Source organism: Microcebus murinus, chromosome X (genome assembly GCF_040939455.1).
Source record: "Microcebus murinus isolate Inina chromosome X, M.murinus_Inina_mat1.0, whole genome shotgun sequence".
Taxonomy (NCBI): Eukaryota; Metazoa; Chordata; class Mammalia; order Primates; family Cheirogaleidae; genus Microcebus; species Microcebus murinus.
Genome location: NC_134136.1, coordinates 90,965,938 through 91,542,653, shown reverse-complemented (window position 1 = coordinate 91,542,653; position 576,716 = coordinate 90,965,938). Strand labels below are relative to the sequence as shown.

General features: G+C 39.5%; 12 protein-coding genes, 1 non-coding gene and 2 pseudogenes across 29 annotated transcripts; 8 read left to right on the top strand and 7 right to left on the bottom strand.

Moving 5' to 3' along the window:
• Positions 1-32,949: 32,949 nt before the first annotated feature.
• On the top strand, positions 32,950-73,623 carry AP1S2 (adaptor related protein complex 1 subunit sigma 2). Of its 5 annotated transcripts, XR_012915984.1 has the most exons (6): positions 32,950-33,096; positions 35,210-35,388; positions 42,317-42,425; positions 43,080-43,217; positions 49,146-49,241; positions 61,638-62,978. XR_012915984.1 is itself a non-coding variant. In XM_075999386.1 (5 exons), the coding sequence occupies exons 2-5, from the start codon at positions 35,210-35,212 to the stop codon at positions 73,459-73,461; spliced, it is 441 nt and encodes a 146-aa protein (XP_075855501.1). In that variant the 5' UTR covers positions 32,950-33,096; the 3' UTR covers positions 73,462-73,623. The 5 variants fall into 5 exon arrangements, 4 of the variants coding, with proteins under 4 accessions (XP_075855501.1, XP_075855499.1, XP_075855500.1 ...); XM_075999386.1 differs by lacking the exons at positions 49,146-49,241; positions 61,638-62,978 and adding an exon at positions 73,447-73,623; XM_075999384.1 differs by lacking the exon at positions 49,146-49,241.
• On the bottom strand, positions 65,534-92,895 carry ZRSR2 (zinc finger CCCH-type, RNA binding motif and serine/arginine rich 2). Its single transcript, XM_012784746.2, has 11 exons — positions 92,463-92,895; positions 91,972-92,051; positions 86,989-87,070; positions 82,331-82,439; positions 81,988-82,074; positions 78,697-78,735; positions 77,678-77,796; positions 72,682-72,895; positions 69,788-69,843; positions 68,671-68,780; positions 65,534-66,048 (listed from the first exon to the last, which is right to left on the bottom strand). Exons 1-11 carry the CDS (start codon positions 92,501-92,503, stop codon positions 65,552-65,554), a joined length of 1,434 nt encoding a protein of 477 aa, XP_012640200.2. The 5' UTR covers positions 92,504-92,895; the 3' UTR covers positions 65,534-65,551.
• Positions 92,896-97,828: 4,933 nt separating this feature from the next.
• Positions 97,829-139,118, bottom strand: CA5B (carbonic anhydrase 5B). Of its 3 annotated transcripts, none has more exons than XM_012784756.3 (8): positions 139,013-139,118; positions 127,210-127,401; positions 118,984-119,181; positions 110,860-110,978; positions 109,225-109,320; positions 108,625-108,687; positions 107,299-107,454; positions 97,829-100,248 (listed from the first exon to the last, which is right to left on the bottom strand). In XM_012784756.3, the coding sequence occupies exons 2-8, from the start codon at positions 127,346-127,348 to the stop codon at positions 100,069-100,071; spliced, it is 951 nt and encodes a 316-aa protein (XP_012640210.1). In that variant the 5' UTR covers positions 127,349-127,401; positions 139,013-139,118; the 3' UTR covers positions 97,829-100,068. The 3 variants fall into 3 exon arrangements, with proteins under 3 accessions (XP_012640210.1, XP_012640211.1, XP_075855671.1); XM_012784757.3 differs by lacking the exon at positions 139,013-139,118 and adding an exon at positions 127,770-128,056; XM_075999556.1 differs by lacking the exon at positions 139,013-139,118 and adding an exon at positions 127,503-127,633.
• Positions 139,119-163,741: 24,623 nt separating this feature from the next.
• LOC142866117 (small nucleolar RNA SNORA7) lies at positions 163,742-163,881 on the bottom strand. Its single transcript, XR_012916177.1, has one exon. It is a non-coding gene; the product is annotated as a small nucleolar RNA SNORA7 (small nucleolar RNA).
• A 10,770-nt stretch (positions 163,882-174,651) lies between these two features.
• On the bottom strand, positions 174,652-200,070 carry LOC142860971 (POM121-like protein 12). Its single transcript, XM_012784758.2, has 4 exons — positions 199,982-200,070; positions 194,347-194,536; positions 181,575-181,730; positions 174,652-176,032 (listed from the first exon to the last, which is right to left on the bottom strand). Exon 4 carries the CDS (start codon positions 175,754-175,756, stop codon positions 174,923-174,925), a length of 834 nt encoding a protein of 277 aa, XP_012640212.2. The 5' UTR covers positions 175,757-176,032; positions 181,575-181,730; positions 194,347-194,536; positions 199,982-200,070; the 3' UTR covers positions 174,652-174,922.
• A 6,520-nt stretch (positions 200,071-206,590) lies between these two features.
• LOC105882409 (small ubiquitin-related modifier 2-like) lies at positions 206,591-206,878 on the bottom strand. Its single transcript, XM_075999444.1, has one exon. It carries the CDS (start codon positions 206,876-206,878, stop codon positions 206,591-206,593), a length of 288 nt encoding a protein of 95 aa, XP_075855559.1.
• A 5,355-nt stretch (positions 206,879-212,233) lies between these two features.
• Positions 212,234-246,960, top strand: CLTRN (collectrin, amino acid transport regulator). The gene is made up of 6 exons (XM_012784759.3): positions 212,234-212,369; positions 212,684-212,742; positions 218,065-218,150; positions 231,427-231,540; positions 235,975-236,169; positions 246,154-246,960. Exons 1-6 carry the CDS (start codon positions 212,312-212,314, stop codon positions 246,308-246,310), a joined length of 669 nt encoding a protein of 222 aa, XP_012640213.2. The 5' UTR covers positions 212,234-212,311; the 3' UTR covers positions 246,311-246,960.
• A 3,234-nt stretch (positions 246,961-250,194) lies between these two features.
• LOC105882316 (ORM1-like protein 1 pseudogene) lies at positions 250,195-250,885 on the bottom strand (annotated as a pseudogene).
• A 22,865-nt stretch (positions 250,886-273,750) lies between these two features.
• ACE2 (angiotensin converting enzyme 2) lies at positions 273,751-315,851 on the top strand. The gene is made up of 18 exons (XM_075999575.1): positions 273,751-274,012; positions 284,752-284,910; positions 288,058-288,151; positions 288,563-288,706; positions 290,940-291,052; positions 292,562-292,667; positions 294,639-294,736; positions 298,017-298,186; positions 299,999-300,225; positions 302,088-302,232; positions 304,384-304,482; positions 305,443-305,565; positions 305,967-306,139; positions 307,100-307,158; positions 309,927-310,027; positions 311,772-311,888; positions 313,827-314,021; positions 315,479-315,851. The coding sequence occupies exons 1-18, from the start codon at positions 273,764-273,766 to the stop codon at positions 315,585-315,587; spliced, it is 2,481 nt and encodes an 826-aa protein (XP_075855690.1). The 5' UTR covers positions 273,751-273,763; the 3' UTR covers positions 315,588-315,851.
• LOC105882411 (large ribosomal subunit protein eL39-like) lies at positions 278,959-279,512 on the top strand (annotated as a pseudogene).
• Positions 315,852-320,710: 4,859 nt separating the features above from the next.
• BMX (BMX non-receptor tyrosine kinase) lies at positions 320,711-370,686 on the bottom strand. 2 transcript variants are annotated; one of them, XM_012784760.2, is made up of 19 exons: positions 370,522-370,686; positions 361,730-361,876; positions 360,763-360,867; positions 358,779-358,860; positions 354,062-354,181; positions 352,427-352,491; positions 347,616-347,791; positions 344,679-344,750; positions 343,926-344,000; positions 340,528-340,582; positions 338,863-338,942; positions 336,993-337,120; positions 334,559-334,633; positions 333,683-333,854; positions 330,708-330,924; positions 329,723-329,787; positions 326,836-326,954; positions 323,195-323,352; positions 320,711-321,173 (listed from the first exon to the last, which is right to left on the bottom strand). In XM_012784760.2, the coding sequence occupies exons 1-19, from the start codon at positions 370,522-370,524 to the stop codon at positions 321,099-321,101; spliced, it is 1,989 nt and encodes a 662-aa protein (XP_012640214.2). In that variant the 5' UTR covers positions 370,525-370,686; the 3' UTR covers positions 320,711-321,098. The 2 variants fall into 2 exon arrangements, with proteins under 2 accessions (XP_012640214.2, XP_012640216.2); XM_012784762.3 differs by lacking the exon at positions 370,522-370,686 and adding an exon at positions 370,341-370,497.
• An 8,247-nt stretch (positions 370,687-378,933) lies between these two features.
• On the top strand, positions 378,934-474,293 carry PIR (pirin). Of its 2 annotated transcripts, XM_012784765.2 has the most exons (11): positions 378,934-379,142; positions 381,029-381,159; positions 390,756-390,848; positions 410,645-410,728; positions 414,286-414,492; positions 439,841-439,925; positions 451,109-451,153; positions 455,932-456,009; positions 459,495-459,577; positions 469,114-469,180; positions 473,975-474,293. In XM_012784765.2, exons 2-11 carry the CDS (start codon positions 381,064-381,066, stop codon positions 474,085-474,087), a joined length of 951 nt encoding a protein of 316 aa, XP_012640219.2. In that variant the 5' UTR covers positions 378,934-379,142; positions 381,029-381,063; the 3' UTR covers positions 474,088-474,293. The 2 variants fall into 2 exon arrangements, with proteins under 2 accessions (XP_012640219.2, XP_012640221.1); XM_012784767.3 differs by lacking the exon at positions 455,932-456,009 and having other exon boundaries at positions 378,940-379,142.
• A 110-nt stretch (positions 474,294-474,403) lies between these two features.
• VEGFD (vascular endothelial growth factor D) lies at positions 474,404-515,568 on the top strand. The gene is made up of 7 exons (XM_012784764.3): positions 474,404-475,219; positions 492,737-492,947; positions 502,777-502,967; positions 505,685-505,833; positions 507,778-507,878; positions 514,121-514,316; positions 514,924-515,568. The coding sequence occupies exons 1-7, from the start codon at positions 475,130-475,132 to the stop codon at positions 515,048-515,050; spliced, it is 1,065 nt and encodes a 354-aa protein (XP_012640218.2). The 5' UTR covers positions 474,404-475,129; the 3' UTR covers positions 515,051-515,568.
• Positions 515,569-524,194: 8,626 nt separating this feature from the next.
• PIGA (phosphatidylinositol glycan anchor biosynthesis class A) lies at positions 524,195-539,966 on the top strand. Of its 3 annotated transcripts, none has more exons than XM_012784770.2 (6): positions 524,195-524,317; positions 528,085-528,859; positions 533,083-533,215; positions 533,980-534,112; positions 534,265-534,471; positions 537,657-539,966. In XM_012784770.2, exons 2-6 carry the CDS (start codon positions 528,145-528,147, stop codon positions 537,921-537,923), a joined length of 1,455 nt encoding a protein of 484 aa, XP_012640224.1. In that variant the 5' UTR covers positions 524,195-524,317; positions 528,085-528,144; the 3' UTR covers positions 537,924-539,966. The 3 variants fall into 3 exon arrangements, with proteins under 3 accessions (XP_012640224.1, XP_012640226.1, XP_012640223.2); XM_012784772.3 differs by having other exon boundaries at positions 534,945-537,793; XM_012784769.2 differs by lacking the exon at positions 524,195-524,317 and adding an exon at positions 524,360-524,445.
• Positions 539,967-540,600: 634 nt separating this feature from the next.
• Positions 540,601-571,180, top strand: ASB11 (ankyrin repeat and SOCS box containing 11). Of its 7 annotated transcripts, none has more exons than XM_075999483.1 (8): positions 542,548-542,632; positions 543,443-543,678; positions 551,213-551,292; positions 556,050-556,157; positions 558,931-559,081; positions 562,937-563,071; positions 564,920-565,111; positions 570,610-571,180. In XM_075999483.1, exons 2-8 carry the CDS (start codon positions 543,561-543,563, stop codon positions 570,732-570,734), a joined length of 909 nt encoding a protein of 302 aa, XP_075855598.1. In that variant the 5' UTR covers positions 542,548-542,632; positions 543,443-543,560; the 3' UTR covers positions 570,735-571,180. The 7 variants fall into 7 exon arrangements, with proteins under 7 accessions (XP_075855604.1, XP_075855598.1, XP_075855599.1 ...); XM_075999487.1 differs by lacking the exon at positions 542,548-542,632 and adding an exon at positions 549,001-549,153 and having other exon boundaries at positions 543,579-543,678; XM_075999486.1 differs by lacking the exons at positions 542,548-542,632; positions 543,443-543,678 and adding exons at positions 547,814-547,906; positions 549,001-549,153.
• The last annotated feature ends 5,536 nt before the right edge of the window (positions 571,181-576,716 follow it).

Sequence of the window (576,716 nt, the reverse complement as noted above, 5' to 3'; positions counted from 1 at the left end):
TACTTTTCACTGAAATAAAAATCATTTGACATGGGTCACTGACTAGGGGTAACAGAAATTTTTTTTGTTTGTTTGTTTCTGTCCTGCTCCAATTTAAATAAAAATGACACACAAAGAGAGAATTATTGGGGTTGCACCATAAAAAGGAATATACTTTGCCATTTCTTTGCAACATACAAAAGACTCTGCTGGGTATTATAGCTTATAGCAGTCTTAGCTATAGAGAACTTTAAATAAAATTGACTGGTTCAAGGAAAGGATATTATTATTTTGAGAATAAGAATGAGCAAAAATGCACAGCTCTCTCACAAGTCCAAATCCCTAACGAAATGGATAATCCTGCAGTAGAAGAATTTGATTTAAGCTATTATTGTCCCATCTGTGCTGAGTCAGGGCTGGCCACCTCGCACTTTTCTTCCCAGAAAGTAAAGCTCCTTCTTAGTACAATTGCCATCTTTTCTCTACAATTTGGACCCTTTTACTGCTGGTTGCATTTCTATTATTCACAATTGAAAGAACGTTAAAGCATCTCCTTAAAAACAAGATTAGAAGTTGGAAGTTTATATAGGAGGGTATCATACTAACCATGTAGTAGTTAGGGTTCTTTTAGTTTTCTATTTACTTTCAAGAAAACCTACATGATTTCTTAAAATGTCTAACATCCACAAATGAAGCCTTGATCTTCCCGAATTCTTTCCTCTTAATCCGTTGGCCCCTGACCTTAATTAAAACACACAATTTCATTCAACTTTTGGGGTCAGGATTGGGTCACAGTGGTCATGACAAAGTAGGGTGATGGATGATTGTTGGATGATTGCTGATAGAGTATGACAGTGAAAAGGGACAAATTTGCTTCCGTGGGGAAAAAAAAAAACTAAAACCAAACTGGAAAAAGTGCTGATCCTAATTCATGAGGGAGGCAGGAGGCAGGCTAGACACAAAAGCAACAACTGAAACATTCTTTGTGGCCGCCCCTTCTAGACTCATGAAACGGAAGCGCGTGCAAACTGAAGCGGTAGGAATTTGGGAACACAAAGAAATATGAAGGGAAGGAAGCAGAGTCAGGTGCAGTGGCGTGCACCCGTAGTCCCAGCTACTCTATTGGGGAGGCTGAGGCAATAGGATGGCTTGAGGTTAAGAGTTCAAGGTTGCAGTGATCCATGATGATCAAGCCTGTGAATAGCCACTGTACTCCAGCCTGGGCAACATAGTGAGACCCCATCAAACCATCTCTTAAAAGAAAGAGAGAGAAGTAATTGTACAGGGTTCTTTTAGAAAAGAGAGAGAAAAGCAGGTAAGTAGAACTAGACACTGGGAATCTGTGGAGCCCCCAGAAAATGACTGGATTTCCTAGTGACTCCATATTTGACCTTCTCAGTATAGTCAACATTTTTAAATACACAAACTATTCGTGTTTTAGCCATCAGTCCACTTATACCAGAACATCCCACGTAGAAATGGGGAGACCGGTGGATTGGGCTTGGTCTGTAGTCTAACATTTCCATTCCTGATAATAATAATATGGAGATGTTCACATATTAGTTAAAACTGTAGTCATATTCCACATCGTGACACTAATTACTCTTGCAGGCTTAAGAACAGATTGCAAAAGGGTAGGATGTAAAAAAAAAAAAACATACATATTCACCTGTTTTCTGGTGCTAAATTAATATGACATTTTCTTGGGGAAATGAGAAGATATAATAATGATGTTTTCAACATTTTTCTTTGGGACGTTATATCTTTATAGTTGGTTTCCGGTTGTGGATGGAAATCAATTTGAGGGGGAAATGTTAAATATGTTCATTTCTTCTTGGAGGCAGATATTTAACTAAGAGAAGTGATTATTTATTATTCAGTGCTCCAAAAATGTTTCTTAGAATTATTGCCCTCATCTGTGCTTATGTAATTTAAGCTTTTGTAATTTATCAAATACCAACACTCTGGTCTGAAAGCAACTTCGAGAGAAAAATAACAGGTTTAAGGCTGGTGCGGTGGCTCACGCCTAATACCCTAGCACTCTGGAAGGCCGAGGCGGGGCAGATCCCTCAAGGTCAGGATTTCAAAACCAGCCTGAGCAACAGCAAGACCCCGTCTCTACTAAAAATAGAAAGAAATTAATTGGCCAACTAAAAATATATAGAAAAAATTAGCCGGGCATGGTGGCGCATGCCTGTAGTCTCAGCTACTCGGGAGGCTGAGGCAGGAGGATCGCTTGAGCCCAGGAGTTTGAGGTTGCTGTGAGGTAGGCTGATGCCACGGCACTCTAGCCCGGGCAACAGAGTGAAACTCTTTCTCAAAACAAACACACAAACAAAAAAACAGGTTTAAAATGAATAGTACTGAGGTAAATAGAGATGGCAACTTTGGCACTTCCTACCTGAGCACTGTTTGAGATTCAGCTTAGTTATTTTAGAATCATCCGATAGCCCCATGCTGGCTGAAATGCTGTGTGTGTTGTTCCTGTAGATGTTATCTTTCTCCGGATATAGCACTAGCACTTACATTTTATCCTGGACTTTAGAAGGATTCCTGTTTTCCTCTTTGCTAGGACATAAATTTGTTTTTAAAATAGGAATTTGGGCCGGGCGCAGTGGCTCACGCTTGTAATCCTATCACTCTGGGAGGCCGAGGCAGCAGATTGCTCGAGGTCAGGAGTTCAAAACCAGCCTGAGCAAGAGCGAGACCCCGTCTCTACTATAAATAGAAAGAAATTAATTGGCCAACTAAAATATATATATAAAAAATTAGCCGGGCATGGTGGCACATGCCTGTAGTCCCAGCTACTCAGGAGGCTGAGGCAGGAGGATCGCTTGAGCCCAGGAGTTTGAGGTTGCTGTGAGCTGGGCTGACGCCACGGCACTCACTCTAGCCTGGGCAACAAAGCGAGACTCTGTCTCAAAAAATAAATAAATAAATAAAATAGGAATTTGTATTTTTGAAAAGTTTTAAGTAATCAGTTAAACTTAAGTTCAAACACTGCCACATTACACATAATACTTGTTTGTGTTTTCAAACACCAAATATTACTTTAAAATTATGCCTGCTATAATGTTTAGATGAGTTTCCTTTCAACACTTGGAAATTATAATATTCTTGCATGTTTTATGTATCAGCTCCCTTTCTCCTACTGCTCTTTGCATGTCGAAGGAACAGGCTAAGCCAAAAGATTTAAGTTGAACTCATGCAAATGATATCAATGGGGGTATTGGACTTGAACAGGTTGGATAGATATTCCTGGGCAGATTTTTTCTATGTCTGCCTAAGAATTAGATCCTTCGCTATCAGCTAAAACTGTCAAAAGTAAAGTCAGTTGCGAAAATTGAAGCCTTAGGGGGCATTCTTTATCTGAAAATCTATAAATATGATGCTAACTATCCAAGTCCCCAGGAGAAAAATATGGTGAACAAGACTTTGCAAGAGCAGATTCAAATTTTCTAATGCATATTTCCCAGTTGAAAACAAATCATTTTTATTAGCTTTTTCATATTTTTCATTCGTAATTTGTGGACTCATAAATATTATACATAGTTAAAAATTGAGTGGAATTCTATGATTTACTTTTTCGTAAATATTTTAGGAAGTAATTGGCTTGTTCTTTGGTGCTTTCCAAATATTGAAGATGAAAAATGGTATATAAGCATTTTGATGGACTTTGAGGTTTTAAAAAAATTTGTGCTGGGGATGTTGACTCTAAAATAATATGGTTTCTGATTTGGTATTGTAGGGGCCAAGGGAAAATTTCCCCTTTGCCTTCTGAAAGTTCTCTGAAAAATCAACTCACAAGGCAGAATAATGTGATTACCCCAAATATCCAAAAGGGGTCCCAACATTTATATAGCCTTTATTCAGAGGGGAGGAAAGAGACAGGGAATATAGGTAATTCTGTTTAGGGGTAATAAATCATTATTAGGGAGGATGAATAGATGGGCAACAGAGATTAAATGGCTCTCTTTGGAAACTGAAAGAAGTCCTTTCAGGTGTGATTACCTTCTTCAGTCTCCTTCCCCCCACCCTTCCAAGGAGAGGAAGGAAAAACAGTTGTTCTCCTTAGTGGGTCTGTTCAGTCTTTGTGTAAACAAGGGACAAGACTTTTCCAGCATCTGTCTATCTTTAACGGCCTTCAGTTCAAAATACTCATTGTACCAGGGAGCCATATTTTGGGGTGAAATGTTTTGGCTTTGTTGGGCTCAAAAGCCAATACCCCAAAATCCAGTGTTTTGACATGTCCAGGCGTCCTCAAACTAAGGCCCTCGGGCCACATGCCGGTGTTTTTGCCCGTTTGTTTTTTTACTTCAAAATAAGACATGTGCAGTGTGCATAGGAATTTGTTCATAGTTTTTTTTTTTAAACTATAGTCCGGCCCTCCAACGGTCTGAGGGGCAGTGAACTGGCCCCCTGTTTAAACAGTTTGAGGACCCCTGTGCTAGACTGAAGAAGCCTCAAGGTCCCTCTGGTCTTCCCACCCCCCAACTGTCTCTTCCAATAAATAGGATAAAGTTGTTTTCTGAGGTTCCTTTATCAGCCTAGAGTGAACTAAAATAAAATCTTAAGGCTCCCCTCCCAGCTCCACCCCCAGCTGCCTAAATGGACCCCCTATTGGCCAAGGAGATATCCTAAAACTAAATTGCCTGCCACAAGGAGGGAGGTCAGACTTGCAGCTCATTAACGGGCCTAAGGGTATGCAAAACAAACGCAGTCCTCAGTTTATACAACAAATATATGTCTGGTCCCTTGTCTCTGATTTGCAGGCTTACTTATCTTAACATTCCAAGCCTTTACACAAAGCTTCACGTCTTTAACCAAGTACAAAGTCAAAGAATCTTTAAACTGACCTATAACCTGTAAGCCCCTGCTTCAAGATGGCCGATCTTTTTGGGCCAAACCAATGCATGCCTTCCATGTACTCATTTGTGACTTTACCTGTAACCCCTGTCTCCCTAACATGCATAAAACCAAGCTGTAACCCAACCACAGCAAGGCAACTTGCTCAAGGCTTCTTGGGCATGGGTCTGGGTCATGGTCCTCAAATTTGGTTCAGAATAAATCTCTTCAAAATTATTTTACAGGCTGGACCAGGTGGCTCACACCTGTAATCCTAGCACTCTGGGAGGCCGAGGCGGGAGGATCGCTCAAGGTCAGGGGTTCAAAACCAGCCTGAGCAAGAGCAAGACCCCCATGTCTACTAAAAATAAAAAGAAACTAATTGACCAACTAAAAATATATATACAAAAAATTAGCCGGGCATGGTGGCACATGCCTGTAGTCCCAGCTACTAGGGAGGCTGAGGCAGGAGGATCGCTTGAGCCCAGGAGTTTGAGGTTGCTGTGAGCTAGGCTGACACCACGGCACTCTAGCACGGGCAACACAGTACAGTACAACACTCTGTCTCAAAAAAAAAAAAAAATTATTTTACAGAGTTTGGCTTCTTTTCTATTGATAGTAGGAAGCACCAAGGAGAACTATTTGTTTTTGCTTCCCCTCCCAGTTATCTCATTATCTGCTGCATAAAAGGAGACCAAGAATGTAACCACACCTGAATAGATCCTTGTACAAGCCAGTGTCTGTCTCTCAGACTCATCCAAATTTCGAAGAGAACTATTTGCCAGTTAATTTCTGTTCGCCATCCATCCATTCATTCTCTCTAGTAATCATTTATTGCCCCTGAACAGAATTCTTTTTTTCCCTCCTCCCATAACATATTTGCCAGGATCCAAGCGCCCATTCTTTCTGTAACCTCAAGATGGTGTATTAGCTTCTGTACCTTGTTGTGGGGTTGAGTCTTCATTCTGAAGGCTTTGCTGTATAAATAAAATCTATATGCTTTTTCTCCTATTCATCTATCTGCCTCATGCAAGTGGTCACTCCAGGGGTCCAAGAACCTTGGCCCCCACAGTTTCTTTCAGTGTCTAATTTGCACTTTTTCTACTTCCACTCCCACGCTCACATATACACTCCATTCATTAGTTGCATTACTTATAGCACCTGAGGTGGAGGAGGATTCTTAGTGAAAGCTGCTCATAACAGTGGAGAGATAATAGTACATCGAGCAAAATGTTTGGGAATCAGTGGCTTTTGAGTTTGCTAATTTAGAAGGAGACATATTGCTAAAAATTTTAGCATTCATCTGTTATGGAATGTTGGAAATAAATCCAAGTCCTTTTAGTACATTCCTTGGTTTATTACTATTTGGGTAGCCTCTGGGCTCTTGTTAAGAGCACTAGTAGCTATAATACTTTCATGTTGATTTTTCTCAAGCAGGCATTTATTCTTTCTAGTTCTTTGTTATTCTCTGAAGGAAAAACCAAGTCCTTAAAATTAATTTCTGATTGGTACGTATATTAATGAATTAACTGGCCTAGAAAGCCTCTTTGTTTTTCCCACAGATGACCCATTTTACCCACTCTAAACTTAAACTTTAGGGTATTTTGACATATTTGTAAAAGCAAAGAAAAGAAATGAGGCCGGGCGCAGTGGCTCCTGCCTGTAATCCTAACACTCTGGGAGGCTGAGGCAGGTGGATTGCTCCAGGTCAGGAGTTCAAAACCAGCCTGAGCAAGAGTGAGACCCCGTCTCTACTATAAATAGAAAGAAATTAATTGGCCAACTAATATATATAGAAAAAATGAGCCGGGCATGGTGGCGCATGCCTGTAGTCCCAGCTACTCGGGAGGCTGAGGCAGGAGGATCGCTTGAGCCCAGGAGTTTGAGGTTGCTGTGAGCGAGGCTGACGCCATGGCACTCTAGCCTAGGCAACAAAGCGAGACTCTGTCTCAAAAAACAAAACAAAACAAAACAGTAAACAAAATCCCAATTCTGAATTTGGTATCCCTTCCATGGTGTCTTTGCCCCATCCCAACTTTTCTTTTCTTTTCTTTTCTTTTTTTTTTTGAGACAGGGTCTCCCTTTGTTGTCCAGACTAGAGTGAGTGCCATGGCGTCAGCCTTGCTCACAGCAACCTCAAATGCCTGGGCTCAAGCGATCCTGCTGCCTCAGCCTCCCGAGTAGCTGGGACTACAGGCATGCGCCACCATGCCCGGCTAATTTTTTCTATATATATTAGTTGGCCAATTAATTTCTTTCTATTTATAATAGAGACGGGGTCTCACTCTTGCTCAGGCTGGTTTCGAACTCCTGACCTCAAGTAATCCACCCACCTCGGCCTCCCAGAGTGCTAGGATTACAGGTGTGACCCACCGCCCTCGGCCCACAAGAGTTCTTAAAAGTGGAAAAGGGAGGAAGAAGAGTTAGAGTGTATTGGAAAACCACATAGCCAGGAGAGGTATGCAGAGGCTAATGCCCCCTGTTCCATCTGGTCATCGCCGCAGGCCAAGTTCAAACAGTTCCTGCAAGGCCTGGGAAAGCAGCCAAGTGGCTCCTGATCACCTCTTGGGATTTTGTCTGAGGACTCCTTGCCCAAGTGTACACTGAGAGAGCTCTTCAGAGCTGCATGATTGTCTCTGGATTACTTTTTGTAGTCTGTCTATTCACACAGTGTCCTCTCTGATCCCTGATTTAATTGTAGAAACCCTCTGTAAGGTCCAGTTAATTTCTACCTGGGAAAGGAAGCTTATGTTTAACCCTTTGCACTCGGATGTCGAGTGTGGAAAATGTCGAGTGGATAATGAGAAAAAAGCAAGCAAGTACAAAGGGTTAATGCCCCTGGAGGAAGGTCTGAAAAGTCTTCAGGCTGAATGGATGCTGGGAAGCCAACTCCCCTGGTGGGCTATCGACAGCAGAATGTTTGTCTGACCAGGAGGCCCTTCCTCTGACTGACTGCCCAAGGCCTCCACAGTTCTCACTGCTACATGATAGATGGGGTGCACCTGCCCCTTCTAGCTTTTCCACGAATATGTAGAGGAGGTGTCCTCAAACTATGGCCCTCAGGCCACATGTGGGTGTTTTTGCCCGTTTGTTTTTTTACTTCAAAATAAGATATGTGCAGTGTGCACAGGAATTTGTTCATAGTTTTTTTTGGTTTTTTTTTGAGACAGAGTCTCGCTTTGTTGCCCAGGCTAGAGTGAGTGCCGTGGCATCAGCCCAGCTCACAGCAACCTCAAACTCCTGGGCTCAAGCAATCCTTCTGCCTCGGCCTCCCAAGTAGCTGAGACTACAAGCGTGTGCCACCATGCCCGGCTAATTTTTTCTATATATATTAGTTGGCCACTTAATTTCTTTCTATTTATAGTAGAGACGGGGTCTGGTTCTTGCTCGGGCTGGTCTTGAACTCCTGACCTGGAGCAATCTGCTGCCTAGGCCTCCCAGAGTGCCAGGATTACAGGCGTGAGCCACCGCGCAGGTCTTTTCATAGTTTTTTTCAAACTATAGTCCGGCCCTCCAACGGTCTGAGGGACAGTGAACTGGCCCCTTGTTTAAAAAGTTTGAGGACCCCTGATGTACAGTAACAGTAGGAGGATTCTAAAACTCCAAAACTCATAAGAAAACATAGGGATAAATCGTCATGACTTTGAATTTGGCAATGGATTCTTGGACATGACACCAAAAGCACAAGCAATGAAAGAAAAAAGAATAGATATTTTGGACGCCATCAAAATTAACAACTTTTGTAAAGTGCAAAAACAACCTACAGAATGGGAAAAAATATTTTCAAATCATCTATCTGATAAAGGTCTAATAGCAAGAATATGAAAAGAGCTCTTACAACTTAACAATAAAAAGACAAACAATCCAATTAAAAATGCACAAAGGAATTGAAGAGACATTTCTCCGAAGAAGATATGGAAATGGCCAACGAGCTCAATGTCATTAGTTATTGGGGAAATGCCAATCTAAACCACTATGAGATACCATTTCACATCCAGAAGGATAGCTATTAAAAAAAAAAAAAAAAAAAAAAAAGCCAAAACCAGAAAATAACAAGTGTTGATGAAAATGTAGAGATATTGGAACCCTCATACATTGCTGATGGGAATGTAAAATGGTGTAGCTGCTGTGAAAAACAGTTTGGCAGTTCCTCAAAACGTTAAACATAGAATTACCATATGACCCAGTAGTTCTGCTCCTAGGTATATACCCGAAAGAATTAAAAACAGATGTTCAAACAAAAACTTGTACACAAATGTTCATAGCAGTACTATTCACAACAGACAAAAAGCTGGAAACAACTTAAATGCCCATCAAAAAGTGAATGGCTAAACAAACTGTGTTTTATCCATACAATGGAAAATTATTCAGCCATAAAAAGGAATGAAGTCCTGCTACATGGATAAATTTTGAAAACATTATGCTCTGTGAAAGAAGCCAGAAAAAAAGCTCATATAACGTATGATTCCATTTATATGAAATGTCCAGTACAGGCAAATCAGAGATAAAAGGCGGATGGGTGGTTGCCAGGGGCTTAAGGGAGGGAGGAATGAGGAGTAACTATTAGTGGGTACAAAGTTTTCTTTTGGGGTGATGAGAAAGTTCTGGAACTAGATAAGTGTGATAATTGCAGAACATTGTGAATGTACTAGATACCACTGAATTGTACACTTTGAAATCATTACAATGGTGAATTTTACATTATATGTATTTTACCACAATTAAAAGAAAGAATTTAAAAATAAAAAAGAACAAAGCCATCTAACAGAGTGACCAAGCAGAGCATGTCTGTCCATCTTGTACACAAGGAGACCAAGACCTTGCCAAATGCCTTGCGGAAATCTCTCTGCACACTATTTTGTACCACATTACTTTGATCAACCAGCCTAACATCATTAGTGAAGGTACAAGTAAAAGAGAATCTAATGACCTAACGTGATGTTCTTTGTGTTCCCCTCTGTCCTGGCCCCTACAGCTCACTAACTTCCTGCGTGGGTGCTTGCAAGTCATTCTCTGAATATTGTAATCCATTACCCGGGGATGACATCAAGTATCATAGACTGTTATTTTTGGTATTGTCTCCTTTTTCAGAATTAGAACCCCTCTCCTCCATTCCTCTGGAATTTCTCCTACTTTCCAACCATAGACACTCAGGGTCTCATTTGTAAGTTTTCTCTGGTTATTGTATTCACCTGGGCCCAAACCCACACTTACAGCCAATAGGTACTGCATCTTTGGTCTGTGTTTTTTCTTCTTTGTTTCTGATCTCACCTCCCACAACCTTGTTCTTTGTGCACTCTACTCCAGCCATATTAGCTTCCTTCCGATTCCTTACATCAAATATGCTATTCTTCCGCCCACTAAGCTCTAAGATTTAGCACTCTCTGTTCCCTTGGCCTGGAACGTGTATCCCTCCCCACCCCCATCCTACCCCCCATTTTACTAGGTTCATTCCTTCACTTTCTTCAGATCTGTGCTCAAATATCGTTTTGGCAGGGAGGCCTTCCCTGACCACTCTATCCAAAATGGCACCCCCCACGGCCCTTCTCTGGCGTTTCTCCTTTGCTGTTTATGCCCTCCTGACCTATTTATTTATCTGTTTATTGTGTGTCTCTTGCAAGTACTCCCTTCCTCTTACTTCTTAGCACTTCTCACTACCTGACATATTGATGTGCTTATTTTTGGGTTGTCTGACTCCCCTGGCATGTCACGGGTGCTGAGTAAATATTTAGGTAATAAATCAAGGTTGGGCATCCACTCGCACAACCAACCAAGAATTATTGAGCAATCTTTATTTTCCAGGCACTGCAAAGATGCAGAAAATGAAAAGACATGGTCCTTGCTTGTTAAAATCCCCCAGATTAGCGGGAGTGGATAGACGACAATTTGTCATAGGAGGGGCCAAGATGTGGGCAACATCGAAGAGGCTTCACCGAAGAGTTGAAAAGGACTGAGATTTTTTTTTTTTTGATAGATGCTCAATAAATAAACTTTTATTGGATGGATGGATAGAAGGATGGGTATGTGGCTGAATGAATGACCATATGAATCAATGGAAAGAGGGTGGATTGATGGATAAATGGTTAGAATCCACTTGTTCTGTGTAGCTGTCCCTCTATAATTTCTGCATAAGATCTGTGTTATGGGATGAATGTTTGTGTCCCCCTCAAAGGCTTATGTTGATCCCCTAACCCCCAATGCGATGGTACTTGGAGGTAGGGTTTTGCGAAGTGATTAGGTTTAGATTAGGTCATGAGGATGAGAGCCACATGATGGGATTAATGCCCTTGTAAGAAGAGGAGGAGGCACCACAGCTTTCTCTCCCTCCATTTGCCTGCACTGTGGACAGACTCTCTGAGCCCCCAGCAAGAAGGCAGCTGTCTACAAGCCAGGAAAGAGTCCTCATAAAGAACCAAATCTGCTGGCACCTTGATCTTGGACTTCCCAGCCTACAGAGCTGTGAGAAGTAAATGTCTGTTGTTAAGCCACCCAGTCTATGTTGTTACAGCAGCCCAAACTGACTGAGGCAACCTGCTTCTTCCTATATTTCTGCATCCAGCTGTAAATGCACGTGTGTTTGTTTCTGTTTGTTGTGCATGAGTATCTACTTGTATTGCTCCTTCTTCTGGATGTGGTCTCATTGAAAGATCCAGTAATGCCTTAGGCATTTCTATAAAGCAGAGATGATACTGGCACGTATGTTTTAAGATTATTATAAGTGTTTGGTATCATTATTATGATTTTACGTTTATCATTATCGACCCCTAGATTTGAATTAAAGAAGTTTAAATTTGTCTTGTTTTACATTATTATTCATAAAGGTGGTTAAGACTGGATATGGATCTCAGCTTTACCCACCATCCATCCATCCATTCATCCACCGATAGCCTCAGCTTCCTCATCTGCAAAATGGACACAGTGAGAATGAAGTCATCCGAGTAGTCAGCTTAGTACAATGTCTAGCACATAGTAACACACACTGCATGTCAGCTGATAGAAAGAGTATGGAGATCTGTTGGAAATTATAGTTCTTGTAGGGAGGAATCTATAGATGCAGGTCATGATGAGGCTGCAGTAGTGACACCTCTGCAGGTATCTTCACAAGGCTCCTTTCTGTGGGAAGAGGGAAGACAGACCCCACTAAGTCTGTAATGGAAGACGTCCCCACCCCCAACCCCTGATTCACGAGATCAATGGTCACGGATGACAAGTGTGGCTGTCTTTGTCGAGGAGCAACGTTGGCTTGTAGCTGGGTCTGGGCTGCGTCCCTGTGTTGAACATTTCCCTCCAGAACCGGTTTGAATGCTAATTCATTCTGTGATGACAGACCTCCGTGGATCCTTTTTGTGCTTTTCAACTGCGTTTCTTAATGCGTTCTTAACCGAACTGCCGGCAGGCGTCTGTGTTTCTAATGTAAGACAAACTCTCTTTTCAATGCTTGTTTCTGTCCTGCTTCTGGGGGTCCTGGTTTGCCACATTTGCCCCCAGGATCTGCTGCTCTGCTCCCTCTAGCATGCCACCTCTCACCTCTCTGCTCTTAGGGCCTGGCCCCTGCACAATCCCAGAAGGCACCACTCGCATTGCATTCTGTCAAGTTGTGGACGGTGCCCTTGGCGTTGTTGCAAGCCATGGCTTTGTCACAACAGTCTGTTCTTCACACTGCGGCTAGAATTCTGTCACGGCCTCTTTGAAACTTCCTCATTCTTGATTCTCCAGAAAAAGAATTCCTTAATGATGAAAAAAACGAACGAAAGAAAGAAAAAAGGAAGGGAGGGAAAGAAGGAAGGAAGGGAGGGAAGAAAGGAAGGAGGGAGGGAAGAAAGTAGGAAGGGAGGGAAAGAAGAAGGAAAGGGACTGAGATTTTTTTATGAAGGCCAAGGAAGGGTTCTACAGGTGTTCAAAGTCACCGCGGTGTAAGAGAACATACTTTGTTCAGGGAACTTCAATATTCTGAGGCTAGAGCCCCGGATGTGTAGGAGAGAAGAGTACCACTTCATCACCTGATTATTTGTTTATCTGTTGATCTGTCCCCTCTCTCTTTCCCCCTACCTCTTGAGCTTATCACCTTCTGAGCAAGCCCCCACAGCCTGACCCTGAAGGGTCTTCACTTTGAGCTTGATACTTGCAGGTGGCGGAGCACGTGGTTAAGAAGACAGAAAGGGGAAAATGAAGCAGGGAGCCCAGTAGCTATGCTGTTGGTACAAAGTCCTCATTATTTCTGCTTGCAGATGGCTATGGTACTTAAGAAAGCTGCCAAGTCAGATTAAAATCAATCAAGAATGTAGAATATGGGTCTTAAGTTCAACAGACAGAACTACTAGCAAGGGAGTCGTTGCTATACAAAAGCCTCCCTGTTTCAGTATAGGTTGAAGTAGGGCAATGTTAGGGAAACGCTGGTTAACCAACCCAGCATGTAATTGAGTCTGTTCTTTTCTCTGTTCTACTAATGATTCATTAAGCAGAGTGTACCGCTCACTGCGATCCAGACTCATGACTTCAAATGAAACAGAGGAGGCCAATTTCTGCAAAGTATAGGAAGGAAATCGTCAGTGCTCTCAGCTTGGTTAGGGCAGGCTACAGAGCCAGGAATCCTGCAATTGCTTTTCTCTGGGAAAGGTGTTGTTTGTAGGAAAACTACCGCTTCAGACCTAGACAGAGAACAGATAGTAGAAAAAGTCTAGGCTACTGATAAACACATACCTGGGACTTGGTTACCATTATGCCAATTTTTAAAACAAACCTAAAAGTAATTAAGAAGTTAGGGCCGGGAGCGGGTGGTTCACACCTGTAATCCTAGCACTCTGGGAGGCCGAGGCGGGAGGACTGCTCGAAGTCAGGAAGTTCGAAACCAGCCTGAGCAAGATCAAGACCCCGTCTCTACTATAAACAGAAAGAAATTAATTGGCCAACTAATATATATAGAAAAAATTAGCCGGGCATGGTGGCGCATGCCTGTAGTCCCAGCTACTCGGGAGGCTGAGGCAGGAGGATTGCTTGAGCCCAGGAGTTTGAGGTTGCTGTGAGCTAGGCTGACACCATGGCACTCACTCTAGCCTGGGCAACAAAGTGAGACTCTGTCTCAGGACATTTTAACTCTAGTTAAATTGTTAGGTTAGAGAAAGAAACAGACAATTGGCACTAAATATTTTAAATGTAAATATTATAGTATTAAGAAATTATATTTGATCTTCAATTCTTTAAGGAGAGCTGAGCATTATTAGAAAGCTACTGTGTAGGGAATTAATATTTATAAAAATATTCACATTCCATTGTATACCCACTATGTACTAAGCATTATGATGGGTCCTTGGCATACTTTATTTCATTTGCAAAATAACTTTCTGAAATATGTATGTTTGTGTGTATATACATACATATATATATACACACATATATATATATATATTTTTTTTTTTTTTTTTAAGATGAGGTCTTGCTCTGTTGCTCTTGCTCTATTGCCCAGGCTAGAGTACAGTGGCCTGATCACAGCTCACTGTAACCTCCAACCCCCCACTGAGGCGATCCTCTCGCCTGAGCCTTGAGAGTAGCTAGGACTATAGGAGTGTGGCAACACATCCAGCTAATTTTTAAAGTTTTTGTAGTGATGGGGTCTCACTATGTTGCCCAGGCTGGTCTCAAACTCCTAGGCTCAAGAGATTCTCCCCCTCAGCCTCCCAAAGTGCTGAGATTAAGGTGGATGAAATATATATATATATTCTGGATGAAATATATATATATTCTTAACATCATTTAACAGACGAGGAATCTGAGGTTCTGAGATATTAAGCAAGCTGACAAAGGCATAAGGAAAAGCCAAGATTTAAAGCCTAGGTCTGCCTGACTTGGAGGACATACTGTTTTGTGTGGGGCTCTGAAAAGTTCTTTCAGGCTTTTGTGGCAAACACCAAGCACCTTCCAAAACAAAGTCCTATCTGAGAAAGAACAAGTGAAAATTAGGAAAGTATTTTCACTTACTGTGAATTTGCAATAATGGGAATCACAGTGAGGAGTTACAGTTTCTCTAGTAAGTTGCAAAAAGTCCTGATTCCACACTCTTAAATTAGGAGATAGCCACAAGTGCAAAGAAAGCAGTTGAAGGAAAGACTGCCATTTGAGAAGAAGCAAACCACCTTCATTTAAGGTTAAGTCATGATTAGAAATGAAGCATAAAATAAGAAAGCATCTTCACAAGAAACACACAGAAGCCTTAAGAAAACAGCCTCTTCCTTGAGGCCTTGTGTGTTAGGTGTTATGGGGGCAATTCAAAGGAGATTCTAGACATTGGGCTTCTAGCGCATTGTACCTGAGTATTTCAAGACTTCTGACACATAACTCATGAAACACTTTATTTCTGTTTAGAGTGGGCATACACACACATCCCAAAACAACAGCAGATTTGAACTGGGCTTTGCAAGATCACTGAACAGAAAGGACCCTCGAGGTTCTGACTGTCCAGCCCTTCGTTGAACATCTCCAACATCTGGGAGCGCATCTACTTTGATTACAGATTCCTAATTATTACATAATACTTGTTTATATTTTATCTGAAGTCTACCATCCTGTAACTTTCATCCATCGATCCTTGTTTTCCTCTTGGAACTAAACAGAATTCTGGCTTACAACCCATCTCTTTAAATGCTGTCAGAGAGCCATCCTTTTGCCTGTAAATATTTTATTTCCTGAGCTAACTCTCCTCGCTCATTTTGGCTGTTGCTCATACGTCATGATTCATAGCACTGTATAATATGAGTCCTATGAAGGAGTTGAAGTTGGTCTATGTTACCTCATGAAATGTGTTTCCCGGAATTGAACATAATCAATCAAAGTATGGTAAGATTGATTATCAAGGTATGGAACAGCCAGAATATTATATTTCGTTTTTTTTGTTTGTTTGTTTGTTTTTGAGACAGAGTCTCACTTTGTTGCCCAGGCTAGAGTGAGTGCCATGGTGTCAGCCTAGCTCACAGCAACCTCACACTCCTGGGCTCAAGCGATCCTCCTGCCTCAGCCTCCCGAGTAGCTGGGACTACAGGCATGCGCCACCATGCCCGGCTAATTTTTTCTATATATATTAGTTGGCCAATTAATTACTTTCTATTTATAGTAGAGACGGGGTCTTGCTCTTGCTCAGGCTGGTTTCGAACTCCTGACCTCGAGCAATCCGCCCGCCTCGGCCTCACAGAGTGCTAGGATTACAGGTGTGAGCCACCGCGCCCGGCCTATATTTCTGTTTTAACAGCCCAGGAATCCTTTGGTTTCTTTCCCCCTTCTATTCTGCAGCCTCATCATGTCCTTGGCTCTGACTGGATTCAGGCCACTAAAATCCTCAAGTCTTCTTTCCACATGCTGCTATTTAGCAAGTTTTCCCTAGTTCCTTAACTTTGGTTCCAAGGATAGAACACTAAAACTCATCCTATTTAAATTTCATTTTAATAGACATGGCCATTTATGCATTTATTTATGCATTTATCCTGCTTTATTCCAAAAGATACTAGGTGGCTCATACATCATCCCTGGGCCCAATCCAGCTTGGATCCTGCTTTGTCATCTGATTTATTCACATTCCCTCCCAGCTTCTTGTTCTCCATACACTGATAACCAGGCCTGCTCAGCCCACACCTAGTTTGCTTTAAAAAGTGTTGAAAAAAACCATGTTAGGAAAACAGCCCTGTTCAATACAGCTCTTTGGCACAATTTGCCAGATTTGACAAAGATAGATCCAGATCCACACATCAGCAGTCTTACGATAGATTGGTTATGTTGCTAAATTATCTTATCATCCATCCACTTTTTCAACCTCTTCCACAAGGATGCCATGAAAGATTTAAAAATGCCTTGCAGATACACAGAAACTCTATGTCCACAGGATTCCTTTGATCTACTAGTCTAATAAACAAAAGAATCCAAGACTTATCTATCATGCTGTCTTTTCTTAGTAAATTCATGTTGTTTTCTTTAAAGATCACCTCTTCTCTCTCTTGAAGTTCACATACACTCATTTGATATTCTTAACAGAGAATTAACACTGCAATCCTTGGTTAACATCTGCATCATCTACCTTCTCCCCATTTTTGAAAAGCAGAACATTTACCCATCTCCTGTCTTTAGGAAGTGCTTCTATTTCCCACAGATTGCAGATGCTCTTTTACAGATCTCTTTTGAAAATTGTTTCACATTCTCAGATATGATTTGTGCAAAGCTAAAGACTTGCATTCCTCTACTTTGCATTGTTGGAATGGGAATGATGGTGGTAGGGGGAGAGAACAATTTCTCCAAAGAATAGGAGTACTGTTTTCAAAAGGAGTGAGGGATACTGGGCAAACAAAACAGATTCCATTGAAGTAGTGAACCTTCAAATTCAAATAGCCGTCAGCAAGACTCAGTTCTCTCTAGCTAGTCTTTCTTGCATTACCGTTACAGGTCTGTGCAGTTCTTGTGGCTTTGAGTCTTTGATTGCTATCTGCCCCCCTAGGGTTTTTATGTGCCTTTTATAATGTGAGCTCCTGGGAGAGCCTCAGCCTCTCTCACTAGCAAATTTAGTGTTTTGGATAACTTCCTCCATGCTGTGGACTTAATGTTTATGTCCCCCCTAAAAATTCATATGTTGAAGCCTTAATCTCCAATGTGATATTTGGAAGTAGAGCCCTCATGCTGGAATTTTAATAATTCCCTTAAAGGAAGAGACTCAAGAGAGCTTGCTTCCCCTCACTCTATCTCCCTACCTTGTGAAGATACAAGGAGAAGATGGCTGCCCACAATCCAAGAAGAGAGCCCTCGCCAGACACTGGATCTACCGAATCCTTGACCTTGAACTTCCCAGCCTCCAGAACTGTGAGAAATAAATATTTATTAAGTCACCTAACCTGTGGTATTCTGTTATAGCTGCCCAAACTAAGATACTCCACTGTTATTAATAAGGGGCTGTAGTCTCTTCATACAGACAACAGTCCCTTATGCTTGTTTGTAATTGACATCTCCTGGAGGTAAATGTATTCATTCAGTTTTATTGCTTTTAGTAGGCCCTGATCCCATTTCCATGGTTTCTGTTACCAACGTGATTGAAAATTAGCCAGAGACCAGAGAAGACGAAGCCATTGTGGGCTTCCAAGGTCAACAGGCTAGGAAATAAATTATTCCATTATCAGTATGAAAACTGAATCCTCACATTAACCTCCCTAATTGTGTGCTTACCTTGTTTTTATACTTTCTAAGTGAACAGGAACAAAGCTACTTGCTGCTATTCTCATTATCACTAATGATCAATAAGTAGAAAAAAATTTTTTTTGCTGATTCTTATATTTTGTTCAACATTATGTATGCTTAATTTAGAGCTTATTAGGGCATTGCCAGTTTTGCTCATTATCTCCTCTACAAGATGAATGTGTTTCTTAGGCAAGTAGTTAACATGAAGCAACAATGACTGACTCAGTTTTTGTAATTAAGCAAGGGTTTCAGTTATTTGCTGGGGGAAGGGAAAGAAGAAGCAAGCATTAGCATTTAATATTGACTTATTTGGGACACTCCCAAGAGAAAGAGGTATTGATAACAATTTCAGTGCTGAATATGAATGACCAGAGCTGATTTGGCATCCAAGGGAAATGTTTGGCCTTGCATCCTTCCCTAAGATCCTTTGAGGATCTTTCCATCCATTAAAATCATGCTCTGAAATGAAGTACTAATACATGCTACAACATGAATGAACCCTGAAAACATTATGCAAAGCGAGAAAGAAGCCAGATACAAAGGACCACATATTGTATGATTTCATTTATATAGAATGGCCAGAACAGACAAATCCATAGTGGATGCCAGGGATTGGAGGGAATAGGGATATTGTAGAATGATGGCTAAGGGGCATAGCTTTTATTTCTTTTTAGAGTGATTGTGATGATGGATACACAACTCTGTGCATATACTAAAGGCCACTGAATTGTACAGCATAAATGGGTGAATTGGGTGATGTGTAAATTTTATCTCAATAAAGCTGTTTTTCAAAAAATCCCACTCTACTCTTCCTATTGCCATCATACACTCCCCCTCTTTTCTTGGAATCTTCAGCAACTGGGTGATCCAGTTTTTCTATCAGGTCTCCATAATATCCTGAATGACTGTGACATCCATATGGATGACTCACCACTCAATACCCCAGCGAGTCTCCTTCTTTGATCTTTGCTTCTCCAATGACCTTCAGCTCCTTTCCTCTTGGACATCCACTCCACTCTTTTTATTTTTTTGAGACAGAGTCTCACTTTGTTGCCCAGGCTAGAGTGAGTGCCATGGCATCAGCCTAGCTCACAGCAACCTCAATCTCCTGGGCTCAAGCAATCCTACTGCCTCAGCCTCCCGAGTAGCTGGGACTACAAGCATGCACCACCATGCCCGGCTAATTTTTTCTATATATATTTTTAGTTGGTCAATTAATTTCTTTCTATTTTTAGTAGAGACAGGGTCTTGCTCAGGGTGGTCTCGAACTCCTGACCTCGAGCAATCTGCCCACCTCGGCTTTCCAGAGTGCTAGGATTACAGGCGTGAGCCAACACGCCCGGCCCCACTCCACTCTTGATTGCTACATGCTTCACCTGAACCGCTTGCCCTCCCTACCTCTGAAACAATGAACCTACATCTTTCAGACCACAACTTCCCATACTTCCAGAAGTCTCCCTCAGTTGCTCCAATTGTAACCTGGATTTTGAAGGCACCGGGCCTTCCTCTTCCTCTTCCTCTTCCTATTACTTTCTCTCTATCAGCATCCACAACCTCCCTGCCTGCCCTGCAACTCCCCGATTTCATTTTCACTGCTTTCCTTGTCTGGCTTCAATTCCATGCTTGTCACTTCAGTCTCTTGTCCTTCTGTCTCAATTATCTGGCAAATCTCAACCCTCCATCAGTGCAACTAATTACAGAGTGACCTTGTCACAGATCGCATCTCAACTGTACTCTCAGTGCCCTCATTTATCCTTCTATATTGCTCCAGAAGCTTCTGTCCAGTTCTCCAAGGTCTCTAGTAGAAACCCGCTCCACACTTTTCAACCCATCTTCACCTCCACCTCCGTCTTCATGCCCAGCAGATGATCTTATGAGCTCCTCTATGGCAGACAGGAAGAAACTCCTTCCTTACCAAGAAGTTTTAGTCAACATTTCCCCTTACCCAGCCAGGCAAGGCTGTCACCTAGACTCCAGAGACAGGACTGCCAGCATGGGAATGAAGGCTCAACATTTTAATACATTTGGGGGATATGTTTCCCTTTAAGTAAACTATATACTTACCGGAATCCTTTCCTCCTCCCCTACCAGTCGCTGTTCTGAGCAAAATGGCAGAAATGTCCCTTTGTTTATTTAACGTTTCTCCACCTGTATCCTGGCTTAGATCATGTTCTCACTACTCAGTGTCCCTACAGGATTATCTCCGCCTTTCCTGCATGACTTCAGCTTTTCTCCCTCTACCGACTCCTTCCCATCAGCATGCCTCTCCTTCCTTGGGCAACAAGAGCACCTCTAATTGGAGGCCATACCCCTCTCTCCAGCTACCTCTCTAATTTTTTCCTCCTCTTTATTTATTTATTTGGAGACAGTCTCACTCTGTTGCCTGGGCTAGAGTGTCATGGTGTCAGCCTAGCTCACAGCAACCTCAAACTCCTGGGCTCAAGCAATCCTTCTACCTCAGCCTCCCGAGTAGCTGGGACTACAGGCACGTGCCACCATGCCCAGCTAATTTTTTCTATTTTTAGTTGTTTGGCTAATTTCTTTCCATTTATAGTAGAGACGGGGTCTCGCTCTTGCTCAGGCTGGTCTCGAACTCCTGAGCTCAAGCAATCCTCCCGCCTTGGCCTCCCAAAGTGCTGGGATTACAGGCGTGAGCCACCGTGTCCGGCCTTTTCCTCCTCTTTAAATCGAAACCTACCCAAAGACCTGTCTCCACTTCTCCCTTTCCACGTTTTCCTTCATATGCTACAATCATTATTTCTACACATCACTTCACTCAAATGGCGTTTTTAAAAAAATCCAATGAGCCCTTTTGATTCCTACTTGAATTCTCACCAATATTTGGCACATTTGACAACTTTCTCCTGCTTATCAGGGTCTCTTCCTTTAGCTTCATGACTCTACATACTTCTGGATCTCCTCTCATATCTTCTCTTGAGGCTCTTATGCTGCCTGTCCCCCAAAAGTTAGTATTCCTGAGTTGCATCCTGGGTATTTTGTTGTTGTCGTTATTGTTTTAGAGACAGAGGCTTGCTCTGTTGCCCAGGCTGGAGAGCAGTGGCGTCATCATAACTCACTGCAGCCTCAAATTCTTGAGCTCAAGTGATCCTCTTGCCTCAGTCTCCCGAGTAGCTAGGACAACAGGTGCACACCACCATGCTCGGCTAATTTTTTTTTTAATTTCAGAATATTATGGGGGTACAAACATTTTGGTTACATGATTTGCTTTTGTGTAGTTTGAGTCAAAGTTATATGTGTGCTCCTCACCAAGATATGGTGCATTGTACCAATCAGGTATGAATTTACCCCTCCCACCTGCTTGGTTTCTATGTCCATGGGCACTACTGTATGTGCCCATGGACGTTGATCAATTAGTTCCAATTTAATAGTGAGTATGTGTGGCATTTGTTTTTCCATTCTTGTAATACTTTGCTTAGAAGAATGGTCACCAGTTCTATCCAGGTTGTTGCAAAAGGTATTATTGCATCATTTCTTATCTTTTTTTTTTTTTTTTTGAGACAGAGTCTCACCCTGTTGCCCAGGTTAGAGTGCCGTGGTGTCAGCCTAGCTCACAGCAACCTCAGACTCCTGAGCTCAAGCGATCCTCTTGCCTCATCCTCCTGAGTAGCTGGGACTACAGGCATGTGCCACCATGCCTGGCTAATTTTTCCTATATATTTTTAGTTGGCCAATTACTTTCTATTTTTAGTAGAGACAGGGTCTTGCTCTTGCTCAGGCTGGTTTCAAACTCCTGACCTTGAGTCATCTGCCCACCTCGGCCTCCCAGAGTGCTAGGATTACAGGTGTGAGCCACTGAGCCCAGCCTATTGCGTAATTTCTCTATGGCTGAGTAGTACTCCATGGTATACATATACATTTTATTCATCCACACATGTATTGATGGGCACATGGGTGGATTCCACATCTTTGGGATTATGAACTGTGCTGCAATAAACGTTCTAGTGCACGTGTCTTTTTGATAAAATGATTGGCTAATTTTTAAATTTTTTGTAGAGACAGAGTTTCACTGTGTTTCCCAGGCTAGACTCAAATTCCTGACCTCAGGCGATCCTCCACTTGAGCCTCCCAAAGTGCTGGGATTATAGCCGTGAACTATCATGCCTGGCCACATCGTGAATATTTGTATAAATGATCTATTAATGTGTAACAAGTTATCACAAACTTAGCAGTTTAAAACACCATTCATTTATTATCTCTCAGTTTCTGTGGGTAAAGAGTCCAGGCATGGGTTGACTGGGTCTTCTGCTCAGGTTTCACAAGGCTGAAATCAAGGTGTTCGCTGGCGCTGAGTTCTCATCGAGAGCTCAGGGTCCCCTTCCAAGCTCATTCAGGTTGTTGGCAGAATTCAGTTCCTTGTGGTTATAGGACTGAGGTCCCTGTTTTTTTGTTGGCTATTGGCTGGGCTGTTCTCACCCTCAGAGGCTACTCTCAGGTCCTTCCATGTGACCCCTCCATGCCAGCAATAAAGTAACTCCTTCCTGTTGAATCCCTCTTAGGTTTCAAATCTCTCTGACTTCTTTTTCTACCAGCCAGAGAAAATTCTCTTCTTTTCAAGAGCCCCGTATGATTAAGTTGGGCCCACTTGGATAATCTCTCTGTCTTAAGGTCAACTAGTTAGTAACCTTAAATTATATCTGCAAATTCCCTTTTGCCAGGTAACTTAACATAATCATGGAAGTAACACAAGGTCGGGAACCTCATGGGAACGATCTTATAATTCTGCCTTCCATAGTTTTGAAAACATGATTATTATTGTATCCATTCTCCTGGAGTGATCTCATCCTCCTACTCAGCTTTATTTACCAGCTCTATGCTGATGACTCACAAATCTCTAGCCAGCTCCAACCTCATGCCTGAGCCTTTAGACCTATATCAACAACTCCCACTGTTCGCTTGAAAGCCCCACAGATACCTGATTTGGGAGGTTGAAAAATGAATTCATCCTTTCACCACCAGTTTGCCTTCTTCCTGGGTTCCCTTTGTCAGGGAATCATCCCTCAGTGTCATCTTTGCCTTTATGCCCATTCCCCTTGCCACCGTATCAAAACAACCTGCACCAATCAATCCTGCCTCCTAAAGTCTCTCCAATCTACCTCCTTCTCTCCATTCCCTGTTCAGGCTACCTTCATCTCTCACATGAATTATTCAATAGTCTCCAAATTGGTCTCTTGGCCATCATTCTTGACCTTTGCAGTGAACACTGTAGATCTGCTTATTCAATATCCATTCCACCCTCCTTGTGCTCTTTTCAGAAAACTAAAAACTATTATATATTTCTTAGCTAGGTATCTGGTTGTGATATAGATTCCAACAATCAGGTGCAGCCATGCAAGATTTGGAAGGTGGAAATGATATATCATGAAGAGGGACTTTGCTTCTGTCATTTCTGCTAACAAGTAGGGTTATGGAGGCATTTGGCTTTCAGCAACAGTTGGCAGAGGGAGTCCAGTCCCCAGTCCCTAGCTACATGAGTGAAAAGAGGCAGGACCTAAAGTATCTACTTTGCTGGCAGCAGCTTTCTGATCTCCAGATCATGGCAGAGAAGTGACAGTCCTACAGCCAGCAGTCATATGGAAACAGTGTCTTAATATTCCATCTCACTGATCACAGCAGAGACAGCAACTCTCTGGCAGTCAAGTTCAGCAGTATTATTCTGGGGAAGTTCAGCCTAGATTTTGCTCCTCCAACAATTGCAATCATTTTTAGACTGCTTCTGTGGGTATCAGAATGGTAGACTTTATCTGCAACTAAACTCTGACTATAGTCTATCCTACAATTTATCACATTTCATCTAGGGCAAGCTTTCTGAAACTCTAGAACCCAAATCCAGTAATGGTACTGTCCTTGATTAAAATCTTTCAGTGTCCCCCAACATCCTTATATAAAGTCCAAATGCTTTCATCTTGTTTGAAAGGTCCTGCATCATCTGGTCCTCCTATCTGCTGCAGGCTCATCTTTACCCAGGCACCCTCTGGCCACACTGACCTTCCATCCAAGTGTCTAAGACAGTCATGCACCTATCTCTTTGTCTTTGCACATGCTGTTCTCCCTGTGTGGAATACTCTTGCCCTGTCTTCTCATGGCTAATTCCCATTTTGTTTCAATCTTGCATAAAAGCTGTGTCCTGCAAGAAATCTTCTCTAACCCTACCACCCATCATTACCACCCAAACTCTGGATTAGACATTTCCCATGTGCTCGCACAGCACCCTGGCCTTCCCCCTTTGAAACACTCCAATGTATGGGGATTGCCTATAGTAAACTGTGCTCCCCCACCATTATACCGTAAGAACCTGGTGGAAGTTTCTATGTCTAAGTTGTTTTCTATTTCATCCCCAGCCTTCAGTGTGTACTTGGCCCAGATTTAGGTGTGCAAATTGAATGTGATAATAAAGAAGTGGAAGCATTTTAAGCAGAGACTCTAATCTCCATTGGATTTAGTGGGTCTGACCTAGTGGACCATTCGTGGGGCTGGAAAGGATTGGAATACCTTAGAAAAACCGAAGTAATGAGACAGAGCCTTATTAAATGTTCTTTTGGCATTTTGATTCAATTTAATTAACATGTTCCTGAGTACTCACTCAATGCAAATAATTGTATTAGGTTATACCATAACGCAATTGTTAAGATATTATCCCAACTTTGGAGATTGCAATGGTTTCAGTGGGCCAGTGGAGACATAAATACTATAATAATAGAGAAGTAAGAGGAAGCAGAATTGAAAAATTTATGTTTTGAGGGTGAGCGAGTGTGGTTTTTCAGTTTATTTATTCATTTGTTTGCTTGTTTGTTTTTGTCTAAAGATGATGGGCACTAGACAGTGAACTGTCTTGCCAGTGATGGCAGGAAAATTGCCTAGAGACAGAACATAGGAGTCTTAGTTCCTCACCTTCTATTACCTGGTAGTATGATCTTGAACACTTGCCTAACTTCTCTGGGACTTAATTTCTTCATTTGTAAAATAGAGTTTTTGAATGAAATGACCTTTAAAATTCTATTATCTTATACATATGTTATATTTAAAATGTGTGCAGCATTTCTAAAACATTTTCAAATCATGTAATTAAAATGTTCATATATTCTCAATAGTGCTTTAGGATAAATGTTTTAACTTTTTCTATAGTATTTATAAGACAAAGACATAATATGGTCACAAATAAACCTGAAGCTTTGGTTTCTTGATTCTAAGACATTGATGATATAATAATATTGTATTCACATTTGCCAATTTGGGAGAGTTTACCCAAATGTGCTTTTTCTCCCCTTCCAGTTCTTTGGCCCTTTCAGCCTTATGATTTTTTTCTTTTTTTAATTTTGCCTTATCTATTTCCTAGTATAAATGCTAAGCTTTGTCGGAGGAATGTAAAGAGTCTCAAATCCGTCTTTTTTGCTTCTTTGATATATGAGTAGTTTTAAATTTTGGGCTCAGACTGTTTAACGGTTCTCTTCAAAATTTCAATGGAAAGGAGACATATGAAGGAGCATAGGAAGCAGGATTAGAATCAAGAAAAGGAGCTATCCGCTTGAAAATTCACCTGCTCTCCCCATCACCATGGCTCCTTCTCTTTGTAACTAAGTGTGCAACAGCTTTCAGGAATGGCCAGTAGTGCTAGCAGCTGTCACAGATGAACCTGGGAAAATCAATGGCTTAACAGGAAGTTATTTCTCATTCACTTAAAGTACCAGCGGTGGTAGTCGTGATGGTGGTAGTGGTCTGTGTATGTCTGTCCCGTGCAGTCTGATTCAGGAACTCGGGCTGACAGAGACGTGTGCTAAGGAAAAGAAAGGGCAGATTTGGGTTACTACGTACTGAGTGATCTCTGTCTGGTCTTGGCCTTACCCAGGGATATTGATCCTGTCTAGCTGTTTCCTCTCGACCTCTCCTTTCTTTTCTTTTCTTTTTTTTTTTTTTTTTGTTGAGACAGAGTCTCGTTTTGTTGCCCAGGCTAGAGTGAGTGCCGTGGTATCAGCCTGGCTCACAGCAACCTCAAACTCCTGGGCTCAAGTGATCCTCCTGCCTCAGCCTCCCCAGTAGCTGGGATTATAGGCGTGCGCCACCATGCCCGGCTAATTTTTTCTATATATATTAGTTGGCCTATTAATTTCTATTTACAATAGAGACGGGGTCTTGCTCTTGCTCAGGGTGGTTTCAAACTCCTGACCTCAAGCAATCCGCCCGCCTCAGCCTCCCAGAGTGCTAGGATTACAGGTGTGAGCCACTGCGCCCGGCCTCGACGTCTCCTTTCTACCTCATGTCTTTAGTTGCTGACAAAATATTTCACAAGTAATTCCAACTTGCCATGAGTAGTTGGAAAATACATACATATATATATATATATATTTTTTTTTTTTTTTGAGGCAGAGTCTCACTCTGCCGTGGCATCGGCCTAGCTCACAGCAACCTCAAACTCCTAGGCTTAAGCGATCCTCCTGCCTCAGCCTCCCAAGCAGCTAGGACTACAGGCACGCATCACCATGCCTGGCTAATTTTGGTTTTTTATATATATTTTTTAGTTGTCCAGCTAATTTCTTTCTATTTTTTTTAGTAGAGACAAGGTCTCAGTCTTGCTCAGGCTGGTCTTGAACTCCTGAGCTCAAATGATCCACCTGCCTTGGCCTCCTAGAGTGCTAGGATTATAGGTGTGAGCCACCATGCCTGGCCTAGAAAATATTTTTAAAGTAGTGATAGTCATCAAGTAAGCATTTGATTTTTATGGTGTAGCCTTCAGGTTTCTCTAATTTCTACCTTAGAATATTACAGTACATTAGTTTGTACAGGGCATACAATGATCATATGTCACTCTGGGTTGGGTATCTATAGATTTAGCTTCGGGTTCATAAAACTGGGAATATCACTCTCCTAATGTTATCAGCCTTAATGAGGTCAGCGATAAAAATGTTCAGATTTCAAGTTTCCTTTAATCATTTGTCTGGAAAAATTATATCGCAATTGCTGGCTTTAAGAACTTTCCAGTTGAATATCATAGCTTTTTTTGTGGTCTCCAAACCAGCAGTATAAGCATCACCTGGAAACTTGTTAGAAATGCAGATTCTCAGGCCTCACCTCAGACCTGCTGAATCAGAAACTCTGGGTACAAGGCCTAGCAATCTGTGTTTCACAAGTCCTCTAAGACAATATTCTAGGACTACTTGTCTAGTGATTTATTTTTTATTTTATTTTTTATTTTTGAGACAGAGTCTCGCTTTGTTGCCCAGGCTTGAGTGAGTGCCGTGGTGTCAGCCTAGCTCACAGCAACCTCAAACTCCTGGGCTCAAGCAATCCTTCTGCCTCAGTCTCCCGAGTAGCTGGGACTAAAGGCATGTGCCACCATGCCTGGCTAATTTTTTCTATATATATAGTCGGCCAATTAATTTCTTTCTATTTATAGTAGAGACGGGGTCTTGCTCTTGCTCAGGTTGGTTTCGAACTCCTGACCTCGAGCAATCCGCCCGCCTCGGCCTCCCAGAGTGCTAGGATTACAGGCGTGAGCCACCGCGCCCAGCCTTGTCTAGTGATTTAGAGTTGAGTTAGGTTATTACTGAAGCATCTCATTTCAAGGACCAGGTCAAGATACTATTTGGAATAGTCTGTCTTTGTTTGTTTATTTATTTATGGAGATAGAGTCTCGCTTTGTTGCCCAGGCTAGAGCGAGTACCATGGCATCAGCCTAGCTCACAGCAACCTCAAACTCCTGGGCTCAAGCAATCCTCCTGCCTCAGCCTCCTGAGTAGCTGGGACTACAGGCATGCGCTACCATGCCCAGCTAATTTTTTCTGTATTTATTAGTTTTTTGCTGTATTTATTAGTTCAGTGCTGCTTGCGCACTGAATTCCATTACTGGGCATTTTTATTTAATAGTTTCTCAATAATCTATAGACTGATGAAAGGAACTCTGCAGGAGTCCATAACATAGAGTTAGCAACTAACTGAATGGTTATTATCTACTAATAAATACAGAAAACTAATAAATACAAGTAATTTCTTTCTATTTATAGTAGAGACGAGGGTCTTGCTCTTGCTCAGGCTGGTTTCAAACTTCTGACCTCGAGCAATCCATTCGCCTCTTCCCCCAGAGTGCTAGGATTACAGACAGGCGTGAGCCACGGCGCCCGGCCTGGAATAGTCTGTTTAAAACACAGAATCCCTCTCATATTGCTGTGAATTAAGAGTGATGTAGAAAATGTAGAGAATGAGAAGATTGCTTAGAGCCCTGAGAGGTCACGAGGGCAAATAGTTTTCAACAGGTGTCAGTCATGGAAATCTAGGTTTTATGAAGCATCTCTAGGGATATCCTAAAAGAAAATGTTCATGTGTTTGATTAGTGACTGCTCCTTTGACCATCCAGGTTGGTCTCCAAAAGACCTGGAATTCTACATCAGGAGAAAAGGTTTTGGAGACTTAGGACCAAGTCACTATCTTCTTCATCTTTGTATCCTCATTATCTTCCGAAGTACCAAGCATAGAGTAGATACATGATAAATATTTATAATATATGAATCAATAGATAGAACAGTCATCTCATGGATTCAGGCTCTTACATAACTTCCACTAATATTCTGGGGTCACCTTTTTAAAAAATTTCATTTGGATAGTTTATTCCAGTTGCTATTAAAGAATACCGATTGCCTTACCTATGCAGTCAGTCTTTTCAGAAGTTTAGGATTTTTTTTCTTTTTTGGGCCAGAGTTTCGCTTTGTTGCCCAGGCTAGAGTGAGTGCCATGGTGTCAGCCTAGCTCACAGCAACCTCAAACTCCTGGGCTCAAGCTATCCTCCTGCCTCAGCCTCCCGAGTAGCTGGGACTACAGGCATTGCGCCACCATGCCCGGCTGATTTTTTCTATATATATTAGTTGGCCAATTAATTTCTTTCTATTTATAGTAGAGACGGGGTCTCGCTCTTGCTCAGGCTGGTTTCGAACTCCTGACCTCGAGCAATCCGCCCGCCTCGGCCTCCCAGAGTGCTAGGATTACAGGCGTGAGCCACCATGCCCGGCCAGAAGTTTAGGATTTTATCTACCAAATATTAAGAATAATGGCTCCTTCAGAAGAGAGAGAGAGAGAAAAAAAAAAAAAAAACTTATATAAAGATAGTGCTCGTTCCATTTCTCAAAATGTCTATAAAAGATCTGTTATTGCATGTTAATCTTTTCAGTGACTAATCCAAGGTTTCTCAACCTTGGCACCAGTGACATTTGGGGCTGCATCATTCTCTGTTGTGGGATGTGTACTGTACATCGTAGGGTTCTCAGGAGCATCCCTGACCTCTACCCACTAGATGTCAGTAGCATCACCAGTTGTGACAACCAAAATGTCTCCAGACACTGCCAAGTGTCCCCTGGGAGCAAAATTGCCCAGGTTGAGAATCACTGCTCTAACCTAATATTAATGGGAGAATAGTAATTTTCCTGCATTTTATTCAAAGCTATGGAAGCAGGCTTCATGAAAGAGCATATGTTCCACATTTCTCTTTAGTTCCTTGTTGAGGACTTTGGCAGTGACAGCTCTATCTATTTTGAAATGATTTGGTTCACAAATTCTCATTATTTTAGGCCATTTTTCTCCTTGGAACAACTTTATCTTTGGAGATGCAAATTCACAAACTCTAAGCATTTTTTTTTTTTTTTTTTTACACTTACTGTGATCTTCTACGCTGCTTCAGCACTGAATTCCATTACTGGGCATTTTTATTTAATAATTTCTCAATAATCTATAGACTGACGAAAGGAACTCTGCAGGAGTCCATAACATAGAGTTAGCAACTAACTGAATGGTTATTATCTACTTCATTACAATATTTAAAAAAATTATTTAAGTAAAAACCTAATAAAAATATAATAATATCCCTTGTTATATCCTACCTTAAGATTCTGTCTCTGGAAAGAAATTTGCCATTGCTTCTGGAATTTCCTGGTATCTCAAGAATACACTAATAATTCTATTTCTTGATTTATTTTAGATGTTATCTGCTTTCTTCCTGTTAGTGCATGAGGACTTAGCATTATTTCAACCTCCTCTTACTTCTGCTCCTCCATAATCTCAATATATTACAGTTTCTCTTTAAATCATCAGTGTTTAAATGATGAGCTGGCAGTGTATTCTGACATCCTTATTGACATCTTCACGTTAATGTCCCCTTTCTTATTGTCCATGTGGGTATATGTTTTAAACAGTCCCTACTGTTTAGGGAGGGAAAGGGGATAAAAGTATATAGCCCACACACATTTATCAGGAAACTAAAATTACTTTTGAAAATGTTTGAAGGATTACATAAAAAGTCTCAACATATTTCTGTTAGAAGGTAAAGTCCCTATTTTACCCTCATCTCTTGTGCTTTGCATAAATGACAGCAAGGCACTTTTTTCTAATTTAAAAAATAAGTATAAAATCTGATTTTTAATTGTTCATAAAAATTATTTTTGTATTATAATTTTTGTATCATTATTAACACCAAGAAATCAGGACCATCTAGAAAACAACAACAAAAAAAGAGGATAAAAAAGATACCCTATTGACATGATGAATGAAGAAGATACCAGGTGAAAAGAAACATGCATATAACAAAGCTCACAATTTGGAAATTGTAGGAATCAAAGTCAAGCAGTTAATTACTAACAAAAATGGCAACCTTGTTTCTTTTGTCTTTCACAGTGAATGCACAATTAGCACTTAATACTAAGACTGGGAAATAAACCATCTATAATCTACTGAAAAAGACCATCTGCTGCTATAAATTTTGTTCTTATACATTTGCCAGAAGAAGAGAACATATTAACAAAATAATGGGCCCTGCACTGTTAATTGCTAGGTTGTTTGCAGTTGTGCTGTTGCTATTAGAATATAATAAGCCATTCCTTCTGCTAAATTAATAAGCAGCCAAGATTATGTAATAGCTGCTTTCAGCTGCTAATTATTTTTCCCATAATTCCCTACCCTCCCTACCCCCACCCCACCTTTTTTTGGCTAGGAACACCCAGAGGAGATTGCCAATATGTCATCAGCAAGTCTCCCGTCCTCATTTTCAGAGCCACAGAGCAACATTCGGAGCATAACTAATGAGTTTAAACTTGGAGGTGGCTATCTCAGGAACCTTGAGGACGTATGTGTTTTGTACAGAAAAAGAGAAAAGCAGCATTTGGAATCAGAGAGCAAGTTTTCATTGCGTAGTATTAGAGCTATCTTTGAACTGGCTAATGGCATCTGTGTCATGTAGTAAGAGAGAAATGGGACATTGGCAAACGCCTTTGGGGCATGACTGGGCAGTGAGCAGGGAGAAATTTAGGCAGGGGGCCTAAAGAACTAGAGAGAGCCAGCTCTGTGCTCTGTGTCCGGGCCTTCTTTTAATATTCCAGTATGTATTAATCTACATGTTAGTAGGAAACTTTCCAATCAGCTTAGTAGTGCTGAAAAGAGGAGGTATTATACATTTTTTATTTTTCCAAACAAGGGCATTAAAAATGCCCCCCAAACTATCTTAGTTTTATAGACACTGTAATATACAAAAAGAATATAATCCCTAATAAAGGATTCCTTTAAATTGACTAAATTTAGCTTCATGAAAAATTTAGTATTTCTTTTTTACTTTGAGCCACTATAAAAAAAAAATTCCAGCTACTATGTGTAGGAACCTCTGCAAAAGAGGCATGGCTCAACAAAAGCAATTTTCTAGCTTCCTTTGTAAGAACCTAGGTGACTAGGGTAATGAATAGCATACAACGTGGGGAAACCCGTGGCTGTTCAAGGAAGGTCATGTAATCCCATGGGGCTCCCCTTTCCTTATCTGTAAAAGATGATTTGGACTAGATGATTCATTCATTCCAGCATTCAGAAAAAAATATGAACATCCATTATGTGACCAGCCTTATGCTCAGCATTACGGCTTTTAACAAATCGATCATTTTATATTCTTTATCAGTCGACTCACATTTATTAGTTGTGCTATAGCAGGCAGTGAACTAGGCTGGGATGCAAAACGAATAGAATCCAAGATGTGCTAAATAGAGACTAATGGGCACGTGGGTGAAAGAGGGAATCGTTCTTACAGGGTTTTAGGGTGAGGCTTCGTAGGAGATGTGACATTTGAGAAGACATGCCAGGCAGAGCAAGTCGTCCGCAAGCCTCAAGTGGAAACCAGGCGGCAGGTGGGGGCGACCCTGCGTGAAGGAAGCGGGATCTCTAGATGAGGTGCTGTCTGGGCTTTTCAGCCGAACGGACGGTAACTCAACTTGTTCAGTCCGCAGCACTGAGGATGTGGCAAGGCAAGCCCAAGGCAGAGACTCTTGCGAAGCTCGGGGCGAAAGGTGTCTGGGCTAGGGCTGCAGCAGTACAATGAAAGGAGGGGCCGGATTCCCGGCAATTTTGAGGCAGAATGATAGCAAAAAGCCCTGTGGATGCGTAACGAGCTCTACGAAAGAGCTGACTTGTTTTTCCCAGAGTTGCAGCACTCCCTCTCTCCATCATCATCAGAGTCGTCACACCTCCCCGTCCCACCCTCCTGGGGCACCGAGAGTCATCGGAGCTCGTACTTGGCTCTTCGCGGTCTGGACGCTCCCTGTCCTGCACCACGGGGTAGGCTAAGGGCGCCGCAGAACCCGGTCCTCCTGTCACTTAAGAGCCAGAGCAGCCGCCCGCGCGCGTCCCAGAGGCACGGGCATGAGTGCGCGGGCGCGCCGGCCCCCGCACGCGGCGCTTCCGGGTCACGTGGCCCGGCTTCCGGTTCGCACCACCCCTCGTGGAAAAACGGCCAATCGGCTTCCTTCGACTGCGCGGTCACCGGCGCTGCCTTTGGTGCCGTTGGTGACGGCTGAGCCTCTTCCCGCCCGTCGCCCAGCCCGCCTCTCCGCTCGCCGCAGCCTCAGCTCCTCCTTCGTCCGGCCCCCGGGGCGGGGTCTGTCGGATCGCCCTCCCCTAGCCGCCTAAGCCTGCCCTCCGCCAAGCCGGTCCCCTCCCCACAGCAACACGGCTTCTCTTCCTCAGCACGGCGACGGGGGCTTCCCCTCAGCCGCCGCCGCCGCCGGCCAAGCCCCGCCGCTCCCGCGGCCCGCGGCCGCCGTAAGTACCGGGGGCAAGCGGGGCCGTTGGGCATGGGGAGGGAAAGGGAGGGCTGGGCGCGCCCCCCGACACCCCGCGCGCGCCCCGACGACCCCACCCCGCGCCCGCCTGGCCCGCCACTGGGGCGCCGCGCCCCGCAACTCACTTCTCTCGGCGTCCGCGCCCAGCGCTCCACTCCGCGCCGCGCCTTGGGATGTGGGGTCCAGTCCCGGGTTCCGCGACAGCCCCGCGGCACCTGTGGTTCGGGAATCGCCTCAAGTTTTGCGGGGCGTTTTCGGGAGGGGCCGGCGGCCGGGGGCGGCGGCGGCCGAGGACTCTTGGCGCCCCCTGCGCGGCGGCGGATGCCATTGTCTGCTCCGCTCCTTGCCTGTCACCTCGCCCGGGCTTGGTCAGTGATGGAGTGTGGCATCGGGAGGGAGGGAGGCACTGGAGACGGCCGGACCCGAGGAACGCTGGCCCCGAGCCCGCTCCGCAGCTGAACCCATTGTTTTTAATACCGATCTCGAGGAATTGTGTCCTGTGATTTGCGGCAAAGTCAAAGCATTGGTTTTTAACGAGAGGGAAGGAATACTTGTGCCTTGCAACTGGGTTTCGTCCCATGTTAGCACATCCTTTATTTTAGGGAGAATACGTTGTGTTTTTGTCCTGCAAAGTGGTAGGGCCAATACAGGACTCTGCTACAGACAGCCTTGAGCCGATGGCAAACCTCCACCCCTTCTGTTCACCAAGATCTAGGAATACGGGGTCCATTCTTTTCCAAGTTCTGGTAGCGGGTTTGCATTAAACGTTGTCCAGTGGATGCTTCATTTGCTGCCCCCTTCGAATGCCGCTATCTTCAGGACTTACATGGGAGGCAGTTTGATAGCACCTAATAATGTCCGTAGATTTTTGCGTCCCTGAAGCATCTTAAGTGAGGTAATAAGCCAGTTTTAACTTTAATAAAGTTAAATTGCCACGTCATAAATTTCCAGAAATCTTGTTAATGCCTTTTGGGGTTATTACACAAATACGACAATAATTTCTTATCGAAATTTAGAGCCCGTTTTATTATTCTACAACGGTTGTGTAAATTTCTCCTCCCCATGTTCAAATTCAAGATGGTGTGGTGAATATTGAGAATCAGGCTTGAATCTTGCTTGCAGTAACACTGTTAAAGGAACTTAAAAGGGTTAAAAGAAAAAATACCTATCTGAATTCTACCTTTAAATTACCTTTGTAAGAACAATATTTGCCTGTTTGCAGTTGTGATGACCAATTAAATTACAAGAAGCCTGCTTTAAAAATTAAACATGCAGACTAATCACCAGCTTTCCAGATTCCAAATAAACACATACAAATTAGTTTAAGTATAAAATACACTAGATTCAGCATCCAGTCCATCTTAGATGCTATATTTCATTGTTTTAAATGAAGTATTTCGTATAACGCCTCTGAATGTTTGTAACTGTTATTTTGGCCTTTTAAACATTTGTATTGTCTTTCATAATATTACATTAACTCAGTTATTAATTGTGTGCATATTTATGTTGGAATTTTTTTTTTAATGAGATAAAACCAGTACTTTTTTTATTAAGCAACACGTTATTTATGGGATCCTTTTTTTAGTTAATATTGTAGATCATTCTGTTTTGCTTAAAATATGGTAGCATAAACCGAAGGGAGCATTCTAAGTGTTTAAGCAGTCTGTCTGTAAGTAATTCTGCCTGGAACTAGAATGGCCTCAGGGTGAAAAATAGTAGGTCTCCTGTTTCTTTTAAATGGACCTAAACCAATTGATGTCTGCAGTTCTCTTTTGATGCATATAGAGAGTGTAGAACGTGTAGTGAGAGTTATCTTTATTTTTCCTCGCTCCAAATTATTACCTGTTTTTCTCTTTTTCCCCCACACTCTCCTCCAAACTTATATGGAACAGGGTAGGGTGGGAAGGTTTGCATCTAGTAGGAAGATTTGTCTAAAAGAATTTCCTGGTATTTCAACTGGCATAGAAATATTGATGGCTATTAATCGTTTGTCAGTTAAACTCCCTCCCCCAAAGCTTCTCTATGAAACATGTAATCTTAACTTTATTGATTCGAAGTATTACATGTAATCTTGATTTTATTTATTTTAACAGATGCAGTTTATGTTGCTTTTTAGTCGTCAGGGAAAGCTTCGGCTGCAGAAATGGTATGTCCCGCTATCAGACAAAGAGAAGAAAAAGATTACAAGAGAACTTGTTCAAACTGTTTTAGCACGGAAACCGAAAATGTGCAGCTTCCTTGAGTGGCGCGATCTGAAGATTGTTTACAAAAGGTATAATTTTTATTTATCGAAAAGGTGAAATAGCAGAATCAAATGTTAGGTCATTTAGGAAATTGCCGACTTTTAAGTGATGACATTTACAAATCATGATTAGTAGAGATTTAGATGAAATAGCTTTAAGAGATAAAGCTTTGTATTTTTAAAGTAACTGCTATTTTGATTGATTACTCAGGCTGAAATGATAAAGGCAGAGAAATCATTTGAAAACTAATTATATAATTAAAGGCATAAATGATTATTCATGCTTAATCATCTTTTTAGAAGAGTTCAGTGAATTCATTTCATTGCAGAGGAAAATAGGGTCAGTATTTTAAATTGGGTGAGTAATTCTCTGAATTTAGACAAGCACAGATGCAGAGTCTAATAATCCCCTCTCCCTGAAAACCTGTAAAGTAATGACTAATATTTATGTGATTTTTAGAATCTTACTTTTACTCACTTATAAATACCTTGGGTACATAGACCATTTCAATCATATAGATGTTTAAAAACTTTGTGTATAGGTCGGGCATGGCAGCTCATGCCTGTCATCCCAGCACTTTGGGAGGCTGAGGCAGGAGGATCACTTGAGGTCAGGAATTCAAGATCAGCCTGAGCAAGAGGGAGACCCCGTCTCTCCAAAAAATAGAAAAATTAGCCAGGCATGGTGGTATGCACCTCTAGTCCCAGCTAATTGGAAGGCTGGGGCAGGAGGAAGGCTTGAGCCCAGGAGTTTGAGGTTGCTGTGAGCTAGGCTGACCTGGGCAACAGAGCAAGACCCTGTCTCAAAAACAAACAACTTTGTGTATATATAGGATCTGTTTGTAAGCAGTGTTTATTAATTTGAAGTACATGTTGCTGTGACAGAGGTATGATTAGATAGGATAAATAATTTTTGCCAAAGATTTTTAAAAATCTGATTTTACAAAGTGACTCATTTGAACACTTGAGTTTTTTTTTAATGCTATATATCTTTATTAATATCTGAAACTCTTTGAATACCTTAAAATTATCAAAATTGTTCTAAGTAGGTTAAAAGAATATACTTTCTTTGAGGGGACATTTAATTTGTTCCCCATTCCTGTTCCTTTTTGAATAAACTCTTGAATTTAAGATAAGAGCATTTTTACATATAAAAATCCTCTTGTATGAATAGTATGCATGGAAGTAACAGTATGGGTTGCAAAGGAATGGAAAAGAAGTCTGACTTTCTTCTTGGCTTTCCTTTATTGCACTCCAAGTATAGATAGTTTTTTTTGTGTGGGGGGGAAGAAATGGAGATTATAGTACAGAGAGAGTTTCTTAAATATTATGGACTCCTCCTTACTATAGAATGAGTTTAGTCATCTTTGGGTGATTTTACATCTAGTGTTTGGTTTAATACTTGTTAAAGATCGTAGAAAAATCATAACATTTGAGAGCTGGGAGAAACCTTACAATAATCTAGTCTTTTTTTGATTTTTAAAGCTTTTTACTCCAAGGGTAGAACCTTAAATAAAACAAGTGGAAGTGGAGTTGCTTTTGTGAAATTAGGCATGGGGATCCTATACCCTTGCTCATTAGGCCTCTACCTTTTGCACAGGAGACAGTTCAAAACCTCTGTTGTTGATAAAACTTCAATTTTATAAAAAGTGAGGATTTGGGAGAAGTGACTTGTCCTAGTTCATATGCTACTTAGTGATTGATAAAGGGCTGCAACTCAAATCTTAAGCTTGGAGGCAAAGGTTTTAAACAGGGCTGGAAAAAAGGCCAGATTTGCATTTCTTAAAAGATTGAAATAGGATAATGGGTGTGGGGAGGGGCTGAGGCTGACACCTGTGAAATCAGTAGGAGACTGCATAGTAATGAGTTGTTGAACCCAGATGCTGGAAAGGAGAGCTAATAAGAGGTAAGTTTGATAAGACTTGGTTACCTCTAGAAATGAGGAAGGTGGCAAAGGAAAGGGAGGAGTGGGAGTGATTCCACACTTCCGATTTGGATAATGGGGTGAATGGTGAGCTAGAGAACTCAGCTCATTTGGGGGCAGGTTGATTTGGGGATGTCTATGTGATTTCCATTAAAACATACCTGGTTTTCTTGATGGGGTGTGGTTGGCATAAGCCATAAAGCTAGCATTCGAGCAGCAGGCAAAAAGGATGAAGAAAGGACCTTCAGAGTAGAATGAGAACCAAAGAGAGAAAGTATTGGGTCTGCAAAGTCAGGGAAGCAGAGAATTTTGAAAATAAGATCACCAGTGCCAGATGCATTAAGTTCAATGAAAGTGAAGAAAGAATCTGTTAGATTTTACAGTGAGCATTTCATAAGATGCCTTTTGCCAGAACATTTTCAGTGGGATAGTAGAGACAGAACTCCCGATGTAATGGGGCGAAGTGTGAAGAGGTGGAGAAATTTAAACAGCACGTTTGTAGACTATTTTGGGGAGCTTTGCTGTGAAGGACAGGAGAAGAGGTGGTAACCACCTATAGCCAGAGGAGTGGGGAATGTGGTTTAAAAAAAAAAGGTGTGAGAGGCTTAAGCTTATTTCTAGATAGGGGAAGGAGTCCCCCGTGTGGAGGAGGAAAATACCAGCAAGAGAATCAATCCCAGGAAAGAGCTGTTAAGGGAAGAAAGGAAAGCACTGGTTGGTGTTCCTGTCCCATGTTGGGTCACCGCCTTTTCTTTTAAAAGCTATAAAAGGTAATCAACCCGACTCTGATACTGATTAATACATCAAACCCCTTTAAATAAAAGGTGGATTTTTTTAAAAAAAACAGCTTTATTGAGATATCATTTATATTCCAAAGGTGTTTCTCTATACATTCCCCCCAACATTTCATACTGAAAACATCATCTACTGTACCACTTAAGAACTTATTTTTTGTTGATATAAACAGATGATTTATTTTTCCTACTCTAGCCAGAAGACAAGACCTTTTAAGCAAGAGAATTGCTGCTTAGCTCCTGAGAAATTCTGAACTAGCACTTTTGCTGTTCATATCAGCAAATGCTTTTTGTTGTCTTTGTTCAATTGGCTCATCTACATTCTTCATCCTATTTGGCATATAAATGCCCCTTTTGGAGAGGGAGGGGTAGGGGGATAAGAACAATATTAGCTGAAAAGAGGACTGAAAATCTGGGGACTTGAATTATGTTCCCTTTGTGCCATTAGCTAGTTTTGTGACTTTGAATAAGTCACTTTGCCTTTATTTCCTCATCTCTAAAAAAATGCTGTTGACAATCCCTTGAAGACAGAACACTGTATGCTTTTTTGACTCCTGTGCAGCATTTTATGGAAGAAGCACTGGATTAAAGTCTTTCAAAATTAATTTAAAAGCACATATGTCTCAAAATTACTAGCTTGAGAATTTGTCAAAGAGTACTTATTGATTTTCTTTACTAACAAAAGAATTTTTAATGGCATACCAGTGGGTATTGAGAACGGTTTAGCTACATTCACCCATAGTCAGCTGATATTTAGCTGACTGCAGAAAAGTCATGTGTTTCGAATATAAGAATAGGCACTTTCAGATGTTCTCTGAGTGCCAGTAATTAGAGTAAGCCTTAATCCACTGTGCTAAAAATAGCCAAACATACCTTTCTTCTTACTAGTCTATTATTAATTTTACTTCAGATTTAGACTTACAAATATGCACTAAGAGAACAAAATGAGCTCATTATTGAATTTTTAAAAACCATTTGGTCCTAAATATAGGCAGTACACTTCAGGTTCTCTTGGTAATCTTTTACAAAATCAGTATGACATTTTTTTATTTCTCTTTTTCAAAGCTCATAAAATATTGTTTTCAGCATATTTAAATCTTTGCCAGGTGCAGGATTACTTTAATACAGTTGCTGGCTATAGTTTTTAATATAAAACTTGGGCTCTGGAATCAAATTGTTGTTCCTAGGCAGGTTATTCAAACCTGGGTCTCCTATAAATGCAAGTAATGATGGTATCTCTCTGGTAGGCTTGTTGTGAGGATTTGAATGGTAAAATATGCAAAAACCTTGGCTGACATTTAGTGCCTCATATAGGGTGAGGACTCAGTGAATGGTATTCATTATTATGCTTGTTTCTTCCCTAAGCTTTCTGTAAAGAGGTGCATTCTTATTGTGATAGCTATCTGTTCACCTACTAGGAAGAATTCATTAATTTGATGGCTCTTTTTCCATTCTGAGTGAAAGTAAACATTTAGAGAGTGTTGTGGACTTTTTTTAAAAAATATTACTGGTTGGTGCTTAGACACATTGATCCTGATGACTTTTAAATTAATACTTCCAATTGATTCATACAGTTTAGGACCTTCAATTAGTGTTACGTGGTGTTTATTTGGAAGTAAAGAGGCAGTACTGTGGAAAAGGAGCAAGTATGGAAGCATTAGATTGTTTAATAGTAGCACTGAGGAAATATTGAAAATAAGACTAAAAGGAATTCTACTTGAAATTGAGTATTAGTAAACTCTATAATGGAATTATTTAACATTCTGTTCATATCAGCTAGTTACATCTGGTTTTAATCTATCATTTTTATGTCAGTTCTTTTAATCTTTAGTTTTCTTAATTCAGAGAATCTTATGTATCATTTTTATCAATTTCCCCAAATTCAAAATAAGCTGGAATATCCCATTGCCTTTTTTTTTTTTTTTTTGGAGACATTGTCTCACTCTGTTGCCCCAGGTAGAGTACAGTGGCATCATCATAGCTCACTGCAACCTCCAACTCCTGGGCTTAAGCAGTCTTCCTGTCTTAGCCTCCTGAGTAGCTGGGACTACAGGCATGTGCCAGCCAACGACACCCGTCTAATTTTACTATTTTTTATAGAGACAGGATGTTGCTTTTGCTTAGGCTGGTCTCAGAACTCCTGAGCTCAAATGATCCTTGTACCTCAGCCTCCCAGAGTGCTAGAATTACAGGTGTGAGCCACCACACCTGGCCAGATATCTATCTCATTGCCTTTTAAACAGATAAGCAAAAACTGAGTAGTGATGGGAAAGAGAGGAAACACTTTGTTAAAGTTGCAGGCGATGGTCTGTTATATCCTCCATGATTTATTTATTCCCTTCACAATGGTAAATGCACACATTTGAATGCCTACTCTCGATAAGACTATAGGAGACTCACCATTTTAAATAACTTACCACCGAATGTGGAAGTTGGGTGGAGTGGACATAAAGTCATGATATGTATGACAAGGGAGTTGGTATGGTAGAGTGGAAAAAAGCCTGAAGTTAAGGTCAAAAGATTGGGTTTCGGCCGGGCGCTGTGGCTCACGCCTGTAATCCTAGCTCTTGGGAGGCCGAGGCGGGCGGATTGCTCAAGGTCAGGAGTTCAAAACCAGCCTGAGCAAGAGCGAGACCCCGTCTCTACTATAAACAGAAAGAAATTAATTGGCCAACTGATATATATATATAAAAAATTAGCCGGGCATAGTGGTACATGCCTGTAGTCCCAGCTACTCGGGAGGCTGAGGCAGAAGGATCACTCGAGCCCAGGAGTTTGAGGTTGCTGTGAGCTAGGCTGATGCCACGGCACTCACTCTAGCCTGGACAACAAAGTGAGACTCTGTCTCAAAAAAAAAAAAAAAAAAAAAAAAAAGATTGGGTTTCTTGTCCCCGTACTACCACTTATAGGGCCTGTACTCTCGGGCATCTTTTTTTTTCTTGTTACTATTTTTTTTTTAATATGTAATCAAGGATGACAGTACTTACTGTTGAAAAGATCAAATGAGATGAGATGATTTTAATAATATTGAAAGTAATAGTGTTGTATGAATGCTAGTTATTTTCATAAAGAGGAGCAGGAATTCATTGAATCCCAAAACTGAGGTTGTGTGTATTTTTCTGTATATAATATTATTTTACATTAATGCTATGAGCAGTAATTGCCCATTGTGTTTTCTAAAAATCATTTAAGTGCTCCTTTGTGAAAATTATAATCTCAACTGAGACTTGTTTAGAATGTCTTAGGTATTTATTTTCTTTTCAAAAGCCTTAAATACACTTAAACCATTTAAAAATGCTCTTTAATCTTCCTCAAAGGACTTGTTATACACTCAGGGTTGTTCATTAATAAGTTTGGCTTCCTTAGTTCAATCATAATCTGGTCCCATGTGCTAGGATCCTAATTTGGAGAAGAATATGAGTTTCCCAATTTAATTCCTTCCTCTTGGGTAAATAAACTACACTTCAGTTCAACAATTGTAGAACTTGAAAATTTTGAGGATAGGTCTCAGTTTCCCTTAAGTGGCAGGAACTTTCTGTTCACCTTCTCTAACTTATGTCATAACTTGGAGTATTGTTCTTTCCTTGGGGCTTCCACATTCCTAGAAACCTCCTTTTTAGAAACAATTCTATGCTGTTAGAAGTCACCCTTAGGGGTGGGAGGTTGTGACTAGGAGAGGATAGGAGAGGGGTTTCAGGGTTCAATCGTGTTCTGTTTCTTGATCTGGGTAACATAGATGGGTTGACTTTGAAAATTCATTGAGCTTGTGTGACTTGAGGTCTTCTCTGTATGTATATTACACATACTCCAATAAAATGTCCCCAAACATTGACCTCACCTTGACAATATCTGCAATAAGTCCTTCAGTTGGTAGGTTTATTTTCTTCCCTGTTTAAACAACTTGTTTGAATGAATCCATAGTATATTTTGCTTTAGTTAAGAAAAATCTGGATCAGCTATGTTTTAAAATGTTCATAGAAAGGAACCTGAAAAGAGGAAGAGCAAAATCAGGTACTCTTTCTAGGTGGTATGATTATTTTTTTTTTCAGTTTGCTTGCCTGTGCTTTACAAAATTCTCTTATGCATTTATTACTTTCGTAGTCTGAGAGAAAAATAATCTGCACTATTGTAAAAGAAGACAACTGTATAAGCATGGGGTCTTTCACAATAGGGTATGAAAATATATTTAGAAAACATGATTACACTGTAACATATTTTTCATGTTTGTATTTTGTTACAGATATGCTAGTCTGTATTTTTGCTGTGCTATTGAGGATCAGGACAATGAACTAATTACCCTGGAAATAATTCATCGTTATGTGGAATTACTTGACAAGTATTTTGGCAGTGTGAGTAGTATTTTATTTTAAAAAATTGGATGCCATAATATTTGTTTTAAATCTTTTCTCTAAGAAGTTTATTATTTGGTTGTCTTAAAGATTCTAACTGCAGGAGAGGACAGTAATGACTATTCTTGTCAGTGGGCCTAGACAGTTAACTTCTAGAATTGCTGGCCCTATAGACCTAACTCATTTAATTACGATGGTGACAATGAGGTTTAAAATAGTGAAGTGGAAAGGAGTCCAATGTAACCATTAATATTTTGGAAGTGCTTCGTATAGCATTTAGATTTGGTTAGCAGTTCTAATTACATTGCCCAGGAAATATGTGTTTAAAGATCAGTTTTTATGAGTAGAAATGGTTAAGTTGCCCACATTGGGAACATGCAAAGCCAGGTCTCATTTAGCTTGTAGGCATTATGGTTTCAAGTACTTGAGATATGAGATATGAAAATTAAGATTAGATAAACCAGTTAGCATGATTGCAGTTTTTAAAAGAATTAAGATTGATTCATTCTGGTCAAGTTTTATTCGCTGCCTGGGGGTGAATAAACATCTTTTGCTTCCTTAAGTTTTTTTATTTTTTTAATTTTTTTTTTTTTTACACCTAATCAATGAAGAGAGCTTTCTTAAGTTTTAATAGTATTTTCTTTTTCTTTTCAGGTGTGTGAACTTGATATCATCTTTAATTTTGAGAAGGCTTATTTTATTTTAGATGAGTTTCTTTTGGGAGGGGAAGTTCAGGAAACATCCAAGAAAAATGTCCTTAAAGCAATTGAGCAGGCCGACCTACTGCAGGAGGTAAGATACTTGTTCTCTTGACTAGGCAATATAGCATGTTTTGCTTTTGCTAGGGAAGTCTCAGTCATCACTCTTATAATTTCACAAATTACTCTGAAGCATGCTTGGCATGTAGTGTCCATCCATGTGCAGTTTATTGATTGGAATATGTGTCAGTCATGTCAACTCAGTTATCTATGGATGGATGGTTCCCTTTGGAGATAGTCTCTTGGTCTGGCCTCTTTTTGTTGGCTCATTTTTGGGCCCCAAAACACTGGAGTCAGAACCTTTAGAGGACAGACTACTTTAAGAAGGGAAAAGATTGGCTGAAAAGTAGCAGTAAATTGAGAACTCTCCATCCATTGCTTGGAGTTATTTAAAATAATCCCCTTTTTCATTAGGGTGGATAATCAGGAGTTGACTGAGATTATGTCATATTCATTCCAAATTGGTTCATATTTTCACCTCATGTCTGTTAAATGCACATGTAGCCAAGCATATGATAGTGTTTTCTAATTATACTTTCTGTAGAACTCTTGGGTTTTGTGTTAGCAAAACTAAATAAACAATATTTGTACTTCTCTTTGCTCTTAAATAACAAACCATGTTCTGTCAAATTCTGCATTTTTTTCTTACCTCCATATCCCCAGAACCATAACTCCCTTTCCTTTCTAATTACCACAGTCATCCTGGGTTAATCATACATTTGGTACTGATATACCTTCTATTTCTGACGTGTAAAATTTCATATATAAGGCTACCTTTTCCTAAAAACTTAATGATACCTTAGATACCAAATTGAATTATGCTTTAGAGCTAATTGTAATTTTTATCATATAGAAAAGCTATCATATTTTTTTCATTTACATCATGAGAAAGAGTTAGTAAATATAAAAACATGTACTGTGTTTTCATTAAGGTAGTTAAGTTTGTGTGTGTGCATATATATAAAAGGTCTTAAATATTTTTGGCCCACTGGTTTATTTTCCAGAGACACTGAAAGTATGATTTTATGTTTCCATTTTATTTTAATCCCTTCTTGTTTGTTATGTACTCGTTTATGAGTTTGTTCCTGTCTTTTTTTAATTATTAAGCAGACTTTAAATCCAGTTTCTTAGCATTCCTATTATAATAGAAATGTCAAGTTTTAAGAGAATGAAGTAAGGAAAGAAGAGTAACTTTCTCCTTTGTAACTTCTTAACTCTTGGTCTCTGGGGAGGGTAAAACTACTCAGGAGTCCCCCTGCATCGGTCATGGGTTGCGGGGATTGCTTGAAGTTGACATGACATCATTTGAATCTACATCTATTAAATGTGAGAAAGTGCATTGTGTATTTAACGATGTTGGCATTATCAAAAGAGTGGTTTAGGCGCCTGCAAAGGTGAGGCATTTGATTGGCAGTCCTGCTGCCACCTGCTAGTCAGTAGTGAAATGAGCACCAGCAGCCCTTTGCCTTGTGTGTCTACTTTGCTTTGGTGGTTTATTAATTGATTGGAAACGTCATTTTAGAGATTCTTTTTTAAATATCAGGTGTGCTGACTACAGGCTCATATTCTACTGTTATAAAACTGTTTTTTTTAAGTTAGCATCTTCTTATTTTGCTGTTCACTAATCAGACTTCTTAAAAAATTAGGTCAAAACCAGGATTAGGAATTGGGAATTTTTCACATTTGTTCCTTTGATCACTTTTATTTTTTGTTACTATGGATCTGTGTTCTATCAGAACCTGGTATTTCCTCCAAGTTTTTCACCATTTTCTGATTGATTACATTTGCTTTAAAATGTTTTAAAACTTACTGAAGTTCAGCTTTTAATTTTTTTTTTTTTTTTTTTTTTTTGAGACAGAGTCTCACTCTGTTGCCTGGGCTAGAGTGCTGAGGTGTCAGCCTAGCTCACAGCAACCTCAAACTCTTGGGCTCAAGTGATCCTCCTGCCTTAGCCTCCCAGGTAGCTGGGACTACAGGCACATGCCACCGCACCCAGCTAATTTATTCTATTTTTAGTTTGGCTAATTTCTTTCTATTTATAGTTGAGATGGGGTCTCGCTCTTGCTCAGGCTGGTCTTGAACTCCTGAGCTCAAGCAATCCTCCTGCCTTGGCCTCCCAAAGTACTAGGATTACAGGTGTTAGCCACCGCACCTGGCCTCAGCTTTTAATGTTTTTCCTGGAGAATAATGTTTAAGGTTCTGATATCTCTGTCACCCAAGCTAGAGCGCAGTGGCTGGATCATAGCTTACTGTAACCTTGAACTCCTGAGGTCAAGCAATCCTCTTTCCTCAGCCTCCCAAGTAGCTGGGACTATAGGTGCACACCACCACGTGGACCTGGCTAATATTCTTTTATTTTTTGCAGAGAGGAGCTCTCGCTATATTGTCCAGGCTGGTCTTGAACTCCTGGCCTAAAGCGATCCTCCCACGTCAACCTCACAAAGGGCTGTGATTACAGGCCTAAGCTATGCTACTGTGTGTCTAGCCTCTTGTCTCCCTTTTTTTTTTTTTTTTTTTTTTTTTTTTTTTTGAGACAGAGTCTTGCTTTGTTGCTGAGGCTAAAGTGAATGCTGTGGCATCAGCCTAGCTCCCAGCAACCTCAAACTCCTGGGCTCAAGCGATCCTCCTGTCTCAGCCTCCCGAGTAGCTGGGCCTACAGGCCTGTGCCACCATGCCCGGCTAATTTTTTCTATATTTATTAGTTGGCCAATTAATTTCTTTCTATTTATAGTGGAGACGGGGTCTTGCTCTTGCTCAGGCTGGTTTCGAACTCCTGTCCTCAAGCAATCCGCCCGCCTCGGCCTCCCAGAGTGCTAGGATTATAGGCGTGAGCCACCTCACCTGGCCTTGTCTCCCTTTTTAAAATACTATTTTTATGTCTTTAATTGAGGAAAGTAGGAATAGGGAGAAAGATATAGGATGGCTATGATGCTATGTAAAATTTTCCTTACCCCCTCTTCATCCTTTTTTTTAAAAAAAATTGACTACTGTTAATTACAGTTCCTTGTCTTTAGAAGAGAGCTATGTCCCTGTTTACCTTCTGTGACTCTGTGACTACTTTTACATTGTTTTGTACACAATCCAAACCGAAGAGTACATTAATACATTGTCAATTTAGGGTGTAGGTGAACCATTTTTCTTAGCCATTCAGGTCTTGAGGAAGCAGAAGGTGGTGGTCCATTCTGAACTTAGAGTAAATTTGGATATGTTGCAGGTTAAGGCCTTTATGAAGCCGAGCACAAGTCTATATGGGGCAGTAAGTCTTCAGGTTATTCTGTTTACTTCATAAACATACTTTCAAAAGAAATTCAGGGATGGCAAGATGTGTGTTTCCTGAAATAGATTCATTTATATGTTGTTACATGGTACAGGTTTACATCTGTGGGAGAGTATTTGTGTGTTGTTTTTTTTTCCAGCATATTATGAGGGTACAAATGTTAAGGTTACGTATATTGCCCATGCCCCCCTCAAGTGTGGGAAAGTATTTGAATATTATGTTCAAAAAATAGAAGGTGGAATAAAATGAGCAAAAGCATTCCATAAACTGCTAAAAAAGTTTTTGTTCTGGATACCATGACAACAAAAATAACTATGACAATAACCAATGCTTATGGAGTGCTTGTATGTGAGGCCCTGGGCTCAGCAGTTTTCTTTAAGCGTCCTGTGCTAATCCTGAGGACACCTTGTGAAAGGGTTAGAGGTAGTCCTTTTTGACAAATGAGAAAATAGAAGCTCAGTGAGGGTCCAGTGACTGGTCTGAGGCCACCTGGTTAGCAACTGGAAAAACCACGATTCCAAACCCAAATCTGCTAGACTCCATAGCTGTGTGAAATCTTAACCACTGTGCTCTGTCCCCCCATTCATGTATTGTCTTGGTATGTATATTTTAAACATTTTGGCTTAGATACCATCTTCCGTGTTTCTTAGTCATAAGAAACACAGAACAGTGAGTCATAAAGTTCTCTCAAAGGTTTTTCTGTATGGAACAGAGTATATTTCCTAAGACCAATGCCTTCTTTGACTTCTTAGGCTGGGAATTTCCAGTGTCCAAATTATTAGTAGTTGGAATTTTTTATTGGATACATAGATATAAATAATTTTCAATTTATTTCTCATTGGATTGATCAACATGCCTGTTATCTATAATAGCTTTTTTGGTCCTATAATTTGGGGTATGACAGTATCAGTGAAATGATGGGGTATAGTCAGTATCATGAAATGATTTTGCTTCCAAAATTATAAATATAGCTGTGAAGATACTTATCTAAATTCAGCCTTAAATTTGTAGAAGTCCTAATTAGTTGACTTTAATTTTTCATGTGTCATGATTTTTCTATTTAATGTCAGGTCTTTTATTTGAATTGATTATTTCTAAGCACCAAAGATGACTTTGAACTTATAATGAACGTATATCTGTTGGCTTAAAGGTATATGCAAATCTCAAAATGATTTTGATATTAGTTTTTTTTATTTTTTTATTTTTTATTTTTTTGAGACAGTCTCGCTTTGTTGCCCAGGCTAGAGTGAGTGCCGTGGCGTCAGCCTAGCTCACAGCAACCTCAAACTCCTGGGCTCAAGCGATCCTACTGCCTCAGCCTCCCAGGCAACTGGGACTACAGGCACTTGCCACCATGCCCAGCTAATTTTTTCTATATAATTAGTTGGCCAATTAATTTCTTTCTAATTTTTTAGTAGAGACAGGGTCTCGCTCTTGCTCAGGTTTCGAACTCCTGACCTTGAGCAATCCGCCCACCTCGGCCTCCCAGAGTGCTAGGATTACAGGCGTGAGCCACTGCGTCCGGCCTTTTTTAATTTTTGAAATATACATTCCTATCCTTAAGAATGCTTATTTTCTTCAGAAAACTTTCTTAAAATTTTCCCTTTTACCCAATTTGTATAAACATGTAGTGTAGGGTAGTCTTTCATTTTATAGGCAAACAGGGAAGGGGGTCAGTGGATAAAGATTTTCTATTAGCGTATTACAGTCAGTAAATAACATAACATAGATGTGTATTTGAATAATAATTGCTAAAATATCAACATTGTGCTTAAATAATAAAATGTCTTTTTTAATACTAGTCAAGTGCAATAGTGAGAAGGAAGGCAAGAGTAGAATGAGTTAGATCTGTAACTGTGAACAGTTAGTTGAGATAACTCACTAACTACCTTTGGACCAGTGAAGATATCTTTTATATTTGACTTGATTACTTGGTCAACAAGGGATCAATTTTTTTAGACTGAACTTTGTGTTAATCCCTTTTGGTGTTTGGTTATATGAATGCGTAGTTAGATTTGGGGGTAAAGCCCAGAAATTGGCCATTTATCCAAATTGTAATGTTTCACTATTGGAATTTAAAACATGTCTTCTTAACATGCCACTGGCACTAAAGTTGATTCTTAAATCAACATGGCGAGGCCTGGTGCCGTGGCTCAGGCCTGTAATCCTAGCACTCTGGGAGGCCGAGGAGGGTGGATTGCTTGAGGTCAGGAGTTCGAAACCAGCCTGAGCAAGAGCAAGACCCCGTCACTACTAAAAATAGAAAGAAATCAATTGGCCAACTAATATATATAGAAAAAATTAGCCGGGCATGGTGGCGCATGCCTGTAGGCCCAGCTACTTGGGAGGCTGAGGCAGGAGAATAGCTTGAGCCCAGGAGTTTGAGGTTGCTGTGAGCTAGGCTGACACCACGGCACTCACTCTAGCCTAGGCAACAAAGTGAGACTCTGTCTCAGAAAAAAAAAATCCATGATGAGATTATTATATTGCTATTCTTTGCAATACTTGGAATATTTTTCCCCACCACCTATTTTAAGCTAGATTTTTTTGGAGAGTAGAGTGGAGGGTGGTAATACAATTGGATTTACTTAAAAACACATATAATAACAAAGGAAATAATAGCATGGCATTTTTTTCTGTAAAGTCAGGCACTTACCAGTTTTTCTCTGCTCCTTAATTTTATAGAGCCAGAATGAAGAATGGGGAGGTTTGTCTGAGGATATCTTATGATAAAGAACAGTCTAAGGCTTTAGTCCCTTTGACCCCCCAACTTATTTATTGGTAACTACTAAATTTACCATTTTTGTGGCATGGATAAAATGGGGTGCTATGCAAAGACCATTGCACGTGACATGATTTCAAGTCCTTGCTTGATCCATGAAGATCAAATAGTTAAATACTGGGAGGTGGGTTTTAACCCTTAGCGGTAGATGCATGATGGTGTTGATCAGCGCTTTGAGATATGTCAGCCTGTCTTTTTTATACTAACAGCATCATTTTGAAATTTCTGGTGTTTTTTTTTTTCTTTTGAGCTTTGTTTGCTGTTGGTATTGTTTCTCACTAAAGTAGTCTGTGAAATGCAAAATAAGTGAGGTACCAAAAGCAAGCATTACACTCATGAATTTGCTTCTACTTTTGAGATGATCCACTTTATGAATAGATTTACTGGATTTACAGTTGTTTATCTGCCTTGTCTAGAAAGTGGTACTCTATGGAGAATTAGTGCTGCTAAAATTGATTTTAGTTCTGGGGGCTGCATGATATATCTTAGCACTATGCTTTGTGAAAGTAATAATTAATAAGTCCATGGGACGGCATAAAAATGGAACGGTAAGACTCTTGGGAGAAAATGTGATTTCTTTTAAAAAGAAGCTTTTATAACTTAAAATTATAAGTAAATAAGTACTTTTTGAAGTATTTAATAACATGCCTTTTAATATGTTTTGGGTTTTTTGAAAGTCAAGTCTTGCTATAATTAAGAATATTTGGGCATACTAGTCAAACTCAAGAATATCTTAAATCATTTTAAAAGAGTTAGATGCTTTCAAATATATATAATAATGTCATTCAAGAGAAAAAAGCATTTTGATATAAATCCTCTTAAAATTTGCTTTAATAAGACAAACTCCTGTAATTCCTTTGTGTAATTACCACAGTTTATGTAAAAACCTTTAAGCCTAAACCTCTTTCTTTTAAATTGGGTTAAAAGTTAACAAAGCTGTAATCTTTTATGCCAGCATACTTTAGTTTTTTATAGATAAATGTAATTGGAGTCTCCTAGACCAAATTCTGGATAAATGGCCTTTGGTTATATTAGTGCTTGAAATCAACGGTCCCCAACCTTTTTGGCACCAGGGATTGTTTTCATGGAAGATAATTTTTCCATGGACCAGGGCAGGGGAGGGGGATTGTTTCAGGATAATTCAAGAGCATTCCTTTTATTGTGTACTTTTTATTTCTATGATTATTATATTATAATATATAATTAAGTAATTATACAACTCACCATAGGTTGGGGACCCCTGCTTGAAATGGAAAATACAGAAGAGCAGATACAGAAAATTTAGAAAACAAACAAATCTTACCTTTTACTTAATATTTAATAAGAAACAATTTGGCCAATGTCTTTGGTCACTGGTTTTCAGGTTGTAATCATTTTGCTGTATGTTTGTGGTTTTGAGCTTTTTTTCTTTGTCTGCTTTTCAGAATTTTGAGGATTTTCTCCTTTTCTGTTTCATTTCTAACTCATTTTGAGTCATCTCTTGCTACTCTAATCATGAAGAGTCGGAATACCTTAAAATATCCAGTAACTATAAATCTGATCTTTAGGAGTTTTGGACTAGAACCCATAGTAATAAAGTACATTTTTATGTCAATATGATATACAAACAGAAACTGAAAAACAAATTTATTGAATACGACTCTGATTTCTTGTTTTGCAATCTCACATTTTCTATTCTATTCTATTTTTCTTTTTTTAAATGTCTGTCCTTACCAGCAATTGATTTCATGAGCTCTAGGATTGGAATCTGCACAGGGGCCTGCAAAGAGCGTATTCTAAGGTGTCAGTGGTGATTTTTTAAATTAAAAATACTTTCTGAAAAATTTCAGATTTGAGTTCTCCCCCCCCACTGACATTTTCTTTTGTTTTCTTCTGTTGCCTTTGTTTAAAATAAAAATTCCCATTACAGAAAAATTAGCAAATATAGGCAAGCACACTAGAATATAGTCTTACCCACCCGCCAAAGCCAATTAGATTAACTCCATGGTTCTCATTGGGTGGGGGTGGCATAATTGTGCCTCCCTCTACCCCAGGAATTTGGGCTATGTCTAGGGACATTTTTGGTTGTCACATTGGGGGTGCAGTGCTGCTGACATTCATAATAATAGGTAAAGACCAGGGTTGCTGCTGAATATCCTACAGTTCACAGGACAGCTCCCCTAGAATAAGGAATTATCTGGTCTCAAATGTCAGTTGTGCCCATGTTGAGGAACCCTGGTTTAACTTAACACCATGGAATAAAGATTCCATTTACATTCATAGACTACTACATCTTTTCAATATTATATGTAGTCCATAGTAAAATAACTGGCTAAAAATTAGCAATGCAAAAGGAGGAGGGGAAATAACCCCTAAAAATTGTGAAAGAAGGATTAAATGTGCTTAAGAACACATAAATAGTTATAGAAATCACCCCTGTGATTCACCAGAACTACCTTGATAACCAGTGACTGGGGAGATAATCTATGGTTGACTTTAGAACCTACAGCAAAGTGTGTAGGATGTCACTATATAATTTAATTTCTTCAACAACAGCCAGATCTTTTAACTTCTATCAAGGTAATTGAGTTTTTTTTATGTTGAAACCAAGTTGAGTATACCCTGTAGGCAGTCAGAACACTTGAATTTTCTGCCAATTTCCCTATCCACTTTAGGGATTTGTTAATTTCTTAAAGGAGGAATAGTTTAATTGAACCAGAATATACATATGTAGACTTTTGTTGTATATGGAGATTTTGTTGTTGTTGTTCTCTTGAATTGTCTTAGCCTTAAAGATTTTACTTAGTAAAGATATTTAGAGTTTGAGAATTTGGAATTCTATGATTCCAAAAAATTCTTTTTTTTTTTTTTTTTTTTTTAAGAAAACCCTGATTAAATTTAGGGTATTTCAAGGCAAATACAATGCAGTTACCCTAAAATACACATAAAATATTCTTTATAGTCTAAAGTTATATTTGCTAAGTTAATCATTCTGCTTTTTTATTTTAAAAGTACAATTATAACTGCCAGAGGAAGTAATTTGTTCTTAGTATTTGATAACTAATGGGTTTTAAAGCATGGTTCATAAGGTGTAGTAAATTTACTCCCATTATTATTTTTAAGATAAATTTATAAGACAAATCTAATAGAAGTAGACCAACAGCACAATAGAAAAAGACAGCAAAAGACATGAATTAGTAATTCACAGATGAAAGAAAAACAAATGGTCCTTTCATTAAGGGATTGCAAATTAAAATATCAACTATACTTTTCTGGGTTTGTTTTTTCTTGCATTGGCAAAGATGAGCGACACCCTTGCTGTATTTTGTTTTGGAGGATTAGTTGGGCAATATCTACTAATGATTAAATGAGTACACCTTTTGACTCATCAGTTATACTTCAAGGGATTTTATCCAACAGAAATATACAAATGTACCAAGACACATGCTCAGTATAATTAAACCATTAAAACTTACCCAAACTTCCATCAATGGGAAATAAGTTAAGAAAATTACAATACAACAATACATGAAACTGGTACATAGCTGTAAAAGAAATGAGATAGATTTCCATGTAATTATGTGGAAAGTTATTCAAGGTATATCAAGTGAGAAAACAGGATCAGGATATTAACTAAAATGTTACCTCTGGAAATGTTTGAAGTTCCCTACTCCGTTTTTTAGAAGTATAAAGCAAGCATGTATTTAGTATTATAAATTTTTTGATAATGGGAAAATGCTGCTGTGTGAATGAAAGAGTATACACTGTTGCTCCAGATGGCAAAACTAGAGTAGAATTTACTAAAATAAAGTTTCAGCACGTAAAATAAAGCACTTGTCTGCTCTTGGCCATTTTAGACACTAACCATCTGGAACCAACCATATATCTCTTGCCACTCATCGCTAACTTAATGCAAAAAAAAAAATCATTTGACTTTCTTAGTTACAAATGCTTGTGAAATAAGACTGACACCGTGAGCTGTGTCATCCGAAAGATGCCTTATAGAGTGCTTTTCTTTATTCGTTGCTCAAAATAGATCCTAATGAGATTAGATATTCTCAGACCCACTTGGTCTTTAACACAAGGAATAGAGTTCCAGAGTTGAGAGTAAGGACTTTGTATCCTTTGTCACAGAATTCAATTTGAGGCAATGAAAAGGACCATTGTGTTCTAGAACATGAAGAACAAAGCATACTACTTTATAGTGCAAAGAGTAAGTGAAGAAGCCCCTTTACAAGAAAAACTGCAGTAGAGTAGTAACTTGAAATTACACTTATTTATATTTACTTTTCATTAAATGAAAATTATCTTCTTTTACCACAATGTGTACTATTAATAGAGAATCAGGAGACAGGTGGCCAATCTTGGATATACAATACCATTTACTTAAGCACTTCTCATTTCAACAACACTTAAAGCCCAAAGATAATTGTTGTGTGTTATAACTCCCCAGTTGGTTTTACTCTTGTGAAACATAAGCGCAGTATGGTGAATATCTAGGAAATTTTATGGTAATGTGGTTTGTCTTTTCTTAGGAAGGTAGGTGGTTCTGAGAACAGGTGTAGCTTGACTTCTCTCTGCTGTGTGTTAATTGTCATCCTATGCTTCCCACTACATCTGGGCCTTTTTGTAGGAGATTGAGACCAAAATTATTCTTAATGCAGAGGAAAGGTAAAGATGCATGTTTTCTAAGGAGAAAGCTAATTAATGTAGAAAGTAATGACAAACAGGAATAGGATAAAAGGGAAAAGCATATTAGAAGGGAGAATGGAAATGGAATCAAAAGCATTGGCCTTGGCCGGGCGCAGTGGCCTGTAATCCCAGCACTTTGGGAGGCTCAGGTGGGAGGATCACTTGAGGCCAGGAGTTGGAGGCTGCAGTGAGCTATGATTGCACCACTGCACTCCTGCCCAGGTGATAGTCTCTGGGAAAAAAAAGCATTGGTCTTGGGTAAGAGTCTCTCTCTTTTGTTATGAGGCGATAATGGGGTAAAGCTGTAGATCTTTTTTTTCTTTTCTTCACGAGTCAAACATCAGCAAAATTGAGTTGTCATTTTCTTGGCCTTGAGAAATGACATCATCTAGAGAACCATTGGAGACTGGGGAGGAGGAGAGGGGTGTATAACTGAGGACAGTGTGGTGGAGATCTGGCAATAGACTTAGTGGGGAGCAAATTAATTATGAGCAGAAAGGATCGCCCAGGATTGAAGGTCTATTTCAGGTTGAAAATAATACGTTGTAATCTTTATTCAAAGAATAGGTCTCCAAAGAATCTGTACTGAGGGTACCACGTGGCTTATATTTGTGTAATACAACTAGATTAGAAAATGTTTTTTCTTACTATTTTCATTTTGGCCTTTATTCCCATTTAATTTAAATCACAGGCATTTCAGTGTATTAAGAAACTAATAGATTACTGAGTTCTATATATGATTGTTTCCAACAAGCGCCCAGGGGAAGAGCAAGATAGGAGGCCTAGCTTGCACAGGGTCCCTTGTATGCTGTGACAGACTTTATTCTTACCCTCCCTAATTCTTAATTAATATAATTTTCCTATAACTCTCAGAATGTACTGGTGTTAATGAGGGCTCAGAATTTTGGAGTTTATGTTGAATCACTATAATATTTTCTTTGTATATGAGAGAAAAATATCTTAGTTAATTATGGGTATATCTCTATCATTTAGCTAAAAATCAACCTTAAATGTTAAATGGTCCTTAAGGTATTTATTTATAGCAGAACTTTTTCAGACCCTAACAGTCTTAGCTGGGAAATTATTTAAAACATGTTATAGTAACTTAAAAGTGGTAAAAGAATACACTTATTTTTATGCATTTTAGGGTTTCTTTTCTTCTTGAAGGATGTTTTTCCAGTGAAAGGGGTTTTCTCCCTATGAGGAGTATTCTTCACAATTGATGGGTGCTAATTTCTTATTCAAGTACAGTAATATGGATCATTGCCTGTAAAGAATAGTTTGGCATATCATTAGCTCTTTCCTTTCCTAAAGGTCGGAAAAGGTCTGTCAGATAAAGAGTGGTGGTGGAAATACCTGGGGCGGTCACATTTGAGAATTGTTCCCGTAGAATTGTTTGTTCTAGTTCATAATAAGTCTTCTCTGGGAGGAATGGCTGCATACCCAGCTCTATTTGGGAAACCACCTTTCTCTTTTCTTTTAATGAGCACAAGCTTTCCATGGTTGCTTTTTACATGGTACTATATAAAATTAAGAGAGAAAACAAAAAGATTAGAAACTGTAATATAAAGGCTCAAAGAACTGGTGTTATTTAGGTGAAAGGTTATTTGACAGACTTAAACTTTTCTTGTTCTCTCTCCAGAAAACAGAGAATATGTATCACAGCAAGAGTTTCATTGGGTGTAAGAAAGCGTACTAGAATACGTGCTGGAGTACAGACATGCATCAAAATGTAGTAGGATATATGAATTCAGTTTGTAATTATTATTTTGTCAAGTTTGTTATTTATGTTTTAGCATTACCTGAAAAGTCTATAATTACATTAAATCCCAAGGGATCATCCCAGTTACTTCATTAAATTGATGTTTTCATAGGGAATTTTGCTCCGATAATGATCCATCATCGGGGCTTATAATTTGTTTTTTACATACAATATTGAAATATGTTCAGAGGTTCGTTGGACAAAAAAGTACTCATTAAATACTGTGAATTGCTAATACCATTGATAAAGAAGTAGAATTTTCCTATGAAAATGAGAGCATCTGTAAGAAAATGAAGCATTTGGGAGTTTAATTTATTATTAATAGCATTATTTTAACTTCTTCATTCCACTATAATTTATTCTGAGAAGGGAAGAAAAAGGGCAGCTGTCTCTTTTAAAATGTTTGGGAATTATTGAAAGGGTACTCACCCTAACAGTTATCTGAGGATTAAAATTTAACTGACTTTTCTCCTCAGATACTTTTGTATTTAATGGTTGTATAAGTTTAGCGATCTATTAGATTTGGGTTTTTTTTTTTTTTTGGAACAGTTTATATGATTTTTTAGCTCAAAATTTAAAAGTTGCAACTTGAATAAATATTAAAATGAGGATATTTTTAAAACTCTCAAATAAGCAGTTTTAAACTTTTGGAGTCACAAACCTTCTGGTTTGAGAGCTATAATTCCTTTGAGAGTCTCAAGGGTGACGAGCCCTCTCCGCAGGAAAATTTATACGTAATTTTGCCTCAGATTTCAGGGAATTCTTGGAGACCATAGAAGTCTATCTGTAGACACTCTAGGGTCACTTTACCAACCTCACCTCAGGTTACATTTTCTTCCTTGTTGATATGAGAAAGATCTTGTTAGATATATTTGTAGGCACAGACATTTAACAAATCTGTTTGGAGAGTTCTTTAAAATCTATGTTGAGGATTTTAAAAAAAGTAATATCCTTAGTCTCAAAGTCACACTCTTTGTATTTTTGGTTTTTGTAGCTCTAAGTGAACAGTTAAAAACTTTCATTGCTACTCAAAGTACCACATGGGTGACTACTTTTCCACTTTTTCTCTAGCATCTCTATTTCATGTAATAAAATCCTGATGAATGTAAACACTGGTGGAAGGGAATATTCTAATTGAATTTTCAGTTAACTCAATACTGACCAGATAACTTACATTGAAAATCTTTTTAGAATGTTTTTAGTAAATACAGTGTTTCAGGATTTTGTAGGATTTTTGGAGGACTTGGGTCATCATTTTGTTGACCCTCATATACAGGAAAGTTATAAAAGATGAATCTCAACTCCTGGGCATTGTCTAGAAGTTAAATATTCAGTTATAAACCAAAGAACAAAAGCAAACAAAACCTTAAGCTTTATGTAACTTTAGGTACTGTGAACTAAATGTTCTAGAAATTTGATTGTATCTGTGTCAGCCTGTACACTGTGTATAAGAATATATGTATTTCTTTTGTAGCCACGTCATGAATATTTTAATGTCCCTGTGTACTAAATGACTACTCATCGAGTATGCAGAATTTCACAGAGGAAATAGAGTGCTGATATGCATATGAAAGAAAATGTCCTCAGCTTGGTGACCAATTATCTTGTATGATAATAATAGAATATTTCAGAACCAGTACCTTTATGATTGTATTTTTTTCCTATTCTCATTCTTAATTCTTGTCCATTTTATTTTCATTCTATATGTGATCTTGATATAGCTTATTCCTGTCTGAAACTGATTTTATCTCATTTTGACAAAATATGGCCTGTGCGTGTTTTGAGTAATATTTCATTTTAAACACATACATGTTATCATTAATGAACCATCTGTGACTAATCTTATAAGAAGAAAATCTGGCAATCATTAACATGTTTACCAAAGAAAATATAGCTTAAGTGTTAGGTCAAAATAAGCAGTGCCATAATATATATATATAGTGTAGTTCAAATATTGGGAGGCAGGGGTGATTTATCTTACAATCTTTATGAGCTAATGTTTTCTAATGTATCATATAAAAGTGTATGTGGAAAAATACAAGAAAGTAAAATTGATCTGTACTATTGTATATTTAAAGTTAAAACTTTCAGTTTTTAGGAAACTTTGAGCACCACATTTATTGAATCACATTTGTGCTATATAATAATATCAAACAATCCCTTTAAGAATTTACAGAAAGCTATGTCTGAAAAGTCTCTTCTGCAATATCTGTTGCTTAATAGTAGCTTTTTCAAAATATTAATGCTGAGTTTATTTTATAGTCAAAAAGTCCTATTTTGAAAGGAATCTATTCTAAAAGAAAAAGAAAAAATCCTAATGTTAAGTTTTAATACCTAAAGACATATTTTACTAGTTATGGCTTTCTAATATATTAAGTCTGCATTTAAATACTTAATGCTTTATTAACTGTGGCTTTATATTTCTGAATATTAAAACTTTTAATATTGATCACTATTGTATATTTTAATAAAACATATAGCATGTTTTATTACAAAAGGAAAAGTACCAAATAATTCATTGTTTATATCTAGAGAACTTAAAGCCTGAGTTTTAGTAAGTTATTAAACTATAACTTCAGAACATGATCAAACAGGTTTACCACTGAAAGAAGACCTATGAAAATGTGTTTTGACCAAACTTAGTATTGGGCAGGTATACAGATGAGTTATTTCCATTCTAACCATCTTGCTGTAATGTACTACATTTGAAGCACCTGGATGTGCTATCAAATGAGAAATTTAGCATTATACATTTGAAGCATTGAGAAACATTGGTCTTTCATCTCCATTTGTTTCCTCCATCCCTTCCTCTGCCCCACAATATGTTATCCATCTGGTTTTAATGCTACATAAATATGCATTGTCTCATGCCTGTTTGCTTTGGATGCTGTGTGCTGAGCTGTAACCAAATGTTGCTTCTTTTGTTATCTGTATACAGCTGCTTGCTTTAAATTAGTAGATTCTGAAATAGCTTTCCTTGCATGTCTAAAATAAAAATATTGCATGTACTTCCTTTGTCTCATGTGAATGACTTTTTTCTTCTCCATCCCTCATAAAATAATGTTTTATATTTTCATTTTTCCAGGTAAATTTTTTAAATTGTGGTAAAAAAAAAAACAAAACACGTAACACAGAATTCACCATCTTAACTGGTTTTGAGTGGACAGTTCAGTAGTGTTAAGTAGGTTTACAAATGTTATAACAGATCTCCAGAAGTTTTTCATCTTGTAAAACTGAAACTCTATACTCATTAATCAACAACTCCCCTTTTCCTCCTCTCCCTCAGCCACTGGTAGCCACCATTCTAATTTCTGTATCTATGAATTTGACTACTTTAGATATATTTTTCTGGGTAATTTTGAGCTATGATTTCAGTACAAACATGAAAGGTACATTTTATTTTATCAATACAATCTAAAAAACTATTCGTACAAGTCTCAAGGAATAAAACATATAAATGAGTCTTTGAAACGAGGTCTTTTAGATAGGACAAATATTTTAAATAATGCCTATTTGATAAGCAACATGATTCTTTTCAGGAAATGATATATAAGATTGCAGGCAGTGAGCACACAGGGGACATCTGACAAGCTCCAGGGAGTAGTTGTGGGACATTTTTACATGGATAAGCTGAGAGTGTAAACTGTTAAGATGTGGGCATCCTTTAATACATTAAAGGTTGCACGAAGTTTTAAAAAACTAACATTAAATGGAAATAATTATTTTAAAATTGTTTTATTTAATATTTGTGATTCAGATGTCATCCTCTCAATGTATTTAATGTTTAAGGCTAAACATTATAAATGAAAGAGATTGGCTTACATCCCTCTTGGGAGTGATGTTGCATCATTTCCATTAGACTTTCTTAAAAATCTTTATCACGCAGATGGGCGTGGAGGCATGCTCCTGTAGTGCCAGCTACTTGGGAGGCTCCCTTGAGCCTAGGAGTTCATGTCCAGCCTAGGCAGCATAGTGTGACCCTATCTCAATTTTTAAAAATAAAAACAAATGATTTAAAATTTAATATAAAAACTTAGACACACATATATAGAGAATAGTATAAAAAAACCCTCATGTACACATCACTCAGCTTTAACAACCATCAACTTATCTACTTGTTTCCCCAACCACTCCACCCCCATTTTTGCCACATTATTTTAGAGCAAGCCCTAGATATCTTGTCATTTTATCTTTTAATACTTAAGCATGTATCTCTAATAGATAAACTATGCCCAACAAAATTAACACTAATTAATTCCTTATTAATATCTTGTGCCTTGTTCAGTTTTCCCTATTTATCTGAAAAATGCCCTTTTTCTACTTGGTTTGTTAGAATTGGTTTCCAAACAAGGCCCACATTGTATCTGGTTGATGTGTCTCTTAAGTCTCTCTTAATCTTTAACAAGTTGTCTGCTTTTTTCCCCCCTTGCCATTTTTTTAAACCAGGTTTTATGTTATAGAATATCCTATATTATGTATTTAGCTGATGGTATTCTTGTGGCAATGTTTAGCTTGCTCTTTTATCCTCCATCTGTATTTAGATCTGTAACCTAATTAGACTGAGGTCCAATTTGAGGGGAAAAAATTCATAGATTGTCTTTTCAAAAATATCTTTTTTCACTAAAGCTTATCTTTACCTATTTTCATTACTACACAAACAGTACTAAAAGGTCATCATATGAACTGAAGAGTGTTGGTTAGTAGTACTTCAATTTAGTACTAAATGCTAAATACCTTCATTTAGATTTCACTTGTGTAACGATTATATATCGATAAGCTAACATTTTTTGAGCACTTTCTATAAATCAGGCACTGAGTCTTAACTCACTTAATCTGAACCTATGAAGGTAAGTACTTTTATCCTTGTTTTCCAAATAGAAACATACCATAGAGTTTCAGCAGTTTAAGATTACACCATGAAGTGCTTTACATACAATTAAATCTAATGTTCATAGGAATTATGGTTTAATATGATTTTTCTTCTTGTTTTGTGCTGTACCACAATTAGGATGCAAAAGTAAGTTTATTATTGGATACCAAAAATTTACATTATTTCCCCCATTAAAATATAGTGTTGCCATTAATTACAAAATTGTTGCTAGTAATACCTGCAAGTTGACCTTTTTTTTAATTTTGTGATGTACAATATCAGCCACTTTAGAAAATTTTAAAACAATTTTTTTCTTGCTATGCTTGCTTTGTTTTGTCTTCCATTGACACTTAAAAACAAATATTGGCTGCTAGACAGGACAAAAATGCCTTTTGTCGGAGAGCATTCTTTCTTTTTTTTTTTTTTTTTTTTTTTTTAAATTATATTTTATTTTGGCATATTATGGGGGTACAGATTTTAAGGTTTCGGAGAGCATTCTTTCTATAATTTCACCTCTGCTGGCACCACTGGTTGCCCTGGGGAGGTCTGGGAAGGTGGCTGGCTGTTTCTGAAGGCTTGTTGCTGTGGACAGTGAAGTAGAAACTTCAAGAGGGAAGACATTTCTATAAATGCATGTGACAAGAGCATGGAAAACATTAGGTGGAGGATTGTGGGAACTTGGTAGGTGGTGGTGATAGTTTCCTGCTTTTTATCTGGAAGAGGTTTTGAATTTAACCACTAAGACACTAAGATAAGTTACCTTTCCTGTATATAACAGAGTAGCAGTGATTTCATAAACTGCCAGTGAAATTTGCATTGGGCCCGACTGCTTTTTGTGTTACAGCAAAGGTATCCAGCACATTGGTAGGTAATCAGTTTGTGTTTAATGAATGCTAAAAACGTCCTTCTGTGGTCTCCAATATTTTGGGCACAAAACCCTAAATAACCACTGGCTGTCACTAGTAGAATGTACCTAAGACACTAAATTGCTTTCTTTATTCTCTAAAACGAGCATGTCCTTCCATGTCAAGTTTTCACATTCTCAAGACTCCCTGGATCTGCTTACCAGAGTCTCACATTTTCCCTCCACAGGAAGCTGAAACCCCACGTAGTGTTCTTGAAGAAATTGGACTGACATAATTCTCCTCCCTTGTTGATGACTTCTTGTGGCATTTCACACACTGTAGATGGTCACTGCCTTCATGTCCATGTTAGCTAATGGTGTAAGATGATGTCTTGTCAGTATTACTGTTTTGCTAAGCCGCTTCATTCAGGCCTACACAATTTTTTTTTAAAGGGAACTTTGATTAATCAAGTGAAATTAAGGGACTTAAAATATTAATTAGTAATAGAATGATGCAGAAAGATAACTTTTCTGGATATTCTAAAGTTTATAGGTCAGTTTCTCTTAATCTGATTATGTGCATATATGAAAATGACACATCTATATACATGTAAAATCAAATAATCAAGCAACATACATTTATTAATTACTGTATTTGATAAAGGAAACTTAATTATAAGGTGAAACCTGGTTTTATGGAACCAAAGACTAATGCAACATTTCAGTATATATAAGAATAAAGGGAATTGACATGTCACATAACAAATGAATGGAAATTTAACTCTGTTGAAACTTAAAAAAAACAAAACAACCAAATTTATACCAAAGACTCCTATTGGAAACTACGTAGCTTAAAACAAAGGGAATACAGATTTTAAATGACTAAATTGAAATGATGCTGTTTTATACTAAAAATTATTTCTTAGGCATTCTGAACGTGGGATGAGGAACAGAGATTGTTTCATAATAGTGAGCACATAATTTTTAAGGCCAAGGCACATTTGACTCCTGAGAAGAATTCTTTGTGGTCATAATCATTTACTGAGTTGGATTGTTTTTGACGCCCCAAACTAAAGTGGGAATATTAATTTACCAGGAATTCTTCATAACAGTATCTTACAGGAAACATGTCATTCTCATCACAGTATTGTGTGTAAAGTCATTGGTTTAAAGCACGAATGTTCCTTCTGGGGTGCTTGTTAAAGCCAAATTTATTTTGCTTCCCTATTGCTTCCCTCCACTTAAAAGTGCTGCAAACTCTATAGCAGCTTCCTTTTTTTCCATGGCACTGCCTAGTTAATAGAAGTCTTATAAAAATATAAAAAGACACCTTTCATATAAAAAAGTGAGAGTTGAATGAGGTAAAATGGCATTAGTTGGCCCTATATTTTTTAAAGCTACAACAATTATTCAGTGTCACCTTTTCTAAGTCCTTATACATATCTAAACATGTCTTCATAGTTTATACTTTCACTTGTACATGCTGGGCTGGATTAAGCTTTGTTGTGATTGTGACCAATATTCAGGCCACGTGAGCACTGTCTTACCACATCGCTAATTAGTTGTAATAAACGTTCAACGTACAAACACTGGAGTGTGTTTTTATCTCTCTTTCCAAAAGTTTGTCAAACTGTGGAGAGCTGCTGAAGGAAGAATTTATTTTTTTCGGTAAAATGTTGAAAATTCCCCTCCATTTGAATATGGTGGTTGTTATAAGCACACACAAGATAAAAGGCGGAAGAATCTGAGGAGTCTTCATGTACTTCAAGTTCATTAAAAGATAACGTGGATCCCATGCTACTGAGAGCTTATCTACACATTTATTTTCACTCAATAAATGCCGCTTTTAAAACCTCAATGCAGTTGACTTTTCTACTCTTTCTGGATGAACAACTCAGATTATCCTAGGTAATCAAAAGTTATTCCAAATTAACTGGATTCCTCTCCCCTCTACCCACCATGAAGTAGAGGTGCTAACACACGCAACAGAAATGGATTAATATTTGCAGACAGTAACTGCCCAATGTACAACAAATCAACTCTTTGGTTATCATGTTAAGGGACCTCCTATTATAGGTTTAAAGAGCCTTCGACATGCAGCTATTCACTGAAAACAGCCTATGGGCTGTGGGCTTTTAATAGCAACATACAGTTGGAATTTTTGAATCATAAATAGTAATCAGGTGATATATATAAAAACACCTTAATAAATTTAAGTTCAAAATGGATATTTATCTAGATAATGAACCAGTCAGTGGTTCAAAAACTTCCTGCCCTCCCTCCCTACCCCTGCCTGTTAACATTCGAGGGAAGTCATCAATATCTCAGTTGTCCTGAGCTCAAGATGGTGGTTTTATTATCCCTGATCCATTAAGATTATTCAGCTTTGCATACCATACTTAATTGCATGTTTGACTATATTTAGAAAAGTACTGGAAAATACTTAATTTAGTGATAATTCAGCATTAGGGAACCCAGTAGATCGTTCCAGAAATTTTTAATCATTTTTAGGGTGAAGCAGGCATTTAGAGTCTGGAAATAAATGAGAATTTTTAAAGTAAAATTATTCTTTTACGATCCACCCGCCTTAGCCTCCCAGAGAGCTAGGATTACAGGCGTGAGCCACCGCGCCCGGCCAAAGTAAAATTATTCTGAATCACATACTTCATTTCTTTTATTGACTACAGATTAAACAACTCTTTAACTAGTGTCACACAAAAATCCCAATCTTTAAGAAATTTTTTTCCTATTTCAATTTTGTTAACTTTTCAGTATTTTGTGCATCTTTAAGTCCTATGTTCCCAAATCTCAATTGACAAATGTCATATACTCTGAAATTCAAGATCCCAAGTATGTCAATGGAAAGAAAATTATAAAAAAATGTATAAGCTGGGGAGCATCTTATGATCTGAAATCTGGGGATAATACTTTGTCTGAAACTTTTCCTATACTGCATTTTATTCTCTAACCACTCTTCTATGATTTTTATACCAGAATTGCTTTAACACTAGGCATATTCAGTGGCAATGACCCCAATCTTCTTGGAAATGACAAAAGTTATCTTTACCCCATATAAAAAACTTTCTACCAAACTAAAATGGTACACCATGACAGCTCCCAGCTGAAGGGGTACTGCAGACAGAGGGTAAGTGGAAAAAAAAAGGACTCTATTTTAAAACAGAAAATGAATTTTAAAGTGAAAACTGTTCAGCTATTGCATGTAGAAAAACCCAATATGTTATTAAGTACATACAAGCTGGGTGAAGTGGTGCACACCTGTAGTCCCACAGCTACTTGGGAGGCTGAGCCAGGAGGATTGCTTGAGCCCAGGGATTCAAGGCTATAGTGTGCTATGACTGCACCTGTGAATAGCCACTGGGATGTAGCCTGGATAACATAGTGAAAGCCTGTCTCCTAAATGAAAAGAAAAATAGGGCAAATAAGAATCAATGGCCATTAAATATATAAACACATAAAATTTACCAAATTGGCAAAGAGTAAAATAACTTGGTTTCATGGGAACAGCAAAGTTTATTATTGATACAGTAAATTTTCTATAGTCTTCCAGAGGGCAACTTGCAAATAGTATTTATCTCCCACGATGTAATTTATCATAAGGAAATGATCAGAAATATGTGGAAATACTTAAGGAAACCCATCAAAGGATTGTTTTCAGTACAGGATTCTTTAATAGTGCAAAATTTAAAATTCACCTATAAGGATATGGTTGAATAAATTGGTAGAGCCACACTATGCCATGAGTAAAAATAAGAATAGGGCTTGATGAAATATGACAATGTTTCTTGTGGAAGAAAGCATATTCAAACTGCAGTCATATGATCTTTGTGTAAGAAATGTGTATACAGCCACAAGATAAAAAGAAAAGATTAATTTAAAGCAGTGTTCTAGTGTTAAGTGGTTCTCTCTCAGGGCTACAATTACAAGTAATTTTAAGGTTGTTATTTATACATTTTATGTTTTCTAGGTTTTCTATTCTAACCATACTTTGTGATTATCAGGAAACGGAAGTATTTCTGAACAGGTTTCAAGGCTATATAGTGTTCAGCCAGACTTGAGAACTGATTTGAACTCAAAGCGCTCCATCGGAGTATGTAGCAGCCATAATAAATAAGACACACAGTCATTTAAGAACAAAACCGGTTTATTTGGATTTGGGACTCTGAGTAGTTCTGTCTCTACTGTCTGACCTCCTCCTACCACGACTCCTGGACCTAGAAGAGCTCTGGCTCCGGCTCCGGCTCCGGCGGCTCCTGCGGCTCTGACTCCGGCTGCCCCAGCCCCGGGTGCGGTCCCTTTTTCTTCCTCTACTTCGTGAGCGGCGCCTCTCACGACTCTTTGACGTGTGTTTGTGAGATTTCTTCCCCCTGTGACTACTTCTCCTTTTCCTCTCAGATTCCCCATTTCTCTTGTAGGAGTGGTCTGGACTAGGGCTTCTCCTCCTCCTCAGCCTGCTATAGTATTCGTCATGGTGGCCCATCCTCTCTCTCCTCTCCAAGTTCTTACCAAACAAGGAGACAGTTCGATCTGGAGACAGGTACAGGTCTCTGTTAGCCTCCCAAAATTCATTATTGGGATTTCTGAACACATGAAGAAAGTTGCAGTGTTTTCCTCTTGGACACTGTTGTATCTCAAATAAACCTGCAATGGCAGTGATGAAACAGCACTTATTACTGTGTATTCCGAAGATGGTACTTTATCCTTTTCGGAAGGTACATTTCTGATGTTTGGATATGCTAGAACGATTTCCCACTGTGTATTATTTAAAAGGGGCTTATATAAATTGATGTTGCAGTTTTGTTTCCAGAATTTCAAAAATGCTCTAACAAATGTTACTCTGAAAGGCAACAATTCAGAAGTTTTAATTAATCAGACTAAAATTCAGAAGTTTTAATTAATCAGACTATCCCGTGCCCCTACTGGATTATGGTGCAGAGTGAAACTGAACAAATGGTGGCCACATTATCTTTCTGAGGGTTGCACCATCCCACTCACTGCCAATTTAGGACCCCTAATTATCGCTGAAGAGCCAGCCTCTGGAGTCTCTGTGGTCGCGTGCTTTGAGGGCATGGTAGTGGCAGAACAGAACCATTGGTCAAAAGAGAAGGCCCATTATGGTTGGAGAAGCCTGTATTTTCTTTATACTTTGTGAATAAGATGATAAACATTGGCCTACTGCCTTAAATTTACCAAGTGCTTTTAATATGGAAGATTCTTGTCAAAGGTGAAATCTAATTCAACAACTCTGAGATCTTTTTGGGGTTTTCAAATTCTTTTCTTTTAAGCAATAAATTCCCCAAATATGTATAACAGTTAAAAGTAAAATACCTCCATACCACACACTATATACAAAAATTAACTCAAACTGTAATCAGAGACCTAAATGTACGAGATGAAACTGTAACTCTGAAGAAAACATGTAAGTAAACCTTCATGACACTGGGCTAAGCAATGGCATCCTAGATGTGATACCAAAAGCACAAGCAAAAAACCCCCAAAAAAGTAAATTGGACTTTATCAAAATTTAAAACTTGTGCTTCGAAGGACACACAGTGAAAAGACAACCCACAAAATGGGAGAAAATATTTGCAAGTCATGTTTGTGATCAGGTTCTTGCATGCAGCATATATCAAGAACTCTTTGCTCATCTATAGATCGAGAAAAAAAAAAAAGTAAAAAAATTATAAAAAAAGAACTCTTACAACTTAATAAAAAGACAAATATACAACTGTATTAACTCCCCTAAAAAAAAAAATAAAATAAAATAAAATAAAAAGACAAATAACTTAAGAAATGGGCAAAGGATCCGCATAGACATCTCTCCAAGGAAGATATACAAATAGCTAATAATAAGGATATGAAAGATGCTCATTAGTTGCTAAGGAAATTAACAAAGCTGTAATTTTTTTTAACACATGAAATAGTCTCCTGCTTTGGGGAAGTCGAAGCCATACTCAGAAGCACCTCATGGAAATCACGCTGAATTGCCAGGACCTGACAAAAGTAACTGCTTTTATGGAGAAAAAAATTTCCTCTCTCATCCTGTAAGCCTTTAAACTTAAGGTGCAATGGTTCTTCTGATTTTTCTAAGCAGGAATCCTAAAATCTTTTAAAATGTCAACATTCATGAGGACAAGGCTGCCAAAGATTTGGACTTTATAAATTATCTTTTTTAATGAATGGTTTTAAGCAGGTGAACATAGAGCAAAGAAACACAAGTAAAGGGCTAAGGTTAAGTGTTCCACTGAGGCATTTAGAGGTTCATCTCTTTACCTGGGGAACTTCCACAACAGTTTAGCTAAGCCCAGTGGTAGAAATCAGCAAATAACCAAGCCTTCAAAGCTGCTGGCTACTCTCCGCAGAGGACTGAATCATTTCCTGATGTGGTTGCCACCATCCGGTGAGTCAGTCTGACAGAAAGCACACTTAACTGATCCCATGCCTAGGGTCAGCCTCTAACGCAAAAAGCATGTATTTCAAGTAAGGCGGGAAATGCTATAGGTAAGGTAATGTAGGTGGCAATGATGACAGAAGATTCATTAGCAATAAAGGCAAAAAGAAACAAACAAATACAGCTCAAGTGAGGAGAACCAAGGAATAGAAAACACCATGAAACTGCGACAAGGAAAATGTGGCTTCCCACAGACATAACGTCTCAGGCTTCCTGAACTGTCAGACACAGAGCCCAGGACTGAGGACCAGAAGAGTGGAATTCTAGCCCAACTCTGTCACTGATATGTTGTGACCTCAGTCACCTCATCCATAAAGTGACCCACAAAGTCAGTTACAGATCTAGTGTGGTATTTTTTTTTTTTTGGAGACAGAGTCTCACTTTGTTGCCAGGGCTAGAGTGCCGTGGCGTCAGCCTAGCTCACAGCAACCTCAAACTCCTGGGCTCAAGCGATCCTCCTGCCTCAGCCTCCCGAGTAGCTGGGACTACAGGCATGTGCCACCATGCCCGGCTAATTTTTTCTATATATTTTTAGTTGGCCAATTAATTTCTTTCTATTTTTAGTAGTGCAGGTTTCACACTCCTGACCTTGAGCCATCCTCCCACCTCGGCCTCCCAGAGTGCTAGGATTACAGGCACGAGCCACCGCACCCGGCAGAAAAGTTTGGTGTTCTTCATATAAAAATTTCTGCTCGCCTACTGCGTGAGGCAAAAGCTATGCGTCACCCCCTTTAAAAGATTGTTTTTTCCTGAAGAATATCACTTTATATAAACAGTGGGACAACTGGGGGAAAATCATCACGTTGTCTTACCACAAATTGCCATTTTCCACCGGGTCACTGGGCAGAATTCGCACTGAAGCTGTCGTCCTGCATACCAACGCCCGTTAAACAGAGAAAGGGCTGCTTGGCATTCTTCTTCCCTTTAAACCAAAAATCAAAGGATGTGCTTTCCAGTTACTTCCTAGTATGTAGATTAACCTTATTATCAATTAATCATTTTATTACCTTATTTTAAGACCACCAAAAGTTCACTGTTTTTGTATTACCTAGGGAGTCCCCATTAGAATATTCCAGCTCCCAAAGCTCACAATTTATTTAGGAACCCTTTTTGCTAACTCTTTGAGGGGTTTTGATGCACAGAAATTGGCTTGAGTCAAAGCTTCTTAATCTAAAAGACTGGACCATTAAAAATGCAGAAGTGCCTTCCATTGCTTGAGCCTATTCTTTCCCAGCTAGGATTGCTGTTCTTCTTATTACAATGGTTAACTTAACCCATTAGCCACAGTGCAGTCTAGGCAAACTGTACAGCACGCAGAAATGACTCAGTAATTGCTCTCTTAGCTGCTGAAAGGCACACTAGGATGATTTTTGGGTGTCAATCTCTGGCTCTTTCAATTTATACTTTTATATTCTCTACTCTAGTTATCACTTTTCAGTTTGTATTTTATTTTATTTTAGCGTATTGTGGGGGTATAATAAGTGTTAAGGTTACTTATATTGCCCATGCCCCCCTCCCCCCTCGAGAGCTTGAAGCATGACCATCCCCCAAACGTTGCACATCTTACTCATTGTGGTTGTATACACCCATCCCCTCCTCCCCCCCACCCTCCCTCAGTTTGTATTTTAATTATTAAAATTATATAATAATATAACCATACTGTAAAAGATTCAAAACTATGTAAGTATAGAAAGAATGGAATATAAATATACTATTTCACATTCCTTCTGCATTTCTGCATCAGAAATGCATTTCTGCATCAGCTTTTTCCCCTCACCCCACCCTGCCCCATCAACTTTTAATATTTACGTTTTTAAAAATACCATGCATATGAAAGCTATATATCCAATGGAAAAATTCTAGATGTCAACAGAAACAAAACACCATGCTATGACAAGACAGGAAGACGTTCCTGTTCAGAATACTTACGACTGGTACTGAACATACACGTTGCCCCTCAGGTGAGGCTCCAAGTTGCAGCTGACCTAAGGAGCAGTGAAGAATGCTGTTATAAAAAACTCAGGAAAAGAAATCAGTCAGCTATCAAATCCACTCTGTCCAGACTAACACTCCCAAAAGTAGTTACCAAAGATTCCAAAAGAGGGATACTAGCCCACTCTTGGATCTATTTAAGGCATACTGCAGCACATAGCAGTGCTGCAGGCCCTAATCATCTGATCCCTGTTAACCCAGGTTTTTTTTTTTTTTTTTCACAAATATGAAATGTTTCGCACATGCATAAAAATACAGAGAATATCGATCAGCCTGTATATATACTATCCAGATTTAACACTAGCATTTTCTATTTTGGGCTAAGAATGTTTAAATAAGTAAACCATTAAAGACCCAGTTGAAGCCCTTCCATCCTATTCTTCTCCCATCTCCATCACACAGGTGAGCACTAACCAGATGCTGAGTGGAGCCGTCACATTCCAAACACAAACACATGTGCACATGTACGTACAGAGATCTACAGATGCAAATGTAGACACACAGGCATATATACATGTATCATATGCATGCCAAAAACATATATGTATCATACATATAAATGTATGTTATCATGTATAATGGGTATACATATTTATGTACACATATGCAAAGAAACACATATGTATTGATAAGCAACACACAGTATTGTTTTGTATGTTTTAAATTTTTATATAGTGTTTATTCCACATTTTTTTTCAAAATGTAATCACATAAACTTAATGATTCAACCTTTGTATACTAGATATATCAAATTATCAAATTTATTTTTCCTTCTCTAATGATGGCTGTCCAAGGTGCTTCCAATTTTTCATCCACAAATAGTGCTGTGGTCAGCATTCTTGAACAGGTCTCTGTGGGTATAAAGCTCTCTCTAGTGTACATAACCAGAAGGAACATGCTGATCCATAGGTTATGTGTGCCTTCTACTTTACTAGGTATTGACGAATTGGTCTCTGAAGTGGTGTTTCTAATGTATGCATCCTCACTTATTCTTGGTATTAATAGAATTTATAATTTTTTGCCTGATAGGTATGAATAACATCTTTCATATTCAATGTTCCTATTACTAGTTAGGTTGACTACTTGATCATTTGCTTACAAAAATGACAGACCTGATTTGTTTTCATATGATAGTATATAAAAAGGTCCTCAAATACTCATGCTAGTGTTTAGCTTTTATCTTTAAAATGAATCTATACTTTTACGAATTTGTTCCAGAGTATTTTTATTAGGGTAGTATCTAAAAAGGGGCAGGATCCATACTCAATGACAGTTTGTATCACCATCCTTAGAAGGAAGTATAAAAGGCCTTGGGAGTCCATGTCAGTGTGCAAGGGACCTTAGAGATCATTTAATCCAGTGGTTCCCAAAGACTCATTAATTTTCCATGATGAATTTGATGCTCTGAAAATTTTCCTACTAAAAATTTACTAAACAGCTTTCCATTTATAACTGCCAATGTGACTAGCATGAGCTTGGCTGATAGAATTCTACACAAATTAGTTTGTGGTTAGTGGGTGCAGCTTGTTGCATTTCCATTAACCAGTCTGAAGTTTTAAAAGCAGTTCCAATGCTACCCCTTCACAGAAGCGGTATAATCCAGGGACCCCGTAAGGGAAACCACTGATGTGATCTAGTCCCCTCATTTTGAGGATAAGGAAAAAGCTGGAAGAGATAAAGTGCCATGTTCGAGAGCACAGGACTAGTCAAACCACGCTGCCCCCTTGGCAAGCCAGCGCTGCCAATGTGGATTGTGTGGGTGTGACCAAGCATTTCCACTTTAGTGGTTATTGCTTGTGCTGAGTAGTACAAAGACAGGAAGGCACACACCACAGAAACAAAAGGTTAAGGGGGAAAGAAATTTAAAAAGCATTTTTAAAAATCTTGAAATCGGTTGCTAAAAGTATAGCCTCGAATTTCATGAATATCTCTGTTCCTTGGGTGTTCCAACTCTCCACTGTCATTTCCAACTAGCAGGAAAAAAATACAGATTTATTCCTGTCTTGTCTCAAATTATGGGACATTTTCCCTGCCCTAACGTAAGGTCATTCAGGTTCAGATCTGATGAAATCAGACAAGGTAGGAAGCTTCGCTATGCTAGGATTCAACTAATGGGTCCTGGCAGCAGCAGGGATTACATCTGGCCTTACCCTTCTTGCCTTAAGGAATATTTTAAAGTAATTATTTGTCATTTGAATGCTTTTTTAGCCCAGTATGGTGCATCACAAAGCATGGTTTTTGGCATACGATGTTCGGTACTGAAAGTATCCAATGAATAAAAACAAGGTAAAAAAAAAAAAAAAAAAGAATCTAGCTTTATGTTCTTGTGCAGCTCCAGAGGAAAGAACGTGCACCTTGGGTAAACACTGCAAGCAGGCATTGTCGACACAGTGCACCAACAGACTCAGTGCGTGGAGTTGTGTCATACTGTGTACACTGCAGCTGTAGGGGAGACGCCTGCAGAAGGAGGAAGGGAGTGCACCGTCCATCACATGCAGCTTTTAAGTGAAGGGTTGGATGGCTCTGTGCAGAGGACCTGCTACAGAGAATTCATTTGATGGAAAAGAGCTGGAACACAAAGGTATCAAATAAATGAAAGATCCTTTTCAGTCTAGACCGTAGCATTCAGGAAATAATGGGGTGGGGGTGGGGTGGAAAGGGAGAGAGAGAGGGAAGTCACATTTCCAAGTGCCTGAGTGCCCAACCCCGGGCCAGGCACGTACCATCGCACACGGCACCACCCAGGTGAACAGCCTAGGTCCTGGCTCTCTTGTGCCATCGAGTTCTGCAGGATGAAGCAAACCAGTCCCCTCCTCTACATGCATGCCCACCTTGAACTGAATCACTTTCCCCACATTCTTAAACTCAGGGAGCACATCATCATAGAAATCTAGGAACTGCTGGTAGGTCTCCTCTTCACTGTACTCCAGGCTTGCGTCAGGGTCATAGTCGTCTCTCCTGCACTGCTCCATTCCAAATGTGGTAAACATGCTTTTAATAAGAAGGGTGGGACTCGATGCTGGGAAATTATGTTTACGTGAACACCTGCATATGAGAGAAAAATTTGAAGTCACTAGTCCAATGTTAAAAATTACACATAAAAGGTCTGCTTTAAACTTTGAGATAAAGATTCAAGTAACTTAGTTGTTTTGACTTAACTGTAAGATAATAAATCCCACTCAGGTGCCAAGTTTCAGCGCTTAAGAAAACTGTTTTAAGACTGACCAATATATTGGCTCTCATTAGAATGTCAAGTTGGGAATGATTTCTAAGTTCATACGCCATTCAGTTGCCTTTGAATGAAGTTTAGGAAGCTTTATATATGTTAAACCATAGGGAAAAGGAAGGCCCATTGGCGTGACAGGGTGTGGTGACAACGCACGAAGATGCCACATATGGGACTCCTGAGAGGAAGGCAGGAAGTAACAATGCAATCCCAGTTCTGTACAATCTTTGATGAACTCAAATACTTAGAGAATAGGGTCATTCAAGAATTTCCAGTTAATGGAGTATTTCAGTCTCATCTATGTACAGCATTTTATAGTGTTCATGTCATTGTTACATTTTTTTTCCTTCTAATCCTTGTAGCCTCTTAGGATAGTTGGTGCTAGTATTTTTTACCCACTTTGCAAAGAAAGAAGCCGAGGCCTAGAGAAGCACGCTTGCCCAAGCCATGCGGCTGGGAAGAGATGGACCCAAGAGATCTGCATTAATCTACAATCTGGTGCCTGTTCATTATAGGGCATAATAAATATACTTCAGTTGTTATTTAATAAAGGTGGCTAACCATTATGAAGAACAATTTTCTTTTCATTGTTTAAACTGGACCGGGGCTAATCCGACCAGGCTGTGCCTGGGTAATGTTTCAAAAATCCTTTACATGAGTTTACTTTCTTATTTACTTCCTTCTCCTAAAATAAAATGAGAAAAAAAAATGTAGTTTGAGGTTCCAAATAAACAAATTTTCCTGGTTAGTTCCTAGTTAAAAATCGGTAAGACAAGATTTTTAAGGAAAAAGACGAATCCACAGAACTTAGGGAGAAAGAAAGTTGAAGAACAGGACATGTGTTGGAAAAAAACATGGCCCTGAAATGACTAAATGTTTAATCACACTCACGTTCTATGTCTGTAATATACACCCAGGCACATATTGAGATCATGCAAACAGAATGCCCAATATATACCGTGGCCAGCTCAAAAATGTTCAATCAATATTCATTTATGTAAAATTTTCTATTTTCCAAATGACCTCCTAGATTATTCAATTAGAGACCTTGTAATTAGCTCCATCTTCCCAACTACCAACAGAATAAAGAGTGAGGGGATTCAACCTGGCTGGCAACATTGGCAGCAAATCAAAACTTTACAAATAAGCAGCACATACAGAATTAAATGAGGAACTAATTTATTGAGGTTAAAATTCTGCTCACGGGAGTCTTAGATCTGAGTGAACTTAGCCCTAGTTGCCAGGGGTATCAAATGAGTATTTGTCAGTTTTGGAATAGAGCCCATGTCCCTGACTAGGGAAAAACCCTACTTTTGACCTAGAGACCATCCTTACAGTCTGAGTGTATACAAAAGGCCAGCCCTATAGCTCCTACTGAAAAGTTGGCCAAAAGAAGTAATACTTAGGAAGGCAGTCTCAAGCTGTATGGGCTTCAGAATTATCTGGGAAGAATGGAAATTTCCCGGTCCTGCCCCAAATCATCTGACCAGACCTCAAGGGACGGGAGACCCATATTCTCAAAGTGGCTCCCTACCTGGTCTTGAAGATCAGCTGTGTTTGGGAATCAATGATTTAGGGCATACCAGTTGCCCATTACTCTAACACTTGAATCAAGGGAGACTGCTACAAAAACACACAGGTAGACATTACCTTAGACAGAGGATGGCCAATAAATGGTATGAGTATCCAAATGCCACCTCAGGTATAGCTAACTGACTACTCCTCTTTGTCTTCTTCTCAAAGGAGCACTCCTGGCACCCACTGTCTTTGTTCTACACAGAATTCCTGCATTGCATGCTAAAGTTAGGCTGCATTTATCGAAGGTCACTGTAAGAAACATTTTCATGAAAATTACATATGTAACTGTTATAAAATACCTATCAAAGTGCCTGTCCACCTTCCTATTTAATGCTCTTTTTTTTTTTTTTTTTTTTTTAAATTTTTGCTCCGCCCCCCTATTTAATGCTCTTATATAACATTCCATAGGAGAAACCTTTAGAATCTAGTGCCAGGAAAATCTTTTGTCTTTCCAAAGATACCACTCATTCTTCCTTTTTGGTAAGAACTATAGCTTATTATCTACTTGGAATGCATTAAAATTCAGAGTCAAAAAGGTTGCACATTCACAATAACTCACTTTCTCTTCCTTGCTTGCTTTTAATTTCCTCTATTTTATTTAACATAATGCAGTAGATTGTGAGCATTCTTTAAATCACTTTTGGAAGTAGGTGAGGTATAAATAGATACTCAGACAAATAAGTTTTACCTTCCATCAGTACTTATGATCTTTAGGAGGAAAAAATAGAACTTTCCTCAAAGCTGTGATTCCAGGAAATACCAATTCCAAAAAGGCTCTAGAATTGAACTCTGTATTAATTACACAACCAAACAACCAAGGAAATGCTTAGGTTAGGGATGTGTTTCTTTAATAACCTGACAAACCTTAACAACAGAATAGCTGTACAATCTGGAGCAAGTCACCAAGGGTCTCCGTAAAAGGAGAACAGAATAGCACACTTATCTGAAGAGATGGTGCTGGATTTCCTAACTGCTAATTTCGCTATTTTATGTCACAACGTATCACTTGAATGATGAAACTACTCTCATAGTTCCATAGTTGTGATGGTGAAATTTCATATGCCTATGAAAACAGTAAGAAAGGTTCACAAACTGCTTTGACCACTGTCCATATTTCCTTGAAATGATTCTTGGAGATGGGGTCTGAGAGCCTTATGGGCCACTCCCCTTCCCAAAAGGAAGTGCCTGTCAACCAAATTCTTGAAACCATTTAGGACATCTCCCCTTCTCTCTCTTATGCCCAACAGAAGGAGAATCCAGAATCAGGCTACCACAAGTCTTAACTTTCAAGGAAATGTTAGCGACACAACATACTCAAGGGATCTCGCAGCTGGAAAACCTTAAATGCAATTTGTTTCAACTATCCGGGCAAATGAGAACTCATATTGAGTCTCAGTTGTCCCTGAAAGGTAGTTCCTGGTGCATTTTTCTTAGGTGGTGAGTGTTTTACAACAATCAATTAATTATTGCTTCTTTCTGAGACTGAGTGTACATCTGAAAAGCACTTCCAAAAGTACCAAAGGGAATGAGGTCTCCCTCCTTCCCTTAGTTCCCAGTTCCTCATGAGGAGGCTTTCTACTAGTTACCAGACCCTGCAAATCCTTTCACAGATACTCTGGGCATCTACAATCCCAGCTGGGAAATACAAAAGCAGATAAATACATTAGTGGCTCTCAATACTGCGGCATATTAGAAACACCTGAGGACATTTCAAAACTAAAACCGCCCAAGTCCCCATGATTCTGATTGATTTAATTTGAGATGGGACATAGTTGTTTTTAAGCTTTCTAGATGATTCTAATGTGCATCCAGGGTTAAGAACCACTATTCTTAAAAAATAAAAAATGGCGAGAAGGCTTAAATTAAAAAAGAAAAAGAAGAGAAAGAGAAAATAGGCTGTATTTTTAAATAAGGAAAAAACTCACAGCATGGATATTTTATGAATAAAATAAACCTGACAGACATATGGTTTCTCATTAAATACATATTAATTTTCCTAATCACATCCCTTCTTAGGATAAATAGCACATTAAGATTATGATTACATCTTCTCTTCTGCAGAATATACAGTGATAATTAGCTTTTGCCTCAGACGGATTCATTCACCATTAGGAATTATTTACCTACTTTAAGTTGTTCATTCATAAACAAGCCAAATTATAAAAATCACCATTACTTGGTATGTAGTAGGTGTTCAAATATTTGCTAAATGACTAAAGAGATCAACACAAGGTTTCCACATGAATATCCTGTTTCAAAAACATTGATCCAAAAGAGGCAGGGACAAGAGTGTCTCAGAGAATAACAGCGACAATAACGATAATGAAAACACCAGCAAACCAAATAGCATTCACTGTGCACCTGGCCCCGTTCTACAGGCTTCCCAGGCATTGGCTCATTTCAGCCTCATATCCCCCTCAGAGAGGTGAGACTGTGTTTAATCCCATTTCACACATGAGGGAATTAAGGCACACAGAGCTTAAGTCATTTTCCCAAAGTGAAAGCCACTGAAGGCAGATTTTGAACCCAGGGGTGTGTTCCTGAGTCTGCACACAATGACAATGGGAATTAAAATGCTTTTCCTCTACTCACTGGGATCCTGTCTTTCACAGATATCCCTTACACATGCCACATTTTAAAAGCCTGTTTGGGGCACAGTGTTTGTGATGCAAAAAATAAAGTCAGGCAGCTCCAATCTCTTCACATATATTACTTCCCCATCCCAGTTAGCCACTGTGGACTAATACAAGCACAGGACAAAGCCACAAGCAAAACGTCTTCCTAAAGCTGTGGAATGCACTTATTAGGGAACTAGGCTAAGCCTACCCAGGGGACAAGGATAGAGGAAATCAAGAACGGCAGAAACAGAGGAAGATCAGCTGGGGAAACAGAGAAACAGCAAGAACACAGCAGACGCCTGATGAGAAACATTCTACACTGAAACCCGGGCCTCTCCCAAAAGGAGAAAAGACCTCAACATTTTGAATCACTTCATTCTGACATGATAAAACGAAGTCAGTTACCTATCTCCAAATCTGCAAGCTCCTGTTTTACTGTAGAACGGACAATTAGCTCGATCCTTCTCCATTATTCTTAAATCCGTGGGTGGTTCTGGGTTTTGCCATGTAGCACCATTTTCCAACTGTTGAAAATAACCATACCTTTACTGGCAGTGTAAGAACCTATGAAAGACTAAATATTTCAAAATGTATTACAATCTTTTCCTCAAAATGAAAACTGTTTCATTTAAGAACACAAACATTTACATTTGCATTACAATAGCCAATAAAAACTTTACAAACAGCTATGCTGGGACGAGCTCTATTTCTCTCTTGGCTCCCACTTTCCTTTATTTGGCATCACTACTGCTACCAGGGCAGTCACCAAGGTCTCCAGCCATTCTGAAAAGGGTCCAAGGACTTATTAGAGAACCATCACAGACAGAAATAGAAGTTACTCTGAATCAAGGTAAACCGTCCATTGGGGGTTAACAGTATGTGGTGTTGCTTACACACACAGTAAGGACTCTAGACAAGTACAGTCCACGGGGGTGACTCCACCCATTTGTTTTTGTTCATCAACAAACTTTTGTTGTTGTTGTGTAAATAGAAGAGCCACGGACTGGGTGTGGTGGTTCACGCCTGTAATCCTAGCACTCTGGAAGGCGGAGGCAGGAGGATCACTTGAGGTCAGGAGTTCGAGACCAGCTTGAGCAAGAGCAAGACTCCATCTCTACTAAAAATAGAAAAATTAGCCGGGCATGGTGGTGCGCGCCTGTAGTCCCAGCTCCTGGGGAGGCTGAGACAGGAGGATTGTTTGAGCCCAGGAGCTGGACACTGCAGTGAGCTATGATGATGCCACTGCACTCTAGCCTGTGTGACAGATTGAGACTGTCTCAGAAAAAAAAAAAGAGCTACAAAGGTGATTCCAGATATCCAGATGTGATCTAAATAGCCTACCACAAAACTAACATTATTGGAACTATTGTTTCTAAAGAAACATTAATTGGTCTCAAATTCTTAATGAAAGGTTTTGAAAATACCTCATTTTCAGCCTGATCCAGCATCTTCTGCACAGCTTCCTACAAATGGTGTAAACATAGGACTAATGAAAACCTAGAAGTCAGGTAAGTCACGTCTGGTTTCTCTGGTTAAGAATCTCACGTGTAACAAAACACACACGCGTACGTACTTCAGGTTCTAATTTTCTTTCTAAGCATAGATCTTCTGAAAAGCTTTCAAAGGATATATAGCTGAGACTTTCTATTCAAACAGAAAATTTAATAAATCACATTGCAAAATACTTAAAAAGTCATAATAATTTCATTAATAGTAATATTTAGCATATTTAATATTAGCATATTTAATTAAATATTAGCATATTTAAGAGGAGGTATTCATGAATATAAAACACAATGCTAGCTGAAACATAAACATTTAACAGAAGCTAAATATGACATAACCAGTAGTAATTAGCACTTTGGAGAAATTTCAAACTTTTCAATAAGGCAAAGGAAATTCTACAATATCCCAGTAAATTTCTACTTTACTGGCATTTGAACAAGTTTTAGATTGTGTACCACAGACTTCTCTTCCCCAGCCCCTTAAAGCATCACATAAGACTCATATGTCTAGCTGTTCATTTGATAACTCCACCTTGTCACGTAGCGTCCTCAGTAACTTAATGTGCTCAAATCGCTTCCCCCACTCCCACCCATCTAAATACCCCTCTCAGTAAATAGTGCTGCCATTTATCTGCCTGTTGGAACTAAAAACCTGAAAGCATGACTTGAATTCCCCTCCCTTTCCTTCCCCTGCCTCCCATTCAATCTACTAGGTAGAGTCCCACTGACTCGGCTCAACATAACCCAAATCTGTGACTTATCTTTATTAAGCACTACCCTCATCCAAACCACCAGCATCTCCTGCCTGGAACAGCAGCCTTCTAACTGGTCACTGTATTTACACTCTGGCCTCCTTGGTCACTGCTCTCTCTCTGTCCCCCATTCTATATAGCAGCGATCCCCAAGCCCCAGGCCAGTCTGCTGGTACTGGTCCGCTCCCCATCACTCACCAGCCCCCCACCCCCTACCCCCATCCATGGAAAAATGGTCTTCCATGAAATCGGTCCCTGGTGCCAAAAGGCTGGGGACTGCTGCTATAGGAAAGTTAGAGTGATCTGTTACAGGTAAAGATATAGGGGGGTGTGGTGGCTCACAACTGTAATCCTAGCATTTTGGGAGGCCAAGGCAGGAGGATTGCTAAGGGCAGGAGACCAGCCTGAAAAATAATAGTGAGACCCTGTCTCTACAAAAAAATAGAAAAATTAGCCAGGCATAGTGGCATGTACCTATAGCCCCAGCTATTGGGGAGGCTGAGGCAGGAAGATTGCTTGAGCTCAGGAGTTTGAGGTTGCAGTGAGCTATGATGATGCCACTGTACTCTAACCTGGACAACACAGTGAGACCCTTTCTCAAAAAAAAAAAAAAAAGGTAAAATATAAATGAGGCCACTCCTTGCTTAAATTAAATACCCTTTGGTGGCTTTCCATTACATGAAACATAAAATGCAAACTCCTCCTTCAAATCCAGGAGGCCCTGTATGATCTGACACTGTCTATCCTCCCAACCTCCTCCTCTGTCCCTCTCCTTTGGTCTCTAGGTTTCAGGCACTTTGGCCTTCTTACAGCCTCCAGTCTTTAGGCCTCTTCTCCCTGAGATCTCTGTACTCAGGTGTCAGCTCAAATATCAACTTCTCAGAGATTTCCTTGACTAGGCAGTTGAAAGAAGTACTTCTCTATCCCCATTACTCTATTACATCATTATCTCCTTTATTTCTTTATAGCACTTAATATTATGTTATCACATTTTAAATGACCTGTTTTTGTTTATTGTCTGACACTCCTATCTAAAAAAATAACTCAACGAGAAACAGGGACTGTGTTTTTCACTGTTCTATTTCTGTCCACTATAGAAGTATCTGGCACACTGCAGAAACACATATTGCATATTCCTTTATATATGTTTAGACTCTATTTCATTTTACCTCCTTCTCCTTAATATCTCACCAGACGTCTTTTGAAGAAAAAGCATTTAAAAAGAAGCCTTACATTTTACCTGATTCCTAAAAGACCTCAGTTGGAGAATACTCTATTGTTAGAATGGGACTAGATTCCTCTCAATAAAAATGACAAGCTCCAAACAAGTTTTCTGTCCCCTAAAAAGCTAGTGTGATCTTGCCTCATTTTGAAAGCAGTGCTTAAATAAGGGTATCTAGAATCGGCATTGAAACTGACAGATGGCCTGAGACACAGAAAACAAAGGTTGTGGAGGCTGCTTCTACCCCATCATGACTAGGATGTAAACACATGCGTTATTCCCCATTGTAAGTAATTAACTACCCAATTTTGTGCTATTCAAATTTGTCAATATTATAGAAAAGATACATCCTGATGAAATCAGTCAAGGAAAGATGAGAGCTGATATCTTTGAAATAAATACACTGTTAAGGAATAGCAGCAAAATATATCAAAGTAATCTTTTCAAAAGAATCCCAGAAGATAGAGAAGATATAAACGTATACCTTATAAATTTGTTTCTTAGTGAGCAACTGTGTTAGCTACATTTGCCTTTACAGCTCAAGATGGAAAGGAAGTCAAGATTTAATAAAAACAACAAAAAGCATTTCCTAATTCCTCAATATTGAGTTCCTGATTTCTTTAAATCCACAAATTCTTGCTGACATACCACAAGCAGTCAGATCTCTTATGAACTAAATAAATGTAGAAACCAAACAAAATATTTTCTAAAGAAGCCAACCCACATACAGCAGCACCTCAGAAAAACATCACTTGCTACAGAGTAGTAGAGAGTGTAAAGCAAGGGCCAGCTGCCTGTTTTATAAATAAAGTTTTATTGGTACATGGCCACCCCCATTCATTTACACATCATCTATGGCTGCTTTCAGGTATACTGGCAGAGATAGATGTTTGCCACAGAGACCAGACAAACCACAAAGCATAAAAATATTATCTGGCACTTTCTAGACAAAATTTGCCAATTCCTGGTATAAAAGGTAAATTGGGTAAAGTTGAAGAAAACCTTAATATAAGGAATATGCTTCTGCACAGACCCAAAGAAGAACATCATAAAGCAACTCCAGTGTACATCTAGACTGAAAATATGACTGTTTTCAAACAAACAAATGAAGCAACAAAAAAGGGAAACAAACCCCAACCCAGACATGACTACAGCTTATTCTTCAATCGCATCACACAGCACATCTGCACACTCAGAGGATATGCCGTGTGTCTATCCTCCCACAGCAGGAATCACCTCTCTTTCTTTCTTCTCCTGGAGTTTCTGCTCCTCCTCCTGTTTCTCTTTTCTCTGCTGTTCTTCCCATTCTTCCTTTAACTTTCTCTTGAAAGCAAAAAAAAAAAAAAAAAAAAAAAAAGAGAGAGAGAGAGAGAGAGACAGAAAGGTCATTTTTTTCACATTCACTTTTTAAAAATATTTAATATGCAGGGCAAAGAAATAAAAAAAAAAAAAAAAACTTTAAAAACTTTGGTAAAATGAATAACAGGGTTTTTTTTTAGTTCCAGATAAGGAACTCTTAATGAGGGCTATTTTCGGTAACTAATTAATTGGTTCACTGGTTATGTGATTAATACTGTACCTCTTGCTCTTCCTGCCGTTTCCTACTTGCCTCTTCCTTTTCCTTCTTTATTCTGAATTCTTCTTGTGCCTTCTCCTCCCTCAGCAACCACTCCTCATGCAACTTTTGCCTATCAATATAATGATACAATCAAATAAAAGAAATGGGCATTAATTTACAAATACATCCATACACATATGGTAGCAAAACGACATGTTTTGGGACTGATTAAAATACCATGAAGGATAAAGTAGCCAAGTGTGGGTAAGAGAACAAGAAGAGTAGAGCTTCTAGAAAAGCACTAACTGTCAGCAACTATCTTCCCAAATGGTAATAACTTAAAATCCCTACTTTTACATTTCATAGGTGTATATGGCTGTGACATCTTTCACAAAAAAAAAAGGACGCTATGACATTCCTTTTAGGCCGATTACAGTGATTTTCGGTGCCAATAAAGGGGGTAGCAAGTTTCAAAGCAACATCTAACTTGTCACACTCAGAAAGCATTACCCTTCCTATTCTATGCATTTAAAAGTGGCAATTCTATGACAGTAGCACTCTGAAAACCCAGCATCTTCTGCTGTAAACCTTTGGAGTACTACTCCACACAGTTGCCTCTAAACACCTAACCTGCTGAATGAAGGAAAATAAAGCTACATTGTCATTATGTCTTTAAAATAAAGGAAGCTATATGGTTTTGTTTTGTTTTGTTTAAATTCTGAACACTCCAGAGGAATGAAGAAAGCTACAGGTTTTAAGAAAAGATAAAGTTATAAAAATAAATTAGCGGCCGGGCGCGGTGGCTCACGCCTGCAATCCTAGCACTCTGGGAGGCCGAGGTGGGCGGATTGCTCGAGGTCAGGAGTTCGAAACCAGCATGAGCAAGAGCCCGTCTCTACTATAAATAGAAAGAAATTAATTGGCCAACTAATATTTATAGAAAAAGTTAGCCAGGCATGGTGGCCCAGCATGCCTGTAGTCCCAGCTACTCGGGAGGCTGAGGCAGGAAGATAGCTTGAGCCCAGGAGTTTGAGGTTGCTGTGAGCTAGGCTGACGCCACGGCACTCACTCTAGCCTGGGCAACAAAGCGAGACTCTGTCTCAAAAATAAAAATAAAAATAAATAAATTAGCAAGCATCTAGTCTATTTTTTAAATTGACCAATTATAAAGAGTGATGTTACCTTAAAGTGGCAAGTGCCTCAGACAACCAACATAACAAGTTTCTAATTTAAAGGGGGGTCAGATTTCCCAAGTTTATTTGCCAATCAAGTACTTAGAACTTAGATTTCATTTTTTCCATTGAATTTGTAAAAGGAAAATGAAATATGAGAAATTATTCTATATTACTTCAGTAACATTAGGAGTTAAATAAGGTTTTATGTCTAGCCTGGGGACCTAACCATAATTTTAAATATTCTACAGAAAAATATATTACATTTCCAACTCCAAATTCCAGGAACACATCTTTTAGCCATGGTTGAGGCTGATATATTACATATGTCAATGTTCCTATGCATGTTTGAGGGTACTATATAGATGTTTCAGTGTTCAGAACTCTGATTTACAAATCATTTGAGGAACATGTTACTTGTATATAACTGAACCAAATGATATATAATTTAAGACCACAAAAAAGTAAAATGCTATGAACTTTAAAAGTTAGTAACTTGGCCAGGCGTGGTGGCTCACGCCTGTAATCCTAGCTCTTGGGAGGCCGACGCGGGCGGATTGCTCGAGGTCAGGAGTTCGAAACCAGCCTGAGCAAGAGCGAGACCCCGTCTCTACTATAAATAGAAAGAAATTAATTGGCCAACTGATATATATAGAAAAAATTAGCCGGGCATGGTGGCTCATGCCTGTAGTCCCAGCTACTCGGGAGGCTGAGGCAGCAGGATTGCTTGAGCCCAGGAGTTTGAGGTTGCTGTGAGCTAGGCTGACGCCACGGCACTCACTCTAGCCTGGACAACAAAGCGAGACTCTGTCTCAAAAAAAAAAAAAAAAAAAAAAAAGTTAGTAACTTGAATGTACTGTACATCTGTTTTAAAATAGGACATAAAGTCATACAGTATATTCACATAACTAATTTTCCTATTTTTTAATAAAGCAGTATGCAACTCATAGTAATATAAAATAAAGATAAAAATACACAAAGATACATGTATGTGATTCAAAACAAGCATTTCAAATAAACGGGAAAAGAAACATTACTCCCCTATTTCATACCATATATATCATCTGCATCCTAACAGAAATTTATAATAATTAGAGTTATTATAGCACCTCCTATCTGCTGACACTGTTTTAAGTACTATACATATATCACCTCATTTAATCTCCACAATTCTATGAGGTAGACACTATGATTGATATTACCTCCACTTTAAAGACAAGGAAATTGAAACTTAGAGAGATTAGGAAACTTGAACACAGCTAGTAAGTAGCAGAGCCAGGTCTGGATCTCAGGTCTAGCTGAATCCAATTATATATTCTCAATCACTACTGCTCTTTTAATTTTTTTGGCATTTTGATAATTCTACCTATTTATGTGCTTAAGTATATAACAAAAATCAATTACAAGAAAAGAAGCAACATTTCCAGTGAACATACTAAACAGCTAGAGAATGTCCATAAAGTTTTTTCTCCTTTTTAAAAAATTTTGTTTAATTATGGTAAAATAGACATAGCATAAAATTTACTAGTTTTACCATTTTTAAGTGTATAGTTGAGTGGCATTAAATATATTCACATTGGTATGCAGCACATAAAAAAGAGAAAGAAAGAAAGAAACAACCCCCTGAAAAAATATTAGCAGAAAAAACAGCAGAATATTTTCCTCATTTGGGGATAAGGGAGACCTTTTCAGTCAGACACCAAGGCCAGATATCATGAAAAAAGATATCACAAAAATCAAATCACAGTAAATAATGCTGTAAGCCAAGTTAGGATGAATGACAAATACGAAAAGTGTGCATCACATATATGACAGATAAAGAATTAACACCCTTAATCAAGTAATAAAATTGCTTACAAAACAAATTAAAAAACATGTATCCAGGCCGGGCGCGGTGGCTCACGCCTGTAATCCTAGCACTCTGGGAGGCCGAGGCGGGCGGATTGCTCGAGGTCAGGAGTTCAAAATCAGCCTGAGCAAGAGCGAGACCCCGTCTCTACTATAAATAGAAAGAAATTAATTGGCCAACTAATATATATACAAAAAATTAGCCAGGCATGGTGGCGCATGCCTGTAGTCCCAGCTACTCGGGAGGCTGAGGCAGGAGGATCGCTTGAGCCCAGGAGTTTGAGGTTGCTGTGAGCTAGGCTGACGCCACGGCACTCACTCTAGCCTGGGCAACAGAGTGAGACTCTGTCTCAAAAAAAAAAAAAAAAAACATGTATCCAAAAAGAGAAAGGTATAAGACTTAAGCAATCTATAAATAGGTAATAAAACACATCAAAAGACAGCCTTACTAGTTCAAAAACCTTACTAGCTCAGAAATGTATGCTTGAAACAATGAAATATAGCTTTTCACTATATGAGTTTCAAAACTTGATAATGCCTAGTGTGAGTGAAGGTACAGGGAGAGGCATCTTTATTCACTGCAATAAGGGCTACAAACTGTAAACTGGGATGCCCTTTCTATGTGGCCATCAACATTTTACATGGACTTATCCTTTGATCTCACCAATTTCACTTCTAGTCATTTTCCTAAGGAAATAATAGGACAATTATCAAGGATAGATAAGCATGGATGTTCACTGCAACTTCTTATATAAAAGTAAAAAACCATTATAACTCAAAGGTCCATCAGCAGAGAATAAATTATGAATGAATGATGAATAAAGAATTATGCTAGATCCATATACTGGATACTGTGCTGCCGTTAAAATGGTTGAATTAGATTTTAGCATCAACAGTGAGATATATGTACTATATATTTAGCAAGAAAGCCATTTATAGAAACATATGTATAAATATCATCCCATTATAGAAATACACATGTACATTTACACTTTCCTTCTTTATTAAGAGTGGCTATCTTAGCCGGGCGCGGTGGCTCACGCCTGTAATCCTAGCACTCTGGGAGGCCGAGGCGGGTGGATCGTTTGAATTCAGGAGTTCGAAATCAACCTGAGCAAGAGCGAGACCTGTCTCTACTATAAATAGAAAGAAATTAATTGGCCAACTAATACATATAGAAAAAACTAGCCGGGCATGGTGGCGCATGCCTGTAGTCCCAGCTACTTGGGAGGCTGAGGCAGCAGGATTGCTCGAGCCCAGGAATTTGAGGTTGCTGTGAGCTAGGCTGACGCCATGGCACTCACTCTAACCTTGGCAACAAAGTGAGACTCTGCCTCAAAAAAAAAAAAAAAAAAGAGTGGCTATCTTTGGGTATGTTGCATTTATTACAGCCCTTTTGCTTTTTATACTTGTTAATTATTTGGTTTTTTCTTTTCAAAAATGTTTACAAATTAGCAAGAACAGTGAAGAATATTTCCATTAAAAAAATGATAACACCTAGTTTTAGCCCATCAGCTAGTGATTTAAATAGTTTATACATGGTATTTTATAAGACTTATTTTGTACAAGATTTTATACAGAAAACCCATACTAGTTAATAAAGGTTGACAATATTCCAAAATAACTTTATTCACTTTAAGTGTCTCACTTAGCACTGACCTCTCTCTCTCCAACAATTTCTCTTCTTCCAGTTGTTGTTCTTCAATGAAAGCGTCCTCCTCCTCCTCCTTCTGTGAGAGTCCTGAGGAAATTAAGATGGCTATTAAACTATCTGAGTATTGCAAATCCTTGGTCAAAAATTCAGGAAAAAAATACATACAATCTCTAATCTTTACAATTATGGTTAAAAACCCATTTCTAAAACTTTCTAATATTAAGGGCTCTATCCACCCTTATTTGGTACAATGCAAGCATCAAAAAGAACAATAATGGTATGGACAACATATTAAACTAAAAAATTAATCCATGATTTCAAAGATACACAAAGAGGTGGTGGAGGTGTGGGAAGGAACATCTATCTTTACAGAAGCATGGTAACTTAAAAATGTAGAAAGACCTATTGTAGAAAAATCATCACTTTTGTAACCCCTCATTGTAAAAACTTAGACAAAGATGTTAAAAGTACTGGATAAAAGCTTGTTGGGAAGAGGACATTTACACTATTTCAAAATATCACTCCCCAGATGAGGACTAATCACAAATGGGGAAAAATGTACCTTTACAATGGAACAATCTAATGAGTAACACTTTAATCACACTTAGCATCATTAGGAGTGGAACAACCTGACAGGATAGGTCTTGTGATGTATGCAATTCTGTAATCTTTTCTCATAGAAAGTGTCATCTGAAACTAATCATGAGACGATAGACTAATCCAGAATGCAGGGCATTCCACATGATAACTGGCTTGAGCTTTTTAAATCCTGGTTTGGGGAAGTTTAAATACAACCTGTATATCATACCACTGAATTACTATTTGTTTACTCAGGTGCAAGTTTGGTATTGTGGTTCTGCGGGAGAACTTCCTTATTAGGAGTTACAGGCTGAAGGATTTAGGGGTGAGGTGCTGTGATATCTGCAACTGATATGCAAAGGGTTCAGAAAAAATTTTGTATGTATATATCTTTTTACATAAAGAGAGAAAGAAAGTAAGGTCAAACGTTGGCAACTGGCAAATCTATAAATCAAGCTGAAGGGTTCGTGGATATTTATTGTACTTTTTTTTAAATTTGGAGACAGGGTTTTGCTCTGTTGCCTGAGCTAGAGTACAGTGGCTCATCATAGCTCACTGTGACCTCAAACTCCTAGGTTCAAGCAATCCTCCCACCTCAGCCTCCCAAGTAACTGGGACTACAGGCACACACCACCATGCCTGGATGATTTTTCTTCTTCTTCTTCTTTTTTTTTTTTCTGTGATGGTGGGCTACACAGGATAATTGTTCAATTTTTTTGTAGAGATGGGGTCTTGCTATGTTGTCCAGGCTGCTCTCCAACTCCTGGCCTCAAGTGATCCTCCTGCCTCAGCCTCCCAAAATGCTAGGATAATAGGTGTGAGCCATCGTGCCTGGACTTATAGTACTATTTTTTCCAACTTTATGTAGATTGGAACATTTTCAAAATAAAAACATGGTAAAATAACTTTTAATAGACTAGAAATTTATATTATATCCTATTTAAAATTTAAATTTGAGGGGGAAAAAGTAGTGCAAGTGGAAGTGAAATAAATGGGGGACAACTGAAGCGATCCCAAGGAGATATAATAGAAGATCTCAGGCTTAAAGGAAAAAGATTTGTGTTTGTCACATATATTGAGTATAGCACTAACCAAAGGCTCATCTAGTCCTAGATAATTATAATAATTTACTTTTCTTAAGTAAGTAAACTTTATTATTTCAACACCTGAAGTTAAAATAGGCAAAAATTTAGGATAAGTTCAAAGTCATATAAAATAATATCTAATTATTCAGATAAATGATCTAATATACATAAAGGGCAATTAAACCTAGAACAGAGGATATGACTGACTTACAGTTATGCCATAGATTAGACATGGCACAGACACAGTGATATTTACAAATACAATACAGTTGACCCCTGTGCAACACAGGTTTGAACCACATGGGTCTATGTGGATTTTTTCCAATAAATATATTGGAAAAGTTTCGGAGATTTGTGACAATTTGAAAAAACTCACAGATGAACCTTGCAGCCTAGGAGTATTGAAAACATTAAGAAAAAGTTAGGTATGTCATGAATGTACAAAATATATGTAGATAATAGTCTATTTTATCATTTGCTACCATCAAATATATACAAATCTATTATAAGAAGTTAAAATGTTAATTACACTTTGTAGACTGGACATGGTGGCATTCACAGTCAAGGGAAATGTAAACAAATGTAAACATGCAGTATTAAATCAAAACTGCATAAAATTAACTATAGTACATACTGTACGTATTGCAATAGTCTCATAGCCACCTCTTGCTGCTACTGCGGTGAGTTCAAATGTTGTATCTGCTTAAAATGTCACCTGAACTGCATGGGAGCAGTTTGCCTTTCCAGTAAATTGTGTATTGCAGTAAAAAGTGATCTCTGGAGTATTTTGCACTGTATTTAGTGTGATACTGTAAACGCTGAACAACACCATGAGACCTATACGAACTGCCTCTAGTGATGTTGGAAGTGCTCGCAAGAAGCAAAGTCATGACACTACAAGAAAAAGTTGAATCGTTTGATATGTACCATAGATTGAGGTCTGCTGCTGCAGGTGCCTGCCATTTCAAGATAAACAAATCCAGTGTAAGGACCATTGTTTAAAAAAAAAAACAGGAAATTTATGAAGTTACTGCAGCTACTCCTGCAAGTGTGAAAACCTTGCACTATTTGCAAAGCACCTTTTTTATCTCGTATTGAAAATGCAGCTTTTATGTCGCTGCAAGATCGCTATAAGAAAGCACATCTATAGACTCTGCTGAGTCGAGAAAAAGTGAAATCATTATATGACAATGTAAAACAAAAGGGAGATGAAGGATCTAAAGCTGGAGAATTTAATGCCAGCAAAGAATGATTTGATACTTTTAGAAAGAGGTTTGGCTTAAAAAATGTCTATATAACAGGAGAAGCAGCTTCTGTTGACCAAGAGGCAGGAGATGAGTTCCCAGATGCTGCTAAGAAAATCACTGAGAAGAAAGGATATCTGCCTGACCAGGTCTCTGGACAAAATTGTCCTATTCTGGAAAATTCTGCCACAAAGGACATTCAGTAGTAAGAAAGAAAAGTGAGCACCAAGATTTAAGGCAGGAAGGGATAGGCTAACTCTATTGCTTTGTGCAAATGAAGTTGGGTTTATGATCAGGACTGCCCTTATCTATAAAGCTGCTAACCCCAAGCCTTAAAGGGAAAAGAAACACCAGCTGCCAGTCTTTTGGTTGTACAACAAGAAGGCCTGCACAATGAAAACTCTTTTTCTGGATTGGTTCCATTGATGCTTTGTCCCCGAAGTCAAGAAGTACTTTGCCAATAAGGGACTGCCTTTTAAAGTTCTTTTTTTTTTTTTTTTGAGACAGAGTCTCGCTTTGTTGCCTAGGCTAGAGTGAGTGCTGTGGTGTCAGCTGAGCTCACAGCAACCTCAAACTCCTGGGCTCAAGCAATCCTGCTGCCTCAGCCTCCCGAGTAGCTGGGACTACAGGCATGCGCCACCATGCCCAGCTAATTTTTTCTATATATATTAGTTGGCCAATTAATTTCTTTCTATTTATAGTAGGGACGGGGTCTCACTCTTGCCCAGGCTGGTTTCAAACTCCTGACCTCCAGCAATCCGCCTGCCTGCCTCGGCCTCCCAGAGTGCCAGGATTACAGGCAGCGTGAGCCACCCTGCTGGGCCTTTAAAGTTCTTTTGATATTGCACAATGCCCCTGGCCATCCAGAACCCCATGAGTTCAACACTAAAAGCATCAAAGTGGTCCACTTGCCCCCAAACACAACATCTCTAATTCAGCTTCTAGATCAAGGGGTCATAAGGACCTTTAAGGACCTTTTACACATGCATGATACTCTATAGAAAGGATTGTCTATGCTATAGAAGAGAACATTGATAGGGGATCATGAAAGTCTGGATGTCATCACTGTTACAGAAAAAGCCATGAAAGCCACCAAAATTCCTGCTGGAGAAAATTGCGTGCAGATGTTGTGCATAACTGCACAGAATTTACAACAGACCCAGTCAAGAAAATCATGAACGAGATTGTAGATATGGCAAAAAAGGTAGGGGGTGAGGGGTTTCAACATATGGATCTTGGAAAAATTCAAGAGCTAACTGACACCACATCAGAAGAATTAACAGAGGACAACTTGATGGAAATATGTGCTTTAGAACCAGTGCCAGACGATGAGAAGGAAGATGTAGAAGTAGTAGTGCCAGAAAAAAACTGACATTAGCTAATCTGGTAGAAGGGTTCCAATTATTCAGGACTGCATTTTACTCCTTTTACAACATGGACCCTTCTAAACAGAAAATTGAAACACTGAAACTAAAGCAAATGGTGGAATGATTGGTATTGTATAGAAACCTTTTTAGAGAAATGAAAAAGCAAAAAAGTCAGACAAATTACAACATATTTCCATAAAGTTATGCGAAATGTTCCTGCCTCTTCTGCCTCCCCTTCCACCTCCTTGGGCCTCTGCCACCTCCTAAGACAAGACCAACCCCTCCACTTCCTTCTCCACCTTAGCATGAAGAAGAGTCAACAAAGGGTCTCTTATATTACTCAAGTTTGAGAAAAACTGCCACAACATCTAATTAAAACCTGTGACTCCTGCTAGTTTTACAAAGAAAATATTCATGGAATACTTACTATGTTTGCAAAGACTGCGCTAGCTGCTGTAATGCATGATGCTTGCACCTGTAATAGCAGATACTTTCTTTATACATACTTACACATAATTCACCAGGACTTTTCCCTTCCTCAATTTTTAATATTGTTTCTGACATCGATCTGACATAACTTTATTCGGGAGGCAGCAGCCACAGCAATTCATCCCATACAGTACTTAACTTCCTCCAGGCAGTGGGGCCTCAAGTTAGCGCGGGAGTGGAGGGAGCAATTGCATACACAGAAAACAAGATGAGTAGTCCATTACCTGAGTCTCTCAATCGAGCGAGTTCCTGCCGACGCTTCTTTCGTTTCTCCTTCTTTAGGGCGGCCCGGAACTTTTTGTGGCTGGAAGATTAAGACATATACACACCGGCGTCAGCAGCTCCACCTGCAGCGCTGCCCGAGCTCCCCGCTCCTCAGCGCCCAGTGCAGGAAGTCGCTTACGTGCTCGGGAGAGATACCTTGCTTCCCTTGCCTTAAATACAAAGCATGCATCTACCATGGCCTCATCTTTCTACGCCCAGACTGCAGGTATTCCTCATCGGCCACCTGTTCCTCTCCTTGCCTCCCTTAGTCCACAGACGCCGGTGACAGTCTGGGAGCACGCACCGGGAAGGGCTCGAGCTGCCGCGGTGGCTCACTTGCTTGGCCCAGGTTTCCTTTTCCCTTCCCTTCCTGCCTGCACATGCTCCATGCTCAGGGTCGGCCTGCTCCGTCCCCTCTTCTCGCCTGCCCATCTCCTCCAGGGGAGCTTACCTCGGTTTCTCGCGAAACAGCGCTTTCTCGGGCGCCGCCATCTCGGCAGCGCTGCTCCACCCCCCGAGATCCGGCCGGAAAAGGCGGGCGCGCGCAGGCGCAAGTGTCCTGCGGGCCCCACCCGGGTCGGCCCAAAAATAGAAGGCGGGAGGTCTCCTTTGACAAACTAGTCTTCCAAAGCCACGCTCAAATAAATGTCTCCTTCCTGAAAAATCCTTTGGTGGCTCTTGCCCCGCTCTGAGAGTAAGAATTCTCGCCGCAGCGCTTCCCCAGTGCTTTATCACTATCTCTCCCCACGCCGTAGTGGGACGTCTTGTGGCTAGGAGGTTAAAGTCGCACCTCTCTCCCTTTTTCTCATCCACTCATGAAAGCTAATGACACACAGCTGCGCGTCTCGCTGCCCTACCAATTTCTCCAGGCTCCGCCTCCTTTCGCGGCTCCACCTATCAGCGCCCCAGACAAAGCTCTAGACTCCGCCCCCTGCCAGTCTCAGCTGTCTGGGCTCCCTAAGGGATCCTAACTCCTGGGACTGTAAAGGTGTGTCATCTGCCCCTGAGGACTTTACAATCGAGAGGCAGAGAAGGACCAATCCATAAATAAGATAATAATGGTGCAGGGAAAGATAAAGTTTCCTTAACATAGTCCAGCTCGGTATTCAGAGAGAGCTTTCTGTTGCTTGAGTTGAGTTTTGTGGGTTTTTTTTGAGACAGAGTCTCTGTTTGTCGCTCAGGTTAGAGTGAGTGCCGTGGGGTCAGCCTAGCTCACAGCAACCTCAAACTCCTGGCCTCAAGCAATCCTTTTCTGCCCCAGCCTCTCGAGTAGCTGGGACTACAGGCATGCGCCACCATGCCCGGCTAATTTTTTCTGTATATATTAGTTGGCCAATTAATTTCTTTCTATTTATAGTAGAGATGGGGTCTCGCTCTAGCTCAGGCTGGTGTCGAACTCCTGACCTTGAGCAATCCACCCGCCTCGGCCTCCCAGAGTGCTAGGATTACAGGCGTGAGCCACCGCGCCCGGCTTTGAGTTGAGTTTTGAAGGGGGATGACATTTCCCTGGAGGGAGAAAGGTGGGAATGGGATTACAGGCATATCAGCATAAGCAAAGGCACTAAGAGGTGAAATTGGAATGCGCCTGGAACAGCAAGAATTTTGGCGATCGAATTTAAAGTGTAACTCGAGTATCACGGAATACAGTGGTAGCAGCGGACTGCGGGGGTTATGTTATGGAGGAGGGCTTGGTACATTACACCATGCTAAGACGCTACAATTACGTTCTGTAGGCAATGGTGAACCATTGAAAGCTTTCAAATAGAGGCTTGTTGCAGTCATATTTTTGTTTTAGGTAAATTACTCTGGTTTGCAATATAAAGGATTAAAAGATAAAGCTGAAATATCACAATAATCTAGGTGAGAGGTGATGAGGATTAGGCTGGGGCAATGACAATAGGGATTGAGAAAGTAAAAATCATCCCTGCTAATAATCAGACTGTGATATACTCATACAAGGCCAGGAACAAGGCCAAGAAAAAAATGTTTCTTTTGAGGACACATTACAGCTGCAAAATGACTAACAGCCTCTATCTTTTGAGTGACTTAGTAACTTCCCTGGCCTCCCTTTGTTCCTTTCTTCTCCAAATTAAAATTGCTGAGATACCCAATTACTAAACTTCCCCTGCTTCCTCTAATCCCTCATCAGAATCATTCAGCTGAAGCCCAAACCCTGCCTAAATCCTCACCCTACTGCCTCTTACTGAGACACTTGCAGCAACACGTTTCCCTTCACCTCCATGTTGACCATTTCCAGTTCAGTGCATCAGTTGACTCTCTGATCTTGAGTAAATTCCTTCATGTCCTCAGTTTTCTCATTTGTAAAAATCAAGATAGTAGTAATAGTTTCTATCTTATTAGGTTTTTTGTTTTTTTTTGTTTTTTTTTTTTTTAGACAGAGTCTCACTTTGTTGCCCAGGCTAGAGTGAATGCCGTGGCGTCAGCCTGGCTCAGAGCAACCTCAATCTCCTGGGCTCAGCGATCCTACTGCCTCAGTCTCCCAAGTAGCTGGGACTACAGGCATGCACCACATGCATCACCATGCCTGGCTAATTTTTTGTATATATGTTTTTAGTTGGTCAATTAATTTCTTTCTATTTTTGGTAGAGACGGGGGGGGGGGTCTCACTCTGGCTGGTTTCGAACTCCTGACCTCAAACAATCCGCCTGCCTCGGCCTCCCAGAGTATTAGGATTACAGGCGTGAGCCACCACACCCGGCCCTTATTAGGCTTTTATTGTGAATTCTGAATAAGACAACGCATGCTATATGTTAGCACAGTGTCTGGCAATACTGAGTGTCCCCAAAACTTTAGCTGTTATATCATCATCACCATCATCATCATCATTGGTGAGAAAACTTCCTGACCCCCTCAACACTGGGTTAGGTACTGCATGTGCTCCCGGCACAAGTATTTTACCTTTTGTAACACCTATCACCGTATACTGCACTTTGTGCCTTCGCCTGTTTGCTTCTTGCACTAAATCTTAAACTCTTTGAAGACAGAGATTTGGCAGTTGTACCCCCAAAACCAGAGGATGTACTAGTGGCACAGAATGTGGTTGCTATGCAAGTCATCAATTTTGCTGGTCCCTATAATCAGAACTTATGCTAAGAATTGCTGCCATTCTGAAAGCATCAGTGTTTGGGTTGCTATAACATTTCTTATGAATCAGACCAGACTTTCACTTCAGAACAATGAGTAAGAATATCTTCTAGGAAGATACTGCTAATTATAAAAAAGATACAGATGTAGATTTTGTTTTATTATGAGTCAGAAGTGTATGTAAATTTTCTTTTATAGGAGTTAGACATTTATTTTCAACAATTAACCACTGAATTCATTTTCAGGAACAGGCTTGAATTGCTTAAGTTAATGTCATTACAGAAGTAACTCGAAAAGCCAATTCCACTTCCAAACTATAATTACCATCATTTTAATTTAATAGAGAAAGACATCTTCCTAGACTTTTTTGGGTGGATGCCTGGTTTTAAAGCAGCCAACTTTACCCTAACCCACGTGCAAGACAGTTCTCCAGGTGGCCTTGGACCAATCCAGTTCTCTCTCCCTTTCTTGCTTGTCATTCTTAACTGCTGACTCTATTGGGAATGCAATATCCTGCGATAGGAGGAACTACTTGAAAGCCCGGGCCTTGTTCCTGTCCCTTCTAGGTAATGTAAGATCTTTGAGTTAGGGAAGAACTGCCTAGCACAGCCCAGGCTTTGTTCCTCTCTCCCCTGGAAGCAGGATGTCCTTCAAAGCTTTGCCTAGTGAGTTATGTGTGGCCACTGAGGTATACAACTTCTGTGTTTCCTCAGCTGTAGTGCAAGTGGACCACGAGCAGTCGAGACTCCATCTACCCCCCCCCCCAGGCAGCTTTCTTGAGTGTTGGGCTTCCAGCACAATGAATCCTTCCCTTCTTTTTTCCCTTGCTGCCTGTCTGCAAGTAATAAACCTGCTTCGTGTAACTTTTTGGGTGTGGGTGTGTTCTGTCTTGCTAGACTCAGACAAGTGGGTAGCCAGTGCCCAGCGAACCTGCTTCATACCATGTAGCCCTGGGAAAGCAGAAAGGGGCTTGCGGCTTGCCCTACATGGTGATATCAGTGTGACCAGAGGTGAGCTGAAGAGGATTGGCTGCTTCTTCCACTACTGCATCTCTAGTAAATCCCTTAGTTTTCTAGATGCTTTATGATCTGAATGTTAAAGAATGTCTAATTTTACAGACATCCTATATAGCAAAACAAGAGGAAGGAAAGTCTTTCAGCAACCATTAATATTGCACATAAAGAGTTTCATTGGTCTACTATTATTTAATGAAGACGAGCATCAATTTTACTACAGACTTCTTCCCCAAGATCTTTGACAGACCGTAGGCCCATTTTCCACTTTCATGTCTAGGAAAATACAAGTAAAACACTTTTGAGGGCATAGAAAACAACAACAGAAAATTCTTGTTAAGGCATATCAGTATCGGGCCGGGCGCGGTGGCTCACGCCTGTAATCCTAGCACTCTGGGAGGCCGAGGTGGGCGGATTGCTCGAGCTCAGGAGTTCGAAACCAGCCCGAGCAAGAGTGAGACCCTGTCTCTACCATAAATAGAAAGAAATTAATTGGCCAACTGATATATATAGAAAAAATGAGCTGGGCATGGTGGCACATGCCTGTAGTCCCAGCTACTCGGGAGGCTGAGGCAGCAGGATTGCTTGAGCCCAGGAGTTTGAGGTTGCTGTGAGCGAGGCTGACGCCATGGCACTCACTCTAGCCTGGACAACAAAGCGAGACTCTGTCTCAAAAAAAAAAAAAAAAAAAAAAAGGCGTATCAGTAGCGAGGGAATCTACAGTGCCCTTTTTAGGGTCATATGACTAAGGCAGTTTCCAAAACCTTTGCAGGGAAGGTGACCAAGAATTTATCATGCAAACCAGGACAAGGCTAAGAGCAAAACAGAGTGCTCTTAATAATTACACCAGAACACCAGGTGTAAGTAAATCAGGAGTGGCAAACCAAGACACACAGTCACCCTATACTGTAAATACATCCTTGGTGTCTCTAAGGATGAGGGCAAGTCAGGCATTCTGTATATTATTACTCCCTTCAATTTGGAGGACTTACTGCAATAGAGTTTTGCCCTGAAAGTTTGCAAGGCTGGAAGTTTGCAAGCTTGCAAGGCTAGAAGGAAAGCCTGTGTACCCTAGAAAAGAAATAGCTCATGTGTTCACCCTTTTAAAGGTAACTGTAGTTTGGCCAGGCGCGGTGGCTCACACCTGTAATCCTAGCATTCTGGGAGGCCGAGGTGGGCGGATTGCTCGAGCTCAGGAGTTCGAAACCAGCCCTAGCAAGAGTGAGACCCCCATCTCTACTATAAATAGAAAGAGGTTAATTGGCCAACTAATATAAATAGAAAAAATTATCCGGGCATGGTGGCGCATGCCTGTAGTCCCAGCTACTCAGGAGGCTGAGGCAGCAGGATTGCTTGAGCCCAGGAGTTTGAGGTTGCTGTGAGCTAGGCTGACGCCACGGCACTCACTCTAGCCTGGGCAACAAAGCGAGACTCTGTCTCAAAAAAAAAAGGTAACTGTAGTTTGAAATGGGTGAATTGCAGAAGGTTAACAGACTTTTTTTTTTTTTTGCCATGTTTATCTTTTTAAGAATTTTATGCTTTTCCTAGGGCATATATGCAAAAGCCTCCCCTCCCCCCACCATCTTCAGAAAACAGATATTTCCTGAACTTATGCGTACAACTCCATCTTTTTTTTCCTACTGAATTAATTTTTTGCTCTCAACTGTGGTAAAATACACATATAAAATTTACCATCTCAACCATTTTAATTGTACTTTAATTGTTCAGTAATATTAAGTATATTCCCACTGTTGTGCAACAGATCTCTAGAATTTTTTCATCTTGCAACACATTGAAACCCTGTATCCACTAAACAAAACTTCCCCCCACCTCCCTCCAGTCATTGGCAACTACCTTTCTACTTTCTGTTCTATTATTTTTACTACTTTAGATACTTCACACGAGAGGAATCATACAGTATTTGTTCTTTTGTGACTGGCTTATTTTGCTTAGCATAATGTCAAGGTTCATCCACATTGTACATTTGACAGGATTTCCTTCTTTTTTAATGCTGTATATATTCCATCGTATGCATATACCACATTTTCTTTATCTATTCATCTGTTGATGGACATTTGGGTTGCTTCTACCTCCTGACTATTCCAAATAATGCTGCTATCAACATAGATGTGCAAATATCTCTTCAAGATCCTGCTTTGAATTCTTCTGGATATATACCCAGAAGTTAGATTGCTGGATCATATGGTAATTGTTTGCAGTTTTTCAAGGAAGCTCTGTACCATTTTCCATAACAACTCCATTATTTTACATTCTTACCAAGAGTACACAAGGGTTCTGACTCATCTACACCCTCCCCAAGTCTTGTTATTGTTTGTACTTCTGATAGTGGCCATCATGATGTGTGTGAGGTGATATCTCATTGTGGTTTTGATTTTCCTTTCCCTAATAATTAATGACGGTTGAGCATTATTTCATGTTCTTATTGGTCATTTGCATATCTTCTTTTGCGAAATGTCTATGCAAATCCTTGCTCATTTTTAAATCAGGTTATTTGTTTTTTGTTGTTGTTGAGTTATAAAATGTCCTTATATATTCTGGATATGAACCCATTATCAGATATGCAATTTATGAGTATTTTTTCCCATTCTATAGATTGCCTTTTTACTTTGTTAATTGCTTCCTTTGATATACAGAAGTTTTTAAGTTTGAAGTAGTCTCATTTCCATCTTAACCATCTTTAAATGCACATTCAGTAGTGTTAAGTATATTCATTCAACACTATCTTGAAGACCAGATGACTAGTATATTAATGAAAGAAATACTACCAGTTATTGATGCAACATTGAGTTTGAACATAGGCTTAGAGGCATTTGGATACGCTCCAAGATATTTAAAAGCAAGAGCAACAGTGGCACAGATTCTGCAGAATATGTAGAATTACCTAGAGTTTAGATTTTACCTTATCTGACAAGTTTATCTCCCTATTACCATAACAAATGTCTTCTATACCACTGAATAAATTGGGAGATTTAAGTTGACCACCTGTCTTGCAAAAAACCTTGACTAATGAGTAAATAAAGTTCAGACAGTTGTAAAGGTAAGCCAAAATAGCTCTATCAGTGTAGAAAATGTTATCATTTTATTATATATAATGGTATACAAATAATGCAAAATAATACTATACACTATAGACTATTAGATTACTAGTCCTTGGAAAAATATTTCTTAAAGAATATGAATGAATTCTAAGTTCTAGGCGGTTTAAACATTTTCCTTAAAATGTTCTGCATACGCTTTCTATATGATCAAACCATTAAGTAAAATATTTGATCTTCAGAAATGCAAAAGGATTTCCAGATATAGTAAAAATCTTTGTTTTCTTATGACTATAAAATATATTTTCTATATCACAAATTGATAGCAAGTAAGCATATCATATACTAGTAATGACAACTAAAGACTGGGGCAAACATACTCATTGAGAAGCCTTTATAAAAGAATACACAGTCATATTTTGAAATAAAATGTACTTATTTTATTTCAAAATATGCCTATGTTCAGTCAGGAAGTACCAGTCTGGACCCTGTGGCAGTTTCTGAAAGCCCTGAGTTCTGGATTGTCAGTGTTTGCTAAACATTTTGTTTATAATCCTTCCTTATAACCCTATAGAACTGCTAATTGATATAAACATAAAAAGATAGCTCAAAAATGTCAGACATGAAAAGACATTAAAATTACCAACAGGCTGCAATAAGAGAAACTTGTGTCTCTTGCTAGTACTTCAGTGATAAACATCATTATCAACCAAAGTAAGAATTTATTTGTCAAATAGCTCTCTGCAAAGACTGCTGAAGCACTCCCATACCAAGAAATGCACATCTATAAATATTACTGAATGCAGGCATTTAGAATAGTCTAGTTAAATTTTTAAAAAAGCTAATATGTATTAAAGCAAAATACTGCCTAGATATGAATGTTTTAGGGGATCGCTTGGCTGGTTGCAGGCTTGGGTTTCGTTTGTATATTCAGCACATAATCGTGACGGAAAGATGAGCGGACGGTGCGATTCATCAGGGGCTGAAGGGGGCGGAAGTTGTCCACCATTCTTTTCTCTTTCTCCCCCTCAGAAGTGAAAAGCAGGGTCCGAAATTGCTCAAGCTAGAAATAGAATCAGAAAGCATAAATTAGTTCAATAGAACACCAGCTTCCCTTGAGAATAAATGACTTTCATTTTTACAATTCTGAAACATTCGTCACGAGTTAGATATAGAAGGAGAACTTATTTCTGGGTCAAAATGCCTTCACCACTTGACAGGCAATAAAATGCCCCGTGGTCAGGCCGCATGTGGTGGCTCACGCCTGTAATCCTAGCACTCTGGGAGGCCGAGGCAGGCGGATTGCTCAAGGTCAGGAGTTCGAAACCAGCCTGAGCAAGAGTGAGACCCTGTCTCTACTAAAAATAGAAAGAAATTAATTGACCAACTAAAACTATATATACAAAAATTACCCAGGCATGGTGGCGCATGCCTGTAGTCCCAGCTACTCAGGAGGCTGAGGCAGCAGCAGGATGGCTTGAGCCCAGGAGACTGAAGTTGCTGTGAGCTAGGCTGATGCCATGGCTAAAAAAAAAAAAAAAAAAAAAAAAAAAAAAAATGCCTGGTGGTCACAGCAGGTGGTGAAACCAGCGGGGCACTTGGCATCCAAAGACTGGGAGCAAGGGCCCTGTTCCTTACATACTAGCCATTTAGCAAGGATAAGTTACTTCATCATTTTGGTTCTCAAGAACCTCATCTTTTTTTTTTTTTTTTGAGACAGAGTCTCACTTTCTTGCCTAGGCTAGAGTGAGTGCCGTGGCGTCAGCCTAGCTCACAGCAACCTCAAACTCCTGGGCTCAAGCGATCCTCCTGCCTCAGCCTCCCGAGTAGCTGGGACTACAGGCACAAGCCACCATGCCCGGCTGATTTTTATATATATATATATATTAGTTGGCCAATTAATTTCTTTCTATTTTTATGGTAGAGACGGGGTCTCGCTCAGGCTGGTTTTGAACTCCTGACCTTGAGCAATCCGCCTGCCTCGGCCTCCCAGAGTGCTAGGATTACAGGCGTGAGCCACCATGCCCGGCCAAGAACCTCATCTTTAAATGAGCAAAATAGCCAGCTTATAGGATAATCAAGGAAAGGCCTTATGCATAAAGTAATGGCACAAAAAAAAATGTGCATTTTTCTTTAACTAAATTATTAACATAAAAAGTATATTATTGATTGCTCACCGTGCCTGGGCATCGTGAGCAAAGCAATGCACATGCAGAGATCCTGAAACTTTTTATTTTTTTTTATTTTTATTTTTTATTTTTTGAGACAGAGTCTCACTTTGTTGCCCAGGCTAGAGTGAGTGCCGTGGCATCAGCCTAGCTCACAGCAACCTCAAACTTCTGGGCTCAAGCGATCCTCCTGCCTCAGCCTCCTGAGTAGCTGGGACTACAGGCATGTGCCACCATGCCCAGTTAATTTTTTCTACATATATCAGTTGGCCAATTAATTTCTTTCTATTTTTAGTAGAGACGAGGTCTCGCTCTTGCTCAGGCTGGTTTCAAACTCCTGAGCTTGAGCAATCCGCCCGCCTCGGCCTCCCAGAGTGCTAGGATTACAGGCGTGAGCCACCGCGCCCGGCTTCTTCAAACTTTTTAAACAGGGGGCCAGTTCACTGTCCCTCAGATCATTGGAGGGCCGTTGGAGAGTGCAGCCCTCATTCCACACATGCGCACTATGGGCCTGGGATGAGTCGGCTGCTAAGCAGGACAGGCAGTGGCGGCAAAAACACCCGGTGGGCCGGATAAATGTCCTCGGCAGGCCGCATGTGGTCCGCGGGTCGTAGTTTGAGGACCCCTGAACTGGTGGTGGGATGCTTCATGCTAGTGCTGTCCAAGAGAACTTCCTGCACTGATGGAAATGTCCTCTGCACAGTTCATTACGGTAGCCATAGGCCACATACGGCTACTGGGCACTTGAAATGTGGCAGTGAGACTGAGGAACTATATTTTTAATTTAATTAAACTTAAATTTACTTATATTTAATTTAATTAGTCAGGCCAGGTGTGGCGGCTCACGCCTGTAATCCTAGCACTCTGGGAGGCTGAGGCGGGCAGATTGCTCAAGGTCAGGAGTTCGAAACCCACCTGAGCAAGAGCAAGACCCCATCTCTACTATAAATAGAAAGAAATTAATTGGCCAACGAATATATAGAGAAAAAATGAGCCGGGCATGGTGGCGCATACCTGTAGTCCCAGCTACTCGGGAGGCTGAGACAGAAGGATTGCTTGAGCCCAGGAGTTTGAGGTTGCTGTGAGCTAGGCTGACGCCATGGCACTCACTCTAGCCTGGGCAACAAAGTGAGACTCTGTCTCAAAAATAATAATAATAATAATAATTTAAATGGTCACATATGGCTAGAGGCTAACGTATTGGACAGTGCAGCTCAATGCAAAAGGAGCAACCCAGAGCACCAAGGGCTTGTTCTCTGATGTGGCAAGAGCATCAGTCATAGCCCCTTGGCTTTCTGAGCAACCGTGTTATGCGACATTTCACTTCAAGCCAGCTGGAAAACTGTTCACGACATTTCCCCTGAGTCAATCCGGCTCACTGGAGCTCAGAAGACGACGACCTGGGGCACAGCAGACAAGCATGGGAAGAATTGTCTGGAACAAAGACATCAGACAGAGTGGCGCTGAAAAGGTAGGGCTAGGATGGGAGGCAAGCACGGGACACAGGGCTGTACTTGCAAATGACACATATGCCCTCCTCAATTAGGAAGCTGCACTAGTAGTTAATGTATATTTTTATTCAGCTAATGACAAAAGATTAGAAATAGCCCTAGACCAATAATAAATGACATTAGAGCTATGTCCTTAAAAATAATACTGAATATAACGTTTATTATCTACAGAACATTCCATGCATCACTGAGTGAAAAGAGCAACAAAATATACAGAATGATTCTACTTTGTTACAAAATTATGCATATTTATATAGATTAAAAAACAGAAGGATTTACCCACACAATGATTAATACCAAGTGGTAAGATTATAGGTGACTGGGATTTTAGATGACAGGTTGCGTTTTTGTTTTTTTTTTTACTAAATTTTCTGTGTTGAAATTTTATTTGCTAAGTCCTCCCACAGGCCACTGACCCTCTGATTGATTTATTTATTTATGTTTCATTGTTATGTCAATTTTTTAATATGAAGGACAGTGGCAGACTAAATGTATAGATCATAAAGCCCAGGCTTATGGGCAGTTAAGCTCTGTATTTTTGTCATTGTTTTTTGAGATAGAGTCTCGCTTTGTTGCCCAGGCTAGAGTGAGTGCCGTGGCATCAGCCTAGCTCACAGCAACATCAAACTCCTGGGCTCAAGCAATCCTTCTGCCTCAGCCTCCCGAGTAGCTGGGACTACAGGCATGTGCCACCATAAGCGGCTAATTTTTTCTATACATATTAGTTGGCCAATTAATTTCTTTCTATTTATAGTAGAGATGGGGTCTTGCTCTTGCTCAGGCTGGTTTTGAACTCCTGACCTCAAGCAATCCTCCCGCCTCGGCCTCCCAGAGTGCCAGGATTACAGGCGTGAGCCACCGCGCCTGGCCTGTCATTGTTTATAGTGGTTTGCATCATACTGATTTTTTAAAAAAAATATGTAATCTAATTTACTAGTTGCTTTCTTTAAGACTTCTGGTTTTGATTATAGTTAGAAAAGCTTCCTCCATTTGGGAGTATGAAAGGATTTTCCTTTGCTTATCCTAGTACTTTTATGGTGATAGTTTTTACATTTAATATATCTGGAATCTATTCTTGTGTAAGGTTTGAATGGTGGGTCCAATATGTTCCCCCAAATATCTGCTCAGTTGTTACCCCCAACTGCATGTACTAAATATTCTATCTTTTCCTCCCACTGAGCTGAGATGCTACCTTTATCATAAAATAAATTCTCATATGTATTTGGACATATTTCTGAACTTACTGTTTTCTTCCTGTGATGGTTAATTTTATGTGTCAACTTGATTGGGCCATGGGATGCCCACATAGATGGTTAAACACTATTTCTGAATGTGTCTGTCAGGGGGGTTTCTGGAAGAGATTAGCATTTGAATTGGTAGACTGAGTAAAACAAATGGCCCTCCCTAGCAAGTGGGCATTATCCAATCCATTGAGGGCCTGAATAGAACAGAAAGGCAGAGGAAGGGTGAATCTGCTCTCTGCCTGACTGCTTGAGTGGGGACATGGATCTTCCCTTGCCTTCAGAGCTCTTGGTTCTCAGGTGTTCAGACTAGCACTGGAACCTACACCACTGGTTCTCCAACTCTCGGGTCTTTGGACTACACAACTTGCTTTCCTGGATCTCCAGCTTGCAGATGGCAGATGGTGAACACTTCTCAGCCTCCATAATTGTGTGAGCCAATACCTTATAATAAATCTTTTTCTACATCTGAGCATTACCTATCCTATTGGCTGTTTCTCTGGAGAACCCTAACTAATGTATTTCCCTTGACTGATTTATTTATTCATGGGCCAGCACCATGCTACTTCATTATTGAGTCTAATCATATCCTCATTTTTCCATTTTAGAATTTTCCCTGGCTATTTGCATTTATTTTTTTTTTTTCTCATGAGTATAGAAGTAGCATATCTATTTAAACATCCTGTTGGTATATGTATTGGGACCACAATAAATATGTGGAGAATACACAATTCATGAAAAATAACAACTTAAGGAGAATTGACAATCAAAGGTGTCATTATGATGTGTTCCTATCAAATAATGTTATTAATTTTATTAATTCAAGTCTTCTTTTTTTGTTTTGAGACAGAGTCTCACTCTGTTGCCTGGGCTAGAGTGCCATGGTGTCAGCCCAGCTCACAGCAACCTCAAATTCCTGGGCTCAAGTGATCCTACTGCCTCAGCCTCCTGAGTAGCTGGGACTACAGGCATGCACCACCATGCCTGGCTAATTTTTTCTATATATTTTTAGTTGGCCAATAGATTTCTTTCTATTTATAGTAGAGACAGGGTCTCGCTTTTGCTCAGGCTGGTTTCGAACTCCTGACCTTGCGCAATCCGCCCGCCTCGGCCTCCAAGAGTGCTAGGATTACAGGCATGAGCCCTCGTGCCCAGTCTAATTCAAGTCTTCTTTTCTGTCCTTCAGGAACATTTTCAGTTTTCTTGGTATCTTTTCTTGTTAAATTTATACCACAGTATTTCATATTTTTGTTTCCCTTATTAATAGGGTTCTTTCTTCTATTATATCTTTGTATCATTATATCTTTAAACTAATTGTGATTTATATATGTCAAATATATTGATTTCTGTAAATTAATAATATACTCCACTGATTACCAAATTATCTTATTTTTGTAGCAGCTTTTTATTGTTTCTCTAATTTATTTTTTGTTTTCTAGTCTAATTGTATTGGCTACTTCCAGAATATAATTTAATATAAAATTAAAATGGTAATAATCCTTTCCATATTAAGCATACTATTTACTTTTTTTTTTTTTTTTTTGAGACAGAGTCTCACTTTGTTGCCCAGGCTAGAGTGAGTGCCGTGGCGTCAGCCTAGCTCACAGCAACCTCAAACTTCTGGGCTCAAGCGATCCTCCTGCCTCAGCCTCTCGAGTAGCTGGGACTACAGGCATGTGCCACCATGCCTGGCTAGTTTTTTTTCTATATATATTAGTTGGCCAATGAATTTCTTTCTATTTATAGTAGAGACAGGGTCTCGATCTTGCTCAGGCTGGTTTCGAACTCCTGACCTTGAACGATCTGCCTGCCTCAGCCTCCCAGAGAGCTAGGATTACAGGCGTGAGCCACCGCGCCAGGCTCATACTATTTACTTTTGAACTAAGATCAATCTTTTCTACCAAGTTAGGGTATTCATCTCTTTTTTATTAAAAATGTTTAGAAACTGAATGTTAAGTTTTGCAAATGTCTTTTAGGAATCTATGGAAATGATAATATGATTTTTCTATTTGGGCATGTTGATATAATGAATTATATTAATATCATTCTTAAAAATGAACCATCCTTGCATTACTGGATAAAGTATGTATTTCTTCTAAGGTATTGCTGGATTCTGTTTCTAAGATTTTCTTTTAACTTTATTTTTCTTTTATATTCTTCACAGCTATCAGTCTATAGTTTACTTTTTTGGGGGGTTTCACTCTTTGATGGGTGTTGGCATCAGTTATCCTGGTTTCATAAAAAGAATTTGGAAGTTCTGTTCTTGTGAAAATGCTTTGTGATCAATAAAAATCCCATAAAACAAGTACGAGCAAATATTATTGTAATTTAGTTAGATTATGAATTAAATAAGATTTTGCATATTGACATAGTAATCACCATTTAGACTTTGCTTCTAAGGGAAAAATAAACCTCAAGTTCAAAACAACTGAATTATATTAAAATTTCTGGACAGACATTGTTGGATTGTCTTTATCCTGAGATTCTATAATGAAACATCCTTTAGGATGTTAAAGGATTCTGAACACATCCATTTCCAGCCTTCATTCTTCCCTTTAAAACGGTCTTAATTTTTATAGAAAATCTACACAGTGCATGTATAATAAAACACATGCCATTGTCAAGTATGGAAGCAAAAAGCTTATGTCCTTTTGTGTTTTGAACTCTTCTCTCTAGTTTTTTGTTTGTTTGTTTTGAGACAGTCTCTCACTTCTGTTGCCCGGGCTAGAGTGCCATGGCATCAGCCTAGCTCACAGCAACCTCAAACTCCTAGGCTCAAGCGATCCTCCTGCCTCAGCCTCCCAAGTAGCTGGGACTACAGGCATGCGCTGCCATGCCCGGCTAATTTTTTTATATATATATTTTTAGTTGGCCAATTAATTTCTTTCTATTTATAGTAGAGATGGGGTCTCGCTCTTGCTCAGGCGTCTTGAACTCCTGATCTTGAGCAATCCACCCGCCTCGGCCTCCCAGAGTGCTAGGATTACAGGCGTGAGCCACTGCGCCCGGCCTCTTCTCTCTAGTTAATGTGAAACATCCCCAAATTCATGTCCAAACTGAGACAGACATTAGCACTCTTCAATAAAAAGGTATAGGCATTACAAGATGTTAAAACTGATGCCACAGTTGGAGCCCAGCCTTATTTTAAATGGGCAGACTAGATTTCCTCAGATGGAAAGTGGAAAGAACCTACCTGATCATGATCAACCTCTACTGGCTGCTTCTTAATGATCCAGGTGACGGACTCGGCGAGGGGCGGGGTAGTCAGAGAGCCCGAGTAGGTCCAGTAATCCGGGCAGGTGGGCATCAGACAGGAAGGATCAAACGACTCAAATTCCACAAGGGTGTCCTAGCCAAGAGAAGGGGTCACTGAATCATTATTTAGTGGTGAAAACCATTCTGGAATCTGATGACGAGGTGATGCTTCTCAGGGGGTATCCGGGGACAGCAGTGTCCCAGGGGAGCTTCAGGTACCTCTGGGCAGCTGCCTGAAGCATCACTGCTTGGGACAGAAGCCTGTGAGGCTTTGTTTCTGCAATTAACTGTGTATTTTTGATGCTCCTCAGTGGGCAAACAGCCAAAACTATTTTCTCCTTCAATTCTAGTGAGTTTATAGCAGGTGGTCGTCTCTGGCACTGTTGGGAGGTGTTAGATAGTAGCTGGCACACAAAGGAGGAGGCTTCCCTTTCTCAAGATAGACTGACAGACAACTGTTATTTGAAAATGAAACACAAATCAGGAGGAGCCAGAATCTTGGACTACAAGAGGAGAGAGGGAAACAGGAAGGCGAGGAATGGGAAAGAGGTGGGCACAGAGGTAAATAGAGTGGGGGTGAGGGGAGAATAAATACATGGATCTCCAGGGAGCAGCCCCTTGGAGATTCGAAATATTGAAGAATGACTCTTGGGGGCAGGACAAAGGTGTCCAAGGTGAAAGATATGGGTCATTGCTCTTTACTGTTGGACAAGTCAAGTTTCTGTAAATCTTTTTTTCTGCTCCTTGCAGAGGGTAGCTAGAGAAAAGAAGGCTGCTCTGAGTGTGTTCACAGGACCTAGAAGGAGCCAGTGTTGGGAAGAGAGGAGGGGACAGCAGGATGTTCCTGAGTCCTTGAGTCCTCGGCAGCATGGCAGCAAAACCAGAAAGCTCAGTGTCCACCAATGCAATCGTTTCTCTCCCCTGCAATGTGACCCAGAGTTTTTTGGTTTTTTTTTAAGAGACGAGGGTCTCACTCTGTTGCTCAGGCTGGACTCCAACTCCTGGGCTTATACAATCCTCCTGCCTCAGCCTCTAGAATAGCTGGGACTACAGGCATATGCCAGTGTACCCGGCTGTGGGGGTTCTCTTAACACAAGCATTGTAAATGACAACTTTCTTTCTTTCTAAGGCAACGTTTCAAAGAGAACCTGAATACATTTCACCTAATTACACCTCCTGATTCAAAGTGCCTTGGTAATGTCTCCATTCTGAGATTGAAGCATAAAATATATTTCAAGTGATTTAGGAAAAACAAATATATTACCTTGTGCTTAATTGATGGCAGAGTATTCACCAATTTCTGTAGCTCTTTATGATGTTTGCCTAGCTAAAGAGCAATCAATGAGAACATATTATAAACAGTGGACATCTCACTGTAGAAACTGTAACAGAATATGAATTGAAATTAACCACCTGGTGGTTACATAAAAACAAACCACGAGAGTGAAACTACACTTAAAGTGGTAATTTAGAATTTTATAAACATCACTGAATTAAATTAGAGAACAAATGAGTAGGCTATTGGCCGACAAGGTCAGCATGCCTGCAGGGAAAGGTGTTCCTGCTCCATTTAAGCATCAGTTCTTAAATTGAAATTAAAATTAATTAAAATTTAAATAAAATTAAAAATGGTTCCTCCATTGCAGTAGCCACATTTCAAATGCTCAATTGTCACATGCGGCTTGTGACTACAGTATTAGACTGTGCATTTTTATACCTTTTAAAATATATTCCTAATAATCTTGTATTTCAATCATTGTCCATCTTATCAATATACTGATCCTATTGATCCAAACATTCTTAAAGTAAATAATATTGTAACGTACACAACACATCATTTAAAGTTGGTGAGATTTGTTTGTACCTTTAAAAATACTCCTATCACAGCCAAACCATTTTCTTCCAGTGCTGCATCCTCAAAGGTTTCAAATTTGACTGCATTCCAATGCACCAAGTGCAGCTGAAACACCATTAACAGAGGGTTAACACATGACCATGTGGGATTGTGCCAAAACAGAATGACAGCTTTATTCATCCTATGATATTTAAACACATTTCCTCACTCAAAATAAAGCCACTGAGAAAAGCATAGGACAATCTGGTGCCAAATGAGATAGAAATAAAGAACAGGAAGAAATTTATGCAAGAGCAGCAATTAATATTTCTTTGGAATAGAGGGTTTTACTTGCGAGGAAAATAAAAGAAAATGCATATAACAAAGTGAGTAGCATTTCAGTGAGGGATCAATGTTTGTCCATTCCCTTCTTGATTTGCATAAAATACTAACATCCAAAATTATTTGCATCTGAAGGAGAGAATATATTTATACTGAGATAAATAGATTCTCCCTATGGAAATTATGCAGGAGTTAAAGATAAATTTCTTCTTTGAAGAATAATCACTTAAAATGTGCTTTTATTTTTAACATAACATTTAAAACCAGAGAAAATGTTGTAAGCAGAAATATATTTCCTTAAGATCTCCCTATATTTCCCCACAAATGATTCCTCATCCATCATTCATGAATGCGTTATCACCCAGCATTCCAAGTGAGACACTTAAAGGTCATGGTTAACTTTGCCTTCTCCTCTCCTGCAGGGGATCCTACCTAATATATCTTACTCTTTCTCTCTATTTCTATTGCCACAGCCTTTATTCAGGCTCCCACCATCTCGCACTTGGGTTAATCCGACCTGTGGCCCTGCATTATTACCTTAGGCTATCATTTGAGTCTACCTTAGAATTCTGGAAGAATCAGTTTCAGAATCTCAAGGTTCATTTCAGCTATATTATTTGAGATGACAGATGTTATCATTTTTACATGTTTAAGCTGAGAATGATCAAATACACCCCTGAGAGAGCTATTTTGCATTTATAAGAATCACTGGATTCTTCCTGGTAATTTCCTTCTTTTTTATATTATTTTTAAATTTTTTATAGAGATGAGGTCTTGCTATGTTGCCCAGGCTGGCCTTGAACTCCTGGCCTCAAGCAACCCTTTCGGCTTGGCATTCCAAAGTGCTGGGAATATAAGTGTAGCCACATGTCCAGCCTCTTCCTGGTAATTTCTTTCTTTCTTTTTTTTTTTTTTTTGAGACAGAGTCTCGCTTTGTTGCCCAGGCTAGAGTGAGTGCCGTGGCGTCAGCCTAGCTCACAGCATCCTCAATCTCCTGGGCTCCAGCAATCCTCCTGCCTCAGCCTCCTGAGTAGCTGGGACTACAGGCATGTGCCACGAAGCCCAGCTAATTTTTTCTATATATATTAGTTGGCCAATGAATTTCTTTCTATTTATAGTAGAGATGGGATCTCACTCTTGCTCAGGCTGGTTTCGAACTCCTGACCTCAAGCTATCCACCTGCCTCGGCCTCCCAGAGTGCTAGGATTACAGGTGTGAGCCACCGCGCCTGGCCCTCTTCCTGGTAATTTCTTACAACTAGAAAACCTTAGAATTATCTCCACTTCTGTACAGTTGTCGCTGTTCCTGACCTTCTCAACATACCTCTGCTGGGTAACATTTGCTGTCCACGGTGTGCTCGGAGCCCCAGGCATCGATGGCCCCCCAGTGAAAATGAAACTGCTTCAATCGGTAGTTGTGTTCCAGGGGTCCTCCCTCGATCACTAAAATGGCACATCCGAAAATTCAGGACATGGTTATTTATGCTGTGGGGGAATGCGGGTGAAAGGCCAAATCTGTATGGGAACTGTCTTAAATGGTATACCTGTATTACATACAAGTGTTCATAAATTTGATTTCCATGTGGTCAATGCATGTATAAGGGCAAGAGTGAATGACACCACAATTTGAACACATACCAACCTACGTACAATTGTTAAAGGCCGATTCTTGACTTATTTTTATATTTATTATGTCCAGTTTTCTTTTGTGTGCAAATGCAAATTTCTCTCAGCATATTTATCCAACCCAATTGCATAATACTAAAATATGGGGGCAAATGGTTCTTTCTTTTTTATACATGGATACTTTGCTTTTCAATTTTTAAAGATACTAGTGGTTTCTTTCCCTTTCATTGAAATGGAATAGGAAATTTGCAAGTCAAAAATTAGCACCTGGGAGATATTGGCCAAAGGGAACAAAGTTTCACTTAGACAAGGGAAATATCTTTTCCAGATTTATTGCACAACATGGTGAACATAGTTAATAATAATATTTTGCATATTTCAAAATGGCTAAGAGAGTAGATTTTTTATTGATTGATTGATTGAGACAGAGTCTGGCTCTGTTGCCTGGGCTAGAGTGCCATGGAGTCAGCCTAGCTCACAGCAACCTCAAACTCCTGGGCTCAAGCGATCCTACTGCCTCAGCCTCCCAAGTAGCTGGGACTACAGGCATGTGCCACTATGCCCGGCTACTTTTTATATATATATATATTTTTTTTTTTAGTTGTCCAGATAATTTCTTTCTATTTTTAGTAGAGACGGGGGTCTCACTCTTGTTCAGGCTGGTCTCGAACTCTTGACCTTGAGCAATTCACCTGCCTAAGCCTCCCAGAGTACTAGGATAATAGGCATGAGCTACCGCGCCTGGCCGAGAGATTTTAAATGTTCTCACTACAAAAGAATGGTACGTGAGGTGATGGATATGTTAATTGCTTGATATAATCATTCCAGAATGTGTGTGTGTGTGTGTATATATATATATTTTAAAACATCACATTATACCCCATAAATTTATGTAATTATTGCCAATTTAAAGAATGCAAAAATTATCACCCATCTTTTTTTGGGCAGAATGAACAATGTGAGCCATCCACACAATTTACCTCTGGTCTTGCCGTGTTGGATAATAAATACGTTTTGTTTAGACTAGACTTTTCTGGTACTAGTGAAATCAATCCATTATAGGCAAAATATTCAGATAAAGAAAGTTTTTACAGTCACCCTTTTTTCAGGCTTTGAGTTGTGTTGACTTTTTTTTCCTTGAATTTGCTGAGGCATATTAATTCGTCTTTTCTTCTATCTGGTCAGCCCCAGCGATGTCTATACATGGTCACACCAACATAGCAACACTAAAACCATCCATCTCATCCATCTTAATGATGTTTAGAGTTTATTGCATCATTAGTTGAATTTTATGTGTACAAATGATCGAGTACAGCAATCCTGCAAACCAAATATACTGGACACACATCATGCAATGGTCTGCTATGTATTTTAGCAGCTTTTGAGAAATTCTTACATAATTTCCTCCAAAAAAAGTTTTGTAAACGGTGAATGAAGAAATCAATGACCACTTCTCTTTGGGGGAGAGGGGAGGTGCAGAGAATAATACTATCTGATTTGCTAAGTTAATAGGAGGAAGGTACTAAAATGCACTGAAATAAAAATAAAATATCTTCCAAAAACTCTTATTTTTCTATGCCAGCTCTATATTGTAGCATGATTTTGGCAAATAGTTCTGGTCCCAAGTTAAGTGATCAGGACAGAGAAAAGGCAACTTTTCTCTCCTATCCCTAGAACAACACTGGCAACATTTCCTGGACCTTTACTGTATGTTTCCTCCAAAGATGATGAGCATGGCAGGAAGGATATGTCACCCATGGGTGGCTGTAAGGAAAGGGGATGTGTAGAATTGGTCTTCAGGTGTGTTTTGATTCACCCATACAGCACTGATTCACATAATATTAAACACATTTTTAAATTCGTTGCCAACATTTAAAGCTAGACAATTTCATATAAAAATCTCTATTTCCAACTTAACTTGTGAAAATGAGACAACCTGGCCACAATGAGTGCACAATCCTACTGGGTGACAACAGGTGGGAGAAACGGCTGTCCCCTTTAGAGGGGCATGCCAGTTCTTCACCATTGCCACTGCTGCCACTCCCCTCAAATACCCCTAGCCTCAGTCTCATTACCTACCTGGCCTATAGGTGCATCTGCACTGTGACCCCTGGGAGAGGAGAGGTTAGAGGACCAGGAAGCTAACGTGGACACTTGCTAGCTGCAAAATCATTAAGTCCCTACCATGTGCTGGGCACCATACCTATATAATAAGTCATACATGCTCCCGGGAGAGGTGGGACGGGGAGGTATTCTACTGTAAAATGTGGTTGAGAGCATGTATTATACTTTGTAGGAAAAGGCCCTCAGTTTGAATCAGTTGACTGTGTCATTAGCCATGTGTGCTGGCAGTTTCTAAATTGGTGCCCAATGATCGCCATCTCCTGGTATTCAAAAACTTGTGTAATCCCCTCCCCTGAGGCAAAAGTGATGGGATGTTACTTTCGGGATTAGGATACAAAGAGACACTGGCTTCTACCCTGCTTGCCCTCTCTGAGTTCACTCACTTGCTTGGTCTGCTGCAGCCAGCTGCCATGCGTGAGCTGCCCTATGGAGAGGCCCACAGCAAGGAAACAAGCGTGGGCTCTGGCCATCAGCTACCCAGGAATGAAGGCCCCCAGAGAAACTAAATCCTGCTAACAGCCACTTGAGTTTAGAAGAGTATCCTTTGCCAAAGGAGCCTTGAGATGAGACTGACATCTTGATCACAGTCTTTTGAGAGACACAGAGCCACAGAGCCCAGCTAAGCTGTACCCAAATTCCCAGTCCATGAAGCATGCTCTGCAAAATTCTCCACGAATCAGCTCTTGCTTACCTCTGGACTTAGTTTTCTGCCACCTTCTTACATTTTTTTAATTTTTTTGAGACAGAGTCTCGCTTTGTTGCCCAGGCTAGAAAGTGAGTGCCATGGCATCAGCCTAGCTCACAGCAATCTCAAACTCCTAGGCTCAAGCAATCCTCCTGCCTCAGCCTCCCAAGTAGCTGGGACTACAGGCATGCACCGCCATGCCCCGCTAATTTTTTCTCTATATATTAGTTGGCCAATGAATTTCTTTCTATTTATAGTAGAGAGGAGTAGAGACAAGTAGGCTGAGGAGTAGTACTTGGCCTCCCAGAGAGCTAGGATTATAGGCGTGAGCCACCACCCAGCCTCTAAGCTCCTTAAAGGCAGAGACCATCTCTTCCTCTTTGTATTCTGAGCACCTGGCACTTAGTAGATCCACAATGAAACCAGGAACTAAAGAAACAGACTGCCAAGTGGCAGTTGGATTAGTTAATAGAGATGTTATTGGCAACCTCAGCAAGATTAAAGGAAAAGGGTAGGGTCGGGTGGGGCAGATGAATAGAGGGGAGTAGGAAGTACAGTCCTCAAGAAATGGGATAGAGAAGGGAGACAGGAGATAGTAAATTAGATTGCAGAGCAGTAATAAGATACAGCAAATAAATAATACTCATGTATTTGAAGTTGTTGATATTTTGTTTCTTCTGTGTTCTAAGACAAGAAAGGATTAAACTTGTAGAAAATTAGACAACAAATATAAAACATCTAGCATAGAGTATGGCTTACAGTAAGCAATCTCTGTAATAGTCACTCCCTTCTTTTGCTTTTCAATGTAAAAATGAAGGAGCTAGCAGAGAAAGGGATGATGAAGAGAAAGGTAACACACAGAACCCACACCAGAAAAGTAAATGCAGGAAATGGGCATGAGCAATCTTTCTGGGGTGATGGAAACATTCTAAAATTGGATTGCACGGATGGTTGTGCAACTCTGTAAATTTCCTAAAAGTTCTTAAAAAAAATTTTTTTTTTAAGAAGTAAATGTAGGATTAAAAATAGGGAAGGAAAACTTCAAATGTTTGTGAAAGCATTCTTCCTAGGTTCACTGGTGCTGCCCCATGAAAGTGTGAAGTGAAGCAGGATGGGGCAGGAAGCACCCTGAAGAGGAGAACAAAGGACTCACCTCTCATTTTCTTTAATGCCTGTTGACACTGCCAAAAAGAGGAATTCCAGAGGTGATAATTTACAGGGACTATCCATGTCAGCCCAGGGATAATTTAGTGCCCTTCCCCACACTAGCTGTATCTCTCACATGCACTCATTAAACTCATAACTGTGCTACTCAGGGGAAGCCAGTAACAAAACAATATCCAGCAGAAGGTGGTGGGATGAGATGCTCACACATCTCTTTTAATTTCTATAAAGTGCATCGTGATGTCTCCTCTTTCATTCCAGATTTGTCATTTGAATCTTCTCTCTTATTTTTTTCTTGGTCTCCCTAATTCAAGGTTTGTTAACTTTGTTGATCTTCCCAAAGAATCAACCTTGATTTCATCGATTTCTTGTTCTGTGCTTTATTATGTCCTTCTTGTTGCTTGCTGTGGGTGTAGTTTGCTCTTCTCTTTCTAGTTTCTTAAGGTGGAAAGCTAGGTTATTGATTTGAGAAAGTTCTTCTTTATTATAGGCATTTTCATCTATCAATTTCCCTCTCAGCACTGCTTTAGCTATATCCCATAAGGTTTGTTATGATGTTTTTATCACATACCTTCCTCAGCTCCTGTGCCTTGCATTTTACTCCAGATCTCTATAAAGCACCATGTAGCAGCATTCCTTGGTTTTCTTTTCTTTTTTTTGTATTTTAAAATATCTAGACATTGATATTTATAAGATCATTACTTTTCTAGAATTGATTCTTGCCTTTCTTCATTTCTAGGATATCTTTGCTTTCTTTTACTTTTTCTGTTTTATGTTCACTTACTGTTTTTTTTTTCCTCTTTGAATGCTAGTGATTATTTTGCAACAGCATGGAGAAATAGCAGTGAAGAATAAGCAGGAAATAAGAGGCAGTCACTAAAATGTAGAGAGAGAGAGAAAGATAGAGAAAGTTAGGTACTTATTAAAGATTAATGGTATCTTAAAGAAAATAATTGTTAAAGCATAATGAAATGTAGCTATCAGTTTTAGTTATTCCTAATCATACAAGCATAAAATTGATAGCCTTTCTACAATTTTTCTTCTATATTTTGTAAAAACAGTATGAGACTGACTCACCTTGGGAAGATAGGATCAAGGGATGATTTAATCAGTGGGGTTTATGGATACCTAAAGAGCTATTATGATGAAAACATGGGTTGTTTATTTTCCATCTGAGATGACCCATGCAAATGGATAGATAAGAATTCTTGAATCTATTGTTCAAAAGAAAAATAGATGACTAAAAAATAAAACAAACAGCTATTTGCCCTGAAAAATCTTGGGCTTAACTTGCTTGGTCAAGAAACCTATTAAACAACTTTCTAAGACTTCCAGCTCAATGAAGCAATAATATTATATTGGCAACAAACAGTCCCTAGACGGTCAAGGGCTTAAGAAAGCTGACCACAACCCTAGAATCCTCAGAAGAAAGAAGGTTGCCAGGAACCTTGATGAGATCGAGACTTGAAAGAACTTCTATGTATCCAGAGTGAATGGATAAGAGTTGGTGCCCTATGGATTGGGTCTGTCCATTAGTTTAGTTCTGGCAGGGATAATGGTAGAGCTCTACGGGGGGCAAGCAGAGCTCACCAGAGTGCAAGAGTCATCTGGAACACAGGAATTTAGCTTGCTGTTTTGAAGATTTCTGAAATCCTTATATGCAACATAACATTATGGTAGTCCAGTTGAGATGGGGGCACACTCTAGAGTTTGGGGAAAATTAAGAAAGATGCCCATGGGCCGGGCACAGTGGCTTATGCCTGTAATCCTAGCAATCTAGGAGGCCAAGGCAGGTGGATTGCTCGAGGTCAGGAGTTCAAAACCAGCCTGAGCAAAAGCGAGACCTGTCTCTACTATAAATAGAAAGAAATTAATTGGCCAACTAACATATATAGAAAAAATTAGCCAGGCATGGTGGCACATGCCTGTAGTCCCAGCTACTTTGGAGGCTGAGGCAGGAGGATTGCTTGAGCCCAGGAGTTTGAGGTTGCTGTGAGCTAGGCTAACGCCATGGCACTCTAGCCTGGGCAACAAAGTGAGACTCTGTCTAAAAAAAAAAAAGAAAAAGAAAAATGCCCATGAATCTTGGAATCTTGGAGGAAAAGAGCTATTCCTTCTTGGTTTGAGATATGTAAGTAAGATGTTCAGGATTTGGGGGCTATGTCATATCATAGAGGAGAAAGAGGAAAATGAGGAGTGAGGAGACACTTAAGCACTTAAGGAAAGACTCAAATACTTATTGAATCACAGCAGAGAAGTATGTCAGAGGGAAGAGAACCAGCGACAGATTAAGACCATTGAAGGAGCAATCTGTTTGTAGCTGGGCCAGAGGGCCATGTCTAAGTATCTGAGCATCACTAGGAAAATGCAAAGAAAACAAAGACACAGTTAAGAATCCTAGAGCCAGGATAAATACAGGCATGGCCATTTCTATTTATGGTTTAAGTTACCCTTTTTACTCCATTCATTATCATTTTTGTGGACTCATTTCCTAATGTTCATGAGAGAAAACAAACTCCTTTTAGATCAAGATTGCTCAATCTCAGCTCTATTAATATTTCAGGCTAGATAACTCTTCCTTACAGCTGTTCTGTGCACTATAGGATCTTTAGCAGCAGCATCCTTGAGCCACTAGATGTCAGTTTCACTCCCCTAGCCCAGTTGTGACAATCAAAAACTACATCCAGATGCTGCTAAGTATCCCCAGTCCTGGGATGGGGTGGTGGCAGGAAGAAAGGTGGCAGAATTGCCACTGATTGGGAACTACTTTAGATATGCTATTTCAAATAATAATTATTTCAGACTAATTAGGACTATTTGATACCATGAAACTCAGTAAAGAAAGAAAAAGAAGAAACCTACATGGAATTAATCACATTCTGTCTTCTATAGACACCAAAAGTTTCAGGTGAACTTTGAAATCACTCCCATTAGTTTATATCCAGGTAGGTTAAAAAAAAGAAGAAGAAGAAGAAGATTCAAAAAGCAACATAATATTTGGCTTTAAGAAATTCTTCTAAAGTATGTTTCTTTTAAACTAGGTAACATTTTTTTTTTTTTTTTTTTTTTTGAGACAGAGTCTCACTTTGTTGCCCAGGCTAGAGTGAGTGCCATGGCGGCAGCCTAGCTCACAGCAACCTCAGACTCCTGGGCTCAAGCGATCCTACTGCCTCAGCCTCCCGAGTAGCTGGGACTACAGGCATGCGCCACCATGCCCGGCTAATTTTTTCTGTATGTATTAGTTGGCCAATTAATTTTCTTTCTATTTATAGTAGAGACGGGGTCTCGCTCTTGTTCAGGCTGGTTTTGAACTCCTGACCTTGAGCAATCCACCCGCCTCGGCCTCCCAGAGTGTTAGGATTACAGGCGTGAGCCACCGCGCCCGGCCTAGGTAACATTTTTTATTTAACAAAATTAGCAGAAGTTTCCATTTCTCACAATGTATCACAATCTGGTAAGTTAAATATGATTAAACAGTGTTATTATTTAATATAAAAGTTTTCGTAAAATCAGCAAGCAGAGGAAAAATTAGTACATATCCAATATACACATATGAAATGAATTTCTGGCAAAACTTCAGTTTCATACCCTATCTTCTATACCAATTATAGAATCTATACATAGAGACATGTATTTATTAATAAAATACTACCTCTATTGGTTGAACAAAATATAAATAAAAACTAGAAGGGACTTTTGTCATACATTGAAAAAGTAAGATCAATGAGTTCCATGCCATTGCTAACAGAGCTCGATACTCTCATGGAGGGAGTTTGATGTGGCCTGTGTTGTCACTGTACTGTTCCTTTAACTCCAGACAAGACCAACAACACAAGATCTTGCCCTCACCTGATTTATCTGTAGAATCTTCAAATTCCACAAGGAAAGAGTACCCGTTATTCCAGACATGGAGGCAGGTGGTCGGGTCATAAGAGATGGTGAGCGGTTTTAAGCCAGGATCATAAACACTGTCTCTCCACCGGATGTTGATGGGCGACTGTCGATCACCTGCCGGAGCCAGGTCCACGCTCTCCCAGAGTGGATGCACTAGGAGAAAGCAGGTCGGGGATATTATCAAGACCATCCACTATCTAGCATCACGCATGAGGCAACCCCACTTCTGGAGAACCTGTCGAGGCTAATGGAAACTTGAGTTCTTAGGACTTAGCCATTGTGATGGTTAATTTTACATCCTATTGCTCTGTCTCCCTGGAGAATCCTGAATAATATTAGCTGCTTAGGGCCTTAATCAAGTGACTAAAGCAGAGGATAAAGGCAGGTCAGAGAGCACCTTCCAGAGGAACAGCACTCTGCCATCCGTAAAAACCAACACATCTCAGTCTGCCTACCAAGTTCACCTAAATCAAGTGCAATCAATCCTATGATAACAGTAAAACACATAGAGATCAGTGCCATGTGGAAATACGGTATTCACAAATGAATCTCTTTTCTTCTCTGATAATTTCCTGAGTCTCAACCCCAAAAGCAGCTTTAAATACAAAGACAAAGTAATTTGGTTTTCAATGACAGACTTATTTTCAATAAAGAAAATAGGGAAGAATTTTTGGAAAGCAAACTTTCAGTCACATATTGTCCGTTTTTAATGGTTGGCTAGTAGATAAGAAAGGCTTGTGTAGCCTGCATCCTGTAAAATGCTCACCCCACACAAATGTGCATGCTGAGTTCACCTCTTATGTAAGCAAACTCTGAAGACCAGGCAGCCGTCCTGCAAAACCCGGGTAGAATATCAGCATTGCCAAGGTCCCTGCAGTTCACAGTGTGTCAGGTAAATGTGGACATTGTCTATTAATGTGTACACATATAGTCTGTCCCACACAGGCACTGATGACATTGCTGATGCTGATTTTCTTCTACAGAGTCAAGTGCTGGGTCTTTGTAGCAAGTCCCCGACAAATATCAGCAGACTTTCTGATAACACAGATGGGCCCGTTGAGACATCCATGTGTGATGAACAGAACCCCATATATCAGTTTGGGGTCATCCAGTTCTTTCTTTTTTTAAACATATATATATATACATATTTTTGAAACAGAGTCTCACTCGGTTGCCCTGGCTAGAGTGCCATGGCGTTAGCACAGCTCACAGCAATCTCAAATTCCTGGGCTCAAGCAACCTTCTGCCTCAGCCTCCCGAGTAGCTGGGACTACAGGCATGCATCACCATGCCCAGCTAATTTTTCTATATATTTTAGTTGGCCAATTAATTTCTTTCTATTTATAGTAGAGACGGGATCTCGCTCTTGCTCAGGCTGGTCTCGAACTCCTGAGCTCAAGTGATCCTCCCGCCTCGGCCTCCCAGAGTGCTAGGATTACAGGCATGAGCCACCTTGCCCAGCTGGTCCAGTTCTTGAGTACCACGGATGGGTAGAATCAAGATCAAAAACCAAAACTAGGAGAAACGTGAATCGAGAGAAATCAATACCAACAACCCTCTGCATCTTGGCCCCCAGCTAAAAATAAGTCTAAGGATTTGACTAAGGTGGCTGTCTCATTACCCAGTCAAATCTCCCACGTATGGCAGGGTCATCTTCCTATTTATATAAAAAAACAGAAACCTGCCTCTGTTTTACTCTGACAGAGGAGACATTACTCTTCCTTTGGTCGTTGCCCAAAGCTGGAAGTCAAAATCTTAGCCTTGGTGTTGTTTTGTTTTGTTTGCAAAAGTGCCCCAGCAATATAGACATAGATCCCTCCTGAGAGTGTCCAGATCACTGAGTCTCAACAGAAGGAGGGACTCAGCCCCCAAAAACGTTTGGCAACGTCTGGAGACATTTTTGGATGGCAAAACTTGGGGAGGATGCTGCTGACATCTAGTGGATAGAGGCTAGGAATGCTGCTAAACATCCTACCATGCAGAGGACAAGCCCCCAACCATAAAGAATTATCTGGCCCAAAATGCCAATAATGCCAAAGTTGAGAAATCTGGGTCTGGAGATAAAAGGTGTATGCAAAAATCACATATTTTTTTTCTAGTTTTTCATATGATGCAGTACTCTCATCTTGGGAGAGGTCTCAACCCCATGTTTGGGGTTTTTTTTTTTTTCCTTAAGTACTAAAGAACTTGTGACGGACAAGAACTTTAAGAACAAGAACTTTCTGTTTTAGAAATCTAAGATGGAAAATGCCTATGAAGTAGCACAATATTGTCATATTATAATCTGATTAGAATGCAACTTCCTTATGGGCAGGAGCCACGTCTTCCTCCTTTTTTGTTGCCCCGTGGTGTCTTATTAAATACATGCCCTTTGACTATTGATTATCCAACTGGCATTTTTGGGAGGGAAACTATATTTTATCCAAATTGCATTAATTTTTAAACTTCTATAAAACCCTAGAATGGCCGTCATTCAGTTTCAAAGATTCCTGACACAGACAGACACACACGTTCTCCTCTGAGATACTCAGACTATGGGTGATCATTTGAGAATTCACACTCTTCAAAGCCAATTAATGAGGGTCTCCTGTGAAGAGCAGGGAAGAGCTGGAATGATGGTCAGGTCCCGAAAGACTATGCCCTCATGCCCTCGGCCAGCCTTAATTGTCCCCCTCTTCATTCAGGAAATGGAAAGTCTCAACTCTCACATTCATGCAAACACCAGCCCAAGAAAAATGGGCCTATGTGGGCTGTCCGGAAAGTAGCCAGTCATGTAGCCATTCTCGTTATATTAACAATGGCTGCCTACTTTCCGGACAGCCCTGTATTCCTTCCATTACTCTTGAACTCCTGACCTCAAGTAATCCTCCCGCCTCAGCCTTCCAGAATGCTAGGATTACAGGCGTAAGCCACCATGCCCGGCCCCTTCCATTATTCTTTTATGACCATAATGCTACTTTCAATTTATGCCCTTCAATTTACAAGTTCAGCTTCCAGAAGGTTCCCCCCCCCCACTCCTTTATTAACGCAGACCATCCAACCTCCCATGGCGGGGGTAGGGGGTGATCAGTGTTGGTCACTGTTCTCTTAGAGAAGCCAGTTTTTTCCCAAAGACTTGTTTTGCTAAAGATAAACTCACACTTGTTTTGTTTTGCTCTCCCCTTTTCTTCCTCCATTTAATCAAAAAACAGATTAAAATAATTTCTCATAATTGCTCATATTTTCCCTCGAAAATAGGAAGCCGAGTAAGTGTTCTGCCTAACAGAGGCTTCATTTTGAGGTTTTTCTTGTACAGGGAAAATGAAATAAATGAAGATAGTGATGGTACCAACCATGGTTTAGGTGAGCGAAGTCACATTGCCATTAAGAAGCTGTCAGTAATCACTACTGATGAGCAACAAAAGTCCTTTAGGGAGATTCTCTGTTGAAAACAAGCTTGGTTTTAGTTCTTATTTATATGAGTAGTCTTAGGTTTGATTTCTTTTGTGTTTTAGCACTGTCTTACTCTGGTTAGGCTTTATCATAGATTAGGTGGCTTATACACAAAGAGAAATTCATTTCTGACAGTTCTGGAGTGAGTCTGGGAAGTCCAAGATTAAGGCAACATCAGATTTGGTGTCTGGCAAGGGCCAGCTTTCTGGTTCGCATTCAGGCTTGTTCTGTCTTCACATGGTGGGAAGTGCGAGGGAGCTCTCTGGGGTCTCTTTTATTAATATATTGGAAACTAATCCTATTCTTGAGGGCTCTGCCCTTATGACCTAATCACCTCTTAAAAGCCCCACCTCTTTAATACCACATCAACTTGGGGGTTAGGATTTCAACATGAATTTTAGGGGAACATAAAACATTCAGTCCATTGCCGCCACCTATTTCTCCAGCCTTGAGTGTCATTTCAGCTCTTGAAACGTGGAAAGCTCATTCCTACCTTAGCCCCTTTGTTCCTGTTCCTCCTACTCCACGAAAATCAGTTCCCCTCATTCAGCTCAGGGCTGGCTCCCATTATCTTTAGGTCTTGGGCTGAACTGCCACCTCCTCAGCAAAATTTTCTCTGGCTATTCTCTTATGATCCCCTTGTATTATAATTTTTTAATCACAGCACTCTGATTTTTTTCCTTCATAACATTTATTACATGAGTATAGCTCTAATTACATGCATATGTGCTTAATTATCGCCCCCCCCCCACAAGCCAGCTGGCTTTCAATCACTATTGTGAATGGAATGAGTATGATAAAAAGGGCCTCGCTGGGAAGGTTTGTGCTATGGTGTGAATGTATGTGTCTCCCCAAAATTCATATGTTGAAATCCTAACCCCCAAGGTGACGGTATTAAGAGGTAAGGCCTTTGGGGGATGAATTAGGTCATGAAGCTGGAGCCCTCATGAAGGGGATTAGTTCCCTTATAAAAGAGGCTTGAGAAGGCTCCCCAGCTCCTTTTGCCATGTGAGGATGCAGGAACAAGGCACCATCTTTGAAGCAAAAAGCTGAATCTCCCAGCACCTTGATTTTGAACTTCCCAGCCTCCAGAACTCCAAGCGATACATTTTTGTTGTTTATAAATTACCTATAGCAGCCTGAATGGATTAAGACAGTTTGCTTCTCCTTTTCCTTTATGTCCTATTATCCCACTGATCACAGGGTTTTTTTCTTTAAGAATCGTTCAGGTTTATCTCTTTCTCACCTTGCCCATGATTGCCAGCCTAGTTCAGGCCCCTACACCCCAGACTTCATACAAAGCCTCTTGTGGCTTTTCCTCCTCTCTCACTCCCCTCTACTGCTGAATTCTACCACCAAGCAGTTCTCCTAAATTATCACCTTCGTCTTGTTGCTCCTGTGCTAAAGATTGTACATCAAGTTGTAACTTCTGTGCCCAAGTGCCCAATTTTCCTATTAGAGCCCACCTCACTTATCTAATCCCACTTCTCATCCTTCTCAAATTTTGGTCTTCCCACGCTGCTTTTCTTGGCTTGCTACTTTTCTTACAATTGCCCACTCACACAGACTTATCCCCATTTTTGTTTGTGCTTGAATGCCATGGTTCTCCTATCACTTATGGACATCTTTTCCAGCTCAAGTCTTATCTGATGACATTTTCTCCACCCACTCTGATCTTTGCTTTCTCTGAACTCACACTGAATTCACTTTCACACCATTTAGCACTCTACCATTCCTCATGTAGTGTGTATTTGCTTCATCTGCTCAGAGGGCCTGTGTCAACTCCAAGTCCACACAGCCTGTGTCCTACATATTTTCTAAAGCTTCCAGGGCTAAATGTGGTACCAGGCACAGAGGGGACACTAAAAAACCAAACAGGTTGCCACCAAGGCTCTCTACCCTTACCTCACACTCACTGTCGGAGCAACATTAATATTAAAACAAAAATCATAAGACTGACCAGACTCTTTGTGACAATAAAATATTGAATTATTAACAAGACCTAAGGCCACAGAAAACAAAGGTTAAATCACGTCTACACGCTGCCAATTTGCTTAACAGATCACTTGAGTCTGTATAGTGTGACTTGTCTCTAATTAACAGACTTTCTTTTTTTTTTTTTTTTTTTTGAGACAGAGTCTCGGTTTGTTGTCCAGGCTAGAGTGAGTGCCGTGGCGTCAGCCTAGCTCACAGCAACCTCAAACTCCTGGGCTCGAGCGATCCTTCTGCCTCAGCCTCCCGAGTAGCTGGGACTACAGGCATGCGCCACCATGCCCGGCTAATTTTTTTTTTTTTATATATATATCAGTTGGCCAATTAATTTCTTTCTATTTATAGTAGAGACGGGGTCTCGCTCTTGCTCAGGCTGGTTTTGAACTCCTGACCTTGAGCAATCCGCCCGCCTCGGCCTCCCAAGAGCTAGGATTACAGGCGTGAGCCACCGCGCCCGGCCTAACAGACTTTCTTAACTTAAAACATTCTGAGCCTTTAGACAAAGCTTTACTTCTTTAACCAATTACAAATCAAAAAAATCTTTCAATCCTCCTATAGCATATAAGCCCTTGCTTTGAAATGTCCTGCCTTTTTGGGCCAAACCTTCCACATATTGATTTATGATTTTACCTATAATTCCTGTCTCCATAAATATATAAAACCAAACTATAATCTGGCCACCTCCCACATATTTTCTCAAGACCCGTTGAGACTATATCCCTGGGCCATGGTCACTCATGTTCGACTTAAAATAAACCTCTTTAAATTATTTTACAGAATTTAGATTTTTTTTCCATTATCACAGGCTTTATTTGTATTGGTCAAAATTAATTTGAAAAATAATAGAATAACTTTCTAACACAGTTCAGTTAGAACATAGATTGATGCTTTCAAATAGAAATTTCTCTGATGATGGACATTACTATATTGATGTCCAGTATAGTAAGTGGTAGGCACATGTGGCTATAAAATGTTAATGAATTTAAATTTACATGTAAATATCCACATGGAGCCAGTGGCTACATTTTATACATTGCCATTCTAGTACCAGTTATCCTAAAAGGTTTTTCTTCCTTCTAAAAGTAGGAAGATCATGAACATTAAGAATCATTGGAATAACAAATCTGTACCATTTCCATTCTAGATGATATTCCTTACATTTCATTAAATTAAGAATTAATAGGCCAGGTGTGGTGGCTCACGCCTGGAATCCTAGCACTCTGGGAGGCTGAGGCAGGTGGATTGCTCAAGCTCAGGAGTTCGAAACCAGCCTGAGCAAGAGCGAGACCCCATCACTACTAAAAATAGAAAGAAATTAATTGGCCAACTAAAAATATATAGAAAAAATTAGCCAGGCACTGAGCCTATAATGATGACAAAGATGATGATGATGATGATGATGAAAACAACCGTCTTGGTAGAAGTAGCTGGCAATACTGAGTCCACTGTGTGGCAGGCACTAGCTAAGGACTTTGCATATTAACTTTTCTTTTTTTGTTTTCTTTTTTGGTGGTCATGGGGTGGTGTTGAAACAAAGTCTTGCTCTGGTGCCCAGGCTAGAGTGCAGTGGTGTCATCATAGCTCACAGTAACCTCAAACTCCTGGGCTCAAGTGATCCTCCTGCCTCAGCCTCCTGAGTAGCTGGGACTATAGGCATGTGCCACCCTCAGCTAACAAGTTATCTTTTCTAACTCTTAAGAATCTCAGGTCATTCTTGGTCACAAGTGCACTGGGCCCTCTGCTGGGGTAATGAGCTGCCAGAAATGGTGAATATTGTCTTTATAATTGATCAGATGAGAGTCCAAGATATAGGAATAGGATATGTTCAATGGCCCAGGGCAGGAGAGACCATAATATTCTCCTCGATGAAAGCAGGTCAGGAGGACAGTGTAATATGCCAGAAGCAAAATCAAATGGTAACTGTCACCTGTTTTTCCTAGTAACTGAGGAACAAGAACATGTCTTATGATGAGGGAAATTCATTAACTGAAGCTTCAGCCTTCACAAGCCACTATTGTTTGTTTTATTGTCAGCACTACAATAAGCAGCAAAACTATCCTAATAACATAAGAATATTGGATGTTGAATTTCAACTTTCGGTTTAAAAAAGCAAAACTTTAGTAACTAGATAGATATGACTAATATTTTCCAGTTTAAATCTTAGACCGCAAAGTGCCAGTGTTCAGAACAAGCCAGTCCTGGTAGGATGTGGGCATGCGTGTAGGAAGTCACACCCAGCAACCAGAAATTTATTATGCCTCTGGCCAGTTTATTTTAATAACAACACAGTCAATGTTGAAGGAAACAAAATAAATTTACAATAAAAATATATTTATAGAGCAGTTTCAAGCCCTTGGATGTAGCTAGATTAGCATTACTAATTTATAAGCATTCCATTCTTACCCATTTTATTATGTGCATATGGGATCAAAGACAGTTAACACAAAAAGTGGAGAAACACAGACCTTAAATAGCCCCACATTTGAAAACTCTCTGTCAATGTCTTTTAAATAATAGAAAACATGAAAGATTCCTCTTTAATGATATACTTGGCCACTTCATCACTCCATAAACTCAAACTTATCTCTCCATAAATACACACATTATCCTCTCAGAGAAAGTTATTCTCACAGCTCATAAGGCATATATAATCCCAGGTTGGGGAGCCAATGACACCACAGCTATAAATCCTTAACACACATGATTGTTATAAAGCCAAGAAGCCTTTCGTTCTCTTTAAGGAAGTGGTATACTCACAGGTTCGGTTCCGGGTTTTGTAAGTGCAAGTATAAAGGCTGCAGGGCCTTACTGGCACGGACCTCGGAATCTGGAACTTTCTCCACAGCAGTTTGTATGGAGCTGCTTGAAGAATGACCCTCAGGCTGTTCATCACCATCTTTAGCTTGAAATCTTGATCAGTCCCCAAATAACTTGCAGGAACCTAATAACCTAGAGGGAAGAGGGCAGAGGAGGAAAAGCTGTGAACAATAGAAAGTTAAGATCTTGGGGAAACCTCTAAGTAGGACAACATTCAGACTCATAGTACACACCCTGAGGTGGGGGAGGGCGAACAGGAGTCAATAGTTTATTCACTCTTGTTCCCTAAACTCATTGGTCCCCTCGGTGGAGGGAAGGGAGGATCCTGCCCACTGACTCATGTGCTCTGCCTTTTTCTCAGGGTTGGCAAATACTACAGGTCCAGAGAAAAGATTCTCTTTAGCCACAGGAATGAAAAACCTGTTTACTGTACAGTTTCTTAAAATTACAAAGACATTTGCTCCCTGAATTCCCAACTAGTTATCCAGCATGGTACTCACATGTAGGAAGAAGCCCAAGATTAAAGCTGCCTCCAGGCGGCCCGAATAAAAACAATCATCTGTGTCTGGATTGCTTAAAAAGAACGCAAGATGCATCCTGCCAAAATAGTCCTGGGTGGTTTTGAAATCTAAGCTTAAATATAATCTGTGATTCTTTGCCAATAACACTAAAACCGGCAGAGGCCCTCGTTGAATATGGGCAAAATGGACAACATTAATTAATCCTGAACTCTCTTTCTACCTCTCACATATTCACAGTGAAAGTCTCTTCTGAGAGTGAGGCGATGATTTCAAGGTATTCACTACGGTGTTCTGAAATACTGTAATACTAACTTTGAACACTTCCCCCCACTTCCTCCTCCCCCTCAATTGCTTCATCCACTTTCCCTGAAAACTCCCATCCCTGTACCAAGTGAACAAACACATTCTGAAATGAAAAAAAAAAACCAAAACACTTTTTTTTCTTGATTACACATTCATTCCACTATAGATTTTGAAATGTGTAGTGTGAGTACTTTAGATGCATTCAGGCAGCTGTTGGGGACACTGTTTGAGCAATTGTGACTGAGGGGTGGGTGCCAGGCCATGTGCCCTGGCCCTGCTGAGGTCTCAGCCTCATGTCCATTTGCGCTCCTGCCTGCCCGCCGGCCACGTGAACTTTACTTCTTCCAACTGCTGCTTCCCTCTCGCCTGTGCAGATGTGCTTCCTTCCCAGGGCCCCTCTCCCTCCATCCATCTGGGTCTGGTGAATTCCCACCCTCTCTCCAGGTGACTGACTCCTGCCTCACTTCCTCAAAGCTCCCCTGACCATGTGCTCAATAGGTCAGCCCAGCACCCTCTTCCTGGCCACAGTGCTTATCACAGTGGAATTAAATACCTGGCAGGAATGTCCTTCCTGACACTATCCTCCCCAGCATCTAAGCCCCACGGAGGCAGGGACCATACCTGTCCCTATCAGAGCTGCATCTATAAGGGACACAGCACCTGGCTCACAATGGGTGTCTGGGGAGTACTAGTCGAATGACCTCAGTAGGCTCCCTGGGTGACAAAAAAGATATTGATCTAATTTCAAGAACCCAGAACTGTGCTGTGACTGCCAGAATGTTCTGGAAATGTACTAAGGGCCTTTCCTTTTCTTAAATGCCACCATCACCCATTTGTAGGGTTGTTTATACTTTCAAAACACTTTTCAATGCTTATCCTTTAAGAAGAGGGTCTCATATCCACACCTATAAGATCTGAAAAGACCATCAAAGTTCTGCCTGTTCTAAAAGAGGAACCTGCCCAAATACGAGCCTCCCATAGTCTCATAGGGCTGGGACTCTGCCAGGAAGCATTTTCATTTCAACATTTATTGTTATTTCCAGTACTCCAGGAACTGTATTGGGTGCTGTGGTGCAAAGGTGACCAAGAGCATAAAAGGGAGTGAAGTCCTGTTACATGTTATAATGTGAATGGGCCTTGAAAACATGATGCTTAGTGAAATGAAGCCAGACACAAAAGTCACATAGTATATGATTCCATTCACATGAAATACTCAGAATAGGGAAATCTACAGAGACAGAAGGCAGATTTGTGGTTGCTAGGTGTTAAGAGAAGGGGAAAATGGGAAGTGACTCCTTACTGGATGCAAGGTTTCTTTTTGGGTGATGAAAAAGTTTTGGAACTAGATGGAAGTGGTGGTTGCACAACATTGTAATGTTGTAAATGCCACTGAATTGTACACTTCACAAAGGTTAATTTTACATTATGTGAATTTTACTTCAGCAAACCAGTTCAAAGTAGGGCATTCCGGTATGACTCTGAGCAGTATGGCCATGCTCACAGAAAGGGGAGGGGAGCCAAAAGGCACACAAAAGAGAAATTGAGGGGCACAAAAGACACATTTGTGAAAGCTGATTATACAGATTGGGTTATTCTTGTCATACTCAAATAAATCAGAGTCAAGGGGTGGGGAAAAGTACTCGAGCACTCGGAACACATAGCACTTGCTCCAAGAACTTTTTCACAAGCCTGGTTGCTGAAACTGCCTGCTGTAACCTGAAACCAGTTTTTCTAATAGCTACTGAAACAACCTGCTGCGATTCTGAGACTAGTTTTACCCACCGCCATCACACACCATCAGAGCTTGCAAGCTCCCCAAAACTTTACTAGTGCCAGTGAACTTTCTTTCAAAGCAATGCATATCACTTCACCTTTATATAAAACCTCCAACCTTGTCTTTGTTCTTGGGGCATACCGAAGACCACCTAGTCTGTGTGTATGCCCTGAACTGCAATTCTTACTTCCCAAATAAAACGTTAAATTTAGATTCTTCTCTACATTTTCATTTTGACTTTGATACAGTTCACTTACAGACCTGAACTTTATTTCTTCATACCATCTTTCTGACAAGACTGTAAGATACAACACCCACATCATGATCCCAGTGATGCTGAGCCAAGAGGCAACATTGCACTTTCATCCTACCCTCTCTGTGCATATCCTGCTAGTAATTGGCCATGAACTAGCTCCTCTCCTCTGCTGCTGCTGTCCTTGGCCCTGCTCTGTCTGAGTTGGAGGGGAGAAGGCAGGTGAAAAGAGAGAAAAATCACACCTGACAAGCCATGTCCAATGAAAGCAGGAAGCAGAATTATTTCCTGTCACTACTCTTCAAGAAACCATGGAGGGCTCCAGGCAGAGTTATCAACAAACCATCTGCCCAGACAAGTATTGTGGCATGTAGCACTTTGCTAATGCGTCACTTTGCAAATATACACAATGAACTGAAATCACAATAAAGGGGACTGGCACGGCCGGGCGTGGTGGCTCATGCCTGTAATCCTAGCACTCTGGGAGGCCGAGGTGGGCGGATTGCTCAAGGTCAGGAGTTCGAAACCAGCCTGAGCAAGAGCGAGACCCCCATCTCTACTATAAATAGAAAGAAATTAATTGGCCAACTAATATATATAGAAAAAATTAGCTGGGCATGGCACATGCCTGTAGTCCTAGCTACTCGGGAGGCTGAGGCAGGAGGATTGCTTGAGCCCAGGAGATTGAGGTTGCTGTGAGCTAGGCTGACACCACGGCACTCACTCTAGCCTGGGCAACAAAGTGAGACTCTGTCTCAAAAAAAAAAAAAAAAAGGGGAACTGGCAGGAAGTTAGTGATTACCATGGAGGCTTCTCACCTGTAGGCCTGACTCCCTACCTGGGGTTTTTTAGGCTAGTGACACCTGAAGTCATCTGCATTGCCCAAAGGTGTTTGAAATTCTCAAACCAAAGTTAAAATCAGTTTTGTTTATAGTTTTGTGTGTTTGCGTATATACATTTTTAAAGGGAGCTTGTACTCAAAATGTATCTTATTTAAGATATGTAAGTTTGACTCAATTTCAAACATAGACTAGTAAACTTTCAAGGGATGATCTTGGTAGTGCCTTGAGCCAAATAATAGCACCTTGTTTTCCAATGTCTTTCTTAACTGAATTAACTGAGCAGGCTTATAGAATAATAGACCATCAACGACCTCAATTCAGAATCTGAATCTGCTTGGTTTTTCTTAACTTTTTATTATGAAAAAACTTTAAATTTCTACAAATACAGTGAGAAAACTATCATAAACCACCTATGTATCCAACATTTATTTTCAATAATTGTCTATTCATGGTCAATCATGTTTTATTTCTACTGTTCTCCCCCACCCCGCCACTTTTCCTCCCCTGATTTTTTTGAAGCAAACTCCAGACATCCTATCAATTTAATCATGATTCTATTTTTCATAGAAAAAATAGTCTACTAATTTATAGTTTTTTCTCCATAAAAATTATCTGTACTAAATAGCCTTTGGTGATAGTGCATTACAGAAAATGAAAACTATCAATTTTTCAAAATTAAGAAAATAGCAAAAAAGCCCAGTAACCCAATAAACTTTCTTAGTATTAACCAAACCTTTAACATAAACACTTAAATACTTCTCTCTTGATAGGTCCACCCTCATCTTAGATGAGAGCTCAGATTAGGAACTTTATGTTCTTTCTAATTTGGAAGACCACATTCAGCATAAAACTGCATAATTTATAATTGCAGTTCAACAGAATAAAAGGATCATGTGAACTGAAACGTTTAAGATTAAAGCTTAATGTACACCCTTAAATTTATGCAAGAATCTAGAACCTGAGGAGCAGGAAAAATAGTTGTTCAGGAACACCACAGAAGAAATTAACTCTGTGACTTCAAATGGTGCAGGCTACAACAAAACTCTCTAAAAAAGCTGATAAGTGTTATATACATGCAAGTTATTATCACTCAAATCGAGTTTGCTATAATGCTACCCATGATATAAATGCAAAAAAACCTAAGAAAACAGAAAATAGTTTTAGATGACTTTTAATATCATTTTTTCTTTTTTAAAAGCCAATAGCTTCAAACAATTGCAACTAATCAGCATTCCCTCTGATAAAACTGATTTGAGCTGAAATGAAATTTTAAAAACTGCTAAGTGATGTGGGGACACTTTGCCGTAACTGGTGTTTCCTTTCCACTGGCTTCCATTCCTGAATTGAAGCAATAGTGCATGATTATCTCATGTCAAGCACTTGCTTGTGTAAAGATGAAAAAGTCATGCTCTTTCCCCATTCCCACAAGCTCAAAATCTACAAGGAAAAACTATTTAAACAAATCCCTTTCTCTCTCTCTTCTTGTTACCTTTTTAAAATTGTGGTAAAATACACTTAATAGTTACCATTTTAACCAATTGTAAGCATACCAATTCGGTGGCATTAAATATAGTCATAGTGTTGTGTAACTGTCATCACTGTCTATACCTAAAACTTTCCATCCTCCCCAGTATAAACTCTGTACTCATTAAACAACTCCTCCATCCCCCAGGCCCTCGTAACCTCTCCTCTATTTTATGTCTCTGTGCATTTGCCTATTCTAGGTACCTCATGTAAATGGAATCATACAATATTTGTCCTTCTGTGGCTGGCTTATTTTACATAGCATAATTAAACAGATATTTCTTAATCAAAGCCGGATGCGAGGACAGCCTTGATTTAGTGATGAGAGTATATGGGGCAGAGGCTCTAAGTTTCAGGAAGGGGTGATATCTGACCCATGTGTCACAGGAGAGAGACAATTTCAACAGGGGGGCAGAGGCAGAGGGATGGATGGGGAAACTTCAGAGATGATGAGCATGTGGGGGGGCGATGATTAGGCCTTAAGCTCAGAGAGTACAATTGGGGTGGAAATGGGCAGAATCTTAGGTTTACTCAATTAACAGTTCCAGTGTCAGGGGGATGTGGGCAAACAAGTGGAAAAGGCCTCCTTTCTTGCTCACAATCTAGTTCAAAGAGAGACTTACTAATTTTCAGGAAGATGCTGCCAAGTACAATGTACACTCAACAGAAAGGATGTGCTGGCTTGGCCTTCAAAGGGAAGGTTGTGATAAGACAAGGCAAGGGTATACCCACCAGCCAGGAAAGTTGTACCAACAGATGAGTAGACATGCACACAGCCAGAGGACAGGGTCCTGCACAAAAGGCTATATGGGGTTCTGAGGCCTGTTAGCATGGCACCCAGAGAAGTCTGGGAAGTGACCCTAGGCTTTGCTCCACAGAGAGCCATCAGGAAAGCACTGAGGTTAGACACGTTGGGCCTGACTGTCAGGGCCATGGCCATGCCTTAGGGACTACCTACACTCTGCAGTCATACTGTGCATAACACAGAGAGAGGCTGGCGGCCAATAACACCTTGCCTGGAGGAAGTTTCTTCCGTATACAGCCGGATTGGCACTCTAGGCCTAAGGATCAGGAGGTCTCCAGAGGGCCTGACTTTACCCTCACCCTCTTGGTCACTGTCCTCCACAAAGCCCATCACTCAGTGGTGGACTGTCTGCAGTGGTCCAGAAGTCTGAACCTCTGTCTGTCCCCCAGAATGTTGCTGATCTCACTGGAGGGGACCCCGACTCTGAAGATTTGGTGGTCCTTAGACAAACAAACAAAAAAAATCCCAAACCTACTTTTTATAGAGATGGGGTCTTACTATGTAGCCCAGGATGGTTTTGAACTCCTGACCTCAAGCAATCCTCCCACCTCAGCATCCCGAATAGCTGGGACTACAAGGCATCAGCTGCAGTGCTGGCTCAAACCTATTTTTTGAAACAAAGCCAAGAGTATGTCTGAACTTCCAAGTCTGCTATTAATATTTGTCAGTGCACATGCCCAGTGGAAGGTGGCGCTGGATGAGGATTTTTTTTTTTTTTTGAGAGAGAGTCTCACTTTGTTGCCCAGGCTAGAGTGAGTGCTGTGGCATCAGCCTAGCTCACAGCAACCTCAAACCCCTGGGCTCAAGTGATCCTCCTGCCTCTGCCTCCCAAGTAGCTGGGACTACAGGCATGTGCCACCATGCCTGGCTAATTTTTTCTTTATATATTTTTAGTTGGTCAATTAATTTCTTTCTATTTTTTAGTAGAGACGGGGTCTCGCTCAGGGTGGTTTCGAACTCCTGACCTCGAGCAATCCTCCCGCCTCAGCCTCCCAGAGTGCTAGGATTACAGGCGTGAGCCACCACGCCCAGCTTGGATGAGGATTTGAGATTAATTTTGGGAATATGAATTTCCAAGAGACTAGAAGGCTTTCAGCTATTATTCCATGTGTGTAAGAAGCACTGATGGTTTCTGATGACTGACAGCAGAGCCCAGGATGGATGGGAATGGGCAAAGAATGAAGGCAGGGAAGTCAAGGAGAAGGTGATTCCTTCAACCACTCTTCATTCAATCCATCACTCTTTTATTCTTTCTTTCATTAGGATATTAATTGAAGGCCGGGCACTGTGGCTCACGCCTGTAATCCTAGCTCTTGGGAGGCCGAGGCGGGCGGATTGCTCAAGGTCAGGAGTTCAAAACCAGCCTGAGCGAGACCCCGTCTCTACTATAAATAGAAAGAAATTAATTGGCCAACTGATATATATATAAAAAATTAGCCGGGCATGGTGGCGCATGCCTGTAGTCCCAGCTACCCGGGAGGCTGAGGCAGAAGGATCACTCGAGCCCAGGAGTTTGAGGTTGCTGTGAGCTAGGCTGACGCCACGGCACTCACTCTAGCCTGGGCAACAAAGAGAGACTCTGTCTCAAAAAAAAAAAAAAAAAAAAAAAAAAGGATATTAATTGAACATCTGTTAAATACCAGATACTATTCTAGGCTCACTGGGGAACAGAACAAAGTCTCTACCCTTGTGGAGCTTACATTCTAGTAGTGGGATACAGATAATAAACAACAAATACAATAAATAAGTCAGGTGTAGAGATAATTAGAATATGTCCAGAGAAAATTAGAGGAGGATAAGGTGAATTTGGAGTGCCACTGGAGAGAGGGTATCGTATTTTGAAATATATTGCTCAGGGGATGCCTCATCGAGAAGGTGAAATTTGAGCAAAGGATTGAAGGAGGTAGGGAATTAGTTACATGGCTATCTAGAGGAAGGGCGTTCCAGGTGGGGGAACTGCCTGGCCAAAGACTCTGAAGTGGGAGCATGTCTGGTACATTCAAGGGATAATAAGGAAGCCAATATGTCAGAAGTGGAGTGAACCGGGTGGAAGGGAGTAGCAGATGAAGTCCAGGGGTAATGAGTACCAGATCAAGTAGACTTCTAGGCTATTATAAGAGTTCTTTCCCTAAGTCAGAGTTTCTCAAACTTGGCACTATTGACATTTTGGACCAGATGATTCTTGGCTGTTGGGGAGCTGTCCTGTGCACTGCAGGATGTTTAGCAGCACTCCTACTGGCTGGCATCTATAAGATGCCAGTTGCACCCTATATAAGAGCCGTGATAACAAAAAATGTCTCCAGACATTGCTAGTGGTCCTCTGAGGGAGAAGTGGGAGGGTTGCCCCAGGTTGAGAACCACTGCTTAAGGTGCAATGGGGAAACAATGGGGATTTTTGAGCAGAGGATAACAATCTGATTTATATATTTAAATGATCACTCAACTTGTCCTATTGAAAAATCACCTTGAGGAGTATAGAGGGGTTGGGACGGGAAAGAAGTAGGCAGATCCTTCAGGATAATCCAGGGACTTGAACTAAGGATGTCACAGAGAAGGTGGTAAGAAGTGGTTGGATTTGGATATCTTGGAGATACATCCAGTAAGAAGTAAAAGGAGTTAAGGATTACTGGAAGATTCTTAGCCTAAGAAATGAGATGACTAGAGTTACCATGAACTGAGATAGGGGTGGGTAAAACAGGTTTTTAGGTAGGAAATCAGTAGCTCAGTTTTGGCCATCTGGGATTTGAAATGAAATCCAATAATCTAAGTGAGAGAATATGAATCACTGACCTGGGCAGGGACAGTAGAGATGGACAGGGTATTTTGTCTTCAAGAAATAGCCATTTTTTAAAAGAGATTCGATTTTAAAAAAAGTAGGGTTTGGCACTCAACTAAAGGAGTAAAAAAGAAGAAGTAGAAGAAGGCCTCATGATTTTATGGTTGGAGTGATACTGGTGGTGGAATGAGGATGAATCCCTAAAGAGAAACAGAACCTGAAAGGGGAAAGATGGCGGTCTTACTGCTAATCATATTGGATGTGAGGTGCCAATGGGACAATCCAGAGAAACCATCTAGGAGAAAAAGGTGGAAATGTAGCTCCGGTGCTCACATACAGTCAGGAAGCTACAGACAGAAGGAAAATCCCCTCCCCCCAGGAGTTACAGGTATATGGAGGGAGGCTGACCAAAAGGAGCAATTAGGATGCCAAGAGACAGAGAAGGAACAGTGAAAGGCAATCAAGGAAGGAAGGAGCATGGAAGGTGAGGTGAGGAGGGTTCCAGGAAAAATTAGAATAAACGGAAACTCACTTTAGTTAATGTTAGGCTATGCTGTCTCTAACAATACATGAGGTTATTTATGCTCAGGCCTAAGGCCAATTCCCTCTGTTAAATTAAAAGTAATAATTTGTTAACAGTTGGTTATTTAAGCTTACTGAATTGACAAAATCCAAGTTTGTGAAACCAAAAATAATGTTTAACCATCAAACGCAGCACACAATGATGAACTACTACATTTACTGTATTTCCTGGGTAATCTGTCCATACTTAAGTTTTCCATAGAGATGGGTCCATGAGCTCCATGGGACAAAGCAGAGCTTTCTGTGCTATATGTCCCTTGCCCTCACTGATTATTTATGTATATCCTTGGATTTTACTAACATGCCCCTTATCTGCTCTTTTGTAGACTTAGAAATGTGTGGAAAAAGAAAAGATTCTGAGAAAACCCTTAATGAATCATTCATAAAGCACATATTTATTAAATGACAAGCAGTTTGAACCCTGCCTGATTAAGCCATTTATATTTATGTGAAATAGACAGAAAAAAAAATGTACTTAGACCAAAGGTTACAATTACATTGAAAAAAATTCTTTGATTCTCCACAGATTGACCCTTTGTTTTCTCTGATTTCAAAAGGAAACAAGACTTTTGCAATTCCCTGAAATCTAAATTAGAGGTTAGGTTGCCATATCTTGACTGAGAAAGCTTAGCTTCCTCCTCTCACCCAATTCTTCCCTGGGAGCATGATCCCAATCTGAGGTAGCCAAAGGTTTCAAAATTTATTTCAAATAACTGCTCTGTGTGCTGCAACTAATCGCCCAGTGTGGCCAATGAGTTGAAATGCATTTTCTTCTTTCCACCAGATTTCCAAAATATTCATATTCATTCATTCCCTCACAATTCACTCAACTTTTACTTCCTTCCAACTGTGAGTGGTTGCAGCCTTTTGCCTGGCTCCAAGGAGAACAGGGCAGGTATGTACAGGCACAAAGAATGGTGCCCTGGGTGTTTTAGGTCTTTCAGGTACTGAGGTAAGAAAAATAAATAACTGAGTAAAAGTGGAAAGTCCTGGAAAGCTGAAAGATTTTCCATTTCCAACATATCTGAGAATAGTGGTCACTTTAAGAGATGTGCAGGGACAGCTCAGCGGTAGGGTAGGCAGCTTCTCTAGCCAGAGAAAATGGGGCTTCTCCTCTCCATATTCCAGCAAGGATTTTTTTTTTTTTGGAGACAGAGCTCTTTCGGTTGCCCGGGCTAGAGTGCTGTGGTGTCAGTCTAGCTCACAACAACCTCAAACTCCTGGGCACTCCTTCTGCCTTAGCCTCCCAGAGTAGCTGGGACTACAGGCATGCACCACCATGCGCGGCTAATTTTTTCTATATATTTTTAGTTGTCAAGCTAATTTCTTTCTACTTTTAGTAGAGACGGGGTGGGGGGCGTGTCCTACATTCTTGGTTAGGTTGGTCTTGAACTCTTGACCTAGAGCGATCCTCCCGCCTCGGCCTCCCGGAGTGCTAGGTGTGAGCCACCCGCACCTGGCCTCCAGCAAGGCTTTTAAACAGCTGAGTGGAGATGGGCCAGATTACCAGTAAAGGAAGAGGGAAGCAGAAAGCAATGTAGTTTTCAGTGGCTGAGAGAACAAGTTCTAGCTAAGGGAAGGTGTAACATTAACTCCCCCTATTTCTCAAACTTTCCCAGTGAAAATACACGGGAGGGGAGGGCACTGACATTAACATTAACGAGTTGCCACCAGTCTCAGGGCTAGAAGCATTTAACAATAAATGCCACGAAGAATCACAGCCATCCACATTGGAGGCTCCTCCCCTCCAGCTTTAGGACAGAGCACTAAACAAGAATGCCAGGAGAAGGAATTGCGAAGTGAAGGCTCACATTTGTCCACAAGGCACAGCTATGATGCGGATCCCCAGCCCTGCGAGTGGCTGTGAGTCTGTCCACAGCCCCCGGCATAGTTGGGGGTGGGGTGGGGAGAATATAATGTAGATCCGAGGGAGTTCCAGTTTACTGCGCCTCGGTTTCTGGAACTACAACCTTAGGTTTGTGGCCCTTATCCCCGTCTCCAGCTATTTCACAGCAGGCTGGATTTTCTTGAGTTATTTAGATTCAACCAAGCCTGCCAAGGAACTGCCCTCCCGTCTGAAACTGTCCGAAACAGCTGTTCTCCCCTCAAGTGCAAAGAACCCTAAAGGAGATGCATCCGTCTAATGACTCCCATAGTGGAGGAACAGGGGTGAGAGGGGAAGCCAATTGGGGCCCCACCCAGTCCTCCTGGGCGCCCCGCGGGGACCCAGGCAGTACTCGCAGGACTAACAGCTAGCTGTCCGGGCTCCAGGACCCGGAGCGGCGAGTCTTGGGAAGACCCGGACTCTCTAGGTCGGCCCACGCCTGCTGTCGCCCCCACCCCATTCGGCCGCTGGTCCTTACCTGAGAGTTTCCCCAGATCAGAGAGCAGCCGCTAGCTCGCGTCCCGGGACCCGCTGCCCACGCGCCCGGCCATCGTAGCCCCGCCCCTTCACGCCCCGCACCACAGCCCAGACCACGCCCTCGTTTCAGGCCACGCCCCCACCTGACATCCGCGCCCCAGCTGCGTCCGTACGTACCGCCCTGGTCACGCCCCACAGCCCCGCGCCAGCCTCTGCCCTCCACTCTGGCCACACCCCTTTCGCCACAGCCACGCCCCTTCCATCCAGGCCTCGCCCCTTTCTCCGTCCTAGCCACGCCTTTGCGCTCCGCCTCAGCTCCCCTCCTCCCCCCTGGGCCACACCTCAGAGCTCCGCTGTGGTCCCGCCGCCACCCCTTCCCTGGTCCAACCCCCTCTTTGTCGCCGCGCCCGCAGCTGGTGGCATTTGTGGAGTGAAATCAGACTGCAGGCTTAAGAGCCTCATCTAAAAATTACTTTCCTCAGGATTCTCCCATTTCCAAACACCACGACGTGATGTGCTGAGAACAGTTAGATTCAGTACGGAAACGAACACTGGACATGTCCTTTTCCTGCCGGTTTTCATGTCCAATTTACCCCAGTTTCTTAGAGATAGTTTTTGTGTTCTCTGAACTCGAGCTGCGGACCCGTGTTCCTTCCAGCCAGTTTTCATATCCTCTAAACCAGAACCGTGCATGTGCTCCTTCTAGGCCCTTAGCCGACCTGAAATGCTAGGCAGACGAGTGGAGTAAACAGAATCCCTCCACTTCCTGATGTCTCCTCTGGATGACATTTCCTGGCCACCCAATGCCCTCTTGCTGTCTAGGGCCTGTCGCGACATCACCTCCACTTAGCCTGAAACTCCCTGTGGAGTCTTGTGCTCTGACATTGCTCTGCTGCCCTTGCTCCTTCCATTTACAACTCTGGCTCCACATGAAACATGCGAAGAGGTTATAACCAGTTTTCTTTCCCTGTACACAAATCTCTGGCCCATTCATTCGAGTCACATTTATTGAGTATATGCTCTTCTGACAAAGAAAACGAACCTCAAGGAATTTACAGTCTGAAGTTGCCCAAACCTAGGTTTGGATGTGACAAGAAATGATGAGGAAGTTAGGGAAGATACGGTAAGGGTGAGAAAGGACTTGATATTCAAAGGTCTTTTGATCCCACTAGTAGGAATATTAGGGTAGCAAATATAGGAAGCCACTTCTATAATTTAGTACACTTCTTTACACAATACATTCTCAATAAATCTTCACCGAATATCTACCTTTTCCTCATGTATAGGAAGATATCATTTCCTCCCTTTGCAGCAGTAAAATTTGCTACTTATATTATTTCTTTGTATGCCAATGATAAAGATTTTATGATTACATATTAGTTCTTTTTTCTTCTCTTCCCACCCTCCATTCCATTTCTGGCTCCAAGACAGTGAGAACATTCAAAATGTTGTGCTAGAAGGAACACAGAGAAAAGAACAAGTTTCAACAGAACAATTTTATTAAGCTCCCACGACCCTGAGAACTCTGCCTCATTTATAAAATGTTTCAGCTGTCAGTCATTTTTTTTTGCCTGAAAAATTAACTCAAAGAAAATGGTCCAAATTCAGCCTGTAGAAATTACTGAGTTAATTTTTATGCAGGTAGTTCTACCTCACCTTTTGCCCCAGATGATTCGAGGCAGCTTACTAAAATATAGACATTACTAGATAAGAGAAAGAGTGAAATGAACAAAGGAAAGGAGAGCTTAATGGACAGAGAATACTGTGGCTAATGATAAGATTAACATTCAAGGTTGCAGTCCATTGAATCCAGAACAGTTGTCAGAGGCAGGCCAGACATTTGAAACTAAGCTTCTGAATAGCCAAAGGAAAGAGAAAATAGCAATCATTTTTAGGTTTCCAGTGTTCACATGACAAAAACTGGTTTTCTTTGTTTTGTTTTTATAGAAGCACAGTTTTTCTCGAATTTTAGTCCTGAGAGAAATCCTGTTTTCTCATAAAGATGATGCAGTGAGCTGAGTACGAACCAAGTGTCATGAAGAGTTACTTCCAGATCCCCTCAATGGAAACAATGAGCACAGTCACAAAGCACATTAAATTAATTCTGTGCACCATCAAAACTTTTTCATTCATTGGAGTACACCGGCCCTCAATGGTCTGGCTTGATTCAGGGTAGCATTTAGATAATCTTTACCTGGGATGGCAAAGAGGTTTCAACTCACATATCAACTCTGAACTATTCGTAGTAGTTGCCTGAATAACTATGTTGAGAAGTTTTGGGGCTTTGTCCAGGCTCAGAAGGAAAAAGTTCTGTGATCAATTAATGTTGTGAGTGCAGGATGGATAAGTGGCTGAGTACAAAAACTTATCTGGTGCCTCTGTTTTGTAGAAATAGATGTCTTACATGCAGGACTTTTGTGCAGTCACTCTAAATCATCAATTCTCATTATAGGTTTTTTTTTCTTTTCTTTGTTTTTTATTAATTCTTTATTTCTTCTATTTTTTAGCATGAGGTGCTGTTTGATCATTATAGGGTTTTTGATAAATGTCTAACAGTAGAGTATTCAAGGTCCCTTTCTCACTCTGTTCCACCCACACTGGTTTTCCCCTGTTCATTCCTGTCTCAGAACATTTTTTGGACCACTCTTTTCCCACATGTTACACGGTTGGTTTTCTCATCATTTAGTTCTCAGCTAAAATGTCACCTACTTAGAGACATCTTTCCTGACAACCATATGTGAAGCTGTATCTGTGCATAAGGATCACCTGAGGACCATGTTACAATGCACACTCTGATTCAGCCGTTCTGGGGTGTGGCCTGAGATTCTGAATTTCAAGCAAGCTCCCAGGAGATGAAAACCTAATGTTTCATAAAAGACTCTTTGAGTAATAGCTTCGCCTCTCCATCTCTATCACCTGTTTCATTTTCTTCATGTTGTTTCTCACTATTCGAAATTATTAGTGTATTGGATTGTTGGTTGGTTGGTTACTAGAATGTAAATTCTCTAAGAGCAGGGACTGACCAATTTGTCCAACTCTGTATTCCCAGCACTGAACACAGTACCTGGCAAATCAGTAGATGCTCTGTAAACGTTGTTGAATGAATGATGTTGTTCAAGATTAATTCTGTTATCTCTTCAGTGCTTGCTTATGGACTACTTCAGTGACTGTTCATTTATATACATACCAGGAACTAGACTATAAATATAGAAGGCAGTGCCACTAAAGTGCCAGTCTGTGAACTGCTAGTTATTGGTCCAAGCTGAGATAAGAAGCTTGAACTAGAATGCAAATCTGATATTTCACTAAGCACAGTGGTTATTTAGGATGACTTTTTTTTCATAGCAAGGCTTCCTTGATGAAGGAAGCAATGAATTGCTTCCCTTTCTGAGTAAGGGTCTTCTTCTAATCCTAGACTGATGAGCGTGTGAATTGGGCCCCTCTGGTATGACACATTTTGAGTAGCACTGATATAGAGACTACTAGAAAGCTTAATAAGATATATTTTCCATCTTCAGAAAACTCACAGGCAGATAAGAGAATTACATATTTAAAAGCATAATTACAGGTGGGAGGCAATGGCTGATGCCTGTAATCCTAGCACCCTGGGAGGCTGAGGTGGGAGGATTGCTTGAGCTCAGGAGTTCGAGACCAGCCTGAGAAAGAGACCCTGTCTCTACCAAAAATAGAAAAAATTAGCTAGGAGTGGTGGTGCTCACCTCTAGTCTCAGCTACTCAGGAGGCCGAGTCAGGAGGATCACTTGAGCCCTAGAATCTGAGGTTGCTGTGAGCTAGGCTGACGCCATGGCACTCTAGCCCAAGTGACAGAGCAAGACCTTCTCTCTCCCCCCCCTCATAAAAAGGCATAATTACAAAAATTTTAGTCACTTGCTATAATAAACAATTGTTGAGAGAATAGACAATTGTTTGAGAGGAAGGAAAATTGAAGAGAGAATGGGGAATTGTAGGAGAGAACAAATAACTGTAAAAAAGAACAAAGAAGTGTGGGAGAGAACAGGAAATTTTGCGGGTAAATGAAGAATTATGAGAGTAAAAGAATGAAAAGATAGAAAAGAGAATGATAGGAGAGAGAATTGTGGAAGATAATGGAAAATTGTGGGAAAGAGGGGAGAATTATGGGAGAGACAAAGAATTCAGGAGAATAGTAGACTGTGGGCAAGAACAAAGAACTGTGGTAGAGACAAAGAATTTTGGGAGAATCAAATGTGGTGGTTAGGCCAGGCGAGGTGGCTCACGCCTGTAATCCTAGCACTCTGGGAGGCCGAGGCGGGCAGATTGCTCGAGGTCAGGAGTTCGAAACCAGCCTAAGCAAGAGTGAGACCCCGTCTCTACTATAAATAGAAATAAATTAATTGATCAACTAATATATATAGAAAAAATTAGCCGGGCATGATGGCGCATGCCTGTAGTCCCAGCTACTAAGGAGGCTAAGGCAGAAGGATCACTTGAGCCCAGGAGTTTGAGGTTGCTGTGAGCTAGGCTGACGCCACAGCACTCACTCTAGCCTGGGCAACAAAGCGAGACTCTGTCTCAAAAAAAAAAAAAAAAAAAATGTGATGGTTAATTTTATGTGTCAACCTGGCTGAGCCACAGTGCCCAGATATTTGGTCAAATATCATTTTTTATGTTTCTATGAAAATTTTAAAAAAATCAGATCAACATTTAAATCAATGGACTAAAACTGATTACCTCCCCCATGATATGGGCGGGCCTTATCCAATCAGTTGAAGGCCTTAATAGAACAAAGACTGACCTCCACTGAGGAAGAATGAATTCTGCCAACTAACTGCCTTTGTATTTGAACTGTAATTCTTTCCTGGGGCTCTAGCCTGCTGGCCTACCTTTCCAATTTTGGACTTACCAAGCCTCCACAATTCTGGGAGCCAACTTCTTAAAGTAAATCTTCCTCTAAATATACATCCTGTTGGTTCTGTTTCTCTGGAGAACCCTTTACTAACATAAAAGGTATTGTGGGATAGACCAACAAGTAGCCCCTCTCACCTCAGCTATAGTATCTGAACTCAGTCACCCCTTCCTCCCCAGGATTCACAATCTGGAGCAATGCCCCTGGTTGTCCCTACGCAACTTCATGGCCACTCTTCTCCTTCATACCTCCAGGGTCACACTTCTCCTCCACCTAGGCCACACATTTCTTATGCCCTTGAATGTAAACTATTGGTATAATCACAAAGCACCGTGCATTAAATCAATTCTATCAACTATCCAAACTTTCCTGTTCAACTGAATAGAGTACACAGATCTGGAATGGTCTGGCTTAATCCAGGGTAGCCTTTAGATTATTGTTCCCTAGGATGGCAAGTAGGTTTCAACTTGCATGTCAACTCTGATCCATTCATAATAGCTGCCTGAATCAACTAGTGAAGTCCTGTGGCTGACTCTAGGCTCAGAAGGAAAAAGTTAATGTGACTGATTAACAGTGTCTGTCATGGGTAAAGGATGGGTGAATGGCTGCAAACAACAATCTTTATGGCATCTCTGATTTGTAGGAATAGAGACCTGGTATGCAGGTCTTTTATATTCCCACAAAAACAACATTTCTGGCCGGGCGCGGTGGCTCACGCCTGTAATCCTAGCTCTTGGGAGGCCGAGGCGGGCGGATTGCTCAAGCTCAGGAGTTCGAAACCAGCCTGAGCAAGACCGAGACCCCGTCTCTACTATAAATAGGAAGAAATTAATTGGCCAAGTAATACCTATAGAAAAAATGAGCCGGGCATGGTGGCGCATGCCTGTAGTCCCAGCTACTCAGGAGGCTGAGGCAGGAGGATCGCTTGAGCCCAGGAGTTTGAGGTTGCTGTGAGCTGGGCTGACGCCACGGCACTCACTCTAGCCTGGGCAACAGAGTGAGACTCTGTCTCAAAAAAAAAACAACAAACAAACAAAAAAAAACAACATTTCTAATTATAGGGCTGCTGATAACTATCACATGGTAGAGACTTCAAGGTCACTGTCAACTGGTCAAAACCTAAGGGCAGAAACTCTGAGATGTTGATTCATTTATACACTTTATATATCAACCAAGAGGAATGTAGTATGTAGTTTAAGGTTCTGTTAAGAAAATAAGAACACCTAACCTAAGTGGCACATGGCCTAATGCCCCCTCCACCTCTTTATAAATGTTGCCAAAGGAAGTATGTATGGGTAGGGCTAAACACTTTTGAGTAAACTCCAACAGGCAGCCAAATAGGTGATTAAAAACTAAAAATTCTACCTCCATGCACAGCTGCATGAATTTTAGCCTAGAAAAACAAGCATCATATGCCACGACCATGGAAAACTTTCAGTATAACATCCAAGAAGCAGTGTAAATAATTGAACATCTAGGAGGAAATATCAAAAGACTCAGTACAGTCTTGCTTTCACATAATAAAACTCATTATGACTTACTTACTGGTGGTCATTCACAAAATGAGACACACAACCTCATGCATTCTGTTTAAGAAACTATCCTCTAAATTCCCATTTTAGAGAGGGGGGCCAAGATGGTGGACTGGAAGCAGTCTGCACTTCCACTGTCACAGAGTGGATTGAAAGTGGGGAGTGGATATTCACCTTCAGATTGATCATCTAAGAGAGAGCATTGGAAATCAACAGAGAGGGACCCAAAGTGAAGGAGAGGGAAGTGGGGCGATATGATTTGTGGGATTGCAGGCACAGGGGAAGGGACAGAGGAGAGAATCCTGGGGCTTCACACTTCCCTTATGGTCATTGCTATCTGAGCTGCAGAAGGGACCCTCCACTGCAGCAGGCTGCAGGACTGACATAAGGAGCTGACTGGAGACTGTGTAGTGGCATTGCTCCAGAGAGAAGGCACAGCAGGGACCCACTGGCTTGTGAACCCTGGGTGCTGCGATTGGCTGGTGCCATTTTGAGATCCCAGTCCTAGAGCACAGCGTCTACCCAGGGATCAGATCAATTGCTACTGCTTCCCCATCACTCCTGCTGGACCAGGGAGGGAGTGGGGAGACCAGGCATTCTCACGAATCTGTGGGCAGGAGCCATGTACTCCCACTGCCACTGGGGGACCTGGGCTGGGTGAACTCTCCAGCCACTGCAGGCCAATAATCCCTGACACTGGTGGACGTGAATAGGGCTGTGTTCAAGCCGGGCAGCTGACAATCACCACCGCCTCCCAGGGATGCAAGGATGGTTCAACATATGCAAATCAATAAATGTGATATGCCACATAAACAGAATTATTAATAAAAACAAAACCATATGATCATCTCAATAGATGCAGAAAAAGCATTCAATGAAATCTAGCACCCTTTCATGATAAAAACCCTCAACAAACTAGGCATAGAAAGAATATACCTTAAAATAATATTATAAAAGCCATATATGACAAACCCACAGCCAACATCATACTGAATGGGGAAAAGTTGAAAGCACTCCCCCTAAGAACTGGAACAAAACAAGGATGCTGGCTGTCACCACTTCTCTTCAACATAGTGCTGGAAGTCCTACCCAGAGCAATCAGGCAAGAGAAGGAAAAAAAGGGCATCCAAATGAAGAAAGAAAAGATCAAACTATCCCTGTGTGCTGACAATATAATTTTGTTTCTAGGAAACCCTAAAGACTCCACCAAAAGATTCCTAGAATTGATAAATAAATTCAGTAAAGTCTCAGATTACAAAATCAATGTACACAAATCAGTAGCATTTCTATATACTAATAATGGTCAAATCAAGAACTCAATATCATTTATAATAGCTGCAAAGAAAATAAAATACCTAGGAATATATTTAACCAAGGAGGTAAAAAATCACTACAAAAATAACTACAAAACACTGATGAAAGAAATCATAGATGACACAAATGAATGGAAAAACATCCCATGCTCATGGATTGAAAGAATCAACACTGGTAAAATATCCATACTGCCCAAAGTGATTTACTGATTCTATGCAATTCCCATCAAAATACCAATGTCATTTTTCACAGATCTAGAAAAAATAATCCTAAATTTCATATGGAACCAAAAAAAACTCTGAATAGCCAAAGCAATCTTAAGCAAAAAGAGTAGATCCAGAGGCATCACATTACCTGACTTCAAATTATATTACAAGGCTATAGTAACCAAAACAGCATTGTATTGGTATAAATACAGACATATTGACCAATGGAACAGAATAGAGAACCCAGAAATAAAACCATGTAGCTATGACCAGCTGATTTTCGACAAAGCAGACAAAAATGTACAATGGGGAAAGGAAACCCTGTTCAATAAATAGTGCTGGAAAAACTGGATAGCCACATGCAGAAGAATGAAACTGGATCTCTGTCTTTCACCATATACAAAAATTAACTCAAGATGGATTAAATATTTAAATGTAAGACCTGAAACCATAAAAATTCTAAAGGAAAACATAGGAAAATCTCTTCTAAACATTGGCCTAGGCAAAGAATTTATGAGTAAGACCCCCAAAATAAATATACCACCAACAAAAATAAATAAATAAGACTTGATTAAACTAAAAAGTTTCTGCACAGCAAAGGAAGTAATCAACAGAGTAAACAGACATCCTATGGAATGGGAGAAAATATTTGCAAACTATACATCCAACAAAGGGCTAATATTCAGAATCTACAAAGAACTCTTATGAATCAGCAAGAAAAAAATCAACCCCATCAAAAAGTGGACAAAAGACACAAACATATTTTTTCTGAAAAGAAGCTAAACAAGAAATATATGAAAAAATATACATCACCACTAATCATCAGGGAAATGCAAATTAAAACCACAATGAGATGCCATATTACCCTTGTCAGAATAGCCATTATTAAAAAGTCAAAAAACAATAGATCTGGTATGGATGTGGTGAAAAGGGAATACTTATACACTGTTGGTAGGAATATAAACTGGTGCAACTGCTATGGAAAGCCGTATGGAGATTCCTCAAAGGACTAGAAGTAGATCTACCATTAGATTCAGCAATCTCACTACTGGGTATCTACCCAAAGGAAAGGAAGTCATTTTATGAAAAAAAAACAACAAACAAAAAAAAACCCTGCACCTGAATATTTATTGCAGTACAATTCACAACTGCAAAGATACAGAACCAACCTAAGTGCTCATCAACTGATGAGTGGATAAAGAAAATGTGATACATATATATATACCATGGAGTACTACTTAGTCATAAAAAGGAATGAAATAATGTCTTTTGCAGCAACTTGGATGGAACTAGAGACCATTATCCTAAGTGAAGTATCTCAGGAATGGAAAAACAAATACCACGTATTCTCACTTATAAGTGGGAGCTAAATGAGGGATACATATGGTCATAAAGAGGGTAGTGATGTGGACAAATGATGAGCTTTTAGTAAAAAAAAAAAGAAAAATTAAAATTAAAATTAAAAAAAAAGAGGGTAGTGAACATTGAAAACTAAGAAGGGAGAGTTGGAGGTGGGAAAACTGGGAGGTGGGTGAGGGATAAAAATCTACCTATTGGGCACAATGTACGCTATTCTGATGATGTCCTGATTCAGCATGATATAGTTCGTGCATGTAACAAAAAACACTGTACCCCCTAAATTTTTTGAAATTAAAAATAATTTAAAAGAATAAGTTCCCACTTTAGAAATATAACGTTGGCAAAATTACATTCACTCAGATTGTCTGAGTTAATTTTCATTTTCGAACAGTAGTAATTAACATTCCCTGAAGTAAAAAAAAATGTTAGCCTGTGAAAAATAAGTCAAAGTTCGTAACAGTTATGGCTGTTAATTAACCTACAAAATTTGATGAACCTTTTTTTTTTTTTTTTTTGAGACAGAGTCTCGCTTTGTTGTCCAGGCTAGAATGAGTGCCATGGCGTCAGCCTAGCTCACAGCAACCTCAAACTCCTGGGCTCGAGCGATCCTTCTGCCTCAGCCTCCCGAGTAGCTGGGACTACAGGCATGTGCCACCATGCCCGGCTAATTTTTTATATATATATCAGTTGGCCAATTAATTTCTTTCTATTTATAGTAGAGACGGTGTCTTGCTCTTGCTCAGGCTGGTTTTGAACTCCTGACCTTGAGCAATCCGCCCGCCTCGGCCTCCCAAGAGCTAGGATTACAGGCGTGAGCCACCGCGCCCGGCCAGATGAACCTTTTGAATACGCTAGTTTCATAAGATTTTCTCATCTTAAAATAGGGTACAAAATATCAGGATGGAGACAGAAATACTCCAACAACTAGGATTCTTTGTTTATGATAGATCCTGGAAGTTGGGGTTTTTGTTGTTGTTGTTGTTATTCTTTTAGTTTTTTTTTTTCCTGGCTAGGAATGAGGGGGAAAATGTAATATACCACAAGACATTTCATTCCCAACATTTTTGGGCTTCTTAGAACTCCAGTTTGTGATTATGATTAGTCAATTCAGTTTTATTCAACAATTAAATTCTTGGGCCATGGGAAATGCAAAATGAACCAAATATAGTCTCTGTGATTCAGGAATTTTGTTGGCAATAAAAGTGTGCATGAATGTGAACAAAATCCTATGGGAACACAGGAGGAGAGAATGAAAAATAAGTGGATTGAACAAGTCAATCCTAAAACTCTCCAACAAAAGCAAAAGAAAGGAAAGGATTCTCAAGGGAAGTGATAATCAAGACAGACCTGGAACAATGGCTAAGACGTTTAAAGGTAAACCATGAAAGCTCACAGGATTCAAGTTCAGGAAATGGCATGAAAACAAACACAAAGGACAGAGGAAGGACGAGGTGACTGCAGGGACTGGCTGCAGGAACGGCTCAGCGTCCGTGTCGCTGCATCTGGGAAGCCAAGTTGGGTTCAGATCTGAGACAACAGAGAGTTTGGATTCTCTGCCATGGATCGGCCCTGGTGGTGCCTAACGACAATTTCTACGTGGAAATGGCTTCAGTGTAAACGACAAGGAGAAGGGCGATGGGAGGCAGGAGGGGCATCCGTGACAGTGAGTCCCGTGTCCGTCCTTCCCCATGTAGGGCTGCTGTACTGCGGCCCGTGCGGGCTTCGACAGGCCGGGCCGGGAAGGCTCTGGAGGCGCGACGGGGACAGGGAATCCCTAAAACGAGTGAATGACAGCGGGAGGAGAGGCCGGGAAACAAAGTCAGGCGACAGGCGACGTGCACTTCATGCCGCCCTTTGCGGCCCTCGGTGGTTTCCACGTGTGAGGTGCCCCCTGGACTGGAGGCCGGCGGATTTCTTGGGGCTCACCAAGCTCGCCTGCCCCGCGCAGTTTCCAACCCCTGCAAGCGCGGGGCCAGGATGCCAGGGCTGACGCGGCGCGGGCGCCGGAAGGCAGCTCCCCGACCGACGGACGCACGGACGGACGGACGCCGGACAGTGGGAGAAAAAGAACCCTCAGGAATGGCTCCCGGATGGACGGACGGACGGACGCCAGACAGTGGGAGAGAAAGAAACCTCAGGAGCGAGGTGACGGAGAAAGCGCGGAGAAGCACAGCTTTCTTGGGAGAGGGTGAGAGGGAGGTGGCGGCCGCAGTAGATCAGATCCAGGGACCGCGGGGCAAGCTTGACTGGGAGCAGAGGAGCGTCCGAAGGCCGCCGCGGAGGCAGGAGCACTCAGCTGCCTCCCTCCACCGCGCTGGCCCGCGGGTCCCTCGGCTTGGACGTGTCTCCAGCTGACCTGGGCGCAGTCCTTTCTCTCCTCCCCTGCGTCTGCACCCCACCAGCAGAGCAGGAGTGTCTCCGCCGCTCGGTTGGTTTTCGGGCTGGAAGCCTCGATGGCCCCCAGTTGCTCTCTCTTCCTCTCCGTGAGCAGTGGCGGGGAAGCCTGTGGGTTCTGCCTCCTGAAGGTTTCTCAAGTTTGTCCTCCCTTGTCACCTGCCACTGCCATGACTGAGGAGCCAGTCTCCTCCCTGACTCCCCACAAGTGGTCACGGCTGGCATCGTGGCGTGTCCCCCACACCCGTGCACTGTCGGGGTCCTACAAGCGAACCTGAGTGTCTTTACTTAGAAATCTCATCTGGCCTGTCTCGGTCTCCAGATGAAGTCAGAACTCCTCAGCAGAGCCTGTGAGAGCTCTTATCGTCTGGTCTCTACCTGCTGCTCCAGCTCCTCTCAATCCCTTCGCTCCAGTCCCACCCTGTGGCCACCCACAAACAATATACAGGCCTCTCCACTCCCACTGCTTCACTTGATTAGCCTTAAAACATACACACACACACACACACACACACACACACACACACACACACACACACACACACCTCTGCCCTGTGTCTCAATATAGGATCTTCTTGGGGTTGTCTTTCTCCTCCTTCTCCCACCTGATCTTTCATGGAAGACCCAGTTTGAACATCACTTCCTCTAGAAACTCTCACCAATGCTCCAGATAATAGTCGTTGCATTTTTTTGTGTTCTTTGGAAACTTTACAGATTTTTAAAAATAAAGCATTGTACTGTGCTTATCTATTTGTGAGTTTCATACATTGTACTTGTCAAGGACACTTGTGCCCCTGGCTACAATGGTGCTGACCATATAGTAGACACTTGAAGGATATTTCAGATCCAATTCAGCTAACCTGTGTAATATCCCTAGTAAGTACAAGACACCGTGTTAGACACTTAATAGTGCAGGCCTTGGAGTGAAACCTCAAGTAGTAGAAGCTTAAGGACACAATGAACAAGTCACCGTCATCAGGATAGTTTATCTAAGGAGAAGCCCATCTGTATTTACTGCGTGTCGTCTTTATCCCTAGACTTTCCCCTCACTCGCAGCAGAGTATTTCTTGCATTGTGAATAGCTTCTTGCCCTTACAGGAGAAGCCAAAATTGAAGCACTAGGAAAGAAGGAAACAGGACACAGCCTAAGACTAGCCTATACCTCGGTCCCAAGAGTATTACCACAGAAGAGAAGGCTGCCAGCCCTTGGGTTCTGGCAGGAGGACGTTACCTGCAATGGACTAACTGGAGTCTGTTCTTGGGGTCACCCTGCCCTGGGCTGGTTTCCTTACACATGTCTGTACCTTCAGCCCAGACTGCCCTGCCTCAATAGTTTTCATGCAGGTTGGAAATTTCACTTTCACTGGTCTGTCTTTGAATTCTATTCCTCACCAACACTTGCTCCGTTTTTTCCTCAAACTGTGAACATGTTGTATAATTTATTAGTAATATTATTATAATTAGCTTTCATTGAATGCCTATGATATACCAGGAATTATCACATAGCATACAGACCTCATTTGATACTCACAAAATCTTATGAGGTAGCTACTGTCATTAGCCCAATACTACAGGTAGAGTAACATTAAGTGAGATTTTGCAAGAAGGGCTAGTCCCCAGCTCACCAGGATGAGGCCAAGATGACCAGTTCTGTGCCCAGATGCTACTAACCCCTGAAGTTATTGCGACCGCTCTTACATAGCACACCCATGCCTTTTACTTAGATTATGCCATCTAGCCCTTAATAAATTTAATAAATGTTTCTGTTGCTCAAATCTTATTTAAAATAAAAAGTGGTTAAGATTAAGAAGATCCTAATTCTTATTAAGACTTTTTAAAATCCCAGAATCAGTTATTATTATTTTCCAGCTAGACCTTTTAGAACCACGCAATATATCCAAAGCTACGCAAACTCCAATTTTTCATCAAAAATATGTAATTTAACATTATTATTATAAACAAACTTTGAGCACTTGTCACGTGCAAGGGCCAAATATTAGGTACTAGTGCAAGATGGTGAGTGAAATGCACAGTGATCCTGGCAGCGTCCATGCATTTTAATTAAAGGTGCTTTCAAACAGCCCCACTGTAATAAATGGGAGGATGTTGTGGAAAGTGAGGGCTGACAGGACCCTAATGGTGACATAAGGAAGGGAGAGGTGGCTTCCTCCCCAAATAGCATTTGTAGGCATCAACCCACTGGTCCCAAGGGGAAGGTACTGCAAACATACAGACTCGTCTCATAAAAAATTTTCCGTCTTGTTATTCAATACTAACAGTTAAGTATTCACATAACAAGGGGATATTTAGAGCATAAAATCTAAGTACAAAATTTATATTAAAAATTGAGGCAAGATAGATAGATCTTTTCCCACCAGCCTTAAGCAGACAAAGAAAATGAAATTTTGATTAAGCAAGTCAGATAAAGAAGATGAGAGAAGGTAAAGTCAATCAGTTATAGTAACAATGGCATTAATTGAAATTTGATTGGAAACAGGTATCATAGGTTTGATTATTCTACTTTCTCATTAGCCATCTTAAGAAGATAAAGGAGCTTTTTATCATGGTAAATTTAGAATAGAGAGCAAATGATAAATTATAAGCTTATAATATATATTATATATATTAGACTGATCTCTCATTTTAACCAGTATCCCATGAGTTTATTAAATGATAATCTTGAGAGAAACACTGTTTAGGCCTTTAACTAGCAATTTCTTCCTTTTTATTAGTTGGGTTAACAGAAATAACCCCAAATAAAGAGAATGGGAATTAATAAAAGGAAACAAAAAGAGAAGAAATTTATAAATTGATAAGTTAGGCTGATGGTGATAATATTGGGGGAACCTTCATAAGAATATACCAAAATGCTGTGCTAACCATAGAGTAAAAGACAGTTTTAAAAGAGAAAAGACTCAAGTCAAAGTAAAACTTCAGGCAAGCCGCAGTAGCTCATGCCTGTAATCCTAGCACTCTGGGAGACTGAGGCGGGAGGATCGCTTAAGCTTAGGAGTTTGAGACCAGCCTGAGCAAGAGTGAGACCCCTGTCTCTACTAAACATAGAAAAATTAGCTGAGCATTGTGGCACGCACCTGTAGTCCCAGCTACTTGGAAGGCTGAGACAGGACGAGCAGTGTAAAAGGTTAAAAGCAAATTCTTTGCATTCTTTTCAAGGCAAGCCAAACATGTCCAAGTTGAGAACTCTTCAAGGTAGACTGTGCAGTCCTGAGATGAGAAGCTTCTATGCAGCAGTCAAGACTGAACTTGATCATTGTCACCTAAGCAGGTAGAAAACTCACTAAGCAGAGAAAACTCACTAATTCTATAGTTAGGAAGTTTTCCTCAGGATATGACTGATTTATTTATACATGTGAACAATAAAAGTAGTGATCCCAATTAACCATGGTGTCAGCATCAAACATACCAGATCCTAAGTTGTTATTTCTAACAACTATTTGGGAACTTAGGAAGGAATACATTGTCCCTTATCCAAAACAATCTACACAATGAAAGTGGCACCATTAGGGTAAAACAGAGTTTCTCCACCTCAGTACTATTGACATTCGGGGCTGGATAACTCTGTCATGGGCGCTGTCCTGTGCATTGCAGGATGTTTAGCAGCTTCCCCGGTCTCTACCCACTAGATGCCAGTGGCACCCTCATCGCTGCCCACTGTAGTTGTGACAACTAAAAATGTCTCCAGACATTGGCAAATGTTCTCTGGGGGGCAAAATTGCCCCTGGTTGAGAATCACTAGGTTAAAATAGATTAAGTTTGCAAATGAGGCAAAAATCTTTTATCTCCATGTGTATCTTAGCCTGATGATAGCTTAAAGAGAGTACAATCATTTCTTTACCTCTTAATTATTCAGAAAATATTGGGCTAATTATTATAAACCTCTTGAAGTTGTTTATTCTGTAGACATATCAATTTCATTCAAATTAAATTATGAAGGGTCACATTTGTTTGAAAATCTGCAACTTCGACTCTGAAAAATTACTGAGTAGTGCCAAATAATTTAGATGCTAGTTTTAAAAGTGCAAGGTTTTAATCTTACAAAAGGTTTCCATATTGAGCCATTAAAGGTTTTATTTGATTTCTTTTAATGTGTCACAGCCAGATACATTTCCTAAAACTCAATAAAAATTTACAGAGTAATGTCACATTTGAACTGGTTTCATGGTTTACTATACTACTTACAGGTGCTATATGTTTACTAAATTCCTGTTTGTGATAATCAAACAGAATAATCGGGGTAAAAATTTAAAAGGAACATCCACCTTCTTTCTCTACCTCGTGCTTTATTGCAGGTAAATGGAGCCTACATATCACCATATGCTTTTATGACTCTGAAGAACTTTAAAAGGCATCTTGCATGAATCAAAAGAACAACACATGTGTTTTCTTTTCATGTGATCTTGTATTTTATTTACCCCAGAGCAGTAGATCAATAACTATGTGCCCAGAAACTGCTTTTTAATAGTGTCGCGGAGTATAAAAAACACAAAGAAATCACTTTCTTTCTTCTGTCTCAGGAGACTCGGTGCCCTTTTGCGTTGCTCATGGCAACAGTAATCTGAACTTTTAATCTACATTCTCTAAACTCTGAACATTTAGAAGTAAATAGTAACAAATTCACAATGATTGAAACTGCTTTATTTGCCATCATTACCATGGTTACTAATAAGTTATTAAGCTCCCCATATGTGAAACTGCTGAAATGAGCAGTTTATGAAACAAGTTACACGGATATAAATCCTCTGGAAGTTTACTACTTAAAACTTGCACATCAAGGCAAACACTAAATTTGTGCAAGATTTTGAAAAGTGTAAGAAAATAAAAATAGTATGCTGAGAGGCAAGAACCCTTGTATCTAGTTCTGTTTTCTATTTTATTGACATCTCCACCAAGCTATTCAACAATGAATTCCTTTTCAGTACCTTTTTTTTTCCTTTCCTTTTTTGAGACAGAGTCTTGCTCTGTCGCCCTGGCTAGAGTGCAGTGGCGTCATCATGGCTCACTGCGACTTCAAACTCCTGGGCTCAAGCAATCCTCCTGCCTCAGCCTCCTGAGCAGCCAGGACTATAGGAGTGTGCCACGACGCTCAGCTAATTTTTTCTTTTTTTTTTAGTGGAGATGGGGTCTCACTCTTGCTGAGACTGGTCTTGAACTCCTGAGCTCAAGCAATCCTCCTGCCTCAGCCTCACAGAGTGCTAAGATTTAGGATTACAGGTGTGAGCCACTGTGCCCGGCCTCATTTTCAGCACTTTCTATGTGACATGAAACTTGTAGTGTCTTCATATTTGAAAAGTTGTTGGCAGTGTCTCATATTTGTTATTTCAGCTTTTGTCTTTTTATTTACCTGACAGGACTTATAAAAAGTCATTATTTTGAATCTTGTCACCTTGGGCAGCACATTAAGCAATTGCTTTTGCTGTTGTCAAATCTAAACATATGAGCACATCAATCCAAGGGCAGGAATTTGCTTTATCCTGATATAAAAATCTTATTACCTTAAGAAAGTTTCTATTCCATACTTTTTTTTTTTTGAGACAGAGTCTCACTATATTGCTGAGGCTAGAGTGCCATGGAGTCAGCCTAGCTTACAGCAACCTCAAACTCCTGGGCTTGAGCAATCCTTCTGCCTCAGCCTTCTGAGTAGCTGGTACTACAGGCATGCACCACCATGCCCAGCTAATTTTTTCTATATATTTTTAGTTGGCCAATTAATTTCTTTCTATTTATAGTAGAGACGGGGTCTCGCTCTTGCTCAGGCTGGTTTCCAACTCCTGACCTTGAGTGATCTGCCTGCCTCGGCCTCCCAGAGTGCTAGGATTACAGGCGTGAACCACTGGGCACAGCCTATTTCATAATTTTTAATAGTATGCTAGATCTGCTTTAAAGCAATATGAAAGTCACAGATAATGCTTTTATTATATAAACAGAAATTTTACAGTGCAATATACTTTCATAACTCCTTTAAAAAGAGTATTGTCAGATGCTTATTCGAAGTTATTTATAAAATATATTTAGGATTAATGGATAAACTGTATAAACTTCCTCTTATAAATTCTAAGATTAGAAATACATTAATGTGCTTGAGATTAACAAAAATACTACTTAAAGTATGACATATACATATATATTTATAGTTAAATCTGAAAAGGACTTAGACATTTAGAAAATACTTTTTAAAGTAATTATTTGGTTATAGAAAAAAATGAAAACTATAATTATATACTACCTGAAAATTAATGAGATAATTGTATATCTATATTTCTCATGTCATGTGGCCAGAGTGATACCCAGAGGAAAATTCATAGCCACAGATGTTTTCATTATTAAGAACTTTATAAATGAGCTTCTTAGTCAACTCAAGAATTATAAAAAGAACAGGAAAACAAGTATAACAACAACTGGAAAAAGGAGTTAATACATGTAACTAAGACAGGTGAATCAGAAAATAGAAAGAATAGGAATGAAAATTAATCCGAGAGCATGTTCTCTGAAAAATGGAAAACAAAAAAAATGAATGAACTCACTAGGAAATATAAAGAGAACATAGCAACAACTGTAGGTATTTTATCAGAAATATTCTATAAAGCTCATGGAATACTGGAAAATATGAATGAATTAAATGATTCTCTTAGAAACTATAAAGAGTCTAAATGGATTGAGAAAGAAGCATGAAATCCGAAATGAATAACAGTGGAAGAAATGGAAAGTTTTCAGAGAACTTTTCTCCCCCCAAATGCATGGTCCAGATTATTTACCTTTAAAGTTTTTATTTCTTATGCTTTCTAAAGCATTTCAAAACAGAAAATGCTAGAAATATTTCTATACCATGTTTAAGGTAATATAATGGAAAAAAAACTTCAAGAATTAGCTCGTGAAAAGAAACTTACATGCAATTATTCAAATGAAAATATTAATAGATCTACCTGAGTATGGTTGCTCACACCTATAATCTTAGCACTTTGGGAGGCTTAGGCAGGAGTATCTCTTGAGCCCAAGAGTTTGAAGCTATGGTGAGCTTAAAAAAAAAGCTACAGTGTGGTGACTCAAGCCTGTAATACTATTAATCCTAGCACTCTGGGAGGCCAAGGTCAGAGGATCACTTGAGCTCAGGAGTTCGAGACCAGCCTGAGCAAGAGCAAGACACCGTCTCTACTAAACATAGAAAAATTATCCGGGCATGGTGGCACGTGCCTGTAGTCCCAGCTACTCGGCAGGCTGAGGCAGGAGGATCGCCTGAGCCCAGGATTTTGAGATTGGAGTGAGCTATGATAATGCCACTGCACTCTAGCCCAGGTGACAAGGTGAGACCATCTCAAAAAAATAAACAGAAAGAAAGGAAGGAAGGAAGGTTGGTTGATCTAAAAATTCTAGGGATAAAAGTGGCAAAATAAGTCCAGTAACTTGTTAAAAATAATACAAAATAATCAAAATCAAAATAAAGAATAATCAAAATAAAAATAGTTTATCTAAGAGTTGGATCAATATAAAGAGGTTTATTAGTGTAAAGCACCAAATGATATAAAACCCAATAATCACAGTAATAGATACTGACAAGATAGTTAAATTTCAAAATCAATAACTGATAAAATTTTTTTCTCTTAAAAATAATAAAACTAGGAATAGAAGGATACTTTTATCACAAAATACATCATATTTTACAGTGACTTACCAGATTCTGTGGAGGAGAAACCTTCTCATTATAGTAAGGAAGAAAACAAATTTCCATGTTTTTCCACCATTATGTCACCCTGTTCTGACAGTGCCACTATAATGAGACAAAACAACAACAGAAACAGCTAGTTATTACTGTTCAAAAGTAGGAGATAAACTTAAAAGTATGTATAGATGACATGAAATATAGGATTGCTTTCCAGAAAAATGCAAGAGAATAAGCATTTATCAAATTGAAAGGGGAACTATAAACTGGCAAAGAATGTGCACACACAAATTTGAGAACAATGAGTACTTCAAGGCAGAGAAAAGGGCAAAGGATCAAATAAGCAATTTACAAAACACAAAATACAAATGGCCAGCTTTACTATGAAACAAAGAAACAAAACAACAAAGCAGTATTTATATACTGCTGTACCATTTGCTTTGCCAAAAGAGTTTTCAGAACCAATAATATCTGGTGTAGGTTTCTGGAAAATGGACACTCACATACTCCAAAAAGTATGTATGTACACTGACATAACCTCTTTGAAAGGAAATTAACACGTATTAAAACTTTATATTTTTGCATACCCTTTGACTCCAAAATCTACATTTATACCAAAGATATTAATGAAAATGAATAAAAAATTGTTAGGTCCCAGAATATTTATTATTGTAGCATTGCTTGTTATAGTGAAGAAAAAAAATAAGAAATTAAATTTAAAAGCATATGATAGATTCCACACAATGAATATTAGACAATCATTAAAAATTATATTATAGAGGAAGAGGTGGAAATACATTTAAAATACATTAAGTTTGGCCGGGCGCGGTGGCTCACGCCTGTAATCCTAGCTCTCTGGGAGGCCGAGGCGGGCGGATTGCTCGAGGTCAGGAGTTCAAAACCAGCCTGAGCAAGAGCGAGACCCCGTCTCTACTATAAATAGAAAGAAATTAATTGGCCAACTAATATATACAAAAAAAAAAATTAGCCGGGCATGGTGGCACATGCCTGTAGTCCCAGCTACTTGAGAGGCTGAGGCAGGAGGATCCCTTGAGCCCAGGAGTTTGAGGTTGCTGTGAGCTAGGCTGACGCCACGGCACTCACTCTAGCCTGGGCAACAAAGCGAGACTCTGTCTCAAAAAAAAAAATAAAATAAAATAAAATAAAATAAAATAAAATACATTAAGTTCAAGAAATAAGATGACAAAGCTGCATACTAGTATGATCCCAGTTTTGTTTTTAAAAAGAATTGTATCTGTATTTACACACATACACACAAAAGAAAACACAAGGCTAAGAATGGCATGTTCCAAATATTTAGAAAACATTAACATTGGTCATTCATTGATGCCAGTGGAATTACAGGTGATTTCTACTTTTCTCTTCTTGTTCCTTTGTATTTTTTACCAAGAATTTCTATTGCTCTTTTAAAAAAGATGATACAACAAACATTAAGAAATCATAATTCAAAAGAGAAGAGATTTTCTTCTCTTCTCAAATGAATGGCTTACACTGACTAAAATTTATTGTCTTTAATCCTTGTCACATAAATAAGTAAAAGAGAGAGACATTTGATACTTTTGCAAAGTGTAAGGTTAAAAGAATGCTGAATCAGATTTCTGTGTCTCTAACATGGCTTTGTTTCTTAATACAAATAAAATACTTTGTTACAATCTATATCTCTATGTGTATTGACTTTTCCTTCCCATGAGGACTTTATCTAGTCTAACATTTCCCAAGGTCACTTCATCTAGTCTGACAGGTTTTTTAGGGGTTAGTTAAGTGAGCTCTCTCTTCTGGAAATTTCCATTCACCTAATAGTGAAATTGCTGGAATGGCTGGGCTAACTTCTGGCTGCCTCTCCCTCTAGTACAGCTTTTCCTGACTCAGTGTTTTTGCAACCAAGGTGAAGGAGATGAGAAAAAGCTTCCTCAGGTGGATTTAGCTAACAGAAATGAGTCCTTTACCATAAAATGCCATCTTTACTAGGAGGGGGAAAGATATGTCTCTCAAAGTGCTGCAGAAGTGTCATTGTTGATATTTTCCTCATGGTTGCTTAAAATATCCAATGTTTCTACTAAATATTTAACATCAGGCTCACCCAGTGTAATTCTGCCATTCATGACTTCCCAGGAACGAGGTGGAATTTGGGGACTGAATTCATGAGGAGGCAGCACGGTAGTGAGCAAAGCCCTGCTGCCGACCCTCTTGTGGGGGGGGCGTCTATTGGCGTCTGTGGAGTGCCCACCAGGAGGAAGGTTCTTTTACACTCATCATCTTAATCCTCAGAGCACCTCTGAGGTTTTGTTGCGATTTCAGTTTTTACCAGTGATGACCAGAGACACCACGCAGTTCGGTGTGGTGGAGACAGGGTTCAAGTGTAAGTCAGTCTAGCTGGTAAAGTGACACCCGTTCCATTCATCCGTTGCTGCCAAAGACTTCAACACGGGAGCCTCAGTTCCCTCCCATGTGAGGGGATTATAACAACAACGACTGTGAAGTGTTGTCTTGAGGATTAGAGAAATAATCCAGTGAGCCTAGTTCAGGGTAGGTAGCCCTTAATCACTGTTGTATTCCTGCACTGACCAATGTAGTCACTAGCCACACATGCCTACTTAAAAAGGAAATTAAATTAAATTAAATGAAAATTCAGTTTCTCAGTAGCACTAGTCCCATTTCAAGTGCTCAATAGCCACCTGTATCTAGCGGCTACCATATTGGATAGCACAGACATAGGACATTCCCATCATCACAGAATGTTCCATTGGACAGCACTGCTCTCTACCATTAGCTTTGATTTTACACAAGTGCCAGACCTTGGCGCTGAACAAAACCATTCCCTTTGTTTGAAGTGGAAGCTCTCCTGGATGTTTACCTGCTGTGGTGAGAGTCAGGTGAGGCCATTCTTGGAAGACATCCTTTGTTTTTCAGAGATAGAAAGGAGTCATGTTTGTTTCCTAAATTAAGATAGCCTATCTATGAACCAGATATTTTGGCCCTGAAAAGGTGGAAAGTTCATGCCAAGGAAACCTCCAGAGAGGACTCAGTGCTTTCTACTGTGCACTTAACCAGACAACCACAGGAGGGGTGGGGGGAGGATTCCAACTTTGAGACAGCAGAGGAAACATTCTTTTGAGGTTGAGTCTGGGAAAAAACAACTTATCTGTAGATTTCCATAAATAACTGATAGGAGATGGGCGGCTACTATGAAAATATTAGCCCAAGTGATGGGTGTTAATCATTAAATCTTTTAGGTGGCGGTCACTTGTTTCTCTGATATTCTAATCCGGGTCACAGAATGGCTAAAGCAGCTTTAAGTGCAGGGTGGATTTTTTTCTTTTTGTTTGTCTTTTGTTTTCCACTCTGAAAGAATGTTGTGACCTCTTTTCCTGGTGACTGCTATTCATGCTGAACTCTGTCAACCAGGTATGTAGCCTTGAAACTTAAAAGTAGGTTAACATGGGGCCAGTAAGAAAAGTCTGGACAATAACCATTGTCAAACAGCAATAAAAAACAGAACTAATTTTGTGCCTAGCTAGCTATAAGGAAAAAGAAAAAACAAACACAAAGACACAGTTTTCTGTTGTTTGAGTACAGTCTTTGGCTTAAAGGACTTGTTACTTCTCTAAATCTGCAGACGTGTTGGTTTAAAATTTGAGCCTGTGACTGCTTTACAAGTTTTGAAAGAAAATATTAGACCACCTAAAATGACTGAGGGCAAACGTTTAGGAATATTTGGGGCCATTTAATTGTAGATCTGTTTTCTGTTCCTTCCAGTTGCATGAAATATTAGGATTTCCTGGGCTCTGTTGGGCACATTTTGTCATCATCTGCTGCTTTTTCAAGTGCTCAATAGCCACCTATGTCTATTGCTGCCGTGCTGGACAGCACAGATATAGAACATTTCCATCATCACAGAATGTTCCATTGGACAGGGCTGTTCTATATCATTAACTTTATTTTCACAACTACCAGACTTTGGGCTGACCAAAACCAATACCTTTGCAAGAAAGTGCTTTTAAAGTGAGACAGTATCAGAGCAGCTCTGGGAGCTAAGGCAGTAAGTGGAGCAGCTGAGTGTTCATTTTAAAAATTTATTTTCTTATAACTCTGTGCTTTCTTTGTTAATGGGCCCTTCTGCAGAGTTATCTTCAGCTTGAATAAATTATTCCTAAATACCTCAATCTGATATTTTATTAATAGTATATTTTATTAATTTATCATCTAAGTATAGATTAAAATGGAAATTATTAATAAAATGGTTTTGCTTAAAGTATTTAATCTATAGTATATGCTAGAAATTTTAAGTGATGACACAACTAGTATTTGTCACTTGGCCTGTGAAGTCACATGTGGGATATAAAGATGTGTTCAATTCAATTTTACACATTTATTGAGCACCTATTATATGTCAGGTATATGCATAGCAGGCAGCTAAGCTGCTATGAACAATATTGTACATGTATTTTTTTTTTTTTTTTGAGACAGAGTCTCGCTTTGTTGCCCAGGCTAGAGTGAGTGCCATAGCGTCAGCCTCGCTCACAGCAACCTCAAACTCCTGGGCTCAAGCCATCCTGCTGCCTCAGCCTCCCGAGTAGCTGGGACTACAGGCATATGCCACCATGCCCGGCTAATTTTATATATATATTAGTTGGCCAATTAATTTCTTTCTACTTATAGTAGAGACGGGGTCTTGCTCTTGCTCAGGCTGGTTTCGAACTCCTGACCTCGAGCAATCCGCCCGCCTCAGCCTCCCAGAGAGCTAGGATTACAGGCGTGAGCCACCGCGCCCGGCTTGTACATGTATTTTCCATATGCTTTTTCTTGGGTACTTACCCAGGAGTAGAAATGTGGTCACAGACTATACATATATTTAGCTTTAATATCTCTTTCCTTATCTTCTCTTAAGTGGTACATTATCTCATTACTACATGTGCTTAATTCCTTATATGAGTGAAGCCTGTCTCTGAAATATTTTGAGGGCCGTGGCTAAAATATGCTATGTCAAATGCACAAGCTTTCAATCTTTCCATACTTACCCAAGATAAGTTGATTCCACTGGCAGGATACCTAACCCAATCTAGAACTGTGTCAATCCTGTTTGAATTTAAATAGCTTGGGGTTTTGTTCAGTGACCGAAACTGAACCTCTACCCAGCCAGCTCACGCTTTTGGTTTTAAGAGGAACCAATGCAAGGACAGGAGATCAGGTCAAATCATGCCCAACATTTGAAAAACAATTTAAATTCATGTTCTGGTGAGAGCTTGCTAGCATCTTCTTTTTTAAATTTTATTTTATTTCTCTTTTTCTCAGATCCAAGCAAAAGGAGAATCCTGGAGAGAGGGTTTCCTGTCCTGGGATTGAACACTGTTGCAGAGTCTCTCCCAGTGGCCAGCTGCTGAGCAAGCTGGGAATGGAATGGGTGCCTTTGCCAGGCCTGCTTGCCCTCCTGTTTCCGAAGCTGCCAGAATACAAGCCACTCTGCAGACGTGATCCCAGGAAGGAGTGTCTTCATTTTTATCTGCTGCAATGAGCTTGTCATTCTCATCTACACTGGAGCCGGCTCAACCCCCATCTCTGCATCGTGTTAACAAGCCTTCCCTGCCTGAATAGTGTGTGCCAACCCCTGGTCAGCAGTGATCTTTCTTATTTTCAAGTTTGTAGATCTGAGGTCTTTCTGCACTTCTGCTACTTAAGCAGGGAAAGGAACCAATAGGAGAATGAAACTCAAACTTATTTTTCCTTATATTTATGAAAGTAGCTTTGAGGAAAAAGAACTACAAATTTATTCACCAAAATGAGGATTTGGATTTTATTTGTATTTCAGCAAGTCATTCTTTTCCTCTCTGAAGTTATTACAGATAGTACAAGAGGCCTGTCTAAAGCCAGCTCTTCCTTCATATGCAAGGGAGTTGTTTTACTGCAATGTAAATTAGTTTTAAAAATCCATCCTCTGAGCAAAATAGCCATTAATGACATATGCGATATTCCTTCTAGTTTTCAGTAGTCAATGAGCATGCCCAATTTCAGAGACAGTGGTGACTTAGGGTTTTCTCTGTCACCAGGTGGAAAGCCTATGAGGGACTTGTGTTAAAATTCCATTTTGACAGCAAGTTCCCATTTCACTGAGATCTCACATGTATATGGAGTGCTGAGAGAGAAGTGCTGATGGAAATTATCATGGGCTGAATTCTCCCCAAACCATCCTTTAGGGCCATCACTGTCTACATACTTGCACCTTTACTTGTGCAAAGTTGCACAAAAAAGCAGCAACAAACTGCATAAGGCACAGTGGTATAAATGGCAGCTGATGCTATGGTGTGAAAAATTTCCCAAATCAAAATTGGGACACATGGTTGACCACTGTGGGTGCCCTTAGGAAATGAGTCTTTTGCTCATTTTATAATACAGTTATTTGTTTTCTTGATTTGAGTTGGTTGAGTTCCTTATACATTCTGAATATTAATCCTTTATCAGATATATGATTTGCAAATATTTTCTCCCATTATGTAGGCTGTCTTTTCACTCTGTTTTCTTTGCTGTGCAGAAGCTTTTAGTTTGATGCAATCAACTTCGTCTGTTTTTGCTTTTGTGACCTGTGCTTTTTACAATTTATTTTGAACTTTGAATCTTGAAAAAATGTTTCTAAGGAACAAGCAAGTTGATGGTGTCTGTAGAACAGTGGAGAGATTGGTGGTATGTGTTACAGAGGAAAGGAACGACTAACTACCTTGATAATGATATGATATGATATGATATATGATATGATATGATATGATATGGTGGGATGGGGTAGAGGCTTCTTTACTTTGGGTGGTCAGAGGAAGAACTCTCTGAGGAAGAGCCTTTTAAGCTGAGACTGAGTTAACTAAGAGGAGCCTGCGGATGGCAGTGGCAGGGGAATGTTCCAGGCAGGAAGAGTTGGCTTTTGGCCCGGTGCCCTGCATGGAGGGACATGCTGATCTTGCTGCCAGGCGGCAGGAGCCCCAGCAATCCTGCTGTCAGGGAGGTGAGTGATGAGGGTGGCTTAATGGAGTGGATGTGTTTAAGATGCAATCCACGTGCTGGGCCGGATCCCACACGCACTGCCATAGAGGAGGCTGCGTCCCACGTGAGCAGCCTTCTGCTGTGGGAAAGGCCCCACAGCGCAGCTTTGCAGAGGGGCCGTGTCTGTCCAGTGAGGCCGGGCGATGGAAGACACCAGGAGCGTGGCAAAGGCGTCAGTTTTAAACCTTCCGCCTTCCAGAGGTCTTGGGGTGCCACTGTGGGCAGAATGGATTCTGGAGTGTGGCAAGTATCCCTTTCCAGGATGGCTTCAGGATCCAAAGCTTGGCATTGGCTGCTTATTGTTTTTTTCCCCTTCTCATTGTTTATCCGCTAATATTTCGAAGATGTTGAAGATATTGTGAAGCACAAAGAATAGCACAAATCACATGAGCTGAAAATAAAGATATTCCAGTGATAAACAGAATAATGAATATGCTCATTTTCACCCTACCTTTTGCCCAGTCCTTACTATAACATCTCTTATATCAAGTCTGGCCACCACCAGTGATACCGAGCTCATTATTTCCTGAGGATGCCTCTTCACATCTGGAAGCTGCCGTTGGCACACGCTTACAGCCCGCCCCTCACTGGCTACGGTAGAGGATGGATTTCTAAACAGAGGTCCTGGCTGCCTGCACGCAGGACGTACTGGAAGCTGCTCTGGTCCAGTCGCCGTTGCCCACGTGGGCGGTGGAGGAGGAGGCGTGGGTTCCCTGAGAGGGTCAGACAGGCAGAGGGTGTGGCCCTGCAGGGAGGGCTGTGACATGTCCACCCCTTTCCCCATAGGGCAGGGGCAGGAGTTGTTCCTGTGCAGATTCACCAGTGCAGCCCCTCGAGGTGTTGACAACGGGCTCCATTCTGATCGGAATGCCATTCCACGCTAGTGATGTGTCTGGTGTAATGTTCTTGCTTGTTTCCCTGCCTACCCCAAGTCAGGTGGAGAACTGCTCTTAGAGGGGGGAGCTGTCTGTAGGAGGGGAGACGGGCATGCTATTTCCTGGCTGGATGCTCCCCAACTTGCAGACATTCTCAGCCCTCCCGTGAGTTGCCGGCAGAGTAGCAGCAGCTTGAGTTCTAGAGAACAGCATGGTGTCCACAGTCACCGAGCTCATACCTGGGACAGAATCCTGAATACATTCCTGGGGCCAAGCAGAGGCTGGGAAGGGAACAGGATGGAGTCACTGCCTGTTGGCCCAGAACCAACTGCAGGGCAGGGCCAGGCAGTGAGCGAGGTTGGAGGTGGACCACTGGAGGCAGAGCCTGGGGCATGTGTGTGTGCATGTGTTTGTAAGGAGTTGGCCAGAGCCCCTCACCCATGTCAGGGGAAGATGCAGCACAGAGGTCCCAAGCAGCCCTGAAGGCACCCAGGGGCACTGTGAACAGAGAACATCAGGACGTGGTCAGGGCAGAGGACCACTGACAGCAGTGGGAACCACTAAAAGCCCTCCTGGTCCAGAAAAAAGAACTTTGCCCTTTCTTATCTATCTCATCTCCATCTCCCTTTCTGGCCCTAAAGGAGGAGAATGAAGCCTGGGGGAGGGGAGCACATGCATGGAGGGAGAGGAGCCTGGAAGGAAAGTGCTGGAGCCTCCACTCAGGGCCCCTGCTCCTGCCAGACCTGCTGGAAGGAGCACAGCTGCAGGTTAGAGGAGGGAGGGCAGTTTGGTTTAGACTGGCTGGGACGCTTTCAGGAAAGCTACACCATCTACTCTAGGTGCTGCCAGCAGGCGAGGAAGAAGCAGCTGACCCAGTGCCCAAAGGCAGTGGCATGAGAAATATAACCTCTCCCTGCACTGGGGTCCACGCGGCCAGCCTGCAGAACTGCACTGCTGGGGTTGGGTCCACAGAATTAAGTGACCTCTTCTGAAAGCCTGCCGTGTGCTGGGCACTGAGATTAAAATGAGGTATAAGATCAGCCTGTGGGCCAAATGCAACCAGATGCTTGCTTTCATATAGGTTGCAAGCTAACAATGATTTTTACGTTCTTTAAAGAGTTAGAAAATGAAAAAGATTTGTTATGCCTGAAAATTATCTGAAATTTCACTTTTAGAGTCCACACATCAAGTTTCATGGGAATACAGCCTTGGTCATTTGTGTATCTAGTGTCTGCAGGCTGCTTTCCTGCTACAGTGGCAGAGTAGGGTAGGCCTGACAGATGCTGCATGCCTGCAAAGCCTGGAATGTTCAGTACCTGGCCCTTTCACAAAAGCTTGCTGGCCCCTACAGAAGATATCTTATGAAAATAATTCATTTCTGTAACAAATTGTAATGTATTTTTTTTTTTTTTGAGACAGAGTCTCGCTTTGTTGCCCAGGCTAGAGTCAGTGCCATGGCGTCAGCCTAGCTCACAGCAACCTCAAACTCCTGGGCTCAAGCAATCCTTCTGCCTCAGTCTCCCGAGTAGCTGGGACTACAGGCATGCGCCACCATGCCCAGCTCATTTTTTCTATATATATTAGTTGGCCAATTAATTTCTTTCTATTTATAGTAGAGACGAGGTCTCGCTCTTGCTCAGGCTGGTTTCGAACTCCTGACCTTGAGCAATCCGCCCGCCTCAGCCTCTCAGAGTGCTAGGATTACAGGCGTGAGCCACCTCGCCCTGCCTGTAATGTATTTTTGAAAATCTAAAATGTAATGTTATATGTTTTTTAATCCTTAGAGTGAATCTGAATTTCTCTTTCATTAAAAGCCAAGCATCTACGAATTCTGCCATTGAATGGAATTAAGTAATATATGTGAAGTACTTTGAAGCATATAGAAAAAAACCATGAGTGCCATATATTATTAATCTGTATGGGATTCCCATTGTGCTATTCTATAGTTGTAAAGGTAGAAGGCAGCATGGGCTATTAAGTTTTAGGGCCAGGTGCAAAATGAAAACAGAGGGTCCCTTGCTCAAAAATGATTAAGAATTTTAGGACTGCAAAAGCAGAACATTAAACCAAGGGTAAGACCCTCTTAAGGGCAGAGGCTTGTGTAAGCACAGGTCCCAAGCCCAAGAAATTGGTCCAGGTGGAAATTATAGGAAGATGGAATAAACATGACAGAAACAAGGCAATTCCTTTGAAGTAATTATTTACAAATCTTGATATCAAATGGTTTTCTTGTTATTGGCTGGTTTTTCTTAAGAGCAGAATGGAAGATGGATGAAAAAACTTAGTTGATAGAAGGCTCTGATTTCTATAGGTCACGCTACTTGAGGTTTTCTTAGGACTTGGATTTAAAATGTCAATCAGGTATTTTCAACTGATTACAGTAAGATTTACGCCAGACCTACTAAAATGATGTTATAGGACTTTTAAAATGTTGAAAGTAGTGTCTAAGGAAGCTATAATCTAACTTTAAACTTTATTTCCCAGATCAACTGGGAAGTTCTCTCCCTCCTTTCCTCCCTTACTTATTATTACAGCCCCTATTTCCCAGGTCAACTGGGAAATTCATCTGTCACATTTACTCAAATATCAGCTTTCAGATGACGTATCATTTCTAGCAAGAGTGGTAGATGTCTAATTCAGGCGTGGCGTTCTCTTTCTGCATTAAATGGCATTAAATGGCATAGGGTGTGTAATGGATTTCTTCCTCTAATAATTCAAGGATGAATTGTGTGATCTAAAAAGGAACAAGGTGCTGTTGTATCCATGGTAAGGGGATTAACGGTCTTGTGCTTGTAAAACAGCAGGCCAGATCCCATTTAGTCCTTTGATTTCCAGAAACAAGGGTCTGATTCTTACCACCCCTTGGAAGCAGTTGGCTGTCCGGCGCCACTGACAAAAAAATCACAGTGGAGCCAATTCTTAGAGAATTACTTTCAGACTTCCCACCCTTCAGGAAAGAGAATAAACAATTTTACCTATTTTTAGTGATTTGCTTAAAGAAGTCACTTGTGCATGTGTTAATATAATTTCTTGGTAAAAACAATTGATCAAAATGATTACTGAAGTGAATTCATCAGACCCGTCTATATTTACCATCTTGAAAATATAGGATTTCTATTTAATTGTGCTAATGGCATTTCTTTATTTATTACATCAAAACATACTTTTAAAAGACATGGTTAGCTTAGTAAATGCTTGTTGGCTGATTAGTTTTCCATTCTGTGCAAATCTTGGACATTCAGTGTAGTCACATTTGGAAGAAAGATCATGGAGAAGTCACACTAGTTGTACAAGATCTGTAATTAGAAGAATGTTGTGTCCTTTGGCCGCTAAATAAATTAACCACTGAACTTTGCACAATTATTCTTCTTGTTACTTCCTTTTAAGCACCAACTAGTTCTCCTTACATTTACAATTCCTTTTGACTACTCCCATCTACAGGGTATTCAGGATTCTTCTTTCACTATGGTTTTGGTTTTGTGTGTGTTATACTGTGTCTCTCAATATTTGTATCTGGGTAGGGGAAGTAATCTCTCTCGCTCCTTCTCCCCTCCCCCCATTTATTATTGCAGCTCCTATCCAGTTTAATTTTTCACAGGGTCTTTCAGGGAAAAATTCCAGAAACAGTGAGAGATTAACCTTCTTTCATCCATCCATTTGTTTCACAATCACTTGCTGAATGCCCTACATGGACCATGCTTCAGGAATATAGGGGCTCACAGCATAGGATGGACTTGGGCCTTGTCCTCATGTCCCAGGGCCCAGAGAAATCTACTTGTTGCAGATGGACAGAGTATTTGATAGCGTCCCTAGAGACCCCGCAATTGACACAATTAAAACAGGTGTTTTTTGGCCGGGCGCGGTGGCTCACGCCTGTAATCCTAGCACTTTGGGAGGCCGAGGCGGGCGGATTGCTCAAGGTCAGGAGTTTGAAACCAGCCTGAGCAAGACCCCGTCTCTACCAAAAATAGAAAGAAATTAATTGACCAACTAAAAATATATATACAAAAAAAAAATTAGCCAGGCATGGTGGCGCATGCCTGTAGTCCCAGCTACTCGGGAGGCTGAGGCAGAAGGATCGCTGAGCCCCGGAGATTGAGGTTGCTGTGAGCTAGGCTGACGCCACGGCACTCACTCTAGCCTGGGCAGAGTCTCACTTTGAGACTCTGTCTCAAAAAAAAAAAAAAAAAAAAAAAAAAAAAAAAAAAAAAAAACAGGTGTTTTTTGCTTGGAGACCATGAAGTTCAAATCAGGACAGGGATTAGAGACCCGCCTGAAATCTGTGTCATGGTATTCACCACTGGAGTCAGAGAACACAGCTGTAAACAAAGCAAAGTCCCCATGTCTTAGGTCTATTCTTGGACAGGGCATGGAACTATGTGTATATTCTGACATCTTGGGAGTTATTGGCTTCCGCTTTGGTTTTTAGTGTTCTCAAGACACTGACTGACCTCACTAAATTTCTGCATCTGTTGCTATGGGAAAGGTCATGGAATCTCAATGCCCTTGCAGTAGGAACTCTCTTCCTAACCAGCTCTAACCATATTTATTGGCTAACCAAGGTTAGTGCTTAGCAAATATTTGTGAGTGAATGAAGCACGTTTAACATCCTGGCTCTTAAGCCAGAGGACTGTCTGTTAAGGTGCAGTGGACGCGAGAAAGCAGTACCCGCCCACCCATTTCTTCCTCTCCTTCCACCTTAGTCCTGGGGAGGATGCTCCCATGCTGGACATGGCGCACGATGGCCGTGGGAGAAGTAGCTCCCCACTGCCTTCTTGGACCTCAGTTTCTTACTCTTGGGGAGGCCAAGACATCAGTTAGTTTCTCAAAGTGTCATCTGAGCAAGTAAGAAGCCCAGCCCAGGAGTGAGTCTCCATGTTCGCCTACAGCCTTTGCCTTGTGTATCTTCAGAGCAAGGCTGTGCTTTTTCACAACATGGCTACTTTAGAGAGTGGGCTTATTAATCCCTAGTTCAACTGCCTGTGTGTGAAGAAAACATAAAAACATCTCTACAATTATATTTCTATGGTCGACATTTATTGAGCACGAGTTTATATTATTGTTTGCCTGAAATCTTATACTTTACTTCTCTCGGCAGCACCCTGATGTAGGAGGGATACTCAGTATTCTTCTGTTAAAGAAACCCTAAGCAACGGAAATTTTTTACTTTTTTCCTAATATCTATCCTAGATGATAGAAGTGGTGCTATTTAAGACACTAGTACAGTGGGTGGCAAATAATAAATATATGATACATGTGAATATAGAAAAAAAGCTGTTTTTAAAATTTTTAATAATTAAGATCACTCTTAAAATGCATGAGTGTCAATATCTTGCATTTGAATACATCTCATTACTATCTTCAAAGTACATTTCTGTTATGTTCTTATCAGCGATGCCTATCAGAACTTGTAATTCATCCAATACTTTGTTTTGTATTATATATGTAGTTCATTTTACAGTGCCCAGGTAACTTTTCAATAACTGCTTAGCTCTTGCTAAAATGTATATATATATCTATTTATACATAGTTACATGTACATACATATGTTTGAAATAATTTTAGATTTAAAAAAACAGTGGCAGAGATACAGGGAGTTCCTGTGTAACAACAGTTTTCAAAATCTGGAGCAATTTTGTGCCCCACTCCCCACCCTAGAACATTTGGAACTGTATGAAGGCATTGTTGGATTTCAATACTTAGGAAGGTAGGAGGGTACAGTGAAAGGGAGGTGCTGCTGGCATGTGGTGGGTAGAGGCCAGGGATGCTGATAAACTTTCTAAGAGCACAGGACGTTCCCACAGCAATGATCTGGCCCCAAATGGCAACAGTGCCGAGATTGAGAAAGCCTGCCCTGTACCCTTCCCCCAACTCCCCTAATACTATTATCTCATCTAACCAGGATGCATTCATCAAAACTAAGAGATTAATGTTGGATCCGCACTATTAAGTACTGATTACTATTACTACAGTACTATTAAGTACTGATGTACTATTTTTTTTTTTTTTTTTTTTGAGATAGAGTCTCGCTTTGCTCTCCAGGCTAGAGTGAGTGCCGTGGCATCAGCCTAGCTCACAGCAACCTCAAACTCCTGGACTCAAGCAATCCTGCTGCCTCAGCCTCCCGAGTAGCTGGGACTACAGGCATGTGCCACCATGTCCGGCTAATTTTTTCTATATATTAGTTGGCCAATTAATTTCTTTCTATTTATAGTAGAGATGGGGTCTCGCTCTTGCTCAGGCTGGTTTCGAACTCCTGAGCTTGAGCGATCCACCCACCTCGGCCTCCCAGAGTGCTAGGATTACAGGCGTGAGCCACCTCGCCCAGCCTGATGTACTATTAAGTACATCAGACTTTATTCAGATTTCCCCAGTTTTTCTGCTAAAGTCCTTTTTCTGCCTCAGTATCTTCTCCTTAGTGTCCCCTACTCTGTGATAGTTTCTCAGTCTTTCCTTGTTTTTCATGTCCTTGATGCTTCTGAAGAGGACTGGTTCAGTATTTTGTAAAAGTCCCCCAATTTGATATTATTTGATGTTTTCTCATAATTTAGTCAGAGCATAGGGATTGTTGGAGAAGGAAATGGGAGGTGAAGTGTCCTTCTTAGCATATGGTGTGGGGGTGCATGATGTGTACATGACATCGCTGTATGTTCACCTTGATCCCTTGGATCAGGTGGCATCTGCCAAGCTTCACTTTCCCAATTGCGGCTGTTAGAAGTGAATCTCTGAACCCTTACACTCAGGGGATGGACATTAAGCTTCACTCCTGGAGGGAGGAGTGTCAAGCAATTTGTGGACCTATGTTATCACACAATTACATTTTAATACAACTGGATAATATTAATTGACAGCTGAGATGTAAGTATTGTGGAAAGTAGCTTTGGGGTTAATGCCTACAAAAACCAACATCCAATAAGCAGGACAGCATTTCAAAGAACTAATCGTTTTGTAAACTCCAAAGCTATACAAAGAATAAGAGTTCTAAAGGTAAAATAATTTGCAAGAAGAAAATAATACACAGTCTAAATAAATGGATGAATTAATTATTATCAGCTTTTGCTTAAAGTAACTATATATGGTGGTTAGATATAAAAATTTTGAAGCCAGGTGTAGTGGTGTGAGCCTGTAATCCCAGCTATTTGGGAAGCTAAGATTGGAGGATTCTTTGAGCTCAGGAGTTCAAGACTGGCCTGGGCAACATAGGGAGACCCTGTCACTATTTAAAAAAGTGTTTTTGGGCTGTGTGTGGTGGCTCACGCCTGTAATAGTAGCATTCTGGGAGGCCGAGGCGGGTGGATTGCTCAAGGTAAGGAGTTCAAAACCAGCCTGAGCAAGAGCGAGACCCTGCCTCTACTATAAATAGAAAGAAATTAATTGGCCAACTGATATATATAGAAAAAATTATCCGGGCATGGTGGCGCATGCCTGTAGCCCCAGCTACTAAGGAGGCTGAAGCAGAAGGATCTCTTGAGCCCAGGAGTTTGAGGTTGCTGTGAGCTAGGCTGACGCCACAGCACTGACTCTAGCCTGGGCAACAAAGCGAGACTCTGTCTCAAAAAAATAAAAAATAAAAAGGCTTTAGATAAAAAGAACAATACAGGCAAAGTGTCCAAATGACTTCTTATGTGGTTTCTACCTCCTTTATTGCCGGAAATAATATGCCGGAAATATTATTTTATATTTCCTTTATATAATTTATATAATCAAATATTTATAATATTAATTCCACTTGTTGCATATATACAACTATTAATATATATTAATATCTCAAAATCAACTCAATTTTATTAATAAGTTTAACTCCTATTTAACAATAATTTATTAATATATAGAAATAAATAATATAAATGTGAATTAAAATTATATTAAATTATATAATAAAATATATAGTTTGTATAAATGGCTTTGTGCTGCACATAATACTCTACTTCCAATATTTTTCATTTGAAAGTGTGTTTTTGAGATTCATCCTTTCTTTCTTTTTTAAATAGAGCTCTAGCTCAGTGATTGTCACCAGGGGGTGATTTTGTCCTTTAGGGGATATTTAGAAATGCCTGGAGCCATTTTTCTGATTGTAATAACTGTACCTAGACATTAGAGGCCTGGCATACTGCTAAATCCCTGCAATGTACAGGATGGTGCTCCTCCACTCCAACAAAAAGTCATCTGGCCTAAAATGTCAATAGTGCCAAGTTGGAGAGACCACGATGGAGGGTCTTCAGAAGAAAGACTATGGCAATCTCTATGATAATAAAGCTACTTATTATGATGATTTAAATTACAGGTCATGTGAAATAAGTATTTAAACGTCTCGATAATTATTAAATGTTAAATACGAAAATAACATATCACATATTTGAACAACCAATGTATTTTATTAACAACAATTGATCATTACTGGTCATTTACTGCCAATAAATAATTTCATACTGAACTGTAACTAGGCAAACTGGGCAAACCAGGGAGAGGGCAGGTGCAGGTGGGCAGGGGAAAGGCAAGGGTTGAGAGAGCAACAAAACCTTGGAAAACTTGAGGGTGGGCTCCGAGGACAAGGAGAGCGGGCAGGGGCTGCCAGGGCTGGCGGTGAAGCTGGGGCCCCGGGCTGCATGAGTGGCTGGGTGTGCTCAGAGCCACTCGAGCTCCGGTTGCGGCTTCCGCGCGGGGTGGCCAGGCTCCAGGCTGCGGGGTGGCGCAGCAGCTGCTCCCCGGGCTCCGCTGCTCCCCAGGCAGATGCGGCAGCCGCCGGCGCAGGCGGCGGGAAGGCGGCCAGGCGAGCACAGGCCGATCCCATTGCTCTCCCACACGGCTCCCCAGCGGCGGGGGCCTGCGATCAGCAGCCCCGGCCTGGGCTCGAAGGCTGGCACCACTCCATTTCTGCTCACCGGTCTGAAGGCAGATGGTCGGGGCTCCGGGCCCGGCTTCTGTCGCTTGGGGTCCGGGACCTCAAACCACAGCGGCCCGTCGAACTTCCTTTTGCCTTTGTCGCACGGCCCCAGGGCCCTGAGCACCGGCTCGGTGGCGCAGGGCTCTGGGCTCTCCTGGGCCCGCAGGCGCCGGTAGATGCTGCCTGGGCGCTGCGGGGGAGCGATCTTGACGGTGACCAGGCTGCGGACTGGACGCGGGTTGCGGGCGCTCCAAAGCCACCGCTTCATGTAAGTCAGCCGAGCGTAGGAGAGATCGGGCCCCACCAGGCTCTCGGGCGTAGGCCTGTTGGGGAAGCGCCTCCAGGCCTCGGGGGCCAGGGCCCTGCGGATTTGGGTGTAGTCCCAGCCGGGTGGCGCGCTGGGCAGGGGCCGGGTGCGGACCCAGCGCTGCCGATGGACGTAGTGGACTCTGCAGTGGTCCTGGGCCTGGGGGCGGCTGGCGGGCCCCGGCCGTGGGGACCAGCGCTTCTGGGCCGGCTGTACGGCCTTGGGCGTGCACAGGTACTTGCCTAGGCAGCTCAGGCAGTTGCCCATGACAGCGGTGCGGTGGGCAGGTGGCTTCAAGTGCAAGTTTGGCCTGCTCAAGTCACCGACGTCTGCGGAGAAGGCCAGGGACGAAGGGCACAGAGGCTGGTGACGGTTGGCGTCAGAGCGCCAAGAAAGCCAGGAAAGCGCGCGGGATGTCGAGCCCTGGGGACCCTCTGATCACCACACCCAGCAACGGCCAGGCGGTTGCCACGTGGACATGGTTGCCACGTGGACACTGGGACATCACCGGGCGGAGGCAGTGGGTGGGGCCGCCCCTGCTATCTGGAGGACCAGGAAAGTTCAAGTCTCTGTCCTTCCCACTGCTGGTCCCAGGCACCTGGTTATGGGCAGAGGGGTTTAGTGGCTGCCTCTACTTTTGTACCTGACCTTTAAAGGCAGAAAATATAAGAGATTCTGCCAGGTCCTGAAAACTGCGGATACCCACGGACAGAGGGTGCTCTCTTTCATCTTTGTGAAAATGAACTTATAATACACTTGGATGCTCTTTTAAGGAAAAACATAGGAAAGGTGATGTGTTTCATTCTTCTAGGATGGATGTTAATGTCACTTTTTGCAATTTATCTCTTAAGAAAATGGCCAAAGCTGTCCAGGATTTATGTTTTAGCACTGCTAATGCTGATTTTGTGTGAACTCTCCTATAATTTCTAGCCTCCATGCATCCATGTATACATCCTCTTCTCTCTGAACACTAATGCCATTTTTGTTCTTTCATTTCTATTGGTAATCTTGTAGTAATGTAAGGCACATTTTCCACTAGTAGCTGAAAAGATCTAATTTGAAAACAAAGTTTACAAAAGCTGCTGAGTAATTGATTATAGTGCTTAAGGATGGAGGTCTGTTCAAGGTGGTGTGAAACTCTATCTTTTCTTGAGAACATTTCCCTCAAAAGCATGTGTAGAAGGCAGGCATTGGGCTGCTGGAATGCCGGAATGAGGGGAGACAAAGAAGTGGGCAAAAAAATATAACATCGGGCAATAGATTACATCCAGATTGAGGCAGATGGTTGAATAACAAAAACACTAAATAGAGCTTAATGAGGAAGCACCACAAGATTTCTGAGGTTTGAGGGGGCCAAGTGTTTTGGGGATGCAGGGGGAAGGGCAGTATCAGCCAGTGGATGCAGAGTAATGAGAACCCTAACACTCTACTCACTGATAAATTCGTTTGCTTTTTTTTTTTTTTTTTGCCAATTTCTTATTTAAGGAATGGTCCCCAGGTGTATGATTTTGAAAACAGATATTCCTATGGTATAATTTTCTTAAGACCATTCTCATAATGATAGAAGTGACTTTTCATATTTAAGATATCTCTTAAGATAATAATGGCATGAGAGTGGACAGTCTAATGTCATTGGGTATGTACTTCTTATACTGTATTTTTCTTTCCAATATCTACAGAATTTCTCATATCTTTTTTTGCAGTATAACCCAGTGGTTGTTATTCTGGCTTGTGGGTAAAGACCTTCTGACAAATTGGAGCCTTTTCCTGGTCACCTACAGGCAGGAATAAGTGAATTGCCACTAAATATGCCTTTTACTGGTAAATAAATATGTTGATTAGTTAAAAGCCATTCTCAGAGAAACATCTGTTTCTTCTCCTTCTCATGCACCAATAGGTAAAGGATTTCAATGGTTAGTTGATATCAGGAAGTAGTGTATATCAGTGGTGTTCAACCTGGGGTGAGTTTGCAATGGACAGTAGAGAATGCCTGGAGACATTTTTGGCTGTCACTGCCTGGGGATGTGGTACTACAGACACTCAGTGGACAGAGGCCAGGGATGCTGCTCAGCATCCTGCAATGCGCAGGGCAGCCACCACAACAAAGAATGATCCGCCCTGAATGTCAATGGTTCTGAGGTCAAGACCCTTCACCCATCTTCCTCTGATGTTATCTTATATAGTCACAATGCGTTCATCAAACTAAGAAATTAACATTGAGTCAATACCAGTCAGTAAACTCCAGACTTTTTGGATCTCCCCAGTTTTTCTGCTAGCGTGCTTTTCTGTTCCAGGACCTACTCCTCCATGGTCTCCTCCACTCAGTTTTTCTGCCTTGATGCTTTTAATGACCTTGATGCTTCTGAAGAGGGCTCATTAGGTATTTTGTAGAAGTTCTTCCTCAATTTGGTTTTATTTTTTTTTATTTCGGCATATTATGGGGGTACAGATTTTAAAGTTTCAATAAATGCCCTTTCCCCCCCTTCCCCCCACAAGTCTGAGTTTCCAGCATGACAGCCTCAATTTGGTTTTGTTTTGTGTTTTGTCATGATTTAGATGAGAGATGCAAATTTGGGGGGAGGAATATCATAGAGGTGACTGTTATTTAGGTTTACAAACAATTTAAGAATATACAAAGAATAATCAAGTATATGTATTACTGTTTAGGCTTGCTGTTTATGTGTAGGATAAATTGCTCTTTAAGGGTTATGTGCATTTGCATTTTGATAGCTACTACATACAATAGTACCAATTTAGCATTTTATCTTCCTTTGATATCGTACTTGTTAAAAATACAAAATCCTCTTTAGTCTATTATTCTATTGATTTATATCTTTATTCATGTGCCACTATATCTACCAGCAATGCATGAGGCTGTCCATTCTTCACACTTGTACCAGCACTGGGAGCCATCAAATTTTGGGGTGTTTGCTAATTTGGTAGGTGAAAATTGGTATTTCAGTATACAAGTTTCATCTTGTTTCATCCCTTTTTATAAGTAAGGTTAAATTTTTTTTTCACACAGTTATGAGCTTATTGTTTCTTTGAGTGTAAACTGTCTGTTTATACCATTTGCTGTTCATTTAAAAACTGATTCCTAGGAACTCTTTATATTAATATATTAGGGCAATTAGCTTCTTCTCTGTTTAGTTCACTCTAGTGTCCCAAACACTTAGAAGAGTAGCTGGCATATAGTATGTGCTCAACAAACAGTGGCTGAATGAATGAATAGAGTTGCAAATGTTTTCCCTGTTGTCTATCTTTTGTTTATGGCTATTTTCATCATGCAGGATTTAAAAAAAATCATATGTAGTCTAATTTTCTAGTTGTTTTCTTGATGAATGCTGGGTTCTAATTTATAGATAGAAAGGCTTTCTCCATTTAGAGGAATGAAAGAATCTTCCTATGCTTATCCTAATACTTTTATGGCATTATTTTTTGCCTTTAAAGTTTTATTCCACCTAGAATATATTTTCACAAGGATTGAATGATAGATCCTACTTTTTCTCCTAAATGCCTGCTCAGCTGTCTCACAATACCATTTACTGAATTGATCTTTTCCTACAATGAGCTGAGATGCTATGTTTATCATAAAGCAAATTCTCATGTATTTGGTTACATGTCTGAACTTACTATTTTCTTCCCTGACTGATCTTCTTATTCATGTGCCAGTGTCATACTATTTAATTATTGTGGCTTTATAATGTTGTAGGTCTAATTATTCCTCATTTTCTTTTTTAGAATTTTTTCTAGTTATTCAGTCTTGTTTGTCTTTCCATATGAACTCTGGAAGTAGCAGAAATATTATATCTAGTCTTAAAATTCTGTTGGTATTTTTATTAAAAACATTAAATTTATGAAGACCATAATTTCAGGGAAATCGACATCAAAGGTGTCCTTATGATGCTGTCCTATTCAATAACATGGTATGACTTTGATTAATTCAAGCCCTTTGTGTTGCTCAGAAATGTTTTACAGTTTTCTTAACATTTCATGTTATGTTTATTTCAAGGTATTTTAGTTTTTTAGTTTCCATTATGTAGACTTTCCTCTTCCATTGTCTTCTGTGAGTTATATATGTCAAAGGAAATTGATTTCTATAAATTAATGCAGTATTCCACTAATTGCTGCATTATCTTATCTTTGCAGTACTTTTTATTGTTTCACTAATGTTATATTTTTTGGTCTAACTTTATTGGCTCCTAGCAAAATTTAATTCAATTTAATTTAATATTAGCTATGCTAATAATCATGGAGTTAGTGGATATTCTTTCCACACTAAACAAGCTGTTATTTTTGAGCTGAGATTAATGTACTTTATCAAGTTAGGAAATTCTCCCTTCATTTATGTTTCATTGAAAAAAAATTTTTTTGAGACAGAGTCTTGCTCTGTTGTCCAGGCTAGAATGCCGTGGTGTCAGCCTAGCTCACAGCAACCTCAAACTCCTGGGATCAAGCAATCCTCCTGCCTCAGCCTCCCAAGTAGCTGGGACTACAGGCATGCACCACCATGCCCGGCTAATTTTTTCTATATATTTTTAGTTGTCCAGCTAATTTTTTTCTATTTTTAGTAAAGAAAGGGTTTCACTGTTGCTCAGGCTGGTCTTGAACTCCTGAGCTCAAACGATCTTCCTGCTTCGGCCTCCCAGAGTGCTAGAATTACAGGTGTGAGCCACTGCACCCAGCCTCCATTAAAAACATTTTTAAAAAGGGATGGTGAGCTTTGTCCGATGTGTTTTAGGAATCTATGGAAATAAAATGACTTTTCTCTTTGGATTTACTGATAGGATGAAATATATTAACCATAAGGATATCATTCCTAGTACTGAACCAACCTTGCATTACTGAAATAAATCCTTAGAAAAAGTATATATTTCTTCTAATGTACAGCTGGATTCTGTTTCTAGTATTTTCTTTAGCTTTTCTTTGCTAAATATTTTTCAGATATATTGGCCTATTGTTACTTCTTTGGGGTGGGGTGGTCCAATCTTTGATAGGTTTTAGTATCACTGTTATCCTAGCTTCAAAAAAAAGAGTTTGGGAGTTTTAGTTGTTATAAAAATCCAACACAAACAAGTAAAAGCTGTTAGTATTATAGTTAGTCTCTTTTTTTTTTTTTTTTTTTTTTTTTTTTTTTTTTTTTTTGAGACAGAGTCTCGCTTTGTTGCCCGGGCTAGAGTGAGTGCCGTGGCGTCAGCCTAGCTCACAGCAACCTCAAACTCCTGGGCTCGAGTGATCCTTCTGCCTCAGCCTCCCGGGTAGCTGGGACTACAGGCATGCGCCACCATGCCCGGCTAATTATATATATATATATATCAGTTGGCCAATTAATTTCTTTCTATTTATAGTAGAGACGGGGTCTCGCTCAGGCTGGTTTTGAACTCCTGACCTCGAGCAATCCGCCCGCCTCGGCCTCCCAAGAGCTAGGATTACAGGCGTGAGCCACAGCGCCCGGCCTATAGTTAGTCTCTTTATGAATTAAATACGATTTTGTGTGCTGATATAATAACCACCACTTAGACTTAGTTTTAGGGGAAAAATAAATCCCAAGTTCCAAACAGCTGACTTACATCAAAGTTTCTGGGCAGACATTGCTAGATTCTGTCTTTATCCTGAGATTCTATAGCAAAACTTCCTTAAGGATTTGAACGGGTTTGGAACACATCCATTTCCAGCCTTCATTCTTCCCTTTAAAAGGGTCTTGATTTTATATAGAGATTAATATGTATATATAAAATACACAAGGCATAAAACATATGCAAAATACCCTATAAAGGTATATAACTTTTATGTACCCAAAATAATTAAAAATTAAAAAAGAACTGAATTAACTTTAAAAAATATGTAATTGTCTAATATAAAAGTAAACAGCTTATGCTCGTCTATGTTTTGAACTTGTCTCTCTAGTTAATGTGAAACATCCCCAAATTCATGTGTCAGTCTAAACTGACACAAGTCATTAGCACTCTTCAATAAAAATGTATAGATATTACAAGATGTTAAAACTGACGCCACAGTTGGAGCCCAGCCTTGTTTTAAGTGGGCAGACTATGATTTCCTAAAATGGAAAGTGGAAAGAACCTACCTGATCATGATCAACCTCTACTGGCTGCTTCTTAATGATCCAGGTGACGGACTCGGCGAGGGGCGGGGTAGTCAGAGAGCCCGAGTAGGTCCAGTAATCCGGGCAGGTGGGCATCAGACAGGAAGGATCAAACGACTCAAATTCCACAAGGGTGTCCTAGCCAAAAGAAGGGGTCACTGAATCATTATTTAGTGGTAAAAACCATTCTGGAATCCGATGACGAGGTGATGCTTCTCAGGGGGTATCCGGGGACAGCAGTGTCCCAGGGGAGCTTCAGGTACCTCTGGGCAGCTGCCTGAAGCATCACTGCTTAGGACAGAAGCCTGTGAGGCTTTGTTTCTGCAATTAACTGTATATTTTTGATGCTCCTCAGTGGGCAAACAGCCACAACTATTTTCTCCTTCAATTCTAGTGAGTTTACAGCAGGTGGTCTCTGGCACTGTTGGGAGGTGTTAGTGCCTGGCACACAAAGAAGGAGGCTTCCCTTTCTCAAGATAGACTGACACAGAACTGTCCTTTGAAAATGAAACACAAATCAGGAGGAGCCAGAATCCTGGACTAAAAGGGGAGAGAGGGAAATGGGGAGGCGAGGAGAGGGAAAGAGGTGGGCACAGAGGGATAGAGTTGGGGTGAGGGGAGAATACATGGACCTCCAGCGAGCAGCCCCTTGGGGATTCAGAATATTGAAGAATTACTCTGGGGGGCAGGACAAAGGTGTCCAACCTGAAGGATATGGGTCATTGCTCTTTACTGCAGGACAAGTTTCTGTAAAACTTTTCTCTGCTCTCTGCAGAGGGTAGCTAGAGAAAAGAAGGCTGCTCTGAGTGTGTTCACAGGGCCTAGGAAGAGCCAGTATTGGGAAGAGAGGAGGGGACAGCCATATGTTCCTGAGTCCCTGAGTCCTTGGCAACATGGCAGCAAAACATGAAAGCTCAGTGCCCACCAAAGAAATCACTTTCGTCCCCTGCAATGTGACCCAGGGTCAGGGGCTCTCTTAACACAAGCATCATAAATGGCAAGCCTCCTTCTAAAGCAATGTTCAAAGAGAACTTGAATACAGTTGACCTAATTACACTTCCCAATCCAAAGTGCCTTGGTAATGTCTCCCCTTTAGATTGAAGCATAAAATATATTTCAAGTGATTTAGGAGAAAATATTACCTCATGCTTAATTGCTGGCAGACTATTCACCAATTTCTATAGCTCTTTATTATGTTTGTGTTGCCAAAGAATGAATGAGAAAATATTAAAAAGAATGGACATCTCACTGCAGAATTGAAATAGAGTATGAATTAAAATCAACCACTTGGTGATTACCTAAAAACAAACCATAGTCTGAAATTACACTTAAACTGGCAATTTAGAATGTTATAAACATTACTAAATTAAATATGACACAGAACAGATGAACAGGCTGTCTATGGCTGTGCCTGCAGTCTGCAGGGAAAGGCACCCCGCTCCATCTGCCTCCCCGCGGCCTAAATGGGTCCCAGCCCACAAGGGCTCTGGAGCAGGCCAGAGCACTGAAGGCCCAGCTTTCAGCACAGGCCCCTAAGTTCTCAAGGGCATGTTCCAGGATCCTCAGAATATAACCACATCTCTAGCTTCTGTAATTGATGCTTTGACATCTGGGCTCCTGTTGACAGTGGAAGGACTGTCCCTCCTAAGGCTGGCTAATTCCTAGAGAGAACAGAAAACTGGAGAGCGCCTTTCACATGCAAACCTAGCAATCCAGAGCTCACACCCCAACCATCTCCTTTAGAGGCTCTTACACTGGGGCCACTATTCCTCTAAGTCAATCACCCCAGAGTCAGGTATCAGACAAGTGGGAATAGCCCCTATGCTCCAGAACAGGCTGAAATTATTCAAACTAGCCAAACTAAGCTTGCTTACCCTGCCTCGCTCTTTCCTTCCCACAGAAACTGCAATCAAGGCTCTTGCTCCCATTTCCTCACTCCCTCTGCCTCTTGCCCAACCCTGGCACTTCCCTGTGTGGCCTTGCATGGTGTGCCATGCCTCCAGCATCTAGCATCTGTGAATATAATCACCTTCCTTCATGACAGTCATTCCCATGTCTGCATACCTTACCATACCTGATTAAAACAATCTTGGGGCCGGGTGCAGTGGCTCACGCCTGTAATCCTAGCACTCTGGGAGGCTGAGGCGGGCGGATTGCTCAAGGTCAGGAGTTCAAAACCAGCCTGAGCAAGAGTGAGACCCCATCTCTACTATAAATAGAAAGAAATTAATTGGCCAACTAACATATATATAGAAAAAATTAGCCGGGCATGGTGGCGCATGCCTGTAGTCCCAGCTACTTGGGAGGCTGAGGCAGCAGGATTGCTTGAGCCCAGGAGTTTGAGGTTGCTGTGAGCTAGGCTGATGCCACGGCACTCACTCTAGCCTGGGCAACAAAGTGAGACTCTGTCTCAAAAAAAAAAAAAAAAACCAACCAAACAAACAAACAAAGAAACCAATCTCGGGTACCCTTAAAACATTCAGCCTCCAGAGTGGACGAAAGCTGAAAGCCTGTGGGAGGCCTGCAAGCTGCTGAACATGCAGGAGGAGCTCAGAGGTCCCATGGAAGTGTGGCCTATGAATCTGCTACCCCAGTTAGTTAACTGTGTGACCTGGCAGGAAAGCACTTAAGCTTGTTGAGCTTTACCTTTTTCATCTGAAAATTGGAGTAAATAATACTGCCATCAGAGAGCTCTTTGGAAGAAAAACTAAGCACTTAGCAAATATGGAGTCACTCAGCAATCATAAATATTAGTTCCTTTTATGATCATTTCTCACAGTTATTTGCCTTTATCATTTTATTCCATTTAAAATATATTCTTAACTAATCGTCCATTTTAACCATTATTTACTTAGTTATTTGCCTTTATCCTTTTTTTTATACCAGTGCTTAAAAATAGAAATATGATGCAAGTGACAGAGGTAATTTTAAATTTCCTAGTAACTATATTTAAAAAGTAAAAAGCAGGTGAAATTCATTTTAATATAGCTTACCAAATATATTCAAAATATTATCACTTCAATATGAAAAATTATAATTAGACTTACATTTTTCCATACTGAGTCTCAAAAATCTGTTGTGTTCTTTAAACTTAGAGCACATCTCGATTTGGATGCTAAGCTTTCTCTTTTTTTTTCTGCTTTAACCATGTTCAAAAGAATGATGCTAAACTTTCATTAGAAGTACTTGATCTGTATTTAGATTTCAAAAACTTATACTTTAAAAATATATATACACACATACCCAAGTGGTTCCAAACATTCTTAAAAGATATAAAATGTAACCAAAATGTTAAGAAAAAAAGAAAAACAAACATTTGTCGGGTGTGGGGCAGGGGGGAGTGGGAAGGAGGGGATGGGTATATACATACATAGTGAGTGTGATGCACACCGTCTGGGGGATGGACATGCTTGAAGTTCTGCCTTGAGGGGGGGAGGGGAGACAAGGGCAGTGTATGTAACCTTAGCGATTGTACCCCCATAATATTCTTAAATTAAAAAAAATAAAAGTTTTTCAATAACTGAATTGAATATCAGTTTATAAATTGAAATTTAAATGAATTAAAATTAAATAAAATTAAAACTTCATTTCTTCAATCGCACTAGCCACATTTCAAGTGCTCAATAGCCACACGTGGTTTGTGGCTACTGTATTAGACAGGACGATTTTATATTGTTTAAAATATATTCTTAGCAATCCTGTATTTTAAGCATTGTTTATCTCATCAATATATTGATCCCAATATTCTTAAATAACATTATTGTAATTTTCTTTCTTTTCTTTCTAGAATGTGACATATCATTTAAAATTGGTGAGAATTTTTACTTTTAAAAAGACTCCAGTCAGAGCCAAACTATTTTCTTCCAGTGCTGCATCCTCAAAGCTTTCAAATTTGACTACATTCCAATGTACCACGTGCAAATGAAACACCATTAAAAGAATCTATATCACATGCCTTCCTCTATGGTCTCACAGCAGTTTTATTTTATTTTATTTTATTTTTTTGAGACAGAGTCTCGATTTGTTGCCCAGGCTAGAGTGAGTGCCGTGGCGTCAGCCTAGCTCACAGCAACCTCAAACTCCTGGGCTCAAGCGATCCTCCTGCCTCAGCCTCCCAAATAGCTGGGACTTAGGCATGCGCCACCATGCCCGGCTAATTTTTTCTATATATGTTAGTTGGCCAATTAATTTCTTTCTATTTATAGTAGAGGTGGGGTCTCACTCTTGCTCAGGCTGGTTTCGAACTCCTGAACTCGAGCAATCCGCACGCCTCGGCCTCCCAGAGAGCTAGGACTACAGGCGTGAGCCACCTCGCCCGGCCATCACAGCAGTTTTAAAAAGCTTTCCAAATCACAGTTGTGTAATAATTATAATTTCAAGTATGCTTCTCCCATTAGACTTTGAACTCTGGGTGGCTAGGAATTGGGTTAGTACTCCTAGCACTTTGTGCAATGCCTGCCACATGGCTGGCACTCACTAAATGTTGAATGAATAAATAAATGAATAAATACACACATGTTATTAGGTTGCCACAAATATAAAATGTATTTTTATTGCTTAACTATCCTTTTGCTCTGTATTGCAATCTTATAATTAAAATCTGATTAAATAATATTATTATTTAATACAGAAGTTATTTGTAAAGTCAGAGAGCAGAGGAAAATTAACACATATTCAACAAAAGAATATAGATTTCTGGCAAAGCTTTCATTTCATGTATGCCCTATTTTCTATATAAATTATATTATAAAATCTATATACAAATATATATTTTTATTAATAGAAAATATTATCTATGCTAGAAGAAAATGTGCATAAAAATAGAAGAAGTTTTTTTCATACATTCAAAAGTTAGTCCAATGATGATCCAGCAAGCCCACTTCAGGGCACATACCCAAAAGAATTGAAAACAGAGTCGTGAAGAGACACTTGTATGCCCATGTTCATAGCAGCATTCCAACAGCCAAAAGGTGAGGAATGGATAAGCAAAATGGGATATATCCATATAATTGAATATATTCAGCTTTAAAAAGGAAGGACATTCTGACATATGCTATAAAACATGGATGAACCCTAATGACACTATGCTATGTGAGATAAGCCAGTCACAAAAACACAAACACTGTATGATTCTACTCATATGAGATGCCAAGAGTAGTCAAATTCACAGAGACAGAAAGTAGAATAGTGGTTGCCAGGGGCTGGAAGGAGGTAGAATGAGGAGTTACTATTTCATGGGTAAAGTTTCAGTTTTGCAAGATGAAAGGATTTCTGGAGAAGGATGGTGGTACCATGTTTCCCCAAAAATAAGACCTACCCATAAAACAAACCCTAGCAGGATTTCTAAGCATTTGTGCAATATAAGCCCTACCCCAAAAAGAAGAGCTAGTGATGGGTGTGGCTACGCAGCGTATCTGCACAACCCATGCATTTCATTGCTGAGCGGGAAAGAAGACGAGCAGCCCTTCTCATCTGCCCCATGAGAGCTCTATTGCTCGACATGAGAGATTGGGGCCAATGGTTCTAAAGGAAATAGAGTTGCAAGAAATTCAGGATAGAATTCCGGGTTTGGAGAGTTATGATGATGTTCCAGAAGAAGATGACTTAATTATATTTGAATAAATGTAGATTGTTGTACCATACTTAAAAAAAATAACACATCCCCTGAAAATAAGCCCTAGGGTGTCTTCCTGAGGAAAAATATATAAGACCCTGTCTTATTTTCGGGGAAACATGGTAGGATGGTGGTGATGGCTGTACAATAATGAGTACTACTTAACAGTATTCTTAAAAATGATTAAGATGGTAAATTTCATGTTATGTGTATTTTACCACACACACAAAAAATCCAATGAGTTCCATGCCATTGCTAACACAGGTCAATACTCTCATGGAGGGAGTTTGATGTTGCCTGTGTTGTCATGGCACTGCTCTTTTAACTCCAGACAAGATCACCAGATCTTACCCTCACCTGATTTATCTGTAGAATCTTCAAATTCCACAAGGAAAGAGTACCCGTTATTCCAGACATGGAGGCAGGTGGTCGGGTCATAAGAGATGATGAGCGGTTTTAAGCCAGGATCATAAACACTGTCTCTCCACCGGATGTTGATGGGCGACTGTCGATCACCTGCCGGAGCCAGGTCCACGCTCTCCCAGAGTGGATGCACTAGGAGAAAGCAGGTCAGGGATGTTATCAAGACCATCCACTATCTAGCATCACGCATGAGGCAACCCCACTTCTGGAGAACCTGTCGAGGCTAATGGAAACTTAAAGCCTTAGGAATTACCCACTTAGGGCCTTAATCAAGTGACTAAAGCAGAGGATAAAGGCAGGTCAGAGAGCACCTTCCAGAGGAACAGCACTCTGCCATCTGGAAAAACCAACACATCTCAGTCTGCCTACCAAGTTCACCTAAATCAAGTGCAATCAATCCTATGATAACAGTAAAACGCATAGAGATCAGTGCCATGTGGAAATACGGTATTCACAAATGAGTTTCTTTTCTTCTCTGATAATTTCCTGAGCCCTAACCCCCAAAACTAGCTTTAAATACAAAGACAAAGTAATTTAGTTTTCAATGACAGACTTATTCTCAATAAAGAAAATAGAGAAGAATTTTTGGAAAACAAACTTTCAGTTAAATATTGTCTGTTTTTAATGGTTGGCTAGTAGATAAGAAAGGCTTGTGTAGCCTGCATCCTGTAAAATGCTCACCCCACACAAATGTGCATGCTGAGTTCACCTCTTATGTAAGCAAACTCTGAGGACCAGGCAGCCGTCCTGCAAAACCTGGGTAGAATATCAGCATTGCCAAGGTCCTTGCAGTTCAGTGTGTCGGCTAAATGTGGACATTATCTATTAATGTGTACACATATAGTCTGTCCCACACAGGCACTGATGACATTGCTGATGCTGATTTTCTTCTACAGAGTCAAGCGCTGGGTCTTTGTAGCAAGTCCCTGACAAATATCAGCAGACTTGATGAACAGAACTCCATATATCAGTTTGGGGTGGTCCAGTTCTTTGACCTTTAGAAGCACCATGGATGGGTAGAATCAAGATCAACAGGAAAATTCTGAGAAACCCGAATCAAGGAAAATCATTACCAATGACTCTCTGTATCTTGCCCCCCTTCGAAGAATGAGTCTAAGGATTTGAGAAAGTGACAAGGCAGCTGCCACCCAGTCAAATCCCCTGCATATGGCAGGGTTACCCTCTTATTTCCATAAAAACAGAAACCTATTTCTGATTTACTTTGATAGAGGAGATATTCCTTCTGCTTCAGTAGCTGCTCAAAGATGGAAGTTCAAAATCTTAGCCTTATTTTTTTGTTTTTATTTTTTATTTTTTTGACAAAAGTGCCTCAGCAGTATTGACATTGAACTCTCCTGGGATTATCTAGACCAGTGTTCTCAACAAGAGGAGGGTGCTAGTGCCACCTCGTGGACAGATGCCAGGGATGGTGCTAAACATCCTAGAAAGCACAGGGTGGAGCCACCAAAGCAAAGAACAATTTAGGCTATTAAGTATGAAATGTCCGATTTCCTTAAGTACTAGGTTTGACAGTCGGTATCTTGGACATTTCACTTTAACATTTCTTGTTTTATTTTTACTGTTAAGGTACATCCTCCATCTTTCAAACGCACATTTTGGCTTGTGATTATTGTTCGCATGTTTTAAGAGCAATTTTTGTGAAACCATGGATAAGTAAAAAATTAGTGTTATTTTCAAATATGAGTTCTGTCATGGAATCAATGCTGTTCAGACAGCTCAAAATATATCATAGAAATGTTTGGGAAGGATGTGGCTAATGAACACACAGTACATTGATAGTTTGAGAAGTTCCATTCTGGTGATTTTAATCTTGAAAATGAGCCATGTGGGGTACCTAAGACCAAGATGGATAATGATGAGCTGAAAGCTGTAGTGGAAGCGAATCCATCTCGACCTACACATGAATTAGCAGCAAGGTTTGACGTTACTATTCCAACAATATTGGACCATTTGAAACAAATCAGCAAGGTAAACAAGGTGGATAGATGGGTTCCTCATGGATTAAATGAGTGTCAGAAGAGAATATCACCTCAAAGTTTGCCTTTCTTTGCTGCCACAACATAAAGGCAAACCATTTCTATATCGTATTGTTACGTATGATGAAAAATGGGTTCTTTTTGACAATCACAAGCATTCAGCACAATGGTTGGATAAAAACCAAGTGCAGAAACATGGTCCGAAACTGAATATTCATCAAAAAAAAGCTAATAGTGTCTGTTTGGTGGTCTAGCACTGGTATTATCCACTACGGCTTCATGAAACCTGGTCAATCTATTACAGTGAATGTCTCCAGCAACTCACTGGACAAAATGATCAGGATGTTCACAATGAAGCAGCTGAGATTGGTCAATAGAGACAGGCCAATTCTCTCGAGAGACAATGCTCAATTACATGTCACACAAACAACGCTGCTCAAACTACAGAGGCTGGACTTGGAAACTGTTTGTCATCTACCGTATTAACCAGACTTTGTATCGACTGTCACTCCTTCCAGGCTTTGGACCACTTCTTGCAAGGAAAAATATTCAATTCTCAACAAGCTGTGGAAAATGGTTTTTGCGATTTCATCACCACTCTCTCTCCAGGCTTCGATGCTGGCATAAACAAGCTATAGTTAAGATGGCAATACTGTGTTGACAGTTTAGGCACATACTTTGATTAACTGTACTGCTTTTTGTTTGAGATACAGTAAACTAAACTTTTGATTAAAAATCGGACATTTCATATTTAATGACTGAATATCTGGTCCCAAAGGCAATAATAGCACCTAAGTTGACAAATCCCAGTCTATGGAAACTCAAGAGTATTCTTTTTTTCTATTTCTTCCTACAATATAGTATTTTCTTATCTCTAAAAAGATTTGAACCCCATGTTTTAATTTGTCTTAGTGTAAAAGAACTTCCTTAAAGAATAAGAATTTTGTGTCAGAAACCAAAAATAGAAAATGCATTTGAACTGGCACAATATTTTAATATTATAAATCTAACCAGAATGCAGATTCCTTCTGGAAGCCCTTGAAAGATTCTGATTCAGTTTCAAAGATTCCTGGCAAAAAGAGACCACACACCTTCTCCTCTGAGGTCCTCAGACTGTGGCTGATCATTTGAGAAGCCACACTCTTCAAAGTCAATTAATGGGGGTCTCCTGAGAAGGGTAGGGAAGAGCTGGAATGATGGTCAGGTCCCTAAGCCAATGAGCCACTCTTAATTGTTCCCCACTTCATTCAGGAAATGTCCCAACTTTCACACGCATGCAAATACCAGCCTGAGAAAAATGGGCCTACTCTTTCCCATTGCTCTTTTATGACCCTATTGCTACTTTCAATTTATGCCCTTCAGTTTACAAGTTCAGTTTCCAGGAGGTTTTCTTTTCCCCACACAGACCAGATGGTTTATTAACCCAGACCATCCAGGTTAGACCATCTAACCCATTGCAGGGGAGGGGTATTGGTCACTGTCCCCTTACTGAAGCCAGCTTTTCGCCAAGGGCTTGTTTTGCTAAAGACAAACTCACACATTTTCTTCTCTCCTCCCCTCCACTTTCTCCATTTTAACAAAATACCGATTGAGGCCGGGCGTGGTGGCTCGCGCCTGTAATCCTAGCACTCTGGGAGGCCGAGGCGGGCGGATTGCTCAAGGTCAGGAGTTCGAAACCAGCCTGAGCGAGACCCCGTCTCTACCAAAAATAGAAAGAAATTAATTGACCAACTAAAAATATATATACAAAAAATTAGCCGGGCATGGTGGCGCATGCCTGTAGTCCCAGCTACTCGGGAGGCTGAGGCAGTAGGATCGCTGAGCCCCGGAGATTGAGGTTGCTGTGAGCCAGGCTGACGCCACGGCACTCACTCTAGCCTAGGCAACAAAGTGAGACTCTGTCTCAAAAAAAAAAAAAAAATACCGATTGAAATGATTTCTTGGTAGTGTCATACTTTCCCTCAAAACAGTAAGATGCTTAAGTGTTCTAACAGAGGCTACATTTTCAGGTTTTTCTTATATGTAGAAAATGAAATAAACAGAGAGAGTGACTGTATCAACCATGGTTTAAATGAGCAAAGGCACACTGTCATTGACAAGGTGTCAGTAATTTGTTGCCAATGAGCAACAAAAGTCCTTTAGATATCATGGTGAGGATGTGCTTCGTCTTAGTTCTTTTTTATATGACTAGTCCTGGGTTTGATTTATTTTATGCTTGCACCACCCATTTTCCGGCCTCACCCTGTGTCCCCTGGCTCTTCAAACATGGTACACTCACTGCTGCTTTAGCCCCTCCGCTCCTGATCCTCCTCCTTTGCTGGATCAATTTCCCCTCATTCTCCTTGGTGCTGGCGCCTATTATTGGTGGAATCGGCACCTCCTCACCTCTGACTACCCTCTCATAACATGATCCCCTTGGATTACAATTTTTTCATCATAGCACTCTAATTTTGTCCTTCACAACATTACTACATGGGTGTAGTTTTGTTTTTTTTTTTTTTTTTTTGAGACAGAGTCTCGCTTTGTTGCCCAGGGTAGAGTGAGTGTCGTGACATCAGCCTAGCTCACAGCAACCTCAAACTCCTGGACTCAAGCAATCCTGCTGCCTCAGCCTCCCGAGTAGCTGGGACTACAGGCATGCGCCACCATGCCCGGCTAATTTTTTCTATATATATTAGTTGGCCAATTAATTTCTTTCTATTTATAGTAGAGATGGGGGTCTCGCTGTTGCTCAGGCTGGTTTCGAACTCCTGACCTCGAGCAATCTGCCCGCCTCGGCCTCCCAGAGTGCTAGGATTACAGGCGTGAGCCATCGCGCCCGGCCCACGGGAATAGTTCTAATTGCATGCCTATGTGCTTAACTATCTGCCTCCCCCACTGCTCTTTCAATCCTCCCCCTCAGCTGGCTTTCAATCACTACTTGGGGATAGAATGAGTAAGATGAACAGCATCGCTGAGGAGGCTTGCTTCTCCTTTTTGCTTTATTTCCTATTACCCTAATGATCACATTATTTTTTCTTTAAGAATCATTCAGGTTTATCTCTTCCTCGCCTGGCCAGTGACCACTAGCCTAGTTAAGCCCCTTATACCCCAGACTTCACACAAAGCCTCTTGTGGCTTTTCCTCCTCTCTCAGTCCCTCTACTGCTGAGTGGCAGTTCTCCTGTTGGTGACTGTCACCTATTTTTCCTAGTAACTTAGAAACAAGGACATGTCATATATTGTGGGAAATTCATTAACTGAAGCTTCAGCCTCCACAAGCTACTACCGTTGATTTTATTGTCAGCACTAAAAACAGCGAACTATTCTAATGACATAAACATATTAGACTTTAAACCTTTAACTTTCAACTTTCTGTAAATAAACAAAATAAAAATGAAAAAATCCAACACTCACACAAAATGTTAGTAACTAGATAAATATGACTAATTTTTTACATCTTAAGCTTTCAGAACACAAACAGCAAAAGTTGAGAAACCTCAAATCTTGAAGCAAGCCAGTATTTGAAAAGTGTGTTAATTCACTGCAAATAGTGGATTTAAAAGATATATTTAGCCAATTCATTAAACTCATTACTCTACCATCACACACATCCCTTCCAGAGGTTCTCTCTCAGGGTTATATCGCTTCCCCCATCCCTGGGGACATTTGGCAATGTCTTTAAGACACATCTGAATGTGACCATTTTGGGCAGTGCTACTGGTAAGAGGTCAGGGATGCCATTCAACATCTGCAGTGCACAGGACAGCCTCCAATAGCAAATGATCCATCCCCAATGTCAACAGTGTCTCAGTGGAGACTCCTGGCAACATCCAGACATGGATGCTACCTTGTACTTCCATGACGGGAACGAGATGTGACAGGTATGAGGAAGACCATCTGCTGCCTCACTTGATCTTCCGTGTGCAGAGCAGAGCACATACTTGCAAACGCAAACTGGTGAGGTCAGTTGGAACTAACTGCAATTCTTTTTTTTTTTTGAGACAGAGTCTCACTTTGTTGCCCAGGCTAGAGTGAGTGCCGTGGCGTCAGCCTAGCTCACAGCAACCTCAAACTCCTGGGCTCAAGCAATCCTCCTGCCTCAGCCTCCTGAGTAGCTGGGACTACAGGCATGCACCACCATGCCCTGCTAATTTTTTCTATATATATTAGTTGGGCAGTTAATTTCTTTCTATTTATAGTAGAGACGGAGTCTCGCTGTTGCTCAGGCTGGTTTCAAACTTCTGACCTTAAGCAATCCGCCCGCCTCAGCCTCCCAGAGTGCTAGGATTACAGGTGTGAGCCACCACGCCCGGTCCTAACTCTGCAATTCTTAATTCTGGACAGAATATTCTGGGACATGAAGCTATTGAATTGCTTGTAAACATTAACATGCAACTTCCAGAAACTTAAGATTTCACAGAAGTAATTTGCGGTCTGTGGATTAAACTTAGTAAAAAGACAATTGCTAACAAGAAACAATAAAGAACAAGTTCCAATATATCTAAAACTGGTTATCTCTCTTGTCCAGCTTCTGCATGACATCATTTTAACACTGGTTAAGAAAGAACTCTTCACATTTATTTTAATAGACAAATAGAGAAACAGCTATTCTCACGGTCCTTAAGGCATATAATCCCACACTCGAATGTCAATGACAGCATATCTTCAAATGCCTAACACACACATAATTGTTATAAAAACAAGTCTTTTTGCTCTTTTTAAAGAAGTAGCATACTCACAGGCTCAGTTGTGGGTTTTGTAAGTGCAGATATAGAGGCTGCAGCATGGCAGGGACCTTAGAATCTGGAACCTTCTCCATTGTGATTTGCATGGAGACACTTGAAGAATAACTCTCAGGCTGTTTATTGCCACCATTGTTTGGCTTGAAATCTTGATCAGTTCCCAAATAATGTGCATGAACCTAATAACCTAGAGGGAGGAGGACAGAGGAGGAAAAGCTGTAAACAGAGGCTTAAGATCATCTGGAAACCTCTAAGAAGGACAACATTTAGACTAGTAGTACACACCCCAGGTGGCTGGAGGGCAAATGGGAGTCAATAGTTTATCCACTCTTGTTCCCCAGACTCACCGGTCACCCCACGATGACAGACTCATTTGCTTTCCCTCATCTGCTTTGCGCTCCTGCCTGCCTGCCGGCCACAAGGACTTTACTTCTTCCAACTCCTGCCTCCCTCCCACCTGTGCAGATGTGCTTCCTTCCCAGGACTCCTCTCCCTCCATCCATCTGGGTCTGGTGAATTCCCACCCTCCCTCCAGGTGACTGACTCCTTAGTCACTTCCTCAAAGCTCCCTTGACCATGTGCTCAATAGGTCAGCCAGGCACCCTCTTCCTGGCCACAGTGCTTATCACAATGGAATTAAATACCTGACCAGGAATGTCCTTCCTGACACCATCCTCCCCAGCATCTAAGCCGCACGGAGGCAGGGACCGTCTGTCTCTGTCAGAGCTGCATCTATAAGGGACACAGCACCTGGCTCACAATGGGTGTCCAGGGAGTACTAGTCAAATGACCTCAGGAGGCTGCCTTAGTGACAAAAAATATGTTGATCTAATTTCAAGAACCCAGAACTGTGCCATGACTGCCAGCATGTTCTGGGAATGTACTAAGGACCTTTCCTTTTCTCAAATGCCACCATCACCCATTTGTAGGGTTGTTTATACTTTCAAAACACTTTTCAATGCTTATCCTTTAAGAAAAGGGTCTCATATCCCTACCTATAAGATCTGAAAAGACTCTCGAAGTCCTGCCTGTTCTAAAAGAGGAACCTGCCCAAATACAAGCCTCACCTAGTCTCATAGGACTGGGACTCTGCTAGGAAGCATTTTCATTTCAACATTTATTATCATTTCTAGTACTCCAGGAACTGTTTTGGGTGCTGTGGTACAAAGATGACCAAGGCTTGAGATCTACCTTCCAGGTAAATAATTTCTCCTTTTAGGAACTTTTTTTTTTTTTTTTTTAGTCTCCCTCTGTTGCCCTGGATAGAGAGCAGTAGCATCACCGTAGCTCACTGCGACCTCAAACTCCTGAGCTCAAGAGATCCTCTTGCCTCAGGTTCGCAAGTAGCTGGGACTACAGGTGTGTACCATAACACTTGGCTAATTTTTCTATTTTTAGTAGAGATGGGGTCTTACTCTTGCTCAGGCTGGTCTTTAACTCCTAAGATGAAGCAATCCTCCTGCCTCACTCCCCAGAGTGCTAAGATTACAGGTGTGAGCTCCCACACCCAACCAGGAACTTCTTTAAATGCACATAGTATGAAAAAGAAAACACAAGAGCAAACCAGTTTACAGCAGGGCATTTTTGCCACCTCAGATTTGGCCTTCTCTTGCCAAAAGATGGGCTCTGAGCAGTATGGCCATGCTGATATGGGTGGGGTGGGCAAAAGGCACAAAAATAGAAGTTGAGGGGCACTAAAGATACATTTCACTTCATAACTTGAACTTTATTTCTTCATACCATCTTTCCAAGAAGACTGTAAGATACAACACCCACATCACAATCCCCAGTGATGCTGAGCAAAGAGGCAACATTGTGCTTTCATCTTCCCTTCTCTGTGCACATCCCTGCTAGTAACTGCCTGTGAACTAGCTCCTCTCCTCTGCACTGCTGTCCTTGACCCTGCTTCATCTAAGCTAGAGGGGAGAAGGCTACACCTAAGTGAAAGGAGAGAAAATTACCTCTGTGTGCATCGTAAAATGAAGCACAGCAGGGCGAGAAGCCAGTCTTCAGGCCCAGTGGCATGTGCTTTGCTTTGCATGTGCATCACTTTGGTGATATACACTGAACCCAGAGAGGTGGAGATGTGCAGCCATTACATTAAAGAGGACTGGTAGGATGTTAGTGCATCCCAGGGAAGTTCTGTACTTCTGGGCCTAACTCCCTACCTGGCGTCTTTAGGCCAGAGTATTAGTTTGTAATAAAGGACCATAGACTGGGTGTTTTAAAAGAAGTTTATTGTCTCATGGTTCTGGAGGCTAGAAGTCTGAGATCTAAATTGTTTGCAGGATTGGTTCCTTCTGAGGGCTGTAAAGACCTATTCTAGGCCTCTCTACTTAGACGCCTGGTTAGTTTTATGTGTCAACTTGACTAGGCCATGGTCCCCAGATATTTGGTCAAATACCAGTCTAAATGTCACCATGAAGGTATTTTTTTCTATGAGATTAATATTTAGATCAGTAGACTTTGAATAAAGCAGATTACCTTTCATGTGGATGGGCCTTATCCAATCAGTTATAAGTCATAAGTGAAAAAATACTGAGGTCCCCTGAGGTAGAGTAAATTCTACCTCCAGACTGCCTTTGGATTTGAGCTCTGCTATGCTTTGAATGTGTCCCCCAATGTTCATGTGCTGGAAACTCAATCCCCAATGCAACAGTGTTGAGAAGTGATTAGGTCATGAGGGCTCTGCCCCCATGAATAAATTAATGCCATTATTACAGGAGTTGGTTAGTTATTGGGGGAGTGGGTTCCTGATACAAGGATGAGTTTGGCCCCCTTCCCCTCCCTCCCTCTTGCTCTTGCCCATCTGCCTTCTGCCATGGGATGATGCACAGGAAGCCCCTCAGCAGATACTGATCAGATGCTGGTACCATGCCCTTGGACTTCTCACTCCAAAATCATGAGCCAAATAAATATCTGTTCATCATAAATAACCCAGTGTCAGGTATTCTGTTATAGCAGCACAAAATGGATTAAGACAAGCTGTAACACCAGCTCTTCCCTGGGTCTCTAGCCTGCTGGCCTGCACTGCAGATTTCAGACTTGCCAGCCTCATACGCACATGGGCCAATTCCTTAAAATAAATCTGCTCTTCTATCCCAATCTCTCTCTGCCCCCCATCCCCGTTTCTCTGGAAAACCCTAATGCACCTTGCTTCTGGTAGTTGCTTGGCTTCTTATAATTTTAACTCCAATCTTTATAGGGCATTCTCACCTTGTCTAGCTCCAAATCTCCCCCCTTCATTAAGGACACCAGTCATATTGGACTAGAAGCCAAGCTAATGACCTCATTTTAATTTGATTACCTCTCTAAAGACCCAATCTTCATATAAGGTCACATTCAGAGATACTGGGGCTTAAGACTTAAACACATAAATCTGAGGTATGGTGGTGCACAATTCAACTCATAACACCCAGTAACACCTAAAGTATGTCTGTAGTGCCCATAAAGTGTTGAAAATTCTCAAATCAAAGTTAAAATCACTTTTGTTTAGTTTTATATGTGTTTGTATAAATACATTTGTTAGTGGGAATATGTATGTCAAAATATCCGAGGAGATGAGAAATCACCTTGTTGAAGCCATCTAAAAGTCTAGCTCAGGATTTAAAAGACAGACAGACTGCTAATAAACTTTCAGTACATTACCTTGATAGTATCTAGAGCCATATAAGAGCACCTAGTTTTTAAAGAGCAATAGACCATGGATCACCTGTATCTAGAATGTGATTTTGCTTTTTTCTTCCCCTTGTTATTAGGGCAAACTTATACAAATATGGTGATAACAATATAATAAATCACCTATATATTCAATACTCCATTTCAACAATTATCAATCTGTGGCTGAATGGGCCCTAGGGGAGCTAAACCTTCTGTGCTATATATCCTTTGCTATCACTGATTATTTATGAATGCACTGGTTTTAGCAACATATTCCTTTTCTGTTCTTTTGCAGACTTAGAAATGTGCTGAGGTGGGGGTGGGGAAGGAAAATATTCTAAAAGCCTTTCCAAATCATTCATAAATCATGTATTAAATGCCTCACAGCTTGAACTCTGCCTGACTAAGCCATTTATACTTATGCAAAAAAGAACCAAAAGTACTAACAAAAGGTTACAGTGATATTGAAAAATTCCTTGTCTTCAGAATGACCCTTCATTTTCTCACCTCCTGATTTCCAAAGGAAGCCAGTATTTTGCAACTCCCTGAAATTTAAATTAGATATTATGTTGTCATGTTTTAATATAGATTAGCTTCCTCCTCTAACTCACTTCCCCCCAGGGAGCATGATCTCAATTTGGGAGTGCCAAAAGTTTTAAAATACATTTCTAATACCTGATTTGTGTGTTGCAACTAACTGCCCCAGTGTGGCCAATGAAATGCAATGCAATCCCCTCTTTCCATCAGGTTTTCTTAATATTCATATTCACTCACAATTCACTCAACCTTTATTGTGTTCTATGTGTGAGCAATGGCAGCCTTTTGGTTGGCTCCAGGAAGAACAGGGCAGCTATGACAGGCACAGAGAATGGGATGCCCTTGCTGCTTTTGGCCTTTTGGTGAATGCCAGCCCAGGTACCGATTTCAAAATATCTGAGTAAAGGAGGAAAACCCTACAAAAGTTTTCATTTCCAAAATATTCAAGAACAGTGTAGCTCTTTACTAGGCCCCCGAAGAGAGTGGGTGGAGTGAACTTTGGTTCACTGGGGACTCTGACACAGACTGTGAACAGTGACTGCTCTCAGAGATGTGCCAGGGGCAGCTTCTCTATCAGAGATTTCTGACTATTCTCCATATTCCAGCAAGACTTCTCAACAGCAGAGTAGAAATGGCCATATTATCAGTAAAGGAAAAAGGGGAAGTAGAAGGCAATGTGGTTTTCACTGACTAACAGAGAACAAATTCTAACAGAGAACAAATTCTATACAAATTGAGGTGTAAACATCTTCATTAACTTTTCTCAAACTTTTCCAGCAAAAATAAACGAGAGAGAATTACACTGATATTAAGAGTAACGAGTTTCCAACACCCTCAGAACAGTAACATTTAACGATGAGTGTCATACAGAATCCCAGTCACAAATAACGTTTGTATTTTGAAGGTTCCTCTCTTCCAGCTCTGGGGTGAGGCACAAAAGAGAAAGGACAGAAGAAGGAATTGAGAAGTGAAGAAGGCTCAGATCTGTACAAGGGATACACTATGCTCTTGACCTTCTACCTTGGGGTTGGCTGTGAGTCTGTCTGGCAATAGTCAAGTAGGAAGATCAAAAATGAAGACCCGAGGGAGTCCCAGTTTGCTGCGCCTCAGTTTCTGGAACTGCACTCTCCTCATACCCCAAAGTCTCTGGGACAGCTGTTCTACCTTTAAATGAACACAATCCTAACAGGGTGTTTGGTGACCCACATAGTGGAGGGAAAGGCCTAAAGTGGGGTAGGGGCTATTTTTCGCCCGCTGCCATCCCAATTCCTCAGAGAAGCCCCGCCAAGACCCTAGCCATCCTCGCGAGACGAACAGCTTCTCTAGCTCCGGAGCCGGTAGCGGCGCGTGGTCGTGTGTGCGGGGCGGAGAAGGGAGTAGTTCCTGTTCTCCCTGGCAGGCCACGCCCCGCTGCCGCCCACGCTCCCCGGCTTACCAGAACTAGTCCCCCGAACCGGAACCTAGTCGCTTGCGCCAGGGACCCGAGGCTCCTGCGCGCGGCCATCTTGGGTACGCCCCTTGCGCTTCGCCACGCCCCTACGCCGGAACACGTCATTTCGCTACGCCAGGCCACGCCCCCCGCAGGCCCGGCCACGCTCCCTGTCCCGGATCCCGCACCTGGCCTCCATCCTGCCCCCGCCCCCAGGTGCGCACCTGCTTTCCGCTCTGGCTACATAACAGTGACTGCCTCAGGCCTCCCGCCGTAGCCATGCGCCTGCGCGATAACATGCCCCCCTCCTGCTCCACCATCTTTGTCACGCCCCTGAGCGGCAAGGCCACGCCCACACGCACGGGCCGCGCCCCCACGTTCAGGGCTGGTCTCGGCGCTCCGCCTACGTCGTGCTCCTCCTTCCTGTTTCGCGTCGCCCGCCCTCGCAGACGCTATTCCGCGGCCCGCCTCTCCATCTATGGCCACTCCTCCACGCTCCGCCCAGTCCACGACACTGATCACATCCCTGTGATCATCCAGTCACGCGTATGCTGCCCACCCCACTTCCATCCCTTGTGCCCACGTCCCTCCTCTCCACTCTGGTAACTGTCCTGTCCTCCGGCTGGAACCTCTTGTCTTGACCACCTTTGTCACTTCTTTACGAGCAACCACGCCACACCCTTCATGCATAGGCTAAGGCCCACTCGTTCGGATCACGCCTCTGCGATTCGTCTAGGCCACGCCTTTTTCGCTGGGCTTTGCGGCCTGCGCTCCTCCCAGGCGGGGCCATTCCCACGGAGCCAGGCTCCTCCTGATTCGTGTCAGCTACCTTCTTTGCAGTACACACCCCTCCGTTCTGGCCAATCCTGGCGGTCCTCCCAGACCGTACGCCACGACCGTAGATCCTCATTGGCCACAGTAATCCTGCGTATGCGCATTTACCCGCGTTACGTACTGGCTGCCCTTCAGGTTCCCAGGCCACCCACTTTCGCTTCGGTTTTGGTCGGGCTCCTCCTACCAGTTCCACGAGTCCTGCACTCCCTCTAGGTTTGGAACCTGGTCTTGGGAAACCACGGAGGAGCTGAAGGGGCCCACAGGTGTCCAGAGATAACCATCCAGGTCCAGAAGCCAGGCGTCAGCGGCACGTTTCTCCCAACTCTAAACACTGCAAGTATTTAAGCAAAATTGGGTAGGGGAAACAGAACTGGTGGACCAGTGGTACAACACTGTTCCTTCCAGTTAGGTTTCATGTCCTCTAACTCTGATATGGGGACCAACTGAAACCATGTTCCTTCCAGCCTCTAAGCAAACTTTAAATGCTAGGCAGAAGCGTCGAGAAAGCACACTTCTCTACTTCCTGAGGTATCCTGATGACTTTTCCTAGGCACCTGGTGCCCTCATGCTGTTGAGGGCCTGTCTAAACAACACCACACTTAGAGCTCTGCTTTCAGCCCCCTGCTCCAAGATTACTCTTTTTTACTCCATTCACAATTCTGAGTCCACAAGAAAAATGTGAGGAGGTTATTACCAGCTTAGTACTTAATACAGCTTCTTTCACAACAAATTCTCAGTAAATTTTCATTGAAAGGATGCCCTTTTGACTTGTGTAGAGAGCTACAATTTTCCCTCCACGGCAGTAAGACTTGCTCCATATAATTCTACATATGCCAGCAATGAAAATTTTATCATATATAAAATGTAAGAGTTCCCTTCTCTCCCCACCTTCCATCCATTTCTACCTTGAAGACAGTGGGAACATTCACAATGTTGAACTAGAGGAAGCACAGTAAAGCACAACTTTTAACAAAACATTTTTATTCAGCTTACCCTGGCCCTGAGAACTCTATGTCATTTATGTAAAATGTTTTAAATACCAATCATTTTTGTCTGAAAAAACAAACACACAGGAAATTGGACCAAGTACAGCCTGTATAAGTTACTGCGTTGATTTTTATAGCATCAGTTATACTTCACCTTTTTCTGCAAATGATTTGAAGCAGCTTACCAAAATACAGGCAACACTGTATAAAATAAATAGTTTAAGGAACCAGAGGGAAAATTCGTGTAGCCAATGATAAGATTAACACTCGTGTATGCAAATTATCAGATCCAGAACAGTTGTTGAAGGTGGGGAAGAGATTTGACTCTTAAACTTCTGAATGGTCAGAGAAAAGAGGAAATTTCAATTATTTTAAGGTTACACAGTTTCATAAAAACAAATCAGGATTTTGTTTGTTTTTGACAGGCACAGTTTTTCTTTTAGTCCTGAGGGATTATCCAGTTTCCTCCTCATGATGACGCTGTGAGCTAAGTGGGAAATAAGTCATAAGGAGTTACATCCAGATCCCCTCAATGGAAACTGTTGGCATAATCACAAAACACAGGGCACTAAATCAATTTATGAACCATCCAAACTTTCCTGTTCAACTGAGTACACAGGCCCTTAATGGTCTGGCTTAATTCAGGGTAGCACGTAGATTATCTTTCCCCATGATGGCAAGTAAGTTTCAACTCACACATCAATTCTCATTCATTTATATTGGCTGACTGAATGGCTGAGTTGGGAAGTTCTGTGGCTGAGTCCATGCTCAGAAGGAAAAAGTTCTGTAATAGATTAATGGCGTCTGTTGTGAGTGCATGATGGGCAAGTGGCTGCGAATGAAGGAGCTCAAGAAATTTCACCCCAAAATATGACTCACTGGTATAAAGAGTATTTTGAATTAAAGGCTCTTAGAGATCAACAGGCCCTTGGAAGGGGCTTTCCTTCGGTCTGCATAAACAAGATGGACCTTTTAAAAGAACAATCTACTTCCCTTACCTTCCCTGTTATCTCACTGTATTGCAGGAAAGAAGATCAAGAACGCAACCAGACCTGGCCCAAATCATTTAAAATATAATACCTGTCTCTCAAGGTTAATTTAATTTTTGAAGACAATCATTTACAAGTCAGTCTGTTTTCCTCATCCATTCATCATCCTTAGCAACCATTGATTGCCTCAAAACAGAATTACCTATATTCCTTATCTCTCCCTCCCCTCTAAAAGGAGTGTGCAAAAATATCTAGATCCCACTGGGATATTGGGTAACTACTCTGTGATTCTCCCCATGCACATGGGAGAATTCCTCTTATTAATCTGCCTTAATTGTGAGTTGATCTTTCAGTGCTTTTGGAGGAAAGGGGAAGTTTCCCCTTATTCCCACATGAACAACAACCTATCTGGCATCTCTGATTTGTAGTAATAGGGGTCTCTTGGGCACATCTTTTAGGCAGTCCATAAAAACAACATTTCTCATTATAAGGCTTTTGATGAATTTCAGACAGAGGGTTCAAAGTCATCGCTGGCCAAAACCTAGGAGCAGAAATTCTGAGATACTGATTAATTAATATATTTTTATATCAACCAGAATGAGGGTAGTTTTAAGATTCTGTTGTGAAAATGAGAGCATATAGTCTAAAAGTTTCATGGCCTGATTCCCCCCTCCCCATCTTTATAGAGGTTGGTAAAGGAAGTATAATATCTATAGTCAGGGCTAAAGGTGATTGGCTAACCAGCAGCCAAGTAGATGATTAAGGAAGGAAAATACTACTCCATAGAGCATGACTGCAACAATTTTAGCCTACAAAAAAATAATAAAAATAAAAATAAAGAAAAAAAAAGAAAAATCATGACTTGCTAAAACCATGAGAAGACTCTTAAACCCGAGAAACAGTGGAAACGGTTAAACATATAGGAAGAAATGTCAGTAAAACTCTTGTTTTTACTACATGGGACTCATTATAATATATGGGTCTCCATGCATAAGATGATACACACAGACCTGCAAACATCCCGTTTAAGAAACTGTCCTTTAAATTCCTTCCTTAGGAACATAAAGTTGGCAGAATTATACTCACTCAGTTTGTCTGAATTAATTTTTATTTCCAAGCAATAGTGATTAACTCTCTGAAGTAGAAAAGTTAACTTGTGAAGAATAAGGCAAAGTTCATAATGTTATGGCTATTGATTAACCTGCAAGTTTTGATGAGCTTTGGAATATCCTAGCTTCATATTTTTTCTCATCTTAAAAAAGGGCATAAGGTATAGGGGTGGAGGTAAAAGTATTCCAAAGCACAGGATTCCTTGTTTATCAAGGATTCTGTGAGTTGTTTTTCTAGGGCTAGGAATGTAAAAAAAAAAAATTGCAGTATACTTTGTTGTACTTCATTTCCACAGTCCCAAGCTTATAGAACTTCACTTTATGATTCAAATTAGCCAATAATTAAAAAAAAATGTTTAAAGACAGGGTCTCACCCATCCTGGAGTGCCATGGCATGATGCTAGCTCACTGCAATCTTGAACAACTGGGTTCAAGCAATCCTCGTGCCTCAGCCTCCCAAGCATTAATAACCAGGACAATAGGTGTGCACCACTGCACTGGGCTAATTTTGAAAATAATTTTTTGTGGAGACACGGGTGTCTCACTATGTTGCCCAGGCTGGACTCAAACTCTTAGCCTCAAGTGATCCTCCCACCTGTTCATCCAAAAGCACTGGGATTATAGGTATGAGCCACTGTGCCCAGCCTCCATTCAGTTGTTTAAAACTATTAAATATTCATGGGCTATGAAAAATGCAAAAATGAACCAAATATATTCCCTGCCCTCTAGAAACTTAAAATTTTGTAGGACACAAAAGTAAATCATGTTGTCAATAGATGTACATATGAATGTGAACCAAATGCTATGAGAACACAGCAGGAGAGAATAAAAAGTTAGTGGATTTGACAAGTCAATCCTAAAACTCTCCAACAAAAGCAAAAGAAAGGAAAGGATTCTCAGAGGAGGTGATAATCAAGATAGACCTGGAACAATGGCTAAGATCTTTAAAGGTAAAACATGAATGTTCACAGGATTCAAGTTAAAGAAATCAACTGAAAACAAACACACACAAAGGACAGAGATAGGACAGCTCGTGGGGTACTAGCTGGTAGAATGGCTCAGAGGAGGTGTGGAGGCAGTGTCAGTGTAAATGCATCTGAGAAACCAAGTTGGGTTCAGTTCTTACAGGACAAAGAGTTTGGATTCTCAGCCCGGAGTGGTGGCTCACGCCTATGATCCTAGCACTCTGGGAGGCTGAGGCAGGAGGATAGCTTGAGGTCAGGAGTTTGAGACCAGCTCGATTAAGAGCAAGACCCCTATCTCTACTAAAAATAGAAAAAAATTAGCTGGTTAACTAAAAATAGAAACAAAAAATTAGCCGGGCGTGGTGGCGAGTGCCTGTAGTCCCAGCTACTTGAGAGGCTGAGACAGGAGGATTGCTTGAACCCAGGAGTTTGAGGTTACTGTGAGCTAGGCTGACGCCATGGCACTCACTGTAGCAAGGGGCAACAAAGGGAGACTTTGTCTCAAAAAAAAAAAAAAAAAAGAGTTTGGATTCTTGGACTTTGGTCTTTGGCCCTGGGGGGGGGGGGTTAATGAAGATTTCACTGTGGAAATGGTTCAGTGTAAATGACAAGGAGAAAAACAATGGAAGGTAGGAAGGGCATTTCTTGATAGTGAGTTTCTAGTAAGCCCTTTACTTACTAATCATGGACGATCGCACTGGCAGCCCATTATGAACCCGGGACTCTCAAACTAGGAAATTATTCTCTCTCATTAGCCGTTTTATTTTTATTTATTTTTACTTTTTTTAAACAAGTTTATTTAAACAACAAGACGCTTGACTTGAAGGGAAAACTATCTAGAATTCATTTTCTTTTTAGAGTAATTTATCACTACTTAAAGACAGATTGCCCTATATGTAACAGCTATGTACAAAAAAGTTAGTATACCATGGAGTACTATTCAGCTCTAAGAAACAACGGTGATATAGCACATTTTATATTTTCCTGGTTAGAGCTGGAACCCATACTACTAAGTGAAGTATCCCAAGAATGGAAAAACAAGAACCATATATACTCACCAGCAAACTGGTATTAAATGAGCAGCACCTAAGTGGACACAGTAATAGGGTATTGGGGGGGGGGGAGGCTGGGTATATACATACATAATGAGTGAGCTGCACCATCTGGGGGATGGTCTTGCTGGAGACTCAGACTTGTGGGGGGAGGGGGGAAAGGGCATTTATTGAAACCTTAAAATCTGTACCCCCATCATATGCCGAAAAAAAAAAAGTTATAAAATTGTCCTTGGTTTTACAATGATAAATGAAAAACATTAAAATTCTCCAATTGAACAAGGTATCCAAGGATTTTTATGTTGCTGTTTTTGTTAAAACAATGAGAGCAAAATAACTTACTGGACTAGAAAGATAAGAGCTGAATGAGCATGCGACTAATGGAGAAAAGGGGTATTTTCACAGAACCAGTATTTTTCCCCATCCCATCTCCACTTGCTGTCAGTCAAAACATACCATTGGCCATTTAGTTAAAAAAAAAATGCAATATGCTTATGCACGTACACCAGTTACATTACTTTATGTACAATAAAGGAATGGGGAAGGGGAAAATGAAAGAATAGAGAAAACTATACTGTAGTAGTCAGGATGTGGTGGAACGAAATTGCAGTTTTCTAATTGAGAATGTAATCTTGGTCTGTAACAACAGAGTTCTGGAATATATGTAGAAGATTCCCTCTTTAGTAGACACCTCCTGTCTGCTCTTGGAACACATCAATTGTATCTTCATCCTCCATTTCCAACTGTGCAAGTCTGTCTGTTTCACTGATTGGCTGCCCAGCAAATCGGAATCTGATCTGCCTCATTGACAAACCCTGTCGTTCACAATAGGCTTTCATTAGTTTACTAAGTGGTGTGTGTCTCTTTATCTTAAACTGCACCACAGAGCCATCCTGTCCCGCCACCTTCAAATTAATATGATCATTGTTCTCAGTCTTGACTCCTTCCTCAGGCTTTTCGTTGGCCATGGCGAGCACTGGAGACTTCTCAGCTACCATTTCTCAAAAGAGGTACCAGGTTCACACTGAATGAGCACACAAGTGCTACCAAGAGTGGCAGAAGAAGGAGGCCCATTAGCTGTTTTAATAAAAAGATAAGTGACCTTATTTTAAGAATAATTTCAGAATATACACACAGAAATTATGTTACAATCTTATAGTATGTTTAATTTTATACACACACACATATTTGGTTCCCTTTTATCTCCTGTTTTTCTTTGTGTGTGTTATCGCTATTAACCCAACACAAGAAGAAAAAAGTTACTAGATAGATATAGGCCCAAATAATGTCTTTAAAGTTTGTAGGCTGTTTAGCAGCACCCCTGGCCTCTGCCCACTAGATGCCAGTAGCACCTCTCTCTCCTGCCTTTGGGACGATCAAAAATGTCCCCAGACATTGTCAAATGTCCTCTGGAGGACAAAATCATTCCCGACTGAAAGCTACTGAATTGAAAAAAAACACTTTTGCGCAATAGACAAAAGTGTCTTGTCTCTCCATGCATCTTAATACTGACAATTTAAAGAGAATAAAGTAATTGTTGTTATCTAATTATACTGAAAATGTATTAATTACTATAATTATCTTGATATTGTTTATTATATAGTATATCAATTTCATTTTAACTTAGGAAGAATCACATTTATTCAAAATTCTACAACTTCTAGAAAATCATTGCATGGAGGTGGAGCCATTTAATTAAGATGTTAGTTAAAAAGTACAAAGTTTTTATCTTATAAAAGGTTTCCAGGTTCAGTTACTAAAAGTTTTGATTTCTTTTAATGTGCCACAGCCAGATAGATTTCCCAAAACGCAATAACATTTTACAGAGTAATGTCACATTTGAAATGGTTTCATGGTTTACTGTACTAGTTATAGGTGCTCTATGTTTACTAAATTCCTGTTTAGGATGAAACAGAATAATCAGGGTAACAATTTACAAGGAATATTGGCCCTTCCTACCTTTTGCTTTATTGCAGGTAAACGGAGACTACCTATCCCTACATGCTTTTATGACTCTGATGAACTTTAAAAGGTATCTTGCATGAATCAAAAGAATGACAGTGTTTTCTTTTCATGTGATCTCATGTTTTATTTACCACCCGGAGTGGTAGATCAATAGCTACGTGCCCAGAAGCTGCTTTTCAATAGTGTCTCGGAGTATAAAAAACATGGAGAAATCAATTTCTTTTTTCTGTTTCAGAAGACTCAGTGCCCTTTTGTGTTGTTCATGGCAACAGTAATCTGAACTTTTTGTGTATGTTCTCTAAACTCTGAATATTTGGAAGTAAATAGTAATATACTCACGATGATTGAAATGGCTTTATTTGTTGTCATTACCATGGTTACTAATAAGTTATTAAGCTTCCCATATGGGAAACTGCTGAAATGAGCATTTTATGAAGCAAGTTACATAGATGTGAATCCTCTGGAAGTTTACTACTTAAAACTTGCACATCAAGATAAACGCTAAATTTGTGCATGATTTGACAAGTGTAAGAAAAAGATAGTATGTTGAGAGGTAAGAACCTTTGTATATAGTTCTGTTTTCCTTCTATTTTATTGAGATCTCCATCAAGCTATTCAACATTGCATTCATTTTCAGGACTTTCTATGTGACATGTAACTTGTGGCATCTTCATATTTGAAGTCAAGTTATTTGACATGTCTCATATTTGTTATTTGAGCTTTTATCTTTTTATTCCCAACAAGACCTATAAAAATCTGTATTTTTGAATTATTCCATTTTTGGCTGCTGTTTCTTTTTCTGTCGTCAAATATTTTGATGAGCAATTACTGGGATATCAAAAAAAATTAAAACTGCAATTTCTAAACTGCAAATTCTAAAACTATTTAGAAAATAAGAATGAGATCACTGTACATCTGTACATCTTATGTCGTGTGGCCAGAACAGTATTCCAAAGAAAATTCATAGCCACAGATATTGTCATTATTAACTGAGAAATTTTTTAAAACAAGTCTATTAGCTAACGCAAGTGTTATTAAAAGAAGAAAACAAGCATAATGACCACAGGAGCCAGGACTTAATAAATATAAATAAGATTGATGAATCCAAAACAGAAATAATAGTATTGTTAATTAGATCCAAGATCTTGTTCTTTGAATAAGTAACAACAAAAATAGATAAACCTCTGGTAAGTATTATGGAAAATGAGAAAAAAACAATATACATGCTAGAACATATGAAGATAGCACAGCAACAAATGTAGATATTTTATTGGAGATAGTCTATAAACTCCATGAGAATATTGGAAAATCTTAACAAAGTGAATTTTTTCTTGGAAATTGTAAACAGCCAAAATAGACTCAGAAAGAAGTATAAAACCTAAAATAAATGATGATGTAAGAAATGAAAATTTTGGGCCTAGCCAGATAATAACCCTAGCATTTGGGAGGCCGAGGTGGGAAGATTACTTGAGGCCAGGGAACCAGCCCAAGCAGCAATAGTGAGATCCTGTGTCCACTAAAAATAGAAAAATTAACTGGGTGTCGTGGTGCACGCCTATAGTCCCAGCTACTGGAGAGGCTGGGGCAGGAGGATTGCTTGAGCCCAGGAGTTTGAGGTTGCTATGAGCTATGATGACGCCACTGCAGTCTAGCCCAGGCGATCCTGCCTCAAAAAAAGAAAAAAAAAGAAATGAAAAATTTCAAAGAACTCTTCGTCTAAAATACACATGGTCCAGATTCTTCACTTTTGAACTGTTTATTTCTTATATGCATCATAAGTATTTCTAAACATAGAAAATATTAGAAACCTTTGTATATCATTTTCAAGATGGTAATGTAAAGGCTAGGAAAACAAAACTTTAAGAATCAGTACTTGAAAAGGAACCTACATGATATTATTAAAAGAAAATAGGTCTAAAAATTCTACGGGAAAACCCAACAATTAATTCCAGCAGCATATTAAAAATAAATTTTATAAAACTGTTTTAAGGATTAAATCAACATAAAGAAATTTATTAATACAATGCACCAAATGGTAAAAATCCTTTGGTGATATTAATAGATACTGGGAAGGCAGTTAATACAATGCAACATCAATTACTGATAATAATTTTTAGTAATTTAGAAATAAAAGGATACTTTTATCACATGACACATCAGTTTTAAAGAAACTCACCAGATTCCGTGGGGTAGCAGCATTCCCATTAGAGTAAGAAAGAAGAGAATGGTCGTTCCTATTTCCACCTTTACATCACTCTGTTCTAATATTGGCACTACAAAGAAACAATACAACATCATGCAAGAACATACAGGAAGACCCAAAGCTAAGGAAGGTATGTTTCCATGGTTAAAATATATTAACATTGGTCATCTATGCTGGTGATACTATGGTTGTTTCCTACTTTTTTCTTTTTGCTTGTCTGTGTTGGCTATAAAGAATTTCTATTGCCCTTTTTTTTCTATCATTTTAAAAACGAGACAATAAACATTGAGGAATCATCACTGAAAAGAGATGTTTTTTTCTTTTCAAATGAATGACTTACACTAAGACTCAGTATTTTACTATCTTCAATCCTAGTTACATAGAAAACTAAGTAAAAGCATATGGAGAAATTTGTCACTTTTGTGAAATGCAAAACTAAAGGAAAACTGAATTGGATTTCTATGTTCCTAACATGGCTTTGTTTCTTGATGCAAATAAAATGCTTTGTTATGATCTCCATCCAGTCAAAGTGTATTGACTTTTCCTTCCCATGACTGCTTTATCTAGTCTAACATTTCCGAAGGTCACTTCATCTAGTCTGACAGGTTTTTTAGGGGTTAGTTAAGTGAGCTCTCTCTTCTGGAAATTTCCATTCACCTAATAGTGAAATTGCTGGAATGGCTGGGCTAACTTCTGGCTGCCTCTCCCTCTAGTACAGCTTTTCCTGACTCAGTGTTTTTGCAACCAAGGTGAAGGAGATGAGAAAAAGCTTCCTCAGGTGGATTTAGCTAACAGAAATGGGTCCTTTACTAGGAGGAGGAAATACCATCTTTACTAGGAGGGGGAAAGATATGTCTCTCAAAGTGCTGCAGAAGTGTCATTGTTGATATTTTCCTCATGGTTGCTTAAAATATCCAATGTTTCTACTAAATATTTAACATCAGGCTCACCCAGTGTAATTCTGCCATTCATGACTTCCCAGGAACGAGGTGGAATTTGGGGACTGAATTCATGAGGAGGCAGCACGGTAGTGAGCAAAGCCCTGCCGCCGACCCTCTTGTGGGGGGGGCGTCTATTGGCGTCTGTGGAGTGCCCACCAGGAGGAAGATTCTTTTACACTCATCATCTTAATCCTCAGAGCACCTCTGAGGTTTTGTTGCGATTTCAGTTTTTACCAGTGATGACCAGAGACACCACGCAGTTCGGTGTGGTGGAGACAGGGTTCAAGTGTAAGTCAGTCTAGCTGGTAAAGTGACACCCGTTCCATTCATCCGCTGCTGCCAAAGACTTCAACACGGGAGCCTCAGTTCCCTCCCATGTGAGGGGATTATAACAACAACGACTGTGAAGTGTTGTTTTGAGGATTAGAGAAATAATCCAGTGAGCCTAGTTCAGGGTAGGTAGCCCTTAATCACCATTGTATTCCTGCACTGACCAATGTAGTCACTAGCCACACATGCCTACTTAAAGGAAATTAAATTAAATTAAACAAAAATTCAGTTTCTCAGTAGCACTAGTCCCATTTCAAGTGCTCAATAGCCACCTGTATCTAGCGGCTACCATATTGGATAGCACAGACATAGGACATTCCCATCATCACAGAATGTTCCATTGGACAGCACTGCTCTCTACCATTAGCTTTGATTTTACACAAGTGCCAGACCTTGGCGCTGAACAAAACCATTCCCTTTGTTTGAAGTGGAAGCTCTCCTGGATGTTTACCTGCTGTGGTGAGAGTCAGGTGAGGCCATTCTTGGAAGACATCCTTTGTTTTTCAGAGATAGAAAGGAGTCATGTTTGTTTCCTAAATTAAGATAGCCTATCTATGAACCAGATATTTTGGCCCTGAAAAGGTGGAAAGTTCATGCCAAGGAAAACCTCCAGAGAGGACTCAGTGCTTTCTACCGTGCACTTAACCAGACAACCACAGGAGGGGTGGGGGGAGGATTCCATCTTTGAGACAGCAGAGGAAACATTCTTTTGAGGTAGGGTCTGTAAAAAAACAACTAATCTGCTTTTCAAATAGATTTTTGTAAATAAGTGACAGGAGATGTGACAGCTGCTTTTATAGAAGTATTAACCCAAATGATGGGTGTTAATCATTAAACCTTTTAGATGGTGGCTCACTTGTTTCTCTGATATTCTAATCTGGGTCACAGAATGGCTAAGGCAGCTTTAAGTGCAGGGTGGATTTTTTTTTCTCAGTTTGCCTTCTGTTTTCCACTCTGAAAGAATGTTGTGGCCGCTCTTCCTTCTGGTGACGGCTATTCATGCTGAACTCTGTCAACCAGGTACGTAGCCTTGAAACTTAAATAGATTAGCAGTTTTCTGAATGATTGACAAATCATTGATTGAAAGAACTCTTTATTTTTCTAAATCCGCAGACATGATGTGGCTTGAAAGTTGGGGTCATGACTGATGAGTTTGAAAGAAAATTTAAAACCTTCTATGATGATTTCGGTTAAACTTTTAGGAGTATTTAGGGTAGCTCAATTGTAGTTCTGTGCTCTGTTGTTTTGAGTTGAATTAAATATTAGGATTTATCAGGCTTCGTTTTGATGGATCTTATCACCATATACTGCTCTTTCTTTTTTCTTTCTGGCAGATGCAGAAAATGCTTTTAAAGTGAGACTTAGTATCAAGACTGCTCTTGGAGACAAAGCAGTAAGTGGTGCACCTGAGTGTTCATTTTAAATTTTGTTTGCTAATAATACCCTTTCTCTAATAATGGGTCTCTGCATAGTTAATCTCAAATTAATTATTTCTAAAGACTTTAAATCTGATCTTTTCTTAAAGCAAAGATAGATTTTAGTAAAATAGAAATTGCTAATAAAGTAGGTTTGCCTAAAAGCATTTAATCTGCACTGTATGTTAGAAAATATGTGAAGGTTTGCATTACACAAAACAATTTAGAAAATGAACATCTCAACCCAGCCTGGTGGAGCAAAAGGGCTTTTGTCAGTCTCATTTTTCTAGTCATTGAAAAGAAGAGGCAATTCTACCCACATAAGGTCTTTTGTAGCCCCAAATTTTCCAATTCCAAAGTGAATTTCCTCAATTCTCAATTTTCAAAGTAACAATATGAAATATATGCTTATGAAATAGAAGTTTAAAAACACTCACAGGAACAGTAACCACCATTGAATTAATAAGACAATATTTCTATTTCTAGTTTCCATTTCCCAGTGTGGCCTGCAAAATTTTTTTCCCATTAGAAGGTGATATTAACATGCCTCAGGCTAGAAATAACAACAAAAAAAGAGTGCTAAAAAACTTAGAGATATTCTGTTTTCAGGCCAGTCCACCAATGTATTATTTTATTATTTACTTAATAAGTAATGATTGCTGTAACAGCCAGCATTTATTCAGAACTTAGTTTACATTCTAGCTGGGACCCTCCTGAGCATTTTAATCCTATCAAGTCATTTAGCCCTCGCAACCACCCTTTGCAGAAGGTAGTACAGGTATTTCCATTCCCATTGGATGGATGAGAAAACTGAGGTGCAAAGAAATTAAGTAACTCGCTCAAGATGTCAAGTCAGCAAGTCGCAGAGGTAAGATTTGAACCCAGGCAAGTGTGACTGCAGAATCCACTCTCTCTGCCAGTGTGTAGGGTTGCTTATCCCAGGATCCTCTGATGCAGGCACCAAGCTGAATGCTAGGGATGCAATGGCGGTTAAAATCAGGCTTGTCCTTGCCATTGTGGAGCTTATAGTAGTGGGAGAATCAGTCATCCATTAGATATTCAGTAAACCAAATGCAAACATGCAATCTTGGCAAGTATTAAGGCAGGGAAGTACAAAGGGGTTATGGCTTCATCAGGGACCTCAGCACCTGGCAATTGCTGTGAAGTCTGAAGCATGAGGAGAAGTGAACCAGGGGATAAAAGAAGGAAAGGTGGAGGGAACAGCATGTGCAAAGGCTTATCACAGGAAAGAGGTTGGTGAGAGTGAAGGACAGAAAGAAGGCTGAGATGTCTAAAATTGAGGCAGAGAGGAGGAACTTAGAAAGGAGGGCCCAGGCCAAGGACTAAGTGGGTTGTGTTGGGGAGTTTTGTTTCGAGATGAAGGGAGCATTCAAGGGCATCGAATCTGTTGAGAGGCCAAGCCAGATGAAGACTGAAACATGCTCATGGCATTAAGCAATGTGGAGGTCAACGGTGGCTGGAGAGAGAGCTGCTTTGTGGACTAGCACAGCTGGAAGGCAGATAACGGAGACAGTTAAAAATAATGGGTGGTGAACGTGTGGAAACACGAGTGTGGAAACACGAATGTGGACAACTTGGAGAATTTTGGCTGTGAAGGGCAGGAGAGAGACATCAATAGGTGGAAGATAGGAAGATCGCGTAAAGTGATTTGTCTTTGCTATTATTTGAATGGGAAAGACTTGAGCATGGTTAAAAAGCAATGCACAGGCCCCAGTAAGACTTGAACACAGAAGACAGGGGGAAACTGGTATTGTTTAGATCCCGAGAAGGGCCAAGGGGAAGCGTTCCTAATCGAGGGGGAGAGAATAGCCACTGATAGGCGTAGGTGTATCTGGCACTTCAGGGAAGAGGTGGATAGGACGTGTGTCTATGGAGGAAGTTTTGTATCTTGGTGTCAGGAGGATGGGAGAGTTTAAATTGATGACTTGAGATGTATTTATGAATTATGAAGCAATTTGAAGGCATTCAGTGAGATGTGAGGTGAGGTTTGAAATAGTCACATGGCCCATGAAAGAGAATGATGAAGAAACCTAAGGGATTTCCAGGCAATTTAGGGGTAGGTCATCATGAATTTAGCATTAAACCAACTCACCTGTTTTGTGATTTTCACAAGTTATACTGATTACTTACCTAAAACATGGGGCTTTTAGATGTGTGCAAAAAGCAAGGTGAGCTGGGGACATTTAGGGCCTTGGCACAAGTGTTACTGAAATGAGGAACCAAGGAATCTGAACTGATGGATAAGTATATGCAATTAATATGCACCACTTGGTCTGTGAAGCCACATGTGGGAATAGAAAGGTGTGTTCAATTTCACACATTGAGTACCTATTATGTGTCAAGTATATGCACGACAGTTAGCTAAGCTGTTATGAACGTTCTTGCACACATATTTTCCATATGCTTTCTCTTTGGAGGGTATTTGTCCAGGAGTAAAATTGCTGGGTCACACAGTATACAAATGTTTAGCTTTAGTATCTCTGTCCTTCTCCTCTCTTAAGTTGTACATTTTCTCAGCATTACATATGCTTAATTCCTTTTATGAGTGAAGCCTATCTCTTTGACACGTTCTGAATGCCCTGGTAGAAATATGCTATGGCCAATGCACAATCTTTCAATCTTTTCACACTTACCCAAGATAAGTTGGTTCCACTAGCAGGATCCCCAACCTGATCTAGAACTGTGTCAATCCTGTCCTGATTTAAATAGCTCGGGGCTTTGTTCTGTGACCAAAACTGGATTCCTACCCAGCCATTTTATGCACTTGTTTTTTTTTTTTTTTTTTTTTTTTTGAGACAGAGTCTCACTCTGTTACCCGGGCTAGAGTGCTGTGGTGTTAGCCTAGCTCACAGTAACCTCAAACTCCTGGGCTCAAGCAATCCTCCTGCCTCAGCCTCCCGAGTAGCTGGGACTACAGGCATGTGCCACCATACCCGGCTAATTTTTTCTATATATTTTTGGTTGGCCAATTAATTTCTTTCTATTTTTACTAGAGACAGGGTCTCGCTCTTGCTCAGGCTGGTTTCAAACTCCTGACCTTGAGCCATCCGCCTGCCTCGGCCTCCCAGAGTGCTAGGATTACAGGCGTGAGCCACTGCACCCGGCCTGCACTTGTTTTTAAGAGGAATCAATGTGAGGACAGGAGATCAGATCAAATGCCCCCAAGATCTAAAAAGCAACTTAAATTCATGTGCCAAGGAGAGCTGGCTAGCATCTTCATTTGCATTTGCTCAATGGAGCTTATTGCTTTCACCTACACTTGAGCAGGCTTATTCCCCATCCTCTGCATTCTATTAACAAGCCTTCCCTGCCTGAATAGTGTTTGTGTGCTATTTTTAACCAGACTCATTTCTTCTTTATGTTTTGCTCATTTATTTATGAGATTGGACTATAGCTACTCTTATTCTGAGTAAAACTAATTTTGGAAAGAAATGTATTATCAAAAACAAGGAGCTATATGCCACGAGCCAGTTAATTATTTGAAAACTTTCATGGTATAATATAAAATGAAAAGTTCACTTCAAAAGATTGAAAGAGCACTTCCAATAAGATCTAAAGCTGACATTACAATGCAATATTCAACACTTGCATGTTAGGAAAAAAAGAGATTGAATTTTTCTGTTCATGCTGGAACATCTTATTGCAGAGTTATATAAGATAGGGCTAAGGAGAATAGGGCGAAGGAGAAGAAGCAATTGAAGAAAGTTTAAAGAATATATTATAAAAGTATCTAGGAGATAGAAAGAGGCGCAGTCATAAACCTTCTTACCCAGAGAAGGGAACTGAGTGATACATTTTTTTGTTGTTATTTAGGAGCCATTTATTTTTGCTTACTATCACCCCCTTCACCAGAAGAGAAAGGCAGTGATAGTAAAATATGTCTCCCTATCCCAGAGTGAAATCCAAATCCTGACAATGACCTTGTGATATGGCAACTCCCTTCTCCCCAGTCCTTCCCCTCCCCGCAGCTATTTCTGCCTTCCCCCTGCCTGCTTGTGCTTCAGTTACACTAGCTTCATTGATGGTCCTTAAACAGGCCAGTCTATTGTTACCTCAGGCTTTTTTTTTTTTTTTTTTTTTTGAGACAGAGTCTCACTTTGTTGCCTGGGCTAGAGCGAGTGCCATGGCGTCAGCCTACCTCACAGCAACCTCAAACTCCTGGGCTCAAGCAATCCTCCTGCCTCAGCCTCCCGAGTAGCTGGGACTACAGGCATGTGCCACCATGCCCGGCCAATTTTTTGTGTATATATTTTTAGTTGGTCAATTGATTTCTTTCTATTTTTGGTAGAGATGGGGTCTTGCTCAGGCTGGTTTCGAACTCCTGACCTTAAACAACCCGCCTGCCTAACACTCCCAGAGTGCTAGGATTACAGGCATGAGCCACCGCAACCGGCCTGCCTCAGGCTTTTGACTTTGCTGTATGAATGAGTCAAATATACCATATAAGCTTGCTAGGGTTGGGTGGCTTAAAAGAAATTTATTTTCTGTCTTTTTTGGAGGTTGGAAGTCCAAGGACAAAGTGTCCACAGGTTTGGTTCCTCCTGAGGGCTGTGAGGGACGGATGTGTTCCAGGTCGCTTTGGCCTGTAGATGACTATCTGCTCTCCATCTTCCCGCTGTACCAGTCTGTGCTGAATTTCCTCTTCTTCTAAGGACCCCAATCATATTGGATTAGGGCCCACCCTAAGGACCTCTTTTAACTTAATCAGCTATGTATCTATCTCCAATTACAGTTACATGCTGAGGGATTGGGAATTAGGACTTCAACAGAAATTTTGTGTGTGTGTGTGTGTGTGTGTGTGTGTGTGTGTGTGTGTGTGTGTATGGGGGGGGACACAATTCAGCCCATAACATACACACATACTCAAGTTTCCAGCTAAGAAAATTGAAAAATTGTACTGCACTGATGCTAGTAAAGGAAAGGAAACTGGGAGGGAGTTTATGAAGGAAGAGAAGACGTGAGGAAGGAAATGGATCATATATGGCCACAGTGAAATGTCCAAATGCCCTATTTGTTGACCAGTCACTGATATTGCAGGTTCTGAGGAAGATAGTGCAACACACCAAACGGGGAATTATAGAATTTCTGAGAAACACCGCCCTGAACAATATGAGGATATGATCTATCATGGTCTCCAGTTTTCAGTGACAGGGAGAGAGAGAAAGAGAGAGAGAGGAAGGAAGCATGAGTGGGCATAGCACTGTGGTGCACACAATTAGAATCCAATGGATCATTTTTTACCATTTGCCTCTAAATTTTTTATTTTTCTTCTAATTCAGTATGCCTGGGATATAAATGAAGAATATCTCTTCAGAGCGATGGTAGCTTTCTCCATGAGAAAGGTTCCCAAAAGAGAAACAACGGAGTAAGTAAACAGTGCAAAATCTTAACTGATAATTTACGGTATTATTTGAGGTACTGCATTATTTCAAACCTCAATCTTGAAGATAATTTATTAATGTAATCTTTTGAAGGGCCCCACTTTTTTATTGAACTTTTAAAAACTTGTAATCTAGCTCGGCTTAGAGTTTATATCATGTTGCAACAATGCTCTTTGTTCAATACGTAATATGAAGATAAATATGTCCCCAAATTGCAATGATGTGTCCTAAGCTTTCTACATTTCTATTGTGTATCTAATTTTTCTTGCAGATAGGTGGATAGATATTAAAGAACTCTACTCTCACTTTGAGAGTAGAGTAACCCAAATATGTATAGGTTCTTCCCACTCTTAGCACTTTATTTTCTTAAAAGCACTTACTACAACTTTTAGTAGTTTTATATTTTTGTCTATTCTTCTGGAGAAATCTTCTCTATTTATGATGTTTCCTTCCTTCTCTATTTGTGATGAGGATAACACTCCTGCTCTCTCTCTACTCTCTCCCTCATTCCCCCCCTTAAGAGGTGAAATGATTTATCTGATTGGTGAGCTGGAAGGAGAACTTGGGCATGGTTTCCTGACTCTTTGGGAGCTAGCCTGCCCCAAATGATGGCAGGCTTTCTCCTGTGCTACTCCTTAGCTAAGTACAGAACCAGGCTCCGCATGGACAGGCATGCACACCCTAAGGCTGTCCTTTCTGTTTGCAGCTGAGAACTGTTTAGATTAGTAGGTGCCATATCATATGGGATGTTAAATATCTTGCGTATTTACTCCAGTACATGACAACACCTGCCCCAGTTCTGCTCTGCGTGAGACGATGTAGGTGAATTTATTTCATTTCAGGATGTTTTTTAAATTAAGAAGAAAATTCACCTGCTAATTAAAGTCCTATTCTCCAACCTAGCCTCTAAATTTGGTCTCCTATCTGCTTCATCTTCTGGTCTTAATTTTATGACTTAGAGCCTGGTGAAGAGGATTATTAATTATTAAGAGGACTATTAATTGGTCTCCCTCATACCCACAATATCTGATTCATGGGCTATGAATATAAGAAACAAAACAGAAGAGTGGAATCTGAGGGAACAAAATAAACACATGATACATGTATTTGTGTGTATACACATGTATATTTTGGATGTATATTTTTAAAGAATACATTCACATGATTCAAAAAAATAAAAGAAGTATATAGTAAAAGAAAATTTTGCTGTAAGTAAATTTTTTCCTATTTTACAGATTAAAAAAATATATTTACTTATGTTTTATGCCATTAAACTACACCATTCTTTCACACCTATTTATGATGACTTTTCCAACAAAAGTAAGGTGATAACATCACAAAATATTGAAAAGAAAAAAATAAAAGAAAAACACTGTTTTTCTCACACTGCTAACCCCTTGAATAGCCTCTTGGTATTTTCTTCTAGCCCTTCTTGTAAAGCAGGTTTTATACATTGCTGTGTTCGGGGCACTATTACTTCCTCTAAGTGCCCACATTTCACCTGGTACATGCTAAGTTAAATCAATTGTTTCTGTTCATTGGAAAAATTAATATACATCTGTAATATTTTAGATTAATTTTGAGTTTACTTTTGAAATGTCTTCCTTCAGAACCTGGGGTATTGTAGGTGTCTGTGAACATCTGCTCTAGTTTATTTAAAAGATGTTTTAGGTAGAATTGGGCACATCATATATATGAAAGCTTGTGTTGCCAATGCCAGTTGTCAAAATTGAAACTGCAAACTAGACCAGGGGTCAGTAAATATTTTTCTGTAAAGGGTCAGGCGGCAGGAGCCCCAGCAATCCTGCTGTCAGGGAGGTGAGTGATGAGGGTGGCTTAATGGAGCAGGATGTGTTTAAGATGCAATCCACGTGCTGGGCCGGACCCCACACGCACTGCCATAGAGGAGGCTGCGTCCCACGTGAGCAGCCTTCTCCTGTGCGAAAGGCCCCACAGCGCAGCTTTGCAGAGGGGCCGTGTCTGTCCAGTGAGGCCGGGCCATGGAAGACACCAGGAGCGTGGCAAAGGCGTCAGTTTTAAACCTTCCGCCTTCCAGAGGTCTTGGGGTGCCACTGGGGGCAGAATGGATTCTGGAGTGTGGCAAGTATCCCTTTCCAGGATGGCTTCAGGATCCAAAGCTTGGCATTGGCTGTTTATTTTATTTTTCCCTTCTCATTGTTTATCGGCTAATATTTCAAAGATATTGAAGATATTGTGAAGCACAAAAAATAGCACAAATCACATGAGCTGAAAATAAAGATATTCCAGTGATAAACAGAATAATGAATATGCTCATTTTCACCCTACCTTTTGCCCAGTCCTTACTATAACATCTCTTCTATCAAGTCTGGCCACCACCAGTGATACAGAGCTCATTATTTCCTGAGGATGCCTCTTCACGTTTGGAAGCTGCCGTTGGCACACGCTTACAGCCCGCCCCTCACTGGCTACGGTAGAGGATGGATTTCTAAACAGAGGTCCTGGCTGCCTGCACGCAGGACGTACTGGAGGCTGCTCTGGTCCAGTCGCCGTTGCCCACGTGGGCGGTGGAGGAGGAGGCGTGGGTTCCCTGAGAGGGTCAGACAGGCAGAGGGTGTGGCCCTGCAGGGAGGGCTGTGACATGTCCACCCCTTTCCCCATAGGGCAGGGGCAGGAGTTGTTCCTGTGCAGATTCACCAGTGCAGCCCCTCGAGGTGTTGACAACGGGCTCCATTCTGATCGGAATGCCATTCCACGCTAGTGATGTGTCTGGTGTAATGTTCTTGCTTGTTTCCCTGCCTACCCCAAGTCAGGTGGAGAACTGCTCTTAGAGGGGGGAGCTGTCTGTAGGAGGGGAGACGGGCATGCTATTTCCTGGCTGGATGCTCCCCAACTTGCAGACATTCTCAGCCCTCCCGTGAGTTGCCGGCAGAGTAGCAGCAGCTTGAGTTCTAGAGAACAGGATGGTGTCCTCAGTCACCGAGCTCATACCTGGGACAGAATCCTGAATACATTCCTGGGGCCAAGCAGAGGCTGGGAAGGGAACAGGATGGAGTCACTGCTTATTGGCTCAGAACCAACTGCAGGGCGGGGCCAGGCAGTGAGCCAGGCTGGAGGTGGACCACTGGAGGCAGAGCCTGGGGCGTGTGTGTGCGCGTGTGTGCGTGTGTGTGTGTGTGTGTGTGTGTGTGTGTGTGTGTGTGTGTGTGTGTAAGGAGTCAGCCAGAGCCCCTCACCCATGTCAGGGGAAGATGGTGTGATGGGACACGGCCAGGGCAGAGGACTGCTGAGAGTAGCAGGAACCACAGAGGGCCTTGGTCCAGGAAAAAGAACTTTGCCCTTTCTTATCTATCTCATCCCCATCTCCTTTTTTTGCCCCTAAAGGAAGAGAATGAAGCCTGGGGGAGGGGAGCACATGCAGGGAAAGAGGAAATTGGGGGGAAGGTCTGGAGCCTCCGCTCAGGGCTCCTGCTCCTGCTAGACCTGCTGGAAAGAGCACAGCTGCAGGTTAGAGGAGGGAGGGCAGTTTGGGTTAGACTGGCTGGGACACTTTCAGGAAAACTACACCATCCACTCTAGGTGCTGCCAGGAGGCGAGGAAGAAGCAGCTGACCCAGTGCCCAAAGGCAGTGTCATGAGAAACATAACCTCTCCCTGCACGCGGCCAGCCTGCAGAACTGCACTGCTGGGGTTGGGTCCACAGAATTAAGTGACCTCTTCTGAAAGCCTGCCGTGTGCTGGGCACTGAGATTAAAATGAGGTGTAAGACCAAGTCCCACACTGCACCAGGAGCATACCCAAGAACCTGGCCATGTAGATATTATAGAAAGATGGACTAAATGTGACAGCGATAAGACAATTCTTTCAAAATCATTATTCACAAATCTTGATAGCACATGGTTTTTGCTCTGTTTGCTGGGTTTTCTTAGAACCAGAATGGAAGATGGATGGAAAAATGAAGTTAAGAGAAAGATCTGGTTTCATTAGGTCTGGTTACTGGAGTTTTTCTTGGGACTTGGATTGAAGAGGGCAACCAAGTTTTTTCAACTATTTGTAATATGATTTAGGCCAGATTTACTGAAAGAGTTTCACAGGAATTTTAAAATGTTGAAAAGAGTTCCTAAGGAGGCTATGATCTAAGTCCAAAGTTTAGTCTATCTCCCAGGTAAACTGGTGAATTTATCTGCCTTATTTACTCCAATATCAGCTTTAAGATAATTTATTATTTTTAGCAAGAGAGATAGAACAAGAAGAGGTAACTCAGGCGTGGCTTTCTCTTTCTGAGTTAAATGGTGGAGGGCAAGTAATGGATTTCTTCCTCTGCCTAATTATTCAAGGATCAGTCTTGTGATTTAAAAAGGAACAAGGTGCTGTTGTATCCATGGTAAGGGGATTAACAGTCTTGTGCTTGTAAAACAGCAGCCCAGCTCCCATTTAGTCCTTTGATTTCCAAAAACAAGAGCCTGATTCTTACCACCTCCTGAAAGCAGTTGGCTCTGATGGAAAATCGCAATGGAGCCAATTCTTAGAGAATTACCTTCAGACCAGGACTTCCCAGCCTTGAGGAAAGGGAGTAAACATTTTTACCTCTTTTTAATGTTTTGCTTAAAGAAGCCACTTGTGTGTGTGTTAATACAATATCTTGGTTAAAAACAGTTGGCCAAAATGATTATTAAAGTGAATTCAAATAATTCCATCAGTCACTGGGTGCTCTGAAAAGCCATCATTGCATTGTTTCCGGGCCCCTCTCCTGGCTTGGCTGGCCACAGCCACTGTGGCAGGAGTCTGGCAGCTTTGTCGCCAGAGTCCTTGGACTCTGGCTTTCTTTTTAATTCGCTGCTTCGGATCACTCACTGGCATGCCCCATCATGTCACATGCGGCCTTGGACCCTAACTCCAAGATCAGCAGCAAGGACTTAAGGAGAAGAAGGAAGTTGTGGAGGGGGCAGCAGAGGGACGACATGCCCCCACTACTGGGGACCACGGTGAGGAAAATGGAGAGCGGCAGGCTGCCAATGAGGTAGATGAGGAAGAGGAAGAAGGTGGGGAGGAAGAGAAGGAGGAGGAAGAAGGTGATGGTGAGGAAGAGGAAGATGAGGAAGCTGAGGCCGTTGTGGGCGAATGGGCAGTTTAAGATGATGAGGATCAGCCAGGCACGGTGGCTCACGCCTATAATCCTAGCACTCTGGGAGGCCGAGGTGGGCAGATTGCTTGAGGTCAGGAGTTCGAAACCAGCCTGAGCAAGAGCGAGACCCCCCCCCCCCCATCTCTACTATAAATAGAAAGAAATTAATTGACCAACTAAAATATATATATATACAAAAAATTAGCCGGGCATGGTGGCACATGCCTGTAGTTCCAGCTACTCGGGAGGCTGAGGCAGGAGGATCGCTTGAGCCCAGGAGTTTGAGGTTGCTGTGAGCTAGGGTGACACCACGACACTCACTCTAGCCTGGGCAACAAAGTGAGACTCTGTCTAAAAAAAAAAATTAAAAAAAAAAAAAGATGATGAGGATGATGATGTCGATACCAAGAAGCAGAAGACATGAGGATGACTAGACAGCAAAAAAGAGAAAGTTAGCCTGAAAAAAGTCTGCTGTGACCTGTTCACTGTCCACTGGGTCTCAGAATCTAAATGTGTACACCTTCCAGTAGGGAGGGCCACCCACCGTAGGTGACAAGCGCTTTCTACCATCCAACCAAAACCAACAGCGTGAATTTAAAACAGGGGAGGAAAAAAGAACAAAACTTCCAAGGCCCTGCTTTTTTTTCTTAAAAGTACTTTAAAAAGGAATTTTATTAGCATTTTAAAATTTACATTTTATAATTTTGTACATATTGTTAGGGATCAGCCGTTTTAAAAGATCTTGGATGACAAACCAGTCTTGGAAGCATTCTCTGTCCTAGTTCTGACTTCACTTGTGATGTGACCATGTTCATTATATTAATAAATTTCAAAGGAGAAAAAGACCTGGAAGAAGAGCAAAAACAACAACAAAAACCAATCTTATTCCAAGCATTCACTTTTTTTTTTTGCATATATGTATTTAGCTATACTACAAGTATTTGGTATGAGATGGTTTAAAAGGTTAAAGATAAAAGGTTTTTTCCCCTTTTTTATTCATGAAGTTGCTGTTTATTTTTGGCCTGTTTGATGCATGTGTGAAACAATATTATTGAACAATAAACCAGAATTTGATTTTGCTGAGGAGTTCTAACAGCATAAATAAATAATTTCATCAGACTCATCCATATTTCAAATCTTGAAAATGTAGGATTTCTATTTAGTTGTGCTAATGGCATTTCAGTTTATTTATTACATCAAAACATACTTTAAGGCCGGGCGCTGTGGCTCACGCCTGTAATCCTAGCTCTTGGGAGGCCGAGGCGGGCGGATTGCTCAAGGTCAGGAGTTCAAAACCAGCCTGAGCGAGACCCCGTCTCTACTATAAATAGAAAGAAATTAATTGGCCAACTGATATATATATATAAAAAATTAGCCGGGCATGGTGGCGCATGCCTGTAGTCCCAGCTACCTGGGAGGCTGAGGCAGAAGGATCACTCGAGCCCAGGAGTTTGAGGTTGCTGTGAGCTAGGCTGACGCCACGGCACTCACTCTAGCCCGGGCAACAAAGCGAGACTCTGTCTCAAAAAAAAAAAAAAAAAAAAAAAAACATACTTTAAAATGTAGTTAACTCAATAAGTGCTTGTTGGCTGATTAGTTTTCTATTCTGTGCAAACCTTGGACATTCAGTGTAGCCACATTTGGAAGAAAGACCATGGAGAAGTAACTAGTTGTGCATAATCTGTAATTGTAAGAAACTTGTATCCTTTGGTTGGTTCCTTAATAAATTAACTACTGAACTCTGTATAATCATTCTTCATGTTACTTTCTTTTTAGCACCAACTTTCTCTCCTCACATTTATACTTCTTGGCTACCTCCATCTGCACTATATTCAGGATTCTTCTTTTACTAGACAGTTCTCTGTGGTAGTTTGTTTTCTGAATATTCATAATGGGGAAGACAAAATTTTGGGAAAATCATCTCCTTCCTCCCCTGCCTCCCTTTTCTGTCGTTGGAGCCCTGGCCCAATTTACTTCCTCAGTTTGTCCCTCTGGGAATAATGTCAGAATCAGCAAGATGTTAATCTTTATTAATCTATCTTATTTAATTCTTTCATCCATCCATTTGTTTCACAATCACTTACTGAATGCCCCACATGGACCATGCTTCAGGAATATAGGGGTTCACAGCATAGGATGGACTTGAGCCTTGTCCTCATGTCCCAGGACCCAGAGAAATCTACTTGTGGCAGATGGACAAGTATTTCATAGTGTCCCTACAACTGATACAATTAAAACAAGTGCTCTTTGCTTGGAGACCGTGAAGTTCAAATCAGGACAGGGATTAGAGACCCTCCTGACAAAGACTACAGACAAGCCACATGAAATGTGCAAGCCTTTAACCTCCCCATGTCCTAGGCCTATTCTTGGACAGGGCATGGAACTATGTGTATATTCTGACATCTTGGGAGTTATTGGCTTCCGCTTTGGTTTTTAGTGTTCTCAAGACACTGACTGACCTCACTAAATTTCTGCATCTGTTGCTATGCGAAAGGTCATGGAATCTCAATGCCCTTGCAGTAGGAACTCTCTTCCTAACCAGCTCTAACCATATTTATTGGCTAACCAAGGTTAGTGCTTAGCAAATATCTGTGAGTGAATGAAGCACGTTTAACATCCTGGCTCTTAAGCCAGAGGACTGTCTGTTAAGGTGCAGTGGACGCGAGAAAGCAGTGCCCGCCCACCCATTTCTTCCTCTCCTTCCACCTTAGTCCTGGGGAGGATGCTCCCATGCTGGACATGGCGCACGATGGCCGCGGGAGAAGTAGCTCCCCACTGCCTGGGTGTTAGCTCTTCTTGGACCTCAGTTTCTTACTCTTGGGGAGGCCAAGACATCAGTTAGTTTCTCAAAGTGTCATCTGAGCAAGTAAGAAGCCCAGCCCAGGAGTGAGTCTCCATGTTCGCCTACAGCCTTTGCCTTGTGTATCTTCAGAGCAAGGCTGTGCTTTTCCACAACATGGCTACTTTAGAGAGCGGGCTTATTAATCCCTAGTTCAACTGCCTGTGTGTGAAGAAAACATAAACACATCTCTACAATTATATTTCTATGGTCGACATTTATTAATCACCTGGGTTACATTTTTGTTCGCTTAAAATCTTAGAGGAGTTACATCTTTGCGCAGAACCATCATGTAGGAAGGGCAATTAATATTCTTCTCGTGAAGAAGACCCCAAGCAGCTAAAACCATTCACCTTTTTTCCTAATATCAATCTTGGAGAAATGATGGAAATACTTCTTCTTAAGATGCTAGTACAATAGGAGGCATTTTAATAAATATTTTTACATTGGAATATATAATAGAACTATTAAAAAATTTAGATAGCTATTAAGACCATCCTTATGCTGATGGGTTCCAATATCTTACATTTGAATACAGCTTTCTTAATTTCAAAGTATGTTTTTATCTGTTATCTCTTTATCAACAAAGCTCGTAAAAACATTAAAACATTGCCTAGGTTTTTTTCTTGTAGGCAATTTTACGGTACCCAGGCAATGTTTTAAATAACTGTTTTGCTCTTATATTTGTATGTATGTATATGTGTATGTATTTAATTTAAAAAAAATTTAGATTTACAAAAGAGTTGCAAAGATAATACTGAGAGGTCCTATGTTCCAATGGTTCTCAACTTGAGACAAAGTTATAAGTGTGCCCATCTCCGAGATAGTGTACATTGTACCCATTAGGTATGATTTCACCCATCCCCTCCTCCCCTTTTTGATTTCTGTTGAGTTTTACATCCTATTGTGCACATGAGTGCTGTTTGGTTAGTTCCAATTTAATAGTGAATACACATGGTGTATTTTTTTTTTTCCATTCTCGTGATATTTCACTTAGGAGAATGGTCTTCAGCCAGTCCAGGAACTTTTCATATCTAACAATAACTGTCTCCATTGAAAAGGTAGAGTTTAATATTTTCAGCAACAATTTTAATCTTTTGGAAATCTCTATTTCTGATTAGATATAATATTTTCATTTTCTTTGCTAAGGTAATATATTAAAGTGTGAGTTACCACCCAATGGAATAATTGAATAAATGTAAAGATCTTGAATTCATGGTACAGTTCGATGGTGATGGGAATGAGGAGAGTATTTGGGCCCACAGCTGTGTTAGGGTAGCTGTATGCATCCCTCCCCTGCTTTATTTTTCTTTACAGCACTTCCTCCACCCCCTGCCACAGTATATGCATTTATTTACTTGTTATCTTCTGTCTCTACCCCCTTAGACAGCAAGCTCCACAGGACAAAGGACTTTGCTTTGTTTACAGCTGCATTCTCTGACTCTCTAATGGGGAATACCATGAAATTCCTGTCTAAACAGTATTTAAAGACGCTTTAGATGGAAAGAACAATACAGGCAAAGTATCCAAATGACTTCTTACCTGGTTTCTGCCTCCTCTATTATGCCTGGAACACCATTTGATATTTGGCTAATTTATGTACATGGCATTACTACACATAATATATAACCTCCTGTATTTTTTACTTGATGTTGTGTTTTTTGAAACTTATTCATTTATTTAGAAAATATGTATTTCTAGTTCAATGGTTTCCACCAAGGGAGTGATTTTTTTTCCTTCAGGGGATATTTGGCAGTGCCTGGAGACATTTTTGACTGTCACAACTATAGAGGCCAGGTTTGCTGCTAAACATCCTACAATGGACTGTGTATCTCCACATTACAGAATTATCTGGCTAGATCATGCTGAGCTTGAGAAACCTTGAGCTATTTCTTTCCTTTAATCTGTGGAACAGTATTTCCTTGATAGCATATAACAAATTTACTTTATCCATTCCCCTACTGATGGACATTTAGGTTGTTCCAATTCTCTGCTATGATGATGAGTACTGCAAAGAACATCCTCACCAGTGTCTGTGTATGTGTGCAAGAGAGTTTCTAGAAGCCACACTTTCTGTTCTAGGAAACACTTCCAAATGCCACTCGAGTGGCAGGACTTGTAGGCTAACAACGGCATTGTTTGGGATTCCAATTTGATGTGTTGTTACCAACACTTATTTAATTATTAATTTTTGGCAATTTGAAAAATTTAAAATAGTAGCTAGTTTTCAACAATTTTGTATTTCCTGATTATTAGTAAGGCCAGAACAGGAATTATTCACATCCCAAAGCATTCAACGAAATTAGTCAAGCATGAGCCACTTCATTTTGTTCATCCCTACGTGTTTGGTATGTATCATAAAACCGCACACTTTGGGAGACCTGGCTTGTTTCTGCCGGTAGAGGTCGCTGTGCCTCAGTGGTTCTCACCAGCATGACTTCTGATCTTTCTACCCTAGGGATTAATTGGCAATTCCTGGAGCCATTTTTCTCATTGTCACAACTATGGGTGTGCTACTGGTACCTAGACATTAGAGGCCTGGCATACTGCTAAATCCCTACAATGTACAGGATGGTGCTCCTCCCCACCAACAAAAAATGAAATCATCTGGCCTAAAACGTCAATAGCGCCAAGTTGGAGAGACCACGGTGGTAGATCTTCAGAAGAAAGACTATGGCAATCTCTATGATAATAAAGCTGCCTATTATGATGATTTAAATTACAGGACATTTGAAATAAGTATTTAAACATCTCAATAATTATTAAATGTTAAATTAAATACGAAAATAACATATCATCACATATTTGAATAGCCAATGCATTTTATTAATAACAATTGATCATTACTGCTCATTTACTACCAATAAATCATTTGATATTGAACTGTAACTAGGCAAACTGAGCAGACCGGGGAGAGGGCAGGTGCGGGTGGGCAGGGGAAAGGCAAGGGTTGAGAGAGCAATAGAATCTTGGAAAACTTGAGGGTGGGCTCCGAGGACAAGGAGAAGCGGGCAGGGGCTGCCAGGGCTGGCGGTGAAGCTGGGGCCCCGGGCTGCATGAGTGGCTGGGTGTGCTCAGAGCCACTCGAGCTCCGGTTGCGGCTCCCGTGCGGGGTGGCCAGGCTCCAGGCTGCGGGGTGGCGCAGCAGCTGCTCCCCGGGCTCCGCTGCTCCCCAGGCAGATGCGGCAGCCGCCGGGGCAGGCGGCGGGAAGGCGGCCAGGCGAGCACAGGCCGATCCCATTGCTCTCCCACACGGCTCCCCAGCGGCGGGGGCCTGCGACCAGCAGCCCTGGCCTGGGCTCGAAGGCGGGCACCACTCCGTTTCTGCTCACCGGCCTGAAGGCAGATGGTCGGGGCTCCGGGCCCGGCTTCTGTCGCTTGGGGTCCGGGACCTCAAACCACAGCGGCCCGTCGAACTTCCTTTTGCCTTTGTCGCACGGCCCCAGGGCCCTGAGCACGGGCTCCGTGGCGCAGGGCTCTGGGCTCTCCTGGGCCCGCAGGCGCCGGTAGATGCTGCCTGGGCGCTGCGGGGGAGCGATCTTGACGGTGACCAGGCTGCGGACTGGACGCGGGTTGCGGGCACTCCAAAGCCACCGCTTCCTGTAAGTCAGCGGAGCGTAGGAGAGATCGGGCCCCACCAGGCTCTCGGGTGTAGGCCTGTTGGGGAAGCGCCTCCAGGCCTCGGGGGCCAGGGCCCTGCGGATTTGGGTGTAGTCCCAGCCGGGTGGCGCGCTGGGCAGGGGCCGGGTGCGGACCCAGCGCTGCCGATGGACGTAGTGGACTCTGCAGTGGTCCTGGGCCTGGGGGCGACTGGCGGGCCCGGGCCGCGGGGACCAGCGCTTCTGGGCCGGCTGTGTGGCCTCGGGAGTGCCCAGGTACCCGCCCAGGCAGCTCAGGCAGTTGCCCATGACAGCGGTGCGGTGGGCAGGTGACTTCAAGTGCAGGTTTGACCTGCTCAAGTCACCGACGTCTGCGGAGAAGGCCAGGGACGAAGGGCGCAGAGGCCGGTGATCGTCGTTGCTGTGTCCGGTGGCCAGAGGGTCCCGAGCGTCCTCGGGACCCTCTGGCCACCGGACACAGCAACGGCCAGGCGGTTGCCACGTGGTCACGGGGACATCACCTGGCAGACATCACCAGGCTCAGAGGCAGTGGGCGGGGCCGTCCCTGCTATCTGGAGGACCAGGAAAGTTCAAGTCTCTGTCCTTCCCACTGCTGGTCCCAGGCACCTGGCTATGGGCAGAGGGGTCTAGCGGTTGTCTCTACTTTTGTACCTGACCTTTAAAGGCAGAAAATATAATAAATTTTGCCAGGTCCTGAAAACTACGGATACCTATGGACTGAAGGTGCTCTCTTTCTTCTTTGTGAAAATGAACTTATAATACACTTGGATGGTCTTTTAAGGAAAAACAAATAACTCAGGATAGGTGATGTGTTTCATTCTTCTAGGATGGATGTTAATGTCTCTTTTTGCAATTTAGCTCTTAAGTAAATGGCCAAAGCCGTCCAGGATTTATGTTTTAGTACTGGTAATGCTGATTTTATGTGAACTCTCCTATAATTTCCAGTCTCTGTGCATACACGTATAGATCAGTATAGATTGTCTTCTCTCTGAACACTAATATCATTTCTCTCTTTTCCCTTTTAATGGCAATCCATGCATACAGAGTAGAGTGAGTCACATTTCCAATTTGCAGTTGAAAAGCATATAATTACAAAACAAAGGATTCGTAGACTTCTGGTGAATTGATCATAGTGCTTAAGTTTGGAGGTCTATTGAAGGTGATGTGAAAGAAACCACTCTTGAGAACTTTTTCTTCAAAAATATGTTCAGAAGCCACCTATTGGGTTGGCCCCAGTGCTTGGGGAGGGGAGGGACAGAAGTAGAGGCAGACAGAGCAAGTACTGAATCAAGAGCAGGCAACAGATTTTGTCTAGATCTGAGAGATGGAAGGCCAAATGGGCAGGGCACTAAAAGGAGCTTGATGAGAAAACACCAAAATCTTCTGTGGTTCAGGGAAGAGCCAACCCTTCAAGAAGGTGGGGATAGGGGAGTTGGGGGCTGTCACCAACAGATGATGGAGAATGAGATCCCTAACAGTTTCTACTAATTTTTTTTTTTTTTGCAGATTCCTTATTTAAGGAATGATTCCCAAGGATATGACTTTGAAACAAAGGGAATTTCCTATATAATTTTCTTCTTTAAATGATTTTTCAAACATGGCTAAGATGCCTCTTAATATGGTAATAGCAGTAGAGTGAATAGCTTGATGCCATTTGGAATGATATTCTAATATATTTTTTCTTTCCACTGTCTGCAGAATTGCTCATGTCTTACTTTGCAATGTAACCCAGAGGGTGTCATTTTGGTTTGTGGTTACAGACCCTTCAAAAAATCACACCCTTCCTGCTGCTGAGATCCAGTCAGCCATAAGGTAATCCCTGGTTCCCTGGTCAATCAACTTGTTGATTAATTCAACTGTTTTCATAAATATCGAAGAGTTCTCTCCCTGTTCTACACATAATTTCTTTATAAAATGTCAAAGATTTCATTTTGTTAGTTTCTATTAGAGATTAGTGTAGATCAGTAGTTCTCATCCAGGGAAAATTTTGCCTTCAAGGAGACATTTGGAAATATTTGGAAACATTTTTGTTGTCACAACTAGAGGGGGTGGTGGTGCCACCAGCTTTGAGTAAGCAGAAGTTAGAGATGTTGCTAAACATCCTACTGTGAATAGCACAGCACCCCCAACAAAGAATTATTTGGCTGAAAATGTCAATTGTGCTATGGTTGAGAAACCCTGCTTTAACACATTGACTGACCCACTAGAAAAAAACATTTTTTTCCTTGGGACCACAGTGTTTTGTTATGAAAATAAAATAAAAACCTTGAAAACAAAATGATCCTTTCTAATTTAATGACAAATTTGTTATTTTTTATTGTTTTCTGTGTGTGAGTTATATGCAACTTGAAAAATAGTTCTCATGGCTCCCAAGGTGAAGAGATTTGTGAGTTACTTATGCTTCATGAGGCCCCAGGCTCAAAACTAGCTGGAGTTAAATACAACTCACATGGCAGTTAATGTGTTAAATATTAGCTAAGAATGTTTAGTATTGTCTTCTTTTGGCAAGAACACCTTGTATTTCACTATTGTGTGATGGTTTGAGATCACATGGACTCTGGCGCCAGAATGTCTAGATTTTTAATTCTGATAACTTTGAATACAGACAAATTACTTACCCTCTTTTTGCCTTCCTCTCATCATTTGTAAAATGTGAATAATTATGGTACCCCTCTCTCAGAGTTACTGAGAAGATTAAATGAGTTAATGAATTTAAAAAGTTTTGAGGGACAAATCATTCCTTTGATTTTTATTTTGAAACCAAGAAAAATATTCACATTTCTTCAGTATCTAAGGATTTACCTTTTTCAGTCAATAGATAGTCTTTACCCATTAAAGATAATTTTAAAGAAACCTGAAAGTTTATGGCTCTCATACAAATTAAAAGTGAATAGTATCAAAGATTTTATTATTTCTTTAATTAATGAGGGAACTAGTAAGATGTTAAAACCATTTCACAGGAGATTTCAAGGAACCACACATATAGAGGAAATAAGGACTGGTGAAATGCATTTACAAAATGATGCATCAGTTTATCTATCCGGCAGTAATCAATTATGTTCCACCAGACACAATTCATTTGATTTTTTTATGGACAAGAATCATTTACATTATGTCAGTTTTCTAGTTATGGATTTGAAAAATAGCTCAAAGACAATAAGAGGTGAAAATTTCCCAGAAAGGGACACTAGGCAGGATACTAAGTAAAATGTTCAATAATCTTATTTTTGCCCATTTTAAGTCTTTTACATTCTTTCCTGACAGCTGCTCACCTCCCCTCCTTATAATCATAACAAACTCAAAAATGAAACTAGTTCTTGACTACCATGAATTAGAAGGATTTGTTTTTATTTTAATTAATATGCATTTAGTGTGTTCAGAACTTCAAATGCCACACATGATTGATGTTGAGCAAGGTATTTTGGAAGAATGAATTCATGAAATAAACTATTTCCTGAAAAAGAAAGAACAAAACAAAGTAACTCGCCCCACAAAAGATTTACAGGTTACTAAAATGAATATTATTCTGTTTACCAAGGAGAAATACCTAGTGAAAGAATTAATTTGCTCTCTGTAAAATATTAACACTTAACAGAATGAGTATGCAATCAAATGTCAAAGGTTTTTGTGAACAATTACCTATTCTCCTGGCTGAAGCAAAGGCACTGAGGATCTATGTAAATGGGAAATGGTTTAATTTGCTCTAACAAGAAGGTTTGAACTAAATTATGCTTGTAATAATACTGTTAAGACCCACCACTTAGGGGGTTAAAATTAGAAACATCATATTTTATGTGAAAAGGGATTTTATTCAAGTCTTGTGATCTGCAAGGGCTATGAGGAAGATGAAGGCACTGCGATGCGGTTACACCAGGCTTGGGTAGATATGAGAAGGAAGAGTGTGTGCTCGAGATGAAGGTCCAAGAAGTACATGAATATGTTCATAATAATGTGTCTATTTCAAAGGTCAGCAGGAGAAACTATTTAGCTGGGTGTGGATGGCCAATAGAATGAGAATTTATGTCAGAGAATGAGTAGGGCACATCAAGATTGGATAAAAATAATGGAAACAATAGAAAGGATAGAGTGAAAAAAGAGAGGAGATGGTACTTAGAGAGCAAGTAATAGGAATTTCAAGGCTGAAGAATTTATGTGGTGGAGCAAAATAATACTAGTTCCAAATAATATTTGCATAGCGCCTTCTGGTTCACAAGGTATGTTCTTATGCATCTGTGGCTTTTAATATCAACACCAATAATTTTTGAGTAATTATTATTATCCCTCATTTATTTTATTTATTTATTTTTTTGAGACAGAGTCTCACTCTGTTGCCCGGGTTAGAGTGCCATGGCATCAGCCTAGCTCACAGCAATCTCAAACTCCTGGGCTCAAGCAAACCTGCTGCCTCAGCTTCCTGAGTAGCTGGGACTACAGGCTTGCGCCACCATGCCTGGCTAATTTTTTCTCTATATATTTTTAGTTGGCCAATTAATTTCTATTTATAGTAGAGACAGGTGTCTCGCTCTTGCTCAGGCTAGTTTCAAACTCCTGACCTTGAGCGATCCACTCACCTCAGCCTCCCAGAGTGCTAGGATTGATTACAGGCGTGAGCCACCACGCCTGGCCTGTCCCTCATTTATAAATGAAGAAACTGAAGCTCAGGGAGATTAATTGATTTGTTAATCCCACCATGCTAGAAAGAAAAAGAATGAGGACTTGATCCTAGGCATGCTGCCACCATATCCAGTGATTTTTTTTTTCCTCTTTACTAGAGTGTCCACACTTATGGAATGAGGTAAGGGAATGGCCAACCAGTTCTGAGATGTCTGTTATAGTTCTTTTGTGAGGGCCTGGCCTAATTGAATTTCAGTCTTGGTTGAAAGATACCAATAGTGATTGACACAAATTGGGGATTCCAGTGGTGAATAAGATTTAATCTGTACTTGAGCTAGAACTTCCAAACAGCCTGAGAGGTGATAGAGAACATTCCTAGCCTGCACTGAGAAAGTAGCAAAAGGTTAATCAACCAGGTAGATAGAATGAGAATGCAGAGAAACTTTTTGTCTTTCCCTGAGTTATATCTTAGCAGCAGTGTTTATTCTTTTTTGGAAAGGTTTGTGCTCCCAGATTGTCAGTATTAGGTTATGAAAAAAAATCCATATTTTAATAAAAAATACATTTAATCTTTGTTGTGGATTATCTGGGGTTCACTTTCACGTCTATGAATAATCATGCCTCAGCATAGATTTTTATTTGCTAAAGGGGATCTTTGCTGATTGCCTGGTGATGGTCTGCAGATTCACAAGCCATTGCTATCTGCCTCCCTAGACTTGGGCTGTCCAATACTATAGTCACCAGCCACATGTGATTAATAAGCACTTGACATGTGGCTAGTCCAAAATGCAGTGTACTCTAAGTGTAAAATATACACCAAATTTCAAAGACTTAGTACAAAATAAGATGTGAACCAACAACTCAATGTTGATTACATGTTGACATTTTCTTGGATATATTGGACAAAAAATTATTAAAATTAATTTTACCTGTTTCTTTTTCTTTTTTTTAGTGCAGCTACTCAAAAATTTTAAGCCACATGAGGACCATATCATATTTCTATTTTCCAGGGCTGTTCCAGAGGTAGATAAGTCAGCTTATGTAGTATGAATTCAGTAAGGGTCGTAAAACATCTCTAAGGACTCTTCTTGCCTAGTTCATAAATTCCAGTTAGAGCTTCACTTATTTGGTTTCAATTAAATAAGTCTTTGCTACTAATTTTGCCCTAACTGCCACTACCACCAAAGCTGCAGATGTTTCCCAGTAAAAGTAATGTATTTCTCTAAACTTTTGGACTCCAAAATCTACCATTGCCATCAGTCCTATGGAACTACTTTCAGTTTATTGAACAAGTCTTATGTTACCATGTCTCCCTTCCTGTGCTTACTACATACTGTCATTCTAATCTAGATGCTACCTCTCAGGAAATAAAACATGGTGGGCAGAGCTCAAAGCACAGGACTTCTGGTTACTTCTAGGACATTCACATGGCAGCCAGCACTGCAACTTATTAAAAGAAACCCCAGCATAAATGCCCTCAACAAACTTTCTAGGCAACCTGCAGTTTCCTGCTAGGAGGATGCTTTGTTTATAGAGATATTTGTAATCATGGAGAGACAGGTTTGTACTTTGTTTCTAATTGTTTCTTTTTCTGTCTTATTTTGTTTGTTTTTAATTATCATTGTATTTTAGAATGAATAGGAACCGGATCAACAATGCCTTCTCTTTGAGTGACCAAACTCTGGAATTTTTAAAAATTCCTTCCACACTTGCACCACCCATGGACCCATCTGTACCCATTTGGATTATTATATTTGGTGTGATATTTTGCATCATCATAGTTGCAACTACACTACTGATTTTATCAGGGATCTGGCAAAGTAGAAGGTAAGATATTTAAAGGGAGTTAGAGAGCATTTTCCTATATCTTCATGACTTGGAAAAATAAGGAGAGGATTTTCCTCTGGCTACAGATAATGCCTTAAATTTGAAACTCTAAAAAAAAATTGGTTATTTTAAAAATATCACCTATCCTCTTGTCTTTAGAAAATTTTGAGAATCCAATATCCCTTACTTAACTAGGTTCCTTCTGTTACTATCTTTCTCTCTCTTCTATATCATATGAATGCTTCATATCCAGAGCTGATTTTACAATCTGTGTTATGATTTTCTAAGCTGTATACATGGAGCTAAGCAGACTCTTCAGAGCAGAGTTCCTGTTTGGTAGTTGTCCACATCCAAATGCCAGCAGTTGCACAGTTTTTTCCATGCCTCCCCACCTTAGTTTGAGAGCTTTCAATTTAACAACTTATAGATAGATTCCCACTTCTTGAGATCATTTACCTGGATTCTGGGGCACTTGCAAACTTTGATGTCTAAACTATTGATATTTCTTCAAGAGGGGATTTCAGACCAGTGGGAGAGTTACTGAGATAGAGGGGAAGAAAAGGAGACAGGATTTCTCAGCATGGTTTTGTTTACAAGTACCTCTAATCCAGAAGGGAAGATGGAAAAGTCCCCAGTTCGTCACTAAACACTTTCATGCTTCTAAATGTTCCCTTCTGAAACCAAGGAAGAGAAGTTCTGGTAAGTGGGAATCACAGGGGCATGCATTTCAAAATCACAGGGATATGGTTGTCAAAAGTGTTGGTACCTACATGGCACATGTGGGATGTGTGTGTCCGAGTAAGTATTTGACTAAATGTTTCTCCCGAGATCTGCTACTTTCCATATGTTTTACCCTAGTTACTAACAGAAGGTAATAATTTTAAATTTTGGGCTTTGTAATTTTTTCACAAATGATAAGTGAAATGCTATGGGATAAATGTGGTTTATGTCTAGTCCCCAAATTAAACTCAAAGATTAGGATCAAGTTGTACTTGCTTTATTTTCTTGATCTTGGCATGACATATAACACAAAGAGACTTGATACAAGGTGTCTGTTTTGGTTTGGTTTTGGTTTTTAGAATATTAAGAAATAGTCTCTTGTAATCCTTGAATACCTATGTTCAGTATTTTTGTTTTCTATTGATCCTAAGATGCTGTGATTCTACAGTTTCTAACAATTGTAACCTTTGTGAATTCACTCCATCTCTTTGGTTCCCAATTTCCTCGCTAGTACAATATAGTGCAGCAGTTAGAAGAACGGACTCTGGAGATAGACTGCTTAGATTCAAAGTATTTATCGCTTAGATTCTGCCCTTGTATACAATCCATTAACTGTATGGATATCAGTAAGCACAAACAATGAGTCAGGGAAAACGAGCTTAGGAGAATATGATTTGTGGTGCTTGAGTCAAGCTGGCTAAGTTTATCTTTGCTGTCTATGCATAGATAACTTTTTTTTTAGAGTGGCAGTGAGGTGTACTGGAAATAATTAACTTGGTGGGATAAAAAGAGTTAATATGATAGAGTGCTTAGATTGGTACCTGGCACACAATAAATGCTCAATAAGTGTTAGCTGTTACTATTATTTTATTATCTTGCCATTTGCTGGTCTTTCAGCTAGTTTCTGCTAGCATCAGCTATCTCTTTCTTTCTGAGCAGATTCTACAGTACTATAATAATTGGGTGTGTAGCATCATAATGTGTTGCCTGGGAGAAGTGAGGCTGTTGTCACAACCTTGCCTTTACAAATTCATTTCATGTTCGAACTAGGAAAACAGATGGACAAATTTCTTGTGCAAACCTGGACAGCATCAATAATTAGCAAATATAATCAGGAAAATAGTGACAACCTTCTGAACATAAATTTTTCTAAATTTGATACAGTTTGTGGTAGGTTTCTCTTGGGCAAAATATTGCTTCAAAGGCAAGGAGAAGGTGCAGTTTGAAGTGGGGAGAGCCCTGATAATTGTGATGAAAGCTCTTTCTAGTCATGGAAAAGATAGGAGTTGTCCCCAAAGCCTTTAGTTTTGAGGAAGACAATCAAAGAAAGGTTTAACAATATACTCCGTACATTAGATAGTAATGAACATGGTTTGTGTGATACAAAATCTTAAACTTAAAAGACCTGAAAGGACCATGGGATTATCTAAATCATTATTCTGCCTCTATGGAGAAGAGCCTAACACATTTGCATATTTAAACTTACTATTGGAGAAATTTCTCAGCCAAAGCTTTAATAATTCTGTTATCTTTGTCAATAACACCATTATATTGATTATTCCACTCAGTGGGGTGGAAAGTATGCAATCATTGGAGCCAAAACTAGGTAAACTCAAATACCAGCTATGCCCTTTGCCTACATGATCTTGGTTGAGCCACTGAAACCCATTTCTATAGGTCTCAGTTTCTCCATCTGCAATAGGGAGATGATATCTCACAGAGCTTTTATGAGGATTGACTGACATAAATGTGTATAAAGTATCCAGGATATTGTGTGCACTAAATAAACAGTAATTATTATTATTATCCAAAATCAGCTTAACCCATTGCTGTGATTAAGGGGTGCTAGGAAAGGAACTCTTTTCCACCCAGATACTGTCATCACACTGTAGAAATTTCTCCAGTTCATTGACTCATTGCTTGGGATTTTATTAGCAAATAAATACCTATTTTATTTTATTAAAGTATCATTAATAAGTAAAAATTTTATATATTTATGATATACAAGGTGACATTTTGATAGATGTATATATTGTGAAATGGTTAAATTAAGCAATTAACATAGCCATCACCTCACATAGTTATCTTTTTTGGAAGTGAGAACACTTACGATCTACTCTCTTAGCAATTTTGAAGTATACAATACATCATTACTAACTACACTCACTACAACAGATCACCCAAAATCATTCCTACTGTCTAACTGAAACTTTATGCTCTTGGACCAACATCTCCCAAGCCCCTGACAACCATTATTCTATTCTTTGCTTCTATGAGTTCAACTTTTTAAGATTCCACATATAAGGGAGACCACATGGCATTTGTCTTTCTGGCTTATTTCACTTAATATAATGTCCTTCAGGTTCACTTGTGTTGTTACAAATGGCAGGATTTCATTCTTTTTAAAGGCTGAATGGTATTCCATTACAGACAAACAGACACACACATACATAAACACACATAGCAAATTTTCTTTGTCTATTCATCCACTGATGATCAATGGATACTTCTTAGATTGATTCCATTCTTTGGTTGTTATGATAATGCTGCAATGAACATGGAAGTTCAGGTATCTCTTCAACATACTCATTTCAATTCCTTTGGATATGTACCCAGAAGTGAGATTACTGGTTCATGTAGTAGTTCTATTTTTAATTTTTCTTTTTTTGAGACAGAGTCTCACTTTGTTGCCAGGCTAGAGTGAGTGCCGTGGCGTCAGCCTAGCTCACAGCAACCTCAAACTCCTGGGCTCAAGTGATCCTCCTGCCTCAGCCTCCCTAGTAGCTGGGATTAGAGGCATGCACCACTATGCCCGGCTAATTTTTTCTATGTATATTAGTTGGCCAATTAATTTCTTTTTTTTTTTTTTTATTTATAGTAGAGACGAGGTCTTGTTCTTGCTCAGGCTGGTTTCGAACTCCTGACCTTGAGCAATCCGCCCGCCTCGGCCTCCCAGAGTGCTAGGATTACAGGCGTGAGCCACCACGCCCGGCCTATTTTTAATTTTTTGAGTAAACTCCATACTGTTTTCTATAATGGCTATACTAATTTACATCCCCCCAACAATGTACACGGGTTCTCTTTTCTCCACACTCTGGCTGACACTTGTGATCTTTTGTCTTTTTGACAGTAGCTGTTCTAACAGGTGTGAGGTGACATCTCATTGTGGTTTTAATTTGCATTTCCCTGATGATTAGTGATGTTGAGCATTTTTTCATATACCTATTGGCCATTTGTACATCTTCTTTTGAAAATTATCTATGGAGGCCCTTTGCCTATTTTTGAATTGGGTTGTTTTCTTGCTATTGAGTTGTTTGAGTTCCTTATATGTTTTGGATATTAATCCCTCTTTTGTGCAGAAGCTTTTTAATTTTATGTAAATCCCATTTGTCTATTTTTGCTTTTGTTGCTGTGCTTTTGGCGTCATATCCAAAAACTCATTGCCCAGACCAAAGTCATGGAGTTTTTCCCCTTTGTTTTCTTCTAGTCATTTTATAGTTTCAGGTCTTATGTTTAAGTCCTTAATCAATTTAGAGTTGATTTTTGTATTTGGTGTGAAATAACAGTCCAATTTCATTCTTCTGCATTTGGATATTCACTTTCACATATTGAAACTTACCATTTTTCTAAAGTCTTTTATTTTCTTTCTTTTCTTTTCTTTTCTTTTTTTTTTTTTTTGAGACAGGGTCTCACTCTGTTGCCTGGGCTAGAGTGCCGCGACGTTAGCCTAGCTCACAGCAACCTCCAACTGCTGGGCTCAAGCGATCCTCCTGCCTCAGCCTCCTGAGTAGCTGGGACTACAGGCATGCGCTACCATGCCCGGCTAATTTTTTCTATATATTTTTAGTTGGCCAATTAATTTCTTTCTATTTTTACTAGAGATGGGGTCTCGATTTTGCTCAGGCTGGTCTCAAACTCCTGAGCTCAAGTGATCCACCCGTCTCAGCCTCCCAGAGTGCTATGATTACAGGCCTGAGCCACAGTGCCCAGCCTCTTTTTTTTTTTTTTTTTTTTTTTGAGATAGTATCTTGCTCTGTTGCCTGGGCTGGACTGCAGTGGCATCATCAGAGCTCACTGCAACCTTAAACTTCTGAGCTCAAGCCATCCTCCTGCCTCAGCCTCCTGAGTAGCTGCGACTACAGGCACATACTACCATGCCTGGCTAATTTTTTAATTTTTTATAGAGATAAAGTCTCACTGTGTTGCTCAGACTTTTCTCCTAGGAATCATCTGGACTGATTATAAGGACAATCCCAATTCCCCAGCAATTGATTCCTGGCCTCAAGTGATCCTCTCACCTCAGCCTCCCAAAATGCTAGGATTACAGGTGTGAGCCACTGTACCTGGACTAAAGTCTTAAATAAATATATAGTCTTAAAAGTAGAAATGTAAATAAAATGAGAAATGTCATAGCTAATACAATAATTATTTTTCTTTACTGTTCTTAAATATGTGTGCTTGATAGGAATCCAACGTCAGTGAGTTTTCAGTAGAACCTGGGGGCACTAAATAGAGTTCTAGATCAAATCCTTTCACCAATCTTGTTTCATTCCAAAAGATAAGTTGCTCTACTAAGTTGAATCTCAGCTCCTTCATCTAAAAAATAGGGATAATAATAAAATCTACATAATATCACAGTGAGAATGAAATGAGATGATGTGTACAAGCACTTAATCTGATTTCTGCCATGTAATAGATACCTAATATTATTATCATTATTATTGCTATTATATGGCAGATGTAAAGCAACTTGTCTATAGTCACATGGTTAAAAAGCAGGGGTACCAGGATTTAAAGCCAGATAGGCTTGATTTCAAAGTCCACCAATCTCAGTGTGCTGCCATGCCCACTCATATTGTTTCAGTAACACTGACTTTTCTCCTAGGAATCATCTGGACTGATTATAAGGACAGTCCCAATTCCCCAGCAATTGATTCTATTCTGTTTAAAAATCATATTTGTCTGTCCTTTATTGTTTTTATGTCTATTCTTGGGTCTTGGCTCTTCAGCCCTATTTTCTGTGAAGGGAGACAGAAATACTCTTTCTGCTTTTAACCATCACTACTTTATCTCAGAACAGAGCAAACCCTGTTTCTCAACAGTCCCCAGCTCTGAAGGCCACGTGATACTTCTTTTGCCCCTCTTATCTCTGGATTTATAAGAGATATCTGCTCTCAAGTCTCCTAGGAGTTAGTTCCATGCATTTGAGTCACAGGTTTTTCATCCTCTTCCTGAACTGCCTGACATTGCAGGCACATCGGAAATCATTAACATTCAATTTTAGTTTTCAGGAAAAAGAAGTCATGTTTTTAGCAGAACGTCAAATCAGAATGATCAAAAGACAGTTAAGTTTTATGATTCTTAGAGCAATGCACAGGTAGTGAATCACTTTATTACAGCACGTACTCTGAAATGTGACAAAGTGCTATATTACTGTTAGATAACCTTTGAGCTGCTTATCATGTCCACGAGCCAGCAAGTTACTGACACTGCAGTTTGTGAAGCCCAGCGATGCTAAGGCTCAGAACAACTAGATCTAAAGTTGCAAAAGAACAATATGTATCCAATTTGCCACTGACACAGCTCAGTTTCATAGATTTCCACAGTGATTCCCCTCAGAATCTTTTTGGTCAAGAAATTATCCTTCTTTTAAAGAAGCGAAACTTGTCTTCCTTCATTTCCATCTTCCTTTTTAGTTATTCCCCATTCCTTTGTGATGATGCCTGATGGATTATTTTTCCTTTGTGGCTCTGGAGAGGGAGGTGAGGTTCCTCACAGTGATCTGCATGTGTCTAGCTCTCTGCCATTTTTCTTCCAACTCCACAAAGACACTTTTTTACTGAAGGAACTGGCAGATAGACACTGACAACCCATTATTTCTAAGACTACTGTTGCATTGCTACCTATTGCAGAATGCTTCCTTCACTAAGATTTTTATAATATGGATTTTATACTTATAAACACAAATTTCAGGGTAAGATTTGGGTGTTTAAAATCTATTTATTGTTATGGAAAATTATTATTCACTCCAAGCTCAGGAGGGGAAATTTGCATGGGCTACTCATTTTTGATGATATGTATATTTTCTTTTCTTTTCTTTTTTTTTTTTTTTGAGACAGAGTCTCACTTTGTTGCCCAGGCTAGAGTGCCGTGGCATCAGCCTAGCTCACAGCAACCTCAAAGTCCTGGGCTCAAGCAATCCTGCTGCCTCAGCCTCCCAAGTAGCTGGGACTATAGGCATGCGCCACCATGCCTGGCTAATTTTTTCTATATATATTAGTTGGCCAATTAATTTCTTTCTATTTATAGTAGAGATGGGGTCTCGCTCTTGCTCAGGCTGGTTTCGAACTCCTGACCTTGAGCAATCCACCCGCCTCGGCCTCCCAAAGTGCTAGGATTACAGGCATGAGCCACCACGCCCACTCATATATGTATATTTTCTACTAGGGCTTTATTCCTATAAAAAATCATTTTTCTCTTTCATAAAACATTAAAAAATGAGGGAGGGAGGATGGATAAATATGGAATTTTCCCCTTTCATTGAGTCCTTTTTAGGACAAGGATTGTGTCTTTTCCACACGCATAGCAGGCACTGAAAACATAGCTGTTACTGAATCTTGGATACTATGAATGGAAGTCATGTGATCAGTGGTTATAGAATATTAATTGCCTTTGCTTTCTGGAGGACATGGAAAGTGACAATACTCCTGTCCACAAGAGGAGGAACCAAAGTGTTCTAGTCCTCTGGTGGGTGATGTCACCTGGCTGGAGGACCCTCTCATCACATTAAATTTTCTGTCCACACCAACCTGTGCTGATTGCTGATTGTTGACACTCTGAATGGACAGTGCAGTGTCTTTACTCTGAGACTGGAAAAACACAGCAGCCTATCTTTTCCTGGGTCTCTTGGACTACAAGCTCCAACCTTTAACCTAGCATCGGGCAAGTAGTTTTATGAATAAATGTTTAAAATTCAACGACTCCAATTCAATGATTTCCTATAGTGATTCATTGTGACATTTGATAGTGGCATATATAATACGAAATACTTTCAGATGATGACATTGGGATTCACAGTATTGGAAAGCTATTTTACTTTTTAAAATGAATTCCAGCTGTTTAAAATTATTAATAAACCATCAGCAAAGCCTGGCAAAATCCATGCTAACTCCTAATTCCTAAGCTAAAAAAATGAATATTTTCTCCATCCATTAAAAAAATGTGAGATACAAAAAATTTTACATGTATGAAATTCCTTCCTTCCTTCCTTCCTTCCTTCCTTCCTTCCTTTCTGCCTTCCTGCCTTCCTGCCTTCCTGCCTTCCTGCCTTCCTGCCTTCCTTCCTCCTTCCCTCCCTTCCTTCTTTCCTTTCTTCCATTTCTTGTGGTGAATCCCATTCAAGATCTACCTTGGGCTACTGTTTGAATAACTTTACTTATAGCATTAATTCATCCATTCATCCATCCATCCATTAATTTATCATCTAACCAACCAGCCATGGATCTACATTCATTTCTCTATCCACCCGTTGAGTTGAACACCTACTCTGTGCTAAGTCAAGGTCAACTGTTTTGCAAAACATCTTTAAATTTGGATTTGTTTGATTAGGTTCCTCATTATGAGATTCAGGTAAAAAAAATTGGGGTGTGGGTGGCAGGAACACAAGAAAAATGTATATGTAATCTTCTCAGTGTATCAAATCAGGAGGGACTTGTATCATGGTTGGAGATGTTCACCAGATTTCTCTCTTGGCAAAGTACAAGTGTCCTTTTGTAATTAGTACATTGTTTATGGGGATGATACTTTGAGACCATGTGAATATCCTGTTCTCCAACCATCTCTCACTGGATGGTTTAGTATCCATTGATGACTCTTTATCAATTTTTATTGTAGTGGTGGTTATCTATTTCTATTACCCTTTCCATATTAGTTGGCATTCTTTTGTAAAAAAGAGCTATCTCTTTTCTCCTCTTTCTTCCACCATATTCTTTAAAGCACATTAAAAGTAATTATCAGATAGGACTAATAGGAAGTTCCATCTTGGTCATCACTGAGGCATCTTCACCACCTCCTCACCTGTCAGAGACTCACTAAGGTCCTAAGGGACTCTCACAGTGGTGAGAATCCACCCTGATCACCACTGCAATGCCCAACATTCTAGCCAGATGATCCCTTCAGGTCTGTCTTTTTGGAGTTTCCCCAGATTCCTTGGACAAGAGAATCCTTGGAAAGTCTGGGAGCCTCATGCTTGACATCATGGATCCCTGGTGCCACCATAGAGTGGTGGTCCAATGTCCAATCTGTGATAAGGCTCAGGCAAACCCCTCCTTCTTATGGTTGCCTAGAGAGGCACTCACTTCTCTTCTTTCTTTTACTGCATGATATCAAGCGTAATTGGCTTGGTGTCTTAGTCTTTCACAAAAGACAGGAAAAACTTTTGAATTTTAGTGTGCAGCTTTCCACACTCCAAGGAAATATTAAGGATCTAATTACCACTTGGGTTGGGGTAGCAGGATCTACAAAGGGTGAGAGTATGAGAAACTAAACAATTTATCCTATCATGTGGAGCTTTCTGGAATGACCTGGAATTACAACTATGAGTTGTAATGTGATTAGGAAGATGTGTTCTGATTTCCAAAATCCTGACTTACAAATGAACACAACTATTTTGTAATAAGTAGAGCCAAGCAGCAATATCTGAAATTTGTAACAGTTACTTACTTTCTACAAAATAATGTGAATTTGCTTTCTGACACCTCATTTCAATTTGGTTCTCACTTAACATTTGCAGACCATTAAGTTGTCAAATCCCACAAGACAAATTTATAACTTGAGTTCAATTTTTGTTAAGTGGTTCTCCTAGAGGAAAATTTTAAACTTGCCAGTTTACCATACATTTCTTCACATCATTCGTGCAATTTGTGTGTGTATGTATACATGTGTATACAGTCATATTCCTTCATATGCATATATATTCATTCATATACATATTCATCTATATTTATTTTCTATTCTAAATAAGACCAGTTGTTCTGATAAATATACATATGTCATCCATGCAGAGTTATCTTGATAGTATCTTTTCACCTCACCAACTCTTTACGATCTTTGAAATTTATTATTTGAAAATACATAAGGCCATTAATTGTTTCATGGTCCTAAGATTCCTATTACCCTTCTTGTTCTCCACGTTTATATAGAAGACCATACTCGGCCGTGTTCATGTCCTCCTAGATGCCAATGCCTCTTTTTGTATGCTTTTAGGAAGAACATGGAACCATCTGAAATGGTTGACACTGAAGATAAACGTGAAAACATGATCACAGTTGAAAACGGCATCCCCTGCGACTCTTTGGACGCGAAGGGAGGGCACATTAACGATGCCTTCATGACAGAGGATGAGCGGCTCACCCCTCTCTGAAGGGCTATTGTTCTGCTTCCCTGATAAATTCAACACTTGTTTCTGCGCTACTGCTGAGCATTCCCAGATACCAAGGGGAGATCATATATATTGTTTCACCATCCTTTTTTGTAATAAATCTTGAATGTGCTTTAAAATGAAAGGCAATTAATTATACCCACAAACTCACTGAAATCATAAGCTACTGACTACTCAAAATATTCTAAAATATTTTTCTGACAGCATGTAAGTGTGGCCATGTGGTGTTTACAGTTATTGATTTAAGCATTTCCAGAAATAAGGTCAGGGATATATATATATATTTTTTTTTTTTTCACACTTCAAAGACTTAAGAAAAAATAATTTTTTTCAATGAGGAATACCTGTAATATGGTGTAGAAATGATTGAAAATGTATCCTTTTTGAATATCGTTTATGTCACTCTGTATATGACTAAGTAAAAGTAAAATGTATGGCAAATAGGATGAATAAAAATAGAAATGCTGATTAACAGGGTGGAATTTTATCCTACTATCATACCTATAGCTGCTTATATATTTCTGAATATCAGTCTCTAATGGGACAGTTCTATTTGCTGGCTATTTCTGCAAATTGTAAAAGTCTAATCTGTGTTAATTTAATAAAGTGCTAATCATCTCTTTTTGATTGGGTGACTGAGTGTGTCTGAGATTTATTTCACACTGTGGAACATAGTAAGTTTAATTTTTATTAGTTATGTTTAATCTGCTCTACAGCCCTAGAAATGAATTATTTTGGTTGCATGTATCCTTATTTGAAGATACCATGTTGTTTTTAGACTTGATTTTGTTTCCAGACAGGGCGTGTATCATTATAAATTCTAATAATGCTAATTATACATTTATTAATGAAAATAAAATTTGCTACTGAATCTCCTGCTGCTATCACCCATAGTTAAGGTTACAGCAAGTCTCTAACTCACTTCCCTGCCTTCAGTGTTCCTCCTTGGATCCAGACTCTAAGATGGGTAGTTGCAGGTGGCAGGTTTCTTGGAGCATGCTCTCAGGAGGTACACCTGTAAGAAGTGAAGAAGGCAAATGTAGCAGACAGATCTGAGGGTAGCTCCCATCATTCCCATGTCCTGGTGTTCAAAACTTTGTGTAATCCCCTCCCCTTGAGTGAGTATGGAACCTGTGGCTTGCTTCTAATGAATAGAATATAGCAAAGGTGATGAGACGCTGCACTGCTGTAGTTTATATGAGTCTGTCTTGGTAGCAGACTTGTTCTAGAGACTCTTCTTGATGGCTTGACTCAGTAAGTGGCTATGTTGGGAAAGTCTATGTGACAGGAACTGTGAGCAACCTCTAGGAATTGCTGGTGACATCTAAACACCAAAGACAGCCTCCAACCAACAGCCAGCAAGAAACTGGGGTCCTCAGTCCTACAACCACAAGGAAATGAATTCTGACAACTGCAATGAGCTTGGAAGCAGATTTTTTTCCCCCAGCCAAACCTCCAGAGAATACAATCTGGCCAACACTTTGCAGCCTGAGTAGAGGACCCAGCTAGACTGTACCCAGACTCTTGACCATGGACACTGTGAGATAAATGTGTATTTTTTTAGCCATTAAGTTTGTGATGATGTGTTATACAGCAATAGGTAGCTAACAGAGTAGGATTAAGCAAAGCAAAAGCAACCAGAGGCGTGATTACAACCGAGGCCTCAGCCAATTCTTCAGGGAGCTCAGGAGCTGGGGCTGCCCCTGATTGAGATAAGGGGGCTGGGCCTTTGTACCTCCACATTAGCCAGGCATGACCACCAGCGCTCTCCTGGAGAAGGTCTACTCTTGGGAAGGGCAGTTCACTGTGGCTGGGTGCAATGCTCGCTGGAGGATTCAGCTGTGAGCCTTCAACAGCCAATATTCCTCGGTGTTGGGGATGGGTACCTGGCCCAGAAGAGGGAGCCTAGAGGCCCCCCAGAATATCTACCAGTCCATTGGCTGCAATGCAGCTTGAATGAATGCCCCAGATGGAAACCTGGACCTGTTAGTTATTAACATAAATACTTTTAATGGCTTCTCATTATCCTTAGGATAAAGCCAGACTCCTTAACACAGAGCCTGCTGGGGTTTGATCCCCACTTCCTTCCCTAACTTCATCTCTCACCCATTCTCTCCTCTCTCTCTGCCCCCAATCCTCATCCCCTCTCTTTTCTCTTCCATCCAATCATACATAGATCTTTCACTTCTAGGCCTTTGAACAAACTGTTTTACCCTACCTTTCAGTCACTCTTCCCATTTGTCCTTAGGGTCTCTCTCACTTAAACATTTTGACCTCAGGGAGGTCTTTGCTGAACATCCTGGCTATGTGCTCCTAGAGTGCCTGGACAATTATACTCATCTTGGTCCACTATAATGATATTACTTTTAAATGTATTTTTATGGAAGAAGGGGACCACAAAAGTCCCAATGCAGCCTTGTCTCCATAAATGTTTTCATAACCCATTTCACTTTGCTCTCAACCTCCAACCAGATAGATTTAACCACTGCTTTGTAACCTAACTATATCTAGACATTTTTTTACACCAAGGAAAAATTTTTATGAAAGTATAGATTGCTGGTTATTTAAAAATACATGAGAAAAGACAAACATACAAAGGCTGTATCAGACAACTGATTTCTAAATTCAATACTTTTGAAATACAAAACAATTATCATTATACCCAAAAGTCAGTTTATTGACACAAACTGATTTTTAAGTTGGTCTATAACTCTTTTCACTCGATTTTGTTTATAAATGTTAACTGAATTTTTCAATTTCATCCCACATCAGAACTTTGCTGTTTTTATGTTTACTACTCAAAGTAATATATAGTTATTTTTTGCAATTAATGTTAGCACCTATAGGAAGCTTTCCTAAGTCAGAATTCAATATGGTTGGTGCTCTGGAAATAGTTACCATTTTGGGTTATCTACACTAAGAACCACGTATTTAAAGGGAAAATATTGGGGTTGACAGCAGGCAGACTAAGAAAAGAGAATGTTATCTTTTACTGTAGACCTGCTAAAAAAAAGACTCCATTACTTACTTTGGTACGATTGCTAGAGAAGCAGTTTCTGCCAGGCCACAGGTTGGCTATATAGTTGTCCATTTTATATTTTCTTTTCTAAAAAATGACAGACTTTACCAATTAAATTTCTCAACTAAATAAGCAGACACTTTAAATCACCTTATACTTTAGCTACTTGAAATAAATTATTTTCTTAATTGGTTTAGCAGCCTTGTGTCTGGAAAAGCAGTAAAACCTACTTTTTTCCAAAATTAGAACGCTGACTCAGAGGCTGCTTGTGAGATACCTGGCTATCTTCTAGCACCAATCAATCATGAATGTGGATTTTTAAACACAAAAATGGCCTTATCTATGAACACATAATATTGAGCCAGTAAAACCAAAGAAGTACACTCATAAGTAGGAATTGGCTTGCATAAACCAAGAGAGTATATATCCTCTTATATAAAACAATAGGAATTTATGTATGGTAATAAAAACAATCTTTAATAAGCTTGTAAAGAGATGATTCTGGTTTACATGTAAGTCTGCTTAAACTGACTGTGACTGAATGATTGGAAATTTTCTTTTCCTAACACAATGCCCATTCATTATAAGTTAAGCTGGTCCTAGTTTCTTACAAATCTCTTATTTCCTTGGATTTATCTGCTACACCCTCACTGTGTTGCCATTTACTTATCCAGCCTGCTTATAAAGCCTCTCTTCAGAAATATATCAGATGCATTAAACAGAGGCATCTTTTAAGAGAAATCCACACTTCAAAACAGCATATGAAGAACCCAATTGGCCCCCCAAGGTAAATATCTCTCATTTCACATTATCACAGAAACAGTGCAGTTTACTAACTACTCTTTCCTTATAGGAAACTCAGTAGCTGCAAAAAATTTTTGTTCCATTTCAGAACATTTGAATACTTATTAATTCCAAAGATCTGAACACCATGTAGTTGTGGCATTTTGGGAATTAGCACACTCAGGAGAGAAGCTGTGTTTAGGATGAAGTGAGTTGGATCATACTTCATACAGAAACTTGCCAGAAAATATAGAATTATTGGAGAAAATGTGGAAAAACTTCTGTGAAGATGCAAACTGTACTCCATAGTCGAGTTGTTCCCAATGAGTTAGGAGCCTTGCTTTACTCTGGTCTGGAGTTTCACAAGGTGCTCCTTTCACTGCATGCAAAAATACATACATGCCCAGATTATGTATAATATTTGTTAAGGTCGAGGCAACAGGAACACTGAAGAAGGGAATGCTGAGTAAGACAATATGAAGCTAGCCAACTGCCCATGTGTATGTCAGCCACGTACCCCGCCTGCTCATTACACGGGTATTTGGATTCACTTCACTGTGGTCAACTGTGACATATATGTTTGCTCTGCTGCCCACTCCTGGCCACCAGCATGGAGCAGGACCAGCCTGGCAGCTACCTAGACTATATTTTAAATTATAATAATTATGACACTTCATTTTATGTACTTGTTTATATGTCTGTATCTTCACACTAAATATAATATTCTTAGAGGCAGTATTCAAGTCACTTAGCATAGTGCCTTGTCTCCCTCTTCCCTTCTCTTCCTTTTTCCCTTCCTTCTTTCTGTCCTTTACTCTACAGTGGTGAGCAACACCAAACACAGTCCCTGCCCTCATAAAGTTGAAAGCCTACATAGCAGAGCTTAATACATGTGTGCTAATAAACATGCAAATGAGGTGGTAGCTGTTGCAAACTCAGTCTTATTATCCCTTCTGGGAGTAAAGCCAGCCCCTCTCTCTGTAAGGAGAAGCCTTTGAATGTGTGGGTATAAGATTTTTGACTTGGACACCATTTTGATTTGGGAACCATATGCTTTTTAATAGTAGTAGAGCTTCCTTATTTTTAGGAGAGGAATGAGATCTGCCTCTCATTGTTGGCAAGATATGACTTACTAAGGACCCATTCATTTTCTATCTTACACCCTTTGGGGTTGTATATTCCAGGAGAATAGTGTGGCTTTGCATATTGAAGTCTTTAACTGTTGAAATCAGTTAAAGATTTCAAAATCAGTTAAAGATTCATCATCTGAATTCAATGAGTGTGTACTGGCAAACGTAATACAAGATATGCATTATCAATAGGGCATAAATTGTTTTTGGTGGGGAGAAAAAAATGAGATATTACAATGGCTTGTAGTCCTCCAAATGATCACAGTGTATAAGCAGATAAACAGTAATATCTAAGGTGTTAAGATTTCATGGGAGAGCTATTAGGAAAATGGTCTAAAAATCTTAATAGTGAAAAAATTGTTGGGAAACACTGATCCTAAATATGTTTCTTATTTTGAAGGCATGGGATGAACCCATTTTGATCACTAGATCATTTTCTTTACTGTATATTCTAGTGAGGATGGGATTTATTCCACTGGGAAAGGTCTGTTCCACTAAACATCCTTGTTGGAAAAGTTTTGTATGCTAGCAGAGATGTGCTGTCACCTGGACAGTCAATATAACAGCAAAATAGAGCTTATGCCTCCTGCCTACTGCCTTTGACAAACACTCTGGGTAATTAGAGAGCAGTCAATCATCAACCACATCTTTCATTTTTAATTTAATGATCCTGTAATGTGACATAAGGGAACATATCGCGAGGTTATATGTACTGGAAATAAAATATTGTAAAGCAAGTGGAAATATAGCTGTCATTCCAGTTTCTACATCCGTAGCAAAAACTACTTTATGAAACTGGAAAGACAGAGTGTCTGAAAACCAAATCAGTACAGAAAAAATTCACAGAGGTGGTGATATCTGGATTTGTTTCACAGAATAAATGTAAATGCAGATAACTTTTGTTTTTTTGAAGAAGTTTCATTATCCATATTTTCTGCAAGACCTAACTGATGCAATACACCATAATATGAAAGAACGAAGTGAGTTCTTGCACTGGGAATGATAGTGATCAGATAGTAAATATAAGCATCACCTCATGAAATAGGCACATTTACGATCATTCCTAGATAAGAAACAAGGGACGGGAGAGAATGTAGGTTAAAAACCAAAAAGAGTAAAAAGAAACTCAGAGTCCAAATTCCCAGTCCTTCTTTCAAATTTTTGGGGCCCCTTAACATACTATTCTGTTTCCCATTTTACGTCTTGTTTTCCTGCATAAAAACTTCTCATGTCTGGCTATCTCAATTACATAAGCATGCATAAACATTTTCTTTCATTCCTTTCTACTTTCCTTCCTTCCTCCCTCCCTTAAAAATTTACTAAATGTCCACCACTCTGTTCAAGATATCTTGCTAGATTCAGGAACTATGAAAGGAGAAAGAAGGTCCTATAAGGGACTCATTCATTATTTTACGACGAGATTAAGTTCATTCCTAAGAATACCATTCTTTTAAAGGGAATTTTGTCTTGAATGAATGAATGAATAACTTCTAGGTGTCATTTATTGAGTCATTCTGTTCTTTATTTTTTATAGCATTGTTTGAAAAGGAATTTTTAACAGTCATTGACACAGGATAAGATCCAATTTATAACACACAACATTAGCCTCTTTTTAATTATTATAACACAGTAGGGGCAGCAGTGGGGTACAAGTTGGCACAACTCTCCATAGTGGTACTGGGCAGTAGAGGAGAGTTTAGCCAGGAAAGAAGTGACAATTGTGTCCCTAGATGTAGTATTTCCATAATTACTCCTTGATGTCACTTATATATTTTTTTAATATTAGTGAATATATAGCAGTAAATATGGGTGTGGGGTGTTGGATGAAAGAAGACTTTTTTTTTTTTTAATAGTTTCTCACTCTGTTGCCCAGGCTGGAGTGCACCAGTGCAATCTTAGCTCACTGTAGCCTCAAACTCCTGGGCTCAAGCAATCCTCCCATCTCAGCCTCGCAAGTAGCTGGGGGACTACGCCACCACACCTGACTAATTTTTTTATTTTTTGTAGAGACAGGATCTCCTTATGTTGCCCAGGCTGATCTCAAACTCCTGGCCTCAAGTGATCCTCCTGCCTCGGTCTCCCAAAGTGCTGGGATTACAGGCGTGAGTCAACATGCCCGGCTGAAAGAAAACATTTAATCAGACCCAGAGAGGATAACTTACTTTTTTTCAAGTGTCTGATGACTTGTGACCCAATCTGGAAGTAGGTTCTCAAAACAACAGGGCTAGGTTACATCCAAGGCCTTTGGAAAGGGCTCTTGGGCATGGTGTACAGCAAAGTGAGCACTCAACACTGTGGGCAAGCATGCCTGGAAGTTACCATTGTCAAATGCCTTCCTATAGTGAACAGGTGAACAAGTAGCCTTTATTTGCAAAATTTAACAAAAGTTCAATCAAGACTCATGTCTTACTTGCTCTTGGAGTCCTCTGGACTCCACTTGTCATCCTAAGCCATTGGCTCATAGCCCACCATATTTAATGAATGATGAAGTATTTGGAAATATTCAGTTTGTATCAAGGTTACATTTGAAAACTTATGAGATAGAACCATGTAACGCTGCTGCTATACAGTCATTTTTGATCTACAAAAATGGAAATTTCATATGGTTCAAATTATTAGTTTGCTAGTCAATCCTTTAGAATTTAAGAAAGATGTTCTCCATATAAACATGTTGTTTGTGCTGATACAGCCATCCGGCCAGCTCTCAGTAGCATATTAACCCATGATATAGCTGAAATATTGTATATTTATGATGTAAACTATTAGAAGATAAACTTTGATAATGCCAGCAATGTAATGAAAAAAACCAAAAGAGAACACAATTTAATAAGAATCAGCTTTGATTATATTTTGATTGTCAGTGCTTGAGGAAAGGCAGGTTTTTGATGGGAGAATAAGAAAATATATGGAATCAGTAAAGGGAACTTATAGGCATTCTGAAGACTTTTAAAGGACACTGACCCTAGTTATTTAAAAAAAAAAAAAAAGGTCTAGATTTGCTGTTGGTGTTGCTACCATCCACTTGCTCTTTGACTCTGCATTCTGGTTTCTATTCCCACACCTTGAGGAAACTGTTCCTCAAAAGTCACTGTGAGGCCGGGCGCTGTGGCTCACGCCTGTAATCCTAGCTCTTGGGAGGCCGAGGCGGGCGGATTGCTCAAGGTCAGGAGTTCAAAACCAGCCTGAGCAAGAGTGAGACCCCGTCTCTACTATAAAATAGAAAGAAGTTAATTGGCCAACTGATATATATATAAAATTAGCCGGGCATGGTGGCGCATGCCTGTAGTCCCAGCTACTCGGGAGGCTGAGGCAGGAGGATGGCTTGAGCCCAGGAGTTTGAGGTTGCTGTGAGCTAGGCTGACGCCACGGCACTCACTCTAGCCTGGACAACAAAGTGAGACTCTGTCTCAAAAAAAAAAAAAAAAAAAAAAAGTCACTGTGAATTTCTGTTTGTCAAGGTCAGAGAATTTTGGTCCTAAACCTCCTGAATCTCTTTGAAGCATCTTACACTGTAGAGCACCCTGTCACCCTCTTCGACACATTCTGCCTTTTGGGGTTCTGTGTTATGGCCTTATCCTTTTATTCCTTCTTCTTTCTCTCTGACCATTCCTAAGGAAGTCAGAGAAAAAGTAGAGAGAAAAAGAAAGAAAAACTTGAGTGATAAAGTTGTAAAAACTTTACACTCAGGTAAAAACTTGAGTGATAACGTGTAAAATGTAGTTGAGCTTTCAGTATGAAAGAAAGAAAAGAATTGCCTCTTGTGCATAAGACAGCAATGGAAAAAATACTTGGGATTAACGGTTCTCTCTGCTGACCACCAATAGCCTGGTTACTCTGTAGAGAAGCTTTGCAAGAGAGAAAAAAATGTGTAAGTAGTCATTTGCATATTAAATGAAGCATACTATGCTTCACATAGTAGCAGAGAGTACCAGGGCCAGAGGAAGACGTATCCACAATCCTTTATCTGCAACTCTAAAATCTAAAAACCTTTAAAAACTATTTGGTGGCATCTGGGGGATGGTCATGATGGAGACTCAGACTTTTGGGGGGAGGGGGGAAATGGGCATTTATTAAAACCTTAAAATCTGTACCCCCATAATATGCCAAAATAAAAAATAAATAAATAAATTAAAAAAATAATATGATAGAAAGATCTAAATATACTATAAATATTCATGTATTAAAAATCTCAAAAAATTGGGAAATTATTATATTTTTAAATTGAAGTAAAGAATATGTAATTAAAAAAAAAAAACTATTTGGTGGCAACACTTGACCTGAGCAGATATAATGCTCTTGATGATCTTCATTTATTATACTTAATGTCTTTTATTTATTGTATTAATGAGGCCACCATAGTATTAACTGCCAAAATATTCAAGTGTTTGGTGATAGAATGTTGCCCCAGATCCCACTGAGAATACATCAATATATGATATATATTAATCTACCATGGAATTACTTGTGCTGCCTGAATTTGAATCCTAACACTACCATTTACTAACTGGATGGTCCCAGGTGAGCAAGGTTTCATAAAAGAGGTGGCAGTCCAGCAAAAGAACTTGTCCCCATTTGATATAAACAGACTATCTTTAAAAAGGAACTCATACTTGCTTTATATGCCCAAAGAGTTATTCAGAGAATAGAATGGAATAGTGAAAAACAAACAAATTAGTACAGAATATGTACTCTGTAAGTGAAAATTATCCTTATTAAAATTGATATTGAAACTACTCAACTTGAGGCCATAAAGAAATAAGGAAAGGATTTATTTAAGGAAAATATTTATTATATAAATATATGTTTGTATCTATGGTGACAGCCTTCAGAAGTAAGATAACCTACCCATCTGGAAAGAAACAACCACACACATATATGGTAGAAAGATAACGGGAGGCACCTTAATGTATCTATCTGAATTTTCAACACAAAGATTTAAAGAAAACACTACAAAACTCTGCTAGTATAGTTGCAAAGAAAAAACTACTGAGAGAAGGAGATTGAGGAGATAATTATCTCAGTATTAACTTCCACCCAACCAGGTAATGATGATCATATTTCAAAATGATTACTTTTTTTTTTGACTCTATGACTATTGTTGAACCTGTTGACATTTACTGAATGAACTGGCTTCCCGATCAACTCAGCTTAAAAAGCTTCTCTGATGGATAGACAAAAGCTACTTTGCTAACTAGTCAATAGGGTAAAACTTTGTGCATCTGGTGAAATTCTAATGCCACTTAGACTCACTTACACTGAGAATCAGTGCCTCTGACTTATCTGCTGGGTATGTGGGATGAGTCACCTGTTCTATTTCTTCATTGCTTGGGGCTCCTCTAAGCAAAGACTCAAAGGTCTTTGGGAGGACAGGACGATAAACCATTGGCTTTCATTTGGGATAATTCTAGGTGATCTAATGTGCTCTTTTGAGAGCTAAAGAAAATTTAAACCAATGAAGCAGATTTTAATAAGAACTAAAATCTGCTTGTTCAAACAGAGGTTTGCCAATGTTAATATCTTTGCAATCATGCCAAGAGTGATTGAGACCCATATTAAATTCCCATCACATATTATGTTTGCTTGCTAGGTTATCATCTGCACAGCTATAAAGGGGGAATGTTAAGGTTCAGTTTAGTAGTACAATGATTGCAGAAAGCCTCAGGTTACAGTTTTAAATATAGTACTTTGACACGACATATTTCAATAGATCAGCAAATAAAATGCCATCTACAAAATCTTCCTGAGGATTATATTAGAGTCCTTTGAGAAGGGGTAGAATTGAGGGTATGTGGGGCTAGAAATCAGTGTAGTTGGCAGTTTTAATCAGAGTTTCATTGTTCTTTTTAAATTTTTGTTGAGAATTCAAATAGACAACTTATATATCAATGTATTCCCTTCTACCACATTTCTGCCAAATTTATGTGTCCTTCCAGTTGGATTGATTATCTTACTTCTAAGATTTAGCCATTGAGTATATAAATATTTATACATATAGTAAAATACTTTCCCTAAATAAATCCTTTTTTCTTTACTTTGTGGACTCAGGTTGAGTAATTTCAATATCACTTTTTATAAATAATATAAAACCTTTTTCATAGATATCATTTTATTCACTAGTTTTTACTGTTTTTTGTTATTTATTTCATTCAACTCTCACAATAGCCTTTGGATGGATAAGGCAGTTATTACTAATTCTAGTCATCAAAAGAAGAAATGGAGGCTCAGCAAATTTAAATATCTTCCTCCAAATCATACAGCATTTAAAAAATGTTTATAGGCTGTGTTAGAGGATTTATAACCACTGATTCTTTTTGTTTCTATGTTTTGGTTGTTATTGTTCTACTTTAAGCTTATTCCTATGTTAAAAATACTTAGTCATCAACTCCTCTTCATGGAATAACTCAAGTTTGCCATCTTCACCATGCCAAATGTGTTCTTGATGGAGGACAAAAACTGGGATTGGAGTCTCCGAAACCCCATGACTGAACAGTGTGCAGAGTGGTCACCAGGATGAGTCTTGGTCCAAACTAAACACAGAACCATGGGCAGTGGAATAGAGAGAAATCAGAATCTTAGACAATTTTGGTGCATTTCACAATTGGGAAATTTTAGAATGAGGATTATATTTTTGCTTTAGCATTTATATTGCACTTTGGACAATTGTTTGTTGACTATTTCTGTGCTATAACTTGATTTAGGTCATTTGCTGTTTGTACTTTTCTTGTGTGTAATGCAGGGCACATTTTAGAGGCTTTGGTAAAACTGCATCCACAACTCTCCTCATCCTCCCGAGATTGAGCCAGTTTTAAATAGAAGGAAAAAACCCTGACACATCCTATTAAAGCAGAAAGTCAGACCTTAAATCATTTCTATACTCAAACTTCTCCATACCTCCCCATCCCTCCCAGGATAGAAGTCAAAGTCTCTAAATGGTAAGCAGGCCCCACACAGTCTGCTCTCAGCCCCTGTGAACCCCTCACTACTTTTCATTATAAAAATTGTCATACATAAAAGTTGGAGGAATAGTATAACGAACAGTCATGGATCTACCACCTTGATCTAACCATCCAAAACTGATATTATAAAGGGCCGAGAGAGATGGAGTTCTGGGAGGATTGGGAATGAAAGGAGGGAGGACCCACTGGGCCAGGCTATTTGAGGTGGAAAGCAAGGTGGGCTAGACCGCCTATTGAGAGAGAGTCTTCGCACAGAGAGTGGGAGTGGGCATGGTGGAGGGGAGGGGGAAGAGGCCACACTGGGCTTGGTCAGGACTCATTCCCAGAGCAGCAGTTGACTGGAGCCCTGGCCACCCATGACTCCCTCCCTCAAACCCTCCCTGGTCAAGTGTTTAGCCCATAAAGCCCTCCAGAGGCGCAGATTATACAACACCCTTCATTAGTTTGCATAAGTGTTTACAACTGTCAAGTGATTCTCCCTTAAGATAAACAAGAGTGTTTCACTGTGTCCTTTCAGTCCATTTCCTCTTGTTCTTTTCTTGGGAGAAACAGAGCTATCTGGGCAATATCTCCTATGTATTGACGTCAATAAATATCAAGGCAGAAGTACTCCGTCATTTTCATCTATTTTTAAAAATCAATTATTTTCTTCTTCAAACATCTTACTTACTTGTTATTCTGAACTTTTATCACATCCCATGGGAGGGGAAAGGGGTTGCAATGGAAAACACACTGTCAGTTCTCTTACTGAGTGGCACAGAGTTAGTTACTAATCTTGCTGCCAGTTTGAAAAGTAACTTCTGCAAAGGTGTGAACACTTAATGAGGTAATGTACATTGGTGCCCTGCACATAGTAAATTCTTTAGGTGTTAGTTCTCCCCTGCTGCGTCCTTCTAGTCAGGGCTAATTATCTGGACGGATACTTGATGTTTTATTTATTCCTGATTTCTTCCACTTGATATTGAGACCACTGTCTATACATGCATATACACATCTAAACAGGATTAGATATTTTGTGCTCAAATGCCTTGGCAGCTTTGCTACTGGGAATAGGTGATTTATTATCCTGCTTGGCGTCACACACGTTAGTTCTTGAGCGCATTATGTTCATAACACTACGTCAATCGGAGTTCCTCAATCTTGGCACTGGACATTTGGAGCCAAATAATTCTTGGTTGTCTCGGGGCTGATGTGTGCACTGTAAAATGGTTAGCAGTATCCCTGGTCTCTACCCAACGAGATGTAGTAGCAGCCTCCCCCTAGTGTGACAACCAAAGATGTCTCATGGGAGGGAAAATTGCCCAGGTTGAGAATCACTGTTCTGTATCGCTGATCTAGAGTTGCTTTGATCTAGACAAAATTACTATCATGCTACCTGAGATTATAATCTGTGATCTCCAGGTACTCTTTATTTCTGGACATTCTGATCCTACTGAGAATAACACGGCTTATTATCAAGATAGGGCAGAGCACTGGTTGTCTCTTCTCAGGGAACATCATGAATACAAATGCGGTATAGTAAGTGCAAAGAGAAACCATGTTTGTAACTCATGCAACTTTGATGGGATCATTTTTCCAGCTGTTCAGCCAGCTTTTCATACTTCCTCACGCCTTGACTGTCCCTCTCTTCCATGCCTGTGAGAAGAATTCTTTTCCTTTTCCTTTATTTTGTTCCCTATCTTGAAATAACGCAGGCAGAGAAGAATTCTCTCAAAAAGCCTTTTCTGCCTACAAAGAGTCTGGGTTTGAAGCCGGACTACTGAGGCTTAAATCCCGGTTCCATCGCTTTCCAGCTTTGTGATCTTGATTCCGTGCCTCGGTTTCCTCATCTAGAAAATGGAGGTGATGCTGTCACTTACCTCCTAGGGTTGTTGTGAGGATTAAGTGAGGGAGCACATGTAAAGCAGTTAAACTCTATGTGGCACATAACAAGCATTCAACAAAGTTTGGATATTATTATTGTTAGTAGTAGCCTTTGTGATTCACAATCTTGTCCCTTCAGAAAGCCTACCTGACTCCTTGGGCCCATTTTCACCTCATATTTCTTTGAAATCATGAAAGGTCTTATAATCTTTTATCGATCAGTCTTATTCACATCATCTTTTTTTTTTGTTTTTGTTTTTTCTTTTTTTTTTCTAACCCATTATCAGCAATAAACATCATCTTTTATCTGTGTCATCTGAGTAAAATTTTCCAATAACACAAGATGTATTAGCTAGAAAGTACATATTCTATGTGGTTTGCATTCTCTCATTCACCTCACATATATTGGGTAAGAAATTGTTAACACCATTCGTGGGATTTATACTCCTGGAAAAAATTGGATAGTTGTTTGGGCAACTAGTCCCCTGGGAAGACTTTCCTCGATCTTAAAAAAGTACATTAACCACTTCGGGACCATGCTCACCTGCCGCGAAACCTTGTCCACAGCCGGCACTCACAGTCCGCGCGACAGTTTGTGCTGTGCATTGACGACGACTCCGTTTTGCTCTTGTGTGATGAGGAAAACTTGAAAGCACTGAAAGTTTGTTTTTACTTTACAGGTAGCTTTACTTGTAACGTAAATCAGGATAGGTAACATATACATATATGTTTTCATTACGTTACGTTATTTTTAAATGTTCACAATTTTATTTTGATAAATGAAAAATTGGAAAAATCATATCACAGCTGTCGGCTATGCACGTTTGCTGTGCTGCGTACGTTCATCTGTGGCTATCGACTGTAGTCGACGCTGGTACCAAAGTGGTTAAAAAAAGGAAACTTCATGGGAAGGAACAGTTCCTCTTCTTCTATGTTGTCATTTCTAGATGTGATGTCTGAAATGAATGTAGCCACCTTGTGACCATGAGAGAAACTGTCATGAGAGCAGAAGGCTGAGGATGGCACAGTGGAAACATAAAAGAAAACTGGGTCTTTGATATCATTAGGCCACTAAATTAACTAACTCTCCCTTTAACATACCGTCATCTTTTATTTATCTGAGTTAATAAGTGTTCCTCATTGTTAATGGCAGTTGAGTAAGAGTGTTTTCTTACATGCAGCCCCAAAGCATCCTAAGTAGATAATCTGGAAAGAACTTGATGATGTTATTAAGATATTATCACTTAGCTCAGGCATCCTCAAACTACGGCCCTCGGGTCACATACGGGCTGCTAGCACATTTATCTAGCCCTCTGGGTGTTTTTGCCGCCGCTGCCTGTCCTGCTTAGCAGCCAACTCGTCCCGGGCCCACAGTGCGCACTCTCCAATGGTCTGAGGGACAGTGAATTGGCCCCCTGTTTAAAAAGTTTGAGGACCCCTGACTTAGCTTTTGCTACATAAAAAATCACCCCAAAACTCTGTGGTTTGAAACAACAGCCATTTATTTAGTTCATGATTCTATTGGTTGACAGTTTTGCCTGGGCTCACCTGAGTTCTTCTGGTCCCAGCTGGTCTCACTCATACATCTGCAGCCAGTAGCCAGGAAGGCTGAGGGCTGGCTGGTCTAGGATGGCCCCAGCTTTGCTCCAGGGGTCTCTCACACTCCAGAAGTTTAGCTCAGGCTTATTCACTTGGTGGCAAGGAAGGGAGCAGAGAGAGAGAGAGAGAGAGAGAGAGAGAGAGAGAGAGAGAGAGAGATTGGTAGATAGATAGAGAGAAAATGAACTTCTTAAGGCCTAGACTTCATCACTTCTGTCACATTCTGTTGGCCAAAGCAGAGTCAAGAAGACAGAAAAGAGACGATGTGTTTTGATGGGAGAGACTGCAAAGTCACACTGTGAAGGGTGTGGATACAGAGAGGACTGAAGAAATAGTTTTGCAATTTACTACAGATACTTTATAATACTTATTTATGAAGCATTATCCCTAATTAGTCGAGCATAATGGTAAACACATGGGTGAAACTCTGGGTACCTCCACTTATTAATTGGACTTGAGCTCTTTAATTTTTTTGAATTAATTTATACATCTATTTAATGGAAATTATAATAGTTCTCTACTCATAGGGTGACCGTGAAAATTTAAGAAGATAGTGTTTGTGAAATGCTTCACACAGTATTTGGCATATAAATGTTAACCATTATTTGTAACTCATAAAGACAAGCCAGTACTTTCTAGTTAATGCCCTAGATTAGAATTCTACCCTCCTTCCCCCCACCTCCCGGTCTCTCTCCCCCTCTCCCTCCCTCCCTCTCTTCTTTGTTAAACAAAAGATAAGCAATCTCTTATCCATTCTGTCACTACCCTATCCCCCCATTACTATTCTAGTTGGCAGCTTGTCCAAGTTTCTTTTTTTTTTTTTTGAGACAGAGTCTCACTTTGTTGCCCAGGCTAGAGTGAGTGCCATGGCGTCAGCCTAGCTCACAGCAACCTCAAACTCCTGGGCTCAAGCAATCCTGCTGCCTCAGCCTCCCGAGTAGCTGGGACTACAGGCATGTGCCACCATGCCCGGCTAATTTTTTCTATATATATCAGTTTGCCAATTAATTTCTTTCTATTTATAGTAGAGACAGGGTCTCGCTCTTGCTCAGGCTGGTTTCGAACTCCTGACCTGGAGCAATCCACCCACCTCGGCCTCCCAAAGTGCTAGGATTACAGGCGTGAGCCACCTCGCCCGGCCTGTCCAAATTTCTTCATACCTGTCAAGAGGTTCTGTGACCACCCCAGTGGAGCTCTCCAGGGTGCTGGATTGCTAGTGCCCAATGCTCTCTGAGGGTGTCTTGGAGCCTGACCTGATTAATGCCTTGCCTTGTCCTAGGCCTTGTTACCTCAGGTTTGTGATTGCCAGCAGCTTTCTCCTTAGAAGAGTGCCAGAGTTGAAATCCCAAATGAGTAATAGATGAAGAGTCTTGCTGTCCTCCATTTTGCTCTAGTTTCCCAAATAGAGTATTACTTTTAGGCATAAATTCAGACTACCAAAAATGTCTCCAGAGTGCCTTATGCTCCCCAATACCAGGAATCTTCCAGAAACATTCTATGAAAGTGTTGAAGCTATCCTTGAATTTTAGGTCCATATTGAATTTGTATGGAACTTGGGCCTAAGGACTTCTTGACCAAATAAATTCAGAAAAGATTCTGAGTATTCCCAAAGACAATCAAGCTACCCAGTGAACTGTAGCTTACTCCTGCTTTCCAGCTAATTTTAAGGAGATTTCAGTGTTGATCTAGGAGAGGTAAAAGGCTTTGCACAATATCAACCACCAAATCCAGTGAAAAGGCTGAACAGAGAAATTTTGATACTCACTGTGAGTGTTCCTCCAAGTGTGTCCTCAAGTTTTCAATTTTCATAATTGCTTAATGACTTCATCCTTGTTGAGGTTTCTGAGGCTTTGTCTGCTTTTTAACCAGTGGTGAAACATTGGGAATCACTGAGATCCAAAAGTAACTTCTTGTGACATGATGGTATTATTCAAATTCCAAGGCAATAGGGCCCTGGTTCTTTCTGGATGGAATCCAAATTAATATTAAGACCTGTCACATTCTGACTGTCTCCAGAGAAGATGCCATGCTTCCCTGGAATTTATATTGTGTAATTTCTAGGCACTGAACATATTTCTTGGCTAAAGAAGATTCCTAATGAGATTGAGGACTGGAAAATCTTAAAACAGTCTTTGGTGACAAAGAATGAAGAATAGTAGGGTTTTTATCCGACTTAGCTTCTAACTGTTATGTATTCATTGTGACATCACATCTCCTACATTATCAAAAGCCAAGATATTTTGATTTAAAATATGATAGACTCTGAGGATTCAGAAAAGTTCTTATAATTCCGTGTGCATATATTCATGTGGGCATGAAATTGAAGTCTTTACCTTTCAACTTTTGACTTACAGATTGGTCCTCCCTGAAGCTCAGATATTAGGCACCTGAAAATTTACTAAGTGATTTATGCACTTCCTGCCTCTGTTAATTTTTGGAAATGAGGTGGTTCTAGAACCTTTCATATTTTCCTTCACATGTCACACTTGTTTAAGTTCCGGGAAGAAGAGAACAAATGAATTATGCAATCAAATAAACATTGGCATCCTTGGGCAGGGTACCAGTCTTACAGGTTAATCTAGAAGGAAACTTCAAAGCCCTAATTAAGGCCTCTTATCTGGTACTATAGACCAGACCAGACCAGCAAGCTTCCCTCTCAGCCTCACTCTGGTTCTTCTAGCTTTCCAGAGACCTAATACCTCAAAAGAAGAAGTCCCCAGCCTTGAAGCTTACAATCTTTCCAGCACCACTGGTATTAATAAGTTCTTATCTGGGACATTGTGTGTCAGAGAGGGGCACAAATAGAAAAGAGAATTCTATCCATCGTAGAGTCACTATCATATACTTTGTCATGCCATTCTGTCTTTGCAATAATTATTTTTCTCTCTTAGTACTTTAAGAATAGCATCTTTGTGATGAACTAAACTATGACATAATCAAGTATCTCGACTATTTCTAGGTTCTCATCATATTAATCATATATTCTAGTTTAAATTGGCCACTCAACCATAAGTTATGAGCCAAATATGCTACATGTAAATCTGGGGTGATATGATTATCCCATGAGGATGGAAATAGGGCCTCAAAGGATCAGCAGAATTCTGGGTCATATCTGCCAGAGGATCCCAAAGGTCTTGTGATTCATAGAATTACCTTTTTTCTCTATAACTGATGTAGCTAATTTATTCTGAAATAAGCACACCCATTCCAGTACCAGACTTGTTGTTAATAGGCGTGACACCTCTGAAAACTACAAATTATGATTATCTCATCCTAGTTCTCCTGGTACATTGTCACTATAGGAACAAATGCATCCAACATGGCTGCCAGAGCAGCTTTTCAGTTTAGCTAGTATTCTGGACTCTTTGCATGTGTCCACAGTTACTTGGATATCTCATATTTGCTGAAGTTAATGGCTAGCTATGAGGACCATATTAAATAAATAGCAGCTCCTCAAGGAATGGCATGGATTCTTGATGGCATTCTAACCTCTTGAGGTTAGAGAACCTCCAGATTGTAAAATAAATTAGTAATGCCAGAATTACCAGCCCCATGTTTTGGTGACTCAGTTTGAAGAGTGTGTATGTTTCCTGACTCTTGATCTAGAATACTTATTTTTATAGATATTTTATGGAACATTCCATTTTGATATCCGTATTAGAATAAGATCCTCCATTTTGCCACCTAAGGATTATGATAACCACAGCTATGAGAAAATGAATGCTAGCTTATGGCCACAAATGGGATAGCACTGGGTTGGAGTGAAGAATTAATGTAGTATTAAACTAAAACAGAAGATGAATACATTTAATAATACTTTTTTATAAAATAAAAATTATCAATGAAATCAACTGGAGGGATTTTCATTGCTTTTACCTCATTCCTTGACACCCAGTTTCATAGTCATCAATGAGCTTTGGTATCACGGTAGATGTGACATAAAGATGGTTCATCTCATACAATGCCAGAGTGTCTTCACTTCTCTTGTTGCCTAAAACATTGACTGTAGGCTGAAATATCTGGCTCAGAGGAAAGACTGACCAGTGTTCAATACTTGCCTCTGATACTTAGTAATTAATAGCATGACCTTTGAAGAAGCAGCTTGATTGAAGTAGACTGCATTTTCTTCATCTATAAAAGGTGGTAAGAATACCTTTCTTACAGGGTCATTTGGTGGATTCAGTGACTTAACACATGTAAGGCATTTAGCCCAATGTCTGACTTATAGTAGTCATACTATTTTTCTCCCATGTCTTTCACCATATGAACTTGAATCATTGCTTCCAAAATCTCATCTTGTTCTATAACATTTTTCTACCTTTTCTTCAGTTGGTACTCATCTCTACCCATCACATCCTGTGGATGAGCAAACAAATAGATAAAATATGCCATAATACAATGAATGATGCCACATACAGGGTAAACAACTGAGCTTCCCTCCTCTTCCTTAACTACTGAGTTTATGTACAATGTCTTCATGCAATAAATATTTATTGTGTGCCCATGATATGCCAGCCACTTTTCTAAGCAGCTGGGGATAGGGCAGTGAACAAAACAGAAAAATCCCTGCTCTCTTGGAGTTTATATTCTAGTGGAGAGAGATGGACAATAAACAATTAAATTAGTAAAACATGTAATTATCAGTACAGCATAGTAGATGGTGGTAAGTGCCCTGGAGGAAAAGAAAGAAAAGGAAAGAAATTGTATAAATAGTGTCAATATATGTGTATGTGGTGGTGATGGGGAGGGTCAATTTTAATAAGGTGATCAGGTAGCTTGGACTGTACTTCTTGACTCATTAAAAAAGAGAATCATAATATTTTAAAAATTCTGGATTGTCAGATTGGCAGGAGGCAAAAACTGTTTTGTAAAATTGGGAGTTTACAGCCTTGATCAGCATTCTTGGGACCAACCTTGGAGTTAGTAAAACTGGCTCAATTAGGCTATTTTTCCATTAGCTCTCTGTGAGTTCTCCTCTTCCAGCTTGGTACGAGGGACTCTATAAGTGAATAGGGAGGCTAGAGATAAAGTCAGTAGCTAGACTTGACCAAGTCCCACTTGGCCCAGACCAGACAAATCCCTTAGATGAGGAGGGTAGGGTACAATGAGGTCTCCAAGATGAGCCTGCTAGACCTCAAGAAGACTACTACTGTTGAACATTTACAGTTGGATCAGAAAACATGACTCTTATACTCAATCCATAGAGTGATGTAGAGGCTAATAAAGATGAAGGCTTATTTTAGGATATTTAGAGTCAATTAGGAAGCATTGGCCAAAGTGTGACATTATTTAGTCACCCCTAGACTCTAGCTGAGAGTCAGAAGTTGGCTCCAAAATGAGTCTTTTATGCTTTGAATGTCTACCAATGTTACAACCTTGACCTGGCTTGGGTCTAAGCCACTTGACTTTGACCATCTCTCATATCAGGTAACTTCCTTGAACCTTCACCTTGCTTCAAGTCAACCACCCTGGGATCCTGAGATGTTTTTACTTTGCCATAAACCAGCAAAGACATATGACATTCTGGCAAAGTTCCTGAAACTCCTGTTTCACTTTCCTGTTCATTCTACAGATGGCTTCTCTGGGGAAGGTTGTTTCAAGTAAACTTTTCCCTTATTTATCCATCCCATTTTCCTCCTGAGGCATGGACTAAGTAATATTAATAATTTTCAGCACCTGGGGATTTTGAAGAAGTAAGATCTTTTCCTTTTGGTCTTAGCTGAAAAGACATATTTGACTAACTATCCCTCGTTGACAATTCTCAAATTTATATCTCCATCCTTGGCCTCTCTGCCAAACTCCAGATGTGTGTATCCAATTGCCTTCTCAATATCTTTCCTTGGGTTTCTAATAGATATCACAAAGTCGACTAACTTCTAATCTTCCCTCCAAACCTATTTTACCAGCAACCTTTCCCATCTAAATTGATGTCATCTTCATCCTTCTAGTTGTTCAATCCAAAAACTCTGCAATGATCCTTGATTTTCTCTTTCATAGCCTACATCTACTTCACCAATAAATCCTATTAGCTTTACTTTTAAAATATATTCAAAATACAACCATTTCCTATCTACTCTACTGCTATTACCAAGCTGCCATCATATCTCACATGGAGTATTGCAATAGCCTCCTCCCTGGTCTCTCTGGCTATTATAGTCTTGCCCCATATGTAGTCTATTCTCTATACAGCAGCCAAAGGGATTCTTTTTGAATGTAAGCAAGATCATGCCACTCTTCTGTTCAAATTCTACCATGGATCCCATCTCACTTAGGATAAATGCTCAAGTTTTGCTTCTAAGGCCCTACATGTAAATGTATACTAGTGACTCCGTTGCTCAAGTGCTACCTGATATTTTGTACAGTCTATGTGTGAAAATAAATTAGGGTTACTGTGGCAAGCACTGTATTATCTTAGATTCTGGTCAGTAATAATCAGTACTATTATACTTCCTTGGAATCCACAGTTTATCCTCACAAATTTAAACTCTACTGAAAATATTTATTGATTTGGTTAATTAATATTATCTTTGCTCTATCTTTAGGAAAAAGGGACTGCTATGCAATTAGAAATGTAAACAGGAACGATCATTAGCTTTTCCTTTGGGCTAAAACGCCAACTTGTTATTTATTTTCTCTGAAGCACTTATAAATTCACTTTGTGTGATAAACATGTGGTCAAAATCAATTGTACGAAACGCAAATAATTCTTGGCCATGTAAAGTTTTGAATTTCCCTATGTTTTGTATTCCTGATACCCTTTCTTGTTCTTATCAGAAGCATTACTCAATCAATTTTAAGATAAAAAATTGCACAAAACATCATTTCTTCTCTGATGTTTATCAAACTTATCTTCTCAACTCGGGGAACTGGAGGAGGTTTTCGCCATAGCTACTTGGCAACCTCACCACATGTGACTCAGTTGAAAGGGTATAAAAAGTTGAACAATAAGGGAAATGTGGATCTCAAAGTCTATGTACTTTGCTCTATGAGAATAAAGACCCACCCTCAGGTCTGAGCCTATGAAGAGAAAGCTTTCTGGTTGAACTCCATGGTTATCTAGTTTCCATTTAGATTTTCTCAGACAGCAGATCAGAAAGAGGGAGGGCCTACTAGAAGTATGTACTCTAAGAAGTGACTGAAACTGCAAAGATAGCAGAATTTATAGTAATAAAGTTGTTTGGAGCCATTTAATGTAAAGCCCTAAACACACTGTCACGTTATAGCCTAGCCAGCAAATAATGTTCAAGATGATGACCGTGAATCATCTGCACACATACAAAAAGAAAAACCCACAAAATAATGTCTAGGCAACATTAGGATGAATTATATTTTAGAAAAATTTCTAGCTAAAATGGTTTGAAAATGTAAAACTGGAAAATTAAAGCAGTACATTTTAGTTTTGCTTATGTGGTCCTGCTTATTCTCAGAATATGACAGATTGATGAGGGCACGTTAGACATACATGAGATTAGCAGATGACTGAACCATGACCCTGTGGCGAGAAGAGATCATTTAAATAGCCTGGGATCAAATCCAGCCTTATTACTTATCAGTAGTGGGGGTTTGGATTAGTTGTGGGAACACTCGGTTTCCTTAATTATAAAATGGGTCTCACAATTCCTACCTGTAAAGGTTGTTGTGAAGAGTTTATGTATGGAGCCTTGTGCAAAGCATTTGCAATTAACAATGACAACATCTGTAAGTATGGGGAGGGAGTCACTTACATTCATGATTTTCCCCTGCTCCCTCAAGATAGCAGTGATGGACTCAAGTTTTCTCCTTTCTGTATGTAGGAGGTTTTATATCAGTCCCTGACCATAATTAGATGATCAACGGACCTGAAGATTCTCTATGGCTGGGCTCATGGCTGATACCCTTTTTCTTTCACAAGTGACCCTATTCATTCCATTGGTGAGCTCTTCCATCCTCCTATTTCAGCATAGGCTAGCAGACTTCTGCAGTGGCAGATCCCACAGTCCAAATAGGCCTTTGAGTCAAACTCCCAACCAATCTCTGCTGCAGTGTCCTTGAAAGATGACCTTGCAGATGGTTTGCTTAAACATTCTAGTATTGAACTTCCCTATTTTTTTTGCATAGCTACTTTCATTTTGAGTGGCTTTTATTAGTAGGCTTCCTGCATTATTCTCTGTGTTCTCATGCATTAATTCATGTAATACTCACGACATCCCTATGAGATGGGTATAATATTATCATAAGCTTTGAAATAAATTAGGTGCAGGATTACCTGCCTAAAATCACCCAGCTAAAAAGTGGCAAAGACTTAAGTCTTCTTCTAAATGACAGTACCATGATGGAAGAGAGCTGCCCACTCTGTTTTCTCTTCCATGTCTGAACTGTTCTTCAAATTATATTCTTTTACATCCATTGATTCTCTTATTTATTTTCTTCTGGATACTCTCTTGCGTTTCTCTAAATTTGTGGTCCTCAGAAATGAGCATGATGCTCTAGATTATTTTGTATCTAATACTTCCATTAACAAAGTCTAAGGTAGTCTAAAAAGGATTTATCTTTTCTTGGACATCCATGTTGGATTTACAGCTTATATAATGCTTTTATTCGACCAGCTTGACTGGGCTGCAGCAGCAGCATACTAACTGGTCTCCCTGCTTCTACCTTTACCCCCTTAGTGTTTGTTTTTCTAAGTAGCAGCCAGAGCGACCCTCTTAAAACTTTTGCCAGATCACTCCTCTGCTTGAAGTCCTCCAATGTATTCCCACATTACTCAGAGTAAAGCCAAAGTCCCACAGTTGTCTTTAAGGCCCTCCTGGTGTGATTCCAGCTTCCTCCTCAGCTTCATCTCCTGCCACTTTTCCCTGCACACTGAGCTCTGGCCTCAAGGGTCTCTAATGTTCTTGAGATCTGCCTAAACCCTTTAAACTTACTGTTCCCTCTGTTCAGAAAATTCTTCCTACAGATATCCACATGGCTTTCGTCACTTCTTTCAGGTCTCTGCTCAAATGTCACTTTCTCAGAGAGGGCCTCCTTATAGAAAATCTCTTTCCCAACCCCATAATTTTCTATCCTCCGTCTCCTGCTTATTATAAATCATAGTATTTCTCCCCAACTATTTATGTCTTCCCTCTATTCTAACCTCATATAATACAATATTTATTATTGTATATCCAATATGTAGAATCGTGCTTGGCATACAATAGGTAGTCAATAAACAATGATTAAGTCAAGATTCTTGTTGTTTTGGACATGAACTGTTGTTTATCAGAGGACTGCCTAATCCTGCAATGTATGGCTGTTTTAGGGAACATCTGGATCTAGTCATAGCACTTTACATTTTGTTATATCCCTTATTGAAATGGAAGATATTAATACATTGTATATTTGGATTTTTTTTTTTTACTATATTATATTCTTTTATCAGAGAGAAAATAAGGCAGGCAGGATCTGACTTGTTCCTAGTGAATCCCTAATGGATATATTTTTCCAAGCGCAAACCACATTCTAAAAATTATCTAATTTTGTTAGGTGTCAGGGTCAAACTCTCCCTCTACCATTTATAAAATCCACCTCCTGGTTGGTCAGAGTGCAGTGGTGTTTACAACTAATTTATTACAATCAGTTACAGATTCCTTTGTTCCTTCTCCACTCCCACTGATCCACTTGACCAGCCTTAAAAACAAAGCTGTCCCTTTTAAAAATAGAACAGCTCTGCATGTCTAGTCTTCTAATTTTTTCTGGTTTTCTATTCTGTCTCAAAGACAATACATTGCTTTAGGCCAATCATTTTTCTGGGTCCCACCCCCTGGGTCTTCAGTGCATTCTTTCCATTCTCAAACGGGGCTCAAAGAGAACACGCCTGGGTAACAATCAGAGCATCGGCATATTCTCAACGGAAAATGAACAGAAATTCTAACAATTCAGCCGGTGCTTACAGTTGGCCATTGTGAGCTAGTTTTCCTACATAATCACCGTAGACAATTCTCCCATTTCCCTTACTTCTCAAAGTTTCGTGGCTTCTGGCATTTTCCTGCCTCACTGTCATCTCAGGCTCCTAGTCCATCTATTTTTAGCTTCCAGATTTTATATCTTGCCTTCTCTATTTCAATTTAATCATGTTAATCTTATTTTCTGCTTCAGTGACTTTGGCCTACTTCCATTCCCCACCCACTCCAAACCCATGTGCTTCATTCAGGAAGTTACTTGAGTAAAGGTTTTTTTTTTTTTTTTTCTCCAGCTTTTATTAAAGTAACATTCCAACTCTTTGTTCAGAGGCTCATGTGCTGCTCCCCTTTTTCTTGTCTATTTTTTCTCTTAAAGCTTATGAGAAGTGAGTGGATCTCAGCTTCCTCGATGTGGGAGGAAACTTTTTGAAACTTCTGTACTGATTTTTCCCTGTAGCATCTCACCTTGTTTTTTTAACACTCTTTATTATTATTACTTAAATCTGTCAACTGCTTTATTTCTTAAAAGGATAATGTATTTTGATTCACATTAAGGCTAGCGAGAATCCATCTCATTTTGATGTGGTAGAACCAAATCCATCACCTTCAGTGAAGGCATAAGGCCCCCTGCCACTCTTTAACTGCCTTCATACTGCTTTTAGACTGTTGGGTACAATTTAGTCAAGAGGCTATCTATCACTAGAATCAGACTGTGTGGATCCATACCTCTGCTCTACCACTTCTTAGCTGAGTAAGATTTGGCAATTTAGTTCAGCTCAATTTCATAATCCATAAAATGGTGATAAAAACATTTGCCTATAGGATTATGGTGATGCTTAAATGAGATATCACAACACAAAAACACTTTGAACAGTTCTTTATATATATTTTTTCCTATTCTACAATAATATATACAACTTTGGAATAAAGAGAAGTAGTGGAATTTTTTTAAAGCTTTTTTATTGCCATTTCACTTGAACCTGGAAGACTTGTTTTTCTGGATGAAGAAATATTTTCTTTGTGTGAAGGTTTCATAATCTCAATCAGGCCCCCAAGCCCTGCCACTTAAAGTGACTCCTCTCTTTTATTAATGACACTCATGCCTACACCCTGGGAATGAGGACACCGAGCCAGCTGCTGAGATTCAACAGGGTAGCCACTAAAATCTCTTTGATCTCTATGTTGCCATGATCCTATGTCTATGGATAACCAGAACTTGACATGGACACTCTTTGGATTCCATACCACGTGGAGTCATTGTTACTTCCATGTGACTTCTACTGGGTTTTTAATAGGTAAGTGAGGGGCAAGGAGGAACACAACGAAGTCAGCCAGTGTTTAACATAGTCATCTGGGAAATAGGAAATTAGCCTTTTTAAGTTTTTCAGAGCCAGAGGAGGAAAGTTAACCTGTGGATCAGAGAGTAGTTTTATAATTTTTAAAAATGGCCATGGGACTTAAAACTGATCAGAAAGAATGAATTCCATAAAAACAAGGACAAAGTCATTGAAAGGGAAAATATTACCCAAGTAGAGAGTTTCTGTGAATATGAGCTTGAAATAAAAATAAATGAGGGGCCGGGCGCTGTGGCTCACGCCTGTAATCCTAGCTCTTGGGAGGCCGAGGCGGGCGGATTGTTCAAGGTCAGGAGTTCAAAACCAGCCTGAGCAAGAGCGAGACCCCGTCTCTACTATAAATAGAAAGAAATTAATTGGCCAACTGATATATATATATAAAAAAATAAAAATAAAAATAAATGAGGGATAACTGACAATTAACATAATTGTCTGAAAAACATATAAACACAAACAATAGCCCCATGATCCTTCATTCTAGACTTCTTTGGTTACTGTAAAATAATAACATCTTCAGTATATATTTAACAGTTTTTAAGTAACATATAAATCAAATGTCCATGTTTTGATTTGGCCACAAAATGATAGGAGAGTTAAGGTTCTTAGAATTAATAACGTTGGGTTATTTGATTTACTTTTAAAAATTATTCTAAAATCTTTTACTTATCTGTCCTCTCCAGGATGAACTTTAATCTTAGTTCAGCAGATTGTTTATTGTTTTCTTCTCCTTTTCCTCCTTCTTTTTTTTTTTTTGTGTGGGTCTTTCCTGCTCAGTGCCCAACCCAAGTTCAAAGGCTGATGAGAGAAAATCTCATGAGGAGGTTTTACTCTAGGGAAAGATTGTTCAGTGGATGTGATCTTGGCTCACCAGGGAAGATGTCAAGCTCCTTCTGGCTCCTTCTCAGCCTTATTTCTGTCACTGCGGCTCAGTCCACCACTGAGGAACAAGCCAAGACATTTTTGGAGAATTTTAACAATGAAGCTGAAGATTTGTCTCATCAAAGTGCACTTGCTTCTTGGGATTATAACACCAATATTACTGAGGAGAATGCCCAAAAAATGGTGAGTTCTTTTAGCTGTGTAGGGGTATGTGTTGCTTCTTAAATATTAGATTACTGCACTTAAAACTGAAAAGGGAAATCAAAGAAATGCTCTGAGTTGTGAGGTTCAATGTTTGACTCCATATCTCTGGTTCTGGAGTCCCAGAAGATTAAACCTAATTGACCTTGGGGTTTGTTTAGAAAATTGTTACAAAATAATTCACTGGTCTCAGTCCAGATTTTTGGAAACAAGTGAATATGCTTTATAAAGTTACCACCATGGGCCGGGCATGGTGGCTCATGCATGTAATTCTAGCACACTGGGAGGCCGAGGTGGGTGGACTGCTTGAGGTCAGGAGTTTGAGGCCAGTCTGAGCAAGAGTGAGACCCTGTCTCTACTAAAAATAGAAAAAAATTAGCCAGGCAACTAAAAATAGAAACAAAAAATTAGCCGGGCATGGTGGCATGGTGGCTCTCACCTATAGTTCCAGCTACTCGGGAGGCTGAGGCAGGAGGATCGCTTGAGCCCAGGAGTTTGAGGTTGCTGTGAGCTAGGCTGACGCCACGGCACTCTACTCTAAAAAAAAAAAAAAAAAAAAGAAAGAAAGAAAGAAAGAAAGAAAGAAAGAAAGAAAGAAAGAAAGAAAGAAAGAAAGAAAGAAAGAAAAAGAAAAAAAATAGGAATGGAGATTATATAGCTGATCCTACAGTTACCACCATAATTCTCATAGTCAGGGTTTCAAAGCATTTCATGGACATGCTGTAAGTTATTGACTTAATAATGTCCTCTAGCCTACAATATCAACAAGAATATCTAAAGATTCTCTACAAATGATATGTCAACTGAAAAATGCAACTGGAGACTTTAGTGAAAGAACTAGCTATTAATATTAATTGAGTTAAACATGGGTTGGGTGAAGCTGAACTTGGGAATTTCTTCCCTCATTGTTGACTTTCAAAGGTCACAAAATCCAGCCACAGCCCTCCAGAAAAACTAATAATTAAACCAGTTTTGGCAAATCTTAAAGTGCTCTGGGAAAGCAAGATGCTTTGTTTGAGAAGGACTTAGAAATTTCTTCTCTCACAAATCCCAAAGTAGTATCCTTACACATTTAAATGCTGGAAAATTGAACAACATTATCTTAAGAATAAATCTTATTATCAACAAATCTTAAGAAAAGATTTTTGTGGCACTTCTTCACCAATATTTTTCTTTGAAAATGTAGTTCAGAAGTTTATCTTTTCAAACAATTAGGGGTTACGTGTTTAAATTAAATTACTGTCATGCACCGAACAGAAAAAATCTGAGACCTACTGCTGCATTTGAAATCCCTCAAGAGGTTTTCTTCTATTGCTCTAATAGCTCTTTCTAAAGCTCAAGAAAACCCAGGAAATTTTTGATAGCCCAATTTTGTCATGAGAGGTGTTTTTTCTTGTCTCATAGTTTGGTCTTACATCTTTTTTATCTCTTCATCTTTTCATTCTTTCTTTTTTCCCCTCAATTTTTACTTGATCTCTGCTAGAGGTGACTGCAGTGTACATGTATTTGTTTTCATCCTCAGTTGAATAGTCCATGTGATGTCTGTAGACTAGACTTATGTCTAAGAGCCCTGGAGCCAGATTGCTTATGTCCTAATCCTGGCTTCATCACTTTTTACCTGGGTGAACTGAGCTAGCTAAGTTACCTCTCTGCACCTTAGTTTTTTTTATCTGTGAAAAAGAAGATCAACACTCATATTTGCCTCCTAGGAGTGCTGTGAAGGCTGAATTAATACAGAAAACCACCAGAATAGTACTTGATCCTTGTGCACACAGGAGAACAGTAAGATGTCATTGTTATTAGTGTAAGAGGAAGTTAGGAATTTTGAAAAGACATATATAACAGTTTTGTTGAGAGCCCAGAAAATCACCAGAATAGGGCTTGATGCTTGTGCACACAGGAGACCAGTAAGATGTCACTGTTATTAGTGTAAGAGGGAGTTAGGATTTTTGAAAAGACATTTAACAATTTTGCTGAGAGCCTGAGAAGCCATGTCATGGAATGAGATGTAGTGGTGTTTGCTGAAACCATCTCTGGATTGTTAAAGTGCTATCTTTTTGACTTGTACTGGTTGATTAGAGCAAAGATCTGAAATGAAAGAGCATAAACTGGATAAAATTATGGGCCCTTTAAAGGAAAAGTGAGAATACGTAAATGCAAGAAGCAAACAGGGGGCCTGATACCTCTTTCCTGAAGCAATGGTGAGGGGTGCATTAGTGCACCTAAGTGCACCTAAGTGCACCTCTGTGGGTTTACCTGGGGAAGGAGGCAATGAGTGGGGAGGTGAATGGTGCCTTCTTCTATTCTCTGTCCTCTGATGCAATGGGCATCATGGCAGATACTACAAGAGGTGCCCAGGTAAGCAGGCTGCTGAGATATGCTACGCTCCAAGAGTAGTTAGTGCACATGTAGTGGGATCAAGTATAAGTGTCTGATATAGTAAGTGTGGACTCTGGGGCCAGATAGCCTGGCTTCAAATCTTAGCTCTGACTCTTACAAGCTGAAAGTCTTCAGCAAATTTCTTAACTTCCTTGGGTCCCAGTTTCCTTATCTCTAAAGTGGATTATGACCATAATAATAGTCATAGCATATGATATATTGTATTGCTGAAGTTTAATGAATATATGATGTGTGTGTGATCTTGACACTTGGTACTGTGTCTGGGACTTAATCTCTGCATTAACGTTGGCAAAACAGTATTATTACCCAGGGCCTTTGCATTCTTGCATTTGGAAAGCTCACAGTCTCATGGCTATCTCAAATGGGCAGTTCTAAAACCAAGATTTACTTTAAAAAGTTTGAGCTGGGGGAAGAAACAGGCACCTCCCACCTCTGGGGCTCCTCTGAAGTTCACAGAGCAGCTGCCAGGGGAATATAAACCAGAAGCAGCTATAATGTTCTTTCCTTTGCCTGCTTCTTGGCTTGCAAGCAGCAGAGAACTCAGGGTCAAGAATTAAGAAATATCATTCTTGATCTGTGTATCTTTCTTGACAGCAAATCTTTCCTGCACAAAGGGGAGAATTTGTTCCTGTAAATTTATATACTACTGACTTTACCCTGTGTTTTATCAAAGATTAGTATCTGTTCTCCTAAGACATGCATTGACTCACTAAATTAAAAACAGTGTAGATTTATTTTAATAAGACTATCTGATGATCAAGTTTATCTTCTTTGGGATTAACTATAAATTAACTTCTTGGACAGAGAAAATAACTTTCTTTGTGATCCCCAGTGTTTAACATTTGCTGAGCAATGACCCATTCTTAACTGAAGATAAGTAAAACATTTGAAATTATCATTAATATATTTAAGGCCACTTGGTGTTTCTAATCTTGATTTTGCCGTATATTTAGTACCTCAAAGAAGTTTTACAAATTATGAAAAAAGTTCTTCAATTAAATAAATATAACATGCCATAAACAGGTTTTTGGCCAATCATGACTACATAGATGAGTGTTTGGAAAAAACGATTCAAACTATAACTGAAGCATAATCTTGCCACCAAAAGTTGTGCTATAGAGTATAATTATATAAATTGGAACCAGTCTTGAAAATCCAAGTTGTATATATGTTGGCTGTTCCTAGGAGCCAATAAGCCATCAGAAATAACTTTTGACTCAGGAAAAGGACCTAGAAGTTATTCAAGATCGTCCCCTGAGGAGGACTGTAAGTCCATACATTTCCATGACCACAATAGCTAACATCATTCAGAGGGTTCTAGAAATAAAAGAGAGAACATTTTCCTATGCCTTTAAGAACACAATGCTGGTGGTCATGCTCAAAGGAAGAATTTTAGAAATGGAGACTGGCTCACCTAAAAGAACAATTAGAATGATTTAAGGGGATTGGAGAGAGTTGGGAGCTGTACAAAGCCTGACTCAAAAGAAAAAGATAGTCTGAGATGCAATAAGAAAGGATGGTTTTCACAGTTGTACAAGTAAGGTAATGCCTCTGAAAGCTCAAAGAGATAAATTTAGAATAAATAGAAGGAAGTGCCATTTGCACCACAACTGGTGAAACTGGTAAGACTTATAAACCTGGGCCATCCTTCAATCTAAAAATGTGAGACATTGAAAACTATAGGTTTTTGAAGTATTTAAGCAAATGTATGGATCGTAGATCCACTGTGGGTAAGGAAGCATGGTTAATTGCATTGATGGGCCCAGTTCTTCACTCTTCCCTATGATAATGACCCAGGTCATGTTGCTTTGTAGTACCATCCCAGTGAAGGTTATGTGATGTGTTCTTTGCCATGTGACTTGCTTTGACCAATGGGGTGTTAGCAGACATGACGTAAGCAGAGGCTTGGAATGGACTTGAATAATGGAGCTTGTCCTTAGCACTTTTGCCTTTGCCATGAGGACCTGCCTGGCTAGCTAAAATCAAGAGACACGTGGAGTAGTTGCCCCAGCAGAAGCCAACCCCTACAGTTGTAAGCTAATCCAGCTAAGATCAGCAGAACTGCCTGCCAACCCCCAGTGATTCTAGGAATGTAAACAATAAACACTTAAGCCATTGAGGTTTTGGTTGTTTGTTATGTAGTATCAATGTAGCTATAGATAAATGAGACTGGAAGGGAAATTTGGGTTGTATGACATGTGTATATTCATATCCTATCAGAGTGACATTGAAGGCAATCTGCCATTCCCACATTGTCCCTTGATGTAACTTTCAGGAGTCAGAATTTTGTGCTTGTCAGCCTATGAATCTGATCTAGTATGGTGATTCTTAGATTGAGTTGTGAAAATATAGCTTAAAATAGAGAGGGCATCGAAACTTGATCAGTATAGTGTCATAAAAGCTGCCTACTTGGGAGTGTGAAGGGGTCCATCAGATAGAAAGAAAAATACCTTGGTTCAAAAAAGATTTCCAAAGTTCTCTCCCTTTTTCTGCCATTGTGGTGTGTGTGGTTGAATCCATTTCTCACCATGTTTTCTCACAAGCCTTTCAGGATCAAGTGATTCCTGGCCAAGAAACAAAAGCAAGATCAAACCATTCCCCAATGGATTCAGATGAAAACTGATGATAGAGTCAGGTACAACTCCAAGAGGAGGCATTTGGGAAGAACCAAGTTGGGTCTAAAAGTAATTACAAATGAGATGACAGATGTATTTATGCTGTATAAAGGTCACTATTATCTTAACACATCAAGCTGAAAACAACATCACCACAATCTGGACAATTGGATATGTTTTATTGGGAAAATGATTTTCCTATTTGTTTCTATGCTTCTGCACTAGTAGATTGGTTTGATAATTAACATGTGAGACCTTTTGTTTGAAAAACAAAAAACAAAATAAGTTTCCAAATAGTTCAGAAATTCGGTGACAATTAATTACCAAACTCTCATCCTGTGCTATGCAATGAATTGCCCTCCTTGCTTTACAGCAAATACAGTGCTCATGTTTGAGATTGAATATTCACCAATTAAACTGTAATTATTATTATTATTTTTTGCATTGCCCCTTCTTTGTAAGTTTATCCTTGGTTTGTTTTTTGGAATAGGGTTCTTTGTAAATCTTCCCCGATTTACAAAGGGCACAGGTATGGAAAATTAGCAAATTCATAATATTAATCAGAACATTATTAAACAGCAGGCAAGCCAAATCATTAACCTAACTGGGAAGATGAAATAGAATAAATTAAGAGTAAGATGCTAAGCAAATAGAAAAGATAATAAAAATCTTTCTTATTTGTTAGTTCAACTCAATCTTGACCTTAGCTTGTACAAAGGTGAACTCAATACTATAGGGAGAAATTGGGGCTTTCTAAAAGCAGTTTCAGAAAGGGCACAGTTGATCCTTTTTTTTTTTTTTTTTTTTTTGAGAAAGTCTTGCTCTGTTACTCAGGCTGGAGTGCAGTGGCATGATCATAGCTCATTGCAACCTCGAACTCTTGGGCTCAAGTGATCCTCCCAGCTCAGCCTCCCAAAGTGCTGGGACTACAGGCATGAGCCATCATGCCCAGTAGGCACAGTTGATTTTGAAAGTCAGAGGCTCTCTAGGAACATAGGAGGTCCCTGGACCACTTTTATCCTTGGAGAGAGCAAAAGGGTTCCATTGCTAGCAGAGGCATCCTGGTTCACTGTTCCAATATTTGGCAGTAACTACTACAGCTGCCCCAAACTCCTGTCCATGCAGCTGAAGTGAGTATTGAAGACAGCCCTGTTGGAACCCAGAAGGTCTCCAAGAACAGTTCACAGATATGTCTTGGTGAGTTATCAGAACTTGTGAAAAGAAAGCAGGAAGCCCACGCTTACTCTTTGTGTGGTTTCTAGGGCTTCTTCAGTCCCCTGCTGCCAGTGCTCCTAGGGTCCTTGGACATGCCCAATTTCTGAACCTACTCCTCTGTCTCCAGGGCTGGAGTCACAGTGAACTGAGACCAGGGTAATTCTAAACTGCTATTCTATAGATACCCAAGAAAAGAATGTAGATCATCTCTGTCTCTAATGAGTCTGTTCCATGCTTTTGACACACATAAATCCCTACACTTGGGCACAGGAGTGGGCAAGAGCACTTTGCAGCAAGTAAAATGGAATTCAGGGGTAATTTTTTTCTTATGAGGTAAAATTCAGAAAGAGTAAGAATGTTCATAAACATTAAAAATTTTAAATTTTAAAATATTCAACCTTCCATCTAAAATAAAGTAAAAATACTGTTTTGAATCCCAAGATGGAGTTATGGAATTCATATTTTTTATTTTTTTATTTTTTTTTTTTTTTGAGACAGAGTCTCACTTTGTTGCCCAGGCTAGAGTGAGTGCCGTGGCGTCAGCCTCGCTCACAGCAACCTCAAACTCCTGGGCTCAAGTGATCCTTCTGCCTCAGCCTCCCGGGTAGCTGGGACTACAGGCATATGCCACCATGCCCGGCTAATTTTTTTATATATATATCAGTTGGCCAATTAATTTCTTTCTATTTATAGTAGAGACGGGGTCTCGCTCTTGCTCAGGCTGGTTTCGAACTCCTGACCTTGAGCAATCCACCCGCCTCGGCCTCCCAAGAGCTAGGATTACAGGCGTGAGCCACAGCGCCCGGCCTGGAATTCATATTTTTATAATTTAGATTACCTACTGTGTTAAATAGAATATGTTTTTAAAAATATGTGAGTACCTGGGCATATTGAAAAAGTAACTAAGGCAGCTTTCAACTTTGAATTGGGTGTGATTTTGCGGGCTATATCTGGAAACTGGGCCAGCACATGGGACCTGAAGGTGAAAGTTTTCCTGGGTACTTGTTGGGCTCTAAGGTAGTGGATGGATGCTAAGGTTCCGTCCAGTTTTTCATTTCTATCTTCAGAGAACGCTCACACCTACAGGGGAGGAAGTGGATTAGAGGTTGCTAAAAGTATAGCCTGGTTCAAGGGATGGTGAGCTATACAAAAACAGAAAATAAGATGTCAAAACTTTAAATCTCAAATAACTTATCACAAAAGGATTTTAATAGTTTCAATACAACTATCACAAGTTGGGTGGAGACCACCAGACCTATGGCTTAAGACAAAGCTCATAGTAAAACATTTAAAAGCATAATGGAATCAGCATTTTTAATTTATGTATGTAGTTAGTACCAAAAAAGAGCAGGGTATGTTTTTGAATATTTTAAAATATAATTTAGGAGTGACAGATTGGGGATAAGAGAGTGTTTTAATTTCTTGTAATCATCCTGAATAATGTGTCTTGTCCCCACCAACCCCCATGTATGGCTGCAGAAGGTTTTCCTCCTTTGTATGGTGACAGTGTGGAATGTCACCAATTTTCTCTGTAATGGTTCCTTTTGAGCCAGGGGCTCTGGAAACTGCTGTATATGTTTCATTTCATCCATCATTCAGGTCCAAAAACTACATAGAGCTATCAAGCACTGTCTAAATGATCTGATTGGTATGTATGAACTGACTTTGATTCTTTGCATAAATGCTAAGCTGTCTGTTTTATTTAGGTTTCGGAGCCTTAGGGCAAGGATATAGAATAAATTGTAAATAATATTAAAAAGAATAGCTGGGGAAGGAACAGTATGTCCTCAGGGGTCAAAATGCAAGGTAACATAAAGTAATTTTGGGGTAATATAAATAAAGCATAACACATGTAGGGTGGCTGTGATAAATAAAATCAAATCGGATATCCTTACAGTTCCCACATGCAGTATAATCAAAAATGTTTAAAGACTGAAGCCTTTGGGGGATTGTGAGTTATTTCCCATGATTGAGAATAAAATTATTCCTATAATTTGATATCAAAGTTTTACCAGAAATTTTGCTTGACCATCAGTCATCTGGAGTGAGTCAAGAAGAGTAAGGATTGAGAAGTGAGTCAGGTGGGTTGCATAGATGAGTCTGTGCTGCAGACCAAACTCATCTTTCCATAACTCATTCCTTCCCACTCTGCCTCTTAGAAGACTAGAATATGTCCAACATAATCCATAGGACTATGATTCAAATGTTAGCTTTGGAGGAAAACACACCTGGGTTTATGCCTAGGTTTTTCTAATTGCTAGCTGTGTGACCTAGGAAAAGTTACTTACCTACTCTGTGCCTCATTTCCTTCATCTGTGAAGTGGAAACAATAACAACTCTCTCACAAGGTTGTTGTGAAGATCTCTGAAACCTCTCAGGTTCTGAGAGGTTGTGAGTGTTCAATAAAGAGAGAAATTATTTTCCATTTTCACTATCTGCATCTCTTATCTGGTTTATTACTGAAGCTTCTACGCACCATTTCCATCATGTCACATGCCCATTCAAAACCTCTCAATGACTGCTTAGTTTTCAAAGTCTAAAAGTGAAATTCATTGACTGGAAAGTGTAATCATTCCTGGAGTCCTGTCTTTGGGATTTGTACTAGCTATCTATCTATTGTGCAAAAAATTACCACAAGCTTAGTGGCTTAAAACGTCACACATTTGTTATTCCACAGTTTCTGTGGGTCAGGAGTCTAGGCACAGTTCAGCTGGATATTCTAAGTCTCATAAGGTTGCTTTCAAGGTGCTGGCTAGGGCTGTGGACTCATCTGAGGCTCAACCATGGATGGACCCATTTCCAAGCTAATATGATTGGAAATCAGATTTTTGTATATTGCTGGACTGAGGTCCTTAGTTTATTGCAGGGTATAAGTCAGAGGCCAAACTCAGTTCTTTGCCATGTGGGTAGCTCCATAGGGTAGCTCACAACATGGTATTTTGCTGGATTAAGGTCAGCAAGCAAGAGAGTCTTCTAGCAAGATAAAATTTACAATCTTATGCAACATAAGCATATAAATCCTGTTATCTTTGTTGCATGCTATTGGTTATAAGCAAATCACAGTTCTGCTTATACTCAATTGAAGGGGATCACACAGGAGTGTGACCACAAGAAGTAGAAATCACGGGAGCATTTTTAGAGTCTGTCTGCCACAGGTTCCAGGATCAAATGCTAGTGATTGATTGCCAGCTCCATTATTTATTTCTCTTGCCCCCTTTCTGCATATGTAAAAATGGAGATAGAGTGATTTTCTATATCATAGGGTTATTAAGAAGATCAAATGAGGTAAATTATTTTGCAAAATATTCTATACTCAAATTCCTACCTATTTTAAGGTCTGCCTTAAGTCCTAACTACTCCATGAGGGCTTGGCCAAATCTGGTCACCTGCCTGAGTTTTTCCTTTCTTATAACAGAAACTTCTTGGCCCATTCACAGTTTATACATTATTATATACTCTTATGTTTGATTAATAAGACATTCATAATGCATATCTAACTGTCTGATAAAATTATAAGCAACCTAAGGACCAGGAGTTTTTTTCTCTATAAGTAATAAAATATAATAATTAACATTTATTGAATACTTATGATGTGTCAGGCACTCTAATAAGCATTTTATTATTTTTTAATTCTTCTAATCCCTACAACAACCCTTTGAGGTAAGCCCTATGATTATTCTCATTTCATAAATAAGGTAACTGTGGCTCAGAGAGGCTAAGGTGTCTCACTCCAGGAGTGGAGCTCTTGCTTTTCCCCATATGCTACCTCTTTTGTGTGGTTTAGAGCAGTATAATATACAAAGCTGTTACTCATTTTGGTCTTTGATAAATAGAAATGTATTTGTGAATTTGAGAGAAGACTACCCTAGAGAAATCTGGAGAAGTACACTTTCATACTGATGGTCAAGATGGGAGACAAGTGTGTCCTGGCATCATCACCTGCTTGTTGATTTCTTTTGCTGATATAAAATCTCCATAGCTACAAAATGGCCATATTCTGGGTCATATTGAGGGCAGCCTTCTTTGGGGATCATAGTTTAAGATCAGAATTCCTGGGCTAAGTCATGGCACCTAGGAGCTTACTGTGAACTGGTTCCCATTTCTTATGGTTCCCAATGTTATGAGGGGTCTGTATCCCATTACATACACTCTGAACTCCACTGGTTTCTCTTTTTAGAGCGTTAATCCTTGAATTCTTGGCCACGTCACTCACATCACAGCACTAAGGTCATAAATTCCAGGACCCCACAGTGTGAATCATTTGTGAGAATTTACTTCCAGTTCTGGGGACAGGACCTTTGGGAAATCTAGGCACTGCGCCAGAAAGAGAGAGTGGCCTGGTCTCTCTTAACTTTGACCTTCAGCAGAGTAAAGGATTAAACCACTCAGGAAATACTAGATGTTCCACCAGATGTTGTTTGGACTATATTTTCTGTTCTATCTGTTCAAGCAGTGCCATTCTAATTCCAATTATATTTTTTGTCATTTTAGAGTGATCATGGGGCCAAATGGTCTGCCTTTTATGAAGAACAGTCCAAGCTTGCCCAAACTTATCCACTAGAAGCAATTCAAAATCTTACAATCAAGCGTCAATTGAGGGTCCTTCAGCAGAGTGGCTCTTCAGGGCTCTCAGCAGACAAGAATAAACAGGTATGTTCGTGAACTTTTTAGTACTGATCTTAAGAGCTGAAAATTTTGTGAAATATTAAACATTACTATCACCTATGGCTGCTTTCTTTATCTGCAAAGATAGTAATGCTGACATTAGAAAAGCTCTATGCCTAGGCAGAGTGACCATATAATTTATTATCCAAACTGGAATCTTTTTGAGTGAAAGAAGACATTGGTAATAATTACATTCAAACAGAGAGTTAAATTGGGATTGTCCTGGGCACTGTGATGTGTATGGACACGCTATGGTGTGAGGTCATCTTCCTGAGGATCAGGTAGTCTGAAGAATAAACTTAGTCTATGTCAGTGGTTCTCAACCAGGGGTGATTTGGGACCCCTGGGGACATTCGACAATGTCTGGAGACATTTTTGGTTGCCATAACTGGGGGACACAATTGGGATTTAGTGGATACAGATGCTGCCGAACATTCTCCAATGCACAGGACGGCCCCCAACAACAAAGAATTATCTTGCCCACAATGTCAATAATGCCAATCTTGAGAAACCCTATATGTAGTCTAATTCTTCTTTCCTTTTGTCCTTGACTCTCCTCTGCAACTTCTCTAACAAGTGGCTGACTGCTTTGGCTTCAAAGCAGTTCAGTGATGGGTGATTCAACTCTTTCCAAGACAGTAGTTCTATGTGTGAGTCCCTCCAACTGCTCTTTCCCATAATAGTCCTTAAACATATAAATGAAGCTAGTTTTTTAAAGAACTACTTGAGTTTTTTCTTCTCTAGGCTAAACATCCTTCACTCAGTCAAATTTCCCCTGCAATGGCTTTGAGTCCTTTCCCTAGTCCTAGTTGATGTCTTCATTTTGTCAGTATCTTTGAACCAAACATAAGTGGGTTCTGGTCTGCATGGAGGTGAGCAAGAATATGACATTTTATACCCTGTGGTTTATATCTACTAAGGCAGTCTAGGACTGTTATTAGGTGTTTTTGTTTGACAGCCAAATGCCATGGCTTGTTCATATCAACCTGTCAATGAAGTCTCCAAATCTCTCTGCCAATGTTGCACTAAAAGGACATCTTTTAAAACCCTATGCTTAGGTAGTTAGTTTGTCCAAAATCAAGAAAGCCTATATTCACCACTGTTAAATAGCATCTCTCATTCCATCCATCTAGCCCAGGAGTCAGCAAACCTTTTTCTGTACTGGGACAGATAGTAAATATTTTAGGATTTGTGGGCCATTGCTGTCTGTGTCACAGCTAGTCAGTTCTGCTCTTCCAGCAGGAAATCAGCCATAGCTATCACATAAACTAATGAGTGTGGCTATATTCTAATAAAACTGTGCAAAAACAGGCAGCAGACAGGATTTGGTCTGCAGAACATAGTTTGTAGACCACTGATATAGCCTATTGAAATCTTTTTATCTGAAATATTTTGGTATTTAATATCAAAGTCTTCTTTCTCAGTTGCTTGTCCTCTAGAGCTCTGTGTTCTGACCTGCACTTATAAAAATGAAAATTCATGTTAAAGACAAAGATAAGGCCATATGGCATGTATTTTTCTACAAAGTGCTATTTATTATTCTGTTTTCTTTGGGTCCAATTATCTAAGTAGTTATTAATCCACTTTACCTCATTTGTTTCATGTTTCTGTCTTTTTCACAAGGACACCATGACAAACCTTGCCCATTCACATATATACAGACTGGTTTAGCCTATGTGGAACCTGAACATTCTGTTTGTAAAAGAACCCCAGATAATTCTAATGTGCAGGCAGTATTAAAAACCACTGAAATGCATGTAAGAGATTGAAGAGTTTGGGAAGAGAAGGTACCCAAGGGTGTGTGGATTCAATGGAGAGGAAACAGGGGAGATTGAAGAAGCAGGTAGAGAAAGAAACCATGACAGGTTTCGTGCCATGGTAAAGAATCTAGTTTTATTTCTTTACACTATGGGATCTTGTGGAAGTTTTAAACGTAGGGTCTATTTCATGATTTAGAATAACGACTCTCATAGCAGAGCCCCAGAAAAACAGAAGAGGGAAACAGAAAGGGAAACAGGGCCTTTAATCCAGTGCTTTTGTGGGAAAGAACCCTCCCTCCCTTCCTTTCTCCCTTCCTTCCTTCCTTCCCTCCCTCCCTCCCTCCTTTCTTCACTCCCTCCCTCCCTCCCACCCTCCTTCCCTCTCTCTTTCCTTTCTCCCTCCTTTCTTCGTTTATTTCCAGTCTACTGCAGATCAATACTTGGTCAAGTTCATTGATTACATGCTTAGATGTTTATTCTCTCAATTCTTGTATTTGTCACAGAATGGAAACAAATTGTTTGCTGATTTGCACTGGCCCATGGGCCATACTTTGAATAGCATTGCTTTACTCTGTTACCTTCACTCCCATTTACCTACAGGGTAAAGTTTAAACTCTTTAGCATGGCAGGGGCCAGATCATGAGGCATAGTCTATGCCATTCTCATGTCCTCCACTTCCCCTATGAACGCCAACACTCCAGTTTTATTCAACATCATCATCCCCTGAAAATGCTCTGTCTTTTCCAGCCTCTTTTCATCTTTTAGGCTCTGCCCTCTACCTCCTCTCTCTACCTGACCAATGCCTACTTCTCCTCCAAGACACAGCTCTTATGTTCCTTCCTCTTTGAAGCCATTCCTGAATCTCCAGGTTATTAATTTCTCCCCCCTCCTCGACTGCCACATCACTTTTTGGTGACACTTATAGCACTTGTCACTGTTCTATAGTTATTGATTTCATGGTTGCCTCATTGTCCCATGGCTTTGGGGTCTTTGAGGGCTGACTTGTTCATTTCAGAATTGTCAGAGTATAGGACATAGTAGAGGCTCAATAAATGCTGAATGAAACAAAAAATGCACTTCTCTGTGTATGTGTAGGTGAGAAATATTCTTGGGATTTTGGTAGATCTTGTTATTTCAATTACTCTACATATGTTTATCATGTGCTACAAGGCTTTGTGCTAGCTGACAGTGGGGAAACTTTACTGACTACGTATTCCTTCCCTACATACAGGAAGATGCTTGGCAAAGAAGATGTGAACTGCTGTATTTCCACTCATCAAAAAAATCCCATAGCCAAAAGGATATCTTTACATTAGCATTCTCTTTAACATATTTTCCATTGTTAACATTGTTTATTATCTTTAATTTGCAGCTGAACACAATTCTTAACACAATGAGCACCATCTACAGTACTGGAAAAGTTTGCAACCCAAATAATCCACAGGACTGTTTATTACTTGAACCAGGTAGACTTACTATTTTTGAATAGTGATTATGAGATTTACTTTTATCCCAAGTTTTAAAAATGAGATTGACATTAGATGATGACATTGTGCTTTTCAGATGGATAATCTGAAGACAATAAGGTTCCAAATATGTATGTTTTAGCACACAGATGCTCTTTTAGCTTTTAACAAAACTTCATTGTAAATTCTGTCACATTCAAGTAATTTAAGTTAGTAATTGAATTATTTCAGTGATTTACTTTCTCTGCAGACTTATTTTGGAATTACCATCAGGGTGAGGATATGAATGAATCATGAGATTTTATTTAATAACTTTATGGCCTTTTAATTCTTTAAAGTTCATGTAATTGTTTACAAATACAATTTTTACAAATGCATGTTTATTTCCCTTTGGGTGCTTTATGGTAACAGGTTTGGACACAATAATGGCGAACAGTAGAGACTACAGTCAGAGGCTCTGGGCTTGGGAAGGCTGGAGATCTGAGGTCGGCAAGCAGCTGAGGCCATTATATGAAGAATATGTGGTCTTGAAAAATGAGATGGCAAGAGCAAATAGTAAGTTTGCCAGTCTATAGAGGTCCTGAAGGGCTCTCTGGGGCCACGGGGCTATTTCTCCTACATTACCAAGCCTGCCCTTTGATATTAGGGATACCCTCAATTAACAATCATCTCCTGAACAATTTAAGCTACTGGTATTAAGAAGAAACTACTGGGGAAAAAGAAAAGGTGCATTGGCATTCTGCAGTTCAAGGAGCTCAAGTATAGGTCCTCAAATGAATTATCCATCACTATGAATGATGAATTTCTAGAAAGATCTAAGGCCCCCAAGAGTTTCTGAGGAAGTCTGGGAATTGACTAGGGATCCTATTTCTCAGAAGGATGGGAGACAGTGACATTATCTGTTATCTAAACCTCTATCTGGCCACAGTTCATTCTCAAAGGTCACTTGTGTGTCTACCTCTGGGCGATGTTCCAGAAAGAAAAAAATCAGTTTAGTTTAGTCTGGAAACTCATTATTTTCTGCAGTTGTAACTAACTCAAATCATATGGTCATAAAAAATCTTAACATAGGAAGGAATTGCCATATCTCTTAACTTATTCTCCTGCCTGAATAATGAGCTAAAGTCATGGTATTATGAATAATTTTATGCTTTGATGAGTCACTGTCCCCTGGGTTTGAGTAAGGAAGAATTTTTTTCTCATTTGTTATATCTAAATTTCTTCCACTACCACTTAAATTCATATTCTCAAGCCTTAGGCAAGCTGAAGATAGTAGCTTATCACAATTTTCAAAAATAATATCCTGCATATCTTTCCATTCAATATTTATTTTTCTCCACATCCTCCTGATAGTCCATTGCCAATGTTTGTGTAAAAATAAAAATTACTAAAATATGTTTACAAACTTTATTAACTAATATTCTAACACAAGCTTGTCTTTCCTGATGGTGAGATACTAAATGAAGCACATAGAAACGTGCTATGTATATATATAATTTGCAAACAAATAGGTTCCCACTGTGGCGACGGCTAAGATGAGTTTGGTCAGATCTGAGAATATAAGGCCCTGAACAAAATGAGAATTTAAAAAACTTAGGGATGCAATCACATGTTTTAAAGCTAAAGATGCAAACTGACCTATATAGAGAGTAGAGACCAAAGGTTAGGAAATTAGGTGTGTGTCTCTGCCCCTTACTGGCTGCGTGACCTTGGACAAGTGATTTAACTACTCTAAGCATAGGCTGTTGGTGGGAATATAGATTGGTGCAGCCATTATGGAAAACAGTATGGAGGTTCCTAAAGAAATTAAAAATAAAATTACCATGCGACCCAGCAATCCCTTTTCTTGGGTAAATACCCAAAGGAGATGAAATCACTGTCTTGTAAAGATATCTGCACTGCAGCATTATTCCCAATAGGCAAGATATGAAAACAACCTAAGTGTCTGTCAATGGACGAATGGATGTGGTATGTATATATGGAATGAAATGTATATATATGCAATGGAATATTATTCAGCCTTAAAAAATGGGAGTTCCTGTCATTTGCCACAACGTAGGTAGACATATAGGACATTATGCTAAGGGAAATAAGCCAGACACAGAAAGAAAAATATTGCATGATCTCACTTATAAGTGGATTCTAAAAAACTTAAAAAGATCAAATATACAGACATAAAGAATAAAACAATGCTTACCAGGTGTGGGGTGGAAGGTGGGAAATAAGATGTAGGTCAAAGGATACAAAGTGGCAGATATGTAGGATGAACAAGTCTAAAGATCAAATGTATAACCTAAGGACTATAGTTAATAAAAGTGTATTGTATTCTGGAGTTTTTCCTAAATGAGCAGATTTTAGCTGCTCTTTCCATAGGGGATAGAAATGGGTAACTATGTGAGATGATTATTAATATGTTAATTTGTTTCACTATAGTAACCATTTTACTATATATATGCATCTCATGACATCGTGCTACATACCCTAAATATACATAATAAAATTTATTTTTAAAATATGCATAACTGTTAAGTGGTGTTATAATAATGACAATCTGGTATGGATTTTGTGCTTGTTAAATGAGATAATACACTGAAACTCTTGACACAGAGCAAGTGCTTAACAGACATTATGTAATGTTATTCGTTTGCATCCCTTTCAGTTTATGTTTATCACAATAAAATGTGATAAGCCTTTAGAATTCTTTTGACCTCCAGCAAGGCTAATCCATATATACTGGACTTATCATTCTTTCCCTTATGTTCTTCTCTTTCTCTTTTTAAAAAAACAGATTATGAGGACTATGGGGATTATTGGAGAGCAGATTATGAAGCAGAGGGGGAAAGTGGCTATAATTATAACCGCAGCCAATTGATGGAAGATGTGGAACATACCTTTGCACAGGTAACTGAGGAACTGACACAGAAACAGATGTAGGGCAGTGCACAGGGCAAAGGAACAGTGACTAAAGGCACTCCAGCTTATTCTTAACACACTGGTCAGCCACTCCTGGGCCTCATAAGAGTTATGGAATATTAGAGATTGAATAACAGAGCAGACCCTGCAGATGATCAGAATTGTTCTGCTTTCCTCCCCCTTTCAATCACTGACCAGTAATTACCAATAGAAAAATTATAAGAAGGGAAGATTATAAGAAGGAATGGTCTCTGTCAGCTACTTGGGGCTGGTGCTGTCTTCCTTTGCTGGCAGAGCCATAGGCTTTGCTTCCTTCTTCAGGACAATTGATACTATTATTTCATTAGCCTTTGACTAAAGAAGTCTATAAAGGGAAGAGAGAGTCCTATGAGCAGAATTGTCCCATGTATACCTTTCAGTGTGTCCTTCTTCCTTCATTTTGGCCCCCATGCCTGCCCTTTACTTCTGCACCTTCAAACTTCTGATGTGAAGCTACTCTGGCACAGTCATAATTGAGCAGATCTATGAAAAATAGAAGACAACTCCTTGCAAAAAGAAATGGGCAGAAGATTTGAATAAACACGTCATCAAAAAAGCATACAAATGGCAAATAAGCAAGTAAAAAGTTATTAGGGGACTGCAAATTAAATCATGATGAAAATCCACTACATTCCTACCAGAATGGCTATGATTGAAAACATGGACAATACCAAGTATAGAAAGACTTTTATACAAATGTTCATATAGCCATAGCAGCATTATTCACAATAGCCCCAAACTGCAAACAACCCAGTTGTCCTTCAACTGGTGAATGGATCAGCAAACTCTGATATATTCAGACAATGGAATACTACTCAGTAATAAAGGAAATGAACTCTTGATACTTGCAACAACACAGATGAACCTAAAAACATTGTATGTGAAAGAAGCCAAATACAAAAGGTCACATATTATATGATTCCATTTATATGAACTATCCAGAATAGGCAAAACTGTAGAGACAGAAATCAGTGCAGTGATTACCTGGGGCTGGAGGTGGGAGTGGAACTGACTGCAAATGGGCACAAAGAAACTTTTTGTGTCGATGGGAGTGTTTTAAAACTGGGTAGTGGTGATGGTTTCCCAACAGTTTGAATTTATTAAAACTTATGAAACTATATATTTAAAAATGGATTGATGTTATGGTGTTTAAATTATACCTCAATTTAGAAACAAAGGAAGTAGGTTACATCTTAAAAACAACATTTTTTTGTATCTGCTTTCATTTTGAGACCTGTCTTCCTCCAAGTGTGTTTATTGATTTATATAGTAGAACTAATTATCATCAATATCTGGGAAGAAGGAATGCTTTTAAACTCTCCAGAATATTTGAAAGAAGAAGAAATTATAACTAAGGGAATAATTCTACTTGGCTAAAGAAGCTCCTGTTTCTAGCATTGGGGTTTGGAAATTGGAGTTGGCTATTCTCAATTTTAAACTTTCTTCTGGGCTTTTTAGATCAAACCATTATACGAACATCTTCATGCCTATGTGAGGGCAAAGTTGATGAACGTCTACCCTTCCCATATCAGTCCGACTGGATGCCTCCCTGCTCATTTGCTTGGTAAGAAACCTCAGCAATTCTTTGTGTACTTGGCTTTTTATTATTTCCACCAATAAAATTGTCTTTTGGAATGTGGCCCAACCTAAAACTTTTGAAACATTCTGTGAATTAAATTAGTAACATTATAGAAATCACATTTTGAGAGCACTTTCTTCAACAGAAAGTCCATTTTAAATAATTCTCTATTACATTACTTTTTTTTATTTCAGCATATTATGGGGGTACAGATTTTAAGGTTTAAATAAATGCCCATCCCTTCTCCCCCCACAAGTCTGAGTCTCCAGCATGACCATCCCCAGATATTACATTACTTTTTTAATACATAAAGAGTTGTGTTGGCTGCAATTCGAAGGATAAAGGGGTTATTTGAGACAACTAGAGAAGGAATTCCAGGTTCAAAGGAGAGTGGAAATGGGGAAAATAATTTTTAGTATTCAAGTTGAGTGGTGAAGCTTTTGGGGTGGAATTTAGGCTGGAGATGGTCAGGGGTAAGAGAAAGGCTTTCTAGAAGTAAGGTATAGCCTTGGAGAAAGCTTCATAAGTTCATTCTAGACTGCACAATTAATCTTGCTGAAAAGTACTTGGTTTGGAGTCATCTGAGTAATGAATGAAGGAGAGTGGCCATTCCCCACCGCCACCCCCAGCAGCTGAGACCAAATAAAATATGAATATTAATATTTGAAAATTTCATGCCATGTGTACGTGGCATACCTACTGTAGTCACGCCAAATTGCTGGTAGCTAATTCTCTTCCTGATGTCCACCAGCAGGAGAGAATATGGACAAAGGACCTGTGGAGACTTTTAACCCTAAAGGAATATGGAAATATTCTCTACATGGCCGTGGCAGGCATTATTTAGTAATTCACTTTCTGCTTAAACCTGCCTAATGTGATGGGGTAATTTTTTTCCTTCCAAGGTAGACTAATTTATTCTACAGGGCACCAATTATAAGAAAGTTCTACCTTATGTAGAACTTAAGCAATGCTGCTCTAATGCTCTCCATTCATTACTCCTATGTCCATGCTGTGAGGTCACCCTGACTATGTCAATTCTTATTCTACAAGACGATCTTCCAGATATTTCTAGACAACCATCATATAAGACACAATATAGTAGCTGGCACAGTACATTTTAGTGACTATTATTGTTATCATCACATACACATGGTTTTCTTTTTTTCAACTTAAATATCTTACACAGATTTCCAACCATTCTTTAAAACACTATTTTTCTAGTTGTTCTCCTTGGGATGAGCTCTATTTTGTTAATGTCCCTCTTTGGCTATCATGCTCAGAACTGAATAGTTACTCCAGATGAGATTTGACCAACTTAGAGAAAAATGTGGTACCATGCCTGCCTTTGCTCAAGACACTATAATTCTATGGATTTAGTTTAAAGTCACATTTGTGTTTTAGAAGCCATGCCATACATACTGTTCTTTGAGTCACTTTTGGTCTTTTACATGTGGACTGTGCTTCAGCCTGATATCACATATATTTCTATGGTGGATAGGTTTTTCTTTAAAATTTAAGCATAAGACTTTACATGTATCTCTACTAAATTTTATCTTTTAAAAAATGAGTTCACTGGAGTACTGTTCATGTAGTTGTGTTGCCCCATTTCTTTGGTGCCCGGATTCTGGTACTGCTATTAGTTAGATTCACTTTTCCTGAATCCATCTTCCCTTTTAATATCTCTGGCCATGGAAATCAACTTAACATGTGTTTGAGATATTTAAAAATCCACCTGGTTAAATGTACTACTATAGTAGTAAAAATGGAATTTAGTTACTAGTTAGTAGAAGTTCCTGAATGATGATCTTATATGATCTCTTTTGAATCCAATAGTTTAATTTGTAGTATTTTATCTCTTTGTAATATATAATAATTATCATATTCCATATATTTAATAAATTATGTCTATATTTCTGCTATCTTTCTCATGTATTAATGGATTCTTTTTTTAAATAGGTGATATGTGGGGTAGATTTTGGACAAATTTGTACTCCTTGACAGTTCCCTTTGAACAGAAACCAAACATAGATGTTACTGATGCAATGGTGAACCAGGTAGGAAGAAGAAGTCTTAAAAACATTAAATCTAAATTCTCAACTTCTTTTCTTTCTCAACTTCTTTCTCAACTTCTTTTCTTTTTTATGTTATCTTTCTGTTCTTATTTTTTATATGTGAAACCATGTAAATAAAAAAAGCTAATTTACATTTATTTCTTATGTAGCTATATTTTCATGGAAAAGTAATTTACAATGACCTCAAGTACCTTGAATGACAGGTATGGCATTTATCTCATTGAGAGGCATTCAAAATAGAGATGATCTGAGTTTTCCGTTGATCAGTAAGATGCGTAATTATTACCTGGTTGGCATCATTCTTTCCAAAGTTAGTCATTGCGAAGTAGTCAGTCAGTAATCTCTATGAATTGTAAAAACAAGAATATCATTAGGAGATTTTTGCATATTTAAAAAATCATTAGTGTTAACATATTATAAAAATATTTAATTAAATTAATTAATTTATTTTGAGACAGACTCTCTGCTCTGTCACCCTGGCTAGAGTGCAATGGCGACATCATAGCTCTCTGCATCCTCAAACTCCTGGGCTCAAGTGAACCTCCTGTCTCAGCCTCCAAAATAGCTGGGACTACAGGTGCACATCACTATACCTGGCTAATTTTTCTATTTTTTGTGGAGACAGGGTCTTGCTCCTGCTCAGGTTGGTCTTGAACTCCTGAGCTCAAGCGATCTTCCCATTTCAGACTCCCAGAGTGCTAGGATTACAGGCATGAGCCACCACACCAGGCCAACAAGAATCTTTATAATAATTTTTAAATCATCCTTTTCTTATCACTTTGGTATAATTGTTTACACTCTCTTACACCCTTCTCTTGATGAAATAATATAGTTATAATTATGTATTTTTCTTTATTCAATGAAAATTCTACATTTCGGGGTAGAATGCATAATTATTCTTCTATTTGCCTTATAAAATTTCTTTAGATTATTGCACCATAATTTACTATTTATTAATAGCTGAACCTTTGATCGTTAATAGTTTTTTTTTTGTTGTTTTTTTTTTTGAGACAGAGTCTCGCTTTGTTGCCCAGGCTAGAGTGAGTGCCGTGGCATCAGCCTAGCTCACAGCAACCTCAAACTCCTGGGCTGGAGCGATCCTTCTGCCTCAGCCTCCCGAGTAGCTGGGACTACAGGCATGTGCCACCATGCCCGGCTAATTTTTTTTTTATATATATATATCAGTTGGCCAATTAATTTCTTTCTATTTATAGTAGAGACGGGGTCTCGCTCTTGCTCAGGCTGGTTTTGAACTCCTGACCTTGAGCAATCCGCCCGCCTCGGCCTCCCAAGAGCTAGGATTACAGGCGTGAGCCACCGCGCCCGGCCTGATCGTTAATAGTTTTAAGGCTGTAGGAAGCAATGCAATGAACATCTTCACATACATAACATACTCCTGGGAAAAATCCACTGCAGAATAAAAATGTGAAGCTGCAAGGGCCTCCAAACTCTTGCAGCTGTTCTAGACCCATTTTGCAGTTGAGAAGCAGTAGAGGTCCATCTTTATGCAGGTATTTAGACTTTCTAAAGTGTTTTCACACCCATCATAGATGTCATCTAAGAGACTGTCAGGACAGGTATTGTTATAGCTCCATGCTATAGGTGAGGAAACTGAGGCTCAGGTAAATTATTTGCCCAAAGTCACAAAGACAGTCTTTGGTGACCAAAGATCGAACTCAGAACTCCTAATATTTCCAGTCTGGTTTTATATTCATTCATTCATTCTTCATTCAACAGATCTTAACTCTGTTCCTAGTCTGTACTGTTTCGCTATATGTTCATTCTGCTTAAGAATGCCATTATCATCAGTACCAATTGCCTGACAGTAAGTCTTTAAAGGTCAATAATTTAAAAAAAATCTGTAGTCTCATATACTATTTCTTATTCCCAGGGCTGACATAAGAGAAAAACCAGACATGATGGGTCTTTGAGATCAGAGGAAGTTTTCTGTTACTAAAAGTGATTCATGAACTATCTGCCAATTATGCAAACTTAGCTTGTCTGATGTGGGCCTTATCTCCTAAACGGGGTTGGTTAGCTCCTGAGACACTAGTTCCCAGGAGAGTTTTCTGGGTGGCAAATGCTGACTGATGTCTCTTTCCAGTTCCACAACATTCTGAAAGTTTAGACTCCATACAGATCATGAAGCCAAGGTCCAACTACCCATTGGCTGCCAAGCCATTCATGCCTTCATGTTCCCCCTCATTGTGTCTTTCATTGAGCCTAATCCAGGGCCTTGCCCCTTGAAGGAGCTCAATCAATGACTGTTGGCTTAAGTTCAAGTCTATAGTAAATAGAAGGTCATTGTTATTTATGTTTATGTTTAGAATATAAAAAATAAAGACCAAAAATTACGCATTATCTCACCTGGTCTACTGTTAACATTTTCATGTATTTCCTCATTAAGATCATATCATATAAATGATCTATATATTCTACTTTTCACTTACTATTAAATTATATTTTATAATATCAATAAAAACTCTTCATAAATATAATTTGGGTAGCTGCACAATTTTCCATTCTACAAAGGTATCATTATTTATTGAACCATTCTGGTGACTGTTTCTACTTTTTTCCCTATTAAAAATCATTCTCAATGTAGTTCTTGCACCTAATTTCTGATAATTTTTTAGGTTAGTTACGTAAGGACAGTATTACTGGGACAAAGAGAAAGCTTTCAAAAGCTGTCCATACATGTTACAAAATTGCCTTTCAGAAGTGTATGCCAATGTATTTATCCAACAGAAAGAATGCTGTTTTTTATGCATTAACACTTTCCCCCCATTTTAAAATTTTATTGTAAATTGACAATTTATAATTGTATATATTTATGGGGTACAAAGTGATGTTATGATTTATGAATACAATGCAGAATAATTAAATCAAGCTGATTAACATATCCATCACCTCACATACTTGTTTTTTACAGTGAGAACATTTGAAATTTACTTTCTTAGCAATTTTGAGATGTACAATACACTATTATTAACTATATTCACCGCACTGTGCAATAGATCCCAAGAAGAAAAACTTATTCATCTGGTCTGAGACTTTGTACCCTTTGACCATCACCTCTCCATTGTCCCCAAACCCCAGCATCTGTAGCCACCATTCTATACTCTGCTTCTATGAGTTTGATTGCTTTAGATTCCACATATTATGTGAAAACATGTGGTATTTGTCTTTCTGTGCCTGGCTTATTTCATTTAAGAATGCTGTTATTTTAATGCTGGAATTAGATACTATTCTTTTTTCCCAGACCTGGGATGCAAACAGAATATTCAAGGAGGCTGAGAATTTCTTTGTGTCTGTCGGCCTTCCTAATATGACTCAAGGATTCTGGGAAAAGTCCATGCTAACTGAACCAGAAGATGGCCGGAAAGTGATCTGCCATCCTACAGCTTGGGACCTGGGGAAGGGCGACTTCAGGTAAGGCTGATATTTTCACAGTTGATGCTAAATGGGGGACAATGGAGGCAGGATGAAGTTGAACATGGATTCCTTCTCCGAGCACAGAAGCGATGAGTTAACTCTTTTTGAACTAAGGTTAGGAGTCCATGAGAGCACATTGGGCTTTCCCAGAAAAAGCAGGCCCTAACTTGAATCTTCAGACAATCTGCCTCTTTTGAAATATTATGCATCTGTTAGAGTTGCATGGTCATTGGAGATTGTGGTGCCCATATCAAGAAGGGTTTGGTGCTGAGATTTATGGAAGACGGACATGTGAATCAGGCAATGATCTCCCCCTCCATATTTCACACTTGTTAATGAGACAGAATAGGTGAATAAAAAAGCTAGGATAAAAGGGAGAAAGTGGTGTATGTCATAAGAGGGACACAGGGAACACTCTATGGAGAATTGGAAGACTGACCACAGCTGGAGTAGGAGATAGGATCAGACAGGGCTTTGCAGGTAGTCTTTGAATTGGGCTTGAAAGACAAGAAGGATTTGGACAGACAGAGCTGGAAGACACCAGACTGGGAAAACAGCAGAATCAAATGCAGAGAGGCAGGAGGTGGCCTGTGTGCTGAGTCAGCCAGTTAGGCTAGAATAAGAAATACAAGAAGGAGGGTTTGTGTAATGTGGCAGAATGGGCCCACGCTTTGGAATTCTAGGTGTGTCACTTAATGTATATAAGTTTCTTAGCACAAAATCTCACATATAGTACACAGTAATTATATAGTAGTTATTCTTATAATTGTTTCAAAAGAGAATTGTGAGAAACCAAGTTAGAAAAGCAGATTGGGGTCATATTGTTGTATGTAAAGGAGGCTGAGTTTAATTCTTGAGCAATGAGGAGGCCTTAAAAGGTATTTCTCAGGCAAGTGACATGATCAGAGTGGTAGAAAAATTAATTTGGGAATCTACTGAAGTATGACCTCTACATCCACTTGAAAGAAAATACTCTTGCTAGCTAGAAAAGGACCGCTATCTCATTGCCAAATGCAGTTCTTATGCTATTAGGCTTATGGCGGCATTAGATGACATTTTTAAGTTGTCTTTTAAATGCCTCTTCCAGACTTCTTTGATTTCTCTGATTGCACTTTCTCTGTCTCCCCTGAATCATCTTCCTCTCCCCACCCTTTAGGTACTAGGACCACTGAAGGCTCTGTCTTTGGCCCTCTTTTCTTACTATTCTATTCCTGCTTCATGGGCCATCACATCCACTCCCCGACTTACATGCTAATGATGCCCAAGTCTCAATTTCCAGCCTCTTCTACTATTTATATATCCTGCTATACAAAACTCCTTGCTGTGTTCTGAACACCACATTGTTTTCCCCAGCCTTTCTCATTGAGCACTTTGGGGGAATATCAACCTCCCTTGTCATCTACCTGACAAACTCCTACACATTGATCAAGGTCCAGATTGCTCATTGCATTCAACTCATGCCCTTCTTGGTGCTTCTAGGAGACTGTGCTCAGATTCACTCATTGTTATGCCCAAGGCTGTGTCTACTGATCACTGATAGAGTACTTGCTTCACAGTTTTTGTAGCAGAGCACTCCGCTCGTCTGTCTTCCTATTAGTCTGTGAGCAAGAAAACAGGATTCAGCCCTGCCCATTACTTTATATTGAGCAATGAGTACAGTTTTTAGGACATAGGAGGTAAGTACTCAAGATTTGCTGGTGAATAAATCTTGGAAAGATGATTCATGATATCAAAACCCCATATGACTCTACAGTAATGATTAAATAAAATTTAAGGAGATTCATTTTAAGCTTGCCTATTTTTGTGCAGGATCAAAATGTGCACAAAGGTGACAATGGACAACTTCTTGACAGCCCATCACGAGATGGGGCACATCCAGTATGATATGGCATATGCCATACAACCTTTCCTGCTAAGAAATGGGGCTAATGAAGGGTTCCATGAAGCCGTTGGAGAAATCATGTCACTTTCTGCAGCTACACCTAAGCATTTGAAATCCATTGGTCTTCTGCCACCTGATTTTCAAGAAGATGATGGTATGGAAATATTCTCATGGCTTATTCTGGGGCTTCTTTAGTTTGACATGGGCTAAGGTATTTATTATCATGCATAAGAAATATTTATTTTTTGACCCATAACGTATAAGATATTTATGGATAACTGGAAGTTGCTACTGTAAAAAGAATTTTAAGTATGTATCAGAACATGTCAACTTGTGGTTTTGCATTACTGAAAAAGGATTAAGAGGAATAATTGAATGAATGGTCTTGGGACCCTAGGAAATATCTAACAGAAGTTTGTTTTTCCATTAAAGATGCTGAAATAGTCCCACAGAACTGAAATGGCTTGTTCAAGGTCACCCAGCTAATTAGTGTCAAGGTCCTGACTAGATCCCTCTGGTTCTAAGTAAAAACTTCCCAAAATTTTAGAGTTGGAACAGATTCTAAAAACTGTTTCATAGAAGAGCAAACTGAAGACAAGGAAAGTAGACCAAAGTCAAAGAGCAATGTAGTTGTAAAACCAGAACCAGAGCCCTAATCTAAAGCCTTTCCCATAACATTACCCTTGTGTGGGAAATTCATTTTGCCTTGATCTCTGGCTCCAGATCTTTAGTGATCCCATGAGGGCCTGGGAGTAAGCCAGTGTAAAGCCATCATCATGTCTGAAATAGTCACTGTAACATAGATTCAGTGGATTATAGACTAGTAATGGCATCCTCCCATCAAGCAACAAAGGAAAGGTAGTTAACAGTAACCACATGTGCTTCCTAATTTTAAAATAGAATTTATTTAAGTCAATGAACAGACAATTATTTTATTATTTTTTAGTATTCCCTGACAGCAAGCCAAAATGTTTGAATTGCTATGTTTCTTAAGATGGTATTAGATGTGGTTAAACTGCCGGTTTGGAAAACTCCTGCTTCTTTTCTTGGCTTTCCCCCTGATTTGCAAATAATGTTAAACAAATAAATTCCTTCATCCCTTCTCTCCCTCTTTCCAACCTTTCTTCTTCCAAACACATTTACCAAGCACATACCATGTGCAAGACATTTTTCTAGACACTAGAATCACAATGATGTGCAGGGTAGATAACACCCCCTGCTTACATTTCAGTGAGCTTCCCTTGTACACTAGAGATGAGCTCCACTGCCTCTTCATGTCACTAATAAGGGATAAAATAAAACAACATGATTTGTTAAAGGTTCTTAAATTCTTGGTAAGGAAGATGTCAGTACATTTAAAGAACATTGTACATTTGATCATTCGCTGGATTGTGCCCTCTAGGGAGGCTCTTTTGGTTTTTTTCTCCCATCCCTGGTGTACCAGATTTTCACTGAATCTGTTTAATATTTGTTTATGTAATGAAAACTCACAGAGGGCCTCACATAGCAGACAGTGGACTAGGTATACAGTCTTGAATGAGACGTTAACAGTCACTATCTTCATGAAGCTTTCAAGAATAAACAGTATGACTGGGAAAGTAGTCATACACGGCTTTACACTGGCTTACTCCCAGGCCCTCATGGGATCACTAAGGATCTGGAGCCAGAGATCAAAGTAGTATAACTACTTTCCCAGTCATAAATGGCTGTAATTAACTCTGATAAAAGGTTTTTAAGGAAGACAATTGAAACTAATGAAAAAAATGAGGATTAGGGGTAAATTTTGGATTTGTATTTGCCTGTTCCATTCCAGGGTCTCCCCCTACTCCAAATCCTTTAGCTTAGAAAATGAATATATACATATTAACATGTCCACTGTCAATATTTCTCATGTAATCGTCCTGTAGTAAGTGTATCTTGAGGTATAATATTTTAAGATTAGGAAAATTCTCTTTAACACAAACATCCACTGTCATCTTCATCTTAATATTTATCTTTTTTCCATTGTACTTTCAGAAACAGAAATAAACTTCCTGCTCAAACAAGCACTCACGATTGTTGGAACTCTACCATTTACTTACATGTTAGAGAAGTGGAGGTGGATGGTCTTTAAGGGTGAAATTCCCAAAGATCAGTGGATGAAAAAGTGGTGGGAAATGAAGTAAGTCAATGAATGTGCAGTCGGTAAAATGTTTTCTCATGACTTTGCTTTTTATTTAAAATCATTTGACTGGCATGAACACACACACACGCACACACACATATCTGATATCTGTATTTCATTGCCTGAGAGCTTCCTAAGGCCACCTGAATCCCCAAATGGCAGAAAGGGCTGAGGAACTAACACTGCCCCCATCAGCCTTCACCCAATGACTGATGGGAGTTGCTGGATAAATATCTCAGCTCCCTTGCCCTCAAATGGGACAACTCTTGAGATGAGTGCTCCACACTGAATCTCAGAGTTCCCCAGTGGGATAAAGCTCCAATTACCCACAGTGGGAACTTGCCTGATAACACACTTTTTGGGCAGCTTCCTTTCCCTGTCTCACTTCCTCACTCCTTTGCCAATGTTTCCTGGAATCATTTTCCCAGGCCTTGTCTCAAAGTCTACTTCTGAAAAAACCCAATCTAAAATGACTAGCATTGGGGTTCCCAGAGAATGCTTCACAGTCAGGATAACTGGGATTTAAATAGGTGCATCTTGAAAACTGGTGATGTGGCATTAAGTATGTGAAAAAGAGAGAGAAGTGTGTTCAGATTAGGGGAATGCCATCACACACCCCACCCACAGCACACATGAATGGTCTCCTTTTTATATTTTTTAGTCTTCATTTGGATGCCATGTCTACAGGTAAAATTCCCTTGGCTCTGCCCCTAACTTGAGTCAGGTGACACTGTTCATGCTCTTAAGTGCTGGATCATTCATTAAACTATGATATTATTTAGGAAGTGATCAATATTTTTATTCATTTTTATGTATTCTTTTACTCATTCTTTTAAACAAAATGTTGACCCCTCATTTTAGGCAAAGCACTTGGGGATCCAATGCTAGTTATCTCAGGTGTGGTCCCTGACCCCCAGAAATGTTTAGTCTGTGGCAGGATATGGAAAACTAAACCACTGCAGTGTGTAGTGTCATGATAGAAGGTTACAGGGCCTATGTGTGTCTACATGGAGATCCAAAGTCCCATTTAGCAGGAGGTTAGATGAGGAGAGGCATCTAAATTGAGCCCTGGGAAAGATGTGGGAGTTAACCAGGTATGTGTGGAAGGAAACAGGGAGAATTCTCTAGAGAGAACCTGGCACATTTGGGCAACAGATAGTGATACATTTCAATGATTGTAGCACTACATTACTCACTACTGTAGCCCAAGTGCCCTGCACTTCGCCTGGCACATGCAGGTATGAAATAAATGGGTGGATGAAAGAACTACAAAAGAAAGAGAGAGAGAGAGAGAGAGAGAGAGAGAGAGAGAGAGAGAGAGAGAGAGAGAGAGAGAGAGAGAATATCTATTTTCTTTCCACCCATCTGTTAGACACCTGTCAATTATGTTTTTCTTATTGTTCCTTTTTGAAGTGAAGATCTCATGTGTAACATGCAGTCCCCCATCCATAGGGTTAAAACAGTACCATTCTTCTGTCAAGATTCTCTCTGTTAACATCAATCTTACTTGGGAGGAAGGAGGCAGCACCTATGATAACTGTTTCTAGCGTTGAAATATTAATGAAGCCATGCCTACAACCATCCCACGATCTCAAAAGACAAATGTATTTCACTTTATTCCAAATACATTGGTTTCCCTACCTTGTTTTCCTGACTGGATTAATCTTTTGATTCCTCGTAGTTTATTTTAAAGGTACATGGAATCAGACCCTTAAAGTGATTTATTAATGCATTAATTGTTCCTTTAGTCATTCAATAAATATAAATGAAGTCTTTCCTTAATGTTAGGCACTGTGATTGATGTTGGAACTATAGAGATGACCAAGACACAGCCCCACTCTTTAGGAGCTCCAGTCTCCAGGGCAAGAAGAAGGTGTAGGTGAAAACAATAAAACAGGGAGAGAAGTGGCAGAGGAAGCACATCTAGACATAGCTATTTTCCAATGGTATATTCTGGCTGAATTTAAAAAAACTTAAAAGATAACCACATAATGGGCTTTCTGATTTTTTATACTGTTTCTATTTCACCCAACACCCAATTCCAATATAAATACCACTGACTGATGAAACTGCACCAGTTGCACCCAACTCTACCTTCTCATGATGGGTAACCCACAGCTAATGTATCTTTTTCTTTTCTTCCCAAAGGCGAGAGATAGTTGGGGTGGTGGAACCTGTGCCCCATGATGAAACATACTGTGACCCCGCGTCTCTGTTCCATGTTTCTAATGATTATTCATTCATCCGGTAAATGAGTTTTCTTCTATTTAACTTCTAGGGTTTGTGGACAGCTGTGCTAATAATAAATAGAGATCAACAAGGTGATAATTATAATGTTTCTTTTTATCTTCACCTCCAAGCTCAGTACAGATGCTCCTTGACTTATGATGGGGTTACATCCTAATAACTCCATTATAAGTTGAAAATATCTTGAGTCAAGAATGCATTTAATACACCTAACCTATTGAACATCATAGCTCAGCCTAGCCTACTTCAAATGTGCTCTGAACACTTACATTAGCTTACAATTGGGCAACATCATCTAATACAAAGACATTTTATAATGTCTCGTATAATTTATTAAACACTGTACTGAAAATGAAAAATGGAATGGTTGTATGGGTACTCACCACTAATGTACACAGCTGAAAGCAACATTGTAAAGTCAAAAGCCAAACCAAACCATAGTAAGTCAGGGACTGTCTGTATAGATGATCAATTTCAATATAGTTTAACCCAACATGATTTATTGGGTTAAATAAAACTTGTGTGTGGTCCTTCTCCCATCATCAAGGATTTAATGGTATCATTGGAAGAAATAAAAGTATTTTTGTCTTCTCTTTACTGGCAGAATTTATCATGTAACAGAAAGAGATTTTTTTTTTATTTTGGCATATTATGGGGGTACAAATTCAGAAAGAGAATTTTTAACCTGATATCCAGAAACATATGTTCTCTACCTATTAGTCCCAGACCTTGAACAGGGAGAGAAATGGCAGAGGAGGCACAGCTAGAGAAGGCTAGGGGAGATGGAGGGGTTAACTGTGCTGCAAGGTGGGTAGTTCAGTTCATTTCTAGAAAATGAGGTTTGACCAGTATCCCTTTGATTACTTGGGCCCAGGAATTTAAATATATCCCCCAATCTATGACTCTGATACTGTAACTAAACCTGAGGCTGCTTTTTTTTTTTTTTTGTCTCTTGTACAGATATTACACAAGGACCATTTATCAATTCCAGTTTCAGGAAGCCCTTTGTCGAGCAGCTAAACATGAAGGCCCCTTGCACAGATGTGACATCTCAAATTCCACCGAAGCTGGGCAGAAGCTGCTGTAAGAAATGCCTCAAAACCTTGAACCTCTCCCAGTACCTAATAATAGTCATTTCCATGCCTAGGTTTGAATTTGGTTTCTTTGTTCCAGAAAGAAAAATTGAGCTCCAAAATATCCTCATCTACAAAGTAAATGTTTAATTTGTGTCCAGGCAGGAACCTATACCATGCGGTGGCTGGACAGGACACTTCCTCTTTCCATGTCATAGCTACAGAGCTCCCTTTGTAGTCATTGGAAAGAAAGAGAGATGGAGGGATGAATACATCGTTAACATGCCTTATTTTCTTATCTGCCAGGAGCAAATTAGTTAAGTCAAAGAGAAGAGACCAGAGATCATAGATATAAATATATGTACATCTGGAATCCCTCAAAAGGCCCCACATCCCTCTTTTTTTATGTAGCAATATGCTGAGACTTGGAAAATCAGAACCCTGGACCTTAGCATTGGAAAATGTAGTAGGAGCAAGGAATATGAATGTCACACCACTGCTCAACTACTTTGAGCCCTTGTTTACCTGGCTGAAAGATCAGAACAGGAATTCTTTTGTGGGCTGGAACACCAACTGGAGTCCTTGTGAGTACAATAAGTTGACATGTTTTGCATCTGTTCCCCATCTGTTTCCCTTAGTTTCCTTTGGTCCCAGTCTCCTGAGGGCTGTGACACAGCTGAGTAGGTTTTCCCTCTACATATAACCTGCTTCTGACTCCGCTATGGTGGCAGCTGCCATTGATATCTTGTTATTGGTCAGTTTTAGACCTTTGCTTCTGCCTACTCTTCTGCTTCCATTTCTCATTCTCCCAGTAAAGCTTTATCCTGATTTTTAGTAAAGCACTTAGCAATGTTTATTTACATCATTATGCCTGCAGAGCCAAGTAATATACTATTCTGTGTCCTTTCTTAAGTGTTTGTCCCCAGATTTCTACTTGCCTCAATTTTTTGGCATACGAAACTTGCTATCTATGTTGCATTTGTTTTTTCCAAACAACTCCAACATGTCTATTCTTTCCAGCCACATTTTTTCCCTAGAGACTTCCCTCTTGGAGTCTAACAGCCTCCTGTCTCAATCTGGATCACAGTTTTCATCCTGAGCAATTCCTTTGCTGTTCTCCTGGGTTGAATCCACTGCTTCCTGGATTCCTCATCTTCTTTCTTGGATTACCTGTTGTTTTTCTGGAGCACATGGGGTAGGAGGATCAACTGTTTTCCAAAGTGGTTTTAACCACACTCTGACTTCCATCTCCCTTGTTTTCAGCCCAGTATTCTCTTCCACTCTCCACTGTACAGGAATCTCAAACCTATCTTTGATTCTCTGGCTCTTTTTTGATCTGTTTGTACACATTTGGCCATGGCTTCCTGTCCCTGAGAAAGCAATTACCCCTCTCCCATCATTTCTCATTTTCCAAAAGTGTGTTTATACCTTTAAAAAATATTCCTTTACTATAACTTTAGTAGGATCTTGGGAGGAGAAGGAAATAAACACATGTGATCAGTCTGCCATCTGTAACTAGTAGTCTGTGATTTCTATTTAATCAGATGCCGACGAAAGCATCAAAGTGAGGATAAGCCTAAAATCAGCTCTTGGAACTAACGCCGTGAGTGTATTTTCATTATTTTTTCAGCTCACTATCTTTGCTTGATTAGAACACAATAAGCCTATTCCAGTGTGGTCTAAAAGAGTAGAGGCCACATGGTTTTCTTCACAACTAGGAGCCCCAAATTCTGGCCTTCAGCTTTTGGGTTTCTTGAGTAACTAATTTCTTATTGGATAAAGTATACCTATTTTTTACGTATTACCTTGAAGGTGTTATGAAGATCAATGAGAAAACATCTGTACCAATCCTTAAATATCAAATAATAATCCTTCCAATCCACTCTTGTTGCCATTATTTGTATTCAAGGAAGAGGACATGGTTCTATTTTGAGAGGTTGTGTTTAGAAGCAGCATGGTTAGACTTTTTTGTTTTGTTTCAATCATCTATACCTTGGCTTTACTCAGAGTTTGGCCCATGGACTGCCAGCATTCAAATCACCTGGACTCTTGTTAAAAAATGCAGAATCTCAGGCTCCTGCCCTGTAGCCACTTATTCAGAATCCACATTTTAACAAGCCTCCAGGTGACTTATATACATGGCAAAGACTGGGAAGCTCTGATTTAGGACACTGCTTCTCAAACTTGGCTGCACATTGGAGTCACATGAAAAGTTTTAAAACTTAACTGCCTGGGTTCCACCTCCAGAAATTCTAATTTAATTGCTCTGGGGTATGGCGTCAGTCGTTGGGCATCAGGAATTTTAAAAGCTCCCCAATGATTCTAATTACAGCAAAGTTTGAGAACTACCAATGTAGAGATGCATTTGGGGGTAACAAAATGTTTTATAGAAAATCATATTACACATTCATGTGAATTACTTTAATAACTATTGCTTTCCCCTGGACACCTGTTTCTGGTGATCCAGAAGTAGTAGCTTTGATTAGGAAAGAAAGGACAAGATAGTCTCAGATAGATGGGGATGGAAGGCCTGAGTGGGGCCATGGCACCTTGAAGGCTTTTCAGGGGCTGCAGAAAATTGGTGTCTACATTGAATAAGTCCCAAGATTGTGTTTATATCCCCTTACTTTCCCTGAGAAGTTAAATATTGTCCAAGACTCAACAATACTTTTAGTATAATTTTCATAGATAAAACATCAAAACATACACAACACAGTAGGAGCAAAAAAAAAAAAAATGAACATTTAAGAAAGAAAAAATAAAAATGGAAGTGCATTGGTTCCCAAACTCTGAGAGTTCAAGTTCTTATTTCTTAATAATCATTGAGTATCTGTGGAATTATTTCTCTTTTGGTGATATGTTTATTAGCTCTTCCTTGGCCTAATAAACTTTAATTACTCCTGGCAAATCAGGATCCTTTTCAATTATCTTTTTTTTCTTGACATTTGTCCTTATGTTCCCTTTCCATGCAGTGAGGGATTCATAAATAAATAGTCTTCAGAGGGTTTGATGGTGGAACGTTCTGAGGCCAATTCACTAAAAAAAGTCTGCTTTGACGAGACCAGAACTGTACTTTTAGTGCGTTCACACATCAGGGCCAGAACATCTGCCCCATTCAAGCTATTTTATGGTGAAATCCAACTGGATAGTGCTGGCATTATTTTGAGAACTCAGCCCTTAAAAATTTTTTTAAATATAGAGATAGTGACAGTATTAATATCATTATCACTATTAATGCAACTCCCTCCTCCAAACCTGGGAGAAACCAAGCTGAAGTGAATGCAACATTGTGTGTGTGTGTGTGTGTGAAATTTTATGACTTTTTTCCTAAAAGGGAAAGGAGAAACAGAAACCCTCTGCCATTCATTGATCTCTGCTGCCAGCTACTGGAGGAAAGCATGAATACTTTCTTCTCTCTTTTAAGGAGTTGTTTTTTTTTATTTCGGCATATTATGGGGGTACAGATTTTAAGGTTTCAATAAATGCCCATTTCCCCCCCTCCCCCCACAAGTCTGAGTTTCCAGCATGACCATCCCCCAGATGGTGCATATCTCACTCATTATGTATGTATATGCCCACCCCCTCCCACCTGCCCAATACCCTATTACTGTAGTACCTATGTGTCCACTTAGGTGCTGCTCAGTTAATACCAGTTTGCTGGTGAGTATATGTGGTGCTTTTAAAGACCATTTGTTTAGCGTTGGAAAACAAGAACAAACAGATTATCTTGCTGTTGACAAAGTATTATTTACCCTTTGAACTTCAAGTTTCTTTATTTTACACTTATACAGTACATATCTAAAAACTCACTATAAAAATAATAAAAACTCAGTTTGCTGGAGAATATATCTGGTGCTGATGGAGACTCAGACTTTTGGGGGGAGGGGGGGAAATGGGCATTTATTGAAACCTTAAAATCTGTACCCCCATAATATGCCAAAAAAAAAAAAAAAACAACTCAGTTTGTCTTTAATGTACAGACATTTTAAGCAAAACCCACAACTTTTGTTTGACTCTCAGGGTGTTTTTTTCAGTTTACATCAAACCAAAGTAAAAGGAACAGTGAACCTAAGGGTTCCTAAAGCGTAGATTCCTCGCCAACAGCATGAGCACCACCTGGGAGTTCGTTAGAGATGCAAATTCTTGGGTCTCAACTCAGACTTTTCTGAATCAGACGCTCCGGGGGTGGGGCCAGCACGCAGCGCTTTAACAAGTCCCCCAGGGGATGCTGATGCGCACTCAAGTTGAAGTTCACTGACTTTAATGAATAGCGTGAATCTTTGGAATATTAAGAATAATGCTTGAGGAGTATGAGGTTTTAAAAGTGTCCTATGATCCCTACTGAGCAGTGTCTTTCTTCTGAATTTACAGTACAAATGGAATGACAACGAAATGTACTTGTTCCGGTCATCTGTGGCATATGCCATGAGGAGGTATTTTTTAGAAGCTAAAAAGCAGACGGTTCCTTTCGGGTGAGTTGATTTGCTGGGTTCTTGAGTTACTCCAACCGGCACCTCTTCCTCTTGAGTCTGAGAACATAGTCTGCTTAAACTTTTCTTCATGTGAAATTAAGAAAAACCTCCTGTCAACACCTAAGTGGACAGATAGGAGTAACATTTATTGGGTGTCGGGAGGGTGGGAGGGGGGAGGGGGGCATGGGCAATATACGTAACCTTAACATAATACCCACATAATACGCTAAAAATAAATAAATAAAAACCTCCTAATAACTTTTAAACTTCTTTGACATCCTGGAATTTGGGTGACTCCATGCAGGGATGATCGTGGCTTGTTTGACTTGCAGTTTGCAAGAACATCATCCTTATTAAACAGCTCTCTCTTCTCAATGCTCTCACCCACACTCAGCCTGCAAAGAACATAAGGCAGAACTCTCTGCCTTCATTGGGCGGGCTTAGATTCTAGTGTATATGTGTGTTTGTGTGTGTGTGACATATATGTGACATATAGTAGAATTCCCTGGTGATAAGTGCTAGGGAGAAAAATATGTCAGAAAAGGGGCTGAGGAGTGCTGGTATGTGTGTGTGTCTGTGTGTGTGGGCATTTCATTTTAACCAAAATGGTCAGAAAAGACCTCACTAATAATATTTGAGCAAATATGCGAAGCAGGAGAGCGAGGTAGCAATGCAGACAATGGGGGGCGCTGTTTCCGTGGGGGAAACAGCAGGTGCAGACCCTGAGGAAGGAATGTCCTTTGCCATTGAAGGAGCAGCAAGGAGGCCATTGTGGCTGGAACAGAGTGTCTACGAGAAGATGAGTAGATGTGGCCAGGGTGGAATTGGGCATGGGTGCAGGAGGGAGAGGAGAAAGTTCATGTGGGCCTTGAAGGCCATTCTAAGGACTTTGGCTTTTATTCTGAGTGAGATGAGGCTGTGACCCACATGATCTGCCTTAGTTTTTACTAAGGTCACTCTGGCAGCTATGAGAGCACAGTCTTGTCACATCATATAGTAAACCCCACACATTACCTTCACCCATGGGTGCAATATGATATTTTCTGCTGTGTGGGGCCAGATTGGGGGTGTGAACACACCATCTCTGTCCCTAGTACTGAGCCACCTCTGCCCACCAGGTTGTTTATCATAATTCTGGGCCACCAGTGATTCCTGGCTCATTCTCCCTGCGCTATCACTTGGAAATTTTCCCATCATTGAAAAAAATGTGGGTTTTAAGATCAGGCGCGGTGGCGCATGCCCGTAATCCTAACACTTTGGGAGGCTGAGGCGGGAGGATTGCTTGAGGTCAGGAGTTTGAGACCAACCTGAGCAAGAGTGAGACCCCGTCTCTACTAAAAACAGAAAAATTAGCCGGGCATGGTGGCGCATGCCTGTAGTCCCAGCTACTCGGGAGGCTGAGGCAGGAGGATGGCTTGAGCCCAGGAGTTTGAGGTTGCTGTGAGCTAGGCTGATGCCACCGCCTTTATGCCCGAGCAGCAAAGTGAGATCCTGTCTCAAAAAAAAAAAAGTGGGTTTTCTATGGAGGCAGAACAAATTGCGCCAAGATTTGATATCCCAGCTTTTATGTAGTTGATTTCATGTGATTTGGGCAGTGTTAAATTTTTATATTCTCCTATTACTCACCCTGCCCCATGTCTCTCTACCCTGCGATCCTCGCCCTAATCTCCTTTTCACCAGCAGGGGGAGTCTTCATTCTCTTTACCTGTGTCACAGAGAAGATGTTTCTTTTGTTTCTCCACAGGGTGGAGGATGTATGGGTGAATGATTTCAAACCAAGAATCTCCTTTACCTTCTTTGTCACTGCACCTAAAAATGTGTCTGACATCATTCCTAGAACTGAAGTTGAAAAGGCCATCAGGTGATGTTTTACTTTTACGCAAACTCTATAAGGCTGAGGGGGGTTAACACAGACAACAACAATAGCTAACATTAAGTGTGTTCTTCCTATGTGCCAGGCATTGTTTTAGGTCATTTACGGGTTTTACCTCATTCTACAAACTTGGGTTTTAATTCCAGAAGGATTCCATAGCAAGGGAATTATCTTGATTTGGATTCCCCCAGATGAAGGCCTTTAGATGAGGATTTGGACAAGGATTTGAGTGTGAGTAGTTTATTTGGGAGGTGAGGCCAAGAAGCACTGATAGAGAAATGTGGACAGGAGACAGAGAAGGGAAGGAAGATAACAGATTACATGGTATCAAGGAAGTTACCATGTGGGCAACTAGAGCTCAATCATGCTGAGTAACTCTGGGAGACCGAGTAGAATGTGCACTCGAATTGTCCCAACAGATGGAGCTGGGGTATTGATTCACCACCTCCCATCAGCCATTGGCTGGGAACTATTTCCAGGTGGCATTAATTCGCCAGCATTTCTGGCCTACCGGCAGGGCAGATCTCATAATCTGAGAAAGCTCTCAGGCAAAGGGAAGCAGGTGCTGGCTGAAGGAAGCCTGATTAACATGCATTAAAAATACTAAATGCAGAAGGGGTTTGGACAGGTATTGCCATCATTTTCTAAGGGACTTTGCTGTAGGATTCATTAAACAGCCCAAAGCTTGAAACATGGTAGGCAAGCACAGGATTCCTTAGACATTGGTTGGCTTCTATGATAGCAGAGGGACATGCTATGAGCAGTGAGTGTTTAGAGGAGATAGTCTGTCCAATTTGCCTCAATTATTTCCCACAACAGACAGCAGAAGTGAAGAATTGATCAACCTTGTGATGGTTCCCTTTGTCATTAAAAAAAGGCTTAATATACCCACTGCTACTGGGTAGGTCACTAGGTGGCCCTCTTTAGCTGCATCAGAGTCCTGCTTATCTTTGGAAGCAGATATAAGACCTGTTGGACAGGGTGTGCCTAGAAAATCTGGCTGGGTTGGGGTTTATGACCCAACCGTGCCCAGAGACTCATTCACTGCCTCCAAAAGACTTGTGTCTGTCTTGGGGAAAAGTACCAGCTGAGATCTTCACGAAAGAGCTCAGCCCTCCTGGATACCCAGCTGCAAGCTGCAGGGGACCTCAAACTTTCTTTCCAGGATGACTCTTTTCAGATCTTTTTAGACTAGGGTGCCAGGGGTTACATGGCTAACTCTGCTTTGACTTCTCTCCTTCTTTGGTGGAGTCTGACCCTCTGACCTAGGCTACACCCAAGGGTAGGAGGATGAGATGCCAGACACTTTGGTCTTCAATCTAGAATGTTCTCCATTTCACCATTTTTTAGAAAAGACAATCTTCATCCTTTTGTTTCCATAAATTTCAGCGCTGGAGAAGTTGGCAAAGGTCCCTTTCCTGTGTTTCTCTCCAGTGCTGCCTCCAAATGCCAACATCTTTTATTTGGAAAATACTGCCTCAGAGAGTTGGCTATAGGACCTGATTTGTTTGTAGAAAAGGTATAGCCAATTATCCTTTCCCATTATTTGATATAAAGTCATTGTAGATATACTCTGGCAGAAGGGAAATTCTTGCCAAATATGCTAACTTTGCCCTTAAAACACAAGTCACAAATGAAAAAAATGCCAACCATTCACACATTTCTACACTTGCAACTCAGTTTTCCCATGAAGCTGTTGACAAATCTAATCTAGGTTGCAAGATATGAAAGGTGCATAGTTGTCAAAAACTCATAGATTTCAATGGACCTGAGAATCTCCTTTGCTTTTATTATAATTTTAGGTATACATTCTTCTGATAAGCCCTATCAGAAGCCTTTTGGGAGCAATGATGTAAGGAGTAAATAACTACATGCAATTTTCTTTTGCCAAGTGTCCCCTTTACTGTGTTTTGCTTTTGCAAACAGTATGTCTCGGAGCCGTATCAATGATGTTTTTGGCCTGGATGACAATACCCTAGAGTTTCTGGGGATTCAGCCAACACTCAGCCCTCCTTACGAGTCGCCTATCAGCATATGGCTGATTGCTTTTGGAATCGTGATGGGACTGGTAGTGGTTGCCACTGTTGTCCTGATCTTCACTGGGATCAGAAATCGAAAGAAGTAAGTGACCTTTCCTAGATTTCTCTCTCCTAAAACAGAAAGGTTTAGGGAACACTAACTAGAAAATTTGCAGTAAGTGGTAGGTTGTATAGGCCAATTATTTAGTTGGACAATTTTGCACTTAAATATCCTGATGCATCCCCTAGAAATTTACCAGGTGTCTTCAGCACTTGACCTTTTTAGCAAGGCTACACAGTAGATGTCTAGCCTAGGGTTTCTTAGCATGCCATAATAAACTCCATCCTAGCCACAATGTCAGTTCCCTACTGCAAAGAGGCACTGCAAAGTCAGTAGGGATGGGCTCAGGGCATTGTCCACATTGCTGAAGCCTCCTTAGTCTAGAAGTGACCCTAGAAATTGGTGATGGGTTTGAACTGTGAAATCATTCAAGAATGAGCTCTGAGATTTGCATCAAATTGCTGCTCTTTAATCACCTTCATTTCTCTCCAGATAGTTCAGATTCCATATCATCTCCTTAGTTCATGGTCAGGCAAAGTTCATTGAGGATTTAAATTACTAGAGACCTGATTTCTAGTCTTGCTTTGCCACTATTAACAGATGTTTTTTTTTTTCTGACCTTGAGAAATAATTGACTTTTTTTGGTTTATGAAATAAAGGTTAATAATATTTTATAGCACCTAACAAAACTCTATACACATCTCAAGTTGTTTAAACATATTCTTGATTGATACTCTATTTGTGCTAGTCTATTTTGCTCAATTTTCTTCATTACAGAAATTTTTAGTTCCCCAAAATAGCTTCATTTGAAAAATTAGGCATTGAATAGATAATATGTTCATATGGTTAAAATAAAAAATATATAAAAGGGTACATAAAGAATTTCCCTGTCACCTTTTGCCTTCAAGTTCCCTTCACAAAGCCAATCAAAATGATCAGTTTCTTGGAGATATGTGATATATGTCCCTTTTCAGTATACAAATTTTACAAGACTATATGTAATGTTCTATATATTCTTTTATTTTCCACTTAATGTGTTTTATAGAACATTACATATTATTGCATGAAAAGCTTTCCCTCTTTTTTTCTAGCAATATAGTTTCCCATTTTATGGATGAATCATAATTTTGTTAACCAGTCCTCTATTGATTAACTTTTATGTCGTTTCCAAATGTTTGTGTTTGTAAAAACGTTGCAATGGTTTAATATAGGTAATTTCCTGTATGTGCCAACATATCTATAAGATAAATCCTAGCAGTGGGAAAGCTGAGTCAAAGCATATGTGCATTGCTAATTTTGATAAAGATTGCCAAATTGCTCTCAATTGAAGCTGTGCCAATTTGTACTCACATCAACAATTTATGAAACTTCCTATTCTCTCTATACCAGCCTCCTTAACACAGGTTGCCATCAAGCATTTTGATCTTCATCAACCTGGGGTTGGTGGAAAGTATCCTTCTAATATCACTATATTAAGGTGACTCCATTTTATTTAACAGGAAAAGTGAAGAAAGAAGTGAAGAAAATCCTTATGCCTCCATGGATATTAATAGAGGAGAACATAATCCAGGATTCCAAAACAGTGATGATACTCAGACTTCCTTTTAGAAAAATCTATCTTTTTCCTTCTGAGGTGATTTTATTATGTGCAAATGTTAATTTCATAGCACAGAAATATGAGATTATAAAGATGTCATTAGATATCAAAACTATGGCTCTGTTAGGAAAAGTTGTACAAAAACAACATGGCTGAGGAGAAGGCACCTTTATTCACACTGTTTTCAGTATTTATTTCTGTTTTAGGACTTAGCTGCTCTTCTGTTTCCTAATAGGGATGTTTATATTAGAGAATAAAGTATGTCTTTGGCCTCACAGTCTGTTCAGGGATAATGTAAATGTAAATGTCTGTTGAGTTACTGGGGCTGATAAAAAAAGAGGGTATGTCATGGGAACAAGCATTGGACCTTGTATGGAATCTGGATGACTCACTTGTAAGGACAGTGCCTGGGAACTTGGGGTGGAGGGGTGCTGGAGAGATTGAGTATAGTTTACACTGTTCACTTTAATCCAAGTATTAAGGATGAGATACTTTCTTCACATTAATTTAATCCAAACACCATAGTGACTTGCCCACAGTCATGTTTGGAGTGGACCATGCTTTCTTTCTTCAGGGTGACAGGTCTAAAGAAGAGAAAAGAATTTAGAGAGCAGGTAGAGGACATTGTTTTTTTCACTTTCAAGCTGCTTGATCAACATCTCCCTGATAACGTGAAAATAGTACCAGGGGTCTCCATGAACTCCCAGAGCATGTCTGATAGAAACTTGCTTCCATTGTTCTTTAATGGTGGAGTGAGTGGAAATTCCAACTGGACATTTTACCCTCTGGAGTGGGAACCCAGTCTCTTAAATCTTTTGTATTCGCCCACAGTGTCTAAATAGTACTGAGTGCAAAGTAGACATTCAATGAATGCTAGATTGACACATTCCTGTGGTTTTATGTATACTTATGTGCTGGGGCTTCTGTCCATTCTGTCTGCTTTTCACGTCTATGGACAAAGTTGTCGTCTGAGTGTCTGGGACCCTTGACCTCCTGAATGTCTTGGGATGTATCACAAATTCTCAGATTGTGTTATTGTACAAAGCAATTGTAAAATCAATTCAAAAAATGTTGTGTTCAGGAACCAAACGTGGTATTGCGTTTGTATTTCTCAGAGTCCCTAGCCCAGTTCTGAGCACAGCATCTACTACATACCTGAAGATTGATTAAAACAAGATTAAATAAATGAACAAATCCAAACGCTACTCATTAACTCACTCTATATGGTGACCAGCATAATGTCAGAGTGACTTTGTACTTAATAAATTCTATACCATAATGGTAATGGTGGATCAATTAGCCAACTCAAGGGAGGATAAGTTTTACAATCCCTTATAAAATAGCCTCAAAATAACTAAATCAGTCTGGGTCATTTGATGCTCTTTAATGTTTTTCAATTATCTGATACTCAGCAAAGATAGAGTGCTTTGTCATTTCATGAGATCCATGCCCCTCCAATCAAGCTTCCTTATCACCATCTGCATCACCATCTTGTCATCCATTAAACCCACAACTTTGGGCAATATACAATAGCATTTTCTCCTTGACTAAGAACTGTTTCAACACCTTTTTCTTTTATCTTACATATGTCCCCTCTTCTCCAATATATCATGAACATCTTTTGCCAAGCTACTGCTACCTAAGTAATTACCACATTCTCCTTATGAAGTTCCCAATCCTTGTCTTGGTCCAACACAGTGCAAGAATAATCTCTACAGGAATCAATTTCATCACCTAACACCTTCGAAAGAATCTCCCCAACCATGGCAAAGGACCCATGGGCATGTGACAGTGTCCAGCCATAACACAGAAATTAGAAAAATCTCATTTCCATAATTTAATTTTGGGGTTTTCATCAGCACCTCACTTTGCCCACCAGGTGAAGCTCGTGCCCCTTCTCTTGTGGAGCAGCACTCTCTGAAAGGATGGATACTCTACAAAGAGGGTCTTGTACCTGAGCCTAGGATAGGAGTCAGCAAACTATGGCCCATGGGCCAAATCATGCCCACCACCTGTTTTTGTATGGCCACGAACTAAGCATGATTTTCACATTAAGTGGTTGAAAAAAAATATTTTGTGACTTGTGAAAATGATATGAAATTCAAATTGCAGTGTCCTTAAATAAAGCTTTATTGGAACCCAGCCACACCCATTCATTTTCACATTGTCTATGGCTACTTTCGCACTGCAAAGCAGAGTTGAGTAGTTGACATAGAGACAGCATGGCCCACAAAGCCCTTTATGGACCAACTTTGCCAACTCCTGGGCTATAAGGAAGCAAGGATTAAATGAAATTACAAATGTGAAAGGGCCATTGTGGAGCTCAGGCAAACAAGGAACATTTGTTTGTGGAATCTGAAGCTATTCACTGAGTGTTTCCTTCCTGGGAGTTTATTTCTTGTGGGGTGGTGAGTGGAGTTGATAAGAGAAGTAATCAGGTCAGAAAAGACAGATGCTACCTTCCCCTTCCCTGGGGTCTCTCAATGAATTATTCTCTCTCATTTGACATCCACTCTCCTCCCAATTTAGGTAAAGATGGTGCCTTAGGTCCAATCTGTCTTCTTCATAAACCTACTCTCAAGTTGGAATGAAAACTGAGAAACTCAACTTGAAAACTCAAATCTATGTTGGAATATTTCTCTTAATTAACTCTAGTAAATATGATATGAATTTTGTCAGACTCCCTTGACTTTGTCTTTGACTTTTGGCAGATCAGAAAAAGCTCAGCAAGACTGGGGAGCATCTGTTGGATTTTACCTAGTAAATGTTTTATCTGAACTTGCTCTCCAACTTTCCCTTTGGGAAAGTTTCTTACCACAAAGTCTGCTTTTTTCTCCACTCCCAAGGGAATGTAGGTGGACTTTTTTTTTAATGAATCATATTATTTAATATCTTTCTGTGCTTTTGCTTAATCAAGGACTTTCAAACACACAAATATTAATTTCTGATGGATATTCATAGTGGGGAATCTTTTTTTTTTATTTCAGCATATCATGGAGGTACAAATGTTTAGGTTGCGTATGTTGCCTTGCCCCTCCTTCCCCTGCGGAGTCAGAGCTTCAAGCTTGTCCATCCCCCAGATGGTGCGCATCGCACCCATTATGTATGTATAAACCCATCCCCTCCTCCCCACTTCCACCTGCCCGACACTCAATAAATGTTATTCCTATATGTGCACTTAGTGTTGAGCAGTGAAACCAATTTGTTGGTGAGTACATGTGGTGCTTATTTTTCCATTCTTGGGATACTTCACTTAGTAGAATGGGTTCCAGCTCTATCCAGGAAAATACAGGAGGGGCTATATCATCATCGTTTCTTATAGCTGAATAGTACTCCATGGTATACATATGCCACATTTTATTAATCCACTCATGTATCGATGGGCACTTGGGTTGCTTCCACAATTTTGTCATTGTGAATTGTGCTGCTATAAACATTCGAGTGCAGGTGTCTTTTTTAATAGAATGTCTTTTGTTCTTTTGGGCAGGTGCCCAGTAATGGGATTGCTGGACCAAATGGTAGATTGTAGGTGGACTCTTGGTTTAAAATAACAAGAATAAATGCTGGACATCACCACTAAACACAGTTAAACACCATTTAAAAGATCATTATACATGTTTTAAATAGTATTGATATTGTTCCTTTACTTGGCTTCTCCTAGTATCCCTGGACTTATTTTCTGATAAATCTCTAGAGGTACCTTCTATCCTTGCTTGACTTGATTGTTGGAGCTAGGCTTCTAAACAAGGCTTTGGCATCTTTTCATAGTAAACAATTCTGTATTGTTTGAATTTATGCAACAGGCATGTATTGCTTTTGTTTTAAAGAGGATTATTTTTAGAAGATCAAATATACAGAAATAAGGAGAAGAAAGGAAAACAATCTTCAAAAGGGAGACCAGAAAGACCCAGCTTGTGCATGAGATCATTCTCTGATCTTATCTGAGGAGGTTAACAGTCTGTGATGCAGGGAGCACTGGCACCCCTCAACCTGACTGTGGGACCATTGAGAAAGAGGGATTATGTCACTTCTTCCTTCTTTTCCCTTGGGTAGGAAAGGGCCTGGCACACAGTCAATACTAAATAAATAAAGAAATGTATACATGCCCTAGTGGTTATGTTCAAAGTTACATTTCAACAAAAGTTGAGATTTGTATACCTTTGTAAAAAAAATACAAGACTATTAACAAGTGCGATTGTCTGCTGAAATGAAGAAATCATTCATGAAATGTCAAGAAACAAACAAGAGGGAGCATTTGAACTAGCTGGTGGGCCAGGGAGGGAGTGGAATGAGGAAGGGTATGAATATCTCTGAAGGAGAATTATTAACTCATATCTGGAAAATAGCAGTAGGGCTTAATTGGGATGTCTTTTCATTGGAATAGTGTCCTCCATGTGACCTTTGTCTCTCTCTTCTTGACATTATAGAAAAGACAATGCAATACTCCAAAAGAGATTAAAACCTTTGGGTTCAGCAGCAGGCCGTGAAGGAGGGCATTCCCAGGAATAGTTTTAAAGCTAAAATACCTTTTTGTAATAGCCATGAGAAGCTAAAATAGTATTTCCATACCTTTGTGTTAAGATATAAGACTGAAATAGAAACTTCAGTTATCAAACTAGACAGAAGCCCCAGAGCCCCCAAACTCAAGGATTTAAAATGATTAGAAAGTGATAATATAATTAATCAGTTCTATAATAGAAATAAGACCATGATTGCCCTGAATTGAGATTGATAGTGATTAAGAAAAAGGGCATCAAATTATATCTTGGCATCTTTAAAAATTTGCTCTACAGAAAACATATGTAATATATTATTTAATGATATTATTAACTTTAGTTTTATATTTTACATGTGATGACATAAAGAGTCGTTGTTCTAATCTGGATAGCCAATGAGAATTGTGCCATTTGGATTGAATTATAGACCACCCAATGATGCCCTACCATGTAATGAGGTCCCCTAGGGAAGTCTAGAATGGCAGCATCAGCGACATCTGGGAGCTTGTTAAAAATAGAAATTCACAGGCTACACTGAGACCTGCTTTGCCAGAGTCTCTGAGGTAGTTCCTAGGAATCTATGTTTTAATAAAGTCTCATGCATGCCAAAGTTTGAGAACATTGAAATATGAAGGCAAATGTCCACATTTCTGTACTTGGTAGTATATTTAATTATCATGATAGTGACAGTATAAAGAAAACAAATATGCAACAAATAATTTTTCAATTCTGTTCAATCTACACATGATACACACTCTCTCTATACTACAATCTGAAAATGTGCTTTTGCTATAGGCTGGAAAGTGTTATATTAAGAGCAGCATAAACAAAATTACTAATTTGACCTCAATTTCAAGGAAATCTTTTGTTTCCTACCTTGTTCATTTCTAGATAATATAACAAACAACACAGAGAATACTATTAAGAACTAGCTAAATTACATTGTGCCTTGCTACTTTCCTTAAAAAGAATGCAAATGTCGGCCAACATCTATATTCATTCTCATCAGCACTCTTAATTTCTTCTTCAAGGCTTGTCCTTTTCCCGAAGTGGTTCAATGGAAGATAGGAGTTGCTGAAATGTGGGACGCTTTTCTGGAAGCTAAATAAAAGAAAAATCCCAATGTTTTAGATTAAAACAGTTATGATTAAAGATAAAATATATAAAATATTTATACACCATAGACATTTCTACTGAGGTCAGAAATAAGGCAAGGAAGCCCACTATATCCACTGCTCTTAACATTATGTTGAAGGTATTAGCCAATGAATGCAATCAGAGCCTCAGGAATTGGAAAAGTAAAAGTAAAAGTGTCTTGATTGCACAGGATATGATTGTATACTCTTGTGATGGAAAACACAAGAGTATCAATGATAGAACCAACCCAAACAATGAAGGAATTCACCAAGAGAGCAGGCTATAAAATTAACATAAAAATCAATAGCCTTCACATATACCTACAGTAACCAGTTAGAAGATATCATAGAAGAAAAACCCCACTTACAATAGCAATAACACCAAAATAAAATACTTTAAAAATGTACCCTCAGAATAGGGAAAACTTTAAAACATTGCTGAAAAATACAAATGAAGATTTGAAGATATAAAAAAAGCATCCCTTGTTCTAGACTAGGACGAATCAGTATCATACAGACGTCAAATTTCCCAAGTTAAAACATGCAATAAATACAATCTCCTCAAAAATATGAACGAGTTCATTTCAAGCTAAAAATTGATTCTTTAGTTTACAGATTTTTAAAATATTCGAAAATGGCTAAGAAACCATAAAGAAAGGTGAGCAATGAGGGGTGCTAGCCGATGTGGTATTTAACATATCATAAAGTCTCTATAGAATCACAGTAATGTGGTGCTAGCACCTAAACAGAGAGATCGAAGAACAGAAGAGGAAGTCCCCAAATAAACCCAAATATACATAGAAATTTAGTATAATACTAGGGTGGCATTTCACCACCATTAAGATAGTATCTCATCCCTTGGGGTAAGATGGCCTTTTAATAAATAGTGTTGCCAACAACTGGATAGTCATGTAAAATGGTATCTTTGGAGCCATACTTCATACTATATACCATAACAAACATAAACTAGATCAGAGAACTAAATGGAAAATAATGAAACCATAAAAGTACTAGAGGAAAATCTGGGTGAATTGCATCATAATTTGAGCATGGGAAAGCCTATCTAACTATGACTCAATTTCCAGAAACAGTACAAGTAAATATTGACATATTTAACTATGTTAAAAAAACTTTTGCATGGTCAAAAAAACATTGCCATCAACCAAATGAAAATATTTGACAAACGGAGAGTGACAAATGGAGAGAAAATATTGACAACTTATATCTCAGATAAAGTATTACTCTCCCTAATTTATAGAGATCTTTAAAACCTGAAGAAAAAGAAAAGACATGACACTTCTCAGAAAGATACACAGGTGACCGTTAAAAATATGAAGAGACTCAACCTCACTCATAATGAAAGATACACATATTAAAGCTGCACCAAGTTGTCATTTTTCACCCATTAGATCGGCAAAAATCCAAAAGCTTGACAATGTGCTTTACAGGTGAGGTTGTAAGAAAACAGGCATTTTCCTACATTGCTAGTGGGGCAACACCTAATGGAGAGGAATTCATATGTTGCTTTTTTGTAAGAAAAGAGAAACATGAAAACATGCACATATACATATGCTCATTTGTGTGCAAAGAAATACCGGAAGGATAAATCAAAGTCTAATAAAAATTGTGAGTGTTCTTTCAATCTCTTTATGGATTTGAAAAGATGCAAAATAAAATCAAACAAGCCAGAAGCCCTGTTTTACCTTCTGTTAGTTTTGGTGATGATAATAATACCTACCTCAGTGCGTTTTCTGATGGATAGATGAGTTCATACTTATAAAGTTATTAGAGCAGTGCTGGATGTAAGTTGTTCAGTAAATTGTCAGCACCTGCATGGCTTGTTTTAGCTTACAAACTTTTGAAGACAGGGGCCCAGGGGCTCTGGAGCAAGTGCCTTCCCTCGGGAAAGTTTTGTCCCAGTGGTGATGCAGCAACCACCCAGATGTGCTTGGCACCCCTTCCAGCTCACCCAGGTGATGCACTTGCCTCGTGCCAGCAGCTGTACATGATCTGGTAGATGGTGTCCGACGCCAGTTGAGGCCGGTAGAGCCTGTGGCCCTGGGAGACCTTCACCACCACCTGGGAGTTGTCATATAAGTCATAGGGCTGCTTCCCCAGGCTGAACACCTCCCACATCAGGATCCCTGCACCGTACCGAGAGGCGACCCAGACAAAAAAGAGAGAGAGCCGATGTCAGAAGGTACAGGGTTTGTGGAATGAGTTTCACGCACCAGGTAGGGAAGGTTATAGGTCAGAGCGAGGGATCCCTGGGAAATGAGTCCCAGTGGGAAGAGCAGGGCGTGGAGCGTGGGCCTGTGCCTTCACTTCTGGAGCCCAGGGTTTCTTCCCCACATTCCTTGAGACCTGTTGGTCTGTGCTTGCTGGGAAAAGGGTGAATGGCAAGGCTGGCCACAGTGACAGCTATTTGAGGCTAAGATCCTTGGGCTCCTCCAGGGAGATGGCTGGAGCCTCCTTCAGCCTCACAGTGACAACTGCCTGTGTAGAGAGCCCAGTGCCAATCCTTATGAGTAACTGAAGTCCCCACCCTTTCTGTCTCTCTGCCTTAGCAGTTGCGTGCAACAATTTCATTGCACAATCACATTCCCTTTCAGTGGAAATTTAAAGGTAAAATCATTGACAACATTCCCTCTTCTATCACTGTAGTAATTCATAATTTTTAATGGGTCAGATGCCCTTTTGGGAATCTGACGAAAGCCACTGGCCTGCCCCTTGGGAAAGTGAATGCACAACATTTTGATGGCTTATTTCAGGAGGTTCACAGGCCCCCAAAGCTCATCCAGGGTACTGGGGACCCCAGGTTAAGGAACCTCTGTTCTGGTCATGGTGGTGAGGAGGATGGCATTTGGGGTCAGTCAGACATGGCCTTTGAGGCCAAGTTCTCCCATTTATACTCTGGGTAATTTTTTTTCTCATCTTTGGGTTCCCTGTCTATAAAATGGGGTATTTGCACCTCATGGACTTGTCATGAGGATTGAATAGGATAAACCAGGGAGAGTGCTTAAAAGAGCCCTGGGATATTTCAGGTGCTCTCTAAAAGGTGGCCACTGTGCTGTGCTGGCTAAGGCTGGAGAATTTCAACAGTCAGCCAGGTTCTAAATCCTTAGAAAACCAGAGAAATATGTAAGAAGGAAGAAAATTGATCTAGAACCATAACTGAGGTGCTAACTTCAAACTTTCTTTGACTTTAAAGCTATAGATTTTATGTAAAATATTTATAATAAAGCAATCTTAAAAGTTCTGGGTGCTGGGCACTGTGGCTCATGCCTGTAATCCTAGCACTCTGGGAGGCAGAGGTGGAAGGATCGCTTGAGTTTAGGAGTTCGAGACCAGTCTGAGTAAGAGTGAGACCCTGTCTCTACTAAAAGTAGAAAAAATTAGCCAGGCATGGTGCTACACGCCTGTAGTCCCAGCTACTCTGGAGGCTGAGGCAGGAGGATCATTTGAGCCCAGGAGTTGGAGGTTGCTGTGAGCTAGGCTGACGCCACGGCACTCTAGCCTGGGCAACAGAGTGAGACTCTGTCTGAAAAAAAAAAAAAAAGGTTTTTGGGACTGCTTTTTTTTTTAAAAAAAAAAAAAACACACATTCTGAAATAACATCCAAAAGAATGTTACTTCCTCATAACTTTCTCTTTGGAAGGCTACATACTTATTTCAAGGATAATATCATTGCTCACAATATTTGTGGGGCTCCTCTTCGGGAATTGCTTTCAGAGGCCCTGATTCATTCTGAGTAGCTTCACTTGGGACATATTGTTTAAGAGTGGATTTAGTGTATGTAAACAACCAGAAATATCTGGCGCCAACTTCTATTGCATAAGGTGAATAATCAACCTGGGTAAGGCTATTCTTTGATCAAAAATAAGCTGTAAGTACTGAAGAAGGGAATTGATTTTTTTTATCATTAACAAGGCATATGAATTTATGCATGGATATTGAAACTAATTTTGACAACAAGGTACAAAAGTTAATCCACACAAAATGACATCAAGTATTCGCCAAAATGCTATCTGTGTGATTTTCCCTTTTTCTGTGTATATTTGATTATTTTTTACAATGGACAATGCCACTTTTACAAAGTGAATAGTTCATTTTAAAGATTGTGTCCCATTGAAAAATAAATGACTAACTAAATTTTCCTTTTTTCAAAGGCAGTCTTTCAGGTGACAAACCATAAAGCCAATTACACTTATGGACTAAGGCACGAAATAGGTCTCTGCCCTATTTGGATTATTTACCATGGACCCCTCTGACAGTGATTGAAAACAGTCCTGACATTCTCCAACATAGAAAAATATCAAAAAATGTACAGAGTCACAATTTAAGAATTATTTCCCTTTTCTAATTACCCTTACTAAATTTTAATATGGATCTTTTAATAAAAGAGGAGTCTGCAAACTTTTTCTATAAAGGGCCACATAGAAAGTATTTTCGGGGCTGGCGTGGTGGCTCACGCTTGTAATCCTAGCACTCTGGTAGGCCGAGGCGGAAGGATTGCTTGAGGTCAGGAGTTCGAAACCAGCCTGAGCAAGAGTGAGACCCTGTCTCTACTAAAAAAAAAAAAAAAAATAGAAAGAAATTAATTGGTCAACTAAAAATATATAGAAAAAATTAGCCAGGCATGGTGGTGCATGCCTGTAGTCCCAGCCACTCGGGAGGCTGAGGCAGGAGGATCACTTGAGCCCAGGAGTTGGAGGTTGCTGTGAGCTAGGCTAACCCCATGACACTCTAGCCTGGGCAACAGAGTGACACTGTCTCAAAAAAAAAAAAAAAAAAAAAGAAGAAGAAAGAAAGAAAGTATTTTCAGCTTTTCGGGTCCTGCAGCATCTGTGGCAACCACTCTACTCAGCTGCTGTAGCACAAAATCAGCCATAGAAAATACATAAATGAACAGCCCTGACTGTGTTCCAATAAAATTTTATTTACAGAAACAGGACATCGGATTTGGTTCTGGATTGTGGTTTGCCTACCCTGATCTAAAATATAATTTTTAACAAGGAGAGGAGACTACTTGAAATTAGATATGAGCCAAAGAGAATGCCGAATCATGTTTGGTGTTTACTCTATGGAAGCCCAAAGAATTGGTCAGATCAGAAGGGAATGGGTATCATGGTTGCTTTCATGCAGAAAATCGATGACTTCATTTTAATGCCCTTCAAGTTCTTGGACCTCGCAAAAATTCAGATTCAGTTTTCAATGATGCCTTTAAAAAAGCCGTTTGAACTCTTCATTGGAAAAGCTTTTAACCCCTTTGATCTCTTGTCTTTCAGAGATAGGAGGCAGCGTCTCACTGTGTTGCCCAGCCTGGGCTCAAACCCCTGTGCTTAAATGATCCTCCCATCTCAGGCTCCCAAGTAGATTTATCCCCTTTGATTATTTTATGAGAAAGTGCTAGCAGGATGTAAGTTACCCAGTGTGTGGAAGACATCGTAACACCTGACCCAAGAAAGTAAATCATTTTCCTCAACCTCTAGCTTGTCTTGGGCCATACGTATAATTTTGTAAATGCTCAAGAGCCCTTTTAAAATGGATGTTGCTGCTCTTGCGGTTTCCTGTTGTGGAAACCAGCTTCCGAAACAGGGCCGGGCCCTGTGTGGCCACATCCTTACCGAATGCCCATACGTCGGACTTGCTGCTGTATTTGAAGTAGTGAAACACCTCTGGAGCTGACCACTTGACTGGAAACTTTGTGCCTACCGAGCTGACATACTGGTCATCGAGAACATACCTGCGGGGGGAACACACGACACAGACCGTAAACCGTGGTGGCACAGGCTGATAAAGGGCAGGCACAGAGCCATCCAGAGTCCCAGCTGATGGCTTCAGTTTTCGGGATCTTTTGCTCCCTTTCAATGTGTGGGCTTAGCTAGAGGCTGCTTAGGGTTTGTAAGCATTTAAAAAATGATATGCAACTTTGAAAATAGCAAAACCTAAATGCAAAATGTTTGGTAACAGAAAACCATAAAAATGTAAAAATAAAATCACTCAGAAACTCACTCCAAAGGTAACCTGCAATTCTATCACTCAAGACACATTTTTGCTTGAACTTTTCAGTCTTTTCCTCCACATGTCATTTGAACAAAATGGGGTTTCTGTTGTGTTGAGATTTGCTTTTATTTTTCCTTTAATGGCATATCATGAGCATTTTCCCATGTGGTTACATTTTCTAATACACCATCATGTTTCATGGCTGAACAATATTCCTTTTTATGCGTTAACATATTAACAGATGAAACATATTTAAGTGTAAGTGTAAGTTGCTTCTAATCTTTTGCTATTATACACAATGATGTCAAAACTATCCTATGGAGATATCAAAACCATCAAAATATATGTTCAAGGATGTTCACTAAACCCTTCTTTGTAATAATGATAAAATAGAAGCAACTTCAATGTCCCCATGTTGAGGAGTAATTAAATATATTATGGTACACTAATACAATAGAATAGTATGTAATCATTAAAAAGGAGTTAGCTCCACATTTACCAAAAATTAAAAGATCCTCATGGTATATGATTATGTGTAAAAGTAAGTATGTATAATGTGATTCCATGTTTGTGGGAACAAATAGTAAATGTGCATATTTGTGTATGTGATTGGGTGTACTTAAGAATAAAGTCTTAAAGAACATCCACCAAACATGTTAGCAGCGGTTACTCCTAGTACTGAGTGGGGCAGATTCTACTTTTTACTTTATACGTTACTACTTATTTCTTACAATAAGTACATATTATTTACATAATTAATAGGGGAAAACACCATATATTTGCCCACAAAAGCTACAACAAAAACATAATGACTCAACTAGAGAAAATAGGAAAATTACAATATGGCAAATGAAAATTTGGATCTAATTTATAGGAAAGATTTACACCTCAAATTGTTTTAGAGATCTCTACTGTAGTTTAAAACTGCTGGTTGGGAAGATTATTCTTTTAAATATTAATGATAGTATTAATAAACTACATTTTCGTAGGTTACATACAGCACCTTCCACACTTTCCTCCCTAGATCCCCTCAACTCCCCAGACACTACCAGACACCCAGACACTACCCTTGCACCCCTGGCTTGTGTCTGCTGGTGGCTTAAAACTTCCTTCAAATTATCAGGACCAAATTAAGTCCCAGGGACCTACACCACGTGGCCACAGAGCTTCATGACCAACAGGACCTGATGTATGGCCTCCGGGATCCCTTGCTCAGAGCAAGACCTCTTGTCTCCCTTTTCCAAAGCTACAGAGAACTTGACAGCATGTTCCCTGGATGCTGGCATAACACTCGAGATTCCTGCTTTGAGAGCAAAGGTGGGGATCCCTTCCCCTGCCCTGGAAGAATCTCTCTGCTTTAAAGAGCTGTGAGCAGATTTTTTTCTTGCCCTCAAGAGAGCTAAACATTTGGTGTGTCTGCGTAGGAGGCTCAGCGTATGGCGGTTGGAGTGAGGGCAGGGAGCACACAACTAAAAGGTCACCCTGTCAATATTGAGGGATCCCAGAGGAACTCCTGTAGCCCCCATGGTCTGTGCCACTGGGGTCAAAAAGCACCCCATAATACTGAATTTGGGAGAAGAAATAAGGAAACAGGTTCTCCTATGGCATTTTAGGTCCATGTTTGCCAAATGTAGAGTTGGTCTTGGTCAACTGTTCATATCTCTCTTAAACTGCATTATTCCTCCCTGGAATGACATGAGTTAATATTGTCAGCACAGGTTTATAGCTTTATTTTGTCTCAATGTCCAGGATATCTACTTGCCCTCAAGACTAAACTGTGGGCATTTTGAGGGCAGGGACTATCCCACTCATATCAGTATCGCCTGTAGGGCTGAAGCATTCAGTATATATATGTCTTTATTTCCTATGTAAAACAATGACAATTTGCTCTGAGTCTTAAACAGTATGAGGATTCAGAATTAAGAACATGAAAGACTCTTTTAAACTATTGCAATCAAAATAATTTTTCCAAATCATGAAGTGGTGGTAGAATACCCACCAAGAGAATCTCAGGGTCTACTTTTATGCCTTACTTGATCATACAGAAAATCTAAAGGTGTGGCCACAAAAACTTTTTTAGTGTTAATACTCTGCCCATTTAAGCATAGATTAAAAGAAAACCCCTAAAACAAAAAGAGCTAGAGGAGCCTTGTTGAGTTAAAATATATGTTGTAAATATTTATCCAGATAATGTGGCCATGACATGTTGTATTTAAATATTTTGGATCTTTAATGGAATTTATTCATAAGTTTAGAAAGTATCAATGTGTCGAAAGAACTAAAAAATGACTTCAGATAACTTCTGAAGAACAATCCCATCTTATAGATGAAGAAATGGGGCAAAACATGTTTCACAGGTAGTCAGTCAGAGGCAGTGTGGGGGGACCCAAGTTTCTAAGCCCCAATTGAGAACACCTTCCACATCCCCACAAGGCCTTCAACTATGATGGCATTCACATGTGAATGGAAATCCGCCTATCATGGCTCACCCCTTTGGAATTGGCTTACCTCGTCATTCCAAAGTCAGATACTTTCACAGAGAGGTCACTGTCCACCAAGCAGTTCCGAGCAGCCTTTGGAAGAAAAACAAAATCACCAAGTAGTAAAAGTGACCAAGAATCTCCTGACATCAGAGTTAGGCATTTCTTCCTCCTTGGCAGAATTCTCAGCAAAATCTAACATTGCTTATCACAATCCCAAATGCTCTGAGGTTGTCTTTTTTCTCCTTTGCAATTTTTAGTTTTTCAAAATAAAAATGTGCTCCCATGAGTATTTTCACCCAAGCATCCATCTTTGTCAAACAACTTGAAGGGTAGGTATTATACTTTAGACACAGAATCTTAGCTTATCAAGGAGAGAGGAGAAATTTCTAGGAGCTCCCTTTCCACCACCAGATACCACACATTAACAGATGCTTGGAAGGCACAAACGCTGTACCAGTGACTCATGGAACATGCTGGCCTAGTGTGCATGGCCTGTCTGCTGTTCAGCATAAGAAAATCTCTAAAGATAAATCCCAGTGAATACCAAACACAACCCTCCCTACTCCCACCCTGACCCAAAGGCACACACAAATTTCATTTCCTTCTGTTTTTTTTTTTTGTGTGTGTGTGTTTTCATTTATTGTATCAAATGACTGCTTTAGCACTAAGCCCTTCCTGGAGTAAAGGTCAACTTGGGCTTAATGGTTCCAAGAAACACTAAATCGGCTAAAGTCTTTCTTTTCCATTTATTTTCCTTCATACCACAATGCAGCTATGTAGATCTTGACAACTTATTTTACTCGTACTGTTCTTTCTATATTTCAAATATTTTATTGTAAAATTGTGATTTTTATTACAGAAGTGTTACATGCTTAATCAAGTCACAAGTAAGCAACGTAAAAGTGAAGGTATTCCTCTTGCCTTCCCTTCCAGTGGCCCCATCCCCGGAGGTGTGGGAGCTGTGGACTACTTCCTTTCCTTTTTTTTGAGGTTCCAATGGTTTTGCTTACCAAGTCCCGGTGTATGAATTGGTGGCTCTCCAAGAAGGCCATGCCTTCACAGACATCATAGCACATTTCTAAGAGCTGGGAAGGTTCAAGTCCTTTTCCATGATTCCTCAGGTAACTGAGCAAGCAGCCATTGGTTATATATTCAGTCACTATGTATATGGGGTATTTCTTTGAACACACTCCATAGAACTTAACCAGCTTGGGATGGCTGAGTTTCCTAGAAATAATAGATTTTCAAAGTTCAGTACTCCACACTCTATTTTCCAGATGTCCTGAAAAAGAATCACTCTCAGATTTTGGTTTGTTCTAATTTCCCCCCTTCTACTTGAATAGATAAAGGAAGGAAAAAGTTTAGGATTGTATGTCGGGAGCACAATAGCCTTCGGAGGCAAAAAATGCTGCCTCATATCAGACATTGGCAACCCCAGCAGCAATTTAGCAGTTTGTGGATGGATGCTGTGTTCAACTTTCCTACAGAGAATCAGGGTAGCCATGGTCTGTTGCCTCAGAAAAACCTGTTTAGTCTTGTGGCATCTTGGAAACTTCCATGACTGATTTAGAGGAAGCCACATCCTAAGAACAATCACTTCCATTTTAAAGCATCTACCTTTCATGTCTAAATGTTTCATTCTAAAAAAATATATCAGAACATGAAGGGTGTAGGTCAAATGAAAATAGTTGCCATGTTAGGGAAGTGAGAGTAGGCATGATTTTTCCTTCTTTTAAAAAATATCATTTTACATTATTGTTTACATTATCTTTGCAATAATAACTTTAGAAAATAGTAGCCACATGACAGCACTTCTGGTAGGTCATAATGGATGAATATTCAGTTGTTACAGGTCTATCGACTTGTCCTTATATGGTTTAACTATTTTTTAAATCAATTTACAGGATGATTCTTTAATGTTCAGGTATGTAAAGTAAATCTAAATGTAACACATGTCAACTTTTAAATTTTTTAATAAATGAAGAATTATTGAATCTTTAGCTATTTTCTTCCTTCTTAGTTTAATCATGGGGACATGGTTTATCATGGTACTCAAGGTGATGAGCTCAGATATGGATTTTTCAGCAATTTTAGAGATCTGCATGGTACTCAACACCTAATAAAAGCTGTTCCTTGAGCAAATTCAGTCAGTGCGCAGGGGGCTCACAGTGGGAATAGCATGTCAACTGATTCTCTCCACATGATAGGCCTCAGTTTGATCACTACATTTGGGATTTAACGTTTCCCTACTGTGGCACAGTTTATCTTCTTTCATGAGTAAAAGGTTTGTTAATGACCTTGTATGATTACCAGCTCAGTAATGGCAATAAATATATTTTAAAGTTATCCTAGGACACAGGGGTTATACTATGAGCCTAAGAAAGTGGCCAATTTTTCTGTCCTACAAGAGAAAGAAACCAAGGACCTCCTCCCTAGTTTTATAACAATCCAACTGCCAAAGGCAGAACCAGCTATGCAATTTGCAGGCACCAGTGAAAAATGAAAATACAAGAATCCTTCTTTAAAAATTACGAAGTATTCCAAGATGGCAAGAACAGATCATTAAACCAGGTGCAGAGGCCTTCTAGGTCCTGGGGGCCCTTGCAACTGTGCAAGTCACATGCACTCATGAAGCTGGCCCTTGCCAAAGGCTTATAGTCACATAGCACCTCTGCTTCCAAGCAATTCTGCATGTACAGTCAAAGTGATTGTTCCAGCTTTCCTCCTTCCTTTGGTTTTCGTAAAAGAATGGCTAAGGAAATGGACACTGGAATCTCTGCCTGTGTTTACATCTCTGCTTTGCCACTTTTACTAGCTTGGGGACTTGGGGCAAGTTAGTTAACATTTCTGTGCTTTAGTTTCCTGTAAAACAAAGATAACAATGGCATATTCTTCAAGAATTGAAGGCTTCGTATAAGAATTGAGTAAGTTAACATTTATAAAGTGCTTAGAAAAATGTCTGTAAACACTGTACAGTATAAGTGTTTAAGTAAAAAATTTTAAAAGTGCTCTCAAACTGTAGCAGGCTAGGATTTGTGATTTCAACGATCTTTGACCAAAGCCCTGCTATAACGTTGTTTTTCCTACCATGCTGATTGGTCTCTAAAAGCAGAGTGATCAATTTTCCTAGTTTGCCCAGGACTGAAGGGTTTCCAAGGACACAGGACTTTCAGTGTGAAACCCAGGAAAGTCCCAGGTAAACCTGGATCAGGATGGCAGTCACCCTACATAGTCTAATTCACCATGTTGACAAGAAGAGGGAGCATTATATGGGAAGGGGAGAGACAGAGAGAAAGAGAGAGAAAGAGAGAGAAAGTGAGCACATACATATTGCCAAGAATTGAGGACTGCTTGGAGCTGAGACCTGTTAGGAAGGGTATCTTCATTTATTAGGTGAGGAAAGAAGTAGGGTGAGAAAGGGATTTTTACCAGACTGTATTGAAGGTACTAAGAAAAAAAGGACACTGTTGGTAGAATATTAGTTTTTGGTACTGCCTGAGCCCCACTCTGTCCTTCATCCCATATGTATCTCCCCACGGGGCAAGGAAGGCACAGGTCCAAGGAGACATGGCTATTTGGAGCCCATATGCCACTTTCTGAGCCACCCTGAGGTCTGTTCCCTCAAGGGTGAACCACACTACCTGTAGCCAAGATCACTGAGGGCCCTTGTAACCAGCGATGGAGCTGGGGGTGGGAGGACAAAGGGGAAGGGTGGGGTTTGGGGGACCACAGGCCAGAGTCTTGAGAATTCTAAATTTGAATATGGCCTTTCAGGTTGTCATGAAGGTATACTTGTCAAAGTGGGAGCATAGGACCTATTTTATTTAACATTCTGTTCGCTCAATGTGTAACTTCTAAATATTTAGATCTATGATACAGTATGTGGACTCTTGCTCCAGGACTTACAAATGTTTGGAACAGACCTATTTGTGTTAATGCCCTCCCACGGTGAGGGCTAAACTGCTGTTCCTCAGGGGAAACTTACATCATGGTCTGGGCCTCCTGAAAGAATTCATCTTCTGACATGGAGCCCTCCTTGATCATCTTAACAGCAACGTCATACTGCCCCTTCCACTTGCCCAGCTGGACCACTCCAAACTGGCCACTCCCCAGCTCCTTCAACAGGGTAATCTCTTCTCTTTTTAGTTCCCAGATTCCTAATGAGGCAAGACAGACACTCTTTAGGATGAACATAGAAGGCTTTGCAGCTAATAGCTTCCCAAGTGATTTCCTCTCTAATGAGAGTTTCACATTGACAATATGAACAACAATAGTTTTTATTTTAGGTTGATAACTCTAAAAAATCCTTAGTGATGTGGTCTTATGACCACATGGTACCACTACCCAAGACAATACTGTTCTTGGAGTAGCTACACCTATTGACAAGAAGGCTCAGTGTAAAAAATACTTTGCCAACCAGAGGCATCTTAGAGAAGCTCAGTGGTAAAATGTGCTCAATGCCCTTAAGTTGGGAAAATATTGTTAGATTTTCTTATAAAACAAATTAAACCATGATCCAAGTCGTTGTTATTATCCTACTACAGAAGGTTGAAGACTGGCTCTACTGGTCCACTGAGCAGGCAGAGAATCCAGGAAAAAGAAAGGACAGGCAATGAATGAAGTTCTGGAGGGCAATGATAGGGTCTAAGAAGAAGAAAAATTTGACAATCTTTTTGTAATGCTGGGAGCTTTAAGATTTAGATTGGGAGGATGGATTTTTTTTTAAAAGAAAATCCTCCCTGGCACAATCTGAACAGTGACCTTCTTCCTGTCTTCTCTCTCTTTTATTAGTAAGTTAATCACATATTTTAAAACAAAAGGGCGGGAAATGGGGTTTAAGAGCCCAAGGGTGTGTCCATACCACTTCCCAGGGACACAGAGGCGGGGACCTTGTTGGCCTTGGTTGACACGGGGTGGCGGAGCCGTGTGATCATGCCTGCAAAGGAACCAGCATCATATGATCACATCATTACATCATATCTCAACACACTACATAACATTGGTTCGCAATTAGTATCTCTCCAGAGTAGCTGAAAAAGCAAAGAGTTCAGGATGTTGTGATACAGAGAGACAATCCATTCTGACGATACTCATCTTGTAGTTGCGTCAATTCATTTGGCTAATTAGCTCAATGCAAAGCAAAAGTTAAACGAGTAAACCACTTTATGTCATTTCTTAAAAAATCCCATAGAAGTCTGTTGCTTGATGGAATCTTTTACTTTAAAAATTTTCCCATTTTTATTTTGGTATCTCTTTACAGCCCTACACTTAAATACCTATACTCACAGCATACACATTTGGCAAAAAATTCAAATAATACAGAAAACTGAACCTGTTATTGTATTTTATTACATGGTCAAGTCATTTTAATTGTTTACATTGAGTTATGGTGAATGAAGCTGGGTTATAATACTTATAGTGGCTTGAAAGAACTCATTCAAAAAAATATATATGCTTGCTTTTAAATGTGGGATATTTTCCAGGTCACAGGAACTATCACATAGGTCCTTTTACCTTCCTTCCTTTTTCTATAAATTTGTTTGCTTTTTATATGAGCGATCTCCAAACTTTTAAAATCCTGCACCTTTAATCAATAAGTAAATAAATAAATTAAAATAGATAAAATTTAAAAATTAGCACATTCCTTTGAAATATGTATATGTACAACTCCTGTTGTAATAATATTTTGTGAATTATTAAATACACAAAACTTAAGAAGAATGAGATTTTTAAAAAATCTAAATAAGCATTTTAGTAGTCTCTTTTTATCCATTGTTAAGTTTCTTGTGCATCCTCTGGGGTGAAATCATTCCATTTAGAGATGTCCATTTATACAATACCTTCCCCAGAAGGTACTTTTGAGGTGCTTCAGGTTAAAATAAACAATTGAGGAAATTGGGGCAAAGGAAAAATACAAGTAAGAACCCAAATGAAAGCCAGAAGTGAGGCCAATTCATCGATATGCATGCAATCAAGTCATATAAAACAGCACAAATTTGACGCTGAGCCAATGGCTCATTTTTACTCACTGTTGGAAATTCGCCCAGTCACTGCTCTTAAGGGGCACTATTCTAGAAAAAAAGAGGGGCTTTCTCTCTATGTTTTCACCAGTCAATTAGGCAAAATTTTGGGAGAATACTAGCATCGCATGTTGAGAAATTGTTATTAATGGGATTGTATATTTCTGAAAAACATTTAGCAATGTTTACATTTTAAGTGTTCTTAGCCTTTGTCTCAGAAAGCCCACTCTAGGAATTTGGCTATAGAACCACTCATATGGGTGCACAGAGCTATATGTGCAGGACTGTGCACTCAAACATCTGTTATAATGTGAAAATATTGCACATGATCCAACTGCTAATCAATAGAGGGCTAGGTGAATAAATTATGAGGTAATTCTACAATAGAATTCTGTTAAATAGATCAAAGTAAGCTATATGTATTTGCATGGAAAGACCACTAAGATACACTGAGTAAAGAAAGCAGGCTGTATTACTTGATGGGTACAATGTACACTATTGGGGTGATGGTTACACTAAAAACCCAGATGTCACCACTATGCACTATATTCATGTAATAAAACTACACTTGTACCCCCTAAAACTACAAAAATAAAAAATGATAAAAATAAAAGAAAGAAAGCTGAACAGTGTGTATAGAATGACCTCAATTCTGTAAGAATGTAATGTGTATATATATGTATGTATATGTATTTTTAATATAGATAGATAGATAGATAGATAGATAGATAGATAGATAGCTAGATAGATAGATAGATATGGGCTGTCTGGAAAGTATCTAGCCATTATTAATATAACAGGAATGGTTACATGGCTGGATAATTCCTGGACATCTTTCATATAATTTCTATTTATATGTATAATGAATAATAAGCATTAGTATCAGCATGCAAAAAAATATGTCACAATAGACACCAACTTGTCCAGGGAGGTTATCCGTCCAATAATATATATTTCTATAATACTTGAATTTTATAACCAAATTGCTTCTGTAGGCAGAATAAAACCCGACAAATATTTTCATAAAGAGAATTTCTTCTTCTAAGTCACTGAATTCACTGAAATTCATTCTTTCTGGCATTACAGAGTGTATCATGTTATTAAATATATGCTAGGAAATGTAAATTAAAAATCACAATAACTAAAGGACTTGAGAATATTTTTTCTACTTTCATGATTCCTTGTATAATTAAGAATATTAGGAGGATCAGTAGCATCCAAGAAAATTTATATTTATAGACAAAGACCCATAAAAGAAAAACCAAAATAAGTTACCTGCTGAATTGTGTTGATGATAGTGGATAAGTTCTGGAATGGAATCAAAACAGTAGTTTTCTGCCAGGTATAATTTGTTCTCAGCATTTGTATGCACATGGTAATGTTTGACAGTTCCTTTTTTATCACTAGTAAAAAAGAAAGAATGTTAGGATGCTTGAAATAAACAATTAAAGCTTGATTAAACGATGGTTAAATAATTATTTTAGATGCACTTGCACATTTTGGAGAGGGAAGTCAGGGAGGGTTTCTCAGTCTTGACAGCTGATATTTTTCTGGAGGTATCCATGATAATCAGTAATTATGGAAGAGAGCCCTTCTCTGAACTCAACATATCCTTTGTGCATATACAGAATTCAAGTATAATAATATTCCAACTTTCTAGACTACTCCTCTCTTAGTGTATGAAACTGGAATCCTTCTTTGATGATCAAGAGGCTTGCAGTTCTTTGGGATCATTATTCTGAACATAAACTCTCTTAAGGGTAGTAATGGATGGAAACGTGGGAAACAAAGGTAATTAGGCCATGGGTATTCTCACCCCAGGCCATGGGTGGGAGGCTCTTTTGGGAGTGGGGCATGCAAGATGAAGTGGGTGGAATGTCCTTTAATTCCTATGCCAACTGGTACCTTTTCCACATAAAACATTTTTTTCTTTTCCTTTATTTTTAGAAAATGATGGTGAATTCATGCACATTGGTTTCATTGTAGAGTACAGAATAGTGGTCAAAAAATGGGCTTTGAGTTTAGTTCTACTGCTGGCAGGCTACCTCATCTGGTTGGTATAAAGATTAGATGAGATATTTTATATATATATATACATATATATATATATATATATGTATATATATATATTTGCACTATGCTTGGCACATAAGACACAGTTAATAAACTGTAACCCCAACCTAATTAAAATTGCAATTCGAAAAGGAGAAAGGGTGCTTTTTTGTTGCAAAAGGCAAATCAGCTCTTGGTGGCAGCAGGGAATTCACTCAAGCCCATTCTGGGTTGGCTTTGGCCAGCATCCAGGTGTTACCATGTGCAATCTAGTATTAATATATGAGATGTACAGGGGACATGGCTTTTGGCATTGGAAAATGCCAAGTAACCACTCAGGGTACATCTTATTTATTATCTCAAGTTGGAGGTAGGTACTCTGTAAAAAAAATTCCCCAAATAAGATAACTTTTCATTACCTAATTATAAATATACATGTATATATACACCGAGGGGGAGGGCACACAGAGACGGCACCAAGGCAGAGTCATTCAATCTAGCTGCTAAAAAAGGGTTGCACACATAGAATTTTTTTTTCTTTTCTTTTCTTTTCGGCTTCAAACAAGAACTGTTAACTGCACAAAGAGGACAGAGCCCTAGAAGGAAGCTGTGCACAGAACACAGCTGTACTGTCAACCTTCTGTGAACCCTGCCCCCACTGGGAAGGTTTACTAAAGCCTGAACACTGGAGGAGGCTTTCTCAGCTCGGCAGGTGGCTAGAGCCGAGAGTGTAGAGGCTTCATTGCTATTTTCTCTCTTTCTAGGCTGAGGCTTGAATTGAAGGGAATCATCCAGGAGGAGTCTTTTCATCAATATTTACTGAGGTGTGCTGTACTCCGGATGCTATACCACTGCCCGGGGTGGGCAGGAGAGGATCACCCAGAGAACAGCCTCTTGAAAGTAGGGAGTCAGGGAAGGTAAGTACAAATGGTCACATTCAACAGAAACACTTTGATCCCAAATTCCAGCGGTTAAAGATGGCGCCTCATCCCTAAACGTGATCAAGTGACTGACATATTCAAGGAACATACACAGAAAGATAAAAAACAAAAAACAAAACAAAACAAAACAAAAAAAACCTTGTAATACTTACTTCACAGCCTTGCTAAATAAGGACACTGTGTACATCCCCACTTGGCTGGAGTTTCTAACCATGAATGCTCCTTCTTTTCCCTGAAAAGGAAGGAAAATGTAGAAGGAACCGAAAACATTTTTGTTATTCTTGAAAATGATTTTTCATGGTAGGTGGTAGGAAAATCTTTTAGATCCACCTTAAATGTCACCAAGGGCACAAGTTGTTTAACTGTTGGCACAGAAGGGGGCTCATGTTTTAGCTTTCTTCCTTTTCTCTCTCATTATCTATATAGATCTATCCTGAATGTTTCAACTCTTCCTCTCCAGCTATTTTTAACCCTCTCTGATAATTTTCTCTGTTCTCTACTTATGCAAGCCTAATGTTTTCATCTTTATGAAATAAAATTTAGAATCACATATCACCATATTGTGCCCTTCGAAGGTTTTAGAAAGCCAAAGATCCAGAATGAATCATTTGTTAAAGTTCTACACTCAATTTGTCTTTCTCAGTGACTTGTGCTAATTCTAAGCAGATTCAGATTCAGAAAGAGCAGATAATAAACTACGAATGTGCCAAAACACCAAGCGAGGTCATCACATTCTCACTAGCATCCCTCAAAGAAATGATTGGTGTGGTTAGTGTTTTATCAGGTTAAACTATAACAAAGTGTCATTTTTAGAGATCACAAGAGTTTGCTGTTGGTAATTCATACCAGTTAGTAATAAAATCGGATTAATGTAGTCCTCATCACATCTGTTGTACTTTGGTCTAGGTGCTACCCTGCAGCCACAGAGCTGAGGTAAATGGCTACATTGATGGCCCCATAAATCATCTCTCTTATTCATGCCCTGAGCAGTCTCCTCCCACACTGACCCTGGGCTGGGCCATGTGAATTGCTATGACCAATGGGATCTTAGCAAACATGCAAAAGCAGAGACTCCATAAGTGCTTGCACTGCATGCTGTGAGGAGGCCCATGGTAAGCACATGGGGAAGCTGCTTGGAGAAGAACTGTAGCACCCCAGTTGACCGTCTCAGCTAAAGCCAACGCCACACTCAATCCAGCAGCCAGGCTGGGCATGGTGGCTCACTCCTGTAATCCTAGCACTCTGGGAGGCCAATGCGAGAGGATTGCTTGAGCTCAGAAGTTCCAGACCAACCTGAGCAAGAACGAGATCGTGTCTCTACTAAAAATAGAAAAGTTAGTCCCAGCTACTCGGGAGGCTGAGACAGGAGGATCCCTTGAGCCCAGGAGTATGAGGTTGCAGTAAACTACGATGATGCCACTGCACTCTATGGAGGGCAACAGAGTGAGACTCTGTCTCAAAAAAAAAAAAAAAAAAAAATCCATCGGCCAAATGCAGCCACGTGAGCAACCTTAAACAAAACCTGCTGAAGAACTGCTGGGCCAGCTGCCTCACAGAATCATGAGAAATCATAAATCTTCTCATTCAAGCCACTAAATTTAGGGGTGGTTTATTATACAGCAGTAGATAACAGAAACAGAAGTGCCTAGACCTGAAAGGCCTTGTAACCAATAGACTGGACAATCAACACTCTATGAGGTCTTGACTGTCTAATGAGCAGTAAGGTTTCTAGAAGAAGTGCTTTAACCTCTGGGCCCCAAGTTAGAAAGGGATTCTGTGAGGTCAGAAAGACAAGTTTTAAAGACAAGACTACTTACCTTTTGTCTCAGTAACTGCTCAGATTGTGATCTGGAGATGTTACCTGCAAACCAGCTACAACAGGAAAGAATTCCATATTTCAGAATGAGCACTTTTTAAATTGCATGACTTGGCACTCAACTTTCTAATCTGTAAAATGAGGCATTGGTCTAGATCAGGGCTTTCCAAACCTGACTGCTTAAAAGAATCATCTGAGGAGCTTTTGAAAAATACAGATTACTGAGTCCCCACCACCCAATTCTGATTCTGGGGTGGGGCCTACACATTTGGATCTTTAATTGGGCTAGTGTCTAGGAACCTTTGGCTTCCTGCTAGGTGGCCTCTAAGTTCTCCTATTGCACCATTTTGAATGAGGGTCAGAGATTAAACCAATGAAGAATATTCCAACGGTAAATCCAGGGTTGCCAAGGATAAAAGCTCTGTCTTTCGACTCTATGATTTCCTTTGAATAATCCAATAGAAGACACTTTCTAGCATTTATTTTCAAAGCAAATGCTTTTTCAAAATGGCTTTATTTTCAGGAGAGCAATGGATAAGTATCTAAGATGATATTAGGACAAGAGCAGTTGTACTGAACTAAGAAAAAGATGACGTGGGAGAGGCAGGTGTAATCTTTAACTATTGCTCCTTTTACTGAATTAGCCAAGAACATCATGTTTTATTTTATATGTGGAGCTCAACAGGCCAAGAGCTGTTTTTCATGTGAGGGCAACAATGTCTATGCCCTTTTGGCTTTGGCCAAAATGTCATACTAAGGAAATGAGTAAGGTGTCGGGTGAAGTGCTGCATGGGTTTGGAGGGCTGGGGGGACCCTTGGCTACAAGATAATACCTGAGGAAGGAAGAAGTGTATGAGGAGGGGGAGAGGTGGAGGGGAAGGGTTGTAGGAGGAAATCAAGGCAGAAGGTGTCTCAGAACTTGGCAGGAATGGATGGGAAATAGTTCTGTGTGTAATCTGTGTATTAGTTGTGGGAGAAGATGTCAGCTGATAGACAGTTAAATAAAATAGAAAGAGCCTTAGACCAGCCATCTTGGGGGTCTGAGTTCTAGACATAGCTTCCCAACATGTAATTGTATGACTTTGAACAAGCCACTTAGCCTCTTTTGACCTTATACTTGCCCATCTGTAAAATTAGGGAGAGGACTGATATTGATAAGTTGGTCTCTTCTAATTCTACCATTACAGATACTGTATTATTAACACTTGAGATAGTAAATGATAGTTTTTCTTATTAGTTAACATTTTAGGCTACTAATAGCTAATCAAAATACCGTTCAGGGGATCTAACCCAGGATATATGCTCATGGGTGGATAGATGGAAGGGATGATCAGGAATAAGGAGAAAGGCCTGGAGAGGCAAGGTGAGATGGCGGATATACCCTATCCCACCTTTACCCCCCACTCATTCACATATAGACTTCACCTGTGTCATAGTTTTGCTGAAGTCTGGTTCTGTCGGTTTTTAAAAATATTTCAGTTTTTTAATGTCAGATCAGATGGCCTAGTCCTAACCCACCATTCTCCATCTAAATCTTGGTGCCTCTGTCTTTACTGGAAAGAAGTAGAATTGCTCATGAAGTTGTGTCCATAAAAAATGCATCAGTGACACTGATAGAATAAGAAGCTGGGGGCATGAAGCATGACGTGAGAAAGCTGAGCTCTAGTTCATGTAGTCCTATAGTCCTGAGCTCCTTTTGGCATCTCCTTGATTTTGAAGAGGATAGGTCTTTCCTGATAATTTTACCAATGTCCATCTCTCTTGCACCACTTAAATCCAGAAAAGATGGGGGTAAAGACTGTCTAAATGATCAGACCTGGGCTTTCTGAATCACAGTGAGACTTCTGATTCATCTAAATGCTAAAGATTAAAGTGCACAATTAGAGGTTCACTCCCATTGGTTTAAGTCTTTTCCGTTAAAGTGCCATTATCTTTGGAAAGGACATGTGTTGGTCCTTCTCAGTCTTTTATGCCTTAGTATGAATTATTCCACCAGATGTTTTCCTAGGTAGATATTAGGGAAGAAGGTAAAGCTAAAAGGGAGCTAGAAGGTGGTGAAGAGACCATCTGCAAAGAGGTGGAGGGTACAGCACATCTCCCCCAATGGGACAGGTGTGCTAGGGACAGGCTGGGTTAGAGGTGAAAGGAGGAGTGGAACAGTAATATGTACTTTGTAAAAGCTCTCATTTCACATGTAGCCAATAAATTAATAACACAGCACTCACACAAAATCAGAACTTGAAATATGCATAATCCTAATGTCCAAATGAACTTTGTGCTATTGGGTATTCAGTGTCTGAGAAATACAATATGCTCTTTTATTCCCACCTCTCCTTAACACTAATCTTTAAGTCTTGGGAACAACTATTTGTCCCTATGTGTAGAATGATAGAACCTTAGATTTTGGAAAGGACCTTAATGGCCACTTAGGCCAACCTGTCTGAGTATTGTTGGGGCGACCATGTGTTCTTATTTGCCCAGAAAAGTCCAGTTTATGCCTGATGTCCAGATGTAATTTTTAATAGTGTGCTTTTTCTCTCACTAAAGTATTCCAATTTGTATGTTAAATGATAAGAAATCTTTCAACATAAATACTGTCATGTTCAACATCTCAGTTGTGCTACCATGTAAAAGTACTGCATCATAAATAACTTCCCCCCAAATCTGTCTTAATGTTAATAATAGCTTATAAACGTCACTCCAATGTGAGGCCTCCAGGAAAGAATTAATGAGTAGAAACATTGTATGCTATATCTACAAAGACAAAGTGAAATGAAAGGGATACTGGGTATATGATAAATGCAATGAATATGTGTACCCAATTTAGATAATCCAGATTGGGTACAATATTTTCTTTTTTTTTTTTTCCTTTTTTTTTTTATTTCGGCATATTATGGGGGTACAGATTTTAAGGTTTCAATAAATGCCCATTTCCCCCCTCCCCCCAAAAGTCTGAGTCTCCATCATGACCATCCCCTAGATGGTGTGCATCTCACTCATTATGTATGTATATACCCGCCCCCCCTCCCACCTGCCCAATACCTTATTACTGTAGTACCTATGTGTCCACTTAGGTGCTACTCAGTTAATACTAGTTTGCTGGAGAATATATCTGGTGCTTGTTTTTCCATTCTTGGGATACTTCACTTAGTAGTATGGGTTCCAGCTCTAACCAGGAAAATATAAGATGTGCTATATCACCAGGGTACAATATTTTCATTGGTAATAACCCAGCTCATTGTCACCCGTCATCTAGATAAAAGGCCCAGAACCTCACATGATTTTACCCATGTAAATACAGCCTCCTGAGAAAGTCTGAGCCATCTGTTTTAATGCCTCTGAAGAATAGGAGTATCTATGTCTAGTTTTAGAGGAACACAGAGAACTTGCAACACTCACTCATAATCATCCAGGCTTTCCTCTTCTTCAGATGAACTTGACTCAGGGAGTCCCGAACTTGACTCAGGGAATCCCCTTAAGAAGAGTTGGAAAACAACATGAATGCAAAAAATATACCAAGAAATAATCCAAGTACCTAGCAGTGCAATATCAAATCCCACCCTGCTCTCATTCACATACATAAAATTTAGACTGTTAGGTTTCCCTTTCTGTGCTTGAAAAGGTATCAGCAAAGTGAAGAGAGGGTTGCTCAAAAGTTGGGTTCATGCCTGGATTAATGAAAGCATGAATGGCTCTTTGATACAGGAGGGAGGTGCCCAGGAGGCACCCAGGAACTTGGATTTCTTTGACTTTTTCTGAAGAGTGGACTCATGAAACAGATGCAGACTTCTTTAGGGAAGGCTATAGTATAAAGTTTTTTAAAAATCTTGGGTTATGTATAGAACTATTCTGAGGGAAGAGTTATTCAACTTGCTTTTCCTCCTGCTAGAGATGCCTGAGCCAGGTATATTAATGTTCATGCTAATACTAGTGTGTATCATGAATATACAGGAAAAATCAGTGTGAGAAAAACTGTAACCCACAATCCATTGATTCGCACCCACCTAAGGGTTCAGAGAAGCAAACGGATGTTTTTGGTTTATATTTACCTTAAATGTATAGCCCAGTTGCAAAATTATTGCAAGTTTGGTTAGTTTTCCTGCAAATAGGAGCAAGTCTTGGATGTAAAAGGAATATCTGAATTTGATTTACCATGAAATCTTTGAGGTGGTATGATTTACAACATTTCTTTCCCTTTGGTTACTGCATGCACCATCTTCACTGCTGTAGAAAAAGAGAGAGCTATGCTCCATAAATTTATAAATTTATGTTCATTTCTAAATGTTAAATGACAAAAGTAATTTTGATCAGATATGTTTTAGCTTTATTTGACATTTTGACCCACACATTTCACTTGGTTTGGAAATTTAAGCTAATGAGTTACTTGCACATTTTGGTCCTTTCAGCGACTCCAAGAAAAGAAGTAGTTTGGCAGTATTTCTAAACAAAAGAGAATTGTTAATAATGGCTCATAATGATCCCAAACAATAGAAAAATCTGGCTTAATAAATTATCTTGGCTGGGTTTGCCCTGATTTTCTTGTAGATATGCAAGTATTCTGTCACTTACACATTTTAAAATAAGTTATTTTCCTCTTTGCTGTGGTGATTACATTTAAGAGTTTTGAAAACACTGGACTTTTAACTCCTTCTGGACCCAGACAGATCAGCAGGATTTTCATCAGTCTCTGCCACCCATTATTTTATCTCATTCATTTTGGGTGTTAAGCAGAACATGAGGAAGTGCCTATCTCTCAAAGACCAAAGGCTGTTTTATCTGGAATGTAGGGTCTCTTTCCTGTTTGCCTTCATAGTCCAGGCTTTTTTTTTTTTTTTTTGCAAAACCACAGTTCATAGCTACAAGCTTCCTTAGTAAGGAAATACTACTCTGACTCCATTTCAAGGAATGCCTGGAGAAAGCCCTTAAACACTAGAATGTTTCCCTCCTCACCTTCCCAAAGAGACTTGCCCACTAGGATAGCTTTTAGGCTTCATCTCTTCATGAGAAAACTCTTACTTTAAAAGGCCAAGCAATTTATTTGGCCTTCTTGTTGTTTTTAAGAACACGTGGAGAACATCCATCCACAGTGCATCACTCAGGTTTACACATATAATGGGTACTTTATAGACAATAAAAATAATCAGGTAGGTTGTACAATAATGTGAATCATATGCTTAAACATATAGTTAAGATGGTTAATTTTGTTATGTGTGCTTAGTCAATTAAAATTAAAATAAATTTTTAAAAACCAAGTATATCCTTATGCATTTAAATGGGAAAAATGTTGAAGATGTCAAGTGAAAAGAACAAGTAGCAAAGAAGTCTGTGTGGTGAGAACCAGCTCTTGTAATTATATATACAGTAGCATGTGCATAGAAAACGTTTTAGAGAAATATACACTGAATATTCTGCAATATTTGAATGCTTTAATGGGAGCATGGATTATTTTACTAACCAGAAAAAAAAATATTAATAAGCATCTCCAGTGAAGATAGTAAAGATGACAGAAAGTTGATAAAAAGTCTTATCAGCTAATATGGGAGCTGAGAATCATGGCTGCATTTTAAAAATTCAAGCTCCATGAAGACCTTTTAAAAATGATTATAATTCACTCACAGATGCAATGCTGCTCATGGTAAGAAGTGACTAATCAATCCTTTGTTCAAATAACTCGCTTTCTGAAATTCTAGGGAACAATACAGGGTGGGGACTAAACCTAAGGGAATGCAAAATCTAAGGGAGTGTCAGAACTCAGTGATCAAGATAACTAGTATTTTAATGAATGATTTTTAAAATAAAAATGTATGCAAAAATCAACATTTTAAATAAAGATAGGATCCAGTCATCCATGAGTTGGTAGCCTTGCAGCAACCCCATGTGAATCTGCAGTTTTTCCTAGTTATTTGCAAACTGGTCAGTGAATTTCATCACACACCTCCCTCGATGAATCATTGAGGTTTCTGTCAGGAAGAGGACCTGACACATAGTTAACATGACACTCCCTGTCCTTGCATGTGGGTTTATCGATCGTTTCCTTCCACAACAGTGCTGAGCTACAGGCAAACAAATGTCACCCCTCCCATCGGGCACCAGGTATAGATTAATACACTCAGATTCTAGCCCCACTTTGGAATGAAAGGGACCACAGCTTGTTACACTGACAAAAACTGAAACAACATCAAGAAGAATACACTCACATTCTTTCAAGTTCCACATGGCCCTGGGGCTGCATCATTGACCCAGTGAGCCATTTGCTTTAGGTAAAAATGATAAGGATGGAAAGAATAAAGGAATAAGAGGACATGGGAGAAAACAAAGAAAAGAGAGACATGGTGAGCCAGAGAGATGCTCTGCATCCACTACAAGGAAAGGCATACCTCGGTACCCTGCAAGGATGCTGATAACTGGATGAGAAGATAGTGGACAGTGGACAACGTGACAGGCAGGGAGTTTGAGGCAGCAAATAAGCAACAGGAGTCACTTGACCCTTTCTGTATGGTCATCCCACAATTCAATTCAATTCAACAGTTACTGAGCATCAAGTGTGGGGCAGACTTGGTGCCAGACCCTAGAGATCTATGATAAACACAATTTATGCACTGCTTGTAAAGTGATGTCAATCCTGGCTTTAGAAATCTTCAGAAGACTAATCAGGTCAGTAGAGGTGAAGGTGTACACCCTGAGAAGGCAAGCCATGGCCTCGCTTGAAATGCTACTTGACATTTGGCTAGTGATGCTGAAGCCCATTACAAAAGAAAGGCCACCTGAAGCTCTTTCATATAAAGGATATATTTTAAAGATTCTGTGCTCTGGAATGTGCCGTTATTTGGGGGAAGACGGACAAGAAAGGAGAGGGAATAAAATGTTCAATCACTACTTAGATTATTGGATAGGATAATATAAATGGATAGTCCATGCTGCTCAGCTTCAGTGGCACCCCTGCTTCCCCAGGCTTCTGGCTTAAGTGCCAAGCATTTTCTGAAAGGGCAGCCCTAAGCCCTGCATCAACAGCTTTGAGGCTGAGATTCAAGGCAGTGGGGTAGTGTCTACTCTCCATACCGGGCAGCCGGCCTGAAAGCTGGGGTTTACCTTTTCAGTTTTCTTACTTGCCACCAGTCAGGGCAGTCTTCCCTTGGAATATACTGCATGTTGATATTTGGCTGGGAGCCATAGTTCTTCTTTGAGTCGTTGTCATATTGGGCTAGAGTAGTACTTGAAGATGGTGCATCCATTCTGAGAATAGGAACTGCCCGAGGAATCTTCAGCTTTGGAGAAAAAGGGATATTAAAACATCACAGGGAGGCACAGATTCAGGTACTGAGAACTCACAAACTATATCAGCTGTTGAAAGAAAGAAAGAGAGAAATAGAGAGGGAGGGAAAGAAGGAAGGAAGGAAGGAAGGAAGGAAGGAAGGAAGGAAGGAAGGAAGGAAGGAAGGAAGGAAGGAAGGAAGGAAGGAAGGAGGGAAGGAAGGAAGAAAAGAAGCAATATTGGCAAGGATATGGAGCAACTGGAACTCTCATGCTTTTCCTGGTTGGAGTATAAAGTGGTACAACAACATTAGAAACTTGTTTGCAGAATCTACTAAAGCTAGATGTGCACCATTCCCTATGGCCCAGAAATTATATGTATATACCCAACAGTGAAGTCAAAACACCAAAGGATGTTCATAGTGGAATTAATTTGATTAGGTAAAAACTGGAAACTTCCTAAATGTCCATCAGGAGGATAAAACAATAAACATATTGTGGTTATAGTAGGTTGAATTATGGCTTCTCAAAGATGTTCATGTCCTAATTCCCAGAACCTGTGAATATTTTACATGGTAAAAGAGACTTTGCAGATTGTGATTAAGTTAAGGATCTTGAGATGGGGAGATTATTCTGGATTACTGGGGTGGGCCTGATGTAATCAAACAGGCCCTTATAAAAGGGAGGCCAGGTGGACAGAGATTAGAAGGAAGACATGAGGGTGGAAGCAGAAGCCAGAGAGCAGAGAAGCTGCTACCCTTCTGGCTTGGAAAATGGAGGAAGGAGTCAGGAACTAATGAATGTAGGTAGCCTTCAGAAGCTAGAAAAAGCCAGGAAACAGACTATTCCCTAAAGCCTCCATAAGAAACACAGCAGTGTGGACCCATTTTAGATTTCTGACCTTCAGAACTATAAAAGAATGAATTCGTGTTGTTTTAAGCCACTAAATTTGTGCTAATTTATTAGAGCAGCAATGAGAAAATAACACAGTGATGTATTCACACAATGGCATTCTATATAGCAATGAAGACAAACTACAACTACATACTAAAAATAGGTGAATCTCATAAATTGAACAAAAGAAGAGCGAGGCTGGGCGCAGTGGCTCACGCCTGTAATCCTAGCTCTCTGGGAGGCCGAGGCGGGCGGATTGCTCGAGGTCAGGGGTTCGAAACCAGCCTGAGCAAGAGCGAGAGCCCATCTCTACTATAAATAGAAAGAAATTAATTGGCCAACTAACATATCTAGAAAAAAAATTAGCCGGGCATGGTGGCGCATGCCTGTAGTCCCAGCTACTCAGGAGGCTGAGGCAGGAGGATTGCTTGAGCCCAGGAGTTTGAGGTTGCTGTGAGCTAGGCTGACGCCACAGCACTCACTCTAGCCTGGGCAACAAAGTGAGACTCTGTTTCAAAAAAAAAAAAAAAAAGAAGACAGGCAATAAATGACTATATACTTTATGATTCCATTCATATAAGGGTCAAAATCAGGCAAGCAATCTATGACCTTAAAAGTCAGTGATGTTGTGTTTATTTGAGTGTGAGTTATACAGATGTGTCCAGTTTGTGAAAATTCATCAAGCTGAACATTTAGGATTTGTGTGCTCTTCTAACTGCATGTTATACTTAAACTAAAAATTCACATTGTGTGTGTGTGTGTGTATTAGGTCTGAATTTAATTTTTTTCACAGTGTATTTTACTTTTTTTTCAGGGATATCATTTATTTGGAGTTAAGGCTTTGACATTCTGGAAATTTAAGTTATTCAAGACATCATTATTTATGAGCTGTGAGGTTGGTTGTCTCCAAGATAAATGCACTGGAAAGTTCCTTAAGTGGGAATCTGAACAGAACAGCAAGAGAGTTGATTTTTATTTCCTCCACCCAGAAAGTAAAAGTCCTCTACTGAATGCTCTGGTAACAACAGAACAAAGGAAAATATGCTTGTCACAATATCCTCTCTGATCCCTGGTTCATTCGGGCAGCTTATAATCAAAACAGGCTTAGGAACCTTGGCCGCTGATTTGCCTGACTGATAAGTTTTAATATATTGTCCTAAGAATACCCTGTCAGAGACTAGATGGTTTCTGGCTGCTAAATTATCTTATGCTCTTAGATTTGTTTGAAATGAACTCTATTGGGAATTCACCCATTTTAAGTGCAGGAGTTCAGTGGCTTTCAGTAAATTTATCAAGTTTTATAACCATCACCATAATTTAGTCTTTCTCTCTCCATCACCCCAATAAGATCCTTCCTGCCCATTTGCAGTCAATCCTCATTCCCACTTTGGCCTCAAGCAAAGACTGGTTGACCTTTGTCTCTGTAGACTTGCCTATTCTGGACATTGCTCTTAGGTGTTTTGAAGGGCCATAATTTTCAAGTTTCAGGACTGAAGCATGTATGCAACCCAAAACAGCAATGTCACCAATAACAAAGTACAAATCCCAAACGATAATAATTATTTCCCAGGGCTGCCATAACAAATTACTACTCATTGGTGGATTAAAATAACAAAAATGTATTCTTTCACAGTTCTGGAGCCCAGAAGTCCAAGGTTTCACAAGGCCATGTTCACTCTGAAGGCTCTAGGGCAAAATCTTTCCTTGCTTCTTCCAGATTCTGGTGGCTCCAGGTTGCTATGGTTGGGATATTTGACCCCTCCTAAACTTATGTTGAAATTTGATCCTCAGTGTTGGTGGTGGGGCCTAATGGGAGGTGTTTGGGTCATGAGAGTAGATCCCTCATGGATGGCTTGGTGCTATTGGTCGTAAGCTCTGAAAGTTCTCATGAGAGCTAATTGTTTAAAAGAGGCTGGCATCTTCTTCCCCTCCCTCTCTTGCCATTTGATCTCTGCACATGCAGGCCCCCTTAGCTTTCTGCCATGAATGGAAGCAGCCTGAGGCCCTCACTAGATGTAGATGCTGATGCCATGTTTCTTGTACAGCCTGCAGAGCCATGAGCCAAATAAACCTCTTTTCTTTATACATTACCTAGCCTCAAGTGTTCCTTTATAGCAACATAAATGGACTAACACACAGATGTTCTTTGGCTTGTGATAGCATAACTTCAATCTCTGCCTAGGTCTTTACATGGCCTTCTCCTCTATGTCTTATCTTCTTACAAGGACACTAGTCATTGGATTTATGGTCCACCCTCATCCTGTATGATCTCATCTCAATCTTTAACCAATTACATGTGCAAAGACCCTGTTTCCAAATAAAGTCACATTTTGAGGTTCTGGATAGACATGAAATTTGGGGGACACTATTCAATCTATTAGCATAATGGGTTATTTTTGTCCTTCATGTTGGTTCACAAAAATTATATGGTTTTTACTTAGAACAAGAGAAATAAATGTGTGTGAATGTGTGTAGCCAAAAATAAGTACCCAAGACACTGTAGACCTGATGGGTGGGTCTTAATCACCCTTATTTTCAGGTGAGCTTTCAGAGGACCACTAGGAAGCCATTTATGTGCCTCCTGGCATTCAAGGAGGCTGACACCTGCCTGAAAAGCCTAAAAGCAGGAGACTGTGGCTCTGAATCCAAGAAAGTATAGTGAAAAGAGAGCAGCAGTCTGCACTGTGAGAGCAAGCTGCATGTAGTTTAATTAACCAGAACAATCAAAGTTTTGTTTGTTTTCCTATAGGCCAACTTCACCCTTGGGAAAGAGTTGGCTGGGAGCCATCTTGAAAGGAGTCAAGTTATCCCTAGGTCAATTTATCCATCTTGGGATCCATCTTGGATAAATTGACCCAGTGGAAGGATTGGGGACTGGAAACCCAAGAGCTGAGGATTAAGACATCTCCTCTCAAACTACATTTTGATCTGTCCTCCAGTGGAAAATCCCCAAAAGTCTCTCATAAGACATAGAATCAGTACTGGGGAACCCATCTGGACACCACCATTACCAAATCATGATAGAACCAGCTATGTATGAATGTTCCTTTTGCATTAAACCTCCTCTTTCTTGGCCTTAATCTTGAAAGGGTCAAAAATCTCAGCCTCTCCACAACCCTCCCACAAAGCAGGCTGCCAGCTGATGCAGACCCTAGCTAGGTGAAGGAGAGAAGTTTTAACTTGGAATCATATTTGGAGTCATGTGATTTATTGCATTGGATGGGAAAATTCAGAGGCTGCTTTCATGACAATTAGGGAAATTTTTATCATTTGAAAGTGACTGAAAAACTATGGAATCTGCCTAAGACTTTATTTGGAGACAGAGAAGAAAGTCCACCAAGTGGCTTTGAAGGGATAATGGAGAGAAAGAATTATGTTGTTTTCTAATTGTGTCCCATAGAGTCCCATTCCATCACCAGGATACTTCCACAAGGCAGTCTTGGCCATGTTGGTGGTATGAAAAGAATGGCAGCTTAAAACAGCTGCCTATTATATGTAATGCCATCTTAAGGAATTCTCCCACATGCACCATTTTTTTGGTAAATATTTATGGGCTTACTGGTTAGGAAAAGACCCAGTGTTACAATTTGAATCCATTGTTTGATACCACTCACAGCTATTAGTGATAATTCATGGTTTTTCTTTCTTTACTGAATAGGCTGAATGAAGGCCACATTTTCTAGTCTTGAATCTGGCAACTCTTGGTTTATTTAATATATCCTGACTATGAAAAACATCTTTCAATGTTGACTCACCACCCTATCTGGAAAGATAGGAAGTCTGTGTTTCTCTTCATTGACTGCAGTGTGCAGATCAGCATCTGAAAAGTAAAACAAAGTAATATCAGAAGGAAATTTTAAATAAAATAAAGAAAAACACCCAATGTTATGAATGGAAGGAATGAACCAGCTAGTTTGAGCAATATTCTAGATTAATTGATTTCAGACACCTGGAGTGATTCTGTAGCTTTTCTGTATAATGCCCAACTCAAGGCCACTCCTCCATCATCAATCATTGATATCTTTCCAAATCTTGATTAAAAAGTTAAGTTCCTCTAAACCTATAAACTATTAATTTATACCTCATTTCCACCTTGTGTTTGAGTCATAGATATCTAATCTCATCAGGTAGTACATATGACCCTAGGGGTCAGAATCCATGTCTGATTCGTGTTTGATTGGCTCATATAAGATACGTTACTCATTATTGGAGATTGATAAATAGCTGATGAATACATGAGCAAACCTATTGCATTCTTTTCTTCCTTTTATTTTGATAATTGTTGATTTCTCTTTCCATCATCATATACATATATAAATTCTATATAGTTCATTAAATCACTATGATTTGTGAGTATAATGGGCAATGTCATCCAATTCAGATTAACAAATATTCATTTTATAGTCTAATGGAGGTGGAAAACACAATAAATATCTACTATTGATTTTTCTGTAAAATTAATTACCAGTAGTAATATTAACGTGACCTTTGGATATCAACACTGTTAGGGTGTGAATTTGAAAAATATTTTATCTGCCTGTGTGTTTTCCAGTTCATGAAGTGCTATCATGTAGCTGATTTCCTCAATTCCTGAAAGACATTTTATTAATAATTAGCATATTTTGTCCAGGCTGGTAAAACCATTACCAAAATAAGTTATATTTTTCAAAAATTCTTTATTTTTTAAAGCTTCCAGCCAACACTAGAGTTCTCCTATTTTTTTTATTTACCAACAACTTCATGCGATAAACTTTTGAAATATATAAGCCCCTCATTTCTATAGGAATATAACACTGGATAGAATCTGCAAACCCTTCTCTACCTTCTCTGATGTCATTAAGAAATCAACACACATGCAGAATGGCAAACCACTTTAAATATATTCTTTAAAACGTGGCCATCATCATTTTGGTGTATATAGTGATTAAAAGTGTTACTTAAATTTTATCTCTCAGTATATTTTTTAAAAGAATGTTGGGTTTTTTTGGTTTATGATTTTTGTTATTTTTAAGAAGAGAGAGCTGGTTTTCACTGTTTGAACCATGTTGATATGTCCATAACACTCTACCTCTTTGGAGTTTATCTTAAACCAGGAAAAATTGCAGGAGGAAATAACAGCTCATTGCTTGATTAATGATTCCAGTTTTTAAAATATTTCTCATGAAATGAAAGAATGGCAGATGCTAATATTATTATTTTAATGGCCATGACTCAATTGACCCTAGACTTAGTTTTCATTTGTCACATAGCATCTGCAAGGCTGAATTTTCATGATGCCAGCCAATCTGGCACATACTGTTTTCCAACAAGCTGTTCTGGCCTCTAGCAGGTTTGGCTTAATGGGGCACCATCCACCCAGGGTCCAGCCCAACAGAGAAATGACACATTACATGCTTCCCAGAGGGTACATCCTGGGGCCGCTTTACAGCTCTGCTGGCAGCACAAGAACTTCCCATCCACGAAGAATCCACTGTGGTACTTGATCAGCAGGTGGGGGTTGCCCCTTATCTCTGAGGAGCAGGCAGGAAGAAAATGGGATGTGAGCAAACGTTGGCCCAAGAGAAGAAACACATTCGGTAAGTGCTGTTATCACAGAACAATAAAAATCCCATTTGGCCAGCAACCAAGGTAAGAGTAAATGGTTCCCGAAGGATATAAGTCTTTCACTCTGAAGTTAATAAGCCAAAAAGAAAAAGGAAAAGCCTTACCATGTGTATAGTGAGGACAACACAATAACTTATATCATTCTTGAAGAAAAAAAAAAACTAGTAAAAATATGCATTTACAGATCAGCTTGGTGTCAGGATTTTAGAAATACAACTATAAAGGGAGTGAGTGGGTTACAGCACATGGTGGTGTTCTCTTGTGGCAGAAGGAGGCTAGAAGGTAGGACTAGATTTTTTTTGTTTTTTTAAATTTTTTGTTGTTGTTGTTGTTTTGTTTTTTGAGACAGAGTCTCACTTTGTTGCCCAGGCTAGAGTGAGTGCTGTGGCGTCAGCCTAGCTCACAGCAACCTCAAACTCCTGGGCTCAAGCAATCCTTGCTTGAGCCTCCTGAGTAGCTGGGACTACAGGCACGCGCCACCATGCCCAGCTAATTTTTTTTTCTATATATATTAGTTGGCCAATTAATTTCTTTCTATTTTTAGTAGAGAGGGGGTCTCACTCTTGCTCAGGCTGGTTTTGAACTCCTGACCTAGAGCAATCCGCCTGCCTCGGCCTCCCAGAGTGCTAGCATTACAGGCGTGAGCCACCGCGCCTGGCCAGGACTAGATATTATCAAAAAGAAAAACGGTTCTGATAAATATACACTTCCCCTCACTTTTTATTTTGAAAAATTTCAAATGACACAGAAAAGTTGCAAGAACAGTACAATGAATATCCGTATACCCTTTACCCGGATTCCCTAATTGTTGTCTGTTTGCCACATTTGCTTCATCTCTTTCTCTCTGTATGTACATATTATTTAAATTTTTCATCATTATTATATTGTGCTTAATAATTGAAAGTAAGTAGCAGACATTATGACCTGAATAATGTCACCCATAAAAGCTTCAGCATGTAACGTCTATTAACAAGGACATTCTCTTACATAATCATGATATAATTGTTAAATTCAGGAAATTTAACAATGATACAATATTATTATTTAATATATATTTCATATTCAAAAATTTCCCAATTGTTCCAATAATAGCCTTTATAATCACTTTTTTTTGATCAAGGATCCAATTTAGTCTTATATAATATTTAGTTATTCAGTTTCCCTTAATCTAGAACAGTTTCTCATCCCTTCTTTGACTTTCATGACTCTGACATGTTTATACTGAGGAACGAATAATTTACAGGGCTACTTTTCTGGGAATATGTGGATATTTTAAAAAGCCATGGAAATAGGGCAATGTGTAATTCAAAGAAATGAAATTCTAATCTTCAAATGTAAAACTGTGTCTATAACAAATTAGCCTCTTTTGAAATACAACAAAGAAACCTTCAAGGTTTTAGTAGAGAATATTTTAAGAACAGTCTCTAGGTGGGGAGGACTGGTTCTATGTGTGGCTTCAACTCTTTCCCTCTTGATTTTATGTTCATCTTGAGGATTCCTTATTTTGATCCCCGGAGAGTTCTGCCTCTCCTTTACAAGCCTGACTCAAGGAAGTGTGTGGAGATAATAATAACTATTTTGCTGGGACATTGGGAGGGTATGACACAAGGTGTATAAAGCACCCTGCAATGTTTGGCCCAGACTAAGTGTTCAATGAGCAATGACTTTAGTGATATCATTCCTTTAGTTTAACTCTGTTCAGCTTAAATGCTGACATTTAAAAAACCTTACTAATAAGAATTAAAGGGAAATTATTACAGAAGTCACAAACAGCAAAAAGAGTTAAGATTACAAACCACAAGTTTCTTATCTTTGCCCCAAATGGTCATTGTAATTCCTTAGGCACATTACTTGCATTCCTGTTCTCTAACCTCTTGGTCTACACATATCAGGATTCCTATTATTTCTTACTGCATGGATTTAGTTTCCTGGGTCACTAATTCTTTTTCCAGCCAACTCCCAAAGTCCATATTGCAACACTCCCACCACCTATATAATGCCAATAAAAGGAACTCTCATATTAATATATATACAGGACTTTACATTTACATATTTTCCTTCACACATACCATCTCATTTAATCCATTCAACAACCCCAAGGGATAGCTATTATTATTATCATGGCTTATACAGTGTTAGATAAATGGAGGGGCAGAAAGGTGGTGTAACTTGCTCAAGTTCACAAGCCTAATAATAGCAGATTTGAGACTCAGCCCCAGGCCTTTTCTACTGCATTCTGATGCACAGATGTCAACTTCTCTCTGCCAAACCCTCTTCAGTTTTAATTTTTGGAAGGAAGGGCATACTTTATCCACATCCAGTTAGTCAAATTCAGAACCATGGTAGCTAACACTCCTTAAGTCACCACCAAATTAGCCTAAACCTTCCAAGTGTAGGTTACCATCTGGAAAACTCTATGCCTTCAATGTCTACCTCAGTTTATAACACTTGAGCCAAATAGTAGACACAAAAAGGGAGGAGTCATTGCATCACAATGAAACTTTGTAGGGGAGATTTGAGTGAGGGAGCCTGTTTCCTGTAGCAGGTTGGTTAGCCAACGTGACAGCCAAGCCCACTCACCTTCTCTTCCACTGTCTTCCAGCACAGAAGCTGGAGAAAACAAATGCTGTCTTCTTACTTCCTTTGCACATAGAGATGGCCAGGAGACATAGCTCTGGACTACGACATGAGCCAAATTTTGCAGGGGGCGGGACTGATAAGAAAGCTCAGAACCCCTCAGGGAGCTTCTAAGGGTGGCAAAGGAGAAGGCTAGAAGGAGCCTGCATCCCAACTGATTTCACTGAGCTGCTGCACTAGCCCTGGACTGCCTGCATCTGGATTTGTTACTGTGAGACAAGAACAAAAGTGAATTTGTTTCAGCAACTGTTGGGTGTCTTTTTACTTGCAGACCAAAGCATTACTAACCGATACAAATAACATACTGTGCATATGGCAGTCCTGGGGATGGGGCCTCTGTAGTTTTATGAGGGGCTAGGAGATGCGATTTTGCTTTTCTCTGACCTTCCTTTACATTTCATATGTTCTCACATGAGCTGCCCCAGGGGCCATCTGAACCTGTCCAACATATATGGTTCCAGAAGGACCCACAAAGGGAGACCTAGGGCATGACCAGGAGCTGTGCACAGGATGTGTCTACATAGTAAATGTCGCCCCCTCCCCAGGAAATCACCCCAAAAGAGACTAAAGAGTAGCAGGGTCTTAGAGCTTCCCCTGGAAGCCCCACTATAACCACAGTGACTCATGCTTGTGTGTAGTATACTTTAATATATTTATGATGTCTCATTTGTGGCTCATGACCACTTTAGGAGTAAGGAAATGTGATGTCCCATTTTATAGGTCAGGAAACTGAGACCCAGAGATGTTAGATGGTTTTGTTAGATAAGACAGCAAAGCAGGATCTTGGCTCTAAGAGGATGCCCTTCTCACTTCAGCTGGTGGTGGGTAGAGGGAGGCTTCTCTCTCCCAATGGATCACCTGATTATCCTACAGAATGGATTGCTAAACTTTTTTATGCAAAGGGGAAATTAAGACCTATGTGTGAAAAAGGATGTATTTGCATGAAAATGGAGTAGGTGTGTGTAATTTGAGTTGTATTGAAAAAGAGCCATAATCTAAAACTTAAAAAAAATAAAATCTTCCTCCATCTAGGAGCTTAATACCTGAAATTCTACAAATAGAGTCATTCATTTGAGTCAAATATTGTCCCTTAAACCACTACCTACCTTTAAATAAAAATATTACAGAGGGAAACATCACAGTACCAAATTGCTAACAACAATTCTCTCCCTTCTACCAGAGGTTGTTACCAGGGCAGCCTAAATATCACTAAATAAAAAGCTTCATTAAATCTTCAGTTTTGCCTAGCATTTACAACGTACTGGTTACAAAATTGGGTTTGGATAATTGAATTCCAAGCCCTCCATTACTAGGCGTGTGACATTGGCCATGTATTTTAAAGTTCACTTGTCTGAAAAACGGAGAATAATATTACCCCTTTCCATAGAGTTGTCAAGAAGATTACCTAAGAAAATGTTTTATAAGAACTTGATAAAGTAGCTGGTAAATGGTAAGTGCTTAGTAAGTATTAAAGGTAACTTTCTATAAACATTGAGAGTACAGTAGCCATAAGACTTGACACAGTCCCAGGGGACCTAGACTTTGCCCTGGTAAAGGCAGGCACAGTGGGTGGAGAGCAGGTGGCCTGGCTTTCCCCAGGCTGCTGGGAGGGCACAATACCAGCTCTGTGCGGAGCAGGAAAGGAAACTTTCCTGGATGTAGCAATGAGAATGCAAAATGAGGATGAGTCCGACACATTCCCTGAGGTTGGTAGGAAAATCAGTAGATTCTCTGTTGGCATGGGGTCCTTTTACTGCCATCTCTTTCCTACACTAAGGCTCAAAAGAACTCAATTGATGCCTCTATGACATTCTTTTGACCTCTCTCTTTCAACATTTCTTTTTTAAAAAAAAATTTTTTAATTACCTTTTTGCAATGCTTTCAACCACTGACTCCGACTCTCTTCATTTGATGCGTAGACATAGAGAAGCCCATCTTTATAGACGATCTGGAAAGGAAAAGATTTGGTGCATTTAGATATAATTGCATCGTAGTTCACTCTGGTGCACCTGCAAATTTTTTGTTATCCAAAAGAAACCTTGAGTTTGTTTATATAGTATATATTAGCTCTGGAATTAGATGAAAATATCTACTTTTTAAGATCTTCCAACCTTCAATTTGTTTTATTTCAGACACTCCTACACTTTGGAAAATCACAGCAATGATGCATCTGACAGTGGTGACCATTGAGGTCTCAGCAAGGATGTCCTGGATCATGGAACATTATAATAGTTAGACATTACACGTGTCTCAGGAGTGTTCTGGTCCATCCACCTGCTCAGTGCACTATTCTCTTTACTTCCCATTGGAAAATGTTTAGCTACTCTATCCTTAAAAGTACCTCTAGGGATGGGATGTTCTTTGCTTTGCTATGCCATCTTTGTCAATGTCCATAATTCTGATCATTATATAGTTCATACTTGTATTGAGTAAAAATATGTCTCCCTGTTACTTAAGTCTGTTGCACCCCAGGAATGACTGGAATAAGTCACTTTCTATTCCTTAAGACAATTGTTTAAACGTTTAAAGATTATAGTGCCTTCTCCAAATCCTTCTCTAATTTATTCAACTCTTGTTGGTAAATAATACAGAGCAGATATTAAACACCTGCTAGTTGCTGGGCTCATTCCTAGCTATTTAAATATTTTAGGCCTATTTCAACTCTATGAAAAATATATGAGTATGCCTTTTTACAAATGAGAAAACATTCAGAGAGAAGTTACATATGTGTTTATGGCTACATGGATATAAGTGGTGGGGCTTGGAGGTTGGTGGGGCTCCAAAGCCTGTTTTTCTGAAGCATGCTATGCCTCTGTGATGTGAGTTTGCAGCATCTGCCATAAGCATGCTTTCCCCTGGTTTCTCCCAATTGGGTAATATATTTTTTAAGTGGAAGTATTGGTTGTGTATCAACTGGATTATTGTATTTCATTTTGGGCCAGAGGTCCCTAATACTAGCACTGGGCAGTCTGGCCATCTGAAAGACAATCCATCTGCCTTTAGATCAGAAAGATAAGTATTCATGATATAATAAAAGTAGGGCCTGCCTTAGGTTAAGCCACTTCCAAAAGGTACTATAGGCATACTCTTCATAGCATACCAGTGTTTAAAATACCTGAAGATAAAATGAAAACTCCTTAGCATGGTATACAAAACCCTTCTTGAGTCCTGTCCACCTCTCCAGACTCATCTGTTTCACCCTCTCATGGGCTGCTTTATTCATGGGAACTACTTGGAGCTCTCCAAACACACTCATCGGTGCCTCGACACCCGCTGCCTCTTTTGTTCTGCTGCTTATTCCATCTTTGCTGGGTTAAACTCCACTTGTCCTTCCCAACCTGAGTGTCACCTCCAATTGAACACCTCCCTGACCTCTTGAAGTGAGGAGCGAAGCTTCTGCGCGTCCTGGGACTCCACGAATGTACTCTGCTGACCTCCATCTTAACACTCACCCTCCCTGCCTCATAATGGTCTGTGCCTTAGTCTATTTTGCCACCTCCTTGTAAATGCCTTGGGGCAGAGTCAGTGTTTTATTCCCTCTAGTATGCCTACTACCATGTAGCACATCAGACACTCAACAGTCCTTGTTAAAAGAGATTGTCAGACCTGAGGCAGGTCAGGCCACTGCAACTGGCACAATCATTGTGCTTCCTCTCCCTCCAGGGAAGGCAGATTGATGGACAGATCTTTAGCAAACTGCCCGACTCCCATCTGGAAATATCTCAAGGCTTGTCATTGTCTCAGCGGATCATTTTGCAATATCATAATTTTTCCTAGATATACAGAGTTCATAATGAAAAATATTAAAGGAAGAACCATCCACCCAATGTAATGTCATTCTTCCCTTTACCTGAAATGGATACTGTCTCTCCACGGGTGTCTGCTCCTCGAGATTTACTTTCTCCACACATCTGATTTTCTTAATTTCAATCGATCCTTTCCTGCTGCCTCTTTTCTAAATTAAAAAAACAAAATGTAAGATACTTCATGTGATGCTCCATGGTGCACAAGGAAAAACATAAAGCTTAAGTTATTCTTGGGAGGGACATTGGAAGATGTGGTAGGCAATGGAGAATCACTTCCTATTACTCTATACTAATCAAAATCCAACACAATATATTTCTTGAGTGTGGACATAAACACATATACTCTCCAAAAGTAAGTCTTTAAGCAGTAGTTAGTGATCTTGTTTAATAATTTTGAAATGTGTTTCAAATCATCTACCATGTTGTTAATGTACTCAGGAAAAGATTTAACTTCTCGAAGCATCTCCACTTCGTTTCAGTTTTATAACAGTATTTCAGTATTTCTACCATGATAAAATTCTCAACTATAAAGAAGTAGTCTTATTTCCAACACTATCTCAAGGCAGTATTTTTGATCCTCAGCACTATTACAATTTGGGGCTGGATAATTCTTTGTCGGGGGCTGTCCTGTGCACTGTAGGATGGTTAGCAGCATACCTGGCCTGTATCTACTAGATGCCAGTCACATTTGTCACCCCCTCCCCCAGTTGTGACAACCCAAAATGTCTCCAGTCATTGTGCAATGCTCCTTAGGGGGCAAAAGTACCCTCAGTTGAGAACCACTGTTCTAAACTTATAAGTTGCCTTAGTAAAGTTAACTAATGTTTTAAAATCCTTTATCTTGAATTCATTATACCTTCATTAAGAAAAGGCAGTGTGATAAGTAGACAGAAGTGGATCTTTACAGTGTGAGTTAAGAAACCCGATATTCTTTCCTTATAATCAGGCACTTAATGGAGACTTAGAAAAAATAATAAATTATATAAAAACAATGGAATAAATATGTCTCACCATTTTGTCATATTCATAGTAGGAAAGATTTGCTTTGGTCAAGACAAAAAGCCGCTCTTTGTAATTATTTGGTGACATTTTCTTCTTTTGCTGTGACCTTTTGAGAAGCAGTTCTTCTAGAATGGGTTTCGTATCCATATTATCATCCTAAACAAAATAAAATAAGTAAAATGAGTGTTTGCAGCATTTAACTAGGTTCTCTTTTAGCCTTCATATTTTTTCATTTAATTATTTCCCATCCAGGAATAATATAAATGCTAATTTTAAAAAACGAGACTGATTTAGGAATATAGCGTAAACTACACAACACCTACAGATTCTTCTACTGTCTTTGTTTTATAAATATGTTGATTTTTAAAAAGTATTTTATGTGTTTGACTCATTTCTCACTGTGGATCATAAATTCACGATCTTTGCACCACCCTCCAAACCACCTCATCAAAATGCTCCTTATTCCTTAAACATTCTGTAAGTGCCTATTGAATTCAATTGTATACAATAAAACTTCTAAAAAATTGAACTCCAGACAGCTCACCATGTATGAAGTAATTGATCAACCAAAATTTCTCTCCATTAATGTGGCCAATGGTTTGACCAAATTATCCACAAACCACTGTGAGACACTGACATCATTGTGACACCCACAGACCTTGATCATGACCAGATAAAAGCTATAATTTGGTATACATTTTAAAAAGGTATAATTTTCAATATTTCTCAAAATTTTAAATCAAAGTGAATGCCCAAGATAGAATAAAATAAGGAAAACATATGAGGGTACAATAAAAATGCTGCCAAAAGAGATTTAAAAGAACTGAAAAACATTAGTATGTTTACAAAGTAAAAAACATTCTCGCTTTTTCTTCCAATGTAAAGCATTAAAACAAGGTATTTCTGAAAAAAAAGCGTTAATTTTTTAGTTCCACTAAGACTGTTGCTTTAATCCTTAGTCTGCTATCTGCTCTGACCATGAAAAGTAGCAATGTTAAGCAGTGCCCACAGAGGCAAACTTGCTCATGTTCTTCTTTGCTTTCTGAAATTGCATCATTATTTGCAGTCAGATGCCCAATAGTTAAGATCTTTGTTTATTGATAATCTGAAGGTAATTGATTTTACTCACCTTAGACTCACTAGAGCCGAAGTATATGTGTGGGTCCTTAACTTTAACTCTCAAGCTCTAAGCAAAACGTTACTGCTTTGAGGCACCATCACTTATTTCCTCTGGCTATGCCAGGGTCATTTATTAAAAAGAAGACATTTGCATCCTATTTATCACTCTTGATCAGGAAGCATCCACACAGGCACTGCTCTGTCTAGATGGAGGCAGATGCCAAGTGAACCCATCCACTCACTAGGGGTTACTTCTCACTGACTCACTACAACAGGGGAGTAGAAAGAAATTAAGACTAAGAAATACAGCCTGGCATTGAATAAACCACAGTCACTCCCCACTAGGTTTCCTACCAATATAGATTGCACGACTCTAAATCTGGGAATTTAAAAAACCAGCTTTTATTATTTATTTATGTAGATCAGCAGACCAGTTATTAATCCCTAAAATGTCCTTCAAAGGCATTGTTTGATTTTTAGGCAGAAGAATGGAAAACTTACACATTAAATATCATTAAAGCCTTGGTTACCTTTTGCTTCAGATATTGTTCCACCTATTTTACAAAAGGATAATTATTTTATAAAAGTAGAATGAGTTTCTTTTCAGCACAGTGATTGTTATTCACTATAGTCACTGGTTTCTTTGCCCAGGACTCGAAGACAGGGCAGAGATCATGGTGTAGCAGAGCCATAGGACCTAAGGAGGCAGATAGCATGCTTACCTTTCATCTCTACCTCCACTGTGAACTCTACATATCTGCCTGCTCAGATAAGCTTATTTTCTACATCCAAAGTCCATGGCTATAAGAGAATTTGCTTAAAGACTTATGGAAATTATGAGGGTCTACTTTTTGTGAGGGAAAGCCCCTTTTGGAGAAGCCATACCACACTGGACATAGTCACAGGGTACTATGAATTTGCCATTTACATTTCTACGTTTAAAAAATTTACTAATAAAGCAAGACTATAGTAATTAAAACAGCTTGGCATTGGCACAAGAGCAGGACATTGGCACAACAGCAGGTATTGGCACAAGAATAGAAGTGAGAACCCAGACATAAAACCATCCTCATATAGCCATCTAATCTTTGACAAAGCAGACAAAAACATACACTGGAGAAAAGAATACTTATTCAATAAATGGTGCTGAGAAACCTGGATAGCCACATGTAGAAGACTGAAATAGGATCCACACCTTTCACCTCTCACAAAAATCAACTGACGGTGGGTAACAGACTTAAACCTAAAGTGTGAAACTATTAGAATTCTACAAGAAAATGTTGGGAAAACTCTTATAGACATTGGCCTAGGTGAAAAATTTATTAAGAAGACCCCAAAGGCAATCACAGCAACAACAAAAATAAATGGGACCTAATCAAATTTAAAAGCTTCTGCACAGCCAAAGAAACTGTGACTAGAGCAAACAGACAACTTACAGAATGGGAGAAAATTTTCGCATGCCACACATCTAATAAAGGGCTGATCACTAGTATCTATTTAGAACTCAGGAAAATCAGCAAGGAAAAATCAAACAACCCTATCAAAAAGTGGGCAAAGGACATGAACAGAAACTTTTCAAAAGTAGATAGACTAATGACCAACAAACATATGAAACAATGCTCAACATCTCTAATCATCAGGGAAATGCAAACCAAAACCACAATGAAATATCACTTATCTCCAGTGAGAATGGCCTTTATCAAAAAGTCTCAAAACAACAAATGTTGCTGTGGATGAGGAGAGATGGGAACCCTTCTACACTGCTGGTGGGGCTGCAAACTAGTGCAACCTCTGTGGAAAGCAATATGGAGATACCTCAAAGAGATACAAGTTTGCTCCAGCAATCCCATTGCTGGGCATCTACCCAAAAGAACAACAGACATTCTATAATAAAGACACCTGCACTCGAACACTTATAGCAGCACAATCGACAATTGCAAAGATGTGGAAACAACCCAAGTGCCCATCAATACATGAGTGGATTAATAAAATGTGGCATATGTATACCATGGGGTACTATTCCGCTATAAGAAACAATGGTCTTGTATTTTCCTGGATAGAGCTGGAACCCATTCTACTAAGTGAAGTATCCCAAGAATGGAAAAATAAGCACCACCTGTACTCATCAGCAAATTGGTTTCACTGATCAACATCTAAGTTCACATATAGAAATAACATTTATCAGGTGTCAGGCAAATGAGAGGGAGGAGGAGGGGATGGGTATATACACACTTAAGGGGTGTGATGTGCACCGTCTGGGGGGATGGACACGCTTGAAGCTCTGACTCAGGGGGGAGGGGGGGCAAGGGCAATATATGTAACCTAAACATTTGTCATTTGTACTCCCATAATATGCTGAAATAAAAAAAAGAATGATAACCAAAAAAAAAAAAAGTTTACTAACAAAGCAGAAAGAGGAAACTGTGAAAACTTGTCAAATTTCTTTTAATCCACAGCTAAATCATTAGTCCTCAAAGCAGAGTGCTAATTAAATAGATCTGGTTTGGTTAGTTGAATAGAAAGTTTACTTTTTAAATTTTTTTCAGATGCTAAATCAACATGTGACATTAAGAACACTTTTCAAAATGCAAAACCCAATGTCCAAGGTCATATGCAGTCTTTCCTGCGTATGTATACTGCATGGTGCTATACACACTTTTGTGTTTATAGAACTTTCACATGCATCACACTAAACATGGGCATTTTGGACTTTTATATTAAAAATTAATAAAGTGAGTCACAGAAGCCACTGACAGATTCACAAGTTGCCTCTGTGCATTGAAGGGAAGAAGAACATTGAGTAGAAGGGAAGGTATCAAGCTCTTGAGCACCTTCTCCAATGAACCTGCAAGCCTTTACAAGTGTTATTGCATCCGATGTAATATAATTTGTCAAATTTCAACATAATTGTTCATTCCAAAATCCCACCTTTTGTGAACTTATCGGATTTCATTTAAAAAATCATATGTGAGGCCAGGCGCGGTGGCTCACGCCTGTAATCCTAGCTCTCTGGGAGGCCGAGGCGGGCGGATTGCTCAAGGTCAGGAGTTCAAAACCAGCCTGAGCAAGAGCGAGACCCCGTCTCTACTATAAATAGAAAGAAATTAATTGGCCAAGTGATATATATGTAAAAAATTAGCCGGGCATGGTGGCGCATGCCTGTAGTCCCAGCTACTCGGGAGGCTGAGGCAGCAGGATTGCTCGAGCCCAGGAGTTTGAGGTTGCTGTGAGCTAGGCTGACGCCACGGCACTCACTCTAGCCTGGGCAACAAAGTGAGACTCTGTCTCAAAAAAAAAAAAAAAATCATATGTGATATATATTGATGCTATAAAACCAAGAACTACAGACAGGCAAAAGCAAAAGATGAGTAGCACATCTCTAGATGTTTTTCTGTTCTGTGTTTATTTTCTCAAAGACAGGTTCACATACTGTGCACATAGGTCTGTAATCTGTTGTTGTCATGTAACAAACACAGGGAGCCACATGTCTGTGAAGTTCCATCCAAGAGGGCCACTCTTTCAAAGCTCCACTCCCTAAGTTGGACTCCCAAGACTTCCTAACAATCTTGAAGAACCCTGTTTTGATGACTCAAGCTTTTTTCATCTCCGGATCAGTTTCTGCTAAGACAAGCTATGTGGTTTTTGTTCAGGCTTGGACCTGCCTTTCTTCTTTTCTTTGCTTCTGTCCCTTCCTTATGCTTCTCCTTTCTCCTCTAAACAGCCTAGATTCTTAACTGAAGGAATTTCTATGGTCTCTCTTGGTATAGGAGGTGATAATTGCTGATGACTAATTTTTAGAAATGCAATGTCTCCTCCCTTGTATTAGGACAATAAATAAACAGGGATTAGGTACCACTTAAATGCCTGTCCAACAACTAGCAAACTCTGCTCTGCCTACCTTTATTTAAGGGAAATTCATTTGGGAAGGTAAAAAAAAAAAAAAAGAAAAAAACTTTCAAAGTAAAATGAGATCCTAAACCTAGTCAATATTAATCACAAATCTATTTCCATAGAGGAACTGGTGGGATTTGGCTAGACTTTCATATTACCATCCTCACAGAATCGACATATCAATTTGCTTACCAAATAGCCCAGGCTGCCTATTTCCATAAGCACATGAGATTAAAGCACAGGGGAGGCAAATAAATAAATAAAACCCAGGAAACTGGCAGAAATCAATATAGTATTTTCTATAAGAAAGCCAACAACCATTATGTAACATCTTACATACATAGAAGGTGCATGTTGAATTAAAATGACTTGTAATCACTATGATTATTTAGGATTTATACGGAAATGATATAGTGAGAGTAAGAAATTCAATTTGACAGTTCTATTTGGCACACTTGACTTTGAGCCTACAGCGTGCCCAACATTGACTGACTTGTTCCAGAAATAAAGATTAGCTTTCCGTGGCCCTGAGTGACAGCGAACAGGTTTGAGAGACAGGTTCCATAGCTAATTAATATGCAGGTTGCTATAGGGTGGTGGATTTGGAAGGCTTGGAGAGGTTACAGGACTGTCATTTGTGAGCTCTGTCAAGCTGGCCAAGCCCCTTCCTTGTTCTAACCTTCGGTTTTCTGATCTGTAAAATGCGATAGGGAACAACTCCTTACAGGACTTAAATGAGAAACTCTATGAGAAAGTACTTGGCACACTGTGGGCACCAATCATGATTAAAAAAGAAAAAGGTGGAAAGAAACAATGCAAGTGCTAGAGTGGAGTCCATTCACTTTGCTACGAAAGACCCGAGGAAGGAAAAGTTGATTTTCTCTTAAGGTAATTGAGAAAGGCATTTTGGCACAGAGGACATTGAAATTGGGCCTTGAAGGATAGCTGATGAAGCTGCATTAGACAAATAAATTGCCCAGGTCACACTGCTAGTGTGGTCCAGTTGGGATTTGAATCCCAGCAGTCTAACACCACAGCCCATGTTCATGACCCTGATACTAACGTTAGAGAAGGACATGCCCTCTGTGTGACCCTCCTAAACTGGAGAATGCCCTAACCTAAACACAGGAAGGCAGCCATAAGCTGTCAAAGCTAGTAGGTGCCTTACAAGTCATTTTACAGATGCAATCCTGAGCCCCAGCAGCCTAGGTGACTTAGCCAGGACCATGAACCAGGGACCTAAGAGATATGGCCCAGAGATCCAGATTCTGGGGTCCTGCCTGGTGCACTGTCCACTGCATAGTGGTAGTAAGTAGACTAAGAGATATCTACATGTGCAGCTAAACATACCACAGCCTTGCTAAAGCATACTGTTCAGTGGAACTAGCCGTGCATTTGGGTCTTACCAGACTCACGCAAGGGACGTTTTCTTGGAAATATCAGAAAGATGTAACCATACTAACTAGCAAACTTGTAACCCATATTTTGAAAACAGGTTTTAAAAGCATACAACCTCAAAGTTGGAATCAATTGTAAGTGGTGCAGAAGGGGAACAGGAGGCAGGAAAGGAAGTGCCCTCAACCAAAGAATATATTCCCTGACTCGTTCAGGATGGTGCCTTTAAAGCTTTATCCTCTAAAATTGAGACACAAGGGTAGCAATTCCTTACCCCTTTGCTTGATTTAGTCATTCCCTCTTACTTTACATGTCATTTAGCTAAAGATTTTGATAGGTGTCAAGATATTAAAATAGCACACGTGGGGAGAGGGCAGTAGAGGTGAGGGGGGCAGGAAAGAGAGAGAAGATGCTCCAAGTGGGGATTGAGTTGGCATGGGAGGAGGGACAGGTCTGGAAGTGACAAACTTGATCTTCAAATATTTGCTCAAGGCCAGGTACACTTATCTTCCAGTTAAATAATGGAACGAAATATGATGGTAAGTTTTAACAAGAGCAAAAAGCTTGACTCAGAATCAGGGAAAGTGGTTCAAAAGTATTACGATGCTGGCCAAAGAAAAATACTGGTGGCACAGAACCTGGTGGATCCTTAAAACATATGCTGTTATGCAGGAGACAGGAAGTTAGTTGATCTCTGCATGATATGGGCAAAAATCCTTTAACATTGACAGTCAAATTCTCAGCATTTTGGAACAGCATAATTGTTCCAAGATGAATTTATGAAAACCAAACACTTTGGGAAGACCTTTTTTCTCACAGTGGAGAAAAGAATTCCAGTGCTATGCCTATTGGAGCTATAATCTGCTTTAGGTGTGAGATTTCATTGTCAGTGCCTCATAGAACTTCTCTAAGCCCTTCCTTCTTTCTGGTAACCTCTTTCCTTCTGTTCCCTCCTTTCTGTCCAGGGCACTCTCTCTGGGCACCTTCCTTAGGGTAAAAGCAAAAAGTAACAAATCCCTGAGCTAGCATCTTATGCTCAATTGGTTTAACACATAACACTGCTTAGGTGATGTAAGTCAGTGTTGGCAAAAGCAGCACATTTTAGTGGGTTCAAATCCCTACTTTGTCTGTATACAAACTGGCATATTACTTAACCCTGCTAAACCTCAGCTTCCCCATCTGTAAAAGGAGTAAAAAAAAAAAAACCACCTTGAGGGGTTATAAGGAGTAAGAGAAAATGGTAGTACAGTGACCAGCACCCCAGTAGATGTTCTGGAAACTTATGCCCCTTCCCCTCATTACTGCACAGGCAAACTTTAAAATAAGAGACCATAGCATTGACTGAAGGCAATAAAATAATCCTTAACAATAAAATTTCACCTCCCCTCCCCCTCCCCCGGCTCCTGGGGCTAGGAGATGATGGAAGGCAGGAAGACCCCCTCATGTATTCTCACGTCAACAAGCGCCTACCAGTTCATAGGTCTGTTACAGACTTTCCATCCTGGGACTAGTTACCTTAAAATCAGGTGGAACCAGCCCCTTATCGACTGTGTATTTGTGCCACTATAATTCTTACAAATAAATACTTGGATGTTACTCAAAATGTGGTCCATGGACCGCGCACTGGCCTCACCTGAGATCTTGTTAGAAATGCAGACTCTCGGGTCCCAACCCAGACCTAATGCAGCAGAATATGCATTTTAGCGAGATCCCCAGGCAATCCACGTGCCCAGGAGAGCTTGAGAAGCATTTATGCAGACCACAGTATAGTTGCACTGCTTTTTAAATCCAATGAAGTCATTGTGGTCCACAAGAACTTTCAAAATTATGTCAATGCAGTTGCCACCATATGGTTCATCTCCATTCCTTTTTATCTCCATCTAAAATACCCCCAAACCTCTGATTTAGAGAGACTTCAGGAACCTGAGAACAAATATTCGTAGCTAAAATAACATCCTAAAAACACCCAGAAAAGAAGGTCTAACTAACATCTCTTTGTCCTTTGGGAAGCAGTTATGAAGCTAATATGAAAAGTTGCTGAAAGGTAGTGCCTAAAGAATAGTACGGAGGAAATAGTGCAGAGGAAATAGCAGAAAGGTAGCTAGAGCTGGTGGTGCTATGCACACAACCTGACAGCTTCCCTGAATGAGCTTTTGATCGAGGGGGGAATTTACAGTGAAACTATAGCAGTTCCAGCCTCTGGCCCCCAAATTACCTGGTTCCATCCAAAGTCGAGGGGGGAGCAAGCCCTAGCAATTTCATATTCATAATTTTGTACTATTTTTCTTAAAGTGGGCTCCCCAAAGTTTGTAAGCTTCAGACCCCACGACACCTGGAACCGAATCTATTTTCCTGTAGGATATGACACTGCGTAGCCACCTGCCGCTTAAACGCACCATCTTGGCTTGTTCCGTTGTCGCCTGGGTCTGCCGCGGTGGTTTTTCTGCACTCGCAGGAACGCAGCCCCAGCTGTCCTCTTCCCAGCGGCAGCAAATTGTCTCACATTTTCCCGGCCGCTGGGTCAGAAATGGCTACATTACTCAGTGCCCCCAAAACGTTTATTGTCCTGCAGGGCCTTACACAATCCCACAGGAAACCACGCTCAACACTTAGCCAACACTTGTTGATTTGATTGAACGTAACAAAAACGGAGACAAAAGCATATTTTATAAAGGTTCCAACTTTGATAACTACAGCTCCTGCTTTTCCCAGGCAACTCTCGGGTACATGTGATAACCCCGCCTTTGTTTGTAGAGCTTTATGCTGGAAAGGACAAGAAAATATCTCGGCAAACCCCGACTGCTGACGCTGACTTCTCTGACACGGGTCAGGAAACCATTAGGTAACGCCAAAGTGCACAGAGAATAAGCAATGAAAAGTTCAACTGAACACTTGGACAAAGGCAGGCAGCAGAATATATGACGGAGAAGAACGGTTAATATGACCGAAAAGGAGCCTCTTTCCACAGTTTAAATTATTAAGAAATGCAGAAGTGCAAAAGAGATTGGTTTTGCTAATGTATGATGCACCTGGATTGCGACGAAAAAGTGTGGGTGCCACTTGACATCATTATGACAAGATCACAGCTTTTGCCTTTATCCATTCCACCATTTTCTCTGGTGCACACTGACTGTTCATGTATAATAAATCTAATGACAGCTTTTAGCTCCCACTGTGCATAGCTAAGAAAATTAATCATCCTTTTGGCATGCATTGACACACTGTATTAACTTAAAAATTGTTGGATACTTTAACCTCTTTGTAAACATCTACCCTGTGATGACGTCTTGTATTGGCAGAGGAGAATGAAATATTCTTTTGATTGGTCACAGTATCAGCTTCATTTCTATTCATTTGTTGCTGAGCATTGCTAGGGGCTTGAGACACACGAGCAAAGAGAGCAGAGGCAGCCCACGTCTGCAGGGGGCTTATGTCTAGTGAGGAAAGAACCACAAATAATGGTTTAATTACAGTAGAATGTGTGAAAAATAACTTGCAAAGATATTTGTAATATTTCTGTTTGGAAGCTGGAATTGGGGGAAGGGCAAAGAGTCGTTCAGAAGAATTCAAAAGAGTGTAGCTTACATCCTGAGAGCAAATAAAAGTCACCGATAAATTCCAAATAGCTCTCCATCTCTAGGAACAAAGTATGTAGTCATCCGAGAAATGGAGGGTGAAGCAGAATAACAGTAGCATAACAACCTGGCCAAATAAATTAATTCCACTCTCTGCTAACTAGCTTCCTTTCCCACATGGCAATTTGTATTTATTTGACTGCTTATATATGGTAACATAGCAAAAGATCCATTCTAGAATAAAAAGTAAACTTAAGGGAGGGGAAGAAGGAGGTGATAGAACCGTGGAAACACCTGGGCACAATCTCTTGGGATTTCCATCCCTTCTTGGGGCTTAAAACACTTAAGGGCAGCTGGGAGGAGTGGTTTCCTCTAAGTCAAAATGTCACAGATTTATTTACTTATTCCATTCATTCACTTCCTCTGCTACTTCTCCTGAACCTTTCTTTGGCTTTGTATTTTCCATGACTTTAGTTAAAGCTTAACTTTTGGCAACCTGCTATTTCGATAACATGATTTAATTTGCTCAAATTATAGCCTGCATTGTCACCTCCACCCAGTGAGAATCTTAGGAATTTTCTCTAAAGCTTGTTCATGCAAGCCTTTAGCAGGCAACGGCTAAAGGGACACAGCATGGGATAATTTGACTTCATGAAGTGAACAAGCTTGTTCACTTGCACTTACATTTTTAGAATAAGAAAGAACTTGGTAGGACCCATTTTATGGGGTGAGGAATGGAGAGGAGGAGAGGGAAGGGGGAAGGGAGAGGGAGAAACTTCCAGTTGCTCAGGCCAAAGAATATGGAATCACTCTTGACTTTTGCCCTTCCCTTACACCCAATGCCCAATCCTTCATGAAATACAGTTGGCTCTATCTTCAAAATGTACCCCAAATTTGGCCACTTTTTAATACTTCTACTGCCACCTACTGGTCTGAGTTGCCATTGCCCTTCATGGGGAATATTGCTCTAGCCTCTTGACTATTCTCTCTTCCACTCTTGCCCTTGTAGTTTATTCTCCACTGAGAAGCCAGAGTAATTCTTTTAAATGAAGTCAAATCTTACCATGTCTCCAGACTGAACTCTCCAATGGTCCTCCCCTTCTTTTGGTCCCCTAGTACTATGTCTAACGTCATCTCATGATTATTTTACTCATTTTACCACTTCTAAAACTGGTCTCTTTGCTATGCCTCTCATATTCTGAACACCATCTGCCCCAGGGCCTTTGCATTGGTGGTATCCTCTTGTTGGCAAACTGTCCCAGATATCTGCCTGGCTCATTTCGTCATCTTCAGGCTCTAGTTCAAATGCCATCTTCCTCATGAGCTCTACCCAGACCACCCTGTTTAACACTACAGCCTCACCCCCAATCAGCATTCCAGTCTCCCTTACCCTGTTGTACTTTTTCTTGTTGCCACAGCACTTATCACCGTGTAACATAATGCATAACTTGCTTATTTATTACCTTTATTGTCTGTCTCTCCTCACTAAAGAGTAAGCCCACACGGACTGCAATAGCTTATATCTGCAGCCTGAGCTTCTGTCATGGGTATCTATCTCTTCATTGGGGGCATCACCCCATCACCTCCTGCACTTGTTCCTTCTGATGATAAAATAATCTGCTTGGAGGTTGAGATCTGATGTGAATCATTCACACTCATTGAAATTGAAGATTAGCAAACCACCTCTCCTAAGAGTGCTTGCATACCAAAGCTCAGGTTTAGTGGTGGAACAAATTGCTCTACCCTGTTCCTTATGGAAGGAAATGGGTGAGGGGGGGGGGAGGTAGACACACAAAGGTTTGTTGTTTCCTTTTGTTATGACCTTTCCTGAGACCTATGAAACCTTTACATAGACTGTTGGCATGTTATCAATTTTACTCCCATTTTTAGTGGGAAATAAGAATTGGGGGTCTAGATGGAGTCGGCAAACTATGAGCACCCCTTGTTTTTGTGGCTAAAGTTTATTGGCACACAGCCACTATTTATTTGCATATCGTCTATGGCTGCTTTTGGTCTACAACGGCAGAGCTGAGTAGTTGCAACAGGGACTGTATGCCTGTGAAGTCTCAAATATTTACTACCTGGCCTTCACAGAAAAAAATTGCCAACTCATGCTGTAGAAGAATCCTGCCAGGTGTGGAAGGGACCTAGTAGCTTGCAATTTAGTTCAACAGCTCGTTTCAACAGACATTCATTGAATTGTACTGTGTACGAGGTGCTCAAGTCGGAAGCAAAGAAAGCAGACAAAGGGGAGTATCTTTATGGAACCCTTCTAGCCCCCATTCCCACTTGGATTCAAATTATTTTTTTCCTAAAATTGTATCATAAAAATTTCAAAAGACAGAAAAGTTAAAAGAAGTCTAAACACCCATGCACCACCATCTGCATTCTACAGTGAACATTTTACTGCATTTACTTTCTCATGTGTCTATCCATTTATCTATCTTTCTATTCATTTATCAATCCACCTTATTGTCATTAATATCATTGTCATTGTTAGGTGTATTTTTTTTTTGAGACAGAGTCTCACTTTGTTGCCCAGGCTAGAGTGAGTGCCGTGGTGTCAGCCTAGCTCACAGCAACCTCAAACTCCTGGGCTCAAGCGATCCTTCTGCCTCAGCCTCCCGAGTAGCTGGGACTACAGGCATGTGCCACCATGCCCGGCTAATTTTTTCTATATATATATCAGTTGGGCAATTAATTTCTTGCTATTTATAGTAGAGAGGGGGTCTCACTCTTGCTCAGGTTGGTTTTGAACTCCTGAGCTCAACAATCAACCGGCCTCGGCCTCCTAGAGAGCTAGGATTACAGGCATGAGCCACCGCGCCTGGCCTTTTTTTTTTTTTGGTGTATTCAAAGTAAGTTGTGGCCATCAGTATACTTCATCCATAAACACCTCAATGTACATAACATTAACTAGAAGCTGATTCAAATTCGTTTTTACTTTAACTCCAATACACTCCAATGCTGTGATCTCGAAAGCAGCCTTTATTTGGCCAGAAGACACAACTTTACAAAAGCTGAAAACTGAGAAAGGTTATCAGGGTAATTGAGGTAAGTGCCAGGGGACTCATTCACCTAAATTTCTCCCCTTCCCTGGTTCAGAGATGAATCGGCCTTTCAGGGCCGAGAGTGTTTTGCTAGTGATAGATTCTAAGAAAGTTCTGTGGCTCAAAAGAGAGGGTCAGAAGCTGTTCTTTTCTGGAACGCTGCCAAAAACCCATGAGAAAGACAGAAAAAAGCACAGCTATGAGTTTATGCAACAGCTGATCGCATGTAGCTTCTGGGTCACAGCCCTGGTTGGTGGAACAGACCACATCTGTGCAGAATGCTCTCAGGAGGGTGGGTATGGGAGTCACATGTACCCATCTTTTCTGGATATACTGGGTTGTCTTCAACCACCCACTACATTAATGGCCTTCATAAACTAGTGTTTACAAAATAATGAGTCTTTGACTTGGGGCCAACTGATTTCCTGAGTTCAGTGCGTCTGAATCCCTAATAAGGAATGTTCCAGAGATAAATGTCATTTCATGAATAGCAGCTACACTGCCGTGGGAGGCAAATTATTAAAATCCGCAAGAAAGCATTTTTGAGTTGATGGCTTGAAGAAGGAAAAAAATGCTAATAATGAAGTGTTTAAGATGGATATATACTTCCATAGCATGTATCTTTGAGAAGAAATTCGACGTGTTATACAGAAGAAAAAAATAAAATTGTTGAATAAAAATGAAAAAAGTCAAATAAAATAACGTCGATAATGTGGGTGTCTTTGAAGATTGTAATGGTGTTACTCGGCATCATTCAGGAAGGCTTCGTTTTCTTTGTCATATCTGCACGGGTTTTCTGTTTCCCAGGGTCCCCAAGGCAACTGCTGGTCTATCTATGCATTCACATATCCAAGCTGCCTGCCCCACATCTCCAAATGACAATGTGAAAAGCGCTCTGAGCTCGAGGTACCAGGTTACATTTCTCATCTCAAAAGTGAACCCTGTTATAGCGAAACATTATCTGCTCCCTAGTTCATTTGTAAAAATGCTCCCCTCTGCCACCTTTGTTTTCCTTCATTTAAGTCAGCTAGCTTTCTCGATTTGCTATTTTTTTTTTTTTTCCTGCAGGGCCCTGCAAATGGAATTCCCTGCTTTGCTCTGACCATGCCCGCCCCTGGACTTAGCCCTCACTCCTGTCAGGGCTGCAGAGGTGGAGGGGATTCTGAGTCCCAGAGCAAGCTCTGAAAAGGTCTTAAATTGAAACGTCCCAAAGAATATTGAGAACCCAGTATAGAAAAGAGTATGAATGCACAGCTAAGCCATTTGCTCCTTTTCTTTTCTTTTCTTTTCTTTTCTTTTCTTTTCTTTTCTTTTCTTTTCTTTTCTTTTCTTTTCTTTTCTTTTCTTTTCTTTTCTTTTCTTTTCTTTTCTTTTCTTTTACTATGAAGCTGTCCCTGTAAATGCTACTTGTAACAGAGGAGCCTTCAGGGGATGCAACATTTAATCTCTAAAGTCTACTGTTTATCTTGCTTGACGGCCAGTTGCCTTGGTAATAATTTAAATGGACGTATCCACTTTCTTAAAGGATAAATATTTGTAAGAGTTTGTCATCAGCGTGGAAAACTTTGAAAATCTACCTCTTCTCTCCTCTTGCATACAGGCTTTTTTTTTTTTTCCATATCTATTATCATGAAACAAACTATCTGGAAACTGAGTGGTTTAAAGCAACCATTTTTATTTGCTCGCAGTTCTGTGGAGCAGGAAGTTGGGAAAGACAAGTTTGGATGTTCAGGTCTTAGCCTTGTGGCATCAGCTGGGGCAGATAGGTGAGGCTGAAGAGTCTACTTCCAAGATGGCTTCGTTGTGTCTGGTGCCTCAGTGTCCTTGGCCTCTCTCTGTCTCATGTGGCATGTCCTCTTCCAGGCCCTCTCCTTCATGTGGTGTGGCTCTCCCGGAGTAATCACCGTGGTCTTAGGATTATCACTCTTCTTACAGGGCAGTTGGCTTTTACAAGGCAGGAAGCAGAAGCTGCCAGGCCATTTCAGAGCCACGCCCAGAACTGGCACTATGTCACTTCCATTGTATTGCACTGGTCAAAGCAGCCACAAGCTCTGCCTAGACTCAAGAGGAAGAGAAGCAAACTTCACTTTTGATGGAGGGGTGTCAAGGGTACATTGCAGATAACAAAGCGGGTGCAATGGGAGATACTGTTCAAGCCATCTGAGGAAAATAGATTCTTGCGAAGGATGATAAACAGTGGCTCTGGCGAGCAATGTTGGAGGTGTGACGATTGCCATGTCAAACATCTCAGCCAGACATGAAAGGACAGGCATTGAAGGTTTCCCAGAGGAAGGGACCTGTAAACTGAGAGCTGAGAGATGAATGGGGATAAATTAGATCAATGGAGAGGGAAAGAAAGTTCCAGACAGGGGCACAGCAAGCCAACAAGACAGAGCATGTACATTCCAGAGCCTAAAAGAAGTTCATCATCGTGGGAAGGGATGGGGAGTGTGCCTGTTTGTGTGTGTATGTTCATTGTGCATATGATTGACCTTGAGCAAGCCTGTTGAGGGTGAGGCCAGGTCAAGAATATCTCAGAACTTTCTCCTGAGAGTAATGAGAAGCCATGAGGATTTTAAGCAACTGTTACTCTATTTGCAGAATGGATTGGCCAGTGGTGAGCCTGAAGGCAGGAAGAGTGGAGTGGCTATCAGAGAAGATGGACAGCGGTAGTCAAAATGGGAGGGATGGGATGGACTTAAGAGATATTAGGAGTCAAAATCCACAGGCTTTCAAGGTACAAGAGTGAGAGGGGAGAGCTTGCATTTTGGGCTCAAGCAATTGGCTGAACGTTGAACCTTTTTGATAAGGAATGCAGAAGCATTTACTAAGTACTGCAAAGCGCTGGACAGAGAGCCCTTGCTTCTATTTTACCTGGAGACAGTTGCAGATGTAATTATAATGACGGTAGGCAACAATATTATTCCATGGCACTTTTATTGTTCATGTGTATTACATCCTTTAGCCTTGAATCACTGAAGTAAGGTGGGTGGGGTTTGAGCCCCACTTATAGATAAAAAGCACAAGGGAAAGTCTTTGCTGCTCTACTAACCTGTTCTTTTAGATCAGGGGTCTCTGCAAGCTACCCCTACAGCCCAGATGGGTGGACAACCCACTACTTATTTTTGTACAGCCTGAGAGCTAAGAATGGTTCTTACATTTTTAAGGGGTTGAAATTTAAAAAAATGAAGGAGTAATATTTTGTGACAAGTGAAAATGATGTGAATTCAAAATTAGATGAATTTCATGAATTCAAATCTCAGTATTCATAATTCGGGTTTATTGAGGTAGAACCACACCCACTTATTTGTATGTTGCCTACAGCTGCTTGCTTGCTACAGAGGCAAACTGGCACAGTTTCCACAGGGAACATATGTGGCCTGCGAAGTCAAAAGTATTCACTGCCGGGTCCTTCACAGACAGTTTGCTGACCTTGTTTTGGAAGGTTTAGACTTTGTCCTTTCTCAAAGCCAGGCCAGAGGCCTTCTGGTGTTTAGAGAACAGAAACCACAGCCATGCCATGTTAATAACCCTGGCAATGAATTAGACCTCCCCCCTCCACCTCGCTGGCTTGTGCAAGGTGAGGCCCTCATTCTGCGAATACTATCCATGCCCTGCCCACTGTATTTCAGCAACATCCAAGCACTTAACCAATTCTTTCCCCACCAGGGTGTGCCTTTGCTTTAGGCAGGAGCAAAGATGTCTTGGCCTCTCCCCATTCTCCCCGTACTCCCCAATTCTAACTGGCAAACAGCAGGCAACTTATTTATATAACAAACACGTGTGTAGTGCTTGCAATGCAACAGGTTCATTTAATTCTCACTGTGACCCTATGAGGTTGGTACTATTATCACCACCATCTTTATGTTACAGAGGAGTATGCACAGAGAGGCTGAGCCACCTGCCCCAGGTCACACCAAGTGGTGCCTCCAAGTGGCGGAGGCAGCATTCGAACTCATGTCGCCAAGCTCCGCGGTTTGGGTGACAAGTAGACCCCAGTTAAAGACAGGTTTCCCACGAGCCCGACTTGGGGCCTTTGCCCGGATCAGAGCACCTTCCCCGGGCCGCACCCCACTCTTGGAACCCTGCGCGCCCCCAAATTGCCGAGTGCGCGTCTCTTCCCGGCGGGAGGTGCGCAGAGGCCGAGCAGCGGGGAGGGGCGGGGCGCGGGGAGCTGCGCGGCCGGCTGTAAACAGGGGCGTCGCCCCGCCCGGGGCCCCCGAGACCCGGAGGCTCCCGCCTCCCGGAGGCCGCCGGTCGCGAAGCGCTGAGTCACGGTGAGGCGACTGGCCCGGCGCCCTGCAAACCTGCCCGCCTTGCGCTCGCTCGCTCCGGCCGTCTCCCGCGTGCCCCGTCAGCCGCCACAGAGGCTCCGGGCGCCGCCACCAACGCGTGAGTACCGGGGACGCGCGGGGCTGAGCGAGGTGGGGGTGTGCTGGCAATCAGTTTGCAAAATCCTGCCTTCCCCAGCCCGCTTTAGACTCCTAGGGGAGGTGACAAGAGATGCTTAAATAGTACTTTGAAATTTGGTGCAAGCGGTAGAAGGCTTTTCTTCTTGCAAAACACTGGGATCTGTTAAGTACCTCATTGGTTGTTCACATGAATAGAATTTAATTGTAGGAGTCTGGAAGGCCCCAGAACTAGTCTAGATAGAGATAAAAATATTTCCTAGTTGCTTTTATATAGGCGATGACAGGCCTGTATTGCTTTGAACATTAAGGTCGTTCCTGTGCCCCACATTCCATCAAATATTTATTGACTACTGTTTGAGGAGGATACATTTTAGGATAGGCCTTGACTAAGTAGAGGGTATTGATGAATAGAGCCCCTCTGAATAATAGCAGCTAACATTCCCATAGCACTAACTGCACCCCCTTGAGGTAGACATCTTATTACTCCCATTTTACAGATAGGAAAACTGAGGCACAGACAGCCTCAGGTCACACAGCTGGTATGTGGTGAAGCTACAATGCAAACCCAGGCTGCCCGGCTCTGCTTTTTGCTAAAGCACCTGTCTTGGTTTCAGTAGGAATCTTTGAAGGAATTGATTGTATTTCACTTGAAGAAGAGATTTAGGGGATTGGGGCTACTGTCTCCAAATACTTGAAATGGAAAAGGGATTGGTTATATTCGTTCTGTGATAGTGCATTGGTTAGAACTCAGACCTGTCCAAGAGGAAACACTTTTGAATAATAACTCAGGCTATAGGTCAGTCCTGAAATATGAGGTGCCTTGTCAACGGCAGCTCGTCCATGACTTGCCAGTGCTCTGCAAGACTTCACGAGATTTTATGGCCCAGAATATGGTCTATCTTGGAAAAAAAAAAAAAAAAAGCCTTCATGAGAAAGTGCAACGATTTCTTGCCTGAGAAGTTGGCCCTAAACCAGGGAGAGATGGGTCTTTGAATTTAATGACTCTCAAAGATCCCTTTCAATGTCAAGATCTTCAGCAGGTTCCAGTGAGAGTCATGGACCTCTTGGTTTTTCTCCGTGTTCCCCATGGTTCCCATGCAAATCCCCATCTGTGAGCCTCACGGGTAGCCCCTACCTCATGGGATGGCACTGGGGAGTGTGAGAAGGTTGACAGAGTTCAATGAGATAAAGCAGATAAATTGCTCATTAGAAGTTTTTAGTTAAGTGCTTAATAGATCTGTTACAGCCATGCCTAGATTAATGAAGGAGATATATTCCGAGGAATGCATCCTTAGGCGATTTCATTACTATAGCGCGTATTACACAAACCTAGATGGTAGAGCATATCACACACCTAAGCTGTATGGTATAGCCTATTGCTCCTAGGCTACACACTTATACAGCAGGTGACTGTACTGAGTACTGGAAGCAATCATAATATGATGGTAAGTATTTGTGTCTCTAAACATATCTAAACCTAGACAAAAATATGGTAAATATATGATATTATAATCTATAGGACCACCATCATATATCTGATTCATCACTGACCAAAACAGGTCATTAGGCAGTACATGACTGTCTTGCTAACTTTTGTACAAGGTGACTCTAGCATTACATTAGATAACAATTGTAAATAATTGGTGGAGTACTGGGCACCTAATAAGGACTCATACATGTTCACCATCATTAGTATTGTGTTAAAGCGTCTAACATAGGCCCTGTACATACTAAGCAGTCAATAATTGGAGCTGCTACTATTTTGGGAGTCTAATTTTAATATCTTTTATTTTTGTGGTCTTTGGATATTCCTTCTCTTTTGACTTCTTTTTTATTATCCCTCCTTTTGTCCTCCATCTTCTACAGCTCAGCATCAGAACACTCTGTTTTTAGACTTCGACATGGGGTCCTCCAAGAAGGTTACTCTGTCCGTGCTCAGCCGGGAGCAGTCAGAAGGGGTTGGCGCGAGGGTCCGCAGAAGCATTGGCAGACCCGAGGTATGCTGGTTGGGTGGCTGCTTCTTGCTTTCTTTTCAGAAGGGACTGCTGGGACATTGATAGTGACTTGAGAATAGGGGGCCAAGACAGTCATGAGCTGTCCTGTGGGGTGTGTAGGTGCAAACTCTAAATTTTGCAATGGGTCCAGCAAGACTTCTCTAAACCAGAAAAAAAAAAGAAAAGAAATAAATATATTTTGCAATGGGGGCCCTATGCAGACCAGCCCTGGCCCAAAGGGGATTCCTGTAGTGTGGATATAGAGATCTTGGGCAGAAGGTGCCGCTGAGCTTCATGACGTGTCCCTGCTTCTCTCTGCTCATCCGCGCCCTGCCCTGGGCTGATCTGCTATCTGCCCCAGCATCACCAAACATGCCCATGTGACAGTCCCCAGGTTTATATGCCCACACCTCAAAGCACCAGGGAGTAGCTCTGGTTCCCAATTCCAGATGCCCAGGAGAGAGAATCTGATTGGCTCGGCGTGGGTCAGATCTCTACTTCTGGCCAATCAGACATTGCCAGGGATTTGGATTCTGGGAGAGACTGCTGGCATCCAACTCTATAAACTCCCCCCCCCCCCCCGGTGAGGGGCAGGTGTAGATGGGGACTAGCTTTCAGGGAAGGTGATTATAGGTTAGATAGATGTCTTTCAACATTAGAGAATGTTTTCATTTGAATAACATGGGAAAATTGGGATTTGCAGGAAAAAAAATCTTATATACACAAAAAGATATCAGATGGCAGTCATAGCCCAAAGAATATAGCCCCCAGCGCCATACCAGATTTCAAAAAAAGTTTTGAATAAAAAGAAATACATTAGGGAAATGGATTCCATTTTGAAAAGTGAGGCTGGGTTGTCCCTCCTTTTAAACTCTACTTTGTTATTTTCATACTACTTTGTTGCTAGACCTAAGCTTTATATCACCCGTTACGTAATGGTTACTTTCTCTACTTTTTCATCTTTGAAAGGTGCTTGTAGGATTTTAAAAAATTCATGGCTTTCCTTAGTGAGTGCTGACTTACATTGTTGATGGATTCAATGTTTTTAAAAATATATTATTTGTTTTAAGTTGACAAATAAAAATACATATATTTATGGTATACAAGATGATGTTTTGATATCTGTATGTTGTGAGATGGCTAAATCAAGCTATTGAACATATACATTACCTCACATACTTATTTTTTTTTGTGGAGAAGACACTTAAAATCTCTCTTAGTAGGATGGGCACGGTGGCTCATGCCTGTAATCCCAGCACTCTGGGAGGCCAAGGCAGGAGGATTGCTTGAGCTTAGGAGTTCGACACCAGCCTGAGTAAGAGCAAGACACTGTCTCTACTAAAAATAGAAAAAATTAGCAGGCATGGTGGTGTGTGCCTGTAGTCCCAGCTACTCTGAAGGCTAAGATAGGAGGATCACTTGAGCTCAGGAGTTTGAAGTTGCTGTGAGCTATGATGATGCCACTGCACTCTACCCAAGGCAACAGAGTGAGACTTTGTCTCAAAAAAAAAAAAAAAAAAAAAAGAAGAAGAAAAATTCAAAATTCTCTTAGTAAATTTCAAGTATACAATACATAGTTATATATTATTGTCACCATGTTGTGCAATAGATCTCTTGAATTTATTCCGCCTGTGTAACTAAAACTTGGTATCCTTTGACCAACATCTCTCCACCCTGCCTCTCATTCCTTGGTAACCACAATTCTATTCTATGCTTTTATGAGTTCAGTTTTTTTAGATTCCACATATAAGTGTGAGCATGCAATATTTGTCTCCTGTGCCTGGCTTATTTCATCTAGCATAAAGTTGATTGGCCACTGAGGCAGAGGGAGAAGTGTCAACCCAACTCTCCATCAGCCCCATCAAATTTCCCCTTGTGTGCCTTTGTGGTTTCTCTTTCCAACACTGGCTTCCTGCTTATCCAAATGTTTTTTGAGGTTCATCAAACATTGTTTTCTGAAGGGTACACACAAACAGGCTTATTCTAAGGGCTAAATGCACAGGAGATGCTGGGGAGATGCAGATGGAGGTGGTGTCATATTCTACTAGGTTACATCACCAGCAGAACAATTGGAAAGAATTCTGGGACCCTGGAGACACCTGTCAGTAAACCACTGTTAAATGCTGAGGATAGCTAATACTTTAATTAGTCCATCTGTCAGGAACACAACTGAGAATTTCTTAATTGTTTTTGTCCTGTGAACCCTTTTGGTAGTCTAGTGAAACCTACCAATTACTTTTCACAACAACGTTTTAAAATACATCAAATAAAATAGATAGGATTACCAAGGGAAACTTTTATACTGAAATATGGTTAACAAAGTTAAAAAACTGATTTCATAATCTAGTAATTTTACATTAAATAACAAGATTTGGTGGCAGTTCTAATAACTCCCTAATTTCAAAGCTGTGAGGAGCGTGAATGACGTTGCAATGTGCCTACTCACAACTGTAATGTCATGTGAAAATGGCTTTGATTTCTGTTGGTGACAAAGTCACAGGTACTACCATGTTTCCCCAAAATAAGACCTACCCATAAAATAAGCCCTAGCAGGATTTCTAAGCATTTGCGCAATAGAAGCCCTACCCCAAAAATAAGACCTAGTAACGGACGTGGTTACGCAGCGCATCTGCACAACCCATGCATGTCGTCGCGGAGCCATAAAGAAGAGGAGCAGCCCTTCTCATCTGTCCCATGAAAGCTCTAGTGCTCAACATGAGAGATTGGGGCTGATGGTTCTAAAGGAAATAGAGTCACAAGAAATTCAGGATGGAATTCGGGGTTTGGAGAGTTATGATGATATTCCAGAAGAAGATGACTTAACTATATTCGAATCAATGTAGATTGTTGTACTGTACTTAAAAAAAATAATACATCCCCTGAAAATAAGCCCTAGGGTGTCTTCTTGAGGAAAAATAAATATAAGACCCTGTCTTATTTTTGGGGAAACATGGTAGGAATTTACTGTGGTTCATTGACTACATTCATAATTGAAGAAAATGTTCAATTTCAGTCTGGAGATGGTGGTGATGGTTGTACAACAATGTGTATTTAATGCTGCTGAATTGAACACTTAAAATGGTTAAAATTCTGCATTTTATGTTATGTATATTTTACCACAATAAAAAAAATCCAGAAAAAAATTGAGTAGAGGTTAGTGAGAATAAAGATGTAATTTTTTCCAGTCTAAGTTCACAGTCCCCCTAAATTCTATACATAGACCCAGATAAGAGTCCTTGGCTGGAAATCTGTGCTTTAAAGACCCTCATATTCAGTTCTCCTGTGTCCCACGTATAACTCTACCCTAAGGAAAAATAAATGGATAGGAATCATTCCTAATCCCATCAACCTGGTTGAATTACTCTTAAGGCAAAAGGTGTTTGTTTCCATATAATTGTATATTTTATATCATGAGGATTATATAAGCAATTTTCTGTCCTAATTTTTTCATTTAACATGGTAGCATAAGGGCTTCCCATGATACTAAACATCATTTAGCTAGCTATGCCATATTCCATTATATGTGCATATAAATATTCTCTTACTCACAACACAGTTTTTAACCATTTAGGTTGTTGCCGTATTTTTTCACACTCTGCATGTTACCAACTTGCCAGAAAGTAGGCCCCTAGCCCTCCCATCAGCAGAGAATGAAACCGTCTGTCTAATGTCAAGGAGGTTACTTTTCAGACTCTCTGCACCAAGGCTTATGTCTCTGAAGAAATATAAGCTTTGGACCCCAAAGCCATTTTAGCATAGAATGTACAACTGTGCCCAGTATTAGTGGTTACAAGTGATTTGTTTACTATGACTGCAAATGTGGGCACTAGATCAGGTGCTCTTGGTTCATTGTTTCCAATCCTTACAATCTTCAAAGGTATATCTATATCTATATATATAGATATATATTATCCTGCAAGAAGAAAAAATGTATAATAAGGCATGAGAATTCTCAGCTTCTCTTCCTGCCAATCCCAGTTTGGTTCCTGGGTTTTTAATGAGCTGACATGGAGTAATGAATGACGGGACAAAATTGAATGCAAACAAGATCTGCTTGGTTGATTTTCACTAGAAAGGGCAGAGAGTTACCGGTAGAAGAGAAAAGAGTAAATCCAAAAGGGGAGAGGGGAAGAGGAGAAAAAGAAAGCACTGTCTCTAGATGCTTTGAGGTGATTTGAAGAGTTAGAGCGAGAGAAGATGGAATTATGGGAGGCATATATGGAGAGGGCTAAGGGGGATTCTAAATAGATCTTTAAATCAAAGCCTTTTTTGGTATTTTTTCAAGCATTCAATAAAGAATTTGAATTTATTTTTGATTACTTTTTAATGTTGGACTGGATGAAACACTGGGCTGAGATGGGCTACAAAGTGGCCTAGCTGTATATGGGTTACAGTCCATGTTTTAAAATGAAGAAAGCGAGACTTGGTTAGGTTAAAAAACTTGCAGTGTTATGTTTAGTTTGTATACATATATTTGTATGTGTTATATGTGTGTGTGCACGTGTGTATATGGTTTTTTCCATAGAAAGTGGAAACAGGAGAGACAAAAGCAGAAACCAAGACAAAGAGTTTTGTACTTTCATTTCTAATAATATGACAGAGTATATATCCTGAAATAAATGACTTCAAGAGGTTAGTGAAACAGAGTCCAAAAACAATAAGAAACAATAAGCAATGGAAAATCCAAACAGTTTCATTAGGATAATTGAGTCAGTACAGGCGGTCTCTGGGTTACAGACAAGATATGTTCCTGACAGCGTCTTTAGGTTGGATTTGTATGTAACTCAGATCCCTGATGAACGGCACATATATGGTAATAATAATAGCAACAATATTATAATGGCTCATATATGGTAATAATGATACAGTGTAATACTATAATAATAACACCCCTGTACTAAGTTACAGAAACTATTGTGCTCTTTCTTTTAATTCAAACAAACGGAACAGAAAAATAAACTCATATAAAAAGTTTAGATAGGAGATAGGAGAAATTTCAAAAAAAGAATATTAAAGGTTAACACCTAGTATTGCATCAACACTAGGCTAATAGGAAGGTTATGCATATTTTGACTTTCTAACCAAATCTATAATAACCTTTCCATTTCAATAATTAATCCACTACACTGCTTAGTAATAACTGATGCTTTCATTGCTTTTACATGTTCCATTACTCTCACATTATCCTTTTTTTTGCATTCGATTAATTCAATTCAGAATGTTTATTTTGAAGTGCATGTTTTTTCTTTATTCTTTTTTTATTTTTTATTTCAGCATATTATAGGGCACAAATGTTAAGGTTATGTACATTGCCCATGCCCCCCCCCCTCAAGTCAGAGCTTCAAGCATGTCCGTCCCCAAGATGGTGCCCATCTCACTCATTACGTATCCTTTATAATTGTTCTGGTAGTCGAGACATTGAAGCCTAATGCTTTCCCAGTGAATGATGGTGTCTGGCCTTTCTCTGAACACAATTATTTCTCCTTTCGTTTCCACTGTAATCACCTTTCTTTTTGCTGCAGGCTCACCTGGACTTGCAGTGCACTTTCGCTTTGAAGGCAGGGTCATCAGGGTAAATGCAGACTCAGAAAATCTGATAAAAAAGTTAAGACAAAAGTGATGTTATATGTAAGCGACCATATAAACAACAAGACTAGCTGCTAGTGTAAAGATGCTGCGCCATTGAACCACGTGGTTCAGTGCCATGTGGGTTTGTTTACATGCACGGAAGAAACTAGTTCCTGAATTATTAATTTAATTATTTAATTATAAATTATTCCTGTGGGGAGCCTTGGGAGCCTGTTCTTAAGTCTGCAATGCTGTTTAAACCAGGTCATCCATAACCCGGGGATTGCCTGTATTTTAAAAGTTTATAACACAGACAACAGGTCTAGATGATTTTACAGGTAAATGTTACAAAATATTTAAGGTACAGATAATTTCCATAGTGAACAAACTCTAGGGGATGAAACCTGTGGGAATGCTGCTCAAATCACTTTAGGAAGCTGACATTGCCCAGCTATCAAGACCAGACGAGGCCTGCAAGTAAAAGGATAACTACATCACACTTATGAAAATTGTGGGAATCATAAACCAAATATTAAGCAACCAAAAAAAGCAATGTATATTGACCTTGCTTTTGTAGTAACTGTTACCTACCATTTATATCTTAGTGTAACTCTAAAAGGTTTCATTTAAAGATTGCTATTTAAATATTCCTTGCTCTGATCTGATTATTTGCAACTGTCAATAATTTCGGACTGCTTTTTATAGGCCCATGGATCTCTAAGGGTTAAGTGAGAGTTCAGTTTGTGGTCTATGGGAGATAATATGACAAAAACAATGTGAAATTGTTTCAATGATTCTAAGCAAAGGATATCTGAATATTTAAAACAAGGGATTTAAAAGTCCCATTTTTTATAAAGGTATTACATTAAAATTTTTCCTAGTTCTGTAAGTTTTGATAAATGTATACAGTTAGCCACAGTTAAAATATAGGATGGTTCCATCCCCCAAAGTTCCTCTGTCCTCATTGTTGTCAACTTCTAACCCCCTAGCTCCTTCCTTGGTAACCACTGATCTGTTCTTAAAATTTTGTTTTTGCAGTAACTCATACCTGGGCTCATGCAGTATATAATCATTTTGAGTCTGGCCTCATTTAGCATGATGCATTTGAGACTCATCCATTTTGCATATGTCAGTAATCTGTTCCTTTTTAATGGATGTATGATAGTGTATCCATTCCCAGCCGAGGGACATTTGGTTGTTTCCAGTTTGGGGCAATTACAAATAAAGCTGCTATAAACATTCACATAAAAAAAAAGCAATGTATAAAAGAGATAATATATCATGAGCAATATCATATATTATCTGAAGAGAGCAAATTTGGTTTAATGTTAGAAAATCTACTTATATAATTTACTATCATGAAGAGATGAAAGAAGAAAGCATAGAAGTACCTTAATAGTGCAGAAAAACATTCAGAAGAAGTCAACATCCATTTATATTTGAACAACAACAACAACAATAAAAAACTCTAGGCCAGGCGCGGTGGCTCACGCCTGTAATCCTAGCTCTCTGGGAGGCCGAGGCGGGCGGATTGCTCAAGGTCAGGAGTTCAAAACCAGCCTGAGCAAGAGCGAGACCCCGTCTCTACTATAAATAGAAAGAAATTAATTGGCCAACTGATATATATATAAAAAATCAGCCGGGCATGGTGGCGCATGCCTGTAGTCCCAGCTACTCGGGAGGCTGAGGCAGAAGGATCGCTCGAGCCTAGGAGTTTGAGGTTGCTGTGAGCTAGGCTGACGCCACGGCACTCACTCTAGCCTGGACAACAAAGCTAGACTCTGTCTCAAAAAAAAAAAAAAACAAAAACAAAAAAAAAAAAAACCTCTAATAACTTCGTAAACTAGAAGTAGAAGGGAAACTCCTTAACCTTATGAAGAGAAGCTATAAAACATTAAACAACTTGGTTGGTTAGCAGTGAAACTTTAAAAAGCAATCTATGTAAAATCAGGGAAAAGACAAGGAAAAGACCACCATCATTTCCACTCAACACTGTTGTACAGTTGCTAGTTTATGCAAAAACAAGGAAAAGAAATAGAAATGATAAGGATTGGAAGTGAAAAAAGAATCTCATTATTTGTAAATTAATGGGTGTTGGTTGGAATATTACTCCCTCCCACCCTGTAATAGGATTATACACCCCCACCCATTTTTAGATGAACTCCAGGGATTGACTTTGGGCTTGGCCCTGTCACATACTTTGGCCAATGGTATCTGTTAATGTGATTGTGCACGATTGACCTGGCTTGCTTTTGCTCCTGCCCTTGGCCATGAGAGCAGCATGTCCTCAATAATGACCACTGTTTCAGACTGAGAAAGGCATGTAGAAGCCAGATGAGCTCAGCAAAACCCACAAAAACTGTAGTCTGCCACAGCTTTAATCTAATGCAAGCAAAAATATTTTTCATGCACTATTGGGCAAACATCTATTGATAAATGCACTGGTGATATGAATGTCTCAAAACCCAGAAGAAGCTATCTATTAATCATTAAAATTAATAAGAGCTTAGTAGTATTCAGAATCTCCTTTCTATTAATATTTCTAATTTCCAGCATCAAACTGTTCAAAATGTAATTTTAAAATGGTGCTTGCAATATAGTATCATTAAAAATTTAAGTTAGCTAGAAAAAAATTTTAGATATATGTAAAATTTTTATGGAGAAAATTACAAATCCTTATTGAAAGACATTTTAAAAGACCTCAATAAATGTAGATAACCATATTTATATTGAGGAAATATTGAGGAAAACTCAATATTATATAAATGCCAATTCTTCCCAAATTTATCCATAGATTCAAAGCAATTTCAATCAAAATACCAACATTTTTATTCATAGAATTTGATAAATTACATAAAATTTATGCAGAATGACAAATGGCCAAGAATAAGCAAGACAATCATAAAGATATACTGGTGACAGCCACATTTGTTCCCAATTCTCATTTGAGCTTGAGACTTATCTTCCGTTGCCTGCTAGCCTTCGTGCAATATAATGTACACTGATGATTGTTTTATTTATACAGAAAACATTTATGTAAATATTTCAAACTCAACGTGACTTAAAATGAAGTCACTGTGGCTATTTCAAGGCAGCTTCTTCTGTTCCTTTGAGCTGCTGGCCCTACCATCTTCCTAGAGCTGATGGCCCTACCATCTTCCTAGACACCATGGCTAGACATTTGGGAAGTGTCTAATGCTCTTGCCTTTTGCCTCCTAAATATCTACCCAGTCACACAACCTCTCTCCACTGCCACTGCCATTGCCTTAGCTCTGGCATTTGCCCTTGACCTGTTCAGACAATTGACATGACCTAAATACTCTGTCTCCTTTCTTCCTTTCCCAAACCATCTTCCACAGAATGAGCTTTCTTACTTGGATCATATCAACCCCTAATTAAAACGCATTACCTTCAGGATAAAATCCAAACTCCTTTAAGATTTGGCCTGTATCCTCTGCCCATCTCTCATCACAATTCCATGTGCATCTTTGCCCCAATAGAGTAGTTTCCTTGCAGTTCTTTAAGCATGCTAAGCTGTTTCTCTGCTCTTCCACCTGGAATATCCTTCCTTCTCCTTTCTCTTCTACTTGATTAATTCCTACATGTACTCCAAGACTCAGCTTAAGTGCCATTTTCCTGCTAGAACCTTCTCTGATCCCACCCTACTCTCATGTGTATAAAGTTGTCTTCTTCCAGAGCATTTATTGTCACATTGATTTTCTAGTCTGTTCTTCCATAAGATTATGAATCTGTTTAGAATACAGACTGTATCTTGTTTGTACATGACTATTTATATCTTAGGTGATTATAAAATATCTGTCAACTGTGCTTCTCAACTCTCGGACATAATTAGGGAATCCATGTGTATGTGTAAGTGTATAAGGAGTTCTTGAAAGCAGTTTCCATTGCAAAAGTTGCTCATGAAGCTATGTAGTTTTTGATGAGGTTTGCTAGATTTATTCAAGAATGTAGCCCCAGTTAGCATGGCTTAAAAGGCACATCTAATCTGCTGAATTTTATTTTTATTTCAGTTAAAAAATCTGGATCCGTTTTTACTGTTTGATGAATTTAAAGGAGGTAGACCAGGAGGATTTCCTGATCACCCACATCGAGGTTTTGAAACAGTAAGTACAATAATTTGACTATAGAAGTATGTGTTTTAAAAGCTGCTCTCACTTCTAGTAGAAAATTCAGTTTTAAAAACAATGAATAAAAGGCTAAGATTAAATTATAAGTTGCCGACTTCCTGCTATAGAATTGCAATATCTATACTCAAATTTAAATACTTACTGTTTTTAATATTCTTTGAATTTGCACCACTGGAGATATTTCTATTTGAGCAGTTAATAAAGAGTAACAATTGGCTTCTTAAAATACTTTTATAATTAAAATAATTTATTGGAGATAGAATAAGCTATTTAAGATGTGATTAAAATAATTTTATATAGAAAATCTGTTTCTATACAAGAATTCTCAGAAATGTTTACCCAATTATATAGTATTATAAACCCCAAAGACAATCTAAGAACTATATGAGTATTTATATTAACTTCTGAAGATTATAGAATGAAGGGACCAAACTATAATATCCTAAAAGTTAGGATTTTAAGGACATACATATACATTTACAAGTTTAATTGTAAAATTTATAGATTCTACTGAATACTAATTTTCAGTTTTAGTTAGATAAAGAAATAAAGATATATAATATATTAATAATATTGTGGCACTATCAGTGATTCCCATTCTCCATACATACATATATTCTGGGAAAGCTCAGGGATAGTTACTTCCTAGTTACAAGTTTAGCCATTTGCTTGGTGAGCAAAACTAGTATTCTTAGGAAACAGACCAGGGCTTGTTCAAGGCTTAGTGTGTTTGCAAAGCCAATAAGTGAATGAGTAAATATTTACAGAAGGCTGGCGACATGCAGGTGCTGGTGTAGGGTGATCTTCTGTATGCTGGGGTGTGTGCTGTGTGTTGGGAAGTGTGGGTAGAAGGCAGAGGGAGGGAGGCTAATGAAGAGTGGGGCATGATCCCTGCTCCCTTCCATGTACAGTCTGGTTAAGGAGGTGAAAGATGGACAGGGAAGGAGTGCACCACTGCATTGTAAAGGTAGAATGGGCCAAGAAACTTCTGGAAGCAGGATCCAGGATAGTTGGACCCTTCTACCTTCCTCAGTTAGACATTCACCTTCCAGTTCCCTTTTCTGCTAACACGTTGAAGGTGCTGTGCCTTGCTTTACAGCAATAATGGAAGCCATTCCTTTCCCCTACCCTACATTCATGCTGGATCCTGATCTTGTTCCTGAAACATATCTCCTTTCTGTGCTCTTGCTCAAGCTGCTTCTTGTCCACTCCATCCCATAGTTCCAGTCACAATCTTACTCATCCTTCAAGGTCTTTTCACATATCACTCTCTCTGTCAAGTTTTGCAGATGATCCTGAGAGAGTGTGTTTTCTCCTTCATTTGGTCCCCATAGCATTATATATTTTTTTACCAGTCTCATGTACATTATGCCTTTATGGTGGCCTTGAACATATTCTGTCTTGCATTAGAGTTGGGAATTGCCTCAACCTCCCCACACACACCCAAAGAGGACTGTAAATTGCTTCAACTAAGATCATGCCACACCATGTGAAGATGCTCAGTAACTACTGCCTGCATTTAACTGATGATAAAAAGCAATGGCTCTTGCTGAAGACAATGAATACATTAAATAAAATGAATGATGAAACATACTGCTTTCATTTCCATTATGGAAAGTGCTGTCTAGGGGGATGGTTTTATAGATTATAAGCTACTCAACTTTTTCTTTTTTTTTTTGAGACAGAGACTCACTCTGTTGCCCAGGCTAGAGTGCTGTGGCGTCAGTGCCTAGCTCACAGCAACCTCAAACTCCTGGGCTTAAGTGATCCTCCTGCCTCAGCCTCCCAAGTAGCTGGGACTACAGGCATGCACCACCATGCCTGGCTAATTTTTTCTATATATATTAGTTGGCCAATTAATTTCTTTCTATTTATAGTAGAGACGGGGTCTTGTTCTTGCTCAGGCTGGTTTCGAACTCCTGACTTTGAGCAATCTGCCCGTCTCAGCCTCCCAGAGTGCTAGGATTACAGGCGTGAGCCACCGCGCCCGGCTAAGCTACTCAACTTTAAACAACTCTGTGAAGGAGTTCAGCTGTATAATATTGGTGTTTGGCTCTCTCTTTTTTTAAAGATTTTTCCTTAAAACTGTAGCTGTAATTATTTGTGGATTCTGTATTCGTGAATTCACCTACTTGCCAAAATGTATTTGTAACCCCCAAATGAATACTTGTGGTGCTTTTATGGTAATTTATGAGTTGCTCACTGTGCATGTTGCCAGCTGAGGTTGAACAAGGAGATGCTCCGCTTTCTTGTTTTGGCTCTCATAATGTACGCAAGTGTCCTTTTCAAAGTCCTTTTCTTATTTAATGCCACGGTTTGAATATTTTTGTGCTTTTTGTTGGTGATTTCACTGTTTAAAATGGCTTCCAAGCATAGTACAGCGGTGCTGTGTAGTGTTCCTAAACACAAGAAGGGTGTGATGTGCTTTATGGAGAAAATATGTGTATTAGGTAAACTTTATTCAGGTATGAGTTGTAGTGTTGCTGGCAGAGAGTTCAATGTTAATCACCAGTATATATTAAATAAGATGTCTTTAAACAGAAACACACATAATACAATACATGTATTGATTGGTTGAAAAAATCATGACCAGAGGCTTGGAGGAGCCCAATCCTGTATTTCTCCTAAGAACAATGGTTTAGTAATTGCTAATTCAGTGATTATGGCAAATTTGTAGTATATAACTATCTCAAATGACGAGAATAGACTGTATGATTTTTTCCCCAGGAGTATAAGTAAGCCACACACTTAACTGTCTCTTAATAATGTGAACTTTAAAAGTCTGAAATTTAAAGCCAAGTCCACTTGTAGTCTTTCATCACCTCTTCTCTGGAACATTTTCCAAAGTATACAGGCTTGTTGTAAATTTTGAAAATTTTGACTCTTTAAAGAACAAAGTTACAATCAACAGTGATGTTATCTTACCATTCAGAAATAGCTGTTACTATTTTGATGCATTTTCTTCCAGTACTTTTTTCCTGGTATCATATTTATGTTTTGTGTCTTTTTTTTTTTTAACTTAACATTATATTCTTAGCATTTTTCAATATTCTTCAATAAATTAATTTTTAATGGCTTCCTTAAGCATTTGCCATGATTGTTGTACCAGTTGACATTACCACAGTGATGTACGAAGGTACCTGTTTTTCCTCAACATAACTAACACAATGTATTTACTTTGCTTTTCTTATCTTTGCCATTTTGACAAGTGAAAAATAATGCTTTATCATAGTTTAAATTTACATTTCTCTTATCTGAGTGGGGTTGATTTTTTTTTCATTTTAAAACATCTGTTCATCATACATATTTATATCCTTGGCTTGTTTTTCCCTGCTGAGTTGCTGGTATTATTATTATTGTTTTGTGGAAGCTTTTTATATATTAAGGAAATCAGACCTTCTCAGTGATAGGAGTAGCATTGGTGTTAAGTGGGATTAGATTTGTTTTATTAATATATGCTTCCAAAGGTAAACCTTTGGATATAAAGCATAGATACAAACCAATAGAAGAAAGAACTTTCTAACAATTACTTATGCAAAGATAGAATAGGCTCCCTGAATCAAAGTGGTTTTCTTAAGCCTGGAGTAATATAACCATGCACTCAATGTTCATGTAATGGGTATGTTGTCAGGATCAATGTTCCTCACAATAGTCAGTTCTGTGCTAGAGCTCACATTTTTTAAATAAAAATTAAATTATTTTCTACTAACATAAATATAAATATAACTAATATAATATTTTGAGTGCATGCTCACACTTATTTAAACTGATAATGAACATGCTTGAAGCTCTTACTTGAGAGGGGGGAATGGGCAATATATATAACTTTAACACTTGTACCCCCACAATATACTAAAATAAAAAAAAAATAAAATAAACTGATAATGATACATAATCAAAGAAATGTTGAGAATATTATTCTTTAAAATTCCTATTATCTCAATGACCCATGAACCAGCAGTGATATCACCTGTAATCTCAGGCTCCACCTCAGAGCTACTGAATTAGAATCTGCATTTAAACATCATCAAGTGATTGATATATACATTAAAATCTGAGAAATGCTGGTCTAGATGACCCTCCAAACCAGCAATATGATTCTGTAAGAGTGAGAACCTGATTTTACTAAGGTTAATGGCTAACCATTTTTTTAAACTTAATGCATAGGTTTGGATAGCTATATATTTTCTGTTAAAAACTTGCTTATACATTGAGGAAGAAGGCATATCCTGGAAAAGGAGGCACAGTTGGTGGTCACAAGACAAAGGGAGAAATGCGTTAAGTTTTTCCTGCCAGGAGTTTGGACTCTGGAGAGGATTGTTTTCAAAGGGCCTTTGTGGTGAAGGGTGAAATAATTTTACAGTTACCCTATTTCTGATCAGGCTTGATAATGTTATTTGTTTAGGGTGAGTATAAATGATCAGAAACAAAGAATAATCTGAAAAATAGGCAAGCCTTGCCAAAGTTTAGCTCGAAAGAGAGGTACTTATGTAATAGTTTAGACACCTTTGATGAACCTTTCACCTACCTTGAGAAGAAACGTGTTTTGTGCCTTTCAAAGTCACCCTTAAATGATTAAAAGCCTCGGGACTTTTCAAGTTTAGAAATGAAAGCCTTGTGTTGCTAGGAACACCTCAGTCCTGAGCAAACTGGGATGGTTGGTCACTCCTGCTTAATGAAATTTAAAAACTTAGGAGGGACCCATCCTTCCTGCTTTGCAGGGACATTTTAGGATAGTCTTGTCCATTATGTTCTCAATTAGGCTGTGAGGTGTTTTAAAAAGTTTTTCACTACAAGCCTCAGCAAGTTCTTTGATTTTGTTCAGGAGAACAAAACCTCCCTGTTTCCAAGGGCGTGCCCGTCAGAAAAACCACGCTCATATTTACTGGTTGGTGGCAGGCAGCGTTTGCATGCAATGCCTGAACAATGTCCCAGAGAGGAAGGGAAAGGTCCTGGTGATTCACACCTAAAACTAAAACTTGTTTTTCTTTTCTTTTTTTTTTTTTTTTTTTTAGAGACAGAGTCTCACTTTGTTGCCCAGACTAGAGTGAGCGCCGCGGCGTCAGCCTGGCTCACAGACACCTCAAACTCCTGGGCGCAAGCAATCCTCCTGCCTCAGCCTCCCCAGTAGCTGCGACTACAGGCATGTGCCACCATGCCTGGCTGATTTTTTCCATATATATTAGTTGGCCAATTAATTTCTTTTTTTTAATTTATGGTAGAGATGGGGTCTCGCTCTTGCTCAGGTTGGTTTTGAACTCCTGACCTTGGGCAATCCGCCAACCTCGGCCTCCCAGAGTGCTAGGATTACAGGCGTGAGCCACCTCGCCCGGCCTAAAACTAAAACTTGTGACCAGATTCAAACCTCCCATTTCCCACACAGCCTTTTTTTTCTAGCTTGCTGTGCACCACTTTCAAAAGCAAACCATACCATCAGGGCTAAATTGAGACTGGGGGAAAAAAAAAGAGTTGATTAAATTCAACATCCATTTTGGAAAACTAGGAAAGAATACTTTCTCAATATCATAAAGACTCTATTGTTCAATGAGCAGCTTATGTCATATTGGACACTGAGACATTAGCCATCTTCCTATTAATATGATAAAGAAGACAAGACTGTCTACCAGCACCATTGCAATTTAATATGGTTCTGGAAACTTTGAAGCTATTAATAAATAAGAGTTATAGCTTTTATAAAGGAAGAGGAAAATTATTTACTAGTAGCTAATATGATAATAAAAGAAAGCCCCACAGTGGCCAAATCTGGCTTTGGTTGGTGAGTTGATTGGGGGAGGTAGGAGGGCTTGGGACTTGTCCTGAAGTTGTGATTACAGGGCAACATGTGGATCTTGGCACATATGTTGATTTGGTGTGATTTGGGGGTGAAGCTAACAGATTATAGGAAGGAAGCTAAAGCCACCTCCACCCCTAAGACATCCTTTGGCACCACCATACTAAGAATGTCAGCCAAAACCTCTTAGTAAATGGCTGGATATAAAATAACTATGTAAAAATCAACCACTTTCCTGCATTAAAGCAATAATCAGATGTAATGGGGGAAAACGTCTATTCATAATGGCAATATGAATCCCATATAACTCCTGAGAAAAAAGTTATTCTCCTTTGACCCAGTAATCCTACTTCTATAAATCTAATAATTTCCTGAAAAAAAAAAAACTACCCAAAGAAAGAAGAAAGGCTTCTTATACAAATGTTTATTCTGGTACAAATTTTAATAAAATGTGGTATATGTATACCATGGAGTACTATTCAGCTCTAAGAAACAACGGTGATATAGCACATCTTATATTTTCCTGGATAGAGCTGGAACCCATATTACTAAGTGAAATATCCCAAGAATGGAAAAACAAGCACCACATATACTCACCAGCAAACTGGTATTAACTGAGCAGCACCTAAGTGGACACATAGGTACTACAGTAATAGGGTATTGGGCAGGGGGGAGGGGAGCAGGGGGGCGGGTATACACATACATAATGAGTGAGATGTACACCATCTGGGGGATGGTCATGCTGGAAACTCAAACTTGTGGGGGGAGGGGGGGAAAGGGCATTTATTGAAACCTTAAAATCCGTACCCCCATAATATGCCAAAATAAAAAAAAAAGATAACAGAAAGAAAATAAATAAGAAAGGAACAAAACATTCAAAATAATAGTGGAATGATTATATATCTGAAATTGTATATAAGGAAGTTATTGTATATCTGGAAGATGGAATTTTATGCAGCATTATTTATAAAGACAAACATTGTAAACAATTTAAATATTCATTAATCATGGAGTGTGTAAATTGCAAGTTTCAACCTCCATAGCTATTAACATTTTGGGTGGCTAATTCTTTGCTGTAGGGGACTGTCATGTGTGTTGTAGGATGTTAGGCAGCATCCCTGGCCTCTACCCACTAGATGCCAATTGTATCCTTCTACCCCAGGTTGTGACTATAAAAAAATGTCTCTAGACATTGCCATCTGGGGGTAGGGTAGGGATAAAATCACCGTTGGTTGAGAAACAGTAGTTTAAATACATGTGTCTGATACAGTGGTTTGTCACACAGCCATTAAGAAATATGATACAGTTTGATATGTTCTAATATAGATACATGATATTTGGAAAGTGACAGAGGCAAGAGAAGGTCGTGGTAGCATAGTGTAGGATTTGTATTAAAAGCAAAAACTATATCTTTATTCTTTTTTAATGGTTTATGATCAATTTTATTGTGGGAAAGATGGACGATTGTAATGAATGGTTACTTCCACAGACTGCACTGATGCAAAGAAAATAAAATTTAAAAATACATAAAAAGAAGATGGTGCTTAGAGACAAAAGGAACATATAACAGATACAAATATATATTCACAAAGCTTTTTAAAAAATTAGTAGTTTTTAGTATATTCATAAGATTGTGCAACCTTCACTATTGATTCCAGAACATTTTCATCACCCCCAAAAGTAAACCCATACCCATTTTCAGTCACTTCCCATTTCTCCTTCCTCCAGCCCCTAGTAACCGCACTTTCTGTCTCTGGATTTATCTATTCTGAACATTTCATATAAAAGGAATCATATGATATTGTGGTCTTTTGTGTTTAGATTCTTTCACTTACTTAGGTTCATCCGCGTGGTAGCATGTATCAGTACTTCTTCCCTTTTTATAGCTGAATAATATTCTATTGTATGGATACATCACATTCTGTTTATTCATCTGTTGGGTTATTTCCACTCATACCTTTATTCTTGGGCATGCCTGGGTTGTCTCTGAAAAAACATTCAAGAAACTGGTAACATTACTTCTAGGGAAGGTTACAGGGTGATGAGGAAGAAGGGTGTGCAAGATTGTTAATTTCCATTGTCACTCTCTTTTTCTCTGTACCTTTAGAATTTTGAACTATTTATTAATTAGTTAAGAAGCTGATGTTTTCAAAATTCCTTCTTCACATACCAGCCCTTCAGATATTTAAAGGTAAAACCTGCTATCATGGCCAGTGAGAGTCCTGATGGTGACTTGCTCTCTAGGAACACTTGCTGAGGTTTCCTACCTGGGTTTGTCCTCTATTAAAATGGATCTGCTTTATGTTCCATGCCAGCCAACTGGATAAGGTAGTAATATGTGCCAGTGTGTGGTGGGAAGGGTGATGTGTGCACCATTAGAGGATTCCACCAAATTTAAAAGAGTGCCTCAAATCAAAAGAATAACTTTCTCCTCCACAACATATTTTCTAGGCAAAAGGAAATTAAAATAGTGAGTGCACGCCTGACGTTAGAAGTGGAGGCAGAGGACTTTGGGTTTGCACAAAAGTTAGTAAATGACTAAGGAGGAACGAGAGAGGTCCAGCTGAAGAAGTTTCACGTTCTGAGGGCGAAGCTATCTCTTCTAACAGAAAGGCCTGGGAAAATTTGGCCATTTAGTAAGGCCATAAGGAATAAATGAGACTTGACTCTGGACAGTGGAGGTAAAGGAGAAGGGCGTGGTGTGGGGATACAGTAGAAACAGTGCGTGGTCGGTCTAGTCAGGCCAAACATTGGATGTGTAAGGGTGGAGGTGGGGGATGTGATGGATCTAAAGCTGTAGGTTGGGCCATTATTGGGGAAGGCCTTCAAAGTCCAAGGTTAATCTCTAGTTATGGATGAATGAAAAGTCTCAAGTGAACACAATTGTGTTAAAGTAGAACCATCTTTAGCCTAGCACTTGGCCTTTGTGTAGAGTACCGTCTATGTTAATGCGTCTCAGATGGGGGTGATTTTGCCCACCTGGTTCGTCTGGCAATTTCTGCGGTCATTGCTGGTTGTCACAACTGGAGGGTGCTACTGCCATCTAGTGGGCAGAGGCCAGGAATGCTGCTCAATATCTTAGTTCACAGAACAGTTCCCATAGGAAAGTCTTAAACCCTGTTCTGTGTCAACGACCATAGGTCACATGAGGGAAAGTAGCAGTTGAACTGAAATATTCTTCGAAAGTAGTCCAAATAAATTCCCAACACATTTCCCCGCCCAACCCACATTACAATTATAAACAAAAACCATTCATGTCTTAGGGGCGACATTCCCAGAGTTCTTAAGTAGAAAAATCCACAGGTGGTGGGGGGACTTAATAAAGACTGTAAGCCAGTCATTAAAATATTATTTTATGTCACCACATATAAAATAATGCTTTTCAAGCGAGACTAAAAATAAGTCCAAAATAAATTAACATAGATCATTACATAATAAAAAGCTTCATGCAAATATTCAGCACTGTTAGCAAAGCCACTTCAAAGTTATCCAATCAATAGACTTTTATTTTTATTTTATTTTATTTTTTATTTTAGCATATTACGGGGGTACAAATGTTTAGGTTACATATATTGCCTTTGCCTTGTCCAAGTCAAAGCTACAAGTGTGTCCATCCCCCAGACGGTGCACACCGCGCCCATTAGGTGTGAATTTACCCATCACCTTCTCTCCCCTCCCACCTGCCTGACCCCCGATAAATGTTACTTCTATATGTGCACTTAAGTGTTGATCAATAGACTTTTATAATGAAAGGCCTGACCACACAGGATTAAGCCCAAAGGAAAATTTCCATGTAATAATATTAACAACCATTTTATGAGAAGGTTCATGTGTTTATGCATTGCCTCTAAGCCTCACAACAACCTTGAAAAGTAGGAATTGTTATCCCCCCATTTTACAGATGAGGAAACTGAGGTTCAGAGAGGTGGTGACTTGCTGAGTTTATATAGCCCATGCAGTGCAGGATTCGGTGGGCCCATCTGATCCCAGACCCACACTGTCCATGTTTCTATGCTATCACTCCTTCTGGAACAAAGTTCCCTTTCTCTACATCTGATATTTTCTCCATACATTGACACGTTCCGGTGATTAAAAAAATTTTGATACTATTAGAAATGAGATTGCACAGGTGGCCTAGATCACATAAATGTGAACAACCCATACTCCTGCTACTCACTTACTGTGGGACCTAATGCTTTCATGGTCCAGGGATCCAGATTTTCCTACCTGTAAGTGCAAAATAATGCTCTCACTTGTCCTCTAAACTTCCAGTATAATGAGGAAACGGATTAGATGGGTTGTACCTGGCTACTTAAGGACAATCATTTAACTTCTTAAAGTTGCAAGGAGACTGTTCATGATCTAGTAATAACATAATTAACAAATTCATACTTTTAATTGCTTATGACGTTTTATTACAATCTAAAACCTTTTTTTGCCTCTTTCTGTATACTCTTTTGCCCCACCCCACACCAGCTTTGGACCAAAATTTCATTCTTTTAAGGCTTACCTGGGAGAATGTTCCTCCATGAATCAGTCCTTCATTCCTCCAGATTCTTCATCAGAATTAATCTTTCTTCTGTGTTTCCACTGGGGATGCTTGTATTTCTCTGTAGCTTTCACTTCTCTTATCTGCATATTTTAGTAGTTTATGCCCTTGCTAGAGTGGTAGCTTTTGTACGTAGGGAAGGAATGATCACTGTGTTCCTTCTGGATGATTCCTAACTTCCTGTTCATGAGTCCGTGATGACATTTTCTCTCGTGTGGGCCAAAATGAAAGAAAGTGAGGGGAGATGAAGAGGGAAACTGCGAGTGTGTAAAGTAGTGGGTCTTTCCAAGCAATAAATTTGTTTTATTTAAAAGATTATTCTTTATTTCTTCATTTTCTGGTTGTTAAAATGGCCTTTCCTTTATGAAATGGTGACCACAATAGATGATTTTTCCCTTACACAATCTGAATTTAAAAGTTTGCACCCCCCACCACCACCACTGAGGAGCATTCTGTAAAATACTTCACCAGTACTCTTGAAAATTATCTAGCTCATGAAAAAGAAGGAAAGAGTCAGAAACTGTCACAGGTAGAAGAAACCAGGGAGACAGGATGACATGGAGCAAGAAAAGGACATTCATAGAAAAACTAGGGAAAGCCACATAAGTTATACACTTTAGTTAATAGTAATGTATCAATGCTGGTTTCTTAGTGTTGACAAATGCACTGAAGTGTACATAGTATGTATTAGTAATATGTAAATGGTAGGAGAAGCTGGGTGAAGGGTACACTGGAACTCTCTGCATGATCTTTACAACTTTTCTGTAAATCTAAAATTATTCTGAAATTAAAATTTTATTGAGACAAAAGGAAAAGAAAAAAATTGGCATCCCTCTCTAAGACCCCTATATTATAAAATGTTTTATTACTTCTTGAAGTCCAAAATCCTGGGACCGTGGCCTAATAACATCAAGTACAATGAACATTAAAAGTTTGAGAAAATAGGCCAGGCACGGTGGCTCACGCCTGTAATCCTAGCACTCTGGGAGGCCGAGGCGGGTGGATAGCTCGAGGTCAGGAGTTTGAAACCAGCCTGAGCAAGAGCAAGACCCCATCTCTACTATAAATAGAAAGAAATTAATTGGCCAACTAAAAATACATATGCAAAAAATTAGCCGGGCGTGGTGGTGCATGCCTGTGGTCCCAGCTACTCTGGAGGCTGAGGCAAGAGGATTGCTTGAACCCAGGAGCTTGAGGTTGCTGTGAGCTAGGCTGATGCCACGGCACTCACTCTAGCCTGGGGGACAACAAAGCGAGACTCTGTCTCAAAAAAAAAAAAAAAAGTTTGAGAAATTAAATCTCTATAGTGAATCCAGTCAGGGAATCATAATGATGTACCATAAAAAGGTGAAATTTTAACAAAATATTAAAACAAAGGGAAAATTGACACGAGTCCCTCAAACCAACCCCTCTGTAAGGGCCCTGTGAGCCCTATGTGCAAAGGAGCCTTTGCAGGCACTTCATTCTTAAGCATCTGCCTTGACAACTTTTACATGGAGACTGTACTGAGCAGAATAACTTACCCCTGTGCCGCAATGTAGTTGGTCCCTTAATGACTGGCTGCCACACAGTCTTTAAGCAGAGACGTATTTAGTAATCAGTGGATCTGTTGGCAAGACATGTACCTGGTTGGGTGAGGTCTGACTGTAGAAAAATAGTGAGCACACATCATTTGGGTCAGCAGAGGGCTCTCTTAAGCAACAATAGTTCTAACAACCCACTTTCTCCCCTAGGTGCAGATAGAACACTTTTGTTTGTGGAAATTTGAGTGGTCATAGAAGTTGGCAAACCATTCATTCCCTAGAGGCCCCTTCATTATAACATAGAAGATGAAACAGTGGAAGCGAATACCTTGAGCACAGTTTTACCGGATGTAGGTGCCAGTTAAAGAGTTGGGCTCCTGATTACATTGGGACCCAAAGGGTGTTTGTCTGAAGGGATTCCTGAAAAGATTGAATCCCGGTCTGGGTCTGAAGAGGAAGGGGACTTTTCTGGCCCCAGGGCTCTAGAAGCAGCCAGAAGGTTGTAAGGGAGTCTGTAATTCAGTTCACCTGAGTAGTTAGGTTGGGGAATATGATCATCACAGAACCTTGATGTGCACTTCAGAAATTTTAAGCAGAGTGAAAGGAAAGTGAGTATATTTGGGAGACTTTCAAGAACGGGAACATCATAAAAAATAAGAGAAAAATAAGTCAGTTATTCTTTTCTTTGTAGTGAGACATTGTTAGGTAGAACTCTTGAACGTCCATACCATAAAAAGATCCCATGACCACCTCATCTTGGGAGTCTGCGGCTCTGGATCAGTCCATCAACCTCTTCCCTTTGCCCAAGAATCAGGAGGCCTATTTTCAGCTTTGCATACAATAGCACTGGGACTCAGAGAGCCTAGCCAGTTAGCTTGAAGCCATGGAAGCTGGCAAAGTCCTCCTGTTACCCATGTGAAACCCCTGCAGTGCTGGCTGCTATTGCAACTCCCATTAGATCTCTCCTCTGAGGCAAGCACTGTGCACACGACACATGCGGTGCTGCCAATATGGCGTCGGCATTGGTAAGGCAGTATGGGAGGGTGAAGATAGTTTTATTCTCAGCTACAGAAAATGCTGTTATTAACAGTGTAACCTTAATCCCACTAAGCCATGACATTTTAATCAGTAATATGTAGGTAATAATATATTCCTAGGATCACATGCTTTGTAAATGCTGAAATGCTATACAAATACAAGATGCTATTCATTCATTCATTCATTCAACAAATCTTTAGTGCCAGCTGTATACTAGGCATTGTTGTAGTCGAGTAAAAGAAACAAGTCCCTGCCTTCAGGGGGGTTACAGTCTCTTAGTGAGGATGGACAATAAATGAATAACTAAATAATTATATGATATAGTATCCCATAGGGAACTCTGCAGGATGGTGGCAGGGAAATATCAAAGCAGGACCTGACAGAGCTTTAAAATACTTGGATTTGTGAATTGGCGAAATACCTGAACCTTGTTGTTGTTTATCTTTTCCTTTTTGTTAAAATCACCTTTTGGTGCTTGTGAAGGTATGTATGTGGGGTTGGGATTGGGTGAGTCAATTTAATGGGGTGATTTTCCAGTTTTCTGCACAAGTCATTAGAATATTTTTGTAAAATAACGTGGGTCCTTAATGGTATGCATCCAAACATAATGTTGTATCCTTGAAGACTACTTAGCAGCTTCTATTATGCAATATGTTCTGTGCTGGCATGTCTTATCGGCCATGACCTCACTCATGTTTTTGTTTTGTTTTTCTCTTTTTCCTAATCAGCTAGTCGTAGGAATAAAAACTAACATTTTAGGGCAAGTGGAAATTAAAGGAAAACATAGTTTCCCCTATAATATAAACTTTATATGTAATATAATCAGATCTTGCATCTTATTCCCAAACACCGAATGAAGGGCTCACACTCTGCCTCCTACCAACCTGAAACAACAAACTATATTATCTCTTGTGTTGATTCTTCAGAATTAATTTATAGTTCTTTCAGGTACACTTTTCCTATATTTCACATGGCAGTTGACACTTGTCTTTCATCATTGTTGTGGGTTTGTATCCTTCTCCCCCCCCAAAAACACAAACACACGAAGAAATAAAAAGCGACAAGGAAGCACAAATATTTAGCAAAACCCCGTGGGATGGACTAGAAGGAGGAAAAGAGGAAGCAGGACCAAGAAGCACGTCAAGTGCTTTGAGAAAACACCTGTTTCAGATTACAGATTTCTTACTTAATTAGACACACGCAACTCTTGAGTTTAAACATAACACTCACAATTCGTCAACCACCCACGGCAATTCTCCAGGTGTTTGTGATTATGTAATGCCTTAAAAAATCATCTGGATTTTGTCAACTCCCAGAAGCACTGCTTCAGCTTTTTAAAAAATCCTCTCCAGATATTAATTTATATGTAAGTCCCCAGTCTAGCATTTATAGCACTTAGCAAAAATAAATAAATAACATAACATAAATAAAATAGAAGATTATAGTAAATAAAAGATAAGTGGCTTTCTTGGTTTCTGATTTTCCCCCACCAAGGCTGAAAGTATGCTTTTTGCTTTAAGTAGTAAAAGGTAGTCATTATGCATTCAATAAAACTTCATTGACCAGACTTCTGTAATTCAGACTTTATAGTATTTAGAATGAAAGAAATGAGGTTAATTCTTGTATTACCTGGGAAAAGAAGATGTCCACACTGCAAAGGTAGAGGAAAAAAGGGGATAACAATCTTTTCCATCTTTTAAAAAACAGTGTTGAAATTGCTACCTAAAATCAGATTTGACAAAAACACTGTCTCTTGGTGTTCTCTTAAATTTTCATCCTGAAATGAGTCATGCTCACCACAATTTACTTCTTAAAGTTGCCTGACATTTTTAGATGGTTAGCAACTCAAAAGCCCTTAGGCTCGGATAATTGAAAAATATTTGGGGATGGAAAAGCATATGATTTGAAAGAGATTTCTTTGAGAACCCAAAGGGGAACTTCGGCCCAAACAAAATGGAATTGCCCTTCTTATGCAATTATTTTAATTAAAAATGCATGTGCAGGCCGGGCGCTGTGGCTCACGCCTGTAATCCTAGCTCTTGGGAGGCCGAGGCGGGTGGATTGCTCAAGGTCAGGAGTTCAAAACCAGCCTGAGCAAGAGCGAGACCCCGTCTCTACTATAAATAGAAAGAAATTAATTGGCCAACTGATATATATATAAAAAAATTAGCCGGGCATGGTGGCGCATGCCTGTAGTCCCAGCTACTCGGGAGGCTGAGGCAGGAGGATCGCTTGAGCCCAGGAGTTTGAGGTTGCTGTGAGCTAGGCTGACGCCACGGCACTCACTCTAGCCTGGAAAACAAAGCGAGACTCTGTCTCAAAAAAAAAAAAAAAAAAAAAAAAAAAAAAATGCATGTGCAGTAGGACAAGCAATGTGATTTTAGACACCACTCCTTATAGTTTGGCTGGTTGTTTAAAAGTTGGAAGCTTTTAACTTTTCCCCTTAAATATTTAAGCTTTGTATTGGATCCTAAGTGCTTTCTTCCTATTCTGACATGAGTGCCTGCTGTAGAAATCACAGGTCTGTTCCACCCAGTAACACATGTTATAGTTGGAGCTACATTGTCCTCATGTGTAGTATGGAGTTATTCTGATTCTTAGTGTTTCCCCTCACGTCTCATTGCCCTGTTCACCTAAGCAGGGAACAGATATTCACCAGTGTCTATGTAGAATAAAGCATATCATTTATATTCATCCACTGATTAGCAGCAGCATCTTAATTTTTTTCCAAAATAAAAAAGTCATTTCAGTTATAAGAAAGCAAATTACTGATTGCAGAAAATTCCAACTATCAGAAAAATGGAAAAAAGATAATAAAACACACCTGCAATTCTACCATCTGGAGATGACCACTGTTCACATTTTGATGTGAGTTCATCTGAGCACCTCCATGCATGCTAACACGACTGGATACAAATTTATTTAAATGAGCCTATTTAAATGCATTGTTTCATTTGACTCCTTTAAATAGAATTGCTGTTCTGTAACTTGCTTTTTCAATTAAATATTTCATTATCCTGTGTCAATAAATAAAGATCTACATCACTTTTTAACAGTTGCATAGTATTTTCTTACATGGCTATACTATAATTTAGTTAAGTGTTCGTATTAACCCATCATCTAGATTGTTGCTGTCTTATACTATTATAATAAACATTGCAAAGAATAGATTTGTGAAGACATTTTGTATTTTTTTGCCTCCTTAGATTTAAATCTTAGAAGTGTATCATTTGCATTTAAATCCTTCATCCATTTGGAACACGTTTTTGTATATACTGGGGACTTACTCTCTTTCCTCATAGGGTCAGTTAATTGTTCCAATGTCATTTATTAGACAGTGCATTCTTGCCACATTGATTTAAAATTGCTTTTATCTTATATTAATTGCCCATACAAATGGGTCTCTTCTATTCCTATGCCTATGTCGTATTGATACCATTACCATAGCAAGTTCCCAGCTGGAGGTTTAGACTTCAAACCTAGAACCTCTCATTTCTGTAGCTGTCTGCCTGCCACCTGCTGGGGTAAAGGTTCTGTACCCAGTGTACCTCAACGACACTGTTCTACAGGATGAAACACAGTCCTCATGACAGCCAGTCCTGATTTGCACTGTAGTAAGTGTTCAGTAAATATTTGGCTTCAAGAACTGCCATCTGATAAAGTTAAGAAGAGGAGGGTTTATTATTATATAAGGCTACAATATAAATCTTCAACAGCATGGCAGTAGCAGGTCTTTTATTGCCTTTAATTTGGGAATTAGAAGGCATAGTAAATAATGGCCTGTTTTTCCAGCCTGAATTCTTAGCCAACTGTGAAGATAAAAGAGTAAGAAAGATAGCAGATGAAAATATGCATTTATTGCTGATCAAGCTGATATTGGAGAAGGTGGCTTATATCTGCAGGCAGGTGGCCTTCTGGATACTTTGCCTGAAAATTAGGCAGATTTTGATTTCACCAGCTGTGCTGGACCCCTGCAGACCACCATGGGGTGAGACGCAGGGGCAAAGAGCAAAGAGAATACTTGCTTTCTGTGGGCAGGCTGAATCCCAAGAGAAGGGGGCAGAGAGGGTTCGGCTCTGCAAACTCCATTTCTTCTTTCAAATCTACCAATCCCACTTACTCTCTGTCTTCCCTGTGAGAATATAAGCTTCCTGAAGACAGTTACTGTATCTGTCTTTTCCACTTTTTAAAAAATCTCTCAACACAGTATTAAGACATTGTAGGACTTCAGCGATGTATTTTGTAGGACTTCAGTGCAATGTAGTCTGTTCAGTACATTAATAAATGATTATTTTTGGTGAACTTACCTTCTTAATTTATTATTTTAAAATTACTATATCATAGGTTTTATATCTGTGAATTGATATCTTGTGATTATTTCCCAAATACACAAATGTAGAAAGAAAATGATAAATAACCATTGACATTTATGATTTATAAAACAACTTTTTGAATTTTCATATTTAAAAAAGACTGGTTAGCTCTACTTCATATACCTTATGGTAAAGCAAAAACATAGACTACAAAAACAATCTGGCCTTGACATATTTGAGGAGTTCTTTTATGGGGGAGGAAATCATTTTGTTTATGTAAAATAGCAGTATATTATGTATGTGCTGAAAACTTTATAAATATTTTCCCTTACCTCTTGGGCATATTATTTTTTGTTATACTTTCTTTAAATATTTTAATATTTTCACTGTTTCTTTTTGTGGTTTTAGGGATTTGTTGGTAAAAGCATTATTTATTTTAAAATACTGATTTAAACTGTTTTATTTGGTTCAACATATTTAAGTAAAAATTAAGTCTAGCTACCTGATTACAAGAGATGTTGGGATTTAATCACAGACTGCATTTTCTGGTTCATTCATTTAATAACGGCCAATAAAATTTTGGAGTGAAAATTTTAAGACTAAAAAGGACAAATGCACTAAGCTTTAAAGAAGACATTGGGATGGCAATGTGCAAAAAATTTATCCAATAGTGTAAATGTCAGAACTTGTTGCCCTTAAGTCTGAGGTGGGGAGCCACACGTGGTTTCCAGATAAACATGGTTTTGCACACAGCTTTCGGAACTGTTTAAGCTGATTGGTATTTCTTGTAGGAGTTAACAGATGAATTTCACAAATGTGTACGAAATGAGCAAAATGGATTGTAGAATACAAATAGATCACACAAGAAGAGCCTGCATTTTGACATATACACATTTAAAGCTTTAAGTGTTAAATTGTATTTTTCAAATAACAATGTTACCAGGTCCCTGAGGCAATCTAAAATTCTTGCTAAGTATATGGTATCTTTTTAATCTTTCTTTGGTAGAGTAATCATAATAACCTTAAAATGAGAATTTTAGAGTTGCTTGATTTTTCCTTTTAGCAGAATAATGAAATAAGAAGGGATTGATTTTCTTTTGCTTTTAAGACTTGGTGCCCATCGCCTTCTACCAAGAGGTACTGTGATTGCAAAACATCCTGGGAAAGTGTTTCTGTCCATACAGAATGCCTACCATAGCTGACTGCTGATTTTCAAATTCATTTTATCTAGAGCTGTGCTGTCAGATAGAACTTTCTGTGAAAATGGAAATAGTTTATAATCTGTGTTATCCAATATGGTAGTCATTAGCCACACGGGGCTTTTGAGCCCTCAAAATGTAGTCGGTACAACTGAGGTGCTAAATTTTTAATTTTCTGTAATTTTAATTAATTTAAACTTAAACAGCCACACATGGCTAGTGGTTACTGGACAGAACAGAATTTCTTTCCACTTTTAGATTTAGTATGCACGTGCCCCTGGAAAAGTTGACTTTAACTTATGAATTAAATATTTGACATATTTCATAAACATTATTGAGTACCTAGTGAGTTTGTGTGCCTGGTGTCAGAAATACGTTTTATTTGGATTTCTTGAATCAGCGTTTTTGGGGAAGGTGTGGAGACCTGAGGTATGTCCTCCCCCACACCTGTGTAAACAGGGACGACCCCGCTGTTTTGACAGGGGCTGTCTCTCTTTCACCCTGAGCCCCACGGCCTACCACAGCAGGGCTGAGGGGGTAACTGGGGGGCTCCTTTTACCTGTCTGTGAACTCTGGCATGCTCAGGGCTGCATCTGTTGGGAGGAAGGATCACCTGTTTGGAATTCTCTCGGAGACATTGTATGGGTTAGTACAGCCCTGTCACTGAAATTTATTCCCTCAGCTTGCTCTACTGTCTTCGTTGCTCCTGACATTTTCCTCAACAAACCCTCTGTGTAAAAAAACCAAACAACTCTTCACAGCTACCCAATACATACGTTTTCTTTTTCTTTTTTTCCACTTTCATTGTTTCAATGAACATGAAACTTAAAGACAGAAAAGCCAAAGGACAATGACAAATAGGTATAATTGACAAGTGGAAATTGTATATATTCAAGGTAGACAACATGATGTTTTGATATAAGTATACATTGTGGAATGAATTAACATATTAACTTATTAACATATCCTTCACCTCACATCGTTACCTGTGTGTGTGTGGTGAGAATACTGAAGATTTCCTCTCTCAGCAAGTTTCAAGTGTACATTATTATTAGCTTGAGTCACCATACTGAACACTGGGTCTCCAGAACTTATTCATGTTGAACACCTTTTCATATGCTTGTTGGCCATTTATATGTCTTCCTTGGAAAAATGTCTATTCAGGTCCTTTGGCTATTTTTTTAAAGTAAGGGCAACCTGCAGAATGGGAAAAAATATTTGCAAGCTATATTATCCAATCAGAGGTTAATATCCAAAATATACGAGGAAGTCATATAAGTCAATAAAAACAACAACACCCCCCAATAACCCAATTAAAAAATGGGCAAAGGACCTATTTTTTATTTGTTTTTTTTAAAGGTATCTTACCTCCTGGAAGGAGGCAGCATGGCCCATGAAGACTTCTGTGGACACGTTGGTAAAATGAACCCAGGAGACCTGCAGGTATGGCCAAGGACAAGGAATTGCTGGTGGTTTAGTGTTTGGGGGTGCATGCTTGGTCCCAGTTCCAGCACACTCACCCTTTCTACCCTCTCTCCCTTATGTGCTTGACCTTTCCTTTTCTCCAGATCCTTCCACTCAGCCTGGAAACCTGCACAGGTCTCTTGTATTCCTCTTTCACATTTTCCTCAATCTTTCACTTTTTAGTTTCCACCTAGGCTTCTTACATTTCTCAAAAGAGTAACAAAGGGTGACTGTCTCAACTTTCTCATCTTCCATTTTGTCCCCCACTCACTGAAATTAGAGTTAGCTTCTCAGCACACCCCTTCCAAACCTTTACTGAAGCGATTCAGGTAATACTCACTTGTGATGTTCCAGTTGGCAAATTCAGTGACTGCTTCATTCTCCTCTTTCTAGACTTCTCTGCTGCATTTGAGACATTTCCAAATGTCTCAAATATTTCTCTTTCAACTCATTTGCAGGGTTAGGTGTTTTCACTTAAGACAATGACCCAAATTCTTCCACCATTCTAGTTTTGTCTGAGATGTGTTACAACTAAAATCCCCTAACATGTTTGGGTCATCTTTTTCAGTTTTGTAAGTCTGAACTCTATATCAAGTATTTTTCTAGGATTTTATACACACACACACACACACACACACACACATAGTGGAATGATGAATGCACATATTTGAATCATGTTATTTCAATGAACTCATGTTCATTGAATTTAAAGACAGAAAAGCAGAAGGACAAAGATTCATGGTGAAAAGTCAACAGTAACCTCTTGGTGGAGCAGAACGTGAAATGGAGACTGCCTACAAGGGTAGATATGATGACTGGAGGTGTCCTGATCATGGTAGTTAGTGGTGACTTCTTCCATCTGCACCATCGGGCTGACTCAGCAGCCATCCATGTGAGGCGCTGGTCAACACTTGTTCTATCATTATAATTTCACGTTTGATTAGGATGATGATTGCATAGTGTCTTTCAGTTTATTCAGTGTTTTCATATACACGATCCCTTTGAGATAAGTACTGTTTTTATCTCATTTTAAAAACTAGGGAATGGGGATTTAAAGATGTTTTTAAAGAAGGATGCCCATGGCCTCAGAGCCAATAAATTGGTGGGTCTCCAAATCCAATAGGTGGGCCATTTTAAGAAAGATATTGCCAAACTAGCTTATATCTAACTAAAGAGGAAAACCAAGGCATTGAAAATATGAAGAACACTGTTAAGGGAACAGGAAAATGCTTAAAAATTGGAGGATGTCATTGAAGGAAACCAATAGCTATCTATCATCAGACAGAGGAAATGCAGCATGAGAGGGTATTTAGATCTACTTTATATTGTATCAGAGCGGGATCAGCACATTTTTTCTATAGTGGCCAGATAGGTTTTGGGGGCCATGTGGTCTCTGTTGCAACTTCTCAACCCCGTCATTGTATCGTGAAAGCAGCCACAGGCAGCACGCCAGCGAATGGGCGAGTGTATGTGCCAGTAAACCTTTACAAAAACAGATGGCAAGCTGCATTGGGCCCTTAGGCTATAGTTTGCCAACCCCTACATCAGAAGGTTTAACAAACCTTTCCAAATAGAAGAGAGAGGGAAATCTATTTAGACTTAACAAAAGAAAGAAATCTTCAAAATATGCATTGACATTTCTGATCTTGGAACTAGTAATGCTCATTCTTGTCTCAAAGTCTTTTTTTTTTTACATGCTGTTGTTGCCTTTGCACTGAATCCTCTTCCCCTTCCCCTGGTCACTTCTTACTCCTTGTTTGGATCTCAGTCTGAAGGCTGCACCCTCCGATAAGCTGCCTTGGACGGGGCAAGCTACTTCACGTACTTACAGAACCCTGTCATCCTTCACAGCACCAAGTGCAATCGTAATGGCAATAATTACTTGCATAATTGTTCGTTTAAGGATTTTTCTCCCCAAAAGGGCCATGTGAAGGATGCTGCTGGTAGGCTGCATCCTACCCCCTTGGCCCACGACTGAGTTCAGGTGGTGATGGTCCCCATGCGTGCACACAGCAGCCCACCTCGAGTGCTGCTACTCTGCCCAAGGGCTTTCTCCAGCCCAAGTGGTGGGGATTGAACACTCCCATGGGAACTGGGGTGGGAATCAGAGTCTCAATACCCTCACTTCCTCTCTCCTCCATGCAACAATTCTAAAGTGCATCTCCGTGGTTCCCAGTACCATTGAGCCCCAGGTGTTCACAGTTGTAACCTGCTCGTTCACACTCCTCTTCAGCTTTCCCCCTTGCCTGTCTCACTCTTACTCACTGCTCACTTGTGCTTTCAGCATCACTTTCCAAATCAAGTACCTGCACATAAGTCCTTGACTTGGGATCTTCTATGGGAGATCCCAAGCTAAGATGGGCAGGAAACACATCTAACATGATCCATCCCTTCAACCCCAGATTCTGAGATTAGCATCTGGGACTGCCCCCTGACTCTGCTCTTAATAAAGAAATAGACAAACGCTTGATGAATATATACAATGCTGGAGGCAATTATCGTTTCTCCAAGTAGTGAGGACTCCATTACCGGAATTGAGTAACCAGAGAGGCAAGTCAGCCGTCTGCAGTGTAGTGGATACTGGGGACCTGCAATGGTGTATTTAGGCCCACACATGTGTCCTCCAGCTGCTGGGAATACTGGCTGCTGAGGCTCATGGCTGGATCCCTCCCTGGGCCTGCCCTCTGCAGCAGGGAATTGCCTCTCCCAAAGTTGTGCTTTCTACTTGTGGGTGGCCCACAGTGAATGGCTTGCTGATGTGGAGGTGTAAAAACTTGGCCGCCTTGCCTCAAGTTGGGATAATTCTGAAGGTTCATCCCAACTCCACTTAGGATTGGCTAAGCCCTCTGTTGTAACTGCACTGCTGGTTGGCTTCTTCCCCTGCCTGATCCCGCTTTTCTCAAATCTGCCTGCAACCCTCCATCTTAAAGCTCAATCTAAGACTCAAGGATATCAAAGAGGGTATTCTTCCATTTGTAGGAATTTCAGTTCTGATGCATTGATTTCAAACGAGGAAGCATAGGAAGCATTTGGACAACTGCAAAGGGCTCTAGCAGTTGTCACTGATGTTGTTTTGTTTTGTTTTGTTTATTGAGACAGAGTCTCACTTTGTTGCCCAGGCTAGATTGAGTGCCATGGCATCAGCATAGCTCACTGCAACCTCAATCTCCTGGGCTCAAGCGATCCTCCTGCCTCAGCCTCCTGAGTAGATGGGACTACAGGCATGCACCACCATGCCCGGCTAATTTTTTGTATATGTATTTTTAGTTGGTCAATTAATTTCTTTCTATTTTTAGTAGAGACGGGGTCTCGCTCAGGCTGGTTTCGAACTCTTGACCTTGAGCAATCCTCCTGCCTTGGCCTCCCAGAGTGCTAGGATTGCAGGCATGAGCCACCGCGCCCGGCCTGTCACTGATGTTTGTTATTCCTCTGGATGCCTTGGTAACGCCTTCCTTAGTGACAATGTTGTAATTGTTCCACCTGCAGACTTGTTGGGAGCGTAGTTAGCTTTCCTTCTTGTTGGTTTGGTGTTACAGTGGATGACTGCAGGCCGGGGCATCCTGCACGCCGAGATGCCTTGCTCAGAGGAGCCAGCCCATGGCCTACAACTGTGGGTTAATTTGAGGAGCTCAGAGAAGATGGTGGAACCTCAGTACCAGGAACTGAAAAGTGAAGAGATCCCTAAACCCAGTAAAGATGGCGTGACAATTGCTGTCATTTCTGGAGAAGCCATGGGAATAAAGGTAAGCCATGCTATGTGTGTCTATGAGACCTGAGGTGGGCAGTGACATAAGGGTGGTCCCTTCTGGGTCACCAGCTCTCATTGGGTTTATTGTAATTCACATCCCTTGGATTGGACTTGCTTCATAGGTATCAGAATAAGTGCAACCTAAGGGAACCCAGAAATTTTTCTGCTGCATGAAAACCCATAAAGTTAGAGAATTATAAGAAAGCAAGCCTATATAAAGAATTTAGTCTAAAAGCAATTTTCAAGATACGCCTTAATATGTGTGCTGATTTAGCCCAATTCCTTTCATTATAGTGCAATTTTATGCTTTTATTATAGCTCCTTGGAACTGCAAGATCACAACCTTTAAAAAAAATCAAAAAGCAAGACCAATGGTACTTCAGAAAGAATTATGTAAATGACTTATGCCCAACTTAGTAAGGGAAGCACATTACTACATTATAGAAAGTTTATTTTTTAAAATTAACTTGACCATTATTTATTTAACCCATGCATAACATGCCCTATACATTCTTCTCAACTGAGTACTTTATACTGTTTAGATTAAGGGTCCCACCTTTTTGATCAAATGAGATAAACTTAGGCTAAAGATTATGAACATATTTGTAGGAGGAAAGGGGTGTGGCAAGTACTGTGTTAATTGCACACCAGAACTGCTTTTGGAGAGGCTAGGATTCCTCATACCAACCGGTTTGAGGCATTGGTGAATTGGGTAGTGTGCTCTCTTAGGTGGGGTTTCCTAGAAGCAGACCCTGAGATGAGGATTCCTGTGCAAATGATTTTTAAGGGAGTGCTCCTGGGAAAATATAAAAGGAACCAGGACAAGGTAGGGGAGGAAGCCAAGCAAGAGTGCCATCTCAGGCAAAGTCCAGAAGAGAGTGGCTTCTGCTTGATCCTGTAGGGGACTGGGGAGGATCAGTATGCCTCAGAGTTGTCCTGACCCACCGTGAGCAAGGGAGCTGGGCTTTCATGTTTCCTCACCTAGCAGTCATTGGTCTTGGCTATCAACTTTGGGATAGAGGGCACAGAAATGGTTAAAAGGGATCCAAGAGGATCTGATTGGGGCCTTGACATCAAGTACCACACATGGCACCTGGCATTGAGAATATTAAGATATTGGGAGCTGCTTTGCCATTCTCCCAGTGGTTAACCAGCACTTAAAACTATTTTAAGTAGTAACTTAGTAAATTTTAATTTTTTAATCACTTCAGTACGGTGCTCACTGGCCGCAAAACTTTGCCCACAGCCGGCACTCATAGCCCGCACGATAGTTTGTGCTGTGCATTGATGATGAATCCATTTTGCTCTTGTGTGATGAGGAAAGCTTTAAAGCACTGAAAGCTTGTTTTACTTTACAGGCAGCTTTGCTTGTAATGTAAATCAGAATAGGTAACATATACATATATGTTTTTATTACGTTATTTTTAAATGTTCACAATTTTATTTTGATAAATGAAAAATTAGAAAAGTCATATCATAGCTGTAGGCTAAAGTCGACTCGGCGTTCATCTGTGGCTGTCAGCTATAGTCGACGCTCGTACCCAAGTGGTTTAATGTGCATCCCCAAGGCTAAGGGCTTGGTAGTGACTACTAACCAGCCACTCAATGGAATGCATTGCATGGTTAACAGAGAGGTCATGACTATTGGTTGGGACTTACGGTTTTTGTATTTCCTGCACTATAACCACAATTCTTTACTTACACCATGCCTAGGTGTATGTATTATTTTGCTTTGTGTTTCTAATGCAAATGGAAGTAATTGAAGGAAAAACATAATCAAAGGTTTGCTCCCTATTCAGCAAATCTGACTGCTGCCCACACCCCTGGCGGGCCTATTGCTTATTTTGCTGTTGGAAACAAACCTCTGTTGTGTTCCTGGGAGCTTTTTCTATTTCGCCAAGCACTGGGCAGCGAGTGCCCTTTTTCATCTGTTTGCGGAGGAAGAGTTGTCTTCCCTTCAGCTCTGCAGAAGAGAGTTAAGATCCTGTGAGGTCTTCCTGGTGTGAGGCCAAAGGACGCGGTTGGGTGTAGTATCAGGCAGAGAGGTCTAAGGGGAGCTGAGTTAATGCAGATGTGAAGCTGCTCACTCTGTCTCACATGGTGTTTTTCATTCCGGGTTTCCAGGACTCGAGGGGATATTGAGCCACATGAATAGTGAGGTCCGGAGGTCCCCACCCCCACTTCCACCGGAGCACAAGACTTTGCCCAGATTGCGTATTTGAAATTGTCCATAAGATTTCATGTAGAAAAATTGTTGAGCTGTCAGGAGCTAAAAAGAGAAATCAGACCAGTGATTTAATAGATAAGCAAAGCCAGCAATATCATGAATTCTTAGAGTTTACAACTGCATCTCATTTATTGAAAACATAAGGCAATTTTAAGGTTGGAGCTGGTTCCAGGTACAATCAGAAGCATATTTTAAAGCATTTTCAAGCCACAGACCATGTGGTCTTGCAATCACAACCAAGGATTAGAGACCTGAGGTAATGTTTTAACTTTGGAAAATAATATCTTAGTAGCTGCAAACCTCTATTATTTATTTTTGTCAAGTAAAATCTCTGAAGTGAATCATATTCTCCTAAGTCAATGATAAATCATTATTATGAGAGCATTTTAATAATAATGCCATTTGGAACCTTGGCAGCATTAATTTGGATTTCGAAAGGCAGCAAGCTGCCATGGTTTTTGGTGTGGACTCTGGAGACAGAATGCCTGGGTTAGAATCCCTACCATGAACGGGCTGTGTGGCCTTGGGCAAGCCACTTAACCTCTCTGTGCCTCAGTTTCCTCATCCATAAAATAGGGTTTCTGCGAGGATTAAGTGACTTTTTTATACATTAAGCTCTCAGAATAGCTCCAGACACACTGTAAACACCATGTAAGTGGTAGCTGTATTATTATTTTGATTACTTCATGGTAACTCAAGCAGGAGCAGGAGCTGGGCTGAGATTTATGCCTGCAGTCTATGCTAAAGGGATGTGCTGCGATTTGGGAAAGGTAATTAACCTGCCCTGAAGAAAGGACACTAGTGTGAGTCATTGTAAAGATGGGGGGGCGATTGGCCATTTCTGGGTAGGTCTCATAAGAAACATAGTTTTGCACATCTGAAGGCTTAATATCTGCTCACCAAGGAATAACTGGGTCTTAAAATGGATAGATCCACCATAAAAACAATCTGAAGATTGTTTTGCATCAGGAAGATAATTTTAAGTTAAATTATGAGGTGAGGCTGGGAATATACCTTTCAAGCGAGGGATATATTTATAACCAACATAGAATCAACAACAACCCCCCTCACTGCAACTAAAATATCTAGTTGGAATTAGTAATGAGTGGAAGTGGAAGTAGTGACTATTCATTCTAATGCTTCTCTGACTTTAATATTTATTTGGATTACCCGAGGGTCTTGATACAATACAGATTCTGATTCGGCAGGTCTGGAGTGGGGTCTGAGATTCTGCATTTTTAACAGGCTCCCAGGTGATGCTGGGTGATGCTGTGGTCTGGGGGCCACTCTTTGTAACACGCACCGGCATGAGATTGAAGACGAAGCAGTTTACCCATCTTGAGAACAGTTTGATTAGACTCCTGTAGAAGGTGTTAAATGGTCTGGTTCTGCGGGTTTTGACAAATCTTATTTAACCTTTCAGAGCTTTAGTTCCTACATCCACAAAAAAAAAAAAAAATGTGGGAGGATTTAGTGCCAGTTGCTGTATGCCTTTATGAGCAACAACGCTTGTGTTTTTGATATTCCCAAAGGTAGGTGCGTGCCTGTTTCCCAGGTTGTATGTGTCTGAGCATTTATTCAGTCTTTGGAGAGCCAGAGCCAATTTTGAGCGAGATTCTGCCAGGACAGCACAGTTTAAAGTGAAGGCTGAAACGGGAGGAAATATAAAAATGGGATAGTTTGAATAGTTTCTGTCACGTCTGGAAGGTCAAAATCACATGTTTATTTCATGAGAGTATTAAATTCTCCAAACCTCATTCCATCCTTATCATTCAGCCAATCAGCAATATTTATTACCAGCTCTTTTTGGAACATAATTCTTTTTCCAAAAAACGCCTCTACTTGCCTCTTGCTGTTCTAAATTCTGTTGTCAGATGCAAACCTTGAGGAGGCCTCAGCCCCACTGGGGTCAGAGAAAGGCAATCTGGAGCCAGATGGCCTTGGTTCAAGGCCAGCTCCACCACTGACTCACTCTGGAGAAGTCACTTAAGCTTGCTGGGCCTCCATTTTCTCATCTGTAAAATGGAAATAATCCTGATGACCCAGCTCAGAGGGTTGTTGGGAGGATTAAATTGGTTAATATATGTAAAGTACTAAGAACTGGTGCAGAGTGAGCTCTTTATAGGTGGTTGCTATTTTTACTTCCACGAAAAAGCTTTGGGTTGTGTTCATGTGTCCTACAGACATAACGAAAACAATCTTTTTTCTGATGGGCAGATGAATACAATATTTATATATTGGATGGTAACTAAGTTTTTCAAAATTTAATTTCCAAAGTAGTTTGCCAAACATTAAAATGTTTTTAAACATTTACATTACAATGCAATTCACTCAGCTCTTACATACTGCTGTGCCCTCAGCACCTGAAACATACATAAAAGATGATCAATAAATATTTTCAAATGAGTAAATGAAATCATTAAAATTCTGGAATAAGAAAAACTAAGGTAAAGTAGTAAGAAGATAGACAATATAGGGATTAAGAAGGATTGAAATGAGCTTAAAATGAGCTTACTCAAAAATTAAGAGAACAATAAAATTAGCTAAATTACATGTTAAAGTGTTTAGGGGATTAGGACGTAGGGAAATAAAAACCAGATTGATTTTTTTCTTTAAATGTGAACTGTTTGTGCAAGGCCTAAATTGTTCGCTGCAGGTTTCTTCAATTCAGGCAGTGACAGCAATGGTGGCCAGAGGCTTGGAGGCTTGTGGCTCCCCTTGGGGTCCACAGACAGGTGTTGTCTTGTCTGCTTTAACTTCGTCCATGTGGCTTTTCGGGGCATGGCTTGATCTCTAGAATAATGGATCTATTGGACAGCTTTCTAGGTGTTTCTACCAGATATCTCCCTTCCCTTGCTTTGGTTTAGCTCTACAAGCATCGGAAGACCCCAAAGTCCCTTGAGCAATTCTCTCCCAGCCAGAAAGCGACCTACTTGCTAATCAGCCTGTGTTGGTTGTGGGTTGACACACGATTTATGATCAAGACTGGGATGATCTCCAATGTGAAGAGCTGATGGAGGTTCCAAGATAGGGCAGGCCGTTGGTGAACACACACGCTTTTCCCTGTACCAGAGCTAGAGAGAAGTAGCTGCCAACATTTTCTAGCTTTTGTCTTCATCCAGGAGATTTCAGGGGCAGGATGTTATTTAGAACACTTTATCAACGAAATATAACTTTGTCCATATTCCTTTTACCTTAATTTGATTAAAAAATATACTTTATGTAGCCTTCATGGAAACACTTTTATAGCACATCCAAACGGCAGTGGGTTTTTGGCAGTCGTAATACTGGATAGTAAACTTAGAACACTTTTGCGCGTTATTTAATAGTAAACTCAGAACATTTCCTATTTCACGGAAAATGTGACTTCTTTGATTCTATTGGGCACATTTTAAATGGAGCCCCTCCCATGGGAGGTGCTTTTTCCTTCCCAAGCTCAGAAGAACAACGTATCAAAGTAGCATTTAAAAAACTATTAAATCACAAAAGCAGGTAACATATATGCACCCCCCCCCCCCCCCGCCTTTGAAGTATTCCAGCAAGTTCATGGGTCTGGCTGGCGGGAGGGGTGGGGAAATAACAGATATTCTCCTAATGGCAGAGGTGTGAGGGGCACTGGGTTTGGAAAACAACACTTGCCCAGGAAGGAATTCTCCTTGCCAAAGGCCTCTCTTTTAATTTATTTTATTTAGAAATCAGAGTGCTCTGTGATCGATTTAAAAACTGGATATTTAACAAATGTTCCCCTTGAGGTAAGGGCTGGGGGGATTAGGATGGACCTGAGACTTCTCTTAGTATGTCTTTTTATTTTTACTTTTGAAAGATGTAAATGTTTAGATATTTAACACATCAAGTTAAACCAGAAAAGGAAAAAAATCTTAAAATAAAAAATAACCATAGGCCGGGTGTGGTGGCCCACGCCTGTAATCCTAGCACTCTGGGAGGCTGAGGCGGGAGGATCGCTCAAGGTCAGGAGTTTGAAACCAGCCTGAGCAAGAGCGAGGCCCCTGTCTCTACTAACAATAGAAAGAAATTCATTGACCAACTAAAAATATATAGAAAAAAATGAGCCAGGCATGGTGCTGCATGCCTGAGGTTCCAGCTACTTGGGAGGCTGAGGCAGGAGGATCGCTTAAGCCCAGGAGTTTGAGGTTGCTGTGAGCTAAGCTGACACCATGGCACTCTAGCCCGGGCAACAAAGTGAGACTCTGACTCAAAAAAAAAAAAAAACATAAATAAATGAAGAACCAAAAATTGGTATAAAGATATCAGCAATATAACCACACAGGGAAAACATTTATTTTAAGGGCTTTTAAACATAGCTCTCTGATTGTACATTTTTAGCGGGCTATGTTCTAAAGACAAAAAAAAAAAAAAAAAAACAGAAAAATTTTAAACTTCACTCTGTGATTTTATTGTTAGTATTGGTATTATAATTTCATAACAATTTTATGTGTATTATAAAGTAAAACAAATGAGTAAATTTGTTAATGTTTTTAGGAATCAAGATTTTCAGTGTAATAAAATAGACACAAATAGAAAAGAGCTAAGAAAATCCTGTAATATTTAATGTTAAATTCAACATTAAATGGACATTTAAAAAAATAGATGGTCATTATCTCTTTGAGACAATTTCTACTAATAGAAACCTAATATTATTCAATCATTTTAAGAATCTAAGATTTTTAACAATAAATTTCTGTTTCTTTTTGATAACAATTCCATTCTCTACTGATTATTTCCATTGATTTTTTTTCTTTTCTAGTTCACATTTAATTAGATGCTATGAAAAATGCTTTTAAAAGTTCCACCTAAGAAATTCACAGTCATCCTAGTGAATTCTGGCTGAATTTCCCTTTTGGGACCTTAAACAAGTATATTTTAAGGGGTAGGTGGGGGAAGAAAGGAAAGGAGATAGCATGAGACAGAGAACTTCCTGGTCTCCTTTTGACACAGGGTGGAGGGGAAAACAGAGCATATTGCAAAGTATTGTGGAAAAATGGAGATGAGAATTTCACCATCTTTGTCCCCTTGCTACTAGTAACCAAGGTCAACCCAGGTCCCCTCTTTCCAGTGCAGCCTTCTCAGCTGTCCTGGCTCACAAGCATCTTACTTCTGCCCAGATCCACGCAGCCATCCCATCTTCATAACCCATGAGATTTTTAGACTGACAGCATTTGCTTTACATGTCCCATTCTTCCATGATTCCTAGTAGGGACCTGCTGAATGCACATTGTGCAGTGCCCTAGAGATACGATGTCAATAGGATAACAATTTCTGACTTCAGAAAAGCTCCCAGCCCATCTGGGGAGAGAAACCAGCAAACATCAGAGGTATAATGTGGCACAGGAAACACTAAACAGCACTGTGTGAACATTCCATGATAGTCCAGAGGGAGAAGAAGCAATTCTGCTTGTGTGGATGGAGGGAGGGAGAGAAAGAAAGAAAATAGAGGGGCAAGGATCATGTCTTGTAATGGCTTATACATAAGGCGTGGATAGTAAGAGCACAGTAACCACCTGAGGATCAAGATGGAGGGCTATGTAGGCAGCCAGATACTGCTGGATTTGCCCCAGGTCAAAAGGAAGGAAATGATGCAAAATAGGGGGATGAAGAAAAATCCAAGACCAAGTTTGTCTACTCCTGAATTGTGTTGACATTGGCCATATGTATATTCCTGCACCCCTCTCTCCCAGGGATTTAGATAGCTGGGCTGGAGGTTAAGCCCCCAGCATGCTGTGTGCTGTGCTGTGTCATCTCAAATTTCATGAAGCAGTTCATTCTATAGGACCAGCCCGACACAGGCCACGTAGCCTAAGCAGATGATCAACATCATTCCACAGACAAGTGTAAAACTTGGCTCTAATTCAGTGTTGAGAATGGGCACAATTAGGTCTGTTAGTCTTGTTTAGTAAATAGGAGGACACCAAAGAAATGTACCCAGTATCTTCAAAGCACTTGTCCTGTGGTAGGCAGCCATAGTTGGCACTTCATTTGCACTTAGGAATGTTCAGATAAACAATGGTCAGAATCTGCTCAAATCAGCTGTACAAAAGGTTGCTCTTGCTCAGGGCAGCCCACTCACCCCTGAAATACCATTCTTGGTGTGCACAAAGGGTGGCAGATGTTCTTATTCTTTCAAGATGTCCTTGCTGACCTAATCACCTAGGAAGTACATTCCAGTGGTGTTGATAAGCCCTCCTTTGCCAGTAAATGAAGAATGGTTAGGTTCACTTTTAAACCAGGGTTATATCCTGTGCCATTCAAACATACTTGGCCCTAGTGATCAGGATGATAAATTAGCAGGGAAATTTAGACCAAGAACACAATGAAAGCTATAAAAAGCCAAGGTGTCACCTTCAATAAAGGCAAACAGACACTTTACCATATCATTGTAATTATTTCTATGGCTGTCACTGCTTATACTTCTAGGACATAATAAGTCTTTTCTCAGGAATGCATTACATATTTTTTCTAACCACAGCAAAAACTACAAAATAGTTTTAAAGAGCTGTCTTTAGACTCTTGTATGTTGTATTAAAAGCTGAGATCTTGTGGATATAAGTGAGGTGAAGGTCATCAATATTTTAAAAGCTGGTATCGGCATATATAAAGCCAAACACTGTCCTTTATTTTGAACAAGGCACAAATCCTTGGGATCACATAGCTTTGACCATACTCATGCTAAATGTGATACTCATACTCATGCTAAATGGGATGAGCAAATTCAGTGTCAGATATAATTCTGATTACTTGAAGCTTTAGAAGTTTAAAATTATGTCTCAATAAATCTGTTTTTACAAAAAGAATTGTACTCCTCTGGACAGGTATGGGTACTCCAAGATAGCCAAGTATTTCAAATTTTTATGTCAAACAGACTCTAAGTCATTGATAGTAACTACTTTACTAAAGGAGGAGTATGTTGTGGTCTTAAACCACGGGGAATCCTTTTCACCATCCATTGTAGATCCAGGGGCTGGTTAGTATTCCCTTGGCTAAGTGAAACAACATGAGGAAACTGGCAGACCTGCCATGCCTGGAAGAACTTCCACATGGCCATGGAGAATTGGAAGGATTTCCCGGGAAGGTACCCTAGTAAGGTATGACCTTATAGTTTGGATGAGATCAGCAGACATGTACTATGTGCAAGACTCTGTGAAGGTATGAAGGGAAAAGATGAAAAAATCAGGGAGCTGGGAGGGTGCAATGGAAGGGCCACATGGACTTCAAAATGGCTTCCTTTATAAGGAAGCATGTAAATTTCTCCAATTGCTATTTAGTTGGTCCAGGAAAGAGAAATTATGGCCATCATGGCTTCCTTCCATAATGTTAAAAATGATCATTTATATGAAAGCAAAGAGAGCAAAGGGGGCTCACATCAACTGATAACATGAGTGCACTGTGTGAGTCAGCAGATTAGTGAATACGGAAGGATAATGGGAAGGCAGAATAGTAGGCTCAGCCCAATCTAGAGGTCCAAGAAAAGCAGGCCTAAGTATAAAGGAGAGAACTGACCTGGCAAAGAGGGATGGAAAGTCTAGACGGTCCAGGAGACAGCAAGAGTAGAGGTGTTTCTGCACAGAGATGTGAAACAGTGTCCAATGATATAAACCAATGCTTTAAGAAGGCCTTCAAAATACATGTTTAATTTTTTAAGTATGAAAATTAGAATAGTTTTTGTCTTTCCCATGTGAAATTTTTCTGGTAATTTGCCTGCCACCCCCACCCCCTGGTTTTGTTTTTCAGGCTTTTCAAGTTTATTCTCTTGTTTTTAGAAATATCTTGAATACACTGATGGTGTTTCACCTGGGGTAACTGCTCTTCTGCATCCTCTGCCTTTTACCTCCCTCCTGAAGCCAAAAGATGAAACAAAATTCCACAGATACAATGCTCTCATGTCGCCATCGATTAGAGTCTTTCGTGTTGAGAATATAGCTGTTACATTTGGAATGCAACATCATTTGATTAAGGTCGAGCTCGTCCAGGTTCATTGAGGAATGAAACAATGATAATTTACCTCTATTTTATGAAACCTTAAAGCTCCCTTTGCTCTCTCTGCTTTCATGTAGATAATCATTTGTAGCATTATGGAAGGAAGCCATGATGGCCATAATCTTTCTTTCCTGGACCAACTAAATAGCAATTGGAGAAATTTAAATGGTTCCTTATAAAGGAAGCCAGTTTGAAGTCCAGAACAAGGCTCTTCTGTCCCACCACCTTCAAACACCTGCCTCTGGTTAGTTTTCCTCTCATGTCTGGGGTCTAAGAACAATGCTGGCTTCCCCATCCCACCCCACCCCCACCCCCTTCCGTTATTCTCTCATGACAAAGAAGTGATCCATCCTCAAGAGAGAGGGAGAGTTGGGCTGTGAAAAGGAGAAAGAAAAATAACCTGACCTTTTTTTCTCTGTCTTAGTTCCTTTAACATTGATTTCTGTGCCTTTCCACCCTGTCTCAACCAGTTTTCTTATAGACTGCTCTCCCCCATCCTCAGAGTTTCTGCCAATGGAGTCTTCCTAGCCAGATTCTTTTCTCCAGCAGCCTCCACTCCTGGCTGTGGCAACTGTTTGTCAGGAGTCAGTTTTCATCTGTCTTGGGAGACTTTGAGTGTCTCTGAGTAACTACCGACACTTGGCTGGTGGATTTTCCCAGCATCACATACTGATTTGAGGCCATCTGTTACTTATCAGTCCAAAAGAAGTTTTGAGCAAGAGATCTGGTGATTGTCATTAAATGTTTTCATAGGTTTTAATTGACAGAGTCTGTCAGCCAGACAAAAGCAAGCCAGTACATAGAAGGGGACCTGGAAGTTGGTAGAAGTTAAATGTAGGGCGTTGAAATTGAGGAGAAGACAAAAAGACAACACAGGCAGACGTTGGGATAGTGTGGGTTTAGTTCCAGATCACCGTCATAAAGTGAATATTGTAATAAAGCAAACCACACAAATGTTTTGGTTTCCCAGTGCATATAAAAGTTATGTTTATACTATGCTATAGTCTACTAAGTGTACAATAGCATTATGTCCAAGAATATGTGCATACCTTAATTAAAAATACTTCATTGCTAAAAAATGCTAACGATCATCTGGGCCTCCAGAGCAGGCATCCTCAAACGACGGCCCATGGGCCACATGCAACCCGCGGAGGACATTTATCCCATCCGCCTGGTGTTTTTGCTGCCGCTGCCTGTCCTGCTTAGCAGCCGACTTGTCCCGGGCCCACAGTGCGCATGTGTGGAATGTGCACTGCACTCTCCAACGGTCTGAGGGACAGTGAACTGGCCCCCTGTTTAAAAAGTTTGAGGACCCCTGCTCCAGAGAGTAGTAATCTGTTTGCTGGTAGAGGGTCTTGCCTTAGTGCTAATGACTGCTGACTGATCAGGGTGCTGGTTGCTGAAGGCTGGGGTGGCTGTGACAATTTTGTAATATAACAGCAATGAAGTTTGCCACATGGATTGACTCTTCCTTTCACGAAAGATTTCTCTGTAGCATGTGATGCTATTTGATAGCATTTTACCCACAGTAGAATTTCTTTCAAAATTAGAATCAATCCTCTCAAAGCCTGCCACTGCTTTATCAACTAAGTTTATGGAACAGTCTAAATCCTTTGTTGTCATTTCCACAGTGCTTACGGTAACTTCACTAGGAGTAGGTTCTATCTCAGGAAACCACTTTCACATGTGCTCTCTAATAAATTGGAACTAACCATTGGGCACACATGTTCACAGAGGAAAGTAAAAGTCATTGGAAATCAAGCAGGGGGGGAGGACAGAGGAAGGGAAGGGCAAAAACCCACCTAAAGCGTACAATGAGCACTATTCATATGATGGGGACATTTATAGCCCTGACTCAAGCCATTTATAAAAAACATCTGTACCCACTTAATATTTTGAAATAAAAAAAAAAGGGAAAAGAAAAGAAAGCAAGAACAGAGAGGGGCCAAAAAGAAAGAAACCACTTTCTTTGCTTATTCATAAGAAGCAACTCTTCATCCGTTCAAGTTTTGTCATGAGATTGCAGCAATTCACTCACACCTTCAGGCTCCACTTCTAATTCTAGTTCTCTTGCTGTTTCCACCACATCTGCAGTTACTTCCTCCACTGAAGTCTTGAACCCCTCAAGGTCATTCATGAGAGTTAGAATCAGCTTCTTCCAAACTCCTGTTAATGTTGATATTTTGAACTTCTCCCATGAATGACAAATGTTCTTAATGGCACCTAGAATGTTGAATCCTTTCCAGAAGGTTTTCAGTTTACTTTGCTCAGATCCTTCAGAGGAATCACTACCTATGGCAGCCATAGCTTTACAGAAATGTATAAATAATAAGACTTGAAAGTCAAAATTACTCCTTGATCCATGGGCTGCAGAATGGATGTTGTGTTAGTAGGCATGAAAACAACATTAATTCCTTATACATTTCCTGCATATGCTCAACTGAGAGCCTATGAGGAATGGGCTTGAGATTGGGCATGATGTAGGAAAACAATACAAAACAACAGGGAGGGGCTCTCATGGATGTCTGATGACCCTGTGCCATGGATTATCGTGTATGTGACCAATTCAATTCTGTGCACCTGAGGTGAGAGAGAGAGAGAAAGAAAGAGAGAGAAGGAGAGATCTCGACTTTTGTCCAGCACAAGCTCTTAAATTGGTTGGTGTAGGTAACCTGTGTAAGTGATTTGAAGGATTCTAGGAAGCCCTAACACATGACAGAAAATCTCACTGTCTTGTTATTGAAACTGTACCATTAGAGTCAATCCTTCAACAGCATGGTAGACTGATGGGAGCATAGACTGTGGAGTCGAGCAGACCTGGGTTCAACTCTCAGCTCTGTTGTTTTTAATACTTCCGTGACCTTGGGAAAATTATTTTGAGCCTTTATTTCCTCATCTGCCAAATAGGGATGATAATAGATAGTCTTAGAGGGTATGTAATCAATATTCGTTCCCTTTTCCCTTATCTATTTACATTTCCACTCCCATATTCCCTTTTATCATTAGGCCTTACTGACAGCAAATCTCTAGAACTTCTCGGGAAGGAAAATGAAAATGGCTAACATTCTTTATAGAGTTTGTGACGTGGTAAGTTTTAAGTCAGAGCTGTCCAATAAAAATATATGGAAGCAACATGAAACTTATAATTTCCTAGTAAACATTAAAAAAGTAAAAAAAAATGGGTAAAATTAATTTTAATAACATATTTTATTTAATCCAGTATATCCAAAATATCATTTCAACATGTAGTCAATGTAAAATTATAATGAGATATTTTACACTTTTTGTAGCAACTCTTTGAAATCCAGTGTGTATTTTATACTCACAGGACATCTCAATGCAGACTAGCCACATTTCATGTGCTCAGTCGCCCCATGTGGCTAGTGACAACCATACCGACGATAAAGTTCTGGATGCTTTACATGTATCCATTTTTTTTATCCTAATTTAGCTTGAGTTCTCCAGAAAACAGAGCCTAAGGCAAACCTTTTGCACAATCCCAGGGCAGTGAGAGTGAGAGAGAAAAGAAGTGAGACAGATGTGTAGCCATGTAGGGTGCCTGATCAAACTGTACCTCAGAACTTTCTAAGGGAACAAGAAAGATGAAGAAGTTTTCTGTCATCCCACATCTTCCATCCCTCTTTAGTCAAAATTTGCAGCATGGGGGGCTAATTCTCTGGCCTTCTGATTTGTGTCACCTGGTCTCTTCAGGCATCCTCTGAAGAGGCCACATGCCACATGCTATAGCTTCAATCTTTATCCAAGTCTTGGCGTGGAGGGAGGATGCAGAGCCTCAGTGGGTCAGTCAGGTCAAGCCGAGACTCTGGAGCTGCTGTACCTCCCACTGCTTCTGGGGCAATTGAGGTCATGTCAGAACTTGGCAGTCAGCTAGGAGGAGCCAAGGCGTCTGCAGACATCAACAGTGGTAGCAGTGGTGGCACCCAGGGGTCTCCATGAGAGGCTAACAGCTGAGGAGCTAATGAGGCCAAGAGACTCTGAGGAGGCACATAAAATGTGTCCAATTAAATTCTCACAACACCCTAATGAGCTAGGGAACTGAAACATAGTGAGATTAGCAATTTGCCCAGGGTTACACATCTAGTAAATGACAGCGCTGGGATTCTACCTGGCTGGTCTGGCTTGAGAGTTTGTGCTCTTAACCACAAGCTCACACAGGTCCTTTCCAGTTCAGCACAACCCAATATAAGTCAGATTTTCTGCTGAGAGTAGGTTTTATCTTGGAAACTTTAAAGATAGAGAAAGTCTAAGAGGAGAAATGCATGTTGAAGGGTTCAGAGGAAAATCTTGGCCCATCTGTCATTTTGCTTAGGAGTTGACCACTTTCTATTTACCCAGTAATTCATGAACGATCCTCTACCCTGAGTTGGGGATAAATATTGACCATTCCATAGGTCTTTAAACCTTCAGCAGATTTCCTCAACTCTTCAATTTCTCTGAGCTGTTGCTGAATAGCAGGGAACCTCCTCTCCTCTTGTTTGTGGATACATGGGAGGCCATATTTCACACTTTTGGAACCTACTTGAACACTTTATTTAGTTGGGTTGATGTGGTAAGTTTGGGGATTTGGGGTTGATCACGGAAAATAAAGGTTTATGAGAGGCAGTTAACACACAAACTTTATTTGGGTGGTACTTGGACAGGGTAACATGAGAGGAAGGTCCCTCACAGCTAGAGATTTTCCCGAGACAGCGGCATTAGAAGGGAAATAGGGCTAGAGACCTTGTGAGGGAGTAGGGGAAATCGGAGAGGGGGCTTATGTGTCCAAGTGATGTCACTCAGCAGCAAGGTGGAGTTTCTCTGGATCAAAGAGCTCTGAAGAACAGCAGCAGTTAGGAGTCTTTTATAGCTATAGGGTTTGTCTTATTTCCGGCTAGCACATGTTGGGTGCAGGTTGGCTAGCTGATTTGGGGTATAGTTTCATGGAATATGTGAAGTAGGTGGGTTCTAAATAGCTAAAAATATGTTTATTTGGAATATATTTAAAGCAATTAGGTGTATGAAAATTTGAATTTGGTACCAGTGGGATTTGGGCTAATGATCCTAGCCTGCTGTGAAGATGTGAACAACATGGGGCCATTTTCACTTAATATACAGGGGCTATCTCTGGCCCATTTATATAATAGTTGGAAAGGAAGCTTTTCCATTCATTCAGCTCTTCCATTGCTTCACTGGGGTATTAGGATCTGAACAAGGTTCTTTGGGCAGCATTAGTCTAGAATTCTTGAAAACATGGGATGTTTTTCAAAGCCAATCACAACCTACTCCTCTGTTTTATTCTACTACTTCCATGTGAATGAGAATGTTAGGCCACAATAGACCCAAGAGATCAGCTCTTCTCCTCCACCACTTGGTAGGTGAGAAAGCTGCAACTCAACTAGGCAAAAAGTCTTTCCCAAGGTCACACAGCTCATTGGGGATGGAGACTAGACCCAAACTAAGGTTTTATGAATTTCACCCCATTTTATTTGAACATGACCCCTAGCATATCATACCAGTCAGTCCTTGAGCATATATTTGCTAGGTGTGTCTCTCTCCAGTTTGGAAATGCCTTAGCTCATTTTCATGGAAAGGCGCTTCAAAATCAACATCTCTCTTTCGACATCAAAAGGCTACCGTTAGGCACATGTCTTTACAAGCTGACACTGCTGCCTCTCTGTGTCAGAAGGTCGTGCAAACGATCACATAGCAGAAGCCCTGGGCCATAAATAAATTTCCCCTAAATTAATTTTAATCATAAAATTGAAGGGTCATATCTACATGAAGGTATCAGTACCCAGAGCTCTAGGAAATCTTATCTTTGCCAAATAGTTTCCCATGTTACATCTCGATGCACTTTCTTGCAAGAACTCTTAAAAATATTTTAGTAAATACCAAATATAACTAAAAGAGATTTAAAATATTACAAAGCCCTGTGAGAAATATTCTAGCATCAGTTAATAGATTTGCTGACTCAATCTTGGAACACATTACCCGTGGATTAGAGATAAAGGATAGGAAGGCTCCCTGTTAGCATATTTGGGGGCCATTTGTGGTTTTATTGTACTGTTGCCATTTATAGGGTTATGGATGGGTTATTTATACAAGAGATAGGTATTTGTTCTTTCTCTGGTTTTAATTTTCCAAAAATTAGAACATCTGTAACCCAACTTTGGGCAGGGATGCTGACTCAAAGAGTGAAGAAATCAAAGTCCAGTTTCACAGCTAACATGTCTCTGGTTATATTTCAGGACCATGAGTCTTGTCAGCATCTTTATTCCTTTTCCCTTTAACCCCTCTCTCCTCACTACCTCTCCCATAAATAAAAGACAAGAAGGAGAGGAACTAGAGTGTTACTATTGATTAAAGGGATATTTGGAAAAGGATCCTATAGAGACTAGATTGTAGGGTAATCTGACCATGTCCAAAATTCATGGTCAGCTGAGCAGCTTGATGCTCAAGACTGCCCACAATCCTTCCTGGTTGATAGAAGTTACTAGTGTTTTCTGGCCCTCTCTAACTCCCACCCTATACAGAGTCACTGGCATTTTGCCTAAGAGTTCTTTGTCTCCTCTTTGAGTAGCACTTCATGTATATGTCAAAATATGATTACAGGGTTTTAATCCTTCTCATGATAACCTTTGGCACTGAGGATGGAAACTAATCTCTCCCACTCCTTATCAGAATTGTTTAAAATAATCAAGAATTCAGAAATCAGAGTGCTTTGGATTGAGGACGGAAGGCAAATCATTTCGTTGATGAGCATCAGCCTATTCTACACAATGATAGTTGCAAGTTTGCATTGAATAATATGGTCAATCTATTTGTCATTTCCTCAAAGCCTTAAGGTCTTCAGGAGAAAGGGGAAGGGGAAAGGGAAAGGGAAAGGGGAAGATAGGGTTCCCCACACAGGGGTGATGACAGTGAGGTTCAGCATGTATGGTGGTGGAGAGACTAGGTCTGTGCTGATGCATTTTTTTCTCCACAGTGAAGAAAGCCCAACAGGCCATGAGAGTGGGAAGGTGGTGGGAGCAAGGTGGGGAGATATACTAGATGATCACATGAGCTCCTTATGGAGTAGATCTTCCTCTGTTAGGGCTTCTGAGATAGGTAGTGAAGTAAACACCTGGTTTGCCCCATTGAGGCTCCTCCTTATAACTGGCAGAATGAGAATCGACCTGAAATAGCCCATGTATATGTGCAAATTTTATAGTGATAAGGAAGATCATCATTAATTGGGAAAAAGAAGACGAAGTCAACTGGAACAATTGGTTAACCATTTAATAAAAAGAAGCCAGTTTAGCTCATGATCTCACACTTTGTGTAAAGTGAATTCCACATAAAATAAATAATTTTTTTTTTTTTTTTGGAACATCACAGAACTGAAAAAATAAATAATTTAATGTTAACAATTTTGGACTAGAAAAATATAGGTAAACATTTATGTGACTGTTGGATGGGGAAAAACTTTCTAAGTTTAAAAGCATTGGAAGGAAAAGACTAATAGATCTGACCCATGTCAGAAATCCCATAAATAAAATTAAAGACCAGAAACAAACTGAGAGATTTTTAATAGGTATTATTAAGGGTTAGTAGCCTTAATTTATTTTTTAAAAACCTCTTACATAAATTTATGAGAAGCACCAAACTCCCTTGGCCCCATGCCTCTCAATTCTCTGATCCCTCTCAGTGTCATACTTCGTAGATTTGTCTGCACATTTTATCTGCTCTTCCCTACCTCCTTGATGCTCTCACCCTGACATCCACCATCATTGGTCCACTGAAACCAATCACCACTGACTTCCATGTGGCCAAACTAGAGGTCTTTTCTTGTCCCTTCTCCATGTTGGCTCTTCTTCTCCATGACTTGACTGTTTCCTCTTTCTCCACAGCCTCTCTCCTTTCTTTGGCCTCTGAGATAATACGTTTTTTTGTGTCTCTGGATGCTCTTTGTTCCTTCTTAGTTTCCTTTCTTGGGTACATACCATTTTCTTAGCCAGACCCTTAAACACCTGAGTTCCCTGGATCTCAGTCCTGAGTCCTCTTGTCTTTTATTGACCATCTCCCTAGGTGATCTTATCCATTCCATAGATTTAGATACCATGTATAGCCTGACAACTCCCAGAATTATATTTACAATACAAGCCTCCCCTCTGAGTTCTATGTAGATTCATATATTGAACTGCCAACTTGACATCTCCATTTGTGTGGTGCCCAGGCATGTCAAATTTAAAACAGCAAAAGTTGAAGTCTTGTTACTCCCATCCCCATCTATCTTGACAACAAACAAACTAAAAACTTGTTTCCCTTCCAGTCTTCTCCACCTTAATAAATGGTACCATCACTCACTGCTCAAAGTAGAAACATGACGATCATCGTTATTTTTCCCCTCACCCAGTCCTTCAGCAAAACCTTTCTATCTCCAAAATATATTTCAGATCTACCTACTTTTTTCCCATCCCCAACTGGCCCACTCCAGCCAGCCTTCAGGGATCTCTTCTCTTCTATTCATGCTCCCATTCTCCCTCCCATTCTCCACCTAGTAGCTCAAGACATCTCTTTAAGATAAAAATTGGATCTGGTTATTCTTCAATGTGTTCTCATTGTACTTTAAAGAAATCTCAAGTGCCTTACTATGGTCTACACTTGATTGGATCTTTCCTGACTTTCTAAACTCATCTCATGTCATTCTCTCCAACAGCCACTTTGTATCTGCCATATTGCTCTCCTCTCAGTTCCTGAATACTGCAAGTTCTTCCCTACCTCACAGCCTTTTCACATGCTATACTCTTTTCTCTGCCCAGAAACCTCTTACCTTGAACTCTTCTCATTCAAGTTTCTACTTCAATGTAGTCTTCCTAATGAGCCCTTCTATTACTCCCCCCGTTTTATTTTCTTTCTCTGCACCCTGTTTATTTCTTTTATAGCATATGCCACATTTTGTAATTTTATATTTAATTTGTTAAATTGTCTTCTTCACTAGAAAGCAAACTTCACAAGGGCTGAGAAGATCCATTATTTACTAATAAATATATCCAATGACTAGTACATTAGAGGTTCTCAACCAATATTTTTTGAATGAGGAAATTAATTAATAAATGAATGAAAAGTTAAATAGGTTAATGGGCAGATAGTTTACTAAAAGAAAAATGCAAGTGGTCTAATTAATACCTATGAAGTACCTAGAATAGTGCCTGGGCCATACTAAGCACTCAATATACCTAATTATTATTATTTTTGTATTAATAATATTTACTATTATTTGTTAAATTAATAATAATATCACCCAAACTAATAGTCACATTTAAAGAGAAAGAAGATATCAATTTCTGTTTTTTAAATTAACTAAGATTAAAAAAATAAGATGGTTAACATTTTGATGAGATGGGTACTTTTAAAGGTTGTTACTAAGTGATTTGACCAAAAACAATTAGGACAAAAGCAAGTCAGTTAGTATAACAAGTGATCAGGATGATTTGTTCAAAAACAAGTACTGCTAGGTATTGGTTGTTGAGATACTGGTTTTTGAACTATGGAGGTGATGTCTTTACACTTTTGCTTTCAGGTTAAGCTTTTTTCCTTACTTCTGTCCATTTTTCAGAGGTTTAAAATTTTTTTTTTTACTTTTACTTTTTTTTTCTTTTCAGTAGTGAATCCTTTGCTTCTATATTTGTGACAAGGAAAAAATCTGAATGTACAACAATAGGGGATTTGTTGAAATATGTTAACTTTATAACAATAGGGTATTAGATGGAAAAAACAATATTTAGAGAATATAAAGAATTGAAAAACTGCCCTGTGGTGTAACAAAATTACCAAGACTAGAAAAAGCAATGACTGACAGTAGACATTTTCAGCAAAATTGCTTTTTATAATCAGATGATTATGTTGACCAATTTGCTCTTGGCCACATCCAGGGGTCCTCAAACTATGGCCCGCGGGCCACATGCGACCTGCCGAGGATATTTGCCAGGTGTTTTTGCCGCCGCTGCCTGTCCTGCTTAGCAGCGACTCATCCTGGGCCCACAGTGCGCATGTGTGGAATGTGAGCACACTCTGCAATGGCCCTCCAACGGTCTGAGGGACAGTGAACTGGCCCCCTGTTTAAAAAGTTTGAGGACCCCTGGGACTCTAGACCTTTAGACCTATAATTTCACTGTGAAAGAAAAAATTAGAAATATAGTCAAAGATTTATGTGCAAAGATACTTGTCAAAAGTTAGCAATGATGCAGAAAAAAAAAAACCCATAAAACAAAATGTCCAACAATAGTGAGGTGGTCCAACATGAGGATGAGTGTATTAGAACAAGTAGAAGTACTGTTTTTTTTATCTTATAGGATACTGGGGGCCAGCACTCATTAGTACAGTTACTTAGAGCAATTTGCTTAAGCAATATAGTATAATAAGATTGAAAATTGGAGTGCATTTCCCAAAAACCACTAAATCATAAAGCATTTTTTAAAATAGTTCCCCCAAAGCAATGTAGAAGCATTTATTACAGCTCTGACATATGACACAAAATGCTACCACTTTCTTTTAAGGAAGGCCAGCATGGTGGTAAAAGCAGCAGCACTCAGGAATCAATGGGCAAAAGGAACAGTGGCAAAATCCAAGATTATTTTCTTTGCCAGACTCATACATAGCAACGTGGCACGTGCTATTCTTTTTCGTGGGAAGATGTTTTTAAGCCACATGGCTTCCATGTGGAAGTAATTTCATCTCCTAATTAAGATCACATTTATGAATAAAAGCAGAGGAAGGAAGCCAGCTTGACAAGGGTATCATACCAAAAGCCAGGGTAAGTGGGAAGTCTTTGTTTTGTGGTCATTATTGGAGTAGTGTGTGAGACTCATTAAGTGTTTGGTTCTGACATATTTATAGAGAAAGAGAGATAATGTTTTCCTGGGTTTGGTAGCACCCCTGTTGTTACAAGTTAGCCAAAATTTACCCTTAACTTCTTATGAAGAGTTACATTACTTACCTTCTAGAAGCTTTCCCTGCATGATGTATGAGCCATACAATTTTAAGCCGTTAGGCTTTTCAAATATAGGCTAAAACCTTTATGGAAAGTTTCCTAAATAGTTTTCAACAGAGAATTATGAAATGAGAAGAAAGAAGAAAGACGAAGAGATCTTAGTACCTGCAAGCATTATTAATCAGAACCAAAACAGAGAAAAGGAAAAAAATAAAAAACCAATTACACTAGTTCTGTCCATGCTGAAACAGATTTATAGAAGAATGTTTTCTTTTAGTTTGTCATAGACCAATTTATTTTAATCCTGTGGAAATAGGTATATTGATAACTACGTTTTAATCAGAAAAGAATGATTTAATTAAACATTCATTCCATTTTGAAGCTGTATTAATAGTTTAACACTGTACATAAAAATAAACAAAACAGAACACAGGAAAAAATGTGGCTAATGGTGATATTTCTTTACAGGTGAAACTCAGCAGTGCGTGTAATAGAAAAACTAAATCCAGGTTTGCTCAAAGTATATTCAAAGCTGGCACTATCATCTTTGAGTTGAATAAACATAATTTACACTTACTATTTCAACAGAGTTACCACGGAAGAGCAAAATTAAAAAACAAAACCTACCTGCTTTTCAGAAGTTTGTGTGTGTATGTGTACATACAGACACTTACATACACACTCATGGGAACACCTTCCAAATGGAGTTTTATCTTGTTATATATTAATTAAAATAGAATAATACACATTGCATTTTGGGATATTTGGGGTAGTTGATTATTCAAGAAGTATTACATTGAAACCCTCAATGATCTAATTGTTAATATGAAAAAAATACTAGAATTGGAATTCTATTTTAGATTATAGATGTTGTGAAAAACGCCTCCCAAATGAATTAAAATTTTTCTTTTAGCCTTTTTTACATGGTAAGACAAGGGTATATTTGTGGCTTTATGAAGTCTCTCATTTGTTTCTTTTTTTTTTTTTTTTGAGACAGAGTCTTACTCTGTTCCCTGGGCTAGAGTGCCATGGCGTCAGCCTAGCTCACAGCAACCTCAAACTCCTGGGCTCAAGCGATCCTCCTGCCTCAGCCTCCCAAGTAGCTGGGACCTCAGGCATGTGCCACCATGCCTGGCTAAAATTTTTTTTCCATATATATTAGTTGGCCAATTAATTTCTTTCTATTTTTAGTAGAGATGGGATCTCGCTCTTGCTCAAGCTGGTTTTGAACTCCTGACCTTGAGCAATCCTCCCCCCTTGGCCTCCCAGTCTCATTTGTTTCTGTTTAAAAATTTTTTCAATGACTAGATAAATGAATATAGACTACTCTGTGTGTTTGTATGTGTGTATGCATGTGCACATATGCGTGTGTCCATGTAGCTGCTGTCTTAGAGACATAGATTACTATTCGGGAGACAATATGGATTAGGTTGAGTAGGTAGAGGCAGAGAAGAAAGAAGAAAAGGGGCCAGGCAGGAGGGCAGATGCAAGTTGAGGGCAAGAAGGGAGCCAGTTAACCAGAGGCCCCCAACTATCTTCCCTAACACTGGCTGCCCTTCCTCACGCCAGCCACATTCTCACTTCTCTACAGTCTAGTCTGAGAAATCAGAAAGAAATTTAAAAAAATTAGAATGTGGAGGCAAACATTATGCTCCTGACTCAGAATTTCAGAACTAGAAATAGACTTAAACATCAGTCAGTCCCCTACAAGGTTTTCAGATGAGTGAACCAAACCCAGAAGAAGATAAGTGCTTTACTGGTCAGTGGGAAAAGCAATACTAGCATCAAAGACTTCTAGTTTTCAGTTAAAGATTCATTTTAGGACTAGATTCTAGGAGGATACTGATAAAAATTAAACCAAAAACATCTTGTGATTAATCTCTTCCCTGTAGGAAGGAATATTGCATCTGCCACTGTGGCAGAGGTTGAGAAAGATGCTTAAACCAAACAGGGACCCTTTGTCTGAGAGCAAAATATTGCCCAAGCAGAGAAGTCATTCACCCTTGATCTTTTCAGAGGTAATTTTAGAAGTCTTCATCAGACAAAACCAATCCCCTTCCAGATGGTGCCTTACACACCTAATGATCCTAGACAACCAGATCCTATGTCCCTTGTGTGCTGCCCTTCTTTTATGTATGTTTCAAGTTCTTCAGATTGATTGTGAATCTTTGGCCTCAGGTTGCCCTTGATGTCACAGGTCTTTCTGGTTTCATTTATGTATGCACAGGGGAATTTGCTTTTCCAGTCTTTGAAGCTATCTTAATACCACTTGACCTTCTCAGCCATGCAAAACTAGCTTCCAGACCATTTCAAACCCCAAAGCTTCAATAGCAAACATTCACAGGAAAGGCAAAAATCTTTAGATGGTCAACATTATTTATAATTCTCTATTCCAAAATTTAATGTACATATGCTTGGACCATACCAAATTCACCTGTCCTGAAGAGAGGTATTACCTCTCTTACAGGTAGGTAAGGATGTTGATGAGCACCATATGTATACTGCCAATAAATGTATTATTATATGTGGGATTTTCTATCATGAAGCATCATTTGATAAATATTTATTAAGCACCTACTGTGTTACAGACACAGTTGATTAGCCCTGGAGATTTAGTGTGAAAAAAGGCCAGAAAAGTTCATGTCCCCATGGAACTTACATAATTATTCTCCGCAAAATTACACCAGAGCCCAGAATAATTTACTATTCTTGATAAAAGTATAATTTCTGTCTACTTACAAATGCTTGTTGCTAATGAATGTAAGCTTTTTATTAAAATATAACATAAACACAGAAAAGTAAACAAATCAAGTGTACAGCTCAGAGAATTTTCACCAAATGAACACACCCATGAAACCAGCAGCCAGGTCAAGAAACAGAACATTATCAGCTCCCAGAAGCACTCTTAGTAACTTTTTCTAACTGTTAACCTTCCCAGGGTAACTGCTTTTCTGACTTTTGACACCATAGATTAGTTTGGCCTTGTTTGAACTTTATAGAAATGGAATCATATGGTGTATGATCTGTGCCTGCCTTCATTTGCTCAATATTTGGCTTGTGAGATTCACCTAAGTTGTAGCATGTAGTTAGGTTTATTCATTCTCCCTGCTGTATTCCACTGTATATTTTCATTTATTTATCCATTCTATTGTTAAAGACATTTGGGTTATTTCCAGTTTGGCCTATTATCAACAGTTCATTATTAAGATTCTTGTACATGTCTTTAGGTGAACATTTCTGTTGGGTATACATCTACGAGTTGGAATAGTGATTGGGTCATAGGTTATGCATATATTCATCCATACTATATACTGCCAAAAAGTTCTCCCAAGTGTTTGTACCGAGTTATAGTCCCACCAGCAGCATATGAACATTCCAATTACTCCACATCCTTACCAAGCTCAGTGTTATGTGCTTTTTCATTTGCATTTGCATTTTTATGTTAAAAAAAGCCGAGTAGAGCCACTGGGGTTTCGTGATAAACAATGAGACATCATAAAGTTTATAGTAACAGTGCTAATCCCTTGGATCCTAGTCTATGCCAATGATTCGAGATGGTATTATATTGAATTACAAACTCTGCTTAACTTATGATGGAATCAAAGCCACTGTTTACAATGGAAAATCCTGAAAAAATTTGCCTTTCTTATATTTGGTGCTGTGGTTTTTTTCAAGTCAGCAATGGTGGACTACCTTTTTTTTTTTTTTGCCAGAGGGCCAAGTAAGAAAAAATAAAAATACGTAGAGGACACTTTTTTGAATTTCGAAATGGAAATGGCTTTCTTGAGTCCTGGGGAAGAAATACATATTTAGATGTGAGACGACCTACCATACCAAATGGAAGACTGGAAGTGAGAAAGTTGGAGCAACTATTGGCCAGTAAAATGATGACATCAGACCATATTTGAGAAATGCTTATAGGGATATATTTGTCATCCTGAAATTAGCTTGTCAATCATATTGTAAAGCAATGAGGGCAACCATGTCCCTTAAGAGGAATTGAAGCAGCCCTCCCTGGCTTTAACACGACTTCCCTAGGAGGAGCTGTAAATATAATGGATCCAGGCCCATGCCTATTACAAAGGGCCCAGCTCAAGTAAAGAAGAACCTTATTCTTAGAAAAATATTGATGGCTTTTTTTTTTCTTTTCAGTCCAAGGTTTACACTCGCACACCAACCTTATATTTGGACTTCAAATTGGACCCAGGAGCAAAACATTCCCAGCCTATTCCTAAAGGTATGATGGGTTCTGGGGTTTAGTAACCATGTCAGAAAAACAAAAAATAAACAATAACAAAAAAACAAAACAAGGAGCTGTTTTCTCTAGAATGTGCTTGTTTCTGAAACTCAGCACAAAGTTCTATGAACTTTGTTTATGTTTAATTATGTTTAAATTAATGAATACTACTGGGGTCTTTCAAGTTAAGAAAATCAGGAGGAATTCATAGAATGTTAAAGTTGGCCCCTCTGAGCCACATCCCTCAATTTACAGGTGTGGACACTAAGGCCCAACAAATTAGTCACTTGCTCAAGGCCACATAAAGACTTACTGTCCCAGCTAGGATGAGTAAAATATACCGGTCTTCTGACTTTCCAGCCCCTGTTGACTCACAGTATTCCTGGAGGCAAATTCAGACCTGTGTTACTCAAAAACAAGTGCATACTTGATTGAGATACAGGTTTTGCTTGATATAGGTATTGTTATGGAAGTGTTTATTACCTTTAGGTTGATGTTTGAACTTAAAGAATAATTAGAAAATTCCCAAGTATTTAAGGTCAATTTTATTTTTAAAAATAGCTATACCCAAGGTCATTAGGCATCAACTTTGAACCCATTATTTTGTTCTTTGTTTTTTCATTCTGGCTATTTTTAAAAATAATTTTAGTTCAAATTGTTTTTAAACTAATTTTATCTTTCATTGATGTAAGAGGTACATATTTTCGGGGCACATGTGATAATTTAATGCAGTAATATACTTTGTAAAAGTCTAATCAGTATGGTGTAAATGATTTTTTTAATGTGTTATTGAATTGTTTGCTAATATTTTGTTGAGGATTTTTGTGTCTACGTTCATCAGTAATATTGGCCGGTAGTATTCTTTTTTTGTTGTGTCCTTGTCTGGTTTTGGTATCAGGACAATGTTAGTCTCATTGAATGAGTTTGAAAGTACTCCCTCGTTTCAAGTCTTCTGAACAATTTAAGTAGAATTGGTATTAGATCTTCTTTATTTTTTTTAAATTCAGGATATCATGGGAGGTACAAATATTTTGGTTACATGAAATGCGTTTGCCTCACCCAAGCCAGGGCTACAAGCGTGTTCTTCCCCCATACAGTGTGCTCTGCTTCCATTAGTTATGAGTGTATCCCAGCCTACCCTGCCCCCCACTTGACTGGCACCCAGTAAGTATTACTACCATGTGAGCACCTTAGTGTTGATCAATTAGTACCAATTTGATGGCAAAGTACATGTGGTGCATGTTTCTCCATTCTTGTGCTACCTCACTTCAAAGGATGGGCTCAAGCTCTGTCCAGGAAAATACAAGAGGTGCTAGTTCACCATTGTTTTTTGTACTTGAGTAATACTCCATGGTATATACACCACATTTTATAAATCCACTCATGTATTGATGGGCATTTGGGTTGTTTCCATATCTTTGAAATTGTGAATTGTGCTGCTATAAACATTGAAGTGCAGATGTCTTTATTAGAGAATACCTTTTTTTCCTTTGGATAGATGCCTGGTAGTGGGATTGCTGACACAAATGGTATTTCTATTTTCAGTTCTTTGAGGTATCTCCAAATTACTTTCCACAGGGGTTGTACTAATTTGCAGTCCCACCAACAGTGTAAGAGTGTTCCAATCTCTCCGCATCCACACCAGCGTGGATGTTGTTATTTTGGGACTTTTTGATAGAGGCCATTCTCACTGGAGTTAGGCGATATCTCATTGTAGTTTTGATTTGCATTTCCCTAATGATAGAGATATTGAGCAGAATTCAGCAGTGAATCCACCAGGTCCTGGGCTTTTCTTTGCTGGGAGACCTTTTATTATGGCTTTGACCTTATCACATATTATTGGTTTGTTGAGGTTTTCTGTTTCTTCATGATTCAATCTTGGTAGGTTGTATGTGTCCAGAAATTTATCCATTTCTTCTAGGTTTTCCAATTTGTTGGCATATAGTTTTTCATAATAGTCTGTAATGATTTTTTGTATTTCTGTGGTCTCAGTTATATCTTCTTTTTATTTCTTATTTTATTTATTTGGGTCTTTCTTTTTTTATTAGACTAGGTAAAGGTTTTTCAATTTTGTTTGTCTTTTCAAAAAACCAACTTTTCATTTTGTGATCTTCTGTATTGATTTTTAGTCTCAATATCATTTTTTTGTCCTCTGACCTTCGTAATTTCTGTCCTTTTACTAATTTGGGGTTTCATTCTGTTTTTAAGTACAGAAAAAAATTTAGATTCATTTACTTAAATATCTGCCTACACTATGCATCATTTTTAGAACAATACGTGTGAGTGTGCATGTGCTTTAGCTTTTTAGTGCAGTGCCTTTTCCTTTTGCTCTTGAGTTTGCAATCTTTTCCTCTTATGTATCCCAAGTCTAGGCTATATCTCACATTGATTCTTAAATCATATCTTGCTATATTTTTCTCCATACTTATTTTTCTATGCTGACATACATGTGTATTCAAATATATACACATATAAGGTTATTTTGTCATTGCTTTACTAAAATGCAATCATTATAAATACTTTTTGCCTCTTGTTTATTGGACTGAACAATACTTCATGGGAATCCTTCCCAATCTACTTATATGGCTCCTTTTAACAGTGATATTCTACCTCATGGGTTTACTATGATGTATTTAGGCATTTCCTGTTTGTTTTCAAAAACATTTTTGAAGGAATGCAAAAGCAAGTAGCTTAAAATGCATGTTTAGCATTGAGTCTCTGTAAACCCACTTAGAACAAATCTGTTATGAACCCAGCTGTGAAGCAAAAGAACCTGTCTTTTCCAAGACATCATTTCCAGTTAAACTCTGCTCTCTCTTCCTCAGTCTCTCTCTCCCTCCTGCCCCCTCCCTCCTTTCTCTCTCTCTCTCCCCCCTCTCTCTCTAACGCACACACACTCTCACACTCATACTCATCTATACTTCCACTGCATTCGTTGACAAATCCAAAGTTTGATACTTCCTTGTCTAGTGCCAAACAAACAATTAATTCAAGTATTACAAAGTACTTATTATTTACAGATCTGATAGTCCTGGCTGCCTGTAATCAGACATACTGGATGGTAAAATTATGCTGTGTAAATTTTATTATGAAGTCATTGAAATCAAGGTCACCCTTTGTCTTTTTCTTAATCACCCTTCCAGGTCAAACTCCATCATAAACTCCAAGGACTGTCTAAATTCATTTTGTTTGGGTCCTTTGTTGCATCAAATATTCTATGAAATGTATGAGCCATTGGCCGGGTGCTGGACATGTTTTGTTTATAATATTTTGATTGTTTTGTTACTCATGGTAAAGGGATTTGACATGGATGTCTGGGTTATGTTTGGCTTTTGGCATATGCTTTGCAGTCTCACTAATTTAATGTTGACTTGGTTGTATCATTACCAGACTAATTGGATAGAAAGAGAAGCATACACTGCTACCATCTCATCCCCAATACTGGGAAATTACATATGTCCCAAGGCAAATTCAGTTAAGGGAGACTAGAAACATTTCTCATGAATCAGACCAGGTTTTATCTGAATTCCTTCCCATAAATAGTATTAGAATCGATTTTTACCATCTCTTTATTTCCTTAGGGCTAAGCACGTTTCTGCTGGGTTGTGCTAATCTCCCAGAAAACAGATGTTTCATGCAGTGATGATTTGGAAGGCTGTTGATATCAGGCATTGAGCTGGACAGTGCATCACTTAAAAAGAATCCAATTTGTTGAGTCTCTGACAGTACCAGATTCCTTTCACATTGGCCACACGTTTTTCATATTAACTTTTGGCTAAAATAAGAATAAGTAGATTTTTTTTCTTTTTTTTTTGCGGTGACTTTTACCATCTTTTACAAAGCAATCTGATTTTCCTTGCTGTAAACTGATTTACAGATAACACTGTTTGTTATCATTCATTGTGAAGGACATAAATCTGTATTTCTAGGAAAATGTCAATCTTTTCCAAGAAATCTATGCCTTCTGGTCCTTATGTCCCCCTTGTCTTCTGACTGATGGTATCACAGTTTGGTTCTCAACAGCCACCTTGTTCATTTTCCCCATCCTCCTTTACAGCACCTTTGCTTCTAGATACTGAAAAGCATGTTCTGGAATGTTGAAAATGGAGAAATGTTATAATATGGGAAAAACTTGATTTTGTGAGCTTTTTTGCTTTCTTTACCTTGTAACTTTTCTTTACAGTATGTATGATCAGTAAGCATGATTTCTTTAGAGAACATGTAGTCTACCCCTCTGTGGTAGGCAGAATAATATACCTCAAAGATGTTCATGCATTAATTCCCAGAACCTGTGAATATGTTATGTTACATGGCAAAAGGGATTTTGAAAATGTGAATAAATGAAGACTCTTGAGATGGGGAGATTAGCCCAGATAATCTAGGTGGGCCCAGTGTTAGCACAGGCGTCTGTATTAGTGAAAGAAGACAGGGAAGTCAGAGTGTGACAATAGAAGCAGAGGTCAGAGAGATGTGATTGCTGGTTTTGAAAATGGAAGGGACCACAAGCCAAAGACTAGGGGCAGCCTCTAGAAGCTAAAAAAGGCAAGGAAAGACTCTCTCTCCCAGAGCCTCCAGAATGAACACAGTCCTGATGACACCCTGATTTTAGACCCATGAGGCCCATTTTTGGACTCTGACCTCCAGAACTACAAGATAACACATTTTTATTGTTTTAAGGCACTAAATTTTGGGATCATTTGTTACAGCAGCAATAGAAAACTAATACACCCTCTTAAATATTGCCCATAATATTTTTGCTTCTGTGTTTACTTTCAAAGGGAAAAAAGGAAAGAAGCTGCATCTTTCTCAATTAGAAAGTAGATTTTAATGCCACTCATACAGTCATTACTTAGAGAGTCACATTAGTGTATATTAAATAAGTCTTATAGTATTAATTTTCTATATGCTACATATTGCCCCAAAACCTAATGCCTTAAAACAACATGTATTATCTCACAGTGTCTCACAACTTAGCTGTGTCTTCTGGCTCCAGGACCATTACAAGGCTGTGATCAAGGTGTCAGCTAGGGCTGCAGTCATCCCAAGGCTCTATTGGGAAGGATGTGCTTCCAAGCTCATACTTACATGGTTGTTAGCAGCATTCAGTTTCTTGGGGATTGTTGGCTAGAGTCTGCTCTCTGTTCCTTGCCATGTGGATCTCTACGTAGGACAGCTCACAACATGGCCACTGGCTTCATCAGAGTTGCAAATGAGAGAGTAAAGAGGATGAACAAGATGGAAGCCAGAGTCTTTATGTAACCTAATCTCAGAAGTGACATCCTCTCACTATTGCTGTATTCTCCTGGTTAGAAGCAAGCCACTAAGCACAGCCCACATTCAGAGAGAGGGGATTGCACCGGGCAATACCAGGAAGCAGGGTCATGTGGATGTCTTGGAGTCTACCACCACATTTATGATCTTGGTTGAAAGTACCACACATTTTTCCTTATGGTCAATGACTCAAAAACAAGTAGTGATTTGAGTAAGCCTAGAAAAACCCATGGTGAGTTTTCCTCAGACTTCCTGCCTAGATGTCTTTTCATAGTCATTCTCTTACTTTTAAGGAGAATGCCCCATACATGAATGAGTTGTGTAGAATGTTAGATTTTGGGATGTTTTCGTAGAGAGAGCAAAAGCTGATTTTGTTCACTACACCAAATATGTGATTTAATTCATGGGTAGTTTTTTGCAGAGCTCTCTATTTGCCAGTAGTACATTAGAATATTCAGTCACAGTTCTCTTCATACTTAGAATATATATATAATAGTTATGAATGTAAATCAATAAGTCTTTAGAGCAGTGATTAATTTGAACCAGAGCCTGAAATATAAAATTAGCCAGCAAGAAGTTTTATATTATTTTCCTTTGGATGGGTTGTCTTTTTCATATTAATTTGTAAGAGCTTTTTATATATTCTGCATACTAGTCATTGTCAGTTATTTGTGTTGCAAATATCTTCTCCCTTTCCATTCCAGACCATGTGAGTAGAAAATAATAAAAGAAAAAAATGTAATAAAATATGTTAAAATAAAAATTTTAATTAAAAAAACAAGAAATATCTTCTCCCTTTTGCTTTGTTTTTCACTCTTTTATACTATTATGTTTTTCTACATTTTAATAAAAATTTCTTACATGCATCAATTTGTTCCTTAATGATTAGTGCTTTCTGTGGCTTCTTTAATAATCTTTCCCTAGCCCAAGATCATAAAAAATGTTCTATTGTAGGTGCTTTGTTGTTTTGCCTTTCATATTGGTATATTTATTCCACCTGGAATTGTTTTTCTCTTATTATTATTTTTTTCAATTGACAGATAAAATTATGTATTTATAGTATACAATATGTTTTGAAGTACATATATATTGTGGATTGACTACATCTAGCTAATTAACATAGGCATTACCTCACATAGTTGTCATTTTTGTGATAAGAACACTTAACATCCACTCTCTTAGCATATTTCAAGAATATAATACATTGTTATTAACTATAGTCACCATGTTGTACAATAGATTTCTTGAATTTATTTCTACTGTCTAACTAAAATTTTATATCCTTTGATGGAACTAGTTTTCATGTGTGGCGAGGTACAATTGCAATTTTTAAAAATATGGTTTTTGGAAAGAGGGAAAAAATGGCAAAAACCGCTGATGGGATGTCATAAACATTTTCAGGAGTTCAATTCACTGAATCATCCTATAGTAATAATGATCATCACAGCTAACTTTTATTAAATGCCTCCTGTTTGCTAGAAACTGCTCTAAGAATTTTCCCCATATTAACACCTGCAATCCCCACATCCCCATGATTATCTCATTGAAAATAAATGAAAATTCTTCTCTGACTCTGAGAGGAAAAAAAATTAGCAAACACTTTGGTCCAATGATGAGGAAACATCAAACAAACCCAAACTGAGGAGCATTCTATAAAATAACTGGTCAGTGTTTTTAATGAAAGAAAGACTGAAGAAGTATTTCAGATGAAAGAAGGTTAGACATGACAACTAAGTGCAGCGTGTGATCCTACATTGGATCCTGGCCTAGAAATTTGTTTGTCCTTTTTCCATAAAAAGCATTACTCAGACAATTGACATAATTCGAATATCTGTACATAGATAACAGTATTGTGTTGATGTTAGTTTCATAATTTTTATAAGTACACTATGGTTTGGTAGGGAAATATCCTTGTTTTTAGGAAATACAAACTGAAAATTATTTCAAGGTAAAGGGGCATCACGTCTGCAGGTTATTCTCAAATATTTCCAAAAAAAGAACGACATATTTATAGCAAGGAGAACGATAAAGCATATGTAGTAGCATGTTAGGAAATCTGGGTGAATAGTATACAAGAATTCTCTGTGGTATTTTTGCAACTTTTCTGTATATCTGAAATTATTTTAAAGTAAAAATTAAAAAAGTAATTTGGTGGAATGAGGAGGGGGAGGGGAGAACCAGGCAGGTCTGCCTCCTGTCCCAGGAGGCCAGGCGTGAGGTCCACGGTGAGGGAGTTGCCTGCTGAAGCTGAACTTCCAGGGGCTTCCAGGGGGTTGGGGTGGAGGCCCTTAGGAACCAAGGCTGCTTTGGGGTCCGGCTACCAGCGTGACCCAGAGTTTGGGGAAAGGTGCCCCAAACTCTCTCCTTCTGTCCTTCCTTCCTTCCTCAGAACTGCTATGGACTTGGTATGTCACCAGGCCATGTATTTCTACTTTCTTTGCACATACATGTATAGGGAATATTAATAGTTGTAAGTTCATTGGAATAATGAACTCTAAGACTGAGTCTGGAGGAAAATGAGCTGGGTTAAGGCAAGGAATGTAGGCCAAGAAAAGCTCTCACTAGGGACGTTTGCAAGAATTAGGAGCCTCCTTGGAAATGAGAGCAGATGCCATAGAAAATGATTTACATATTTAAAAGAAAAATTTTACATTTTTTCTGTTTGGCTAAAGGAGGTTTGACTTAAATGTGTTGCTGACTTAACCATCCTAAGGGACCTGAATGAAAATGTGACCTCCCAACTCATTTTATTTGTCATTGCCTAAGGGAAGGGAAGAGCTTCCCAGCTGCAAAGTGACAGTAGCTTGGAGACCTTATTTGTAGGAGAAAGGAAATTATAGGGGCTGTGACCTCTGACCGAGCAATAAAAATTGGGGGATGGCATCAATTCCTGGTGTAGGACATAAAAGTGGGAGGAGAGCTGGGGGAAGGAAGAAAGAAAGATAAGAAGGACCTATGAGAGCTCTTTGCTGATGTAATCCTGCTCTTAGCAGAGAAGGAATTCTAATAAATTGTGGCAGTTGTTAAACTTATAGTAAGTATTCGCACAGTTCGACTTTTGTTTTCTTTTGAAATAGCCTTAACAAACAATGCTCAATGGAAATTAAACAAGGTTTAATCGAAGCAAGGGCAGATAGATATCATGCTAAAAAGAAGAACAGTAAATTGCCCCTGTTCCTGTTCCATTCTTTCGAACACTGTGCTTTCCAACCAGCAAGATGGATTGTGGTATTATTGGCAACGGTGGACTCTGTATCCTAATAGGAAACTTTTACAAGGCATAAAAATACGTGAATGCACTTAATAGATTGACTTGGCCTTTCCTTTAAGCAAATGCCTGGTCCCTTGGGATCATGTAAAAAGATAAAAAAGGAAAGAAAATAGACCTAGACAGTTGTCTGTGGACTAGATTTCTGCTTGGACGGTGAATAGGAAGCAAAGGAGGTAGAGAAGAAATGAGATTAGAACAATCAAATGATCCCAAATAAAAACCTAGTCGAGCAATCGAGAGATGTAAGGTTTTGTCAAATGTGGAAACAATTTTTTAATACCTTTAAACCATGAAGAAGGGATTAATTATATAAATTATGACACACCCTTACAATGGAATGCTATGCAGTTTTTCCCAAGGATGAGTTACTTCTCTATGTTTTGACATAGAAAGGTATCTAAAGTAGAACACTGAATTTGTTTTAGTTTTTAAGGAAATAATGTATAGTGCATAAAAGAAAAAAAAAACCTGAATGCACAAATACCAAATTTCTAGCAATGTTTATGTCAGGGTAGGTATGACGTTTGCAGAAAGATTTTCAGTCTAGATGTTCCACACCTTCACACTTTAAAATATTTTTAAATTGATGTGTTACTTTTTTACAATCAGAAAAATAAAGCTATTTGTGCTTTGAAAAAGAAAGGATGTGGAAACAACCCAAGTGCCCATCAATCCGTGAGTGGATTAAGAAAATATGGTATATGTATACAGTGGAGTACTACTCAATTGTAAAAAATGACGGTGATCTAGCACCTCTTATATTTTCCTGGATAGAGCTTGAGCCCGTCCTCTGAAGTGGGGTATCACAAGAATGGAAAAATAGGCTCCACGTGTACTCGCCATCAAACTGGCACTGACTGATCAACACTAAGGTGCTCACACAGTAGTAATATTCTTTGGGGGTTGGGGTGTTGGGGGTGGGTAAACTCACAACTAATGGATGCAGTGAGCGTTGTAGTAGAGGAAAGGGCATATCTCAAATCATGGTTGAGATGTGGCAAAGTCCTAACATGTAACCAAAATATTTGTACCCCCATAATTTCCTGAAATAAAAAAAAAAAGAAATTTAAACAATTTTCAAAGGCAGAATTTTTGAAAAAGCAGAGAAGAAAGGGGTTTTGTTGTGGAGTATGATTACAAATCAGGCTAAATAGGAATAGGAAAACTCAGCATTCATTAGAAAACAGAGAAAGAAGTGCTCCCCCAGAGCCAGCCAATCCATGCAAGACTTGAACCGGGCTGTAGATTGTTGGCATGTGTTTTCAGCATCTACCACGAACCTCCCTTCCCAAAGGCGCACAATTTGAACAGCCCAGCCTTATTCATCTTTGTATCTCCACCCACAATGCATGCTCACGGTAGATGTTCGATAAATGGTGGTAGACCAAGCTTGGAAGACTAAGCAAGTGGGTGAACAAGAGAGAAGAAGAATGTGTGAGCTATGAATAAATAGCATTGCTTTTAGAGGACTTAAACTCATTCTAGCAAAATCTCAGAGAGGAAAAACTGAAATAGGAGGATGAAAATATGTCCTCTGGCATCCACCCAAGTGTGTTTGTTTTGCTATCTGTAAGACTTTCTTAACAAGACTCGATTTATGTTAAATTGTATCAGTGAGAGCTTTTCTTTTGTGCCTGATTCAGTGTTCCAGCCCATGCACAATCACAGTCATGTCCTTAGAGGTATATTTTGTCCTCCTTGCTCTTCTGTGCCTGCCTTTGTTTACTCTGTCATCAAGTTGACTCCTACGCAGACTCTAGTATGGGCCCTGCCCTTCTAGTCTTGAACTCTGCCCTGTGGTCCCTTCCTAGATCTCCTTTTCCACTGAAGGCACATAGAGGGATATCCTAATTCCATTTTCAGCATGCCATTTCTAGATTCATGTCTCTCAGTGGAAACATAGCATCTCTTCTGAGCCGTGGCTGCCCTGCATAAGCATCCATGAAAATTAAGTGCTGGTGCTGAGACTGCAAATGGCAGGTAGTCAGGGGTTCTGAGCTCTTGGACCCAGAGGTCATGGAAGGAATCTGGTGAATTCTGTATCCCCTCTTCCCAGAAAAGCATACAGACTTGAAAAGTAGTGTGAGCAATTCCAGGGAGTTCACAGGCCATCTGAACCCCATTTAAACCCCAAAGATTATGTATCCCTGCATCCCTGGAACTGATGCATATTCTATTTTAGTGTAGATAAAAGGGAGTGAGTTCACTGGAAACTAGAATGAAATTAAGTACAAAAAAGCATATTTCTAGCATCATCTTCACACTTCAAACAACCTGGAGGCACAACAAATTGAAGATAAAGCCAGACTGGAATGTTGCAGTTAATAGCATGATGTTAGAATTGGAAGGCACAGTTTGTTTGTTAACACAACTTTTGGCAAATAGATACACAGCCAAGCGAATTGTACGCTGTCTACTTTGGGATGGTTCTTAAACATTTGGGGCCAAGTCCTTTAGGTTTAGGGGTGTGTTTCTGTGTGTGTGTGAGAGAGAGAACATATATGAGGGTGCAAGTATGTATTTTAAACAGCTCCCAGAACTTAAATCTTTAAATATATATGTAAAAGAAAAGAAAAACTATGTATGTTCCTTTTGGCATTATGGACACTAACATTTTAATGTTGCTGGCTTAACTTTCTAGGGTGGACAAGCTTCATTTATACCATATCTGGAGATGTTTATATTGGTAAGTCGTGGGTATGTCGTTTGGGGTTCAATTGCAGTTTAATTTAAACTACTCAAGAGAGAAAAGGTAGGATGAAACCACTTCATGTAATTGAGTACTATGCCTCCTTCCCTCCCATATCAGCTCTCTCTATATCCCAGCACAGGTATGCCCAGGGCGGGGTGCCTCTCAGTTCTCAGAATGTTCAGTGAGGCAGGAGAGTATGAACCCCAGTCCTGACACCGCCATTTCATTGTGGCCTGGGCCCAGACAAAATGTCTAGGCACAGTTATGTGTGTTGACAGCTTGCTAGGACATTGGCAACCTCCATACCGATGAAGGGATGGAGCTATAGTGGGCTCTAAGGGGAACAGGAATCTGTCTGTCTCCTGGGAGGTGGAGGAGGAAGGGGAGTTTGCAGTGCCAGTTGCCTCTGAGAAATGTCAAAGTTGATTTTTTCCTATACTGAGGGGCTGTATATGTGTTGCTTATTGAGTCTAGTCAAGAAAAAATGTTTGAGATCCAACCAACTCTCATTTTATGGATGAGGAATGTGACATCTAGAGAGAGCTGTTTGTGTTGCCTGGGTTCTGCATTGGTAGACCTGGGACCAGAACCAAGGGCTCTTCAATCCTGCTTCCCATGTTGTCCAGTGACAATGCAAGGACTGCACCATCTAACTTGGCTTTTCGAGTCTCCATCCCTTAGCCAACCCGGCAGCAGGAGAGCTAAGGGACAGAAGAGTGGGAGAGAAGGCCTTGCGGAGCAGGCCGGCTCCTGCCTGCATCTGTTCCCACCCTTCCCATCCTCCTAAAAGCAGCCTGGGTTCCAGGAAGAGGCTCTCTGTGGGGCTGGCAGGAAAACAGCTGCAGCAGATGCTGTTGGTACCCCATCCACACCCTGGGGCCTGACCTCCTTGGTGCCCACTGACCAACTTCTAACTGCTTTGCCTGAAGGCTTTCTCTGAAACCAGTCAGGGCAGGATGAGAGCGCTGGAGAAATAACATTCCTGGCCCCTCAGGTGGGGTAACTCTGGGGCCTGTGCGGGAGGCCTTTTTCTAGAGTTTTCCAGTAGGATGATGCTCATGTCGCCCACCATGGGAGCGTGCTCAGTGACTGGCCCTTCATTGTCTGTCTTCCCATTTCCATCTAACTCTCCTGACTTATGGAGTGTTGTTTTCTGGGATCACCTCCCAAATACACTCCTTGTATCAGAATATGTCTCCAGCTGTGCTTCTGGGAAAACCCAAAGTAAGAGAACTAGCCTCCCACCCATCCCCCTTATTGCCACCCACAGCCATAAGTGGTGTGGATGGGGGTGGGCATCACAAAGTACAGGCCAAGAAGCCCCATTCCTGAGCCCTCTGGGGTTGGAGTCTCCCAGTTTCCTCCTGTAGTGGTGCCAGCACTGAACTTCTTGAGGCCCTAACATGGCCACCTCCTTGGGCAGTACACTCCCAGCTCCAGAAAGCTGGCTTGCTGATAGCATCTCTTCAGGGCTAGAAGGCTACACCCAGAGCTGTTTAAACTATTCCTTATATTTTCCAAAAAGCGTTTTCAATTGCCTGAAATTATTCTTGTGGAAAATAATGGTAATGCAAACTCATGGATTTTGAATGTATTCCTAATACAATATAAATGGTTTTAGTTCCTGTTTCACTGAATAACATCCCAATTATGGGTCAGAAGCAAAATTCATTTAATTTTAGCACTTGAGAAAGTATGAAAAAAATCTAGTAGTAGTGTCATAAGTCCATGTGCACATATATTAAACTATATTAACCATCTGGAAGAGATGTATCATTTGTTTTTATGATCTTCTGAAAACCCTGAGAATCACGTAGTGCTTTATAAAAATAGAGAGAGAAAACATTTTTATGGTGGTAGGGCACCTGATTTATTATTTCGAGAGCAACAAAATAATCTGCACAAATGGAAAGTAATAAAGAAAGCACATGAATTTTGAGGTGGTAAGGATAACAGAAATGTTTGTACAGAATGAGAAAAAGCAGGGGGAAGAAAACTTTCTGGAAAGATCCAGATAGCCAATATTTCCATCTTTGCAGGCCATGTAATCTCAGTTGCAACTGCTTGGCCCTGCCAGTGTAGCACAAAAGCAGCCACAGACAACACATAAACAAATAGGGTGGCTGTTCCAATAAAACTTTATTTATGGACACTGAATTCACTCAAATGTGAATTTCATGTAGTTTTCATGTGTCATGAAATACTATTTTTAATTATTTTCAACCGTTTAAGAAAGCAAAAACCTTTCTTGGCCTGTGGGTTCTACAAAAGCTCACAGTTGATTTTGCTTTGAATGACATTGTAGAGGATGAAGGGAAGAAAACATAACAAATAATCTTCAAAACCAAACAATGCAGCAGTTACAGCCTTGTGTCCTGACAGACTTTTAGTCCAAGAAGTTAACAAGTGAAAAGCTCCACAATTCTTAGGGTAAGAATGACTCACACATCCACTTGTTTTTCTAGAGGTGAGACAGGATTTTCCTGGGTCATCTCTACTCACTGGCCTGGTCCCCCCTCGTGCCCATGGGCCACAGTGCAACACATGTGGCAGGAGATAGCATTGTGGTCTATAGCCTTGGAGCAAAGTTGCATCTGTCCAGAATAAACTGGACCATGGAGAGAATCCAGCTCACAAAACTGGCTTCTTGGAACTCTGCTTTAACCAGTGAGTCTCTGGGGAAATTACCTTCCTGGAATTTTATCTCCTTCCCTTGTTCCTCTCCACCCCTTAATAGAGTTGTTAATGAGCAAAGGAAAAGGGCAAGACCATATCACCAGAGGAAAAGAAATGACAAACAGAAATAGCTATTTAATATGTACTGACTTAGAAAATCTATAGAAAGAATCCAGAAAATGCTTTGACTTTACTACCTCAATTTTATCTTGCTTATAAAATTAAGATGGCACCAGCCAGCCACCCACAGCAGGAAGTGATAAGCAAAGAATTGTCTTTTTCGAGATATCAAGCACTTCCATTCAGTTGAAGTGGATGTTATATATATTTAGTGTATCAGGCTCGAATAAATAGGCTACAATTTGGGTTGAAGAAATAATCTGGGGAGACTGCATAAAGTGGAAATTTAGGAGAACTATTAAAAATGTTAATTCAGTTTACCCCCAGCCCCCCCACCTGACCAGCACCCATTGAATATTACTACCATGTGAGCACCTTAGTGTTGATCAGTTAGTACCAATTTGATGGTGAGTACATGTGATGCATGTTTTTCCATTCTTGTGATACCAAAATTTTTGTACCCCCATAATGTCCTAAAATTAAAAAAGTTAATTGATGCAAGAAGTGCTTAAAAGATGGACATTGGTAAATTTGGTTTGATTATAAACAGTTGGAGTTTTTAATATTAGGAAATGCTGGACGTCTAATTAGTTGTCAAAGTTAGTCACACATTTTAAAGTTCAAAGTAAGTATGGTGAAGCCATGTAATTGTCCTCTAAGACACCTTGAAGAAAAGAAAGAGTTAACAGAGTTAAAATAAGACAAGTAGAGTTAGCACTTTCTTATTCAGAGACAGTATTCACTTTCCATTCATCTGAAAGTATTCATTTTATGCTCTTCAGGAATCTTGTTAATTTTTGATACATTTGCTTTTTTCAACAATGAAGAGCCTTCTAAAGTGACTGTCAAATAGTAGCTTTCAAAATTGTGCAGCAAAAAAAGAGAGACCTTTGACAATAATTATTTTTACTGAGGCAAAAAGTCCTCAGCTGGAAATTTGTGCAGCATATGATAAAAAGAGAAATCAAAAGAAAATAAAAACTACATGGTCAGAAAATCAATGGATTCTGCAGATACTAATACTGAATCTCTTCCCTGCGGCTGTGGTGAAAATTACTTTACACATTAATGCAGAGATCAAAAGGATAAAAGAGTTTATGCCCTGCATCCTTGAAACTTGGTATAGTTTATCAGCTTGGACTGCCAGTCCCCTAGAAGGACCAATATCAAGTATACTGGTGGTGCTTAGAAAATGTATTTAGAAATCTGAAATCTAAAAACATTTATATGTGGTTGTTGAAATGAACTGGTTTAGGAAGGCAGTAAAATATTTCAAATTTATTTAAATATTAATAAGTTTTCATGCTTACTTTGTGTTCATCCTTTTGCTCTGGTTCTGGGTGGTATTAAGAAGTTTGACAGGATCTCTGGGTCTTACCATAAAGAGGGGAAAACACATGTGTATCCCAGAAAGTCTCTTAATTGACTTCCACTTACCCAACTAACTGGATTGGCCAGTAGTGACAAATACCTTGAAGGAGGTGCCTGAACACAGGATGATCATTTCCTCCCTAGTCTACCTGCCCATTGCTCCTTCCACCGGTTGAGGTATAGTGGACAAGGCAGCTGTGTTTGTTCTCAATCTCTTTATGCCAGTTGCACCAATAATTGCAATAATGTAATTTAATAAAATGATATGTAAATTAATGAAATAGGTGTGTAAAGAGAGTTAGTATTTCTAGAACAACTAAGTCAAATGTTTTGTAAAAGCGAATCACTAAGGAAAATGCTTTTGAATTAGTATGGGAGAGATGACAGTAAATGATTAGGGGGATCTGTAATAATCTAGAAGAATTGAGGTGGTGCATGATGGGTATGTTTTAAAAAGAAAGACAGTGCTTCAGTCTAATCAGCAGACCCACCTTAACTGTATTTTGAAAAATTCACAAATGAATGCACATTTATGCTTTCATTTAAAATAAAATGTTTGAGGCAGTTTGATTGTCTTTTTCAATTAACAATCTCAATTGCATCAGGTAAGAAGGCTTCAACTATACATATAAAGTCGATGATTTCAAGATCTATGATAGAAGTACCAGAGTGTATGGAACAGAGTAAGTGGGACAGCAGTTCTTATAAAGAGAAAAAAAGGAAAAAGGAAAGATGGTATGAACAAAAAAGTTGTAGGGTGATTCATCACACACTGAAGATGCAGCGCTGACTTTAAGTTTTAAAGTATTTTGCCCTTTTATGACTGTTTAGGCAAATAAAAATTGCAATTAAATTGTTTTCAGTTAAATTTTCCTTAACTGCACTATTAGATTTAACATTCTTGGCAAAGATTCCCAATGGAAACTATTTATTATCTGATTTGGCTCTATTTATAATTGAAAGTAGTCAGAAACAATAAGATATATTTTCTTTGAGACTTATTTTAGGTTTAAGAGATAACCAGATGGGCGAAATATCATAGAAATGACCTGGAAATAAAGATAGAATCAGTCTTTGCTTTTTGTGACCCTGCTTTAAACATTTCATATAATAACACAGAAGCTAAAGGTACACTTATAGTTATTTTTAACCAGGACCCCTGACTCCAGTGTCTATAGGAAAGGTTTACTTTAGGGTGGAGCATTTCAGATGGCCTCTTCAGTATCAACACTGTGATTACAAAGAGAATGGGCAGAAATTGCATTCCCATTAAAGTCAGAATTAGGGCACTTTGGACAAGCTGAACTCTTTGTTTCTATATTAAGATTTCCTCACAGACCAATGAACACCACAGTCAAGCAAGCTCCCCTGATAGGGGCTACAGAGAAATAGTAATACCAATTCAGCATTATTTTTGAGTGCTGTCTCTTGTCAGCTCACTCCATTAAAACATATTAAAGGAGTTTATAAACTGCTTTGGTCTATGTATCATGAAACATCCTACATGACAAAACTAGGAGCCAAGAGTGGATGATGTGGGTCATGGGTGTTATACATGAATTAGTTGAAGATAAAGACATGGCTCGTTGCCCCCAGGGGATCACAGTAAGGCACACTTAATAAAGTGCTGTTTCATATCACAGCTAAAAATATTACCCAACTCTAAATGAGATTCTTCTTTAACTCTCAGTCCTCTCTTTTATTGCCACAACCCTGCATAAGTGGGAAACCAGTGGAGTCCTATCATTCACTTCCATGACATTCGTTGACCTAAATCGTTGATGGAGGAGAAACCTTTAGTGTTATGCTGGGGCTGGCTCTTGTAGCTTGAAATTGGCCACGGTGGGAGTATTTACACCATGGAAATTGGCACACACTACAAATCTATTTTTTTTTTTCTCTCCTCATCCCTGAAAGCCAATTTTCAATCATTAAGCAGCACATTATTGCCTCTGGGACAGAGATTCTTAATCTTTTTTGTGCTATGAACCCTTTTGACATCTGCCAAGCCCTCTCCACCCCCCACATAATGTTTTTAAATTCAGTGACGTTATTAACGTGTTAAAAAGAACAACTTTATGCTATAGCCGTATGTGTGCTTCTCTAATGACATTGGAAATAACATGATCTGGCAACAGGCCTATTTTAAATTCTAAGTAATAATTAACATAAGCTATATTTTGAGATAGCTACAACACTGTGATATGATATGAAAATATCTATGATTTCTACTGGAGATAAAGCCATTGATCCAGTTAATACTACTGTAGTTTGTTGGATACATTCATGATTGAAGGAAAAGCTACAGGTCAACTAGGTGGTAGTGAAAGTAAATGTGTAATTTATTTCCCATCCAAGTCCACCCATGCCCTGGATGCTATCCACAGACCTCTTGGGAGCACATTGACACCACATTAAGAACTCCTGCTCTCTCAGAATCCTATTATATTTCATGTTTGCAAGAATCAGAATGAACCCTGCTGTGTCAGATTGGTTATCTCCAAGTGGTGGTGAGAAGGAGGACTTCTCTAGAAAATATAACGATGTTTGGACTCCAACCACTATCCCCTAAATTCATGAATTATGTTTCTGTTTACATAATAATTGCTCGAACTATTGTTTCATTTAAATAAGCACTTCCTTGTTGATTATTCAGCTTTAGCTCCAACATGTCAGGTGAATACCCTTATTTATAGCTCAAAATGGCACACAGGTGTATCCCTCTAGACATCTTTATGAGTTGCTCACCTAATTTGGAATTTTCTCTCTGTTCCCCAATCACATGTCTGACTTTTTTACCCAACTGAAAGACCAGCCCAAATCTCATCCCTCCTCTATACCCTTCTGTGGCTATTCTGGCCCACTTAGGCATCTCCTTTCTTGCAGAACCACTGAGAATCTTCTTCTACGCCTAGTGAGAATCATGTTAGACTCCTCTCTCTCCCACTGTTGCCAAATCCTTTAGATTCTTTCTCAACTCCACCTCTCAAATCCATCTCTTTCTATTTCTACTCTCCCAGTTCAGACTGTAATTCATCTTCACTTAGACTATTATAGCAAACTCCTAACAGGTCATCCTAACTTCAGTCTTGCCCCTCCCTCCAATTCATTCTATCCTCTTCTTCTAGAATTATTCCTTCAAGATACATATCTGACCTTTTTCATAAACACACACACACACACACACACATACACATACATCTTCCTCAAGGGCTTTCAATTTTATATGGATAAACATGGCTTTCAGAGTTTTCCTTGATCCCAGAAGAATGTTCCAGGAAGGTTCACTGTTTCCCCAGAAATGCCCACACATTACCCTTGCATGATCTGTCTGTCCTCTTGTCTAGAAGGCCTTTCTTCCCAGGTTTGCCTTTAATCCTGCAGAGCTCTGTTCAAATATTACCTCCTCCACAGCAAATTCCCTAGACCTGAATGAGCCCCTACCAACCCTGTTCTCTTATTGAACTTTGCTTATTAATTTATTGTTGCCCTTATGAGACAATTTCATTTGTATTGCTTTATCTTTGAGCCTCAATTTAGAAGGAATGGAAACTTATCTATCCTGAAGACCCCCACAACATTTAGAACAGGGTCTTATTCATAGTTCAATAGCTATTCAACTTACTTATTTTTCAATTAAACTATTCTCTGATTATTTTGTTTCTATATATGTAGTTTGCCCCAATGAGATTGTGAATTATTTGTAGGCAAGGAATCTGCTTTGCACATCTTTATATTTCCCTAATAGCACTAGGCAATTGTAGGTGGTCAATTAATACTTGTTGAAATGAATTAATGATGACATTTGATAATTTTTCTAAGTGTGCTTATTTCTTACAAGGTTTATAATTTACCAAAGGAAACACTCTTATGTGCACGTAATGCCAAAGACTTTGCTTATCAATTGAACTATTTGAGCATGACATTAAAGTAAATGAGGTCACGATGCAGAATTCACTTTCCTGTTCTTTTCCAAATTGAAAACTAATCAGTTTCAGACTTTAATAATATAATCTAATATAATCAACCAAGAGATTTAAGAAAATTCCTCTCTGTTATTTTTGGAATTGAAATTAATATTATGTTGCTACACAGTTTACCAAGTATGTAACCATATGATAAATGTACTGTAATGTGTACTAAAGTTAGTGGGTTGTCATCTTGGTAGGGCCTGATGATGCACAACAGAAAATAGAACCTCATCACACAGCAGTGCTCGGAGAAGGTGACAGTGTTCAGGTGGAGAACAAGGTAAGTGTTTTATTTTCCTTCAATTTTCTTAACTTATACTTTCTACTATCCTGTGGGTATAAGCAGCACATGCCCCTTTAAATGCTCACTTTTTTAAATAACAATTTTTTTCATAGAAATCTTCCAAAGGCTTTGATGGCTCAGGCTATGCTTATCTGCAGCAACAATTATAGAATTGCACATAATAGAATGATGCCCCTGGAGCCAGGAGCGCTACTAGCCAATAAATTGATGGTTTCAGCTGACTCTTTTCTATCCTGGCTTCCCTGGCCCTTCTGACTCCCCTCACTGCTTCTTACTGGTGTTCCGTTTCAGCTTTCAAATCCTTATTATCTGCAATGTGCTCTCTGCTATATTAGAGGAAGAACCAAGGTTGCCAGGTTAAACCAGATAATGTTCTAAAGAATGACTCTGATAACAGTAGGTTCTGGCCTGTATGTAGCTTTTGTGCCCCTTTCCTGTATTGGGTTGAAATATATAAAGTTGTCATTTTTATAGGTCAAACATGGCAGTTTCATATGGTTCAGTCTATTATTAGAGGGCATAGACCCTGAGATATGCATTTTTTCTGGTGCTCATGATATTTTTCTTTTGTTTACTTCATAGTCCATGGTGGTGCTGCAGATGATTAAAGTAGCAGTAGGTGAACTGCCAGAAAAGCAGGCTAAGATCTAATAATCCCTTAAGTCTACTGCATTCTATAAGACCAGGGTCAGAGGGCCAGAAGTCAGGCAGACTGCCTCTCCGCTAGTCACCTGCCCTCTGAATTAGTTCTCACCCTTACTTTTCAAAATTCATCTTTTCAGGAGCTTTCGCACAATTGTCTCCTCCATTCTCTTTATTAGAATGACACAAAGCAGTCAGATGGACTTAACAGACTCACAAGATGGTGAATGAATTACCCAAGGGAATGAAATAAGCATGAGAAAGAACTTTAGAAATCTGGGGGAAAAAACTTCCTAAAATATCAGAAACTTTACTTTAAAAGCAGGGATTTATCACAAAAGGACTATGAAATGCATCACATGCGCCTCTCAGTTCAACTCAAGTCAAAATGGAGATTATTTTCCAATGTTTCTGGGTATGAATGCATGTCTACATTTATACTTCTAGAGAGCTGATCCATTTTCACTTATGGTAAAAACAAAATAGAACAATTATATAAAGAAAGAAAATGAAGGGACAACAATTACGTGTTGCCTCCAGATTCAAATTTCTAGGAGTAAACAATAGAGACTTTAGATAATTCTTGGAGATGAGGAATCAATGTAGACAAAATTTTAAAACAAACCAACAGAAATAGAAATTAATGAAAGAGGATGATAAGCTTGTGGTAGAATTTCTTCCCCCAGGAAGAGAGAACAGTGGCATTGAGTAGTTGTGACAGACTGAATGACCCACAAAGCCTAAAATTAGAGAGTTTACTAAAGAGTCCTTTACAGAAAAAGTTTGTCTATCCCTGGTTTAGTACATTGTAGGGGCCCAGTAATGGTAGCTGGAAAGTTTACTGATCCAAATACCTAATTTAACAGATGATCATACCATATACATGTTACCGAATAAAGATTCATAATTGAGGCCCAAAGCCTATGGCAGATAACAGTTTCTACAGCTAGGAAAGGCCCTAAGGGACCCTGACTCACTTGGTCTCCAAGCCGGGATTATCCTCATTTCGAGCTAGCATTAGCCTGAGGATTCAACACAGAAGAGAGATGTGACTTCCTAAGGCTGCCTCTAATCCCATTTGCCCAAAGTTGTAGTCAAGAATAAGAAGCTGATGTATTCCCTTGCTTCCTTCTGGAATCTCTTCTTCCTGCACTTTCACTGATCCTTCATTTCTGTGTCCTCCACCATCACACCCATCATCCTGGTTGACAAGCACTATGGGCAGTTTCTTCTAGAGTGGCCAATCTCAGGGCAAGATAGGAGGGCAAAGAAGGGATGACATAGAAGATGACACCTTGTCTCTGTTCCAGGTTTCCCTGCTTCATCTTAGCAAGGTGCTTGGTATAAGCTAGCTTTAAGAGTCTATATGCCATACCCTTCAACTTCTTGGAAGAAGCCCAAACTACAACAATGACTTCAAAATGGACTTAAATTTTCCAGTTCGTAGAGATTGGAATCAACCCCATACTACTCTGGATATTTAACCCTAGACTGGTAGCAGTCACCCTGGAACAGTTTCTGTTTCAAGGGTTAAGGCACCCTGTGTTGCCTTGGCCCACAGTTGATACTCTGGACCAGGTGTCCTCAAACATGCGGCGCGCCGAGGACATTTATCCGGCCCACCGGGTATTTTTGCCACCGCTGCCTGTCCTGCTTAGCAGCCAACTCGTCCCGGGTCCACAGTGCGCATGTGTGGAATGTGCACTGCACTCTCCAACGGCCATCCAACGGTCTGAGGGACAGTGAACTGCCCCCCTGTTTATAAAGTTTGAGGACCCCTGCTCTGGACTTTCTCCTGAATGGTGGTTGCCCTGATGGCTTCATGAACAGAAGTACATGAGTTTAATATGAAAGGCTCCATCCCACTTTTAGACCCATATTTATACTAGTGTCCTATTGAAAAGGTCTTAAGCCTCATGAATTAGCAAACTCAGCTGTAGAGTACTAAGGTAGACAATGAGTGCCTCATTGGCTGTCATCAAAAATCATACTTCAGAGTAATAATGCCCTTTAACTGGCACCATCCATGGGGAACTCATTAAACTAATAAAGATTAACATTTGATTAAATATAACATTTGATTAAAATAACACTGAAAGAGAAATAAAACAAAATACCCTAGTAAAGCTAGAGATAACTTTTTTATTTATTTATATGTAAAAGTTCACGATAAAATAGACCAATAATTTAGACCAATAAAACAATAAAATAATAGCAATAACAATAAAAATAATAGCAATAACAATAAAACAATAAAATAGACCAATAAAACAACTAACAACAGTTGTTTTATCTTTCCATTGGCCCAAGAAATATAAACAATGAAGTCTAATAAGAACAATTGCATGCAATAAGTCATACTAAAGCTCAGTTTCTTTTGGGTACTTTTTTCAGGCAATAAATCGCTATAATAAATGTTATCAAAACAAAAACATGTCCTTAGATTCATTCTCAGAGTCCTACTGTCATTTTAAGCTTCGCATACATAATCTATCAAATAAACTGAGTAGATACTTATAATTTAGAAGTTATCAATACATTAACTAAATCATAGAACTTTCATCTGGGCTTTGATCATTTATTGTTGGTATCAGTAGAACTCAAGACATATCTTGGCAATAATACTTATGGAATAACAATTTTTAAAAGTAAATTATTAAGCAAACCCAGAAGGGCCTAACTCTGTACCAGGAACTAACTCTGAGAAGGTACACTAAAGTAAAATTCATTGTCTGGGCCCCAAGAGATCATGAATTTTAGTTGGGGTAATTATACAAGAAGCAGCAAGTGGACCCGTTACCTTTGTATGGGTTTTTTAAATCAAACCCCATAAAGGCATTGACTCAGGGCAACACAAGGACTCAGGTTTTAAACAGGTCTTTTATTCTTTTTGCTTTTACATGATGTTCATCATTTGAAACCATAGACAAGGACTTTTCAAGATAATTGCAACTGGCACATTCAACTACATCAGCACTCTACTGAATATCTACAAAGATTATAAGATTTCACCAAAGAAGGCTAGTTAAGGAAAGAAAAAAATGACACATTTAAGAAACAAGAAAAAGACACAAAACAGATCTGGTTTAGATTAGAGAAGGGGCCACTCATATATTAAATTTGTGGAAAAGACATTAAAAGAGGCTTGGACCATTCTTCAAATTCTAGGAATGATGGAAAACCAAACTCCTTAACTCCAAGCAGTTTAATAATTTCTCATTTCAGACAAAATGTACATGTCCTTTTATTCTACTGTCTGGGTAATAATTGGAAAGTTATCATATTATTTGAGTACTATCAAAAAGAGCAAAGCTTTTATTTTTAAACCTTTGTCATTCCAAAATGTGTAAACTGTTGGGTATGCTCATCACTCATGAAAGAGGTATCTTCTGAATTAAGAAACTTACATTCTGAAGGGTCAGCACAGACATGACATAAGGAGGTTGGCCTGTCCTCTCTTCTTCTTTCTTAACCTCTAACCCTTTCTCCCCTATTTCCTGACCCTAAAACTCAAGTATGTCTCCCCTTGCAAAATAACCCAACACTTCAAAATACTAAGTGACATCCTCGTTCAGATCAACTTATAAATAATATAGTACCAATGATCAAAAGTATTTTTCTAAGATTTTTTTTTTCACATATCTCTTGTTTCACACTAAAATTTCACCACTCCAAAACCTTTAGGGAATAAATCTTTTTGATAACTAAGGGGGGGTGGGTGTTCAAATTTTTAGTCACTTAAATATCATATTTAAAAAAGAAATCATTTCAGATAGAAACCTTTCCCTTTCCTGTGGGCTTAGATTATATTATACATATTAACTTATTCATAATTTGGGGCCATCAGCATGCATATTATTTTCCTGAGCTATAAAGTATGGCAATATCTTCAGGTCTTGCTTGTTCCTGTACTAAGTGGTCCTATACTTATTTTTAAGCTCTTGTGCCTTTTTTTCCCCATAGGTTTCTTTTCATTTCCTTCATTGATATTAAGCTGTCAGTTTTCTTGTATTGTTACATGGTAGTACTTTCCTGTCTTCTAGCTTTGAATCTCTTAATAGATTTGATCACCATGAAGCCTAATTGTTAGAATTGTGTATAAAGCAAGAGTAAGCAGGGATTGAATGAGGCTCTGTGCTAAACTGAGGCAGTAATTTTCAGCATGTGGGCTTTATGACATCTATATTTAAAATTTGAATTAGGAGAACATTTGTTAGCGTTACTCTTTGATTTTTAGCTAGGTTTACATTTGTATATTTTGACATCTAGTTGGGTTAGAAGTAGGTAAGGTGATGATACATGAATAAATATAGGCCTGGGAATGGTTTGCAGAGATATTTTTTAAATGTGATGAAATGATTAAAACATCAGCTGAGTGGATGTATTAAATGACCCCAGCCCTGGGATTTTAGGGAGTTAATTAAGACTTTTGAAGAAACCATTCTACCCTACATTCCCATTTAATTGTTTTTAAGTTGAAAGCAGGAGGAGAAACAAATTTCATTCCTATAAAATATGGCAGTTTTTATTAAATACATGGAAGATTAAGGAATTATTAATTTTTGTTGGATCCAGTGATAAATCTTCTGGGATAATTCATCACAGTCAGGTGGTTTTTATCCCAGAGATACGAAAATGGTTCACCATACACAAGTCAATATATGTGATTTATCATATAAACGGAATTAAAAACAAAAACCCTATGATCATCTCAATAGTTGTAGAAAAAGCATTCATTCACATCCAGCCCATCTTCATGATTAAAAAACCCTGAACCAACTAGGCATAGAAGGAACATACCTCAAATTAATAAAAGCCATGCACGACAAATCCACAGCCAACACCATACTTTACGTGGAAAAGTTGAAAGCATTCCTCCTAAGAACTGAAACAAGACAATGATGCTCACTTTCACCACTTCTATTCAACATAGTACTGGAAATCCTAGCCAGAACAATCAGACAAGAGAAAGAAATAAAGGGCATCCAAATTGGAAAAGAGGAAGTCAAACTATCTGTTTGCCAATGATATCATCTTATACCCAGAAAACCCTAATGAGTCCTCCAAGAGACTCTCAGATTTTATAAATGAATTCAGTAAAGTCTAAGTTACAAAATCAATATACACAAATCAGTAGCACTGCTATGCACCAGTAATAGCCAAGCTGAGAGTCAAATCAAGAACTCAATCCCATTTATAATAGCTGCAAATAAATAAATAAATAAAATACCTTGGAATATACTTAACCAAGGAAGTGAAAGATCTCTCCAAGGAGAATTACAAAATACTGCTGGAAGAAATCATAGATGACACAAATAAATGGAAAAACATCCCATGCTCATGGATTGGAAGAATCAATATTGTGAAAATGACTATACTGCTCAAAGTGATCTGCAGATTCAGTGCAATCCCTATTAAAATATCAATGACATTTTCCACAGAATGAGAAAAAAAAAATCCTAAAATTTATATGAAACCAAAAAGGAGCCCAAATAGTCAAAACAATCATAAACAAAAAGAAATGTGGAGGCATCACATTACCTGACTTAAAATTATACTATAAGGTGATAGTAACCAAAACAATATGGTACTACTAGTATAAAAGTAGACACAAAGATCAATGGAACAGAATAGAGAACCCAGAAATAAAGCCAAATACGCACAACCAACTGATTTTAGACAAAGCAGACAAAAACATACACTGGGAACAGGAAACCCTATTCTATAAATGGTGCTGGGAAAATTGGATAGCCACATGTGGAAGAATGAAACTGGATCCCTATATCCTCACCTTATATAAAAATTAACTCAAGATGGATTAAGGACTTAATGAGCTGAAACCATAATAATTCTAGAAGCAAACCTGGGGTTAATAGCATTATAATGATTTTTAATTAAAGAGCTTTGTATCAGTAGAAGTATATAAATATATGATATAATAAATATATTATCTTACCATATATTTAGAAATATGCTATTAGGATATAGGTGAAATTTAAAATTTTTTTTTTGAGGGCTTTATTTTAAAGTACATAATCATTTTGGCTTTGTTTATTGTTTTACTCTAAATTAAATAAACACCTAAGAGAAGCCTCAAAAAATATATAATGAGGGCCAGGCGTGGTGGCTCATGCCTGTAATCCTAGCACTCTGGGAGGCCGAGGCGGGCAGATTGCTTGAGGTCAGGAGTTTGAAACCAGCCTGGGCAAGAGTACGACCCCGTCTCTACTATAACTAGAAAGAAATTAATTGGCCAACTAATATATATAGAAAAAATGGACTGGGCATGGTGACGCATGCCTGTAGTCCCAGCTACTCGGGAGGCTGAGGCAGTAGGATTGCTTGAGTCCAGGAGTTTGAGGTTGCTGTGAGCTAGGCTGACGCCATGACACTCACTCTAGCCCGGGCAACAAATCGAGACTCTGTCTCAAAAAAACAAAAAAAGGATACATAATGTTTAGTTATCTATTAGTGAGTAACAGACCACCCAAAATTTAGTGGCTTAAAGCAACAGTGATTTATTATTTCTCACAAGTGCAGTGGGGGTTCTTCTGCTGGTTTCTCTGGGGTCATTCATGTGACTAGCAGGCTGGGGGCTGGGCTCAGCTGAGGCTGTTGCCTGGGGGTGCCTCAGTTCTGCTTTAGGTGGCTTCTCCACTTGGCTAGCTTGGGATTCCTCCCAAGATGGCAGTCACAGGACAGATTCCCAAAGAGGGAGCATTTGCGTGTGGGAGGAGCTGTGGAAACAAAGATATAAAAGCAGAAGTTGGGGAATCAGAGAAGCCACCAGCCATGTAATCTGGAATGCCAAGCACATCTAGTCACTGACATGAGGCCACAAAAGGGAAATAGATGGGAAAGTCTAGTGGACACTCCTATAGTTCTGCCGCCAAGTGTCTGGGGGTGGGCCTGGGGCTGCTTTTGATTAGTAGAGTCAATAGCCAGGATGAAGAGCTGGATATGGCATGGAGGACGTTGAGGACAAGCTAGAGCCTACCAGCACCTCTAACTCTGTCTGTCACCGCAACTAACCACCACACTGTCCCAGCTTAACTAAGTTGACAGAGCACAAAGTACCACATGTAAGTATATGTAAGTGTGTATGTAATTCACCTCTGACAGAACTACAGTTCTCCTTAATTCCAAATCAGAGCACCAATTCTTAATAAGTAAATATATTGAAAAGTTCATATATATGATATATGTATAATTTTGATAAAGATAGGACTCTCATAGTTATAACATGTTAATTACTTAAAATATTTAAGTAATTTATATAATGAAATGATCTAATGATTGTTAAATCTGAAATATATTTGTTTATAAAACAATTCCCCAAACAGCAACTTTAAAATAGATATATTTCATGTTTCTTTTTAACTTTTAACATCAGCACATTTATTATAGCAAAGTTAAAAAAATGCAGCAGAAAAGCAGAAAGAAGAAAATAAAATTTGCTTTGAAGAAATAACCAATGCTAACATTGTGGTATGTTTCTTCCCTAACTTCCCAATATATGATTTCTTTATTTTCCTAAAAGTGAAAACCATACTATATATATCACTTTATGACATTTAAAAACTTACAATACATTCAGAAAATTTTATTGTGCACTTAAATATTTGTCGAGAAAATGAATTTTAATGGCCATAGGATATTTCATCTTATAAACGTAGAATAATTATTTAACCAACCCCTCATTTTTGGAAAACTGTTTCCAATTTTTTGCTGTGATAAATAGTGCAACAATGAAGAAACTGTGAAACCGATTATCCCCTTACACTATATTCCTAAAACGAGTATTACTGAATCAGAGGACATCAACAACATGGGGGGTTTGAGTCATATTGTCACACTGTTCTCTGAAGGGATTACTGCACCAATTTAAATATCCCAAGCAATATATGAAAGTGTATCTTTCCCTGTATCCACACTAGCACTGGATATTATGATAAATGTTTTTTTCCAGTTTCAAGAAACAAAAATCTAATCCTTAAATCTAAACAAAAACTTTCAGAGACTTTAAAGGCTTTAAAGACTTCCTTCCTTTTTGGAGGGAAATTTACCTGAGCAGATGTTCTCTGATTTCTCTTTTATAAGATCCCATTTTGTACAACATTTCTGGGGCATGTTTTACATCAATAGTAATAAATGTTAAAAGTAATAAAATCTTGGCCAGGTATGGTGACTCATGCCTGTAACCCAGCACTTTGGGAGGCCAAGGTAGGAGGATCATGGAAAGCCTGAAGTTCAAGACCAGCCTGGGCAGCACAGCAAGGCCCCATGTTTACAAATAAAAATAAATAAATAAAAAATTAGCTGGGTATGGTGGCACATTCATGTACTGGCAAGCTGAGGCAGGAAGATTGCTTCAACCCAGGAATTCGAAGTTGTAGTTTACTAAGATCATGCCACTGCACGCCAACCTGGGCAACAAAGCAAGACTTTGCCTCTAAAAAAAAAAAAAAAAGTTAATAAAATCTTCTTTTTGGATTTGCAGAGTAATCTTTCATCTAAAAGATTATATTGTTAGTGAGAAATCATAAACCCTTTAGTAAACCAATTCAATTGCATAGTTTGATAGTTTGTCATGAAGATGTTTCCAGTTAAAGAAAATCTTAAATTCTGCTTCTTTAATTGGAGAATGTTAATATTTTGGTGGCCTGGACTTATTCTTGAGTTCTAATTGCTACTAAACAGCTTAAGGAATAAATGTTTCCATATTGAGTTGCACAGAAAATATTTTGGGAATTTATATTCAGAATTAGGAACATCATCCATTTGGCTAGCACTTCAACTTCAAATTGTTCCCAATTTGACATTCAAAAGTAAACCTGTTTATTGTTTGATGCTTTCTTTGTTAACTTTAGGATCCCAAAAGAAGCCATTTTGTCTTAATTGCTGGGGAGCCATTAAGAGAACCAGTTGTCCAACATGGTAAGCCCAAAATAACGATGATTCTCTTTGTTGATTTTTTTTTGGAAGTAGTGTATATGTTAGTGTTATTGGGAAGAATAGCTGGATTTTTGTACTGTCTCTCCATCGACAAATCTGAAGATTTTGTTTAATTTCTTCATTGTGAGAGGAAAATATACATGGAGTGTTTATTCCTCTCTCTTTTTGAAAAGAGCAACATTTCTTAAGTACCTATAATGTGTAGGACATTGAGCTTGGAACTGTGGGAAGAACAGAAATGCTGTTTTTGTATCATATTATAGGGAATTTCAACTTGAAAAAAGATTTTTTTGCCTTCTCTTAGGGACTTGAATGTCATTTGTATCTGTACAAAAATAACAATGATTTCAATACTGTCCTTGTAGTCTATTGTATTTTTAGTAAAAAATAACCTCTTAGGAATAATATTTCTTTGAAAGTTTCTAAAATAGTTAAGTCATTTTGTGTTTACTTTAAAAAGTGAATGAAAGTAACTGTTGCATAGTAGAAATAGTACTGTACTTGAGAAAGAAAATCCTGGCATAAGTGCCCACCATGATAATCACTTCAACTCTTTGAGTCTTGGGTGAGGGCAGTTTAAAAATAAACTCTTTTACACACATGGAACTAAAATAAAAAAAAATAAAAAAAATAAAAAAATAAAAATAAACTCTTTGAGTCTTGACTTCTTCATATCATTGTTGTTTGGTTAAATGAGGAACATCTAAAAGCACCTAGAAACAAACTTATTTAGATAAATGCCTACAAAACATATGTCCACCTCACTAATTATTAAATTCAGTAAGCAGTAAAATTCTATTATATTACGTTGCCTGGTATGAATTCCCAGGTATAAACAATGATTTCAGATAAACCCCAGTGGATCATAAATTTAAAGAACACTGATTGTTTTAAAAATATTATTCTTTTTGGTTCTATTAATAACTTAAGGGGGAACATTAAATTATACCTCAGCTAGCCTGATGCATTTGACATCCATTTTGCATGCTTCCCATTTCCACTTCAGAGGTCCGTGGTTCTTGTTTCCTTTTATCTTGACTAAATAGCACAGAAATACAGGTAGTTTGTTCTGGAAGCATCCTACAGACAAACTGAATAGGGTCATAATCTTTATTCCCAGTGACTAAAATTTAGGTGGGAAAAGAATGTGTGAGATGGAAGTCTTTTAAGTTAGGCAGTCTCCTCTGCACCAATAATAGAAAACAAGAGTCCACCTGAATTAGGTGACAGACCCAAAGGGTGGGACTGCTCAAATCCACCCGACACTTGTATCATGTCGGTCCTTTCTCTTGGAACACACGGACACTAGGTGTGCCCGCACGTACAAACTCAGAGTCATCAGACAAAATAGATAAGTCCCTTGAAATCTCAGTTACTGAGAAGCAAAGCATTTTGTTTTGTTTTGTTTAACTTTTGAAAACCCAGACATTTAAATTTTTCTTTTACTTGTGCATGTTTAGAGACAGCCACATCCATCTCTCAGCTGTTTGGGAACCAGTACTCATCTCATGAATTAGCTAAGACCCTTACTCCTTTTGTCATTGTGTGTCTTTACTTATGTGTCCACAGATTAAGTACAGGATGTTATAGAATGTTGGCATAGAAAATAACCTTAACTATGATGTAGTCGTCTCCCTTTTATAAATGAGGAAAATGAAATCCAGATATTTTATTTATGTACTTAACAGATACTTGCATAGAATTTACTATTTACTAGACACTGGTCAAAGTGCTTTCCTAATATTAATTCATTCAGTCTTCAACGCTATGAGATTGGTACTTTCATGCCCGTTTTTCAGATGAGGAAGCAGAAGTACAGAGGTTCATTGGCTTACTCAAGGCCACATAGCTGGATTCACACTCAGGCTGTCTGATTTCTCACTACCCTACCCTTGCACCTCGCACCATGCCAGTTGCCCCTCACTAAACCCTGTGGCTTCTCTTGATGGAAAGAGATTATTAGTAGTAGAGCTGTGATTTGCACCCCAATGTCTTGCCCCCATATCCCTTGCTCTCTCTGCTATACCAAGGTTCTACATAACAAGAGATTAGACTCACATCATTTTATGCAGGAGAGGGAGTTCAAAGGTTTAATTAGAAAAGAGATGAACACTGTAGTTTGAAAGAGGATTTATGGGATTATTCATAACTATCAAATACTTTTCTTGTTCATAACCCTTGTAGTTGATCAATTAAAAAAACATATGCTTTTTAGATTCAATTTTCTTCCTCTCTTTGAGGATTTCAGGAGATGAGCTTCATCAGTTCAGCTCTGGAGGGCTCCAAGATTCCAATGTTTCCCCATAAACCAGAGCCTTGTTTCTCAAAGTGTGGTCCATGGACCAGCAGTATCAGCATCACTTGGGAGATCGTCGGAAATGCAGAATCTCCGACCTCACTCCAGACCTCCTGAATCAGAATCTGCATTTTAATAAGATTCCCAGGTGACTCATATGCACAGTAGAAACTGGGAAACATGGCAGATTACCCCAGAAAAGTGTCAAAATGGAAGCCTAAAAATAGTTGGGGCATGGGAGCAATGCTCCACAAGCCCAAACTATAGCAAAATTGTGATGTGCAGGAATTCAGTCCTTAGCCCAGTACCTGCTCTCATTTTCCAAGTTCCATTTCCCTTTCCCCTGCATGTTCTTTAAAAAGTTGGCTTCTCCAGGGTACCCTCCTGGATTTATTATTTGTTACACATATGAAAGTTCAACTATTCTTTCCGACCTAATATAGTCCAAATCCCCATCTCCAAATGAAATGTGTCAGGAGCCCCACACCCATAGTGCTATCAGTGTACCAAAAACCTCTGCTGGGAAGCTATGTTATTGTCTCCAGCATCTCCAGGTCAAGATATCCAAAACTGAACTCCTTATTCTACTCACAGCTTCCTATATCCTGTATCTCAGTTACCCTTAACAATTCCACCACCAACTCAGCCTCTCAGGCCAGATATCTTCTCTACCCTGATGCCAAAACCTTCTTTAAAAACTATAAATCAGATCACATTACTCTCTACTTAACCCTTCAGTGATTGCTGGTCACCTGCAGAATTAAATCCAAACTTCTTCCTATAGATGGCATCCAAAGCTTGGAAGGGTCTGGCTTCTTCCTATTATACATATCAGATCCCTGTTCTTTTCCCCCCACTGCAATCCCTCCCTCCAGCACTGTGCCCCATCCTCAATTCCTTCAGCATGCTGATCCTGAAAATAAATGCCTTTCCTCCTTATATGACTGCTTGAACATCATCCCCTCCAGTCCTTTCCTGGATCCCTTCTCCTCCCCTTTCTGTGTTGATTCCTTAGGTTTTACATACTGTTTTCCTTCTGTATATCACACTATTTTGTAATTATTTGTTTTCATATCTGTCTGTGTGATAGATTTGAGCTCCTCTGGGAAGGATTCTGTAATTCATTTGTCTTTCATCTTTATGTCTCTAGCTCCTAGCATAATGTCTGTCATTTAATAGACACTCAATAAATACTTAACGCATAAGCCATTGAATGAATGAATGAATGAATGAATGAATACATTTAGATTCTTTCTGTCAGACTTTCCCTTCCTACAGGCATTCTGTTCCCACCAACCTCCCTGAGGGACCTCAACATCACCAAGACAGTTATCCTGTGTCTTCCTTTTCAAGTTTTAAATTAGAGAGATTAGCAAATCTGGGTTGATATGCTAACAGTGGTTAAGTTTGACTGTTATTCCTATGTTAATCAGTCTCTCTCAGAGAAAGCCCATCAGAGGAGGGAGTCCCATAAAGGGAATGGAAGAAACCTCTGCAGGTTGCTAGAAGAAACATAGTGAATGAACAAATCTGTCAACTGCTTTCAAGATGCTGCCAATGCCATATAAGAGCTGGCTTGTTTATCTAACAGATCATGGAAGTGAGAAAGTACAGCGTGTGAAGAAAAAGGAAGAGACAGACACATTGCCTCCTGGTAGATTAGGGAAGGACTTCTTGTATACTTTTAGCAAAACCTGAGTTCAGACCCAGGAAGTAGGTCAGCAAACCAGGGCCCATGGACCAAACAAATTTGCCCACTGCATGTTTTTGTAAATAAAGTTTTATTGGAACACAGCCTTGCCTGTTCACTTTTATATTGTCAATGGCTGCTTTGGTGCTTCAATGAAAGAGTTATGTAGTTGAGATAGATACTATTTGATCCACAAAATCTAAAACGTATACTAAGCTAACCCTTTACATAAAAAGATTGCCAACCCATACAGAACTCAAAAATGATGATTTCTTGACTTCATAGTTTTGCAACCTCCTGTTTATTGTCAATGAGGTGCTGTTAATTTTCAAAAATGACTCAGGACCCTCATATACATACACAGCCTCATATTGCCTAGACATCAGAACTACGACAGAGATTTGCCCATTCTTTTTATAACATAGGTTCAATTCTTGCCATCAGCTAAGGTCAAAAATAACTACAAGAATGGTTGTAATAGAACCAATTTTAAGACTGTTTTGAATGAAGAGATTGCCATTGCTGATGAAAAACCTGCAATGGATGGGTGAGATGCAGTTGCATTTGTTTATCTAAAGTTTGGTTGTTGTAATTTATAATCATTACACAATCCTACTCAAGAAATTTGTATTACAGTCCTTGGGGATTGAATGCTGTGAAAATAGACTTTTACTATTCAAATATGCCTGGATTTTGTTTCAAATTAAGAACTACAAAAACACTTACCATTTTGAGTGGTAGAGGAAAATATTGTCACCCAGAACTTTCTGAATGTCTTTTTCTGCCCTAGGTCCATTTGTGATGAACACTAACGAAGAGATTTCTCAGGCCATTCTTGATTTCAGAAATGCAAAAAATGGCTTTGAAAGAGCCAAAACCTGGAAATCAAAGATTGGAAACTAGCGAAGAGCACAAGAGCAGGTCTCCACGCTTCCTAGAATTTTGCCATTTGTGGCATCCAACCATTCAAGGCATTCGGTTTCTAAAGCTGACTTAGCCTGGTGCTTCTAAAGAATTCCACACTAAAGTGATAACATGGTTTTTGTAACAATGCACGTAAGATATTTCTTGGCACATGCAAATAAACCTAATCATTGCTTCTGTAAAAATCAATGTTCTTCATTTTGACTTAAGTTACAAAGCTTCTGTTAAAAAAAATCATTTTGTGTATGCTTGCCTTTTTGCATGTACGTGTGGATGTTTCTGTTAATTTTGTGCATGTGTGGTTTTTTTTCTTTTTAAAGCATATTGATTGCTTTCTGTTGTGTCACTGGCAGCAGCGTGAACGTCTGACGTCCTTTCCTAAGCAATCCTATTGAGATGCAACGGGTCAAGATTATGTGCTGGGGTTTCATGTTACAGGTTATCTGCTTTAAAATAACAGCAGTCCTGAGCATTTGAGTCAGTGTTTTAAACTGCCCTGCTATTGGTAGGGACACAACAGGATTACAGCCAAGACTTCCCTGCATTTTCTGCCAAAATCTGTGTCAGATTTAAGACACATGCTTCTGCAAGCTTCCATGAAGGTTGTGAAAAAAGTTTTAATCCAGAGTTGGGTTCCAGCCACCTCCTTACAAAGCAACTAGAACCTGAGGCGTAGGGTGGAGAGAATCTTTTTTTTTTTTTTAATTTGCTGGACATGAAATTAATTTAGAGTGCTTTCTAATTTCAGGTGGAAGACATGTCCACCTCCTGATTATTTTTGGAGCATGAGAACATTTTAAATTTTTTTCATCTCTCTCTCTCCCCACCAAGATTGTGCAAAAAAACCTACCTTGGCTAACCGAAGTCATTTCATTGGATTTTGATCACAACTGATTGTTTGTTTTTCCATGTGAAGTTTTGGGGTTTCAAACTTTCCTTCTGGAGAATGCCTTTTGAAACCATTTTCTCTAGCTGCCTGATGTCAACTGCTTAGTAATCAGTGGATATTAAAATATTCAAAATGTACAGAGAGTGGGCAGTGGTGAATATTTTCATGATGTTTTATGTGCAGCTGGTGCAGGGCTCCAGTAATGAACATGGACCAGTGAAGGTAGGTGAGCTCAATTATTAATGTGATGAAAATTATTTATTGGTTTATACAGATGACTTTCTTTGCCCTATTTTTTTAATCAATATAAAAATGCAGAATACTCCTAATAATGGACAGGATATATCCTGCACTTGTTAGTGACTTTTCTGGTTTTTAGTCTTACTAAGCTTCTGGTCATAAGTATCTGGAAATGCTATGGGTTTTTTTGGTTTTTGGTTTTGTTTTTTTTTTTTTTTTTTTTTTTTTTTTTGGAGTTGTAATAGAACTTGACCATTCTGGAATCTTTTCAGATGTGGAGAAGTTTCTTCTCAGTTGTATATGCAGATGGCACAGTGGTTTTTAAATGAAGCACTGGTTTGTTTTTATGACACAGATAACTTTGTGGGCCATTTAATTTCAGGTCTTTTTGTGAGCAGCAAAAGTTAGTTTATTTCTTCTGTAAATTGAAAAGTACATGCTATCTGTGGACATTTTCTGTCTGGTTTTGCAAATTACAAATTGCTACCATCCAGAAAAATGTTTTCTTCAAGGTTGTTTGGTTTTTTGCTTATTGAAACGTGTGTAAAATTCAACAGTAATCAAACCTAGTAATTGAATTCTTGGTTCTATGAGCAAACATCAAGTGGAGCCCAACGAATTGAGAGTAATGCAAAAAAATTAACTGGAATGTTACTCACAGCCAGAACAATATTTTGCTCAATTTTATGTATTTTGTAGGTTATATATATATATATATATATATATATATATATATATTATTTTTAAAAATATTATGGGGGTACAAACTATTACTTTGAAAATGATTCGGATATAATTGTTTTGACATTATTGATTTAGGAATTTCTGGCCATGAATAATCAAATGTGGGCTTGAGTTTTTATAGCTGTTGTTTAGCACATGCATTTTCAACAGAGGTGATAGCGCCCCCAACAGGGGGAAATTGGTTCATAAGGAGTGAAAACATTTTACTTTTTTGATATATAAAGCACAGATACACATACGGTACATAAACATATATACAGTATATTTGTATTAAAATTTCATAGAAGAAAAAATGTCTAGAGAGTCTCTTGGTTGGCATAGGTGGAGGTTTGATAATGAAAAAAGGGTTGAACAATACTGAGTTAGGGGTAGACAGTCCCCTTGTCTAGCAATGCACACCTTTCTTGACTTTTCAAATTCCAAATGTACATGGGACAAATCACAGTCTCCAGTTCCACTTCACTGCCACCAGCCCTGATGTTGGATCTTTAGGCCAGATTGTAGGGGAAAGGGAATCCGATTTTGAGCATAGGTAACAAGAGTAAAAGCCTGGGTTGGTTGACGCAAATAAGACTTCCCAGACAGTAGAGCTTTTTTTTTTATAAGTCCACAAAACTTAGAAATCCTTCAGATGTGCTGGGCTCCTGGAGTTTTAAAATGTTTCTGTTTTACTTGTAAAACATCAATTGATTTGATGGTACAAGAGAGGGGATTCTGAATTGTGGGAAATAAGTAATATTCCTTAGGTATCCTGAGCACTGTGAAGTTTTTAATGTTTTGAATTTACTGTTAACATATAAATTTGTTTGATGGGACAACAGAGGGAGAGCAGCTGAATTTGCATATGACAGAAAACAGGTCCTTACACATGGAAAATGCAGCCTTATATGCTTAATACTATTTGTAATTTCTTTCTTATATATCAGCATTTCTTTTAAAATGTAAAGCTACCTACATATACTGAGCTTATAGCCACCCAACCCTCAGCTAAGTTCAATGATTTCAGGTCTGAAGGAAAGGGTTGCCTATAGTTAAACAGAAGTTTTGGCATAGATGTGACAGGGTGCTCAGAGATAATGGGGTATGTAATATTGGTTATAGTTTTCTTTTTTTCCCCAACTTTTTCTCAAGAGAACATCTAAGAAGAAGTATATTCTTCACATTAATGTTCTTGTTGAAATTAAAATTTAGTGTCAAAACATATTCAAGATTTAGTGGTTTAGAACACTGGTGTTTGAATAGGATTTTCTTGCTTTTTGAGATAAAAAATGTTTCATTTGTTGTAAGAAATTGTCATTGTCTTCCTCAGTACTATGTCCACGAGCATATTCTCCCCACCCTCCCTCCTTCTTCTGATCACCCATTTTCCAGAATGGATGTTGATGCCAGTTCTGTCCCTAGGTTGCCCTCCCACCAGCCCTGGCCCAGTTTTCACTTTCTAGCTTTGACCATTGTCCTGTTTTTCAGCTTATACTAGCACTGCCTCTACTGAAGTTAGTTCTATGTGTCCGTAAACAGTTTTTTCTTCCAGCAACCATGTAAACATCTCCTAGTATCCTGGACAGTTGTGTTTAATGCCATTTGAGCATAAGGCATTCTAATTTCATTAGTCCTGCCACTCGTGCTTGAAAAGAGAGCTGTTTGGGGTCAGAAGTGCGTGGAACATTTGAACTGAGACAAATCTGTTTGAAAATCTCACCTTGAGATTTCAAATCCATTGTATATACTATTTACATGTTAAGTTTCTCAGTCTAAGAACACGTTTTCTTGTAGAAGGAAGGTTACCCAATGCCTGTCCTTGGCTCACTAATATAGTCAGATTACTACCTAGACGTGAGATTTATTTCGGTTTCTATTTTCTTCAGCTTTTTATACAGTTCCAGTAGTCATATACAGTTGCATAGGTTGTGCACTGCACAACTCTAGGGAGCTCCATCCACATAGACTCACATTGATATGTGATATCACTGAGTACAATATGATAGGCACTCTGGACATTTGGTAAGCAAGTACTCACAATTCACTGCCCTGCCATTCACATTAGCCTTCTGGCCAGCATTATTCCTGGCTTATTTAATACACAATGCTTGTCACCAGGAATCTTGGGAGTCTTAAGATGTTGGAGGAAGTCCGCCTTCATAAATCTTTTCAATGTCACTGTCGAAGACATGTCAACATGGCAAGAAAGGAATAGTTTTAGATCATGGTAGACTTTCACAACTTTTTTCTGACAAAATTTGTTTCATTCTTCTTCATCTTCTCTGTATACTACCTCTTTTTATCCAATCTCTTTCTTAACTTCACTCATAGAAGAATATTTCTAGGTGATGGAGTCACTGAAATTTTGTGTAAGTCCAAGATCCACAGGAATGGTGGATTCCTCTAACTTTCATAAGAAGCTATATGGCTCAGAAGACTTCATTACTTTTGTGTCACTTGCCTTCTTCTGAAAATGTCTCTCAAGTGAATTGAACAACAACTGAGGTACACTTTCCATATTTAATTTTAGGAAGCAGACCCACTCTTACTCCCCACTCTGTTTCTACTTCCAAAGTCATGTACAGGAAAGTTCATTGACTTTGTTGCTGGTCAAATGACCCAAGGAACTCTTGTCTACTTTTCTCTCAAGCACAATCCTTGACATGGAGGACATCTGAAATATCTTCCATTAATTTCTTCTTCCCTTATGACCTTGTAGTTAAATGTGTTGAGTTATATGTTTCTATTATACACAGATTTATTTTAACCTAGCTAGTTACTTATAACTGATGATTGAGGCTTTTATATCGTTATAACCATATTATTGGTACCCAGGATACAATAGAATTCCCTATATCTTACATCTTCAATATAGTGCCTCTTCGTGTGACTTATTTTTTAATTTACAAATCCTGATTTAGACTTGTGGGTAAACCTTTAACTGTAAACCTCTTAAAATAGAGAATTTCTGAAATGAGAATATAATATTTGTCACACAGATGATTCCATGTAAAACTTGTTATAATAAGACCTGGAGCTCCTAGCCACATTCATTATTGTCACAATTGGATAGAGGTGCTAGAGAAATCGGGACACAAGCGACAGTAAAATTGTTTCTGAGCACATTTGTAGGCCCAACTTTTTCCTACCACTTAGTGAAAAGAGAGAGTGGAAACTGGATATAATTGGGAATGTAGTTGAGATGAGATGAGACAGATGGGATGAAACATTTCTTCTTAGGTTGCTTTTATGGTGGTGAGTCCACTTTTCTTTCTCCCTTGCTACTACTTCTTACAGTTCCTACTAAGACACTAGGGATTATACAGGAACGACACCCTGAGGTCCCTCTGCATCAGGAAAGCCTTGGCTAGTTGTGATGCCCCAGTTCATAAAATCTCCTTTTTCTCTCATTGGAACTTTCCAATATTTGACAATTCATTCATTTACTTATTCAACAAGTATTTATTGGGCAACTACTATATCTAGGCACTGATCTAGGGGCTGGGAATGTGGCAGGAAATAAGACAATGTTTCAACGCTCTTGGAACTTGTATTCCAAGTGTGGTAGGTGGAGGCTGACAATATACAAATCTGTAACATACCAGGGGTGATAAGTGCCATGAAAAAAATCAAGTAGGGGGAGGGGACACAGTGACAGTAGGGGATATCTCTCTAATTCAGTAAAATTTGTGCAGACCCCTTAAAGGACTAAGGGAGGCAGAGGCAACCATCAGGGCAGTGGCAACGGTGGGTGTAGAGAGTTGGCTTGAGCGTCTGGGTATTAGCCAGGGAGACTGTGGCTGGAGGGGGTTAGTTGAGGGGGGCCAGAGGTGTAGTTGTCAAGGTTGGAAGAGTAGCCAGGGCAGATCATGCAGGGTGTGGCTATGCTCCAAAAAAACTTTATGGACACTGAAATTTGAATTTTATGTATTTTTCCTGCATCATGAAATCTTCATTTGTTTCGACTATTTATTTATTTATTTATTTTTGAGACAGAGTCTTGCTCTGTTGCCAGGGCTAGAGTGCAGTGGCATCAGCCTAGCTCACAGCAATCTCAAACTCCTGGGCTCAAGTGATCCTCCTGCCTCAGCTTCCCGAGTAGCTGGGGCTACAGGTGTGCACCACCATGCCCGGCTACTTTTTTGTATTTTTACTAGAGATGGCAGCCTCACTCTTGCTGATCTTGAACTCCTGAGCTCAAGCTATCCTCCTGCCTTGGCTTCCCAGAGTGCTAGGATTACAGGTGTGAGCCACTGTGTCTGGCCTGTTTCAACCATTTAAAAATGTAGAAAATCATTCTAAGCTCACAGGCCATACACAAACAGGCTGCAGGCTGGATTTGGCCCACAAGTCATAGTTTGGCCAACTGTCTTATGTGTCATCACAGTATTTTATCTTCATCATGGTACACATCCATACCTGACTTTTTAAATTTGCTTCTGTATACGTTTATTGCTTTGTCACTCTCCACTAGAATGAACGCTCTTTGAGAAGAGGAACTTGCAGTAACCTAAACACCTTGTGCAAAGCCTGTAACAGAGTAGGTACTAAAACAGTATTTGTTGACTGACTGATGGACTAGGCTTCTGGTAATCGAGATAGGATGTAAACTACTCTATTAAATAGTCTCCAACATCTACTGTCATCATGGCTTGTCTGATTTCATGATTTTAATTCTAAAGCATTTTTTCCTAAGGCAGTGTGTTTACCCTGCACTGTTTTCTATGAGCATAGGATAGGATTTGGGTAGATGTATCAGAGTCTCCAATGTCCTTGTAGACACAAGCCATCCTATAAGGTGTTTAGTTCTAGGAGCCAAAGTTATAGAGGGAAGTCACCTTAGCCCATCGTCCCAGCCTGCTCACAGAGCAGGCAAAGCAGTGTCTGGCTGCACAGTGGGTCTGGACAAAACTTAGACACCTTGATGTTTTCCTTCATCCCTGACATCCTTAGAAGTTCCACCTATGTTTACATGTTATGCTAGGTGGTTTGTAAAGGTTTTATGGCAAAGTACTCTGGTCAGAGACTTTAACAGTCAGGCTAGGTCAGGATATGCTGCAATAACAAATACCCCCAAAATCTTGGTGGCTCGTAAACAACAGAAGTTTATTCATTGCTCATCCCACATGACTGCCCTGGTTCATCCAGGGTCAACGCCACATGGGGATGAAGCTGGCTGAGCACTCATATCTCGAATACAATGAATCACTTGATGGAGGGAGGGAGAGCCCTGGAGAGTCTCACTCTGGCAGTTAAATGCTATAGCCCAGTATAGGTGACACATATCACTTTTGGTCACCACCCTTGACTCACTGCCCCATTTAGCCACAAGGGACCAGGAAGTGCAATCCTAACATGTGCTTAGAAGGTAGAAAGCTGGAAATATTTGGTGAACAGTATTAATGACCATCACATACAACTTTGATCACTTCAAAGTGCTTCTAGATATATCTTTGCTTGTAGGATATTGAGAACACTCCTAATCTTCCATCAGTGCTGAAGAATGAATTGTATTGATACTTTGTAGAGGTAGGAGGAGACAGAGTAAAAAGAAAAAAAATTCCCTGATTTCCATCATGCCTGTTTTAATGCGTGGGAGAACCTATGCTTTGCTTAGAACACCAGGTTTCCATACTCAGAACAACTTTAGTGAAGATGAGAAATGGCCATGGCTGGTCATTGGGGTAAAGTGTGCTGAAGGAAGACAGGTTGATTCTGTTGCTCAGGAGGCTCCTTCTCCCTGGGAAAAGGAAAGATGCACAATTCAGTTCAGCAAACATTTGTGGAATGTCTACCGTGTGCCAGGCACATGAGTGGAAATGATATTTTTATAAAATAAAGATGTCTTAGTTATTTGCATGTCTTACCAACAACCAGGGAGTTCAATTTGGCCTGTGGGAAGGATAATTTTAATGCCTGAGACTTTGAGTAATAATGCAATCTTTTGTACTGATTCTCCTTTTGTCATTCATTGAGTATTACTAAATCACTAGAGCACTCACATGTTGGAGATAAGTACTGATTTCCTGACATCTAGGTTTGGCTAGCATTACTTCTGGAGAGAGAAGACATATGACCCATTTTTGCTGTTGCTTACCGTTCCATTATGGAGAGTGTTAGAGAGAATGTAATTTGGATTGAATGAATACCCCCAAAATCATCCTAAATAAGAGACCACAAAAAGAACAGAGTAGGATAAAAAAGTAAAAGCAGCTTTGCAATGGTGTGCTTGGTTCATACCTGCATTGTCACAGTAAGACTAGGGGTCACTGGGCATCCTAGACAGTGCAGAGGGTGTCGGTAAGGAAGGGGAGCAGGAGATCAGTGGATGTTTATGTGAAAGGGGGCGTGCTGGCTGACTACCAGTGGCACAGCAGGGCTGCTTTGTAGAAGGGACAGTAAGGTTTTGCCTAAAGATTCTTTTCCCATCCAATGGGTTATGCTACACTTTGGCTGAAATAGGGCTGTAGCAGTTAACAATTGCCACAATAATGGCAACCAGTCCAGATTTCAGTGGCTTAAGACATTGCTCATTTATTCTCTTTTTTGTCTCTTTGGGTCATAGGCTCAAGCCTCAAGCCATAGGTTGAGCACAGGTCTGCCCCACATATCTCTCATCCTCCCTGGATCAGTGAGCTACCAGGAGTGTGTGCTTGCAGTGATGGCGGAAATGGAGAACCATGAAAGCCTCTGTTTGCAGCATGTCTTGTAATGGTCCCATTGGTCAAAGCAGATCACATGACCTAATATCAATAGGGCTGGGAAATATACTCCTCTCTTGGAGGGGAGGGGAGGGAATGAAATTGTTTTTAACAATAACCTAATCACCATAAAGGCTTTGGGTGGTTTCTGTAGATATTGGGCCCTTGATCTCTGAGATCAGTGATAGACTGTAACAGACCTCAGGAATCTATACTCTTAGGGTTTTTCAGGGCACACTTTTAGAGGATCTAGGGCTATCTTGCCATTCAAGCCCACCCGCACCCATCCACCCCAGATTTCCTAAGCACAGCTGTGTTAAGTGGGAACAGAGGCATGTGAGTAGAGCACAGATTGCAAACATGCAAAAGGGGTGCATGGCCATCTCCCCCAATGCTAGATGACTTGGCTGGGGAGAAAACCACCAGCAAGCTTCATCAAATTGGAGGACGTGGACGGCCCAGGAATCTCAGCCTCCAGTGCCTCTTTAAAAACCCAGACAGCCACACACACACACACACACACACACACACACTCACAAATGCACTCCACATACACTTTTCCTGCATTTTTACTTCCTTTCCTCTAAGTTTAATTAAACACCCTGGATTTTTCATATATTCATTTAGATCTAGAACAGTATAAATAAAAGAGCCACCATAGCCACCGGTAACATGATGCCCCTGAAATGAAGGACAACCCCATCCCACCCCCAAATGGCCAGGTTTCTGGATTTCAGAGAAGCAGGACCAGGCCCCTGGCAGATTCCATCTGAGCAGCCACAGCAATAGATATTAGCAGGTGTGCATTCTCTGCTCTGCCCTGAATGATACGCCCCATACTGTCAGACACCATCTTTTTTGGGTAAAGCCAGACCCTAGGACAAGGCCAGACAAAACACAAAAGTTTAAGAAGTATTTTGTTTTTTTTCTTCATGCATCTATAAAAATATACGTAAAACCTGAGCAGATATTTTTGGATTACCCTTGTATCTGAAAATACCACCTAGAAATGTTTTTAAAGGGGGTGGGGACAGGGGGAAAGTTTGTCCTTGATTTACCCTGGAAAGTTGTTTTGTTTTTTAATTTTTAATTTTTATTTACTACGATGGGAGCTGCCACGTCTTGCTGTTTTCAAGCTCACCGCTTTGGTTACTAAGGGCTATCAAGGACCATAAAACACAGATCTATAAACCCCAACACCTAGGACACACCTCTGAGAAAGAAAAGAAAGGAAATGAACATTTATTCTGTGCCTACGCTATACCCAACCCTTCCCCACACACGGCCTCATATAATCTCCACATCAGCTCTATGAGGTGAATAGTATTAACACTGTCATCTCATAAATGAGGAAACCAAGTCTTAAAAAAAGTTAGATAATTTATCCTCAGTCAAAAAGCTAAAAAGGAGAGTGCCTTGATTCAATGCCAGCTTATTTTATGTTTAACTGATTATACAGTAAAATTGACATTTTTTTCCTTTTTGGTGTGCAGTTCTATGCATTTACATATAGAGATTTATGTAGCCACAACCATAATCAGCATACCAAACTGTTCCATTACCCCCCAAAATTCACTTATGTTACCCTTTTATACTCAGACCCTCTTTCCAACCTCTGGCAACCACTGATCACTATCATTTTGGTTTTTTGGGAATGTCACAGAAATGGAATCATGCAGTATGTAACATGTTGAGATTGGCTTCTTTCACTCATACTGTCTTTGAGATTCATCCAAGGCATTGTGGTCCACCCAGATACCAGTAGTTCATTCATTCTTATTTCTGAGTAGTATTCCATGGATTACTTAAACATTCACACGTTGAATGACACACGGATTGTTTCCAGTTTTCGGCTATTACGAATAAAGCTACTATAAACAGTCATGTACATGTTTTTATGTGAACATAAGGCTTCATTTATCAAGGGTAAATTCCCAGGAGTAGGACTGCCGGGCCATATGGTGAACGTATGTTTATCTTTATAAGAAACTGCCAACACATTTTCCAGAGTGTTACCATTCAAAACCAGTTTTGAACAATTCAAATCTATGCTCTCTCCTCTCCAACAAGCTGTTTCTGTAGATGACAAGGTGGTTTATGACATTAGGCAAAGTTTCCTTTGGGGGGGGTGTTATTTCCACTTGAGAGCTTTGGGGAGGCAAAGTCACAAAACTTCAACTTAGACTCAAGTCTAACATGACCTGGGAAGATTCCTTGACAGGTGGGGGAAGACAGCTAGGAGCACGGCAAGACAGTGCAACTTAGAACGCAAACCAGGAAAAATTGGGTGGTTTCAGCTGAGTCTAAACCATCAGGTTAAAGAGGAAATGCAAAATGTTCTTCCAGTGAAACAGAAGCTGCTAAGAGGTGGAGGGAATACAGAACTATTTGTATTGCAACCTGATCCACCTCCCCAAACCCACTGCAAAGGGAAACTGCTGACTCCAATTCCCCTGAACTCCAGTACCTCCCCCAGGCAAGGATTTGCTTGTAAATTTGTAAGCAAATGTAGGGAAAGTTGTGTGAAACATGTTCCCTCCATAACTCACTCCAAAGGTTTTGGATATTCTAAATATACAAATTCTATTCACCACATCCCTTTATCACCAAGCTTCCTGAAGACAAAATGCCAACACAATTTGACAAAGGCAATAGCATCAACAATTTTTACAAGGCTTGGAACACATAGTCTGAAACCCACAGCTTTCAAGAGGTCCAGGGAGGAATTTAGCAAAGCTGGTCTCCTTTTCTATATCTAGAACAGGAGAATTCTTTTTTTCTTTATTTGCCCTGGCTAGAGTGCCGTGGCATCAGCCTAGCTCACAGCAACCTCAAACTCCTGGGCTCAAGCGATCCTTCTGTCTCAGCCTCCTGAGTAGCTGGGACCACAGGCATGCACCACTGTGCCCGGCTAATTTTTTCTATATATATTTTAGTTGGCCAATTAATTTCTTTCTATTTTTAGTAGAGATGGGGTCTTGCTCTTGCTCAGGCAGGTTTCGAACTCCTGACCTTGAGTGATCCGCCCGCCTCTGCCTCCCAGAGTGCTAGGATTACAGGCCTGAGCCACCACACCCAGCCCAGGAGAATTCTTAATGGCATGAGATTGGAATGGCCCAAGAAAAGCTTTTTGTAGCTATTTGAGGAAAGTAGCCAGCATCTCCACTTAGACCTCTGCTGACAGCCCGACGGCTCTGAGGCAGCGTCAGAACCCAGCTGTGTACTCCCAAGCCAAACTCCTTCCGCTTGGCATCTCCGTTTATATTCTCATTTATATTTTCTTTCAAATATGTTTTAGGACTGCCTTCTGAAAGGATTTTAAGTTATCCTTTTCTGTTGAATTTCCGTATGTTAAAGCAGTACCTATTATTTTTAATTTTATTTTGAGAAATGGGATTTTTTTTTTGGCTTTTTGGGAATGTGAGAGGTAATTTAGTCTGTCATTTAGGATGTTGTCACATAAGGCAGCCAACCTCATCCTGCTGTCTAGCCTAGAAAACGATACTGTTGGTCCTCAATCTTGAGAAAGTTATATAGGTTGGGAACTGATCCACAATCAGGCGCCTTGAGTTAGGAAAAGGCTTCATTAAACCAGTTCAGCAAGATATTCATGCAAATATTTCGAACCCAAGGTATAACTCCAAAGAATTTAAAGACTCTCAACATGTATCAACCATTCATTCCCTACTGAAGATTAGTGGACTTGTACAGAGCTCAGGCACTAACCCAGGTCTTAGAACTTAAAATCAGCATGCACCATGCCCTAAATTAGTAGTGCTCATTAAAGCTGCTTTGGAAGATTTCTTTTTACACAAACTGTTTATTTGGAAGTATTTTCAGATTTACAGAAAAGTTGCCAAGATAGAGTTCCTATATACTCCCACCCAGCTTCCTCTAAGGCCAATACGTGGGAAGCTTAAAAAAAAACATCCTGATGGCAAAGCTGTGACCCAAGACCCATTAAATGAGAATCTCAGAGGATGGGATCTGAACATCAGTATTTTCCTGAAGCTTCTTACCTGGTAGAATCAAGGTGAAGCCCAGATTTAGAACTGCTTCAAGCCCTTCACAAAGTGTAGTCAGCCAACCAACAGTATTGTCATCCCCTGGGAGCTTGTTAGAAATCCAGCATCCTAGGTGTCACCCCAAACCTACCACATCAGAATATGCATTTTCACAAGATCCCCAGGTAATTAGTATGCACATTCAGTTTTTAGAAGCAGTAATCTATAAAAAAGATTAAATAGACCACACAAACCTGGGTCCAACTGCTATTTGTCAGAAGCATGTATGTATTTATGACTTATAAATTCTTTCATCAGATATGTATTAAGTGCTTATTATGTAAAAAGAAAAAGCTGAATAGGCACATATCCTACTCTCAAGGAGATTGTAGTCTAGTAAGGGAAATGTGTTCATAAATAAATAGTCTAAGTTAGGGACTGCATGAAATGCTTGATGGAAGAAGTGACATTTGTTTTGGACCTGCAAGGAGAACACCTAAAGGAAGAGAGCTAAACAACAAATGATGTAGTTTGAATAAATGAATAATCTTCAGGTTAAATTTTCTGTAGTTTTTGGTGAATCATTATGTTTATTCAGATATTTAATAAATACTTATTCAGCTCTTACTATTGCTAGACAAATAAGACAGATATCATTACTGCTCAAGTGGCTTTTACAACCTAGTGAGGAAGACAAACACTAAACAGGTAATGACACAAATAATTCATTAGTGTCAGTGGTGATCAGTGCTGGCAAGGAGAAAGGGTGCTAGGAATCCATGTGACAAAGAGACTAGAACTAGGCAGGGGTGGGAGTTGTGGGGGAGGTTTCCCGAGAAGGTGACATCTGAGACAGGTTTAGCTAGAGAAAGAGTGGAGGGCATTCCAGGCCAAGGGAACAGCATGGACTAAGGGCAAAGCAAGAAGAAATGAACACAAGAGCAAAGCAATGGAATGGATGTCCAGTAATATTCCATTGTTCTCCTCTTTGACATCTTCCATTACCTCCCAAATTGGGTAAAAGTAGTCTGGTCTTCAAGCCTCCAGTCCTTCCTCTTTTTTTATTTTAAACAACTATACTGATAATGAATTTACATACTATAAAATTTACTCTATTCACCTATTTTAGGTAATTCAATAATTTTTAGGCAATTTACAGAGTTGTGCAGCCATCATTCATATAAGATCCCTTGTGTCCTTTCATAATGCACCCCCTTTTCCACTCCCAGCCCTAGGCATCCAATAATCTATCTTCTATCTCTTGGGGTTAGAAACCTAGGAGTAGAATTAATTGGTCATATAATAAATTTATGTTTAACTTTTTAAAGAACTGCTGAACTCTTCCAAAGTGACAGTACCATTTTACAATTCCATCAGCAGTATGTGAGGGTTCCTGTTAATCCACATCCCTGTCAATACTTGGTATTGTCAGCGTTTTTGATTATAGACATTCTACTGAATGTGAAGTGGTATCTTACTTAACCAATCCCTCTTCCTAATCTTACTTGCCAGTTTCCCCACTCCCAAACCTGCTCTGTGCCCAACCAAAGTGAATCTCCTGCCTTTTTTTCCAGTGGGGCTTCTTGGCATCCTCAAATCATGCCTTTGTTCATTCTTTGAATGTGTTACTTGACCAGATATTTTTTTCAGGGGAGAGGGGATGGAAATTGAGAGCTCAAATTAGTAGGAGCACAAAATGCCGTTGACTTCCCCACAATGTGGACAAAATTTCTCCTACAAACCCCACCACCATACCTTTCCAAACATTTTGCCTGCCATCTTGGTCATCTATGACCTGGATTAATCCCTAAGTCTGGGCTGTGGAGATGTTTGTGCTTCCTCAGGGAAGAACGCTGTGAACTTAGAAATTAACAGAAGGAGAAATGACTACGCTTAAAATTGTACCGCAGAAATGATGGTAAAGTGTTGTTACAAAGACTTCAAGCCTTACAATTTAGAAACTAGCTTGTGGTAGCCAAGAAATCAGAGAATGATTTGTTAATCAGGATTAAAATTGCTAGCAATCTTGGATTAATTACCATCAAAAAGCTGCTGCTATAATAAAAAGCAGAGATCTGGTAACCCTGCTGCATTTCCTTCCTCTTGCTGACTGCCTTTTAGTAATTTTAGTTTCGATTAGCACTTCCATCAGAGAATAGGAAGAAATTATGAGCAATTTATCTGGCAAAGGTTTAGTAATTAAAACCATTGAAATCAATGGTTTAAGTATGTATTAAAGATTATAGTCACAGTTTTTAATTCTTATTTTTGTCTTGCTCAAGCAGATAATGTAAAGTTGATTACATAAAAATCAGCCAGTGACAAATGGGAATAGCCATTCTACACCCTTTGGAAATGTATGCCCCTGATAAATTAGTTGTCAGGTTTCTTCTTATGTTGAATTGTTAGAACTTCCACTTATAATAGCAAAATGATTGTCTGCAGTTTCTAAGTTTTTTCAAACTAGGTTTTAAATTATGAAGCTTAAAGTATGCTAAAGTAACTCTGAGTACTTGAGTAAACACTGCATTTTTTATGATGAAGCAAGTCATATGAGCCATTTATTTAGTGGCTTTAATTCAATCCAGAGATTTCATATTTTCTCCTGAGCTCTCATGGTTGGACAGTTTAAAAATATTTCTGAGGTTGAATTGGAACCTGTAGGAATTATGAAGCCATATGTCAGTCTGTATTTTTTGGATAGTATTGGATGAAATTTGCCTCAATAAATAAACATCCATTCAATATGCTTCAATTTAAATTTTTTAAAAAGCTATTTGATTGGTTTCATTATTTTCATGGGGAAGCAGTGTTGGCACAAAATTTTATTTTGAAGATTGACTTGGCTATGAAGAAGGTTATACTATCTCAACTAGAAGAGGGAATGGAATGAATAGACTATTGATAAATGATCCTCAATGAAGAATCATTGAATTTCAGAGTTGCCAGAGATATTAGCAATTATCAGTTCATCCTCAGATTTCTTAGATGAAGAAGCTGTGGCAAGTCATTTAAATTCAGTGCCAATTCCACAAACCCAATCTATGCTTCTCGTGCTTCCCCCTCCCCTCCCTTTCAGAAAATTGCCTTGATTCAAATTTCATAGAGAAGTGAGAAACCATAGATATGAGCTCACTGGGCTTCTTAGGCAGTCCTGCTATCCCTGTCTACAAACCCATATCATTCCCTGTGTCCTCCTGTCTCTGGTCTATTCACACAGTGTCCACTTCTGTTTGGTATTCATGTCAAATCAACACTTCCATGTCCCTGCCTTCTCTCTCCTACATATGCTTTCAGTTTTTTCCTCTCCATTGCCTCTTTTCCTCAGCTTATCAACATGTTCATAATCCTCCTGCCTTTATTAAACCACACACACACACACACACACTCATACATCTGGACTTCCAAGTAAGATGACCTTGTAGATTCATGTTTTGAGATCTGTTTAGTCCATAGAACATAAAATTGATCAAATGATGGTAAGCATCTGCAGATGACTAGCATTTGCAGAAATGGTACTAAAACCATGTAGCTGAAGCTGCAGGACTGATGCATCTGAGTCTGGAAGGCAGAGGCTCCAGTAAAAAATGGGCTCCATGAGTGCACTCAATCAGACTCACGGAAGAGAAAGAGTCACTGCTCTTTACTGCCTGGAGCTATGTCTTCTACAAAACTGCTTAACTAAAGGCAAAAGAGGAAGCAGACACTTCCTTGCAACTAGAACTTGAGCTAAGCTGATCCCTGAATCATAAATATCCATCAAAATTCTGGATTCAGAACCTAGGGAGTCAGGAGTTGCAATCACAACACTTCTAAATGATGAGGAAAGAATAGTGAGAAAGAAAAATGATCTCCCAATGAAAATGAAACTACTAAACAAAATTCCAAATCACATAGATATAATTATTACTAAGAATGACAGCAATAAAATGAATAATCAGGATATAAATCATATATATAAAGTTAAAACAAAATAATTTGAAGAAATACTTACAATACATACATTTAAGACTTCAAAGAGATACAGAAAAGAAAAATATTCATAAAATAAGAATGACAAATTTTGAAGAACATACAGAAATGAAACAGAAAGTAGATAGGAAGAAGAAGAAAGCATAAATACTTGAAATTAGAAATATGGTGATTGAAATTAAAAATTTAACAAAATAAACTCTAGACTCACACAATTGAAGAATTGGTGATTGGGAAGATGGACCCATTAATTTACTCATAAAACATTAAAGAGATATGAAGGAGAAAAAATACTTAAATAGGAAAGCACATTTAAGAGACATACAAGGGGATTTAAAGGTTTCAACACATGTCTGGTTAGTAAAAATAGAGTAGCGACAATATAATAGAAGGAATAATGAAAAAGATAGTGGCTGAGAATATTAAAGAATTCAGAAAGAAAAAAGGACGGTGGTCTCAGATTGAAACTGCCATGAAGGTCTCTGTGGCAACTTCTCAACTCTGTCATTGTAGCATGAAAGCAGCCAAAGGCAATATGTAAATGAATGGACATGGCTTTGTGCCAATAAAACTTTGTTTACCAAAACAGGCAGGTGGCAGGCTGAGTTAGGAATAACCATTGTCTACATTTTCATGTCTCTGTCTCCGGATGTTCTTCATATATACATATACGTATATATGTACATATATATGTAATGTGCATTATACACACACAAGTGATTTGAAAAGAGATCATATCATAACTGAATCATACGACTTGAACCACACTTGCTCTTGCTTTAGACAACTCTTGGTATCCATTATCATATCTAAAAAAAAATTCATATTCCCAAAATACTGATGAATGATACAGATTTTAACTATAGGTTTTAGGAGGCAATGCAGCAAGTTGTACATCACACCACCCAGTGTAAAGCTTTTTGAAAGTCCCATTCACTCATCTCTGCTTTTCCCCAAGTCATCATCTCCCTGTAGCGGGCAGCTGACATTCACCTCTCCCTTCCACCTTCTTCTCTCAGTACAATTCTGTAGTCCCACTGGCCCTTTGTCCCCTCCCTCATCCCAGCACTAAAAATGCTCTCAGCCTACATATCCCAACCACCCAGCAAAACAAAGCACCCTGTAACTACAGGCTCAACAAGAAAAAATTCAGGTCCTAGCTATAGGCAGATCACCTTATCATTTCTCTAGCACATTCCAGGGAGGATCTCAATTCATTCTGTCCCAATATACCTCTACATTGTTGTTTTTGATGGTCACATAGTATTATATTGTATACATGTACCATTACTTATATAACTAAGCCCCCAATTTTGAACAAGAGGCCACAATATAAACCTTTGATTGACTGCATCTTTGTTTCTCACAAATCCATCTGATACAGTTGCATTATATCAGCCAATACAGTTGCACAGCAAATTTTCAACATAAACTCTAGAGGCGTATTTTATCAGGGCAAAACATTATGTTTTTGAAATAGTAAACAGGTTTTAAAAGAAAAAAAAGATGCAGAAGGTTAGAAGTCAGGAAATTCAGGTTATCAGGGTCTGAAAATCTTTCTTTCTTGTGTGACTGTAGGCAGGGCCCCCAGGTCTTTGTGGATCAGTTTCTCAAACAAATAAGAGATGAAAAAAATTGTCATTGGCTTTTGTCACAAAATAGTATGTTAATCTTATAAGGACACTTGTCATTGTACAGTATTTAGGGTCCACATGGGTAATCCAGGATGATCTCATCTCAAGATCCATACCTTTATTCTATCTGTACAGATCCTTTTCCCAAATAAGGTAACATTCACAGGTTTTGGGGGCTAAGATGTGGACATACCACTTTGAGGTCCACCATACAACTCATTACAATATTCTTTGTAAGTGTCCTGATGAGCCAGAAGGAATAAGTAAATCCTTTGATTCAGTCAAAAATGAGAAGAATGTGAATCAAAAATACAAGATGTCCTTTTTCCTAGGCACTGGCATTCATTTGAATAATTGCTCTAATTTCTTTTCACATCTATTTCCATTTTTAAGTGCTAGCAATGAAGGTTATCATGACAAATTAAAAATACATTAACTTATTCTTAAACTGCTATTTTTTTTAAGCAGTCATCTCGGTCAATGTTAGAACGGTCTGAACAGCAGATTAGGGCTGCTTCTAGTTTGGAGGAACTACTGGGAATCACGCACTCTGAGGACTGGAAGCTGTGGAGATGCCGGCTGCGACTCAAAAGTTTCCCCAGTATGGACTCTCGCTCAGCGTCCCATCGGTCCACCAGGTTTGCGGCAACTTTCTATGACATTGAAACCCTAAAAGGTAGGTGGATGGCTGTGGAGGCAAACCCTTTCTTTCATCAGATGGTGACAAATGCACCAACTTCTTCCGAAAGTTTGAGTAGGGCAGGCATGTGTCCCAGGGAGAACAAAACGGAGCCATTGATTTCATAAGTTTGGTATTAGTGGAGAATCCTGATTTTTTTATGTTTACTCCAAGGAGAAATATATTCAATATGATTTTGAGATTTTAAAAACACCAACATACAAGAACATTTCAAACTATAGAAATAAATTTAACTCAAAGATGTGGGAGCAAAATAAACCCAGAAAGACTGTTCTGAATGGAAAATAAAATCATTGGGTTTGCTTAAAAAATAAAACAATCTAAGCATTCATCCACGAGGAGCATTCTACTGTCATACATGCATAGATAAAATCCAGTAGATTAGGTATAGCTTTTTATTTTTCAAGAAACTCTTTTTTTTTTTTTTTTTTTTTTTTTTTTTTTTTTTTTTTTTATGAGACAGGATCTTATAAAGAATGCAGAGGCCCGATCATAGCTCACTGGAGCTTCAAACTCCTGGGCAATATAGCTTTTTAATTCTTCAAAATTGTGTGATTTCTAATAAAAGGGAAAAGTAGAAGTTGGAAGCTGAGTTGTAATATTAGGTACTGGTATTACTAAGAGAATAACAAAGGGAGAAAATACTTAAGACAAAATGATCAAAACTCCAGACTAGAAAACAACATATTTTGAAATAAAGGGAATGATTTTTGGCCAGGCCCGGTGGCTCACGCCTGTAATCCTAGCACTCTGGGAGGCCGAGACGAGAGGATTGCTCAAGGTCAGGAGTTTGAAACCAGCCTGAGCAAGAGCGAGACCCCGTCTCTACTATACATAGAAAGAAACTAATTGGTCAACTAAAAATATATAGAAAAAATTAGCCAGGCATGGTGATGCATGCCTGTAGTCTCAGCTACTCGGGAGGCTGAGGCAGGAGGATCACTTGAGCCCAGGAGTTTGAGGTTGCTGTGAGCTAGGCTGACGCCACGCCACTCTAGTCCGGGCAACAGAGTGAGATTCTGTCTCAAAAAATAAAAAAAGGGAATGCTTTTTGTCTAGTAAGGTGATGGCTCTTTACAAGAAGTTACCATGACGCTGGTGACCTAGCATTCTACATTTGATTAACATGATTAACTGCTAACTGATCATATATATCATGTAATCCAAATGAGCCACTAAGCCAAGATTCTTTTCTTTCTACCTAGACTTGACTTTATTTTTTTCCATTTGTAACTAAATAATGATGTTTCACAGGCCTCTCTTGTTGGCTGTGGGGCAACTGTGCATAGAGGGGAAAAATCCCTCAGCGGCACCATGAACATGAGTGTTCATGTGTATGACTGCATGGAAGTCACTTGAGATGGTGGGATCCATGGTCTTGAACTTGCTTCAGCCAGGGGTTTGAATCTCTAGTTGTTTCTATGTGGTCAATTAGCATGGACTTCATGAAAACAAAGGGTGCACGGCTCATCTGGAGGTCAAAGACCTTAACCAGATTACCTGTCTGAAGGCCTGAGGTGAGCCTGGAGAAACTCTGTGAAGACTAGTGTTACCATAAAACCAAGATCAGGTGATCTAAAAAAGTCAGTGACATTGACATTTTCTAAAGAGAAAACCATAAAAAATTATGGAACTTGAGAACTCTAAAATTTCTCTCCTAATTACATAGGGGACCATCTAAAGTTATGTATTAAGTTAGAAGCAGTAAATGATCAAATCAGTGTTTTACACCAATTATAATTTGTTATCAACTCTCCCTCTTGGATTTCAGGGTAATTCCCTGAAGCAGAGCAGTTCTGCTTGGCAGTAGGAAAGAAGAGTTATGAAGCCTTTAATCAGTGGCCTTGGCCATAATTGCATACAGTGTTGATTAAAATGTTCCCACTCTAACTTTCAAATCTTAGTTTGGTAAAAAAGAAAAGAAAAAGCAAATGGAAAGCAGCACTTAAGTAGATTTTTAAACAGGGGATATTTTCATAAACTGGTTACTTGTTTTTTTTTTAAGGATTCATGATTAATAATGGTGAATTAAATAATACCCATATTAATACTTAATTGAGCAAATTATATCTCATCCATACAGCCTTCAGAAATATTCATAGTCAGAAGTTTTAAAAAGATTTCTCAGGGTAGATTGTATCATGAAAAAAACAAAGCTTTGGTAAATTGTGTAGTATAATGCAGTACTCTTCAGCCAAACATCTTGTATGTTGTGTTTGCAGTGATTGAAGAAGAAAATTGGGATTAAAGGGTGGAAAAGGAAAAAGGATATGGAAAAGATGTTTTAAGGGAATAATTTTCAGGCTAGGGTAGATCTCTAACAGCAGTATTATATACTGTAGACTTCAAGCAGAGGTCCTCTCTATTCCTTCGAGTGAGATATGTTTATATATAAGAGAATTCAGATTAATCTGGGGAGAGTTTTTTGAAGACGGGGGTAAAAATGGACAAAAGTTTGTCTACAGCTACATAAAACATCTCCAAAACTTAGCTGTTTAAAACAACATTGTTATCTCACAGTTTCTATGAGTCAGTAATGCAGACATGGCCTAGATTGGTTTCTCTGCTTCAGGGTCTCTCCAGAGGCTGCAGTCAAGATGTCAGCTTGGGCTGCAGACACCTCAAGGCTCAGCTGGGGCACAATCTGCTTCCAAGTTCACTCAATGATTGTTTGCAGGACTCAAGCCCTTCCTCACAGGCTGTTGAACTGAGAGTCCCAGTTCCTCACTGGATGTTTGGCCAGAGGCCACCCTCAGTTCCTTGCCACGTGGACCTTTCCCAGAGAGAGGCAAGCCTGCAAGAGATAGAGACTGCAGTCTTTTTTTAACCTCATCATGGAAGTGACATCCTGTCACTTTTGTGGTGTTTTCATAAGAAGCGAGTCACTAGATTCAGCCCACACACATGGGGAGGGAAATTATACAGGGGTGTCGCTATGAGGAGGGGGAATCAGTGGAGGTCAGTTTGGAAGCTGTTGACAACAAGAAGTTTTCACCACCCCACCCCCAACATATAATAAACTCTACAATTCGAGTGTCATGGAAGATGGTGGACTAGAGAAGTCATTTTTGGACTGTCCTGAAGGGAAAGAAGGACTTCAGATAAAGGAGTGAGGAGAGGGGATGCAGCTGAGGAATAGATCATAGAGAGAAGCGCCGGAGCCTGCCAGGGACCTCACAGAGGAAAATCATGAAGCAAAGAAGGAAAAGAATAAAGGAAAAAGATATCAGCAAGGATCAAACCCAGAGAGGCTCAGCGCCCAGTGAAATGGGAAGGGGGAATCTCTTTCTCCCCCTCCCCAACTCCTTCAGTGATCGGTGGTCTACCAAGTTACTTGGAGGCTTTTCTACTCCCCTGAGCCCAAGCACTGAGGCAACCATGGAATTGTGGGGAGAACTTGCATGAACCCAGAGCTTGGACATTCTATGTGGGGCTCTCCTCTAAAGAGGGTGACCTGAGAGGCCAGGGAGCCAGCTTCCTTCCATTCAGATGCTTATCATTTCCCACCCCTTCTCCACCCACTGCAACAACCAGGAGAGCAATCTGAGCTGAGAAGTTGATGAGCAGTTGCCCCCCACCACCACCAGATGGCTCTGTACTCTAATCTGAGGGTTTCACAGAGAGTGGGGCTCACACCTTCTCCCTTGAGGACCTGCAGTGGGCCCAGGGTGCCTGATCTGGGAGCTCCTTGCCTGCCAGCCTATTGTGGACACACACCAGTGGATCAGATGTGCAGACCAGATCCAGTGTCCCCTGGACTTGAGCAGGTTGCTGGGGGACACAGGGGAGAGATTTGGGAGCTGGACTTCGGAGGTGAGAGAGCCTATGTGGGCAGAACAGATGGGAGAAAACTGTGAAGGTCTGAGATGCTGCCATCTGGGAGAGCGCCCATCACCCCCCACAAGAAAGCTACACTGTTGAAGTAGGGCTGGTCCTCCAGCGGGAAAGATCTCAGCCTGGGGCGCCATAACAACCAACCATGGCACAATCAAGTGCCCGGGACGGAGGATTTGCAGCCCCTTCCCCACAACCAGCCCTCTTGGTCTGGAGAACCTGTCTTGACTCTCCTCCGAGTAGCTCCCCCTAAGCAGCGAGAAAACAACCTCTGAGCCCTGCCAAGGCTTTACAAAGCCTTCCAGGTTCACACAACCTAACCATGCTTGGCCTTGCCCTTCCACCCACTTCTCCTATGGTGGGGTCCAAGCAATCCCCTGGGAACTACAGGGCTCCACCCAAAGCCTGGGGCATTCAAACACTCCACTTGAGGGACTAGAGCTTATCGCAGGCACAAAAGGACATCTGGGCAGCTGGCTTTCTATATCAAGCATCAACTACTGACAGGGAGAACAACTGATTTCAGCATCTAGCAACTCAAACACAGTGTGACTGATTCTTACTCACAAGTATCACCCACTATCTCGGAGATTAAGCTGGGGGTCCCAATGCAATTCATACTACTGGGAAGAAGTGAAGACAGTGGGATAAAGGCAACCAGAGGGGACTTTTTTTTATAGGAGAGAAACAAAAGTTACAGGCAGCTCAGTGAGGGGTCTCCCTTTTCCACTGCTAATTGGGGAGCTGCTCAGAGTCTGTGTGACAACATTCCACTGGACAGCAGGTGCAGCAGAGATATGGTGCCTGCCAATTCCAGACTTCTGCAACTGATGACATTCTGATCGCTCTGGTACACAGAGCCAGGTCTGCTGAGGACCCAGCCATCCAGCAGTAACCTTTGCATCACTCCAGCTGTGCTAGGGAGGGAACAGATGCTCCCCTGTGTCAAGCCCTATGATTGAGGGCTGAGCACAACTCCTCTCTGGCATGGGAGCAGAACACAGGAGGAGCCTCAGATGTCACAGGCACCACTTGAGAAACCTGGGGCGACTGCCTCAGTGGATCCTAGGAGTGGAGGGAGAACTTTGGCTGACCAGAAGCTCCAGTCTACTTATGTGGACCCTAGTCCCCTGAGACAAACCCCACCTTTGTGACTGGGCATCAGCAATCCTCACACTGGTGGAACAGCCCCTCATATAGGTGGCTCTGTCCCTGAAATCCCCAGGACCAGCTCTGAAGCTCTCACTGTGGCTGATTCCAAGGCTCTTCCCCTGTAGCTCCTGGGTCCCCACCAGGCCTGCAATTTTACCCCAAGACTCCAGAGTGGTGACCGGTCCCCAATACCACATAACTGAGTCCCAACCACTACAATCCTGAACATATATGCACCCAACACAGGAGCTCCCAAATACATAAAGCAAATCTTACTAAAGCTAAGGAAAGAAATAAATGGCACCATCGTAATCACAGGAGACCTCAACACCTCACTGTCAGAGCTTGACAAATCATCAAAGCAGAAAATAAATTAAAAAATAATGAACTTAAACCACACTCTAAATCAAATGGACCTAACAGACATTTACAGGTCATTGTACCCAAAACTACAGAATACATATTCTTCTCAGCATCATATGGGACATTCTCCAAAATTCATCATATCTTAGGCCACAAAACAAGTCTCCACAAATTCAATAAAATCAAAGTTATACCATGTACCTTCTCAGACCACAATAGAATAAAAGTAGAACTCAGTCACAAGAGAGGCACACAAAACTACACAAAGTCATGAATTAAAAAACCCGCTGCTGAATGACTATTGGGTCAAGAATGAAATTAAGATGGAAATCAAAAACTTCTTTGAGCTGAACAACAAAGGGGATACAATCTTTGGGACACAGCAAAAGCATTCTTCAGGGGAAAATTCATACCCATAAATGCCTCCATCAAAAAAACAGAAAGATCATAAATTAACAACCTAATGTCACATCTAAAGGAACTGGAAAAGGAAGAACAAACCAAATCCAAATCCAGCAGAAGAAAAGAAATAACAGAGGTCAGAGGAGAACTAAATGAATCGGAAAGCCAAAAAAACAATACAAAGGGTTAATGAAATAAAAAATTGCTTCTTCAAAAATATAAACAAAATCAACTGACCTCTTGTAGATTAATCAAGAACAAAAGAGAAAGGACCCAAATAAGCTCAATCAGAAATTTAAAAGGTGGCATTATAACTGATACCACAGAAATACAAAACATCATCCACGAATACTATGTAAATCTTTATGCACGTAAACTAGGGAATGTAGAGAAAATGGACAAGTTCCTGGAAACACACAACCTCCCAAGATTCAAGCAGGAAGAAATAGAACTCTTGAACACACCAATAACAAATGATGAGATCTAATCAGTAATAAAAACATCCTCCCTCCCCCCAAAAAGCCCTGGATCAGATGGATTCACAGCTGAATTGTATCAAACCTACAAAGAAGACCTGGTACCTATAATACAGAAATTATTCCATAATATTGAGAAGGAGGGAACCCTCCTAAACTCATTCTATGAAGCCAGTGTCACCTTGATACCAAAGTCAGGAAAGGATACAACAAAAAAAGAAAACTACAGACTGATATCCCTTATGAATATAGATGCAAAAATCCTCTATAAAATACTGGCAAACTGAATTCAGCAGCACATCAAAAAACTAATCCATCAGGGCCAAGTGGGCTTCATCTCAGGGATGCAAGGATGGTTCAACATACATAAATCAATAAATGTGATTCACCACATAAACAAAAGCAAAAACAAAGATCATATGATCATCTCATTAGATGCAGAAAAAGCATTCAACAAAATCCAGCACTCTTTCATATAAGGGTTTTTTCAGATAAAAACCCTCAACAAACTAGGCATAGAAAGAATATATCTCAGACATATATGACAAACCCACAGCCAACATGATACTGAATGGGTAAAAGGTAAAAGCATTCCCCCTAAGAAGTGGAATAAGACAAGGATGTCCACTGTCACCACTTCTATTCGACATAGTGCTGGAAGTCCTATCCAGGGCAATCAGGCAAGAGAAGAATATTAAGGGTATCCAAATTGGGAAAGAGGAGGTCAAAGTCTTGCTCTTTCCTGACAATATGATCCTTTATCTAGAAAAACCCAAAGATTCCAACAAGAGTCTCCTAGAATTGACAAATAAATTCAGCAAAGTCTCAGGATACAAAATCAATGTACATAAATCAGTAGCATTTCTATATACTAGTAACAGTCCAGCCAAGAGTCAAATCAAAGACTCATTCATAATAGCTATGAAGAAAATAAAATACTTAGGAATATACTTACCCAAGGAGGTGAAAGAACTCTATAAGGAGAACACAAAAGTCTGAGGAAAGAAATCGCAGAGGATACAGACAAATGGAAAAACATATCATGCTCATAGATATGTAGAATCAACATTGCTATCATAAAATGTCCATACTATCCAAAGTAATTTACAAATTCAATGCAATCCCCATCAAATTACCAAAGTCATACTTCACAGATCCAGAAAAAATAATTCTATGCTTCATTTGGAACCAGAAAAGAGCCCAAATAGCCAAAGCAATTTTAAGCAAAAAGAACAAATCTGGAGGCATCACATTACTAGACTTCTAATTATACTACAAGGCTATAGTAACCAAAACAGCATAGTATTGGTACAAAAATAGAGTCATAGACCAATGAAACAGAACAGAGAAACCAGATATAAAATCATCTACTTACAATCAACTGATCTTTGACAAAGCAGACAGTAATGTACTTTGGGGAAGCCCTATTCAATAAATTCCCTATTCAATAAAAGAAGCCCTATTCAATAAATGGTGCCAGGAGAATTGAATAGACACATACAGAAGAATGAAATAGGATCCCTACCTCTCACCACTCACAAAAATTAATTCAAGATGGATAAAAGACTTAGATCTAAGGCATGAAACCATAAGAATTATAGAGGAAAATGTAGGAAAAACTCTTCTAGGCAAAGAATTTATGACTAAGACCCCAATGACAACAACAAAAATTAATAAATGAGACTTGGTTAAACTAAAAAGCTTCTGAACAGATAAGGAAATAAGCAACAGAGCAAATAGACAACCTATAGAATGGTAGAAAATATCCACAAGCTACACATCCCATAAAGGGCTAATAACCAGAATTTGCAAAGAACTCCAGCAAATCAGCAAGAAAGAAAACAAACAACTTATTAAAAAGTGGGGAAAAGATATGAACAGAAGCTTCTCAAAAGAAGAAAGATAAATGTCCAATAAACATATGAAAAAATGCTCAATGTCACTAATCATCAGGGAAATGCAAAATAAAATCACAATGAGATATCATCTTACCCCAGTTAGAATGGCTTTTGTTAAAAAGTCCAAGAACAGTAGATGCTGGTGTGGATGCAGAGAGAAAGAAATGCTTACACACTGTTGGTACTACTGCAAATTAGTACAACCTCTATGGAAAACAGTATGGGGATTCCTCAAAGAACTAAAAGTAGACCTACCATTTGATCCAGAAATCCCATTACTGGGTATCTACACAAAGGAAAAGAAGACTTTTCATCCAAAAGACACCTGCACTAGCATGTTTATTGCAACACAACTCACAGTTGCAAAGATGTGGAATCAACCCAAATGCCCATCAATTCATGAGAGTTAATAAAATGTGGTATATGTATACCATGGAGTACTACTCAACCCTAAAAAATACAAAATAATATCTTTTGCAATAATCTTGATGGCAATGGAGACCATTATCCTAAGTGAAATATCTCAAGAATGGAAAAACAAACACCACATGTACTCACTATGAAATTGGAACTAACCAGAGTACACATCTGCACAGAGGGAAGTAAAACTCAGTGGAAATTAATGAGGGGGGAGGGAATAAACCAAGCTCATGGGTAATATGAAAACTATTTAGGTGATGGGCACACATATAGCCAGGACTCAAACATTACAAAAATCATGTAATCTAAAACATTTGTACTCCCTTAATATTTTGAAATAAAAATAAAATAAATTAGTGTAATGCTCCAAATTAAAAAAAAACAATTCTACAATTCCAGAGTAGGCTAAAAGAAAGTCTTTAAGTGTTGTCTGTATCATGAAATTGAATCTTTCCCCCAAACAGATGTAGAAAGGCTATACAGCATTAAGAATCAAAGTGTCAAAATCTAATTAAAAAAAATAAACTATGAGAGAAAAAGCACGTACTGTTTTACAGGAAAGTATGTAATTTTCTTTTATTCCCAGAGGCTTGTTTCTCTTTTTTTTTTTTTTTTTTTTGTTTGTTTGTTTCCCTCAAATTACCTATGGCTGGAGCATAGCTCCTTCCAATAAAATGAACAGGCTTATTTCATCATTTTATGTAAATATCAGTATAGGGCGCTTGAGAATGAGAAAACTCTGATTTGAGAAAAGATTAGTTCCACTTAAATTTCCATTCATATGTTTGCCAAGTTTAAATCCTACTGTAGTTACTTAAGCAACCAACAGAAACGTATTTCTTGATGGTGCTAAAACCTACCCACACCCGACTTCAAGTAGAAGAAATGCTATCCAGCTGTATTCTGTAAATTGCTTGATAAATAATATTTACATGTTATTTCTTTACATGCTTCCATTTCCTTATTAACCAGTTCCTCCAGGTGTATTCAATACTATATACAGGACATGGTGTTCTTTCCACAGGGCAATAAAATTCTTATATTCTACAAAGATGTGGTATATATGGGAAGGAGCAACACATTTGGGGTTTAATTTTTCTGCAAACAATCTTTGGTTAAAGGATTGACAAACAATACTTACCTAGTAAACTAAACAAGCAGTCAAAATGTGAAGATGACTGTGTTCAGCATAACTCTGGCACACCATTGGCATGTCAAGGCCATTTCCTCTGCTGGCCCCAATGAACTTTCTCTCTGCAGTTATAGACGAAGAGTGGCAAAGAACCCAATGCAGCCCTAGAGAGACGTGCGTGGAGGTCGCTAGTGAGCTGGGCAGGAGTACCAACACATTCTTCAAACCCCCTTGTGTGAACGTGTTCCGGTGTGGTGGCTGCTGCAACGAAGAGAGTCTCATCTGTATGAACACGAGCTTCTCGTACATTTCCAAACAGGTATGAGTACATCAGCAAGTGTGCCCTCTCCCAAGCCTGATGATAGTGTTGGCAGCTACAACAGACCTTGTTGCCAAGCACTGTGCTAGATGTTTTAATGCATAGTCCCATTTAATCCCTGAAACAAGCTCAAAGTGTATCTTATCCTCCTTTATAGATGTGGAAACTCAGGCTCAGAAAGGTAACTTATTTATCCAACACTACACAGCTGGTGAATGGCAGAGCTGGGACTCAAACCCAGGTCTAGGGACTCCAGAGACTGATGTCTTATCAGTTACTGTCTCTCTGATGCTTTAATGTCAAGAATCAGAAAACTATATGGAAGTTACTAGAACAAGATGTTAAAAGGAATAAAGATAACTACACTGACTGGTGTATCCATTAGGTTCTGTGTTGCTCAAATGGAGTGATTGAGAAGAGTTTGATGAAAGGTGTGGACAAGGTTGGCGGGGGAGGGATGGTGAAACACCTGGGGCTTGCAAAAAGGGGGTGCTATTCCCACCCATAGACTAAAGAGACTAGGGGAGAGCAGTTATGGGAACCCAGAGGGAAAGTGAAGAAGAGGGCTGCTGGACTGGCCACGGCCAACCCTTAGCCTGGCAGGGGGTGAGGTCAGAAGCTGGGAGAGGCAAGAGGGCCTATAGATGCAGCCCGTGGCAGGCAGCTTCCTGGGGTCCAGAGCCTGGTGGGGAAGGAAGGAGAGACAGTGGTGTCCCTGGAGGGGCAAAGGGACACTATTTGGCACAAAAGACCTTTTGAAAATAAGTCTGCAGTCCCCAGGAAAGAAAAAATTCTCCCCTCTCTGTCTTAGAAAAATCCCCTTTGCTTAGTAGATAAGTTTTCTTCTCTGTGGCTACCATAGTTTTGTACAATGTAATAAATGCTGCACATGGAAGCAGTAGTAGCAAACTTAAGAAAATGATATTCAAAAGTTGTACAAGTCAAACTACATTTCTTTTGGAATGTTGCAAATACCTTGAATGTTGCTATATCCACTAAATTGTCACATTTGCCTGTACAATCCATTTTTGTGATTGTGAAAGGAACAGTACAACAAAATTGTATATGCACGGAATATATCCATGTTAGGTAATTATCTTAATGCTGATTTGTTTTGTTAATAGGTTGAATTATCTTTAATTTGTTTCCCCTACCCTCTAAAATATCCTTTAAACTTGAGAATTGTTTTTTTAAAACCTACTAGAGAATCTTGGAACTTGTGAGAATTCTGATCTCTACTATTTGACAATTAGAAAAAAAAATGATCTAAGTATGGCTATGCATCAACTGCTAGCAGAAACAAAGCTTGCATAATGTAAGAGGGTCTAGTTCATGATTATGTGATTCCCCAGAGCATAGCTGAAGAATTGCACAAGAAGACGAAGTTTATACAAAATAAACACTCTAAAAAATAGCTCTTACTTAGACTCGTGGAAGTTCCATTACATATTGAAAGGTCAGAATAAACACAACCTTAATGAATTGTTTCCACTTAATAGATAGTTGAGTACTTTATTTTGACTGCTGTACTCAACAAATGATTAGTTTTAAAGAATGTACTTAAGTATAAATGTACAACAGTTTTTCTTTCCAAATAGGCATATTTGAACATTTTAATAGTGGTTTTTTTTTAAAAAAACGACCTCTTGCCCCTGAGTTATGGACTATTTGGTGAACTATCTCTTAGAAACAAAGTGAATAACTGAATACTCTATGTAGTAAGAACTCCATGGAATGGTGATTGAATGGATAATGCATTAAAATCAAGTTCAAATTCATCCGCACCACATAGAACCACTCTAGAGAGTTATATAGTCTCTCTGTACATATGTTTCCTTGCCTGTAAGATGGGGATAATAAAAAACCACCCTATAATGTTGTGATAAGTGGTAAATGAATTAATGTGAAAGTGCTTACAACAGGGCCTAGCATATGGAAACATAGAATGATATACATGTTAGCTCTAATTATTAGTTCAGATATGAGTATGAGTCAGCTATTAATACACAATGCCACATAACAAACACTCTGAAACTCAGAGGCTTCAAACAACTATGCATTATTTTCACTCATGTATCTGAGGTTCAGTTAGTTTAGGGTGGGCTCAGGTGGGCTTGATTCCAAGCCTGTTTCCTGTGTCTCTCATCTCTTGGACCAGGGAGCCTGCCAGATCATGCTCTTCTCATGGCTACAATGTAAGCATGAGAAAACCAGCCCCACAAACACATGCCTGGTTCAAGTTTGTATTTGTATCATGTCTGCTAACCAAAGAAAGTGACTAGCCAAAGAAAGTGACATGGCCAAATTGAAAGTCAAGAGACAGGAAACTGTAGTTATATAGATGGTACAGGAAGGGATAAGTAAATAGTTTGAACCAAGATCTCAAAGAAACTTGATAGCTTTAGTCTCATTTAATCCTTACAATTTACATTCAAATTTAAAGCTGGAGCAGAGATGAACAGTACCATTTTACAAGGGTACCAATGACACCAAAAAGTTAAGACATTTGGCCAAACTTAGATGCTTTATAAAGTTGGATGAGCTCCTGGTCTCCTGACTCCCAGCCCAGTATTCTACCAGCCCTTATTATTATTAGTTCAATTCCTAATGGACAACTTTGCTAAAGTCAATACCATACATGACAAAGGCAAAATTTCAGGCTGTAGAAATTCTTTAAAAAATAATATATGCATTGTGGTTATCTTTCTCTGCTATAGCTCTTTGAGATATCAGTGCCTTTGACATCAGTACCTGAATTAGTGCCTATTAAAGTTGCCAATCATACAGGTTGTAAATGCTTGCCAACGGCCTCTCGCCATCCATACTCAATTATCAGAAGATCCATCCAGATCCCAGAAGAAGATAGGTAAGCATTTCTTGTACTCAATTATCCTTGCTCTTGCCTTTGCCAAAACTGTGTGTAGAGAATACTTCATTAATTATAGAGTCATCACTTTTGCTTCAAATTCCTCATCTTTTAGTGTCTAACCCAGATGTACTGGTAATAACCATTTGGCAAATACATATTTTTATTAGATGTCAGATGTATATTGTGGTAGGGCCAAAAGGCTCAGCGGTTGTAAACTCATCATGTCTACTTGTAGACACCTTTGTGATTAATATGCATAGTCTCATGCAGCAGTAAAACTGCTCCAGCCTCAAATTTGACACATGTCCCATCATCCCAGAAATAGTATTTTATAAAACTTAGGCTGTTTGTACATTCACATACTGAAATACGGAAAGACAAAAAAGGATTCCTGGAGTCATTGGAAAGTGGCAAAACTCTCAGTCTATGAGTTTTGCAACTTTTCAACCTTTCCCCTTTAAGATTGCCAAATGGAAAATTCTTATTTTAAATTAAAATGACTTAAAATTAATTTGGCTTTGAAATTTTCTTGAGATTAAGTTTGTGATTCTTTCTAAGACAAATTATAACACTCTGAAGTGTTCTGAAACCAAAGGTAAAGATCATTGATTTAAATAAAAAGGATTTAATATAGAGAAGCAAATAAAGGGCAAATTACAAACACTGAATGAAATGATAAAGTAAGTAAGTTACTTACATTTTGCAAAAGTAAAGCAATAAAGGTACTCTGTATGTGTAGCAAGCAAAAGGGCAAGCTAGTGATTATATATTAGTTAACACCGAGCCAAGAAAATACCTCTACCTCTTTCAAGCAGAAGAGAAAACTCATAGAGAAGCAACATTTATTTTCAAGATGTTCCTGCTGCCCTAGCCAATGTTCTTATCTACATTTTAAAGAAAATAATCTTAAGATCTATGATAGAACATATTTACTTTTGGTAAATAAACTGTTGATAGCTATAATTTGCATAGTTTTAGCATCCATCTTCTTAAGAAGATTATAATTTTCCAAAATTACAGTTTAGTTTCTAAAGGTTTCCAAATAGAATATTTACAATTACAGAATTACTGTCTAATAAGATGCAGTTCATAAATATGAATTAAGCTCCTCAAAATCTTAACTATTCTCACATTCATATCATTTTTTTGCGATGTGAACATTTGAAATGTATTCTCTTAGCGATTTTGAAACATACAATTCAGTGGTCCCCAACCTTTTTGGCACCAGGGACAGTTTTCATGGAAGACAAATCTTCCATGGACTGGGGAGAGGTGGTTGGTTTTAGGATGGTTCAAGCACATTACATTTATTGTGCACTTTATTTCTATTATTATTATATTGTAATATATAATGAAATAATTATACAACTCACCATAAGGTGGGGACCCCTGAAATACATTATTTTTTTTTTTTTTTTTTTTTTTTTTGAGACAGAGTCTCACTTTGTTGTCCAGGCTAGAGTGAGTGCCGTGGCGTCAGCCTAGCTCACAGCAACCTCAAACTCCTGGGCTTGAGTGATCCTTCTGCCTCAGCCTCCCGAGTAGCTGGGACTACAGGCATGCGCCACCATGCCCGGCTAATTTTTTTAATATATATATCAGTTGGCCAATTAATTTCTTTCTATTTATAGTAGAGACGGGGTCTCGCTCTTGCTCAGGCTGGTTTTGAACTCCTGACCTTGAGCAATCCGCCCGCCTCGGCCTCCCAAGAGCTAGGATTACAGGCGTGAGCCACAGCGCCCGGCCTGAAATACATTATTATTAACTATAGTCACCACGCTGTGCAATAGATTGCAAGACCTTATTTCTCGTCTGAGATTTAAAATAAAAATAAATTTTAAAAAGTCTTAACTATAATCCACTCAAATTTTTACTTAATGTTCCCAAATCATGATTACCCTTGAAAGCTTTTAAATCTGATTCATTGTTTTCTTTTCCTAGCTGTTCCCATTCCAAGAAACTCTGTCCTATTGACATGCTATGGGATAGCAACAAATGTGAATGTGTTTTACAGGAGGAGAATCCACTTGCTGGAACGGAAGGTATTAATAGCAGTAGTGAAATATTAATAATAACAATGATTATAAAAATAACTTACTATGACCAGGTAATGTTGTCTTTTACATGTATCAACTCATTTGATCCTCAACCTTATGATGTACTATTATTATCCTTTTTTTGCAATTACAAAATGGACACGCCAAGATGTCTAGTAATTTCCTTATGGTCACACTGCTAAGAGTGATAGAAGCAGTCAGATTCCAGAGCCCTCTGTGTCATAATCATATAGTTAAGTCTACCAATGCATCACCCTGCTCTTTATTAGGTCATTGAATATGAAACATCCAATTTCGAATCAAACGTTTAGTTTATTATATCGCAAATGGGAAGCAGTACAATTAATCAAAGTATGTGCCTAAACTATCAACACAGTGTTGCCATCGTAACAGTAGCTTGTTTATGTCAGCAGCGAAGAAGCCTGGAGAGCGAGTGGCAATGAAATCGAGAAAGGCATTTTCCACAGCTTGTTGAGAATTGAATATTTTTCCTTGCAAGAAGTGGTCCAAAGCCTGGAAGAAGTGGTAGTCAGTTGGTGCAAGATCTGGTGAATACAGTGGATGACAGAGAGTTTCCAAGTCCAGCCTCTGTAGTTTGAGCAGTGCTCTTTGTGCGACATGTGGTCCAGCGTTGTCTTGCGAAAGTGTTGGCCTGTCTCTGTTGATCAATCTCAGCGGCTTAATCACAAGCATCCTTATCATATCATCCAATTGGTTGCAGTAGACATTCGCTGTAATCGACTGACCAGGTTTCATGAAGCTGTATTGGATAATACCAGTCTGGACCACCAAACAGACACCATTAGCTTTTTTGAAGAATATTAAGTTTGGGGTGGTGTTTCAGCACTTCATCTTATCCAACCATTGTGCCAAACACTTGCAATTGTCAAAATTAATCCATTTTTCATCACACATAATAATACAGTGTAGATATGATTCACCTTTGTGTCATGACAGAAAAGAAAGGCAAGCTTTGAGATGATTTCTGTTCTGATGTTTGATTAATTCATGCGTTACCCATCTATCCAGCTTCTTTACCTTGCTGATTTGTTTCAAATGCTTCAATACTGTTGGAATAGTAATGTCAAACCTTGCTGCTAATTCACACATAGGTTGAGATGGATTCATTTCCACTACAGCTTTCAGCTCATCATTATCCACCTTGGTCTCAGGTCAGCCGCCTAACTCATTTTCAAGATTATAATAATCAGAACGGAATTTCTGGAACCATCAACATATTATGTATGCATTAGCCACATCCTTTCCAAACACTTTGTTGATATTTTGAGCTGTTTGTGCTGCATTGGTTCCACGATGGAACTCATATTCAAAAATAACGAGAATTTTTGACTTACCCATGGTTTCACAAAAATTGCTCTAAAAAATTGTGAAAGATAATCACAAACCGAAAACCATGCATTTGAAAGAATGAGGATGTACCTTCACAATAAAAATAAAACGAAAAGAGTCAAAGTGAAAATGTTAGAGATATCAACTGTCAAACTTAGTACTTAAGGAAATTGGACATTTCATACTTAATGACCTTATACTCTCTAAGAAAAGCCCAAAGTGATTAGAACATCCTAAAGCACTGAATTCAAAAGGGGATGTTAAACTTTAACGAAAGCTACTTCAGAACTGAACACTGGTCAACCGCAGTTTACTAATTTATTTGTCTGAAAGTCTCATAGGAACATAAAGTAATTTTGGACTTGGTTTCTTTCAACTGCATCATATGAAAACATGCCAGTAATTTGAAAAAAAGAAATGAGGAATAGAAGACTGTTTCTGGAACTAGGTCAAAGTAAAAGCAAAACATGGCTTTGGACTAAATAAGAGGAGTTGAGAACAAAATGAGATAGGCTATCGTCATTGCTCATAATTTGTAAGGCTGTGATTTTTTGGTAATGAACATTTGGCTCAAAATGAATGTATTTTTAATGTATTTTCCAGAGAACTTTACAAATCACAAGGAATCATGTGATCTGAACCTTGCTTGTTTTAAACTGTGGTCTACAAGCAGGAATAGTAAGGATTAAATTATAAGGAGTCTGTCCTAGAAACTGTAAATATAATAACAACCTACTTCCTATTCTTCTCTCAGCTTCCTTCTCAACGTTTTCCTGAAAGCTCAACCCAGAGTGCGAAGGACATTTAAAGTTTGTGTAGTTTAAATGCCCATGCAGATCTTGAATGTCCTTTACACTTTTCCCACCAAGTGTTCAGCCATCCTCTAACAGGATATACATCAGTTATAAGGAAACTTGCCATGCACCGAGGCAGCGTGGAGGACTGCACATACTCCTGTTGCTACATTGAACCTAAATCTTCTCTTTCTCTCTTTCTCTCTCTCTAGAACAGACTGTCCAATGGAGTATAATGAGAGTCATATATGTAACTTACATTTTATATTGCTCACATTAAAAAGGTAAAAAGAAAAAGGTGAAATATACTATATTTAATCCAAAATATCCCAAATGCTACCACTTCAACATGCAATCAATATAAAAATTATTCATAAGATATCCTACAGTTTTTGGGCTAAGTCTTTGAAATTCAGAGTGTGTTGTACATTTAAAACTCATCTCAATTTGGACCTGCCATTTCATGTTCCATAGCCACATGTGGCCCATAGCTACCTTGTTGGACAGCCCCAAGCTCAAGAGCTCAAGAGCTCAAGAGCATCAACTCATTAGTTCATTTTACCCTATAGAGCCATGGAAAACCAATCTAATTATTTTCCTATGTGACTCATTTTTAAATAGTGTTAGAAAATTATTGTGAGAGGCAATATACCTAGAGCTTAAAGGCTGTTCTAGTGGAAGTTTCTCTGGCACACAGGAAGTTTGCAGACAGGCACAACACATTAAAGGTTGAAGAGGGAGGCGGCCAATCCCAGTGCAGTTGCTGACAGGTGTCAGCCAATCCGACAAGGAGTTGAAGGTGGGATTTCCCTGGGGGAATGTCTCAAATCCAGGAAGAGGCTGAGACCTGTGGACTGGTCATTGAATATGGGCTGCCTTGGAGAAGGGACATAACCTTAGGTGAGACAGCTTCTTTCTGCTGGAGGTAATTCCCCGGGAGGGATTCAGCCCACACATGTGTGTTGAGGGTGGAAAGAGTAGTGGGGAAGGAAAGAAGTGCCCTCAGCAGGGGGCATATGAGTGCTCAGGGCTGGAGGTAAGAGAACAGAGCATTTGCTGGGTGATGGAAGAAGCTCAGTGTTGTAAGAGTGTAACAAGGGGAAGGGGCGCTGAGTAGATGTGAGAGAGGAAGCTAGGGAGGCTCACAGGGGCGGAGCGGAAGGATCTTGTGAGCCTTGTGCCAGAGCTTGGATATGATGCTAAGGACGAAGGGAAACCACACAGCTGATTCAAGCAGGAGAGTGACAGCACCCATCAGAATTTTAACAAAATCAAACCAGCAACAGTGTAGAAGAGGATGGGTTGACCTTGGGCAGGAAAGGAGGCAGGGAACCTTTTAGGAAGTTGTGGCAATGATGGAAGTGAGAGATATATGGTAGGCTGGATCACAGTCATTCTAATTTTCATCTCCTATAACTCCCTAATGTGGGCCAAACTCACATTCATTTCTCCAGTGGCCCCATCAAACAAATGACATACTGTGACCATACTGCTCACTAAAGGTAAACTTGTTTTTCATACATGTGGCTGTTATGTCAATTGCCTTTTCTACAACTTCTCTTCCCCAAATGAGCACATTTGGGTTAGTAAATCCAAGTCCAATTTAATTTCATCTTAGATTCAGGGCATTGCTCTAAACTTTTAAAAACAAATAAACTACCAAACAATACAAAAAAACAAAAGGAAAAATCAAGGAGTTCCCAATTCTGTACTTTAAAGCATTTAACATGTCGCTTCCTTCCTCCAGAGAGCCACAATTTCAAGGATTTATTTTGAAAAATTCCATCTGTTTATTGATAAACGTGATAAATGGAACGAAGGTGAGAACAGAACACATTGGTATCCCACCATCAACCTCCCTAGGGGTGGATAGCAATATACGAGGGCTGTCTGGAAAGTATCCAGCCATTGTTAATGTAATGAGAACGGTTACATGGCTGGATACTTTTTGGACAGACCTTGTATACTTCTTCAAAATATCACTCTCAGCTACTTGTTGTTCCACCCAGTTCTCCTGCATCCAGTTGCTGTTTCTTTGAACTTGCCTATAAGGGCGTGAGGACAGCCTCTGCTGAATAACCTGCTGAAGTTCTGCAAAAACACCTTGTGGACTGAGTTTCCCCAAATCACCCTGTCCAGGAATGGCATTGGGCCTGCCGGAAGAGTTCTGCGTGAACCTCTGCTGCCACCTAGTGATCATTGCAAATCTTTCAAGCGCTTCTCAACCATCCTTTAACAATCTAGTCTTGTCTTGCCCCGGAGTGACTGCCATCTGCCTCACTGGCATATGACTTACAAAGCTCACATTCATTCCCTTCACAAAATTCAGAATGGCTTCTTCCCAGATCTAGACTTCCAGCACTTATTCCACATAATTTCTCAAATATAACTCGTTACAGAGTACTTAAAACCACTAGATTGAACAACGTGAGATTGCCTTTGTGGTAATGGTCAGATATTGGCAAGAGCATATGGTTCAACCCAACTTGGAATGCTGGATGGAATTCTTCAGAGCATCCATACATCGGCCTGCTTCAGCACCCTTTTATCACACCAAATAAATCTAACAAACGTTTATTGAGTGTGCCTATTTTATGGCAGAACAATGAGACCTGGTCCCTTCAGGATGTTTTCCTTGGAGGGGGGGGGCTAGGGAGGGAGGGGTGGTGGACACAGAAATAAGCAAACAAATGTAATCAGTGCAAGAAAGGACAGGATGTAAGTAGGCACAGGATAAGGGCACTTAGCTAAACTTGCAGGTGTTTGGAAAGCTAGCAGGGGAAGGGGATAACAGAGGGGAGGAAAAGGCCAAAGGCATGGGGCTGAGAGACCCTGGTATATCAGGGAAACAGAAAGCCCTGTAATTTGGTGTGATGGAACACAGAATATGTGAGAAAGAGAGACACAGAAGATGACTCTGGGAGGTTATCAGGGTCTAGTTCATGGAGGGTCTGGTATGTCCTGGTGGGAAAATTGGCTTTTGTTGTGAGAAAGGAACCTTTTAAGGCATTGAAAGCAGTGGAATGATATGTGTAGGTTTGCATTCAATAATTGTGTAGAGACTAGATGGGAGGGCTAAAACTTGTGGTGGTGAGATGAGTAACAGCCATGTACACAAGAAATATAAGATATGGACTGAATTGTGGAGTAGCAATGGTGATGGAAAAGAAAGAACAAATTCAGGGAGGCAGAACTGAGTGGGCATGATGATTAGATTTAAATAGAGCAGGTGAGTCAAGAATGATGGCACCATTCCCCAAACCAGGCAAACTGGGAAAAGAAGCAGGTTTGGGGAGGAAAGCAAACATGCTCTTTCCTCCAAACCCTGCAGCAATGGTAACATGACATAGTCAAGCTCTTCCAAAGTTTCTGTCTCTTCCAAGGTTTTATTTTTGTTTTTTGTTTTTCTTTTTGCAATGAATTTCAACTTATTAATCAGAATTGGACATGGAGTAGTAACTATCCAGTTGTTTTTATATACCTTCTAGAAGTATCTGTCAGCTAAGTATGTAAAAAACTTCTCAGACCCTCCTTTTTACCCGAATGTATCTGCCAGCAGATGTCTGTGGAATCAAAGTTCATTGTCACTGTTATATCTTTTATATTAATAACAGTGTTATGATCTTCAGTAAGGACATACATCACTGTTACTACCCTTGTTCTGGAAGGTCTGAGGTGTATTTCTATAACACCAATACTTTTGTTCCTCTCTCCTTTTAATCTTTACCTAAGCACTGGGAACGACTAGACTCATAATCCTTAGACATCCTATATCTTATTACTAATACTTGATTGTAAAAGACCCTTTCCAAAATTTTTAACAAATCACCAACCTAAAAATCCCTAAAACTATCTTATCAAAAATATTTAGCTTATGATATTTTTAAAAAATCACAACACTAAGAAAATACATGAACTCTGTATTAGGAAGTCAGAGGTGAATCTCCTTCACCCTGTGAAAAACTTAGGGGCAAAAATCTACAGGAAAGTTATTTAAGAGTGATATAAAATAGACAATCAACTTTGGTGATCACATTATCCATGCTACAACTATCTGACCAACGCTTTTCTGTTTCTGTTTAGACCATTCTTACATCCAGGAACCGGCTCTCTGTGAGCCACACATGAAGTTTGATGAAGATCGTTGTGAGTGTGTCTGTAAAACACCATGTCCCAAAGATTTCATCCAGCACCCAAAGAACTGCAGTTGCCTTGAGTGTAAAGAAAGTCTGGAGAGCTGCTGCCAGAAGCACAAGCTATTTCACCCAGACACCTGCAGGTGAATGGCTTTTTCACTTTCACCTCGCCGTGACTCATTGACATTTAATGTAAATGTCATTTTTATTCAGTGAGATCCCTTATTAAACTAATTTTCTCTCAGTTCCCAAGCCCCTTTTTCATAGTAAAACGGATGTTTGGCAACTAAGAAATAAATGAGAGTACATAGAGTGATGAGTAATCTTGAAATTAAGAAAATCTTGCCTGCCATTATGGGTTTATAGCTCTTTAGCAAAAACTAAATTGATGAAATTTAAACAATCATTTTGGGGAAGGGAGGTTTCAGGTCAGCAAACACTTTGGTTCAGTCTCTCACCGTACACGTCTATATATGTTTATTTGTTTTTTTCTTTGATGGAAGGGGCGTCACTAGATTTATATAGCTAGGAGAGCTAGGAGTTTATTGATGAATAGAACACTTGGAGGTTACTAATTGGACTTTAATAGATTTCGAATCATGTGGGATAACCATTCAGGATTGCACATTTACATTTTAAATACATGTCTGGAAAATTTCCTTTGAACACCTAATCAAAATCAGAACATAGTTATTCCTTTGAATTTAATCCTTGATTCTGAATTCTTATCTTTACTTTCTTTTGCAACAGCTGTGAGGACAGATGCCCTTTTCATACCAGACCATGCACAAATGGAAAACCTGTGTGTGCAAAGCATTGCCGCTTTCTAAAGGAAAAAAGGGCTGCCCAGGGGCCCCACAGCCAAGAAAATCCTTGATTCAGCTTTGTTCCAAGTTCCCCATCCCTGTCACTTTCAACAGCATGCTGCTTTGCTGAGTTGCTGTCACTGTTTTTTTTTCCCCAAGTGTTAGAAAAAGTCCATTTTACATAGTATCACGGTGAATCCAAAGTAGCCTTTCATTTACACCAGCTGAGGATTCCCTGGTTCATTGACAGATGTCTTCCAGCTGCAGATGCCACAGCAAAGAATGGAGAGGAGGGGACCCACAGAACCCCCTTTTTTCGTGAATGAGAAAGATGTGCTGGTCATGGAATGACAGGTGCCTTGTGATTGATTACTCAGAGCAGATGAGGAAAACTGTGTAGTCTGAGTCCTTTGCTAATTGCAGCTGTCTTGTGGGTTATTACGATTCTTTCTTATGCAGAATTTGATTTGTATGATCAGCACTGACTTTCTGATTACTGTCCAGCTTGTAGTTTTCCGGTTTAGTGAACTACTGTCTGATGTTTCATATTTAAGTGTATTTAAAGAAAATAAACACCAGTATGCAAGCCATAGAATTTTATGTTACTATGTTATTTAATATATTTCTACTCTATATTTTTATGCTAAAGAAAAAATGTTTTAAAGAGAGAAGGGAATTTAAAACTGAGAGGTGCAGGGAGAGACATGAACACAGCAAAACTAGACCTCAGTTTGGGGAAACAAAGGGAGTAGTTCCCAGAAGGTTTAAGATTATAAATGGGTGGCCCAGTACAGTGGCTCACGCCTGTAATCCTGGCACTCTGGGAGGCTGAGGCAGATGGATTGTTTGAGCTCAGGAGTTCGAGACCAGCCTGAGCAAGAGTGAGACCCCATCTCTACTAAAAATAGAAAGAAATTAGCTGGACAACCAAAAATATATAGAAAAAATTAGCCAGGCATGGTGGTGCATGCCTGTAGTCCCAGCTACTTGGGATTGAGGCAGAAGGATCGCTTGAGCCCAGGAGTTTGAGGTTGCTGTGAGCTAGGCTGACGCCATGGCATTCTAACCCAGGCAACAGAGTGAGACTCTATCTCAAAAAAAAAAAAAAAAAAAAAAAAGATAAATAGGTTTGAGCAAATGGTGACCCAAGAATCAGCTGGGAATCACTCTGTGCTTTGAAATTAAGTTGAACTTGACCTACCCCCCATCCTATGACAGAGGAGAGCCTACCCACGCCCTTGACCTCTTTGAGGGTTTATGTTTCTTCTGGCTACTTTTTGCTCTAAGTTTCTGTACTTACTCAACTCTCAGTCTCATTGACATTTCAACTCTTGTGGCAACATTACTCTTCTCTCTGTTCTAAGGCTACTCGGGAAGGGAGCACAAAGCCTTTTTCCTTTGCTTTTTCCCCAAGATACCCCCACATCTCATTTGTTGATGGCATAGACTTTACTGAAATTTAGCAGCATTAGCAAAGTTATTATTAAATAACTTAAAAATCGATCCCTCCATAGTGTCTTGCATAGATAGATTGATAGATACGCATGCACACAATCTATTACAACACTTACCACACAGTTGTGTAAATAGTTGTGTTCATGTTTATCTCCCCACTACACCATGACCTCCTTATGATCAAAAACTGTGTCCTAATCAAATTTGTGTAGCCCAAGTTTCTCAGGCTAGACTACCCTGGACCGGTACAATCACAAGGATCAAGACAATAACAAAATGTAGCCCTACAGTAGCATTATTGCAACGTGGCTCAGATCCCTGCCCTTCCTCCGTCAGGGTTACTAAGCAGTTCCTGAATTCTCCTTTCCTTCACTGAAGTTCTCTGAGGCTTGTGGCTCCAAGCCCTCTGGTCCTTTCCTGGCTTTTCTTCTCAGTCCCTGTCCTGTGGACACAGACCTACTTTAACCTAGCCTCGGGGCCAGTTTCAACTGTGTCATCATTGTCATTGCATTTACTGGTACTGATCCAGTCACTCCTCTCCTGCCACTGTTCCTCTTGCCCTCAGTTTATGATCTAGATGTCAACAGGACTCTTTTCTAGTTTTACTTTTTTTAAAATCAGGCTTCTGAAAGGGTTGGCACATAACTTAGTTTATAAAACAGACTTAGCATTCAATTCTTTGCTTTGCCTTTTCATTCATTTTCTACCACTTCCCACTCTCCATGATACTTGGTTAAGTTGCCTTAAGAGCTGGGTCAGAAGACAACCCAAGTGATGTCACACAATTAAAGAAGTTAATTTACTCATCCTTAACCAGTAAAAAGAGAGGCTAAATCACTAAGAAGGAGAAAAGACCTGAGTTTAGGGACAGGCTCTGCCACCTAAATGCATTGTGAGCCTGAACAACCTCATAGAGCCTGTTTCCTCAGCAGTCACATGTGAATGATAATCTCATCTCCCTACATCTCAGAATTGACAATTTCACGTGAGTTACCATTAGTAAAAAAGAACGTGAACAATACAATGTACTTTAAAAGTCAAAGGAATTGTCCCGAAGAAAAGAAACAGGATTGTGAGTAAATTCCAGGAGTTTGGGATCTCTGGGAAGTTCTTGCCTTATACCGGATCCTTGGATCTGTCCTAAAACCAATTCAAACCATGTTTTAGCTCGAAGTGGCTCTGGTTTCATAATTGCCATTTAGATGGAGACATTACAAAGAACCCTAGGCTAGGCCAAAACTAGATGTGATCTGGCTCTGTGCTTCTAAAACATCTTCCCCTGTTCCCTCCCCAACTTCCCAAAACTACCAAGAGATGTGCACTTGAATCCCCGAGACTGGGTCAGGATGGGGCTTGTTCTTGAGGGTAGAGATGGGGTACTGGCCTATTGCTTCATTAGAATTCACTAGGCATTGCACAGGAATATTTGTCATACTAATAGGCCTGAAATGTGAGCTGAAAATTATCAACTTGTTGCAAAATAAAAATATGTGACAAACCACAAGAGCTTTAAGCAAACACAATAAATGCCAGCGATGCATGATATCCCTGATTATCTAAGCCACAAGGCCAGAGAATGTATTAATATGAGAGCGCAGATCATAAATCTTTGAGTATAACAGTGTAGTGGGAGGCCCTTTAGAGAAGGAAACAGATTGGGCAGTGTGATGGTCACAGTTGAATCAAGATTAAAATACTATCTGAGATACCCTGATAAAGGAGAGTACACAAATATACTTTAAGGCCTTTAAGGAAAGCCATAGTTCAGTGAAAATTGTAAACTTAATAGATTAGGTCATTTGGACAACAAAAGCTGGACTTTGTCTAATTTACTCTCAATCCTCAGTGTGAGAACAATGTCTCACATATATTTTGTGCCTAATAAACAATTATTTAATAATAATACATTGTTGCATTGATTTTATGGTCAATGAATGAAATCTCTAAAAGGAAAGTTAAGAGTAATTTTACATAACTCGTATTGTTCAAACTCAGCTAGATTATGGGCATGTCTCAATTATTCAGATGTTGCAACTCAAGAAAGGAATATAATTAATAATCTATTCTCAAAATATTTATGAAATGAAAAATGCCCAAAAGTATTCTGTCATTTGGCCCTTGAAATAGCCTAGTAAAGAAAAGTCTGCTTTTGGTAATTTTATCATTGATATTGTTTGTTCTAAAATAGGGGTTAGTAAGTAATGTTCACAGGCCAATTTCAGCCCAGTGTCTGTTTTTGTAAAGAATGTTTTATTGGAACATAGTGATGTTCATTTGTTGATGTGTGTTGTCTATGGCTACTTTTGCTCTAAAACAGCAGCTGGTGACACTATATGGCCTACAATGCCTAAAATATTTACTATTTTGTCTGTTACTTTTAAATATGAGCAAGCAACCATGACTTTCCAGACATCAGGGGAATACTTTAACATGAAAAACAGAGGGTAAAACACACAGAAAAAGGCATTTTGGATGAAACAGAGAAGAAAACTTCAAATCATTAATATTGGGGGGGGGAGAAGGTAAGATAATGCAACCAATAAATAAAATGAAAGCAATATTAAAAAATAAAATGCCAGAGAACACAATAGAGCTCTATGAAACAAATTACTCTAATAAAAATTAGGAATTCAACAGGAAAAAGGAAGATAAAGTTGAAGAAAGTCCCCCGAAAGTAGGATAAAAAGAAAAGAAGTGGAAATTAAAAGCAAAAAGACAAAAAGGTCTAATATCAGAATAATAGAAGTTTCAGGAAATGAGAAGAGACACCATAGAATATGTAGTCAACAATTTAAAAATTCAAGAAAATTTCTCAGAACTGAAGTACACAAGTTGGCAAATGGAAAGGCTAAGTCCCCAGCCCAAAAGTTGAAAATATACCAGGGAACAACATTTATGAAATTTCAGGACACAGGAGACTAAGAGACAATTGTAGGAGCTTCTAGAGTAAAAAAAAAATTATAGTAATTTCATCCAAAGGGCCAGGAATCAGAATGACATTAGATTTCTCGATATCAATACTGAAAGCTAGAAGGTTAGAGCAATTGTGCTAAAATTCTGAAAGAAAATAATTTCCATTCTAGTATTTGGCACCCAGACTATCAGTAAAATTGAAGAGATAAAAAAATACATTTTCAGACATGCAGGGTCTTAGGAAGCCTGCTCCCCCCCATCTCTTACGCACTCTTCCTCAGAAACCTACTGGAGGATGATCTTCAAAATAAAAGGGTAAAACAAGGAGGAAGACATTGATCAAGTAAATCCCAGTCTCTTGTGATTTTTCATTGCCACCAGAATAAATCAGGTCCACATTCCCTGGAGTCTAGGCTGTAATGTGCATACTAATCATGCAGAATATTGTTGAAATGCAGATTTTGGTTCAGTAGGTCTGGAGTGGAGCCTGAAAATCTGCATTTCTGATCAGCTTCCAGTTGCTGCTGCTGAGCTGCTGATCCTACTTTGAATTGCAAGGGACTACTAAAGCAGCCTAACTGGTTTCTTCTCCAGCCATGCCACTCTTTGACCCCCTTTCTCCATCTACTAGAACAATCTTCCTTAAGACAAGGCTTTGATTATGGTTTGACATTTTATCTCTATGTCCTGCACTGAAATGAAGTGACTGCCCAGTACTACTTTCTGCTACATTAATTTTTGTTTCAAGTGTGTCTAGTCTAAAATTCCTCAACATAATGAGTTTTTTAAATGCTAGTAACTTCATGTTCAAGATTTCTAATTGATTCTTCTATATCCATTGGTGTTTGTTTCATTTCTGCATACTTTTATTTCTAAATTCTTATTGTTTAAAAAATTTGTCATTTTTAATTGCATCTGGAGGGAATTATTTTTTCATTGTTATATTTGTATGTTGTCTATCTTAGTATTATATCTCTTCCAATGTTTTGAAATTTTGGTTTCCAAACTAATCTTGAGTGAGAGAGCTCTCTCTCACTTCCCGTGTGTGTGCGTGTGTGTGTGTGTGTGTGTGTGTGTGTGTGTTTGCTTATATTTCCCACAGTAGCAGTGGTAGTGGTATATTACAATCATCTTGCTTGGCTCTGTTCTTTTAGCAAGGTTGTATACCCAGAAAGGCAACAAATTCTTTCAATCTCTATTTACAAGTGAGGAGGATGGTTAAAGCAATGAGGCTTGGTTGAGCTATCTATTGCTGTGTAACAAAACACCCTAAAACTTGGTGTCTTGAGACAATGATTTATTATTTCTCATAATTCTGTGGGTTGACCAGGATCAGCTAGGCGGTTCTTTTGTTCCATATAGTATAGACTGAAGTCACTCCAGTAGTACTCATATTAAGTTGGGAACCCATCTACTATTGCAATGCCCCAGATGACCTCTCATTCTTCAGGACCTCTCTCCATGTGACTTGCCAACATTCTATATCTTGCCTGAATTTCTTCACAGCATGACCATTGGCTTTCAAGAGGAAAGGTTCCAACAGGACATGCTCCAGTCCATGAATACTTATTAAGCATCTGTGGCATCTTGTTTACTGACATCTCATTGGCCAAGCAAGTCATGCAGTCAAACCCAGAGTCAACGTGGGAGGGAATTAGACATTGGTTGCCAATACTAGAAAGTGGTTTATTGAAGGCCACCAATGTCACAGTCTGTCATAAAGCTGCTTCCCGTCTCTAGCCACACTCGGAGCCCTGTTAGTCTCTATTATTTGACAGAGGCTGAACCCTGGTTCATGTCTTCCTACCGCCACATACAAAGTCCAGGACCTATGTGGCTTTGGTCCTGATCACTATTTTGCATTTTGATTCTGTTTCTGACACATAGAAATGTTTATTTTATTTTTGTTTAAATTATAGCTATAAACTTCAATTTTCCCATTTATATTATATCTCTTATTTTTCTAGTTGAAGCAGAATGAGGAATGAGGAGTCTCAAAATATTCATTGAAAATGTGATCTTGGCTGGATGTCTGGCTCACCATCAAGTCCATTTTCCTTAGTAAGATCCTTTACCAGTTTGCTCCAGCCTTCACTGAAAATGCCATTCTTATCCTGTATGTACTCTTTCCCATTCTTTTTCTCTGTGTAATTACACAACAGTGTTCACTGGACAGTCAGCACCTGTCTCTGTACCTTGTTCACATTGTTCTTGGAATGATCTTGCTACCAAGAGTTGCGTGGACACCCTCTGCTTATTCTTTCGGCTAAATCCTGGCAACCAGAAACACTCTTTCCCTTTGAACTTCCAGTATTTTTCTTGTATTTCTCTTATAGCACTTATCATTTCCTATCTTTTATCACAGATATTTACCTATGCTATGACTACATCTTAGTTCCTTGGGAGTAAAGCTCATGCCAGATTTTCTATGTATTGTGCCTTACACACAGATATCAGACTCTCAAGACATATTTGTTGTCTTCCAACTCCAAAATTATCCAAGGGAGCTAATTTACATATGAATTTGCAAAGAGCTGATTTCAAGGGAAGATGATATCCACATTTATATCTTCTCCATTTTAGGTCATCTAATACTACAACTGGAACCGATTGCTTGCATGCTTTAAATGTAATCAGAATATAGTACATGTATGTATTTTAGTCTAATATTAGTGGTTTCTAAGAAAATTCTCTCAAGGCATATATTGAAGTCACATATTTAGGCAGGACACTATAATTAGAATCATCCCAAGATTTATATCTTAATCCTGCTACTACAACTTTGACTTTTAGAAAATAGCCTTAAATAGAGAACTTTGCTTAATATTTAACTGACTATAAAGGAAGTCGTGTACACATGTGAGATTGTGAACCCTTGAGAAAGTCATGATTTATTTACATTTTAATGCTCAGTGCCTGGGACAGAAGCTGGAGCATGAACTTTCAATGTTTTCAGATTTTGTTGGAACAGCCTGCAGGCTCTTCAACTGCCTTCCCCACAGAGACTCAGCAACAGTGTGCCTCTATAAATATCTATTTATGAAGGTCAGCCTAGTCTATATTTGAAACACAAAGAACCTTTTAAGAAAAGTGGATTTCCTTTTACTGTTGGTAAAATGTATAGGAAAAGCAAGGAAAGATAAAAAGCTGTTAAAACACAGGGACTATTTTTAACATTCTTTGTATTCCCCAAAAGGCCTTTCACAAAGCAGACATTCAGTAAATGCCTGATAATAAAGATAGGAAATATGTGTTCTATTTTGAAAAAATATCACTCTTTTGAAGAAGTATTAGTATCAGGATCTTACAGGATTCATAGTAGAATTTCAAATGTGTATTGTGATCAGAACGATGGCAGGGGCAAATTAGGGGCTCAATAAATGAGGCTTAACCCTCATGTATACCTTCCAGAATTTCTATCTCCACTCTTTGCCTTAAAATCTATTAGAAAATGAAAAGAAGACCAAAGCAATGCTGCACCTATCTGGTAGTGTTGCTGTTATCTGTGAAACCAACTACAAATTATTAAGCTTAAATTCTTCCATTTGCATCATCATTATTCTCTGATGTTTCATCAATATTAACACAGGACAGAGTATCTATTGCTACTTGAGCCTTACTAATTAAAGTTAACTCATTAATACACTTCAAATTCCACAACGAAAATGCTCTTTGAATGATGTTATTGCACTGTAATTTTTCTAAGGTACATGCCATGAAATACTTTCAATACATTTTATTGGGTATCTAATATGTGTCAGGGAGTATGCTGGCATTGAGTATAAGAAGTTCGCTTACATTAACTAAAACTTATTCAATACTCATTACCAAGAACAGACCCTGCATCAGCTTACTATCTAGTAGAGAAGGAAGACATTTAATAAGCAAATACAATTGCCAGTTTTCAGAAAGAAGTCCATATGAGATCCCAAGAAGACAAAAGTCATCAAGGATCAAGGTAAGGAGGAAGGCAGACTGCAGTCAGGCAAATGACTTGAATATTACTTGATAAATGCTATACCAACATATGGCCAAAGTACTATCAAAATACAATAGTGGGAGTATTTCATTCTCTTTGGAGGTTTGGGGAGGACATCAGAAAGGAGGTGAAATTTTCAGGGACGAATAAACTTACTCCAGGCTAATGGTACTCAGAAAGGAATTTGTTCTCAAAAGTGCACGCACGGCATCGCCGAGGGACTCCAAGTACCGAGTGTGAGAGATGGATAATCATCAGACTCATAGATTCTTTAGCTCCCATGCCAAGCACCACAAGCTAGTTGAACCAGACAGAGTGGGACTTGATATTTCAGATCGGACCTCAGATTCCCCCGCCCCCCACTAGACTGTAGGGTTGCCAGATAAAATCTGAGACGTTTAGTTAAATTGGAACTTCAGATAAACGATGAATAATTTAGTGAACTCCCCAATATTTGAGGCATACTTTAGAAACTATTTGTTGTTTATCTGAAATTCAAAATTCATATTTTTATTTGCTTTAACTTTTTATTTGTGTATTTTTATTTGCCACATCTGGCAACCCTATCAGAATGGCAAGAACCGGCACGGTTATGCTGTGGCACAAACGATCACAAACAAAACGCCACTCTGACCCTGGCTTACTGTAGCCTTCTCACTCCAAATCTCTCCAATCGAAAGCAATCACGGAGGGAACAGGCCTCCAGAAAAGAGACGCTGTCACCATGCAACCAGAAAACCCACCCAACAGACTGCAGCGTCCAGGAGACTAAGACTGGCGCAAGCGCGCACTGACGTTGCAGCCCACGTTTAAAGGGCGGGGACGACTGAGCGCCCCTCTTAGACGTGACCCCAGCGCCTCTTTGTGATTGGCTGGTTCGGGGGCGCGGCGCTCGGGCGCGGCCGCCTCAGATTGGTACTTCGGGGCGGTGGGGCGGGACTCCAGCTGCAGCCGCGGGAGGTCCGGACACAGGCGGCCATGGGACTCGCCGGTAAGTGCGCGCCTGGCCTCTCTTCTTCCGCACTCTCGGCCGCTTCCGGATATGGCTGTTCTGTTCCCGTAGGAGCGTGGCGGGCGAGGGAGGGGTGAAGCCGACCCGGGTCAAAGCCCGGAAGTCAGGTTGGAGGGTCTTCGGAGTACAGCGGGGTGGAGGGTGCGTTGAGGGCGGCCGTGCTGGAGCCGGTTCCGCTGGTGGGGCGAGGGACTGGAGGCTCCGGGACCCCGGGCCTCAGACACCTGCCCACTTTGTTGCTGTTTTCCTGCTCTCTTTGGGCCTCGCAGGACCCTGCTTGACCTCCGTGGGGTCGCCGACTGGACGGGGGCATCCCCTCCTTGGCCCTATAGTTCCCCAGCTTCCTGTCAGGGAGTGAAGCTCGGGCAGTGCCCAGGGGCTCAGTGGAAGTACCATCTTCTTGACCCTGTAACCCCTGCTTGGTCATCCTAAGGCTCTTCAGAAGCCTCTACTGCTAATAACTGCTCGGGGCTCATTGGCCATGGTCGAGAATTTTCTGGTCATGTTGCGCTTGCCACTTAAAGTGGCTGGGTGGGGTCCTTGTACAATTCACTCAACTTGTCTGGCATTTCATTTGTAAAGTGAGGTATTCACTAGATCTCCAAGCTCTTCAGTTTTGAAATCCAAGATTCTGTGATTGTGTGGTATATTGAGCTTTTACACAATAAAGATGTTAGGAGTGATAAACTGGTAGAAGTGGGCAGACTCATCACAGAACATTGCAGGTTAATGACAAAATTTTAAATGATTTCATTTGGTTCATTGCTCACTGTTTCCATTATCATTCATCTTTTAAAACTGTATAGAACTGGAAGTTCGTGTTTAGGTGACACCACAGTAAGAAAATGTTAGTTAAGTCATCTAAAAGTATAAATTTGAGAAATTTCCATATTTGGCAATATTGAATCTTAATTACGAAATTCAGTTCAGTAGACTCTTATGGAGTCTTTCTGAGAATATATTTAAAACGTAGGCCGGGTGTGGTGGCTCACTCCTGTAATCCTAGCACTCTGGGAGGCAGAGGCAGGTGGATCGTTTGAGCTCAGGAGTTTGAGACCAGCCTGAGCATGAGCAAGACCCTGTCTCTACTAAAAAATAGAAAAAATTAGCCGGGCATGGTGATGCATGCCTGTAGTCCCTGAGGCAGGAGGGTTGCTTGAGCCCAGGAGTTTGAGGTTGCTGTGAGCTAGGCTGACGCCACTCTAACCCAGGCAACAGAGTGAGACACTGTAATAAAAAAATAAAAATAATAATAAAATGTAGATGAATTTATTGGAGAGAGTAGATAGTTAAGACTTTGCACACACAGTTAAATTGCATTTTCTGAGTTTAGAGGTGAAATCTGAAACTCAGAGCTTTAGGATGGCTTCCCATTGTATAGTTGAGTTTCTGGAGCCTTGGAGAGCTCATTTGTAAAGCTAAGGGAGATTTTCACTAGATCTCCAAGACACTTTTTAGCTTTAGAAGTCTAAGACTCCATAATAGTACTACATATTGAGTGGGCATTTCATCCTGATATGGCTTTAGAGGACCCCTGAGATAAACATTTCCTACTTTAGATGTAGAAAGTGGCCTCAGATACAGCCTGTCTCTAGTTTAGCTTTTTAGACTCCACACTGAAGGGAGGAGCACTCATGGAAGAAAGGCTACATAACTGAAAGAAAGGTTAAGAAAAAAGTGAAGGAAGCAGTTAAGATTATTGCTGTCTTTGAATATGGAAGGAGAAAATATGGATTGTCCACAGCATGTGCTCTGGGTATCATTTGAAAAATGTGCTCTCAAAAAGTTCCAGCTCCAGGTATATTTATATTTTAGATTAAACCATAAAGCTAATACTAGGGGAACTTTATGAGATTAATTGAATCAATGGCTAAGCTCTAGAGCAGGGGTCCTCAAACTTTTTAAACAGGGGGCCAGTTCACTGTCCCTCAGACCATTGGAGAGTGCGCACTGTGGGCCCCGGACGAGTTAGCTGCTAAGCAGGATAGGCAGCGGTGGCAAAAACACCCAGAGGGCCGGATAAATGTGCTAGACAGCCCGCATGTAGTTTGAGGACCTGCTCTAGAGCAAGGGGTTGGGCAATTCTATGTAAAGGGCCAGATGGTAAATATTTTGGGCTTTGTGAGTCATATGGCCCCTGTCACAGCTACTGTGCTATTGCAGCACAAAAGTAGCCATTCACATAAATAAATGGGCAAGCCTGTATTCCTATAAAACTTATTTACAAAAACAGGCAGTGGACCAGTATAACTAAGTTTGAATCTGGGCCTGTTTTCATTATCTGTTATTATATATTAAACCACTTCAAAACTTAGTGGTATGAAATAAGAGCCATTTATTATATCATGATATTTCATTTCATTGCTATTATTTTTTATGATTCTGCAATCAGCTAGGCTCCGCTGGGTGGTTCTTCTGCCAGTCTTGCCAGTGGTGACTAGGGAGGCTGCATTTAGCAGGCAAGTTGTCTATGGACATGGCCCAGCTGAGAACATGGGGATGGCTGGGTCTCTGGCTCTGTCCATATTGTCTCTCATATTGTCCCTCTAACATGGTAGCTGGACTTCTTACATGTTGGCTTAGGATATCCAAGAGTGTACAAGTGGACACCACTGCACCTTTTTCAGGCTAAGGCCAAAAATTTGCACATAATTTCCACCCTGTCCTATGGGTTAAACCAGGTCCAAATCCAAGGGGAGGGGACTATACCGGGGCATAAATACCAGGAGGCATGACTACTAATGAAACAGACTGCCACATTGTTCTACCTTTAAGTAGCTACTTCTTCTTCTTCTTCTTCTTCTTCTTCTTCTTTTTTTTTTTTTTTTTTGAGACAGAGTCTCACTCTGTTGCCCAGGCTAGAGTGCCGTGACATCAGCCTAGCTCACAGCAACCTCAAACTCCTGGGCTCAAGCAATCCTTCTGCCTCAGCCTCCCGAGTAGCTGGGACTACAGGCATGTGCCACCATGCCCAGCTAATTTTTTTCTCTCTCTATATATTTTTTAGTTGCCAATTAATTTCTTTCTATTTTTAGTACGCTCTTGCTCAGGCTGGTCTCGAACTCCTGAGCTCAAATGATCCTCCCGCCTCGGCCTTCCAGAGTGCTAGGATTACAGGCATGAGCCACCGCACCCGGCCTTAAGTAGCTACTTCTGAGTACCTACTTAGAACCTCTGGGTTCAGCCTAACACTGAATAATCGTGGACAAATTCCTTAACCTCTTTAAGCTTTAGACTTTCAATTTATAAGATGGATTCATAGGATTTTGGTGAGGCTGCAATAGATATAGAAAACTCAGCATGTAGTGGCTGATGTATAATGGGCATTTAATAAGTAGGAGCTTGTAAAGTGATAAAAGTGAGGGGAAATATATATGTGCATGTGTGTGTGTGTGTGTGTGTATATATATATATATATATATTTAATTATTGGAAAGAACTAGGTTGTTTCCATGGCAAACCATTATGTACTGTGGTGTAACAAACTTATTTAAAATTGTGTGTTGTAGCAGTATTTTTAGAGCAAAATTAAGACATTGCAGAATCTAGTTTTGTTGTATGGCACATAGTAAATGCTAAGCAAGTAAATGTTGTCAAATGAGTAAATTCATTATATACTTTGTTTTTATTTCTGAGGGAAAAGCTAACAAATTTACATTAACATTAAAACAGTATTTATATCTGGATTTGGGATATGAAATGTGTTTTGTCTCTGAGCTGAGATCTTGTTTTACTCTCTTTTTCAGGTAATAGAGGACACATCTTAACTGGGTTGCTTTAAGAACTGATGCCTAAATCATCTCAGCATGGCCTGTAGAGGAGATGAGCCCGGCAAGCCTTTCTCAGCTATACTCTCTTGGGTTAGCCCTGGAAGTCTTCCCACACATAGAACCCGTACCCATAATATATGCATGGTATCTGACTTTTTCTACCCAAATATGGGAGGTGTGGAAAGCCACATTTACCAGCTCTCTCAGTGCCTGATTGAAAGAGGGCATAAGGTTATAATTGTCACCCATGCTTACGGAAATCGAAAAGGCATCCGTTACCTCACTAATGGCCTCAAAGTCTATTACTTGCCTCTGAAAGTCATGTACAACCAGTCTACAGCCACGACCCTCTTTCACAGTCTACCATTGCTCAGGTACATATTTGTTCGGGAGAGAGTCACAATAATCCATTCACATAGTTCTTTTTCTGCCATGGCCCATGATGCTCTCTTCCACGCCAAGACAATGGGGCTTCAGACAGTCTTCACGGACCATTCCCTTTTTGGATTTGCTGATGTCAGCTCGGTGCTTACAAACAAGCTTCTAACTGTGTCTCTTTGTGACACAAACCACATCATTTGTGTCTCTTATACTAGTAAGGAAAATACTGTATTAAGAGCAGCACTGAATCCTGAAATAGTGTCCGTCATTCCTAATGCTGTAGATCCTACTGACTTCACTCCAGACCCATTTAGAAGGCATGATAGTATAATAACTATTGTTGTTGTCAGCAGACTTGTTTACAGAAAAGGTAATGAAATGATAGCTATAATTGCAGATTTTTTTCATTGTAGAAAGCTGTTGAATACTTGTATATAATGATTGTTTGGCTTTTTGTTTATGGTTTAGTAACTACTTCTGCATTACATATAGCAAAGAAAGTTCTAATATCGGTTTATATTGGAAGAGAAATTTTTAGAGTTGTGAATGCTGTCCCCCAACCTTTGATGTTTTAATGGTTACTAAAAAATAAAAATAACCTGATGCTGTTTAATTGATCAGGTCTTTTTGGAAGTTAAAACAGCCCTGTACATGTGGTAAGAAGTGAAGGGCAGAGCCCACTGCATGGCCTTTTCTTTCTGGTTGCAAAAGTAATGTGTTTTCATTGCAGATATTTTGAAAACTAAGAAAAGCTCAAAGATGAAAACAAAAATCAGCTGTAACTGTATTATTCAGAGATGACCCTAATGAACGTTTCGATCTGTAGTTTTCCTGTCTTTTTTATGCATACGTACATATGCTGAAAAATCAATGGGCTTGTTCTGCACTTTACTGTTTTGTACCTTGTTTGTTTCATTTAATCATATATAAGACATTAATAACATATTGGCAGGTAAGTGATGAAGAAAGGGGATTAGATGGCCCAAGGCCACATTGTGGCTCTATCCTTGTTGTATGATCAAGGACAAGTTACTTAACATCTCTAAGTCTCAGTTTTTTCATTTGTGTAATTTAGACGACAATGGGAACCTCCTGAGGGTTCGGTGATAGTTCCTATAAACTGTTAGCCCAGTTTGTATTGGATAAATGTCTGCTAATATCAAGGAGGATTTTTTTTTAGTGCCTCTGCAGCATTTAGTGGACACTGTATTTGAATTTGTGGAGGCTTTTTTACTAAATGTCTGAAACAGTCTGGTTATTAGAAACATATAAATAGTCTTCTAGATGCTATTTGAAAACCTGTCCAGTAATCAGAAATTCCATTTAAATTAGGAAATCATTAAAAATAATATATACCCCCCTTAAATATTTGAATTTAACTCAAAATATTAATACACTGAGTTGCCAGTAGTTTGATGTAGGGCCGTAGGCTTTAAGTACTGGTCCACTGATTTCAGCTGCATTATCTTACATAATGGCTTTCACAAAGCATAATCTTCCATTGTCACTTTGGGTTTCTTTTAAGTGTGGTGAGAACCTATAGACATATGAAGCAGTGTGCTTCTGGAGTTTTGTTTTCAATGTTATACAGTGGTTTAGGACATCCCTCATTTGACAAGACCTTTTTCCTGTGACTTTCCTTTATTGGACTTTTCAAACTGTTTAGCTTAGTTTTCATAGAAACTCATTTTATCAGTTTATGTGTTATTTAATTAAATTACCCAAATTACAGTGACAAGTACAGCTGGCATCAAACACATTTGTGAACATATGCAACTGATTGTTGGTAAGCATGAAGCTCAGCAGTGTACCAGTGTACTAGGGAGTGGCCCAAAATCTAGATGTGGGCCTTGGTCGGTATACTTTACTCTTGGGACAGAGAGCCTTGGCTGACCCAGCAATTCGTGTAAGTGGAGGTTGGTGAGAAAAATTCTACTCAACTGCATTTTCTAGGGTGAAAGCAATGATGTGCTTTCATTCTTTAATCAAGGAGATGTGAATGGACCAGCAGTTTGTATTCTGAATCCCTCTTGGGACATTGGTGGTATGTTTGTTGTAACTTAGAAAATGTGCCTAATTTATTTTTTAATCAAATAGCATACCTGTGAGACAGCTAGCTAAGAAAGGGTATGACGCATGTATGAAGGTCAACAAAATTAACTACTCGTGCAAATATTAAACCTGTTACCTTTACTTCATTAATGTGGTATTTTAACCAGCTGAGCTAAACATCAGTGGAGTGAAGGTATGGCCTTTCCTGTTCTCAGTTCAATAACTCAATGTTGTTATTTGTTGAACCCTCTCCATATGCCAGGCACCCTGCAAAAAATAACATTCCGGGAGGGAATGGCCACATCTGTAGCCCTGTATTAATGGTCCATTCCTTATTTACAAATTAATATCCTCAGGAGGTGTTCATTGGATCATGTGACAAAAGCCCACTGGAATGTATTGAGAGAATAAATCCGAATTCTTCTTGCCCAGGTTTTTGGGTTGGCTTCTTCCTGAGCAGCCTTCTCTCCAGCCTGTTTTGCTCCCAGTTAGGGTTTGCCAGTGCTTTGTACATGTGCAGGCATGCCTCACTTCCCGCTGCAGGGGTAATGACAACTCACGTTTGTATTCTGCAGTTGAGGAAGCCTGTGCATGTTACAGTACCTCACTTGACCCTCTCAACAACTAGGGTAGATGTTATCTGCATGTAACAAAGAAACTGAGTCTCAGAGAGGGTAAGTAACTCGTCCAGGTTACACAGTAAGTAAGAGAGATGACAAACATGAGTCCATCTCTTCTTGACTTAATGTCTCCTCCTGTTCCTCTACCCTTGCCTGCCTAGCCACTGTTATCCTAGGTATGTAGATCAGAAGGTTTTTAAAAATGTTGTTAGACCGAGCTTTAAAAGTTTGAATTAGGAATTTTTGTTGTCCATTTTGTGTGATATGGCGATCGAAAGTCTCTGTATGTTCCATTGTGTTAAACTTTCTTAGAGGTGCAAAAATAATTTTTTTATAGTGGAGGAAAAACCCTTTATTTTTAGAATAAAATTTATAGATCATTGATAATATTAATCAGTTCCATTTCATATAAGGTGTTTGCCAGGATTAAATGACATAATGCATTTAAAATACATTGCCTGACATAGTAAACATTTCAGTTAAAGTAGCTATTATCAGCAATTATTATTTGCTTGTGTTGTTTTTTTGTTTGTTTGAAGAATGGGCTTTTAACCTTGTGCGAGAAAGGAGAGAAGGAAGAAGAGAGAGGGGAAAGAAAGAAAATAAAATGAAAAGAAGGAATTGTAGGTGGCTAAATGTTAAGTCTTTAATTTACCTTCTGGCTTATTTAGAAATTCAATCAATGAATTTGGTAATTGACTTGACACAAAGATAGCTAAGGTTTTAATGAAAAGACTTCATAATTCAGAAAAGTTGTATGTGAATTTATTTTTGACGCATGCAAACATATTTTGAAAATACCAGCAGAGTTTACTTAATGATTCTTACTTTACATTGTTTATTAAAAATGACCCTATATATATAATTTCTCCCACCATCTATTTTATAATTGATCTGACTGTTTTGGGGAAGATTGATGTAAGAAATGCAATTTTTGTGTGTATATGCATTTTTTAAATTAATAAACTTAGCTCTAAGTGGATCATTTTGCGTTTACTTTTGAATGTGTATGATTTGTAATTGTTAATGAAGTAAATTCCCAAATATTGTCAACATTGCTGTTACTTTGGATAGCCACAACTTTTTCAAACTAGTAGGGCATGATTTACTTAATTGCTTTATATTACCTGAGATTGTATTTACATATTATAAGAAAGTCATTTTTAAAAAGGAAACAAAGATGCGTCCTTTTGTTCCACGGACTGTAATGATCTGACAATTGAGGTCCTGCTACCTTCACTTACTCCCATTCCAGGACAGTGGGATATAGCTTGTTTGGACGGACTATTGTTTTAAATTTTGCTAATACCATAGTGTTCACTGCAAAATTCTCTGTACAAACTGTGTTTTGAACAAAGTGGAGGCAACAGACTTTGTTGCTTAGCCCTTTCCCATAGAAGGAAGTAGAATCATAGACTGATGGAATTTTACAGCTGAAAGAGACTTTAGGTACGTAGGTCACTTCATTTTGCAGATCAGGAAACTTCCCGTGATCAAAGGGCTTGTTCATAAAAAAGCTGGGACAAGACCTAGATCTTCAGTCAGCTGCCTACTTTGGAGAAAGCTAACTCAAACCTTGGCCACCAAAAATACCTTTTTTAGAAGTAGGCTATGTATACACACAAGTGAGTAACAAAGAATAGTCTATTGAAATGGAACAGAATTATCCATATTTTGGGTGTGTGGAAGGTAACAATGCATGTCAAGGTCTATCTCTTCAAGAACTGCAACTTTTGGGGAACCACTGGCAGTTTGTGAACAATTCCACCCTCCTGGGAAAGGTTTAAGAGAGTTAGTTTCTCTACTTTAAGGAATGCACAGCTAATACTTTTTGAAGTGAGTGGATTCTCAGTAGTTCCGATGATTTTTTTTTACAAAGTATAAATGTTAATATCTCCAACATTCAACTTTATATTTTCAGGAACTGATTTGCTTAGTGGTATAATACCTGAACTCTGTCAGAAATATCCAGAGTTAAATTTCGTAATTGGAGGAGAGGGACCAAAGAGAGTCATTTTGGAAGAAGTTCGGGAAAGATACCAGCTACATGACAGGTATTGATGGATTATTGATGGATATTGATGGATATTGTCTTGAGAAAATATCAATTATCTATATTCGATTTTGACTACATGCCTGCCTTAGGTGTGCTGCTTCTCCTACATGTAATTGATATAAAAATGTAATGCAAGGCCTGTTTTTAAAAAAAATTTACATAAAACAGGAAGCCTAGTTAAAGAGTCCACAGTTTTATTTTATTTTTTCATTAGCCCAGTATTATTTGATTTTGAGGGGCAGTTGTTGGCACCGTAGAAGCCACAAAAAAACAACTGCTTTGATTGGAAATGTTTACAGATTTCCAAGCCGTACTGTGTTGTAATTTAAATAGGATGGCTCAAATCTTGTAAATTGCCCTGCACATACAGATTTGGACAGGTCTCTTCTCAGTAACAATGTAACAAATGAGCTGCCTATGTGTGAAGCATCAATTTTAAAAGGGCAATTTTCTTGTTTAGAATTGATACTTTAATATTTAATCATCAAAATATGTTAATATTTTCATTACATGCAAACTAGTTTTGGAAAAAAATGGAATTTGATATGTGTAACATAAAATATGTTGGCTATCTGAGTTTTAACCCAATAGTTTTATAAGGCTATTTCTGTTAGATCAGTGTTTATGATATTCATCTTTAGAGGTAGAAAACATTAGCAGCAGTAAGAATCTAAGTGTAATATAAATAGCAGACTTGGCTTATAAATTTCTTTTGTAGCATGATTTTTCACTTCTTTCTTCCCCTCTCATTTAAAAAATCAGGGTGCGTCTTTTGGGAGCTTTAGAACACAAGGATGTTAGAGATGTCTTAGTTCAAGGACACATTTTTCTTAATACCTCCCTTACCGAAGCATTCTGCATGGCGATCTTGGAAGCAGCCAGTTGTGGTTTACAGGTAAAAAGCTTTGAGGGCATACATTGTTGGGGTTTCTGTATTCGTGTTTTGAAAAATAATGAGATACATTCCTAATAATTTCTTAACTTGGTTTTGTTCATCTTCCTGACGTATGATTATGGTGGAACATGTGTTCTTTCTTTCTTTTTAAGGTTGTAAGTACCAAGGTTGGTGGAATACCTGAGGTGCTTCCAGAAAATCTTATTATTTTATGTGAGCCTTCAGTAAAATCTTTGTGTGAAGGGTTGGAAAAAGCTATTTTCCAACTGAAGTCGGGGACATTGCCACCTCCAGAAAATATCCATAACGTAGTAAAGACTTTCTACACCTGGAGGAATGTTGCAGAGAGAACTGAAAAAGTATGTCACGTGCTGAGAAAAGATAGTGTCTGAACTCTTACTTGATGTTTCACATACACGTTTGCTTTTTCTTACATACAGGTTTACTGTTTCTGTTCTATTGCTTAAGTTTATGAAATCACTTCCAAACGAAAAGAAACAAACTTCATTACTTTGGGCACACATGTTGGGCTGAGTGTCTAGTCAAATCATTACATTTGATATCTGAAAATAGCAGTAATACAGTAGTCTAGCCCCCTCATTAAACTGGACATAAAGAAGTTACAAAATTTTTTAGAAGTCACAGTGATTAGAGACAAAACTAGCATGAACATCTCTTCTTAGTTATTTTCTTGAGGCTGTTCATAATTCTAAAGCATAGGAAATAATATGGTTTTGCCTATTGTGGCAACTTTATAACTTGCGAATATTTAATTCATCATACTTTGTAAACCTCTTGTGGCACTTTTACTAACTACTGTGATTTTCTTCAGGAAAAGGATTTTTACATCTTTGGGCTGATTGAGAACATAATTTAGAATTCAAAATGTACATGATAACAGTTGGAAAAATGATCACAAATAAAAAGCAGCAATGGAGAATTTCCAAAAGGACAGGAACAGGAAATAAATTAACACGCTGAGGTAGAAGAGTACAGTTGTGAGAAATGGTTCCTGACTTTGAGTTAGGTACTTCATTTAATTCTACTCACTTTCTTCCTTTATGTCCTTCTTATGACTTTCTGTGCCTCATGCCTCTTATTACCATGTAACAAGCTGAACAGAAACAATTTGGCTTCGTAGAAGGTAGAAGTTGTGAACCAGAAAGACAGCTAGGTGGAGCATGGAGAAGGCAGTGGTTTAGGCTGATGCTTTATACTATCACTGTATTCAGTGGGGCAGTAAGTTTTTAGCCTGGAGTGAGAACAGTTCTTTTTTAAATTTTATTTATATTTATTTATTCATTTATTTTTGAGGCAGAGTCTCACTCTGTTGCCTAGGCTAGAGTGCCGTGGCATCAGCCTAGCTCACAGCAACCTCAAACTCCTGGGCTCAAGCAATCCTCCTGCCTCACCTTCCTGAGTAGCTGGGACTACAGGCATGCACCACCATGCCTGGCTAATTTTTTTCTATATATTTTTAGTTGGCCAATTAATTTCTTTCTGTTTTTAGTAGAGACGGGGCCTCACTGTTGCTCAGGCTGGTTTCAAACTCCTGATCTTGAGCGATCCTCCTGCCTCGGCATCCCAGAGTGCTAGGATTACAGGCGTGAGACACCACGCCCGGCTGTGAGAACAATTCTTTACCTTAAGGCTTTCTTATTTGGTTTGAATTGTAAATTCCAGTATATAAGATGAACTCATATTTGAATGTAAGTTGAAAAAAGTCCTATCTCTACAAATTGCCATATATATTTTCCATTGAAATATGAGATACTTGAAATAAACATTTTTAACTGAAGTATTTCTGAGTTATCCTGACCTTTTAAATGTCTTGTACTATCTCCACCCATATGAAATAGCTGCCTTTTCCTTTGGAAGTTGGAGTATACCACTGATTACCTGTTAGGAGTGCATGTCAGTGTCACCTCATAGCCTTTTCAGCCTCTGTACACTCCATCTTCATGTCCTCCTGTCTCCTCAACCACTCCCTGGATTCTTATGTTACTCTTTAGGAGCAGAGGTGAAATTTGGGATATGATTGGCAGGGATATTTGGTTAGGGTTTTTTGGTGATACAACCCTGATGGAAAACCACAGCTTTGTATGCTGTGACTTGACCTTGTTTATTGACATCATATAAACCTCAGAAGTCTGAGCCATTGCAGGTAATAAATTCAAAGGGGAAGAACTATGGTGACAGTTTATTAAAGGAGCTAATTGGGATTTTTTTTGTAACTATATATTTTCTTTTAGTTATGCTTAAAATAATAGTAAAGCATCTATTTTCTTTTCTATTTTATACTTTCTGGTGATCTATAGTATACATTTAGAAAAACATAAATCCTTTGCTATAATGAATTGTCAGTAGGAAATTATTTTATCACTTAAGATCATAAATTAATTGACCTGAAATAAAGATGGACAGTTCAGTTTGTAGTTGCTCTTTTAACTTGAGGACATTTTGATCCTTTTCAACTCTTTCCTCTTAGTTTAACTGTGCTATTTAGAAAATTGACTATGAAATTAAATTGGAGTTCATGCTGTAAACATACTTTTTCAGTTACAATTCACCAGCGTTACCATAATTCTCAACATAATTCTGATTAAAATGTTTGTAATCAAAATGTTCTCAGGATAAAAGAGCTGGATGTAAATATGTTGTACCTTTCAAAGGTCATTGACCTGCAGAACTTAAAACCTGCAGATCTTAAAACTTTCTTGCGTTCAGAAGAAGACTGTTACAGGTCAGATATGTGAGACTAAAAACAAATAATGCTTAAATGCAATTTTAAAAAAAGAATGTTGGCCCATTTGATGTATTCTAACCAAGTATGTTTAAAGATCTTTGTTAATATTTTAGAGTTGAGCACTTAGCAGTGTTTTTAAAATAGCAAGCCACTTACTGCCAATTTTCAGCAATAAACTTTATTACATTTGCCAGTGTTTGACCTATACCATCTATTAGAATTTCCCATATCTCTTTCTCCTCTTTTATTTGAAATCCATGCCATTTGTGCCCAGCAACATAGACGGCTTCACACACCTGTTGAAAGAGCCTCCGGGTACCCAGCAGCACACTAGATTGTAGCTCTCTGATTGTGGTTGATGTCTGCCAGATGCCAGTGAGAGCTGTCTCAGCTGAGTCAAGGAATCTTCAAAGGCCAATCCTGCTTCAGCACTGCTGAAATCATTGCTGAATTAAGTATCACCCTTACAATGGTGAACCAAAAAGCTATTCAGACTTTGCAGGACTTTGGAATTCTAAGCTATAATCGATGATGTTCCCCTGAGGGAGAGGAACTGTCACTTATTCTTTGTATCAATAGTGTCTAGCCCAGCGTTTTGCCCAGAATGAGTGTTCAATAAGGTTGAATCAAATGGCAGTAATTATTGTGATTAAGTTCATTAAGGACATCATTACTGTAACAACAAAATGTGAGTGACTTCTGTTTGCATGTATAAAAGGTTCCCGCGGGAGCAGGTCATTGTTTGGTATGTGACCGGTGATAGGTTAGAGTGCTCATTCTTGGCTTCTCTCCTGCCAGGTGTATGACCGGGTGTCAGTGGAGGCTGTGTTGCCAATGGAAAGGCGACTGAACAGACTTATCTCTCACTGCGGCCCGATAACAGGCTACATTTTTGCTTTGTTGGCCGTTCTCAACTTTCTCTTCCTCGTTTTCCTGAAATGGATGACTCCAGATTCTGTCATTGATGTTGCAATAGATGCTACCGGTCCAAGAGGTGCCTGGACTTATCGATGTTCTCACAGAAAGAGGAGGAGTGGGAAATATGAGATATCTAAAACCAGGTAGAAGAAAGCCTGGATTGTAAGGTTTTAAGCATTTGTAATAGTTCTATTAAGACTATTGAAAATAACCTTGCTTTTTTGGGTTTTCGTTTTTTAAAGTTAATTTAGTAAGTTATGCTACCTCTATATCATTCAATGTTTTCTTTTGAGGAAAGATAAAAACTTATGCAATTCCTGAGTGTAGAAACTCCTTGCACTTACTTAAAATTTAGGAGAGAACATTTAAGCCACTCAGGTATGAAATTTTTCAGACTACTGAAATCCCTCTAGCAGAGATGTTTTAACATTATATTTTGAGAGCTTTGGGTGCTGAAGGGCCAAACGTTTTCTGGGCATTTTTTGGCCAGTTTTTACTGTTATACCATTAGACATTAATTAGACACTCACCAAATGTTTACAAGTTTTCTTTAGGGAAGTACAACAACTATATGAACTATTAAGTCACATTCATATACATTTATTAGAGATCTAAGTCATGTTCTTAAACATTTATTGGGTCCACTCAGTAAGTGTTCCATATAATCAACTGGTTTCTTGAGTAAATTTTGAGCACCTGCTATGTGTGGAATGTTGAACCAGATACTTCTGCCTTTACGGACCAGGGGTGTATTCATTGTTTATCATTCAGATGGCTTACTTCATTTTAGTCATGGTTGACATGAAATGGTAAAATGTCCAACATGCCAAAAATGCTCAGGCTGGTTAATACCAGGAAAAAAATCACTGACACACTCCTAGTACTTTGATCCTGTTGTATGCATTTTCCTAGGTAGAGCCTTCGTATTCAGTTGTGTTTATGAAGATATTTTTTGCTTTTCGAATACTAGGGACCGACATCACTGTTGATGATAGCGCAGAGAAACCCTCCACATATTTCAGTGCATAATTTAGTCCTCTGTAAATGCCTTCGTGTTTTCTGAGCAGAATGTATGAGGTGTGCCATCTCAAAACCAGCTGCTACCCTGTCCTTTTGGTATGAGTCACTACCCTTCACTGTGGCCTCGCTAATGTCTGATAAGTATTGTCAGTGTGCAAAAGGCTTTACTCCAGAATGTTTTATTTATGGCAAACCAAGTCTGAAAATTTTAGGAATGCAGTCTCTTTATGGGTGGATGTTGTTAACTATAATTGTTGTTGCCCAGAGCCATGGGTTTTTTAACCCCAAATTATCCACATGGTGTGTATTATTAATTCTTTGAACTCTTTAGAATAAGTTTTTGTGAGAAAAGGACTGTGAAATTAAAATAATGAGACACTCATGGGTACACTAGATTGATTCTGTCAGTATTGTGATTCTGTACAGAATTTTTTTAGATGACAACATTCACAAAACTTTTTAAAAAGTATCTTAACATGCCTATTAACTGGTTGCACTGATGTAAAAGAAATTTGTGTTTTGTTTGTACTAAAACACAAATGCAAGAGTGCAATTTTTAAAATCTAGAAGTTAGAGTTTCTTTTGTTGGAGAAAAATGGACTGATCCAAACCTGTTTCATTGGGTTTTTATGCACAGAAACTCTGTATAAATATGAAACAAACCGTGCCAACATTCATGGTAAAGTGAGAAACTGTAACGTTTGATTTGATTTATTCTACTCATCAGTTTTTAAAGGTACACTACCATTCCATTTTTTCTTATATTTTTTGCTTCTTAATTTTTTAAAAAAATCATTTAACTCTTAAGTTGTCATTTATTTAATATTGAAATAAGATTTTAAAATTAGTTGCCTTTGCATGTGAACTATGTAATTTTCATTTTTTACCCTTTTTTTAAATAAATGAAACTAAATTTGTCTTACATCAGTCTTAATTTTCAGCCTTCCTGGATACCTTAATTGTAACTGTCAGTGTTGCACTGCTCAGTATGTGGAAACACATTGTTCTACCCTGATACTTACAATTTATTTGAAAGTGAACTTACAGTGATGAGGAATTTATTAAAAACATACTGTATTTCTTCGGATGTTACAAGAGATTGCACATGTAAAACTTTTAACATGCTACGTATCCAAAAATAAAGATCAGAATAACATTTTGATAATTTTCTGAGTTTGTCTTGTTTTATGAACAGGTGATTACTTACTAGTAGAACAGAGTCCTGCTGTCCCACACTTTCTTTTGCAGTGCAACTTGGTGTGTTGCTTGGTCTGTTAGTAAAACAGGAAACATCCTTCAGGTGATGAATTAGTCTGTCATGTTTTTACTTCTCAAGTATATTCTCTCTTTTACTCATGGAGTAGCAAGTTTGTTTCCTGATCCAAACAAACTTTTTTGTTTTTCACTGCTGTAGAGTTATCACGTGAGACAAATGAAATCATCTACAAACTATCGTGTGTGTGAACAACATAATTATACTTCTATCTTGCCAGCTATTTTGAGAGAAATTTGAATTTTGACTTCATTTACAGAAGCCTGGCTTCCCCCACCCCTTTTGTTGGAAGCAGTGCAAAGCAGTCACCTACATTCATATGTTTGGATTTATCTTACACCAAAACTTATTTTTGGCATAGTCATGGTATTATGGGTCTGTGTTTACTTTTGTAAAGTATTTTTAAAGGCCTCTTTAGCCATCTCTGCATTCCTAAAGAAATGTAGCTTGATGTTAAATTGTATCATCCTGTGGCTGGATTTTATGAAATTATGAAAATTTAAGTTCTGTATAGAATTTGATTTGTATAGAATTTGTACTGTATTCTACAGTACTTTGGAGAGTTGATTTTACTTTATCATTTATTTCTGGGTATGGCTTAGTGGTTCTCAACTCTCAACTGCAGGATGGGGATGATGATTTTGTCCCCCCAGGGGACATCTGGCAATTTCTGGAGACATTTCTGGTATTTAATACTACTGGATGGGGGTGGGACATTGGCATCAAATGAGTAGAGGTCAGGGTTGCTGCTGAGCATTCTACAATGCTCTAGACTGCCCCCCACAACAGAATATCAGTAGTGATGAGGCTGAGAAACCTAGTGCCATTTATTTTATTTGTAAAATACACTGTGAATCAACTGTCCTTTTATCTGTAGCCTTTTATGTCCGTCTCAAATGTGGCAAAGATGGTCTCTCAGAAACAATATAGCCTTCCATTTGAACCCTAAAAAAGTAGAGTTCATGACCAGCATTTTTGGTGTGTAAAACAAAAAGGACAGCCATGCTTTAAATGAAAAGACCAAGACGAGCATGAGTAATGTTATAAAACAATATGCGTCACTGGTCTGACATGAGTAGATGATTGCCTACCTAGAGTACAATCAAAGGAAGAGATACACGAAAAGAGCTGAAATACTTGTATTCATGTATTTTCATACATTGGTGTTCTACCAGGTAATCTAAGCTCAGTAAATTTTATATGTTAATATCTGTTCCGTGAGAGTGAAAAAAATACAATATCTTTATAGTGCTGTGATGTACTGAAATGGATGAGCTATATATTGTGGCTTAAGGTTGTATCTCATCTGTCAGCCTTTTTAACAGAATAGTAAAACAGTACTTATAGAGGCAGTTGTTCTGAGAAACTCCCACATTTTTCATAAAGCATTTATTAAATGGATTTATTTAGTTACTCATATAATTTTATTTTGGCTTGCCTTTTCAATAGATTTCAGAAATTTACAAAATATAGCAGAGAGAGTGAAGGAAGAAACCTAGAGTGATGAGGAAAATTAAAAATAAACCGATTTCACTTGTGTTGGCCAGCTGATGAGTGAATATTGCCCAACTACGGAGCGTTGAATCTTTGAGTACTTCACCCAGATCTCTTTCATGGATCTCGTTCATCCATTTCTTTTTGACTCTTCCATGGTCAAAGACAGCCCATACTTTCCAGAAAGAGGCACCATGTTTACTGATGCTTGTAATGGAAGTGAGTGATCAGGAGGGAACCTTGCAGTGAGACCTTGTCATCAATGAAGCGACCACAGTGAGTAGTCCCAAGGCTTCCAGTCTGACACTTTCACTTGGAGAGGTATCTAAGATGAGCCTTTTAGTAAATACTGCCTTAGAGTAAATTATCTTTTTTAACTAGTCATATTTTAGATTTGGACTTAATCCTCCATAAACCTCAGAATGAAGAGAAAATGAAATTTTCCTGGGAATAGTATTTCCCACTAAGAACATAGAGTATATTTGCACTTCTGTGTATGAACATCAGATAGCTTGCTTTGTTTCTTTGGAGTCTGAGAAGCTTCTTTTATCTTTCCAACCCTGCCTTTCAAAATAATATAGCAAAAATAGGGGTTTAGGAGTAAAAAGGGTCTGGACATGAATCCTGTTTGTTAGATAGTACTGAGTAATGTAGCTCTAGAACTATTGGATGTTTCTGGTTAGAAGGAAGTTTCTTTAGTTTATTTAGCATTGCTGTGGATGTCAGCACATGCACTTGCCAAATCACAGTTAGATTAGAACCTACAAACTGAGTACTTGGTAACAGGAGCACCGAGTGCTGGAAGGTTTAAAATAGATGTCATATGATACCAATTATAACTCAGTGAAATTTTACAGTCCTGGGACCCTATGCAGAGCATAAGCCAAAATGGAAGATGGTCCTGTTTTCTATGGCTTTAAAAACATTTTTATTACAATGTTTGCTACCTTTTTTTTCTTCAAGCTTTTAATTAAGGTTTTTTTGGCTCTCCTAACCCATTTCTATGTCGTCAAAGGAAATAGAAAAGAAGCAGCTAGGATAGCAGAAGAGATCTATGGTGGAATTTCAGGTAAAAATACATGAATTTGTTCCCAATACTTACAAACCCCTCCTAGATAATTCATATGAATAGTATTTCTAGAAGGCAGATGTTATGTAACTTTGGTTTTGAGTGGGTAGTTTTAAAACATTATCATTTAAAGTGGCAAATGCTGTAGGTTGCATCAATTTGTGAAGGATTTTCAGCTTTATTTTTGCAAGTTAGTAGATCTATTAACAGTTATTATTCAAGAGGTAAATAGAGTAGTTGCTAGTTACTAAGAGTATTTTGAGAAACCTCATTTCTACTGGCCAAAAGAACTTATATAGGATTGTTTTCTTTAATATTTTTAATCAAACTTTAACAATGAACATTCTAACAAGACAATTTCCTTAGGAAATAGAATATGACCAGTAAATTTGATTTTAAGCAGCAAACGTGGCATGCTGGGTATATTTTTGTGCTGCAATTTGCAGTTGAAATTGATTAACAACTTGTTGCTGTTAGGAAAAACCCTTCACTAAACCCATTTGTATGTGGCACCATGCAAAGCACTGCAAACAAACGTTATTATAATATGAAACATCAAGATTTGGGTAAAACATTTTACAGTCTCATGCTTTGTAGTGATTAGTCTCCATTTCTTTTAAGAAATTATTCACCTTAATTGTGAGATGCTACAAAAGTAATGAATCAGATATCCCTGTCACTGCTGGGATTGTCACTTAATAGAGTATTTATTCATAAACAGTTCAGAATTTCCTTATGTATTTTTAGTGTTCACAGGGGTTCCAAGATTACATCATTCTTTATCTAGTATCCATTTCAATTTGCATCCAGGATTCTCTTTCAAAATAGACGTATGCTATGTGATTCCAATACACTAGACAACTTGGAAGACACTAGACAACAGCAGTCTTATCCAAAGAAATAAGACCTCCAAAGACGAAGCATCAGAATGCTTCAATTAACTGGGGAAACTGAGAAGAATTTTGAAGTTTCAGAAAGTGTCCGATGGCCCGGATTGTGGAAGGAGATTTCTTTTGGGGATTACATTTGTCACACGTTTCAGGGAGGTATGTTACTTTGGTTAAAAAAAAAAAAAAGAATACTTCTCTTTAGTTTCATGTTAAGCATGATCTGAAAAGCTATTTTCTAATTTAACTTGTAAAATGGGAAGGGTTTTCTAAAGTATTCAGTAATAGTTTCAATGTTGTTATAGATACATCACCTTATGGTTTAAATTAGGCAAAGTCCAACAAAGTCAATATTGGCAAGAGAATGTTAAAAATGTTTTCTCCTGCTGCTCAAGTGCATTATTTCTGTCTTTGTGGTCCTTAATTAAGTGCACTTTTAAAAAGGTTTTATAGTAATCAAAACCCATGTAAACATGGTTTTAATTTAAGTCTGGAGCCTGAATGCAAATCTCTTAAATATAATTATTCATTCTTTAACTCATATCTTTACTTGGTCATGCTCCTAGGATAATATTCATTTAATTTGCAGGTAGTATAGTGTTATAAGGTCAAAAACATATTTTTCAATTATCATTAAAGAAGTAGAGCTGAGAATGATGCATGTTAATTTCCCTGTTTTATTTCCTTCCTGTGTATATGTATACCCCCCATATATATATATAATAGAAAGTATATCCAGATTTGGTAAATAAGTTTTTCTATAGTGATATAGGCAGTAATATACCAGAACCAGTAGTTTTTACATGATTCTGTGTTTTTTCTTTTGACATCACTGTTAACAGATACTATATATTTAAAATAAGATGTATTAAAAATCAAGAACAAAATTTTGTGAGAGTGTTACACTCAAACCGGAAATCACCTTTGCTATTCATTGGTTAGCCAAATGTTTGTTGGGAAAATATATGACATTTAATCAGTAAGTTAGCTAATTGACTTACACAAGTCCCAGTCCAAGGTTAAATTTCTTGATTCTGCTAGCATATTCTGTTCCTGTAAACTATCATCAGCAATGTCAAAAACAAGGCAGGACAGGAAAAACTCAGCCAGGGTAGAGGTTAGACTTTCCAGGTCCTAGGCACTCTTTCTTTTGGAAGTTACACCTAACATCTCTTCCTCATGATACATTTTTTTTTTTTAACTGTAAAATCCTTTGGAAAGTTTTCTTCTTAATTCTGGAATTTCATATTCTAGAATACATTAGTCGATATGTCTTTGTGTTTTAAGCTAGTACATTTGCAGGTAACTCATCAGAATTAAGTTAAGCTATGGTTGACTGTTATTAGTTTTGATTTTCAAGCTTCTCTGTATATTTTGTCAATTATATATATGTATATATGTGTGTATACATATATACATATATATGTGTATATATATATATATATATATAGTTTTTTTTTAAGCTGAAACATTGTCCTTGGCCCTTGGTGTTATGTCTAGAGCATCAGGTGGATCACCGAATCCCACCTTCAGTCTGTAGTAGATATTTGTGTAGGCACCTTTCTCAGGAGGTGCTTAAGCTATGTCTAAAAGATTAGTACTATTCTAAGTGTTACACTTAAAATCACTCACCAACAAACTGACCATGATTTGACATCTGACGTCTTTGCCTCTGTCTGACTCATCTTCCTAACTTGTTTTTTCTGTCTTTTCCATTCAAATAGGATTTGCCTTTGTTCAATTCTTGCCCAAACCACTACCAGCCTTCTGCTCTTATGTAGTTTCACTGGTTGTCTCCTCAAACGTTGGCCTAACCATGCTCTAAGTCAGGCGTCCTCAAACTACGGTCCGTGGGACACATGCGGGTGTTTTTGCCCATTTATTTTTTTACTTCAAAATAAGATATGTGCAGTGTGCATAGGAATTTGTTCATAGTTTTTTTTAATCTATAGTCTAGCCCTCCAACGGTCTGAGGGACAGTGAACTGGCCCCCTGTTTAAAAAGTTTGAAGACCCCTGCTCTAAGTGGTTCCATATCTCAGGTGCCTGCTGGTCTTTCCCAAGTTGGGACAACCAGTCCCCCCAGGGCTCTGCCTCCCACAGGCCACCATTATTTCAGCTCTCTTGCCCCTAATGGGTTCAAAGAAGCCTTCCTTGTAGCATACCACAACACGGTTCATTGTGTCTGAAATGGTTCATTGACTGTGTATGATCTAACCAGCACTGGAACATTCTAGAGAATATTCATTTTAACTCTGTTTTATTATAATATTTTAGATATCTAAAGAAATTTATTATAGTATGTTTTCTGTAGTTATCTTGGAGACATTACTTAATATTAATTCTTCTAGGGTCTTGCCTATCCTTTGGTTCAAAATTGAAGTTCCCTATTCATTTTCTTTTCTTTAATAAATGCTACAGAAGAAAATGTTGCTTAATATGATTTTAGAACTTGAATAAAGAGAATAAAGATTTTTCCATGTGCATCAGGGATTATAACCAGTTAGGTGGTCTTTTTGAATAATAAACTGGTAATCTGAAGTCCTTGTTGGAAATAGGGTATAATTTGCCAAAAAAAATGAAAAAGAATAATTGGTTTTTCTCTCAAATACTTGGAACTTAGACAACTGTATTCTATCTGAACCAATTTTGTTAGTGAAATATATGGTTTTAGAAGTTGTTATTCAAATAGTCTGAGAACTAGATATATAAATCACATTCTACGAAAAATTCAAAAGGGAAAATGAAAAAGTGCTTGAATTTTCTGTATACCTCATCAAGAACAAGCAAACATATTTGTAGAGTAAACTATCTTCATAATGTGTTTGCAGCCCTGTGACACAGGCCGTCTGCCAAATAACTAAAAATAGATTGCTTTAGAGGACAACGATTGAGTCCTATTTAAGCATTCATTTATTTGGAGAGCTTAGTTGCATATTTCCTGAAAGGAATGGAAAAACTCCCAAGCTGCCAAATAACTTTTATCCTCAGTTTCTCACAATTAGCTCCAAATCACAAAATGAGAATGATAAGAGTAAAAAACTGTTGGGAACAAGAATAGAAAAATAGGAAGACCCTACTGTGGCAGTATCTGGAAAAGGATTGTGTGTGAAAACCCTTCAAGGTCCTTTAAAGCAAGTGCTGGAAAACGATTAAACTGGAAATGTTCCTTTCTTGACAGTGATTCTGTTTCCAGCTGGGAAACAAAAATGATGTCTACTTTTAAGGCAGTACTATTGATTTGTTTACACTATTTATGGAGAGAAAGTGGATGTCAAATCATCCCCAAACAAATTAAATCTACTATAAAGATAAGCAGAATTTAAAAACCAATGGTTCTTAAAACCAGAGGAAGGTGTTTTCTGAAGTCCCTAAAACTTGAGTTTCAATCCTACTTCTGCCACTTACTAGCCATGAGATTGCTTCATGTGGAACAAAGTGGTTGTTGTGCATTTTGGGGTGTTCCTGTTCATAAAACAAGGCTCTTCTTTCCTCTACTGAAAGTCATAGGATGGGGGCTCTAGGAGAAATACAAGTTTAGAGAAGGGACACCCAAGAGGAGGGGAGCCTGCTATTTCACTCTCAAGTTGGAAACCTGCTCAGACAACTTGCTGAAGGGCTCCCTCATGCTATCCAAATAGGGGGAAAGAGAATTGGAAAGCAGTGGGGTAGTGAGGGAGAAGCCCAGGACAGCTACCGTTCCCTCTTTCTTGGTGGAGTGAAGATGGCACCACAGGCTTGTCACCACGACCTCAGAGGATGGGGTGCAAGTAGAGGACATTAGAGGATGCTGCATTGATGGGAGACATGAGGACAGGTGGCCAAATGCCAATGGGTACAAAAAGTGCTTGGGAATGAGCCCTGGTACAAAGGGCATGCCACAGACCCAGAGTGAGGCCTGCAGTTGAGGCCAAGAGAGCAGAACTGGCCTCTTCCTCCTCTCCAGTTAACTGGAAAGATCTTTCCTGTTCTTCACTTCTCCCCACTCCCAAGGCACCAAAGGAGCTGGCACCTAGAAAAAAGAAGAAGTGGGAAGCATGTGAAGAACATGCTGCCCTTCCGCCTCCAGCTGCTTGGTGGACCAGACAGAGTCATGCCTTGTGCCCTGAGAGTGAGGAGAAGCCAGGAGCTGTGCGCATGATCAGAGATTACAAGTAGAAAGGGGGTTGGCCTGAGTTGCTTTGAAAACTCTTTACGGAAGTATAACATAAATACAGAGAAGTGCACAAATCCTAAGTGAACAGCTGGATGAATTTTTGCAAAGTGAACACAGTCAGGAACCAGCACCCAAAAGCAACAAACTTCCTATTATTGCATGGCCTCCACCAGGTCCTCCTCCAGCCTACCCCTGCCCCTCCTCGGGATACTTTTGTCTCCTGACACCCAAGGTGAGTTTGCCCTCCTTGTGTACTTTATAGAAATAGAATCATATAGCATATGTTCTTTTGTGTCTGGCTCTTTCATTCAACATTAGGTTTGTGAGATTTATCCATGTTGTTGTGTATATGGATCAGGGCTTATGGGACTCAGGAGTAACAGAAAGCTATTTGAAAGTTCGAAATAGGACAAAGGTGTGCTTAAGGTTCTTGCTTCCCAGGAGGAAAGGGAACCACCATGCCCCCTTGGAGGCAAGATTTAGAAACAATAAAGCCATTTCATTCTGATATCTTAAGACAACTCTTTTAATAGCAAGTTGCTACTTAAATTTTGTTTTTTTGTTTTTTTTGAAGCGAATACTTGTAGTACCTTTGGGTGACTCAGGTTGACTGGCTATTGTTTGAACAATGGAGTAACAAAGCCCCAACTGTGGCTTTGCTTCTTCCACTGGTGAGAGTGGTGAGTCGGCAGCTGTGGGTAAAGACTGTCCTCCCAGCCCCCGTGCTTGCGTTCACTTCTAAAAGCGATCAGGCCAGAGGGGAACATCTCTGCTGTACACTTTACATTGAAAGACATGGAGAGATAATTACGGGAAAACCAAGCCTCACAAATCGAGCATTACATACATATAATATCTCATTATTTCCAGTTAATTATAAATGTCCAAAGAGATTTAAAAATATTTCACTCTTCAACTTTTAATCAACTCTGGAATAAGTGCAGATACAAACACAATATATGTTCATGTTAAAAATTGTATCTGTTTTTCTTTATTATTAAAAAAGCATTACACATTCATATCAGGAGTGTGGGATCACCAGTGATTTGATCTATCTATCTATTTATTTTTATTTTACTTTTTATTTTGGAACTAATTTCAACCGACAGTTTTAAGAATAGTACAAAGAATTCCTGTCTCTCTTCGTCCAGAGACCCCATTCATGTTTAGCCAACTGTCCTAATGATGTCCTTGATAGCAAAACCATCAGTTGTGTTTCCTTTAGCTGTTGTGTCTTGTCAGCACCCTTCAATCTGAAACTGTTCCTCAGTCCCTCCTTGAACTGGTTCCAGGCCAATTATTTAGCAGAATATCCCCTCGGTTTAGGTTGGTGCATGGTGTCCTCATAATCAGATCGGGTTTATGCATTTGGATCAAGAATGTCACGGAAGCAGTGGCATGCTGTCTCATCACGTTCCATCAGATGGCACACAGTACCGATATGTTCCATTGCTAATGATGTTAACTTTGATCACTTGGGTAAGATGGTTTCTACAGTTTTCTTCTGTAAAACGACCCCTACTCCCTTTATAGTTAGTAATTATTTTATGGGGAGACAAGTTAAGGGTGATTCTACTATTTCTTCCACTTTTATAAGTTGGTGTTCTATTATGAAGAAGCGCTTTCTCTTCTCCATCTTTATATATTCATTTATGTTAGTGAGGACTTCTATATTACTATTTTATTTGATGGGGTATAATCTCATACTCTCATTGTTTATTTTTGGTGCTCAAGTTGTCCCATATTTGGCCAATGAAAGCCCCTTTGAGCCAGCTTCTGGTTTTTTTTTGTTTGTTTGTTTTTTTGACATTTCCCATCTTTCTTTGAGTACTTCTTTACTTTCTGGTAAAATGTTTGATGAAATCCATCTTATATTTTTCCTGGCCCAGGCTTGGGGTCAACTGTTTCTCCAAGGAATGCTGGTTTAGGTTTTCTCAGCATACAATTCTAAAAAATATGCTTATATCTAAATTTCCTTTTTAAAATCTATCTAGACATATTGAAAATCAGATTTTTGTACCAGTTGCTACAATATCAATCCAACCTGTAGGGTTTATTCAAGCTTTCCCCATTTTTATAACCCAAAGGGTTAGAGAAAATACATTGAGTTTAAATGTAGAAAGAGGACTTATTGAAATGTTTATAACTCTGGTTTTCATCCATTGGAAAAATTTACTCTTTCCTTAAGGCCTTGAGTTATTTTAAGTTTACACAATTCCATCTTTGGTGGGATTTTCATTTTGCCATGTTTATAGGTATGGAAACCCTGAGTTCTTAACATCATCAGGATTACCTAGAAGAAGTTGAGAAGAGGGGCCTTTTGTGTTAAATCCAATTTGAATTACATTCTACTCAGTGTGTAGAGAGCATAGTCATCATTTGAAAAATGCCCACATTTTGCAAACTGGAGTAGGTTTTCTTCCAAAACAAATGACTTCTCTTTGGGATGTTTAATAGAGGGTTACTTCTCAAATGGCCATTTAAGCGGGTTAGTTCAAGCAATTATAAGAAAAATCTGTTTGTAAGGCAGTTCTGAGGCTGTTCCTTGGAGTGCTACCCTGCTGTGCCTACTTATTAGTCATAAACTGGAGCACCTCACATGTCTGGAGCACCTACCATCATGGCTATGTTTTATTGGCCTACTTAGAGAACAAAGCACTTGCCAAATACTAGATTACTATAACTTCATTTTATAGATAAGGAAATTGAGGCTCAAATAATTTTGGTAACTTGCTGATTTGGGCAGAGAAGGTCATCAAAGTACGCAGTCTGGCTCCACTGGCCCCATGCTCAGCCATCACACTAAAATGCCCATAACAAAGCTGTTTAGGAAAAAACTTTTGACCCCAGGCTTGGGGTCAACTGTTTCTCCAAGGAATGCTGGTTTAGGTTTTCTCAGCATACAATGCTAAAAAATATGCTTATATCTAAATTTCCTTTTTAAAATCTATCTAGACATATTGAAAATCAGATTTTTGTACCAGTTGCTACAATATCAATCAATATTCAATCATCTGAAAAATGACATTCTGCATTATATTAATAGTAGATATACTTCATTATCAAATGAAACAGAAACAACTGCCTAGAAAATTTGGGGAGAAAACCATTTTCCCTGGTCCCTTAGAGTCTACTTCATAGTACACAGGCCATTGAGTCTTTGGGATGGAGGTGGGAGGCAGGGGAAGGATAAAAATATGGAAACACATTGACCTGCTTTGCCCTTCATTTTGCCTTATTTAGAGTTATAGGATTCAAGCACCGGGCACTATATATTTGAACGAAATCTATTGCTCGTTAAAGCTGCCTCCAAAAAGCCAGAGAGATTGACTGTTCCCCTTCTCAGCACACATCACCAAACTAATGGGCTTTACATTCAGTAGCCTGTCACCCTGAAAGTGGTTGATGAGAGAGCCTGACGCATAGTACCTGCTTCCCTCTTCTTCCCCCAAATCTCCCCTCAGAGTGGGTGGGCAGAATGAATAAGCTGCAGAAAGAATTCTCTAGACCTTGACTCTGAGCTTGATTTGTATTTCAGACTGCTGGGCTGATCGATCTCCACTTCATGAAGCTGCGGCTCAGGGACGCTTACTGGCCCTTAAAACTCTAATCGCACAAGTAAGTGAACTGAAGACTGGATCCTTTGTGCGTCTGCTGTGATCAGGCATCATTCTTTATTAGCTTTGGCTATAGCAGAGGTCTTGCTCACTTCAGCCATCCCAGCACTGCCATTCTAGGCATATATATCCTCTCGCACCTCACCATTCATTACTTCTGCCTCTCTTTTCCTGGGGAGCTGCCTCATTTTCTGCCCAGTTCCCTCTTTCTCCTTCTGGGCCTTCCTTCGAGTTTCCCTGTGAGGGATCCTGGAGGATGTCCTCAAATTTATGTTGCACCAACTCACCTCAAACTCTTAGCTTGTGCCTTAGCAACAACAGTCTTTTTTTTTTTTTTTTTTTGAGACAGAGTCTCACTCTGTTGCCTGGGCTAGAGTGCCGTGGCATCAGCCTAGCTCACAGCAACCTCAAACTCCTGGGCTCAAGCGATCCTCCTGCCTCAGCCTCCCGAGTTGCTGGGACTACAGGCATGCACAACCATGCCTTGTTAATTTTTTCTATATATTTTTAGTTGGCCAATTAATGTCTTTCTATTTTTAGTAGAGACGGGGTCTCGCTCTTGCTCAGGCTGGTTTCAAACTCCTGACCTTGAGCAATCCTCTTGTCTCGGCCTCCCAGAGTGCTAGGATTACGGGTGTGAGCCACCACGCCCGGCTGCAACAACAGTGTTGAAGTTGCATTAGTCAGCTATCACTGTGTAACAAATTACCTCAAAGCATAGTAGCCATAAACAACAAACACTTCAATTTTCATGGTTTCTCTGGGCCAAGGAGCAGCTTAGCTGGGTGGTTCTAGCTTAGGGTCTCTCACAGGCTGCCAAGTGTCAGTTGAGGCTGCAGTCATCTTGTGGCTTAACTGGCAGGGGATCTGTTTTCAAACTTATTTCTGTGGCTGTTGGCAAACCTCAATTTCTTGCCACATGGGCCTCTCCACAGGGCTGCGTCATGAGATGGCAGCTGGCTTCCCTCAGAGAGAGTGTGAGGGAGTGCCTAAGAGGGAAATCCCAGTTGTTTTATAACCTAATCTCCAGTGACATCCTGTCACTTCTGTCATTTTCTAATTATTAGATGTGAGTCAGTAAGTCCAGCTCACACTGAAGGAGAAGGGATTACACAAGTAAGCCAATACCAGGAATCGGGGATTACTGGGCGCCATCTTAGAGGCCACCCACCCCAATGATACAATATTTTAAGAGTCAGCATTAAAATAGGTTGAAAAATGGGTAAATCTTACTCCTTAGGGAAGATTCATTCAAGTCTTTGTTATGAAGGCTACTTTATTTGTATTTATGACTATATTTCCAGAACCTTGGACAATGAATACAGGTCCCGTAAATATTTGTTAAGTGAATGAAAGAAAGCACACAAGCTCCATTTGTATTGTTTGTTTTAGAGTCTCCATGTATACAGAGAAGGTGAGTCATTATGTCTTTTTGCCACATCCTAGCAATTACCTAACCTGGTTTCCTTTCCATTTTGAATTTAAACAGCTCAGTGCACTGCTCTGCGAGTGTATGCATGCACATGTGCTCTTAATTTTGTAATTTATTTTTTACTTTCTCTTTTACGAGTTGTGTTACTTCTTAAGAAAGTAGAAGCAAAAGGAAATGACTATTGCTGACAATAATCAAACCTGACAATGATTGTACCTGATTTTATCACTTCTTTGTTTTGAAGCAATTTAAATTTGTTCTGATTTAATTATTTTTAAAATGTAATATGGTCACGTAGTTCAAAAATTAAAATGTTATAAAAAGGTACACAGTGAAAAGTCTTGCATCTACCTCTTCCTTCTCAGCCTCCCACCTCAATACTTTTATTAGTATTTCAAGTAACCTTTTTATTTTGGGATAATTTTAAAGAAGAGTTGCAAACACAGTACAGAGAGTTCCCATATACTCTGTACGCTTCACCCAACTTCTCCTAATGTTGACATACCCATGGTACATTAGTCAAAAAGAAGAAATTAACATTGATGTGGTACTATTAACTAAACTGCATATTGTTGGGATTTCACCAGTTTTTTCCACTAATATCCTTTTTCTGTTTCAGGATCCAATTCAGGATCCCAGTTGCATTGAACACTTATTTATTTATTTATGAATGAATGAATGACCGACTCGCTCTGTTGCCTGGGCTAGAGTGCTATGGTGTCAGCCTAGCTCATTGCAACCTCAAACTCCTGGGATCAAGCAATCCTCCTGCCTCAGCCTCCTGAGTAGCTAGGACTACAGGCATATGCCACCATGCCTGGCTAATTTTTTCTATATATTTTTAGTTGTCTACCTAATTTCTTTCTATTTTTTTTAGTAGAGACGGGGTCTCGCTGTTGCTCAGGCTGGTCTCGAACTCCTGAGCTCAAACGATCTGCCCACCTTGGCCTCCCAGAGTGCTAGGATTACAGGTGTGAGCCACCACGCCTGGCCTGAGCACATATTTATTCTTAACTATATACTTCAGAAACATGTTAGCTTCAGTAGTGTGATCAAATGTGTAAGGAACATTCTTTATAGAAAAGTTCAACCTTTTCTGGTTACATTTCCACTTATTCACCCATATACACTAGTTGAAAATGTATTATTCGGCTTTATTTTTTTTTTTTTACTTTATTCTACGTTTAGATAGCGTGGTAAATGTGAGCAAAACATTAAACCAATGTGAGCAAATTGCTTTAAAACATTAAACCAAGGTTCAGGAACTCTTGTTTATACTGCCAGCTGTCACTGACAGGTGGGGAGCCCCAAGTCTTATAAAGAATTTGAACTTTCTGCTTCTCTATTTTATCATGCACAATTAGGGTGATCCACTGTAGATGGTCTTTCAGGCCTGTCCAGCATTCCAGGGATTCTTAGATTTTTGCACCTTATAATTTTTTTTTAGCACACTTCTGCCACCTTGTGGACTGATCTGCTTTTCTGTTTTTTTTTTTTTTTGTTTTTTTTTTTTTGTTTGTTTGTTTTTTTTGATACAGAGTCTTGCTGTGTTACCCTGGCTAGAGAGCAGTGCTGTTATCATAGCTCACAGCAACCTCAAATTCCTGGGCTCAGGCGATCCTCCTGCCTCAGTTTCCTGAGTAGCTGAGACTATAGGCGTGCACCATGACACCCGGATAATTTTTCTGTGTTTAGTAGAGACAGGGTCTTGGTCTTGCTCAGGCTGGTCTCGAACTTCTGAGCTCAAGGGATCCTCCCACCTCGGCCTCCCAGAGTGCTAGGATTATAGCCATGAGCCACCGTACCCGTCCTGTTTATTTTTTCTTTTTATTGTTCTTCTCATTTTCTTAAAAGGCTTTTCTAACTGTATTAGATGCCCAGTTTGAAATATGTAGCACAACTCTAGAGTAATGATGTCATATTCAGGACATAAAAATAGACAGGACTCAGGAGACATGGAAAGTCCCTATGATGGGACAGACAAATCTCAGCTACTGACCACAGCAGGGATGCAGCCAGCATTATGGAGGTCTGCCAGTAGGCGGTGGGTGTATAGGTTGCAGTTTAGGATTCAGAGTCATGGCACCAGGTTTTGGAAGCTTTCAGCAGATCAGTTACAAGGCAGGACCCGGCTGGGAAGGACAGACCAGGGGTCCTTTTACAAATAGAAAGTGATAATCATGGGAGGGAAACAGTAAGAGCCAAGTTATCAAAATCAGTGCATGAAGTCAGAGTCGTCCAGCAGCTAGGCTGACCTTGTCGTCTGTCACATGGACTCCAGGACGAGGAGGGCAGAGCACGGCAGTGTGGGGAGGAGAAATGTGTTAGGACAGGGCAGAGACACTCATAGCTCGGTGAGGAAATGAAGGTTAGGAGAAGCCCTAACCCTGGCCCCAGATACTGAGACTTCAGAGACCTCTGTGTGCAGTGAAGGCGTGGCCAAAGCAGTGCTGCTACTATACAGCGCGATAAAGGAGTGCTGGCTACTTACTTTCTACTCTTAAGCCTGAGGGGCCCCCTCTCTTCTAGATCCAGTTCTACTTCTTGAACATCCATGCAGTCCATCACCTACACCTCATAGCCACCGCTATTTACACCCACCATGGTTCTTCTTGCTTCAGTCTTGCAACTTTATTCCTGCAATCAACCCTCCATGCTACCAGTGGACTTCTCCTAAAACAGCTAATCCATTAGCTCCAGACTTTCTATAGCCTAACAGACTTCATAGGTGCCTCATTCCCTCTAAGACACTCACTCCCTGCTTGGAAATCAAGGCCTTTTATGATCTGGATCCAGCCACACTTCCTGTTACTTTAGGCATTTGCATCTTGTGTTCTTTCTTAATGGCAGATCCTTTCTTTGCTTTCCTAGCTTCAAACTTTTTATGCTTCAAGCCTTTGCTAAAATACTACCTCATTTGCCAGGTTTTTTTTTTTTTTTTTTTAACTCCTTAAGCCAGATTCGAGGATATTCCATCTCCCAAATAAAGTTTGAACATGCTTCCAGGATAGCAATATTCTTGCTCTTTTGGTTTTCATTTCTGCCTCCCCATAGGCTCTGGAAGGAGAGAGACCCATGTCCTAAGTTTTGAAGAACCAGGCCCTAGCACATTTCCTAGCTCAGAATGCTGAACAAGCATTTGCTGAGTAAATGAATGTGAGGTTCCCACACTGTGTTTAGACTCCTTCGGTCATAACCTCTACTTTTCTCTATATGGTGCTAATATTACATACACAGACCGTGAACACTTCAGAAACATGTTGAACAGCATTGCTTTCATGGCTATCGGTAACGAAGCATTTAACTCTCTTCTCTCCAAATGATAGGGTGTCAATGTGAACCTGGTGACAATTAACCGGGTCTCTTCTCTCCACGAGGCGTGCCTTGGAGGTCACGTGGCCTGTGCTAAAGCCTTATTGGAAAATGGTGCACATGTGAGTACTGCCACTGCCCATGTGGTTCTGTCTGCACAGCTGTGTCTACTAACATCTTAAGAGACTTCCAGCCTGCTTACTCACTGTGGGTAGGGGGTGGGCTGGTCCCATCCACGCACATATCTATCATTCAGGTTTGCTGCTTTTTTTTTTTTTGGGATTCAAAACCAAGATTTTATTATGGATAATTATACAAATGTCTACCATATATTGGTTGACTAGGGCAGTTACAATGCTTAGGAGTTTCCTTACAAAGGCCCTTCGGAGATGTATTGTTACCATCATTTTATTTATTTATTTATTTTTAATTTCAGCATATTATGGGGGTACAAATTTTAAGGTTTCAAATAATACCTTCCCCCCCCCCACAAGTCTGAGCTTCAAACGTGACCATCCCTCAGACGGTGCACGTCTCACTCATTATGTATGTATATACCCGGCCCCCCTCTCCCCTCCCACCCGCCCAATACCCAATTAATGTAGTTCCTATGTGTCCACTTAGGTGCTGCTCAGTTAATACCAGTTTGCTGGTGAGTATATGTGGTGCTTGTTTTTCCATTCTTGGAGTTTTCCATACTCCATATGGAAAATACTGGATACTTATTTCAATACCTTAAACCAACAATTATTTTTATTGAGCAAAATTATCAAAATAAATGATCTTTTAATAAATAATACACTGGAAAAAACCCACAAAATTAAAATTTATCTTATTTTGAACTTATATCCTAACTTTTTCCAAAGAGTGACTGAGGTGCTATATATAATATAAACATCAGAACAGAATTATAAAATTACAACTTCTGAAAAAAAAAATCTCAATGGCACCTGCATTTAGTTACCAGGTGTTGTTTTCTTGCTAATTTTGTTGTTTAACTCAGTCCTTGCTGTCTTCATTTTATGAACTGCAGTGTTTTTAAGTGCTTAAATATGATTTTCTTTGTGTTTTATAGAAAAGTTAGGTTTCTATGTGTAGAACTAATATAAAGGCTTTTTTTGCAAAAGTAATTCTTCTGATGCCATCATGCCCAGGCATTTCCATTAGGCAGTGCTTCTTTAAGTTACCACTTAGTCAGCTAAGGGGTGATGATGAGGGCGAGGCTTTGTGAGGGCCATTTCCTTTCAAGCTAAATGACTGGAGTCCCAGGCAGACTGCTGGCAGGAAATGATAAACAATCTCAGGTCAGAGAGATTTTGTGAGGGACAAAGAGAAAAATAAGTCATAGTTTCTTGTCTTTGTCAGTTTTATAAGGGAACAGCCAATAAATACTTTATCATACCATTTAACATTTAAATCAGAATGAGAAAAGGAATAAGAGAAAGATAGTCAGTCAGTAGAGCCCCCTCATAACTGGAGGTTTCAGGATCACCACAAACTCAATGCAAATAGTGCTTAGCATGTTCTTCCCTCTGGGACCTGCTTCTCATCTTAGGTTCCCAATTTTAGAGACCAGGTAAAACATCCTCCTGGTCTCCCAAGTTCCAAACCTGGAAGTCATCCTATTTCCTCCATTTCCCCATCTAGTTCATCACAAAATCCTGCTAATTTTACTTCCTACATATTTCTCTATCCTTTCCTTTGTTCTGCTTCCATAGTGATCTAAAGCATTCATTATTATATCAAAATGATCTCTTCCTGTTTGTCTTCCCTAATAGAATTCAACCTATCCAAGGAGAGGCAATTGTCTTACTATTGTTTCCAAAACATTGGCATCTAGTAGGTGCTCCATGTACGTTTGCTGACATGAACTAAGAGAGAAACATAAGAAATCACATAAGATGACGACTTTCTAGACTGAGGATGAGGATAATATGTAGTAAAACACGAATTAAACTGGTTCTACCAAATATTTTTAGTAAAAACGTAAGTAGGATAGAAATCCCTAGTGTACGGATTTACACACATTTTCCCCATCTGTCTGTTTCTGCCATCTTAGCATCTTATCTTTAACTTTCTAAACTAATGGGAGTTATATTGGAACCATGGAGACAAATCATTTTTGTTTCTGAAGCAAGGTAATTTATTAGAGTCCTGATTATCACACACATCTTCCATTAGTTGTTGAGGCAAAATGGTTTGACATCAAACCCCCATTATCCTACATTTCAGTCATATCGGAGCCTTTCCACCAGAATGCCATGATCCTAGATGTTCTTTCCAATCTGTTGTTAATACTCAAAGATGTCTCCTAGCCCTGATGGTTCTCACATGTCTCCCACATCCCTAGAAGTTACTGAGGATGGTTGGAGACACTATATTGATGCCTATTTTCTACGTGCCTTTGGCTTGGCCATCATATCTTTAGGAGTGACAGCTGGCATGTATAATTGGTATGGATTACAGTGGATTAGAGAGGAGAATTAGGGCAAGAAAGATAGTGGAACTATGGGGAATTGCCGAGGAGATTTTTTGCAAACATAGATTTGGGGACCATATGCTAGCTGATTTCTCTAGTACTTTTGGTTCCTGCCATGTTTGCACATGATTGGGAGGGGTAGTCACGTCTTATTAGTGGAAAATGGAAATAGATGTTGTTGCAAATGTTTATTTAGTGCTTACTGGGTACCAGGCAATGTTTTAAGTGTTTACCATATAGTAACTCACTTGATCCACCCCAAAACCACATGAGGTTTCATACTATTACTGTAAATGAGTTCCCTTGCTCATTCACCAGCATGGTAAATTTCTCCAGTCAGATACATAGGAGTACGCACTTGGAGATGGTGAGAATGAAACAGCAAATCCTCTGGGTCTCTTTTTGCCCATCATTAGGTCAATGGAGTGACGGTTCACGGAGCCACACCCCTCTTCAATGCTTGCTGTAGTGGCAGTGCTGCGTGTGTCAATGTACTGCTGGAGTTTGGAGCCCAGGCCCAGCTCGAGGTGCACCTGGCTTCACCCATCCATGAGGCAGTGAAGAGAGGTAAACAAGCCACCACAATGCACACAAAACACTGATGAGCCAGTCTGCATCAATCAATGGTCTAGTGTTAGTTATGCAACGGTTGCCTGGATCTTCCTCACTAATAAAATATGTGTGGCTTAGAAATCCCACAGTAGTAACTTGAACTTGTAAATCTTTAGGAAGTACCACTGTGGCATGAAACAGATCTTCTTATAACCTGAGAATGTCTTACTGTCTCAGACGTCCCATTTCCTGGGGACAGTTTCTTAGCAGACCTTTCCCGAGCCCCTTTGCTGGTGTTTTATTGGCAGCTTGTGCAGCCAAGATAGCAGTTGTGATTTCCGTGAATTGTGCTGTGCTTATGTCTCTGTCCTTAGTAGACAAGAACAGTTCATCCCCCAAAGCCCATAAAACACCAACCACTAAGCTAAAATAAATTATGAAAGTGTCTAAAAGCCAAGGCTGATACTATCTCTAATGGAACAGTAAATGTAATTGTCCACAACAAGTAATACACTCTAAATGTACTGATGACTTCAAGGTCATAGTTTTTGAAAACAATAAGTTGCAACTTTACAGAACATGGCATTGGAAATCTTGAAGTTGACCTAGACTCTTGTATTGTCAGTTACTTTTGAAATGAGGGGAAACAGTAAATTTAAGGAATTTAAAAACTATAGGCGCAGATTAGACATGAACAAGAAGATGCCATTGAAAGAACAAGGGCATTTGTCCAAGGTCACACCTGAAGAGCAATATTTTGGTGATTCCCAGTGGTGGAGTTATTCTCTTATATCAAAATCAGATACAATGGAGAAGTTAAAACACTCTAGAATAGTTATCTTTGCTGGTGTCATTGGGGATGAAAGTTTTTATTTCAAAAGGGAACAATGAAAGATTTGCCCTAGGTTACTAAACATGTCACTTGGTAATTTTTTTTCTAGTGGATTACTTTAAATGATACAAAAGACTCAAATCTCAGTGTATCTATGTCTTCAATGTCCTAAATGTATTTAATAAGTATTTATTGATATTAGTCATTTCCCAAACATCAAGTAAGTCCTTTAAATTGTAATGAGCTATTTTGGAAATGACATGAAAGTCTTTTAAAAAAATTTTAATATTGATTTGGTGTAAAACTTAATGTTATTTGTATTTCTATCCAAATGTTTAAATATGGATAAATGCTGGGAATGGTTTGAATTACTTAGGTAATTCTGCAGTGCTTGGCTGATTATATATGGATGTTTGGTTTCTATGTGCCTGTAAAACATATATATGCTTATCATAAACATAGAATTCATGTGTCTCTATTTTTTTTCTGTATTATAAAAGCATGCTAAGGATCAACATCCACAGAATGGAAAAATTATTAGCAAATTCATTAGTTTATATACTGTTACATTAATGCTAATCATTTAACTTTATATATTCATTTTTTGGAACTGCCTTTTATTAGGTTATTAAATATGACATGTCTGATTCCCTTAAGTGCTAAGTTTGACAGTTGATATCTCTGACATTTCACTTTGACACTTCTTGTTTTATTTGTGAAGGTACACTCAGTCTTTCAAATGCATGGTTTGGCTTGTGATTATCTTCACTTTTTTTAGAGCAATTTTTGTGAAACTATGGTTAAGTAAAAAATTTGTGTTATTTTCAAATATGAGTTCTGCTGTGGAACCAATGCAGTGCAGACAGCTAGAAATATCAATGAAGTGTTTGAGAAGGACGTGGCTAATGAACACACAATATATAGATGGTTTGAGAAGTTCTGTTCTGGTGATTTTAATCTTGAAAATGAGCCACATGGGCGACCTGAGACCAAGGTGGATAATGATGAGCTGAAAGCTCTAACGGAAATGAATTCATCTCAACCTAGGCATGAATTAGCAGCAAGGTTTGACATTACTATTCCAACAATATTGGACCACTTGAAACAAATCAGCAAGGTAAAGAAGCTGGATGGGTACCACATGAATTAAACGAGCATCGGCAGAGAAATTGTCTCAAAGCTTCCCTTTCTTTGCTGTAATGACATAAAGGTGAACCATTTCTACACTATATGGACGTGTGATGAAACATGGATTCTTTTTGACAATCACAAGTGTTCAGCACAATGGTTGGATAAAGATGAAGTGCTGAAACATGATCTATAACCGAATATTCATCAACAAAAGCTAATAGTGTCTGTTTGGTGGTCCAGCACTGTTATTATCCACTACAGCTTCATGAAATCTGGTCAATTAATGGCAGTGCATATCTACTGCAAGCAATTGGAGGAAATAATGAGGAGGTTTGCAATTAGGCAGCCGAGATTGGTCAAAAGACATAGGCCAATCCTCTTGCAAGACAGTGTTGGACCTCATGTCACACAAACAATGCTGCTCCAACTATAGAAACTGAACTTGGAAACTCTGTCATCCACCATATTCACCAGACCTTGCACCAACTGACTACCATTTCTTCCAGGCTTTGGACCACTTCTTGCAAGAAAAAAATATTAAATTCTCAACAAGCTGTGGAAAACACCTTTTGTGATTTCATCGCCACTCTCTCTCCAGGCTTCTTCACTGACTGCCCCACATCCAAGCTGGGCCCCGGAGGGCCGTGGCCCAACCACGGCCGCAGCAACCCTCCAGCCCAAGTGGCTGAGGTCTGCTAGGGCCCAACTGCGCCCATCTGGGCCGAGCCTGTCCCCAGCTTCCTGGACTGTCCCAGCCCGCAGTTCCATTGGGTGCAAGGGCCCCCTCTATATTCATTTTTAAAACTTCCTGAGAATATTTGACTCGAACTAGGCTCAATTACTTGTTCTTCAAAAAGAAAGACAAGAATTATGCAAAAATACTTATTAGATACTTGATATTTGTCAAGCAATTTTAGATACTAACTAGGTATTATTTCTGGATTCTTAGAGCTTTAAACCTCTGTGAACAGGCTGAGTCATAGTCTGAGTCAATACCTTGACATATAATGCTATAATCCAGGTTTAATATTTACTTATGTGAACAAATAATTTGAATTCACAGACTCTTAGCTTGTATATTTTAATACCTATTTGTACTCAATCCAGAATTTGTGATAAATCAGGCAGGTCTCGGATGAAGCTTGCTTTTAGGTTATCTATAAAGAAGAGGTTGGTAAATTAATTAGTGATGATAAGATTTTTTTAGGGAAACATTTAAAACTTCAAAGAGAACTAACTCTTTGCAAGCTCCCATCAAGCATTCCCTCCTGAACAAAGCATTAATATGCTGCAAATTAATCATGTCTATCTCTTCATTGGGCAAACTCTCGAAGGAGAATGCTTGCTTACATAGTTCTTGTTAGCGACTGAATTTGAAAGTGTATTTAAATATGTTCTATACTTGAGACTTTTTATTCATTCTCATAGGTGTCTTTCAGGCTGACCAAAATAAGGTTGCAGGCCATACATCCAATCTCACATGCATGGGTGAAGAAGAGGATGAGAGATTTGTAATGGAGAGGGGACAGGGTTCCTTTGGGTGTCAGCACTGGCTTTTCAGAGTAGTAATAGGGTCAGTCATTTACCCTTGCGATCTCATCACTTCCATTTGTAAAAAGGTGGCTTCATTCCAGAGAGTGATTTCAACTGTGCTCCTTGAAGCCCTCAGTTTAGTTGGTGTTATCTCAGGGGCTGCAAGCAGGAATATGGGTTGGGGAACATGCTCCTCTTTAGATTGGTTTTATTGTGGGAGTTTCTACCTAAGATTGCCAAAACAAAGATTTTTTTTCCTACTACAAAAAGAGTTCTAGGTTATTTGTAAAACCCATTTCAGAGAACCGATCCTAGAATTCTGTGAATATTCAATATGTCCCTTACTTGAGTGAGGTGATCTTGTGTTCCACCAGGTCACAGAGAGTGCATGGAGATTCTGCTGGCAAATAATGTTAACATTGACCAAGAGGTGCCTCAGCTCGGAACCCCCCTGTATGTGGCCTGCACCTACCAGAGGGTAGACTGTGTGAAGAAACTTCTGGAATTAGGTAATTTCCAGATCCAGAAATCTTTTCCTGAAAAGAATCTGTTAACATTGTTGGTTTTCTACAACTTCAAAGATAAAATTCTTGTCAGTCTGGAAAAAATTCTGATAGCATATGATGTTGGAATGCTAAAAGCAGAAGTTCTTCAGAGAAACAAATGTCTATATTTCGCAGTTCTGCTTCTTTTGATGTTGGCTCCATTTACCTGGTATTGTTCTCCCTGGTGGTCTCAAGATGGCTGCCAGCAACACCTGGGTTTATAGCCCTCCTCATCCATACACAGTAAGAAAAGAGCATTGGCTGTTTGTGAGTCACATGCCCATCTCTGAACCACATCATGTTGGCTGAGGGAATACAATAGGGTGATGGGTTTAGGCCTAGATTTCAGCCTACTCTACAGTTATTAGGCTTCACTGGAAATAGGAACTGGGAATTGCAAGAGGGTGGTTCCCTGGAGGGAAATTGAGGTGTGGTTACCAGGAAGATGCTGGACAGTAAAAACAACAGCCATTTGCCACAGACTATTTTACATCTATCCTGCTAAGTTATTTGGTCATTTTTTAAAAAATTCTAAAAGGCATACATAGAAACTGAGAGTCCAGGGAAAAGCAAAATATCTTGAAACTCTTATTTGGTTAAAGATTCAACGGAGTTAGCCCCTGACTAAAAAAAAAAAAAAAAAAAAAAAAAAAAAAATGGAGGTTGTAGTAAGAAAATTTAGTTGAGAATTTTTATCTTCAAGAAGTTTTTTGTCTTTTTCATTCCTCATTATTTATTATTCTCTATAGTAAGTTCAGAAATCTTTTTTTTTCTTGAGTCCCAGATAATATAAATACTAAATAAATTTAGATTTATCTTTTGCCAAAAAACATAACTACGTAACAGGGGTCTCAAATATTTTATTTTGTATGTCACACTGTTTGTATGAAAAAGCAAGTAAAGCACTTAAATATGAAGGAAAATATTTAAACTCATTTTTCTCATTAAAATATTTTAAAATGAGGCCGGGCGCGGTGGCTCACGCTTGTAATCCTAGCACTCTGGGAGGCCGAGGCGGGCGGATTGCTCAAAGTCAGGAGTTCAAAACCAGCCTGAGCGAGACCCTGTCTCTACTATAAAAAAAAATAGAAAGAAATTAATTGGCCAACTAATATATATATAAAAATTAGCCGGGCATGGTGGCACGTGCCTGTAGTCCCAGCTACTCGGGAGGCTGAGGCAGTAGGATTGCTTAAGCCCAGGAGTTTGAGGTTGCTGTGAGCTAGGCTGACGCCACGGCACTCACTCTAGCCTGAGCAAACAAAGCAAGACTCTGTCTCAAAAAAAAAATATAGGCCGGGCGCTGTGGCTCACGCCTGTAATCCTAGCTCTTGGGAGGCCGAGGCGGGCGGATTGCTCAAGGTCAGGAGTTCAAAACCAGCCTGAGCAAGAGCGAGACCCCGTCTCTACTATAAATAGAAAGAAATTAATTGGCCAACTGATATACATATAAAAAATTAGCCGGGCATGGTGGCGCATGCCTGTAGTCCCAGCTACCCGGGAGGCTGAGGCAGAAGGATCACTCGAGCCCAGGAGTTTGAGGTTGCTGTGAGCTAGGACGCCACGGCACTCACTCTAGCCTGGGCAACAAAGCGAGACTCTGTCTCAAAAAAAAAAAAAAAAAAAAAAAAATATATATATATATATATATATATATATATTTTAAAATGGTCTTAGTAGGCATTGCAGAGGTTCTAGGCTTAAGTCATATTTTCAAAGATTTGTCAAATATGTCATAGCACTGCACGTTTGTGGCTCTTCGTGTTTTACATTAACATTCCATGTTGAAATGTGGCCATGTCTTTTGTTAAGGAGCCAGTATTGATCACGGCCAATGGCTGGACACCCCCCTGCACGCCGCAGCGAGGCAGTCCAGCGTGGAGGTCATCCACCTGCTGACCGACTATGGGGCTAACCTGAAGCTCAGAAATGCTCAGGGCAAACGTGCACTTGATCTGGCGGCTCCAAAAAGCAGTGTGGAGCAGGCACTTCTGCTCTGTGAAGGTAACCAAGGGCTGGGTGTCTTATCCCCTTCCATAAACACACTATCTCTCCCTCCTGTCTCATCCCTAGCATTTTGTCCTTTTCTTTTTCTTTTTAATTGACGGTGGCATAGTGGGAGGTGGCAAGGCTTGCCATCATTGACATGACCTCAGGGATTTTACATGTTGTGGTTTTAAGTATTCACTTATAACCAAAGGGCATTTACATACAACCCGAGTGTTGCCTTGTATTTTCCATAACAAGGAAATAACCAGCAAGGCTTGTTTTTACCGTGAAAATGTTGAACTGCCACATCTATCTGGGCATAAGCACACGATTGAACAAACTTAAACTCTGCTTTGTAATATCGGGAGGCAATCCAAGTGCAAATTCGAAAGACTTGTGTTAGAGGAGGTGAAGGGACATAGGGTATGTATTTCAAAAACCCGACTAAATAGTGAGGTTATTTGCCTGTTCTCCAGAATGGGAGTAGGTGGGTTCGCCTTTCTCATTGCCGCAGTTCCAATTCCACCATGGGCATTAACAGCAACTTATAGATGCCAGAGGAAAAAGGTGAGCTTCTCAAATGCTTCATATCCAAAATTTGAAAGACAATCATATTATATCCCTACAGAGAACATTTTCTGAGCCTATATTGATCATTTGTATGCTTGGGAGAATATTAAAGATCATTGTAATTATTTAGTTTTACATGTGCCAGGCACCGAGCTAAATTTGAAAGAGATTAATCTCACTGAATTTTTAAAACTGTAAAGCAGCAAGAACTTTATACAGTAGTAGCTGATGCTATGCATAGACAGATTGGCTAGCAGAAGGTCACACAGCTACTCAGAAGTAGAACTAGGTCAGATTTTAACCGACCTGTCTGACCCCAGAATGTACACTGTTAATGTGACAAGGCCCCAATCTTGAATCTTCTAAAATGGTTTCCAGTGGGGAGAGGTCTCATTTCACTCACCAGTTACATTTAGTGAAACCGCCCCCATATCTTAAGTGGAATGCTTGGTTTAATCATTTTAGGAACAGTCTCTCTAAATCAGTGCTTCTTAAGCTTTAACACGCATATCAGTCACCTGGGGATTTCCTTGAAATGCAGATTCTGATGCATAAGATCTGGGGTGAGGCCCGAGACTGTGCACATCTCGCAGGCTCCCAGGTGCTGCTGCTGCTGCTGGTCTAAGGACCACACTTTGGGAACCACTGGTCTAGATTATTTCCTATAGTCTAGATCATTAATGATTGCTCTTTGATTTGAATCTCCACCAGAAGAATTATGATCTTCCTTACCAGATCCCAGTTTGGAAATATCAGGTACTTTCCAACCGTTAGCTGAGAATATAGCTTATAGCAATTTTCACATTTCCTGTTTTCTTCCATCAAAAATGTTTCCAGATCTAGGATTTGCATTCCATATAAGCAAGCTCCTCTGTCCTTTGTCATCATAAATATAGCCACTCGCTCTAGAAGGATGAATACTAGATACATCAGAATTCACTCTGGCATCTGAACTTCTCTCGACAAACTGGACAATTTGCCTGCATTACAGTTTTTTCATAGGAGATTAAGTTGGACAACAGGTAGAGACACTTTCCATTGTCACTTCCCAAGATTTTAACTAACGATGATTCTTTGGTCCTCCAGGTAGCTTTCTATCACACGGATGCTCTTGGCAGTGTCAATTCAAATGTCACCTGGCTATTTGTACATGCAGTTTACCATTTTTCATGGAGTATAAGATGATGTTACAGTAGGATTTTCTTGAAAAGGAAAACTTTGTACAGGCCAGCAATTAAATCTAATTGAGGAGATCTTTGTTGATACAGTCAGGTTAGAAAATAATGGAATATTATGAATGTCTCTATATAGCTAGCATTCCAGCCAAAAGCTCATTCATCCTATCCAACCATATTTTAGACTCTCATCAGCTTGTTTTCCTTAAGGATTCAAAGCCACTCAAAGCCATGGGCATGATGACTCCATAAGATTTCATGACACTGAGGTTCAGGGTAACCAAGTGAGTTGAGTTCTTTCTGTAGATCTCTATTGAGTTGGGATCTTGCAAGAATGGAGAGCCCCTCCAGGTGTGAGTTGGGATGCAGTCAGCACCACCTCATGAGTATCTTGAGCCAGGAAGTCCAGGAAGACTTTGAGGGGTGAGCATCTGGCCCCTGGTACATTTCTTAACACTGCCTCTGTGACCACATGGGTGCAGCTTCCTGCTGATATCTTCTCTGCAATTGTCCCCTGTTCTGCAGCTCTGCCTTGGAATCCTGCATACTCAGTACTTCTATTTGCATGTTTTCCTAGGCCCATTTGCATGTTTCACTTTCATGGGCACATGCAACACATCAATGAGGTGCATTCCCTTTAGACCTCACATGTCATTCCTAACGTGCCTCTAATTCTTCAATATTGGTAATATAAATGCCATTGGAAGATCAACCCAAAGAAATACATCCCCTTCGAAGGGGCTTATCAGGATCCTCTGTCTGTGTTTAGTGTCTGCTACCTCATTATATGATTCCTATATAGATCAAGCTTTTCTTCTGCTTTTAAAAAGTTTTGGCCTTGGGTAGTATAGACATTTTAACAATGTTGATTCTGCCAACCCACGAGCATGGTATGGTCTTCCACCTGTTTATATCCTCTGCTATTTCCTTCTTCAGTGTTTCATAGTTCTCCCAGTAGAGGTCTTTTACCTCCTAGTTAAATATATTCCTAGGTGCTTTATTTTCTTTGTTGCTATTTTGAAGGGAATCAAGTCTTTGATTTGATTCTCACTTTGTTGTTGGCGTATATGAATGCCTCTGATTTGTGTGTATCGATTTGGTATCCTGAGACTTTACTGAATTCATTTATCAATTCAAGGAGTCTCTTGGTTGAATCCTTGGGGTTTTCTAGATATAATATCATATCATCAGCAAAGAGTAAGAGTTTGATCTCTTTTGCTCCCATTTGGACACCCTGAATTCCGCTCTTGTCTGATTGCTATAGCAAGAACTTCTAGCACTATGTTGAATCGAAGTGGAGATAGTGGGCAACCTTGCCTTGTTCCAGTTCTAAGTGGGAATGCTTTCAATTTTTCCCCATTCAGTATGCTGTTGTCTGTGGGTTTGTCATATATGGCTTGTATCATTTTTAGGTAAGCCCTGTCCATGCCTATTTTGGTAAGTGTTCTTATCATAAAAGGGTGTTGAATTTTGTCAAATGCTTTTTCTGTGTCTATTGAAAGGATCATATGGTCTTTGTTTTTGCTTCTGTTTATATGGTGAATTACATCCCTATTAAAATACCAACATAATTTTTCACAGATATACAAAAAATAATTTTATGCTTCGTATGGAACTAGAGAAGACCCCGTATAGCAAAAGCAATCCTAGGCAATAAAAACAAAATGGGAGCTATCAATTTACCAGACTTCAAACTATACTACAAGGCTATAGTAATTAAAACAGCTTTTGACTGGCACAAGAACAGGGACATTGACCAGTGGAATAGAACAGAGAACCCAGATATAAAACCATCCTCATTTAGCCATCTAATATTTGACAAAGCAGATAAAAACATACACTGGGGAAAAGAATCCTTATTCAATAAATGGTGCTGGGAAAACTGGATAGCCACATATAGAAGACTGAAACAGGATCCACACTTTTCACCTCTCACAAAAATCAACTCACGATGGGTAACAGACTTAAACCTTAGGTGTTGAAACTATTAGAATTCTAGAGGAAAACATTGGAAATACTCTTCTAGACGTTGGCCTAGGCAAAGAATTTATGAAGAAGGCCCCAAAGGCAATCACAGCAACAATAAAAATAAACAAATGGGACTTGATCAAATTAAAAAGCTTCTGCACAGCCAAAGAAACTGTCATGAGAGCAACAGACAACCCACAGAATGGGAGAAAATTTTCGCAAGCTACACATCTGATAAGGGTCTGATAACTAGAATCTATTTAGAACTCGGGAAAATCAGCAAGGAAAAATCAAACAACCCTATCAAAAAGTGGGCAAAAGGGCCAGGCGCAATGGCTCACGCCTGTAATCCTAGCTCTCTGGGAGGCCGAGGCGGGCAGATTGCTCAAGGTCAGGAGTTCGAAATCAACCTGAGCAAGAGCGAGACCCCGTCTCTACTATAAATAGAAAGAAATTAATTGGCCAACTAATATATATAGAAAAAATGAGCTGGGCATCGTGGCGCATGCTGTAGTCCCAGCTACTCGGGAGGCTGAGGCAGTAGGATTGCTTGAGCCCAGGAGTTTGAGGTTGCTGTGAGCTAGGCTGACGCCACGGCACTCACTCTAGCCTGGGCAACAAAGTGAGACTCTGTCTCAAAAAAAAAAAAAAAAAAGTGGGCAAAGGACATGAACAGAACTTTTCAAAAGAAGACAGAATAATGGACAATAAACATATCAAAAAATGCTCAACATCTCTAATCATCAGGGAAATGCAAATCAAAACCACAATGATATATCACTTATCGCCAGTGAGAATGGCCTTTGTTAACAAGTCCCAAAACAATAAATGTTGGCGTGGATGTGGAAAGATAGGAACACTCCTACATTGCTGGTAGGACTGCAAACTAGTTCAACCTCTGTGGAAAGCAATATGGAAATACCTTAAAGCGATACAAGTGGATCTACCATTTGATCCAGCAATCCTATTACTGAGCATCTACCCAAAAGAACAAAAGTCACTCTATGAAAAAGACACCTGCACTCGAATGTTTATAGCAGTACAATTCACAATAGCAAAGATGTGGAAACAACCCAAGTGCCCATCAGTACATGAGTGGATTAATAAAATGTGGTATATGTATACCATGGAGTACTATTCAGCTCTAAGAAACAACGGTGATATAGTACCTCTTGTATTTTCCTGGATAGAGCTGGAACCCATTCTATTAAGTGAAGTATCCCAAGAATTGAAAAATAAGCACCACATGTACTCACTAGCAAATTGATATTAACTGATCAACACCTAAGTAGACATACAGGAATAACATTTATCGGGTGTTGAGCAGGTGGGGGGGGGAGGGGATGGGTATATACACACATAATGAGTGTGATGTGCACCATCTGCGGGATGGACACGCTTGAAGCTCTGACTTGAGGGGGGAGGGGGGACAAGGGCAATATATGTAACCTTAACATTTGTACCCCCATAATATGCTGAAAAGAAAAAACCCCAAAATCATTTGACCATATATGTGAGGCTTATTTCTGGGCTCTCAATTCTATTCCATTGGTCTGTATGTCCGTCTTTACACAAGTGATCACTCTTAATATCCTTTTAGAATGACTCTGATGTTCGGCCTCCCAGATTAAATGTCTTCCACTTGAATCTGTTTCCATACCTGCTCTTCCAAAAGACTTTACACTGCTTGAAAAAAAATTATAAAAAGTTTTGGCCTCTTCTAGTTTTCTGATCTCCCATTTCTACCCACCACCCCACCCCACCAATATGAAGTTCACACCATTTTTATTCCTCCTACAGGCCCGGCTACTCTTTCCCAGCTCTGCCGCCTCTGTGTCCGGAAGTGCCTGGGCCGAGCATGTCATCAAGCTGTCCACAAGCTATGTCTGCCAGAGCCACTCGAAAGATTCCTCCTATACCAATAATCCCAACTGCTCCTGAAAAAAATCCTTGGAAATAGGTTGTTGTCTGTTGTACCCAGGGTACCTAGTGTAGATGTGTAGTAGCTAGACTCTCAATATCTTCAAACACGCTCAGACAGTTAGAGTCAATCCCTGATAATCGGGAATACTTGAGGAGTGGAAACTCCTGGGTAATTTAATGTTCTTACCACTCAAGGGACAATTAGAAACCTTTTGGTTTTTACTTCTTTTTGTTAAGAAACCTTAAAAACCCATGAAGTAGAGTGAAAATGATAGGCTATTTTTTGATGATTCAGGATCTTCCCATACCTAAGGGTCAACATATCATGTAGACACATGTAAATTCAGGTGGATAAGATTATAATGAATGTTCTAAGACATGTTCCTGATTTAGTTCCTCACTTCTGCCCCATTTTCCTTCCTTGAATAAATTTCTCCTATAATTTTAATTTCTCTGTCTTTGTGTATGTGTGTGCTATATATATATATATATAGCTATATATGTGAAGCTATATATATATACATATATATATATATATATACACACACACACACACACACACACACATACATACATACACACAGAGAAAACTAAATACTTCAAAAACATGACAGTTGATTGAGGCTTCCAGTTACTGAGGTCTTGGTTGATAAGAGAGACTTTGGAAGAGATTAGCTTACCCAGATGTTGGGATCCATTGACCATCACTTCTGATATGAAATGCTTTTCTTCAGATAAGCAGTTCCAGGATTGAGCAACACTGGGTAACCCAAACAACCTGAGCCCATAGGCACTGTCTGATGCATGTTGCAACCCAAGCATTGGCTTATTTTCAAAGTCAAGATCTTAAAGAGTTTTTGAAATAATGACATGTACATGCCAGCCATCAGGTGGCCTCAATTTTGGATCAATATATTTTTCTGTGGATAGGGGCCCCATATAAGCACAAAGATGTATAAAAAGAGCTTTCTCTTCCTTTTTTCTTATCTCCTCCTCCTTCTTCCCATCTCTTTCCCCTTCTGCCTTTCTTCCTCCCCTCCTCTTTTCCCTTCCTCTCCTGGGTGAATTTAGAACATGGGAACTGGATAGACTTATAATTATTGTAAGTATTACTGTCATGGTTCAGTGACTATAGTAATATTAGCTTCATTATAATTATTGTAAGTATTAACTGTCATGGTTCAGTGACTATAATAATATTAGCTTCTAAAATGAAAATTCTCTCTCAGATGATCCTAAGATTCTTTCCAAACATGTATTTTTCTTCCGTTTTTCTAGACCTTTGGTTCCCAACTGGGGACAATTTTGCCCCAGCCCCACCAGGACATTTGGCAATGTCTGCAGACATTTTTGGTTGCCAACAACTGGGGGAGGGGTGATACTGACAGAGGGTGGAGGCCAGGGATACAGCTAATTACCCTACAATGCACAGGGCACCTCACAACAGAGAATTATCAGGTCGAAAATGTCAGTAGTGCTGAGGTTAAGAAACACTGCCCTAAACCTGTGCTACTCAATACGATAGCTGTGAGCTCCATACAGCTATTGAGCTCTGGAATCGTGGCTAGGCTGAATTAAAGTGTGCTGTAAGTATAAAATGCACATCACATTTTGAGGATTCAGTACAAAAAGAATGTGAAGTGTCTTATTAATAACTTTTGATGTTATATTTTATTTTTTTGAGCAAACTCCATACTATTTTCCATAATGGCTGTACTAATTTACATTCCCACCAACAGTGTATATGACTTCTCTTTTCTCCACATCTTCACCAGCATTTGTTATTTTTTGTCTTTAAAAAATTTTGTTTATAGTCTGGGTTTCACTCTGTCACCCAGGCTGGAGTGTAGTGGCACAATCATAGCTGACTGCAACATCGAACTCCTGAGCTCAAGGAGCTACCTCAGCCTCCTGATTAGCAGGGACTACAGGTGCCACCAGCACACTCAGCTAAATATTTCTGTCTTTTTGATAAAAGCCATTCTAACTGGGGTGAGATGATATCTCATTGTGGTTTTGATTTGCATTTCCCTGATGATTAATGATATAGAGCATTTTTTTCATATACTTGGCCATTTGTCTTTTTCTGAGAAATGTCTATTCAGATTCTTTGCCGATTTTTAAAGCAGATTATTTGTTTTTTGCTGTTTGAGTATGATCCAGCAATCTCACTCCTGGGTATATATCTAAAAGAAAGGAAATCAGTAGGTCAAAGAGATATTTTCTGCACCCCCATGTTTATTGCAGCACTATTCGTAACAGCCAAGATATGGAATCAACCTAAGTGCCTATCAACAGATGAATGGATATATGCACAATGGAATATTATTCAGCCTTATAAAAGAAGGAAACTCTGTCATTTGTGGTAACATGGATGAGCCTAGAGGACATTATGTTAAGTGAAATAAGCCAGGCACAGAAAGATAAACACCATATATTCTCACTCATATATGGGAAATAAAAAAAAATGAACTTACAGAAGTAGCGAGTAGAATTATGCTTATTAGAGGTTGAGAAGCATAGAGGGGAGGGGAAAATAGGGAGAGGTTGGCTAACAGATACAAAATTATAGTTAGGAGAAATAAATTCTAGTGTTCTATAGCACCATAGGGTAAATATAATGCATTATATATTTTCAAAAAGGTAGAAGAGAGGATTTTAAATGTTCACACCAAAAAGAAATGATGAATGTTTGAGGTGATGGATATGCTAATTACCCTGCTTTGATCATTACCCATTGTATACATGTATTGAAATATCACTCTGCACCCACCAAATATGTATAATTATTACATGTCAACTAAAAATAAAAGACCAAAATAACTTTTGATGTTGATTACACACTGAAATGATAATATTTTGGCTATATTAGGTTAAATAAAATATATTATTAAAATTGATTTTACTTGCTTCTTGTTTACTTTTTTAGTGTGACTACTACAATAACATTTTAAATTACACATGTGGCTCACACTATATTTCTATTAGCACTGCTCTAGATTTTTTTCTCTAATTTTTACAACTTTGGAATATCTAATAATCTTAATTAGTTAACTATCTGGGGGAAAATGGTTAAATTCTTATCTTGTATCATATTCCAAAAACAAATCTTGGTTTTTTTGAGAAAATGTTTAAAAAATTTAAATAATGCTCTAAAAATACAGGAAGAAAATGTACATTAATGTGCATGAAAGGGAAGGCATTTTCTAAACATATTATCAAAGGCAGAAAGTTTAAAGAAAAATACTGAGAAATTAGGATACATTAAAAATTGTATTGCGAAAAACAAAAGGGCAAATAAAAATGGAGGAGATCTGAGTGTAATATTTATGCCAGAAAAAAGGTTAATATTTTGACTATGTAGCTAGGACAAAGGAGACCCTCACACTCCACCCTTAGATTCCCCCTTTTTCTCAGTGGGAATCAATTATTTGGGATATCTTTTGGTGAATAGGGATATTAATATTCAATCCTCACTTCTGTGAGTTACTGCTTGTAAAATATTGAAACTACCAAAATTTCAGTCAAGTCTCAAATATGTATGATATCTTGTGTATCTTTTAGAAGATAAGGAAAGAGCCTAGATTATTTATCTGGCTCTACATGCTATTGTATATGTATTGCATTACATGGTAGCAAAACAGTATGTAAGTTCACCTGTTCAGGTGGGATGGACCTTTCCTTTTGTGAGACATGTGACAAGAAAAACTCCTCAAACTAGTTCAACCTCTGTGGAAAGCAATATGGAAATATCTTAAAGCGATACAAGTGGATCTACCATTTGATCCAGCAATCCCACTACTGGGCATGTATCCAAAAGAACAAAAGTCACTCTATGAAAAAGACACATGCACTCGAATGTTTATAGCAGTACAATTCACAATTGCAAAGATGTGGAAACAACCCAAGTGCCCATCAATACATGAGTGGATTAATAAAATGTGGTATATGTATACCATGGAGTACTATTCAGCTCTAAGAAACAACGGTGATATAGCACCTCTTGTATTTTCCTGGATAGAGCTGGAACCCATTCTATTAAGTGAAGTATTCCAAGAATGGAAAAATAAGCACCACATGTACTCACCAGCAAATTGGTATTAACTGATCAACACCTAAGTGGACATATAGGAATAACATGTATTGGGTGTCGGGCAGGTGGGGGGGGAGGGGATGGGTATATACATACATAATGAGTGTGATGCGCACCAACTGGGGGATGGACACGCTTGAAGCTCTGATGGGGGGGGAAGGGGGAGGCAATATATGTAACCTTAACATTTGTACCCCCATAATATGCTGAAAAAAAAAAAAGAAAAACAAACTCCTGAAAAATTTTCAAAAATCTTAGGGAAGGTAATTTTTACAAGTCTTGGGGAAAGTGTAAGATATTCTAAAATCAATGGAATGAGGTAGGATTCAGTCTGCCCCAAATATTAAAGGGCAGAGTGTTCTCAGCTGATATTTACATTTTACCATACAAAGAGTTCCTTTAAAAACCATTAAGAGTAATATAAGTTCATGATTAGAAATACTAGCAAAGGGAATGAATAGGAAACTTATCAAGGGTGACATTCAAATAGTCATAAGAATAGTGTTAAAGATGTAAAACTGATTGAGAGAAAGGATGGATTTGAAACAGGTTGAGGAGCCATTTGAGCCATTGCTAGCCAAGGAAAGATCAAAGAGGAAAGAGTGGGAGAGTCTCTTCCTGTAGTAGAACATTCAGGAATTGGAAGCTTTCCTTTTCCAAAGTGTTCTCCTGAATGCATTTTTTTTTTGTTGTTGTTAACTGGGATCGTGCTGAATGTCTAAGCTATGTGTTGAGCCCTAGGAGGATATTCAAACTGTTTGTGACCTCGGGGAATTTAAAGTCCTGCTGTTCCATTCCTCTCTGAAACTGCAGATGATGGATTCCACAAATGATTTGTATTGACCTCCCAATCCTGGTAGGCCTGTGTGTGTGAGTACTGGGGGAGCTGGCACCCAAATTTTGAGTGTGTGTTTGGGTGGGTGGCTAGCACCCAAATCCTGAACTGGGGTCTGCGAGACCACTCACCGGAACCCATCTGATAGGCCAGGTCCTTGCATCTTGGAGTGGTGTTAATGTCTTACAGTTTATGACATGAGAAATGTCATTGGAGTTGTTGGAAATGAGATAATCTTTAAATTCCCTTCAAGCCCTATATTTCATTAAGCTATATTTAGACCATCAGACTAATCATCTGGTTTTAATGAGATTATTTTGCCTGCCCTTTGGGGTTCTTAACCACTAATACAGATTATTTCATTTTTCATACTATATGGGATGTTTTCTCCCAAAAGAGTATAATTTTTACAATTTTAGTCATGTTTGAAGTACTTAGGAAAACTTCTTAATTAATTCATTCAACACATTTTTATTAAGCATCTATTATGTTCCAGACACTGTAGAACAGTGTGAAAGACAGACATGGTATTTGCTCTCGAAAAACTTATGAAAAACAAGGAATAAGCAACAGTGAAATATATAACATCATTTCAGGAAGTGATAAAAAGAAAAATAAAGCAGTTTAGGGTCAAGAGTGATGGCAGAGGACTACTATTTTAGATAAGTTGGTCAGGCAAGGTCCTTGGCAGGGTGACTGATTTTAAAATAGTTATTCATGTATGTATACAATATTTATTAGGTAATTTTTACTATTAAAGTTTTTCAGTATTTTCAGTACAACATGTTTTTTATTTCTTTGCCTGATTTAACATAAATATCCTATTTTAAAACTATTTGTGATTCCTGCTTTTCCCACAAACCATACTGTAATGATTTTTTTTTTTTTTTTTTTTTTTGAGACAGAGTCTCGCTTTCTTGCCTAGGCTAGAGTGAGTGCCGTGGCGTCAGCCTAGCTCACAGCAACCTCAGACTCCTGGGCTCAAGCAATCCTCCTGCCTCAGCCTCCCGAGTAGCTGGGACTACAGGCACGAGCCACCATGCCCGGCTGATTTTT

What these genes read in the sequence shown, in the direction of transcription:
- BMX (XM_012784760.2), bottom strand. An exon ending in AGAGACAGTATCCATTTCAG is followed by an intron (nt 358,861 to 360,762) that starts GTAAAGGGAAGA and finishes TTTCCTTTCCAG; the next exon opens with ATCGTCTATAAAGATGGGCT. An exon ending in CTCTGTGTCCCTGGGAAGTG is followed by an intron (nt 333,855 to 334,558) that starts GTATGGACACAC and finishes TTGCCTCATTAG; the next exon opens with GAATCTGGGAACTAAAAAGA.
- VEGFD (XM_012784764.3), top strand. Translation starts at nt 475,130, where the DNA reads ATGTACAGAGAGTGGGCAGTGGTGAATATTTTCATGATGTTTTATGTG. An exon ending in TCTCGTACATTTCCAAACAG is followed by an intron (nt 502,968 to 505,684) that starts GTATGAGTACAT and finishes TCTCTGCTATAG; the next exon opens with CTCTTTGAGATATCAGTGCC. An exon ending in CAGATCCCAGAAGAAGATAG is followed by an intron (nt 505,834 to 507,777) that starts GTAAGCATTTCT and finishes TTCTTTTCCTAG; the next exon opens with CTGTTCCCATTCCAAGAAAC.
- CLTRN (XM_012784759.3), top strand. Translation starts at nt 212,312, where the DNA reads ATGTTGTGGCCGCTCTTCCTTCTGGTGACGGCTATTCATGCTGAACTC. An exon ending in GAGATCCAGTCAGCCATAAG is followed by an intron (nt 231,541 to 235,974) that starts GTAATCCCTGGT and finishes ATTGTATTTTAG; the next exon opens with AATGAATAGGAACCGGATCA. An exon ending in GGGATCTGGCAAAGTAGAAG is followed by an intron (nt 236,170 to 246,153) that starts GTAAGATATTTA and finishes GTATGCTTTTAG; the next exon opens with GAAGAACATGGAACCATCTG.
- ASB11 (XM_075999489.1), top strand. Translation starts at nt 542,452, where the DNA reads ATGGAAGATGGTCCTGTTTTCTATGGCTTTAAAAACATTTTTATTACA. An exon ending in GATCTATGGTGGAATTTCAG is followed by an intron (nt 542,633 to 551,212) that starts GTAAAAATACAT and finishes TTTGTATTTCAG; the next exon opens with ACTGCTGGGCTGATCGATCT. An exon ending in TATTGGAAAATGGTGCACAT is followed by an intron (nt 556,158 to 558,930) that starts GTGAGTACTGCC and finishes GCCCATCATTAG; the next exon opens with GTCAATGGAGTGACGGTTCA.
- CA5B (XM_012784756.3), bottom strand. Translation starts at nt 127,348, where the DNA reads ATGGTGATGAACAGCCTGAGGGTCATTCTTCAAGCAGCTCCATACAAA. An exon ending in AGATTCTACAGATAAATCAG is followed by an intron (nt 110,979 to 118,983) that starts GTGAGGGCAAGA and finishes GTGCCATTTTAG; the next exon opens with TGATCGAGGGAGGACCCCTG. An exon ending in TGATAGGAGTATTTTTAAAG is followed by an intron (nt 108,688 to 109,224) that starts GTACAAACAAAT and finishes ATTGCTCTTTAG; the next exon opens with CTAGGCAAACATCATAAAGA.
- AP1S2 (XM_075999383.1), top strand. Translation starts at nt 35,210, where the DNA reads ATGCAGTTTATGTTGCTTTTTAGTCGTCAGGGAAAGCTTCGGCTGCAG. An exon ending in CTGAAGATTGTTTACAAAAG is followed by an intron (nt 35,389 to 42,316) that starts GTATAATTTTTA and finishes ATTTTGTTACAG; the next exon opens with ATATGCTAGTCTGTATTTTT. An exon ending in TTGACAAGTATTTTGGCAGT is followed by an intron (nt 42,426 to 43,079) that starts GTGAGTAGTATT and finishes TTTTCTTTTCAG; the next exon opens with GTGTGTGAACTTGATATCAT.
- PIGA (XM_012784770.2), top strand. Translation starts at nt 528,145, where the DNA reads ATGGCCTGTAGAGGAGATGAGCCCGGCAAGCCTTTCTCAGCTATACTC. An exon ending in CAGACTTGTTTACAGAAAAG is followed by an intron (nt 528,860 to 533,082) that starts GTAATGAAATGA and finishes TTATATTTTCAG; the next exon opens with GAACTGATTTGCTTAGTGGT. An exon ending in CAGCCAGTTGTGGTTTACAG is followed by an intron (nt 534,113 to 534,264) that starts GTAAAAAGCTTT and finishes TTTCTTTTTAAG; the next exon opens with GTTGTAAGTACCAAGGTTGG.
- LOC105882409 (XM_075999444.1), bottom strand. Translation starts at nt 206,878, where the DNA reads ATGGCCAACGAAAAGCCTGAGGAAGGAGTCAAGACTGAGAACAATGAT.
- PIR (XM_012784765.2), top strand. Translation starts at nt 381,064, where the DNA reads ATGGGGTCCTCCAAGAAGGTTACTCTGTCCGTGCTCAGCCGGGAGCAG. An exon ending in TTCCCAGCCTATTCCTAAAG is followed by an intron (nt 439,926 to 451,108) that starts GTATGATGGGTT and finishes TTAACTTTCTAG; the next exon opens with GGTGGACAAGCTTCATTTAT. An exon ending in GTGTTCAGGTGGAGAACAAG is followed by an intron (nt 459,578 to 469,113) that starts GTAAGTGTTTTA and finishes TGTTAACTTTAG; the next exon opens with GATCCCAAAAGAAGCCATTT.
- ACE2 (XM_075999575.1), top strand. Translation starts at nt 273,764, where the DNA reads ATGAGGAGGTTTTACTCTAGGGAAAGATTGTTCAGTGGATGTGATCTT. An exon ending in CAGCAGACAAGAATAAACAG is followed by an intron (nt 284,911 to 288,057) that starts GTATGTTCGTGA and finishes TTTAATTTGCAG; the next exon opens with CTGAACACAATTCTTAACAC. An exon ending in CAGCTCTTGGAACTAACGCC is followed by an intron (nt 307,159 to 309,926) that starts GTGAGTGTATTT and finishes CTGAATTTACAG; the next exon opens with TACAAATGGAATGACAACGA.
- ZRSR2 (XM_012784746.2), bottom strand. Translation starts at nt 92,503, where the DNA reads ATGGCGGCGCCCGAGAAAGCGCTGTTTCGCGAGAAACCGAG. An exon ending in AACGGCAGGAAGAGCAAGAG is followed by an intron (nt 82,075 to 82,330) that starts GTACAGTATTAA and finishes TTTGCTTTCAAG; the next exon opens with AGAAAGTTAAAGGAAGAATG. An exon ending in AGGAGAAGAAAGAAAGAGAG is followed by an intron (nt 78,736 to 81,987) that starts GTGATTCCTGCT and finishes CACCATTTGTAG; the next exon opens with GAAGCTGTGCAGAAGATGCT.
- LOC142860971 (XM_012784758.2), bottom strand. Translation starts at nt 175,756, where the DNA reads ATGGGCAACTGCCTGAGCTGCCTAGGCAAGTACCTGTGCACGCCCAAG.